We start from the raw sequence: 576716 nt of genomic DNA, 5'->3' as shown, positions 1-576716 counted from the left end.
AAAATCCCAAAGCCTTGTTTGTTTTAACATCTCCAGAATGTAAACCAATTCAAAACTCTGGAGATAAAGAGGGGGTATCACCAGTTACAGGGCAGAGCCATAAATATCCAATGACATGAGAAGGTTGTTGCAGGATCCCAAGGGGAGTTCAGCCTCTCAGGCCCAGACTGCAGAACAGAAACTCCATGAAGCCAGAAGAAAGAGAAATAAATTATCTTGGAGGCATTTATTTTCCTGGAGCGTTTCTCTCAGCTCCATCCTTCTTTCAGTACCTCACTTTGTCAGCTTCCCAGATCACAGAAACTGCTGGAGGACCAAAGCCAGGCAGAAACAAAGAGGCCAACAAGGCGTATAGGCCTTGGTTATGTTTATGACGTGTCTTCACTGACAGAGATGGAAGAGAAGGGCAAGGAAGCTGGGAAAGGGTCTGGAGAACAGGGTTGGTGAGGAGCGGCTGAGGGGCCTGCGGGTGTGTAGTCTGGAGAAGAGGAGTCTGAGAGGAGACCTCATTGCTCTCTACAGAGCAATTGGATGAGAGGAAATGGCCTCAAGCTGCAGCAGGGGAGGTTTAGGTTGGACATTAGGAAAAAATCTTCTTGCTGCAAGAGTGGTCAGTGACTGGCACAGGCTGCCCAGGGAGGTGGTGGAGTAACCATCCCTGGAGGTGTTCCAGAAACATGTGGACATGACACCTGGGGACATGTTCAGTGGCCATGGTGCTGCTGGGCAGACATTTGAACTTGGTGGCCTTAAGAGGTTTTTTCCAACCCAGACAATTCATGATCCTGTGCCAGGCTGACTTTCACTTGGCCATTGTCCCTGTTGGTGCAGGATGCTCATTCATCAATGCTCCTTTCACCCAAACCTCACCCTGTGTGCAAGGGGCAAATTCTCTTCTCATCTGCTTGCGTTGCAAAGCACTGAGAATTAGTGGATGTGGAAGTGACTCACAAACAATGAAAACAGAGATATGTGGAGGGTGGTTGTTGTTTTTTTCACTGGGAAGAGGATTTTGGGGTTACAAGCAGGAATTTCATCAGGATTCAGGCTATGATACAACGACTTTGCAAGAGGCTTTAAGAAAAATGGGTCTCCATCCTCTAGCCACATGCTTGCTGCTCCAAACATCTGCTTCTGGTGAAACCTCACTGTGGGATATTTTGTAATGCAAAAATGTGTGAAGTGACTTTTGCTCACAGAAAGCTTTGGTCACAGACTCTTTATCCTCAGTGTTGTATCCACAGTGCAGCACCAGTCTGTGTTACACATCTGGGGACAATCAGAGACCTACAAGCAAGCAGAAGACATTGATCTTAGCAAGAACAGCAGCCAGGCTGCAGACAGACAGATTGGAGGCTGTTGTGAGAGCTGGGTGAGTTGGAACAACACGGGAGAGGGTCCACAGCACAGAGAGCAGCAGACTGGAGACAGCTTTGCCTTAATGTAAACCTGTTCATTGACAAAATTAATTCATGAGTTCTGGTAAGTTCTAGCTTCACGGACTGAAACTGGAGGGTTATTGAATCACAGAATCATTAAGGCTGGAAAAGACCTCAAAGATCATCAAATCCAACCATCTAGAAGGTTCCCAGATAATGTGTATCCTGGCTGGATGCACACCATGAACACACCTGACTGTATCTCCAGCCTTGAGGGCTGAATTAGCCCTAATGGCCAATGGTTCGGCACAAGAAGTTCACCATGAGCCAGCAAAGTGCCTCATGGCCAAGAAAGCCAGTTCAAGAGGGACAGGGAAACACTGGAGAGAGTCCAGTGGAGGCCACAAAGTGCTGAGGGGCCTGGAGCATCTCTGTGAGGAGGAAAGGCCTCCAGCTGTTTAGCCTGGAGAAAAGCAGCCTGAGAGAGGATCTTCTCAGTGCTGATCAATAGGTAAAGGGTGGTGGATAAGAGGATGGGCACAGTGATAGGACCAGGGGCAATGGGTACAGACTGGAACCCAGGAGGTTTCACTTGAACTTATAGAATAGAATAGAATAGAATAGAATAGAATAGAATAGAATAGAATAGAATAGAATAGAATAGAATAGACCAGGTTGGAAGAGACCTTCAAGATCATTGCATCCAACCTATCATCCAACACCACTTAATCAACTAAACCATGGCACCAAGCACCCCATCAAGTCTCCTCATTGGACGTGGCACTTGGTGCCATGGTCTAGTCATGAGGTCTGTGGTGACAGGTTGGACTCGATGATCCTTGAGGTCTCTTCCGACCTTAGTGATACTGTGATACTGTGTGATACTGCCATACCTCCAATGATGGTGACTCCACCACCTCCCCAGGCAGCCCATTCCAATGGGCAATCACTCTCTCTGTATAGAACTTCTTCCTAACATCCAGCCTAAACCTCCCCTGGCGCAGCCCGAGACTGTGTCCTCTTGTGAAACTTCTTTCCTGAGAAGGTGCTGGAGCACTGGGCCAGGCTGCCCAGACAGGTTGTGGAGTCTTCTCTAAACACTTTCAAAACCAACCTGGACACTGTGTTCCTGTGCAACCTGTTCTAGGTGAACCTGTGACTGTATTCTGCTGAGTGGTGTGGCTGACACACCTCAGGGACAGGATGCCATCCAGAGGGACTTTGAGATGTGGGCCTGTGTGAACCTTGTGAGGTTCAACAAGGCCATGTGCAAGGTCCTGCACCTGGGTTGGGGCAATTCCTGGTACCAGTACAGGCTCAGGGAGCAAAGGATCGAGAGCCCAGAGGAGAAGGGTTGGAGGATGCTGGTGGATAAAATGCTGGATGTGAACCAGCAACTCTCTGCAGTTCTCAGTACAAGAAAGACATTTGTTGGAGAGCATCCAGAGAAGGCCACAAAGATGAGCAGAAGATGGAATACCTGTTCTGTGAAGACAGGCTGAGAGAGGTGGGGTAGTTCAGCCTGAAGAAAACTCTGAGATGACCTTATTGTGGTCTTTCAGTACTTAAAGGGGTGATAAGAAAGGTGAGGACAATCCTTTCAGTAGACCCTGTTGTGATGGGACAAGGGGTGATGGTTTGAAACTGAAAGAGGAGGATTCAGACTAGATACAAAGGAGACTTGTTTTTTTAGTGAGGGTGATGAAACACTGGCCCAGGCTGCCCAGAGAAGTGGTAAAAGCCCCATCTCTGGAAACATTCCAGGTCAGGTTGGTTGGGGCTCTGAGCAACCTGCTCTTGCTGACTTCAGGGGGGTTGGATTGGATGAGCTTTGAGGGTCACAGTTCTCTAACTGCATGGTCTGTGATTCCATGTGCTATGATTCTAGGGTGCTGTGATGCTTGACTGGATTCCTGTAACTTTCCAACCACACTGCCAAGGTCGACACTCCTTCAAAGTGTGTGGCGCAGCGGGCAAGGGGGCCAGTGAGATGAAACAGTCAGGCTCCTTCAAATGGAACTTAACTCTCAAACCCCATAATGCTGGATTAACTTTAGGCACAGATTTCTGAAGTCTGACTTCTTCCCAACCAAAACATTAAAAAATTAGGAAAATCTGTGCAAGCTTCAAGTTCACCAGCTTATGGAGCTCGGGGAAGTGATCTGCTGGAACAAGCTTGGAGAACTCAGCAGACTTTGCCTCTTTCTGTTGTGTGCTGGAAGTGCTGAGAGCACAAGGAGGCATTAGAGGAGAAGTTCAGGTGCCTAATCTTGGGTGACTGCTGCCATTTACTGTGTGGTGGTGGAGCAGATCCAGAGAAGGGCAAGGAACCTGAGGAAGGGTCTGGAGAACAGGGTTGGTGAGGAGCAGCCGCTGGAGTCTGGAGAAGAAGAGGCTAAGGGGAGACCTCATTGCTCCCTACAGCTCCCTGAGAGGAGGCTGGAGCCAGGTGGGGATTGGTGTCTTCTCCCTAGGAACATGGGACAGGAGGAGAGGAAATGGCCTGAAATTGCCCCAGGGCAGGTTTAGGTTGGAGATGAGAAGAAACTTCTTGACAGAAAGGGTTCTCATAGCCTGGCACAGGCTGCCCAGGGAGGTGGCTGAATGCTCATCCCTGGAGGTGTTTCCCAGAGGCAGAGATGTGCTGAGGGCCATGGCTTAGCCCCAGCCTTCCCCAGGATGGGTATAACAGCACATAGAGTTAAAGAGTGTTTGGGCTGGGTGGTATTGAAAGGCTTTTCCAACCCAACCCATTCTAGGATTCTGTGACAATGTAAGGCATGGAAGCAGCCTTGCTGGTCAGGGACAGAAGCGTTACTCAGATCAAAGCCAGGATTTGCTCCCTGCTCTGAGTCCCAGCTGGAATTGTTGCTCTGTAGCTTATCTGTCCTATTGAAGTTCTGAGTGACTTTAACTCAGAATAAAATTGCTGCATAGTGACTGGCCCAGCCTAAACCACTGACTACTAGGAATCCCCTGTGAAGCTGCTATATTGATCACTGCAGAACAGAGCACGAGGCTCTTTTGGAAAGCTGAGAGCTCTTTGAGACACAGAAATTAAAGATCTGGGCCTACAGCTAGCTTTGCTGTCTGTATCTCACCATACATCTTGCACAACAACCATGACCAGCACCTCTAGTAGTTTTCTCCCTCTTTTCTACACAACATTCACGAACAGGAGTGTATCCTATTGCTCCTGTCCTTCCTATACGACCTGCTGGGCTGTCACAACCCCATGTATGCTATCTGCTGTGATCCTTCTCTAGCTGTCACTCATGAAGGCACCTTGCCTTCCTCTGAGCCGTGGGTACACCTTTCAGAGTGAGGCCAGTGGTGGAGTGGCCAGTAACAGAACCCACAGGTGTTTCATGTAGGATAGGCTGAACACGAAGCACACCTTTGTGCCAGATATCTTCTCTGTGGTTCCAAAGCTCAAAGCAAACAGGAATAAATTTCCCCCTGCTTCCCTTCCTGGGGAGGCAGCTCCCACTCTGCTTGATGTGGAGGTAAAGGCAGGCACAAAGGGCAAGGTGTTCAAAGACACCAAAGTGCCTGAAGACGCAGCAGTGCCTTTTGGGATTTGCAGCAGTGCTTATGCAGAGCAGGTCCCTGCCTCCCACTGAGATCAGCGTTTTGTAGCTGCTCAGCAGACGCAGATCTGACAGCTGACGCTGTTAGAACAATATTTGCTGAGGGTAAACCAACTTGATGCCACAGAGGATGGATGCGGGCCCCATGCTCAACTCCTCTCCAAGCCAGCCCGACGTGGCACTCCTGTGCTGCAGAGATCTTGTCCTTCTGTGCCTAGGTGGCTGCTGCCCACTCTTGATGAGGCTGTGCCATGCTTGGCTGCTCTCCTGGCACAACCTCACCCTCTTCAGGAGCTCCTGTAAGTCCCTCAGGGGAACCTTCTGCTACTCTTCCTGAAGCAACTGCCCTTAGCAGTCCTGTCTGCCTTTTCCTGAAGTAGGCTCTCAGCATCCAGGCAAGGGTTCGCCTTTTGTTTGAAAGACTTTATCACAGGATCATGGAATCACACAATGGTGGGGGTCAGAAGGGACTTCAGAGATCATCCAGTCCAACCCCCTGCTAAAGGAGGTACACCTAGAGCAGGTTGCACAGAAAAGGGTCCAGGGGAGTTCTGAAAGTCTCCAGAGAAGGAGACTCCACAACCTCTCTGGGCAGCCTGCCCCAGGGCTCCAGCACCCTCAAAGAGAAGACATTCCTCCTTAAGCTCAAGTGAACCCTCTGAGAGCAAGAACACAGCAACGGAAGAGCAACGTAGCTGTGGCTTCAGTAATGGTGTTCCAGGGCTGTACATGCTGTTGGGTGTTTTAGCTGCAGTCACACCAGACATGCTGGCCTCTACTGGACTCTCTCCAGTGTTTCCCTGTCCCTCTTGAACTGGCCTTCTTGGCCTTCAGGCACTTTGCTGGCTCATGGTGAACTTCTTGTGCCGAACCATTGGCCATTAGGGCCAATTCAGCCCTCAAGGCTGGAGCTACAGTCAGGTGTGTTCATGGTGTGCATCCAGCCAGGATATACATTATCTAGGAACCTTCCAGATGGTTGGATTTGATGATCTTTGAGGTCTTTTCCAGCCTTAATGATTCTATGATTCAATGTGAGCTCCCAAGAGTAGCATGGTGGAATCGTTATGGTTGGAAAAGACCTCTAAGGTCTAAGGTTCACTAAGACACACTATTTTCACTGGATACACTAAGAAGAGCCAGTGGTGTCAGCACTGTCAGCCACACTATGGGGCAATCCAATGTGCTTGAGGTCTGTACCTAGCTTCTGCCCTTCATGAAGGGCACTTTCAAGTGCTTAGCTCCAGCCTGTGCCATCTGAACATCTCATTTCCATGAAAACAATGAGACAGCTGCTTGACACATCTGCAGTGCTGTTTCTCAGAATCATGAAGGTTGGAAAGGGCTTCTAAGCTCAAGTCCAACCATCAACCCAGCACCACCATGGCCACTAAACTATGTCCCCAGGTGCCATGGCCACACGTTTCTTAAACAGCTTCAGGGATAGTGACTCCACCACCTCCCTGGGCAATGCCTGACTGCTCTTGCAGCAAAGAAATTCTTCCTATGATCCAATCTAAACCTCCCCTGGTGCAACTTGAGGCCATTTGCTCTCATTCTGTCTCTAGTTCCTTGGGAGAAGAGCCCAACCCCACCTCACTACAACCTCCTTTCAGGTCTCTCTTTGCCATGAACTGCTTGACACCTGGCATTTAGACAGGCAAATAAAATTAGCAAACCATTCTGTTCCTGGCTTGCTAACTGCAACAACCCCCCACAGATAAGGGCTGCTCCCCAGTGCCTGCAGAGGAGCTGGCTCAGTGCTGGGCTCAAAGGCGAGCAGAGTGGTGGTGCACAGCATGGTGTGCATGGGAAGGGGCCACTGGCTGGCAAGATTTGCTCCTTTGTTTAGTCACTCTGCAGCTCCAAGGGAAGCTTGGAGGGCTGAGAATGCAGCACTGAAAAGTGAGTAAAGAGCTTCAACTGCCGACTCATCACTGCACTTCATGAATGTCACAGAGACACAGTCCAATGCAAACCAGGCTGGGAAACACTGTTCTGCTGTTTTCTTTGTTTGAAAAGGAAGAAAAGAAATTGAAGACATATTTCCTTTGCTCTGACAATAGAGTTTACTCACTAGTAGGGATTTATACACTTAATTTATTGTGACTGGCCAACCAAGCTGGTTCTGCAGTGCTCCTCCCCTTCTGCTGTTCTGTGCTTGTTGGATCTCAACAGCACATGAAGTCTGTTCCTTCCTGAAGCCTCCATGGATATAATATTTGGTGTTTCTTTAAGGAAAAACTTGTCTATTTATGTTCCCCCTTCTACTCTGCTCTGCTGAGATCCCACCTGCAGCACTGCCTCCAGGTCTGGGGTCCCCAACACAAGAAGGACATGGAACTGTTGGAGAGGGTCCAGAGGAGGCCACCAAGGTGATCAGAGGGCTGGAGAGCCTCCCCTATGGGGACAGAACCTCCCTGGGGCTCTTTAGCCTGGAGAAGAGAAGGGTCTGGTGTTCAAGGTCAAGTTGGATGAGGCCTTGAGCAACCTGGTCTAATAGTAGGTGTCCCTGCCAATATCAGGGGGTTGGAACTGGATGATCTTTAAGGTCCCTTCCAACCCAAACCATTCTATGGTTCCATGTTGAGCTCTCTGCCTATATCTCTATACACAAAGAAACACAGAAATGCAGAAAATCTCTTTTGAACTTGCATGACCTGATGGCTATGACAGTTTCCATAGAACCACAGAATGGAAAAGCCCTTCAAGATCACCCAGCCCAACCATTCTCTAACTCTGCCAAGGCTGGGGCTAACCCATGGCCCTCAGCACCACATCTCTGCCTCTGGGAAGCACCTCCAGGGATGGGCATTCAACCACCTCCCTGGGCAGCCTGTGCCAAGCTGTGAGAACCCTTTCAGTCAAGAAGCTTCTTCTCATGTCCAACCTAAACCTCTCCTGGGGAACCTGAGGCTATTTCCTCTCATCCTATCAATTGACAGGGGACTCCAACCATCAGCAGAGCCAAGGTTCCAGAACCTTGCAAGAAGGAAAGAGGAAACAAATGAACTTCAGCACTTTACTGAGCAGATGAGAAGTGATGGAGACAAAGCAGGTAGTAAAATCTTCCTACAGTTACTGAAAGCTTGACTGTCAAAAGCCACTCAAAACACTCCTCAGGTTAAATTCAAGTGCTAGCACACCTGATCTTCTCTATAATACAGGACATAGAAAAGCAGAGAGAAATCCTCCCTTCCTCATGTTGTTTACAGATGATTATAGCCAGGAAATCTGTTCCCAATCTCGTTCCAGTCGGAATACCGGAACGTTCGCTTGCTTTGATGACACTGGGAGACATCAAGTGACATCAGTTGGGTGATTTCATCTTCCAAGGACAGAACCATCCCAAGTTTGGCAGCTTGCCATGGGATGGTTTAAAGCGAGGCCCTGTGTGAATCACTCTTGGAGCTGATTTTCTGCAGACCTCTCCCAGCTGCCTCTCCTGTGCCACCATCTCGGATCCCGGCAGGGCAGGCTGCCCCAGCTGCCCTGAGGAATGGCACAGCAGGATGTCTCTTAGCCCTGGCTACTAAAGACTACAGCAGTTTGCCCCAGGCAGGAGATGGCCTCATTCTGCTGATGGAGATCCATGCTCTCAAGGGCAGCACTGCCTGCTGTCCTCTGCTGTTAGCAGCAAATCTGTACCAGCATCTTCAGAGCCTGAGGAGAACTTCATCAGTTGTCGTCATCTTATCAGCTAGGCACAGCCTTTCCTAATGGCTTGATAAATATTCTGGCATCCCAGTATCACTGTCAGGAGATTCAAATCATGCCAGTGCTTACTGCTCCTATTACTACAGAGTTGTTGCCAGTGCCTCTTCCACTTATCTCTGTAACCAGAGATACTGAATCCTGCTTTTAAGGTCTCCACTCCTGGCCAGTGAGGGCACAGCTCTGCTCCACCCAGATGGGAAAGCATACTGCACACGTGAAATCAGGAGAGATCTAGCCTGCATGACAAATGCATTCCCACCTTCCCAGCCCTGATGTAGATGTGGACTGCACCTGATTTGCTGCACACCACATCAGGGAGAACAATGATGGGGGGAAATCAAGTGGACTTTACTGCAATTTGGGGACATTCAAGTGGATATATCAAGACTGGAGATGAGGAAGAAATTCTTGACAGTGAGGGTGGGGAGACACTGGAACAGGTTGTCCAGGGAGGTTGTGGATGCCCCTTCCCTGCAGGCGTTCAAGGCCAGGTTGGATGAGGCCTTGAGCAAGCTGGGCTGGTGGGAGGTGTCCCTGCCCATGGCAGGAGGTTGGAACTGGATGATCTTGAAGATCCCTTCCAACCCAAGCCAGTGATTCTATGAAATGACATCCTTTCAGATGAAATCCCAGTACCACTGAGAGAAGAGTAAAGCTCAGCAGCCCAGGGAGGGTTTCCATGTCCCTTAGCCCAGCAAATTTCCCCCATTTTTCCTTAGATACTCAGGGCAGGGAAGATGAAGATGTCTGGGCTTCACCTGATCTCTGTTTTCTTTTCAGAGTGGCTGACATCCAACACAGGAGGACTGAGAGGAGCTCCATGGATTACAGCAGGCAAAAGCAAAATGGTCCTGATGTGGAAACAATGAGGAGATGGGTTGAAGGGATGTGAGATGGGTGGAGTAGAGCTGCAGTGTGGGAGAGAAAAAGTGAGATGAGCTAAGATAGCAAATTAAAGGAAAAAACAAGTCAGAAAAGAAGAAAAAGAAGTTGAGTAAGATGGGAATGAGTCAAGAAAAAACAACCTGGAAGCTTGAAGCAAGAGAAAAATACAAAACCTAGATGAAGAAATAAGGCTCAGCCTGGAGCCTTTTCCAGACTGGCATGATAAGCCATGTACCTCAGCACATGACATCACGTGGCCACATGCCATGTGCAGATGACTGACAGGTTAATAACTGACATCACGAGGAGCAAACAGGGAGAAGCAAACAATATTGCAGATGACAGGATAAGGACTTTCACCACCCCTCATGCAGGCTCCCTTAGGCAGGAACCTGAATCCCAGACCAGAAGATAAGGGGAACTGTCACCACATTCAGAAGGATTCTCCTTCCTTGTTCCATCCTGAGGCATTCCTCTCCTTTTCAAGTGGGAGAATCATGAGAACAGAATGTGTTCTACGAGCAACACGTGGCCAGCAGCAGAGAATCTCTGAGGAACATCTGCACTCAAGATGTCTCAGGAGCTGTATTGCTGGTAAATCTGCACCCTCTGCCATTCTTGTGGTGGGTATCAGAGCTGTTTGTATTAAGCAGGAGTTTCACTTGAAGAATGGAGTCAGGCCCTGGTACAACCAACCCTTCCCTCCCTTCCGAGGCTTCCCAGTTGTGAGTTGTGAGAAAAATTGCAACCACCCTGCAGGAAGTGCCCTAAGCTCTGACTCCTTGGTGTGCTTCAGCTCCAGACCCCATGTGAACATCCCTAACCATAACTGGGTGCTTTGAGTGATAACAGCTGATGTGACATCTTCCCTTTGACCTCTGGTAGCACCTTTCAGCACAGCTCAGATCTGCCTCTCATGATTAGCCAGCGAGGGAAGGGATGCATTATTATGAAGCTCACAGAATGGTGGGGTTGAAAGGGGCCTCTGGAGATCATCCAGGCCAACCCCCCTGCCAGGATGGGTTGCACAGGATGGCATCCAGGTGGGTTTTGAATGACTCCAGAGAAGGAGACTCCACAGCCTCTCTGTGCAGCCTGCTCTAGTGCTTGACCACCCTCAAAGTAAAGAAGTTCCTCCCCATGCTCTGCTGGAACTCCCTATGCTCAAGCTCACACAAGACAAAAGCCCTACAACTTCTGTACACAAACAGCCATCTGCAGGCTTTCCAAAGCCAGTTTGTGTTGTAGGCTTGTCTGGGTGCATTCCTGAACAACCTGTTCTGGGTGACCCTGCCTTGGCAGGGGGGCTGGCCTGGGTGATCTCTACAGGTCCCTTCCAACCTCCCTATTCCATGACTCTGCATTTGCCTTCAGAACAGTGAAGCTAAAGAAATTCCACCTTTGATCAGCCTCTGCCCACCATCACCCTTACTGCTGACTGTGCTTCATCTGCTCAGGCAGGTGATGTCTTCTGGCTGTGGATGTGTTCCACAGCTATTTGACATTTTTACTTTGCCCAAGTTTAAGACAAAATGAGCAGAGATCTGAGGGGCACTGAGGCTGTCCATGCACTCCCACCTCAGCAGTTTCATGCATGGTCTCACATGCTTGCATGGTGTAGGTGCTGGATGAGGAAATCCATCTTCACACCCTTCTCTGTGACAAAGAACCAGCCTCAGCTTGGCTCCTCTCTCCCACCAAGTCCTTCCTGTGCCTTCTGCAGATGGAGATACCTCATTCCCTCACGTTGTGCCAACTCCTCCCACATGTTCTGGCCTGCCCAGCTCTGCTTGCACCTCTCAAAGAGGTCCTCATCAGATTCTCTCCACCCTGGATTGGTGCCACAGCGGCTTGAGATGCAGACAGACAAGGAAGTCTTGTCTAGGTAGAAAACACTACCACCACCACCACAGCAAGTCAGCCAGACTCTGGCATCAACAAAGTTGCTTTTCTTCACTCTCCACAGATTCATACAATCCTAGAATGGGTTGGGTTGGAAGTGCCCTTAAAAATCATCCAATTCCAACCCCCTGCCATGGGCAGGGACACCTTCCACTAGCCCAGCTTGCTCAAGGCCTCATCCAGCCTGGCTTTGAACAACCTGTCCAGAAATTCCCTTTGCATAATGGGAGAAAACCATCCTTGATAGAAGGCTGCTTGCCCTATCAGACCCCTGCAGAACAGCAGGCAGTAGGCTCCTTGATGCCCCCCCACCACCAACTGCATCTACATTGAGCCTCTCATCACACAGATCAGCCTTCCAGAACAGAGAGACAAGGTACCAACCACAGCAGGAGATTTCCTCCACAAAGTGTTCTCCAGCATGACCAGCCAAACCTTCAGCAAGATGCATCAGCAGCCAACATGTCATGGCAAATGTGACAGCACAGAGTGTCCAGCTCCTGCTCAGGGAATGCTCTGGAACAATGAGGCCATTCAAGAAACCATGCTGCTGCCATGCCCATAGATAAACAGAGCAAGAGGCTGACTTTGTCAGAGAAAAGATATCTTTCAAATTAATCTTTCTTCTTTCCTCAGAGCCCTGTGTGTCCCAGAAAGAAATTCAGAATTCAAATGTGAGGACAAGCAGGAGCATCTGGTGTCCAAAATTGTACCAACACAGGCAGCAGAGGCTGTTTCAGAAAGAGATGTTCACTTACAGCACACAACCTTCCTTTCATCACAGAGAAGCTATTTCCAAAAGTTCTGCTCTCTGTTGGGTTCTGCTGGCTTCAGCGCAGGTCTCCCTCCAGCACCCAGGTGTAACATTGCTGAAATTCCCTGGCCTTTGCTTGAAAGAATGAAATCTGCACTCTCTGTCCTTTGTCCCTCTGTGCTACCCACAGTGACCTTGTGGGCATGTACACCCCTGGCCTGCCCAAAGCCTGGCTGCCACATGAACTCCTTGGGTTTCACACCTCAGTTTTCCTACACAGCCAGTAAATGGAATTTACCTATCTGTGGCCCAAGAGGTGACAGCTATGAGACGTCCTAGAGACAGTCTCCTGAATGCAGCAATTAACTCTTCCCAAGGGAGCTGTTTCCTAGACAGCTTTTCACTAAATACCATCTTCCCTATGGACTTCTCCCATCCTTCCTCACCCTTTCCTCAGGAGCAGCTTCCTTCTTTTGCATCACTTCTAGACCAGTGTCGTCTTTCTAGCTTGTAGTTGGAGGACAGTTGCAGTGGTGCTCTCCAGGGCTCAGTGCTGGGACCAGTTCTCTTTAATGTCTTTATCAATGATCTGGATGTGGGCATCGAAGCTCCCTTAGCCAGTTTGCAGGTGACACTAAGGTGGGAGGGAGTTTTAAGGAAGGCTACAGAGAATCTGGCCAGGCTGGATCAATAGTATGAGGCCAATGAAATGAGATTCAATAAGGTCAAGTGCTGGGTCCTGCACTTGGGTCACAACAACCCCATGAAAGCTCCAGGCATGGGGCAGAGAGGCTGGGAAATACCCAGCAGTGAAATAACCTGGGGATGCTGGGTGACAGCAGCTGAAGATGAGCCAGGGTGTGCCTAGGTGGGAACTCATAGTTTCATAGTTTCATTCAGGGTTGGAAGGGACCACAAGGATCATCTAGTTCCAACCCCCCTGCCATGGGCAGGGACACCCCACACTAGACCAGGCTGGACAGAGCCTCATCCAGCCTGCTCTTAAACACCCCCAGGGACGGGGCCTCGACCACCTCCCTGGACAACCCATTCCAGGGTTTCACCACTCTCATGGTGAAGAACCTCCTCCTCACATCCAGCCTGAATCTCCCCACCTCCAGCTTCATTCCATTCCCCCTAGTCCTATCACTACCTGAGATCCTGAGAAGTCCTTCCCCAGCCTTCCTGTAGGCCCCCTTCAGATACTGGAAGGCGACAATTAGGTCACCTCGGAGCCTTCTCTTCTGCAGACTGTACAGCCCCAACTCCTTCAGTCTGTCCTCATAGGAGAGGTGCTCCAGCCCTCTGATCATCCTCGTGGCCCTTCTCTGGACACGTTCCAGCACCTCCACATCCCTCTTGTAATAGGGGCTCCAGAACTGGACACAGTACTCCAGGTGGGGTCTCACCAGGGCTGAGTAGAGGGGGAGGATCACCTCCCTCGACCTGCTAGCCACACTTCTCCTGATGCAGCCCAGGATCTGATTGGCTTTGCGGGCTGCAAGTGCACACTGAGAGCTCATGTTGAGCTTTTTGTCCACCAGCACCCCCAAGTCTCTCTCCTCAGGGCTATCCTCCAGCCAGTCACTGCCTAACTCTGTGAAGTTCCACCTCAACATGAGAAAAATTAGAGGGTGCTGGAGCCCTGGAGCAGGCTGCCCAGAGATGTGGTGGAGTCTCCTTCTCTGGAGACTTTCAAGACCCATCTGGATGTGTGCCTGCCCTGGGTGACCCTGCTCTGGTATGGGGTGGCCTTGATGATCTCCAGAGGTCCCTTCCAACTCCTGCCATGCTGGGATTCTGTGATTCTCTGTCAGGGCATTTTTCCAGCACAAAGCTTACAGAGATGAGGTTGGTTCCTTATGCCAAAGGACATCCAGTGTCCTCCAGCCCATCTCATTGTGTTTCACTCCTCGTCTATGACTGTGGTTCTCATTTGTATCATCTTCCTGTGTGGCCTCTCCTGTGCTTCCTTACACGGCCATTAGCCCAGGCCTGCCAAGCTGGGCTCTGCTGGATGGCTGCTGCCAATGGAGTTGAGAATTTTCTGTCATCCAGTGGTGCTTTGGCTCTGGAAATCAGAATATGGATTGGGGAAAAACACCTAAAATCATGATCTGATTGATTATTTTTAGTTTGTTGTGCTGCTGCAGCAGGGGAAGCAGCTGGCAAAGGCACGATCACTGCTGAGCCAGAACAATGAAGAAGGATTCTTTGTGTGCAGACTTCCCCACAGACCCTGTCTTTGACGCCAGCTTAAAATGCTCCCAGTCACTGATGCATGGAAAATGTTCAGGATACAGCAGACAGCTCAAAAAACACCAGAACCAATCACCTGGGAAACAAGAAAAACAGAGAAGTGGAGTCAGAGGAGAATTCCAGCTATTCAGCAAACACCTCCCACCTGCAGGCCTGTGCTGGCAGCCTGCAGCAGGGTCTGCAAACCTTTCTTAGGGCTCCAATCTTTTCAGTTTTATTTCTTTTTAATGTAAGGGGCAGAATTGGTTCCTCTCATATTCTCTGTGTGATTACTCTGCAATGATAAAGCTCCAGCCCCCACCCTAGGTTATTCAATCATGGAATCACAGAATGGTTTGGGTTGGAAGGGACCTCATAGATCATCCAGCTCCAACCTCCTGCCATGGGCAGGGACACCTCCCACCAGCCCAGCTTGCTCAAGGCCTCATCCAACCTGGCCTACAACACCTGCAGGGAGGGAGCATCCACAGCCTTGGATCCAGTGGGGGGGACATCCACAACCTTGTTCCAGTGTCTCCCCACCCTCACTGTCAAGAATTTCTTCCTCATCTCCAGTCTCAATCTCCCCTCTTTCATCTCAAAGCCATCACCCCTCATCCTGTCACTGCAAGCCCTTGTCAGAAGTCCCTCCCCAGCTTTCTTGAGGGCCTCAGCCCATGGATCCAGGTTGTCCAGGTCCCTTTGTAGAGCCTTCCTACCCTCCAGCAGATAAACACTGCTTCCCACCACACTAACCTCCAGGACAGAATGACAGAATGGTTTTGTTTGGAAGGGACCTTAAAGACCATCTAGTCTCCTGATATTGGCCAGAGAAAGGTCCTTGGGATCATTATAGAACCTTCCCTTACCTGAAGAATAATGAAACTCACTGCTGGCTCTGGGACAAGAGGGACTGAAATGTCATCTCAGCCCTGGGGGTGGCAAGGTTGTTTGGGGTGACTTTCTGTGTTTGTTACCAGACAGAAGAGAGCAGAATGTGGCCTCAGAGAGTGACTGGTGTGCAGCAACATGGCCATGTATGATCAGAGCTTTAAATCATCAGCTCCACTCCTCTGATTCTGGTATTTTGGGGGCAGTGGAGAGATCAGAAGTGCTCAGCCTATCTGATAATTAGACCCCTGAGACAGTCATTTGTTTTCAATTTCCCAGAAGGGAGGCACCTAAAGTCATGGCTTTAGTGGAAAACATCACTTGAAATGTCTAACAACTGTGTTATTTACCTCAAAATGTGTATTCCAACCCCAACAGCCATTACCCCCTCCTTAACACCAGTAGAACTGATGATGACAATGACGATGACAATGATTACTCTCCAGTGCTGCTTTTGGAAGGGAATTGCTCAGGGTTAAAGGAGGTACCCTTTGAATTGCTGTGTGTCCAGCCAGATGGCTTAGAAGGTCCAGTTGGAAAGTGTGTATTTTAAACAGTACCAGATGCCTGTGGGGCAAACACAAAGCTGAAATCCAGATGCCACCCAGATAAAGCACATGGACTGGGTCCAGTCCTGTTCAACATCCTCATCAACCACCTGGGGGAGGGAACAGAGCAGACCCTCAGCAAATTTGCTGATGGTACAAAACTAGTAGCAGTGGTTGATGCCCCATCAGGCTGTGCTGCCATCCTGACAGACCTGGACAGGCTGAAGAGCTGGGCAGAGAGTAACCTTGTGAAGTTCCACAATGGCAAGAGTAAGGTCCAGAACCTAGGGAGGAACAACTGCATGCACCAGTTCAGGTTGGAAGCTGACCTGCTGGAGAGCAGCTCTGGGAAAAGGACTTGGGAGTCCAGATGGACAAAAATTTCATCATGAGCCAGCAACATGTTCCTGTGCCAAGAAGGCCAATGGTGTGCTGGGGATGCAACAAGAAGACTGTGGCCAGCAGGTCAAGGGAGATTTTCCTGCCCCTCTACTCTGCCCTGATGAGACCATATCTGGAGTATTGTGTCCAATTCTGGGCTCCCCAGTTCAAAAGGGATAGGGAACTGCATGAAAACATTCAGCAAAGGGCTACAAAGCTGCTGAGGGGCCTGGAACAGCTCTGTGATGGGGAAAGGCTGAGAGAATTGGGGCTGTTTAGTCTGGGGAAGAGCAGCCTGAGGGGGATCTCATCAATGCTGATCAATAGTTCAAGGGTGGGTGGCAGGAGGATGGGAGCAGGCTTTGTTCAGTGGTGCCCAGGGACAGGACAAGGGGTGAGGGGCACAAACTGGACCATCAGAAGTTCATCTGAACATGAGGAGGAACTTCTGTAATTTAAGGGTGCTGGAGACCTGGAGCAGGCTGCCTAGAGTGGTGGTGGGGTCTCCATCTGTGGACATACCACCTGGATGTGTTCCTGTGTGACCCTGCTTGAGCAGGGGGTGTTGGACTCAATGATCTCCAGAGGTCCCTTCCAACCTCTATCATCCTGTGATTCAGTGGCAGAGGTTCACCCACACTCTACTGGATTTCAGTAGGTTTTGTTTGTGGACCCCTTAGTGACTGACTCAGGGAGGTGGAAGCCCCGTGCAAGATGGCAGATGGGGTTGCTATGGAGGATCTACAAGCTTGGTTTCCACACTCGCCTTTCGCAGCCAGTTTCAAAGTTCTCTGCAGAGTGAGACCATCACTGATAAAAAGCTTCCTTCTCCCTGCCTTTAGTGCTCCCTGCACAAAGCCCAGCAGTTTACCTTCCAAACCTCCTCTTCAGTTTCCCTGCTGCCCCAAATGGGTGCAGCTGTAGGGATGTGCTTTTACCCTCAGTCATCTGAGGGTTACCCCCGTTCCTTTTGCTCTTTAGCTCCCACATTTCTGTGTCAGTAGATATTTGATTTGCTTCCTCCCCCTCTCCCCAGACACTGTCCTCTCAGACAATGTCTGAGCTCAGCTGTCTCAGCTGTGCAAAAGTTGCTGTAAATTATTTGGTAGTCTCTCAGGTTGTTTTTTTCCCCCAGGCTTATGGTGTGGCACCATCCTATCAGCTTGCTGTCTAACCTGAAAACAGCCCTTTTTTTTGCATGTGGGAAGCATTCCATGTGTGGATCAGATAGATTTACTGCCTTTTCACTTGATAGTTATTTTGGAATAACAGCCACCACTGGGAATCTGGATTGTGTGCTGTGTGGCATCCAGATCTGTCTTCATTCTCTCATCTCTGAAAGTCTGAACCTTGCTCAGCATGCTGAAGACCTATCTATCTGCTGCAGATATCCCTTAAGAGAGGGAGTCAGAGCTGAGAATTGAGAAGGCAGAATTGAACCAGGAACAGCAGCCTTAGAAGCACAGAACTGTTGAGGTTGGAAAAGACCTTAGAGATCACCAAGTCCAATCAGTCACCTAGAGCTCACAGTTCCACCGTTGCTGCTAAGCCTCTGCCACTAAACCAGTGTCCCTCAGCACCTCATCCAGGGGTCTTTTAAATACCTCCAGGGATGGGGAGTCCACCACCTCCCTGGGTAGCCTGGGACAGTGCCTGAGAACCCTTTCTGGGAAGAAATTGTTCCTAATGTCCACCTTAAACCTCCCCTGGTGTAACTTGAGGCTATTCTTGTCCTGTCCCTTGTTCCAAGAAGAGCTCAAGCCCCACCTAGCTCCAGCCTCCTTTCAGGGAGCTGTAGCGAGCAATGAGGTCTCCCCTCAGCCTACTCTTCTCCAGGCTAAACACCCCCAGGTGCCTCAGCTGCTCCTCACCAGCCCTGTTCTCCAGACCCTTCCTCAGCTTCCTTGCCCTTCTCTGGACCTATTCCAGCTTAATGTCCTTCTTGGAGTGCGGACCCCAAAACTGAACCCAGTTCTCAAGGTGTAGCCTCCCTGGTGCTGAGTCCTGGGGACAATCTCTGCTCTGCTCCTGCTGGCCACACCATTGCTGATCCAGGCCAGGATGCTGGTGGTACCTGGGCACACCCTGGCTCATCTTCAGCTGCTGGCACCCAGCACCCCCAGGTCTTTCTCTCCTGGGCAGTTTGCAGCCACTCTTCCTCCAGCCTAGAGCCTTCATGGGGTTGTTGTGACCCAAGTACAGGACCCAGCACTTGGCCTTATTGAATCTCATCCCATTGGCCAGCCCATGGATGCAGCCTGGCCAGGTCCCTCTGCAGAGCCTGCTTACCACAATGACAAGGGTTTTCTCCACACCATTCAGACCAAGCACATTTTTGATGGTAGAACATGCTTTACAGAATTCCTACAACTACCTCTTGTTATTCCTCTAAGAGAAGTTCTTACAAAATCCCCCTGGTTTTGAGTAGCCAAAACACCAAAATCCCAACTGTAATCATTAAATTCTTATTTTCATTTTAACTAACCTCATCTCTGTTCACTCTGGAAGTAAGCCTGCAGTACCTTCCCTGGAGTGACCGGAGTGTCTAACCCAGAAGAAAACCACAGCAAGATCTGAACCTAAGCCCTGTGCCTGCCAGTGCAGAGGGAATGGTCTCTGTGGTACAGATCTCCCACAGCTTTCTGTGCTGGGTGCAGGTCAATAGTTCACATCTTGTGTTCCTCAGCTATTCCCTCCAGAATCTGATACCTCTCAGTCTGTCTTCTGGAGAAGGAAAAGGCTCCAACCTTGAGTGTGAAATCCCTTGTGCAGAATTGCAATCAGAGAGCAACTGATGCTGGCCTGCACCCTGCCTGGCACAGACCTGCTCTTGAGATCATTCAGCAGCTGAGGAGAGCTGGATTGCTCCATCTGACCTTCATAGTAGTATCATAGTATCAGTCAGGGTTGGAAGGGACCACAAGGATCATCTAGTTCCAACCCCCCTGCCATGGGCAGGGACACCCCACACTAGATCAGGCTGGCCAGAGCCTCTGCTGTGCCAGAAGGACAGCAGGGCTTGTTTGGAATTCCACTGTCAAGCTCTTCTTTCACATTGCTACAACATCTAAGCCTATTTTCAAACTGAACATGTCTTAAACACTGTCCCACTTCATTTATTGTAGTCCTGGACTTTTCAGTGTGTTAATGAAGGCAAACTTGCCAGCAAGCATTCAGTGACTGGCAGGTGATTGCCAGCTACCTGCTGGAGGAACCTGGTGGCTTCAGCACTAGGCAGTCTGTCCCCCAAGGCTACAAAAAGCTGTTTGTTTCCTTTCCTTAAAGGAAAACTACTTGATAGAGTTGAAGAGATTCGATACAGCATCTCTGAAACTCTGACAGTTCAATTCTGCCACTCTGCTCTGCTGAGATCTCACCTCAGCTCCTGTGTCCAGCTCTGGGGCACCCACATGGACCTGTCGGAGTGGGTCCAAAGGAGGCTACAAAGATGATCAGAGGGCTGGAGTACCTCTGTTATTGGGACAGGCTGAGAGAGTTGGGATTGTTCAGCCTGGAGAAGAGAAGGCTCCAGGGAGACCTTAGAGCAGCCTTCAAGATTTGAAAGGGACTCCAGGAGAGCTGAAGAGGGACTTTTGACAAAGGAGTAACAGGATGAGGGGCAATGGCTTCAAACTGGAAGAAGCTGGATTGAGAGGAAACATCAGGAGGAAATTCTTCCCATAAGGGTGGTGAGGCCCTGAAACAGCTTGGCCTGAAGTTGCAGCAAGGGAAGTTTAGGTTGGCTATCAGGAAAAATTCCTTTCCTGAAAGCATGATCAAACATTGGAACAGGCTGCCCAGGGAGGTGGTGGAGTCACCATCCCTGGAGGTGTTCAAGAAACATGTGACCATGACTCTTTGGGACATGGTTTAATGGCTATGGTGGTGTTGTGTTGACAGTTGGATATGATCTTGGAAGGCTTTCCCAACCTTAATGACTCTGATTCTATGAGGCTGCGGTCAGCCTGCCTAACTAAGGCAGAAGCTAAGTAGCTCTTTGTCTTTCTAATTCCATTTTACAGAGCCAGTTTACAACCTAAACAGAAGACTGGAGAGCAAGAAAGAAAGACAAACATCAAGAACCTCACCACCACTCCAGAGGTACCAACATCAATGAGACACTTCAGGTTGCATTTCTGTCCACGATGGATCCCTTGCCACTTCTCCTGCCTTCTTTCTGCTTTATCTTTTGGGAATGTAACTTTAAGAATAGTGTGAAGTATGATTCCCTCTTCCCCAGCTAGGATCAGGTTTCTTCTCCCCACAGCCTGCTGGAAACCTACCTGAGTTTACATTCCAAGAGCATTCCTTCATTAGTACATTCCTGCAGCCCCACCGGCTTCCTGCTCTTTGTCACCAGTTGAGGCAGCTACAGTGTTTCTTCAGAGAATCACAGAATAGTTTGGGTTGGAAAAGCCCTCTAAGATCAACCAGCAACCCAACACCACCATGGCCACTAAACCATGGCCCCACATCCCATGTCTTTCACGCTGTGTTATTTCCACATCTGGCTGAACACATGAAGTAGGAAAGCTGCTCACATCTTAATGTCAAAGGTAAACTCAGCTCCTCTGAGTTTCAGAATGTCTCAGGGTGGATATTCTTTTATCAGAACCAGCTCATCCATCCCTAATTTGAAGAGCAAGGTTGTTTTTGATCTGGCTTCAGATATTCTCAAAGTATTTGGATCTGGGGGATTGGTGTGGGACCATCCCTGAGCTCTAATGCCCCTGTCTCACCTCTTAGCTGCCTCCTACATGATTCTTCTTTCCGGCTTCCCTCCCCCTCCATTGCTCTTGCAAGATTAAAGCTTTTATTTTTTTATTATTATTATCATAAACATAATTCCTCTAAGAGATAAGAAGCTCCCCAGTGTATCTTTATTAATCCTACTTCTGATAACATTTTGAAAGCAGAGGGGGGAAAAGACTTCTAAAGATCATGAGAAGGCAGCTGCAGATCAGCACAATGGGGCCAGGATTTCCTACACTGAGTCTGTTTACAAAGAGGTGTGAGATGAAACTTGTCTTGCACATGAAGCTCTTCACTGATGTTCAAGAAGCCACATTGCTGAGACTTCAACTTCCCTTCCAGCATGGCCAGTAGCAAAATCTTGCTGTGCCTAGCAGTAGTTTGTCCTCCGTGTGGAGCCTAGCCCACACAAAGCTATTTGTGGCATCAAGGTCCTGTTGTTGAAGCATGAGTGGAGCTTGTGGATTCAGAAAGGGAAGAGAGGTTTTACTTGAAGGATGGGAAACTCCGGGGCACCCATCAGTAAGCCAGAATATGTGCTGGTGTTTGCTGGGTTTTCATGGAATCATCGACTGGTTTGAGTTGAAAGGGACCTTTAAGGATCATCGTGTCCAACCTCCTGCTAGAGCAGGGCCACCCAGAGTGAAAACATGGGAAAAAAATCTTCATTTGGAGGCTGGCAGAGCCCTGGAACAGGCTGCTCAGAGAGGTTGTGGAGTCTCCTCTGGATTCATTCCAAAACCCACTTGGATGTGTTCCTGTGGGATTTAGTCTGGGTGATCCTGCACTAGCAGAGGGGTTGGACTGGATGATGTCCAGGGGCCCCTTCCAACTGCCCCCCTCCTCCCCCCCCCAATTCTGTCCTTCCTTCAGGAGAATGAGAAGAAAGTAAACAGACCCAAATCGACTGTTGTTATTTGTTCCAGTGAGGATCCCTGGTCTGGGAAAACCAAGTAAGTCAGAGAAGGAAAATTTGAGGAATGCCATTTTTCTGGAATAGATCTTAGGAAACTGAGGAAAAACTGATCTGAAATCCTTTTGAGAGCAAAGTGAAGATCTTCTCAAGCGGGCATCATCTCAATGCTCAATATTTAAAGGACAGGGGACAAGAAGATAAGGCCAGACTCTTTCCAGTGGTGCCCAGAGACAGGACAAAGGGGAATGGGCACAAACTACAACACAGGAAGTTCCATCTGAACATGAAGCAAAACTTCTTTTCTTTGCAGGTGACAGAGCCCTGGAGCAGGCTGCCCAGAGAGCTTGTGGCCTCCTTCTGTGGAGAGATTCTAAACCCACCTGGAGGCAATCCTGGACAGGCTGCTGTGGGTGACCCTGCTTTAGCAGAGGGGTTGGACTGAATGATCTCTACAGGTCCCTCCAACCCCTGCCATTCTCTGACTCTCTGAAGGAAATATTTGTTCTGTACCCAGCTGCCCATGCTGAGAAGCCCCACTGTGGTGGAGTATCTTCCAGTGAATCACCCTACTCTATATTCCATTTTTTTCCTTAAAACTGTGAACATAACCATCTGCTCAAAATGGGAGGATCACCTTTAGATACACACACAGATAAAAAACCTTTTCATTATTAAAGCACTGGGAAAATGAAATCAGAGGTGAGATGAACACTGATAACGCCTGGGCTGATTGTGTGGGGCAAAACACTCTCTAATATGCACCAGAAGCAAAGATTATGGAGAGCAGAAATATTGAGATCTAAATTAATCCTGCTCATTGACTGATGATGTGCCCTGATCCTGGGGGAATATGCCTAATTTATTACTTCTGAAATTAGCTGGATTCCTTCAGGATGAGCAACTCCCCAATTCATTTTCTACCTGTGAGGGGAAAGGCACCGCTGCGGATGGATGGGGGTGAGCTTGGGTTTTGGAAAGCATCAGACAAACAGAATCCACATTCCAGCAGTGACTTGGCTTAGGTTGTTTGCTTTCCCATACTGCAAGGAAGAAAGAAGATCCTGGAGCACACTGTAAGAAACAAAAGCTGGAAATATGATGCATGGCTTTGGTTTTGAGCAGACAGCTGCAGTCCTCTGAGCGCTCCTCCATTCCTGAAGCCACAGGAGAGCACCCACAGGGTGAACTGGAAGTGTGGGGCTGGTATGAGAAGGGGGAATCTGCTCCCCACTGCCCCTGTGCTCAGCACTGGGGAGGCCACACCTTGAGTCCTGAATTTTGGGGCCTTTACTCTAAGAAGGACATTGAGGGGCTGGAGCAGGTCCAGAGAAGAACAAGGAAGCTGGGGAAGGGTCTGGAGAACAGGGCTGGTGAGGAGTAGCTGAGGGACCTGGGGGTGTTTAGTGTGGAGAAGTGGAGGCCAAAGGGAGACCTCATTGATCTCTACAGCTCCCTGAAAGGAGACTGGAGCCAGGTGGGGGTTGGTCTCTTTTCCCTAGGAACAAGGGACAGGAGGAGAGGAAATGGCTTCTGGTTACACCAGGGGATATTTAGATTGGAGATGAGAAAAAAATTTCCTTGCTGCAGGAGTGGTTGGGGATTGGAACAGGCTGCCCAGGTAGGTGGTGGAGTCACCATCCCTGGAGGTGTCTCCCAAGAGGCAGAGATGTGGTGCTGAGGGCCAGAGGTTAGCTCCAGCCTTTGCAGAGTTAGAGAATGTTTGGACTGGGTGATCCTGAAGGGCTTTTCAACAAAACATTCCTTTGGATTTCCTGCACAGAGTCCTTCTGTCTTTGACCTATTTAAAATTAAATGTCCCTAGAATCTCAGAATGCTTTGGTTGGAAGGAATCTCAAAGATCATCCAGTTCCAACCCCTTGCCATGGGCAGGGACACCTCCCACTAGCCCAGCTTGCTCAAGGCCTCATCCAACCTGGCCTTGAACACCTGCAGGGAAGGGACATCCACAACCTCCCTGGGCAACCTGTTCCAGTGTCTCCCCACCCTCACTGTCAAGAATTTCTTCCTCACCTCCAGCCTAGATGTTCCCAAATAAACCTTCAAAGATAAAATCTGCTGTTGACCACATCCAAACTTCATACAAGATGCTGTATTAAAGACTCACTGCTAGGGTATTTAGGCATCACAAAGTGCTTACAATAAAAGCTGCTGAGGTTTTGGGGTCAGGGATCCCTGACATTCTTGCTTTGACAAATGCTCTCTGCAGCACCCACATACCCTAAGCTGTGGTTAAAATTAAACGGCTCTGATTAAATCAACTACTTGAACTTGCCCTTTCAGGTCAGAAACAATCAAAGAGAGGTGTCCCCAGTGTCCACAGCAAGGAGTTAGCAAGAGAGTGGGAGAAACCACGAAAATGATTAAGGGAGTGGAACATCTTCCCTACGAGGAGAGACTGAGGGAGCTGGAGGTCTTCAGCTTGGAGGAGACTAAGGGGTGGCCTCATTAATGTTTATAAATAAGTAAAGGATGAGTGCCAAGAGGATGGAGTCAGGCTCTGCTTGGTGATGCCCAATGACAGGACAAGGGGCAATGGGTAGAAGCTGAGGCATAGGATGTTCCATGGAAACAGGAGGAAGAATTTTTTCACTGTGAGGGTGACAGAACACTGGAACAGGCTGCCCAGGGGGGTTGTGGAGTCTCCCTCTCTGGAGATATTCAAGACCTGCCTGGATGAGTTCCTGCGTGGCCTGGTATAGGTGATCCTGCTTTGGAAGGGGGGCTGGACTAGATGATCTCTCAAGGTCCCTTCCAGCCCCTAACATTCTGTGATTCTGTGAAACCAGGGGGGCTGTGAAAATCCCCTCCCTGGAAGTGTTCAGGGCCAGGCTGGATGGAGCTTTGAGCAAGCTGGTTGAGTGGGAGATCCCTTGCAATCCAAACCATTCTATGGCTCTGTGATTCTCTGAACAATAAAGACTGCTGAGCAGCAGAACGCCTGGTTCTCAGCCCCATCCAAGTGTTCATACAAAGCTTTCTTCTGCTCTGCAGCTTTGTGGTCTTTCTCACCCATTATTGTAAGCACTGCCAACAAACCAGAGCTTGCACAACAGCTTTTCCCACACTCATCTCTACCACTCTGGTTCAGAGAACCTCACTCAATTTCACAGCTCAGCTGTGCCACGGAGCTGTGTTTTTACCACCCCCAAGGCAATGTCAAGATTTTCCCAGAGATTAAAACGGGCAGCAGCTCCGTGTTTACTGGAGACCAAGGCTGCAGAGCACAGCAGGAGGGAGCCTCATCCTTGCAGAAGGAACACGCTCTCCTTCCACAGCAGCCTGCCTGGCCCACCTCCTGTCCTGGTGGACTCTCAGAGTGCAAAGGCACTTCTGTTAAAGATAATGACATTAAATGGACCTGATGAGATTTAGCACGTTTACCAGAAGTCTTTCATGTCTCGCTGTAGGAGGTGGATATTCAAACCCCAGTCCTCCCTCAACCTGAAAGCATTCATAATCCCCTTCTCCTTGGCCCATCTACAGCCTCATTACAGCAGCTCTTTATCTCTCACCTATTTTCTCTTAGGCCCTTATGCAGGGAAGAATCCCTACAGAGGAAAAAAAGCTTAAGCACTTGATTAACTTTAAATACACTGAAGCCAGTGCTCAAAGTTAAGCAGGTGCTTCATACTCTCCTCAGTCAGGACATTACAGCCATGGGGTTTGGGCTCTGCAGTGCTCCAGAGAAACAATGTTCTGGTGCTGGAGAGCTGGGAAAAGGAGAACCTCATGGAGTTCAACAAGGGCAAGTGGAAGGTCCTGCAGCTGGGGATGAACAACCCCTGCACCAGTACAGCTGAGCAGTGATCTGCTAGAGAGCAGCTCTGTGGAGAAGGATCTGGGAGTGCTGGTGGACAAGAAGCTCACCATGGGCCAGCAATGTGCCCTTGTGGCCAAGAAGGGATGCACTGAGAAGAGTGTGGCCCTGGTGATGCCACACCTGCAGTACTGTGTCCAGTTCTGGGCTCCTGAGTTCAAAAGGGACAGGGAACACTGCAGAGGGTCAAATGGAGGGTCAGAAGTATGCTGAGGGGACTGAAGCATTGCTCTCAGGAGGAGAGGCTGAGAGTCCTGGGGCTGTTGAGGCTGGAGAAGAGCAGCCCCAGAGGGGATCTGATCAATAACTTTCAATATCTAAAGGGTGGGGGCCAAGAGAATGGGACCAGGTTCTTTTTAGTGGTGCCCAGTGACAGGACAAGGAGCAACAGGTACAAACTTGAACCCAGGAGGTTTCACTTGAACTTAAAGATCTGCAGATTGCTCTGATGCTGTAGATCAAGCTTCCATCCATGCAATGGTAGCCAACCTTGCTGGCCAAGACCTGAAGAGTGCCCTGTTGTGTACCTGGTGATGCACTCCAGAGTCTCAGGTGCTTCCTGCATTCAGAGCTGGTTTTCAGTGTAGGCTGTAGGAAGGACTTCAGGCACATTTCATGCATTCAAAAGGCAGCTGGATATTAGCAAGGGCAAATTCACCAGCTCAGCTGTCAACATTCAGGAAGGTCTCTGGGGTTTGATTTGGGACAGCAGTTGAGTATTTACCAAACACATGTAACCTGCAGTAGGAATGGACTAGAATCATATCTCCACCATCACCAACATTATTTCACAGCATCAGCCTAGGTTTTCCAGATAGAAGCTGGCATCACTCTCAGTAAGTTTGCAGATGACACTATATTGGGTGGCAGTGTTGATCTGCTTGAGGGTAGGAAAGCTCTGCAAAGGGATCTGGCTAGGCTGGATCCATAGGCTGAGGTCAGTTGTATGAGGTTCAGCAAGGCCAAGGGCTGATCCTGCACTTGGGTCACTATAACCCCATGAAGGCTCCAAGCTGGGGCAGAGGGGCTGCATACTGCCTAGCACAGGAAGGCCTGGGTGTGCTGGGTGACAGCAGCTGCAGATGAGTCAGGGTGTGCTCAGATGGCCAAGAAGGCCACCAGCATCCTGGCCTGGATCAGCAATGGTGTGGCCAGCAGGAGCAGGGCAGGGATTGTCCTCCTGCACTCAGCTCTGGGGAGGCCACATCTGGAGTGCTGGGTTCAGTTTTGGGGTCCTCACTCCCAGAAGGACATTGAGGGGCTGGAGCAGGTCCAGAGAAGGGCAGAGAAGCTGAAGTAAGGGTCTGGAGAACAGGGCTGGTGAAGAGCAGCTGAGGGACGTGGGGTTAAACAAACCTCCTTGGAGAAGCAGAGGCTGAGGTGAAATCTGGCTCTCTACAGCTCCCTAAAGGGAAGTTGCAGTGAAGTGGGGGTTGGTCTCTTCTCCTTACATCAGGTGATAGAAGGAGAGGAAATGGCCTGAAGTTGTGCCAGGGGAGGGTTAGGTTGGAGATGAGGAAAAATTTTTTTGCTGCAAGAGTGGTCAGAGATTGGCACAGGCTGCCTAAGGAGGTGGTGGACTCCCCATCCCTGCAGGTGTTCCAGAAATGTGTGGCCATGGCACTTGAGGCCATGGTTTAGGGGTCATGGTGGTGGTGTGTTGATGATTGGACTCGATGACCTCCAAGCCAAAGGAGTCTCTAAACCTATGTCTCTAAGCTCAGCCTGGATGAAAGCTGAGGAGCAGAGCACACGGCATAGGAAGTGCAGCTCCTGCTCTCCCTGCCTGGGCACAGCACATGCATCTTTTACAGCCAGAAGCAGTTAACAGCCACAGAATGAGCACATGCAGAGCTGGCAGATATGCCCCACTGAATGAATCAGTTTATATATTTTAATCCTTCTTAACCAGCTTTAGCCTCCAAAGAGTTTCTCATTTCTTCTTCTTTTCCATGATTTAGCAGCCAGCAATCTTACAGCCCTACTGTGCTTAGAAGGGGGCTCCAATTTTTTCTTTCTAACAAGGTTTCCAGCAGATTTGGAATGTCAGACAAGTATTCTATTTGCACATTAACTTGCACATTAACATAGCCACAGCTGAATTATTCTTCTTGAGAGCCATAAAGGCAAGAGAGCCATCACTGCCTGCTCTGTGCAGTGCAGCGCCATTCCTGGGCAAGATCGAGCAGACACTTCTGAAGGCCAGAAGTATTGTGGGGTGCAACAAGAAGCATGTGGCCAGCAGGTCAAGGGAGTTTCTCCTGACTGCCCTGGTGAGGCCACATCTGCAGTGCTGTGTCCAGTTCTGGGCTCACCAGTTCAAGAGGGACAAGGAACTGCTGAAAGAGTCCAGCAGAAAGCCACTAAGATGATGAGGCAACTGGAACATCTACTTGATGAGGAAAGGCTGAGAGCCCTGGGGCTTTTTAGCCTGGAGAAGAGCAACCTGAGAGAGGAATATTCACTGCTGATCAATAGCTAAAGGGTGGAGGTCATCAGGACAGGGCTGGACTCTTTTCAGTGATGTCCAGTGGTAGGACATGGAGCAGTGGACACAAACTGGAACCCAGGAAGCTCCACCTAAGCATGAGGCTGGCAGAGCCGTCAAGCAGGCTGCCCAGAAGAGATGGTGACATCTCTACCTCTGGAGTCATTCCAAACCCACTTGGGTTTGTTGTTGTGTGGTTCACTCTGGGTGACCCTGCTCTAGCAGGGCAGTTAGAGTCAATGATCTTCAGAGGTCCGTTCCAGCCCCCACCATTCTGTGATTCTGTAACCAGAATACAGAAGCACCTCCAGGCCGGGCAGAGGAACAATGGTGAGCCCAGCAGATGGAGGGTTGCTCTGTGTGTACTTCTGGAGGTCTTATGCACCTTGGGGAGTCCTGGCAGACTGCAGTGAGGCACTGCTGCTGCAGAAACACCTTGTTACTGCTCCTGCCCCTGCAGAAAAAGCTGCCTTGATCTCCTCCCTGTATTTACAGCAGCCTTTACTATCTGCACTCAATGAGATCACCTTGAGATTTGCTTCAAACACAGCAAGTCCCTTGAGTTTTTTCCCCAGATGTTAAGGAAGAAAAAAACTATTTAAACACTCACTTCAGGGGAGCTGCAGACAAAGGCTTTGCCTCTTCCCAGATGTGGATTCTGCCTGCCTTTGAAGTGAATCTATTGAGCCATCCTCGGGACTGTTCTGCACCTTGTCTCGCTCTGTTAGACCATTAATTGTCCTGGTTTCCAAAACCACTGTGCAGTGCAGTCATTAGGATCCACTGCTCTGGCAGGGCTTTCTCTCCAGTTCTTCAGCCTGCTTTAAAAATAATAAGATAGAGGATGTGAGTCTCTGAGGTGTGGAATATTGTCACCAATCCTATGGAAATCTGACATTTGGTCTAATGGAAGCAGGAACCAGACTTAAGTGGTTTCCCTGGCATGAAGGAAGATTCACAAGCAAAAAGGTTAAAATCATAGAATCATAAAATGGGTTGGGTTGGAAAGGACATTCAAGATCATCCAGTTCCCACCTCCTGCCATGGGCAGAGACACCTCCCACTAGACCTCCCCTAACCAAGCTGGCCTTGAACACCTCCAGGGAGGGGGCATCCACAACCTCCCTGGGCAACATGTTTCAGTGTCTCCCCACCCTGTCAATAATCTCTTCCTCATCTCCAGTATCAATCTAAACTATAAGGCAAACATAAATACTTTAATCTCTCAGATCTAAGTGAACCTGCCTGCTCTTTTGGGAAGGTGCAATCTAAGTTTCCTGTCTGTGCTTCCATGAAATCATAGAATTGCAGAATGGTGGGGATTGGAAGGGACCTCTGGAGATCATCCAGTCCAACCCCTCTGCTTAAGCAGGGTCACCCAGATCAGGTTGCACAGGAACATGTCCAATCAGGTTTTGAAAGCCTCCAGAGAAGGATATTTCACAACCTCTCTGGGCAGCCTGCTCCAGGGCTCCAGCACCCTCATGCCAAAGTTTCTTCTTAAGTTCAAGTGACCCCTCCTGGATTCCAGTTTGTGCCAACTGCCCCTCATCCTGTCACTGGACACCACCATCCTCTTGACCTTCACCCTTCAGCTATTGATCAGCATTGATTAGATCCCCTCTCAGGCTGCTCTTCTCAGGGATAAAGAGTTTTTCCTTCCTTGAATGAGATTAGAGTTTACATCTAAATTTACAGCTCTCTATTTTATTTGTGTTCATAAATATTGCAGAAGGTCTGTAACCCCCTCACTGTTCTGCTGCCTGGTTCACACCTGCAGAAAGGCATAGAGCAGGTCAGGAAATTTCATTCACTGATTCCACAAGAAATTAACCAAATTGATTAGCCACAGTATTTGAAGGCTCAGATCTGTGCTTTGCAGGAGGAATTCATCATAGCTTGGCAGCTGAAACCCAGCATTTCAGAGCTGAGAACAAGGCCAAGGAAGCCCCACCTGTGCTTGGGTGCAGATCCAGCACAGCAAGGGAACAAGAAGCCCAGCTTGCTGCCAGCCCTGGAAGGAGAGCAGCAAACCATGGCAAGATTAATCCCTCTGACACACCTTGTTGATATTAATGAGGTCTTCCAGCTTGATTTTATGAAAGACTTAGTAAGTCAGAGCGTAAAGTTGCCCCAAATGCTACTGATGCTTTCCTCTCATGGTGTGCTGTGCCTGCTCTGCTGCTGGCAGAGGAGGATGCTCTGTAGACCCCATTTTAGTCAGAGATTAAAGTAGCTCTCATGGTTGCAGAGGTGGAAAACTCTAATACTGTATTTCCTACAGACTTTGATGTCATTCAAGACCTGTTCTGAGACTCACAGCAAAGCCCATGGGACTCACAACCGTGGTTCTAGCCCCTGCACACCTCCTGTTACTTCTCTGCTATAAAAATGAAACATTGGCAGCATTTCACTCTCAATGAACCTGTCCCTTTCTTGCTATTAGGCCAGAACTTCAGTGCCTCCTCCACTGAAACCTAGCAAGGTAAAATCTCCTAAAGGGGCAAAATATGTCTGTGGGCAGTTGCCCCACAATATTCCGAGTCACTGAAACATGACATCACAGAATCATAGAATGGTAGGGGCTGGAAGGGACCTCTGGAGATTATCAAGTCCACCCTGCTGCCAAAGCAGGGTCACCCAGGGCAGATCACACGTGAACATTAAGGAACTAATTCAGAGGGTTCCTTGGGATAAAGCCCTTAAATACAAAGGGGTCCAGAAGAGCTGGACCTACTTCAATGAAGAATTGTTGAAGGCTCAGGGACAGGCTGTGCCAATGTGCCGGAAGATGAGCCGCCGGGGCAGACGGCCAGCCTGGATGGTTCATGAACTTTTAATGGAACTAAGGGAAAAAAAGAGGGTGTACCACCTTTGGAAGAGAGGGGAGGCAACCCACAGAATGTTTAAGGATGTTGCTAGGTCTTGTAGGAAGAGAATTAGGGAGGCAAAAGCACACTTGGAGCTTAAACTGGCCTCTACTGTGAAGGACAACAAAAAGTCCTTCTATAAATACATCAATAGCAAGAGGAAGGGAAAGGACAACCTCCACTCCTTGATTGACATGGAAGGAAATGTTGTAACAAAGGACGAGGAAAAGGCAGAGACCTTAGCACCTTCTTTGCCTCAATTTTTACTAGAAGGGCAGAACGTCTTCCTGACAGCTGGCCTGCAGAGCTGGCAGAAGGAGCCAGGGAGCTGCACAGTTTCCCTATGTTCCATGAGGAGGTGGTTGGAACTCTGCTTAGCAGCTTGGATCCCCACAAGTCCATGGGACCAGATGGGATTCATCCTAGGGTGCTGAGAGAGCTGGCAGATGAGCTGGCCAAGCCACTCTCCATAATTTTCCAGCAGTCCTGGCTCACTGGCGAGGTCCCAGAGGACTGGAAGCTGGCCAGCGTGGTGCCCATCCATAAGAAGGGCCGGTTGGATGAGCCAGGGAATTACAGGCCTGTCAGCCTGATCTCAGTGCCAGGCAAGATTATGGAACAGGTCATCCTGAGTGCAATAACACAGCACTTACAGGATGGCCAAGGGATCAGGCCTAGCCAGCATGGATTTAGGAAGGGCAGGTCCTGCCTGACCAACCTGATCTCCTTCTATGATCAGGTGACCCGCCTGGTGGATGTGGGGAGGCCTGTGGATGTAGACCTGGACCTCAGCAAGGCCTTTGACACCGTCCCCCATAGCAAACTGCTGGCCAAGCTGTCAGCCCATGGCTTGGACGGGAGCACACTGCGATGGGTTAGGAACTGGCTGGAGGGCCGAGCCCAGAGAGTGGTGGTGAATGGTGCCACATCCAGCTGGCAGCCAGTCACTAGTGGTGTGCCCCAAGGATCAGTGCTGGGCCCTGTGCTCTTTAACATCTTTATTGATGATCTGGATGAGGGCATTGAGTCCATCATCAGTAAATTTGCTGATGACACCAAGCTGGGCGCAAGAGTTGATCTGCTGGAGGGTAGAGAGGCTCTGCAGAGGGACCTCGACAGGCTGGACAGATGGGCAGAATCCAACGGCATGAGATTGAACACATCCAAGTGCCGGGTTCTGCACATTGGCCACAACAACCCCATGCAGTGCTACAGGCTGGGGTCAGAGTGGCTGGAGAGCAGCCAGGCAGAGAGGGACCTGGGGGTGCTGGTTGATGGTAGGCTGAACATGAGCCTGCAGTGTGCCCAGGCAGCCAAGAGGGCCAATGGCATCCTGGCCTGCATTAGGAACAGTGTGGCCAGCAGGAGCAGGGAGGTCATTCTGCCCCTGTACACTGCACTGGTTAGGCCACACCTCGAGTCCTGTGTCCAGTTCTGGGCCCCTCAGTTTAGGAAGGATGTTGACTTGCTGGAACGAGTCCAGAGAAGGGCAACGAAGTTGGGGAGGGGTTTGGAACACAAGCCCTATGAGGAGAGACTGAGGGAGCTGGGGCTTCTTAGCCTGGAGAAGAGGAGACTCAGGGGTGACCTTATCACTCTCTACAACTACCTGAAGGGAGGTTGTAGCCAGGCGGATGGTGGTCTCTTCTCCCAGGCAGCCAGTACCAGAACAAGAGGACACAGTCTCAGGCTGCGCCAGGGGAGGTTCAGGTTGGATGCTAGGAAGAAGTTCTATACAGAAAGAGTGATTGCCCATTGGAATGGGTTGCCCGGGGAGGTGGCGGAGTCACCGTCATTGAAGGTGTTCAGAAGGAGACTTGATGGGGTGCTTGGTGCCATGGGTTAGCTGTTTGGGTGGGTTGGATTGGTTGATGGGTTGGACGCGATGATCTTGAAGGTCTCTTCCAACCTGGTTTGGTTTATTCTAATAAAGGTTTATTTTATTCTAACAAACCCAGATAGAGCTTGAAAGTCTCCAGAGGAGACTCCACAACCTCTCTGGGCAGCCTGCTCCAGGGCCCCAGCACACTCACACCAAAGCAGCTTTTCCTCATCCTATCACTCCATGCCTTTGTCAAAAGTCCCTCCCCAGCTCTTCTCTACAGGAGGGCAGAATCCCCTCCCTGCCCCTGCTGCCCACGCTGCTTTGGATGCAGCCCAGCACAGGGCTGGTTTCTAGGCTGCCAGCTCAGGTTGCTGGCTCATGGGGAGCTGCTCCTCACCCAGCACCTCCATGCTCCTGATTTCTCAAATGCTGGTATGTGGAAAAAAACATTGAGTGCAAGATGCCAGAAATTCTTGCTGAAATATTTATGAACACAAAAACGTAAAGAAAAGGGGCTGGATGTTATTAGCATCACGAGCAATGCTATCTCTGTGACCTTCTCAGCAGAGCTCTGTGTGCCACTGGAACCTGCTCAGAATTCCTTCATCCCAGCAGGTCAAGCCACCTTGCTGGGCTAAGGCCCAAATTTCCCACCAGAGCTGCGAGCACAGGTTGGAATGGAGGCAAACAGCCCCTCCCAGAATGAACTATAGAGGTTGATACAAGGTTTAAGCAAAGGAACTAATGTAAACTACAACCAGAAAAAAATCCCTTGTTTATTTTTCTCCAGGTTGTGCTTGACTTTCACAGCTTGAAGACAGATGCAGGCAGGAGGGCAGCCAAGGAGAAGCTTCAATTAGTTTCAAAACCCCTGCTGAGCACTTCAGGGAGGTGCATGACCAGCCCCTCCCTGGCCTTTAGAGGAATGAGACACCCAGATCTGTTTCTAAATATGACCTGCCCCACGGTCACCTGCTGAGCTAAGGGCAAGTTCTGGTAGAAAACAAGCAGGAAATCACAAAATCACAGCATTGTTTGGGTTGGAAAAGCCCTCTAAGATCATTGAGTCCAACATTCCACCCAACACCACCATGACCACCAGACTGTGTCCTGGAGTGCCACATCCACTCGTTTTGTGAACACCTCCAGGCATGGTGACTCTGCCACCTCCCTGCTTCGAGGTGCAAGGACTGGGCACATGGGGTGCCAACAGTGCACAGAGGTACCCAGCACAGAGAAGGTTGCTTCCTGTAACCAGTAGTGGGAGCAAGCAGGGAGAGAGAAACATGCTGACATTCTGTTGCGTTAATTCTTTGCTGTGCATAGAATCTTAGAATGGTTTGGGTTGGAAGAGACCTTGAAGATCATCTAGTTCCAACCCCCTGCCACTAGAGCAGGTTGGTGAAACCCTCATCCAAACCGACAGCTAATCTTTGTTGGAAACAAATTGTTGTTGTTTTTGCCAGGGATGCTTTATGCAGATGTCAAACATCTGGGTTGTCATCCTAGCCACACAAGAAAAAAGCAGAAATAATCCCCAAGACCCACCCTAAGAAGGTTCAACCTAACCAGAGTCCCTCTGCAGGCTGCTTCACCATCCTGACAGAATCACCGGGTTAACTCCTGATGTTGATTCTGCTCCAGCTCCAGCCTTCACATCAGGTGAAATCGGTAGAGCTTGAGAGCTGTGTCCCCATTCATGGCTTTTGTTCCTCATAGGAATTGCCAGCTCAGCTCATGAAATGGATGGAGCTTATTTGCTTGCCTCCCCTGCCACTTCTGCTAGAGGGAAGAGGTTGGTGCCGGGAGGTAGACTCCACGGCTGTCGGTGGCACCACTTCTCCACACGTCCAGATACCAAGGCAGAGGGCAAGAGGGGATTTCCTCCAGATTTCCCCCAGAAATCTTTCCAGCCTGGATAAACACAGCAGAGTCTAAAACGTTGACTGCAATGTTGTGATGGCCATAAAAATAATTTTTAATTCATTCCTCTGATCTTCAAAGCCAATTTGTGTCCCGAGTTCTGTGTTCTCTCCCCAGTAAGGATTACTTAATTAATTTCCAATAGATTAAAAGGCTTATTCCGACTAATCTATTTCCTACAGGTTTAAAGGATTTGGGTGTAGCAAATTCAAAGATGGCCTTTGTTCTCAGCCTCTGCAATGTGTACTTAGATGTAGAGAAAACATTTTCATTGTGCTGCTTCAGAAGTCTTATTTACAAGCCTGGGTTTCCTCCATGTAAAAAGGGAACCGCTGCAGAGCAGCATTCAGATCAAACTTGTTACAGAATTTGTTCAGTTGGAAAAGCCCTCTAAGATCACCCAGTCCAACCAGCAACCCAACACCACCATGGCCATTAAACCATGTGCCACAGTGATCTCATCCCAGCAAACCTAGCAGAGATCCACACAATGAGATGTGCCCCATTTTGGTGTCAGTTGAGCCAAGCACTGATGGTGAACCTAAGCACTTTAATGTGGCAATTCTGGCCATGCAAACCCAAGTTACAGAAGCACAAAATCATTTTGTTTGGAGAAGGCCTTTAAGATTATAGAGTACAACTATTAACCCAGCACTGCCAGGTCACCACTAGACCACATCCCTCAGCACATCTACATGGCTTTTAAACCCCTCCAGGGATGGGGACTCCACCACTGTCCTGGGCAGTGTGAGCCAGGGCTGGACAGCCCCTTCAGAGAAGAAATTTTTCCTCATGCCCAAACTGAACCGCTCTTGGTGCAACTGGAGGCCATTTCCTCTTGTCTTTCTTGCATCAAGAAATTTGAGAATGGCACCACATTGAGAGTGAGATGCTAGAGCATGTCCGGAGAAGGGCAAGTAAGCTGGGGAAGGGTCTGGAGAACAGGGCTGGGGAGGAGCAGCTGAGGGACCTGGGGCTCTTTAGCCTGGATGAGGCTGAGCCAGGTGGGGGTTTGGATCTTCTCTCAAGTACCGAGTGACAGGAGGAGAGGAATGGCCTCAAGTTGCACCATGGGAGGTTTAGGTTGTAGATGAGGAAAAATTTGTTTGCTGCAAGAGTGGTCAGGGATTGGAACAAGCTGTCCAGGCAGGTGGTGGAGTCCCCACCCCTGATGACCACATATGATATACGCTGCATTACAATCCTAACAGAAACCCTGATTAGGAACATGCATAAATTTGGGCTCTTCTGCTCAACCTGATCACAAACCATCACACCCACACAAAGGATTCAGTTGTTGATAATGTGAAGTCGTTTGGCAAAGTGGGAGAAAAGCTGCTGCTAAAGGAGTGCTGCAAAGCAGAGGCAGTGACGCTGCTCCTGATCGCTCCTCAGCCAAAGCAGGTCATCCCTCAGGAGCAAAGAGATCTCCTCCAAAGGTAGGGCAAGATTTGTAGCTGTAAACTGATGGATGTGCAGCCTTCAATTCTCTGAGCATTGTATGCCTGAGGGAGCTTTTGTTGACTTGAATAGATTTAGTCCCAGCTGGTGCCAGCCTAAGTGGCAGAATCAAGCTCTCCATGTAGACGTTCTGCTGGTTAACCGAAAACCTGAGGGAACACTGAATGATGGCATGCCTCAGGTTTTTTTTCCTCCAAGATATGATCAAATGCAGTGCAAGATGCTTAATCTTATTTGCATACTTTCCCATCATTTTATGCAAGAGGCTGGAAGAAGAGGGGGGAAAAAGGAAAAAAGAAGAGAAAAAAAAAAAAGCAGTTCCACAAAGCAGGCATCTCCTTGGCTGGGTAATAAATGTGAACTGCTTTGAGGTGTGTTCAAGGACAGCTCTGCTTCTCTCAGGCTTCATCTCTTTGCAGCTCGTTTCAGCCACCATTGTTATGCAGGTCACTGACAGCTACTGAAAACCTTGTAACATTTGTACCTGACAACACAAGAGGGGAGCAAGCACGAGTTCGATTACTGGGGCTTAAACTTTATTGATGCTGCAGATTTATTATTTCTTTTTTTGAAAGTGTAATTCACTTCTGGCTTGTGGTGACTTGCAGAGTGGTTAATTACTGCTGGGAGGCAGGATCTGTGCCACGGAGGTCATTAAAAAAAACCCCAAGAAAGATTTAGGGGGTGTAAAAAGCAGCCAGTTTTGTTAGAACTGGTTAATTTATCCAGAAGGGGATACTTTTTATAGCATGCAGAAAGCAGGAAGATTTGTCTTGCAGCAAACCCACAATGTTTTCCTTTCTGGTTTCAGAGCCACCAGTTGGTTGTTCTGCAGCACTGTCAAACAGCTCTTCCAGGGGGACTGGTTTGTCACAGTGCTTTCCCTGCCATGCAGTTTGGAGATTTTCTGGGGTTCTGGTGCTATCATGTAAGTACTGCTCAGACCTCCCTCACGTTCTCTTGCTCATGCATAAAGAAAACATGCTAGATCCACAGGTTTTGATAGACTCACAGACTGGCTTGGCTTGGAAGGGAGCAGGCTGCCCAGGGTGCTGATGGAGTCACCATCCCTGGAGAAGTTCCAGAAACCTGTGCATATGGCACCTGGGGACGTGGTGGTCTTGGGTTGGCAGCTGGACTCAATGATCTTAGAGGACTTTTCCAGCTGAAACAATTCTATGATTGAAACAACGATGGTTAGCAATGGCAGAAAGCTCTGCCCTCACCCCACAACTCCTGTTTGTCTGCAGGATTCCACCAGCAAGTCACACTTCAGTGTGCTGGGCCATAGTCCACCCTCAGCTAAGCTGGAGCCAGAATGAAGCCAGTGAACATTTATCACAGCACACAACTTCTTGGTGTCTCAGAGCAGAGGATATGGGGGATTCTGGGGGATTCTGTTCCAGTTGAGGATGTTTTCTGGAATCCCTCAAGTTTTCCTTTTCTCATACTGAAGTGGGAAGCACAGGACTTGAATTCACTGTCTCCAGCCCCAGCCCATGATAAGATGCCATTTAACTCTGGTGTGACCTATTCAAAGAGTGAGACCCTCTAGCATTGCTCAGACCCAAGAAACACGACCAAGCTTCTTTTATCTCCTTGGCATGGAATTTACATCTATGCAAAACTGATCATTTGAGCAGAGACACTCCAAAGGAGAATATACTTTAGGGATTAGAGGGTCTAGCACAGGGGGGCTCTGGCAGGAGCCTTTCAACTGTTATTAAAGCCATGCCATAGATCCATGCATCCAGCTGCCCACTCTCCTGATGCTATCGGAACCACCCCGCAGCGGACACGACATTCTCCTCTGGCAGCTGGAGATTACACCACAGCTTCTGCTTTCATTTCTAATCAAAACAGCTCCCAAATTCACAAAGAGCATCTGGAAACCAGGAACAAAGCAGAAACATTTCTGAACACAAATGTTCTGACAAGAGAAATTTAATTGATGTTTTAATTCAGCTTTGGATTTTTCACTGGACCTGCAGCTGAATTTGTGTACAGGGACGCAGCTCCTCCAGAGACCCCCAGCTCCAGGCCTCACTGCAGGGCCACTGTGTCTGGAGGACACAGGGGAAAGCTCTTCCTGCTAGGACAAGGCTGATCCCTTCCTGTCTTCAGGTGTTCTCACCATGTGTTGTCTTACATGAAGAGCTTTACTTTCCAGGATAGCCTCTGCTGGTTTGCCTTCACTAGTTCAGCCTCTGTGGTCAGAGCAACCTGACTTCACACACCTTGGGGAAAAAAATCTCCCTTTCAACCTCATGCTGAAGGCAATACTGAGTGAGCAGGTGAGCACGCAACAGCAGAGTCTACCACTGCACATGACCTGAAAGAGTGGCCAGGACACAAGTCCTGAGCAAGATCATCTTCTCGTGAAAAAAGATCTTTACTACAAGGGTGGTGGAACACTGCAACAGGATGCCCAGGGAAGTGGTGGAGACCCCATCCCTGGAGACATTCAAGGCTAGGCTTGATGGGGCTCTGAGCAATCTGATCTAGTTGGGGATGTCCCTGCTCACTGCAGCAGGGTTGGACTAGATGACCTTTAAAGGTCCCTTTCCACCCAAAGCAATCTGTGATTCTATGATCCATGAGCAGCACCAGAGCCAGGCACATGAACTGCTCTGGCACTCAGACACTTTGCCCACTCTTGATTCCATTCCTAGTGGCTTCCAGGACCCAGCATTTCACCCTGCCTCTCTCCTGCTGTGGAGATACTGACAATTGATTTCCCCTCATTTAAACATTCCAAAGCAGAAGATGCAAATGCATAGGCTACTCACTTCCCCAACCCTCTCTCCATGGCCAAGTCTCTGGTGTCTCTGATGATGAACAGCACCACGCTGCTATGTAAATTTGCTAAATGTAACCAAGGAAACAGGGTCCTCACTAAAGCCAGAGACTTCTCAGAGGACTTGCTGGAGGTAGAATAGCAGCTCTGGTACTTTTGCTCTGCTGTCACTCACCTCTGGGAATGGAATGCAAAAAATAATCACGTGTGTATGCTGAGGAATAGGAAAAAGCCTTAGGTGCAAATACAGCCAGCCTGGCCTCTCAGCAAAGGGGCTGGTGGGATGAGGAAAGCCGATGGCAAAGGATAGCAGCACTAGTTTCACTTTGATTCCCAGTAGGAAGCAAAGCAGATAATAGTCCACTGCTCAAGGTATCTAGCTGCAAATTTGTTGTTAACATGTATCTCGCCACATGGATGAGTTTAACATTGACCCATAGGACAGCATCATGGAGTCATTAAGGTTGGAAAGGATCTGAGATTGATCTCACAATGGCCTCTAAACAAGGTCCCAAAGTGCCATGTCCATATGGTTTTTGACCACCTCTAGGGATGGTGACTCCACCACCTCCCTGGGCAGCCAGGGTTGAAATAAGTGACAAAGCTTTTCTGTATCTAGTAAGGGCTTTATATGAATAGTAAGTCACGGAACCATAGAATGGTTGAGTTGGAAGGCACCTTCAAGATCATGCAGTTCCAGCCCTGTGCCATGGGCAGGGATACGTCCAGCTTGCTAAAGGCCCTGTCCAACCTGGCTTTGGATGGAGTTTTAAGGCAGAAGACTGAGTATATGTCCTTGTGCTAGCACACAATCACAGAATCCTTAAGGGTGGGAAAGCCCTCCAAGACTGTCCAGTCCAACCAAAATCCACCACCACCGTGGCCACTAAGTCATGTCCTGAAGTGCCATGTCCACACATTGCTTGAACATCTCCAGGGATGGTGACTCCACCACCTCCCTGGGCAGCCTGTGCCAATGGCATCTACACATTAGAAAAAGTGGGAGGAAATCCACTAAGGAAAGAAATCCAAATGAGACCAATCCTATGGGACTTAGTACTTCACAATGGTGGCCATAAATAAGAGCTGTGTGGTTCCCTCACAGAAGTAGCATGCAGTAGATACTTCTGTAACTATCAAGTAATATCCAGAAACTCCAGCACTGTGAAGACCTAGGCTGGCCAAGAGCTATCACAGATCCTCTGAGTTACAGGGCAGAGATCTCAGTTGCTTATTTTCCCCCAAATACTAAAGAAACCTACTAAACAGTTGTCTTGTGGACTTGCAAAAGCAATTCACTCTGGAGATGATTGCATCTTTGGTGACACAGCAGGTATTTCCAACCTGATTTAGATCCAGTAGTGTTCTTACTGGCAAAGAAGCTGCTAAGGGAAGAAATTAAAGTGTGTAATTACTGCTCCAACGTTACACTAACACATAAATAATTTCCCTGGCAGGTCACACAATTCCCATGCATATTTTATTAAACTGTAAGAAATAATTTTCTGGGTGACCCTGATCTTCCTGCATGCTTTGAAGTCTGAAAGCCAGCAGTATAGCCTATAAGTTTAAAGAAATTTAGAAAGAATTGTGAAGTTAAAAGGTACTTTTGATGTTTGCTCTCTCTCTTCCATCACAAGGGCATTCGATGCAGAAGGAGCAGCAAACATGAATGCCTGAACATTTCCATGGCAATCACGCTCCTTTAACTCTTTCCAGTCAGTTCATGTGAAAGGCTGGGGAGAGCTGTCTGCTTCCAAGGGGTGCAGAGATAGTGCTGGGAATTTCACAGAATCATGCAATTGGTTGGAGAAGACCCAAGATCATCAAGTGCAACCATCAACCCAACAACTCCATGTCACTAGTAGTCATGGTGGCATTGGCTTGACGGTTGGACTTGATCTTGGAGGTCTTCTCCAACCCTAATGAATATATGATTCTGTAACATGGCTTAACCCAAGCCGAATGGTTTGATATAAAGAAGGAGCAGTGCACTGAGTGGAGGCACAGTATCACAGTATCACCAAGGTTGGAAGAGACCTCAAAGATCATCAAGTCCAACCTGTCACCACAGACCTGATGACTAGATCATGGCACCAAGTGCCACGTCCAATCTACTCTTGAACACCTCCAGGGATGGTGACTCCACCACCTCCCTGGGCAGCACATTCCAATGAGCCACATGAAACTTGTTCACCTTCCAAACACTGAATCTGCCCTTTAATGGTTCTGTGATCATCCAGACTACTGCATCCACACACACGCTAGGCTGCAGTGGGACACATGGTGATCAGGCAAAGCTTTATTATTTCTTACAAAGTAGGTTGGAAGTCAAAATCTGGCTGAGAAATGGGAGCAAGCTGGACATGTTGTGAATACCTTGCATTGCTCCTTCCCACCATTCTTCAAGCCTTGTAAGAGCTGAGTCCATTCTATGACATACCATGGAATAGTTTGGGTTGGAGGCACCTTTAAGATCATCTAGTTCCAACCCCCATCCAATTCTCACAGCTGGGGATACCTTTTTCCAGGCCATCCTGCTCATGGCTTTACCCAACCTGCTTTTGGCAGAAGTATAATTAAGCAGTAAGTGAACAGCAGTGTGGCTAAGCTCATGGGCCTTTCCCAATGGACATTCATTTCACAATCCATGTCACAGGATTGTAGGGATTGGAAGTGACCTCTGGGGATCATCCAGTCCGACCTCCCTGCTAAAGCAGGTTGCCCAGGATCACAATGTCCAGGCAGGTTCACCTACACCTCTCTACACTGAACACCTGAGACTTGAAGACAGGCAGAAACAGTCTCAGGCACCTAAACCCCTCCACTGCATGGATACCATGTGCAGGACAGAGGGTGGTGCAAGGCACATCTAAATCAATCACCCACAGTAACAGCTTCAGGAAGCAGATTGCTCAGAAGTACTGACAAATTCTTGCTCAACTGCTCAATACAATTACCTGGCCACCAAAGATGAGGTTTTAGTCTCCCAGTTGGCGCAGCAGTCTCTGTTTGCCAGCTGTATTGTAATAACCCAAAAGTTAACATCTCTGACTTGATAATTATTTGAATTTTAATGAATAAGATGAATTAAATTGTTCGGCTTAGCTGCTTAGCCTGAGTTCCTGACAGATAAGGAAGAGATTGTGCTTATTCAAGAGCTTTTCTGTGTGAAGACAGAGGGTGCAGAAGAAGCCAGGTTTCTGTGGAATTCAAACTCATTATTCAGAAAATGATAATGCTAATTACAAATACGGGTTGTGGAATTAATTAGTGAGTTTGAGAACAGCTCCAAAAGGAGAATGTGGAAGGACTAGGAAGATGCTGAGGGGACTGGAACATTTCTCTTAAGAAAAGGCTGAGAAACTTTGGGCTTTTTAGCCTGGCAAAGAGCAGACTGAGCAGCGATCTCATCAACACCTCAAGGGTAGGTGACCCTGCTTTAGCAGGGGGTTTGGACTCTATGATTTGCAGAGGTCCCTGTCATTCTGTGATTCTTTACCACATTCAGGCACAGTGTGCTTTGTCAAGAGGTGGCCTACCTGGAGATACATAGAGAGAGTCATCAAATCATTTGAGTTGCAAAAGACCTTTAAGATTGAGTCCAACCATTCTCTAACTCTGTCAATGCTGGGGCTAAACCATGGCCCTCAGCACCACATCTCTGCCTCCTGGAAACACCTCCAGGGATGGGCATTCAGCCACCTCCCTGGCAGCCTGTGCCAGGGTTTAAGAACTATTTATATCTAAACAGATAAAACCTGTATTATAGAGAGAAGATAATAGATACTGTATAAAATATACAGAGAAGATGATAATGTATTTAGATATTATATACAGAGATTATAATATATATATTCTTTACAGAGGAAATATATATATTTGATCTATACAATATATATTTCACACATATCAGAATATAATTACCTTGTAATCACACCAGCCCAGAAGTGCAGCTGAAGGAGCATGAAGGCCACTTTATTTCTGCCAGCTCATTCTTTTCTCCTTGCTGCTGAAGCTTTTATCACCCTCAGTGGTATCTACATTCAGCACAACAATCACTGAACATATTTAAGCTTTCCTATTTCCATCAGAAGGAAAGGGGGGGGGGGGGGGGTAGTGTGTTGGTGTAGCTTGCCAGCCTCACAGCAAACCAAGCAGGAGAGAAGTAGATGGTGAAACTGGCTCATTTCCAGGCTGTACATGCATTGCCAGCATGGCAGCCCTGCTAGCCAAAGCCATCAGCTCCTCTCCAAAGAGCCAGACAGGGGGATAGAAGCAGCAGGGGACAGCAACGTCCGCCAGCGATCCAGAGAAGCCTGCATTCTGCCACTCAAGCCCAGGTTTGCCCCGGACATGGGCACACACACATGCAAACACACGTGCAAAGGCTCTCCTCATCTTCATGCACACTCCACAACTCGAAGTGGAGGATTAGCAGCTGCTTAGGGATTTAACCTCATTTCTATGCAAAAAAAATCCCCACCAGAGCTTCAGTAAGGACTTACTGAGGAGTGGTGTTTCTGTCCAACATTGCTCCTCTCTTCCTGCCTTTTTTGCCATGCAGTGTTTGAGACACCAGGCAATGTCTCTGCCTGTCTTTAGACTATGAGCACTGCAATTTAGCCAAGTGAGGGTTAAGCATCTTTTTATGTTGCTCTCCCCTCCATCACATTTTTTTTTCCACCCTGTGAGATTCTGAACATGCTAAACTCTGCAAAATTCCCCCAGAATGATAAAATAGGCTTGGAGGGGTAAAAGGGCCTCTGCCACATACCTTTGCGTTGGAACATTTTGATTTCCTGTGCAATTTCAATTTTGCTGTGAATCAGAACCATCTCCAGCAAGCAGAGAGTGGAACTGGAGCTTGCTGATATTATAGCCTGCCAGGAACAGGAGCTGTTGCTGTCAGGCTGAAGAATTTTCTAGCCCTCTGACAGTTCAGATACCATCTGAATCTTATTAACTGCTTGTGCCTGACCTTCAGCCGGAGCCTTTATATGCAGGCAACCTTGATGCTGCTAACAAAAGGTGCTAATGACCTTTTCTTCAGAAAGAAATCATCCTTAACTCAAGTGACTTATTGGGAAGGGTTTTACTGTCAGCACTGATTAACAAAAGGAATAATATGCCAGCAAACCAACTGTGCTCTGCTACCTTTGTTTGCCCCAGCCTCTGTTCTGGCTGTGCTTTCAGCTTCTTGATCCCACAGTATTTGCCACAGCTTGGTGCCAAGAGTACCATCCCCACTTAGGTCACTGTGGGCAGTGCAGGAAGAGGGCAGCACTGAAGCCACCCGGCAGAACGGGAACTGCAATACAATAAAGTGACCTGAAATGTGCAGATCAGTGTAAGAGGGAAAACAGAGCTGCTAGCCATGGAGCTACAGGCTCCACACACACAGCTACAGAATTGTTCCTTCCTCTACTGCAGAAAATGTTCAGCCACTCCTTAGTTAATGTGGCACTAAAGGTGATGGAATCTGCATCCCTGGAGACATTCAAGAGCAGAGGTGGTGGGGCTCTGAGTAACCTGATCTAGTTGGAGATGTCCCTGCTCCCTGCAGGGGGGGTGGGTTAGATGACTTTTAAAGGTCTCTTCCAACCCAATGCATTCTATGAGTCTAACACTGTAACTCACATGAATTAATGCCAATGCAGATTTCTGCTTGCCCCCAGTGACACAGGAGCAGGTCAAAAGCAACAGAAAAGACCCAGGAGAGTTCCTCGACCATATCTTTTTCTGAACTGGATCTACAGTTGTAGAATCATAGAATCAGCTTGAATGGAGAAGTCCCCAAAAGTCAAGTCCAACCATCAATCCAGCACCACCATGGCCACTAAACTATGTCCCAAGGTTCCATGTCCACACAGCTCCAGGCATGGTGACTCCATTACCCCCCTGGGCAGCCTGTTCCAATCCCTGACCACTCAGGCAGCAAAGAAATTTTTCCTAATCTCCAACCTAAACTTCCCCTGGTGCAACTTGAGGCCACTTCATCACCGCCTATCTCTTCTTACTAGAGGGAAGAGACCAACCTCAACCTGGCTCCAGCCTCCTTTCAGGGAGTTGTGGAGAGTAATGAGGTCTCCTCCTCTGCCTCCTCTTCTCCAGTCCTTAAGCTTTCTTTAGATGGTCTCAGACAAGGGTAAGTTTGCTAACTGCAACTATTGACCAAGCAAGATTCCAAGACAATATTGAAATAGTTTCTAGCCCTGCTTCAGCACACTGTTCCACCCCAAACTATTAGCAGCATTCTGTGGCTCATTTTCAATCATGGACCTCCATTTGCATTCCTTAAACATTATTTCTTCCCATTCTTTCTATATGGAATCCTTGGCTTTCAAGAAAATGTACACCACTTGAGCAGCAAAGTCCTCTTTAAACACATGAAATGGTCAAGAAAAGACTTCAGTCACTCGGTTTCACTGCTCAACAGAAGACCCCAGAGACATTTTGCAACAAGACAAAATACTTTCAGTTCTCCTTTAGCCTTCATCTCATACTTGGCAGCATATCAGTGCTTATGAAAGGAATGTCAAAGTGTCTTCTTGCTGGAGAAAAAATGGTTTCCCAGAAAATCCCAAAGAGGATAAGCAAGGTCATTTACTGGGTGCAAATATCCATACGAGACAAAAATATTTTCTCATAGGATCACAGAATAGTTTTGACTGGAAAAGACCTTCAAGATTGAGCCCAACCATCAACCCAACACCACCACGGTCACTAAGCCATGGCCCCAAGTGCCGTGGCCACATGTTTCTTGAACACCTCCAGGGACGTGGACTCCACCACCTCCCTGGGCAGCCTGTGCCAATCCCTGAGCACTCTTGCAGCAAGGAAATTTTTCCTAATCTCCAGCCTAAACCTCCCTTGGTGCAGCTTGAGTCCATTTCCTCCTTTTCTATCACTTGTTCTTAGGGACAATGGACCAGCCCTCACATTACTACCTTTCAGGGACTTACAGGGTTTAGTTAGACAATTAATAGTAGTTCTGGGAAAAAAAACAAACCAAACCAACAAAAAACCCAACCAACAAATAAATTAAACAAAACCAAAAAGCCAAACTCAACCCCCCCAAAAATGTGCACTTTCCACTTAGCGCGGTCATGCTAAGTCCTTACTTATGATGGTTGAATAAAGCAGAAGACATCTGTCAAACACAGACCTATCATGCCTTTTACTGTATTGTATAGCTGGCTCTTAGCAACAAATAATGTAAAGCACACCCAAAGAGAAGCTGGGAGTCAGCACCATGAAATATGACCTCTTTTCAAGAGATGTTTCAGAAAACCATTTTCAGGTCCCCCAGGTCAGTTGCTGCCCACGTGAGGAGCTGACACAACTTCACACCACTTCAGCCTTGCTTGGCTTCTTTTGTCACTCAGAAAGATCCCTGTTCATTCCACCACTCAGCCAGTAATTTATTGGCAGCATGCAATCATTGACTTAAAAGCAGCCATTTCAGACAATTCCTCTTTTTCAGTGCTAAGTCAAGGCTCTTGAACATGACCCAAAGCAAAGAATTTCTTTGCTCAGGAATGATCTATACATGACCTGACCTGGAGCATACCGAGCTGGACAGCTGAGGGATGCAAAGCAGACAAAGAAGCCTGTACATGCATTTAGATAGCCAAAATGCTGCCCTAAGACAGAAACAATGAAAACCAAACATGCATTAAGATCTCTGTTTCCATTCCTTAATCTAATTGTGGAATCTCCTTCTCTGGAGATTTCCAAACCCACCTGGACATCAAGATTCTGTGCACCCTGCTCTAGGTGTTCCTGCTTTAGCAAGGAGGTTGGACTAGATGATCTCCAGAGGTCCCTTTCAATCATAGACACCATGCTATGATTCAATGAATCCACTGCACTGCTCTCCTCAATTAATATAACCAAGCATCCTCAACTGAACTTTGCAGTTGAGCAAGTGAAAATGCAGATGACCAGAGCACACCAGCCCTGTAGGGGTTTAAAAGCCATGTGGATGTGGTGCTGAGGGTTGACATTTGTGTTATTCTCCAGCTATATAGCGATCATGGTCATACACTGCCTCAAACTCCTCATCTTTAAGGCAATCAAGACTTAAATGCTGTTCAAGTATTAATGACAGCTCCATATGCAAGCTCTAGGTTGTAACTTATTTTAGCTGGAGCTAGGAAAAAACACAATTACAGAATTGTTTTGGTTGGAAAAGACCTCCAAGATCACCAAGTCCAACCACTATCTAATTCTACTGAGTCTGGTGCTAAATCATGTCCCTCAACACCACATCTGATGGTATAGGAGCCTGCTGAGACACTGCACTTTCAGAAAAATGTAGACAAGTAAGAGGCAGCCAAGGAAGAATAAAAATAGGAAATTTAGAAAGAATGTTGCCTTCTTAGTCTATGAAATAGAGAAGTATGAGAGGCAGAACTGTCCCCCAAGAAGAAGACTGCTCTCCAAGAGCAGAAGAGGCAGGATCAGACCAAATCAGTTCATTTTGTTATAAAAAAGATCACAAACTTTCTAAATGGCAAAAGCAGACAATCACTCCAAGAGTTAAACCCAGGATGCAATGGTATCTGACCTCTGAAGGCTTCAGAGGCAAGACATCTACATGTGACTCATAGACAAACCACAAATACTTTGACTCCATGCAGCAGGCTGGAGTTGGTCATCCCAGACAATGATGTTAGAACCAGTACTGGATATTTCAGCAGGGCCAGTGAGGAGAGGAAAGTTACAAGCTCCAAGGTTGCCAGTATACTCCAGAGGTAGCCAGGACATGAGAGTCATCCCTGTTCAGGTCAGCAAGATAAAAGTGGCTGTGCCTGGCCAGACCTGAAGCCTACTCTCCACTATGTCCTACCTCCAGATACAGCCAGCTGTGCCAGAGCTAGATGAACTGTGTCCCCAGGGCACTGACAGGCCTGACCTACTCTGCCCAGCTTCCAGACCCACCTCAACCTACCCACAGCCTAGGACCTATGCCTGGAGATATTCAATGTGAGGCTTGATGGGGTTGTGGCTGACCTGATCTATTGCAATCCAAGAACATCTGTCCCTGCCCCAGTGACAGTGTGGCAGGGCTGGGCTCCAGCTCTCCCCACCCATGGAGCCTCTGGTCCACAGCACCCTGACACAAGCAATAGTGGCACTTCTCCTGATCACTTCTTCAGTTTCCAAGCATTTTGTGTCTCAAAAATTCTTCCTGAGCAGTTATGGAGTTATAAAGTTGGGAATAAAGAACAGAAGTTGTACTTGGAAGGGATGAGACCTTTGGAAGGCAGCAGCTACATATCTGTAAGTTATGACTGATCACAGGCTAAGCATGAGATGTCTGTACAATGCTGCATCCAAAGCACTCTTTGAGCCCTGGACAAAAGAAAAAGAGCAGCTGGGAGTGAGGAAATTGTTCTGCATTTGTGGGCAGCTCTGGCAAGATATGCTCTGGAATACTGAGTTCAGTTCTGTTACATACATGAGGAAAAAGGGTGTTGACACTGGAGAGGTTCCAAAGAGAATCCACAGCAATAACTCCAGCCTTTACCCAAATGTTACAGTATGACAGTATCACAGTATAACTCAGGTTGGAAAGGACCTTGAGGATCATCGAGTCCAACCTATCAACACAGACCCCATGACTAGACCATGGCACCAAGTGCCACGTCCAATCCCCTCTTGAACACCTCCAGGGACGGTGACTCAACCACCTCCCTGGGCAGCCCGTTCCAATGACAAATGACTCTCTCAGTGAAGAACTTCCTCCTCACCTCGAGTCTAAACCTCCCCTGGTGCAGCTTGAGACTGTGTCCTCTTGTTCTGGTGCTGGTTGCCCGGGAGAAGAGACCAACCCCTTCCCAGCTACAACCACCTTTCAGGTAGTTGTAGAGGGCAATGAGGTCACCCCTGAGCCTCCTCTTCTCCAGGCTAAACAATCCCAGCTCCTTCAGCCTCTCCTCATAGGGCTTGTGTTCAAGGCCTCTCCCCAGCCTTGTTGCCCTTCTCTGGACACGTTCAAGTGTTTCAATGTTGAGCATGTTTGAAAGAAGTCCATCTCTTCATTTGCCCAAAGAAAGATGCAGTTACCTGACACTGGTCTTTAGTACCTAGCAGATGTTAATAATGTGCTCCTCAGCATACTAAAGAAAAATGAACCAAAGATCAATCATTCAAACAGAACTGAAAGAGAAGGCATAGTAAGAGCTATGGGTGATTGCTCCTTGGAGTAATCACCAAACCAAGAAAAATGAAGGATTCTCCATTTCTTGGTGTTTGAAAATCAAAAGGGAAAGCTTTCCTATAAAATAAACCAAAGACACTTGCTCCAAGTCTAACTGGGTGATATCCTGCATTTTACATGACAGGATTTTCCAACATAAGAATTTATTTAGCCTTAATTTGTGCATTGCTCAATAGGCAGCAGGCTACAAATAATACTTTTCAATTCCTTTATTTGTACTTCAAATGCAAACCAATCTTGATCAGATTTAAAGATATGAGAAAAGGAAGCTAGAAAAAGAACAAACCAAGGTGTTAAATCTGCCCATTGATTGAGGCAGGAGATGAGGAGGAAATTCTTGACACTGAGGGTGGGGAAACATCAGAACAGGTTGCCCAGGAAGAAGAGGAGAGGAGAGGAGAGGTTCGGAGAGGTTTGGAGAGGTTCGGAGAGGTTTGGAGAGGAGAGGTTCGGAGAGGAGAGGTTCGGAGAGGAGAGAAGAGGTTCAGTTTGGTTCGGAGAGGTTCGGAGAGGAGAGGAGGGAAGGGGAGGGAAGGGAAGGGAAGGGAATTAACCAGGTTGGAAGAGACCTTTGAGATCATCGAGTCCAACCTATCATCTAACACTATCTGATCAACTAAACCATGGCACCAAGCACCCCATCAAGTCTCTTCCTAAACACTTCCTGTGATGGTGGAGGTTGTGGATGCCCCCTCCCTGGAGGTGCTCAAGGCCAGGTTCGATGAGGTCTTGAGCAAGCTGGGCTGGTGGACAGGCTATGAGGGCAGGCTGACGAGCTGGGGTTGTTCAGCCTGCAGGAGAGAAGGCTCCAGGCAGATCTAACAGCAGCCTGCCAGTACCTGAAGGGGGCTACAAGAAGGCTGTAGAGGGACTGTTTGCATGAGAGACAATGGTTTGAAATGAGAGCAGAGCAGATTTAGATTGGATGTGAGCAACAAGTTCTTCACTATGAGGGTGATGGAACACTTCAACAGGCTGCCCAGGGAGGTGGTTGAGGCCCCATGCCTGGAGATATTTAATATGAGGCTTGATGGGGTTCTGGCTGACCTGATGTATTTGAGGATGTCCCTGCTGACTGCAGGGGGATTGGACTGCATGACCTTTAGAGGTCACTTCCAACCCAGGTGATTCTATGATTCTAAGGTGTCCCTGACCATGACAGGATGGGGTGGAACTAGACCTTTAAGGTCTCTTCCAACCCAAATCATGATTCTGTGACTTACCAGAACAGCGATAACTTATGAGCAGCAAATTTCCTTTATCTTTGGCTCACATGAAATGACCAACTCTGTAGCTTAGGTAAAACAAGCTGTCACATATAGAATTTGTAGTTCTGAACCCCCCTTAAGCACCATCTGTGTGGAAATAATTTCTACCTGGCAGATATACACACTGACCATGGCCCATCGATCCAGCCTGGCCAGATCCCCTTGCAGAACATTCCTACCCTCAAGCAGATCCACACTGCCACCCAATTCATATCTTCAAATCAAGAGATCACCCATGGTGAGTGGCAATGGGCACAAACGAAGCAGTTCCCATTTCTAGCCAAGGGTTAGATTCTTTACTGGTGTACTCCCAGTAGTTGTTCCTCTACAGAAATTAAGACAGCAGAATGAATTGCAAGTTCTATGAATGTGATGCTCATTGTGAGCTGATAAGTTAACAAACTTTAATTACCAAAATTGTTTGCTGTGAGATTGGTTCCTGCACCCCAGCACCACTCCCAGCTGGCACCTCACACATATTAAAATCCTGAGTTACTGTTGAATTCCAAGTGCAGTATGTCAGGTTTGGTTTGGGTGACAACAAATTATGACTTCACTCAGCAAGAAAACATTTCCTGCTGCTATCTCTTAAAGACTGCCTGCAGTGTTTAACTATCAACTGCTCGCATCACAGACTGGAAGGTGACCAATGGAATGTGCAGGGAGAGATTAGAATGAATTTCTGAGGGGTGTTTTCCTTTCCTAAACTCGTCTCTGCAGACAGGAGTTTGCCATTTCTTAGGTGGGTTTTCCCTTAAAGGCAATTTTGTCTTATCTGATGCTGAAACTCTTCCACGAGGCTTTGAACACCGACGCATAAGCAAAAGGCATCAGTGGGAAATGTGTTCATGTCTGCCTCTGTGCTTGACATTTCTCCATTGATAAGGTGCAGCTAAATATTGACTTTTAGTTAAGTTCAGATTAACTGTCTGGTCCGTGGGCATTGATTGTAAGCCATTATCTCCTCCCCATTTATGGGCTTCAACAATAAAACAGACAGCAGATGGAAAAGAAAAAGACGAAGCAGAAAACAGGAAAAGTGAATTGGCTGTAAGGATGTCATTGAATTCTGCTCAGAAGGAAAAGCTATTGAATGCTGCCTCTAAAAAGCTCTCCTGCTTTCATTTTAATTCACTCAGATTTGACCCATTCAAGAAAAATGTCAAAGCAAGATTGCCACCGGGACACAAAGCTGGGAAAGACATAAAGAATTCTTCTCTCACTAATTAAGTAAATACAAACCCTGGCATTTAATAAGCACTATTAAAGGTACTGCTCTAGAGAGGCTCCATGGTACCATCAATGCAGCTTCCCCATCCCAATCCTGTTGAATAGCCTGTCAAAACTAGGGTAGATAAGAGAGCAGGATGATGGAACTAGTTCAGTTTTTGAACAGCCTTTGACAAAGTCCCTCCCAAGAGGCTGTAGAGGAAGCTAAGAGATCACGCAGTGAAAGACAAAGCATACTCAGAGATAAGGAACTGGCCAAGAGACGTAACACAAACAGAAGGAATGATTAGGAAAATTGCAGCTTGACAAAAGTTGATCACAGAATCATTAAGGTTGAAAAAGACCTCTAAGACCATCAAGTCCAACTATCAAACCATCCATCAGTGAGAAGCCTTGCCATTCTGCTCCAGAGAGATGGCACAGAGGAGAGATGACACAAGAGCTCATTACTTCAGCTGCCTAGGCAAGTCCCTTTGGATATCCCAGCCAGCTAGCAGAGATTAGAGCAGCCCACACATGGATGTGTTCTGCAGCAGCTACTGCACACTCACTTCACACCATTCACTTAATGCCATCTATTTCCCAAGTGCAGGACAGCTTGAAGTTTACTGGAGCTGAAGGTGGAATCATAGAATCCTTTCAATTGGAAAAGATCTCCAATATCAAGTCTAAACATCAACCCAACACCACCATGGCCACCAGACTATGTCCCAGAGTGCCATATCTACCTGTTTTTTGAACCCTTCCAAGGAAGGTGATACAGCTCACATTTCCAGTCCTGTGTCTGTGGTGAGGGATATTTGTGGAAAAGGATGGCAGAATTATTAGCATGCAAGTGACTCAGCCAGTACCCTGCTTGGAAGACAATGCATGTGGCTCCACCTTATCTCCTTCCCTGGCTGGGTCAATAATCCTGAAATGACAGCATCACCAAAGCCAGGTGAATAAACACTGTGTGCAGATAAGATGTAAAATCAAAGCAGAGTGCAAATTAACTCCACATCGAGGATGGGTGGAAGTCAGAAAGCATGGGGACTAAGAACAGTGTGCAGAGGACACAGACATTTCTTCTTGTTAATAAAGACAAAACTTTCTCATTAATAAAATTGGTCTCTAACATTTTTATAGTGCTGGTTCCCCAGCAGAATCATCTGACAAGCTCCACATATCACAGTGTGATCCATGGTCCCTCTGCCACACCTGTTGAGCCTGCTCTAGAGGGAAATGGAGGAGTCTTCTGATACCTCAGCTTAGCTGCCACTCACTTGGCTTCCACAGACAAGTGGTTAGTCTAAGATGGCCATGGCTGGACTCCTGCACACAGGGAGAAAGAACATCTCAAGCACAGCTCAACTCTTTGTAGGGTAGACAGCACCATAAATGTGAAAAACTTCTTCTGAAAGGATTAAATCCTTAACCCACTTATGAGAGGAGCCTCAATTATCACCTTGGCTAGAAATCTAGCCTTTGTGTACCTAAAATTAAACAAATCCCATGCCAGGTGATTGCCCCAGACACTGCAATTGCTCTTCTCTGTTGCCTGCATGAGATGCTACATTGTCCCGGAAAGTGCTCTCTTCTCTCAAGTAGCTAGTGACAGGACAAGAGGAAATGGGCTCAAGTTGCACCAGGGGAGGTTTAGGTTGGAGATGAGGAAAAATTTCTCTGCTGGAAGAGTGGTCAGGGATTGGAACAGGCTGCCCGGGGAGGTGGAAGAGTCAACATCCATGGAGGTGTTTCAGAAAAGTGTGGCCACAGCACTTGGAGCCATGGTTTAGTGGCTATGGTGGTGTTGGGTTGATGGTTGGACTCAATGCTCTTAGAGGGCTTTTTAACCTTGATGACTCTAAGATGCTACAATTCTTATTGCAGACTCTTTGCCTGTAGCAGTAGAGCTGCTAAAGATCTTCCTTTAAACCTTTATTTTCCTTAAACCAATTCCTTTAGGAAGGAAAGAAAAGGGGTTTCAAAGGCAGAGAGAAGAAAGAAGAGTCTGATGGAATAATTTAATTTCCTTCATTTCCTCTTTTCAGGGTGAAGGGAAGAAATCCTGACTGCTCCAGGACCTTCCTTCTTCCCCTTCTTATTTTCCTATAATTCTAGAAAGAAAAGGTGAGAAAATGTGGCCCGAACCCAGAAGGAAGACAAACTGCCATGACATTTTTAAATGGCTGCATTTTGCACAAACCTGACTGCAATAAATGTTGCACTGGATTTTGAAAAATCCATGAAAAAAAAGGCCAATTTTCCAAGCAGCCTATTAACTGCTTGATGGTTTCAATTACCTTTCCTCTATGACCACTTCAAGCTCAGTCGAGGGCTTGCAGATGCTAACAGAAATCTTTCAGGTTGTCACACAAAGGCTTTTTCACCCAAAGCCTAAAGGCATTATTTTTATCACTATTTGTCAAGTTCAGCTGAAAATATTAAAATTACATGAGAAAACTGCAGGTCTTCAAGGCACTATCTTGAATAAATAGCAGAAAATTAAGGTAAATGCAGTCAGTGTCTTCAGCAATTCCACTGAAGGCAGTGGCATTTCAAAGGTTTCCAAGACAGAAAGAATTTGTCCCAGGCACTGCCTTGCAGTCCAGTGACACTCAGAGTTCATTGCCTCCAATGGAAATTCCACCATGATACCCACGCCAGAGCTGGGAATGATTGTGTGCAGTTAGGACAGAGAAAGATAATGAAGCATGCACAGAGCAGGCCAGAAGCTGGCTGCTCTCTCAGGACTGCTTCCATAATCACTTGAGGAGATTAGGAGTCAGAAAGAGGATTCCTCCTTGTCTCCATCTTGTAACTGGACAATGAAGAACCTACACCAGGACTGCCCGGCTCTACAAAGATAATCAAAGGGCAACTGAAATCATCAAGAAAATTCTTCAGATGTTTTCCCACCAAAGGTGCTTGCCCGTCTGTCCTGAATGCTTCCAGTGGTGACCATGGCAGTCTTGCTCAGCAATCTGTGGAGCAGCCAACCATCTATCTCCTGTCAGTTGCTGATGACCTGTCGCTGGTGCATGCGTTTCAGACTTGTCAGCAGATCACTCACACTGTGAGGGTGGGCAGGCACTGCAACAGCTTGCCCAGACACACTGTGGAGGCTCCAAGCCTGCAAGTGTCCAAAGGCAGGATAGATGGGGCCTTGAGCAACCTGCTCTAGTAGGAAGTCTCCCTGCCCACGGACGATCTTTAAGCTTCCTTCCAACCAAGTCTGTGATTGTGGTACCAAAGTACCAACTGGCAGTATCTCTGCTCAGTGTTTCCAGGTCCTTGATACTGCACAGAGGTGCCCCAGTTCTACCAGGATGAAAAGGCCAGGCTGTGCTGGGTGCAGTACCAACAGTACTGTCCCATCTCTGAGCATGGCAGAGGTGCATCATCCTCCACACAATTCTGGGCCTGAGTTAAGCACCAAAACAAGACAGTATTTGCGAAAAACCTGGGCAGTGTACTCAAGAGGGTTGCTTACTCTGGAGAAGAGAAGGCTGAGGGGAGAACTCATTGCTCTCCACAGCTCCCTGAAAGGAGTCTGGAACCACATGGGGGTTTGGCTCTTCTCCCTAGTATCAGGTGATAGGAGAGGAAATGGCCTGAAATTGGGCCAGGAGACAGTCAGGTTGGAGATGAGGAAAAATTTCTTTGCTGCAAGAGTGATCAGGGATTGGCACAGACTGCCCAGGGAGGTAGTGGAGTCCCCATCCCTGGAGGTGTTCCAGAAATGTGTGGCCATGGCACCTGGGACTATGGTTTAGTGGCTATGGTGGTGTTGGGCTGATGGTTGGACTGGATGGTCTTGAAGGGCTTTTCTAACTGAAACAATTCTGAGATTGATTGGTGGATTCCCCATCCCTGGTGGTGTTTCAAAGACTCGCAGATGTGGTGCTGAGGGACGTGGTTTAGTGGCATTGCCTCAGTAGCAGTGGTGGGGCTGTGAGCTCTATGGGAGCAGTTGGAGTTGATGATCCCAAAGGTTTGTGCCAGTCTCAGCAGTTCTGTGATTCTAAGAAGCATGCTGTGGAAGCCATCAGGCATTTCAAGGACAGGTCAGTGGCACACACTTGGCTAAGTGCATCCAGAGCTGTCATGCACTTCTATCAATTCATTGTGAGTACAGAGCCACACAAACAGGAACTGGCACAGGTTAGCTCTTGGAGAGTGCTCCACAGAGGATGAGGTCTAATGCTGCAATTCCCTGCCAGCCCCTGCTGGTAGCTCTGTACCCACTGTGCACTGGTTCTGAGCACTGAACGACGCAGTCACCACGACACGCTGGGACCTTTCATCATCAAGACTGCAGCAGAGGAGCTGCATTTTCATGCTCTTAATCTCTCCAGCGGTTGGAGTTGCTGGGTTAACAGTTGGACTCAGTGATCTTAAAGGACTTTTCCAACCCAAACGCTGCTCAGGGAGTTTGTGGAGTCTCCTTCTCTGGTGACTTTCAAAACCTGCCTGAACATGTCCCTGTGCAGCCTGATCTAGGTGTATCTGCTCTAGCAGGGCAGTTGGACTGGGGGATTTCCAGAGGTCCCTTCCAACCCCCACCATTCTCTCCTTCTATGACTCTTTCAGGGGCACAAGGTAGTGAATGAGCCTTTGCACCACATTTGGAAGATGTCAAATTCCTGCTGCAGGAGTGTTCCTGAGGGCCTGAGGGTACCATTATGTTTGCTTCAGGGTTTATAAGGATGGCTGAGAAGCCAGGTTTGGAAAGAGGAATTATTAGCTGCCAGGAGCCTGCCACCTCTGAGATGAATGTGAGTGAGCCTGGAGGACTCCAGCACAGGCACATTTTCTGGCTGACCAGCACCCTCCAAAGGCAGCCAGACTTGGTGTCTCCCATACAGAACAATGTAGTCTAGGATAATGAAGTGTCTCACTGCATGCTCTGAGGAACCACAGCTATGAATACAGAGTCCCACAGGCACACATCCTGCCAGCCAACCAACTCAACACCACCATGGCCCCTAAACCATGTCTCCAAGTGCCATGTGCACACATTTCTGGACTCCACCAGCACCCTGGGCAGCCTGTTCCAACCCCTGACCACTCTTGCAGCAAAGAAATTTTTTCCTAATCTCCAACCTAACCCTCCCTGGCACAATTTCAGGCTATTTCCTCTCCTCCTATCACTTGTTACTAGGGAGAAGAGACCAACCCCACCTGGATCCAGACTCCTTTCAGGGAGTTGTAGAGAGCAATGAGGTCTCCCCTCAGCCTTCTCCCACTTCACAGCAGCTTGCCACATGAGGGAGGTGGCTGCTGATGAAATGTACCTCAGTGAAGTTACAGGAAAACCTCTTGACACCATTTCCTTTTGCAGAAGACAACTGCCTCCTCTGTCCCCCAGGCTGGCCTGTCTACCATCCTATGTAGTCTTGAATGCTCCCAAGCTTAACCCTTCCTTGTCCAGCACACCATCATTTATCTCACTTCATCCTTCATCAGCCTGCCTCTTTCAGCTCTCTCCACAGAAGCTTTGACTCTTCCTCAGGACCTCAGAATTGCTGGCCTTTTGCAATGTGTGTGCAGCTGTGTCGATGGCCAGATGCAAGCTCTGCCTGACAGCCAGCAGGACCAGGGTGAACGCTCCTGTGTCAGCAGGAAGCCATTGAGTGTGACTTGGAATCCTAAGCTAACATGACAGTATAAACACAGCCCCTGTGACTGCTCCTGCCCTCTCTGCCTGTCTGAACAATTTCCCTTTTTCTCTCAGGTTCCCCCATTGCCCCTCACCGAGCTTTCCTTGCTTCCTCCACCACTCCTCACTCAATGTGTGATTGGAGACCCTTCCAGCAAGTTGAACAGAGATATTCAAACAGCACAGAAAGACCACTAAAAAGCACCTGGTCCTGAATGGCTTCATATACATGAAGTTCAGAGTCTGTATTTGGATATCCAGAGGCCTCTGAAACTTAAATTAATCAGTCAGGGATGCCTTAAAATCATTTCAGTCCAGTATTCACTGTCTGAAGGGATTGTGGATTCCTGTCCCCAGTGTCATGACTGGTTGATGGTTAGACTTTATGACCTTAAAGGTCTTTTCCAACCAAAACAGCTCTGTGATTCCATGATGTTATGGTTCTGTGAGCTTGTGATACTGCCCAGCTGTCCTACCTGAGTCACCAACAGATACATTTTGGTTCCCAAAACTATTGACACAAGAGACCTTTGCACACTCCCCGTAGCAGGGACAGAGTTAGAACCCAGAAGAGGCCTCAGATCCTGTTCCATTTATGGAGAGTAGAGGAGAGCACTACTATGCTTCATTAAATTAAATAGTTCAATTAAATAGTTTTTAATTAAATAGTAAAGTTTTTGTATTCTGCTTTTCCTTCACAAAGGGTTACCAAACTTCAGCATACTGCTTACCATTGCTGTCACTCTTCATTCTGTTCATTCTAACAACAGATGTTCAAGGCCAGGCTGGATGAGGCCTTGAGCAAGCTGGGCTGGTGGGAGGTGTCCCTGCCCATGGCAGGGGGTTGGAACTGAATGATCTTCAAGGTCCCTTCCAACACAAACCATTCCATGAATCCATGAATACATAATAGCAACTAAAAATCAATGACACCAGAGATGGCAAGAGGGACCCATAACCACAGCCATCAACTCAGTTTAAAAGAGCCAATCCTGATACTAGTTTAATTTGAGATTTCAGAAGGCTGCAGGAACTGGTTTACATCAATTTCCATTCCCACTGCTCCAGCAGCCAGCTACCAAAACACTGTTCTTGCCCCTTATGTATCCACACTCCAGTGATTTACTTCAGCATGCTATGGCATATCTGAGGAATATGAAAGTCACAATGTCTGTTAGGATTGTAGAGGAATGGTCTCACTTAGTGCTTACAAACAGTCACAAGGCCACCAGCACTCTGGCCTGGGTCAGCAATGGTGTGACCAGCAGGACCAGGGCAGGGATTGTCCCTCTGTACTCAGCACTGAGGAGTCCACACCTTGAGTTCTGCTTTAAGTTTTGGGCCCTCATTCCAAGAAGGACATTGAGCTTCTGGAGGGGGTCCAGAGAAGAGCAACAAAGATGGTGAAGGGTCTGGAGAACAGGACTGGTGAGAAGCAGCTGAGGGTTGTTCACTGTGGAGAAGAGAAGGCTGAAGGGAGACCTCATTGCTCTCTACAGCTCCCTGAAAGGTGGCTGGAGCCAGGGGGATGTTGGTCTCTTCTCCCTAGGAACAAGTGACAGGAGGAGAGGAAATGGCCTGAAATTGTACCAGGGGAGGTTTAGGTTGGTTTAGAATGGGGCTGAGCTCTTTTCAGAGGTATGCAACGACAGGATAAGGGGCAGTGGGCACAAACTAGAACCCAGGAGGTTTCATTTGAATTTAAGAACAAAATTCTTGAGTTGGAGGCTGCTCAAGCCCTGGAGCAGGCTGCCCAGAGAACTTGTGGAGTCCCTTCTGTGGACACTTTCAAAACCCACCCAGACATGTTGCTGTGAAGCCTGCTCTAGGTGACCCTCCATTTCCAGAGGGGTTGTACTGGTTTATCTCCAGAGGTGTCCTTCCAATCCCTACCATTCTATGAATAAAAACATCAGTAGGAAAGAAGAACAGGATGAGCACACAGGCAGAGATTTGTAACATGGGAGATCTACAAAGTTTACTTCAGCACTTCTCAGGTTTCAGCTGCCACAAAACCAGATCTGCACAGTACACTTCCCAAGAGCCTGCAACGTCAAGCAGTTGGTATGGAAACTGAGCTACCTGAAAGTGTAACTTCAGAACACTACTGAGTGAGAGCAAAGGGTCTGTCAGCACAGCCCCCTGCACCTGGCAGTGATTAATGCCAGCTCCGCAGAGGACAGGCAGAAGACAGACAACAGCTACAAACTGACCTCTACCCACCAGGTACTTCCTGCAAAGAGGAGGACCTCCCTGAGACAGGGGAAAGTTTGCAGTCATGAATGGACCTGCATCTGATTCCTTTGTTAAAGAGACTGCACTCAGCTCTCCATAACAGCAGCTCCATGCTTTCCATCTGAGCTGCCAAAGGATCTTACAATGGCTTCAGTTTTATCCCCTCCTGCCTGAGAGTGCCAGGAAAGCAGCCTCTACTTCATCAATTCCAACTTATTAGTCACAGAATCTAAGATCATCAAGTCCAACCATCGACCCAACCATGGCCACCAATTTCCTGAAGTGCCATGTCCACACATTTTTTGAACACTCCCAGGGACAGGATCTCCCTGGGCAGCCTGTGCCAGGCTCTGAGAACCCTTACTGTCAAGAACATTCTTCTTTTGTCCAACTTAAAACCTCCCCTGGTGCAACTTGGTCAGTTAGAGGGTAGAAGGGCTCTGCAGAGGGACCTCAACCGACTGGACAGATGGGCAGAGTCCAATGGGATGGCATTTAACAAGTCCAAGTGCCGAGTGCTGCACTTTGGCCATGGCAACCCCATGCAGAGCTACAGGCTGGGGTCAGAGTGGCTGGAGAGCTCCCAAACAGAAAGGGACCTGGGGGTGCTGATTGACAGCTGCCTGAATATGAGCCAGCAGTGTGCCCAGGTGGCCAAGAGGGCCAATGGCATCCTGGCCTGCACCAGGAATAGTGTGGCCAGCAGGAGCAGGGAAGTCATTGTGCCCCTGTACTCTGCTTTGGTTAGGCCACACCTTGAGTACTGTGTCCAGTTCTGGGCCCCTCAGGTTAAGAAGGACATTGAGACACTTGGACATGTCCAGAGAAGGGCAACAAGGCTGGGGAGAGGCCTTGAGCACAAGCCCTATGAGGAGAGGCTGAGGGAGCTGGGATTGTTTAGCCTGGAGAAGAGGAGGCTCAGGGGTGACTTCATTGCTCTCTACAACTACCTGAAAGGTGGTTGTAACCAGGAAGGGGTTGGCCTCTTCTCCCAGGCAACCAGCACCAGAACAAGAGGACACAGTCTCAAGCTGTGCCAGGGGAAGTTTAGGCTCGAGGTGAGGAGAAAGTTCTTCACCAAGAGAGTCGTTCGTCATTGGAATGTGCTGCCCAGGGAGGTGGTGGAGTCACCGTCCCTGGAGGTGTTCAAGAGGGACATGGCACTTGGTACCATGGTCTAGTCATGAGGTCTGTGGTGACAGGTTGGACTTGATGATCCTTGAGGTCTCTTCCAACCTTAGTGATACTGTCATACTGTGATACTGTGATACTGTAACTTGAAGCCATTTCCTCTCCTCCTGTCACTTGTTCTTAGGGAGAAGAGACCAACCCCCACCTGGCTCCAGACTCCTCTCAGGGAGCTGTAGAGAGCAATGAGGTCTCCCTCTTCTCCACACTAAACACCCCCAGGTCCCTCAGCTGCTCCTCACCAGCCCTCTTCTCCAGACCCTTCCCCAGCTTCCTTGCCCTTCTCTGGAGCTGCTCCAGCCCCTCAATGTCCTTCTTGGAGTGAGGGCCCCAAAACTGAACCCAGCTCTCAAGGTGTGGTTTTTCCAAAGGAGACTCCACAGCCTCTTGGGACAGGTTGGTCCAGAGTTCCATAATCCTAACAAGAAAGAAGCTTCTTAAGTCCTGAAGTTCTCCATCTTGTCAGACAGAACTCTTACATCTTGATCCTGAGTGTCTGCAAGCCCCATAGACTACAGCTGTCATTTCTCATTTCTCCTTGGAAGCTTGACTTTCCCACCTGTCTATCCCTGATGAAACTCTCCTGATTTCAAACACCACATCAGTCCATGCTAGGTTCCTTTTCCAGCAGCCACCCTCAGCTCTGGGCAGCACGGTGACAAATGGGCAGTTAAACACGAGCAGCTGTCTCTGCAAACACAGCGAGAGGAGAAAAGGAAAGACATCCACAAGCAATGGAAAATTTCCTTCCCATAATTCCAGGAAAGGCCATTCTGATGGCAGGGATTAGAGCATGAATAAGAAATGGTAGAGACTTAACGCATTTTCATTACAGTCCTAAGACTGCAATTTTGTGGTTGTAATCTAATGTCATGCCTTTGCTATTAGTAGATTTTCTCCAGAGTCCAGACAGAAGCAGACGTGTTCAGAGAGACCTCAGGAATATCCTGTTTTGCTGGCACCAGTTTAAAATGATTCCCACTAGATGGGTGCCTTTCCCCCCTGCTTTTTCCTAGAATTAAATACGCTTCACTCGCAAAGGAAATGCTGTTACCTCTGTTTTAGCTGGGGCCCTTTAGATCCCATTGCCAGAACCAACATTCTGTTGTTGAGATCTCCAATGTTACTTTCTGATAAGGTGATTATCTGCCTACCGGTCTGCTATCTGAATTTAACAGAGGAAAGGATGCACCTTCATGGAACCCCTGTTCTTCACATCCAAAGGCAGCAGCAAGGAGTCCCATGATTTCATAGAATCACAGAGCTGTTTTGGTTGGAAAACACCTCCAAGCTCATCCAGTCCAACCATTCTCTAACTCTGCCAAGGCTGGGGCTAACCCATAGCCCTCAGCATCACATGTCTGCTTCTTGGAAATAACTCCAGGCAGGGCATTCAGCCACCTCCCTGGGCAGCCTGTGCCAGGCTTTGAGAACCCTTTCTGTCAAGAAGTTTCTTCTCATCTCCAACCTAAACCTCCCCTCCTGCAACTTGAGGCCATTTCCTCTCATTCTATCACATGATCCTAGGGAGAAGAGACCAAGCCCTACCTGGCTCCAGCTTCCTCTCCCTTCAGGTCTCCCTTCAGCCTCCTCTTCTCCAAACTAAACACCCCCAGGTCCCTCAGCTGCTCCTCACCAGCCCTATTCTCCAGACCCTTCCCCAGCTTCCTTGCTCTTCTTGGGACCTGTTCCAGCCCCTCAATGTCCTTCTTGGAGTGAGGACCCCAAAACTGAACCCAGCTCTGAAAGTGTGGCCTCCCCAGTGCTAAGTGCACTGCTCCTGCTGGCCACACTATTCCTGGTCAAGACCAGGATGCTGGTGACCTTCTTGGCCACCTGGCACACTGAATGTGTTGCAAATCACACACATCCTCTACGATGTGCAATCCAGCCCATGATCTGGAAGGAGCACAGGTGAAAGACCTCTTGATACCATATTGCATCAGCTTGATGGTGCTGGCCAGGTCTGTACTTCCTGGTTTGAGGACCAAATGCTGGCACTGCCATACCCTAGAATCCATGTGCCTTCACTGAATGTCAGCAGTAAACCAAACCTCCTATCTGTATTCTGGAGAGTGCTGCAAGCTTGCAGCTGAGACCTTTCCATTTCTAATTATATGTGATGGAAAAGGTCAGGAGACAGATGAGAAACCATATTCAATCAATACCAGGCTGATTTCTTTTCCCCCACTGATTTTGAGAAGTGTTTCATGGTTAGCAACTCTCTTGGATAGACAGAACGAACAGCTAACTGATGTGCCTGTAAACATACTTATCTGGCATTTTGCTTCACTGAGCATGGAAGTCATCTGGCCAATCTTAATTTTTTTCTAAGGGACCATCACAAAAAGACACTGCAGCACAGAGGAAAACCAATCTGCAAATGCTCCCTTGAAAGGTGGCCTTTGCTGCCTGGTTACAGACTGAAATCGATACCCAGCTGCAGATTTGCTGACCTGCACGTGAGACTGAGACTCTAATATGAAGAAAATGAAACTCTTCCCTGATGATAGGTTTTTCCCTATTTAGATACCACCAGTGGGAACAATACAATGGAAGGATCTGCAGCCCCCTGTATAATGTTAGAGAATGTCATCTTGAGAAAGGCCATGTGTTCTCCACATCACTGCTCCTTAATCTGCTCAGATTTTCACAAAGAAATCATATTAATCAAATCTGCTTTCAGCTGTATGAAAAGTGCAGCTTGAATGGTTCACAGCTTAGGAGGAAATTGAATGGGGAAGAAAACCTTGGATAGAAATAAGCCCAGAACTTAAAATAACTTGGCTGTTGTCACTATCTCTCTTTATGGCTCTGAATAGCTGTGAAAAGAGTGCATCAGCGAGCTCTGAAACTGCCCTATACTGTGGCTATGGGGTGGTCCACGAAGGCAGTGCAGGAGCTGAGGAACTGCCAGATGAAAACAGCCTGGTGAGCCATCTGCTACTGGCTGAAACAGGAAAAAAGCAAACCCAGCAAAAAAATCCTGCCCCAAAATACATCAGCAAGGGGCACAATTCTGCCTGGCACTGAACAGACACAGAATCACAAATCACAGAATGGTGGAGTTGGAGGGGACCTCTGAAGATCATAGAGTCCAACTCCCCTGCCAAAACAAGATCACAAAGGAACACATCCAGGTGGGGTTGGAATGGCTCCAGAGATGGAGACTCCACCACCTCTCTGGGCAGCCTGCTCCAGGGCTCCAGCATCCTTAAATTACAGAAGTTCCTCCTCATGTTCAGATGAACTTCTGATGGTCAAGTTTGTGCCCCTTAACCCTTGTCCTGGGCACCACCAGATCTTCCGTTGGATTAGCTCAGATGAGAAGCAGCTCATTATGGTTTATAATGATTGATAACCATTTATCTGTGTGGTTTCTGATGGGGAGATGCCCAATGCCACAGACACAACCAAAACTGGCACAGAGGGAGAAGAAGCCATTGCAGAGCTCTCACGTTGGGTGTCTGAAGGGCCAGGGGCAGTGAGACTGTCACCTGCTTTAGAAATCTTTCCTCACAATCTGCATAAGTACATGGGCTGCAGGAGTATGACACCTGACTGACACTGTCTGCTGTGCCTCTCAGAGTCATGCAGACACACCAATAGCTTTTTCAAACAGCTGATGCTCCTTTGTAGTCCCAGGCACCAGCTCAAACCTCAGAGGACTCTGATTAAGCAGTTTGTAAAAATTTCCCCCACTCCTGAACATTTCAGCTCCCTGCTTTGGCTTCAGGCTCTTAAGCAGACCTTGGGTTTGTCCTAAGAGAACAGTTATTGAGTCACCGCAAAGAAGAGATTTGGACATTTAGTGGGGTGCAATTGTTACAGTCGTGAATGAACACAACACAAATTGAGGCTGGGTGGAGAGCAGAGCTGAGGAGGACTTGGGAGTGCTGGGTAAGGAGCAGCTCTCCATGAGCCAGCAATGTGACCTGGCAGCCCAGAAACCAACCCTGTGCTAGGCTGCATCCAAAGCAGTGTGGGCAAGAGGGGCAGGGAGGAGATTCTGCCCCTCTGCTCTGCTGAGACCCCGCCTAGAGTCCTGGGGCCAGCTCTGGAGCCCCTAAGCAAAAGAAGGACATGTAACTCACAGAGAAGGGCCACAGGAGGCCACCAAGATGATCAAAGGTCTGTAGAACCTCTGCTGTGGAGACAGGCTGAGAGAGTTGGGGATGTTCAGCCTGGAGAAGAGAAGCTGCAGGGAGACCTTGGAGCAGCCTCCAAGATTTGAAAGGGATGTCCAGGAGAGCTGGACAGGGAATTCTAACAAAGGCCTGGAGTGACAGGATGAGGGGTGATGGCTTCAAACTGGAAGAAGCTGGATTGAGATGAGACATGAGGAGGAAATTCTTGACCATGAGGGTGGTGAGGCACTGGAACAGGTTGCCCAGGGAGGTTGCGGAAGCTCCAAGGCTGGCAGCGATCAATGGCAGTATGGGGTGTCCCTGGCCATGGCAAGGGAGTTGGGACTAGATGATCTTGCATGTCCCTCCCAACCCAAACCATTTTAGGATTCAATTAATTTCTCTTTTAGCATCACTATAAATTATCCCAAACATAGATGTGATCAGAAAGGCCACTGCAGGAGAGAGCACATGCAGGTGGCACTCCAGGTAAAATTCTCTAAATGGAAATACATCAGTGTGAGTGTCAGACTGCCAGCAGAGAACATTTTCCAGTGAGGATGAAACATGTACAAATGATGATTCATCACATCTGTGAAATAAACAAATCCCCCCTCCAAAAAGTGCAAAGAAGGAGAAGCCTGAGTTGGTGTCTGTACAGCCCAAGTCTTATGTAGACCATAATGTTTAAAATAATAAGGTGCTTTGCGTGCAAAAGGCATGGGGCAATGCCACCTCCTGGCTAAAACGTGCAGAGAAATGGACCAGCTTCGTGCTGAACATTTTACAATCACAGAACAGCTTGAGTTGGGAGGGACCCTAAAGATTATACAGTTCCAACCACCCTGCCATGGGCAGGGACACCTCCCACTAGATCACTTCCAGGGACGAAACATCCATGACTTCTCTGGGCAACCTCTTCCAGCACCTCCCCATGCTCACTGTCAAGAATTTCTTCCTCATCTCCAGTTTCAATCTCCCCTCTTCCACCTCAAAGCCATTGTCCCTTGTCCTATCACTCCCAGCCTTTGTCAAAAGTCTCCAAGTCTTCCCCATTTTTGCCCTCAAATCCCAGAGCACCTGGGCTCTCTTGGAGTCTCCTCCCACCCCAAGTGTGGCCACTTTGCCCTCCCCACCCACTCCCCTTTTAAATCCCTGCCAGAGTAGGCTAAAGCCCTAAGCTGAGCCATCTGGGCTGGAGGATTCTAGATTGGAATAGACCAGGTTGGAAAAGACCTTTGAGATCATCAAGTCCAACCTATCACCCAACACTATCTAATCAACTAAACCATGAGAAAGAGGGAAAAGGAGATAAAGAAAGTACACAGGACTCTAACAATTAAGCAACCCAAATATGGAATCACTACAGATTCTCATTATAGTTTGTCTCCTGCACTTTGTTTGTTAAGGAAGACTTGACAGAAATCTCTGGATCCTCATCTCAGCTGAGTGCCCATGGTGCACACTGGGTGATGGTGACAACAAAGGCTGGGGGGCCTGGTGGCCCCCCGCTTGTTAGGAAACACTTTGCTACTCCACTATCATCCACAGGTGCTGGCTGGGCTCTGATACTGGGGCTGAGCTCCTCTGGGCCATATCTTGGCTGGTTGAGGGTCTTGCCCCCTGCTCTGGGATGTTTGCAAAAACGGTGGTGGTGGAGCAGGAGCTATTTAGGCAGGGTGAGGGATGGTGTAGAGGGAGCAGGAGCTGCTTTGGGAAGATGAAGGGTGTTGGTGGTGGGAGGTAGAGGGAGTCTTTATCTGTAGCATTTTCTCCACCTTGAAGAAAACTGGAGCCCCTTCAGGTACTGGCAGTCTGCTCTAAGGTATCCCTGGAGCCTTCTCTTCTCCAGGCTCAACAAAACACATAATCTATTCTTACATGTGCTTAACCAGTTCATTTTGTGTAGGATTTCATCATATCTACAGGCCTGATTGTCTGGATTGGTTTCTTTGGTGGATCACAATAAATCCGCTACTGAACTTTCTGGAGTTGTCCAGCCTGGTGTGATGGCAGAGTCTTATATCATGAACCCCAGAATTATAGAATGGTTTGGGTTGGAAGGGACCTTAAAGATCATCTAGTTCCAATGCCTTGCCATGGGCAGAGACAGCTTGCTCAAGGTCCCAGTCTTGCTACTCAACAGTTAAAAGTTCAGAGCAGGTTTGCACCTTAAGACAAGAACCTCTCTATGTCATGTGCCTGCAATGGCTTCTGGCCTCCTTTTTTAACACACTCACTTTTCATAGGCTATTTGATTTCTTTAATAACGTTTCCTTGTTCAAAGATTTAATACCTTTGGCAGCAAAAATGTCTGAAAATTAGGCCTTTGTGAATTTTCTCCTGAGAGCCTCCTGTGTTATTGGAGTCATAGAGCTACAAACTCTTAACTCTGCAACATGCAGGGATATTTTCATAACAGCTTGGAGATAAGAAAGATTTAAATGTTTTCCAGTACAACCAAAATAAGAAACATTTGCCACTAGGGAAGCCAACAGCTCTTTTAAGACACATGCAGTATCTCACTCCTCTGGTCTTTTTGAACTGCCAAGTGCTGTAAAATAGAGCCAGGACCAAGGTAAAGACAGTTCTACTCCTTTGTGATGTTAATGGTTGGAAGAGACCTCGGATAAACACACAATACACACATATGCATCCCCAAAAGGTGGGTGTTGGGCTCTTCTGCCTAGGAACAAGCAATAGGACAAGAGGAAATGGCCTCAAATTGCACCAGGTGAGGTTTGGGGTTGAGATTAGGAAGAATTTCTTTGCTGCAAGAGTGGTTAGGGATTGGAAGAGGCTGCTCAGGAAAGTGGTGGAGTCACCATCCCTGGAGGTGTTCCAGAAACAAGTGGCCATGGCACTTGGGGACATGGTTTAGGGGCCATGGTGGTGTTGTGTTGCTGGTTGGACTGGGTGGTCTCAGAGGGCTTGAACACCTCCAGGGACAGTGACTCCATCACCATAGCTGACGGTGGTGAATCCCATCATAAACATTCCCTGTGTGTTAGGGACAAGGTTGCTGCCAACTATATGGAGAGCACAGAGAAACATATATGGAAAACTGAGGGAATTCCCACAGCTGCTGTACTATGGCTCTGGCATCGGTGGTGCAGCTCCGGAGTCAGTGGCATAGCAAGGGATTCAGGGATCACATTAATTGGAAACATTCTTAGGGCCTCTGCCAAAAGTGCTCATGCTCTCATCTTGCTCAGGTACCACTGCCCTGCAGGGAGCAGTGCAGTGGAAGCAGTGTCACAGAGCTGGAACAGAAGCATTCAGCAGTCCTACTGACAGGCTCCAAAGCATGTGGTAATGGGGTGTGAAATCCTCATTAAAATTCCATGAGCAGAACTTGTCCCGGCCTACCCTCAACCCTGCTCCTTCCATTTCAACGCCATCGCCCCTTGTCCTGTCACTCCATGCCTTTGCCAAAAGTGCCTTTCCAGCTCTCCTGGAGGCACCCCTCTGTCTCCAGAGATGGAGACATTTCAGACCCACCTGGACATGCCCCTATGTGACCTTCTCCAGGTGACCCTGCCTTGGCAGTGGGGTTGGACTGGATGATCCCCAGAGGTCCCTTCCGACCTCCACCACTCAGTGCTTCCTCAGCTGTGTGTGGGAGCCCGCTCCTCTGCAAAGCTAAGTGAGGTGAGAGGCAGCATCTCTGTTGTGAGGTCTGGTGGGCTGACTGGACAAGAAGTCAGTTACTCTTCTGTTAAGGTGCTTTGGTTCAGAACAAAAGAACAAGCAAAGCAAATCTTACATTAAAAGAGCCATTAAACAAACTGCAGTTTAAAAGGATTTATGGGCACTGAAGGACTCAAAGGGAAGCCACAGCCAGCCAAAAAGAAGAAAAGGGGTGGGAGGGGAAGGGAAACTGATTTCTTCTGAATGTTTTCCTCAAGCTGAGGAAGTAAAAATGATCATGAAGAAGAAAGGGAAAACACAGCATCTGCTCTAATCAGCAGGAAGCACTCAATCCAGAAGCTTCAGTAACTCTGCAGATTCCAATATGTGAACTTTTCCTTTCCACCCTCCCTCACTGATGTTGGTGGGGCAGTAACCATTATTTGCAAACAAAGATGGGGGGAAAAAATTATTAGAATAAACCAGGTTGGAAGAGACCTTCAAGATCATCATGTCCAACCCATCATCCAACACCATCTAATTAACTAAACCATGGCACCAAGCACCCTATCAAGTCTTCTCCTGAACACCTCCAATGACGGCGACTCTACAATCTCCCTGGGCAGCCCATTCCAATGGGCAATCTCTCTCTCTATGAAGAACTTCTTCCTAACATCCAGTATAAACCTCCCCTGGCTCAGCTTGAGACTGTGTCCTCTTGTTCTGGTGCTGGTTCCCTGGGAGAAGAGACCAGCCCCTGCCTGTGTACAACCTCCCTTCAGGTAGTTGTAGAGAGCAATAAGGTTCCCCTGAGCTTCCTCTTCTCCAGGCTAAGCAACCCCAGCTCCCTCAGCCTCTCCTCATAGGGCTTGTGTTCCAAACCCCTCACCAACTTCGTTGCCCTTCTCTGGACTCGTTCCAGCAAGTCAACATCCTTCCTAAACTGAGGGGCCCAGAACTGGACACAGTACTCGAGGTGTGGCCTAGCCAGTGCTGAGTACAGGGGGAGAATGACCTCCCTGCTCCTGCTGGCCACACTGTTCCTGATACAGGGCAGGATGCCACTGGCCCTCTTGGCTGCCTGGGCACACTGCAAACTCATGTTCAGCCTACCATCAACCAGTACCCCCAGGTCCCTCTCTGCCTGGCTGCTCTCCAGCCACTCTGACCCCAGCCTGTAGCACTGCATGGGGTTGTTGTGGCCAATGTGCAGAACCCGGCACTTGGATGTGTTCAATTTCATGCCCTTGGACTATGCCCATCTGTCCAGCCTGTCGAGGTCCCTCTGCAGAGCCTCTCTACCTTCCAGCAGATCAACTCCTGCCCCCAGCTTGGTGTCGTTCACAAATTTACTGATGACTGACTCAATGACCTCATCCAGATCATCAATAAAGATGTTAAAGAGCACAGGGCCCAGCACTCATCCCTGGGGCACACCACTAGTGACTGGCCGCCAGCTGGATGTGACACCATTCACCACCACTCTCTGGGCTCAGCCCTCCAGCCAGTTCCTAACCCAGCACAGAGTGTTGCTGTCCAAGCCACGAGCTGACAGCTTGTTCAGAGTTTTGCTCTGGGGGACGGTGTCAAAGGCCTTGCTGAAGTCCAGGTGGACTACATCCACAGCCTGCCCCACGTCCACCAGGCAGTCACCTGATCATAGAAGGAGATGAGGTTGGTCAGGCAGGACCTGCCCTTCCTAAATCCATTCTGGAAAAGCCTCAGTTTTAACTCTTGCTGGAAAATGCAGACAGGATTTGTGTATTCACATTAGTGTGAGCTGTTCTGTGAAACCTTCATATCCCAAACCAGAGCTAGACAGAAGAGGAAAAGAAAAAAAAAAAAAAAGGAGAGATTTTTCTTGGTTCAATCACTACAGAAGAAGGAAAATAAAATGGAGTAAGTTGAGTTTGACTCAAAAGAGACTTGTTATGGGTTTGGAAAAACAGGAGATTGACTTTTTTTTTAGGAGCAAGCTACTCTAGAATGATTTTTGCTTCCATTTAAAAACCTTCTTTTATTATGCTGGTTCACTATTAAGTACTGAAGCGTGCCTGCAAGTGGCCAAAACCAACACTCCAGCATTTCCAAAATGAAAACTCTTTCTTCAGAAAATTCATGGCTTCAATGCTGCTGCTTTTTTGGTTTTTTTTTATGCAGTAGCTGTTGTCCTCAGAATCTGTGGCTGATTTGGGTTTGCAAATGCTTCCAAGTCCCCTACAGAAATTCTGGTTTGTGCTATTACCCTGAAACATTTCAAGGGCTTTCAGTAAACCCCAGGAGCTAGGTCCCACCTGCAGCAGAGGGCACCAGGTACATTCTGGAAATGGCTGTTTATTGGCTTGGCTCAGCCGTGCTTGCTCCAATAAATCCAGGCCAAGTGCCAGCAGGCCCTGCAGTGACTCAGACTTCTGGGTGCAGACTCCTGAAGCCTTTCTGACAGATTTCATGCCAAGTGTGAGAACGACTCTACTAGCCAGGTCTCCTTGCTCTGAAAGGCCCCAAACACCAGACAAGCTCATCCAGAGCTTCTCATAATACAGGCAGCATGGATACTTTTTAGGATCAATTTTAGGATTCAGAGCAGGACTACACTTATCAGAGGTGGGCTGATGAGAACTCAGAGAATGGGCTGGAAGGGACCTTCAAGATCATCTAGTTCCAACCCCTTGCCATAGACAGGGACACCTCCTACCAGCCCCGCTTGCTCAAGGCCTCATACAGCCTGGCTGCAAACACCTCCAGGGAGGGGGCATCCACAACCTCCCTGGGCAACTTGCTCCAGTGTCTCCCCACCCTCACTGTCGAGAATTTCTTCCTCCTCTCCAGTCTCAATCTCCCCTCTCCCAGCTCTAAGCCATTTCCCCTCCTCCTGCCACTGCAAGCCCTTGTCAAAAGACCCTCACTCAATTCTATCTGCCACTTTACCATCCAGTCAACACCTTAAGATCCCTCCAAAACTACTCTGAATTGCTAGTTCTGTTTAGCAAAAGCTGTCACCTCCATTTGTTGACTGCCTTAACCAGACCTACATGTGCTTTAAACTGGAGCAGGGCAGATTTGGGTTGGACATCAGGAGGAAGTTCTGTACAATGAGGGTGGTGAGACACTGGAACAGATTGCCCAGGGATGTGGGTGAGGCCCTGTCCCTGGAGACATTCAAGGTCACTCTCAATGTGGCCCTGGGCATCCTGACCTAGTTGGAGGAGCCCCTGCTGACTGCAGGGGTTTGGATAAGGTGACCTTTGAGGGTCCCTTCCAACCTGATGCCATCTGTGAAGCTGTGTTTAAAAGCAGAGCACTTAACAATGACTTCTCTGGGTTTTCACTGATGCATCAATGAGAAAAGCCAACAAGTTGCCCTTTTTCTTTCTTTTCTACCACCAAAGCTGCTATTGAAACATGCTTGGATGTTTCATTTTGTGCCACAGCACTCAATTTCCTTCAAAGAATTTGATGCAACCTCCCCAAAATCCTAGAAATCCCAGTCAAATGTATCAACAGGATTTTCTTATCCAGTGCTGGCTGAGAAGGTTCAGTGGACCCAGGCTTGCCCTCCAATTTCTACACAGAATTGGTGTTGATTTGAGGGTTTGTAGAAGTGGCACAGCTTACATCAAAGCATCCTGCCCCCTGTCATCCCACTGCTGCTGCCCCTGCTGTGACCATGCTGGTAACCATGGCCCTTCTGCAGCCCACGACATGGGCTTCCTCTGAACCTGAGAGCTGAGTTCAGGATTTTGCTGATAGCTTTCAAGGTTCTTCAAGCCTTGACCTCTTTGTTCTTGCAAAACCTGGTCCATGATTTTGTTCCCTTTTGTAACCCACTTTCTGCTCTTCATTGATCTCTGCTCCCCCCCCCACACTTCTCAAGGTGCCTTGCCTAAACATGGTGCTTTTGCACAGCTGACCCCAGTGTGGTGGCACTCAATCCTTCTTGCTATCTACAGCTTTGGGAGAGACATTCCCTCCTCTGCCTCACCAAGGTTTTGACAGGCTGCCTTCTAAGGCACAAAGTATGGTCAGGCCATGTGATGTGACTTTCATTTCCCTCAGACCTCCTCCCCTTTCCATTTTTTCAAGTTCAGGGCAGGCTGTGGAAAAGAATCAGAGCTCACAGCAGAATAATTGGAGTCACCTGAGCCTCACACCAAGGTCAGGCAGGTCAGAGCTTTTGAGGGATCTGTGCCAAGGCCATGGCTGTGCAGGAGCTGTGATCGAATCCCATTGTGCTGCTTAGCCCAGTTACAAGAGAACATTAAACTGCAATGGCTCCTTTTAATGTGCTTCTGACCATGGAATTTCTGAGGGGTGTGTGCAACACTGCACAGGAAAAGTTCCTGTCCTTTTCTCTCCCTAAAAAGCACTTGTAGCTGTTGCTACAGCCTAATCTGCTGGAGAGCATCTTTCTTCCCATATAAATAACCTTGAAGACACCTCAAGTTCAGAAATAACTCTGCTTTGGACACACTGTCTTTTAAAAGAGCTTGCTGTGGTTTGGAGAGAAGTATGAATTAACTGGGAAAATGCTTGTTTCAAACCTGTATGGATTTAGCTTAGAAAAAAAATCCCTTCTTTTACTGACAGAATTTTGTATTTCAGGAAACCCTGGAAACAGCTGCAGTGCTCACAGGGTTCTCAGCTGTAAGAGGTCCTTTCATAGTTTTCTTAGGTACTCTCATTTGTCATTACTGTTCCAGATTAGATTCATCTTGAGTGTGAGTTTCATGACCATAACAGCCAGTCACAGCAGTCAGGTATGTTTCTTCACAAAGCTGTTTCTTCCTGTAAATCATTTCTTTCACTACAGCATGCTCTTGAATATTGCAGTGTGGTTAGCACTGGACTGAGTAAGACTCTTCCCTGGCATTCTTCTGTAACTGATTCCATCATTCCTTTTTGTTAAGGGACAACTCAAACACTCACAAGGACCAAATTCAAAGCAGCACAGAATTGTCAAAGCTGGAAAAGCCCTCTAAGATCATCAAGTCCAACGTCAACCCAACACCACCATGACCACTAAACCATGGCCCCAAGTGCCATGGCCACACGTTTCTGGAACACCTCCAGGGATGGGGACTCCATGTGCCAATCCCTGACCACTCCTGCAGCAAAGAAATTTTTCCTCATCTCCAACCTAACCCTCCCCTGGTACAATTTCAGAGCATTTCCTCTCCTCCTGTCACTTATTCCTAGGGAGAAGAGACCAACCGCCACCTGTCTCCAGCCTCCTCTCAGGGACCTGTAGTGAGCAATGAAGTTTCCCCTCAGCCTCCTCCAGACTAAACAACCCCAATTCTATCGGCAGCTCCTCATAAGACTTGTTCTTTGAACGCTTCACCAACTTTGTTGCCCTTTATGTGTGTCTTGAATGTGTGCTGCTGCCCTTACCTGAGCTTGCCCAAACTCCACAGAGGGAAGATTCTAATTTAAGCCAGGAATGAAGCCCATACTTTGTGGGACTAAAGTTTCTCCAGGCAGGAAATGGAGACCCTGGTGTGGCTGAAGAACTTCACCAGACTGGCTTGGGGCTTTTTGAAAACAAACAAAAAGAGTATCTTTGTGCTCTGACCTTAACTTCTCTTAGAGGTAATTGTGTTTCTCTTGCTGTCAGTGAACACTTCTCACTTGATGCCAACTTGTCATCACACAAATCAACTTGCACAGTTATGTGAGGCAACAGAAACTTTGCCTCCTGCACTCAGGCTTCTGGTAACTTTGAAATTAGTTTCAAGCAACCCATAGTAATCTCTGTTATGAAAAACAGAATTCAGACCTCTGCTTCAGTCTTTTCTAAGGCTTAAGAGAACAGTGCTTTCAAGGGTATATTTGGAAAATCATCACTCACTGCTTCTGTTGCCAGTTCACCTTCCCAGCTGTGCAGTGCCCTGCCTCCTGTGTCCCACTCTAGGGCAGTCAAATGTCCAGGGTGATCCAACAAAGCCCAGATCTGCATTGAACTTTATCAGTCTGTAAAGTCTCACAGGCTCTGGTGATTTGGGGCTTTCAAAGAACAGTTCAGTTAAGCCTTGCCTTGGCAAGAACAAAGACTTGTTAAGTGTTTATCTCTTCACACCACATGTCCCTCCTAAATTGACTTCCATGTCACCAAAAATGAGTAGTAATCCAAACAGTGGAATTCAGAAGAGTGCCTGTCTGAAACATGGTGGGGTTCCTAAAAAGAATGAACATCTCTCCTGTGGGGACAGGTTGGGAGAGCTGGGGCTGTTTAGCCTGGAGAACAGAAGGCTCCAGGGACATCTTAGAGCAGCCTTCCAGGATTTGAAGCAGGCTGCCAGGAGAGAGACTTTTGACAAGGAACTGTAGTGATGAGAGGCAATGAATTGAAGCTGGAAAAGAGGAGATTTAGAGGGGAGATTTGAATTGCAAACCAGCAAACACACAAGTTGTAAACATTCCTCAGGAGCACAGCATCCCATCCATAAAGAATGGCTCCAGGAATCCTTTTTCCTCCCTCTTTTCCAGATCTTCTGATGTGTAACAGATGGTTGTTTTTATTTCTCCTTTTGGTTTCTATTCCTTTTTATCTCTACCCAAAGTATTTCCCCACCACATATTTTGACTGTCAGATTGCACCACAGTGGAATTATGCACACTTCTGGAATGTGGGATCATCTCTTTGGTTCTTCCCTCTTCCTGCAACTTCCAGATAAATCCTCACTTTTGCTGACATTCCACTCCTGAGAATCATCTTCAAATGTCATGCTTTCTGCCTCTCCCTAAATCACAACCTCCACACTTCAGGATCATTTTCAGTTTGTTGTTTTTTCTCTTCTTATTTAGGGTGGAGTCACCATCCCTGGAGGAGTTCAAGAAATGTGCGTCCATGGCACTTCTGGGACGTTTAGCGGGCATGGCGGTGTTGGGTTGACATTAGACTCAATGATCTTAAAGGTCTTTCCCAACATTTATGATTCTAACTTCACAAATTCCATCATTATTCAAACAGATCTTGCAGTGCAGAGAGGTTTATTTTGCAGTCTTTTCAAGGCTGCTAAGCAAGCTCACGTATTGTAGCAGAGGTGTGCTCTGTCATCTGCAGTCCCACCACAGCTCCCTTCATTCTGATCAATAAAGCCAGAAACGTTTTACGCAGCTCTTGCACTCCTCTGAAGACAAACATGTTTATCAAAATCCCTGTTAGTTTGTGTTTGTGGGCTGAGGTTAAAGAAATGACACATTCACTTTGGAAAATCTATTTCCCCAGAATGTTTTACCCCACTTTGGGTCCCAAGAGCTGCTGCCTTCAGCTTGCATGAAAAGATTCCTGTATTGGCAACAGGAGCGTTGTGTTTTAATTTGAACAAAACAGGTATTACAGAAGAAGCTGCAGATGAAAGGAGTAAGAAGCCTTTGAGGTTGAAGTGTTCTTTGCTAGCTTCCTAAGGGGCCTGTTTAGCTGTGGCAGGAGCAGTGATTTACACACGTCTTGTCTCCTTTCTTTCCAGAGCAATAACAATCGCCTCCCCTTACCGCGTGCCTTCTGCTGCCACTCTCTCCCCAGTGTAGTTTAACCTCTTTGTAATATACAGTTATAAAACACTGCTTGCAACATTGATTTCAAAGAGATAGCTCAACCTTCTCCAAGCATGGCTTTATTCAGTAGATGCAGCATTCCTCCTGCATAAAGATTTCCCCCCCAGACTTAGTGAGCTATTGTTCTCCAGGAGAAGGGGAACTGCTGACACTACAAGAAGCAGAGAAGTCAGGGTCTGTCAAATGGGCAAAGGAACAGGTTGCCGATGACAGCCTGAGCTGTGGGTTATTGTAACTTGTAAGCATTCCTGCTAGATGTTCTCTCTCTACCTAACATCAATCAGGAAATCCTTCCTCCTCTACCTTACATACACAGTTCAAATGATAGCTAGCACAATAAAGGACCAAACTATCAGGTAAAACAAAGGCACCCAGAAATGGTTTTCTATCAAAGAATTATTGTGAAACAGCTTAGGTTTATAGAATCATAGAATTATGAAAGCTGGAAAGCTTTAAGCTCATCAAGTCCAAACATCAACCTAATACCACCATAGCCACTAAACCATGTCCCCAAGTGCCATGGTCACATGTTTCTGGAACATGTCCAAGGAAGGTGATTCCACTACCTCCCTGAGCAGCCCATTCCAATCCCTGACCATTCTTGCAGAAAAGAAATTGTTCCTCATCTCCAACCTAAACCCCCCCTGGTGCAACTTGAGGCCATTTCCTCTCCACTTGCTCCTAGGGAGAAGAAATGAAGCCTCACCTGGCTCCAGCCTCTTCTCAGGGAGCTGTAGAGAGCAATGAGGTCTCCCCTCAGCCTCCTCTTCTCCACACTAAACACCTCTAGGTCCCTCAGCTGCTCCTCACCAGCCCTGTTCTCCAGACCCTTCAGCTTCCTTGTCCTTCTCTGGACCTGCTCCAGCCCCTTAATGTCCTTCTTGGAGTGGGGGCCCCAGCATTCAATGTGTGGCCTCCCTAGTGTTAAGTGCAGGGGGACAATCCCTGCCCTGGTCCTGCTGGCCACACCATTGCTGGTCCAGGTCAGGTTTCCAAAGAGAAGTGTGGCATTTTCTCTTTCTGAAGCTCCCTTCAGTAACACACAGTGCTTCTGTAATTTCACATTCTCCTATGACTTGGACACTGATTGCAGCAGAATGTGATCCACTTTTGTTCTCCTCTAAAGAGCTGGGTTTGATCTGCTGCACAGAAAACAAACCATAAAAATTGTGCTTTTGTCAGTTTTATGCAAGCAGACAGGACTTCAAGACATGTGGGGTTAAAGGTTGAAACACTTTCAATTCATCATCCAGCTCTGCTTCTCAAGAAGTTGCCTGTTCAGTTTTGAAAGCACAAGACAGCAATTATATGTGGAAACTGAGAAATTAGAACTCTTATCAAGCCCAACTATTTGGATAAGGGCACAATTTTTGGGGAAAAAATAAATCTAGGTTCAAGGTGTTTAAGGGGACATAAAAAGACTGAAATATGGTTTGAAAGTCTCCCTGCCAAAGACAGAATCTGTTAAATGTTTGCTGACCAGAACATGTACATGGGAGGCAGTGGGTACAAAAGTGCTCCTCAAACAGCTTTTTCTGCATATCCTCATGGGAAGCTGACTTTGCTTCTTTCAATATGCAGCACCTCTGAGAATTCCCAAGAACTTCTACAATACAGCTCTACAGTGACAAGAAGTGAGGTGAAGAGCACCAAGCTGAACATCCCACAATGCTATATACCCCTACATGATGGTATTTAACCTGGGGGAGTATTTTATTCCAGGGCTGATACTCCTTCCATAACCCAGAAGTGAAAGAACTCAACCATTAATCAGAAAGTAAATGATTTCCCCCCCACACACTTCTTTCTCTTTCAGGGTCAGCTTTCTTACTCTCCCCTTGATCCACAGGTGAAACCAACTTGAGAAGTTTGTAGCCTCCTTATTTATTCTGAGTGATCACCACCACATGATGAATGATCTGCAGGTTACAGCTCAGGTAGGTTTAAAGCCAACAGCCCTGCTAACCAGGGGCTCTCTGCATCCCAATATCCTAGAATCACTGACTGGGTTGGGTTGGAAGGGACCTTAAAGATCACCCAGTTCCAGTCCCCTGCCATGGGTAGGGACAACTCCCACTAGACCAGGTGGCTCAAGGCCTCATCTAGCCTGGCCTTGAACACTTCCAAGCTTGGAGCCTCCACAACTTCTCTGGTCTTGTGCCTCACCATCATGGTGGTGAGTTCATCTGAAGCCTCAATTCTGGTCAGAAAAAGTGCAGTGACTTCAGACAAGACTTTACAAGTTTATTTTTATCTTTCAGAGCTTTGCATGCAGGGCAGAGTCAACTCTGTGGATCCTGCAGCTGTACTGGAAGACACCACTGATTATTATTCCCTCATTACACACAGTGGAATTTCATTACTATCAGTAGTGGCTGGGTGTGCAGAATACACAACATGGATCTATACTGCAGCTCATCAAACACAGTTTTGCTCCCTGTATTAAGCTTCTCATTGATTTCATCACTACACACCATCCTCAAGGATAAGACTAAACTGCTTGTAGACTTCATTATAAAATTATAAACTGAGGGCAAAAAAACCCAGTAAATCAATAATTATTAGCATGTCATGAACAAACTTTCCCAATTTCCCTGCATGCTGTTTGTTCATTTTGTAAGAGAAACAGAAGAAAAACAGCTTTAAAAGTGTAAAAGAGAAATGCAGCCCTCTATTTGTGGGAGGGGAATCTTTCATTCTTTATTTCTGGGGAAAGGGAACCTACAAATTTAAATCATTAAAGTATAATTATCCTCTGAACATTGGAAGGATTTGCAGCAAAAATACCAGGTTGAGATTAAGTCAATAAAATTAATCACTCGTGACCCTGAAGGAGCAAAAAAAGGTTGAAAAATGCTACAAAATTGAAAGCTGCCATGAGCAGAGGGGCTTGGGGAATTCATTTGAATTCACCACAGCCAAGTTCAAACACAAGCTGCTCTTTGTTATTCAACCTGAGGTATTATTTTTCATGCAGACGTTCAGATCCAGTCCAGCCACAGTCCGAGACTGTGGAGTTTTCTTTATCTGATTGCAGCAGTTTCCTGTTTTAGCTCCATATACACCATCAGCTGCCTTTGGAGGGGGTGGTGGCACAGGCTGGACTGGATTCTGCTTGCCTAACCACATCTATCAATCTGGTAAGTGCCTCAGAGCTGCGACTTCAGCAATGGGCAGTAAAGCCGGCCTTAAGTCACTACTCTCCCTTACACAAGCCCAGTGGACACTGGAGATGGTGAATGCTTTGCTCTTCCAGAAGAGCAGACAGCTCTGCTGCAGCTGCCTCAGACAGGGTTATGAATTGCAAACCCCCTTCTTTCTCATCTATATTTAATGACTGACTGTGCTGAGCCAGCATATGCCCAAGTGGCCACTAAGGCAACCAGCATCCTGGCCTGGGTCAGCAGTGGTGTGGCCAGCAGGAGCAGGGCAGAGATTGTCCCCCTTCATTCAGCACTGGGGAGGCCACCCCTTGAGAACTGGGCTCAGTTTTGGGCCCCCATTCCAAGAAGCATATTGAGGTGTTGGAGCAGGTCCAGAGAAGGGCAAGGAAACTGGGGAAGGGTCTGGAAAACAGAACTGGTAAGGAGCAGCTGAGGGACCTGGGGGTGTTTAGTCTGGAGAGGAGAAGGCTGAGGGGAGACCTAATTGTTCCTTACAGCTCCCAGAAAGGAGGTCTGCAGTGAAGTGGGGGTTGGTCTCTTCTCCCTAAGAACAAGTGACAGGAGGAGAGGAAATGGCCTCAAGTTGCACCAGCAGAGGTTCTCAAAGCCTGCACAGCCTCACTGGGCACCCTGTTCCAGTGTCTCACCACCCTCACTATCAAGAATTTCTTCCTAATCTCCAGTCTAAATCTCTGCTCCTCAAGTTTCAATCCATTCACTCTCATCCTATCACAAGGAAACATTGAAGTAATGGAGAGAATTAATACATGATGTAAAGTAACACTTCCAAGTGGAACCAACCAAAGTTTAAAGATTTCTTTTAAAGAAATGCTTTGAAAAATACCAACTATTTACATTACAGAAACAGTGAAGCAGGGGTTGCATGTAAAAGCATATCTGCCATTGCCCATTCATGAGCAGCACTGATCACCACATCCACCATATGCAGTAGAAGAGATCCAGTGGAAACATCATCTAGGATAGCAGAGCTCCATGTGATTGGCCTGACATGGCTTTCTTTCCAAAATATTTGCTACAATTTGCCTGATCTAATGGAGGGGCTGGAACTAGATGATCCTTGGGGTCCCTTCCAACCCCATGATTCTGAATTAGATGAAACCTCAGTTTATTTACAGGCTTTCCACTGAAGCTAGCTGAAAAAGATTTCCAGACACATCCAGAAGCCACCTGTAGGCAAGTCAAGTGCTGAGAAGACACACAGGAGGTTACATCCAACACAGAGAGCTGGTAGGCAATGAAGCTGGGAAACCTGCATTTTCCAGACAGAAAACGAACCTTTCTTTCCAACCCACTGATGTGCAAGCAGTACAACTTACAATTGGGAAGGATAACTTTCTGAGTCTCCAACAACTCCAACTCCTCTTCTCCTCGAGGGAGAGGTTGTTGTAGGGCAGAAGGGCCGATCTGACCCTCTGACCTCTGCTATGGTTGCCTATCACCCACATCTCCATCAGCCTGGCTGCCTTCCAGCAGGGCCTCACATCTATTGCTCAGAGGCACCTGAGCAGGTGAGGCAGGCAAGGAGGCCGCTGGTCATCCACCACAGCCATGAACTTGCCTCCAACTCACTCCTTTCGTTTGGACTTCTGTCTGGCACGTGACATGGGCAGGGTATCAGGGCCCCTTCATCCTGGGTGCTGTCTGGTGGCTGCTCTTGTTTCTGCTGCCTCAGGGAAGGCAGAGCCTGACTCCCACAGTCCATCTCCCTCTGACTCTGCAGCCAGGCTCCCGCAGTCCATCTCCCTCTGACTCTGCAGCCAGGCTCCCGCAGTCCATCTCCCTCTGACTCTGCAGCCAGGCTCCCGCAGTCCATCTCCCTCTGACTCTGCAGCCAGGCTCCCGCAGTCCATCTCCCTCTGACTCTGCAGCCTGGCTCCCGCAGTCCATCTCCCTCTGACTCTGCAGCCAGGCTCCCGCAGTCCATCTCCCTCTGACTCTGCAGCCAGGGTCCCGCAGTCCATCTCCCTCTGACTCTGCAGCCTGGCTCCCGCAGTCCATCTCCCTCTGACTCTGCAGCCAGGGTCCCGCAGTCCATCTCCCTCTGACACTGCAGCCTGGCTCCCGCAGTCCATCTCCCTCTGACTCTGCAGCCAGGGTCCCGCAGTCCATCTCCCTCTGACTCTGCAGCCAGGCTCCCGCAGTCCATCTCCCTCTCACACTGCAGCCAGGCTCCCGCAGTCCATCTCCCTCTGACTCTGCAGCCTGGCTCCCGCAGTCCATCTCCCTCTGACTCTGCAGCCAGGGTCCCGCAGTCCATCTCCCTCTGACTCTGCAGCCAGGCTCCCGCAGTCCATCTCCCTCTGACTCTGCAGCCTGGCTCCCGCAGTCCATCTCCCTCTGACTCTGCAGCCAGGGTCCCGCAGTCCATCTCCCTCTGACACTGCAGCCTGGCTCCCGCAGTCCATCTCCCTCTGACTCTGCAGCCAGGGTCCCGCAGTCCATCTCCCTCTGACTCTGCAGCCAGGCTCCCGCAGTCCATCTCCCTCTCACACTGCAGCCAGGCTCCCGCAGTCCATCTCCCTCTGACTCTGCAGCCTGGCTCCCGCAGTCCATCTCCCTCTGACTCTGCAGCCAGGGTCCCGCAGTCCATCTCCCTCTGACTCTGCAGCCAGGCTCCCGCAGTCCATCTCCCTCTCACACTGCAGCCTGGCTCCCGCAGTCCATCTCCCTCTGACACTGCAGCCAGGCTCCCGCAGTCCATCTCCCTCTGACACTGCAGCCAGGCTCCCGCAGTCCATCTCCCTCTGACACTGCAGCCAGGCTCCCACAGTCCATCTCCCTCTGACACTGCAGCCTGGCTCCCGCAGTCCATCTCCCTCTGACACTGCAGCCTGGCTCCCGCAGTCCATCTCCCTCTCACACTCCCTCAGCCTTTCGACCTCCTCTTCCAGCTCACCCACCAGGCCGAGCAGCTCCTTTCCCCGCCCAGGGCAGCACAGGGCTGTCTCTGCCGCCGCCAGCACACTCCCTGCAGCCAGGCCCCGCAGCCCTACCTGTTTGCGTGGGGCCGAGCGCCGACAGCTCCTACCCGGCTGCAGCCATCGCCGCTGCTGCCGCCTGCCTGACCCCGCGCAGTGCCGCGTGCCTGGCCCCGCGCAGTGCCGCGTGCCTGGCCCCGCGCAGTGCCGCGGCTCTCCCGCGGGGCTCGGCGGCGCCGCTCCCCCTTGGCCTCGCGCGGTGCGCGGGCCCGCAGCCGCACGCGGCCTCAGACGGCTGCGGAGCCCGCGGGGGCTGCGGCTGCGCCTCCCTGTCCGGGACAGCCGCGGGCAGGTCGGGTTCCGGAGGCTGCTCTCTTCTCCCAGGGAAATGCAAACACTTCTGGTGCTACCCTGTGCCTTCACACCAGGGAGAGGTCCACCCCCCCGGCCCGCGCTCGCCTCTGGCGGGTTTTTCAAATCTTCTCATGGTGGAAGGTGTTCACCCACCACATGCTCAGAAAAAGTAGCAGTGAAACCTGAAAATAAAGATGATGGCAGCCCCACTCCAGCCCCGAGACTGAGACAACTCGATCCTACCTGTGTGCTGCTGCAGGTAGGACATCCCAGCTTTGAACAAAGCCAGGGAGTGACAGGACGAGTGGGGATGGACTGAGATGGGCCATGAGGAAGCAATTCCTGCCCGGGAGGGTGGGGAGGCATGGGAGCAGGTTGCCCAGAGAAGCTGGGGATGCTCCAAGCAGGGAAGTGTTGAAGGCCAGGTTGGATGAGGCCTTGAGCAGCCTGAGCTAGTGGGAGGTGTCCCTGCCCATGGCAGGGGGTTGGAACTGGATGATCTTCAAGGTCCCTTCCAAACCAAACCATTTTAGGATTCTGTAATATTTCAAGAGGTGGTTAAAAAAAATAAATATGGAAAGGTGTCTGTGACCTAAGAAAAAATACAAGGGAAAAAATAAAAGAGGGAAAAATAGAAAAAAAAAAAAAAAGCCAAACCAAAACAAACAAACGAGGGAAATGGAAAGGATAAGGAAAAGAGACAAGGAAAGGAAGAGGTGAAAAAAATGACAAGGAGAAAAAAATGGAAAAAAAATAAAGGAAACTGATATTTTATGCTTTGGACTTTGCATCCCATATGAATCCTGTTTATTTAAACCAGACTTTGGAAACCTTGCTGTAGCTTCAGACTGTAAAGTAACAATTTGCAATGCTAAAGAGATTTCCTTTTCCAGTACTAATCCAGAATCTTTCTTTCCTCCCCCCCCCCCCCCCCCAACCTACTTAAGCAAGCAGTTTTCTTCTGAGCTATTTAGCTTTCTGTGGCACTATTAGCTATTTCATCTTCCTTCCTATGCACAGGCACGTCATGTCTGGAGCAGGGCAAAATAAGAACCACATGTTTCATATAAACAGTTTCATGCTTTGCATATAGAAGGTGCTTATCTGGAACAGCTATAAAGGAATAAATCTAAAGGAAACAGTAGGTGGAAAACTCAGCATTTTAGTAAGAAAGAAGAAACATGAGCAATTAATCATTAATATGGAAAAAAAGTGGACAGCAGTCTGAGGATGAAAAGTAGCTGCTGCAAGAGAGGAAAAGATTTCCTTAAGCGCTTTCAGTTGAGCTGTGGTTGGAGTCCTGTTTAAAACACACATCCAGGGCCACATTCTGCCTTGATGGAACCAGTGTCAAATCCTAAACACTCAGAGTACCTGAAGGGTGCTACAAGAAAGATGGGGAGGGACTTTGTACAAGGGCTTGTAGTGATAGGATGAGAGGGAATGGATTGAAGCCTGAGGAGAGGAGATTTAGATTGGAGATTAGGAAGAAATTCTTGACAGTGAGGGTGTGAGACACTGGAACAAGTTGCCCAGGGAGGTTGTGGATGCTCCCTCCCTGGAGGTGTTCAAGGCCAGGTTGAATAGGGCCTTGAGCAAGCTGTGCTGGTGGGAGGTGTCCCTGCCCATGGCAGGGGGCTGGAACTGGATGATTTTGAAGGTCTCTCCCAAACCAAACCGTTCTATCAATCTATGGATACCCACAGGTATCAGTAAGAAGAGAGTTTATCCTTTCCTCATTCCATAAGTTTGTTGAACTCATTGTTTACATTTTGGTTGTTCAAAACAAAAGACAACGACATAACTCAAGAGAAGATTTTGATCTTAATTGCATCCGGTAAAACACAGAGTAACCCTGCTAAGATAAACTCTGATACCTCATCTTGCTAAGTAAACTTCAGCAGAGCTCCACAGATTTATCATGGTGTAGCTCAGATCAAAAGCTGGTTCTGTTACAAGCAGTATCAGAGTGCTCAATGCCAGACTGTCAAACCTCATTCTTCACACACAAGACATTCATCTGGCTCCATCTTGCTCTCCTCAGTGTGGTGCTTCAGTCTCAGGCGACCACACAGCAGCTCCTCAGCTTCCCTCCAGCTCCAGGATCCAATATCAGATACATGTGTTTAGACTGTTGGCAAATTCTATTTGGCAGATGGGGTCCTGGATAGGGAGACAAGGAGGAACACCTGTTCCAGTGTCTCACTCTAAACAATTTCTTCTAATCCCCACTCTCAGTCTCCCCTCCTCCAGCCCTCATCCTGTTACTCCCAGCCCTTGTCAAAAGTACCTCCCCAGCTCTCCTGTAGCCTCTTCAGGTATTGGCAGTCTGCTCTAAGGTCTCCCTGGAGCCTTCTCTTCTCCAGGCTGAACAACCCCAAGTCTCCCAGCCTGTGCCCACAAGGGAGGTTCTCCAGCCCTCTGCTCATCTTTGTGCCTTCCTCTGGACCCTCTCCAGCAGCTTCATGTCATGCTTGTGGGGTCTCAGCAGAGCAGAGGGGCCGAATCCCCTCACTGTCCTGCTGCTCTCCCTACTTTGGATGCAACCCAGCACACAGCTGCCTTCTGGGCTGCCAGTGACCATTGCTGGCTCATGGGGAGCCCCCAGGACCTTCTTCTCCAGACTGCATATTCTTAACATTTTGTGCAACATGCTAGCTCACAACCATTGAGTTTTCCATGGTGATTGCTATGGCAATGCACAGTAAATTCACTGGATGGTCTCTGTGAAATGTTTTTTCCTCCTGAAAAGAAAACTAAACTTTGAACACTGCTAAATGGTTACTGCCATTTTTTTCCCCCCTTTTCTTTCCCCCTACCCCCAGGCTAGGAGTCATGCTCAGGTGAAAAAATGGGAGGCAAAAGGTTGTCAGAAGGACAACCCCAGTATCAGTACTTGCTGTAATGATTCCTGTAATGATGCTTTCTGAAAACATTTTGCAGTATCAGGGCAAGGAAGCTGGTGAAGGGTCTGGAGAACAGGTCTGGTGAAGACAGGCTGAGAGAACTTGGGTTGTTTAGTCTGGAGAAGAGGAGGCTGAGGGGAGATGACATTGCTGAAAGTGGTTGGAGTGAGATGGGGGTCAGTCTCCTCTCCCGAGTATCAGGTGATAGAAGGAGAGGAAATGGCCTGAAATTGTGCCAGAGGAGGTGCAGGTTGGAGATGAGGGAAAATTTGTTTGCTGTAAGAGTGGTCAGGGTTTGCAACAGGCTGCCCAGGGTGGTGGTGGAGTCACCATCCCTGGAGGTGTTCAAGAAACCTGTGGCCATGGCACCTGGGGCCATGGTTTAGTGACCATGGTGGTGCTGGGTTGCTGGCTGGGCTGGATGATCTTAGGCGGCTTTTCCAGATGAAACAATTCTCTGATGCTATGATTCTATGATCTACTTGAGTCGTCAGTTGTTGAGTTGTTGACTTTTTTTTTTATTCAATTACTAAACAAAAGATTGCTTTAGAGCTAAACCAAGTTGAGTAAACCAAATGGGATGCTCTCTGTAATTACAGTCATACTTTTCATTCACAGAGATGGATTTGCTTCTTTGAGATTATTTCCTACAAATGAAAAAAAAAGAAAAAAAGACAAGGACCATAGATTGGGTTGGAAGGGACCTTAAAGATCATCCAGTTCCAAGCCCACTGCCATGGGCAGGGAAACTTCTTACTAAACCAGCTTGCTCAAAGGCTCATCCAGCCTTGCTCCAGGCTACCCAAAGGTTAAGAGCCAGATTCTGCCTCCATTCTACAAGGTCTGACAAGAGGGGGCTGGGAGACAAGGGTAGGAGGTCAAAGCAGAGTGAACTTTAGTTACTGTTTTATCTCCCTCTGTTTCATCCATTATCTTCACCACCACATGTGAAATTGTCTTTTAAGGATAATTAGGAAGCAGTTAAGTTTAGACCAGCCCTGTGGCTGTCCTAAAACAAATGGCTGGAAGAAGAATGGTAGAGAATGCTCTCATTTTTTTTTTTTTTTCCATACAGGAACATAATGAAAAATGTACAGCATTAAAACCAGGGAAAGCTCAAGATTTCCTGGCTCCTAGTTCTGTCTGAAGCTCCTTATTCTTCCTCCAGACAGAGAGGTACTTCAGAGCTTCATTTAAACTAAAAGCTTTAATGGGAATCTCCACCAGATAAGGGTATGAGTCCTTGGACTGCAAATTAGGAGGTAAAAATCACTGAAGCTGAGCAAAGATGAGCTTTGCAGTTCACTGTCCATGCTGTAAAACAGATTGAAAACCCTGTTGGAAGCGAAATCATAATGAGCCTTTCGTGACTTTTCCTGGGGAAAAAAGAAAACAACACAACTTTTTTGTTGGAAAAATACTCGATTCGACTTTCTACATTTCAGGTTTTCCCCCAGTCTTAAAGAAACAAAACAAGCTTCAAGATGATGGAAAGATACATGTCCTGCAGTCTGCACGGTACCGAAGCTAACCTGAGCCATCAAGAGTCTGCAAATGTGTGCCTTGACAAAAGGAAGCAGATGTGCTCTTAATCCTCCTTAAGTGAGCGATGGGATGGGCTGTCCTCAATCATCCAGGACGGTTTCTCTGGTGCCCTCATGTCTCTTGGTAAAAGCTGAACAGAGTATTTGTCATGGAATTAGACCTTTTTAGTCCTTTGATCATATGTCTCATATTTTACATTAACTGAACCTCCTGAAAAGAATCCTTGCTTCCCATTTTTCATCAGAGAGAGCTACTGGCAGGAGCAATCCTCCCTTTCTGCAAGCAGTCTTCTTGAAGCATAGGGAGCCACTTGCCCAGCCTGCTGAGAGGCAAACAAGATACAGTAGGTGCCAGATTTAGGCTTCTCTCAAACAACAGTTGTTAAATCTTTGCTACTTGTTGATTGGTGGCTTGATTAATCTTTCCCTGTTACGAGCCAAGAGAGGTAAGAAAACATCTTTAATACCACAAAGGGACAGAAAGAGTGTTTATTATACCTTGGTTATGACCCAGATACCATGGCTTGAGTAACACAGAACCATAGAATGGTTTGGGTTGGAAAAGCCCTTTCAGATCATGCAGCCCAGCCATTCTCTTAACTTTGCCAAGGCTGGGGCTACACCGTGGCCCTCAGCACCACACCTCTGCCTCTTGGAAACACTTCCAGGGAGGGGGATTCAGCCACCTTCTGGGTGGCCTGTGCCAGGCTGTGACAACCCTTTCAGTCAAGAAGTTTCTTCTAATATCCAACCTAAGCCTCCCCTATTCCTTTAGAAATATGGGCCTCTGGCTTTTTTTAGGAAGCACAAGACTGGAAAGCAGGTGAGTGTTGTCAGCAGAGAACCCCATGTGAATAAAGGACAAGCTGGGGTCAAATCAAGGGTCATAGCTTTTCTGTCATTGATTTTCTCCTAGACTAAAGTGCCCTTTGTCATTGTCTATGCCATGATTCCTCAGAAAAAGAGAAATATATGGTCAGGATAATCTGCTCTACACCAAACCCAGACTAACATTCAAAGGCCTACACATGACTCATTCTCTTGGTACATGGTGCCCTTGGCAAGCCAGGCTGTGTAGCAGGCCGAACAGCAGCCCTCTTATCTCACCTGAGAAAGGAGACAGCTTTGGTTTCAAAGGGACTTAGAAGTCTGGTGTGTTGGATTGCTTATGGGACAAAGCCTGTTCACCATCACACACAACTCTTCTGAGAAGTGGCTGAGGGACTTGGGGTTGTTTAGCCTGGAGAAGAGGAGGCTGAGGGGAGACCTCATTGTTCTCTACAACTCCCTGAAAAGAGGTTGAAGCCAGGTGGGAGTTGGTCTCTTCTCTCAAGTAAGGAGGAGAGGAAATGGCTCAAGGTGCACCAGGGGAGCTTTACATTGGGTATCTGGAGCAACTTCTTCACTGAAAGGGTTCTCAAAGACTGGAGGGACATGGTTGAGCACCAGGTTTGGCAGAGTTAGAGGATAGTTAGACTTGATGATCTTAAAGGGCTTTTCCAACAGAAAGGATTCCATGACTGATTATCTAACCAGTTAGATGTTTAGCATGGTTTTACAACCTTCTTTATGCAGATAAAATGTTCCCTGACAAAATACAACACTTTCTTGTGCTGACTGGAGAAAATGTATTGTTTTGTACAAAATTGGCCTGTGATTCAGGAGATCTGGATTCAGCTGCTAGCTCTCATAGATTCTAATATGGCCTTGAGCTACTTGAGTTCTCTTCCCATTCCTCAGCTCCCTATCTGTAGCTAGTTCAGCAGCAAAGTTCCTGGGATAGCCAGGAACTATTGCTGGATACAATTCTACAGTGAGTGCCATAGATTGTACCTGATTATCAGGGTGTAAGTGATATGAAATCCATGGCTCTCTATCTCCAGATACAAAGCTTATGCATCTGTTCAGCTTCGCCAAGTTAAGAACTTCAGCTGGATCTGTTTAACATTTTAAGCATCCAGCTTTTCTTTTCCCTCAGCTGCCAATGTTTTGTGATTGGAAAATGTTTTCTTCTCCAAGCCCTGCCATACTTTCATTGCCATGTTTAGATGAACTCAGTGACAGAGAAGATAAATGAGGGCTGAGAAGATAAATAAGGAAAAAGAAAAATGCAGTTAAAAAGTTCTTCATAACTGGGTAGAAAAACAGCCACACAGATGATTATCTAGCAGTTACTTTCATCAGTGGTCTTGAAGGATAAATATTTAAGGAACAAGAAAAAGACTCTCTTTGGTTCAAATGATTCATCTGTTTTATGAAATAACAATGCTCCCTTCTTCCCATCTCCTTCAAATTCGGTGTACAGCCCTGCAAATCAATTCTCTAGGTGCAGACAATGCCTAGGAAGCACAATCTGATGGTTTAGGTATAAGCCACGATGAACACGAAGATTGCAGTGACTAAAATCATTTAACAATCATACGATACGAATTTGAGTTGCCTCCTGGTTACTGAATTGCCAGCAAGTAGAGTCATCCCTTTTTTTTTCACCTCAGCAGGGCTTGTGCGCAGCCGTTATGGAACACGGTGTAGGACTTCAGAGGAACTCCCAGCTGTGTTCTGCTCTCCAGCGCCGGCGCTCGGGCTAGGGGTCAGCGCTACGCTCACTCCACCTAGCTGCCAACAGCAGCACACGGCTGGGCAGAGACTGAAACTGCTGGTGACGAGGAGCGCAGGGCTGAGTCCACTGAAAGGTACAATTCTAGACTTTTAGAGAAACTACATTTAAGACATTTTGAGTTGTGGTCTTTCTTATAATAAAGGGTGAGTGTCAGGAGGATGCAGCCAGGTTCTTCTCAGTGGTGTCCAGTGACAAGACAAGGGGCAAAGGACATAAACTGGAACCCAGGAAGTTCCATTTAAACAAAAGGAAAAAATTCTTCCCTTTGAGGCTGGCAGAGCTTCGGAGCAGGCTGCCCAGAGAGGTGGTGGAGTTTCCATCTCTGGAGGCATTCCAAACACACTTGGATGTGTTCCTGTGGAATTTGCTTTGGGTGACCCTGCTCTAGCAGAGGGGTTAACAGTAGATAATTTTCATCCAGCTCCCAGCAGGCTTTAATGATGTGATTTAGTGTCAAATAATAACCCACTTAATGTACAATCCTGTACTTCATTGGCAGACTTGTGGCAATGCTGTCCTTTACAGAAGAATAGAAATAGAAATAGAAATAGAAATAGAAATAGAAAAGAATTAACCAGGTTGGAAAATACTTTCGAGATCATCAAGTCCAAGCTATCACCCAACACCATCTAATCAACCAAACCATGGCACTAAGTGCCCCATCCAGTCTCTTCCTAAACACTTCCAGTGATGGTGACTCCACCACCTCCCTGGGCAGCCCATTCCAATGTCAAATCACTCTTTCTGTGAAGAATTTCTTCCTAACATCCAGCCTAAACCTCCCCTGGCGCAGCTTGAGGCTGTGTCCTCTTGTTCTGTTGGCGGTAGCCTAGGAGAAGAGACCAACCCCCACCTGGCTACAACCTCCCTTCAGGTAGTTGTAGACAGCAATAAGGTCTCCCCTGAGCCTCCTCTTCTTCAGGCTAAGCAACCCCAGCTCCCTCAGCCTCTCCTTACAGGGCTTGTGCTCCAAACCCCCCACCAGCTTTGTTGCCCTTCTCTGGACACATTCAAGTGTCTCAATATCCCTAAATTGAGGGGCCCAGAACTGCACAGTACTCAAGGTGTGGCCTAACCAGTGCTGAGTCCAGGGGCAGAATGACTTTCCTGCTCCTGCTGGCCACATTGTTCCTGATACAGGCCAGGATATCATTGGTCTTCTTGGCCACCTGGGCACACTGCAGGCTCATGTTCAGCCTACTATTGACCAGTACCCCCAGGTCCATTTCTGCCTGGCTGCTCTCCAGCCACTCTGACCCCAGCCTGTAGCACTGCATGGGGTTGTTGTGGCCAATATGTAGAACCCAGCACTTAGATGTGTTAAATCTTGTGCCCTTGGACTCTGCCCATCTGTTCAGCCTGTCAAGGTCCCTCTGCAGAGCTCTCCTACCCTCTAAAAGATCAACTCCTACCCCCAGCTTGGTGTCATCTGCAAACTTACTGATGATGGGCTCAATCCCCTCATCCAGATCATCAATAAAGACATTGAACAGGCCAGGGCCCAGCACTGATCCCTGGGGGACACCACTAGTGCCTGGCTGCCAGCTGGATGTGGCACCATTCACCACTCTCTGGGCTCAGCCCTTCAGCCAGTTCCTAACCCAGCACAGAGTGCTGCTGTCCAAGCCATGGGCTGACAGCTTGGCCAGGAGTTTGCTGTGGGGGATGGTGTCAAAGGCCTTGCTGAAGTCCAGGTAGACTACATCTACAGCCTTCCCCACATCCACCAGGCAGTCACCTGATCATAGAAGGAGATCAGGTTGGTGAGGCAGGACCTGCCCTTCCTAAATCCATGCTGGCTGGGCCTGATCCCTTGGCCATCCTGTAAGTGCTGTGTAATTGCACTCAAGATGACCTGTTCCACAATCTTGCCTGGCACTGAGGTCAGGCTGACAGGTCTGGAATTCCCTGGCTCATCCAACCGGCCCTTCTTGTGGATGGGCATCACATTGGCCAGCTTCCAGTCCTCTGGGACCTCTCCAGTGAGCCAGGACTGGTGATAAATGATGGAGAGCGGCTCAGCCAGCTCCTCTGACAGCTCTCTCAGCACCCTAGGATGGATCCCATCCAGTCCCATGGACTTGTGGGGATCCAAGTGGCTGAGCAGGTCTCTAACTGCTTCCTCCTGGATTACAGGGGGACTATATCAGCCATATCATAAAAACATTTATATAATTGTGGAGTTGTTTTGGTTGGATCTTGAATCCAACCATCAACCCACCACCACTATGGCCATTCTTAGAGGTTCACAGTCAAACATGGAGAAGTTGAGGAGTGTAGGAATTAAAATTCTTCAGGAAACAGAATTCATCCCTTCAGCTTGCATGCACTCTTTCAAACCTTGATCAGATTCCTAGGAACAAATGATGGGACAAGAGGATATGACTGCAAGTTGCACCAGAAGAGGTTTAGGTTGGAGAGTAGGAAAAATTTCCTTGCTGCAAGAGTGGTCAGGAAGTGGAACAGGCTGCCCAGGGCAATGGTGGAGTCACCATCCATGGAGGTGTTTAGGTGGCTTGTGGACCCAATGCTTAGGGATATGGCTTAGTGTTGACCCTGCAGTGCTGGGTCCAAGGTGGGACTGGATGCTCTTGAAGGTCTCTTGCAACTAAAGATATTCTGTGTGATTCCATGGGAGATGGAGAGGAACTTTTGACAAAGGCATGGAGTGACAGGATGAGGTGATGGCTTCAGACTGGAAGAAGATGGATTGGGATGAACCATGAGGAAGCACATGAGGGTGGTGAGGCACTGGAAAAGGTTGCCCAGAGAAGCTATGGGGACCTCAAGCCTGGAAGTGTTGAAAGGCAGGTTGGATGGGGCCTTGAGCAAGCTGATCTGGGAGGAAGTGTCCCTGCCCATTGCAGGGGGATTTGACCGAGATGAAGGTCCCTTCCAACCCAAACCATTTGATGACTTTATGATCTACTGATTACCTTCAAACTCTGTGAGCTACACCCTCTCTAGTAACAACTGGTAAATCTTTTTTTTTCCCCCTCTTTTTTTTTCTTTATTTAAGAGCTAATTTTGCTCTATTTTGCTTTCATAAAATGTCTCCTTTCACACACACACACACACACACACACACACAAACAAAACAGTTTAGATTGTTTCTTGTATCCTCTGCATTGCTCAAAGAGGAAGAAAATACCTACTGCTTAATGGAAATGTGGGGTTGGGCTGAGCTGTAACCAATTTGTCATGTTTGGACTAGATGATCTTAGAGTCCTTTTCCAACAGAAACAATTCTGATTCTACCATAATTTATTTAAATTATATCTCTAACAACTAAAGCATTTTCCAAAGATATCTCCAGGTATTCTAATGATTTACTATATTAATTCTCTCCCATTGGTAAGAGGGAAGCCACTGCTGTTCTGCCCTGGCATGGCTCATTCCAATTTTTGCTCCCTGTAAATGTGTTACAGCACTTCTGTTGGCAACCTGAGCAGCCCTCTATAAAAGCAGCATTTACTGCAGGTTCTCCTAGAGCCAAGGAATACAGCTGCAGCAGTTTGCCAGCAGTAGCTGTTAGAGCCATTGCATTTCATATTTGACACTGTCTTAAATGTCTTGCTTGTGTTAAAATGTCTTGGTAACTTCAGTGTGTCCACACGAGGATTGGGGCTCTGTAGCCTGGAGAAGAGGAGGCTGAGGGGAGACCTCATTGCTCTCTACAACTCCTTGAAAGGAGGCTGGAGTGAGGTGGCTGCTGGTGTCTTCTCCCTAGTGACAAGTGACAGGATGTGAGGAAATGGCTTCAAGTTGCAGCAAGGAAGGTTTAGGCTGGACATGAGAAGAAATTTCTTGACTTGAAAGGGTTCTCACAGCCTGGCACAGGCTGCCCAGGGAGGTGGCTGAATGCCCATCCCTGGTGGTGTTTCCAAGAGGCAGAGATGTGGTGCTGAGTGCCGTGGTTTAGCCCCAGCCTTGGCAGAGTTAGAGAGGGGTTGGGCTGGATGACATTTAACATTTCTTCCAACCAAAACAATTCTATAATTCTCTGATTCTATGCAAGTTAGTAATAACTCAAACTGGTTACAAGTTAATTTTTACCTCAAGTTTAGAAGTATGGATGTTGAATATTGTTACGGAGCCACATTATGTGACATTAGTATTTCAGAGCTGAAGGAGTTCTAGGAGGACAGTATCTATCTGGTTTTCCACAGCAACTTCATTCCAGAGGAGTTTTTATCAGTACAAGTGTGATAAATAAAAGGCTAGATTCTGTTTCCCCACACCCATGGTCCATGACTATGAAGAAATGATCCATTCCATTTTGCTGACATGAACTGCTTCACAAAGCCTTGCCTTGGCAGCCAGTGACACGTCTCCTGAGCATTCCTTTGCAGAGCTCCTCTTTGCTGCTCTGAAGTCTTTGTTTGAGTTTCAGCATAAAGTGGCATTTCTTGGGCTTGTACATGAAGCTGGCTGTCTAAAAAATCCCAGTTTTCTGAATTTTCCAGCAGGGTCACAGAACTCAGGAAATTACATCACTCTCCCAGTGCCAAAGTGCAGGCTGGAAGTCCTAAATTTCAGCAGACTCTCTCAGCCAGTGCCGCAAAGCAGCCTGCTGATGTGAATGAAGCCTTTGTCCTAGTCTCTGAAACACAGGACTTTCATGCTTTCTTTAAACAACTCCACACAACCCAGCTGCTGAGCACGCTCCCAAGGTGAGCTTCAAAAGAGAAACATCTCAAAAGCAACAAAATAGGTGTCAGAAGAGGAGGGTGGGATTCAGACCTTTCAGGATTAGTGTTCCTATATTTTAAAAAGCAACTTATCTTTACTTAAAATACCATGGAAAATCTGACAAAATCCTCCCCTCACCTTCCTCATCTCCAGACTAAACACCCCTGGGTCCCTCAGCTGCTCCTCCCCAGCCCTGTTCTCCAGACCCTTCTCCAGCTTCCTTGCCCTTCTCTGAGCCTGCTCCAGCACCTCAATGTCTTTGCTGTAGTGATAGGCCCAAAAGTGAATTATGTCCCTCAGCACCTCATCTCTGCCTCTTCCAAACCCTTCCAGGGATGAGGATTCCACCACCTTCCTGGGCAGCCTGTGCCAGGCTTTGAGAACCCTTTCAGTGTCACTTCTGGTGGCATTCCAAGGTCTAGCTTCTGGACAATCCATGATCAAATCTAAGATTCCTGGATGGTCTGGATTTCCTATACAAGCTCACTGTGTGATTAGTGCGATGTAGCATTGGTGGCACAGGGAGTGAAAGTAACCTTATCCTTGAGTCTGCAGCCTGGCAATGGTAATCAGGAGGATTACAGGAGGAGCTGTGAGTCAGCACCAGTCAGCCCCAGAGCAGCTCTGATGCCTTCACATGCTGCCAGTATTTCTTTCTCAGCTGGAGTGTAGTTGGCTTTGGAGCCTTTATATCCTCAGCAAGAAAAGCCTGGAGCTTGACCTTGAGTCTCTCTGGTGCTGTTGCGAGCAGCTGCAGGTGGGACCGTTTCCCTGGGTGTGGTGGAGAGCAGATTTCTCAGGTCCTGTCCCGTGCGGGCTGGCGCAGGGCTTGCTGCCGTTCTGAACTCTCTGATCTTCTTCTTCGGGGCCTCGATTAAATTTTTTTTCTGAGCTACTTCATGGAGAGTTCTTCCAAACTGACTGTAAGCAGAATTAACTTCTAGAAGCAGGCGCTGTCTGTGCAAAGATGCAGAGAGCGGTTGGGTGACCTTAGGCGGCTTTTCTGACCAAAGCCATTCCGAGCCGGCCGCCATTTCCCTTGCAATTGAGCGAGCCGCCAGCAGATGGCAACGGAGGACAAACGATCGCCGCAGCTTGCACGGTGGCAGCACCGGGGGTGGGCGCCTCCTGCAGCATCAGTTCGAGCTCGAAGTAAGCCGTGGGCAGCAAATCCCTTGTACTTCACTTAGTTGTTAAATGTCTAGGTTTAGAGCAGCAGGGAGAAAACTTTGCTTAAAGGGCACGTTCTGGTTTGGTGACATCAAAAGCTACACTCACACTGGCAAGCCAGGAGCACAAGCCCAGCCAGCATCAGTGCTTGGTGTTTGGTGGGACAGCAGCTGTCTTTGCCTCACAAAACTGCAAACAAGATAAAAGCTAATCTCCCTGAACAGGTAAACAGCAGATCTGCTGTAAAGCCTCCACAGCTGGAGGTGCGTTTCCTATCCAGGCTCTGATGCAGAGAGAATCGCGTTCTGAATCTGTGGACGGTTGTGACTTCAGCTCTAAAGAGTGCTGTAACAGCTCTGCACATCTCTGATATATACACCTGATATGGGGTAGAAATTAATCTCTTGTGCTCACCCTCAACTAGCAAACACCAGTGTGATGCATCTGAGGCACTTAACTAGCTGCATTAGTTGCAAGATTACTTGAATTACCTCCCTTAATATATTATGCCTGCTGAATAAATGATTCATCTTACAAAGCTTCTCAGCCTCTTCTTCCTAGCTTCACTATTTACAGCAAAGCAGCAACCAGCTACAACCAGTTAAATTATAAGGAATAGGTTCAAATATGCCTAAGAATAAAGATATGTGGAGCTTATGATTTGTGAAAGTATAAGATGTAAAACTCCAGGACTCAGAAAACAAAGACACACATGCATTCCTGGAATGGTTTGGATTGGAAGGCACCTTCAAGATCATCCAGTTCTAACCCACTGCCATAGGCAGGGACACCTCCCACCAGCCCAGCTTGCTCAAGGCCTCATCCAACCTGGCCCTGAACACCTCCAGGGAAGGGGCATCCACAACCTCCCTGGGCAACCTGTTCCAGTTTCTCCCCACCCTCACTGTCAAGAATTTCTTCCTCATCTCATCTCAGTCTCCCCTCTACCAGCTCAAAGCCACTGCCCCTTGTCCTGTCACAGCAAGCCCTTGTATAAATATCTAATGGCTATTTTTTACCTTGTTAATTTGGTTCACTTCTCACTTGTTGCTGTCAAAAGCAGTTTACACATGATTAATTTAGGTGAATTCAATGAGCAGTTATTAGCCTGACTTTTGGGCACTATCTTACATTTTTAGGCAAATGACCATCATTAGTCAATCCTGAGAACTGAGCAAGCAGGATTAATGCCTTTCAGTAACTGGAAGCTTAACTGGCTGCCCAAGTTGTGGCTTCCAGCTGGTCTGTAGAAAGGATAAGGTTTATATAACTGAAGTAGGACATCACACTGCATGGATTTTTTGTTCCTAGGAGAGAAAGTCCTGTTCTTCTTCCACTGATGAGACAATATGGAAATACCATTCAGAGGCAATTTCCACAGCACTCTCTTATAGTTTGTCACTCTGATTTTCATCACTTCCATTGTCATGAATTAGGTGTTTAACTAAAATCCATTAGAATTACATGGATAAAAGTCTATGAGAGGAAAATCAGGCCCAGCAGTTCTGAGCCTTAGCTGAAGAACCCCCTTAATTATGGGATTTGGGAAGTTTGTAATTATCTTCTAAATGGGGTATTTAGTGACTAAGAATTTACTATCACAGCATCATGCATGTGTGAAATTTTGCTGACACCTAACAGCTCGTTCTGTGCTGGTGGCCTCCACCAGCCAAGAGGAATCTCACTGCCACCAAAGATGATTTGTGGTGTCCTTGGGGACCTCTGCGGTCACTTTGCATGGGCTTTGCATGGAGTGCTGGCTTTTATTGACTGGAGAAATTTTAAGGCATCAGCACAAATCAGTGTATTTCCAGAAAAAAAAACCCCAAAAACAAAACCAACCCACATTTCCTCCTTAATTCTTCATATATTTTCATTTTCTTAATTTTCATTTCATGAAGGTCTGAATTTTCATTTGCTGCTTTTCTCTAGCAAGTGTTTTTCCTCCAGTGAGGCAGCAAAGCCTGGGAACTCCAGCTCAGACACATGCCTGCTTCTGGCATGGAAAAAAGCATGGCACAGAGAGTTGCCATTCCCTGCCACGGAGCTTTTCCTCTTCTCACATAAATGGCATTAATTTCCTTTTTGACTGAAGGCTCTGCATGGTGAAGGTTGAACATTCATTTTCCATGCAATTTCAGATTGTAGGTTTGGCTAACTTTGGGAGAAATATGGGTGTGGAATTTTATTACTAGGAATCCAGTGGTGGTGGTGTCCCTGGAGGTGTTAAAAGAACAAGTAGATGTGGCACACTGGGACATGGTCTAGTGGTCATGGAGGTGTTGGGTAGATATCTTTGAGGTCTTTTCCAGCCTTAATGATTTTATGGTTCTAATAGTTTTTATCTTAATGCTACTATTTTTCATCTTGGTCCTAGTCAGTATAATTTCACCTCCCCCCACCCTGCTTTGGGTGTATTTGGTCTTTGCTGGAAAATTCTACCAAGGGGAAAAAATATCTACTAAATGAATTGTGTTTGAAAGATCAGCAGGGCCAAGAGCTAAGCTATTTCAGAAAGGCACTGGATTTTGCTTTGCACAAAGCAGAATGACTCCAAACTCTGAACAGGCAGCTGTTACCAAGGAGGAAAGGTTTGCCAGGAACCTTTGCAGGCACACCACCATCACACCATCACAAATAGCACTGGCCTCAGGGGGAACTGAAAGAAAAATCACAACCTGAACTTGTGAATTCAATTGCTGTTAGCCTTGCAAGGCACACATCTAATAGCCAGTATTCAATAATTCCAGGATATTGCTTGTATGGAATGCTGAGGTGTAGATTAGCGTTTAATTGCCATGTGCCATATTCCTCATGGTGCTTTCAACAGGCTTGTCCCAGCTCTTCTGCCATGATGAGTGCATGCTGAGCAATTTAAAAAGCAGGGCTGCACATCCTGTGTGCTTGGTGGTGTTCTTCTTCCACCTAACTACTGACAGGGTGAATAGAAATGGCCTCAAGTTGCACCAGGGGAGGTTTAGGTTGGATATAGGGAATAATTTCTTTACTGAAAATTATAGAATCATACAATGCCAGCTTGGCAGGGACCCCAAGGCTCATCTGGTCTAACCTTTCTAGGTGACAGTGCAGTTGAAATGAGCTGGCCCAGCTGCCTGTCAAGCTGAGTCTTCAAGCTGTCCAATGTACAGGCACCCAATGCTTCCCTTGGGGAGATGATTCCAGTGTCTGACTGTTCTCATGAGGAAAAACTTTCTTCTGGAGTCCAGTGGGAATCTCCCCAGCAGTAACTTGTACCCATCACCCCTTGTCTTCTCCATGGGACTCCTTGTAAAAAGGGAGTCTCCATCTTCTTGGTAGCTACCCTTTATGTACTGGTCCATGGTAAAAAAGATTTCCCCTAAGCCTTCTCTTCATACGGCTGAAGGACCCCACCTGGCCGGGCTGCCAGTCCTTTGATCATTCTCCTGACCCTTCTCTGGACACTGTCCAGCCTGTCTGCACCTTTTCTGTACAGCAAGGACCAAAACTGCAGGAAGTGCTCCAGGTGTGGTCTGACCAGCGCTGTGTGGAGTGGGACAATGACTTCTTTATCTCTGCTGGTGATGCCCTTGTTGATGCAACCCAGCATCTTTGGCTGGCTTTCTTTGTCCCTTCATCAAACTGTTCACTCATGCTGAGCTTTTTTGTCCACCAAGACCCCCAGGTCCCTTACCACAGGGCTGCTCTCCAGCCAAGTAGATCCCTGCACTCCTGATTATGTATTGCTAGGTGCAAGACTCTACACTTGTCCGTGTTAAATTTCATAAGGTACTTGCTAGCCCACTCTTTCAACCTGTCCACTTGACAGGCATTGGAACAGGCTGCCCAGGGAGGTGGTGGAGTCACCATGCCGGGAGCTGTTCAAGAAACGTGTGGCCATGGCACTTGGGGACACGGCACTTGGGGACACAGTTTAGTGGGCATGGTGGTGTCGTGTTGATGGCTGGACTCGATCTTAGAGGTCTTTTCCAACCAAAACGACTCCATGACTGTGTTTAAACAATTTCCAAGCGTTAGCTCCATGCCGTAAGCAGCTTCTGAAATTGACTGAATGCCATGCAGGAGCCACAGCCGCGGCAAGCCCGGACCTTCCCGACCAGCACGGCAGCGGCGGGGCCGGATTTGTGTGGCGGCAGCCGGCAGCGCTCTGGCAGACCTCGGGAGCCGCCTCTCAGCCCTTTGTACGAACGGACCGCGAGTTCGGGGCGTTCCGCCGCTGCGGCTCCTTTGTGGGAAGAGCCTCTCCCCGCCACGCTGCCTGCCGGAGCGACAAGGGATGTGGCAGGGGTGTTCCCAATGCCGCTTCCGCCCTCCCCGTCGCGGAGCCTGCGGCCGTGCCCGGGGCTGTACTGCATCTGTACCGCCCGGCTGGGCCCCAGGGTTGCAAACCCGCCCGTGCGGGACCGGCTGCGGCGGGGAGGAGCACCGGGTGGCCTCACGTCATCTTCCCCGGCCGCGTGTTGACGTTGAGATGAAGATGGCGGCGCCGGTGGCCAGTCCGCGGCTGCTCTCTTTGCTGTGAAGCGGGACGGGACCCCCAGAGTGTGCGCTCCGGCTGACTTCGGCTCCTTTCGGCTCGATTCGTGTCCATCCGACTTCCCCTCCGTAGCGCACGCATAGCAAGGCGGCGCTCTAAGACGCGTGTGCCGAATGCGTGGCAACGCGCCGCTATACGACGCATGCGCAGAGTCCCTAGCAACGCACCGCCCGCAGCGGGGAGGGCTGCTGCGGTTCCCGCGCCGACTCGCTGGCAACGCGCCGGGCCCTTTGCGGGTTTCGATCGTCTAAACCCCTTTCTAGAATAGAGTAGATACAGGGTTTTTATTTGTAAATGCCTTTTTTTTTTATTTTTTTTTTTTTAAATTATTATTAACTATAAATGATTAGAAATTTTTAGTATCTATACGAAAATAAGAGATTTCTGCATATTTAAGTCCTCACACTAATAGCTACAGGTCTAAATAACTTTTAATCTCTACTCCCCTCCTCCCCAACCCCATCAGTCATTCAAGGCATTTAGAGATGAGGCAGCGGTACTGAGGACTGGTGGTGCCATTGGCCTAGTGCCCACACTACTTGGAGTGTACACACCTCTGTTTACCTGCACAGTTTTCTACTGGCACTCACACCCTCACTTTTAGTCTGAGAAATACTCCAGCAGTGGAGAAACAGAGCACAGAACAAGGATCTCTGGCTCCCCTGGCTTAAATAGCACCCTGCTCATCTTTCCAAATACATTTTGCAACCCCTCTGGAATACTGGAGGGTCATCTTCTTTCCTTCTAGGCACATGATGCAGAGCCTTTGGGCTTCAACATGTCACAAGCTCAAAACCAGCCGATCCCCCTCTGAAAAGCAGCTCTGGCTGCTTCCACGGCCAAGGGGCCAAAGACACACTGGTCACAGTCAGAGCAATTTCAGGTCAACACCCTAAAATACAGTACAAGTTATACAACACAGTTTAATTCGCTTGGAGCTTCATCACAGTTTAATTCCCTCTATTATTCATATTCTGTCCTTTCTGTTAATGCTGTTTAACTACACTGCTCAGTAACTGCACATCTATTTGCCCCCATACTCCAGTATGTGATGCAGACTAAGGCCTTTTGAATGATCAGAGACTGACTCAGAGACTGACTCAAAATCACCTCCTGGCTTCTGTCTTAAAATCCACCTCTTGCTGGGACATGGCACATACAAAATACTCAAATATGTTCACTGTTCTATCTAAGGTTGGATAGGGTCTTGAGCAACCTGGTCTAGTAGGAGGTGTCCCTGCCCATGGCATGGGGCTTGGAACTGGATGGTCTTTAAGATCCTTTCCATCCCAAACCAGTTTGTGATTGTATGATTTGGACTGCCCACAAAATTTATCAATCATGGAATTGCTTTGGTTGGAAAAGACCTCAAAGGTCATCAAGTCCAGCTGTCAACCTAAGACCACCATGGATATTAAACCATGTCCCTAAGTGCCATGTCCACATATTTTCCAAACACCCCCTGGGGATGGTGACTCTACCACCTCCTTGAGCAGCCTGTTCCAATGCCTGACCACTCTTTCAGTGAAGATTTTTTTCCTAATACTCACCTAGACCTCCCCTGGCACAATTTCAGGACATTTCCTCTTATTCTATAACCTGATACTAGGGAGAAGACTGACTCCCACCTCACTCCAACCTTCTGTCAGGGAGTTAGAGAACAATGAGGACTCCTCTCAGCCTCCATTTCTCCAGACTAAAGTTCCCTCAGCTGCTCCTCACAAGATTTGTTCTCCAGACCCTTCACCAGTTTTGTTTGCTCCAGACACACTGCAGCACTTTGCTGTCCTTGGAGTGAGGGGCCCAAAAGTGAACACAGAAAATTTGAGGGAAATCAGAGATTATTTGGGGAATTTTGTGGAATTACTGATTCTCTGAGATTATTAGGGAAGCTTTTACTGAACTAATAGAGAATATCATCCCTTGGCTTTCTAAGTTAAATGACAGCAACTCATCTAACAACTCATTTAGCAACTGTAAAGCAATTCAAGCATTTTATCTTTGCTGTTATTTCAAAATGGGAAATCAGTATCAGGGAAATGACTCCAGAATGTTTCCAGAGAAACAACTGGGTAATTAATCATAACCTGAAATATAAGTGTATCTTTGATAATTTTTGTATCACATCTAGTCTAATGCATTTACTTTTAATATTATGAGCTTTTCCATAATAATCTGTTTCTCATTTTATGGGACAGACAATGAAAAAAAAGTCTTGAAATATCTAAAAGGAAATGTTAGATGCAAAAAAAAAAGAGAGATAGAATGGGTTTTGAAGTGCTGATGCAGCATTTTAGGTTGTGTTCCCATTGACAGAGGAAAAGACTATTTTGGTTATGATATCAAAATACTCCTCTTCCACATCTGTAAGCTACATGAGTTATTTCACAATCAGAGGCTTAAAGGATTCTGATAATTTAATTTCAAAGGCTGCTTGGCTAACATGATATTAGTCCATCTGTGTGGTGTAGATTAATTCATATCTTTCTCAATCACAACAGCTGAGACAAAAGGCTTATTTTCATGTGTCGTGGATATCAGAAATGATAGGACTAAGTAAATTGTCAGAGATTTGAATGTACAAATTTGTTGAAGCTTTTGAGTGCCTGAGTAATGTTTAAGAGCAGAAGAAACCCTGCTGAAAACTGTACCATGTTTTGTGAGACAGTGTGTCTGGTTTTAGCATACTCGGCACTAGTTTAGAGATGCAGTGAAGTTGCTCTTCCAATTTGTTTTGTGAATAAATTTCGTATGAGCAGTTTGTCCTAGCAGATTCTGTGATGGATCATGTACTGTTACCTCCCCCATAAAGCATAAAAACTGTCATAAATATCAGATTGTAGATTCTGGCTCAGTCAGAAGAAATTTGCTTATACCTCATCAGGAGGAAATTTCCACTTGCAGGTGGCACACAGATTAATAATAATGAAAATCTAACCTCAGCTTCTACACTTGGTTGGACTGAAGCCAGAATGTACAGTACCTTACAGATGCAAGCTTAGCTTGTAAGTAATTTTATTAGCCTATGTTCAGTTTCAAAGTTACTGTGTGTGCTATAACGCAGCATATTTTGGTAAGTGGAAATGAGTCATAGAATCATAGAATGATCTGGGCTGGAAGGGGTCTCCAAAGGTCATCTAGTCTGACCTCCCTGCAGTCAGCAGGGACATCCCCAACTAGATCAGGCTGTCCAGGGCCTCGTTTAGCCTCACCTTAAATGTCTTCAGGGAAGGGGCCTCAACCACCTCCCTGGGCAACCCGTTCCAGTGTTCCACTATCCTCATAGTAAAGAACTTGTTCCTAAAATCCAATTTAAATCTGCTCTTCTCCAGCTTAAAGCCATTTCCCCTTGTGCTGTCACTGCAGGGCTTTGTAAACATACTCTCCCCATCCTGCCTGTAGTCCCCTCCAGGTACTGGAAGGCTGCTATTAGGTCTCCCCAGAGCCTCCTCTTCTCCAGGCTGAACAACCCTAGTTCCCACAGTCTGTCCTTGTAGCAGAGGTGCTCCAACCCCTTGATCATTCTCGTGGCCCTCCTCTGGACCCATTCCATCAGGTCCATGTCCTTCCTATATTGAGGGCTCCAGACCTGTACACAGTACTGCAGGTGAGGTCTCACCAGAGCAGAATGTTTTGCAACAACACAAGAATCAAATTACATCTGACACATCTTTATAATTTACCCCAAAACCATGGCAGGTGAATTTTGTTGGGGTGCACATCATGACAGAAATCCATGATACTGCAAAATCCACCCCCTCACCCCCCCCTCCACCTCCCCCCTTTTTCTTTTCTCAGAAGTGAAGATGCACATTTTCAGTAATATGTAGCTAAATGAAAACCTGTGAGCAAGGAACTATTATTGAATGTAAAGCAAGTAATATTAAATTGAAATAGTTTTCCCTGTGCTTATTCTTGAAATGTCAAATTACATAAAAAGGAGAGATATCTGTCACATGAAGTCCAAAGGTGTTTTCTAAAGTGTGTGCTGAAAGAGCCTGTACTTTTGCTCTGGGATTAAGCTAACAGTTTATGCTAACAGCAGAGACAGCTTGAAAAGTGAATTCCTTCTTTATTTCTTGCTGAAGTTATCATTACTGTTTAGCCTTATAAACAGCTGAAATTTACACCAAATTTAAAGCTAATAGTTTCCTCTTGCAAAGATGTAACTGTACCTCGGGGAAAGTTGCTTCCCTTTGAGATGAAAAGGGAATTGCTCCTACAGAGAATAGCTGTTTGTATTGTAAACTTCTCTGCCTTATAGGCCAGCTGTAGGACCCATGCTAGGCTAAAGGAGAGCAAACTGATTTGGTGATCTTCCTCTACAGATCACAATTACACAAAAGCCTGATTTTACAAGAATGACATTTCTCAGCTACCCCCATAACAATATTTTCTGTCTCATGTTAGATATTTAGCTGAAAATAAGCAATCGTTCTTTGATAAACTCTGTTTGTCCTCTGCACTTAGAATTAGAATTAGAATAAATCAGGTTGGAAGAGACCTTTAAGATCATCATGTGCAACCTATCATCCAACACCACCTTATCAACTAAACCATGCAACCAAGCACCCTATCAAGTCTCCTCCTGAACACCTCCAGTGATGGTGGGATCAAGGGTAAAAGCTGTCTGTTTCTGGAGCCTTGGTCGGATCTTTGAATGTGAAGCTCTTGGGGAAGAGCTGTTTCAACTTAATCTGTGTCCCTGCTTAACAAACGAGAGACACCACTTTAATTGCTACTTAAGATGTTTCTTTCCTTTGTCTTTATTTTTACTTTTCTGACATACTGGAGTCTCCCAGAGAATGAAACAGTGTCACAAGTGCTCAGGCACAGCATATCCACTTCAGTTCAAATAATTGGCACGTGTTTCTTAGGCTACTGCCTATAAAAAGCATTTCAGCATGGCAATAGTCCCAAGGGACAAAGTGGGTGGATTTGTTGGTTTAATTAAACCTCTGTTGCATTACTGCTTTCCCCACCCCATCCCTCATGAAGCTCATGCATATAAAAAATATCAAGTGATAAGGAGATCTTGAAATATAAATGTTAGTGAGTTTTAAGGAAAAGGGAACTATTAGTCCACAACCCAGTATGCCATGAAAGAGGTTTGTGCCAAGCACTTTCCACCTTGAACTTCATATGAGTGTTATTTGTTATGGTAATGATTAAGGATGGACCACAAGTATAAATGGCTGTATAAAAGTAAAGAAGGAGCTGAGGTTCTGTATTCTGTCCATACTAGTTGCACATTATTTGATGCATTTGTACAGTTGACATTCACATCCTTCAGTAGTGAATTGTTGTGGCTTGTGTGTACAGAATTTCAAACTACTCAGTGCTGAATACTATAAATATTTGGAGAAATTTATGCTGAAATTCTGAACCTTCAAAAGAGAACCACAACCTTGAAGAAGTACTTTTCCTCAAATGAAAGACACTCACTAGCAGTGCTATTTACTAAGAATGTTACATTATGGCAGTTTCTTTTGATATCAAGAATTTCAGAGCTCACAAAAGAGAGGAAAGCTCAGGGAGACAAAAGTACAAAAGCTTTATTTTATAATACAAGCATCTAGAAGAAAGCAGTAGGAAAATGTCCAGTGACAAAACTATCTTTGCAATATATCTTTGCTTCTTTTTGCCTATATAGCCGCCTTCTATCAGTTCTCAAAAACCTTTCAAGCAGTTTAATTGTCTGCTGTGTGTGTATTGGTTTGTGTGCTTTCTGGCTACAATTACACGTGCAGAATCAGAGTATCATAGTATCATAGTATCAGTCAGGGTTGGAAGGGACCACAAGGATCATCTAGTTCCAACCCCACTGCCATGGGCAGGGACACAACACACTAGATCAGGCTGGCCAGAGCCTCATCCAGCCTGCTCTTAAACACCCCCAGGGACAGGGCCTCGACCACCTCCCTGGACAACACATTCCAGGGCTTCACCACTCTCATGGTGAAGAACCTCCTCCTCACATCCAGCCTGAATCTCCCCACCTCCAGCTTCATTCCATTCCCCCTAGTCCTATCACTACCTGAGATCCTGAGAAGTCCCTGCCCAGCCTTCCTGTAGGCCCCCTTCAGATACTGGAAGGCCACAATTAGGTCACCTGGGAGCCTTCTCTTCTGCAGACTGAACAGCCCCAACTCCTTCAGTCTGTCCTCATAGGAGAGGTGCTCCAGCCCTCTGATCATCCTTGTGGCCCTTCTCTGGACACGTTCCAGCACCTCCACATCCCTCTTGTAATAGGGGCTCCAGAACTGGACACAGTACTCCAGTCCAGAGGGTCTTTTTCGTTTGGCTGGTTTGGTTGGTATGTTTCAGTTGGTTGGTTGGGGTTTGTTTAAGGCTTGTGAAGCTACATAGATAGATGAATATCTAAGAGCTATAACATAGGCAATTCTCTTTACTAGCAAAGATTTATTATTTGATCTGTGCTACTATGCTTTTAGGGAGTGGGAGCCTCCACTTTTATAACATGGATCCAGATATATCTCATAGCTATTTGTGTTAGAGGAAGTGATGTTTTATTGTTAGCATTTGTTTCTGGCTTTAGTACAATTATAGAAAATACAAGAATATCACACACGTGGATGAGATATTTTAGGACAACAAATAGGCAAAATACATACATTACAGTTTACAACCTCCTGTTTTAGAAACTAGGAGTCAGATTGAAGCACCAGAAGATGCCTTTGTAAAATCCTGTTAGTTATTTTATCCCACTTGTTTGCATAAGTGGCTAAAGACTTCTTTTCTTTTTTAAACACCCCAGAGCTGCCTCATCGTATTTTACATGTCTAAATGTTAGTCCTGCTAAGAAAGCAGTGAGTGAATCCTGCTGCCTTCTCCTGAGGAGCATAAGGGAAATAAAAAATAGTTGCTTAGAGGGCAAGAGGGGCTTGGAGTGTGGCCTGCATGCTCCTGGAGAAGGACTGCTTAAACTACTCAAACCAGAAAAAATCTTGAGTTCAATGGACTTAGTTCCATTTTAACTCAGATGAGGCCATATGTAAAGGTCCTGTCCACATTGTATCACAGACACAGCTTTGCTACTTGACAGCCTGGTTACAAAAACGCAGCTACTGTACTCCAGGTAGCTGTCATCAAAATGGTTGGGCTGCTGGTGGAGCGGAATGTGAGTGCATTTTCTTCTTCCTCCTCCAGTGGTTTTCCTCCCCCACACTTGTTCTTTGGTTGCTGAGCAGTGCTACTCCTCCTGTCTTTGTATTAGGGCAGACCTGGGTGTCACGTATCTGCTGGTCCTGCTCTGTTTGCCTCCACCATGGATGAAATGTCATAGCTCCTTACAGAAAGCTTGTCACCTGGCCAAGGGAAAGGGCATTGTTTGTAGCTTGCATCTCTCCTCCTTTGCTGGCAAATACTTGCTCTCTCAGGCAGAGCATAACCCTGGCAGCTGACTGGAGAGAGGCAGGTATCCCTGATGCTAGCTTTTCCATCAGCTTATGAAGCTTCATTTCCTGATGGTCTGGGACTTGAATTTAGAAGCTGAGACTTGATAAGAGCTAGTTAATGCTTCAGTCTTCAGTGGAGAGTTTTTGTCACTTATTCCTAAAAATCTTTTAACAAAAGTTGCATCTTTTGGTATTTTACCCTTTTAGATTCAGACAAATCTGATAAAGAATTAAAGAATTATGAGAGTCACTGATCCTATGAGCCTCATTTTAACCACACCATACAATCATACAATCTTACAATCTTACAATGGTTTGGGTTGGAAGGGAGCTTTAAAGATCAACTAGTCCACACAACTCCTGCCATGGGCAGGGCCATATTCAACTAGATCAAGTTCCTCAAAGCCCCATCCAGCTTCAGCTTGGACACATACAATGATGGAGCATCCACAACTGGGAAACCTTTTCCATTGTCTCACCACCCTTGTCATAGAACCCCCCAAAACTGCATATTGTTCTTGACAATATATTTGGTCACCCATTGAGTTAATCTTACTAATATTCAAACAGCTAGACCTCCTGAGGAGCAGGCACAGTGCCTACCATTCCTCTTCCAGATTAAATCTGTGTCCAGTAAGATCAGATCTCCAAATAGGAGATCCAGCATGCTACAGCTATGTGCACTTGTGCCCGTTTCTTTTAAAACAGCAAGAAACATAGCTAAAACTGCAAAAGACAAGACAGCATAGCTGTACATTCACTGAAGGAACTGTTAGAAAGCAAAAGAAACCCCCAAAATCGTGTTCCTCTGAAGTGTTTGAACTCCTCCCCTAACTGATTTTCCTTGAATCTGAACTACAGCAACAGCAGATGATTTCAGGCAGAGCTGGAAAGAGAACTCAGAGCTTGTATTGTGGAAGACCTCAATTCCATTCACTTTGCATTTCAGAAAAGTAATTTGACTCTCAGACCATAACTCTGTCAATAGCTTCTCCTGCCATCATGTCACCATTGTGTCTGCAAGGCAGTTTTGAGCTGTTGATTCACCAAAACTGAGTGTTTGCCATGTATCCAATTAGGATCTGAGATGGCCCAGCTCAGGAAAAAATAGTATGTTATTGTTCACACTGGCTGTGCAGGGCCTCTAGGGTAGGTGTCTGTAGCTGGCTGGAAACCCTGTTTTTAGAGCTTGCTGGTGATGCTGCGGGCAGAAGAACCATGCATAGGGTCATGGGTCAGGGTTTCCTAGCCAAGCTGTCAGCCTGTGGCTTGGACAGCAGCACTCTGTTCTGGGTTAGGAACTGGCTGTAGGGCCATGCCCACAGAGTAGTGGTGAATGGTGCCACACCCAGCTGGAGGCCAGTCACTAGTGGTGTCCCCGAGGGATCAGTGCTGGGCCCCATCCTGTTCAATGTCTTTATTGACGATCTGGATGAAGGGACTGAGTCCATCATCAGTAAATTTGCAGATGACACCAAATTGGGAGCAGGTGTTGATCAGTTAGAGGGTAGAAGGGCTCTGCAGAGGGACCTTGACAGGCTGGACAGATGGGCAGAGTCCAACATGATGGTATTCAACAAGTCCAAGTGCTGGGTGCTGCACTTTGGCCACAACAACCCCATGCAGAGCTACAGGCTGGGGTCAGATTGGCAGGAGAGAGGCCAGGCAGAAAGGGACCTGGGGGTGCTGGTTGACAGCTGGCTGAACATGAGCCAGCAGTGTGCCCAGGTGGCCAAGAAGGCCAATAGCATCCTGGCATACATCAGAAATAGTGTGGCCAGCAGGAGCAGAGAAGTCATTCTGCCCCTGTACTCAGCACTGGTTAGGCCACACCTCGAGTCCTGTGTCCAGTTCTGGGCCCCTCAGTTTAGGAAAGATGTTGAGTTGCTGGAACATGTCCAGAGAAAGTCAACTAGGCTGGTGAGATGTCTCGAGCACAAGCCCTATAAGGAGAGGCTGAGGGAGCTGGGGTTGCTTAGCCTGGAGGAGAGGAGGCTCAGGGGAGACCTTATTGCTCTCTGCAACTACCTGAAGGGAGGTTGTAGCCAGGTGGGGGTTGTTCTCTTCTCCCAGGCAACCAGCACCAGAACAAGAGGACACAGTCTCAAGCTGCACCAGGGGAAGTTTGGGCTTGAGGTGAGGAGAAAGTTCCTCACAGAAAGAGTTGTTTGCCGTTGGAATATGCTGCCTGTGGAGGTGGTGGAGTCACCGTCCCTGGAGGTGTTCAAGAGGGGACTGGACGTGGCACTTGGTGCCATGGTTTAGTTAGTCAAGCGGTGTTGGGTGACAGGTTGCACTTGATGATCTCTTATTGATTCTATAATTCTATGATTTGAAGATGGAATTACAGTGCCTGTGTGCCACTGGGCTTCATGTTAGGATGGCAAGTTTTCTCTGATTTCTTAAAATGTTGTGGGTGCATCTCATAATTCTACAGTGCTGTACATCATAATATTTTTACTCCTTCAATGTAAAGTAGTATACTTTTAAAAAAGAATATTTAAATGAAACAGACTTTCTCTTACCACAAACCAAGGCTAGGGAAAATGGGGACATAGAGTTGTCCTAGAAGAAAGGATAATGCTTTCTATTTCCAGGCCCATCTTTTGCTTATGAAAATTCCTTCCTGATCAAGCAATATGCCCAGAAAGCAAGATGGGTTCTCTTCCTGACATGCTACTTTGTGCTGAAACTGTGAGGAGAATCAAGAAGAAAATACAGGTGGAGACACAAGACAGAAAAGAACTGAACACCTGCAGATGGTTAAAATGAACCAGCTGCATGTGCCATTGCTGTCTGGCATCCTGATGCAGTAGTGGCACAGTTTTCATCCAGAGGAGGAAGACCGCCCTAGCAAAGGAAATTCCCATTCACAGTTTGTTACGTCAGCATTGAGGTCCTTTGGGATCTCTTGCTGTAAGAGCACAGCAAGAGGAGAGCGAAGCAGCTGGCAACAGTCAGCTCTGAGGAGCAGAACTGCTTGGGAACAGGGTGGATTCTTTCCAGGTGTGGAAATGGGATAACAGGCTGCAGTAATTTGACTTCTTGATGGAGGTGTTTTTTTCTTTATCTTGCTGATTGCTGTCACTGAAGGGTTATGTGAGAAAACAGGGACAATATGTTCAGGAAATCTGTCTATATTCTGCTGTTGTTTTAAACAGTGAAGGGTATGAAGTATCACAGTTCCATACCATGAGGGTACTGAAGTGCCTTTCCAAATTGCAGTGCTCTGGTGAAGTTTTATGATACCCCTTTTGCAGATATGAAATTGGACTGAGCTTTGGAAATCTCCAGCAGCTAAGAGTTGCATTCAGATTGTACAAGACCTGTGCTAGTAATGCTGCTATAGTTAGTGGCTGTAGCAGTAGTCAGAGCTACAGCTCCAAGCTGTAAAAGCAGCATAGCCAGCGGTGCTCTTAACAGGTAATGTTATGGAATAGCTGTGGTCAGAAGGTGCTCCTGAAGAACATCTAGTCCAACACCCCTGCTGAAGGCATGGTCAACTAAAGCAGAGTGTGAAGTGGTCAGACCACTGTGTAGCAGCATGCAAGCTTTTCCTTCTGACCATGACGACTTAAGCCTTCTGTTCATCCCAGGAGATTATACTGAATGACAAATAACGACCTTAACAAGCAGTGAAAACACTGAATTTACTCCTTCTCCCTTACAAGAAGGATGAAGAGTAGCGTGAATGAATCATGAGGCAAAACCCGAGTGTGAGGGTGATGGAGCATCGAGGCAGGCTGCTCAGGGAGGCTGGAGTCTCCTTCTCCGGAGATACTCACAACACGCCTGGATATTGTGATCCTGGGCCCCTTCTCTGGGTCACCCTACTTTATCAGGGGATGTTTCAGGAGGTGATCTCTAGAGGCCCCTGCCAGCCCCCAGCACTTTGGGATACTGGGATCTTTCCAAGCCCGGTGCCTGAGTGCCGTGAACTCCCCGACGCCTGTCGTAGCCCAGAGCCGACGGGGGCCCCGCGGGGGCCAGGAGGGACCGAACCCAGTCCGAGTCCCAGTCAGTTCTTCCACCTCTGCCTCTCCATGCTTTCCGCGGGCGGAGGGGGGGAAGCAGCGTCCCGGCGAGGCGGGGCTCGGTAGAGTCAGGAGCGGGGCTTTTCTTCCGGGCAGGGAGGTGGGGCCAGGGCAGCTGCGGTCCGGCCGTGCCGGGACCGCGGAGCGAGGCGGACATGGGCTCCGTCCCCTCCGCCCTGGGCCGGCCGCGCCGCTCCCTGCTGCGGGTGGGCGCCGAGGCCCCTCCGGCCGCCGCCGCTGCAGCCACCGGCCCCCGCCGGGCCCCGCCGCCGCCGCTGGCCGCGGTGCTGAACCGCCACGGGGAGCAGGATCCGCAGGAGGAGGCGGGCGGGCCGGCGGAGCCACCGGTGCCCCGCCGCAGCCACGGCGCCCGTGAGTGTCTGCGGGGCGGGGGGCGCGGAACTCTCCGGCACCGGCCCCGGTATCGGCTCCGGCACCCTGCCGCTGCTGCCGCTGCCTCGGCTCAGCGTTTCCCCAAGCGGCGGCGGCACGGCGGGTCGCGCAGCCCGGAGGAGAAGCGAGAAGCCGCTCTTGGGCATCCCTCTTCGTTACAGGCTGGAGTGGCGGGGGCTGGCTCAGCAGCAGAGCGGTGCGGTGCGGGTCCGGAGCAAATGCAGGATTTGTATTAAACCTCCAAGATGTTTTGCATAGTCGTCAGGGTTTAGTTTAGGATAAGGAGCGAGCTCGGTGAATGTCAGGAGTTCCTTCCTGGGCGGCTGCCGAATTGGAGTTGCACCCTCTGAGTCAAAACTTAACTCAGCTAACATTGCTGGTCTTACCCTGCCTACCTGTGCAAAACTTCTTCCCTGGCTGCCCTTCAATTTCCAAACATCGTGCCATGCTTTTGGGGATCACTAAAAATTATGATCACTGTGTTTTATTCAGTAAGGAGTAATAAAAGCCTAAGTCTAGACACTTCACTGGTTGAAAAATCTTTAACATGTTGCAGTGGAAGGCAGGGATGTCATGTCCTATGAAAACAAAGTTCTGTAGTCAGGGAAGTAAATAACCCGCTCTTTACACTGCTTAGGGTCACCTTTCTCTCCTTCCTGTATCTCCGGTTACATTAGCTGGTAGGCAACAGTAACTATTCAACGAGGCTTGCTTCCTAGCTCTCTTTTGTGGTATCTGCTCTTTACACCACACACGTAATCATTTGAAATCAATTCAGCAAAGCTTAAGGGTACCAATGTAACTACATGCAAAGTGTGGCTCCTCATTTTTAAATGCAGAATCTCTCATGAGAAGGCTTGATCTTGGTGACCTTCCCATTCTTACCACTCCTCTTTTCTTCCTATTTTAGTATCTCCTGCTAGGACATTATATAAGTTGGAACAACTGGGATCATGTCCCATCATTTTTTTATAAGTTACTGACTTGTTTTTTTTCCCTTCAGTGCAAAGTGCTTGGCACATGGTCAGCCTTACAATGCCAACATCACAAATCCCTCAAAAATTCCCCATAACATGGTCACATCCTGCAGTGTTGTCATGGCTTGAAACAGACATCATGTTAGTGGTCGACACCCAGAGTTCACCATTAGGATTTACCTAGGTAAGCTTGCTGACTCTTCACTCTACAGGACAAGAGAATATATACAGTGGAATAGGTAATCTTCTGGATCTAAATTTCTTCTTTGTAACTTGTCAGGATGCTGTTTACCTGGAATTGGAGTTGAAGGAATTAGTTTGCCATTTAAATACATTGTAGAGCACTCAGCACTAGTTTCCCCCCCCCCCCCCCCCCCCCCTTCTAAGTGGTTCATAGGTTGTTGACTTCAAACACTTTAAAAGTCTGGCTGAAGTGTATGACCAATGTTACAGTTGTTTCAGTTAAGGATTGACACTGTGATAAGCCTCAAGGCAATGGGCTGTTACTTCCAAATGAGTATTCAAGTTCATGGGGTGCTTGGTCTTGCTTAGGCACACATTCTAGAGCTAAATGTTTCTCAGGATTGTTACTCTCAGCAATGATATCACCCTTTCTTATGCTGCAGCCATAAAGGTATTCTTCCTTACGGGAGGAACATGTACAGATATTAGCTAAGTAGGGTCGAATGTAATAGGAAACAGATTTCTTTATTCATGTTGTAACCTATCACACTGGCTGTGAAATTAAGCAACTTGTCATCATAATGTGTTTAGAGATTGATTTGGTTTCCCTGAAGGCAGACTATAGTCAGGAACCCTTTGACTTAACTTGCTTTTTCTTGCATCCAACTTGGAGGCTTGCTTTTTAGCTTGGGCTTGAATCATTGGTGGGGCAGAGATACAGTGCTCTTATTGGAGTCTGTTCCTCATGGAACTTAACTGGTAGTTTCCTGAGCTCTGGGGAACATGGGCACCATGATGCTGGGAAACAAAATTCGCTGTTCTGCTCAGTTCTCGTTGCATATGTCAAAGAAATGCCCTGAAACAGTTCATCCTGAATTGCCTGAAGTACCAGTATGTGGCCTTTCTACTTACAAATGTTTTCATCCACTTAAGAGCAAAATGTATTCCAGTTATGCTTTGCAAAGTGACTTCCAATGGTTTTATTAATCTTAAGGCTTAGTCTTTAAGTCACAGTGGCATAATGCATGTCGTGTGATTGAATGCGATTGCATTATCATGCTGTGATTGCAGGGAGGTTGTTTAGAGTCTGGTATATTGCTAAGACAAAAGGCATAAATTAATTTGTCTCTAATGATTTTTTTGACCATAAGGCCTCAGAGAGCAGAGGGAAAAGGCCCATTCTGATAGAGTGCACTAGTTTGTCTAAATCACATGAGTTGTCAGCCACTTCTGATCACAGAGGATACATGTAGGGAAACAGTGAAGCCTTTGTTTATTAATTAGTGCTAAAACTGTATCCTTAACTTCTTCATTCTTCCTCTTTTCAAGCACAGAATTTATTTATTTATTTGTTTTAAAAAAAAAACAAAACCAACTTGATTCCTCTATCATCGTCACCAGCTGCCTGGCTTTCAGTTTTGCCCTGCTGATTTCATTGCTGTTTCTGTTATCACTTGAGTTCCAGTCATGGCTTTCTCTGATACCTTTCCTGGCTCTCAGTCAAGGACCTAAAATGTCCAAGTGAGGCAGGAGTGTGGTTTTCCACATCTTGCATGCAAACAATGTCCCATGCTGTCTCCTAGCAACCTTTATAGAGTCCTCAGATGTTAAATTGGTCTTTCATGTCCAGTCACAAATGCCACACCTCCCACCTCTTCCATATAAACTGATGAGAGCCCAGTGCATTATCCACAATGAGTAGGAAGGGTGAGAGAAATCAGTGTGCTGCTTTGTTTCTCTTCCCAGGTGCCAAACGGTCCTGGTCCTTACAGTTGGAGAGCACAGTTGTTAGTGAAGCTCTGGTTAGACACTTCTGTTTCGTGCAGTATGGGAGTGCAGCAATGACAGAGCTTTGGGCTGGATTACTGAAAAAGGCTGTGCAGAAGTGTTAGTGTTCTTGGGAATATGTTATCTGGGATTAGTCTGTGGTCACAATGTGACATATTTGTTCTGCTTGTGCTTTTGAATTTATTTTTATATATCCATAAAACATTTAATCTAATAATTTTGCATCTAATCATTTTACAGTGAGGGTGGTGAAACACTGACACAGGTTGCCCAGAGAGGTAGCAGATGACCCAACCTTGGAAACATTCCAGGTCAGGTTGAATGTGGCTCTGAGCCACCTGATCTAGCTGATAATGTCCCTGGTCACTGCAGGGAGGTTGAACTAGATGACTGCTAAAGGACTTTTCCAGCCCAAGCCATTCTATGGTTTTTATGATAATCTGTGGAACACATTATTAAGATGGAGTTGTGCATGCATACATTAGAACAACAGATAGCATTTCAAAGTCCTTAAGGCCCAAAGGGCAGTTATGGGAAGGCAGGAAACAGTTTTAATGTCATGTTTTCATCCATTGGACTGTGTGACACTATTTGTTAGCCTCATCATTACCTCTGCCAGCTCAATGAGTGATTTACATCCAATACCATTGAGAAAGCATGAAGGGAAAGGAGAAATGAGTTGGAGGTAGCTGTGCATTTTGACTTTGGGAGGATTTGAGCTGCAAACATAAGCATAAAACCCATTTCCTAGCATCAGAGAAAATACTTAAGAGGTTTTAATGTGACTTTTAGGGGAACAGCATTCTTTGAGTTGAGAATTTTGAAGCCCTTCTTCTGTTACCACACTACAACAAGAGGACACAGTCTCAAGCTGCACCAGGGCAGGTTTAGACTGGATGTTAGGAAGAAATTCTTCATAGAGAGAGCGATTGGCCATTGGAATGGTCTGCCTGGGGAGGTGGTGGAGTCGCCATCACTGGAGGTGTTTAGGAGGAGACTTGATGGGGTGCTTGGTGCCATGGTTTAGTTGATTAGGTGGTGTTGGATGATAGGTTGGACACGATGATCTTGAAGGTCTTTTCCAACCTGGTCTGGTCTGGTCTATTCTATCCTATCCTATCCTATCCTATCCTATCCTATCCTATCCTATCCTATCCTATCCTATCCTATCCTATCCTATCCTATCCTATCCTATCCTATCCTGCCACACGCTTGGCATTCTTTACATGTTGTGTTCTTTCCATGGCTTTTTATTGATTGTTTTCTATTTCTGTCTGCTTCTCTACTGTCCTCATTCATGACAATGTTCCAAGCCATCCAGAACTGTATCTCATAATGAATGCAAATCTACAGAAAGTATCTGACTTCTGGCAATATGTGCATGCAAAAATAGTTAAAAAAAAGAAGAGTCTATATTAATTACTTACAGTGCCTCAGGGCTCTAGTGCTGACTGTTTACGGAAAGAAGGAATAATTTAAAAGGCTAAATCTGTATGAACAAGTGAGATATATGCCTCTAAATTGGGCTCTTGGGGACTGTTTCAGGGTAAGAGCATGCAGCACTGACAAAACTTGCTAATTACTGGCTAGCAATGTGGTTACTGCCATGAAATACGAAACATCAGCTTCCAGTCCATCTTAACTAGCTGCAAATGAGTACAGCTAGGAAAATACTGATTTGCGCTGAAGGTTTTTGCTAGATATGTGGCTGAGGCATTGCTGTGGAAAACTAAATGTCTGACACTATTTCAAGGTGGTGATGTCTGGCTCTGAGAGTAGCAGGGGCATATTGCCAAAATGCTAATAAGGGATTTTCAGAGAACATACAGTTTAGTCAATGGTTGGCATGCCCACAGCCAAAGCACAGACCTCTGATATTTCAGCTAATGGAATAATTAACACAGCACTGCAAGAGTTTGTTATCCTGTTGAACATATAAAGTGTACACTGCCAGTAGTTTGTTAGATTAATAATTTATGTATCACAATGTATTTGAGAAGTTTATAGAAGAGCTAATAGTGCTTAGCAGGAAGGCTGCATTTTATCTTCATGGGAGAGAAGGCTGTGGTTAGAATCATAGTCTGAGAAAAGCACCTAGTCTAAAAGGCAGAATTGAAACATATTATTTTTCTGTTTAAATATTAGACTCTCCCTGTTTTTCTTAGTGTCTCATTTAAAAATCCCCTGATACTTACAATCCATTGAATGCTGTTGTTTTCCTAGTAGTCAAGACTGGGAATAACAAAAGAAATATTGAACACCTTCCAGTGGAGGAGATGGGTGGAAGTCATAGTCCAGAGGTTTTCAGGTCACCACTGCTTCTCTTTGGATAAAAAACAAAACTTGGATAATGAGCTTCTTGCCTCTTCTGAAGACCTCTGGATTGCTCCTCATGCTCTGGGGACCTTTGAGACAGACCTTATAATTTAGCAGTCACAATGCACAATTCTGAACACCCTGGTCAGCCCAAATACCTCACCCAACAGCCATTGGATAAATGTGGGTGACATTGTTGTATTTCAGGCATGAGGTTCTCGTCTGTTCAAGTACTGTTCCAAATCCCAGAGTGATTAAAGTTGGAAGGGACCTCTGGAGGCCATCCTGTCCAACACACCCATCTAGAGCCAGTTGCTCAGGACCATGTCCAGATAGCTTTTGAATCTCTCCAAGTATGGAGATTCTCCAAACTATTTGGGCAACCTATGCTTGCACGTGGTCACTGTCACAGTGAAAAAGTGTTTGTTCATGTTCAGAGGGAGTTTCCTGTGTTTCAGTCTGTGCATATTACCTTTGCTCCTGTCACAGGGCATGACCAAAAAGGGGCTGGCCCTGTCGTGTATGCACCTTCTCTTCAGGTATACACAGACAAGATCCCCTTGAGCATTGTCTTCTCCAGGCTGCACAGTCCCAGTTCTCTCAGTCTTGCCTCCAGTCACTTGATCTTTTCCATGGCCCTTTGCTGGACTTTGTCTGTCCATGTCTGTCTTGTACTGGGGAGCTCAGAACTGGTCCCAGCACTTTAGTTGTGACCTCAGCAGTGCTGATAAACGGGTAGGAGCATGTCCCTTGACCTATACTGGTGCATGCGGTTGTTCCTCCCCAGGTGCAGTTACGATCTGTTAAATCACCTGTGCTTAGTGCAAAGATCCACTTTGCTCCAAGTGGATTAAGGAGCTAGTACTGGGTGACTGGAAGCATTTTGTAAGATGAATGCAACCATTCTTTTTGTTGTACTTTACTAAGCAAAGGTTGATCTGTACTTTAAAGGTGCCCCACATTTTCTGAACACTCAGAACTGACAGACAGATTTTCCCCCAGTACTCCTGAAAGCTCAGTGAAAAAATATTCCCCGTTTACAGAATCGCAGACTGTTAGGGGCTGGAGGGGAGCTCCCTGCCAGAGCAGGATCACTTAGAGTGGTCACACAGGAATGCATCCAGATGGGTTTTGAATGTCTCAAGAGGAGACTCCGTAAGCTCTCTGGGCAGTCCATTCTGGAGCTCTGTCACCCTCACCACAGTGAAAAAGTTTTTCCTTATGTTTACATGGACCCTCCTACATTCCAGCTTGCACCCTTGTCCCTTTTCCTATGATGGGACATCACTGAGAAGATAGGAAGCTCCCTCCTCACAACACATCTTTATAAACATGAATGAGGTCACCCCGCAATCTCCTCTTCTCCAAGCTAAAGAGACCCATCTTATTATCGTTATCCCACTCTACTCAGTGCTTGTCAGACTACACCTGGAGCACCCTGTGCAGCTTTGGTCCCTGCTCTACAAAAAAAAGGCTGGAAAGTGTCCAGAGCGGGGCCATGTGAATGATCAGAGGACTGTCAGCCCTGCTGTATGAGCAAAGGCTGAGAGAACTGGGGTTGTTCAGCCTTGAGGAGGCTTAGGGGAGACTTTATTACCATGCACCTGTACATAAAGGGTGTCCACCAGGAAGATGGACACTCCCTTTTCACAAGGACTTCTATGGAAAAAACAAGGGGTAATGGATACAAGTTACTCTTGGGGAGATTCTGATGGGACTCCAGAAGAAAAGTTTTCACCATGAGAACAGTCAGACATTGGAGTAATCTCCCGTGTGAAGCAGTGGGTATTTCTCCACTGGACAGTTTAAGATTTAGCTTGACAGGATGCTAGGCCATCTCTTTTAAACTACACTATTACAGAGAAAAGCAGAACCAGATCATCCTTGGGGTCCCTTCCAGCTTGGCTTTCTGTGATTTTGTTTCACGGAGTCATGTTCAAAAATAAAATGCCCCCAATGTTTAGTATCAGTGACTCAAAGAAAGCAGCCACTTCAGAAGGGTGCCCAAGCAGCGAGTGATGCTCAGCTGCATTGCTCTAGCTGTTACCCCCAGGACTATCAGCAGCTGGGATTTGTACAGAGGTTGCCAGGGAAGGACAGATTAGCGCTGCTGGGTGGGTACAGCACACTGTGCTGCCAGTCTGTTACAGAGGTGTCATAGGAAACAGGAAAAAAATGTTTTGTTTTGTTGTCTTTTTCCAAATTCCTCATTTTGCCCTGCACGGAGGCAAGCTCTCAGAACGGGATTCTCAATGTCACTCTTAGAACCCCTTAGGAAAACAACAACAAACCAACAAAAAATGTGTCTGCCAGTAGAAACAATGCATAATTTCCACAGACGAGGACTTCCCTTGTCCCTTGAGGTTCCTGAAGCGGCAGTTCTTTCCTTGCCTTTCAACTCGAGCGGTGGCCTTTTCTTTATCCCCATCTAGCGGCCGCTGTGCTCAGCTCAGGACCAGAGCCAAACTCTCTCAACACGTGCTGCCCACACTAGTGACGGATCGCAGGGAAGGGGAATTCCCTTTTCTGGACCAAAGTGACTTTAGAAGTCCTCTAGGAAGCGCCGAGGTGAGCCTGTGCTTGTTCTGCAGTGTGGGAAAGGGCTTCACAGATGGAGAGCATCATGGTGTTACCCACCTGTGTTAGCAGGCACCCCTTTTCTCTCTGCTGTGGCAGCTTACCAGGGTGGTTCAGGATTTTTGACCCCACATACTACTATTTGGGGTCAAAAGCAAATGCAATCTACCAGCTGGGTAGGTATCTGAGTGTTTGTCCTCCTGCCACCTCCTGTGGCTTTTCCTTTCCTGCTCCAAGTTGGAGGAAGGGAAATATTTTGTTACAGCCATCTCAGAAATAGTGGGCACCTAATTTTCCCGATCAGCTGGGTCAAGTCTTAACTTGAGCTAAGTCATGAATAGCTCAGATGTTTATTACTACTAAGTACGTGTTGTTGTAGATACATAATTCAGAAAGCATTTTTGGATTACATGGAGGAGGTTAGCAGCAAAGCAGAAAAAAAGAATCAACCAGACCAGGTTGGAAGAGACCTTCAAGATCATCGCATCCAACCCATCAACCAATCCAACCCACCCAAACAGCTAACCCATGGCACCAAGCACCCCATCAAGTCTCCTTCTGAACACCTTCAATGACGGCGACTCCACCACCTCCTTGGGCAGCCCATTCCAATGGGCAATCACTCTTTCTGTATATAATCTTTCTTTCTGTATAGAAGAATGCTTGTGAGTAAATATTTTTACAGGAGACCCCCTGTTTTCTGGATGTTTATATTGAATTGGCTGTGCAAAGGTCTGGAGAGCCATTAGCAGGGTCTTCCAAGGTTACTTTTCCTTGCTATAGTGCGTAGTGGATGGTGAATATGTGGTAGGGCTTTATATGCTCTGGTCATTTTCTCCTGTTGTATGGAATCCTTAAGGTCATTGCTAAATCTTGGAAGCATCCTTTAAATGAGACTCACTTTTTGCCCTCCAATCTTGCATGCTTTTCTGTTATACTGTTCTCTAGAAAAGTTTTTAACATTAGTGTTGTTCAGAATGTAACTGGAACTGCCTTTCTTGGCAGACTTCACTTGCTAACACAGTTTCACGAAGACTTAATCTTCAACACCAAATTCTACATGTTGCTAATCCAAAACATCAGGAAGGGTATTAGGCAGGTTGAAAAATAAACCTCTGGAACTTGATGTATATGTTAACTGTGAAGCAACACATGCAAAATTGACAGTGAATGAGCCTGTCATTCATTCTGCCTTGTCCTGGCACACAGAAATAAACATTGCTGTGTGAGACTGACACATCATCAGGTTGTTTTGATTTTTGAGGGACTGAGCGTAGGAGGAGAGGCCACATTTTAGTCATGACCTGGTAAACAAAATAATGTTTTAGAGAACAAAAAGTGCCAGAGGTTTTTTTTTTTTTAGGCAAGCACTTTCTTCCTTGTTGCTTGACAACAGGACTTTTGAGTCACTGATCTTGCTTCCCTATCTAATAGCAGGTGATTCCAGACTTCGTAGGTAAATTCATTCCTTGCTCTTGCAGGTCTGGTCAAGGCTGCATGCTGAACAGGATTTTGCACATTTGATTTCTCCCTTGTGCTGCTGTGGGCATCTGTTGTATCACTAGGATCCTTCTAGCACTCTGGAGGGAGGTGAGGGATGCAGGCCCTCAACAAGGCTTTTAACCAGGGTCACAGAGCAGTGGAACAAGCTCCCCAGAGAGGCTGTGGAGTCTCCTTCTCTGAAGACTTTCAAGACCCATCTGGATACATTCCTGTGTGACCTGTGCTAGCTTCTATGGTCCTGCTCTGGCAAGGGGGTTGGACTTGATGATCTTCAGAGGTCCCTTCCAACCCCTAACATCCTGTGATCCTGTGATCTGCTAAGCAGGTCCACCTGTTTTGCTAGTTTGGCAGAGATGAGAGGAGAGAAGTCTGAGACCATTTACCTAACCTGACTCTCTAGGGTTTAAAGTAATAGTTCAAGTCACCACTGTTGTAATTGTCTGAAAGGCAACCTTTAGCCTTGCTTTGCACTCTGAAATATGTGAGGTCAACTTTGGCCAGTTTCTGTCTGCTACTCCTATGTGTAGAAACAAATTAGTTTTAAACTGTGTGAAAGTGCCTCTGCTCTTTCTCTTAAGAATGTTTTTTTCCTTTCCCATTGAGCTGTGCTATAGTCTCTGCTCTGTCACTGGTAACAGTGCTGGGTGATGAAATGCTTCTGGCTTTTGAAGTCAAGTCTAATAACACAAATTTTCAAGCTAGTTTGAACTCTTTTGTGGAAGAAGATAGGAAAATGTTAGGACAATAATTTATTCCTTTTCCCCCACTAATTTGGTATAATGTGTCTTATTATGGCCTTTGATAACTGTAACCACAGCAACAAATAATGATGGATACATTGCAGTAGGATCTCTCATCTCAGTAATCATATTGTGCTTCCAGATGCCTTACAGGTCACAGAATAAATTAATATTCAATGGCAATACATCAGGATGCTGCAGAACATTTCCCTCTCCCTTTTAAAGAGATGATCCATGTTGTAGGGGGCCTTTGAGCAGTAGCTGACATTCTAAAAGTCCAACAGTATCCAAACCTGATAGCTAATGAGCAGGCTGCTGTGTAAAGTTTAACATAGTTGTCTGCCCAGATTAGTTGGAGAGGCCATACAGGAATTATTATGGAATTAAATTCCATAAATACAAGGAGAAGCATGAGAAAGTGACTTAAGGAGACAGGATATATTGGAGCTTTGGTAATAGTGTTTGGTAGTGTTCTGGGGTGGAGTTTTCCATAAAGTTTACAGTAGTTATATTTGTCTGCTGCTGTTTTGCATTCCAAACTGTGGCACAGTGGAGTGGCAGGTGCTGCTGGAGGGAGGTATGTGTTGTAAGAGGTGTCAGGTAAGTAGAAAAGCTGTGGTGATTACAGAGGAAGCTAATAGCTTTGTCTCCCCTCCCCAGCATCTTGTAGGGAAGACTGAAAGCAGCAGCAGAAGTGACATGTACTGGATGTAATGGAGAGCAGCTGTACCTTAGATGAGAAATATGTGGAATAGATCCTTATTTGAAGGGTTAACAAATGACTTCTGGCCTCTCTGAAATGAAGAAGATAAATGAGTTATATTCCACATCTGCTGTGCACGTAAACAAGTTTAAAAGAGTGACTTTTTGCCCAACCACAAGGTGTTCTGAGATCAGTATGAGAACAGGTTGCTTCCAAGGGCTGTCACTTGCTTCCTAAAGAAGTTAAAGACACAGTACCTTTGTATATCATAGAATCATAGAATCAATAAGGTTGGAAAAGATCTTAAAGATCATCAAGTCCAACCTGTCACCCAACACCTCATGACTAAACCATGACATCCCTTTTTGAATGCCTTCAGGGATGGTGACTCCACCACCTCCCTGGGCAGCACATTCCAATGGCTACCAACTCTCTCTGTGAAGAACTTTCTCCTCACCTCGAGCCTAAACATCCCCTGGTGCAGTTTGAGACTATGTCCTCTTCTTCTGGTGCTGGTTGCCTGGGAGAAGAGAACAACCCCCACTTGGCTACAACCTCCCTTCCAGTAGTTGTAGAGTGCAATAAGATTTCCCCAGAGCCTTCTCTTCTCCAGGCTAAATAATCCCAGTTCCCTCAGCCTCTCCTTATAGGGCTTGTGCTCGAGTCCTCTCACCAGCCTCGTTGCCCTTATGTATGTCTGAAGAAAGAAGAGATCTCGGTCCTATGGGGAGATTTTGTAAAGCATTTAAGAGGATGAAGCATATGAGTGGTTAAACTAATCGACTGAGTGAGTCCTCTACTAAAATTTCATGTGTGCCTATTGTTCAATCTCGTGGCCACTTCAGACAATAATGCCCTTCTCAGAAAGTACTAAGTAAAATAGGTACTGATTCCACTCAAGGATGTAATACTCCTAAGGAGAAACAGAATTTTCTTTTACAATTATTTATCAGCTTTGCTTATGACTTACCTGCTACTCCCTTGTTACTACAATGAAGTTATCTGGAGAGTTCACAAATGTAGTTATGGAAATACAGAAAAAGTAAACTGTGCTCACAGGCAGTAAAAGAAAGCAAAAGCATTACACCTGAATATGAAAAGCTGCATCTTGGATATAGCATCTAAGTACACAACACAGATATGACTGAAGAGAAATATGCATTTGATTGCTTATTTACTTGAGAATTGACACCTTGCTGTTTGTTGATAGTACCCTGAGATCACTCTTTAGCTGTATTTATTTTAAAGAGATGCCTTGCCTAAGATGCATTGGACCTTTGATCTAGGAATTCAGGAATTCAGCATCTGAGCATGGGAGGAGGTGGCTGTTGTCACTGGGTTGGAGAGGAAGGTAAGGCAGAATAGACTGGAGATCTCTCCTTGTGGATTTGTCATAACCTTGAAATGGAAGGTGGAAAAGGCAGTATGTACTGATGCCCTATTCGCCACCTTCTCATGGTGCTCAAGTACAGGCTTCTAGAGTCACTTCTCTGGACTCATAATGTGTGAACTTTTGTATGTATGAGGAGAGTCAGTGATGGGGTTTTGTGGATGGCTGTGTTGGAAATGAGAAGCAGGAATTCTGCTGGGGTGTTTGAAGAGCTGTTAGGAGACATGCTGAGAGTGGTCTGAATGGCAGAACTGCTGCAACTGACCTGTTTCCATGAGAAGCTGAGGCATAACTAACCTGCAGGGATTTGGCTCTGCAACAGGCTTCTCAGTGTGCATGTGAGAGAATGGTGGGATGTCCTTGTGCTGGTGCTGCTGGTGGGAGAGCTGGAGGAAGCACTACCTGAACAGCATTACAAAAGTGTGGGTGGTTTGTTGTTTTGTTTGTTTTGGGCTTTTTTGGTTGGTTGGTTGGTTTTGTCTTTGAGCTCTACATCTCTGAGTTTGTTCATGCTAGAAAATAAATAAAAGCACAGCCTTGCTCCTCTGTACCATGGAAGCCACTCCTCTGTTGAGAGGTGATCGAGTGTGATGAGCAAAAAGGAAGATGGAACTTTCTTGGTGTAATTTGTGGAAAATCCCTGCAGCTTCCTCACTAGATACAATCTGGGAAGCAATTTGAGAATTGTTGTGATTCACACAGGCCAGTACTTTGTTTTGGTGAGTGGCTAGAAGCTTGTGTTTCTGTGAGAGGGACAAAACCCCTCTGAGGACAGTTATCAAGTGATTGTGCAGATGTGAAGCTTTTTTCTTAACTGCCTGCTTAGTGATGGCCTTATGCCTTGCAGCATGTACTTTGCCTCTTCTATTAAGAAAAATATAGCAAGTGTTTACAGATATTTCTTCTTTTCCTGAGAATAATTGCATTAGAATTCCTATTTCTACCCTGCTGTAGGAATAATTACATCTGGGAAATGTTAGTTTTTCTTCTGAAAGCTCTCAGGAAGAAGATATTCCAAGCATGCTTTTTCTCGTTAGGAAAAGGTCTCTAATCTTCTTCTCTTTACTGATGTAGTTCAGTTTGTGTAATAAACAGGCAAATTGATACAGATCTCACATCTGGCAGCAGTGACACTGCAGGTGTTGCTCCTGTTCCTTTTTTGGGGGCTTATGGTGGAGGATGCTGCAGACACATTGATCTCAGTGGTTTGACTGTGCTGCCCAGATCCGGTATGATCTCTGCTTGCACTGGAAGAAAATGTTGCAACTGTACTGTGGCGGCGAAGGAAATGAAGTAGCAGCTCCAAAGTGCCTATGCTGCCTCGAATGTTAAATAAAATCAGTATAATTTTAAAAAGAAAATGCAGAGGACCAAAAGCAATCTAACAGTGAATCCACCAGAAGCATAAGTGATTGTTTTTTTTGGAAACGAATTCTATAGCTAATTTAGATCCTTAGTGCTTCCATGGTAGTGCATGGCAGGCTCTGTGGCCTCTCCTCAGTGATGCATGGTGCAAAGAGGAGGGCATAAGAACAGAGGGAAACTGGCACCTTGTGGTGCCCTCATGGCTTGGAAAATCAGTAGTTTAGAATCTATAGGAACAGGCTGCTTTTTCTCTGTTTGCTTGTTACTAGATGGGCCTTTTTTGCTTGTTACTAGATGGGCCTTTATCTTTTCAGCTGCACGTGTGAGAAAAGCCTGCTTGTAGAAAACTGTATTTGGCAAAGCTGTAACCAGGGTCAAACTGTTTTATTTGGCTTCATTCTTTTATTCAGCATTTCACTGAACCGGCAATCACACACACACATCTGAGCAGGCACATCTGAATTTGTCTAGCAGATGTATTCATGATGTGCTGCCTATGTGTCCTGCATCTGCATGGGACAATCATTCAGAATTGTTACATAATAGGGTAATATGGGAAAATAATCCTGAGTTACAAAAACAAACAGAAGAGACTTTACCAAGTAGTGGCTGACTTTTCTGTGATGAATTGTCTTCAAAGCAAGATAAACTGAGATGGAAAAAACCATTGCCCTTCTGGTGTAGGCTTAGCCCACTCCTGAGAGCTGTTTTGCATAGTTACAAGAGTGTGATTGCATCTGTTGTTTCCTGAAGGAAATAAGTTCTCTGTATGATTCAAAGCAAAATTAAAAAAATCAAAAATCTAGTTGACTACACTCTAGTAACAAATAGTATCCAGGGGTTGTGCAGTCTGGAGAGGAGAAGGCTCTAAGGAAACCTTATTGTGACCTTCCAGTACCTGAAGGGGGCTTGCAAGACAGCTGGTGAGGGACTTCTCAGGGTGTCGGGTAGTGACAGGACTAGGGGGAATGGATCCAAGCTAGAGGAGTATAGATTTAGATTAGATGTTAGGAAGAATTTTTTTCACCATAAGGGTGGTGAAATGCTGGAACAGGTTGCCCAAAGAGGTGGTAGAAGCCCCATCCCTGGAATTTTTTAAGGCCAGGCTGGATGTGGCTCTCAGCAACCTGATCTAGTGGAAAGCGTCCCTGCCCATAGCAGAGGGTTTGGAACTAGATGATCTTTGAGGTCCCTTGCAACCCTGACAATTTTGTGATTCTGTGAATTCCTTTGCTCTGTTGTTAAATGGATTAATGCTCAGAATCAATGTTTGTTAAAGCATTTTCCTAGTTGCCTGCTAGACTTTCTGCTTTTCTGGAGTGTTTTAATTGCTGAGGGGGTCACCCCATGTGGAACCAAGCAGCTTAATCACAGGTATGAGATTGAGAATGGCAGCTTGTTCCACAATTATTGTGTGCAAATAGTTCATATCAAACAAATATAAAAATGTAGACTGCATTGCTTTCCATTTTAATGAAATTTTGTGACTTTTTAAAAATTTTATTTTAATGATATTTTTCCTTTTTCTCTGTTAGATCCTGCAGCACATCTTCGCAATACCTTAAATATTTCTGTGGCATCACTCTGGAACAATTTAGGATAGAAGAATAGAATAGAATAGAATAGAATAGAATAGAATAGAATAGAATAGAATAGAATAGAATTAACCAGGTTGGAAGAGACCTTTGAGATTATTGAGTCTAACCTATCATCCAACACCATCTAATCAACTAACCCATGGCACCAAGCACCCCACCAATTCTCTTCCTAAACACCTCCAATGATGGTGACTCCACCACCTCCCTGGGCAGTCCATTCCAATGGCCAGTCACTCTTTCTATGAAGAACTTCTTCCTAACATCCAGACTAAACCTCCCCTGGCTCAGCGTGAGACTGTGTCCTCTTGTTCTGGTGCTGGTTGCCTGGGAGAAGAGTACAATCCCCTCCTGGCTACAACCTCCCTTCAGGTAGTTGTAGACAACAATAAGGTCTCCCCTGAGCCTCCTCTTCTCCAGGCTAAGCAACCCCAGCTCCCTCAGTCTCTCCCCATAGGGCTTGTGCTCCAAACCCCTCCCCAGCTTTGTAGCCCTTCTCTGGACACATTGCAGCAAGTTAACATATGCCCAGAACTGGACACAGTTAATTGTGTATTTCTTTCCATTTCAGAAAGTCTACACAGAAGTAACAGTTATGGTCCTTGGTTTTAGATATTTGATTAGATACTGCAATAAAACCACATGCAGCTTTGTAAAAATGCAGCCTTATATATACATATACTCGGCTTATGGTATGCAGCACTTGAAAATCTCGATACTGTTGGTGTGTCACTTATTATCCACATAATCCTGAATGTAGCAGAGGAAATGCTTCTTATTAAAACATTCTTTACTGCTGTTTTACTTCCAAGGCAACAGCTCATCCTGCAAAGATCACCTATCCAGAATGAAAAGCTGGCGACCTTTGCCTTTTGAATATACCTGATGTTGTTATCTATTGTTCCAGGAAATGGCAGTTCTTACAGTGAAGGCTTAATTTTCAACCATGAGCATCCTCTGGTGAACCAAGTTACCCGGCTCATTGTTTGACATGAACAGAACATTTTGTGTGAGACTTGACAGAAGTCTGTGTTCACCTTGCTGAGTGCTTCAGAAATGTCAAATGGAGCAAGGTGTCCTTTTTGCAGCAGAAGCTTCTGCCCCTCCACAGTTCACAGCAGCAGTCAGCACGTCAGTGTGCTCAGGTGCTCTGGGCACAACTGCTTATACTGCATTGAGTTTTGGTCTCAGCCTTTTCTCAGATCTGAAACCCACTGAGAATCCAAATACTTCAGTGCAGCTGCAGCAGGGACAAGAATGCTTATGCAGTCCTTGGCACTGATATTCCCAATGCTGAGGAATTGGCTTTTAAAAAGACTTTCTGCTATAATTGGTGGTAGCTATGGATCCTTCAATAGTGTGGGTGATGCTAAAGTTGCAAATGTGGGAAATAAAGTGGTGTATGCTGTTGTCAATGGAGCAACTCTCTAGGCTCCTGCTAAATGTCACCAGCCTGCACTGGACCTATGTCATCACTTTTGCACTGTCACTGTTACTTCTGTCAATTTAAAATGATCACAGAGGAGTGTCTTCTGACCTTCAAGTACCTTGTAGCTTTATCCTTCATTGCACTAATTCTATACTCTTGAGTAATTCAACCTTTAGATGTTTTTTTCCAAAGAAGCATCTTGGACCGCTTCAACTTCTATGAGAACATGAGGAAATGCTTCCTTATTGTGAGGGTGACAGCACTGGAGCAGGCAGTCCAGAGAGTTTGTGGAGTCTCCTTCTCTGGGGAGATTCAAAGCCTACCTGGACAGGATCCTGTGCAACCTGTTGTAGGTGAACCTACTTTAGCAGGGGGAACTGGACAAGACAATCTATAGAGAGCCCTTCCAACCTCTCCCTTCTCTGTGTTTCTGTAATTCCCACTCTGTAGACTCACATGTTGCCTCTTACAGGAACTGGTAGTAGAAGCATCAATGCAAGAGAGAAACCCTGCAGTGAAGTAACCATTCTCTGAAATTGTTTTGTCTCATTCAGTGGGGTAGAAGTGCTGGGAAAATCTGGAGTGTATGATGATACCTGTGGTAGGCTCTTATGCTTGATTTGGCTGTGGTTGGACGAACGAACTTGTTCTGTATTGGAGAGATTTCTATCGCTTTGGTAGGTGTTGTGTGCCAGAATTACCAGGAAGTGGGGCTCATTGCCTTACCCTGTGATGTATTTATTTCTTTCTTTACTTATTTATTGTGGCAAAGAAGCATCCTTATGCATTGTGAGCATCTTTTTGTCACTGATTAAATGACATGTCCATAAACTTTGTTTCTTTAAGCTGGTATCTCTTGTCCTCACATCAAATTAAGTGCTCTTGTAAAATGTACATTTCTGTTCTTCATGCTTTATTTTTGTGGGTTTTCTTTTCCTTCTTGCTTGCACTATAAGGTGCAAGAACAAACTAAGCAAACTTTAAGAAAATTTGCACTTCTGAATTTCAAGAAGGGAGCCCACATCTAATCACAAGAAATAGTGTTTTTAACAGTTCCTATAAATAGGTGATATATGGTAATGCAGCAGAAAAAAAATGCAATAATGGTACTGATCACTCTATAAATTTTTGACTATGGTAGCTAAGTTTGGATTTTTTTTGTGTTGTTTAACTTTTTCCATGTTATAGTGTGTTTCTAGAGGTGCTGGGGAGGAAAAGGGGAACGGGAAAGGGAAACCAGGAGAGATGATGAGTGTGGAGTGTGAAAATGTATGGGTTAAAAAAGTTACTTTGTATCAAGCCTTTTAGAGTCTTCTCTTATTTTTCAAACATCCCCCAGAAGTTCTGCAAATATAAAGGCTTCTCAGGATAAAAGGTACCATGAGTAAGTGTTTTCTTCCAGTGCTGTGTAAAAGAATAACCTATGACTAACTTTTCAACAGGAAAACAAGTAAAAGCTGAGCAAATCTGGACCTCAAAGATTCGGTAGCAACACGGTAGAGCTGTGAGCTGACAGGCCCACCCTACGCTTTTAACACTTCACCCACCCACAGCCCGCAGGCAGGCAGAGCCAGAGATGCCCAAAAACTCAAGATGGTCCATATAGTGAGACAACTGGGGCACAGATGGAAGGAGGTTTTCTTTCCCACGTGCGTTACCTATATTGAAAAACACACACAGTTCCCTCCTCCTCCTCCCTAATACTTTCAACACTGTCTGCTAGCTTGTCACTTGGCCCTGTCAAGACAGCTGCAGCTGTGCTTTTTGGAGGAGTCAGGAGGCTACATTTGCAGAATGGAAGATGCTGTCATTTTCGTAAAAACCTTGTTGGGTGAAACATTGTGACATCTCAAGTGTAAAAGTTGTCAAAATTGCTCTATCAGTTTGGTCACTGGATTTTCTCAAGCCTGGGCTGAGAACCCCTCAAGCTGGGCTGCAGTTTGCCGTTTGCCCTTTATGCCCTTCACTCAGCAATGTCAACCACATATTGGGCATTGTTACCAAGTGTAGCCAGCAGGCCTGAAGGAAGTGTTTACACACCTCTCTCCAGCACTTGTGAGGAAATGTTTGTAGCAATGTGTCCGGCTTTGGGCTCCTCAGTACCAGAAAAATATTGGCAAACTGGAGTGAGTCCAACCACTGCAATGATCAGGGCAGTGGAACGGGGGATGTGTAAGAAGAGGCTCTGAGAGCTGGACTAGTCCAGTCCAAAGAGCAGAAAGTTCAAGTGGGGTCTGATAGCTGATCTGAACTGCATAACAAGAGGTTATGGAGAAGACAGAAACAGCTCCCCTTAGAGCTGCACAGTGATAGAATGAGAGGCAATGGACAGAAGCTGCAACATGGGAAGTCCTGGTTGTTGTAAAGAACATCTCAATGCGGGGAGGCTGAACCAGGCCCTATAGAAGCTGTGCTATCTCCATCCCTGCAGGTATTCAAAGCTCATTTGGGCAAGTCCATGACCAGGTTTATCTACATATGATAGTTGGATCTAACATCAAAGTTGGTCCAGCTTTGAGGAAGGTGAAAGGGGATGTTGAATTGCTTAATGAAGTTACTTCTAGAAGTACATTCCAACCTCAATTCATTCATTATTCTTTTCCATGAGTGTGTCATTGCCTGTTGTTGTTGTTGAAAATTAACAAGCATGCAGTCTTTCCACCTTGAATTGTTTCTGGAATCTAGGAGAAAAAGCTCAAGTCTAGCATATCTGCTGTTGGCTGTAGATGATGCTGTGGCAAATCCAGTTGTGTCCTAAGTAGCTGTGATTATTAATGGGGCTGTCGTGGTACCACCTTATCTGGAAGCAGTGACAGCGACATCTTTGTTGTTTCAGTCTCTTATTTGCTTCTCTATACAAGCCCCAGTGCTATGTTGTTCTAATATTTTGGACCAATGGTGAACCTACAGTGATGTGAAGCTGTGGTTTTTGTTTGCTCATTGCTGTGGTTTTCTCTGTGCAAAAGCCACTGTGAGGAAATTCCAGGTCATAGCACTCAGAATAGCTCCATTGTCCTTAGGAATTAATGTTTTTACTTACTGCCTCGTTCTGAAGATCAGGCAGTTGAATCTTGGTGGTCCTTGGTCATGGTTGCAGCTGAGAGGAGTGAGCTTTGAGGGTGAGCCCTTTAGCCTTTATTTTCCTTTTTTTCTTTTATCTGTTGCATTTCCAAAATCCTTAATTTCTGGGCAGAAATGATGTGATTACTTGCATGCCAAACAGGATTATTTTACTCAGGTTTTGTGGAGGAGGACAGGAAGAGGTTCTGAATAGGGATTAACGCTCAGAATAGTCTTTGCTTGTGGTAGAAGGAATTGGAAGCTTCAGTCATTTCAAGGTACAGTAATCACCTTTGTGAGCACTACTGCAGAGTGTGGTGAAGTTACTCCTGTGTAGAACACTTTTGCACACATTGCATGTATAAATCAAGAATATAAAACTCTTCTTAAAACTTCCATAGGGGGTGGGGGGGTGTTACAGTGTAAGATCTGATATATAATAACTAACTAGATCTGTCTCCTTGGGGACCATTTGCATTAATGAACCATCTGCTACCCCTTCTTCTGTGAAGCGTTGTGGACAGCACCATGCTCTTTCTGTCGTGCCATGATAATGTTGTGCAGGTGTCTTTGCCACAGGAGCGTGTTGGACATGTTTGTGGTTGTTACTCCTTCCTCCCCAGTGACTGCCTCCTGTCTCAGTCAAGCTGGTCCTGTCGGTCATTGTGTGACAAGAGATGGAAATAACCGAGAGGTCTCAGGTCTCCTTGGCAATATGGCGATGAGCACGGGCCGTGCAATGGTGTGATTCATTCAGAGAGCAGAGAAGGCAAGCGTGGAGTTGTGAATGCTTCGCTTACTTGGCCTCACGGCATCCAGTCACATATGGCAGATTGCTGCTACTTGCATTGCCTTCAGCATCTCATTTTCTTAAAAATAAAAAAAATAAATCTTCACTCTTTACTGATTTTCACAAGGTCTGAGGCATCTGATCATCACCTCAACCAACATCTCAACCTCACCTTGTCGTACATCTCAATGGAAAAATGTTGACTCTGGCTATGCTTAAAGAAGATTTTTCTGATGAACTTGCCTGGCTGCAGTAGTGTTGTGACCTCCTCAAACACTGCTTTCCTTTCTGAGCACGTGAAGCAGAAGTGAAGATTCTCTTTCACCCATTTAGACAGCAGGGAAATCAATTCTGATGTTGGTGCAGTTACTTTGGATTTACACTGTATTCTCAAGGAGGGGATCTGTCTTTGTCACACAGTAGTACAGTCACAAAGAGGCATTATTGGTTGTATTGGGAAAAACTTTGTTTAAACACACTACACTGAAGCTTCAATTCTGTAGCCCTCCTGTGCTTTGGTTTTGTTGGCAGTAAGTGATGTTTTGTTAACAACGGGGTCTTGGCATGGGAAAAAGGGCCAAACCTTGCATGTCTTCTCCATATGCTGGTTTGTACAAGTAGAGGCTGTGCCTCCTGCTAGTACCAAGTTCAGCTTTTATGTTTTAGGAAAAGATTTCTAGCCTCAAGCAAGGTTTTGGTGTGAAAAGCTTGCAAATCACAGACCTAGCTTTTTATTAAATATAAAATTTTATCTGAAGATGTTTCCTGCTTAAATACACAACTCTCTATTCCACTGGCACTACTTTTTCCTGAGGCTCTTCTTCATCAAGCTTCAGTAGTTGGGATGCCACTTCCAGAATGATGATGTCAGGTCTGATGGATGCAATGGTCTTTAGTCTTTTTAACTCTTTTAAAGTAAAACCCAGAACAATTACCTAATTACTTCCAAGTCCCAGTGCAGGAATCTTCACACCGGGGCTTTTATTTAGAACAGCTCACAGGCCAGGAAATAACTGGCAGAGATCTCTGATCAGCTTGTCACCCGTGTGTCAAATGCACTTGATTTCAAGGGAAAGCTATCATATTAATGATTGGAAGCACCATTTTGGTTTTTCCTTCCCCCACTCTCATTTGCTCACTGTTGTTACCCCCTCTTTTTGAAAAATCCAATAATCAAATTATAAACCAAGATCATTAAATAACAAATTCTTTTCCCCAATACCAGCTGTTCTGGTTTTCTTCTTCTTGGTGCTCATAAACAGGCAAGACTTCTTGCTGTATTAAATAACTGTTCTTGGCAAAAAGCAAAAATGTTGCAGTTTGCTACTACCTGAATATATTAGTCACTAGTGAAGAAAGTCTGGTAAGTGTTTGCAGGACATCTGCTGCTTTGAATAGCACTACTTGCAAGCAGCTATCCCTTTGGTCTCTCTTGATACTGTGCAAAATGAAGTAATTAAATGGCTAAAGAAGAGTCCTCAGCACTGAGAAGTGATAAACTAACACTGCAGGAAATAAAGAGTAGAATGGGATAGAAACTCTAAAGTTCTTCCCTCCAGCCTCCTCAGTGTGTAATCTCCTCTTCTTCCAACCCTTTCCCACAGTATGTTTTTCAAGTGCCTGGTGTGGGTTGGTCTTGTGGACAGAGACTTTGTCCCCAAGAGACTTTGGAGACTTGATGGGGTGCTTGGTTGCATGGTTTAGTTGTTTAGATGGTGTTGGATGCGATGATCTTGAAGGTCTCTTCCCACCTGGTCTATTCTATTCTAGTCTAGTCTAGTCTAGTCTAGTCTATAGCAGGTGCAGGCATGTCAGCAACCATGATCTCAGTGTCCTTGCTTCATGGGCACAAGCTGGCCCCTGTCTGAGCTGGGGAGCTGTAACAGTGCAGCTGGTAGCTGCCAACTGAAGGTATGTTTGCACTTGGCACCTTACCAGGGGAGAGGAAATGTGTTGGGGAAAGGCAGAACAGGCAAGTTAAGGCCTTTGAGAAGAGACAATAGCTGAAACTGTGTAGTGTGGATGAGAGAGTCTGGGCATTTAAAAGATGTTTAGACACCTCACACCTCAAAAATCATTAAGCTTTCTCAGATAGCCTTAGCTGCTCTTGAGGAGTGAGGGGTCAGTAGAGTTGAGTGTTCAGGCTGTATCCTCTGTAGCACTTAGCAGCATCTAATGATTCCTCATCTAGCTTCAGATACCAGCATTGAATATCCCCATTCCCTTCCATCTGTAAATTAATGAGTAATTCCAGTTTGATCTGGGTAAATGTCCTTCCTGTAGTAGGCAGTGGTATTTTGGTGTGTTGCAATTAAACAGCTGAAGAGACAATAAGAACTTGAAAGTGACCTTTTGCAAATGGTCCTTCAGAGTGTTGGAAATTATTTGTTTGCTTAGACTGTTACCACTCCCTTGTGAGCAGCTTCAACCTATTGAGTTTAATTGGCTTGTAGATGTTATTCTCCTGGCTTTATTTAGTTTGGAGAGAAGATGGTGATGGAGAGTAGAAGTTAGATGGGCTACTTCATATCTTTATATCTTGGCTTTTTCTTATGTGTTAGGGTTTTCTGTGCTCTGCAGAGAACATTGGAGTTAAAGTCAAGGACAAGGTGAGAGAATTCTGCCTGAAACCTGGTTTGGTGGAGATGAAGGAGGAAAGGAATTATGGTTATCACTTTGCCTGTAAATACTTTTAAAAAACTTACCTTACCTGCTGGGACTTTGGATTATATTTCAAATACTTATAGCATTCTTCTCCACCAAGAAAGCTTTATTATTTCTGCACAGGTAAGGACTATGTCAGAGTGGACTCTATAGACTGTACTACCTCAGTGTGAGTTTTCTCTCTGTTGAGAGTTGCAGAGCCCTTCCGCTTGTGTCTGTTCGTCTGAAATGCTCTCAAAAAGAGCAGCCATGCTTTGAGAAAGTCAATTGCATGACTCAAGGCAGGGAAGAATTGAACCTAGAAAATTTGTCTAGCCACTTCAATGTAATTTCAAGGAGCAGGTGGAGGCTGGGCAGTGGATGTTCTTCATTTGGCTATGAGCATGCAGTGTGGTATGGGGATTTGCCATGCTGATAGAACAAATGTGATGAAACCCTAATTCCTTCTTCCATTGGCTCTGCTTTTAGCCTATGTCCAGTTCAAGTGGGGAGAAAACCCAGGGCTTTTGACACCCCGTTTTCATACCCTACTAATCCACTGCAGTTGGGAAGCTAGGCCTGTTGCTTGTGAAAGAGTGGATAGTGTTCATACTAGAAAGCAGCAGCTGGCACTCCTGAGCTTCATTCCCAGAACTGCCTCAAACTCCTCCAGCTGGTTACTCACTACCTTTTATACCTGTGGAGGGCCCTGTCTTCTGCTGGGAAGGAAATGTCAGCTGAGTTCCAGGAAAGGGTGGTATGAACACTGGAGAACATTACCTACTCACACTTCTAGCAAAAGTCTTCTGTTGTGAGTTTTATTTAATTGTTTTCCTGGTTACCAAGGTGATACTTCCATTCAGTTTAGCAAGAAAGCCTTGACCTTGGAGGCTTCAGTGTTGATAAGAATGGTTTGTTGCTGTGCATTGTGTTCAGTTTCCACTGGAAGGGTTGGGGTCAAACAATCTGAAGACAAGTCTTCACATTAAAATGTGCAGTTAGCTTGAGTCTGAGAGTAAAGTTTGTCAGTCAACTCAGCAGTACTTAATACACTGAGAAGCTGCAGACCAGAGATTGGCTCTGCAGAATCTCGCCAGCTCCTTCTAAGGCCTTATGCAATCAGGTGCATGCTTAAGTTAGTTTATTCTTATGTTGTACCTGTTGGGCCCTGAAATAACTTTGATTTTATGCATTAAATAATGACATATCAAAGCTCCTAATCAGATAAATATCTGCAGCAAAACGAGAGGCAAAAGCTTGCTGCACCTTTATTTGCTGTTACCAATACTTAGCGATGAAAGGCGCCATACTTGTGCTCCTCACTTCTGTAATGGCCATCCTTGCTGAAGGCTTGTTCTTGCAAGGTGTTGAGCACTCTGGCTACAATCCAGCAAGATTTAAGCATGTAATTTGACTTTAAGAACGTAAGTAGTCCCACTTTATCCAAACCGTTTGAGTGATTAACGGTACGCAGGTGGATAAGTGCTTTGCTGGATGGAAGCCAGAATGCACAGAATCTTCTGAGATCAAATCCTTAATTATTAAATTGATTTGGAGCAGTTCTTGTATCCAAGGCAACAACGACAATGAGATGGTCGAGTATTAAACTCTGTAGCTGTATAGATAGCTAAGAGAAATGTAGTTAAATTATGTTCAAATAGGGGTGGACATGTAAACTCTTTTCAAACAGGCAAAATCTGGCTCGGTAATTGTTTGATGAACACAAAATTAATCACACTATGAGTCCTATGTGTAAATGTTTATGGGGTCATTTTGTTTGCTTGCATGAGCCTGCATGGCATCCTGGCCTGCATCAGGAACAGTGTGGCCAGCAAGAGCAGGAAAGTCATTCTGCCCGTATACACTGCACTGGTTAGACCACACCTTGAGTACTGTGTCCAGTTCTGGGCCCCTCAGTTTAGGAAGGATGTTGACTTGCTGGAACATGTCCAGAGAAGGGCAACAAAGTTGGTGAGGGGTTTGGAACACAAGCCCTATGAGGAGAGACTGAGGGAGCTGGGGTTGCTTTGCCTGGAGAAAAGGAGGCTCAGGGGTGACCTTATTGCTCTCTACAGCTACCTGAAGGGAGGTTGTAGACAGGTGAAGGTTGTTCTCTTCTCCCAGGCAACCAGCACCAGAACAAGAGGACACAGTCTCAGGCTGCACCAGGGGAGGTTTAGGCTGGATGTTAGGAAGAAGCTCTACACAGAGAGTGATTGCCCATTGGAATGGGCTGCCCGGGGAGGTGGTAGAGTCACCATCATTGGAGGTGTTCAGGAGGAGACTTGATGGGGTGCTTGGTGCCATTAGTTAGTTGTTTAGGTGGGTTGGATGATAGGTTGGACACAATGATCTTGAAGGTCTCTTCCAACCTGGTCTGGTCTGGTCTGGTCTGGTCTGGTCTATTCTATTCTATTCTATTCTATTCTATTCTATTCTATTCTATTCTATTCTATTCTATTCTATTCTATTCTATTCTATTCTATTCTATTCTAAACCAGCCTTCAGATTACCTCTTCTTCCCTCAGTCATTAGGTAGTTTGTCCAGCTGCTTAGCAGGTCTTTTTCATCAGATGTTATTGACTCTCCTATATTACTTAATGGTGTTTGAAATATGTGTGGTTTTTTTCTTTCCTCTTTGCATTTTTAAACAGAAAAGAATAAAGTCTAGCTCTTATACTCCAAGATCTCATTTACCTGTAGTAAGCTGACCTATTAAGTAATCAAAAACACTTAAAATATTTGACAAAAAGTAAAAGACCCTCCCCCTCCTTGTTCTAGTGATGTTTGAAGTTTATGCTCTTTATTCTGGAATCTCTCATGGTTGGGGTTGGGTTTTTTTTTTTAATACCTTAAACTAGGATGTTGCTAGCACCATTGTTCAGACAAAACAGTTCAGACTGAATCAGTTCTCCCGTATTTTCATCCAACTTAGTGGCTTTACAACAGCTAAACCAGCTCATATCAATGGCAGCAGTGGAGAAGAATCCCCATGGTTCTTTTTGGTGTTGTATGGTTTTTGCACCTAACCTTCAGTAAGATGAAGAATAACCTTAACATGAATCCACAGCAAGAAATTACTGTATCTTCTGAGGTTTATGATGTGTCAGTTAACTGTTGATGCATGCCAGTCATTTTAATCATGCTCTGTGTTTCATGTTTATTTCCAGCTTACCCGTCATGTTTTGTATCTTGTGTGACTATGCTGGATTGTATCAGAAACACCATGGACCTGTGGGAACAGGTTGGTGGTCATCCCCCTTTACTCAGCACTGGTGAGACAACACCTTGAGTACTGTGTTCAGTTCCGGGCCACTCTCTACAAGAGAGATATTGAGCTACTAGAGAGTGTCCAGAGAAAGGCAATGAGGCTGGCGAAGTGCCTGAAGCATGTGGCCTATGAGGAGTGTCTGAGGCAGCTGGGGTTGCTCAGTCTGGAGAAGAGGAGGCTGAGGGGAGACCTCATCGCTCTCTGCAACTACCTGAAGGGAGGTTGGAGGTAGGAGGGGACCAGCCTCTTCTCCATGGTGGCAAGCAACAGGTCTAGAAGAAATGGTTACAAGCTGCACCAGGGGAAGTTTAAGCTGAAAGGGTTCTCAAATATTGAAGTGATCTGCCTAGGGCCTGCCTCAAACACCATCCCTGCAGATGTTAAAGCAGTGTGTGGACCTGGTGCTTAGGGACATGGTTTAATGTTGACCCTTCAGTGCTGTTCCCAGACAGCCCCACAGAATACAGAATTAATCAGGTTGGAAAAGACCTTCGAGATCATCGAGTCCAACCTATCACCCAATGTCATCTAATCAACTAAACCATGGCACTAAGTGCTTCATCCAGTCTCTTCCTAAGCACCTCCAGTGATGGTGACTCTACCACCTCCCTGGGCAGCCCATTCCAATGGCCACTCACTCTTTTTGTGAAGAATTTCTTCCTAACATCCAGCCTAAACCTCCCCTGGCACAGCTTGAGACTGTGTCCTCTTGTTCTGGTGCTGGTTGCCTGGGAGAAGAGACCAAACCCCACCTGGCTACAACCTCCCTTCAGGTAGTCATGGATAGCAACAAGGTCACCCCTGAGTGTCAGGGGTTGGACTGGATGATCTTTGGGGTCTCTTCCAACCAGACACATTCTGTGATAACAGACAGTAAAGGCAGTAAGACTGCCTTTTCCACTGTCATTCTGGGCTGTAAAGCAGTGCAGAAAATACCAGGCTGTAGGCTTCTGGAAAGTTCTAGGTGGCAAAGGTGAGATGAATCATTCATTTTGTGAAGATACTCACAAAGGTAATGTTACTTTTTCATGTTTGTGGTCTTCTATCACTAATTTCAAATGATTTTTTTTTTTGTTTCATAGAAGATAATCTCCACAAAGCATCTACAAATGCTCTGCTTTTGTAGCATTTATTTTGTGATTAAGCCCTGGAGAACTCATTCTTCATTGCTTTGTACATGGAGCAGTGATTTCTATCACTCTTGCGGGGGCATTTAACCCATCGGCTTTGCCACAGAAAGATGGTGACACCACTCTGTCATGGACAAGGAGGTTGGTTTCCTGTGTCTTGCTCTCTCTGTGTTGCCTGTTTCCAGCAAGCTTCTGTAAGAACTGCCTGCCACTTTGAACTGCTGCAAACCTCATTGCACCCAGGTTCCACTGATGAAGGGGACCATTAGCAAATTGAAGGAGCAGATGCATATCAAGGAGCTCTGCTTGGGGGCTAATGCAAATGTAGTTGAATCATGTGAAGCCTGTGTATTGTTCTTTATTTCTGGCTAATGTCTTGATTTGGTCTGTTCACAAAATGTTTTGTTAGATTAGCTGTCAGCTAGAAATATGCTAAAACCCAAAACAACCTCCCACATCATTAATGAAGAGAGCTGTGTTGGAAAAAGTTATTAAATGGACACAGTTACATTGGCAAAGGGAGGGAGGAAAGATCCCTTTGGTATCATCTAGTCCTTCTGGGGAGCTGGCAGGAGTTCGAGGTGTAGATCACATATGTATAAAGTCTGTCTCCCAGTCTGCACGTAGACTTGACTGGTAAAGCTCAGATGTTTGCCAGAGTGGATTCTTCTACAGTTATTCCTTATGTGATGGAAACCAGCAAGTGGTCTTTGCCCAGTGCACCAGGTGCTCCATCTAGACTGCTTTTCCCAAGAAAGGTTGGACCAAATAATCATTGAGATTCCTTCCAACTTGGGATTTTGACTCAGTGGTTTGCAAGGTAGCACTTTTAGGATCATTTTGTCCCTAGCTGTCTCATGCCATAGATCTCTGACAGCCTGCTGATATCAAAGGGCAGCAAGACTCTTTTGAAACACTGCATCATGGCCATGCTGCTGATTCCTGCTGTCACTTCATGCCAACCACAGCCAGTCAACAGCTGGAAACCAGTACCCAAAATAACCAGGCTGGTTTAGATATGAGATTCAAACCCCAGTGGTTCCTTTTGTCTGACTCTTACCTTCTGAGCTTTTGGAGCTTATTTTTCAAACCTTGATCTAGGCCCAGAATAAGATCCTGAGATTGGTGAACTGTCTTGTTCAGCAGTACCACAATTACTTTGCCTTTTGCAAGCACTCAGAGGTGTTAGTCTTGGACCACTACAATGAAAGTGATTGATCAGTGAAGGGAAAACTAACCACACTGAGGTTAAAATGGTCAGAACCAGTGGCTGCTGTGTAATACCAACACTTGAATGGTGGGTAACGGTAGCTTCTGCCCAGGGTATGTGGCATGGAGGAAGTGTATAACTAGATACGCTTTCTCAGCCTGTTGGTATTACTTTGAGGGAGCAGAGAGCTACTGAAAACTTGAAATTTGGGTTGTAGTGATCTGTAGCATGTTGTCAAGAGATGAGATAGCCTTTATCTTTATTACCACCCTAAAGCAAAATTCTGGTTACAGAAGTGCCAGAAGGTCTTTGCCAGGGACTTCTTTCTGCTTGTTCTGTCTGCCAGCCCCAAGGAGCTAAGCATGTGTTATCACAGCCCTGCTGGGCAGCACTCTGACTTTTGTCAGTTTGTTCAGCTGGTTTTTGTGGTTCTGATCTTTACATAAATATCTGTGAAATTCCTTGAAATAAAAGCTAGGACTTTTCCTGCCTTCCTCTTTTTTCTTCTATCAAAAGCAGCTGAACTGGCACAACTCTGAGGCTGAAGGAACAAATGTGGGAGAGATGGGGCAAAGTGGCTGAGAAAAAAAACTCATGGAGCCCTGCTTTTGGTAATCCAGTGATTTCTTTCCCAAGCAGAAAAAAGGGTGAGGACAAGGGTGTGCAGGATTAAGGAGTGAAAGAGGCTCAGAAGAGGGCAGCACCCAACAGGGTTCTGGGCACAGTGGAAAACAAGCAAAAGGAGGGAGGTGGGGAGAGCCGAGTCACTGTGATTATTCCTGGTGGGATGGAAATGAGGAATGACAAGCCCTTGGTGTGTTGGAGCAGGTAGGGCTGGGTGTCTGAATGATTCGGCACTCACTCTTCAGCTAACTCCAGACTGATTAGTATTATAGAAAGTTAAAACCAGTAAGCCTGCAAATAGACATTTGTTTGAATTGGGTGTTAAAAATAAGCTGCTGAATTTGGCCTTTGGTACTTAAAATGAAACAGTGATGAAGGAGCTCTTAAAGATAATTTTAAATCAGCTTTTTCTACTCCTGGCATTTATACCTAGAGGAGGATAACCCCAAAGAACATTTATCTTGATTTTGAAGTGCTTTGGGTTTCAGGGATACCATACAAACAAATACATTCCATGGGAAGATGTTTCCACATCTCCTTTAGTAGGCTTTCTTTCCTCCTACTCCCCAAATTATTCCTTCTCCAGACACTAGTGACATCAATATCAGTGTAAGGAAGCATTTAAGTTCTGAAAGAGGCAGTAATAGATCCTTGTATGAAGAGGAGCATGTCGGTTGTGGGAGGGAGTGTTTCATGAAAAATTACTCTTATTATTCTGATGTTGTGTTAGAAAATCATGTTGCTAAATGGATGAGAGAGAAATTATTGTAATGGAAAGTGTCTTAACGTAGCTTAAATATCTGACAAGAGCATTTCAGAACTATATCATTCATGCTCCCACTTGCTGCCAGCTGTAACCTGCTACCTTTCTCAGGGTAATATGATGTCCCTGACTTGCAAATTGAATATTGCCAGTAATGGCATAGGAAATCAGAAAAAAATCCATGGAAACAGACTTGTGAGTTTACATCACAGTCATGCAAAGCAATGCCCATTCTGATGAATCGAAAACCTCTCAATGAATTTTGCCATGAATCTCTTTTACAGTGAAGATTTTTCCCCAGACTGAAACTACTGGGAAATCCTAGAATCACAGAATGGTTTGGGTTGGAAGGGATCTCTAAACGTCATCTAGTCCAAACCCCTCTGCAGTAAGTAGAGACTTCCTCAGCTGGATCAGGTTGCCCAGAGCCCTGTTGAGCCCCACTTTGAATATCTCCAGGGATGGGTCCTCAACCACCTATTTGGGCAACCTGTTCCAGGTAAAGAATCCTGAAAGTAGATTTTTCTGAATTAATTATTTGGTATCTTTTGTCTAAAACTACAACCAAGATTTCCCAGAAGACTCATGGAGTGGGCAAGCATTAGTGGGTGCAGTTCTGCAGGCAGTAATACCAGAGACATCCTCAGAAAGAACCCTGAGCTGCCTCTCTCCAGGTAAATACCATAGACAAATGTTGTGTTCTCCCTAATATACACAAATGTTCTTTCTCTTCTGTGTGCTGAGGTCTGAATCATACTTCTACAACAGTAACTGTGGAGTTAAGATGACTGTGGATGACAAAAGGAAGGACTCTGGAAAACTGCTAGATGAGCATACATACCACAAAATACATCCAACCATTGCCAGCTGCTTGTGCTTTGCTGTGTTACATGAGTGGCTAGTATCCCTGCTTGATGATTCACCAAATCAAACAAGTTGCTACCTGTCTGGTGGGAGGTGGGATCTTGACAGATGGCTCTCCTGAGAGCTACTTTGTTGTTATGTTGCTGCTGCACTACGTAGGGGTAATTGCCTTTCTTCCAAGCATATGCTGTAACACAGGACAGGCTTTACCAACACACATATTCATCAGGACAGTGAATTCCTCCTACTTTTAGGTCATCTTGGCCTTATTTCTTGATTAATTTTCCTCATGAATCATAGAATTAACCAGGTTGGAAGAGACCTCCAAGATCATCCAGTCCAACCTATCACCCAGCCCTATCCAATCAACTAGACCATGGCACTAAGTATCTCATCCAGCCTTTTCTTGAAGATCTCTAGGAATGGTGACTCCAACACCTCCCTGGGCAGCCCCTTCCAACGGCAAATCACTCTCTCTGTGAAGAACTTCTTCCTAATATCCAGCCTGAACCTCCCCTGGCACCAGTTCTGTCTCAACAAGCTTCTGTTTAGAAACTGTGTACCATGAAAATATTGTCTATGGCTTCCTCTATCAGATAAATAAAAGTTTATAAGTGTTTTCCATCTTGACAGACAATGAGGAAGTCTAAGCATTGGCCTGTGCTTTGAGTGGTGGTTATGGTAGGTCTCCACGGGCTGATGAGAAAGCTTTGGCAGTGGCAGTTCTTATAGTTGGGATATGATTTCAATGCAGAGAAACCTGGACAAGGTATTGGAACATAAATCCAGCTTTGACAATGTAAAGAATTTGAACTGAAGTGTATCCCAAAGCTGAACCTCTGTCCTAGAAGCAGCCAAAACAACTGAAGCATTGAAGGTCTTGCATGTTTCAGCTTGTGATTCTCTGCAGAAAGTGAAATGGTCATGTTCCTCCACCCTGCCCCCTTAAAAACCACTATTCTCCAAAGAAAATAATAGTTAAAATTAAAAATCAAGCTCTCTGTGCACTGTTTTGAGTCTGTCACATGATGTTAAGTGGAGGAACCTAATGAGGTTGCCTATTGGGCTTTGTAGGACAGTGGGACTGAGTTGAATGTGTGTGTGCCCTGCACCTTCTTTGAAATATAGGAGAAAATAAACATGGGAGATCATAGCTTCCTTCAGCTTTGCTTTTAAATCTAAATTTTTATGAACATTAAATAGCATGGAAAATGACATAGTACTGTGGCACAACAGGTAGAGGTGAAAACAGTAGTGAGCAGGTTGATATCAAGAGGGCTGTAAGCAGATTCTGTGTATATCCATATCGAATGCTTAGGGTGGAATCTTTATTGAGCCTTCAGCAATACATTGCTAAGAATCCAAGGTTCAAAACACTTAGTGTGCCAACAACATATTCCATTTTTAGTACTTCCATAACTAAGGAAGCCTGTCATATGGTAGAGTCTGTTCTCTCCTTCGTGCACATGTACAGCTGCAGTTGATACTGGTGGGAATGATGAATCTGATCTGAAAGTGGGAGAGTCCCTACTGATTTTATCAATTCAATTGTTTTATGTAAAAGCTTTGTGGTCTTCATGTCAGGATTGTTTGCCAGCCTCTGGGCTACGTTCTTCCCTGAGGTATCTTGACTAGATTTCCTTTTCTGCACCCTCTATCACAGGTGTTTGTGCAGCTGGGAGACTTGCTGGGTGGTGTGTACCTAACACTATTTGGAGCATGACAGACACGTAGAAGGTTAAGTTAGGAAGTTGTGGCTTTATTATTTTATGATCTATAGCAAAGAATAAAGAGCAAGAGAAAGCAGTTATGTTCCTATTGATTCTGAGGCACTTCCCTCCTACCAGTGTATATTCTTATCTGTCAATTAAAGATAATGTTCACTGTCATATTTATAGTGTGCACCAAATCACGTGAAAAGTAACATTCGTCTCTGAGGTAGTGAGCTGAATGCTTTCTGTGAGATTAGAAGTATCTTTCACTTCATGAGCTCTTTGGTTTCAGAAGTCTTTGCAATTCAGTTGTTTGGGCTGTTGCTAGGAAGTTTTATCCTCATCTGTGATTAATAGAAGTAGCTGTGAAAATCAACTGCATAAAACGAGGCACTACACTTCATGTTGCAGAACTGAAATGGTAACTGCAGTGTCTCAGTTTTGTCAAGCTAATGGAATTGAAGGTCTGTAAATGAGCACAGCTTTGCCTATTGGAGTGCCACAATAATGATCAGAGGGATGGAACACCTCTCCTATGAAGAAAGGCTGAGAGAACTATGGGTTTTCAGCCTCAAGAAGAGAAGGCTCCAGGGAGACCTTAATGTGACCTTTCAGTACTTAAAGGACACTTTTTTACCGAGGCCTGTAGCCACAAGACAAGGTGCAATGGTTTTAAACTGAAAGAGCATAGACTTGGATTGGACATAAGCAAGAGTATTCTTTTATGATAAGGGTGGTGATGAGATACTGGCACAAGTTGCCCAGAGAAGTTGTGGATCCCCCTCCCTGGGAGTGTTTAAGGCCAGGTTGGATGGAGCTGTAAGCAACCTGATCCCAGTAAAAGATATCGATGGCCATGGCACAGGGGGGTTGGACTAGGCAATCTTTAAAGGTCACTTCTAAGCCAAACCATTCTGTGATTTTCAGAAATGACCATTCTAGCAGCTTCTGAAATTACTCTAGTCTTTATCCTTTTTGAGTGAAGAAAGGGATGATGAGCAGGTTCTCATTTGACATTTGTAAGAAAGAGCAGCCGCCACAATTGCTTCAGGGTCATTCCTTGCAGCCCTGCTCACCCTCTGTATGCCAAACTAGCTCTGGAATCCACAGGCTGCCAAAACAGCCCAGCCACCTGCCCTGTTGTGTATAGCTACAAATCTTTTTTTTCTATTATTATTCCACAGCAAACTCCAGAACAAACATGCTGTAGATGTAGGCAGCTTCTGCAAAATCTTAAAATAAAAGGAGCATTTAGGATGGGAAAGACTAGCTGAAGCAGTTTTATTTGCCCATGGTATTTTTTCCTCAATAGTCAGGTTTTAAAAGGAGGAAAATGTTTTGGTTTAAGCTTTCCCACCATCTCTCTTTCTTTTCCCTTTCTTCTCCTTCAAAAACTATTTTGATGTTTCACTATGATAAAAGCTGGACAAAGATCCATCTTTGGAAGAATGGTGGGAGGTAGAGTGGGCTGGGGTTGGGTCAATTTATTGTTCAGAATTGAAGTGGAACTGGAAGAAATCAAAGTTACAAGGAGAGGTGAGCAATACATTATTCCTTTCCTTTTCAAAGTACTGTTTCAGTTGCAGGATATAAAAACCATGTTGAACAACAACAAAAATATATATAAAAAAAGAATAACTCAGTTTTTAATGATTTCAGATAATCCTCTCTCTGTATGTGAAGGTAGAATAAAATGCCAATGCCTCTTCTATGTTTAAAAAGAATATATCATCTTTTAACCTTTTGTTCAGCATTCTCTTGTTTGTGTGTAGTGGTTTTCCAAGGCTATTACGCATTCACAATGCGTGCATTGTGCAAGTGCTTGCGGATCCTGTTATTAAGCCACACATTTGTGGGACTGGAAGGCCAGCTCAGGTTGCAGTGAGATGCATTTTCCATGTGTTCAAGTGATTCTAGAGAATGGTGGGGCAATGGAGCTGTGAAGGGTTAGAACTGTGAGAATGTGAATTGAAAGCAACAACAAACGTTTAGAACATTCAGAACCCCTTAAGGGTAGCACGGGTTAAAGTAATATTGGGCATTTACTTTCAGGCAGCTTATGTAACAGGATTTGTCAAGCTTGGTGCTCATTATCTTATAATGAGAGCATCTTATGGAGGAGGAAAGAGGTGCTGCTATGGATCCTTTGACTTACAAAACCTTGTCATGTAAGCTTAAAACTTAGAACTATTCATACAAACAAGTTGAAGTGCATAATAATTGTTTGGAGGCTGTGGGGAAAAGAAACTGCAAGTTATCTGGGGAGTAGAGAAACTGAGATACTTAAAGAAAAAGACCCAAACCCACTCACCAACAGAGAGAAATTTGGGGTAGATATTTTATGACAAGAAGAACAGAAAAATATTCAGATCTGGAAAAGTTAATAACTGGATCCTTCACTCTTCTTACCTCCATAATTACTTCTTGTGAACCTATTAGCTATCAAAGTGAGTTGCATTTGGATAAGTAGGTCCCAAAAGTCCCTGAAGGGGTTGTGAAAATTATATTTCTCTCCCTTGTGTGGTGCCCTCCCCCATCACACCCTTTAATATTTCGGGGGCACAGCCCATTGCAGCCTGCAGCTGAAGTGTAAATCCGGTTTCTTCGTCAGCTTTAAAATGCTGCGCGCTTCTGGCGGAAGAAACAGCAAAGCAGATGGCAAATGAATTTCAACTTTTGAAGCCGTAGTCTTCAGTATTTAGTGATCACACTGATCTAGATTATTATTTGGCTGGCTGGCTTTAGAACTCAGCATGCCTTCAGCAGAAGGTAGCTTGAGGGTTGAAGGAGAAATTAATGAAACCATTATAGGAAATGCTACTGTTGCTAGCTGGGGTTGTTCAGCCTGGAGAAGAGAAGGCTCTGGGGAGACCTCAGAGTGGCCATCCGGTGCCTGAAGGGGGCCTACAAGAAGGCTGGAAAGGGACTGTTTACAAAGGCCTGCAGTGATAGGATGAGGGGCAATGGTTTGAAATTAGAGAAGGGGGTAGTGGAACATTAGAACAGGTTGCTCTCCTTAGTTCAGGTTCTCACTCCAGGAGAAAATTCTTCTGATCTGTTGACAAGCTTTCATCTTTGTAGAAATGTTTTTGATGGGAAGTATCTTTATGCCCTTAGTAAAGATCTGATATGACCTTAAAATATTTTCCTCTCTTTTTGTTGGCAGCTAATTGACTAATGGGGTCTGTTTGGACTCTTGTTCTGGATATTTCTTTTTTCCATTGGTGACAGTTCATTGTGATTGTGTGAAAAGAATGGAATAAACCAACATTTTCTATCTTAATTCTGGTGAATCAATCCACTAGCAGAAATCTCTCCTCTTGACATGCATTTTTGTGTGTGCTTGGGTCTCAAAGCAGTTCAAAACATTCTGCAGGGATCTTTGGGGCTTGTTTACGGCAATGAAATAGTTTCTTTACTGATTCATTACTAGTTCCCCAAATAGTGGACCTAGAATTTTTACACTTGCAAAATAAGGCAACAAGGTCATTCTTTGACAATTGCAAAAGCTCACCTCTGCTTTACAAAAAGTTTTGGGTTTCTGTTTCTCTGCCTGCACAGTTTTCCTATATTTTGCAAGGAGAGAAGCAAAGATCATAGGAAAAGCTGAGGTGAATTGAAGCTCTTTGCAGTCATGTCTTTGGTGGTAGTTCTAAACCTAATTGGCCCTGGCCTTTTTCTTGACACACCCCATGTGATAATTACTGTGAATAGAAAGTGCAGCCGTGGCATTAGTGGGGTAATTTGGACTGTAAGGAAAGTGGATGTGTGATGGAGAACTAAAAGTGTAGCATTCCTTCCTTTTCATCCTCCCTTGAAAGATCTCAAGGACATTTATTACCTCTATAGGGCACGTGATTGCACAAGACTGTTTTTATGCAAGGAGCAATGAAGGCTGGCTGCTCCCTAAGGGTGGGCAAAACAGGAGCTATGAGTGACCTTGGCACAGGGTTTATGCTCACCCATAGGGTGTTGTCCTGCTGGGGTCTGAACCAGCTGGGCAGAACTGGGGGCTGGTAATGAGTGGAAAGATAAGCCTGGTCCAGGCTGGCTGGGGTCAGCAGAAGATGCATCTGGAGAGAAGGCTGCAACAAAGGCCTTAGGTCCATCTGGGAAACAGGGCTGGATATAAACTGTAATCTCCAGGCAAGGTGTCCATTCAGGGGAGGAAATACCTAGAGCTTCCAGGTTGTGTTCATCTAAGAGGTAGAACCACAGCCAGGCCACCTACAGCAAAGTTCAGGCTGGATGTCTGGATAGAGGATGTAGGAGAAAGTGACAGGTAAGGCTGCTTGGTGCTGTTGAGATCTTACAGTGCCTTTAGGGTCCTGGTGCTCTGTAACTTCATTAAGATGTCCACACCCACATGAGCTCTGGGAGGAGGCAGTCTTGTGAGTGTGCTAAAGCTGAATTCTTCACAGGCCCTATGATGATAGGTGAAAAATGTATTTATCATGTGATTGCTAAATCTTGGCCTTGTTAGAGGCATTCAAGTTAGTTATTTCTGACAGGTGGTGTTAACTATTGTGTCTTAGCTGTGAGAGCTCCTAGAGGTGGCTCAGTACTGACATGCCAGCCCTAAGGCGAATGAGATTTGCAGCAAGGTATCACAGACTTCAAACTGAGGCATCCTCTGACCTGAAGTGCCAGCAGGAGCCTGACTTCACTGTACTTTGGGCATTTCTGGGACTTTCTTTGAGAGGGCTACACAGGGCTAAGTGGATTGTCCTTCAGGAACTTGAATGTAGGGAAGACACTCTGAAGCTACAGTGTGAAAGCAAACCTGATTTAGATGAGGAGGCAGTTGGACCAGCTGATATGGCTGGAAAATTCAGATACAACCACTGCCACCTTGGGGACCTCCTGAGCCAGCTGTATTCTCTTTATGTTCATAAACAGTCAATGATTATGTGCTAAATCAGCTTTAAAAGCTTCAGCAAGGAACTCCACAGCTTAACTAAACAGTACACCAAGACATTTTTGTTTTGAACCTTTCCCTCTTTTACTCAATGATTGCTCTTTAGCCTAATCCTCACTTTGATAATACCATTGATTCTAAAGCCTTATGGCTCTCTACCCAAAGATGAGGAGCAGTTATGTGAGTGGCAGAGGGGTCCCCAGCAAGCAGGATTTCTAATGGTAAGGAACTTCTGAGTCTGTAGATTCCTGTGAAAGTGGACCACAGAAGCACCAGGCAGGTCCTGCCTTTGAAAACATTCTCTGGAATGCCTTATTTCTACAGCTGAATCCAATCTTACAAGCTGGTATTTTTCAGAACAGTTGTAGAGGGCTCTCTCATTACTGGTGTTAGTTTCACCTGAAAACATTTAACATCCCAAAGAAGAGCTCAGCCTATTTCAGGACAGGGCATGCTGCACCAAGAACTGACAAATCTCTGAAGTCTTCCAGCTTCATAGAAGAAACTTCAGCTGCAATCCCTTGAGGTACTTGGTATATTTCTCACAAACAACAATGTAGTTAGATACTGCAGGTTGTTTATGGAAAGATGGAATTCTTCCCTGAAAGCTTCTTTGTCGTACTATTTCCCAGAAGTCCTCCATCTGTGTGTTATGACGATTTTATCAGCTGTTGTCACTGGTGGGAATATCCACTACATTTAAGTTATTTTTAGGTGTGACAGCCAGAAGGCAATATGACTTTTTACTGTTCAGCTGTTCTGATGCTTTCTGCTTGCTCCAGGCTTTACCATTTTCTTCTGTACCAAATGTTGACAAAAGGAACAGTCTTCAGTGTGCTGCAGTATTGTCTTGGTTTATCCTATTTTATATGTCCCAGTATAAGCTCATTTTGTGCTATTTAAAGTGATGTCATATCATGGGTGAAAATCCAAATGCATCCAATAAATTCCAGGCACAGGAAAGGGGAAAAAAATATCTCTAATATTGTTCAGATTGGGCTTCATCTTTTCTATATTTCAAATAGCCTAGCAGCTCAGAGTAAAGACATTATTTTCTTTAGAAACACTTTAAAAATCTGCACCATCTAATCTCAAGCACCTAGCTGAGGTGCCTCAGTGAGGAACACTTCCTGAGGCTCCTCCTATAACTCCAAAGGTGAATTAGTAGCTCCTAAAATCTGAATTGGTCTCTGGGGAAGCTCTTTTTCTCTGTGGAGGATCAAGACTCTGGAAGAGGTATCTTTAGTAGGGAGACTAAAGATGAACCTCAAGATCCTTGGCAATAGCACTTTCTGCAGATTGTCTTCAGAAAATAATATGGTATACTGTGATCCTCTCCCAACTAGGTACAGTCCACTAGCAACAGCAAGGTCCATGCTTTGTGATGTGTCCAGGGAAAATGCATTATTAACAAACAAGCCTGTTATATAGCTGTCCAGTACAGCTTCTAATTGGGCTAAACTGAGTAGTGAAGGAGTATCTATTCTAGACATTTGCAAAGTGAAATGATGGGGAAAGAGGCTTTAGCAAGGAAGAAAAGCATGAAGGTTTGGAGAGATCCCTGTAAATACTCCTACCCCCATGAATTTCCTTGTATCATGGAAGCTAGAAGTACCCCTGCCTCTGGGTATAGTTCCACTTTTTAAACTGAGATTTCCCTCTCTCTCTTTTTTTTAACAAGTCAGAATTGCAACAACAAAACACTTTTAATGCTTTAACTCCACTCTTGTCTAAAGAGTTCTGCTGATCAGATTCCGTTTGCCTTTATGCTTTAATTTGAGTTTTTAGGTCTTACTTTGCACACTACTGAAGTATGATTCTCTAATGTAATGTGATTCTCTGTATTGCAGCAACTCTTCTTGAAAGCAATTCAACCACAATCAGAACCAATAACAAATATACCATTACAAAACAAACTAAAGCTTTGGGTGACGGTGTTAAAAACAGGTTGCAAAAGAATTAGTGCTACATGATTTTGCCACAGATATGTGGTGACAGAGTTCTGCTTCCAACAGCCATCCTGGGACTATCCCACAGCTAAAGCAATACTGAAAGTTTTCCTTTCCACTTTGTTGGAGAGAGATTTCTGATCCTTATGGTACCATAATTTACTTTGGATTTGCTATCAGCCCTTCCCTTCTTGCAGTACCCTTTTTGTAAAGCTAGCACATGGTGGAGCAGTAGCAGCTATTTAGTTCATGCATCCAAATTATTGCATCCTATTTGACTTCCTGTCAGACATCGTTCTCCCTGATGATTTAGAATGTGGCTGGTTAAATCATGAAAGCCATTCTTTTGCTTAATAAGTACCTTGTTATACCACTAGTGTTTTTTTCCTCCTCCTGTGGATTTCTCTCTTCTTTCCTCCTCACTCTGCTGCAAAGTTAAAGATACTGCACTAGAGGAATCCACAGATGTGCTTTATCTATGATGTGAAAATGTCGAGGGCATGCTACAATAGACAGAGCAAGGAAGTAGATCATTTGATGGTGCAGGCCAGTGCAACTTCCTCGGATTCAGCAAGGCTGCCCTAGCTCTCAAGTTCAAGATTTGCTCCTTACCCTCCAGCCTGGAGGGAAAATGAGCTGCTTTGCTTGAACAGTTTCTTATCAGCCAGTGTCCTGAATGCCAGCCTCCTCTTATCAGTATTTAGCTTTTAATGTGCCACTGTTCCATATGGTGACAGCAGACTAACCGTGCCCCTTCGCAAAGGAGTTCAGCACATAGCTTTCCGCTCTATTCATTGTGTATTGATTTGCTCTTACCTATATTGTATTTGTTACATCTGGCTAGATTTTAGACTCTATTCTTTTCAGACTGCAATAGGAATTCAAGTGTTTGATTTATCATGAGAGCTGCAATCTTCAAATTACCTTAAAAAAGAAAAAGGAAATTAAAGTGCCCAAGTAAAAATGACAACCAAGCACCCTATGTGTGCTCCAAACAATTCCCTCCCCTAGCCATCTGCTCCTTCCTCAATCTTCTCAAAACAAGTAAGTAAAGCAGGCAACAACTGCAACTTCTCTTAGCAGGTGCCCAAAACCAGACTACCTACTACAGCCACACAGTTCCCAAGCAGTTTTGGTCAGATCAGTGTGTCCTTGATGCAAAATGAATGTAGCCCATTTGCAGAGCTGGCTATTTTCCTTGTTGATACAGATACAGTTGAATAAATGGAAATTAAACCTCAGAAGAGTGGTTTGAAATGTACACACAACACACACCCACACACACTGTGAGCACACACAAACACCTTTTTATCCCACATGCAATGTACTGATGATTGTTCTACTCTGTCTCTTGAGAGAAGGGCAGCACGAAGCTACCTTGGCCCCAGAAGAATTGACTAGAGCAAACAATACTCTGAAAGGGAGGGGAGGAGAAGAGGTTTCCACAGTCTGCTTCAGGCATGTAACAGTAAATGCCAAATCTAAGGGCACTGCTACTATGTGTTTTCTGTACAGTTGACAGCATGGAGGCCGTGCTGCAGTCTCTCCTATGAGGACAGACTGAAGGAGTTGGGGCTGTTCAGTCTGGAGAAGAGAAGGCTCCGAGGTGACCTAATTGTGGCCTTCCAGTATCTGAAGGGGGCCTACAGGAAGGCTGGGGAGGGACTTCTCAGGATATCAGGTAGTGATAGGACTAGGGGGAATGGAATGAAGCTGGGGGTGGGGAGATTCAGGCTGGATGTGAGGAGGAGGTTCTTCACCATGAGAGTGGTGAAGCCCTGGAATGGGTTGTCCAGGGAGGTGGTTGAGGCCCTGTCCCTGGAGGTGTTTAAGAGCAGGCTGGGTGAGGCCCTGGCCAGGCTGATCTAGTGTGGGGTGTCCCTGCCCATGGCAGGGGGGTTGGAACTAGATGATCCTTGTGGTCCCTTCCAACCCTGACTGATACTATGATACTATGAATGAGCAACAGGTTCCAGACCTACCACCATTATCTATGTAGTAGATTTTATTGTTTCAAACCTACCCAACTCTATTGATCTGATCAAATTGCTGAATTGTTTGAAAACTAAGTTCCCATAATGAACACTTTAATCAGCAAAATACTCAAGCTGGTGATGAGAAGATGCTTCCTTTGAACTGTATACAGGGGAAGCCAATAATGTTGAAGAAAAGTCAGGGACTCAACAAGCATATTTTCCCGTGGTTAGAATTCCATTGCTGGCTGAGGCTGTGATGCATGATGAGATTTCAATTTATCTTGCTGCTGATTTTTTAAATTTTATGCAAAGTGAGCTTACTGTGAATTTCTAGCTAGGCTTTATTTTTATGTATAAAGCCACATCTTCCTAAAAAGTCCAAATCAGCGAAACCAGTTCAGGTATGTCATAGACTATTTTACGTGTGAGAGACCCATCACGTAATATCATTCTATTTGGCTGCCTCCTTCACCTTATTTCCTACTAACTTACTCTGAGCTGAATCTCTGTACTGCAGCTGGCAGCCTTCATCCCAAACCCTTGCGTTGTTGGCAAACTACCTTTGCAGAAAGTGGGAAGCCTAGAGAGTAATTAATTTGATTTAAATTCCAGCCACCTTCAAAGCAGGCCTGCAGCCTAAACTAATCAGATAGACATCCTCTATAATCAAGAAAGAGGCATAGGTACCTCCAGGGCTGGGGTCATTCTACATCGAGGTTTAGTTTGAATACAAAAAGAGCTTAGCTGACTAGTTTGTGTTTGCCTAAAAACTTGGTCTGTGGTCACAAACAAGCTGAGTCCTGCCCTAAATCATTAAATACGAGGAGAGAGGAATGATCAAAGCAATTTATTTACTTCCAGATTGGAAATAACACACACTGCTCTGCTGGTTCCTTCAGGATTGCTGTCTCAGTAACCAGGTAGGAGCTTGAGGAGGCCTGTGTCTACGTAGCAAGAACATTCCCCAGGTTGCCCATCCAAAGTCTGACAATGTTGAGTAGATAGCTGCCCCCATAAACCTGCTTACTGTGTTACTCAGAAGGGCCAAGAGCCTGCCTTATTCTTGATATTTTTCTTTCCTTTTCTTTTTCAGTTTGCTTGTTTTATAGCCTTTCTCTTTGGGTGATGATGGAGTGGGATGTAGGACATTGGGTTCAATGAATCACAGGATTACAGGATGTTAGGGGTTGGAAGGGACCTCTGGAGATCTTAGAGTCCAAACCTCCTGCCAGAGCAGGACCATACAATCTAGTGCAGGTTGCACAGGAACACATCCAGACAGGTCTTGAAAGTCTCCAGAGAAGGAGACTCCACAACTTCTCTGGGGAGCCTGTTCCAGTGCTGTTTGACCCTTGCATCTTTGGTTTGACCCAGTGGGGCTGCAATTTTTTCTTAATATTCCAAGTCAAGTTGTCAGTTGATTTAGGACACTCAAGATATTTCTGAAAAGACAGAAAAATCAGAACCTAATTCTGTGGGCATTGGTGATAGACATCAGGGCACCCATATGCTTTTGTAGTACTTAAGTTCATCATTGCTCCTGTGAAACTTGATAGTGTGAGTAACTGAGTCAACAGGGGCACAAGTATGGAAAAGGAGGAGGATAGAACTCCAACTCCTGAAGGGAGTGAGTTTTGTCCTTGACATCTGTGGAGCCTGGATTTTACTGCTTTGATTTTCCCTTTCCCACAGTACAAGAACCAGAGGATATAAGAAATAACAAGCCATGCCTTTCAGAGGATGCATAGAACTGTTTCTCCATGCAATTGATCTTTCAAAATTTATAGTTGGGAAAGTATTTGGGGGTAAACTGCAATGAAAAAATCTTTCAGTCTTGCTGAGGCAAATGTATGTAAATAATATGCCTTTTTATACTGCAGGGCAGAGACAGACTGCCTCAGGATAGGAAGACAGTGTTGCAGCTCTTTCTGTTATAGGTGGCTGGTTTGTTTTTCACAACTTTCTCTGGCTTGTATGTTGGAGGATGGCAGGTTTGGATGGATATTTGGTTTAATTTGCCATGGTGTTTGGTTAAAACAGAATTCATGAAAACATCCAAACTCATCTAGAGATTGAAAATTAAAGGGAAAGGATTAAAGGAATTGCTGTTCTGTGTTGACGAATGAAATGTTACCATGGATACCCTGGTCTGTTTATAGCAATAATAATAAATATTTTCAATTCACACTGTGCTTTTCATCTCAAAGGATCCCAGGTGGTTTATAAATGACATACATGGGTTGTTCTACATGGCACTGAGTTGCAGCCACAAGAATTGCCTAATAATCTATATTGGTACTGCCTGGCAGTGGAAGGTAGAAAATGTACTGTACCCTGAGTGCATCTGTAGGGGTTGTTTGGGAAAGCTGAATTTAAATGGAAGACCTGAAGTCTATCCAAGAGTCAAACAGCAAAATGCAAAGAATCAGACAGGGTCAGGTATCATGTTGCTGATGTGATTTGGTAATTTCTTTGAGCAGAGATGGATTAATTTTTTACTAGAGCTGGGAAGGAACTGTTTTCTTCCTGAAAACCTCTCAGGTCAAAACCTTTCCCTGAGGTGTGTACCTTTGCAGTTTCAAAGGGAGAGAGCACCCTGCTGCAAGCAGCCAGTTTAGGGATCTCTCCAGAAGTGGCCCTGCTGAGTGACTGCCTTTCCTCCTCTGGCAGGGGGTTATAGGAGGTGTGTGTGTTTGCTCACTTTCTAATTATTTGATAAGCTTATTTAGGTCAATTATTTAAATTACTATTGGCTGGGTGTTGAACAAGGTATCATTGCAAGGTAACTCAAGTGTGCAGGGCCACTGAATGGCTGGGTCGTTCTCTCTGGCAATGTGTACAAGGTGGCTGCAGCACCAGCAAAGGAGATTAGAAATGAGCAATGTGGCAATAGCTTGGTGATGTGGATAGAAATGCTAATATAGCCCTCCTGCTTCCCACATGAATACACGATCCAAGACAGGAAGCAAGGGAGACTGTGTCTGCTCATCTCTCTTCTAAAAGATCATTTCTCCTGGAACTAGGAAACTTGACTTAAACTTCATTATGCTCACAAATATTTTCCTGCAATTTTTCTTCATGAATCAATGCTTAATGGCTTAAGGAAGAAAATGTCATCAAATAAATAGATGAAGAAATCCTCCAAACCTTGACGGTTCCAGACCTTTCCTTTAGATGATATTCAGCTTTCTGCTTTCTAGACATAGCGTGAGTAATTCTCTGCGCTTTTGCTTTCTTAGGCAGAGCATTAGTGCTTATGTGACCTATATAACCACTGACAGAGAAAATGACTCCTTACAAACACTTTGTACTCTATTTTTCTACATAATTTAGGGGAGGCAGATAACTGATGAAGTCCAGTAAATTGTTTCAGAAGTCCTCGTTTCAGTGACTGCCTTTATAGTAGCAACTCTTTTAGATTCCTGATCTGTGCTTACCAAACTTTACTGTGTCCAGTTCTGGGCCCCACAGTTTAGGAAAGATGTTGACTTGCTGGAGCATGTCCAGAGAAGGGCAACAAAGCTGCTGAAGGGTTCTGAGTACAAGCCCTATGAGGAGAGGCTGAGGGAGCTGGGGTTGCTTAGCCTGGAGAAGAGGAGGCTCAGAGGAGACTTTGTTGTTGTTTACAACTACCTGAAGGGAGGTTGTAGCCAAGTGGGGTTTGGTCTCTTCTCCCAGGCAACCTGCCGCAAAACAAGAGGACACAGTCTCAAGCTGTGCCAGGGGAGGTTTAGGCTGGATGTTAGGAAGAAGTTCTTCACAGAAAGAGTGATTGGCCATTGGAATGTGCTGCCCAGGGACGTGGTGGAGTCACCATCACTGAAGGTGTTTAGGAAGAGACTGGATGAAGCACTTGGTGCCATGGTTTAGTTGATTAGATGGTGTTGGGTGATAGGTTGGACTTGATGATCTCAAAGGTCTTTTCCAACCTGATTAATTCTATTCTATTCTGAGGCAAAATATTTGCAGATGCAACATTGCCATCAATTTTATGTCTAAGTAGTTCTTATTATTTCACACTTTAGTCTTGAAGGGCCAAGAAACCTGCAAGACTGGGTCCTCTTTCCTATGAAAACAACCCCTTCACTACTAACAGCTTGTTCTTAATGAACCTGCTTTGTATTACTGAGCATCCAAATCATTAAAAGAATTGTTAACAAGGAAGGGCTATTTGGCTGAGGCTCTTCAATTGGGCTAAAAACAAGTGGAATTTAAATTAGCTGCTAGAGTTCATTTGTGAGTCCCTTCCATCCTTTGAAGGGAAGGACTTTAAAAAAATGCAGCATTTCTATCTGACTTAAGCTTTGGTTGAGGTAGGGCTGAGGTTTATACTTTAAACACAGGCTGGGTTGGTAGATATTTTGTAAACCTTTTGGTGTGCATTGGGTGAGCTTTTAGCAAACGGTGGCTATTATTTTGATGGCAGTCTTCCTGAAACTTAGTGTTTCCATATGGTTTCCTCCCAGAACAATGCAAAACCTGATGAATTTACCTGGAATTTACTTTTATGCTTGGGAACTTGAAAAATTGGAGCACTGTAGTATCATGTTTCTGTATTAACATGCAGTACAGGAAAAATAAAAGGATTGCATAAATTTTACAGCATTGTAGAATGGTTTGGTTTGGAAGGGGCTTTATAGGTCATCTAGTTTTAAGCCTCCTGCCATGGGCAGGGACACCTACTAGACCAAGTTTAATCTAGCTAGTGGTCCTCCTTTGGACTCACTCTACCAGTTCTCTGTCTCACTTGCATTGGGGGATGCAGAACTGGACACAGTACTGCAGGTACAGTCTCACCAGTGCAGAGTAGAGGGGGAGAATCACCTCCTTTGATCTTCTGGCCACACTTCTCATGCAGCCCACGATACAATTTGCTTTCTGGGCTGCAAGTGTGCAGTGCCAGCTCATGCTGAGCTTCTCATCGACCAGCACTCCCAAGTCCTTCCCAGGATGGCAGTCTATTCATTCCTCACCCAGCCTGTATTTGTCCTTGGCATTGCCCTGACCCAGTTGCAGGACTTTACGTTTGGCCTTGTTGAACTTCCCAAGCCTGTCATGGCTTCTCTGGAAAATATCCCTCCCCTGTTGTGTGTGAGCTGCACCACACAGCTTGGTGTTGTTGGCAAACTTGCTGAGGATGAGCTCAATCCCACTGCTCATGTCACTGACAAAGATGGTGAACAGTATCAGCTCCAGTACTGACCCCTGAAGAACACTACTTGGCACTTGTCTCCACTTAAACATCAAGCCACTGACTGCTACTCTTCAATTGTGATCATCAAGCCAATTCCTTATCCACTGAGTGGTCCACCCATCAAAGCCATGTCTGTCCAGTTTAGGGACCATGATGTCATGGGGGACAGACCAGGCAGATGACATGAATTGTTCTTCCCTTGTCCATCAGTACTGTCATGGAAGGCCACCAAATTTGTCAGATGCGATTTGCTGTTGGTGCAGCCATGTTGGCTGCTCCCTGTCACCTTCTCATTTGTACTGTGCCTTAGCAGAGTTTCCAGGAGCAAACCCCTCAAACTTGCTTCAGACTGCTCAAAAGCTTCTGCTGCTCTCCCCACCCTCAACAGCTCCATGTGATCCCCACGTGGTGCCACAGCCTCCTCCCTCTCCCTTCCTGCAGGCAACAGTTTGAGACCCTGTGAACTGGGATCATAAAGATATTGGCAGTGTTTTCTTGGGTGCCTATTTGTAAACTTTTGGCAGGTTGCTAGCCTTCTATGAAAACTCTGCCAGCCCTAACTCTAATTCTTGCCTGTTGATAGGGTAGGGGTGATTTGCCTGCCTCTTCCAGCTGATTGCTGAAAGCACTTTGAATCACATTTTAAAGTCTCATTGGGTAAAAAAAAATAAAATTCAGAGAGGAGTTTACCAGACAATGTGATGAATTACCAGGAGGAGGAAGAGCTCTGAAGACTTTTGTGTGTGCTGTACATTTGGCTCTGTTTACCATCATTACTGCTAAATTACTTTTGTTGTTTTCCCACAATCACTTAACGCTCTTACAGATAATCTTTCGTGTTCTGCTGTCAGTTGTGTTTCCAGAGACTTGCCGTTAGTGTAAGTAGTAGATGACTGATGGTGTACTGTAATCTTGGGGTGATTCACTGTATTTCAAATGATTAAAACATGCTGCTTGTATTTGAAGAGCTGAAATCTGTGCACAATTTGCTGCAAGTCAGAAATCCCCATGAGCAAGGGGAACCACTGAAGCAGGGGCTGCAGCATGGCAGGGAATACAAGGAGCGTCAGTGGGTAGATCACAGCAAAATCTAATCCTTCATCTTCTTTTTTAATGGTATGCTGACTCCCACCCAGGGATTTGACAGATACAGCCGGCTTATTGACTCGTTAGTCTTGCACTAATTGACTGCTGGTTTAGATACTGGAGCCTCTAACCAGCATTTAAACTCTGAGTAGGCACGCCGGTAACATGCCAGTGAGAGTGTTTGGGGGAGGAGAAAGCTGCTGGGTGCATGCCTCCTGGATTCGGCTCCCCGCGCCGGGAGATGTGTGAGGTTGGGTGTGCGAGCTGTCACCGGCAGTTATCCGAGGACAGCTGAGAGTGAGCTCAAGCGCTCCGCTTTCACGCGGGGAGAGAAAGGCTGGTACTGAAAGTACAAGCTGGCAGGATCATGACAGAGCCAAGCAGCAGAAAGGAAGGATTTAAAAAATGCCGGAGTGCTACTTTCAGCATCGATGGCTATAGCTTTACAATCGGTGAGCCTGATTTAATTCCTCTTCTTTCCTTCATTGCCTCTCTTCTCCTTCTTTCCTCTCAGTCGTTGCAGCTCCAGTAAGCACAGGTAAAAAGGCAGCTGTTGGCAATTGCCTTTCGTTGACATATGCCTTTTACAATGTACGTATGTCCTGCAACTTTTGCCTGGGTTGGTTTCCCATCCTGCCTTCTGTATTTTCTTCCCCCCCGAGAAATTTGCCTTTGATATGCAAGCCACTCTAAATCCTTTCGCTGCGTTTTGGCAGGAGTTCACAGAGACGCCTGCAAAACTTTTGCTTTGGAACCTTATCTCAGGGAAGCTTGGGCTTCAGGATTGCAGGTTTCCAACCGGCTAGCTGTATTTCCTTCCGATGAGCCCAGAATGTAACCCTTGGGAGCCTTGGCTTTGCTTCCAGTATTTCTTTCTTCATGTAGCCAGTGTTTCCAAATTCTGTAACCTTTTGCCTTTTCGCAGTTTGCGTAAAGATATCTGTAACAGTCCTTGTTGATTCTCAAACACAAAAAGCAAAATTGCCGGGGCAGGGAGTGATGGCAAAGAGAGATGAGGATTTTTATGACTGTTTGTCGTAGCTGTTTGACGAGCGCAGTTCACTGTTTGTGCTCACTGTTTTAGGGAAAAGTGAGGCTTCTCAAAGCGACAGGTGTCTGTGTTTTTCCAAGAGACTTGCTGTGCAAAGTTAAAATATGAGGATTCCCTGAGCAGACTGCTCTGCTAAAATTGTCTCTCACTAGGCTGTTACATAAATCCCTACAGATCTTAGAAACAAAGCAAGCTTACATCTCATTTTAATTTATGGATTAAATCTGGATCAAATAATATCCATCACATCTAATAACCACTCGGTATGAATTTCCATGGAACACCTTTAAGATGATTGGGATTCTGCTTCCCTACAGTGAAATCAGGAAAGTTTTTCCTGATCTGTTCTAGTGTAACAAGGTCACAATTTCATCTAGTAAGCATGGGTACCAGCTTTTTATTGGCATGGAAGGAGATACCTGTTTATTCCCCTGCTTTATGGAAAACTTGTTTTGCGATCATTAACACCATGCAAACGTTAAACTTGCTGAAAAGAAGAGATGAAAATGTATGTTTCATGAAGATATCTTCTTGTAGTCATCTGTTGATGTGCATATAGCACTTTTAATGATGAAACTGCCAGGCAAATGCTACTTCTCAAATTTCTTTCTCTAACAGGAAGGTGGTAGTCCCTCCAGCAGGTTGAGCTGCTACAGACTCACTTTCGAACTCCCTATCTTAATCTGTCCCCATCTCAGTGTCATTACTAATAGTGTTATTTCATCAGTTTGTGCCAGTCTGGAGGATAAACATTTCCTCTTTGAGCCTAGGCACATTATCTGAAGATGATAAATATTTATGACTGTGCCTATTTTTTGTTTGTTTGTTTTTCATGAGCAATCCAAGAGGATTGCTGCATTTTTTGCTTTGCTCTCTTTAGAGCTACTCATGCTCACACAACAACTAGACCAATTTTGTACCAAATTACTCAGGTTTAGAATTGCAGCTTCTTCTGCTTCTTAGGACAGTTGTTGCATAGGAGTTCCTGTGCTATTTTCTTCTATTTGATGCATACAACCATCATATTGGATACTGTGATCTGTGCATTATATAACATTTATTTTTATATCTGGACAAGCATGCATTGGATTGACTCACATAGCCATGAACATTTTGCTAAGCATGCTCTCTGGCATTACCAACGCTGTGGCAGACAGACCTGAATGATTCATGTGTTTAATCTTTATCCTGAAGAAAATGAGTGCAGCAACCTCAATGTATTAAGGATGAAGTTAAATGTCCTTTTTTCCTTTCTCTTTTTCCTATCAAATGAGGCTTCTGTGTAGGTGTCTGGTTTGGGATACTGTGAATTAAGAAGCTTTTGGGAAATGCTGAGCTGTTGCATCTGCTGTTGAAGTGTCAGCTGTGAGAGAAGGTGGATACTCTTGTGGCACAGTCATGCCAGGTTGACAGAAATGAGCAAAAGAAAATGTTTTGCATTAATTCACCCTTGCACTAGCTGCTAAGAAAGGGTGATATGCACAGTGTTTTGGAAATGATCATTTACAATGAAACAATGATGATTTTAGTGAAAGTCCTGGGCCTAACATCAAACATGAAGGTATGTGGGCATGGAAGAAGGCTGGTGCAAGAAAAGCTCCTTGGTGATGGCTTGCAGTTACGTAGCATCTCTGGAGGTGGTCAGCATCTGTTCAGACAGTAGTGCAACTCAGAGCAATTAGACAGCTCTGATTTTCACCTTGGTAGCTTACAGCACTGAGGGTGGGACAGGAGAGGTGTAGGAACTCTGCACTTACCAAGGACTTCACAGATCCCTGCAAGTGAAAGGGATGCACCATACCAGAGAGCAAATGTCTGCCAACACTTGATAGCTTGCTTCTACACAAAGAAACAAGGTAGTTGCAAATCCCTTTCCCCCAGCTCCCGTGCTTTGGATGGAGACCCTGAGGAGGACCGAAATGTGCTGGTCTATGCCCACTGAAGATTTCTGTGTGGTTTCAGTATTCTGCCTTTAGGGGATTTCTTTGCACTAGTAGCATGTAAAAGGATGCAGAGGGACTACAGTGGACTCAAAAGACAGGAATCATGTGATTTGGTTTGCTCTAGAAAGTTTGATGTATCTCAAATGAAGACTTCAAATTCTTTATTTGCTGTGGCCTACATCAGCGAATTTCAGTCAATGAAGTCTTGTATGCACAATTTGTTGTGTCTGAGCTCTTGTCTGACTTTGGTGTAATTTTCCTCCACTAAAAGTAAAGCAGGAAAGAGTAGTAGCTGAATTTAAGATAGAGGAAAATAAGAGCTAAGGTATTTCTTTTTCTTTTCCTTTTGTCCTTCACCTTGTCTCGTCGCTTCTGTGAGAATTAAAGGCTATTAAATCAGAATGCCAGTGTGCAACTGACTTTGCTGCTGTAATTGACTGACTAAAGGTGCAAGACAGAGGAACATCCACTGTTTTTAAACCTGAGAAAAAATGGTAAACACAAACATTAACAAGAGGATATTTTCTTTCTGCATTTATCACCTTCCTATGACTAAGAGCTAATTTCATTAAAGCTCCCACTCTCTGCTTTTCATATCCAGAAGCACCTGGCAACCCTATTTTGTCCCCTCCAATGTATCTAATACATTTATTTTTATAGATTAGAATGAAATTAAATGATAGGAAGTCCTGCTGTAACTCAGGTGTTACTAGAGAGGAGGGATGTGGGCACTGAATCAGCCTAGCTTGCAGCAGTTGTTTCTAACTCTTGCAGGAAATTTTCTCTAGGAGGAAACTGTCTCCGTTTCATGTGCAAAAGCTTTTCTTCCAGTCATTACCAAAGATCTGTCTTTTGCTTGGTGGTGTTTTTGAGCCTTCTTGTGATGGTTTTCTTAATGTTGCTGGGTTTCTCTAGTAGTAGTAACAGTTCACTACTTGAAACCTGTTTCACCATCCCTTTCAATATCACGGGTAGAACAGCCTAAGTAGATCCTGCTGGTCCCTTTGCCAGATCACTTCACCAATACCTTCTGTATTGTCTGAAGAGTTGTATATACTTTCTTGGTCTGGGAAAGGTTGGAAGCAAATTGAATTTTGAACTCAGCTTTGTTAGCTTCACTTTTAATGAGAATGCTGCTGTGGATTTTCTGTTATTCTTTTGAAAGGGTGTCCATCAGGAGTGGCACAGACAGGAATGGGCTTTTTAAATTATTCTACAAATAAACCAGAGAAATAAGAGCACTTTGGGTTATTTCTTGGTGTGTGTTGTTGTGGTTTGTTTGTTTGTCTTCAATTTTTATTTTGTCCAGAGAACTTTGTACACTGTAGCAGTTAACTGTTTTGTTCTTGTGTATTGATTTTTAGCCTTACTGGAGTTTCTCATTCATTTGAAGGCAACAGCACCTTTGAAACCGCATAAGAAGCAGTTTGAGCAGAAGACACCTCTAGGCCCATAAGTCATGCATTTTCATGGGGATTTGCCTTAATTCTGCTCTTAGTCAGTCATTCTGACTGAAAGCACACTGTAGTTACAAGGTGCTGACAAATATCCCTCCAGTTCTGCAAGTTGCTCCTGCAAAGGATGGCTGTGAGAAATGTTTGTCTGTGGGGTCAGTCTGCTTTCAGGAATGGAGAGGGGGTTACCTCTGCCTGCACATGAACAGAATCACAGAATCACCAAGGTTGGAAGAGACCTCAAAGATCAAGTCCAACCTGTCACCACAGACCTCAGGACTACACCATGGCATCAAGTGCCATGTCCAATCCCCTCCTGAACACCTCCAGGGATGGTGACTCTACCACCTCCCTGGGCAGCCCATTCTAATGGCAAATTACCCTCTCAGTGAAGAACTTTCTCCTCACCTTGAGCCTAAACTTCCCCTGGCGCAGCTTGAGACTGTGTCCCCTTGTTCTGGTGCTGGTTGCCTGGGAGAAGAGACCAACCCCTTCCTGGCTACAACCACCTTTCAGCAATGAGGTCACTCCTGAGCCTCCTCTTCTCCAGGCTAAACAATCCCAGCTCCCTCAGCCTCTTCTCATAGGGCTTGTGCTCAAGGCCTCTCCCCAGCCTTGTTGTCCTTCTCTGGACACGTTCAAGTGTCTCAATGTCCTTCTTAAACTGAGGGGCCCAGAACTGGACACAGTACTCAAGGTGTGGCCTAACCAATGCAGAGTACAGGGGCACAATGACTTCCCTGCTCCTGCTGGCCACACTATTCCTGGTGCAGGCCAGGATGCCATTGGCCCTCTTGGCCACCTGGGCACACTGCTGGCTCATGTTTAGGCAGCTGTCAATCAGCACCCCCAGGTCCCTTTCTGTTTGGCAGCTCTGACCCTGGCAAAAAAGTGAAGGAGGAATGTATTCATAACCACCAGCCCTGATGTGGATTGTAGCCTCTCCTTGTCTGTACCTAAATTTCTTTGTAGTTTTCTCTGCAATTTTATTTGCTACAAACAAAAAAAGATTTTAAAAAATTAGGAGTTTGGTGGGTTTCATGGTTCTTTTCAATTTTTATCCTCCCCCTCTCTCACCTGATAGGCCACACTGAGAGGATATTTTCTCAGTAAGAGCTGATAGGAAGCACTGATGATTTCTGTGTAAACAGTGGAATGCTGTCAGCTGAAATCTATGAACTGGGAAATTGAAGTTTATTAATATAACACAGATATTGTTTGCAATAGGACCTGAGATTTTCAGGGTAATTTCAGGAAGTCTGATGTAGCTATAATAGATTATACAGAATTAAAATATCTTCCAGCATAGCCCTACCTCCAACAAATTCACCTAAATTCAGTGCACAGGTTGTGAAATAAAGCTCTAAAGTTGCGAGAGCTTTTCCTGCTCCTCCCATGACAAAGGTTTACCCTTAAGCACTGCAGTCTCTGCTCTGCATCCAGATACACCTGAAGAGGATCAATAGTTGGCATGCATAGGGCTGGCCCTTTCTAGGGGGTCATGGTCTTTGTCACAGCCATAGGGAACAGTATCCTGCTGTTGATGCTTAATCTATTGCTGCTTCTATGGTGATTTCTGTGGCACCTCCAGGGTCTCAATATTGCACTGGCATCTTTGATGTTGCAGAGGTGCACTGCTGTAAGCTCTGTGAATGATCTTTGAAAAAACTGTGCATACTTCTTGTGCAGCAGGAAGCCTGGCAGTGCTTTCATGGAGCTCTGCCCATTTGCCTCTGTGGACACTCTACCTTATCACTGTTACCTGCTGTTCACAGCTGTGCTCTGCTGCCTCTATCTTGGCATCCAGAAACACAGTGAGTGTTTGGGGCTGTTCCCTTTTCTCCCAGAGTTGTTTTCAGTGAGAGGTTACTGTGTGGCATTGTGCACCACATACATCAGAAACTCACAAAGGATCAGATTCAGATTACAGTTCCCTGTTTCAGGATCACATCAAAAGTGCTCTTTTCCTTGCCTCTGCTTGTCAAGGAAGCTGTGAACAGTAAAACTCCTGCAGTATATTTTGATGTGAGTTAATGGGCATCCCTCTTCTATTTGGCTGTGTTCCAAACATGGGAGAATAACCTCCAGAGCCCTGGGTGAGATGTTAATGGATAAAACCATTGTTATCACAGTTGGAAAGTGTTGCTTGCATTAAGATTGGCAGATTACATTTGTCCAGGTCTTGGGGCTCAGTCACTTCTGAATCTAGCTCTAGGACTAGTGACACCAAATAGTCTAAAGCCCCCAATGGGAAGAAGATTCACTAATGTGAAGTAGCTATGAAAGCTTGGGCTTGTGGGGAACAGAGCTGCAAATAGGGCAGAAGGTGGAGAGACCTGGCTGGAGATGGGAACTCCTGTTTCCTTCATGCCAGATCCTAGACCCACCATACTGCTTGTCCTCCTGTTCTTCTGTAAGGGAAAGAAGAACAGCCTATCCTCTTCTAGAGACCACAAATGAGTGCTGCTCCCAGCAGGAGGGGCCCCATCTTACCATTCTGAGAAACAGTGATGCTTCTTCTTTTGTTTTCTCTCTGGCCTTTTGCCAGCCTCTCAATTGATGCAGTGAGATTAATTACAAATTTCAGATTTTCTAGAATGCCCAAAATGGTAAAGGAATAAATAGGCATGAACTCTTTGATGCTGTTTGAGCTCTATTTTAGGCAGGCAGCCAGGCCTGTTCCTGAGCAGGCAGGCTCTGACTGGAAGCAACCTTCCCTCATTTGCAGCCCCAGCCAGCTCCCTCTCCCATATTGAAAGCCAGAGGTCTGCATCCTCTGTCTCATACTGCTGCTATGAAGACCAGAGTCTAGAAGGTTTCAAACTTAATTGCCTTTGGGTATTTGCATTTTTGCTGCAGATCTATTTTAAACTCTTGTGCTGTACTAATTGTTCTATTTTCCTGCTGTAGTGTAAATGCAAGATCATTTCCCCAAGCTCTGTAGCTCTGCATGAGTAACAAAGCAAAAGGCAGGATCCTGGTCAGTGGTAAATCTGCATTATTCCTTTTCAGTTGTGTGAACTGAGTTGCTTTAAATGAGCAAAGGTTCTGCCCTGGATGGTCTTTGCAGATAAAGGGAACACTGCTGTAGATCGGAGAAGTAACTGCCCTACCTACAAGAAAGGCAAATCAAACCGCTTTTCCATGGCTCACTGCCACGACGTCATCTAGCTTATGGTGATATGTTGCTCCCCACTTTGCTCTGCTGATGACAGAACTTGTATCTAATGGTCCTGCTGAAACTAAGTCCCAGATTTCTGATAGCTACAAGCTCGAAATTTTCAGGCCTGGGAACTTAAACCTCCTGACTACATCAATAGCCTTGTGCTGCTGCCGTGTGCAAAGTTGGAAGTGCAGCACAGGGAAAGTTGTAGTAATTACAGAACAGATGCCCTTAATGAGGTCTCTACTGCCTTCCCAGCTGGTGAGTCGAGCGGAGCACTGGGACAATGCGGCAGCAATCGCTCCGGTCGTTGTGTGACATCACATTCTCCTCCTTGTTGTCATAGCAGCTGCAATCAGCTCCTTGAATATTTTCCTCAGGAAGATCGCAAACATCATCTCTCTCCATTAAATGGCCGTGCTCGGCGCTTGGTCTCTTGCCGTGGCTGCTGCACAATGCCACGTCTTATTTCTGCACTCAACAACCACCCCACCCCCCCCACACCCCCCAGCCCTTCCTTACTATAGAGCAATGAGGCATGTCAAATGGTGTGTTACTGGACAGGAGGCAATCAGCTTGCTCAACCCCTACCAGTTAATTCACTGTCAACTTTAAGTGCCTCTTCTAGGTTCAGTAGATTTACAGCCAGTTTATACTTCTCAGAGGCGAGGATAAGGAAGCTGTTTGGATTTGGGTTGTGTATCCTTGTCTCCTTTAGTATTGACACTGAATGCTTATTAGGAGTGAAAGCTTTCCAAACCCAAATGTTACTAGTTCCTTTCCTGTGTACATGGGTAGCTGAAGTCCTTGCAGTTCCCCAGCATGGCATGCTGATTGCTTTTTATGGACTCACTTTTTCCTATTTGTTTTCTTTTTAATTTTCTTTTCTGGGTCTTGTACTCTTGAACTGTGGCAATGGATTTTCTCCTCCAGATTTGTGCTAGTGCTTCCCTCTTTATGCCTTGTCCTTCTTTTTTCCTTATTTTGTGCTTCATGAATGCCAGTGTGATTTAGTTTGAATCATGTCAACTGAAAACTAAGCTTTCTTGCTGTAATCCCCCTACACAGCTAAGTACAGAGAGAAAATTTGCAGGGATTTTTTCTTCTTTATTTCTAGTTCATATAGAGCAAGTTAGTAAACCACTTTGGAAATAGACTTGAAGTACAAATTACAAGTCCATTAACTTTCTCTGAAATTACTTACAGCAGAATGTTCCTCTGCTTTGAATACTGAGTTTGGGGGTTGTTGGGTTTTGTTTGGTTGGTTAGTCTGTTTGTTTTGTAGTGATCCCTGTAGATCATAGAATGCTTTAGGTTGGAAGGGACCTTTAAAGGTCATCTAGTCCACTCCCCCTGCAGTGAGCAGGGACATCTCCAACTAGGTCAGGTTGTTCAGAGCCCCATCCAGCCTGACCTGGAGTGTATCCAGTGATGTGGCTTCTACCACCTGACCTAAGCCAGTGTTTCACCACCCACATTGTGAAAAATTTCTTCCTGATGTCTAGTCTAAATCTGCTCCTTTTTAGTTTAAAACCGCCACCCTTTGTCCTGTAATAACAGACCAGGAAGATGAATGATTTACACTTACCAGACAGATGCCCTTAAGAAAAGTTTAAAGGAGGCTTTAATTCAGGCCATGATTCTGCTGTTGGATGTGCACATGAAACCTTACTGAAGTCATGGGATTTTTTCAGACAAGTGGTCCTCAGCTGCAGCCTAAGGAGCCCTGCTGCATAGTAGTAAAAGTGCCCTCCATGATTAAAAGAGAGCAACTGCTATTTTCATCAAAAGCTGAGTGGGTACAACTGCAGCTTTAACGCTTTAGGAAGTGAACAGAGAATGAAAACGCACAGAGAAAACTGGACGCTGAATTTTATAGGTGCTGCTGTCAGCCATGGTCCAAAAGTGAAGTTTTGTTTTCCTCTCCCATTACAACTGGTGTTTTCTGGGACAGGTGTTTTGTACATGTGTTTTGTGCATTGTGAACTGCAGAACATGAAGCCCGATTGGTTAGTTTATATTGATTCCCCGCTCCCAAAGCTGTGATTAATACAGGACATGCATACTATTAATAATCACAGTCTTCCTTGAAATGTAGTCTGAAAATAGCATCTTTAGGATGTTCAGACTTCCTTTTTTGCCCTTAGTTGGCACCACATATGATTACATGTGCAGGAGACATGGCCTTTTTGCCTAACTGCTGGCCCTTGATTTAAAGGCAATCTGTGTTTCTGCCTTGAACATTACCATAATTCAGAATTCCAGATCTTGCAGGCCAAACGATGTTCTGACTCTTATGCAAGCCTGGCAATTCAAAACATCATTTGGCTTCCAGAGTATATTAGCTTTCTTAAAGCTGCCATATGAGCAAATCTAAGGAATCTGTGGCTCATTTTGGTTGCAGTTTTTTTGTTGTAGTTTTCTGTTGGATTTTGTGTGTTTGTAGGGTGGTGGGTTTTTTTTTGTTGTTGTTGTAGGGGGTTTTGTTTATTTTGTTGTGCTTTGTTTGTTTTAACTTGCCAAAATCTGCAGTATTGAAATCAGCTTTGATTATCAACTTCTATCTGGGTCATAGGATGGGTGATCTATATTTTACACTCCATGGACTGTCTATATGGTGTAGAGTAAAAAAGTATTGAATAGTCTGTATAACTGTTACAGATCACAAGGGACCAGATTCTACTGCTGCTCCTAGAAATGTAAATACTTTTTCAGCATTAATGTACAGAATCTCATTTCATGGCTCCTCACATAATACAAGCAGTGGGATTTTCCAGAGTCCTAGTTGTTGGTTAACTCCACTGTTAGAAAAATCAATGGATGTCTTTAGAATGTCCAGAACAGGACACCTTATGCTATTTTCAAAAGCTCCATTGCAGACAAAGAGTTAATTTGTTCCTGGTAACATCAACAGAAATAGAATTCCAGCAGGAAATACCTAAGCCCTAGAGACTGCTGCTAACTGTAGCTTTTAGTTGATTGTCTGCTTTTCATAGATTATTCAGTGTATGTAGATCAATTGATAACAAGCATATTGCTTTACTTCAGTTGAATGAATTCTGAGTTTTCACAAGTATGCTTCAGTGTAGATTTGAGCTGAGAGTGTTTAGCTTGGGTGTGTGTTTCTCCTGCAAAAATTATTGCTTTTTCTATGCTGTAGATTTTTGGTTGTGAGAGAGGTGGGTATTAAGGTCGTTGTTTTACCTCTTCTCTCTAATAGAAACAATTAGGTTGAAACTTCCTGCCTCACAGTGCAAAGCTGCAGCATGCTGATGTATGTAGGGGCTGGAGCCTGGCATACTTGAATGATGATTATCCCAGAACTTGGTGGAAAGGAAGGTGTAGCAGCCTCTCCATGACTGCAGTTTGCACCCCACTTTGCTGCAGAGAGCAGGCACTAATTGCTGGCAACTTTTAATTTGTCTGGTTATGAGTCTGAGTCCTTTCCTCTTGGCTGGCCCCACTGCAGAAGCAGCCTGCAGAAGCAGGACAAACAACTGGAGGAACAGTAACCAAACAGTTGCTGTTTAAAAGGCCACCTGGGAGTCATCACAACAGGTTGGGGAAACTGGGGGATCCTGGCTGTTAAGTATTGTATTTGAGTTTCACTTGGACACTTTGAAGCTGTGACTTGAATATGAACCCACATCAGCTGGTATTAGATCCTATAACTCAGCAAGCGCCTCAACTACCAGTCCAGCCTGCTAGTACTCTCCAGAATTCCTCCACTTCTGAAGTATCAACAGGTTATTGTTATTACAGTTGCTAGGTGGCTTCATTATTATTCCTGTCTCCATAGCTATTGCTTCATTGTTCTTGAATCAAGGGAAGCATAAGCACTGAGAATGGCAATTACAACACTGCTGATGACTTGGATCCCCTTGCTCTTGGAAGACACTCCTGTCAGGTTGACAACATGATCAGAGAAAATTTCCCTTCATGAGAGAATATGTTTATTCTTCAGTGATGTTTGCTGCCTTATGTTCCAGTCTAATGCTTCCCATTAATTAGAATTCATTATGCTATTTAACTGAAGTGGCATTCTTGAAGTGAAATTCTGCACAGTGATTTGTCACTTACTCTCTGTTTGTGTTTGCCTGCTTGCCCTCTGAAGAAGCAACAATAATTTGAACCTTCTGTTTTAATAACTGTCATTTAAAGGAACACTTTACATGCATAATTGTTTTTTTCTCTAGCTCTGCACTGATACTTAAATGAAACCTCTGGGATGCGCTCCCAGCTGGTTGCGTGTTTACTTGTTGTATTCAGTCAGTTGCATTTGATCTCTCTCATGTTGTTTGTGGCAAGTAAGTTTTGTGTCCTTTTGGGAAGTTTTTACCTTTGATTGTTTCAGCGTTCATTAGGCACTAATCTGTTCAGATGCTCTGGATAAGCTTTCTCAGACAATGCCTGTACCTCTCGGTCCCTAAGCTGAGGAGCAAAGGAAATTTGGCCTTTTGATGCCTGCAGTGCACAGGTGCTGTTACAAACATCTTTTTGAATTGGGAAGAAGAGAATGTTTCTGTGTTGGTGAAATGAGTGTTATGCTGGAAGCAAGGGGAAGAAGATTTTAGACTTGGAGTTGCACATCTTTGCTAGTCCCTGAAGTCCTCTCCATCCTTTGGCAGTGAGATAGCTGAGCCCTGTTGCTTGCTGGCATTGCTCCCAACCAAGAGGAATGGATGGAGTTTTGTTTTTTTTTGCTTTGAGGGTTTTGCAAAAGAACCTGAAGGAAGAAAGGACAACATGGCCTTATACCATTGTCATATAGCTCCTTGAAAGTACTTAATGATTTCTGCAGTGCACTTGTAGGGCCTGCTGCATGGAGAGACTGCAGCTGGTTTGTCTTGATGATCATAAGACCATCTCCAGTGTTTTGATCACCAAGACTAAACGATATTGCACTTTCAGTTAGAAAACTGAGTGTTTACTGTGTTGCATGGAGTTGGTGTTCACTGTGGCTTGCTTGCTCTTGAGCAGCACTGTCTCTAAGAAGGGCCAAGGGATTTTTTTTCTTTTCTCCTATACAGAATTGTCTGTGCCTTCAAACCCAAAGTGTCTATTAAGGGATGTGAGTGAGACATAGCAGGTATAACTGCTTGGTTCAGTCTGCAGAGTTCCTGCAATGGAGTCACAGTATTACTGATAAAATACGTGAACCATTTTTCACAGATATTTCATTGAGTGTCTTTCAGAAGAGCAAAACAAACAAGTATTTTCCCTTGGCTAATATTTCAATTTAAAGAGCCATGTGTCACTTTTTAGCTAGGACTGCCATTGCATATATTAGATGGTGTCAGTGGTTTGCCTGGGGACTTCACCGAGGGTGTGTATGCGTGTGTGTATATATATATATTCAAGTGCAGTGCAGTAAAAGCTCTAACTTCGGCCTTGGATCTTTCTTCTTTTTTATCACAGGTTGACAGCAACTGGATGTAAAGTTTGGTGAATCTTCTGAATATGTTAATTCTAAATGTATGTAGTATTATGACAAAGCTGTCCTCTTTAAAGTGGGAAGACAGATTTGAGGGGAACGTATACAATATATTGGTCACTGCTTTTATGTACATTGGCAGTTTACATGAAGTAGCAATGATAAAACTGGCAGATACTCCCAGTGCCAGTTTTCATCTCAGAAGTGCTTAATAGTTTGTTTGTACTTGCTTCAAAGTACACCTTTTTTTCAGTGAGTTACAGGAGAGTTTTTGTGTGCATAAATCCTTTTGCGTAGTGACTGGAGACCAGTTGCTGCAAAGGTGACTCTGAGAAGAACCATCTGCAGGTACTCACTAGCAGATTGCCAGTGACAAGGAACTGGGAAGCAGCGCTTGGTTTCTATATGCACCAGAAGCTTTAGTTACTGAGCTGAATTTCAATTGCTTGAAACAATTATATCAGATAGGATTGTGTTCACATCTGCTGTGAGCTGGTAGAAAGCAGACGAGCTGTAAAGCAAAGAGACACATGATGGTGCTCCTAACATCTGCCTCAGTGGCTTATGAAGTGGTGTACTGTTACTGTATGGTTGACTTGCTGTGTCGCGTATTAATGAGAAGATTATTTACCAGGATTATCTTCCTTAGCTTTTTGCACATGCTGTTCTCTGTTCGTGAGAAACCCTTCCTGTCTGTGCCACCTGGCAGGTAGGTCAGAGAAGCATTAGGTTTTGCTAGTTAAAGATGGGGCTTGATTTCATGAGCTGAAGGAGACAAATCCTGCCCTGTTCTTGGCCTGCTCTCTGAAGCACAGGCCCCTGAGCACAGTCTTTTCATATTCTGGGATAAAGCATGGTGCTTTATTGCTGCAGGGCAGTATTTCTTACCCAGCTACTCAGAATGGAGTCCTGAAATAGGTCTAGTTGGCTTTTATATCTGATCCCTTGCTACTTATACAGTACATAAATAAAGGGTGTATGCACCGGTGCCAAATTGTATATGGAGGAATCCTGTGGCACAGCAGCAATGCCAGCAAAGTGACCATGAATGAAGGAAGCTAGAAATTGAGTGCACTTGCACTAGTGAGTTACATCTGCAATACTTCTGGAGCAGTCCTGCACAGGCCTGTAACTGAAATAAAATACTAAATATTTATTTTCATACAAGCAGTGTGCTTTAAGTTAGCACAGATTGGACCTCATGACCTCTGAAAGTTGTTCCCAGCCAAAGTCTTCAGTGATTCTGTGTATACAAAAAGTTTCTCTAGGTTGGGGTAACATAAAAACAATACTTTAAAACATTTTTTGTTTTTAAAAATTTTAAATTCTTTCTCTTTCTACTTTTTTTTTCCCATATGATGAAGGATTTTATTCTCCCATTGAAAGGAATGGCAAAACGTTCTGCTAATTTCAGTTGGATCGAGGCTTAGATTTGCGTAGGCAGAATTGCATTTACATTGCGTTTGGAGGGAGAAGCAGGACATCACTTTCTTTAGTCTGAAGATTCTTTTGCAGAGTCTTTTGAAAGTACTTGTGGGCAAGAGGGAAAGATTGTGCAGTAAATCTTTTCCCTACGAGTATCAAGAAGGACAAATGACAACAGCTGCATGGTGCCAGAGTGGCTCACTGTTCACATTCAGCCTCCTCTTCCAGAGGCAAAGCACAGAGGGAGGAGAGAGCCTTCTGTGATGATCAAAACTGAGGTGCTGAACAGCTATAGGGAGTCATTATGGTGAAATTTTTTCAAAGAACAGGATGTAATGCTCCTCTCCCATGAAGGATGGGCAACCAAGGACAAGTCTTTCACAGCCTGCTATCCATGCAAACCTGCCAGTGATGGCAGATGAAACTGCCATGAAGTGCATGGCATTTCCAGTCAGATGTCCCATAGATGTTCTTGATCTGTGGTGCCACTGTGCTGTGGTACATGCAGTGGTCATCTGTCTAGGATCCTCACGATTAAAAGAGCTAGCAGGTCTGTCTGGCTCTGCTTGTATTTCTGTCAGGGTGCAGCTGAAGTGCTGGTGTTTTGGGGGAAAGGAAGGGATTTCTAAGGCCTCATGCTGAATATGCATGTGTATGTTTGTGTGAATTTGTGGAAGCAGGGGGAGATAAAGGAACTCTACAGCAATATGACACAAATTTAGCAGAAGTGTAAATGACCAAAAGTATAAGGTAGCAAGGACCTGGGATTTGAGGAAGCTCCAAACTCAAGAGAGAGTTACTGGAAAAGCCATTCTTTATTCTTACTTGCCTTCCTTGCTACATTATTCTGGCCCCTTGGTATTTGGATTTAATGAGGAAATGTTAGAATCGACATATAGGGAAAGAGGAATGGAACAAATTACATTTCAGTAAGTAGATATAAGTCTTCTCCAAGGGAAAGGCAGAACAAGGTGTGGGCTTCCTGCCATATGCTTCCTCGAGTGCTATCTAGGTGTGCTCCAGGTTACCTCTGGGCTTTGATGATGCTTGGCAGGGAAGGGAAGAAGAGCAGGCGTCAGAGGAACTTCCTCAGGAGTGCCACTCACATCCAGATGGCTAAATCTGGATCCCCCTGGGATTGCAGACTGAAATAGAAGGGCGAAGGAAATGGTGTATAATTGGTCCCTACTGAAGACAGTGGGATTGGTGCCTCATAAAAGCAAATATTTTGTCAATGAAGCTTCCAGACGCTGCACGTTTTGGAGTTCCTTTAAAGTTCCAGAGCCCACAGCATATTTCTGTTTTCAGCTGAGTATGGCCTGTCCTCAGGTGTTTGATGGAAACTGAAGTGGACAGAGTGATGATCCTAGGGGTGCGTACAGCTTAAAAATTAAGATGGGTTGCTGGAAAGGAAAAGATGCAAACCAGAGAACAGTTCATCTCTTGAGAAAGAAAAATCAGAAATGTCTATTTCCTCTCCCAGTCATCTCCTGCTTTGTCTCAAATGAAATCTGAGGCAATGGGTCTTTTTTACTACTTGGCTGTTGAAATAGATCCAATGAGAAAATGTGGGCAGAGCTCACTGCTACAAATGCTGGTTTGATCTACAGTTAACTATCTCAGCCATGCTTCCCAGTACACAAAAGACCACATATGTGGTCCAGGCTAATGATTGTCACTTTTTAAATATGAAACCCAAGACTAATTAATAGGAATAATAGCTCAGAGTTTATCAACTGTATTCGTTGTAACACAGAATGGCCAAAGGAATAAAAACATTTCTGCTGTGTCAGCTATTGTCCTTATTGCATAGCATCTCTGTTAGTAAACAGACTAGCCTGAAATGTTTGGCAGTCACAGGGTTGCAGGATCAGGTCCAATCTGTGGAGTACTGAAATCTGTGCATAAGGTAAGGATGAAAGATAATGTCCCCAAATTATGTTCTAACTTCCTAATATATGCAGAAGAAACAGTGCAGAGGAAAATCACAAAATGCTTCTATGCTCTGAGCTCCAAGCGAGGCCTGTCTGCTCAGTGCAGCTTGCAGGTGTGTCAAAAAGTGAAAGCACACAGAATCACAGTGTGGTTAAGGGATCTCTGGAAGTCATCACATCCAGTCTGCCTGCTCTGCCAGCCCTTTGTTGCCCTTAGAGTGAAAAAAAAGTTTCCTGATGGTGAGAGGAAACCTGTGTTTTGGTGTGTGCACATTGCCTCTGCTCCTGTCGTGGGACATCAGTGAAAAGAGGCTGACACCATTCTCTTTGCACATTTCTTTCAGGTATTTCTACATGTGGAGGAGATTGCCACTGAGCTTTCTTTTCTCCAGGCTGCACTGTCCCACCTCTCTCAACCTTTCATCATCACTGTTGGCTTTTACTGGACTCTCTCCTGTATGTCCATGTCTCTTGTACTAGGAAGCCCAGAACTACACCCAGCAATGTAGTTGTGGCCTGACCAGAGCTGCATAAGCAGGAAGGACCAGGAAGCAAAAAGAAGTTGTGGCACTGCACAGTGTATGAGTCTTACCTCACTTCAAGTACCCCAGCTGGAAAATGTGCTTTTAGGCTGCGCTCCAGCGCTGTAGCTTCTCTCTAGCCATGAAACTTACCATGGCTTTGGTTATGCATTGGAATTGGGGTTGCTGGACAGTAGGTGTGCATGTCTGGGCTATAACTGCTGTTGAGGAAAGCAATCTAATACTGCATGACCCCTTATGCTGTGTCCTGTGGCACATATTGTACAGTATCAGTAAAAGGCTTTAGTACAGGGCAGTTGAATACAATCTGGGGAAATGAGATGTAAAAGAAAATGCAAAATACTGTTTTGGTGGTGTGTTCTCTTGGTGGATTTGTTTTGTTAAGTGTTATTTTGTTTGGTTGGGGTTCTTTTCCCCCCCTTTGAATGTTCTGGTCACTACCACAGTAGCCTAAGATATCTTTGCTATGGATACAAAGGCTTTAGCTCTCTTACTCTTCAGGAACAACTTGTTTAGCACCTGACTGCATTAAGATCACAAGGAGGTGTGCTGTTGATGGTGATCTTTTTCTTCATAATGGATAACATTTGGCAAAGCTTCTAATGATGTGAGGGCTGGGGCTCTGATTTCAGGTACAACACAAGCACTTAAGGACTTGCACCTCACTGATCTTTAAAAGAAGACCTTGTGCTCCCGAAGCATTGCCTGCTTTTGTATCTTACTACTGAAGTAGATTGCATCAATCTTGTATTCCTCTTTGGCTGAGTGAGGATGCCATTGTATCACCAACAACTTGAGCATCTGTTGATAAAATGCTCTGGAGCTACTGCATTTCCTCCACACTAGAGAATGATTTGATTTGCTGCACAGTTTTGAGACCAAGCTGTCGTATCAGAGCTGGCCAGGTATACGTGGCTGAGACAGTTTGTCGCTCTGCATTCGTTACGGATTCAGTTATTTTTCAATCCAGTTCCTTTGGTGAATAGGAAAACACAAATCTCACCTAGATTGGAGGCTGAACTTCTGGCCTGGCATTCTTTTAGCTGTGCACACAGCTCAGTGATTTTCTTTTTGATTTATTTTTGTGAAGATTGTTGCATTTCATCCTGGTATAGAAGCGCAGCATGCATTCCTTCTTTTCGTGTTCAGCAAGGGAATAAAGGTGCTTGTGAGAAATTCACAGGAGGCCTCATTTACTAGTATTACAAAATTCAAATCCAAAGGGATTTGAAGAGCTAATTGTCAAACTCTGTTCTACCAATGGAAAAAAAATGTTTCCATGGTAACTTTCTAATGAGTCTGCTTGAAAATGTTTCCAAGAAGAACTTTTTTCCAGTGGATTAGACATTTGTGAGGTCAAGCGGCTACTGTGCTCTAGGTGTAACCTCATGTGATATTACTGGTGGTTTTTACATGGCCCAGTTATTTTCAGGGAGAGAGCCTCAAACACAATCTGTACAAATAGCACATGAAACAAAATTCAGGCAGGATTTCACCTAATTTAAGGCATCTTCATCCTAGGTGATCATGTTGGCTTCCTTTATAATCAGCATAGAGAAATAGCTCCTTGTAGGGTGCTGTTCATCTGACCTATTTTAGACATCAGATTCTTGAGCAGAATTATGCCCTACAAGTGACTCTTTCTTTCTGCTTGACTGCAAGGGAAGCCTGGATGATTTTATAGCACATGTTGATATTCAGATCTGAGGAGATGCCCCCCTCACTCCCCAGAATTTTTTTCCAGTCTAGAGGTCTAGAAAATAAACTTTTAGGAAGAAAAGATAAGTAATTGTATAGTCAGGAAAATAAAAAACAAAGGGGACACATGGAACAGTTTTCAAATACTAAGGTGATTAGAAAAGATTGGAAATGTAAACGAACTGGCCAAAAGGAACAGGTTGAAAACCTTCTAATAACAAGAACAATGAGACAAGGATGTTTTATTGAGAAGTTCCAATTATCTGCTAAGCTTTCCACATTTTGTTTCACTTCCCAGCACTCTACAAGTTCCAGCCTTTTGCTTTAACAGAAAGGTATTTACTGATGTATTTTTCTTCCTGTTGTCAAGACAGCACATGGCTGTGTATCCTCCTTTTGTTTCTCAAGGAAGCCGAAGCATTTGTACGAGAAGCATCCTACAGTATGTGAATGGAAATACAATCTGAAGAAGATAGTGAAAATATTAGGAAAGCAATAAAAATTGCATATTTGATATCTACAAGCTAAGTACTTCATGGGACATCAGGGGGAGATTTCACATGGTTCAATACCATCAGAAATGGTACCTTAAAAAACCCCAAAGATTAAACACTACTCTCTCATTCATCTAGTTTACTTGTAGTAATAACAGGAATCTTCGGCAGTGAGGTCCTTTGAAATGTGAGAGTGGATGCTCTTAATAGATTTGTTGGTTTCTTTCCCCTCTCTGCTTGTAGAAATTGGTCACACAAAAGTTTCCTGAGAAGTTCAAGGTGTTTCAATCCACTGGTACCATTGAAAGAGGTATTTCTGCCACCTCCTTCCAGCTAGGTTCTTCAGCATCTCCATCACCTTCAGCTGCATGCTAGCATGGTGCTGCATCTGGCCAAAGCACCAGAGCTAGGAAGTCACCCTGGATAAAATCAGTGTCTTTTTTCCCAGGGTCAGGAAGACTTTGGTACAGGTTTGGAAACAAACAGAAGATGAAAGAGTAGGACGGATTCTTTTGATCACAATGCTAACTTAGGATGCTGGTGAAAGCAGGAATTCAGTTGTGTGATGCTTGCTTGTTTTGACTGCTTTGTAAAACTGCATTGGCCAGTAGTTGGCATCTTTTAGAAACTTTGAGAGCCAAGTTTAAATATAATTCTTCCAGATATAAAGTATAATTTAGGGAGAAAATGGTGCTATAACAGGAAAGTGCATTTTTTTTTGTCTTGCTTTGGTTTTATTAAGGCGTCATCTGGAAACCAAGTCCTGGTGGACAGCAAATTATCCATGGATCAGCAATATGGTCTTGTGGCCAGGAAGGCCAATGGTGTCCTGGGGTGCATTAGGAAGACTGTGTCCAGCAGATCGAGGGATGTTCTCCTTCCCCTCTACTCTGCTCTAGAGAGGCCCCAGCTAGAATATTGCATCCAGTTTTCGGCTCCCCAGTGCAAGAGGCACAGGGATCTACTTCAGAGAGTCTAATGGAGGGCTACAAGGATGGTTAATGGTCTGGAGCAATGCCTTATGAGGAAAGGCTGAGAAACCTGGGGCTGTTCAGTCTGGAGAGGAGAAGACTGAGATGGGATAAATGTATATAAATATCTGAAGGCTGGGTGTCAAGAAGGAAGGGACAGAGACAGCCTCTCCTCAGTTATGCCCTGTGGTAGGACAAGGGGCAATGGATGTAAACTACAGCACACTTTTTGACCTAGAGTTTAGTTGCACAACTTGGTCAAAATGATGACACTCATAACAAATTTCTGCCTATTTCTGCAATAGTTATGTTTTCTCTGTGACTTCTGGGTTGCTAGCTCAAAACATATTGTGAGTTGGTGTAAGTTTTAGTCAATAGGGCTGAGTGGTTTTTTTTTGTTTGTTTTCCTTCCTGTCTTTTTTTTTTCTTGAGGTGTTTGAGCCCTTTTTCTATTCAGGAGTATTCAGAACCCAAGTCTGAGGGCAGAAGGGAGTGATTGCAGAGTCCAGTAGCATATGTTCATAATATTCTGAAATTTAAACTGTGTAGTTTGAGACTTCCCAGCCTTTACCCTTTCTGGGTGCTTTTCTTGCCTCATGAATGTTATGTTTTCTAAAACTTCAGAGCTAGTGCACCTCAGTATTTAGAACATCAGGCAGAGCAAAGATTTATGGTCTGGATCCATCTTGCAGAGGAAACAAAGTGGGAAGGAAGGAAGTCACCGAAATTGCTACCATGTTTCAAAACCTCAGGTGAATGCATGAGAAGTTTGAAACTGCTGCTTTAAACAAGGACTTTATTTGTTCTTCACTAACAAATAAAGAGATGCTAGTGAAATTTGCAGAAGGGGGATTTTTGTAGTGGATTTACCTCTGGGACTTTAGAAGAACTTGGTGCATCGTAAACAAAACACTGTGTGTCAAAGACTATGAAATGTGGTATGTGCTGGGATGCTGACTATAGGTGCTGCAGATCAGCTGCAGTCTGGGAGTTTTGGAGAGGACTACTGGGAGTGTACAGGCATATTCTGTGGGTATCTGGTGGACTTACCTTAGTGAAGGTGCCTAAAGATGCATGCACACTTATTCAAGCTCTCTCTGAAGTGGATGGATCCCAGCTGGCTTCAGGCTAGAAGGTATCTCCTAGTTATGTTTCACCCTGTCATATCTAAACTGATAAAGCACTCTGAAAACTTGCTAATTTTACAAATGTATTTCTTACCTTGGAGTTTTAAAACTTTGATTAAATGGTGCTGTTTTGAAATGAACAAATGACTAATACTGTGGAGTTTTTAACTCTTTTATGTGTACGCACAGGCCAATCTAAATCCAGGTTGTGGCATGCTTCACTGGGGTTCGTGGTTTCTAATGACTTTGCTTGTACAAATGTCACCATCTGGAACTAGCTCATGTGACTTTTTATATTGAAGGAACAGACTGATTTTATTTAGAAATCTGAGACTCTAAATTTTCTTGTGATATTGCATTCTGCTGTTAAGTCAAATTTCAATAAGGGGGCATTTTTGCAGTTTCCATCTAATGATTGCCCGATAAGGTTGTATCACTTGATTCTTTCACAAGAAATCAAAAGAAAGAACATTATTTTTTTTTTTGTTGCTTCTGCTGTGCAGATTTTAAGTTTTTTCAGCTTTCATTCAGCTCTGCTGAAACATCTGCATCTTAAGGTGCATTTCAAAAAGTACTTATGAAATCTGAGTACGTTAGAAACTTCTCACTTGAGAACGAAAAGGCACTGCAAGTTCATGCATTCAGATAATCACCTGTATCTGCAGTTCTAGTCTGGGAGACTGAATCCTGCTGTGGCTGATCAGATCTGCAGCTGAAACTAGTGACAGTTCAAGAAACCTTGGAAGGGAAGTGCTCTTTGAAAGTTTATAAGGGTGTCACATTTTAAGACTTTAAATTTCCTTTTAAATTACTATGCCTAAATCCTGGCCTGAATCCAGGAATACTATCTATGCCACAGAGATTTCTTCAGAGAAGCCCCAAGAGATCAGAAGAAAAGACTTCTTTTATGGACCTGAAATATGGTGGTTATTCTTATCCTCCCCTTGACTGGTTTCTTGTGAAGAACATGGCTTCAGAAACCACAGAGGGTTAGGTGGGTAGGAAAGGCCTGCCACTCATGAACTGTACGCTGGGTACAGAGAGGCACAGTGGTGGTGGTGTGGGTTTTGTTGTGTGGTTTTTCCAGCCCAGTCTGGAAGAGACCTTGAAAGATCTTTTGTTGTGGGAAAGGAAGCCTAGATGAGATTATCTAGATCCATATCCAGTTGCACCTCGAAAATCTTCAGTGTTGGCGACTCTACCATGTCCCTGGGGAAGCTTGATTATTCTTATGGTAAAACAAACAAACAAATGTCTTATACCAAAATGAAAGCTTTCCTGGTATAACTTGTACCTGCTGTTGCTTTTCTGCCCCGTGTGGAGAGAGAGCTCTCACCCTCTTTATATCCGTCCTTTAAGTGCTAGTATTGTGAAGTCCCCACTGAACCTTCTTCAGGGAGAAAAGGCCTAACTCTTCCAGTTTTACCTCACAGAGCAGATTCCCCAGCCTTTGGTCATCTTCACAGCCCTCCTTTAGACCCTTTCCAGTCTGTCTGCATTTGTGAATTGTGGGGACCATAGTGGATGCAGTACTCCAGGCACAGCCTGGTAAGTGCTGAGAGGGACGATTGTGTCCCTATCTGCTAATAATGTCCCTGCAGATGCAGGCCACAATCAGACTTGCCTTGTTACTGCAGCAGCACACTGATGACTTATGTTCAACCTGTTCATCAGGCAACCCAGGTCCCTTTCATCAAGGCTGCTCCCCAGAAACACAGATCCTAGCCTCTACTGTGCTCTTTGGTTCTGATGTCCCAGATGCAGGACTTTGCACTTGTCTTTGTTAAACTTCATACAGTTATTGCTAGTGCCATTGTGGAGCCTGTTCAGGTCTCTTTATAAGGTGGCTTTCCCTTCTAATGTGTGCCCTTCACTACCTAGTTTAGTGTCATCAGCTGGTATGAGTGCTTTCCGTCCTATTGTACAAGTCATTTATAGAGATGAACAGCATGGGACTTGGAATTAATGCTAGGGGGACCTCACTTGTGACAGGCCTGAGTAAAAACTGTTCATCACCACCCTGTGAGTATGGGCTGTGAGCCCTTTGCCTACCCATCTTGCAGACCCCCCATTTAGTCCAGATCTTGCCAGTTTGGCCAGGAGAGGGCTGTGGGCAACAGCATTAAACACTTTGCTGAAGTCCAAGTAAAGAAAACCCACTGCTGGCACCATGTAGCACAAAATGTTATGTTGTTGTAGAAGCTAATGGAGTTAGTTTGGCATAATTTGCTTTTGGCAATCCTATGCTTGTTTTTCCCAATCACTTGCTTCATTTGGTTTGTATTAGTTTCTATTAGGATTGTTCCATGGCTTTCCCAAAGAGGGAATGACATTTGCCCTTTTCCTGGCATCAGGGATGTACCCTGACCTCCAGGATTTTTCTGACAGGGATGGTGGCCGTGCAACAAGGTCAGCCGTTTTGCTGCCACCTTGGGGTGGATTCCCTGCTGCTGGTGAGTTGACGCATGTGGCTACTTGATCCTGTGATCTTGGGTCTACCTTTGCTGGTAAAGACAAAAGCAAAGAATGTATTGAGATCCTCTGCCTTGTCATCAATACTAGTAACTTATTTCCCTGTCTGCTTATCAATGGGCCTGTGTCTTCCCTGTGCTTCTGCTTTAAGACCTCTTGGTTAGAGCTCTCCTTGCCACCCCCGAACTGGGCAGTAGCCAGAGGCAGCATTGTCCTCTGAGAGGCAGCTGGTACTGGAATATCAAGGCAGGTGCCTGGAAATGGGAGTACAGGATAGTTGTCCTCAGGCATATTTTCCAGAGGAAACACTGACCTAGGCCTGCTTCTCGACTACATTATTTTCCTATTTCTTTTTGTGTCTCCTTCACTTGTTTTTCTTCTCTTGTAAGGCCCCAGCACCTGGGCCCTTCCCCTCTGCCCTGTGCTGCAGTGAGCTGCATGGTGCCCTGCAAGCAGCACTTGAACTTGGCCCCACACCTCGTATCTGAAAGTGAGATCACTGCCATTCTATGGTCTGACCTTCATGACACTGAGAGAAAAATTACAGAGATGAGAGAGAAAGGGAAAGAAAAGGCAAAAGGTATGAAGAGGTAAATACAGGAGTTAGAACTAACTTGAGATATTCAGGCAGCTGGTGACACTGGTACCTGCAAAGAAAATAGGGCAAGAACACAAATCCCATTAGCCTTTAGTCATCATTGCAGAGGTTCAGAAATGAAAAGGCAAAAGAGGTGAATGGTTAGACTTGATCTTAAAGGTCTTTTCCAACCTGGATAATTCTGTGATTCCAAGTGAAACATTTCAAATTGTTCCATGCATTGCTAGAAGGTGGCAGAGGTGAAGAAGAAGGGCAAAAGACATCCCAGAAGCCACTGAAGGAGGGGGCTGAACCCTGTATGGGAGCAGCTACTGGTTAGAGAGCACCAGGTTTCACCAAGTGAGGAATTGTGGGATTTTGGCAGTTGATTCATGTCCTTTTGATTTCTTCCTGGTACAGAAGCCTCATGAGTTATTGTGAAAGTACTAACACTGTTTTCTCCTAGTAGGAAAAGCAACCATTTCTTTCCTCATGGTTATTAGCACAGTGAAAGGCCAGATGTAACAATATCCACCAACTGCATTTTAAAAGCTATGTCCCAGAATGAAAAAGACCACATTGTTTTTATTCAGCTCTTCCTGGAGGCATATGCTGTGACAGACAATGGGGAAAAAACCCTTTTATTTGAGGAAAGGACATACAAAATGCAATTTGAGGAGCGTGGGCTTGGGAATATTTCTGCAACGTCTCTGGTGACCTTTATGGGTATCTGCTGTGTTGTTACCAGCCATGAACTCCAGGAAATCCACAAACATTTTGAAATCTATTTCAGGAATGTAGGAGTTTTGAAATCTGTCTTGGGAATGTAGGAGCTGGGGCATGAAATGCCCAGATGTCGATAACCTTGAACTTTAGAGGACTTAAGGTCTGGATGCCCACAGTGTGACACCAGCTCTTTCCTTCCAATGAGCTGACAACCTGGATTGGAGCACCCTTGGTACTTGTTGAGCTGTGGCTCTAAGTTTCAGTGGGATTTTCATGAGTTTGTGCTAAGCAGGACATGGTTTTGAAGCTGGATACACCTGGAATATATTTTTATTGTGACAGAATACAGGGAAATGGGCTGAGCTCTCAGCAGTGATGTCACTCTTCCCTCTGAATAGAACTGGCTCATTGATGCACTGAAAATTGCAAATTGGTGGAACAGCAATTAAACAGTGGTGCTAATGGTGGATGTGATTTGTGTGGTAGAAAAGATTCTATTTTCCCTGCCTCCTACATGGCCCCTTTGTTTTCAGCAGGTTTCCTTCCAGCACCTCTGCAAGCCTGTACTTACATGCAACCAAAAGCAGAAATGTTCTGTTTATTATTCTCACACCTTAGAGGCAATTACACCTTTAATTGAACTGAATGGAAATTCATAAGTGATGGTGATGTTCAGCTTCGTCTGCAGTGTTCATGCAGCCTTGCCTGTCTTCAATAAATGTCAGCTTTGTGTTTTGGTTCTCTCTGAAGTGACATCTACTGAATTGGAGAAGGCCTGTGGGAGAAAATAAACTGACAACAGAAGTTTTGAACGACGGGCTTGGGAACAATAGACGTGCATGTTTATAGAGTACATCTCTTTCAATCTCCTAAGAGGAATTTTTCCTCTCATAACTTGAGTAGGATGCATATCTTTTTGGTCTGGTGGATTTGATATTTTTAACTACTACTTTTTTTTTTTTTTTTTTCTTAATTGTGTTTGGGGGCAAAAAAAAAAAAAGAGAAGACAATTTTTCATTAACATCCTACAGTGTTACCTGCTGGCTCAAAATGTCTGAAGCTTTCACAGCTGTTCCACAGCTTCTCTAAGACTGTGCTAGCCTTGATCTGGTTGAGTGAGAGCTGCTACCATGACTAAGGTTACCACCTTCTCCATCTTTTCACTCCAAGTTTCCTCTCTTTCTAGAGACTGCATGTAAAGGGCAAATGCTGGAATCCTTTCTTATTCCTAAAGGCATCTGAAAGTTCTGTTAGGAGTCACTTACTGTAAAATTATCTCCTGAAGTAATTGAAGAAATATTTAAGGGTTTGTAGAATGTTCTTCTGAGGCTCAGGGTGGTGCAGTTCTTCTCTTACACTCTGTTTAACCAAAGTGTCTGTAGCTTTGCTCTTATCTTCTTTAATGCTACGTTTGAGGATTACTGGTTCTCCCAAGCAGGCTGCCCTGCTGGTGAAGCAGCCAGGCAGGGCACAGAGACACAGAGCAATTGGTCTGGCCATGGTGAATAAGTTTTTTTTTTAACAGACTCAGACCAGCATGGAGAGTTTACGTTACTTCAAAGACTTGCTACAGTGTCTGTGGCAATTTTGGCCCAATACTGCAACTCTTTTGAAGCCATGTACTATTTTTCTTTTCCCAGCACACCAGTTTGAAACTCTGTACATGATTATTGCACTGTAATACAGGATATTATTATAATTACAAAGCAGTAGGTTTCCTCCTGCCCCAGTAACATCATTTCATAATGTCTACTGGAAGGAAAATGCTAATAAATACAACATGAATATTTGCTAACTGCAGGTATTTTTACTGTGCTGATTCCTCTAGTATCAAGGCAGATGTTATGATAATTGTCTGTGCTATGTTTAGTTTGATAATGGACTGGAGAGTGATTCCTGATTATAATGCATAAGAGGGAAAAAGTGGATGTGAAAATGACAGGAGAGACTGGGAGCTTAAGTGTGTAGATAATTGGTTGCTCCAGTCTCTGGTGGTTGTTCCAGTCTCAGTGGAAGCTTTGAGAGTAGTGCTGAGCACTGAATCTCAGGGAATGGTCAGAGTAACATCAGAGAAGGAACTACAGCTTGCTTTTCAGACCTTCCTTCTAGTTTCTTTAAGTAAGAGTGGACCAAAATTTGCTTGTAAAGAAACACTTTTAAACATTTCTCCAGGTATTAAGGGCTTTTCTTTTTTATTTATACTACTGTAGAGTTTTAAAAAGTCCGTCCCCCCTCCCCCCGAAAACCTACATCAATCTATGCGTTTCTTATTGAAGTGTGTTAATATCAACTATTAGATGAAGAAGCTCTATTGTATCAGGACTGCTAGATGAATATTGTTACAGAACTATGTGTAAGTGGTGGTACAATTTAACTATGATTGTTCAGACATCACAGGTTATTTCTCTCAAAAGAATTGGTACTGATTTGAAGTTGGTAACACTTAAGCAAGCTCGTTTTGGGAAGCATAAGAATATGGGCAAAACAGGCGTCTTAAAGGTAGGATGGGGGTCAATCAGAGCCTCGCCTGCCAACTGAGATATCGTAAATCAGACAACCAAGTAGATAGCTTCCTGTGAACTGACATTCATCTGGGATTATTTTAGGGACTAATGCTGTTGCACAGTTGTGGCCTGGTTTGTACATTTTGCTTAAAGATGTTTTGAAATAGGAAGCTGAGCTTTCAACTTAATTTGTACAAGTCCCTGTTTCCCCTGAGAAATACTGTTTTCATTGTAACACAAAAAGAGGCCCAAGCCAAAAGAGCTTGCCAACAAAAATCAGTACTTTCCATGGGGAACATCCACAGACTCTTCAAAAATATTTGTGTAGAGCCCTTCACACATTCTCCTCAAAGGGGGCATCCTTCCATATCTGCTGCCAGATATGGTCCAAGGGCAGCTTGGAGATATCATAGAGGAGGTCCTTGAAGAGCTGGTGGAATTATTTGGTGAGGGTTGAAGGAAGAACACCAAAGTCTGGACAAGGCTACTGAAGACTACCAACCCCTGGAAGTGTTTGTGGTTATCAGGCTTTTTTACCTGGATGGCACTGCCAAGACGAAAGGAATTCCTTCTTGAGGAGCCTTACAGAGCTTGCCATCTTCATCCTTTGCAGAGGCATTGGCAGCAGTTGTAAGAAACAGGATGCAGCAATGTTGCAGTGAGGTCCCAGTGCCAGGCACAGGACACAGGAAGGATTCTTGTCTCACAAGGTTTATCTGATTAGGGGCATTGGGCCACTCTAGGAAGCCCCTGGGATGGCTCAAGTTTGAGGGAGAATAGGGCTTGGGCATCTCTTGGGAGGCATGACCAGCCTGTGGGAGGAGGGAACAGGTCTTGGGCAAACTGGCACTGGTCCCTGGGGTTCTTCTGCAGCACTGAACGTGACCATATGTCAGGGATCCACTGGTCCCTTTTGGCTGTTTTACTGCCTGCTGCTCATGCACCAGAAAGATGTCCTCTTGTGCCCTGCAGCTGAGGGAAGGAGGCACTTTTAATTTGACCCTGACCAAGAAGCACAACAGTGGAGCAAGTTCTGGAAGGCCAGCAGTCTGCTGCTTGTCACTGATGTGTCATTCTGTATGTAGTTGGGTCCTGATCCTCATTCTTCAAGTTCTCACTCCTCAGGAAACAGACACTGCTTAGCCTGTATTCCTGCTGCTACTTTTTGCAGCTCAGTTGTTTTCAAGGGGTGTTTTTTCAAACTAAAGTGAAGAGCACATCAGCCTGCTCCTGGCTATATGTGGGCAATGTTAGTGCTCATGAGCATTGGCTTTGAAATGGGTTCAGAAAAAATAACATAAAATAGGATGAAATGAAATCCTGTTTGCACTTGTATCCTTTGCATTTTGTCTTTTAAGGTGTTTTTGGAGCTGGAATCCCCCTGGCATTTCAGGCAAATGACAGGCTCATGGTTCCTTGACTCATGGTGAGAACAGAAGAGCACAATTCTGCTGTGTGTTGCTGAGTTCTGCACAACAAGCTCTGACACAGGGCTGAAGGCTCCATCCAGGGGAGCAGCTTTCTGCACTGCAGTTTCCAGCCCCATCCAGGAGATAGAGATAGGAACAGGCATACCTACAGCATGGATCAGGCAGGAACTGAAGATCCCAGGAGCTGAGATGTCCTCAAGGAGACAAGATGTGAATGTGAGGGTGCCTGAGGAGGCTTTCCCACCCACTGAGGCTTATGAGCATTCCCAAGATCCTGATGGAAGTAGGCTTGCACTGTATTTATGCTCTCCTTGAGACGTTTATGGTTGGCCACATTGGACAACATCGGGTCAGATGGACCTTCTCTCTGAGGAAATACTGCTGCTCTCAGGCTTTTTTGTTTTAGCATCTTTTTCCACAGGAAACAGCTAAGGCATTTCTGAAAATGAATAGGAGGAGTTAAAAAAAGAGTCTGTGGGGAAATGAGCAGGTGTTGCTCACCTTCAGAAAAATTGCAGCCATTTAGTTGAGGAACATGTCTGGCTTCAGACTGAGGGCTTAATCTTTAAGCCTTACTATTGTCAGAGTTGTGGGATTTTGCCATCCTGTGGAAACCCAGCTAAGCTGGATGATCACAGAAGACCTTCAGAAACAGCACTTTGCATTTGCTTTTTGCAAATTTGTGCAGATGGCCCAATTATCTTGAGATGATCCACAGCTCTCGCCCCCATCAGAGAAGGTACATGAGTCCTTCCCACCAAACGACAGAGCCGGTGTCTAGGCTGGGATGTGGTTATGGGTATTCAGTGCCTTCTGCTAGTGCAGGACTGGGAAGAAATGTCATCAGAGATCTCATCAGAATGTACCACTAGAAAGAAGAATGGTACAGAATAGCATAGTTAGCTGGATGGGACCTATAGCAATCATCTAGTCCAAGTGCCCAACCACTTCAAGAATGATTAAGAGCATTCTCCAAATGCCTCTTAAACACTGACAGGCTTGGGATATTAACCACCTCTCCAGGAATCCAGTTCAAGAGTTTGAACACCCTATTGATAAAGAAATGTTTTCTTGTGACAAGTCTAGATCTCTCCTCATGCAGCTTTGATGCATTAATTTAATACCTCTACTGTGAGTCATTCAGAATTTGTCCTTTCACTTAGACATCTTTCCTTTAGGTAGAGCTATGAAGCACATAGTGACTTGGTGGTGTCACAGGGGTGAACAGGCAGCTGTCTGTATTCTGATGCTTGATGTTCAGTGTTCAAAGTCAACACTTGAAGTTATGAGCTTGGTTCAGTGAAGTGTAGAAGGACTTCTTCCTCAGGACTTGACTTAGTGTCCCTGAAGAAAACAGATCACAGAATTGTCAGGGTTGGAAGGCACCCCAAGGATCATGTAGTTCCACCCCCTTGCATTGGGCAGGGACATCTTCCAGTAGACCAGGTTGTCCAGAAGCCACATCCAGCCTGACTGCTGACTTGCAAAGGACTTGAAATCAGGGCTGTTACAGTTTTAGAGTGCCCCTGCACAAGGGGGCTAGTTTCAGTGATAGGACAGAACAAGAGGACACAGTCTCAAGCTGTGCCAGGGGAAGTTTAGGCTCAAGGTGAGGAGAAAGTTCTTCTCTGAGAGAAGAGTCATTCGCCATTGGAATGGACTGCCCAAGGAGGTGGTGAAGTCACCGTCCCTGGAGGTGTGCAAGAGGGGACTGGACGTGGCACTTGGTGCCATGGTCTAGTCATGAGGTCTGTGGTGACAGGTTGGACTGGATGATCTTTGAGGTCTCTTCCAACCTTGGTGATTCTGTGTGATTCTGTGACTTAGTGTGTAACCACATCATAATTGGTGACTATATGTAAGGGCTGAGTGACAAATCAATATTTAAAAACAAAGAACTGCTGAACTGAGCCAGCCTAAGTCATCTCTCAGGTGGTGGCCAGAAGTGTGGCCTTGTGGTGGGGGATCAGATGATCAAGTCCAAGGCCAAATGTTTCCTATTTCTTCTGCTGAGAAAAGATAAATTTTCCAGGGTCAAAAACAGTGGCAAGAAAAGAAAACCAGTGTCTCAAGGGAAGTACTCTGAAGTAAGAAGATTCTGCAGATTTTCACTTATTCCACCATATTCCAGTCTGCCCCAGTCAGACTGGGATACACAGGCATCCTGTGACAGTAATTTCTTCTTACAGAATAATACAGGAAATGGCAGAAACACTTGATTTTTTTCCCCTGCACCGTTGCTTTTAGATAGGGAGGATGAGAAAGATGCAAGTGGGTTTGCTGCAATGAGCAATCTGTTAGAACTACCAGAAGCAGGAAATCTAAATGTAGAAAATCAGCTCAGATGTTTCCAGGTAAAAATCACCAAAAGCCATATTCTAGAAACTAAAAGTTAAGGTAGCTTCATCATCTTGCAATGGTAAAGTTTGATCACAGAATCATAGAATGTTAGGGGCTGGAAGGGACCTTGAAAGGTCATCTAGTCCAAGCCCCCTGCCAGAGCAGGATTACCTAGAGTAGGTCACACAGGAATGAATCCAGGTGGGTTTTGAATGTCTCCAGAGAAGGATACTCTACAATTTCTCTGGGCAGCCTATTCTAGTGTTCTGTATAGAACCTTCTGTGCTCCAGCTTGCACCCATTACCCCTTGTCCTGTCATTGGACATCACTGGGGAGCCTGGCTCCATCCTCCCAACAGTTGCCCTTCACATCTTTATAAATATGGATGAGCCTCTTTTCCAAGCTGAAGTGACCCAGCTCCCTCAGCTTTTCCTTATAAAGGAGATTGTTCCACTTTCTTAATCATCTTTCTATACTTGTGTAGTTCCTCTTCCATCATGTCCTATTTTCCTTCATCTCTAAAACTCAGCATCAGGGTCCCTCTAGTCTTTAGGTACTAACAGGGCCAGAGTTTGCAAGTTCAACATTTGCCTCTGCCTCTAAATAAATTTTGGGTGATGCTCAGGAGAGTGAATAGTTTGCTTTTCACACAGATATTTTGCACTGTTAGAATTCCCATGCCACACACCTTGTCCTTCAGAAAGCTGTTGAGATGCAGAAGCGCTGAAATTTTGTGCATGGAGCCAGAGTTCCTTCAGAGTAGGGGAAAAACTGTCTTCAGTTGTCTGGGGAGGGTACAAAGTGCTTCCCACTGCAGATGCAAATAACCTACAGTGTAAAGATCCTTTCATAAGGAAGTGTAATCATCAGCTGTGTACAACGTTCCTTTCACAGTTAAGGAAGAAGGACAATGTTTGGTGTACAGTCTTGTTGCCTGGCAAAGAGAAGCAACAAAACCCCATCAGGAGTTATTTCAGGGAGTGCTGGGTGACATATGCCTCTTGGTTATTACTTACAAGTGACGATTGCAGTTTCCTGCCTGCCAGAAGCATTTTGAAACAGTTCTTATTTCAACCGTGGTTTGTGATCTTCAGGGTATATCCAAGAGACACATATTGTGACTTTTCCATCTGTGTACGTGATTTATTACTTAATTGTAGTAACTAATTAGAGTCTTAAGTTCAGAGAGACAGTCAAGCTGTCCAATAGTTTTTTTTCTTAAATCAGCAAAAGGTTGCTGCATATTCTTATAACTTTGTGACTCTACTGATTTGAAGGCTGTGTTTATATACCACTGTTGGTGTTTATAGCACAAGAATGTCAAGTCATATTAAGTTGCTGGCATTTCCTGCATCGTACTGGGATCCAACATGCTAGAAAACTCTTTTGGTGACTCCAGGAGTCTGAATAATCTCTGGTTTAGCAATGTGTGCACTGGCTATGTGTTTCCTGGGCTTGAAATTTAGGTAAGGCTGGATAAAAACCTCTCAGAAGCACAATCTGCCTCATTATGAGGAATTATTTGCTTTGTCTGAGGCTTTTCTGATCTTACTGGACTCAAAATTCCCCCAAAATAGGTTTGCTTATGTGGAGCCCTAGCATCTAAATGTATCAGACAGCCACTAAGAAAGCCTTCCTTCAGTACTGTTGTGCTTCATATCCCTGCAAGAGAATTGATTTTGTGTAGGAATTTTGTTAATGGCTGTGACACACAAAAAAGGATGGCACTAATAATTGTGGCTGATGACACAAAGCATTGCCAGTAGAAGGAAGGATCTGGGTATCTCACAGGAAGATCCACGTGGTCTAGAGGATAGGGTGAAAAACAAGAGCTGAAATTAAGCAGGATGGAGTGAAAGACCGTGCAGATGAGGAGCTACTAACAGCAACTTCTGCTACAATCTGAGAGCTTAGTAATTGTGTGAGGGGAGTGTCACAGCACACAACTAACGTGTGACCAAGCAGGAATGAGGCCTTTTAAAGTTTGCCTGTGATACTTGTGAGAAAATGAATTGATGCTGAAGAGGCTTAATGAAGTCAAGCAGGGGAAGACACCTGTTTGGCAAGGCAAAGCTAGATAATCATGATGTGTTCAGTCAAAAAAATGATGGTGGACAGAGGGAAATCCAGTCTTCTGTGCATGAGTCAGAGGAGGATTAAGCAGCAGAAAAAAGAAATACTTCATCTTAGATTGCTGGTGCAAGAACAAATTGATATAAATTGACACAAATTAAACGGTAGGTCATAACCAACAAGCTCTGGCAAAGTCTTGTAGTACAAGATGAGTAAGCATGAAGAACAAGCTATCTTTAAGAATGAGCATGACAAGTTTGTAAAACATCTAATAGCATTATAGTCTTTGAGAGCAAAAGCTGCTGAAGTCCTCCTCTGGAGACATTCAAGACCCATCTGGATGCATTCCTGCGCAACCTGCAATACATTCTATGGTCTTGCTCTGGCAGGGGGGTTGGACTCAATGATCTTTGAAGGTCCCTTCCAATCCCTAACATCCTGTGAAGTTTCCAGTGATGATCTTTGGTTTGCTGTAAAAGGCAGACAGACAGTGTTGTCTCAGCAGTCACAGTACTGCCTCTTATTCTCCTGAGATTTAAAGGGAACGATTACTAGGAGATGATATGTTAGGGCAATCAAAAAGTTTATTTTGCAGGAATACTTTTCAAAACATGTGGCACTGAATGGATGGAAAATGAAGGGGGGAAAAAAAAGGGGAAAAAAAAAGAAAAAAGGAAAACAGGAAAATCTTAGAGCAGAGTTTAAGAAAAATGTTAGAGCAGGGTTTATTTGGATTGTATGTTGAGTGTAAATTTATCTATATATCTGTTTTCTCATCTTATATAATGAACTTTTCCTCTTCTAGCACTGACAAATTCACTAGTAGCATGAAATGCATAGTTACACTCAGCTACTCCATGGCTGATTAAAAAAAGAAATAAGGCTCCTTGGAAGAATGTTGGTAAAAACTGTCTGACTTCTTTTTTGCAGCCTCTCAGGTGCATAATGGCAAAATATAGACTGATATGCTATTGTCTGTCAAGTCTTGATCAGTCAATACTATGAAGCAGTATGTTTCTCTTGGCATTGTACTAGGACTTTGACAAAGAATGTTTGAATGCTAAAGTGGCTGAAGGGCTGTACTGGTGAAGTTGATACCTTCTTTAGAATAAGGTGTCAAGCTGCAGAATAGAACAGAATTAACCAGGTTGGAAGAGACCTTTGAGATCACCGAGTCTAACCTGTCTCCCAACTAATCAACTAAACCATGGCACCAGGCACCCCATCCAGTCTCTTCTTAAACATCTCCAGTGATGGTGACTCCACCACCTCCCTGGGCAGCACATTCCCATAGCCAATCACATTTCTGTGAAGAGCAACTTCCTAACATCCAGCCTAAGAAATAGTTTACCAGGACAGACATTAAAAAATGAAGCCTGCCCATGAAGCAGGCAAGCAGTGAACTCACATTTGAATGATCCATGTTAATCAAAGAACAGATTGTGCCTATGAAGAGATTTTTGTAATTTCAGAGATTACCAGACAGTTATTCAAAAATTCATAGAATACCAGGTTGGAAGGGACCTCAAGGATCATCTAGTCCAGCCTTTCAGGGCAAGAATACAGCTTAAATGAGACAGTCCAGCATCCTGTCACACTGGGCCTTGAAACTGTTGTAGGGGAAGCCACCACCTCCCTTAGGAGTTTATTCCAGTGTCTAATAGTTTGAATGGTGAAAACAGCCTTACTAGCGTCTAGTCTGAATCTCCCCAGTAGCAACTTGTGCCCATTCCCCCTTGTCTTTACCATGGGACTGATGTTTTCTTGTCTACTTGGACAAGAGAGCACATACAGCACGTGTATGTTTTTCTCTAATGAGCTGATTACAGGTCAACTCTTCCTGCCTGCCATGGCTGTTTTTCTGAAGGAACAGACATTTCTTGCAAGCTAATGCATGTTGCTATACCCTTCACAAGGATTTATTTGCTTCCAGGTTAGAATGGAAAATAACTTCAAATTTATATAATAGAATCAATAAGGTTGGAAAAGACCTCAAAGATCATGCAGTCCAACCTGTCACCCAACACCTCATGACTACTAAACCATGGCACCAAGTGCCACATCCAATCCCCTCTTGAACATCTCCAGGAACGGTGACTCCACCACCTCCCTGGGCAGCACATTCCAATGGCAAACAACTCTCTCTGTGAAGAACTTTCTCCTCACCTCTAGCCTAAACTTCCCCTGGTGCAGCTTGAGACTGTGTCCTCTTGTTCTGGTGCTGGTTTTCTGAGAGAAGAGACCAACCCCATGATGGCTACAACCTCCCTTCAGGTAGTTGTAGAGAGCAAGAAGGTCTCATGACTCAGTATTTTAAAAAATAATAATAATCAAAGGTGGGATGAAACCTGAAGGTCATACCCACTTAGCAGAATGAGGTAAATATCTGGAGTTTTTGTGTTGATAGTCTTATCTAATTAGAAATTCAGCCTAGGCTGAAAATTGCCCTAAACTTAACATACAAGTGTGGAATGTAGCTGGAGGATGAGATTGTCTGAAGTGACAGTGGTACAGGAAATCTTTGGAAATACCAGAAATCATCTTTGCTGTGAGTTGTGACTTTCTCTCTCAGAGATTTAGCTTCTTTTTCCAGCTTGATTAGTTCATACCTGCTTTCTCCCCAGAACTTACTACTATAAGGAAACTTGGGTAAACACAGGATGAGGGAGATTTTAGGCCATCTGAAGAAAGTCTTTTCTCATTTACATGCATCATGTACTTAAGTGCCTCTGAAGACTCCTGTAAGACATCTGTAGGAGATGCATGCAGAATTGCCACAGCATCAAGTGAAATCTAAGTTTTTTTGCAGAAGTGCTCTTTGCTTCTAAATCCTTCCCCTTTTGACTGCAGGCCTAAACACATCTGAGATCTTAACTACACACACACACCTTTGTCCCAGACAATTCTCAGGCAGCTGTTAGCTTACTCATACCAGGTTCCGAATCCCCAGTACTTTCTGTCCTGCTCATTGCTTTGCTTTTCTACCTGCACCTTTGCTCTGTATGGCTCTGTGCCAAATGTGAGGGCATTGTGTAGGACACCACCTGATGCTTTGAAAGCACTGACAACTGAAACCAATCCTATGCAGCCTGGAGTTGGAAAATGCTCCTTTTTTGAGGGGGTTGATGGCACCTCTTGTGTTGGATGTTGTGAATCCTGGAGCTGAGCTGCACAAGCAGAAGTGCTAGGTGGAGCACTCTTGTTGCAATATCCAGCTGGAGGGTGGTACAAAGGTGAGGTCTTGTTTGCATCCAAAGCCCCTCATGACTAGGGAGTGCCATCTGCCACCAGAATGGAGGAAATACTCTGAAGCAAATAATAGTGCTGGCTCTTTCTTCATTGACCTAATCATTCACTTGGTGTTTCAACTTAGACATCAGTTCATGTTATGGATTTGTGCAGACTGCTACAATACAGGGAGACACCAAGGATCCCAGAGGGAACCAGTCCAGCAGGTGATGCTCAGCTTACCCTGTGCAAGTTGTCATCACAGAGTTAAATACAAAACCTAGGCACTTGACCTTTACATATTGGCTGTAGCAGCGTTTTCTGGTATGCTTTTGATCTCACTAGGTCCAACTATTTTGATGTCTGTCCCATAGAGTGTGCTGCTGCCTCTCCTTCACCATGCTATCTCCTGAAGCAGAGCCAGATTTGACTCTGAAAATATGAGCAGCTCTGAATGTGTCTGACTTAGTGCAGTCACTCCAGCGTCTATGTTTTCAAAGCCCTGGGAGGGCTTATTTAGTTGGGGCTTGTGCTGTAGGCGCCTGTGATGAACTGTAGGCATGGAAGGGTGTCTTGTAGGAGCTGGAAGACCTTAGGGTCGTGGCTCCGGCTAGCCAGACCGGTTCCCCAGGCTGACGGAGACACCCGTGTTTTAAGGGCACCATCTACTGGTTGATGGGAGCAAAATAAGGCTGTTTACCTGTGCACTAGAGCAAGTGCTGCAGCTGCCTTTATCAACAGGTGAAGATTGGAGAGCAAGCAGGGAAAGCTGGAATGACCTGGATGTGGCTCTTACACAAAGCCAAACTTAATCTGACAACCTTAAGGCTTGTCAGAAGAGCTAAATTTCACCAAAATCTTTGCTGGCTTCAAACAGTCTGTTGTAGTTTAATTGGTGTTATCTTGTGAGTCTCCATTCTGGTTGTATTTTGCATCCTTTTGTGGGATTTCTTAGCCTGATCGGCCTAGTCTCTAGAAAAGAGCATTTTTAAAGAAAGCAAAGAATTGGCAAGGTTTCAGTGTACATTTATCACAGAATCACAGAATTATTGAGGCTGGAATAGACCTCTGAGATCATCAAGTCCAGCCTATGACCTAACACCACCACATTGACTAGGCCATGTCACTAAGTGCCACATCCAGTCTTTCCTTAAACACCTCTAGGGATGCAACTCCACCACCTCCCTGGGCAGTCCATTCCAGTGTCTAATTGCTCTTTCCATGAGGAAGTGCTTCCTAACATCCAGCCTAAACCTCCCCAGACTATGCCCTCTTGTCTTGTCACAAGTTGCCTAGGAGAAGAGCCCAACTCCACCTTACTGCAACTTCCCTTCAAGTAGTTGTATAGTGTGATAAGGTCCCCTCTGAGTGTCCTCTTCTCCAGGCTAAACAACCCCAGCTTCCTCAGCCTCTCCTTATCAGACTTTCCCTCCAGTCCCTTCACCAGTCTGGCTGCTCTTTCCCCTGGACCTGCTCTAGCACCTCAATATCTTTCTTCAAGTGAGGGGCCCAGAACTGCACACAGCACTCGAGGTGAGGCCTCACCAGTGCCATGTAGAGGGGCAGAATTGCATCCCTATGATATGCTCTTCTCCCTGTGTGCCCATCAGTGCTGTTCCTCATGATTATTCTAGCTACAAAAATGAAATCATCACAGTTGGTAATTCATCTCCTTGATAACTCTTCTCTTTAGCTGTAGTTTAATAATGTGAGAACTCTGAAGAATCATTTATGCTCTTGACTAACTATGTACCTGCTGGGTGACAGGAATGTTGAGAGCTATGCCAGTGTGAATCTGAAGGAGAAGAATACCCCCAGGACTTGTAGAGGGTTGTTTTTATCCTAGGTGATATCTATACACAGTTCCAAGTGTCAGAGGACTCCTTTACACAGATCCTTAAATTTAATTTAATTTGCTATGAAGTTCTCCCCTGGGATTCTGAAATTGCTAGTGCATTTCCTTATAGGTGGAATGATAACTTTTTTTTTTCTTCTTCTTACAGTACTCATTAATGTAAGTGGGGAGAAAAAAATTATCTAGGACTTGGAAAATGGTCCTAAATAAACTCAGATTTTGTAAGGATGACTGAGATCATCTATTACTTGAATGTTGAACAGTTATCTGGTTCAGTTATTATGTGGGACAAGACAATGTTTGCAGATGCCTGTGGTGTGCTCTCCTGGCTCTGAATGTCAAACTAAACCAGACAGGCAAACCAACATCTTGGACGTGTCCAGAGAAGGGCAACAAGGCTGGTGAGAGGCCTTGAGCACAAGTTCCATGAGGGGAGGCTGAGGGAGCTGGGGTTGTTTAGCCTGGAGAAGAGGAGGCTCAGGGGAGACCTTACGGCTTTCTACAATTACCTGAAGGGAGGTTGTAGCCAGGAGGGGGTTGGTCTCTTCTCCCAGGCAGCCAGCACCAGAACAAGAGGACACAGTCTCAAACTGCCCCAGGGGAAGTTTAGGCTCGAGGTGAGGAGAAAGTTCTTCACAGAGAGAGTTGTTTGCCCTTGGAATGTGCTGCCCGGGGAGGTGGTGGAGTCACCAGCACTGGAGGTGTTCACAAAGGGATTGGATGTAGCATTTGAAGCCATGGTTTAGTAATCATGAGGTGTTGGGTGACAGGTTGGACTCAATGATCTTTGAGGTCTTTTCCAGCCTTATTGATTCTATGATCCAAAGTAATAATTTGGGGACATTAAAAAAAAGTACTTATCTATGTGTCTATATCTAACTGCTGTTACTATGAACACTCTTCTTTCCCTTATACGCTTGAGAAATGTTGTTATAATTAATCTTAATGTCACATTGGAATATGAATGCTTTACAAATGCTCTTTATTTTCTCTTTCCAGTTGCAAATGAAACAGGGGACAAAAATGCACGACCACTTTCACGATTTGCCCGTAAGTAGCCTTTTTTAATCTTAGCTGGTTGATTTATCTACTGTGGAAATAAACACATTTAATATGGCTTTTAATCTCATATTATGTCTGCCCTGTTCTAACAGTTTGTTTACAGCACTGAACTGAAGTACCATAGTATATAGCTGGAAAAGTCACTTACGGAAATTCAGTCTTACTGAACAGAGTGATGCAAGTTTAAACTGGGGAGAGGCTTTGTGGCCTTGCTTTTGTTTTAAGTATAAAAGGTTGAGATGATGCAAGTGTCACAAAGCCAGCTGAAGTTCACTACCGTGACTATAAAGAGATCTGGGTCAAGCCTTAGAAATACCATATGAAAATTTTAATGAAACCTTCCTGATAGTTCCTCCATCACCTTTTGCTTCACACAGCAAGGCTAGGAACCGAAGATTTGAGGGGATCTGGGGTCTGAAATAAGTGACTCAAATTTGAACAAAAGAAAGGGATGCATCTGGTAATGTAGCACCAGCTGACTATGACTTAGACCATACTAATACTAATGACTTTGACACACTTGATAAAGTATGGTTGAAAACACACGTGATAAAATACATAGGAAAAAGCAAGATGAGCAAGAAGGTAGGAAATCCAGTTTTGTGATGATTTGTGATCAATTTGTGGGGAAAAACATCCATTTCCTATCATTAACAGGGGGCATTTGCCATCATCGTGGGTGGCGCAGATAAGAACATCAAAATGCTTTACATCTATGGTGCAGTATTTCCCACAGTCACAGGATGGCACTCTGAGCATGCCATACCTCACACAGGTACCTAAGGTGCATAGTGTAGCAGGGATGTCTGTGGCTGTGAAATCTGTTGCATGTAGTGACTTATAAACTGATGGAGCAGACTGAACAAGACTGAGAGAGAATTGTACTGGCATTCCTTGTTCCTGATTTAGGGGTTATTTTCCTTCATGTTGTAGACAGTAAAGCTTGAAAAGGGGCTTTCTTCCTCAGTCCTGGCTTGTTCAACCCTGAAAATGCACATGGTAAAGGAAGTCAAAGAGGAGAGAAATGTAAAAGGAAATGCAAACATCTTCAAGTTCCGTATCACTCTGCTTTTTGTCCATTATAGTTCCTGAGTTCTAGGTACAGAGTTGGAAGTTTCTGCTAAAGTACTGTTCATTCCTGGATATTTGGGTTACAAGGGCTTCATGCTGCAATACAGCCTGACAAGTAGGTCAAGCATTTGGAATTCAGCTGGTATTTTAGTTCTGATTCTGGCATTTGTAAGAACTTGAGTTTTGGTGAATGTGTACAGAGTGCAGATCTGAGAGCCAGGAACAGCCAGGTTCTCTTCCTGCTTTAATCCTAACGCTCAGGCAGGCAGCCAAGCCTGAGTGAGGGGTGACTGGCATTACATGGAAGGGAACAGACCCTAATGACTGTCAGCTGAATGGAAGCACACGATGCCCCCTTATAAGGCCTTACCATATGACCTAGTGCTGAATGGGATTAAATGTGAAGGTGAGATCAAGGCCACAAGGTTTTTAACAGTAACAGAAATGCAATGCAGAGAGGAACACTTTGATAAGCCTGGTTGGGAAATAGTCACAGAATCATCACACAGGGATGAAGGGAGATAATTCAAAGTGTAAAGCAGACCTTCGCTGTTAGGAGTTAAATTTAGTGGTCTGGGAGTTGGGTTGAGGATTTAGTTGTCCACATAGGGTTTATTTAATATTAATAACTCTGTGAGAATGGGAAGGAAAAATAGAATAGGAACTCTGCTATGGAAAGGAAGAAAATGTCTGAGGCATTTTTGCTAATGTACTTTTGCTAATGTAGGTCAAATGGATGATGCTCAAATTTTTGCTGAGAGTACTACAACCTACTCCACATTTCATTAGACAAACAGTGGAATACAGATCAAACATTCAAAAACATCCTGGCTGAACGGCAGAAAAAGCTGCAGCATTTGAAGACAAGGATTCAATAACTGAAGTCTAGTTGGGGATGTCCCTGCTGGCTGTGGGGAGGTCGGACTAGATGACCTTTGAAGATCCCTTCTGGCCTGGAGCATTCTATGATTCTGTTTCTAAATAACAGAGAATGATTATTGTGTCTGAGTCACAACTCAGAGACTGGGATTCTTCCTGGATTGTGCCTTTGGTGTTTACCCAAATTGTTCACAGCAGAGAACAGGATTCCCATTGCTCTGAAACAGCTGCCCCTTTGAGGTTAACAGTAAAATCATCAAAGATTTCAGTGGGATCACAGATGGGCTGTCATTGAACACTTAACAAACATACCCATTTTGCCTGATTTTATTTACCTGATCTAACTTTCTGTATGCACAACCAAATGCAAGATAGCCTACAGAAACCTACAGGAGCTTTGTGCATCCTGACTGTTGTAAGCAGTACTCTGTTCTTGAACTGAAGGGGAAACAGCTATATGCTCCAAAGAAGAGGGAAAAGCTGCTGCTGTTGTTAAGTGAGGCAATGGGAATGATAGTTGTGTGGTTGTCACTGCTTCTGGTAGCCAGGCTTGCAGTGTAACAATATTTTCAGGCTATGTCAAAGTATTTGGATGCCTACCCACAGATTCTTTAAGCAGAGTTTTGCTTTTTAAATTATAACACCTAAACCTGTTTTGCTTTTGCCTCTAGCTCAGCTTTGATCATCTTTTGATAGGGCACAATAAAATGAGGGAGAAGGATCTTTTTGCAAATGTTTACACTTATTCACAAGGCTTTGAATTAAAATTGAGTTAAGTATTACTCATTCCAATGCTAGAGCTACCCAATCTTCTCTACTCTTAAACATCAAATTCCAGTCCAGTTAGGAGACTTTGAGTTTAAGAGGTTATTACTGCTTTCAGCAGCAGTTAATGTGCTTGGTATCTTACTATGTCATCTTGCTACAAGTACCACTGTGCCATCACTCTTTATGGGGATTTAAATTCATCAGGCTTTCAGCATTTCAGACAACTGGAAGCTCCTGGCAGGTATCTGTTAAGGCAGGTACCTTAAATAAAACAATGGTTTGCTGAATGCCCTTCACTTGAGCATGGCTGTGGGCAGGCTGAACACTGCTTAGGACAGGTAACCATTTCATTGCTCTTAGTGAGGTTGGTTAATTCATGTCGGTTAGCTTGATTTGCTACTTTTGATCTTTACAAGAGCCAAGTAGATTTGAGTCTACAGCCTAGATCTAATCATAGGGGAAGAGGCTGCATGGGGTGGATAGCCATGCTAGAGGAGAAGGCAGAGGTGGATGTGCAGAGACATTTGTGTATGCATACTGAAACAAGGGTTATTTTTTGGCACGGTTTTTATTTAAAAGAAAGAAAGACAATATTCTGAGTATATGGTTTTCAGTGGCAGCCAGTTAACTGCTCCCTGTTGGCTTTCAGTGGTAGGGCAATCAGCAAGCTACTTGCACCTAGTGTTTTCCTGGACCATGGAGCTGTCCTGTGCCTCAGAAGCTGGAGGACTTTTTGGGTTAACATGGCCTACTCTTGCAACCCCCTCTTTCTCCCTGCACAGATGAGAGGGAAAGTAACACAAAGAAAAACTCTGGATTGAGATAAAGAGTTGAGATAGAGAGTTTTACTGGAAATAATCCAACACATAATTACTTTAGCCTGTTTGCAGAAAAGCACAGCAAAATGCAGAAGCAGCAGCAGAAGCCAGTGACCTCCTACCACACCCAACCAGCAGCCTGCCCAGTGGAAAAGCCTCACACCCCAAAACTGGAAAGTGGAAGCAGCCCCTGTAAGGGGAAGCCCTTCATGTTACAATCTGAACTTCAAGCTTTGCTCCAGCCAGCACTTTCCTTTTGAAGCTGGCATGATGGCAGCATGGTATTGATCCAGATCCAACTCAACACATGACACTTGTGGAATAAAAGAAAGGGTATAGACCTGAGGAAATAGGGAGAAGCTGGTGGTTTGGGTAAGTCAGCAGATTCCTTGGAGTAATTGCAGAGAAGATCCTCAAAATTACATAACTGGCTTTAGAGAGCCTCTTTTCTACAAAATATTATTTTAAAAGGACACAGCATTTCCCCCCCTCCCCCCCCCCTTCAGCTATTGGTGTCCTGTTGTCCTTAGTGTGCAGCATGTGTGGCTGGCTGGAAACTTACTTTTCTTTGACTGGTAAACTTCAGGTTCCAACTAGGCTGAGTATACCAGACTTTTGCAAAAGAGAGAGTCCTGACAACATATTGTGGGCAATCACAATATTTTGGCTTCTATCATAGATGGCCTGCATAGACAGATAATTTAAAACTCTTATATCCATTAATCCATTGGAACACAAGCCCTATGAGGAGAGACTGAGGGAGCTGGGGTTGCTTAGCCTGGAGAAGAGGAGGCTCAGGGGTGACCTCATTGCTCTCTACAACTACCTTAAGGGAGGTTGTGGACAGGCAGAGGTTGGTCTCTTCTGCCAGGCAACCAGCACCAGAACAAGAGGACACAGTCTCAGGCTGTGCCAGGGGAGGTTTAGCCTGAAGGTTAGGAGGAAGTTCTACACAGAGAGAGTGATTGCTCATTGGAATGGGCTGCCCAGGAAGGTGGTGGAGTCACCATCCCTGGAGGTGTTCAAGAGGGGATTGGATGTGGCACTTGGTGCCATGGTTTAGTCATAAGGTCTGTGGTGACAGGTTGGACTTGGTGATCTTTGAGGTCTCTTCCAACCTTGGTGATACTGTGATGATCTTGAGGGTCTCTTCCAACCTGGTCTGGTCTGGTCTGGTCTGGTCTATTCTATTCTATTCTATTCTATTCTATTCTATTCTATTCTATTCCTCTTGCCCTTACAGAATGGGAAAACAAATGCTTATTTATTAAAGCAAAATTAAGACAATTTTGGAAATTTGGGTGGTGGTCTAAGGAAGAGAAACAGCCATGTATTGCCATAACGTCACAAACCATGGAATGATAAAGATATCATAGCATTATAGAACAGTAGGGGTAGGAATCTAGAGATTGAGTCTAACCTCCCTGCCAAAGTGAGATCACCTAAGGCAGGTCACACAGGAACCAAACCAGATGGGTTTTGATAGTCTCTAGAGAAAGGTACTCTACAACATCTCTTTGCAGCCTGTTCCAGTGTTCCATCACCCTTACAGTAAAGAAGTTTCTCCTCATCTTGAGGTGGCACTTCTTGTGTTTCAGTTTGCATGCATTGCCCCTTCTCCTATGACAGGACACCATTGAGAAGAGACTGGCACCGTCTTCTTGATAACCATCCTTTAGATATTTATAAAGATTAATAAGATCTCCTCTCAATTTTCTCTTTTTCAGACTAAACAGATGCAGATCTCAGTCTTTCCTCATAAGACAGATGTTCTAGTGCCTTAAGCATGCTTGTAGATACATTGATGTAGTTTTTATTTCTGCAGCTGTTGTGTAGATAGTACTTGGCTTTGGTCAGCCTGGTGTGAGGAATGTCAGTGCTACCTTGGAATTTGGGTAAACGTGGTCTTCACGTATTCACAGTTGCTGACAATTAGAAGCAGAGAAGCCTATGAATATGGAGCTTTCCTAATTAGCTGGGAACTACTCTGAAAATTAGTTTTGAATGGAAGAGACACATGAGTATTGCTTATCTTCTGTCTTTGCACCATTTGGGCTGTATGAAAGCAAGACATTTAAGATGACCAGCAACATAAGGCTGTCTTCACCTGCCTGTAGCAGCAGACATTGCTGGACTTGATGATAGCAAAGGTCCTTTCTAGCCTGGGTGATTCTATGATCCTAACAGAGTATTTTCTCATGATATACTCTCAGGAGACATGGGATAGCAGCCCTTCTGTTTGGCTAGCTCTTATATACTTTCTGTGTACTAAAAGTCACCTTAATCCCTATGTGTTAGGTCCACTATTTGCTTCTTAATTGGATCTGATGGAGAATTGCATCTGAATGACAGGAAAATATTTGAACATTTTACCTGCACTATCTGTCATAAAAAATCAGCTGCTGATTTCAGAAATCACCCAGTTATCAGTTTTGGGTTTTTGGTTTTGGTGGGAGTGTTTTGTTTCTGTTTGTTTGGAGTTTTTGTTGTTGGTTGGTTGGTTTGTTTCTCTTTCTTTTCATTTAGCATGTAGATACACAACCCAAGGAGAGTGACTACCTACAGAGTTGGTATGCCTGATTCCTTTGGAATCCAGTAAGATTAATGCTTGCTGCTGCTCTGCTGTGAAGTCCCTTAACTGAAATAAGCATAATTTCAGTTCTTAATTGTTCTTCTTGGGACCTTCTGACTCACCTTTCCTATAATACTTAAATGTTAGAATGACATAGATGTTCAGTATGGGAGTATCACTGGGACATTCCGAAGTTCCTGCTTTATTCAGAAGCCATTTGGAAAGTTTTGAAAATATGGAACAAGTACTGAGATTTCATAAAATTCAAGCCACAGATTCTCTCCTCCCAAGGCAGGGAGGAAGAGATCTGGCTGAAGGATGCTAATTGCACTTTGCCAGTGTAACTAGCCTCTGTACAGATGAGGATGGTTTCTCTGAATGACAAGCAAGAGGCACCTGGTGATACTTCTAAATAAATGTAAGAAGATCATCCATAAAATTACTTTGGCATTTGAATGTCCACTCAGAAAAGCTGAAGGTTCAACAAAAATATGTTCTCTGACACTGTTCCTTCAATCATATCTTTAATCTATAATTGAACCACCATTAACTTTAGTCTAAGGAAGTCAATGATTTGATACTTTGATTTTTTTGGTTAGGTTTTTTTGGTGCAAAATGCTGCCACATTAACACATGCTGAGCTATAATCGAAGTATAACGAGGAGAGGATATTTTTTATTGACTTCATGTTGTATAATCAAATCTTTTTATGGGAAGCATTACAGTCTTGGATTTGGAATGACCTGAGCATTAGTCTGTATTTCCTTTTTGAAGTTTAGTTTGGGTTTTCAGGCTTAATGTGGTGAGGCAAAGGTGTAACAGATTATCTTTGTTTCCAGACTGAGGCGAGAATGAATTTATTTTCTCTCTTTTAATCTGTTTTCTCAGGGTCTAAATCACAAAACTGCTTGTGGAACACCATTATTGGTGGGCTGACTGGCAACCTCAAGGAGAGACCAAAGCCAACCATCATCAGTGACCCTAGACCTCCTGAAGAAATCCTAGCAGATGAACTGCCACCTGTGGACAGTCCTGAGGCATTGGTGAAAACGTCTTTCAGGTCTGAAGGATATGAGTTTACTTTGTTTATCCTTGAGAGGATGGGTTTTTAGGTTTTCATTGTGGGTTTAGTGGGGGAAATGGTTTCTGAAAGATTCTGTGATGCTACATGTCTTCGTCCTTAACAAGAGCGAAAAAAGAAGTGCACAAGTAATAGTGATTGGACTTCCAGTTCTCAGACATTGGCCTTCTTAAAAAAAGTATGGACTAGACAGATATAAACACTAACTAGTCAAAATGGTTAATGAAGTCAGTTTGTTGCATGAAAATGTCTTGGAAGGTTGGGATTGTTTCATTTGAAAGTGGTTTAGTGATGAAGCACTTCAGCTCAGATGATGTGTTTTATTTTCACAAGGGAGGGCTAAACCTTTCTCTGTTGATGTAATGTCTTGAGAACTGTCTAGCATTAATTTATTTTGTCAAGGTGAGGAATTCTGGCCAGGGGCTTGCAAGCAAGCCATCGCTGCTGTTGTAAAGTGTGTGATAGATCTATTGCCGAGTTTTCCTCTCTTTTATTTAATCATGTGGCTGTACAGTTGTCAGCCATTTCTTGGAGGCATGTTTACTGCAAATTATTTTTTAAAAGTGAGGTGAAATAGAGAAGCTGTATGCAAGCAGTGGATCTGTGATCAAAACATGACAATTGCTGTGCCCAGCAGAAGTGACGTGCGTGGCAGAATTAATTTCTCCAAGTGTCTTTTAAGTTTGTATTGTTGAAAACTATGCTGCTCTCTTATGTTAAGTGCACACTTGTGCAAGCATAAAATGTTTGGTGTTGGCTTTTTTTTTTGTTTATTTTCTTTTTTTGCTTGGGATAATTTTATCTGAGCACAGTGCTTTTGATTACACTTCAGTTTGTCAAACTTCTTTCAGTCATCATATAATCATTATTTTGAATGTACTTACATATGTCATTACATTAGGTAGCAATTTCAGAGACCTTGTTTATACTGCTTGGCCTTTAAAAGCATATTGCCCTCAAGGGAGTTTATGCCAGTCTGTGTAAATAAATCCTTTAATTCCATTTTCTTCTTTAATATTTCCATTATAATGATTAAGGGAAAGGGTTTCAGAGCCTGGATCCTGCTTGTATGACGACTTGTGGTATTTAATGGCTTTTAAACACTTTATCTCTGCTGTTTAAAATCTATAATTTCAAGAGTTTCAACTCTTTCTCAGCTTTCCCCTCTCATAACAAATTCTAGGTAGCAACAATCCTTTACTTTGCCATCATCAAGATAATTTCAACCATTTTACATGACAAAATAATGTCACAGCGTTTCGAATGGCATGATTTGATTATGTGAGTGGGGTGACTCTTAGAAGAGGTGAGCTTATATATAGCATAATAAGGACTGATGAGTTGGAAAATGTAATTTAGCAAAGCAGTTTTGCTAATGCAGTTTAAATGGCTTTATAAACATTACAGAACCTTTGTATTTCATCACTTTAAAAATTATTGTCTAACATGGCATCTGGGGGGGACTTTTATAGATGGAAATCCAAACAAATTGCTGTTACAAAGTAAATAGGAACTGTCTAGTTTTATAAAGAAAGGAAGCCCCGTGTGTGTTTAGTGGCTACACAGTGGAGTGAAAGATAGGAGAGTACATTGCAATTACTGTCTAAAAACAAAAGAAAACAAAACCTCTGTGGTGTTTTTATTCACTTTGGGATCTACTTGATGTTGTGGGGGCTATGTAAATACATAACTGGGGCCCAGTTGCATCTTCTGTATGATGGGTTGTGTGTTTGATTCATCAGTCTTCTGTGAGTCGTGATCTTCAAGTGCTTCCTTGGCAGTGTTTCACTGGTGTGTCTTAGTGCCCGTGATTTGCCTATCTACTGTGGACTTGGTTTTTTGGTCACTGGGAAGATCTTGCTGCCCACTTGCCTTTTGGGGAATGAAATACCTTTTACAAGTTATCCAGTCCACCATGTCTTAATTAGGAAAGTGGTGGCTGAATCTCAGGGAATGTGGGCCAATGCTGGGCTTGCATGGACTGATTTTATGAAGAGGAGAACCAAGCCTTGTTTTTGAATGTGACTGCTACACACTGTAAAATGCAGCAGCTCCCTTACTACTTCTGATTCACTGCTGCTAGAGCAGTGTATGGCAATACCATCCCTTTCATGTATAGTTAAAAAGAAAATGTCTCTCCAGTGTCAAATGAGTCACACTTCCTTGTGATTGCCTATCTTTTTATGTGAGTACATATAAGCAGCATGAAATCCCAGTTGCCACCTCTTGTATTAGATCTTGTTTTCCACGGTGCAGTACTTATTGTTCTGTAGCTTGGAAAATTAGGAAGAGATCTATATTTGATTTTGTTCAACATCTAGATATGAGCTTGAAATGCTTTAAAACATGAAAGGAGGAATGTGATGATTTCAATCATTCCAGTACTTTTCCTGCACTAATCTTCAAGAGGTGAAGCAAAACCCAAATGAAATCAAACCCCTCTCTTCACCCCAAGTAAGTATAGTGCAGGATCTTGCCACAGTTAAAAAAACATTCTGATGATCTTGATTTTCTTACACAATTATTTTACTATCTCTTTTCTGAAGATACAGCACAGGACTAATTAGAATGAGGTTGAATACCATTCTGAAGCAGGAACTGAAAGAGTTTGTAATATCTTCTTGTTTGCAGTATTGAGTGAGCAGTTGTCAAGACAAAAAAATTAACTTACTAGTCATACTACTGCACTGTTTAAAATCCAGATTTAAAAATCTGTTCTCACTGACATTTAGTCTATTTGTCTAGTAAAGACAAGGCAGGCTCCAATTTGAAATGCATTTGAAAACACAGTGGAATATGGAGAATGGCACATTTTATCCCCTTTTGACAAGGAAAACAAATATATAATTAGACACACAGAAGTCATTAGCTTCTTGGCCCATACTTTATGCAACAACTCTGTTATAGCCACTCTCTTCCTTTGCACAAATATGGAAGTTCACAATTACAAGGGCTGTGATCACTTTCTGTTTGAACAGCTGTGCATGGATCAGCATCCATGTATGTACCGTCATTGGCAGTGGCTGTGGATTGATGCCCAGGAATATTAGGTGGTGGGTGTTTGGCCTTGTCAGGGTGGTGTGATGAAGATGTTGGCTGGAGTTAGTGCTGATGACACTGAAGCCTGTAACTCAGATACTCTCTAGATCTGATTTTTGATCTGCTAAGTCCCTGTAATAAGCAGTGTTGCTATTGGTATTGGTAAGAACTAATAGTGCTAGTTAATGAGTGGTAAATAATGGTCTTAAGGAGACTATGTAATAACTTTACGGCCTGCGCTACCTTCTAGAAGCATGCTGCTCCCTGGCAGCACTGCCCAAGCAGGCATTTTGATAATGCCAGGCTGGCAATCTCCAGGGTGAGCAGAGATGAAAGAGACAGGTTTGGGTGCTATTCTCCAAACCTCACCCAGAAGTTTTTTGGAAGGCCTTTACGATTCTTGCTCAGGCTGACTATTGGGCAGTTGGTCACCAGGGTGCTGCTGAAGTGTTCCAAATATGAAAACTTCAATTACAGCAATGTGTGTTGAAGAGCCAGCTCCTAAGCCTCAGCTGTGTGGGTCAGGTCGCATCTGTGGGAATAAGGGAGTGAGCTTTCCTTCCTTCTGCTTTGCCCATCTGCAGGAGCCCATCTCCAATCACATGGTGGAAGGAACCTGAAGAACTCCTCCTGTGCCACCTTTCACCTTTTGACATTCTCTGGGCAGCACCAAAGCTTGGCTGCAGCTAGCTAAGCTAGTACATGAGATTTGAAAAACATAAAGGGAAGTAATGCTGTGCAAGACAGCTGTGATCATGACTGAAGAATAAGAGGACTTGGGGGCTAGACATGGGATAGAATAAAGCCCTCCCTCCTGGTTCTCAGTATTTGTTTGTTACCTTGTTTTTGTTTATTGAGACTTCCTTCTTGTGTTTTTGGTTTGGCTGACTATTTTTTTTTATTTAATGGACAGAAAAATGAGTTGTGAAATAAAGACTGAACAAGGCTAGCAGCACAAAAGGCATTCTAATTGCATGTTATACCCATCTACAGCAGATAGAGCTCTCACTAAGCATTGAAATATAAGCAAGCATCTTTCCAAACATCTTTCTCAGTCCAGACTTATAGTAAGGCATTTTACTTGCATTAAACTTAAATTAATTATTGTTCTTTTCAAACCTGTTGCTTATTGCTGTTATTTATTGACACTCAGTGCAATCAATTGTAAGTGAAAGGTGTTCCGTTCGTTAAGGAAACAGCTCCTGCATCATTTGTCTCTCTTCTCTCTCAATTGTGCCTCCCTCCTAGGCTCCTGCTATGCTTTGTGAGAGCTATGCGCTCGTTTCGTGGTAGATTGAGATTTGTGAGTCAGAGGGGGAACGATCAGAGGGGAAAGATTTATCGCGGTTACTGTTCAAAGGCTGCATTCTCTCTCTGTTCACGTATATCCACATGGATCCAAGAGCAAGGTGTTTTTTTCAGGCAGTTGAAAGAGAAATGGACTTCTCTCGTCTTTTTTTTTCCTTTCTTGATATCAGAGTCTTCTTGTTCTTCATAGGTTAGATGTATTATTGATGGTAAGCAAAGCCAGAAGTCCCATCCCTGTAAATATCAGAGACATCAAAAGACCCAAGTTGAGAAATTCAGATGGACTGTGGGTGTCCTAACAGAGCTGTGCCTTTGAAAGGCAGGGAACAAATCCACTGCCAAAAAGGGAACAAGAGTTTGAGCTGAAGACCTCTGGATAAATAAAGCCCTGATAGTAAAAAAAAATCCTGCTTTGAAGGCTGACCAATACCTGTCCTTGACCATACTTCTCTACCTTATGCACATCACCTGGATCTTGTACCGTAATAAACTCTGAACATTTGTTTTGCAGCTGTGCAAATTTTCCAGTTCTGGCTTTGTAAGTGTACAGATCACTCCCAGTCCCGGACATGGACTATGCTGCGTGCTCCTGCCCCCAGCAGAAGTGGAACATGTTTTTAAGTCAAAACTTGGTATACCTGTGCAGCCACCTGAGTCTCAGATGTCTGTGTGGCTTTCTTGTGGCTATAAAAGGCTGTTACAAGGGCTTCGATTTGCAGCTTGGTTTCTGTCAACCAGCCCAGTCTTTCTTGCAGGTTCACAGAAGAATCTGTGTATGGAAAGAGGTGCGAATGTAGAACAACACATTAACTTAAGGATAGTCTGGTAGGGTAATGTTTAATAATTAATTATTTGGTTCTCCCCACCATGAGAGATTAGTAGTCTCTGTATCCTAATACCAAACTGAGATGCCGTGTGATTCCCACTGACATAATTTTTGGCCTGGTTTCCTAAGGAAAACTGGCTGTCCTTTTCCTAGGGAAACTGCTGTATGTCCCTCAGTCAGCCTTCCCATTAACTTGTTAACCATAGCTGAACTTGATTTGTAGCTTAACAGAATGGTAGATATCTCAAAGATACTTTGTTCCTACCTGTTTTGTGAAAACTGATGGTAAGATAAAATAGGATCCAACAGAAAGAGTGGATAGGAGAGAGAAAAGCTGACTTCTGAGACCTGCTATCTGGCTGACCTGTTTTAATTTAGTCAGGCTAAACAGCACATCTGTAGCTGTGAACCATCCACCATATGTGACCACACAGACAGACAGAGCACAAGGAGAGCAGAGCAGCAGGAGATGCAGAAGGTCACAGAACATGTTGCTATAGGAAAGGTAGGAGAGGTGTAAAGCACAAGCATGTAAGAAACCAGAATACAGAATAGAATACAGAATTAGCCAGGTTGGAGAAGACCTTTGAGATTGAGTCCAACTTACCACCCAACATCATCTACTCAACTAAACCATGGCACTAAATGCCTCATCCAGTCTCTTTTTAAACACCTCCAGTGATGGTTACTCCACCACCTCCCTGGGCAGTTCGTTTCAATGGCCAATCACTCTTTCTGTGAAGAATTTCTTCCTAACATCCAGCCTAAACCTCCCTTGCGTCCTCTTATTCCGTCACAGCCAGTCATAGCTTGTACTGTAGCTTTGAGTACTATAATTGATGATAATGAAAGGTATTACTGTCATTACTATTAGGCTGTAAATGATGCCTAATTACCTCTTGAGTGAGCCTCATACCTTATTTTGTAGATTAAGTGAAGTACATGCCATGACTTCTCACCCACTGCCATGTTGTTACACACAGCGTGGTCTTTTTGTGCACATGTATAGGTCCAGGGTTTCTTGATATGAGCCAACTGTCATCCCTGGAGGTGCTTAAAAGGCAAGCAGATGCAGTGTTAAGGGACATGGTTTAACCCCAGACTTGGTAGAGTCAGATAGTAGACTCAATGGGCTTAAAGGTCTTTTCCAACTGAAATTATTGTGATTCTATGGAGCGTCATCTAATGGGGAGGAGCAGCTTAGCTTTCAGACAAACTAGCACTGGAAAGGAGTCTGTGGCCACATGGCCTATTCTTCCAGCCTGTAGTCTGCACTTGAAGGGCATTTGGTAGGAGGGGAGGGCATGTGGGCTCTGGAACAGATTTATTGTCCTGGCAGTCTGTGTGTGTCCCGTGGGCTGAAGGTTGTTCATCCCGTTATTAAATTAAGACTGCTACAGTATATATTTCATTTCCAGTGGGAAAATGGGATAGTGACTTTCTTACTCTTGGCAGTCAGAGAAAGTGATGAGCTGAGATAAAATTCTTTGACTAATCAATTGCTGAATCTTGGGTTCTTTAATTTGCCTGAGCATGAAACATTAAAAAGGCACTCAAAGGAAATTCCTCTTTGGTTTAGTCTGCTTTTAAATGTCTGCCTGATGGCAATGAATTGATGTGCTATGTTATGATGTTTTCCTAAAGGATGTGGTAAAACATCCCCCAGATCCAATTCAATCAAGAGTAGATTTGATTTGGTTTTGAGACCACAAAACCTGCAAGTAAGGGTTCAGGAATATTTTGAAGTGAGTAACAACAATAGCCATCATGAAATAACCCAAAATAATCTTTAGGCTAATGGATCAGAGCTTAATCTTCACCAATGTCCTGCATTTCTGATTAATGTGAAGAGCTTTGAAGGGGGAGGAAAAAGAGATACTTAGCTCCAGTTAATTGAGTATGACAAATGGATCTGGAGAGGGAACTGTATCCTGTCTTGGGAAATGATAGTTATTTAAACACTGAAATATGAAGTTGAGATTTTAAAGTTTTTGTATTTTTCTAATGAAAGATGAGAGAATCTACACTGTAAACCCCTGACAATTGGATGTTTACCTGGGACACGTTAGCAAACTCCTTATCTTTTGCAGGGGTCATGCATCATATGGATTGAGTTATTGATTCCCATAGGATTGCTGTTAATACCATGCTGTGGGTTGCTTGGCATTACCTGTTTGCATTCCCTACTCTGTGTAAGTGTCTTTGGACTCTGTGCTTGCTGGTGGTTTTGTCCAGTTTGTCTTCCCGTGCAAACTGGATTTTGGTAATTGCCATATTTTGCTAGAAATTCACAACCCAGCCTACCAGTGACTTTGTGGACATATAGCAACATCTAGGTAAGTAAAGCTGCTGTGAACTGTCAACACTGCTTACCCACATAACTTGCTAATGGCTGTTCTTTAGCTGGTTTTTGCACATTAAGCTGTCTGCTGGCAATTTCTAGATACTATTTTATGTAATAGAAAGGTCTTATTTGGAACTTCTCACACTATCCATCTGAGTACTCGGCACTTGCTGATGTCAGAGCCATGGTGTCTGTAGCTTGCAGATTGGGACATTTATTTTTAGTTCCAATAATTTTTGGATCTGAATCTATTGAAGTGTTCACAGCAAGACTGCAAAAACCATCATGTGTTACTTGGTTTCCATCTGAACTTTATAAACTGATCTAAACTTTATACATTGACTCAAGTTGTTTTGAGACTCGGTCTTTAGTCTACATTTGCCATCAGTGCTTCTCTTACTCTGGCAAAGTAACATTTGTATCACTTCTTTTGGTGGAAAGGCTTTCTTCTTGAGGTATGGTACTTGACTCAGGAATTTGGGCTTTGGATTCCAGTTTGTGCCCATGTCTGTCGTTTAGACACACACATACACCACTCCCCCTTTGATCTGTCTCCTCTTACATGCGAGTTTTGTCAGACTAAATTTTCTCTCGGCTCTGCTGAAAAAGGACCAGACTTGTAGTTCTGTTTCATAAGTAACAGCTACTGAAGAACATTTACTGTAAAAATGAAAAACTGTCAGATTATTTTCCTTCTTCCTAAATGATGTGCACAAGCCTCATCTAGAATCAGTGCAAGCTCTGTGTGAGCAGTTGCAGTTTCTGAGATGAAGATAACATTTCTGTTCCCAGTACTTAGAACATCAAGATTGAATTTTGTCTCATAATTGTCACCAATAATATCTGCTCCTGAATCTAAAGGATACTTGTTATCCTACCAGCTTCTTGTAGCAGTTATAATTAAGTCTGCCCTAATTCTGCACAGTGTTATTCATAATACAAAGTAATGTACAGATTCATTCTGCAGATGAGATGTTGAGAAAATTGGATTCCTCTTATGGCACTGTGTCTCCTTTTGGGGCGGTTTTCACTTTGTTTTAAAGCTGCTTATAATTTTCTGGACTGGCAGCAGTACAGAGTGTGTTGGTGTAAATACAGTGGGCCAAATTTGCTGTAAATTGGCATCAAACTCAGCTGACTTCTGTAGAGTTGTACTGATTTACTGCAGCTGAGTGTATGGCTTGATATTTCAAAGCAGTGCCCACAGAGTGAAATTTGCATATTTGTTGATTAATGTTATAAATCAAGCTTGGTGCAGTGTTTTTGCTGAATCATGAGTGGTGCTGTCAAAGCATGTGTTAGTCAGAGTGTCCTGGGCTAGATACAGCAAATCCTCATTTGAGAAATGCCCATGGACTTTCACAAAAGCTTCATGAAGCTTGCAGCCTTTGAATCCGTACAGCCTTGAACTGTTTACCTTCTTTCTCCCCTGCTTTAATGCTCTAATATCAGGCTGGATAGGAGGAGGTTCTTCGCCATGAGAGTGGTGAAGCCCTGGAATGGGTTGTCCAGGGAGGTGGTTGAGGCCCCATCCCTGGTGGTGTTTAAGAGCAGGCTGGATGAGGCTCTGTCCAGCCTGATCTAGTGTGGGGTGTCCCTGCCCATGGCAGGGGGGTTGGAACTAGATGATCCTTGTGGTCCCTTCCAACCCTGACTGATACTATGATACTATAATATAGCCAGTGCACCTTCTGAGCATCTGAGGATGGTTCTGGCAAGCCATGACCTGAAGTGTAGGTTTTCTTTGTGTTGCTTAGGCTTTACATATTTGCTTATTGCATTGGTCCTCAGAGAGCGAGGGATGGGGAAAAAAAAGTACTTTGCACTTTTTTTTCTAATTCATTCTATAAATGATTGCCTCATCCTGACACATCAGCTCTTGTGCTAGCAAAATTGTCCTAATTTCCTAACAAAAATTACTCAGTGGTATCAACAGAACACAGCATCCTTAGTTTTGTGTTGCAGCAGGATGTCAGCTGTATTGCTCTCTCTCCTTCCCCCCCCCCCCCCGTTTTTTTTTTCCCTTTTTTTTTTTTTTTTTTTTTTTTTTGGTTATTGAACAATTTATTTATGAATCCAAGTGAGGTTAAACTCAGATTTGTCATATTCTATGTGTCATACTTTTTGAAGCAGATATTCAACAATTCACGAGAAGTTGGTAACAGCACAAATTGATTCAATGTAGTTTACAAATAGTGTGTGCTGTTTTTTCTTCCCCCTCTCCCCTCCCCCCAGCGTGGCTGTTTTATAGCTTATACAACTATGATCTATGCAGTTTAAGGACCAGAACGATGGAGCACCCTCAGCAAATGTGTAGATTAAAAAACACCTCAAATGCCAGGGTGAGTGGTTGGTAGACCAGATGGGTGCGCTGCCATCCAGAAACACCTCTTCCAGCTGGAGAACTGGGCAGAAAGGAACATCATGCAGTTCAGCAAGGGGAGGTACAAAGTCCTGCACTGTGGTGGGGAACAAGCCATTGTACCAGTACACACTGGCAAATGATAGACTAGGAGGCAGCTTTTCTGAGAAGAACCTCGAGATCCTTGTGGACTTAGATCATGAGGCAGCAGTATGAACTTGCAGCAAAGAAAACATTGGTGAGGCCTCATGTGGAGTGCTGAGTCCAGTTCTGGATTCCCCAGTACAAGAGATACAGGGAAATGCTAGAAAGACACCAGCAAAGGACCTTGAAGAACATTTAAGGGGAGGCAGGGAGAGCCTGTAGACTGTAGAACCTGGAGAAGAGAAGGCTTGGAAGGAGATTACCAATACAAATGCTGATGGAAGGGAACACACAAGATAGGGCCAGACTCTTCTCATAAGTGCCCAGTGACAGGAGAAGAGGCAGAGGGCAACAACTGAAATACATCAAATTGAATTTTATTTTAATGCTTAAATGTTTGTGCTAGGGTGTTGTTTTATTTTTTTAATTGTGAAAGTGGTTGAACACTGGCCCAGGTGGTCCAGAGAAGTATTGAGGTCTCCATCCATGGAGGTAATCAAATCATAGCTTGATACAGTCCCAGCCAACCTGCTGTAACTGACACTACTTTGAGCAAGGAGGTTAGACTTGCTGAACTCTAGAGCCCCCCTCTAATCTCAGTGTTTCTGTGATTCTGTGGTGGGGATGCTGGAGCTGAATTATCACCCTGTGAGTAAAATGCTTGTGTCTGATCTGCATTGCGGATCTGTTATCTGCATTGCAGATTTTTGTTGCATTGTCTGCAAACATCTGCTGCATGGAAATCCCTCTGACGTCAGTGTGAAGTAGAGGTCTGCAGTGCAGATTCATGACTGGGTGTTTTCTCTGGAGAGTTTCCCCATCTGTGTTTGAGATGAACCAGAATAACATGTTTTAGGGTGGTTTTTTTTTCACCTCTCTATATAAACCAAGTAATTTGTGAACTGAGTCTTCCATAGAGAAGTTTATTAAAATGCAAGCTTCATCTCCTAAAAGTGGCACTGAGTTCACAGCTCACATAGAGGATGGGGAAGGAGGAAATTCATGTAACAAGACACTAATACAGATCCTCAAATGTAATTCAAATCTGTCTGAAGAGGTCTCCTCTAAGAAGTGCAAATGACAGAGGCAACTTCCATAAAGAACTTTTTCATTAGTTCACCATGAATTGGGTAATGATCTTAGTAAGATTATTTGTAGCCTTAGAAACCATTTGTTCAGTTCCAGGGTCTGCTGACCATTTTGATCTGTCTTGAGTAAAAGCCTGGTAGCAGAGGTTACTGCTTCTTGCTTCTGCAGAAGCATTTTATAGGGGTCCTGCTGACTTTTTATCTTAAAAAAAATTGCTTAAATATTTGTCTTAAAAGAGATGCTGGAGTAAGGTGTCCTCTGTTTTTAACCAGGACTCTCTACTGGTGTTGACTTCAGAAGAAGGCTCAGCCTGAAATAATTTATGGGAAACTTTCTAATGTATTTCCTCCAGCACTGAGATAAGACAAAGTGACAGAAAAGCAAATAAGCCCATTCTTTCATTGACCTTTCAGTCACCCAACTGGTGTGCCTGCTGATGTGAAATATGTGGTTACACTTTTTTTTTGCCTCGTTGAAGCTGAAGTCATCTTAACAACACTCCTCTCTTCCCAGACACTGTATTGGGAACTACCTGTCAAATACCTTCAGTAGCTGTCTTCTAAAATTCTGGTTTTTGCTCTGTTGGTTCAGGCATGGCCTCAGATGTGGGACCATTAGATTCTCTGCCGTCTTTATTGGTGCAATTTTATTCAAGTACCTGACCTTAGCAGACTTGAACCAGTGTGTGCCCAAAGCAATTACAATGTCGAAAGCTGAATGACATTAGATAATTGAATGCAATTGAGGTGCAGAGAAAGGTAATCAATCAGTCTGTTCCCTGTTCTCTTCTGAGTGTCTTCATACTTCTGTGGGAATTTCGGGGAATCTGGTGATGGAAACAAAGCACAAAAAGCTAACTTCACTCAAAATTGCAGGCAGGTAGCATGAATAATTAGTCTCTGTTGTCTTCTTTTTTTTTTTTTAAGAGATATTTTCATAGTATCATTCAGGGTTGGAAGGGACCACAAGGATCATCTAGTTCCAACCCCCCTGCCATGGGCAGGGACACCCCACACTAGATCAGCCTGGCCAGAGCCTCATCCAGCCTGGTCTTAAACACCCCCAGGGACGGGGCCTCGACCACCTCCCTGGACAACCCATTCCAGGGTTTCACCACTCTCATGGTGAAGAACCTCCTCCTCACATCTAGCCTGAATCTCCCCACCTCCAGCTTCATTCCATTCCCCCTAGTCCTATCACTACCTGAGATCCTGAGAAGTCCCTGCCCAGCCTTCCTGTAGGCCCCCTTCAGATACTGGAAGGCGACAATTAAGTCACCTGGGAGCCTTCTCTTCTGCAGACTGAACAGCCCCAACTCCTTCAGTCTGTCCTCATAGGAGAGGTGCTCCAGCCCTCTGATCATCCTCGTGGCCCTTCTCTGGACACATTCCAGCATCTCCACATCCCTCTTGTAATAGGGGCTCCAGAACTGGACACAGTACTCCAGGTGGAGTCTCACCAGGGCTGAGTAGAGGGGGAGGATCACCTCCCTCGACCTGCTGGCCACACTTCTCCTGATGCAGCCCAGGATCTGATTGGCTTTGTGGGCTGCAAGTGCACATTGAGAGCTCATGTTGAGCTTTTTGTCCACCAGCACCCCCAAGTCTCTCTCCTCAGGGCTGCTTTCCAGCCAGTCACTGTCCAGCCTGGATTTGTGCCTGGGATTGCCTCGACCCAGATGCAGGACCCTGCACTTGCTTTTATTGAACTTCATGAGGAACATGTGACCACATTGAGATAAACACTAGCTCTGAACTCTGAGATAAGATGCTGGATTTTGAGGGCCAAATATGTGCAATTTTCAGAGTGTTCCCCCTGTGGCTGCTAGACAACTACATTCATGTTCACATTGTTTGACATCTCTGGCTCAGGGAGGCTGAGTGCTGCAAGGACAGAATCACAGAATCAATAAAGTTGGAAAAGACCTCAGAGATCATCAAGTCCAACCTATCACCCAACACCTCCTGACAACTAAACCATGGCTTCAAGTGCCACATTCAGTCCCCTCTTGAACACCTCCAGTGATGGTGCTACTTATTATTCCACAGCATCTGAGTACAGTCTGCTTGGTCTTGGAAAGCATTAGTGCCGTAACTGTTTTCTTCATAACCGTGCAGACCTCAGGGTCAACTCACTGTTAACTTTATAAATGGCTTCCCTCAGTCTTGTCCTTGACTGTTCTCTGATGACAAGGAAGGGATTATTTCTCACTGTGAGGTTACTAGCAAGACAGGAAAGGCAGGAGGGGTTCAGCTGATTTGTGAGGGACAGCCAGAACTGCAGGTAAGAAAGCTGAGGTGACCCCCTTTGTGGTTGCGTAGCATCTACTGGAGGACGGTGTCCATTTCTGTGGCACTTCTTTTCCTGGGATGACTGCCATAAGCAATTCAGTTATGTTAGTGCAGTGATCAAGTCTGTGATTTCTTTGTTTTAGGGCCTTTGTCTGGCACAAACTTGTAAGCAGCCAAGTCCCAGGTGCTAGCTTAGTCTTGTGAAGTCCAGTGGCAGTTATCTGATCATAAACGTCCTGTTTTGGTGTCTGTGTTGGGATGACATCATGACTGGCTGCTGAGTGGCATTGTTGCACTTGTTTCTCTGGGTCACACTGGCTATAGCACTGTGCTGACCTGGCCATCTAAACACAGTGTTTTGGGCTATGCCTCTTCTCCAGGTGTAGTGTGACTAGTAATGTATCACTGACCTGAATCCTGAAGATGCATCCAAAATATATAAAAGTACAGGCTGAAAAGTGCATCAAGAGCCTAATACTAATGAAGAGGTTCAGACTGGATGTTAGGAAGAAATTCTACACAGAGAGAGTGATTGCCCATTGGAATGGGCTCCCTGGGGAGGTGGTGGAGTCACCATCATTGGAGGTGTTCAGGAGGAGACTTGACAGGGTGCTTGGTTGCATGGTTTAGTTGATTAGGTGGTGTTGAATGATAGGTTGGATGTGGTGATCTTGAAGGTCAGGTCCATTCCATTCCATTCCATTCCATTCCATTCCATTCCATTCCATTCCATTCCATTCCATTCCATTCCATTCCATTCCATTCCATTCCATTCTCTCTACAACTACCTGATGGGAGGTTGTAGCCAGGTGGGGGTTGGTCTCTTCTCCCAGGCAACCAGAACCAGAGGACACAGTCTCAAGCTGCACCAGGGGAGGTTTAAGCTGGATGTTAGGAAGAAGTTCTTCATAGAGACAGTGATTGCCCATTGGAGTGTGCTGCTCAGAGAGGTGATGGAGTCACCATCACTGGAGGCGTTTAGGAAGAGACTGGATGGGGTGCTTGTTGCCATGGTTTAGTTGAGTAGATAGTGTTGGATGATAGGTTGGACTCGATGATCTCAAAGGTCCCTTCCAACCTGGTTAATTCTATTCTATTCAGTACAAGACAGTCTCAGCATAACCAATGGAGAGGTTATAGATGATTGCAGAGTTCCTTTGATATACATTTCGTGGATTTCTTTTCCTCAACTTTACTCTTCTTGGTCATATATTCTTAAAATAAACCTCTTTAAGAAAAAAAAAAAAAAAATTAAAAAATCTGGCTCTTTAGTTTCCAGGCAGCATGGACTATAAAATAACCCAGCTGTATATTTAGAAGCAGGCAAGTAAATGCCTTGGAGCTAAACTTAATATTAAGGTACAACTAACTGAAAGTAGTATTTTAACACTGAGAATAATGCTGTATTTTTTTTTCCCTATGTCATAAGGTAGAAAATGTACTTCAGGTAAATTGAAGTTGCAATGAAAATCACAGAATCACACCCAGAATCACAGAATCACCAAGGTTGGAAGAGATCTCAACGATCATCAAGTCCAACCGGTCACCACAGACCTCATGACTAAACCATGGCACCAAGTGCCACATCCAATCCCCTCTTGAACACCTCCAGGGATGGTGAAATCATTATTATTTTGTTGCATTTCTGAGGGGAAAAAGTAAGTATTGGAAAATTCTTGGATGATATTGGAACTTTTCTATAGTGGGTATTCTTTCCACTTTAAAATGTTTTCATCAGCATTTTCTGAAGCTTCTAAGATAATAATAATAATGTAGGAGACTAGCAGTGTTGGGTCAACTGCTGCCAGTTAAATCAACCTCACTGTTAAAACGATATGAAAATGCAAGCTGCAAAGCAACATGAAAAAAGGCAGAGAAAAATAGTAATTATGATTTTCAGAATAATTTGCTTTGGTTGTATTCTTGCATGATTTTTTTTTTAATGTCCCTGTTTAGTGGTTTGTTACAATCCTTACTGAACAGTAATGTAAGGAACCAGTTTTGCAATGGACTTTCCTCACAACACTGTCCTCACCATACCTATGGGAATGCCTTTGAAAGGAAAATGATGGGTGGTGTTCTGTATCTGTGGATGTATATGCACCAGAACAAGAGGACAGAGTCTCAGGCTGTGCCAGGGGAAGTTCAGGCTGGAGGTCAGGAGGAAGTTTTACACAGAGAGAGTGATTGCCCATTGGAATGGACTGCCCGGGGAGGTGGTGGAGTTGCCATCACTGGAGGTGTTCAGGAGGAGACTTGACAGGGTGCTTGGTTGCATGGGTTAGTTGATTGGGTGGTGTTGGATGATAGGTTGGACGCGATGATCTTGAAGGTGTCTTCCAACCTGGTTTATTCTATTCTATATACTGTTGGTTGAGAGTGTCCTGGGCTATTTCATGAATGTCTGACCAGGATTCCTTCTCAGACATGTTTGTGGTCTTCTGGAATAACTCAGCCTTAAATTGTCTTCCCTCTCTGAGGATAGGATTTTCTGTGAGAGGCCTGAAAAAGGTGGCATATCTTGGCAATAATTGGGTTTGTGGTGCTGAGTACTTTTAGTTATTTATTTATTCAATTTTCTTTTCACTCTGATAGGAGATTAGGAATTGGGCTGGTCACAGACTTAAGCCTGCTCTCCTCTCCAGTGTCAGCAAGTGGAAATTTTGGCTTCTTTCCAGGAAATACTGTAGGTTGGAGCCTATGAACACTCTGCAACAACTCAGCCAGGTGCAAACCCTGAAAACATAGGGAGGGACAAAACTTAGCTGCTAGAGGAAAGCTTAGAAGCTGGCAGTGAAATTGTCATGAACAGGTCCAGTGAGGAACCAGTCATGTTGTGTTCAACTCTGAGGAGATGCAAAGGCCACAGCTGAATATTAAGCTAAAAGTGTGTGTATGTGTGGGGGAAATAGGAGGAGGAAGAAAGAAACATAGTTTGGAGAAACGCTCATATGTTTCACTGTCATGTAAAGCGCAGAAAGGTGGTTTCAAATGTTCTCTTGTTGTCTTTACCATTTTGATACAAGTAGTTCATGTTGCTCTAAGTCACTTGCAATTAGAACTGGTGATGGTGTCAGGGTAACATCAGTGGTAGGAGACAGCACATTCACTTATCTCTGTGTTGGTTTGCAGGACTTGGTTCCTCACTGAGGGAGATGAGCTGTCATACTCCTCAGAGCATGGAGGCAGGTGATCTTGATGCTGAAGGTCATGCCCAGCTCCTCTTTCATGTACCACAGTCTATGACTAGCTGATGAGTGTGGCTGCACATTATGTATACACAACAAGAGATAAGAGGACTATTTTGCCATGGCTCTACAAAAGTTGTGGACATGAGGACCCAATGACAGAGGAGTGATAGGTCTGATAAGCCAGACCTCAACACAGTACCTAATTTTAGTGTTTATCTGACCAGTGGGTAACTGGAAGTGTTGTCAAATGACAGATAGGCCCCTTAAAACATGCATTGTGGCCATTCTTTTATCATTAGTTGCAAGTAACCATGGGAATAGGGGTCATAGAGGTTTGTTTTTGTTTTCCTGTTGTTCAGTTCTGGAGTGAAATCAGGAATAACTTTGTGAGAGTCAAATGAACGGCAAACCTGTAGATGAAAATAAATTCAGGGACAGACACTCTGACCTTGCCTATCCACAGAAATAGTAGTGCTTTAGAGATCAGTTTATTAACTTAGTGATAGGTAGTTAATTGAATTCAGTCACTGATGTGTACAGCATTGCCCTTCTAGCACACCTGTAGAGAGGAAGGTGTTACCATGCCAGTTCAGGCGCTCATGCAGCAGCAGGAAATTGTGGATACAATGTCTATCCCTTTCTTCCTTTACTTCTTATAGGTAAACGTCTGAAGTAAGGTAGAGGAGAATCTTTCCACCTTGTCATTTGCTGTATTTCCCTTCCTTCACCCTGTTTCAATTGTACTTTTATTTTGTGCAGAAGGGGTGGCTTGTGCCCGAGGACTGTTCTTTCATTTGGCCCTTGTCACCGCAATAGCAGGCTTATCGTGATCCCTTTACTCACCCTGTTAGGCTATCAACATGCAGTTAAGTGCTTGCAGATTTGCAGTTGTTCTGTTTGCCCCAGTTCTCTTTTTCTAAAGCTTCTGGCACAGCACACAGCACTCTCTATACTTTAAGTAATCCTTTCTGAACCCTTCCCAAAATTCATCATGGATATTATTCAAGAAAGCAAAGAAAGGGTCAATGAACAGCACTGAGGCAGAAAGAATCAAGTCCTGTCAGTTTATATTTAATGGGTGGCTGCTTTTTTTTTTTCTCCTTTTTTTCCTTTTCTTCAAGTTCAGAATTAAATGCCCAACCCTTTTATCTGTTCAGTTCTTGGAAATAGTTCTGTTGTCTGGGCTACAGTCTAAATGTATTGCTCTGAAGGAAGAGAAGAGCCCTGTGTGGGTGGTGTAACACATCCAGCCTCCAGCTCACCTGCCTGTTATGCAGTTGCCAGAATCTGTGATCAGTTGTGAAAGACAAACACAGGCAACTGACTGCATAGGTTTTTGTGGCACTTGCCACAAACCTACACATACCTACTGCTGTGAATTACTCTACTGAAGTTGCTGCTGAGCTGATTCATTATTGTGAAGAGTGAAGTCAGATATGTAAAAAGTTAATTGTTTGACTTTTTTGGATGATGTGAGTCAGATTCAGAGTGTTTGTCTTCATCTTCAGTGCTCTGCACTTGGGTGTAGTTCAAGCTTCAAATGAAGGCTATGGTCAACAGCCTTCTGGAAAGCGGAGGTTTCTCTACAAGTGCATGAGTCTGTATGAAAAATAGGAGGAATTTTGACTTTCACAATCTTCTTGCATTTTAATGGCAGTTTGCAATTGCAATCAAAACTGTGTGCGCAAATAATGCAGGTGAAATCTACAAAGGACTCCTAGGCAAATAACAGCAAGGGAAAATTGGACATAAACTGGTCCAGACTCATCCAAACATACAAATATTTGAACCAGTTAGCAAAAATTTTGTCTTTTTTCTAACTTTTTTTTTTTTTCTTAAATTTTAGGGTTTTGCAAACCTTAGGAATTCTTCTTGGCCTCTCAAAGTTCTCAGTTCTTGCAATAAAGTTTTCGTAGTGATGCTGAGACCTTTCAAATGTGGGATGGTTGGCCGAACAATATTAACTGAGGAGTGAGGAGTTTTCAGTCTGCTATGAATAGATGTGTACTAGTAAGGGGATCCAGGAGAATTTAATACTGGTTGAGGCTTTGGGGGGAAAAAACACCCTAAAATATATCAAATATATTAAAAATACATAAAATATAGAAATTATACTAAAATAAATGAAAGAGGTGAAAAAGACACCTTAGATGAAGCATTTTATTTCAGATAAATGTTTCTCATGCCACTACCAAAATACATAGTATGCAGATTAAATATTCAGAACGAGTTACTGCAAAGTAATGCACAAAACTTGGCATCCACCTGCTGTGTCATTTCTACTTCTTAATGAATAGTGAATGAGGCAGCTGCTTTGCCACACCGGGTATATTTAGCTGCAGAAATGGGGAGATGGCAATAGAAAGCTGTGGTGAGGCTATGGTAGGTTCCTGTTAATAACTGCCACACGTCAGTGTATAATTTGTGATCAATTTCAGTAAAGGCTGCTTTTAGATTGAATACAGAGGGGGAAAAGTTTGTCCTGAGTGGTAGATTTCTGCCTAAAATCCTCTACTTTTAAGAATACAAGTGACATTTAATAACAAATAATTCTTAAACTGTATTTTAGTCTCTCTACTGTAGGTTAGGAATAAGTAGGAAGTGTATCAGACTGCTTGTTCTGAAAGGTAAAAAAAACCCAATACATAGCACCTACCTTGGTTCTCCTAGAGATAAGGTGGCTCTCTTTTTTTTTCCTCATCTGAATCAAGACATTGTTGCTTTTGCCTTCCCTTTTTCCTCTTCTCTTCCCTTCATGGCCATTTTGATGGTGAATTGACAGGTTATGAAAATTTCTTCTCTAAGCAAATTGCTTGCAGTTGACTGAGAGTAGGACTGAGGTCTGTTGGGAAACCTATTAACTGGTGCTCATTGCTGATTTGGTTTGGTATCTGAGATCTGAAATGTCTCCATTTCAGGACAGACTGACAATTAGAGCAATGAAAATTTCCCTTCTCTTTTTGAGGTTCTTTTTGTGTTGATGCAGCTCTCAAGACCTTTTCCAGAGGCAGACATGCTGTAAAAGCGATAGGTAACCTTCAAGGTACTTTCTACATTGCTTGTCTTTTTAGAATAGAATAGAATAGAATTAACCAGGTTGTGAAAGACCTTTGAGATCATAGAGTCCAACCTATCATCCAACACTATCTTATCAACTAAACCATGGCACCAAGTGCCCCATCCAAGTGTCCCATTGTTATCTCTGAAAAAGGATCTGATTGTGGGGAAGGAAAAATGTGCTAGATACAGAGAGTATGTGTAATTCTTCTGTAGCTTGTTTGAATGCTGTTGTTCTATATCAGGACAGGTTGATGTGTCAAAGCCAGGGCAGATAAAATCTTAGTACACAAACTTCCTAATTTGTCTTTACTTCCTATGCAAGCCAGGCAGTAGTTTATAATATACTAACACAGCTAATGTTGATGAATGATAAAACTGGGTAGAATGGAGGCAGCAGTGTTTGGGGATTACTGTATTCTCCAGTGGATATCTCAAAATGCTGCAGAAGAGGTAAACAACACAGAGAAAATCTAGGATGTGACTCCTGTGTGGTTATTCCAATATGCTGCAGACCAGGGGCAGATTGTGACCTCTGTCCAGAGGGACAGTTTATTCAGGAGAAAATGTATGTATGGTGTGTCTCAGATCACACAGCTTTGCATGCTCACAGCAGTGTAATTCTCCTGGGAACATTCACCTGAGGAGAACTGATTTGGGTGTGCAGAGCTCTGAGGCATCCTGGGAGTTGGTGGAGTGGTAGGGCTGCAGGGCAGCAGGAGCAATTCTTTCCTCCAGCATGATGCAGAGTCTGCATGCAGTTTTTTGAGAGACATAATACTCAATTATAGAACTTCATCAAGAGTGACACATCTGTTCTAGGCAGTGTGAAAAATCTACAGTGGGGCCAAGAACATCCCTGCTAACCATACCTGCTCTGTGGGTTTTCCCCACAGAGGATGTGCCTTGACATTTTAAAACCAATCTTTTTCTACTTGTGTGTCTTTCCATCCAGCCTAAAATTTCATTCATGCTAAAGCATCCTTTTAACTTCTCGGGAATGTCAAAGAGTTTACCTAGGCACATATTGCATTGGATGCAGCTCATGAACGTTGTGCCTGATGAAAGAGTGAAAGACCTGTGATGTAAATGAGCATCAGACTGGCAGATTTGTGGGTGAGGGATGTTTGGAGTTGCAAGTACAACTGGTCTCCTTAGGGATGTTTTAAAACTTTAAATAGGGGTTTTTTAAATGTGAAATCATTGGTTTGATTTGATTGGGTCCACATATAGAGGTGGAATTTTGAGTGCCACGTAGACCAGTTGGAATTACAGAAATTAAGGATCTTTCCCAGCTGGTTTATCAGTGATAGAGATGTAAGGATAAAAATACAACAAGTTGCAAATTAACCTATTAGCACTTGGTTGTATGTGTGAAGCAGGCAAATCACTGATCTACCTGTGCTGATTTACATTCCTCTATTATTCATGTACAAAACCTCACACTCTGCAGAGTGTGTGAAAGATGGTCAGCTTTCAAGGCATATCACAGGATAATCTTTGTATTAATCACAGAGCAATAACTTCAAACAACATTCTGGGTAGGTGAAAGCAGCATTGGAATTGAATATTTCTGTTTTCATCTTCTCCTCTGGCAATAAACTAAAAGTATGAGGTGTATTGCAGTGAAACTTGCAGCCAGTTGAGCAACAAGGTGTATACTTGTTTTCTCACATGGAAGTACATTTGTGTAGTTATGAAACAAATAACCAATCATTTGAAATTGACACATGAATCTATGTGTTTATAATCTGAGATATGTAGTTACTGGACAGTAAGTTCCAGTTGCAATATTGTGGTGGGTTGAAATTAACCTCCCAACTAATTTGGAGCAACTACCCCCAAAATAAAATTACCAGACCAGCTCGGTTTGGGATGGAAGTAAATGAAGCTATACTCACAAGCAAACTACAATCTAGAAATATGAAATACAGTGAATATGTTCAAAATACACAATATATGTACTATATCTATAAACAATTTATAAACAGCACAAATTCCTCAGAATTCCTGTGGACAGATCCAGGGGACCCATGCACCTCCTCCCCCCACTGCCTTGCTCCTCCTTGTTACCTCACACAGTAGTCAAAAAAACGATACCCCTGACAAGGCCACAGAAGGGAGGGAGAAAGAGGTTGCAAGCAGAAGTGACAGGAACAGAAAAGAGAGACAGAACTGTTTATGCCTCTGCTCTATATTCCCATTAGCAATCCAATGAATTATATAGACCTTAACATTATTTTCCTTTTACATCCAATGGTAATTTATTTTACTTTCAGCCTTCGCAGTCAGGATGTAGGCTAAAGTTCCCCCTTCAAACTGCAACAAATACAACAACGACATAAAGCAAGTTGTTACAATAGCTCAGCTAACTTTATGGCTAGAAAGCTTGTTTCCAACAGTTGTAATCTGAGATACAAACTGAAAAAGCCATCAGTACATGATAAAGTATTTCCAATGCTAAATTATGTGCATGCATTTTTCCTCTGGAGGCAGGGCTACAAACCATGTAAAAACATGCAAGCACACTTGAAGAGCTGTTGGCATTTACTAGTTTCTGATAATTTCTTCTGGAAACAAACAAACTTCCAGTCAAGGCAAAACACACCCTTAGGGGCAATATGCTTGTATTTGTCAAGTATGTATGTGTGGAGAAGACTGCTAAGTATTTGACTCAAAAGAGGAGTCCTCTTGGCTTCAGATTTTGGAAACAGTAAGAGCAGCAGTTTTTCCTCTTGAAAAGAGTACTGTCCCATTTCAGAAGGCAAACCTTCTGCTTTTTCACACAGTAAATTCAGACTCATGTAAATCTTAGTCCTGCATTTGTCCCTGTGTAGAGAGAGGATGCAGCATCCATCTTGGATGCACCAAATGAGGCCTTGTTCACCTTTGCACAGACACTGTCTCACAAATGAGAGATTCTCTACGTGCAGGTACCAACGGGAATTGCATGCATACCTAGGGGTTGACCAGTTGATGTCAACAATGAAATGGTATTCAAAGCAAACTGTAATGAAAGTAGCTGTAATGAGTTAAGTTGCATCAAACAAATGTGTATTGATCAAGGGAGCAACCTCTATTGATAATCAATACGGGTAATTAAGGAAGTATATCACAAAGATCTCTATGTATAGAATTTCTTGCACTTGATATAGGTTAGGCACCTATACATCAGGTAATTCTAGCACAGCTTGAGCTAAACCAGACTATTTTTATTATTATTTTAAAAAAATACTATGATTTATTATTACATCTGCCAAGAATTTGACTAATTTTAGAAGTTATTCTCTTTAAATTCCATAGTTTTTCAAGTTAAAGAGAACAAGCTTAGCCTATGAATATTTAACCTTCAACAACCTGGTTATACTTTCTACATCAGATTTTATGGTATCCAATTTAATTATGGAACAGCTGTGATGTAGGCTACAGAACATCTTGACTTAAAATCAGTTTTACATAAACAGGACAACTTTAGGAATACTGATGCTGATATGTAGAGCATATCAATGTTCTGCAAACTGAAGGGGACATGTAAGACATGCTGTGAAACATCGTTCACAAAGGTATTTCTAAGCATACTAAGGTGAAGTAGTACTGTACTCTGTTCAAGCAGTGTTTGTGGGTCTAGTCAGAGAGGTGTATGTGTAAAAGCAATGAAATCTTCCCACAGGTAGCTATAAATGATGGGGATGTTTAGTTAGTTGGTGTGAGTGGGGCTGGTGTAAGCAAATAGGACGGCAGCAAAGCTGGTGAGGGGTTTGGAACACAACCCCTATGAGGAGAGGCTGAGGGAGATGGGGTTGCTTAGCCTGGAGAAGAGGAGGCTCAGGAGAGACCTTATTGCTCTATACAGCTACCTGAAGGGAGGTTGTAGGCAAGTGGGGGTTGGTCTCTTCTCCCAGGTAAGCAGCACCAGAACAAGAGGACACAGTCTCAGGCTGTGCCAGGGGAGGTTTAAGCTGGATGTTAGGAAGAAGTTCTTCACAGAAAGAGTGATTGTCCATTGGAGTGTGCTGCCCAGGGAGGTGGTGGAGTCACCATCACTGGAGGTGTTTAAGAGGAGACTAGATGAGGCACTTGGTGCCATGGTTTAGTTGATTAGATGGTGCTGGGTGATAGGTTGGACTTGATGATCTCAAAGATCTCTTCCAACCTGGTTAATTCTGTTCTGTTTCTGTTCTATTCCTCTGTGTCTTGGGAAGTGGGGAATGAAAATAGCTCTGCTGCTGTTTCATTGCAAGTCTCTGACCTGTGAATTAGCCTCCTGAGCCACAATGCAGCTTTGAAATTAAGCTTTTGCAAGTTTCCCCTAGTCCTGTTTAGAGCCCAAGGGATTATATATTCATATATACATGTAAAATGTTATCATTTGTATAAAATGCATTTAAATCTTGAGTCTATCAAAAAAATTGTTCTCCTGTAGGGAGCAAAGGTTGGGCCACTTAACAGTTTCTTTGGTCAGGCAATGTCTGTCTGGTATTTTATATCATTACTTAAGAACGAAATGCATGATTGATTTATCCACTTTGGAGAAAGAGCCATGTAGGAACATAAAAAGGTCCAGAATTCATGGACTGTGAAATATTTTATATGGACTTGGGAAAAAAAAGGCAAAATAAAAGCCTTTTCCAGTAAATTGATAAGATATAAGGGCTCAAATCCTCATACGCAGGGTAAGTGAACCAGGCTGAGTGGAGTTACACAGAAGATGCATTCTATGGTAACAAGAGATAGTTGTATCCATTTAGCAGTGCTATGTTTAATTCTTTAAAGTGATGCCATTGCCTTCTGATAGGAGGAGTGCAAGTCTCATAGTGGCTTGACATTTTGAAATTCATGTGGGAAAGATTTGCTAGTATAAATAACGAGTCTACATGTAATACTTGGGGAGAGCATAGATAGGGCTGGTGGAAAGCACTGTGCATGGAGGAATCCATTTTCTATTTCATGGCCATAGGAAATGCAAATCCAGGAACTGGCCCAGCAGTAAAGCGATGTTGGCCTTCATTTACTCACCCTTACACCAAGCACCTTACTTCAGAGGGCTATTCATAAAATCAGTAGTATTGCTCATAGAAGATAATGCTGTTCTCCTCAGTAGAAGGATCATAACCATTTCTTCTGTGGCATCTTGAGCCATTGCTTTGTTCATAAAGAACCACAACAACTTTTAGTCCCGTTTGCTGTTTTCTTTGTGGGGTTTATTTATTAAAAGTGAGCCAAAGGATGCACTGTGAAAACCAGATTAATGCAGGTATGCCAAGGAAGGCTTCTGGTGTTTGATAATTTGAACGTGATTGCCTGGTCACCAGCTGTTATGAGTGAATCTTGGCTCAGAACAGGCAAAGAGGAAAACCATCACTAGATGAAATAAGAAAAATCAAATAAAAAGATCAATAACTCCCTTAAAAAAAAAATTACCTTCCTGTTGTCCTTAGGGATCCATTTCTTGTAGTACTACGATTTGTCATGTTCTCTGGCTAAAGAAATGGTGTCATTATCCATTTAAAATATGCTGCAGTGATGTATCCATTAAATAACGTTTAGATAGAATGTTTTCATATGCAATGGGTTTGGCCTAGAAATAGCTAAGGTGCTTTCTATAAAAAGTATGGCTGTAGATTACCTCACTTATTTCTAAACACAGCTAAGTAAGCTTTCATTTATTTAAGTTAATAGCACTTCCCTTAAATATAGCCTTTTAATGTTAGCTCAAATGAACAGCGGGAGATAAAAAGCACTGTGCCCGACTGGAATGATGCAGGGTTGCGCTTCAGCGAGGCGGACTGAATTTTCTAATATTAGAAATATTCCTGCAGACCTGAGTTAGTGTCTCCCTTTTTATTTCTGCACCACTTGCTACACTAACAGTAGGGTGATAATGACAGGGATTCTCTGCCTCTGGGATGTGAACGGTGGAAGAACGGTTGGCGGAATTTTAAGGCTTCTGGATCCATTCCTGAGATCACTGGACAAAAGGCATTTGTCTAAGTTTATCTTTTTAAAGCCAAAGATTCTGAGTGTTCAGGAGTACTTTGTGATGCAGTCTGATATGTATATTAGTGATTAAAATGCAAGGTGGGAACTTTACTCCCTCAGACATTTTTTAATGGCATTTCCTTAGTTTGTAACAAGTTAACTGCTGTCTTAGTTCTAGTAAAGCTGATCACAGCTATAGCAACAGTCACATGTTTCTCTCTTCTGTGTCTTTCTGCAAGTTCCTGATGGTATAATGCAGGTCTGTTCTAACTCAGTGGCATCTTCCCTAGGCAACATGCCCAAATAACACAACAGACACGTGGCCTGAGGCATCACATTTGCTTGAGATTCCTCCAGTACTTATATGAGCCAGGAGGACATTTGAAAGACAAACTGATGATTCTAGCTCTGAATTTTTGGCTTGGGATTATTTACAATTCAGTACTGAAAAATGCTTATAGGCTGCCATGCACAAAGAAATGTTAGTGTAAACCCAGAATACAGGGCAGAGCAGAAATTCCAATTCATCAGTATGACTTCCTTTAATGAACTTCAATGCAGCTAAAAAACTGGGACAAACAAATGATCTGCTGAACCTCTTACCATGCATGTTAAAGGTCTGAGGACACTGTGTGAGATGCAGACTACTTGCTTGCTCATCTCAAGCTTCAGCTGCTTTCCACTGAAGAATCATGGAATAGTAGGGGTTGGAAAGGACCTCTAGAGATCATCTAGTCCAACCCTACTGCTAACACAGTTATGCCTAGATAAGGTGTGCAGGAACACATGCAGGTAGGTTTTGAAAGTCTCCAGAGAAGGAGACTCTGGGCAGTCTGTTCCAGTTCTCCATCACCCTCAAATTGAAGTTTTTCACCCTAAGTTCAACTGAAAGCAGCCTGCAGCAAGGTTGTAGGAGACTGCAGCACTGGCAACATGAGATAAACTCCCATGAGGGGCTGCACAAAACTAGCAGAAAGACCTGCAGGGTGAAAGAGGCTAAAAAACCTCCTGATGTTCTGCCTCATCCTCAGTGGTAGGAGATACATAAGCAAGAGCAGCTTGCTCCACCTCTACTTTGTGTCATACATCTACCTCAGAGACTGGTTATTCCTTTTCTGCTCATGGATTTGCCTCTTACCTTCTCTGCCTTTTGTAATGAAATTGCTACTTGCCTTATTGCTTCTTGCCCTGGAGACACTGCATTGGCAGTGGAGGGACTGTTGTGAAAAGGGCAGATACCATGCTAGTGAGCCTCATGTAAACACTTCAGGAGATTAGAAGGGAATGCCATGCATAAACATGGTGTTTGCTCTGCCTGGCCAAAGAGTCTCTGGCAGGACAGCTCATCTGCTGGGACACTGCATCCCTTTCCAATGGTTAAGCCCCACAGCATCTCTAATCCAAAGGCCCATGTTTCTAGAACATGAATAAACATTATCTGCTTGAGTTATGTCAGTTTGACATACATAGTTACCAATTGGAAAATGCAATGAGACTCTCAGGGTGGAGATGCCACAGGCAGCATGCAGCAGAGCTGATGTTAGTCCTTCACCTGGTAACAGACCTAATGTATAAACTTGGAAAAGTCCAACCTCCATATACAGAATCATAGAACGATTTGGAGTGGAAGGGATCACTAAAGGTCATCCAGTCCAACCCCCTCGGCAATAAGCAGGGACATCTTTAACTAGATCAGGTTGTCCAGAGCCCTGTCAAGTCTGACCTTGAATACCTCCAGGGATGGGTCCCCAACCCCCTCCCTGGGCAACCTGTTTTAGTGTTCCACTACCCTCATGGTAAAGAACTTGGTCCTAACATCAATCTAAATCTACCTTTCTCTAGTTTGAAGCTATTGCCCCCTTTCCTATCACTGCAGGCCTTTGTAAACAGTCTCTCTCCAGCCTTCTTGCAGGCCCTCTTCAGGTACTGGAAGGCTGCTATTAGGTCACCCCAGAGCCTTTTCTTCTACAGGCTGAACAACCCCAGCTGCCTCAGCCTGTCTTTGTAGCAGAGGTTCTCCAATCCCCTGATAATTTTTGTGGCCCTCCTGTGGACCTTCTGCATCAGGTCTGTGTCCTTCCTGTATTAATGTCTCCAGAGCTGGATGCAGTAACTCCAGGTGAGGTCTTTCCAAAGCAGAGGAAAGTGACAAAATCACCTCTCTCCATCTGCTGGCCATGCATCTTTTGATGCAGCCCAGGATGTGATTTGCCTTCTGGGGTACAAGTGCACATTGCCTGCTCATGTCCATACTTCAGAAAAGAGGATGCATTAAGTGTTAGAAACAACAGGATAGGAGGAGATGCTTATACTGGAGAAGGGTTGAATGTCACAAGTTTCTGCAGAGAAAGAGGATGAAAACCAATGACAGAGACTGGTTTACATTTCCTTTGTACTTGAAGCAATGGCAGATGTTCCAGGTTGATATGGTCTGGTCGTGTTGCACTGGTTTGCTTTGCTTGCGTATTGGAATCAGCTATCCAGGGATGCTGTAGCAGTGGTTCCTTTCAAAGGAAACAGGCTTGTTTTCACGATTTTAATCCAATTACCAACCACTGTGGTTACTGGGGGCAAGGGACTGCTACAGTACTAACCACTCAGGCTTCCATGGCCACTCATCTGCTACCCTGTGTGTCCCAGACTTAGTGACATGTTACAGTACTGGTGTCTTGTGGCTGCATTTCAAGCTTATTAACTTGACAATTAACGGAAAATGGTTTGGTAATGGGCAGCACCTACCCAATGTATTCTGGGCTGGGACTTGGATGGGTTTTTTTTCAAAGGAGACTACCTGAGGCTTAGGCAACTGTGTCTGCACTTCGATACCTAGGTTAAGTAGCTTAGTTCTCAGTTGAGAGCAGTTACACAATCTATTTGAAATTTGTAGCACCATCAACAATACCATCTCTCACTGTGAAAAGTGACTCAAGTCTTGTAAAGAGGGATGTGTGGTGATAGGAACTGGCAGGGGGAGGAAGATGTGGATTTAAAAAATGCTTGAGATAGCGGCAGGTAGGATATTGAGGTGAGTGCTTCAGTTTCAAACTCCTGTTCTGCTTGGCTTTCACACTGCATGTATAAGCACCACACTACTCTGATTTAAGGTTCTATTGGAGGAAAAATATTAGGTCATCTTCTTAGCCACCTCTAAATTTCATTTTCACCTACTTCCAGGAATGTAAATGAGAGAGACAAACAGTCTGCAAACTCTTGTGTGCTGTGGTGACTTGTCCTACATCCTTTTTTGTTGCTGCTGCTTAGAGCCAACGTGCAAGAGGTTATTTTTTTCCCCCAAAATGTTTAATTTCTGCTACATAATATCTAATAGGTTGTACACAGTGTAATATCTTCCTGCTGTTGCAGAATATATTGTTTCTTTCCCTTTCTGTCTCCTTATTGTGGTAATAGATTAGAAGACGTTTAGGACTGCCGAATCATGTCTCATTTGCCTACAAAGTGACATACAACTGAAAGCATCTCAGGGTTTATGAGAAAATGATTGCTTCAACAAATGTATCAAATCCAAGATGATTAGTGGTACAATACATTTGTGGGAAAGCTACCTTTTTGATAAAAAGAGATAAATTCAATCTTACCAAGGTGTCAGCTGGTGTCAGTTATAAACTCATGTGTAAAGTGGAGCTTTGCTTTACGCTCCTGGGAAGTGCAGCTTTGCTTACTTATCAGACAGAGGAACTGAGGAAAAACTATAGAATCCATTGAGTTGAAGGCAGTGCTATTTTACTACCATTTGTGAAATGGTCCTTCTGTGCATGTTTCCTTAAAAATGCCCACACCTTAAAAAGGCCATATGGGGACTTTATGTCAGAGCTGGCATTAAAGTTCAGCATGAATACTGAAAAAGTTTCTAGGGGGAAGCAACCTGCCCTTGGATGTGGACTTTCCCTGTCTTATGCAACTTGCAAATCTGGCTTTGATTTGCATCAAACTGTTTGGGCAAATATGTATGAGGAAAAACAAAAAGAAAGCAAGCATTTCATAAATGTTGTTGTCATCTGATTCTCCCCCATTTCCTTATCCAGCTCCATCATCTCACCTTCCTGATTTCCTTCTCTGTGCCCAGACTTGCCAAACCAAGCAGGAAGTTGAACAGTCTCTACTAGGACAAGGGGGAAGGAGTTCATGCTGGTGGTCAGAGCACATCCCTAGATGGAGCCACCTAGCATTTGGGCCCTGTTCCAAGGGGTTATTCAAGTATTTCGAGGCCAGTCACCAGTGGTGTCCCCCAGGGATCGGTGCTGGGCCCTGTCCTCTTCAACATCTTCATCGATGATCTGGATGAAGGGGTAGAGTCAGTCATCAGCAAGTTTGCAGATGACACAAAGTTAGGGGCAGATGTTAGTCAGTTAGAGGGTAGAAAGGCTCTGCAGAGGGACCTCGAGCAACTGGACAGATGGGCAGAGTCCAATGGAATGGCATTCAACAAGTCCAAGTGCCGAGTGCTGCACTTTGGCTACGGCAATCCCATGCAGAGCTATAGGCTGGGGTCGGAGTGGCTGGAGAGCTGCCAAACAGAGAGGGACCTGGGGGTGCTGATCGACAGCCACCTGAATATGAGCCAGCAGTGTGCCCAGGTGGCCAGGAGGGCCAATAGCATCCTGGCCTGCATTAGGAATAGTGTGGCCAGCAGGAGCAGGGAAGTCATAGTGCCCCTGTACTCTGCATTGGTTAGGCCACACCTTGAGTACTGTGTCCAGTTCTGGGCCCCTCAGTTTAAGAAGGACATCGAAACACTTGAGCGTGTCCAGAGAAGGGCAACAAGGCTGGGGAGAGGCCTTGAACACAAGCCCTATGAGGAGAGGCTGAGTGAGCTGGGATTGTTTAGCCTGGAGAAGAGGAGGCTCAGGGGTGACCTCATTGCCCTCTACAACTACCTGAAGGGTGGTTGTAGCCAGGAAGGGGTTGGCCTCTTCTCCCAGGCAACCAGCACCAGAACAAGAGGACACAGTCTCAAGCTGCACCAGGGGAAGTTTAGACTCGAGGTGAGGAGGAAGTTCTTCACCGAGCAAGTCATTTGTCATTGGAACGGGTTGCCCAGGGAGGTGGTTGAGTCATCGACCCTGGAGGCATTCAAGGGGAGATTGGACGTGGCACTTGGTGCCATGGTCTAGGCATGGGGTCTGTGTTGATAGGTTGGACTCGATGATCCTTGAGGTCCTTTCCAACCTAAGTGATACTGTGATACTGTGAACTGCAACAGGGAAAGCCAAGGAAAAAGATACTTGCAGTATCATCTATAGTGGCAGGCACTGAAGGCATTCTTCTGAGGTACTGAGTTTCCTTCAAATCCCTCAGTCGAGTCAGGAAGGACAAATAGGCAACAGGTCTTTCACATTACATGATGTAAGCGGCAACCCTGCTCAGTAGAAAGGTTGAAAGGCAAGCAGACAGCATAGGTAATAGTACCCTTTTGTTCCTTGATTTGCAAGCTGCACATTCATTTCAATTACAAATTCCAACTGAGTAAAACTTTTGTAACCTCAGACAAGTGATCTTGATCTGGTGAAAAAAATTAAATCCACCAAAATGGCAAGAGCATTTGCTTCATCTGCTAGTGATGCTTTCTTCTTGAAAGTCACCTTCTTCCTCTAAGACTTTGCTTACTCCTTCCTGACAGTAGATGCAGAGTGTTTCATAGACTCTTGAAAAACACAGCTGTCACACATTTTTCTTTTATTATTGTTGCAGCTAGAGGAGGCATGCTTCTCAGGCTTGTCTGTCTTTTAACATTCCAACATAGCCAAAGGATGAAATATGAGTACTCTCAATTTGATCTGCAACTTGGAAAGAAGTAAACAAAATCCCCTCCATGATCACAGAGGTCCTTTTGCCAGCCTTGGTTTAGATGAGGTAGAGGTAACTTGCAGCAGTGTCTGATTACTGCAGGAAATACAGGTCATCTTGTTTAATGAAGATGTATTGCAGCTTCCATCTGTCACTTGCAATTAGTGTAGAGTACTGAACTGGACTGGAAATGAAGTTAGAGTGAGAGGATCAGGGCAAGCCAGGCTTGGGGGAAGGACGTCTGGGATATGGAAAGTATCAGGAGCTGCTACTGCTTCCCATGGTTGCTGGGAATGTGGCAGGATAGGTTTGGCACAACTTCCTTGGCAGTCTGAGCTGGAGTTATGTTGAAATGTGGCACTAAAACAGCCTTTACACCAACTCCTGGAAAGAAAATGAGGATATAAATGGGCATGGTCCCTCATGTGCCACACTTCACATGGACTCCTTAGCCTCAGGACCTCAGCAGGCTGTTTTCAAGAGTTCAGGTGTATTTTTTAAAACAAGACTGGCTACCACAAGTTTGAGATACTATTCATGTTCTCCATTTTGATTTCTAAAGCATCCTATTTATAGTGTGAATTTACACTCCTACTTAGTTTTCTACTTGCAAGATTAGACTCCTTTTGGGAAATAGAAGATAATTATGATCCAGGAACTCTAGGATCTGTGCTGTTTCCTGAAGCTCTTACTACCCACTGAGATTTGTATACTTAAAGATATTTGGGTTTTTATTTGCCTCATGATCTAGATCATCTACCTCAGTACACTGACAAGCTCAAGACCCCTTTTTGCCAGCTGTGCATTTATTTAGGAAGCTGAGGAGCAGCAGGAGAGCAGTAGAAGTAATTTCATTCCAGCATCATTGCTGTGTTGGAACAGAAATTGGAAATCTGGGACGCTGCATTGAAGCTTCCTTGCACCAGTCAGTGTTGAACAACAGTATTCACCCACTGTACCATACTAGGGTGCTTTTGGCTAGCTATGTTTTCCGTGTCTGTCCAGAACTTGAACCATGAGGGCCCGACATAAGTGGCCAGTGTATTTTTCACAATAACATTGCATTTCTTAGCAGGAATAAAAAATGATGTTCAACAGATAATGATGGCATTTACTTTATTCTTGCAGAATTTTGGCAACTTCTGCATCTTTGCTCCTACCTTAGAGATGTTGAGCAGGCATGAGCAGAAAGAGCCTTTCCTTGCCATGCCAAATTGCAATAGCAACTGAAAAGAGCCAGGCAAATTTGAAACTCTTAAAATGTTAGAATTGAATAGACCAGATGGGAAGAGACCTTCAAGATCACCGCATCCAATCTATCAACTAATCCAACCCACCTAATCAACTAAACCATGGCACCAAGCACCCCATCAAGCCTCCTCCTGAACACCTCCAAGGACAGTAACTCCACCACCTCCCTGGGCAGCACATTCCAATGGGCAATCACTCTCTCTGTGGAGAACTTCTTCCTAACATCCAGCCTAAACCTCCCCTGGTGCAGCCTGAGACTGTGTCCTCTTGTTCTGGTGCTGTTTTTGCCCGTACACTGCATTCTATTTTAATGCTTTATATTTCTCTTATGTTATTTATTTTGCTTGCATGGAAAAATGAATCCCTGTTCGTGTTTTTTCACTGTGTCACAGCCAGTCATTCTTTTTAAGGACGAGTGCTGAGAATACCTAATGTAAGCAGGGGCTAGAGGCAGAGCTCTTGAGAGAGATTTGCTCCATAACAGGTAACATTAAAGTGTTTGAGAGCGGTATTGACATACTGACTCTTTCTATACATCTTTCTGACGCTTGTGATGGGCTGGACCGGAGGTGAAATTTTTACATGTGACCCTCTTTTACGCTAAGTGATGAAACTGTATCTCAATGCATCTTGTATAAGATAATTTTTACAACCACAAGGGATAAAAATAACTACCTCTAAATATTTACAAAAGGGAAAAGATAGGTCTGGGCTCACTGCTGACTCTCTTAAATTGTTTTTGTTTCTGGTGTCTTCAGTCTAAAATGTTTTGCTGGAAGTAAAATACTTGTCTAGGTCTGATTTGCAGCAAACTGCTACTCATTTTTCATAAGTGCATATACTCTCTTTTATGGTTTCCCATGATTTTTTGTGCTCTACAACAACATATTTTATCACGTTGCATTTCCTGAACACCAGCTGATGCACTGCTTCAGCTAATCATTCTGGTAAATGGGATGCACTATTATTCTTTTAAATATTAATTTTGGGGTTTATAGCATTGATTCCTAAGTGTCTTTAGAGTGATTTTCAAGTGATTTAAAATTTTTGGATAGCATTGATTTTTTTTTTTTTCTGAGTTCCCAACAAAAGCTTTAAGAATGTTTCTGGGCAGACAAGGCTTCAATACTGTTGCTTGCCAACTAACAGGTCAAACTATCGTACCACAGTCGTGATCATGGACCTGCTGTAATCAGCAGCCCTGGCTCTAACCCAGTGCCAGGGAGTCATAGATGCTTGTATAGTCTTTTGGTTATAAGCAGCCTTGAAAAGGGTGGAAAATGCCCTGTGCTCTTTAACACCTTTATTGATGATCTGGACAAGGGCATTGAGTTGTCATTGGAGGTGTTCAGGAGGAGACTTGATGGGGTGCTTGGTGCCATGGGTTAGTTGTTTAGGTGGGTTGGATTGGTTGATGGGTTGGACGCGATGATCTTGAAGGTCTCTTCCAACCTGGTTTATTCTATGTATTCTACTCAAGCTCCAAGACCATACTGAGTTATGGCTGTGATGCTGAAGTTTGTAACATAAGAAGCAAACAGATCATTATGACTCCTTTTAAGGCCTATTCATAAAGTACCATTTATGTTACATTGTCCTTTGGTCTTCCTTGTGCCTTGTGGTCCTCTGTGATACAAGCAGTCCCACCAAATTCATAATACGGGGCTTTTCTCTTGAAGGCAGAGCTTACCTTAGCTCATAAGAGTACATGGAGGACTGTCTGAGCAAGCAACCTGATGATGGAGAGAACTCTATACTGGACTACTCTTTCCCAAATTTGTGAACAGATTGCTTAATATTAATGAGAGCAGAAAGTTACAAAAGCTACGCAATATGAAAAAGACAGCTGCAGCCCTGCTGGTGTTACAGATACGTGCAGAAATATTACCTTCATATGTCCTTCTTCCATCCTGGAGAATAATCATCAAGGCAGCTGGACTTAAGTCCTTCTGAACGTTGTCTGATCACTGGTGGTATAGGTCTGTACAGCACAGAGAAGGCAAGTCAACTGCTGTAAGCAGATCTGACAGTGCACTGCTAGGAGCAGAGGACAAAAAAGCTCTTAGTAAACTGCTAGACTTGCTGAGCTATGACACTGATGCAGCACTAGAGACAGAATATGTTACTGAGTTCATGGTTTGGGATTTGGGCTGCTCATTTAAAGGTGCATTATTTTGCACTAACTGACCACTGGATTCCTTTTTGAAATGCACATGGCAGGCAGAATTTAGTGGCAAAAAGAAATTGCTGTGAATACAAACCCAGTTAATAAAAATTAATTCAGATGCATGTCTCAGGGTGAGGGACAGGACTGAGCATTTTACAGAGAGGCATAGAATGAGTCAAGTGGATGAGAGATTCTCGCCAGCTGATAGTCTGCTAAGTGCTTTGCAGGGCCATCTCTTAGACATCTCTTAGATGAGGTTTGGAGATGCAACATCACACACCTCTTGATTAACCACAAGCTGTGGACTGTTCAAATCCTCCTACTTTATTTCATTAAAAAATAAAATTCCAAACCTTCATCAAAACAGACTGACTTCAGTTTGTGCAGAGCTTGGTGCATGATACATTGTGTTCCATTTGCTACCTTGCAGCAAACAAAGGAGTAGTCATCTTTCAGCAATTGTTTTTCTTATTGCCCTCTTTACCATGACAACTGAGTAACATCATTACATTCCCCTCTCTCATCCCTTTCCTCAAGCCCCCCTCCATAAAAACCCCAATGAACAAGAAAAACCTCTAACCCCCCTAAAAAAACCCCCAATCCAACCAACCAAAACCTGACAAAAAAGAATGAAACAAATGAACAAGACAAAAAAAAAATCAAAACCAAACAAAAACAAAAGAAGGATTAAACCCCAAGATCCTCCTGAAGTTCAAATAAAGCTGATTCCATCATGCAATATTCACCAAGATGGTGAGTTATTTCTCCCTGTGGAAAAGATGAGAGAAAATGTTCATCCACTTCTTTTATGGACATTTGAGGTCAACCACAAAGTATGAATTGATGTGTGTCAAAAAACCTGGCAGGTTTTTAGTGGAGTGAAAAGGTACCTGGAGATACAGTGTTGATGGGAGATGCTGCCAGCCTCAAGCATGTTTTGCTGCAGTACTTGGGTGGTGAGGTGTGTGGGGTGGGTTGTTTGGGTCAAGAAGTCAGGAGAAACTGAGCATCTTTTCACTATGGAAGAATTTTCCTTGAATTTCTGAAATTTCTGGGAGGAAACTGAGTGCACTGTAACAGAATTCTGTATGAAAATGAATTCAAAATCATAGTGAAGATCATGGAACTTGTGCTCCCAACTTCTGAAATATCATTTACCCTCTGAAGTAAAGCTGAAGTTTATTCCCTTTTCATCCCTTGCATTCTCACTTACTTTCCCCTTCTACTGCAAAAAATATCATAGTGTTTGACAGAATAAAGCAAGAAGCCTCATCTCAAACAACATCCTAATTTTAGCAATGAACTGGATGGGGCACTTGATGCCATGGTTTAGTTGATTAGATAGTGTTGGATGATAGGTTGGACTTGATGATCTCAAAGGTCTTTTCCAACCTGGTCTGGTCTATTCTATTCTATTCTATTCTATTCTATTCTATTCTATTCTATTCTATTCTATTCTATTCTATTCTATTCTATTCTATTCTATTCTATTCACACCAGCTTTGTGAACTTGGACTTTTTGTTTTTTACCCTTTCCTTATTCTTTAAGCTTCTAGCATTCTACAAGGTGAGAGCCCAGCCATTCTCACGGAAACTAAAACATTTTCTACATTGTTCTAGTCATTAGGGAGACTCACCAGTGAGTAATTAATCATATTATTGACAAATTTCCTAACCTTTGTTGCCAGGATCTTTTTCTGCTAGCTGTCGTTTCAAAGTTGGCAAATAGTAAGCATTGTGAAAATAGCCATTTTATAGTCAGCTGAAACCCTGGACTTGCTGCCAGCTGGGTTATAATACTGAGCTTTTATTCTGGATGTTGAATTTTTGTCTTATTTTTTTCTTGTAAGAAAATTCCAAATTTTCACATTTCTATCAGTTTCTTTTGTCTCCGCAAATAAAAATGTCCAGGATACCTTCTCTACTATCTGCAGACATGGAATCAGTAGCCTATACTTTTATCTGCATCTGTAAACAGATGGGCATGTAAGCAGCAGCAGTACACTTGCAGTTCAGTGGTGGAATAAAGAGGTAAGAAAGGAACTGGATGGTGAAGTATTACTAAACCATCAGAGAAGAAGCCTTTGTTGGCTTGAGAAGAGGTTGCAGAAAGCTCTTCTCTCTGACACTTAAGTCTTGTCCAGATACAGAGTGAAAGAAGAGACATTGTGTACATGTTCCCAGCTTGCTGATAAAAGCCCTTGGAAAACAATTTTGCTTTATAGATAAAATGGTTCAAAATTGGGGATGACCTTAAGTTTCTGGAAGCAAGTAGGACAAATTATAGCAGTGTTGGTTCTTGGGGGTCTGTGAAGGAGAACAGGCTTAGGCATGATAATTTGAACCAGTCGCATTTGAATGTGAAGCAGTGGGAAGGAACAATTTACCCTTGGGATTGTTTACAAGCATGGCCACATTCCTAACTAACTGGTCACTCTTAATAGTGATAACAGAGTGTTTTCTGCTGTGTGTGTGCTTCAGTCATAAAAGGAGCTGCCTGCCTCGTCCTGTGAAGGGCAGGAGAAGGTGGGTAATTACATCTCCTTGTCTAAATAGAGAAAGGAAGATCTGGGAGGGCCTGGAGACAGGGCATCACGCACAGCGGTATGGAATCTGTCAGACTGCTGAGGCCAGCACAGTCCTCCAACATGCTCAGTAAGAGAGCCAGGTATTTATCAATATTTCTTTTCCAAGATCAGTTCTATTTTTTAATATAAAATAAATGAAGGTTTTAGCTGTGTAATAGGCACCAGATTTTATTTGGTTTTATTACTGAATGTGGACCAGATCCTCAGCTAATAGAAATTGGCATAGTTGCATTTGATTATGTGGCCAGATTTTCAGCTTTATTTCTTCCAGTGGGCATTCTAGTAAACCACGAATTTCTGTTTTGCTCTCTTTGAGGAAGCTGTCTTTCAGGATTTAGAAAGAGATCAATCTGAACATCTGCAGCTTTAATTCATGTTCAGGTTACAAATATGTGGATTCATACTTTCTTATTTGAAAAAGTGATGGACTGATAAAAGAATAAAATGACATCAGTTAAATCAGAAGTACTACAAGGAATGAGCTCTAATGGTTATCTGAGGCAGACAACTCCGCCTCAAAGAACATCACCTTTCAGCAGGCAGATACAGATGAAGACAAGACAGTGCAGAGGTCCAAAGGTTACTTGTACAGTTAGAGTGCCAGGGTCCTAGCAGAATGAAAACATAAATCTGTTCATCTAACTGGAGTATTGATGCTTGTCAAGGTTTAAGAGCAGAAAGTTGTGAGGGATATGAACAAGGCATACGATATCATTGAGGGAATAGTGTGAATGCAGAGCTGATAGTCACCAAATTCAGCAGTACTAGAATAGATCAGCTTAAAATAGACAAAATATTTTTGACTATGGTAGGTAGTAAACTTCTCAAATTTGTTTCTGCAGGAGGCTGTGGAGAAAGGTAACACAAGCAGGTACAAGAGGAGTTAGGCAAATTCTTGGGCAACAGGTCTGTAAAGAAGAATGAAAGGAAAAGTGCAGGACTGTAGAGTCTACATCCCTGACACAAGAGTGTGGATGCAGGGGAACTGCAAGGAGCGTGGTCTGTAGAGAATATTCAGATTTGTGTGCTGTCCCAAATGCCATTTCTTATTGCTGCTGGTAGGTATCACTGTTTTGCTGGACATGGACCGTTTATCTGAGGCAGAATGGCATTTCTTATGCTCACAAGATTTCTCCCATTTCTTCAAGGACACTCTCAGTATTCATGTTTCCTGAACAGATGAAAACAATCTTCTCAGCACCTAATTTTGTCTATAAATAAGCATTCTCTAAAACTAAGGAGAGGTCTTAAAATTACAAATGAAAGTAGATTTAGATGCCTCATCTTGTTTTGCTTCATAAGAGTGAATGCTTGGGGGCACATTTAGTACAGACCGCCTGAAGGTCTGTGACTCACCCAGAGTGCTGCCCACACAGATTATGCTGGACTGAAATGCTACTGACTCTCTGACAAGTTATAAAGTATCTTGAGTTTCACACATTGTGAGTGGGTCCTCTGACTGCTGAGTTGTTGGGTGAAAGACAGGGAGACTGGGATGGTGAGATGATACTGCTGCCCCTGTTAAAACCCATTTTACTGTACAAAAGCATGTAGTGAACAGTCCACATGTGTGCCCAGGATCAGGATGATTGTAACCCAAAGTTTTTTGGCATGCATATCATTCAGTCAAGACCTTTATCTTATCTCTACGTGGAATTCTTACTAGGTGTAATTTATCTCACTGGAGAAATGGGAAGGAAGCAAGACTAGTCTTTCCCTACACTGTTAATAAAGCCACAGGATCAGAGATGTGGATCCAGATTAATCTTCAATTATTTTTTGCTCCCTCTCAGGGGAGGCAGCTGCATACCTCAAGGGAAAATTCATCCCACCTCAAGATCTTCCACTGCTGACTACCCAGGTAGCATAGGATGAGTAAATTCTAGCTTTGTTACTGCAGTGTCTGAAGTCAGGTGCAATTAATTTAGGTTCTTCCCCTTGTTCCAGATTTTAAAATGATTATTTATATTTTTACTCTTTTGGAAAAAGTCATTGGATATCCCTCCCCTCCCCCCTGGAAGTACTTGAACTGCAGTCAGTCTTTGGATGTGATTGTTGAACATGTAAAGGGATCATTTAAGATGAGCCTTGCTTTAGGTTCCTTGCTTGATATGTGGTGGAGTAAGGAACTGTGTTCTCCAATATTTATTTTGCCAGCCATTCTCTACTTTATGATTCCTGGTGATTTGTTGGTGTGACATGCACTGGTAGCTGCAATGTCCTGAGGGTCCACATTTTTCCTTCAATGCATACGTAGCAACTCCCCTTTCCAATAAAAAAAATTTAGAGAGACATAAATTTCTTCTCATTCCTCTTCTATATTTCTAAGATCTGATGCACAATGTTACTTAGATGGTATGTATAAAAGATCCATAACTGAAATGCTGAATTGAAAGCAGTGCTGCTAGCTGAATTCCCGTTAAATGAGCTGGCAAAATTGTTCAGGAAGAAAAAAAAATACATCTTGTATAGCTACAAATATTCATGGAAACTCACACAGTTAGGATCTCTCTTCTCTATTTTAGGGGTAGAAACAATGATACCATCTTGACAGTAGCAAAAAATGATGAAGCCTGGAACTTTTCGATCATCTCAGTTCTGCTGGGCCTCCAAGGACCAGCTTTGAGTCCATGAATCATGTTGAGTCTATTCTTTGAGTCCATGAACCTTGTTAAGGGAAATCCTTTATTTAGAGTGTAATATTAACCTCCCATATGGAGGCAATGCAAGGCTTTCTGTATCTCACATTACGGTATCTGTGTTTGTCTTTTAACACAGAAAAGCCATCCCCTTTGTGTTACATCCATCAGTTACTTCCCAGGCAATGATTCTTCACCTCTATTAAGGTTCATTATTTGTCTTCATAATATCCTCTCTGGAAACTGTACATGATATGAGCCTTTGGGTAATGAAGACCATGTGGTGTCTGCAGGTACCGAAGCCTGGCAGGCTTCTGGACAGAATTGTGCACAATTGCCCTGGGATGAGCAACTCTCTTTTTAAATACTGTGCTTCTGCCACCCCATCCACAATGCTGATCAGTCATGCAAGCCATAAGGTGTTTCTTTAGTGTGACGTGCACCTCTTGCAGCAGAATCAAACTTTATGTGGCTGTGGTGGGAAGTGGAAAGGCAGCAACAAAATGCAGGCATCTGGACACAGCTGTCATAACCTATGAGCAACTCCTGCCAGAGTTTATGTCCGTTGCTTTTAAAGCACAGTAACACATGAGTGTAACAGATAATAAAGGTGTAATAAGTACATGTGAACTAAGAAATGTGATTTGTGATGTTATTGGGAGATGCCAGATGGTGCTGGCCAAAATGATGCTAAGCCATGCTCACAGCTCTTTTAAAATGAAAGCATGAAAGATTTGTGCTTTATTTTCTTTATGTTCCTTATTTTCTTTATGTTTGGATACTATTGAGCATACTACCAGTAAAACTTGTTCTTTCTGAATATCATTTGCCTCTGAAGAACCATTTTCTATCTATAGATCATATCTCCACCCGCCTATACTGCGCTGCCTCCAAATACTGCATGATGCTAAAATCATTATATAGATTATTCTTCTAACAATTTAACTTCAGTGATATTATGCAGTGGGAATACATGTTCCAGAAGATAACTTGTGGTCTGTACAAAAATACTGCCACCCTAAAGAAAAGGAATCCACATATCTCTGAACGAAAGCATGCAGTGTTCCTCTTTACCATTCTTGTGTGCTGTAGGTGCTTTAATCTTTACATTCTTGGACCATTCCAGTTCCTTTCTCTGTAATCCCAGGATCCAGCCATTCACACTCTGGGATGAACAGCCTGTTCACAGGAACATTACTGTCACATTCACTTAAAAAAAATTACTCCATCTTAAGTGCTTCAGGATCAAGTGTAATTTTTCCTGCATGTTTTCTGCTTCCCCCTGCTTGAGGTCACTCCTGCTGGTGGGTGATGTACTGGTATCACCCCAACACTGGGACTTTATATTCCGGGCTAGATGTGATTTCAAAACTCCCAAGGGTGAACATCTGTCTGAATTTTTCTGAACCCACTGCTCTTGGCACGTATCTGCCCCTTATCTCCACCTTACAACCCTTTGCTCATCTGAAACTAGGGAGGGGAAAAGCTGGGGAGAATTTGGGCTTCACCTTCCCACCTACCCCTGTTTTCTGCCTCCATTCTGGAAATGGGCTAGAGGAGAGAGCTGCTGTCCTTCACCTGAGATTGTGCCTCGGGGGTGAGGGACAAGACAGAGGCCCTTGCCACTGCTCTGCTTTGTAAGTGACCATCCTCACAGAGGGACTGCTTCCTTCCTCTCTGTCAAGACTAGATCAGTCCTTACCCACAGATGGCTGAGGCCTGTTGAGCCCTTCCCAGGCTTTTGGTGATAGCATATGCAGTGGCATTGGGATATTTTGTTTGATAGATAGGTGTGAGTGGCCAGTATTATTGCTCTTCATAGACCATTTGCCTGGAGAAGCTGGGAGGACTATGACCCTGCAGAGGAAGAGATGGGGACTTGCTAATTTGTTTCTTTTCCATTTTGTCTCTAAATTATTCAGTTCTTTTTTTTTTTTTTTTCCCACTTTCTTTTTTTTTTTCCCACTTTCCTTTTTTTTTTTTTCCCCTGACCAATTTGATATTGTTCCACATTTATCAGAGTGCCTCAAGGGATTCAGAGTACTTCATTACTCTGTTCTTTCCCTCTGCCATGCTCTATGGTTGAGCTACTTATTCCTCTGATGCAGTATGCCAGTGTCTGTCAGAGTAGAGGCTGAGTTGAGAGTCCTACAGTCCTGTTCCTCCAAATACTTGAAATGCTTGCAGTAACCAACACAGTCATGGTTAAAGATGTTAGTGAACACTGATGTCAGCATCAGGGGCTTTATTGGAAATAAGTGTATCAATCAAATCTATGAGATGTAATTTCACCCTCTTTCAAATCTCACTGTCCTTTGGCTTTATTAATGGCATGATGTTTTCCCCCTGCAATGTGTAACCAGTATTTAAGGTTTAAACATTTTGCACATTCTTGCTCGAAGCAAAGGTTAGAAACTCTATAAGGACAACTCTGATTTTCAGCTACTGCACCTGTTTCTTTACATCTCCTCCTAGAATTAAATTGACACAGAGAAATCTCTGCTGTGTGTCTACTCACTGAATTTAGGAAAGTCCTGACATTTAGCCCATCTATTACACCATGTGATAACTTTAAAATATTGTGGAATAGGGGTCTGCTAGTACAGTTACCGGTGTGAGTGCCAGCTTTCAGCTTGCTGGGGGCTTCAAATGGCTCTTTACTGAAGAAAAATTGTTCATTTGGACATAATTTCTGTAGATGGCCTTTGAGGGTTGCTATACTTAGTAGCTGAGTAGTTTCAGATATGGAAAAGGTGTCCTCTAGGAACACACATCTGATGTGACCTTGAAAGCTGTAAACCTGCTGATTGCTTTCATATCCAATTGCTTTTGACAATGGGCTGTTTAGTTTTTTGACCAAAAGCATATAACAATACTGTTCTTGAAAGCCCTGTGCTCAGATGGGGCAACATGGAATTATTTGTGGTAACTGAAAAGGAATTCTTAAAAGCCACCTGTTTATGTCTTGGTGCTTCATGTAAGACAATAAATGATGACTAGCATCATATGATCATTTTTCTCTGAAGGAACTGTCAGTTTATGACACATTTCTTATATCTTAAAAAGTCAAATTAATACCCTTAATGCTTCTTGCTCTAGCAAATTTTATGTGTATCACTTGTCCTAAACTCTAAGGCATCTAATCAATAAAATTTGTAGTAAGTTTGCTTCTTGCTGAGCTAAGCTTTCAGTTGGGTGATTATAATGTCTGGTGTTAGAGCTTGTGAGCATGGCTTATTCTACTGCTGTTTTTCATTAACCTGTTTAAAGTATACATCTCTTACAGGTGCTTTGAAGGGCTTGCAAATATAAGATGATGAGTTTGGGTGCCTCATCCTACCAGATGTAGAGATGTACGAGTTTCTTGAATACTGGCAGTTAAATAAATGAGTAGGTGAGATAATGCATGAACCCAGACAGTTTCCCCAGCCAAAAGTCTTTGCAAGGAGCAGTGCATTTTTCAGTGTATGTACAAGCTCACGTTGTCAGATTGTAGCTGCATGCATCAGAAGTGAGAACAAAAGCTGAATGCTCATACTAGAAACTGCTTGACAGACACAGGATAGCTGTTATCATTGAAAGTTGTGAAGTTAATTTTGTTCAAATCAGCGTTTTAAACACATTCATGGCAGTAGCAAGTATGTCATACCTCCAGGGGATTACACAGTACAGGAATTTGTGCTCCTCTCAGCTGGTGCTTTGTAGCCCCCTTTCAAAGTATCACAAGGATGCTGGCCAGCTACACGTCTGCACTGGTAGTTTTGCTTGATGGAACCACACCTTGAAATGGACTTTTACTCAATATTTCTTCAATTTATGAAAAGAAGTGTCTCTTTTAAAAGAGGTTTCAGTTGATACAGCCAAGTATTTGCTTCTTGAGCTGAGCTTTCAGCTAGTTTTATTTTTTCTTTCCTTTATTATCAATTCATGAATCCCTTCCTAGCCTGTTGTCTTCATGAATCACTTTGCTGTTGTTTCTGCTTGTCAGTCAATAACTTTTATTAACCCTCATTTAAAGCATGCATGCATATCACACCTGCACCACGAGCACTTAAGGTTTCATTGTGTTGCCTTGTTTAATGTCATATACTTTGGGTATCGATGTGATTCTGTTGGCAGTCTGCACAAGTGAGATCTTCTTGAATCAGAAGATTATTACAGTCAGGAAGCCTTGAGCATTCTTTTAGTACTATGGTGACATGAGTGATTTTTATTTTCTTTTCTTTTTTCAAGTATTTTTATGTCATTTCTTCAGAATAAGAATTCTTTAATATTATTTTTTCTTTGTGCCTTTTAAAGTTTTTTGGGAAAGTGATTGTTCTATGAATTAATGCTTGAGGGATCCGTATTATGCTGCTAGGGAGAAAACACTCAAGAGGAGTCAGCACCAAGAAAACATTGTAGGCTAGCATCCTGCTAGAGATGCAGGTATTTGACTTCTTCCAGCTGAATTCCAAAGTCTAGTCTTCCTGCCTAGATGGGAACTCATTTGGAAGAGAAATCTTCATGCTCCTGAGAAGCCATCCCACATCTGCCAATGCTGGGCTCAAATAGCTTAAACCATGATCAGTGTTTATACCAGCTTTACTCAGCATTGCTGCTGCAGAGAGTGACTCTGAATCAAGTTTCCACAGGGTATTGCAAGTATCTGTGGAGTAAGAAGTGTAGAGAGTTCCTGAGTAGGCATGTTCTTGGACAATGTATGGATCTCAAGTGTGTGCTTTGTTGTCTGACATCAGGAGGAAACTTTCTGTGAACTGAACCATGTCAGCTATTGGCACTTAGAAATTAAACACCTAGGTTTCAGCGTGAAGGCTAATTCCAAGGTGTTCAGTGAATAAGTGTTTCCAGAGAGTGGCCTTTTGACAAAATCAGTAGCTGCTGCTCTGCCCCTTGCTGCTCTAGCTCCTAAACAGACAGTCAACAGTTTTGCATATTTTACTTCAAATAATCTTCAGGGAGCTGGAAACTTGATTACAGATACATGCAGGCAGCCTTGCTTTTTCTATGAGCTCCTAGCTGGTATTTTCAGATTTTTCAGTACATAATTAGGAACTGATATCCTGTTGAAGTAAGACTTCCTAGAGATTTACAAGATTTACCCAGAAGGCTAACTGTACCCTGGGCTGCATCAAAAGAATCATGGCCAGGAAGTCAAGGGAGGTGATTCTGCCCCTCTGCTCTGGTGAGACCTCACCTGCAGTTCCATGTCCAGCTCTGGAGTCCTCAGCAAAGGAAAGACATGGACCAGAGGAGGCCACAAAAATGATCAGAGTGCTGGATCACCTCTAGAGGACTATGAGGACAGACTTGAGAGAGTTTGGGTTGTTCAGGTTGAGAAAGCTCCAGGGAGAGTTTATTGCAACCTTTCAGTATTTAAAGGGAGCCCATAAGAAAGATTGGGACAATTTTTTGTCATTGCCTGTTTAGGACTGGGGTAATGGTTTTACAGAAAAATAAGGGAGATTTAGACTAGACATAAGAAAGAAATTCCACCACCAAAGAGGTGGTAGAAGCCCCAACCACATAAACATCCCAGACTAGGTGTTTGGGGCTCTGAGCAACATTATCCAACTGAAGATGTCCCTGTTTTTTGAAGAGGTGGGATGGACCTTTAAGGTCCCTTCCAAAGCCAACCATCCTATGATTCTGTGATTCTATAATTTCATGGGAAAGCTGAGGAGGTTTAAAACTGGGGAAACAGCATTTCTGATCTGCTGTATGGTTCATTTGAAAAGCTGGCTTGTGCACTACTGTTTCTCAGCTCTAGTTTGATATGCATTAAAAAATCTGTATAAGGAGTACTCAGTTTTGGTGCTGTAAACAAGATTTTAATGGACTAAGGTGTGGCTTGTAGGAGTCTTAAATGATATTCCAACCAGAGCACCAAGTAAAATGCCTTGCATACCTTGTAGTTCATACCATTATTTTCAACCCCAAGGGATTTTGCTTTCCTGCCACTAATTTTCACGCCTGCTACCAGTGTGACCATTTTAAAAAAACAGCAGCACTGACCCAGCAAACAACAGACTTCGAGTACTTCAGGGCTGAAATGTCAGTTTCTCACAGATATAAGGCAGTCCTGTACACTAGCATGGGAGGGCTCTATGTTTTTGTCTTCAAAACTTGCCTCTGGAGGCTTGTTTGAGGGAGATGAGAGTCATATCTGCCCTCTTTCATGAGGAACAAGACCTCTGCAAGGTGTATTGCCTTGGAATCTCAGGAGCATCGTTAGAGGCTTCCTCACTCACTCTCCTTTTGAGGCAAGTTTAGTGGCAAAGATTTTCCCTGTTGCTGAAGCTGCCGGTAATGTGGGTCAGCTCAATCTCCATGTTGTAAGCAAAGGTTTGTGTTATGGTGATGGTGGAATTGACCCAACAGAGGAGTGGGAACTGCAGTCTGGGCAAGCAGCTGTGGCTTTTCCTGGCCATGTGCTGAGGCTCTTCGGTAGATCAAAGTCAATAGGCCTTTTGAGTTCACGTTTAAACAGGCTTGTTTGTATCACACTCTCATACAAAGAATGGAATTCCCCCAAGAGCTCTTTGTGTCTTAGGATCATCAATCTTAGAAAAAAAGTAGAATTAAAACTAATAAGCAAAAATGTGCAAAGATTACCAAAGACTGAATTAAATAATGTTATTGCCTTCTTTTGTATTAAAATAATCAAGTAACGAAAATCAGAATGCCTTTACAGCTTACAAAACTGAGCTCATAGTGACAACTTTAAGCCTATTTATACATACTAAAACCACCTATTTGTTTGGCCCAACATGAGGAAACAACCAGCCCAGCCCTACTATAAATGCTAGCTTTGGTAGCAATCTTACACTGGCATTTAAAATGGCAAATTCCATCTGCAAATTTTATTGTTTCAGAATTCACTGACATGCAATACGTAAAATTACTTGAACTGATCACTGGAATATTTGCAAATAAACAAAAAAAAGTATTAATTATCTCATGTTTCTGCAGGAGCTGGGAGGATTTTTTGGTGTGAGGCATGGAATATCTCAAGTGTTTTGAGTTTAAAAAGTGAACGTCCCTTCTTTCCTTTTGTCTTTCCCTTCATCTCTTTAAGTCAGACTTCAGCATCTGAGTAAACTACAGAGATCAAAACCTCAGAATAAATGAGAACCCCAGAAATCATCAATTCTAACAATTATTTGTGCACAATTCATTCTCTGCAAGCTTTTCAGTTGAAGGCAGAAAAATCCTTTCCCATCCTCTGTTCCTCTTGCTAGATGAAGTATTGCAGCAAAATGTTGTTTCTCGGCTCTGATTAAAAGCATGAGTCACAATTCGTCAGGTCGTGTGGGTTCGAATTGCTCAGACTCTTTTGCTGCATCCATTTCAGGACACATTATAATGGAGTGTGGAGCTGCTAGAATGAAGTCAGAGCTGGTGAAGAGAGGGAATTTCCTCTGCTTTCTGGCCAAACATATAGACAAGAAATTACTTCAGGAGCCTTTCAGCACAGTCGGTGGAGAAGGTGCTGCTTTGAAATGAGTGGCAACAACTGATACCAGCTGTGTGTCTGAGCCTCTTCATGGGTTTGCAATACATTCAGTGGGCTTTGAGCAGATTAGGGCAATTTTATTGTGAATTAGAGTTTTAAATACCACATGGAATTTGTTTAACACATACCCAAAGATGGAGATTTCATGCAACGTGAAATTATGCTGAATCCAGTTTCTGCTGAGATCCACAAAGGAGTTTATTAATATTTTGTGTTTTTACAGTAGATGCATTACAGACAGCCAAATCTAAGCACTGTTGTATTGGCAAAACAGGCCCCAAATTATGCTTTCATACTCAAGGGTGACAGTTCCCTTATGGCAGCATGTTTATCAGTTATCATTAAAATGCAGCATTTGCAGAGTCCCTGCATAATATGCTCCCAATACCCTCTTCAGAACACACATTTAGCTAAAAAATATCACCATGAAGATCATTTGAGCAAAATATAGGAGAACAATACTGCTTCATACCACTGCTGGAGAGAGAAGAGCCTCACAGTAGTGGGAACAATAATGAAAATAGGATGCTGCATGAAAAAAGAAATGCCATATCCAACATCCTTCCTTCCTTATATCAGTATCATGTGTGTCTGAATGAGTGTGTGGAAACTAAAACTCTCAAGCTGTGCCAGGGGAGGTTTAGGCTGGATGTTAGGAAGAAGTTCTTCATAAAAAGAGTGATTGGCCATTTGAATGTGCTGCCCAGGGAGGTGGTGGAGTCACCATCGCTGGAGGTGTTTAGGAAGAGACTTGATGGGGTGCTTGGTGCCATGGTTTATTTGAGTAGATAGTGTTGGATGATAGGTTGGACTTGATGACCTCAAAGGTCTCTTCCAACCTGGGTAATTCTATTCTAAACCAAATCATAATTGTAAGACTCTATTTCTGGGTCTTGTACCACTACAGACCATACCTGCTCTGGTTGCTAAGTCAAGCAGTCCAATAGGAAAAGAGGTGAATACCCCTGGGGTATCCCTAGCGAAAGACCTCAGGAATGGACCTCCAAAGGTCACCTAGTCTGACTCCCTCTGCAGTAAGCAGAGGCATCCTCAACTAGATCAGGTTGTCCAGAGTTCTGTTGAGCCTTGAATATCTCCAGGGATGGGGCCCCAACCACCTTCTGGGCAACCTGTTCCAGTGTTCCACTAACCTCGTGGCAAAGAACTAGCTCCTAACATCAAATCTAAATCTGCCTTGTCTCTAGTTTGAAGCCATTGCCCCTTGTCCTATCACTGCAAGCCTTTGTAAACAGTCTCTTTCCATCCTTCTTGTAGGCTTCCTTCAGGTACTGGAAGGTCATTATTAGTTTTTGCCAGAGCTTTCTCTTTTTGACTTGTGTAGACTTACATAGTTCAAAGTTTTCTCAAATTGTTGGCAAGCTAACAAAGTTGCTTATGGCTGTCTACACTCTCCATACTGTCTCTCTTTAAAGTTTTAGTGCTTGCCTTTTTTACCTTAACATTCTTGTGTCTAGTCTCACACATGCTCAAATACAAACATGACTGACATATGGAAAAATGATAATTCAAGACTCAATAAACATTTAAAGCACTGGGAATTCAAAAGCAATAGTGATCCTTCCAGGAAATGCTCAGGACTGAGTTATTATGGTGGCAGATGCTTCATACATCTGAATCAAATATTTACTGACGAGTGAAATGATTGCTGCTGAGCATAACTTTGAAAAAGGTGAGAAAGAAACCTGTTAAGACTAGTATGCTAGCTACTAGCTAGACTGAAGCTAGCAGATACTTCTTTGGTCTGTGCAGATCATATTAAGGTGCAGTGTGATAGATTTATGACACTGCATTATATTTATCTGAAGGAAGGGCATACAAATCACTGCTCTAGCTGACAGATCTGTTCCTAAAGGACAATACTGTAATAACTTCTTGGTTCCAAAGTGATTTAATTGTAGTTTTCTTTATTATTAAAATGCATCTCCAGGGTATATATTTTTTTTAATGTTATGGCATGTACAATACGCTGTTTAAATGTCTCTCAGGTGTGACCTAGATAAGTAACTCCTCGAGCCACTTGTGGAAAGCTACAAAATAATTTCATATCAGAGATGTAGTGATTGTACTTGAAAGCCCTTCAAAACACAGCCTGCCACAGACAGATGGGGGCTGGTCTCTTCTCCCAGGCAACCAGCCCCAGAACAAGAGGACACAGTCTCAAGCTGTGCCAGGGGAGGTTTAGACTGGATGTCAGGAAGAAATTATTCATAGAGAGAGTGAATGCCCATTGGAATGGGCTGCCTGGGAAGGTGGTGGAGTCACCATCACTGGAGGTGTTTAGGAAGAGACTTGATGGGGTGTTTGTTGCCATGGTTAAGTTGATTAGATAGTGTTGGATGATGGGTTGGACGTGATGATCTTGAAGGTCTATTCTATTCTATTCTATTCTATTCTATTTTTCCCTTTATATAAGTTTGCCCCTTCCTGCTACCTCACAGATGTAGCACTTCATCAGTGTGTGAAAGTACGCAGGTTTTTGTGGGGTGGACCAATGTTGATGAAGCTGAGACATCTGGAGAGGGCATTCATTGTTGCTGTTCTGGAGGTTCTTGCACAGGATTTGGATGAGAGGTTTCTACATATTTCCTACTGCTTTGGACATGCAGGTGAAGAGTGACATGGAAAGTGAGCAAAGGTTTTTGATCCAGGCCTGTAAGCAAGGAGTCTGGGCAAAACCCTTTGCCAAATCAAAAGTTTACCATCAAACCATAAGAAGGAAAGTGGAGATGGCTTGCTTCCTTATCCTTCCCAAGTACCAGTCAAATGCTGTATGTGGGCACCATTATGGCAACTATTTAACTGACCTCCTGCACTGCTGTTGCCTGTGTTCATTACCTCAGTTTATTCTCAAATCCATGCACTGGTGGCCAAGATGTGGTAATATGCAGTGAAACTGGGCAAAGGGGTTAGATGGGAGTGTGATAAGATGTCCTTGATGTCTAATCAGTAGGTCTAATTTAAATGAGAATTGCAGGAATTAGCTTAAATGAGGACTTTAGGAATATCATTTGTGGAGGATTTACCTGGAAGCATCAAGCGTCTCACAGCAGATATTTAGCTATTGATAACTTTTGGTATTGTGGATGAAATGCCACAAGGTAGTGGTGAACGCTAAGGGTGAAGTGTAACTTGTAAGCTGGTTGCGCTGTGGAAAGTCAATTTGAATAACAGTCCTCCTTGTAGATGCAGAGGAACATTATGATTTCTAGCTAAAATACTGCACACTTTAAAACCTCTTTTGGAAGTGTGGCAGTGTGAAGATTTGGTTGTCAAGTCAGTGTGTTTCTTTTCTGAATGTGAACTGCAGCCTTGAGGAGGTGGTAAACAAACAGCAAAAGGGAGACTTGACTGTAATTTGCAGCATTCAGGGTTTATGTTCTTTGCAATATCTATGCTATTCTTTTTCTGGTTTAGGATACTTTTTTATACAACATGGTAATGAAAAGAAGGAACAGCAACAACAACCACTGTGTAATCTCTGAATATGTGCCAGCAGTGATGATCAAATCCCTTAGCACTTTCTGCCTGAATGGGCACATGCCTGTGAAACCTCCTGGTCAAAGGAGCTGCCCTCATCCACTCGTCCAGCAGAGAAGGGAGATTTAGTTTCACAGCAACAGGAGGGAAGAGAGGGTATGAGCTGCCTTTGAACCTTTTGCTCTGTGCATCCTGATGTATTAATGACAAGTACCTGACTAGGCAAAGGGGCCACCACATATTTTTCTTGTAACAAAATATTCTGCAATGCTGTTTCCCTGATGTGGTGAACCTTCTTATTTGGGAAGTCTCTGGATTCTGCACAGCTACAGTTTTCTTGCTATGCTATTTTTCTGGGTTTGGTGGGGTTTTTGTTTGTTTTGGTTTGGGGTTTTTTGTGTTTATTATAAACATCAATGGCTTTAAGCACATTAAGAATCAGTCATGGCAGAAAACTTTATTGCAGCTACAGAGTATGGGAAGTGTGTCATGGCAGTGAAGTGCCTAAACCTACCTGCAGGCTCACAAAACTTCTATTTTGTCATAGGCAAACGGCACTTCAGCTTTTGGGGGCAAGCTTTTCCTCTTTTTAGTAGAGGACAACTTATAAGAAGGGAGAAAGCCCCAAAACCTTTAAACAGTTTAAGGGATCTTACCTTTGGTCTTTGAGGAACACCTTTTAAACCTTTGAAGCAACCTCCTCTGTGAAGTAAAGAGTTATTTGTACTGAAAACAACATACTAATTTCTTGTCTCACCTCCTCTCTGGACAATGGGTTACCCTGAGCTGATTGTCCTCTGTGGGTCTCAGGTCAAGCCATCTCTGTGTAGAAGTAGTAAAAACTGCTGGGCACAGAACCCAGCACAAGTCACTGGGTGTAGTCTGATGTGTTCTGTATAAACCTGAAATGCTGTGTTGTGTGTAACTCTTGAACAAGCTGGGGAACCTTCATCGTCAAAGAAATGAGGTGAGATTTTCAATTTGTACTGCACAAGATGAGAGGCTTTTCCAGAGGTTCATTAGTTAGAAATCTTCCAGCTTCCAAACTGACTTCAGGGGTAATTCATTTCCATTTGCTCTTGTGTTAAACTTTAAACTTTGGTGGGTTTTTTGTTTATTTGTTGGTTTGTTTTCTCCTGGTGTTTGTCTCTGATAACCAGATAACGTTTGCAATCTGTTTTAGCCTGCCTTTTGCACTGTTGAAGCAGCTGACGCATTAGGGCTTGCAGGACTGAGGACAAGTAGCGATGACAGGCCAGCTGTGGCAATGGAGGATCCTGTGAAGGCTAATTTACCCTGCGTCCTCATCTTGCTTTTAGTCATGTCCCCACTCACACTGGAGTTCTCTCTTTCGCTCCATTTCTTCAAGCATTTGATTTGAGGCCTTTGTAAACTCCAGATATGTTGGATCTCTCACGTTTGTGTGATCACAGGAAACTGATTCAAGAAGAAGGAGACCAGGTTAATTAGCCACAATCCAATGTGATAAATAGATGTTGCTTTTTATTCTGCTTCCTTTTCTTTAATTATTCTTTCTTCTGAACTCTGATGCCTGGCACACTGCTGAGATCACACTGACGAGCTTCTGCTTTGTGAATCACTTCAGCAAAAGGTCCTTGTACGCTGTAGATCCCTGCTACCAGACAAACATTTCTCTGATGATGTTCTGGGCAATACAGTCTTGCATTTTGCAGCATGGTTTTGCATTTTACTTCCACACTCTGCTTCCACACATGTCCAGTGCATGTTATCCCTGGAAAAATAAGGGAAATACTAATTTAATTGGATATTTTGGGATGAAAAGTCATCTACATAAGGTCCTATAAATAATATTTATCACTTAGACTGCAGTCTGCCAGAGCTAGTTATTTAAATAGCTCTGACTTGGCTATCTCTACTGGCAAAAACAAGAGGAACAATCAGAGATGGCTGCCTATCTCCCTCAGGAGAGGGTGGATGAGGAGAAGGGGAAGATTAAATGGTACTTGGACTCTCTACCATCATAAAGTAGTGATACTTCAAAAAAGACAAATGGAAAATGTTCCCACTGTGCAGCATCTGAACAGATTAAAATGTCAAACCCCAGTAAAACCAAAAAAGGGGGTTAAGTGGAAGTCTGTTTTGTATATGATTTCCATACTCTTATAGGTTGACAAAATGCAGTGGTATGTGAATAGATATTCTATCATAGATATAGGGGTTTTTGGTCATAATTCCACAAGGGATAATATATGATGCACAGTAATTTCTGTCATAATTATCTATAGTTTGTATATGTTGAATATAGGATCAAATACAGCACTTTTATGGTACAGGGGGCAGCATTGGCCTGTGTAATAAAATGTACTTTATGGGTGAGAGACAGGCAAGTGAAAAGCCTCATGCTTCCACCTCTCAAAACCCAATGTGCTGAATAAAAATCTCTTTGAGGCCACTTTCTTCTCATTTTGAATAAACTTCAGTATTTATTACCTCTGAGAAAGTTGTATAGAGGCTTCAGAACATCTTCCAAATGGTCTACTTTGATCTTATTGAATGTTTGCTAGTGAAAAAGGCAAAGACTAGAAGGCCAGTTCTTTTTTAATCCTCTAATTATATGTTTCTTGTAAGTAATTAATTGTTTGGACTACGACTCCCACTTTACCTCTTTTGCCAAGGCATTTTGTAGCAGAGTTTTCAAGCTCTCTTCATACTTTTTGGTTTTTTTGCAAAGCATTTTGTAAAGCTTCTCTTGCCTTAATCATCATTCTTCTCATGCCTCTTTCTATAACTTGTCATGTATAGAAATTCAGGTTTTAAGGCTTCCTAGCGCTGTGGAGGTCATTACAGAAAATCAGGCTTTTAAAAACGCCCTTCAAGAGCAACAGTGCTTTTGTGGAAGCTGCAATGCTTCGAGTGAATGCACCACCGTGATTTATGTAATGACTTCAGGTGTTGTCAGCATGGAAGCGTTCTCGGTTTGCTGAGCCTCCCACATGGAAGCAAGTTTCTGCAGGTTTTCCTTAATGTCTTTACAGAAACTGAGTGACGTTGGGTCAAAAAGGACAGACCACAGAAGAGGAATGTACTTCTCCTGGTGGCAATATTAGTTGGTGGTATTTGACAGAAAATTTCATGCCAATCACCAGACTTTTAATCAAAACTGTCAACTTGATTCCCTTGACTCAAGAAAAGTTTAAAGGAACAGGCCTTTTCCACCACCCTAATCAGTTGTATCTTTTTGTGCTCATGCTTTTACTGTCACTTTTGTAAATTACTATTATTTTGTTTATTTTCTTAGATGAAAAGCTAAAATTTGCTTTCCCCCAAAACTGCTGCTTGAATTTCTCAGTAGTATGCCTAGTACTGGTGGCAGTCTGAGACTGAACACCTTGTCAGGATGCAGGGAATGCGGCAAGAACCTTAATATATTATCTTTATCTCGCTCTCTCTCTCTCCCTCTCTCTCTAAATATATATTTGTGTATCATTCACTGTTTCTGAAACTTTTTGAAAGAGCAGCATCTCCTGAGCCGGCTGCATCCCTGCTCCTTCCGGGCAGAGAAAGGAAGAAAACTATCCAAACTCTCTGTAATTACTGGGTACAGCAGAAATCACAATATCCCAGCCCCGAGGGATCTGGGTGATGGCTTGTAATTAAAGGCAATTAGCAATTCCTTAGACTGCTGCTCCTTGATGAGCTTTAACCCTTGTCTTCCAGTCCTCCCTCAGAGTATTAATGATTCTAGCGCTAATAATACTGGAAAGTGGAAATTGCAACAAAAATCTGAAATCTTCATATCAGTGTAACTCCAGATGCAAACAGGTATGTTGCTTGTTCACACTGAAATAACATTGAGTTGAATTATGACCCTTTAAAGCAGATTTAGTAGGTTTAGGATGTTCTTGACTATCAGATGGGAAAGGCATCTATGCTTTGATGACAGTTTCTTGCTATCAAAAATGCCTAATACCTAGGTGAATATTTTATCCTTTTTCAGCAGCCAAAAGCTGAATCAGGTACAAGTAATTCTGCTCACTACCAGTGTGACAGAATTTATTATGCCATTAGATGAACTGTCTGATGTATTCACTTTCTGAGTGTCATGATTTTTTTTGATAACTGTTCATACATTTACCAGAGTGGTTCCTTTGTCAGTCTTCAGTGTTCTGAAGTTATGTTTAGCCCAGGACAGAGTGCTGTGATTATGAGGGTTTTTTTATTCCCTAAAAATGCCTACAAGTCAGCTGCAATGTCTACATATTTCCCAATCACTCCTTGTATTTCAACATGAAGAATAAATAGGAGAATGCAATTTAGTCATAGAGCTGATCCCCTCTCTCTGCGCCTGATCGCCTCTGAAACAAACAAATTGTTCATAACTGAAAACAAACAAGAAACTTTCCCTGCTATGATAAAGACTGAGCAAAACCTACCCAGTGTATTTTGGCATTAGCAGAATTAGCAGAAATGTCAGGGTTTTGCAAACTGTTTGAATGTAGTGTTAACATAATATTTTGGAATATGTTGCTGGCACACTCATCACAGTGTTTGCAATAACTGAAGTTCAGAGATCCAGACTCAGATGTGCAATAATGAATGCAAAGACAAATACGCTGCTGCAGTTTTGATGGGAAGCATTAGTGGCAAGAGAATAAAACATATTCTGGATTATTTATGCATGGACAGACACAAATATATTGCAGTTGTGCTAACTCTAGAGCTTAGTATAATGTGTCATATGTAGTTTGAAGCTTTCATTCTGTAAAATCAGATTAATTGATGGGAGAAAATGTGTGTTCACACAGGCAGTATGTAGGAGTAGCAATAGGCAATGTTTCAGCATGCTTCTAGCACCCTGTGCTACCTCTTCAGCACAGGACAGATTTGCTGGCTTTTCTGCGGTCCAGCAAAGGCTTTGGAAATGTTGGGTTTGAAATTATCACTCCAGTTTGCTTGTGCTCACCAAAGTGCTGTTTCTGTCAGACAGGCCTTGGAAGTGTTTTTGGATGTATTTCAATGGGCCTTTTAAATGTTATTGCTATACCCAGCTAGCTCTGGAAGTCTGCAAGGAGGGCTCCGAACTTGCCAATCTTTATTGTCTTTGCTTAAAAAAATAAAGGAAAGGTACTGTAGGTACCCCAGGTTCCTCCACAGCTGGGTGCAATGGCATTTTTGCCTGAATTCTCCTGATCTGGCTCCTGTCTCAACTTCCTGGTTTCATTTGGTTTTACAATTAGCCATCAGAATGCATAGTCCTTGTATTCAGTACCTTAGGATCTCAAAGGCTCTTGGCTGTGAAAATGCAATGAAACAAAAGGCCATGCACCACACCAGTTCCCCTCTAGCACATTTTTAACAGGCTCCAATCAATATTAGTCTAGTTTTTCAAATCTGTGGGGGTGTCTTAGCCTGGCACAGAATCTCACCATTCTCTTTTTGCTTATCTCCACCTTGCTAACTTTGCCTGACTAATATCTCTTCCCTGAGTGTCTGTCTTCATAACTCTGACAGTAGTTCATCATTTGTCTGATATTTCTGCAGTCGATAGTACCTTCCTTTTGATTTTCAGTTTCCTTTCCTTTAGTTCTTACTTTCATCCCCTTCTATTTGCTTTTAGCTATCAGCTGAAAGTAACATTTTCTTTTCTGGCTTTCTTTTATAACTTCTCCCATTATGTATGTATTGTTTCTGACATTATCTGGTGTTTTAAATGCATGATTTGCATAGCAAACAATAGCATGGTGAAGGTGAAAAGTACCTAGGTTCTGATAATCTTGACTGGCTGATTATTGCTGAGGAACGGAGTGAGTAATTGGGTAAATAGATAATATATGGGTGAAGTACAGATATACAGGTTGCACCAGCATCAGCTTGTGGCTGACATATTTTGTAACTCCTGAGCTGGAGCTGATATTTTTACCATTTCAAGGGAGAATGTTATTTAAAGAGCTTATGGGTTGTGGCTTGTTGGCAATACATCTCTGTTCAAGTGATGTTCCTGGTAATAAATGAAACTTCATGGAAAATGGCCTGACTAAAGCTGAATGGGGTGGGGTGGTGGGTGGTGAAGAAATTCTGTGCATTTGGCAATAAATTGAAAGAAGTATAGAAGGAAAAAAATGAAGTCTAAATGTGGATTTTCATTTTAAAGGGGATTTTCATTCTACTGGCTGCTTTATGCAACTGTGGTAGCCTGCACGTCCATGGGATTGAATACTTGCCTCTGGATTTCATAGGGTGTTGCTGTTATTTATGGTTTGTTTATTTATTTATTTTTAGGTATCTAAAACTTGTGGGACCTAAAAGTGAGGGAGCTTTGTCTCCTACAGCAAAATCAAAATCTCAGCATCTCTGTGTTGATTTAAGCGATTACCTAAGGAAACCCTTTGTAACTTTAGGTGGGATGCTTGCATTCGTAAAGTCCAATATCAAATGTGGTTTCTTAATGCATGTTGGCAAAATGATACAGAAATAATGAAGGATGGTAATACCTTGCATTTATAGTTTCCCTCATCTCAGTGAAACTCACTGTCCTTTCTCGAAGGTAGGTGGCAATGCTGTGCTGGTTCTCAGGTGGTGACACTGAGATAAGGAGTAGGAAAACGGTTACCTGACACCTCTGAAACACGTAACTTAGGTTTTGGCTCTCATTGGTGAATTAGTGAGGTGAGGAATGCCACAAAGTCGGTACAACTCTGATGATGTAAACCGGAATTGCGTATAGGCTGTTCCCTTTCTGTCAATACAATGTAACTTTCTGTGGAGCCATGTGTAATATCACTGGGATTAAAATGAGCCCTGGTGCTTCTTTGATTTTGGAAGAAAAGTTTAGGGATCTGTGGATTTACCTCAAAACTTTTTTAAGTCTTCACCCCCCTCTCTGGTGAAAACTGCCTTTTGCATGAATGGATTCAAGACTTCTTTCTCCTGTGTATGTGAAGCATGCTTCAATATGCAGAAACAGAAGAGTGAATTGGTCAGCTGCACAAAATTAGCCACACAGTCTCAGAGCCTGAGCCCTCTTGCACACAAGAGATCCCAAAGCAGAAACCCTACTGATTTTTTATTGATGTATAAATCTGCGATTTTATCTTTTCCCCCCTGGGTAGAAGAATTTCTGTGCAGGCAGGATGGGCTGTTTTTGCTTTGCCTGGCTGGATTTTGAAGTAGTCAAGTTACATGTCTAAGAACTGATTTGCACTCTTTAAACAGGAACATGCTTGATTAGGCTAATTAATGTATTCTTCACATTTCCACAAGCTACTCTGAGTGTTGCTGTGTGGACTTGCACAGCTGGAGTTAGAAGTCATCGCTGAAGCCTGTCTTCCCTCACATGGTGAACACTCTGTTGCAGGCTCTGCTTCTCAAGAGGCAACTTTTGCAATAAATGACAAAACGTCTTAGGGCTAGGACAATGTGTGGACAGTTATATTCCCTTTGCTCTAGTGGCTTTGGCTGAAAGCATCTCATCAATAGCCTTAACTAAACAGAGTCATGCAGGAGATCTTGCCAGAGTTTGAGAGGTGATTGATAGGTCAGTGCAATGAAGGAAATCCCTGTCCTTCCTCCTGCTCAGAGCAAGAAACCCACAGGTGTGGAGAGGGATGCCCTGTATCTTGATCCCTGCTGTGCTTGGGGTCAGTACTGGGACAACCCAAGGGGACCTGAAGGCAGGCATCCCTCCACGGAGCTGGGTGTTAACCTCCCCTGTGCAAAGCTCTTGAGTTTGATCCATAGGTCCTGTTTCAAACCTCATGCATTGTGAATACTGTGTTCTCCTTTAATGCATTGTTTGTGGTTCTTGTTGAAAGACATCGATATATCTGTGACTAACATGTTGGGCTTGATTACTCTTCAGGGTATGGACCTCCCCTGCGGCGTTTGGCGGGGGGGTTAGGCAACGGTGCTTTAACAATTAATTTAATTTCAAAGTAGGTTTTGCCCCAGTTGAAGCCTTACAGACTGTGCTGTGCGCCGCTCTCTCAGGAAAGCAGGCTGACAGCAATGAAGCAGACGGCTGTTTGCCAGGAGCGAGTCGCTCACTTTCTGTGATTTACCCTTCCTTTTCTCTTTCTTTTTCTAAATGGTTTGGCTTGGTTGGGTTTTTAATCAGACGCAGCCTTTCTCCAATAGCCTGTTCTCCCTTGCGCGCCTGTGTTTGTGTGTGTGTGCGGGAGAGAGGGAGGCAGAGAGAGAAGCTGTGCCTGGGCTATGCTGACAGAAGACTTTTTCCTCAGTTGTCAGGTTTTGAGCCTGTCGGCAGCGCTGCTGGTAAGTGGAAAAAAATTAATTCCAGGGGTGGCGAGAAGAAGATTGACCCACTGGGAAGCAGCCCGGAGGGACCATGGGCTGCGGCTCGGGCAGCCTTGTAGGCAGAGCCCAGCCCTAGGACCCTTGTGTCTGTGACTGCCCAGCTGCCTGTGCAGACAGCTCGCTTGTCCGCAAGGGATTTCCCCCCGCTCCTCCCTTGATAAAGATCCCTCAGCTGGTATTACTGATCGTATCCTTGGCTTATTGTACAAAAACAAACAACACTCCCCCCCCCCAAAAAAAAAAAATAAAAAATTAAAAAATCTAACAACAAAACAAGGGAGAAAGGCAAAACTCAGTGTGGAGATGAGCCTCTGACCCCCTCGGTCAGCCCGAGGATGGTGGCATGCTGGCACAGCTGCCCCCCCACCTCGCACACCTGAGCGCTCTCGGGCTGCCCACGCGGCCCCGCTCGCGGGGAAGGGGGTGTTGAGGGGGGGGAAGTGGCTGCCAAAAATGTTGTCTGCTCCCGGGCAGCGTTAAAGGTGGAGCGTGTGCATGTGCTGGGGGCAGCATCCATCCTCGCTGAGCTTTAACCAAAGCCGTAACCTGCAGCTATGGAGTCACCGACTAAGGAAATCGAAGAATTTGAGAGCAACTCTCTGAAATACCTGCAGCCAGAGCAAATAGAGAAAATCTGGCTTCGTCTCCGAGGCTTGTAAGTAGTACTTTTTTTTTTTTTTTTTCCTATTTCCTTCTCCTGTTTCCTCCCATTGTCAAAATTATTGTAGCACTTTTTCCTTTCTTGCCGGTATCTTCAAAATCTCCCAAGAGTTTCCACACCTGCTCTCCATAAATACAGTGACTTAATCTTAGCAAAAGATCTATTTGCATCCTTAAATTGAACTGCCTGTTACATTGAACAAATATTTTCTGGTGGGATGTAGATATGTCGCTAATGAGACCCTGTAAGATATAAGTGGTTACTGAGATGTTAATTACTTTAGCTGTTACAATAGAAAAGTTGTGTTATAGCTGAATGGTCCTTAACTGAATCTTCTGCTTTCAGTGATCTTACCCTTAGATGCAAGATGCAGAAGACTTTTTGTTCCCCCTTTTTCTTTTTTTTTTCTCCTGTAAATGTACACATTTCTGGAACTGACATGGTCAATAAAGACAAAACAGTCAGAGAAGGTACAATTGGAAAAGATTTCTAGCAGCATTTGTAATGGCAGGAAATTAATGTTCTATGGATTGGATTGTACTTATTGATTTATAGATTAAGGCTGACTTGCCATGAAAAGATGGGATACTGCCTCTTTAGGAGAAAAAAAAGTACCTGAGCTTAATCAAGAACTTGGCACTGCAGAAGAGCAAAAGTTTATAGGCTGTAGCGTTTGTGTAGCTTATTTAGAGTCAGTGTCTGGCATCTTTTTCAGATTCTCAGTGTGCAAAATACCACATACCAGCAATAAGATCCATTATTGGCAGCAAAGCGTTTATTCACCCATCAGTTTTTGGCCAAGACAAAGAGGAACATTACCATGTTGAGCTGCATCCCTCCCAGTATGCAGAACTGGTTGTTGTTGGGTTTTTTCCCTTTTTTTTCTTTCCCTTCACCCTCACATGTTAGAGTTATTAAAATTTCAGCCCTCAAGGGAAAGGGGGGAGGGGGGAGGCAAGGCAGTGTGGAGGTTAGAAAACAGCAGAAGCAAGAAAATTTAGAAATAGTAAGCTAATAACTGAAAACAAATGGGTCTAAGTTAAACTTGAGTTGCTCTTTGAGTGTTATTTTGTGTGAGCAGTGATGACATATTTTGTAAAGCATATCTAAAACTTCTGTAGGACTCCAAGCAGTCTAAGAGATGTGCATGAATATGTATTTTTTTCAAGGCATCACTCCAGGAAGCCTGTTTTGTGAAGGAACTTAATCAAAGTAGATGACAGCTGTCTTGTAAGCCTTCCAAATAGAACAGCCACACAAAACAAACCCTCTTATTTTCAAGTCTGTGCCATGCTGTAGTATTAGGAGTCCTTGAATTCTGTTTAATATGGAGTTTAGGAGTATGCTCATGCGGATTCCACCTGAAGTTCATAGACAAACTTTAGCAGTCTTGTAGTTCAGCATCTGTGTATTACAGATCAAGCTTGGATCTCTTCTACCTTTTGGAAATGTGGCAAAACTGTTAAGACTTATTCTAGATACATAATAACTAAACCTCAGGCTGTTTTTCAGGACAACCCTCACTGTTGGCAATTTGTGTGAGGGTAACAGCCATATCCTTTCTCTTTCTCAATTTCAAGATTTACTTTTTTTTCCCCCTAAAGAGAAGATAGAATTTCAGATGAATTTGAAATGTCTTCTGCTCTAATTAAAGACTGTGGAAGATTTTCCATTCCCAGTCATTTTATGGAGGCTTTTAGCACTTGCATGCACACACACACACACAAACTGGTTGCAAACTGAGGTTTGGCATCATGTTTCATGTTTTTTCCTGCCCATTTTTATGCATGCCTATGTGTGTAAGAAGAATTAGAAGTGCACAGCCATCTTAATTAACTGTTAAATTAAAGGTTTCATTCTGGAGAGATCAAATACTACTTGAGAAGATGCGCCTCTCTGCTGCCCCTGGTATACTGACAGCTGTATCACACAAGAATTAGTTACAAGGCACAACAAGCTGCCAGAGCTGTGTTATACAGGTAGTGAGAGAGTGCATGCTGCTGACAGAAGCTGCCCAAGGAATTGTAGCCTGCAGCAGGCAGAAATCCAGAAGGTAGTTTGATCCTGACCCCATTTCTTAAACAAGAAGGGCTGTCATGATTTAAAGTTTCATGTGCTCGGTGCTGGGTTGGACATCTTGGTAGGACTTGATCCATGGCAACTCTGGTATCTTCCTCCCTGTCTTCCCATCCCCAGTCCCAAGCTGGTGAGTTTAGTCACTGTGACTCAGTGAGTAAACTGACACTGATCACTTGTTGCAGTACCTGGCTTTCCCTGGGAGTGGGGAGGGGAGATTTTAAAAATGTGACCCTATCTCAGCCCACCTGGTTTGAAGGGAGTGGAAACCCAAGAGCTTTTCAGAGTCCCCTGATGCAATGTTCTTTTGCTTAAGCAAGTCTGGTGAGGTCATTTTTTTGCCATGTGCACTCTACAGTTCTGTCCTGCAGGATTGTTGGCCTTTGGAGGTTTGGGCATGGAGCCTGTGTTTTCAGGGAATAGGGAATTCTTTTGGACAGTGTACAAAGGGCAGAATTTTGTGAGTCTGAATCTGCCTGTCTGTTGCAACATGGATCATATGTTGCTGTAAGAGCCAGATGAGATATTGAATTTGCCTCTGGAGTGGAAGGATTTCCTTCTCCTTTCCTTTATGTATCTCTCCAGGATCTGGTTTCTTGGTCAGAGCATAGCAGTATGAGATGATGTTCCTTAGGCCTTATACAAATTCCTTTTGCTTTTACTGAGAAGAGCTAAAATACTAATGCAATAACATTACTGAAATGTTTTTGCCTGACGTGTTCATGGCTTAGTGACTCTGTGTGGAAGTTCATAAGAGAATCACATCAGTAGACCTATACTGTTTTTTCAGGTTTAAGTGAGCGTGATAATTTGCCTCACTGGACTATAAGTCATCTGTAGCAAAATATTTGGGTGTCTTGAACCAGGGATCTATGAAATAAATGTTGTGTTTTACACATGACCTCTTAAATATTCATTCTGGTTTAATCACAGCTTCAAACAGATTCTTTGGTGGTTTATTACCAATAAACTTTCAGGAAAGGTTTCTGAATCAGCAAAGGTACCATTAGAGGTGTATGAAACACTCTGAGGAAAATCTCAAAAGTCAAGAACTGAAATGTTGCCCTTTTTTCTTATGTCATGCTAGAATATCAGGGAGAGATTTACTCCAGATTTCTCCTTGTAGGAGCTCACTCCAGCAAAATGTCTCTGTATACTGGACGTGCAGCCATCAGGGTCTTATCTTCCCCAGGAAGCAACGCACCAGATTCCCCTGAGCAGGGACTTTCTAGAGACAGACCTGCTTCTGAGGTTTTGTCATCATCAGAAACGAATCAGACAGGAGCAGCTTCATGTCCCTTCAGGAATGCCTGCCTCCCAAGAGTGCCTCTGGGCACACATGGTGCCTCCCCACCACCCTGTGCCTCCCTGTCCCCACAAGCAGGCATGTGCTCTCACTTTCCAGCTGCTGATGGGCTGCCAGCTGTCTCTGCTCACTGTCGGTGTGTACATGTGCTCCTGCTGAGTGTGTGTTTAATTCAGATGCAGATCAACTTGATTCCTTGGCTGCTGCTGAGCAGTGGGCATATCCATTTGTTTTTTCACACAGGGCCTGACTTTGAACCATTGTCTCTTATTCCCCTGCAGTGCTCAGCCTGCAACAAACTGTGTTTCTTACGGATGTGTTGATTGCTTGCTTATGGCTCTCAATAGCTGCTACTGCTAGAATCTAATCTCTTGCTCTGGCCTGTCTACCTTATCCCATGGATCCTGTCTAGGAGGCAGTCTTTTATTCAGACTTGCCTTGTTCAGCTCTGGGCTTGGATACTGTGTATACTGGAGTTACATATGAGTCTGCCCTCCACTCTCCTATGATTGCTAAGAACTCACTCTGTTTAGCTTGGGACTTTCTGCTCTGCAAAACCAATTGGGATTCAGATTAGGTGGGACACATTAGAAGACACTGTCAACAGCAGAACTTGGAGACCTGATCTCAAAATATGACTGCATGGTTCCTTTTCAGGCTGACAGTTTCTCTAGGGAGGTATGAGCGGTGGTGGCTGTGTTGGGGTGTTCTTGTTTTAGCACTTGGAACCCTTGCTGCGGGACTGTGAACTCCAATTTGCTAATTAAGACTCTTAAAACTCCATGAAGTGACTTCAGTTACCTCCCTGTTTCTCGACAACAGGGAAAGGACTGAAGCGCTTTTTAACACTGATCAGATGTTGTGTCTGAAGGCACTGAAGAAGGCAGAGGCATATATCCAAGGAGCTTTGCTAGTTTCAGCAGAGATGTGCTAGTTTACAGCAGCTGAAAACCTAGCTTGGAGATATTTTTGGTTTGATTTTTGGTTGCTTTCATGCAGAAAAATAAACCCTTGGTTTCTAGCTATTACAGCAGTACCAGCGTCACTGGCATCTGCTGGCACCGCTGCAATGCTTTTATGCTTTGCAGGAGGAGAGGAGGGAAAATGGACTTTAACCTTCCCAGTAGTCAGGATTATAATGTTAAATTGCGAAATAAGTAATAAATCCCCTCTTTCTCAGTGTAATACTTCCTCATGCTGCCAGAGATGACATTATTTTAGAATAAACTTAGAATAAACCAAACCAGGTTGGAAGAGACCTTCAAGATCATCGTGTCCGACCCATAGCCAACCCATTACCAACAGCAGCAATCTCTGAACTGTGACTCACATGGGATGCTTGACTTTGAACTGATTCTTTGTGCTCTCCTGCTCAAACCTCTCAATGTAGAGTTGGTCTAAGAAATCTGATGGGGAAAGAAGACAGAAACACATGTAAATGAGTGTCTTTGAAAACCCGTGGTTTTGCTGAAGATCTGGAACAATGTTTTAGCACTTAGAGCATATCCTCAGCTTCCTGTACAAAACACCAAGCATCCTATCGGGAGTGAAGAGTTCCCACTGCAAAAGTTTGTGTATGAGCCAGAGAAGTAAGTGGTGAAGCAGCAACTGATTCCAATGGGAAAACATGGAGCCTTGGTGGCTGAAGATGATCTGGCAAGTGTTAGAGTGCCACTGTTCAGTTGGCTGTTTCCCTGTCTTATCTGTATGTGTTCTATGATATTTTTAGGTTTCCTTAGCTGCAAAATGTGACATACGGAACAGCTGGTTCTGCCAGTGACAGTATCCTGATCTGCTTCATTTTCATTTACATGGCTATCATAAACAGGAAAACAGAGAGCTCCCTTCAATTCCAGAGGCATGCTCTACACAGTGGGCTTCATCCCCAAATATTTTAGCTGGCAGGAGACAGAACAGGTTAAAAAAGCCCCTGAAAAATCACCACTTTGTTGGGAAATGTGTAAATTATTTTTCAAGTGGAAAATATGAATATGCTAATTTGTTTCCGGAGGTGAGAGAGGCACTTGGGATGTCTTTGGTCTTGGTTTCAGTCCTCCTGAAACTCCTGAGGGTCTAGGATTAAACTGAAGCCCTGTTCACCATGGGAGTAGAACTGAGCTACCTTCAACTGTATTTAAATACAGCTGCTGTCAGCCTGTTTCTCATTTGGCTTTCCTGATGATCACAGACAGGGATTTTTTTGTTAGGAACCATGTCAAGAAGGCTCTCTGTAGGCCTCTTAGATCTGAATTTCACTTTTCTTTTGGTTGTCACGATACCTAGAAGGGTTGAGGAGGTTTCACTGGTTAGTGAGTGGGTGCTGGGTATTGCTGAAAGTGACAGCGCTCTAGCATGACCTAGAGAGTCTTACTTTGGATGAGCTACAACGTGACTGCAAATGACTCAACTTGTTTTAAGGATTTCCAGGGTCTGGCTAATCCATTATGTAGTTCTGCCAGTAGTGTGAAGAAGGGCTGAATTTTGCCATCAGACCCATAACAACTTGTTCTGTAGTGCCCACAGTACTGCCTTGAAGGAGCAAGAGGAAGAGAAGTACCAGCAGCTGCTAATCTCATACCCAGCAAATGGAGAGGGGAGAGAATATAATTTAATAAGTCGCAGAAAAGAAACTTCAGAAAAAGTTAGTTACAAAGTGTGGTGTTTGGAGGTGCAGTAATTCAGTAAACTGATAAATTTTGCCACAGCCCTTCCATTATTTTATTCCACCCAGTGACTTTTATTTGAATCTTAAATCAATAGATGAGTCCTGTAGGTAACAAAAGAGAGGAGACTTCATGTTTAATACTAAAATGTTGACTAAGAAATAATATACACTCTCTAGTTTTGCTATAATCATTAAAAAAAAAGCTTTCATTCTTCTGGGGGTAGAACAAATGAATCATACCTCAGCCCAAAAAGCAGTTATTTATTTCAGCAGTCATAACAAAGAAGACCACAGCTGTCACAGAAGAAAGGGGCTCCCTTTATAATATTAAATTCAGTGCTTTTCAAATATCTCTGCTATAAAATCCTGCATAGGAAACAAGGATATGAAAAAAGTTATTTTGGGGAAGATGAATTTAAGCCTTGGGTCAGAGGGAAATTAAGAGCCTCTTTCTGGAATTCTTTTTTAGAACTGTCTCAGTGGGGTAGGAGTCCATACAGAAACAAATAAAACTCGATAGAAGGCAGCACCAAAAAATCCTCTGCATGTGCGTGTGCGTGTTTTAAAGGCTGTGAGGCCAGCTCATCTCCTAATCTGCCAGCTTTCGGTGGATTCCAACACTATATTAAACCCAACTCAGCCCTTGAAAGGATTTTTATTTAGTGTGTTTCTTTCTCTTCCTGAAATTCATGTAAGGTTTTCCTATTCCATTCTCTCTTGTCTTCCATGGAAAAAAAAAAATCACTTCAGCCCCTTCCAAATACCAGAATTGGTCTGACTCTGATTGTGACTGATCACAGTATCACTTAGGTTGGAAAGGACCTCGAAGATCATCGAGTCTGGATGAGGGAAGACTGAGGTCCATATACTAGGGCTGACTCATTAAAACTCTATAGCAGCTGTGAAACAGACCTCTCATGAGAGTGTGTGACTTGCTCTCAAAACACAGGGGATTTGGCTAAAGCAGCGGTTTTCTGCAAGACCTTGTTTGGATTCATAAGGCTGGTTTTGATCTCCTGAGCTGTGCTGTAAATACTGGGAAGAAGGAGCTCATTGATATCAACTGGAATCCAGTTCCTGGTCTTTGGAGCATTTTCTCGGCTCTTTTCTTTGGAGAGCTAGATTTTCCAAGGAATTGATGGCTCGAAAAAAGTCAGTTAGCCCCATGATGGTGCAAAACTTTCTCCCACAGTGTTAAGTCCAATTTCATGCTTGAATTTGAATTGTAGCTGAGCAATAGTCCTTCCCACAGCAGACTCACTACTGCTCCAGGACTCTGCCAAAATGTGTCTGCAGTTGTCTTGAGTGTTTGAAAAGCAGATTAATTTTGGAGGTGTTATTATAAATACAAAGAAACCAGAACTGACATTTTAAAATAGATTAAGAATGGAGCTCAAAGTCTGATGAAACTGGTTGTAATGAATTCAGCTCGTTGGCTTTGGTGGAATCAGAATTCCTCCACAAAATTGGTAGTGTCCATGTTGGGGATTTTTGAATTCTCCCGGTCAAGAACAGGGGTGCGGAGCTCTCAGAAAGCCGTAGCTGTACGTGGCTGTCAAGAAGATGTTTGAAAGACTCTGTCTCTGGCAAGGAGTCCAAGTCATGTCACAGCAGTCTGCCTTGCCTTCTCTGGGAGGACCTCCATGCCTACCAATTGGTGACATTTGGTGGAGAAGTGTGTGTGAGTTCAGGCATGCAGTGGGGGAGGATTGTCATAATCTTTCTGGGAGTGAGAGATGTAGGAGACAATTTAGTTATGAAGATGCATATAGACATGTATAAGTTCTGTGTTTTTCTTCCATTTCTATCAAGATGTGGAGTCATTTTGTTATTAATGTGACACTTTGAATGGCTATTAGTAGGTCTGTGTCATCACTTCAGGAATGATTTCTTACAGTCCCAGGGACAGATACTATTCATGCACAAAACTCCAGCCAAGAGAGAAAGTTGCACAATATCCATCTGTAGCACGAATCCTGGCTTGGTGCAAATCTCATTTCAACACCAAGATTAGCACAAATTAAACACAAGATCTCTGCAGTTTTTAACAGCTGAGACCATACACAACCCTTGAGCTGCAGCTGTGGCACGCAGGGAGTCCCTGCAGGGTGCGTACCACAAGCTACAGCAAGTGTCCAAGGGCAAAGGAGCAGAAGTAGATCATAAACCCCCTTGCAAGGCTGAGCAGTTCAGATGGTTGCTGTAAATGATGCTCAGATCACACTTCCTCCCATGCCTCCTGTGGAGCAGCTGGTTTTCTAGGATTCACTACAGTAAGCAATTACTGGTGTCTGCTAAGCAAGGAGTCTGAATACACAATTTAAATATGCTCCTATACACACATTGATGCAGCAGGGACAGTTACAGTCAGATGGGAGAACTCTCTTTTTTCAGACTTGAAAAGTGAAAGGAGAGGAAGCTGTGGGGGTTGAGGCTGGGAGAGGAGAATTAGGAGATCATCTACAGAAAAGCATACTGAGTCATGAAGAGGGTGGAGAGGAGGACCAGAGAGAACTGCCTTTTGAATTTTTTTTTTTAAACAAAACAAAACACAAAGGTGGTGGTGGAAAAATAGTCCTGTGAGCTCTTCAGGTCCCTGCATGGAGACATTTGTTAGATTTATTTACTTCCAGATTAAAATAGCTCATAGCACAAGAAATGTGGAAGCCATTTAGGAGTTGGAGTTTTGCTGAAAATTATAGGGACTAAGGCTGCCTTTAAGGTCATTTGGAAATGCTGTCCAATCTGTAGTACAGTATTTTTTTCATCACTCAAATTCTAAGTGGAGGCTGAGAAGGAAAAAAATGGAGAGCACCTCTGGTAATAAATGCTACACAAACCACTGCTTCTGTGACACCTTTTGAGCAAGTATTTGCTGAGATGAATGAGAGTAATTTCTCCAGGAAGCCATTGTGTTGTTTTTTTAGAGGATGGGGGAACTTTCTTTGGTATCTTGGCACCACGTTGTTGTAACACCAGCCAGAATTCTCCTTCCCACTGTTCCTATGTTGTCTGGACAGTCATGTTTCCTTTCCCTCTTTGCTCTAGTGTTGCAGGTGCAGAGAGCCTACAGCTTTGGATGCATTTTGACTAGATGTGTAGATGAAAGGATTTTAGAGAAAGCCTTTTGTATAAATGCTCAGTGATCTCTAGAAGATCTGTTTCTAATTAGCTCGACTGCAGTGAAGATACCGTCTTGCGAATGTAGGAGAATGAAATTTCTCAGTTATGCAAATCTGCTGAATAACTTGGAAAAAATTATCATAATGGTCCCACCTAGTCTCACAATGTATGAACCATCAAATTGCATTTTGAATTACCTATTTACCTTAGGGAGGCAGATCTGCTCCTCTTCTGGACCAGAGGGAGGGAGCTTGGCTCCTCTCTTATAGCAGCCAAACTTTTAAGAACTAGTGTCACTGCTGCACCCATGGCATTTTCTATATCAGAAGGACAGGACTTATTTAAAGACATCTTTATATCTGAGGCTTCTGGAGACACCATCCTCCCTCGTGGTTGCTGTGGCATCTAGATGCTTGTGAGACAGCTGATGACAGCATGGAGTAGGGCCTTAAGGAACAGAAATCTCACACAGCCTCCTCCATTCTCTTTGTGCATGCTCAATGCCTGTTCCTATCCACCCACCTGTCCGTCCCAGTTCCCTCTCCTGAAGTTTCCTTCTGTGCGACAAGGAATTCCCCTGCCGAGACCTCAGGGCAGCATTTATGAGCTGCAGACAGTGGCATTTCCACCTCTCCCTCTTCTCATTGCTCCCTTCCTTCCCTCCACCTTCCTGCCTGATTTGGTGGAGCCAGCTGTGTGCCATCACACTCATGTTGTTCATGCCTTGCAGAGCGAAGGAAGGAAAGATGAACAACCTTCTTCACTCTCTGCAGAGAATAATGTTGTAGTGATACAGAAATGATGCTGACAGAGCAGCAGGCAGCTTGCTGAAGGTGCTGAGCCCCACTGCAGCCAGCAATTTTGAGGACAGAAGCCTAGCCTACATGGAACCATGTTTCCTCAGCTTGCACTTGCCCATTGTTGTTCAGGTGACTTTCTGCTGTAATGTCCCTGCTTCTGCAGAAACACGGAGTGCTGAGGAGCCCAGAAAAAGAGCATTGGTCTCAATGAGAGGTTTGAGTCTTGCCTTTTCTAAGAGTGACATTTAATAGTTGGGCTGTTAATGAGGAGGCAGTGTTGGGACAATAGCACTCCTGACTCTCTGCAGAAAGTAGTGTTGCTGAAAGGCCTGAATAATTTTGCAAAACTAATGGCACGCTAAAGGAGGGGGTGGTGGGGAGTTAGGGATAGGGAAATGAACCTTCTTTTGGAATGGGAACACTGCATCTTTGTGCAGCAGTTTTTTCTTCCCATGTTTAGGCTTGTTCAACAGTAATCCGAGTGTTTCAGCCTGTAACCCGGAGTCAGGAGAGGGCCTGGCACAAAAACATGAGATTTAAAATTCTGCGTCACACCAGCTGTCTGCTAGCAGACAGAGGGGGTGGGTTGTGTTCAGGGGGGAGGAAGGTTGGAGGGGGAAACAATAACAGGCAACAGTCTGATAGATTTTACTAGAGCTTAGGGCGAGATGCAGATTTGTTTAGTGACTTCATGCATGAGGCTGGTCTGGTCTGATGTAATTCCAGTCCATGTTTCCTGTCTTGATATTTAATCTAGGGTATGAAGAATGATTTCTCCCCTCTCCATCATCGTGCATGCTGTAACTAATCACGGAGACACCCTGCATGAAACAAACTGGACAGCTGCCTCTTTGGCTCCTGCAGAATCTGAATGTGTTTGTTTTACATAGTAGCAGTGATTAAAACAAGTTTTTAATTGAAATGTTCTTGTTCCTTCCTGAGTCTCACCGCTTTTTGTTGCCGGGAAATGCAAGTCTTGCATTCCCAGTTTTAGGTGCTTCCAGTGCATATGATACAACCTATAGGTGCTCTGCAAAATTCTTCTTTGCCTTTTATTCGAAGAGGAGTTGTTCCTTTGTATGCTCCTCGTTGATAAGAGTTGTTTTCACAAGCTCCATTCTAAGGGAAACGAACAGGATACAACTAAAGAACACACAGGAAAGCCTGCGTACGCGCTCCCTTTTTGGAGACATTGTCCTAGCAAGGAAGCGACATCCCACATCCCACTTCAGAGGTCACTGTTGCCCTGTAAGCACAATGAGAAGCACTTCTGTGCTCAGAGCAGTGGGGAAGTATTTTTCCCTTCCAGCCCCTCCAATCCCATTGTGCACAAAGTGCCACAAGGTCTTCCAGTGGGAGAGGCTACAGAATAGGCATGTTGTGCTACCACCCATCCTGTACTTTGCAGGTCATCCCCTTTACTAATTTCAGAGCCAAATGTTCCATAAGTCCTTTGGAGTGGCCAGCTAGAAAGCAACACTTCATCAGACTAAATGTATATATCTATTTTCAAATAGTAAATACGCAGAGGTCATACACTGTGGTGATTTGACCGTCATATATTTATAGATTTGAAGCATGAATGCTGAGAACTGCTTCATATTCCTTTCAGACCTCCAGACATTATTTCCCTGCAATGTATTTTCCTGTAACTGGATTTTTTATGAGCATGCACTTTCCTTGAGAATGTGGTATGTGTGAAGCACAAGAGAATTTGCTTGATGTGTACTGCAAAAAGCAGAATGAGCCATAGATCCTATTTTTTCAGAGCTAGATTTTCAGGAGCAGCCTCATTTTTTACTTTTTATTTCATCTTTTTCTTCAATTAAATCCACAGCAACTGCAATGGCAGAGGTTTTTGTTGGCTGTGTTCGATTATGGTGTTGGCTTGTTTTTACATGAGGAAGGGTGTAAAAGTGAGTAAATATAAAAGAAGAACCTCAAGATTTCAGTAGCTGTACCAGTTCCACGCAAAATCTACCTGGAGTAGATCATATTTTTAAAAGTTTTTAGAACAACATTTACTGACTTCTGCAGTTAAGATGTCAACACATTAAAATCCTAGTCCAGTCTATTCCCCAGATCAGGGAAGTTCCAGCTCTGCATTTGAGTTTGTCCTGCTGATTTAGCCTTACTGAAAACCTCATTTGGTGATGAAGCTGGAGTGCTCAGTTGTCCCTGCAGGGTTCCCAGTGCTCCCTGCAGATCCTTGTACTTCACACTCAAACCCTTTCTGTACAAGCAGTATTCAATGCAGATCAATTAAGTAATCTCTTCCTGTGCTGTTTTTTTCTCCTCATTAGATACATGCATTGTGCTGTGCACAAAAGATGCATTGTAGTTGTCTTGCCTTTTCTAAACTGCAACCTCTTCAGCAGTGTTTTTCAAAGTCTGAGCAAGCTGTGATTGTCCTGTGTTGAAGTGAAGCTAAACAAATTCTAGATCATCTTTATGCTATTAGAAAATAAAATACCTTTAACAAATACACCTCTCAGACTACTGCTTGAAGTATTATAGCTGTATAGGGTCTTGCTCAAGGTTAGTATATGGCTGCTTTTACACTAGCCTTGAGAGATAAGATTAAGCCTTTGGTTGAGTTTGTAGTGCCAAGTAGGTTAAATCAGTTGTATCCTTGTTATCTGCAGAAATTAATCTTGAGAGCAAGTCCTTTTATACTGCCCCTCTTTCCCACTTTGTCCTTCCCCCTCCTCATACTTGAATCCCTGTTTTGCTAGGGAGTTAGTGCCCATCATGCTGGCTGGCTGAACAATGAAGGAATTTGGACTCCAGTGCAATTTAAGATCATCATCTCTCATAAGAGCACCGTAGTATAATAGTGTTGTTAGTGTCAGTCTGCTCAGACCATATCCATAAAACCCATCTGTAACACCTCCAGGCTCTATCCACTCTATACTAAATGGCTAGAGAAGGGATTGCAGCTACCTTAAGCTTGTACTGCAGCAGGAATTCCTTCCTGCCTGTGCTATCACAGAGGCTTTTCTGTAAGGAGAATGGAAAAACATTTTGTGTCTCCAGCTATGCTTCATGTGGACTCAGTAAACATGTTAGACCCCAGATGACCAGGTGGGAAACTGGTAAGGCACAGGTAAGAGGCCTTGACATGACAAAAGGACAGAGCAAAGCAGAGGCAGCACAAGTGACATTGATTGATTGATCATGTGTCCTAGTGTTTGCAATCCATTTTGGAGATGAAGCTGCAAATTTCTTTTTTTGCCCAGTTGTTTAGAAAACTCAGCAGCTAGGCTGGTGAAATCCAATGGTCTGCTAGGGTAGCTTAAATTTATCAAACCAGCATTTTCCTTGGGCAAAGTCAGTGAGGATATTTTCTAACTTTGAATTATTTTTTGTACATTATTTACTGATTGCAAGTTGAGCACAAGCTTCATTTCTACTTTGTAGCCATAATTTTTGTGAACGTTTCCCCCCTCCTTTTTAAGCTGTAAATCTGTTGTTCCTCTCAGCTGTCTTGTCTCAGTTTCTAGTAAAATCATCCTTCCTGCTTTAATTGTGAACCTCTCTTACCTTTGGCTTTGTATTCCTTTGCCATACATGCCCATGCACTCAGACTCTTCTACTTAAAATGAGACAAGTGACTGCCTCATCCTCTTGAGCTTTCACTGTGTCCCCATGTAGTTCAGGATCCAGGATAAAATGACTCCTTGTTTCTTAAGAATCCCATCTAAACCCTCCATTAAGTTTCAAGTACCAGATGAAATTTTTCCTTTTTTCCTCCCCCATTTCTTATTATTTCTTCTCTGCTGCATTAGTCTCTTTGACTGTATTCCTTTTTAACTTAGCACAGTATTCTGGTAAACAGCTCATGAGGAAGAAAAAATTAAATGACTTTTAAAATTGATTGCCTAGAGAGTGAGTAAAACAAGAAAGCTTGGTCTTCCTCTTTCAGTTAAGGAATTAAAAACCCAGCAGGAGTTGCTGCATCATAACCTTTGAAGTTTGTCAATCTCAATATATTTCTGAGTTCTGGTCATGGCTCCCACAGGATGCTGAGCTTTCACAGATGCTACTTTGTAGCCTGTGGTGTGGGATTGGGTTTTTGTGAATTGATTTATACATGGTTATTAATATAGGCTTTGGTAACGTAACGTAAATGCATCACTAATCCTGTGATGATGATGATGATTAATTGCTAATGCACTGCATGATTCAGAATATCGAGCTGCTGGGAGAGAAGATTTTCAATGTACTTAAGTGAACTCGTTGGTCCGAAAATCCAGCTTGATCTGAGCCATCATCTACCTCTCCCTGAGTAAGATGCACAGGATAATGGCACTACCCCCAGTATGAACTGCTGCACCACCCTGATAGGGCCAGAGAAGTTACCTGGGCTTGGGAGCTGGGGAATGCTCTACATTGTCCTACTTAGACATGGCTGTCAAGGGAAAGTCCTGGGGATTCTGGTCCAATGAGCTGGAAGGATTTGGGGATAAAAGCAGTAAACAGAATTGTGGTCAGCTCTTACATTAAAAGGTAGGGGAGGGACCTCATTCAGTAAAGCCACAGATTGACTGATGGGTAACAAAAGAGCAAGAAGACTTCCAGATTCAACCAGTAGACAGAGTTGTTTCTCGCTTGCCAAGTTTCATTGCTTATCTCACTGCTGGTTTGCTAAACTATGAAATAAGCTTTTAGTAGTGTTATCTTACCACCTACTCTAACGTCAGAAGCCCAGCTCTAGCAGGAAAGGACACAAAAGAGAAGACCTGTGTGAATGTGCATGGTGTGAGGTGGATGCTTCCCTCTGTGTTTCCACATGAGCTGGTGAGGGGACCCCTGCAGGGAAGCAGAGATGTATAGTCCTGGCTTGTGTGAGTGGTGGATGCGGTGGGACTGAAGGACAGATGTTGTTGGGTGCTTTTGTTAATGGATGATTAAGCTCCCACTCACATCTCAAAGATACTAATTATAAAGCTTCTAAATATAGAAGAAGAAAATTCCCCTTTTCTCCTCGAGCTTATGAATAACTAATTTTAAATATTTGCTTGTGGCAGCTGGTTAATAACTGTGCTTCCTCTGAAGAAGTGGCTTTTGCAAAATGCCCTTCAAGCAGGAGTTTCCCTTTTCTGTGCCTAGTGCTGATCATGTTTACCTATGTCAGTGACAAAAGTGAAGGTGGGGCAGGCAGGCTCTGGTGTGCCTTTCTGCATTGAGAGGGACTGTACTGTGGCCTCTCAGTACCTACAGAGGACAGACTTTTGCAGCAGGACAAGGGGTGATGGTTTCAAACTAAAAGAGGAGAGATTTTGATGTAAGGAAAAAAAATTTTTACAAGGTGGGTGGCATTGCCAGCTGTCTCTATGCAGGGGAGAGTACAGGCCTCTGAGTTTTAAGGACTTGATAAAAAGATCTACCTGGCTTGCTAAACTGATTGGTGTGTGGCCTCTGAATCCATTGCAATGGTCAAGGAAAGCAAAAAGGTTTCCTGAAAACTCTGTCACTTCATCATCTCAGCAAGTTAAGGACATTCCTGAGATGGGAAGCATTATCTCGCAGAAGTGTCACCTGGATTCACCTGTGTGTACCTCAGGTCCTTAACTACCTGTCCTTCAGCTCATGACCTAAGGCAGATAACCACATTGAAGTTATGAGCCAGCAGAGACCTTACCAAGAGCAGGTATTACCCTGTCTCTAGCAGCAGTATGTGAACAGAGTGTGATGCTCATTAACCTTCAGACATTAGTATAAATTTCCAGGGATGAAGTTAGGCACAGATCCTCCCTACTTCTACAATACCCACGATTTTACTCCATATACTGAAAAGATGCCATTAATACCAAACCCTGTGGAATTAATGTGGAATAATACTATGTTAACATAGCCTCTATTATGAGTAAAAAAAATTAAGTGGTTTAGGCAATTATTTGGAGGTTGTGTAGGAGTGAAAGAATAATTCATCTAGCTACTTGATATTCTGAGTCTGGGACAAAACCAGAGCAGCTGGCAGATTTACTTAGTTCTCCCAACCTATCCACCCTTGCTCCTCTCTGTACCTACTCTCTGTATCACATTAACTTGCATCTCTCCGAAGAATAAGGCATGAGACCATGGTTGTCAAACTCAGACATTGTTTTTGTGTGTTTCTATTAATCTACATTTCTAGGTGCACAGGAAAGGTGGGAGGTTTTTGCAACAGTTCAAAAGATTGTTATTTGGACTCCAGTTATGCCTCACTGATATATACTGATGTGCAAGATGCCATATAGCTAAAGCCAAAGCCCTGAAGAGCTAACAAGCTCCTGGAAAGGGGTGTGAAGGGGAAATACAGGAAGAATACAGAAAGACTCCTAATTTGCCTGAGGGTGCATCAGAATGGCAGAGGTAGAAACATAACCCTGGGAACAGATACTTAGCCTTGAAGAAGCTGATGATCATTGAGGTATGGAGACAAATTCTGCATATTTCCATTTCAGTGGGAGTTCCCATACAGCTGTAGCTGGCTATATCTTACTCGTACTTAAGTACCTTCAAGTCTGTCTTTATTTTTATGCTGGGCTAGTATATTGTGTTCCTCTGGCCGCACGAAGGATTCATTCACCCGTAGGAAAGCAGATATTGAAACAGTAGACTCATCTCTCCTGTCAACTTCACCTCATTTCAGTAAAAAACTTTGTCATACCCACTACTTTGTTTAGTTTTGATTGTTACAAAATACCTATTTTTAAAAGTCTTACTGGATTTATTTTCCTTAGGCTTCAACAGCCTTCTTGTACTAGGACTGACTCACTTCATACTACACTTGTGCAGGTGTAATTGCAGTAAGTTCAGTGAAGTTATTTCTAGTTTACACAGGTAATATAGGGCCTAGCTTGTGTGAGTCACCTGCTAATTCTCTTCATCATGGAAAAAAAAAAAGTCATCCTTCTTCTAATTTATTTATTTAGTGTAAGCTAGCATAGCCCTATGAGTAATACATTCCACAGCAGGTAATGGGAGTTGAATGGATGTGGCAATTCTAGCACGCCACGTGAGCAGCAGGAAGACAAACTGAGCTGCAATCAGTAAGCCTCTTGCAGCATGGAAACAGGATGGCCCACAGGTGTAGGGAGCTGTAGCATCATCTCCTTTAGGTTTCTCTATTCTTTCTCTCCTGGGAAAGAGGGATAGCTTGATTTTGTTCAGAAAATCACACTTTCCTTGAGCTTGTCTGGATGTGTCTATTCCCAGGTTTACCCCAAGACGTCTGCTCAAGGTAATTTAGCAGCTAGTTCCTCTCTGCATAGACTCCTCCTGGGGTTATAAACCAGGAGAGCTTGTCCCACACATTCTTTAAAAATAAACAACTTAACAAAATCCCACAAAAATACCCCAATCAAACTCAAGCAAACCCAAATCCCCACCCTTTGGTTTCCTCTTGTTAATTCACACATGATTACTGATTGCAGCCAGCTGCTGATGCTGGCTGTGGTATTAAAAGAGGCACTTTCTAATTTCCTTGTTTGCAGTGATCTCATTTAATGGAAGGCAGGTGTAAGTGGTGTTATGTAAGCATCAAGGAGGTAGGTGTTGATATTGTGTTTCCAAAAAGCAAGCCAAAGGCTATAAGTGGAAGCAGATTGATGTTGTCAACACCATCTATTGATAACATTGGTGAGTAGCATTGTTTGACCTTGTTCTTGACATGCTGAACATGGAGGCACACAGGAATGTTTTTGCTGGGTATCAGAGTCTGCTAGAGGTGCTCCTTTTAAAGCAAATGCAGGCAGTTGTGACAATCTTTCTAAACAAGAGTTTTCTCTAATTCTGTTCTCTTCAACTGTAACATGCAAGTTCAGTGCCTCTAAATGCAATCACTAACTTGGTACGTGCAAACCTTAACAGTAAGTGGACTGCAGGTGTGGAAACAATAAGCAGCAATGATTTGAAAATATCTCTGCACATATATATATTTTATATATATATAAACACTGTGACTCTGCTTTCCCCCCCCCCCCCCAGTACTGTAATCTGTGATAGTACACAGTTTTCCAATGCAATAAAAATGTTCTTGAGTAAAAGGTGCATTAAAAGTGTAACTACTCAGAAAAGTGATGTTATTGTGTGAGTGCAAAAAAGCACCCTAAGATTGGGTGACCTCTTAAAATGAAGATGGAAAGTTTAGCTGATCAGGAGTTAATGAATGGTATCCTTGCTCAAATGAGAAGCTTGCTTGAGAGAGAAGTGATTTATATAAATGATATGAAAGTCATTAACCAATAAAGAGAAAAATAGTCATGGCACTGCTGGACTTCACTATCAGAAATTTTCAGGGGAAAGAGTTAACTTATGAATTACTTTATTTGACATTTTGAAACTATATGAAGCAGAGATAAAAAATTAAACAAATTTGGAGTTTTAAGGAATAAGATATTTTAATCAGCCTGGTCTGTAATGGCCAATCAGCTGTGGTTGGCTTTTGGTTTTGTTTCCCCCCTCCATTTCTGTTTTTAAACAAAATTTGGTCAATTTCTGTATTTGTCAGAGTATATACAGACTTCTGAATCTAAACTATTCAAAATGAAATCCCTACTTGTCATCCTTGTTAAATTACAATGAAAAATTCTCTTAGAACTGGTTATGTCCAGCTGGGTTTTTGCTTGTATGTGTCAGCATCCTGAGTACCAGTAAGCTAGAATCCTGCTACTGCTATGAATCTTCACCCTTTTGCTCCTTTGCATCTGTTCAAGTTTGAATAGGTAGCTCCTCACACAGTGAAGTGTAAGTGAAAGATTTTTAAATCCCTTTAAATTAAATGTCTAGGATTTTTGTGATTGTTAACACGGTCAGAATGCAGAAGCAGGTACAAGCATGAGCACAATTTCTGAAGGCAATGTTATAGAAAGTATTCAACAGCCAGAAGACATTATACATGTTTCTTAGTAAGTAGGAAGTGGCACTACAAACCCCTGTTCCATCTTTCTTCATATTTTTAAGAAAGAGCACTCTTTGATTTGGATTTTCTGGGCCTGTCTTAGCCACAATTTTCCATGGTCAGTAGTATCAGATGAAAAAGAGAAGTTGATGCTTAAAGCAGTACACCTGTTGTAACAATATTGCCTACATATGGAGAAGATGGGGAACATCTGTTAGTGAATGGCTAAAGAATAGGCTGTCAATCTTGCACTCCTCATCACGGTGCATGCTGAGGCTTGTATCATCACTACTTGTGGGGTTTGGAGATAGTTTTTCTTATAAGCATAAGAGAAGAGCTGAGCTCAAGTGAAACCAATGCCCTTTTAGTCCAGGCATTGTGCAAAGCCATTAGAAAAGGCTGTCTCATGATCGAGAGCTCACAGACAGCTAATCTGCAGCAAATCTATCTATGGCCACATAGGTAACCATGCAGAGGGTGTCATGATTATTACCTTACTCTGAGCATTGGCAGCTTGTGCCGGTGACTGCTGCTCAACTATGTTGAGAAGAGTAAGAGGTTTACAAAGCCTTTGCTGCAACTGGTGTGGTATAAGGGTTGAGAGGCGGTGGTGTCAAGATACTTGTCTGCTCTTGCCATTCCCAGTTCTGATCTCAGGTCAGTTAAGTCCCAAGACATGTGCAACAAAGTGGATCTCTGTGGTGAGGTATCTGGGATTTGGTGAAGTTGATAACTTGCTAGGAGCTAGACTTTCATTTTAGAACAAGGCTGCTGTAAAACCTCTGGAGTTTTCCAGACTGACCACAGCCAATGTTGTTGGATGCATCAAATCACCACCATCTCATATTAGCGAGTTCTGCACAGATGAGGCTATACCTACCTTCCGGATGGGGAACCATAAAAACTACTACTAGTAAATGGAAGAAAATTTCTGTCACCAGGATTTCCTGTTAAGTCAGTTAGTGTAACTGCTCTGAGCTGCAGCAACCCTGTCCTACAAGAAGCAGCAAGTTGTCCATACAGGCAAGCACACAACTTTTTCTACTGAAGTTAGTGGCAGCCACTATTGAGGTTAAGAGAAGGGAATGGCTACGTCAGGTTTGGGGCAATCTCATGCCAGAAGTGACTTCACTTAATTGCTCATTATTTCTGACCTTCTCCTTTTCTCTTCCTCATAAGTGGAGTCTTCTTATGTCAATTGTATTTTGTTCTTTTCCCGCAGGAGAAAATACAAGAAAACATCACAGAGGTAAGAGTAAATCGCAGAGGACTGGAAGGTATTTGTGAGTTGTCTGTCTCTTTTTGTTAGAGGGTTTGAAGGAGGATTTTGCTGTTACCAGATTTGGGTTTTTTCCCAGGGAAATGCCATTCTACTGATTGTTTCCCCCTTTGAAGGACCTTCTTGAGCTGCTGCTGCTCCAAATCCCCTTTGACGTTAGTGGTAGTTCTCCTTGAGTAAGGACAGAAGTATTTATCCTTGAAGGTCAAACTCTCATAAACGTCACTCTGTTCCTTCTGCAAGATCTGCTGGTTCTAACTCCTTTGGCTTACTCACTCTGTAATAATAAAATGGATTGTGGGCTAGTAGTGTTGCTAATGATCTTTGCAGGACACTGAAGGAAAATGGGAATCCTTTTGATTTACAGGCCCTTTTATAAGCCACCTGAACTAGTAATCTTATGGCCTTCTTGCAGGAGAGAGGCCCAATGGGGGCCTTTGACAGATTCATTTTTCTTTCTTTGGAGCCCTTGTGCTTGGTTGCCTCAGAGAATGCACTTTGCAGCCCAAAGCCTTTTGGTGCTGTGCTATCTTTCCCTCCCCTGCATGTGGAGTATTAATTGGTGACTTAATCTCATGGCGTGCTGAGCATCTTTAGTTCATGTTGACTTTAACTGGATTTGAGACTCCTGCAGAGTGCTTCCTAAGGACTGAATCCTGCAGCTCTGCTGAATGTGCTCTTTAATGTTGTGTGGTGATGAGAGAGCTGACAGATAAACCAATGTGATGATATGATGGGCTAAGGCATCACAGCCCCTACTACTGTTTGGTATCATCTTGTGCTGAAGATGGTCACTCCAATGCAGATTTGGCAGGATGGGATACATGTGTGCTTGTGTGTCACAGTCACAAGACACTGATGTGTGGTGGCTTGAGTGATGGATAAGGTGGGTTTGAACTGTCTAAGTTTAGTGGAAAATACTGTTTTGGAGATGTCTGTGCTGCCTGTGCAGGTGGGCATTGTGTAGTACAATGCACAAGAATGGGGAGAAGGTAAATATGGTTGTGGTTGTTTTCCTGATGTGGGGCTGACACTGTCGTTCTGTTTGCAGGTCTACTTTTCTCTGCCTGCTATGACTGTTAATTACTTGTAAACATATCCCTGGCCAAAGGTCTTGAGTTGCTGCAAGAAGATCTGATCTGGGGCTGAAATGGTTTCCAGAAGGAATGATTGCTCTGTATGTGTCCCCCCTGCACTGTTCTCATTTTTTTGCCTACATAAGCATGGTATCAGAGAGGTTTGTGCTCAGAATCCCCTCTGTACCATGGACTTGCTGTTATCCTCAGAAAGGAGTTTGAGTATGTCAAAGGCTCCTACACACCCAGTTGTATCAATGACACACAGAGAATTGAATCAGTTGTTTAAACAAACCATTGCAGGGTTAAATTTTGTGCCCCAGGAGGTTTTGAATTGTCTGTTGTTTTTTTTTGTTTTTTAATTCCCTTGCTGTTATCCTGGGCAGATGGGCTTCATGGCCCTCTCCTAGCAGTCTAGCAGTGGTTGTGAGCTCTGTGGAGGCAAGAGATCGCTTCAGGGACTGGTGAACAGCAATTGCTGAGCAGGTACTCCTGATAGCCCTGCTCAGCAGGCACTCGCCGCTGTCTGTGTGGCTCAGTGGGGTAGCTGCTGCTGCTGGGAACCACTCTTTGCCAGCACCTGGGGCAAGCTGGCTGGCTAGTAAGCTTCTGCCACCTGCTCTGTGATTAAGGTATGATTCTAAATGGGAAATTGCACACACTGCCATCTGATGCAATAGTGTAACATCCAGCAAAAGGAGGTGGTAAGACAGCAGTTAATTTAAAGGCTGGTTTTATGTAGCATCTTACTGGTTGAATTGGTAATTCCAACAATGAACATAAACTGATGACGTGGCTCAGGCCTCCACCTTTGTTCCCCACATTCATCTGTTGTGGAGTTTCCTTTTTTCTTTGTTACATTTTTTTTCAAAATGATTTTGGCTGTTTCTACCTGACTGGGCTCTGGAGGGTGACTGGCAGCTGGACTGAAACCATCTTTGGCTTTGCCTCTTCTCTATTTTGTTTCTCTTTGGGGAGTGTTTTTGCCTAAGAATGCCCAGGTGATAGCAAGCAGCGCTTGCCTATGTAGGAGAAACGCTGCTGTCCTCTGTAATGTACAGTGTAAAGAAACAGTTTCCACTGTGTACAGACCTGTTAGGAAGGAAGATGAAGCATGTACAAGAAAACTTGAGAAGGAGGAGTCGGAGTGAAATCTGATCCATTGCAAAACTGTAATTGGAAAGGACAGGCACTGACTCTTGCATTGATCATTCTGTTAACTGAGTTGACTCAAATGCTTTTGTAACAATAGTATATTGATATGATTTTCCTCATAAACTTGAAAGTTTCACAGCAATTTACTTAATCCCAAGATAGTAATTGTATCTGAACTGCTGAACTGTGATCTAGGTTAATCACAGCAATACCGAGGTGCATTTAATCAGAACTCAGGTTATCAGTGATTCTCCTGTCCAGTTCCCCTCGGGTAAGTGGATAGTACATACCTTATTAAATAGTGATGGGAACAAGAGAGACAATTAGACAGGGAGACAAAGGTCTTTAACTTTAAGGTCCTGGGTTGGTTTTGCTTTTTCTGGAGTACTTGAGACTTCAGTCATGCTTGATTTGACTGTTGAGACTCCCAGTTATTCTGAAGACATTCCGCTGTGGGCTGCCCACATTTTCCTGAAAGAGATTCGTCACCTTCAGCTCCCTGGGAGATTAAAAGGGAAATAAGCCTTTCAAGTAGCCCTTGGCAATCCCTTCCTAGATTAGGTTTTTTTCTGCTTTGATGGTGTTCAGCTAGTACAGGCAGTTTTGCACTTCTAAGGATTCACTGAAGCCTTACTTATCTTCTCACAGATAAATAATCTGTGTCATCTTACATGGCACAGATTTTCTTCCATTACAATCCACAGTGATGCATTTTTACTCCACTAGTAACACCCAGTTGTGTACATTGCTGTTTTAGCTTAGCTGCATGTTGGCTGATTGTACAGTGGGATGAAAATGCTTTAGGATGAAAATGCCTTCCCCCCCCAGTGAACTAATTTTAGATAAAAATCAAGTTAAAAGTCCTGGTATTTTATCCATCCATTGTGGATGGATGTTGGTTTTTTTTTTCCCCCCTCTAAGTATCTGGTAGGAGTATACAGGAGTTTATAAAGCAGACAAGGAAACGTAACCGAAGTGCCTTTGAAATATGCCCATGACCCTGAAAGAAGACTCCTAACAGGCCCTGCAAAATACTAATATGATTTCTTTAAGAAATTTCTAATTAAAAAAAAAAGAAAGTTGAGATCTGATGTGAACCACATGGCCAGAACATCAAGCCCTCCCTAATTTTCATAAAGGTTTTATTGCTTTTACCTCAGATGATCAGACAGGAAACTTGTAAGCTGAGATCTTCTTTTCCATTCCTTTCCCACACTTTCCTGTTTTTTCTCATTAATGTCTGTGCTTCTCAAGTCCAGTTTGCTCCAGCATTTAGTTAATATACACGGCTGGCTCATGTTCAGCCTACTATTGACCAGTATCCCCAGGTCCCTCTCTGCCTGGCTGCTCTCCAGCCACTCTGACCCCAGCCTGTAGCACTTGCATGGGGTCGTTGTGGCCAATGTGTAGAACCTGGCACTTAGATGTGTTAAATCTCATGCCCTTGGACTCTGTCCAGCCTGTCAAGGTTGCTCTGGAGAGCCCTTCTACCCTCTAACAGATCAACTCCTGTTCCCAACTTCGTGTCATCTGCAAATTTACTGATGATGGACTCAATCCCCTCATCCAGATCATCAAGAAAAACATTGAACAGGATGGGGCCCAGCACTGATCCCTGGGGCACACCACTGGCTGCCAGCTGGATGTGGCACCATTCACCACCACTCTCTGGGCTTGGCCCTCCAGCCAGTTCCTAACCCAGCACAGAGTGCTGCTGTCCAAGCCATGGGCTGACAGCTTGGCCAGGAGTTTGCTATGGGGGACGATGTCAAAGGCCTTGCTGAAGTCCAGGTAAACTACATCCGCAGCCTTCCCCACATCCACCAGGCAGTCACCTGATCATAGAAGGAGATCAGGTTGGTGAGGCAGGACCTGAAGGCAAAGAAGGTGTTTAGGGCCTCAGCCTTTTCCTGATCTTTAGTTACAATGTTCCCCTCCAGGTCCAATGAAGAGTGGAGGTTCTTCTTGCCCCTCTATTTAACATTATTATGTTTATAAAAATGCTTTTTACTGTCTTTCACAGAAGTGGCCAGCTTGAGTTCTGACTGGGCTTTTGCCTCTCTAATTTTTCTCCCACATGATCTAACAACATCCTTAAACACATCACTAGGTTTTTGTTGGAATGAAGCTTCACCTCTCTCTCAAAGAGAGACTGTCTGATTAAGGGCATTATATGTGGTGATAGGTGTCTCTGCCACAGATAGAATAATATAGCCTGAAGAGGACCTCCAGAAGTCTCCTCTTCCAGCTCTTGGTGCTTGGAAACATCATTGTGGCCCTGATTAACTCCTGGCATCCATCAATTTACGTAATTTGACAGTATTCTTAGTCCTTAGTTCTGATACCATTTCATTTCCACTGCTTATCTATTGACCTTGCAAGGTTATCTTAATTACAAATAATAAAAATACCCCTAATTCCTTAAGCTGAGCCAGTAATTACAATACTGCTTAGCTCAAGTTTTTCTTTATATATATTATCTGAACAACTCCAGCAATATAGGATGCATTAAAGGTTGGTAACCTAATCAGTAGCATGCACACACAATGCACAACTTGATGTGCCAAAATTCTTTGTGAAACATGGTCTATTGGGGTGTGGAGACCTCTTCACCAACCTCAGTAGGACTTCTTGAAGCTCTGTTCCAGGTAAACGGCTGTTAAATTTTCAAGTCAAAGCTATTACACTTGTGCAAAAGGAGATCTGCTGACTTGCTTCTGTAATACTATAAGGAAAGCTGGGTCTGATAAATTGAATGGCCACTTCAGTGAAAAAGATACTGATTTGTGGAGTGCTCTGTGTTCATTGCACTGCAGAATCATAGGTGCTTTGCAGAAAAAATGAACATAGTCATGTAAGTAAAGCTTGTAATGAATCTGTGTGTGAAGGGGGCAAATGGAAATGACATTGGCAACCTTAATTTGGCATTTCATCGCTTTCTGGGTGCTTGACTTTTCAACCAGAGCAGTCTTCTAATGCAGTTTAAGTGTGGTCAGATGCAGGCAGCATTACACAGCTCTGAAGAAGAGACTGTGGTTTAAGTTTAAGCTAAGTGAAGCTTGTGCTTCACTTCAAGGAGCAAGCTGTTACTTGCCTATGTCTAGAGAAATCTCATATTAAGAGGAATCCCAGCTTTTGTTCTCCTAGCACTTTCTGTAAGAGGAAAACACTATTATGACAAAGGCACATACATACTCTACTATTTCTGTCCTTTTGTTTCCATCTATTTAAGAGATCTGGAACATGCAGTGAGAGTGGACTCCATATAGATACACTCTATCTATCTGTCTGTCTGTCTATCTATCTATCTATCTATCTATCTATCTATCTATCTATCTATCTATTTTCCCTGGTTTTGAAATTTTGTTCAGTTTTTCTTACCCAAAAGGAGGCAGCCAGTTCTTAATGTGATGGCTCTAGTAGAGGAAAGTATAGGTCTTGGATTCCTGACATGAGTAATGGAACTTCTTTATCCAGAGCAGGTGCAAGTTAAAAATAATTATGAAACATGACTAAATAGTGACCAAATGTTTCTTGCTTATCTCTATTCCTATTATGGTATTAAAATTAATTTAATTCCATATATTATATAGTGCTGAACAATTGTCAATAACTACAAGTTCTTAATGATTAATTACTATTACAATATCAAACATATCAAGCATAGTTTTTCAGCTGATTTACTACACCTAAAATATTACCAGTGATGCAGGCTTTGTTCTAACAATAGCACATCTTGCTGGTTTAAGAAAGAGGCTCTGTCAGATTTGAAAGTGGAAAAAGTAGTTTATGATACTCAAACGCTGTGGTAAGTGTCCTTACCTATCAAAAGAAAGTTACACTTAGGTTTTCCCCACACATGTTCATGTTTAGGTGAAACCCAGCCATAACCTTCACTATCATTTCAGCTGAGCTGGCGACACACTCCTGCTTTTGCAATGGTCCTCTGCCTGCCCGTGACACTGATTTTCAACATGAAATCATGATATCATCCAGATTCAGATGTTAGGGGTGCTGTTTGTATTACTTTGTTAGAAGTTATTCATAGTCCCTAGATTTGCAGGGTGCATTCCCTTTTTGATAGAGTGAGGTTGGTTTGAAATGAAAATGGCATTCAAAAGTCACAGACTTTAATGAAGACAGACTGACACCAGACCTTGTTAAATATCAGATTTTCAAACTAGAATATCTCCATGAAGCATAGATGCTTGCTTTTTAAAAACTCTTAGTACCTGACAAGTTTTCCTGGTTCAAATCCTGGGGAGAGGGCAGAGCAGAAGTTGTCTTGTGCCTTCTATTACTTTTCTAGGCTCTGTTATGAAAAGTTGTCTGGAAAAAAACTTGCTGGAGAATAGTGTTGGGTTTTTTTTTACAAGCTATGCACCCAGGTAATTTTCATTGTAAAACTAAGTGATGTAGATGAGATACGCTCTAGCCTTATGGCATTTCAACACACTTGCTTTTGCCAGTTGAAACCAAACAAACTATTGTATGCATGATTCTGAAGAGCTGCATGAAGAATAAACCCAGGCTCCTGACACCTTCCCATTGGGTTAGTCTGGATTCTCTCAGTGACATCTGGTGCTCTTCTCATTGGCTTATTTTTAGCTAATTCAAAGCGTCTTGCTTTTTTTTCTTCAAGGTATTGCAGTTTTCATTCCTTGCAGGCATGGAATTTAATTCTGCTTGTGAGTACACATGTACCAGTAAGCATTCATTTCTATTTTAGTTAATTAGAGATCCTTTACTGAAGTATGCTTGGAGAATTAGATTAGGATTTGGTGAGGGGATGTAACAGGGAGTTTTTCTGCCCATGATTTACACCTAATTTGTATAAGAAGGATAATAAAACTTAATGAACAATTCAGTTAAGACCTATATTATTGCCTCTTAGACATGATCTTCCTGTGAAATACTATTGATTTTAATTATTATTTTTGTTTTGCCCTTGAGAAGTGAATTACTTAGATTTGATGCATCCAACTCAGTGAAACTTCCTTAGTGAAAATGACATTAACTTTGATGGTTGTGTTGGTAGCATAAGAGGGAAGAAGCTAATATACTTGATACTCCTGCAGTCCGTCTATGGATAATGAGACTGTTCAGTTCCCAAGTCTGGATGTAAACAGCTTGTGCTGCTAGTAAACAGCATTCCTTTTTTAGAGTTTAATATAACTGTCAGCAAAGGCAGAGGCCAGTCTATAGAACTTCTCTGTTTGTCTTTTTCTTCTTATTTGCACTGCAGGTTTTTTTGGTAATCTTTCAATGTTTACAGAAAATCTGCATAATTATCTGGGGAAAAAAAAAATCTGGTTTTATTTCCTGAAAATAAGTGTTAACACAAATGTTAAGACATCTGTCTCCAGTCCTTCATTCCCCATTTTCCATTCCCTTGTTCTTCCTCATTCCCCTTTCCTAACTGTATGCAATTTTTCCCTAATCCACAGCATAAGGAAGGACAGGTGTTAGTCTTGACTCTCTGTATCCTACTGCTCTTCCACTAACACATACTATGCACAGAAGCACAGTCTTCTCTGTCAAAAAGCTTTCCATCCAAGGGGAGCCTCAGAAAACAAGTGGAAAACTAAGATTTGGGACCCCGCTGCCTCTTGCTTTCTTAGGCTGTATCACTTTTCCCTCCAGTTGAGCACCCAGATGTTCCTGGGGAATAAAACAGCAGAAGAAGGAAGAGAACAAAATACATGGATTTTTTTTCCCTTCCCTCCCCGCCACCCCCTCCATTTTTATTTTATTTTTTTTTAATGTAATTAACTGAGTGCTAAACTGCATCTGGTTAAACCAATACTCTCATCAGCTGCTAATGGGCTGACCCCTCTGAACCAGTGCTTCAGGTAGCACACAGATAGGCCATTGATTTATTCTTATTTTTTTTTCCCCCACTGAGCAGTTTTAATAGCTGAGCTTTGGTAACTTCTAGGCAATTTTCAGTACGCTGTGTAGTTACAAAAAGCTGCACGTTTAAGTTGCCTTAAGATGCAGCATTTCTATGACTAATTCAGAGCTCCTATGTCCTAGCTGCATCTCAAATTCAATTTGAATTGATAATGAGTTGGTTTAATCCCTCTCTTTGATTTAGCGGTCAGACTAAAGGACAACATTTTTTGGGAGGGAGGAGCAGGAGGGTGGTGAGGAGGAGAGAGGGAGAAAGGAAAAATAATTGTTAGGGACTGAGGTTATTTTGGCAGTTAATGTTGGAGTGGGCTTTTACTTGGGGACCTCCTCTGGGGGCGAGCAACATAATTGAAGTTCTGTGTAAGCATCCAGCCTTCGAAATCTCTCGCTTCCTGAATGCATGTCTCCCTTGCAAGGTATGAAGAAGGAATCCTAAAGCATTTTGTTAAAAATCTATCAAATGCAGGAGATCTATCAAAAGGCAGCCTTGCTGAAATAATTTGCTCTTGGAGAGATCATCTGTCTCCTGGCAGTGTGATTTTTTCCTCAAGAGAAATTTCTTTTAATGTGGATTACACTGGAGCCACTAACAAGTCTTATAAAGTCTGGGAAAGCCATAAAGCCTCTTTCCTTATTGCTACATCAGAGAGTCTCTCTGATTTCTACCAACTGAGCTCTGTGTTTGCTTTAGCACATTCTCAAAAGACTATCCAAGTATTATGAATATTTTTATTCCTCAACCCAAACAAATGCATTTTGTCCTGTCTGTTTCTAGATGATAACTTGGGGATGGCATTTAACTTTCATTAGTTGACAGGTGAAGAAGTTCTCCAGACCTTTATGCCTTAACAACATGGACACTGCAGTCCCTTTGGGCCAAAGGATTTATCACATACTAAGATGCAAACATCTATGAGAGTCTCTTGTGAAAACATTGGCAAATCCATGTTGAGTGCTGTGCCATCTCCACAGGCACAGGGGAGCATGGCTAGTAATGCATTTTTACAGGCTAGCCTCCAAGCTTCCAATATCAAGCATGGGAAATAAGCCTTAAGTAAGAGCAAAGGACTTGACCTGCCTTTGCATGTGTATTAGTGCAAAAAGGAATCACACATTAATGTACTTGATACATGTTTTGATGAGCACCACCACAGAGAAGATCAAGAAGCAATTTACTGTAGTTTTTGGCTAGTGTTTCTCCTTCCCTCCATCCCATTCACGTACTGATGCATCAGAAGAGATGCAGACCTCATCACAGTTTAAGTTGAGGTTATACCACAGTGGATGGTGATGTTAGACTGTCACTATGTAGAAGAATACTGGGGAGGAGATTCCCCAGTAGAAACATCAAGTTATTTTATACTTAACTGTGCATACTATACTTCACAAAGGCTTCATAAATTATCTGAGGTATTTGTATTCATTTGTTGCTTGACCATACTCAGAGGTATTAATGTGCCTGATTGCGTGGATGTATAAGGGGCCACATGCACAATAGGTGCATTAGATGCATTCAGCTCAGTCAGACCACTTCCAAGCTCTCCATGTTTGGCACAATTGTTTTCAAAGGTGTGTTGTGGGTCTTCTGTGTTGTGATGGTTTTAGGGGTTTTTTACCTTGGCCGAATTTGGGGAACAATTATAGTAGAGAAGTGCTTTGTTTTCACACAAGATGTAGTGGCAAGATTTTGGACACCTGGTCCTCAAGTCCCTGGTCAGAAAACCTTTTTTTAAATTAGTGCTTTTATCAGTACAGCTGCTCATTCCTAATCTTCATTGTGATTCATAGAGTGCTTAAACCCCCTTCACCTAGCTACAACCTTACCTGCAGAGAGAAGAAATAACAATTGTCTGAACATAATAGAAGTGCTGTTGTTAAGTAATGATTTCTTGCTGAGGTTATTACTCTTAACATGCACTAGTATCTTATTTCTGTGCTCCTGTGCAACACATTCAGATTTAGTGGCGCATGTAATTAAGGTTCATAGCTTTGGAACCATTCTCAGGCACTATGTACACAAAATGTGATTTTAGCTTATGTTTAATTATTGGCTTGACTAGGACCAGATATTTTTTAAAGGAGGGAAAAGATATTTCTGTTCTCTTAATCCCTGGAGACATTCAAGATCAGACTTGATGTGGCACTGGGCAGCCTGATCTAGTTGGAGGTGTCGCTGGTCACTGCAGAGGGGTTGGACAAGATGACCTTTGAGGGTCCCTTCCAACTCAATGCAATCTGTGGATCTTTAATTTTTTTGCCAGAACAATGTGTAATGTGGTGGAGAAAGTGCTCTGCACTTGCTGGTCATGGTACAGGTTTATGCTAGGCTTGTAGACCATTGTCTCTTTGGGTTGTTTTTCAGGGTCTGGGACATATGGGGGCGGGGGGGGGGGGGGGGGGGGGGGGGGAAGGTTGGCCATAAAAAAAAGAGTAATTTTTTTTTTAACAGTGAGAGATGCTGACAACATTTCAAGTGAACCAATTCTATATATGGAATTAATTTCTTCTGATTTCTTAATCTGCTAAAAAATGGTTTTAAATTCTAATTAGTTTTTGTTTTGTTGTGGGTTGGGTTTGGGTTTTTTTTGGTGTCCTTCTGTTCCTATTAAAACAGACACTACTATAGCTGAGTTCCCACATGAGCTGATAATTTCACTGTTGGAGAGTTTTCTGAGCTACCTAATAACATTTAAACAAATTTCAGCAGTGCTTACTGATTACTGACTAAGGACTTAGGGAATCATAGAATAGTTTGGGTTGGAATGGACCTTTAAAGGTCATCTAGTCCAGCTCCTCTACAGTGAGGAGGAACATCTTCAGCTAGATCAGGTTGCACTTGTCCAGTTTTGTAACAATGTGTGGATTCTCATGAGAATCCTCACAGAATGAGCCAGCATTGAGGCTAAGCAACTGTCCAGTTGCTGCTGAACTGTGCTCATTTGGGTCTTAGCTATAGCATATCAAAGAAATAGAAATTCGGGCTGTGAATGCTAATTATGTTGCATATGGATAAATAAGTGAATTTGATCTCCTAGGAAGCCAGTCCAGCACCTTTTGCCAGGAGTAGATTTGGTTAGAAAAGCAAACCAAGAGTATTGTAAACAATAAATAAATCTGTTGTTCACTCTCTGAAAAGCAATCAGCTTGTTGCTGCTCGTTCTCTAGTCTGGCTGAGAGATAGTGATGGGGGCACTTCAGGTTTCTTACAGATTGCAATGGTGATTTTTATTTTCCTTCTCCTTCCATGGCAGTACTGTTAATGTTTTCAGATTGGGATGACAAACACTCCTTCTGGGAGTTTCTGCACTAATAAACAATGGCAACAACAGCTTGCTCTATTTCATGTTATAGCTTCAAGTTTAATGACTCATGAGGCATAAAGAACTTGAACACCTATCTGTTTATTATGGAGTTTAAAGACACCAAGGACTGAAGTGACATTAATCAGCAACCTTGTGCATTGTGATGGCTGTTTTAAAGAAAACTGTAAAAGCTGGACCATATTAATTCATCTTCAGTCCTGTTCTGTAGATTGCTAGGGTGAGGGGCTGGAAGGCTGATAAGCCTCACAGAATCCAGGGGTGAGAGCTTTATTGCCAGAGCCTGAAGGACTCTGCCCTTGGCACAAAAAAGGAGGGCAGGGCTGGGGATCATTCAGTGTCAGGGGCTGGAAAGAATGCTACAGCTGTCCCACACTGACATTTGGAAGCAGTGGACATCATTGTGGAGATGTCATGTCCTGTTTGACCTGAGGGAGAGAAGGTAAAAGGGAGTGACTCAGATTCAGTGATTCAGTTGGGTTGAGTTATGGAGACTTACACCATAGGTCCATACAAAAAGAAATCTCATCATTAACTGCCTGCATATTCTATATCTCTGTATCTCTAATGTGTCTAAGAGAAAAGAGGGAGAGAGAGAGAGCAGGTAATGATGTGGATCACCCCCCAGAGTTCCAGCGACATCTTGCCTGGTCCATTCCTTGGTTATTCCGTGGTGGGCGCATGCCCGATGGTGTGCTTATGTCCTTTTCATTCCTTGCCAAATGGGGTGTTGCTTAGTCATGTAACCCTGATATTTGTGGGCAGTGCTGAAAGACAGTGCCTATTTAGGGAGGAGGGCAGCATTATCCCTTTCTACCAATTGAATTTGGGGCAGTGAGACCCTGTATGTTGTTACTGTTTGCACATTGTACAGAAAACTTCCTTATCTCAGTGGAACAAATGCAAACTTGGTAAGGGGGCAAGGCCATCCATCCTCTAGGGCATTCCAAATCCTCCTGAGCTGGCATATTATGTTTCTGGTCTTAACCACCAAGCACAAGTTTGTCTTAACTGCAAGGCTACTGCCTCACACAATGTTTGAGACATCAACTTGTTCAGATTAGAGTCTGACAGGAGATACAAGGATGCATGGAATAAATGTCCTGTTTTTAAAGTGAGATATGAAGTAACTGAAGGCCCAAACAGTTTCTGACAGGGCATTCATTGAAGAAAATTCTAAATACTTGAAGGTTTTGAGTCTGTTGGGATCAAATCTGTAGAAGTTTGGTGATGGCAGAAGCAGCCTCTCCCAAATCTCTTGAGACTGTCCAAATGACCATTCCCAATGGATGTGATTTAGTTGAATTTCATTTCACCTCAGGCCTTATCTAAATGGTCTGAACACTGAGAGAGCAATGGTACAGTTACTCTGAATCCTATGGGCAGGCTGATGCTATGCTTTTGTCAGTGTCCTTGAGAAACAGTGAGAGACCAGTGGCAACGAACATCAACTCTCACCTTTTTTATCTCTAGAAAGCAATGTTCAGCCTTTACTTATCAACGTAACCTTGCTCTGTGTCTCATCTGAATTCCAAACAGAAATATCTTGGAAGGAAAATATCATCAATGCTGAATTTGGCTCATCATCACTTGTCCAGTAACCTTCACTTGGGAGGAATTTAAAGAACAGATGTAATGGTATTTCTGAATTGCATCTTTATTACCCTTTAATGCTTCAGTTAATACTGACACATTAATAAGAGTTGCACAGTTAGGCTTGGAGACAGAGCTGCTCTCTCAGGTGGCTTGGGGCTAATTCAGGACAGTTAAAAAACTGACAGAAGGTAGTACAGTATCTTGCTGATGTTTGAAACCTACTGGGAGCTTCCCATGTCACTAAAAAAAGCACTTTCCTCTGCCGTATGCAGCCAGAAGGTTGTGAATTACACTTATTAATCCAGTGCTGGAAACATGAATGGCTTTGAGACACTTTGCAAACTGTCTACAGAGAGGTACATAAAGAAGTTGTGTCTGACAAAGGTATAGGTGGAAGAAAAGATGAGAAATTTCTTCAGTCTCTTCATATGAAATGAGGTGTTAGAAGTGCAGAGAAGCAGAAGCAAGAACGACGTAAATTAAACCATACTATTGTGTCCCTCTAACATAACACTTCAGTAGGGCTATGATTACCACCTGGATTGTCATATACTGAGAGTGGGACTTGGTGAATCAACTGGTAAAGTCCTACGTGCTGATGAGAATCCCCAGGGTAAACAAAGGCATGACTCTTTTTCTGAGGCAGACTTTGTACTGTCTGTCTATATGTCCATATATATGCCCATTCTTAATTTGGAAAACTGTTTTGTTAGGACAGATTTGTATCAAAGGAAGATAGAAAACCATGAAATGAGGTTGGTTCAGCTGCACTGTTAGGCATTACTCTTCCGTAAGAAAGATGCCTAACAAACAATTTGACGAAGGCTGCATTTGAGGAGTTGTATCTATACAGCACAGCTTTTGATACAGCTGTTTCAGTTCAGCAGTGCTTCCCCATCCCAGGAGTATTTCTCTGGAATGAATAGAGGTTACTAGTGTTATTCAGAAATTGAGTTGGAGCCCAGCATACTGAAAAGTAGGAAGCTGCTTATTTGATCAGAAAAATAGGTATCACAGTTATTAGGCGTTAGCTGCCTGTCAGATCCTAGAGGGATCTGTAAGTCTGGAAGTGTGTTTTCCAGCTCTATCGGTTAAACTCCCACAGATGTAATTTCAAATGGAGGGCTTAATTGCTGACACACAGACATCCTATATTGTTTCAGAAGACCATGTGGCCTCTGATGTGGTGTCTTCCATACATCTTGTGTGCCAACTTAACACAGGTGCTTTGGGTGCTGAGGGCTCTTAAGATGTCTCAACCAAGACTTGTTTAGGTGACCAGTTGCCACCTTTGTGTAAATTGAGGCTGAAATACTGTTGCAATTTTGCTTTGCTGAACAAATAGAGATACCTTACATCAGTATCAGGACAAAGGTATTGTGTAGCTTTTTTCCTGTTACTCCAGTATCAAAATCATACATAATATTGGAAAAGTATTAGCAATAGGAAATGTCATCTGTGTGTGAGCACATATTTGTAGGCAAAGAACAGAAGAGGAAAATGGGTGGGCAGTATTGGGAAAGGAAGGGAGAAAACCAGTCCTGGTTTCAGTCAAGGCTGCAAAATGGTTTATAGGAAATCCATTTAATGACTTAAGTGGTTTTCCCAAACATAGCCATATCACACAAACTATGGTGCCTAGTCTAGATGGGAAAAAGATGTGTTTAATACATCATATACCTTACCTTTGTGGATCCAATGCAAGAAGAAACACTCTTGGCTGGCTAACACATGGAGACTGAATGTGCTCTGTGCTCTGTGTATTCCAGTGTGTATTTTCACTCTGTTATTTGAAAACGATTTCCCCCCGAAGTTATATATAGCATTACTGTCTATTTTCAGGTTATGTTGGACATGGATTTCAATGCTAGTCTTTCCAAGCTAGTTTCCAAGCTAGTGTGAGGAGATACTAGCACAACATTTGCTGAGAAAGGAAGGAAACCTTTACCTCCAGGAATACCTCCTAGACAATTTTAATGACCACTGCCTCCTCATGAAGTGAAAGAATGGCCAAGCAAATATGTGAATGTTGACTAAGCACTATTCCAACTAGGAGTGAGTAATTTTTGTGAAGTGTTGTTTTTGAAGCAGAGCTTTTAGAACTGTACAGTAGATAAATAGCCCAGGTCCAAGTGTAGCTCTCTTGACTGTTCAGAGATCATGCAGCTTTTTCATCTCACACCAAGTGTGTGCACAATGAGAAATCATCTGGGAGATCATCATCTCAGAAACATTCTCATGACACATTTATAGTCATCAGGGAAACTAATGGTTGTGACTGAAGGTGGCATAAAGCTGTTTCGCCTCTCGCCCTTTAAATAAGTTGTCTTCTTTCAGATTGACTGTTTCTAAGCCATGCTAGAGCATGCTTTCTAGACTGCACACATCCAGAGTGTGGATGTGGTTTGTTGGCTAGTCAAAACCTCTAACTGATTAAAATCATTCTTGATTGTGTCCTATGCAGCATTTTTCCTCTCCCTGTGAGCTACTTACTCTTGCATGGGACTGCAGCACCTCATTCTGTCACTTACTAAGAACAGTGGTGACGCATTATTTTTTGCAGTACAGAGAGATAAAGTAATCTCGTTGTGGTAAGTTAACTTGAATTGTCACTTCACATTGCCATTCCTCAGACATTTGTTCAGTGTCTGATTACTGCCTGGGTCTTATCAACACTTCCTAAGCTGTACTGTTTGGAAACCTTAGGCTTGAAACTTGGCCAGGATGGCTGAATAGTTCCAACAATACTTTTGTTACCTGCTTTTTGACTTAACATATGACACAGGCCACATGGAGATTCTTACAAGGATTCAGTGGTGTGATGCCAGTATCTTATCCAAAGGACAGATCTGTAATAAAAGGGGAAAACCAATCCAGGCAACTGGGTAGATTATCAAATGAAGTGACTGTATAGATCCTCAAAGGATCAAACAGCTCCTCAACTTCAACTTGGATTGTGTCCTGGATGGAGATCTATCCTTATTTTAAAGTTGTGCTCTTTCTGTTTTTCAAATAGCAATGTCAATGTACAGTGTGAATCACTGCAGAGAATAATCAGCTACAGCCCTTTCTGTGAAAAATACATTCACAAGGAAGTATTAGCAATTTAGGTAGCATGACCTTGCCTAGAAGTCCTATTTCCCCTTTACTTAGTTTGATAGGGTGAATGTTCCATTCTGCCAGTTTGTTAGTTTGGGGATAATGAGCAGCAGCAGGTTTGCAGATCTGTGGGAGCTTTTTCAAATGACCTTAGGTTTACTTTAAGTGTTACTTCAGAATATTTCTGCACCTTAGTTAAATATTAAATTGGATAGGTCCGTTTTTACCATTCTTTTTTTATTTATTTGTAATAATTAAAATGAATATTTCCTCCTTTTGCATTTTTTTTTACATGCTCTGTATCTACTGCTAATATAGCAAAATGTCATAAAAATCAGTCTGCAGGATGTTTTCCACTTGCCTGTTACATATAAACTAATGTTATGTAACAGGAATAAATTAGAAGGGAATTATTTTGTTGTTTGGCACTCCTCAGATTATGAAACAATGTTTACTCCACTTAAAACACCGAACGCATTCCAGACATGGATAAAACTTTGGAAGGTATTATCTATGGAAAGAAATCATAGACTTCCTTCATATTTAAAGAAGGATTATCTAAAATGTTAAGGGTCATCGGTCAAACCCTCACTGAAACTTCAGAAGGGGTTTTAAAGACTTTGTTCATTTTTTTTCTCCCCTGCCAAATGCACAAGGGCACCTTGCGCACTCAACTTGTTTGGAGTTACATCTTGTGTCTTGAAATGCTCTTCTAACCTCTGCAAAAGCAGTCAGAATTCAGACTCTTCTCTCACCCTACAGAAAACTACCATGATAAATGCTGGAGAGCTGGAGGAACTTTATTTCAAGAGCTTGTTACAGGGAAACAGTCATCACATCTGAGCAGCTCCACAGTTTGGTTATTCACATAGGGTCAGTGAGTCACTGTGTGCGGGTGTGGAGCGTAGCAGGGCGGGTGAAGGCAGGACGGCAAGACATAGGCTTGGGTTTTTGGCAAGAGCCTGCTTGTGTGCCTCTGCACTGGGTTACCATTTGCTTTCACAACACATGGAAGAACTCTTGATTTCATTCCTTGTTGGCATTAGAAGCAAACTTCTGAAGCCCCGATTTTCTGTTTTGTTTTTCTTTCGTGAGTCAGCATTCTTGTTTTCCAAACAGTTCAGTCTATGACAAGCTGCTGAGCTTTGCCAGTTCTGGTGCAAAATGGTTGCATCGTGTACATATCAGTCTGAAATACGGACTGAATATGCTTCAGATGTGTGCAGTGTCATTTCTTCTGAAGTGCAATGGCAATAACTGGCATATGATGGAAGCAATAAGGATCACACCCACCTGGTTATCCACTTACACAGGCAGAAATAGTGGAATCCTTTTTGCAAGGACTTTTTCAAATCACTAGCTAGCAAATTATTTTTAATGATGTCTCTCTCTAGGCTTCCCCAGGCACTTGTATCAAGGATACACTGTGGTAGTGCCTGGTCAGGCTTTTACCACATACTGATACCAATAAATGAAGCAAAGTAGCCGTTTTGGACTGGCATTAGAGCTGTAGATATCTTGCAAGACTATATATTTTGCAAGGTTAAAAGGCCTCTTAATTGGTCCCCTTTTACAAAGGGATGCTGATACTGGACAGAATTCCTGGAAGGACAAACTCTGTTTAGTGTGCATAGGTATTCAGAAAGCAAATGGATGATGGGACATAATATTCAAAAGACTGAAGGACATTTCTGGGAAACGAAGGATCTGGTACCCTGTGAATATTATATTTCATGATAACTTTGTGCTATAAGAAAGTAGAGGAGACAGAAGAGGAGTCCACAGACTGGTGGCAAAAATGATGAGGTTTCTGTGTGAGGAAAGATGAAAAAGACTGAGAAAATTTTATGTAAAGGTGAGGTAAATCAGAGTGGATATTTTCTTGTTCTCAAAACAGTCAGTGAGAGAACAGGCATTAGCTCATTTGGGAGGAAAGTAATTGAGAGACAATTCTTTCAACTTGATAAATATAACTGAGTCCTATTGAGCTGTGTGTTTGTAAGGTAAAAAGCTCATTAGAATTCACAGTGCTGCCTCCTGCTTCTACAAAGAATGAGAATATTTGCAGCTAATTTTAATATAGGAAGCCTTTTCAGAAGGCCATAAAGTCTGTCCATCATCTTTCTTGTGTGCCTTGTGCTTTGCTTTAGGAGCAGTTTTTGCGAGTTCATAGAGATGCTTTTATCTCAAGGGCAAGATCTGCAGAGTGAGAGAGACTTTTAGTTCAGCAGTCAAATGTTCTTAAATCTTTCTGGAAGTGGCCTAAGAAAGCCAAGTTAGTAGAGAAGTAAATGAGGAATAGCAAGATTGTATTGTATCAATGTTAATTTTGCATCAAGGTATCCATAACTGCAGTGTGAGAATGCAACCCTAGGGACTGTTAAAACCTTTTAAGATGATAATGGAGACTCTATTAATAATCCATACTTCCACACCCCCCCCGAATATTTTTTATTGTTTTTTAAATCCCTCTAAGAGGAAAAGACATTATTTTTGGTTTTTTTTCCCCCCTTTTCAATATACAGGATGATTAGAGAAAATTAATTCCTCTTCAATAACTGGGTTCGTTGTCATGCAGATACAAATTTGATTCAGCTGAGTGATTTTTAAAGAACATGTGCATGAATTCCAAAGTGAGATGCATTTCTGCAAACTGATCTTAAAAATGCTCTTATCTTATTTCTTTAATTTTTTAAAAAATTAGAGAAATAGGGAAAATTGATGAGGAAAAAGTATGGCAGCTTGTTAAAAACCACCAGTGGTCTTGCATGATTTTAATAGAATTGTAGTGCCTGCAAACTCTCTTTCTTCATGCAAACTTTTGAGAAGAGCTATCAGGCTCAGAGTTGAATGGTAAGGATGAAATGAAAAGACAGCAAACTAAGGGAAGAAGAGGTTTCAGGCAAGGAGAAAGAGGAAAGGTGCATATATTCGGATGTTTAATGCATTGTTCTCATGGGTACTAAATTTCTGGATATTTCAGGTGAATTCCTTTTTTTGGGGTTGATTTTAATTTATTGCAAAATGCTCTGAAATTTCAAAGCTGGGCACCTTTGCCACAAAATGTCCATGGAGATCAATTGTTAGGTTTCTAATACAGTTTGGCATTTAGTCAGACAAAGGTCTTCTCATTCAGGCCCCATGGCACTTCAGTGCTTGTGTATTCCTAACACTATAAAGGAGGCTTCACACAGAAGCGCTCCCAGTAGAATGACACAACCTGGTCCCTGCCTTTTACTAAGACATGCACTGGCTTCTGTTTAAAGCTTTGATGTATAACTTTGTAAGGGGCTCATTGCCTCCAGTTGGAATTACGCCATGGAATAGACTTGGGAAAGGGAAGGTGTTCAATCTACTTTTTGGATAAATTGTCATTAGATGCTTGTAATTAGGTTTCATTGGCTTTGAAAGGAGGCTTCTGAGGAGGAATTTTGTGAATGGATGATGGCTGTGCAGATGGTCTATTGGTTTCCTGCTTTAGGATGTAGTAACTGAAATATTAATTTGACAAACAATTGCAATGTGTTGGAGAGAGGTGACTGCTAAACTAGAAGTTAAGTCTTTAAGTGATATTTTACTGTACTGATCTAGACAGGATCATACAACCATAGAATGGGTAGAGTTTGGAAGTGACCTCTGGAGATCGTTAGTCCACCCCCATGCCAAAGAGGAGACCCCAGAACTTCTCTGGGCAGCCTGTTCCAGTGTTCCATCACACTAAAGATGCTTTCCTTGAGTTGAAATGGAAGTTCCTGTGTCCCAGTTTGTACCTGTTGCTCTTTGTTCTGTCATAGGGCACTGCTGAAAAGAGGCTGGCCCCTTCTTCTTGACATCGACCTTTCAGGCTAAACAGCCCCAGGTTTCTCAGCTCTTCCTCAAAAGACATATGTTCCAGTCCTTAAAGGACCTTGTGGCCCTCTGTTGAGCTCTATCTAGTATTTCCTGGTCTCTCATTCACTGGAGAGCTCAGAGCTGAACACAGTACTCCAGATGTGGTCTCCCCAGGCGGGGGCGGGCAGGCAGTGTATTTTAGGCCACACCTCAAATACTGTGTTGAGTTTTAGGTCCCTCTCTACAGGAGGGACATTGAGGTGTGCTGGAGTGTGTCCAGAGAAGAGCAACAAGGCTGATGAAGGGTCTGGAGATCAAGTTTCATAAGGAGTGTGTGAGACAGCTGGGGCTGTTTAGTCTGAAGAAGGCTGAGAGGAAACCTCATTGCTCTCTACAACTGTCTTAAAGGAAGTTGTAGTGAGGTGACTCTGTCTCTTCTCCCTGGTATCAAGTGATAGAGTGAGAGGAAATGGCTTGAAATTGTGTCAGGATATGTTCAGATTAAGTATTAGGAAAAATTTCTTTACTGAAAGAGTGGTCAGGCATTCAAATAGGCTGCTCAGGGAGGTGGTGGTGTCACCATCCCTGGAGGTGTGAAAAAAGCCCCGTGTAGATATGGCACTTTGGGACATGGTTTAATGACTGTCATGGTGTCGGACTGAAGGTTGGACTCGATCTTAGAGGCCTTTTTTGACCAAAACAATTCTATGATATTAGTGGACCCAAATGTGGCAACAAATTAAGAAGCCTTTCACCAAACAAGCCTGCCTTTAGGTACCTATCTCTGTGCTACTCTACCTCTGTCTGCCACAGATCCAAACCCATGACTTCCACTGTCTGGAGTAATAAGGTAATAGAGGGGTAGACCACTTCTTTTTGGCACAGAAATAGTTACTGGGTAGAGCAGCAGGGGTCGGAGCTGCTGATTAATCTCTCCAGCTCATGTTCTTAACGTTGCAAATGTCACTCCTTATTCGCATCACCCACTTGAGACTGTCACGTCCTTTTGTGCCCATGGTTTTGAGATCATTTGACGTTCAGCGTGCGATAACAGATGGGCAGCTGAAGGCATGGAATGGGCTTGGAAAACATTTCAGCCTTCTTTGAGAGACATGGATTCTTTATCTCCAAACATTGTTTGCTTTTTCCATGCTTGCCCACATGTTATAGGAAAACCATCTAAATTAAGCTGTCAAGGGGAAGTCCATGTACATTTGAGAAGTCTGGGTACAGGGATGGGATTTTCAGCTCATAACTCTATGTAAATCTCATCCATCACCTACAAACTGAACCCACTTCTGCTATGCTCATCTCCTTCTGAGAATTGGAGATGGGTTGTTGCTAAGTAAACTCAGTGTTTGCTTGTAGGGAATGACTTGCTGGGAGCCACACAATGCACAGGCTTGTCTGTGCTATTTTCACTCTTCCTCTCCAAGAACTTGTCAGGCTGTCTGATTACTACTTTTTATTCTCAATTGCTTCTAAATAAGTTAACTTCTAAACATTTCAAACAACAGCAAAAGAGTTTAAAACATCATGGGTTTTTATGTAGGTACTAGACAAGATGATTTTTTTATTACTTTTTTTAACTTCCATACACTTTCTGGGGGAAAAATAAGACCATGTTGGGGAGAGGAAGGGAAAAGGAAATAAATTTTCCTCTCTTAAGTCAGTTTTATAAACTGTTCTTGGGACTCATTTTAGATTGACTGAAGCCTCTATACTGCACATGCATTTTGTGCTCTGTTTTGCTAGAGGCTGTTTAAAAAACACATTCCAAAGCTTGCACAGCTTGTCTAGTAATGCCACAGCTGGGAAAGACAAATGATAGAGTGACTGGTGAAAAGGAAGGGAAAAGGGTAATAGAAGTGGCTGCATGTGTGCAGTTTTCAGGCCACTCAGTGAGCCTGCCATGTGTACAGATGTTAGCACTCAGGTGAAACATTCTAGTGCTTTTTGACTTTCCCTCTTTTTAGATGCTTCAGGATTCAAGTTGCCATGCAAGCACTCAACTTTGGAACAACCATTTACATAGAAAATAGATCTTCCAAATTGCAAAGGTTAACCTCTTTAAAAAATAAATAAATTTCAAAATAATTTTTAAAAGACATTTAATCTCCATGGAGAATTCTCTTGAAGCAGAGCAATGAAGAGGTAAAGTTTGCATTTAAACTATTTTAGAATATAATAGAATAGACCAGGTTGGAAGAGACCTTGAAGATCATCCCGTCCAACCAATCATCCAACACCACCCAACCAACTAACCCATGGCACCAAGCACCCTGTCAAGTCTCCTCCTGAACACCTCCTGCGATGGTGACTCCACCACCTCCCCGGGCAGCCCATTCCAATGGGCAATCACTCTCTCTGTGTAAAACTTCCTCCTAACCACCAGCCTAAACCTCCCCTGGCACAGCCTGAGACTGTGTCCTCTTGTTCTGGTACTGGTTGCCGGGGAGAAGAGACCAACCTCTGCCTGTCTACAACCTCCCTTCAGGTAGTTGTAGAGAGTGATAAGGTCACCCCTGAGTCTCCTCTTCTCCAGGCTAAGCAACCCCAGCTCCCTCAGCCTCTCCTTAGCTACATTAAGTGTTTAAGCTATTGCTTATGGCCATTATAGAGAAGCATAGGAGAGTTCAAGGCTGTCTATGACATCATATCCCCAGTACTATGATGTCTGAAGACACATTGAGAATTGCCACCAATATACTTTTCACTCACCTCTGTTATTTTAAAGGTTTGTAGACATGACTTTTAGTCTTCCAACTTCCGTTGAGATTTCTGTTTTCTACATTTGATATTCCTTTGTTATTAATAGAAAGGTGAGGCTAGGGCTAGCTGAATGTTGTGTTTTAATCTATTTTTCAATACAAAACTGGATTTGGGACTGAATATATTTTCACAGAGATGTCAATTTGCTATGGGAGTTTAACAAACAAAATAACCCCAAACCCCAGCAAAATAACAACTGCCCAAAGATTTAGGCCAAATGTTCATTTGAGTTGAAAGCTGAGGTTTCCAGCTTTGGATCATTTTTTAGTATGGCTAGATCTTCTCTTTGTTGTTTTTAGCTTAGCAGTGCCTGGGGGTGCCAATTAAAATCAGGGGTGTTCAGTGCCAAAACTGTGACAATGTGTACCAATGTGTACTGTTCCTTTCCTGAGGAGTTTACAACACAGGCTCATCCTACAAAGCTATCTTTCCAGATTTCCTCCTCTGTCCTTTTACAGCACTATTAAAAAGTAATTTTAAAATGCCTGTATGCCATGAATGTTGACTATACCTGTCCCAGGCAAAGCTTAAAAAGGAGCAAACTTTAGTTTCATGTAGAATACATGTAATTTCTGTTAATTCCCTTTACTCCTACTTCTACCTTACTCTTTACTTCTCATTGGAAGATGGAGACTTCCACAAGTGTTATTTGATAAGCAATCCAGTTATAATAAAGTTGCAGTGCCATCAATTAATTGCATTATCAAAAAGCCAATTGCTTAATGTACTTGAGCTGGAACTTGCTGCAGGCATGGTGAGGAAGCAACTCTGTGATGAATGGCACTTAGAGCTAAAATCGAATGGGCTGCTCTGGAAAGGTATATTGGCATTTGCTTTTTGCTTTAACTGCAGAATTGTTTCATGGGGGAAAAAGAAAGAAAAGATTGAGAAGCCAATAACAATTGGCTTTGCTTTGCATAATATTGTCTTATCCTTGCTTACAAGTCTTTGCCAATATGAGATTCGCAGGGCAAAAAGCTCACAGACTCCTCAAAACTCATTTGTGAAAATATCAAGCTTTGAGATTCTGAAATGATCCTGGCATTAAAAGATGCTAAATAAGCTTCTTCATTTTTGATAGTATTGAAACATACTCTCTTCAGGGATCATGCAAACAAAGTACAGCTGCAAGATGTATTACGACAGGAATATATTTTATTTTCAGGGTTTTCTCCATAGAAGAATAAAATATGGCATTTTGCTAGGTGGTCAGGAAATAAGGTATGGAGCTAAGAAGCACAACATCTGGGTTTTATTGCTCTATCCTTGAATCTATTTTTGGTTCGTGGCAAGACCCTAAAGATCAATGTTAACAGAAACCAAATATTTGTCATCTATTTGCATATATAGATGAACTTCCTTTAATTACTATTTTTTTATTGATTTAAGCCATAATCTGACTACTGTTTGTTTGTTTTTAAGTCTCTATAGTTAAAAACACTGATGGGAGCACCCTTCACCTAGGAGTCTCAAAGAACACCACAAAGCCCATTGGACTCAGCCTCATAATCCTCTTTATGAGACACTGATGAAGGTGTCATCACGAAGTCAGGGAGACATCTGTGTGGGAGAGCCATAACTTTATTGCATTCATATAGTGAGCTAGTAAGAGGCTCAACAGTGGACGAGCTACAGGCTGGAGTTGGAGTGGCTGGAGAGCTGCCAAACAGAAAGGGACCTGGGGGTGCTGATTGACAGCTGCCTAAACATGAGCCAGTAGAGTGCCCAGGTGGCCAAGAAGGCCAATGGCATCCTGGCCTGCATCAAGAATAGTGTGGCCAGCAGGAGCAGGGAAGTCATTATGCCCCTGTACTCAAGAACTGGTTAGGCCACACCTTGAGTACTGTATCCAGTTCTAGGCCCCTCAGTTTAAGAAGGACATTGAGACACTTGAACGTGTCCAGAGGAAAGGCAACAAGGCTGGGGAGAGGCCTTGAACACAAGCCCTATGAGGAGAGGCTGAGGGAGCTGCGATTGTTTAGACTGGAGTCTCAGGGGTGACCTCATTGCCCTCTACAACTGCCTGAAAGGTGGTTGTAGCCAGGAAGGAGTTGATTTCTTCTCTCAAGCAAGCAGTGCCAGAACAAGGGGACACAGTCTCAAGCTGTGCCAGGGGAGGTTTAGACTTGAGGTGAGGAGAAAGTTCTTCACCGAGCGAGTCATTCGTCATTGGAATGAGCTGCCCAGGGAGGTGGTGGAGTCACCGTCCCTGGAGGTGTTCAAGAGGAGATTGGACGTGGCACTTGGTGCCATGGTCTAGTCATGAGGTCTGTAGTGACAGTTTGGACTCGATGATCTTTGAGGTCTCTTCTAGCCTTGGTGATTCTGTAATTCTGTGACTTCTGATTACTAGTCAGCTATGCTAACTATTAAGCACATTCTCTCAGTTCAACTTTGTGGACTTACGGGAACCAGCAGAAAACCAGGGCAGAACTTATTTTTATGAACTGACAGGCTTATACTGCCCACTCTGTGTGAATTCACATTGCTGCTTCTGAAATTTGCCTACAGAAAATCACAGAGCTTGCTAGTAGTCAAATTAACAAGGGTTTTGCTCACAAAAAAAGGAGGAATAATTTTTTCCTGTGCTCAATAAGAGGAAAATGCCTTCCCTAAAACCAACCCAAAACCTCACAATAATTTTTTAGCTGCACTCTTATTCTCATTTGTTTTGATTCTTCTTTCCTTTTTTTTTTTTTTTTTTTTTGTGTAGCAAGAAGAAATAAAATTGGTAATATTATGAATTATTTCAGTTAGTTATGTAATGCTGTGCGTAAGACCAGGGTGCCTTGGCCATTCACTGAAACTCGTTTCTGTTTTGTTACATTAAAACTTTCTATATTACTAATCTAGATGAAGTTCTGATACAGCTTCTATTGGAACTTTCTGATGGTCCTCAATTGTAATGTCCAAAATATACCATCTTTGTTGAACTTCTGAACTTTCTATGGGAAATGAAATAATACATACCCAGCTGACTTGCTTTTTTTATGTCTGCCTTCATTCTGGAACAGTAACATTTTTTCTGCCCCCCCCCCCCCCCCCCCCCTTGATTTATATTCAGACAGGTATGCTCTTGATACTACTGAACGTAAGGGAAACCTGGTAAACACTTAGGAGCTTGTGAATGCTTTCTGCCTCCTTGCTCTGGGCACTTCTGATGGGTCCTGTTTCATTTAAAGATAAGATTCGCATGACTGAACTTCCATGCAAAGGGCACTCTGGTGTGGATCAGAAGGTATTTAATTTCCTAGTAGCAGTGGTGTGCCTCAGTCTGGCCGTCTGTGAGAACTCACAACTCTTCTAGCCTGAGTTTCTCCTACTGCTTAGGCCTATACAATCTGACTTATTTCTCTACATCCTACTGTTGCTTTTTTTTTTTGGGGGGGGCTGTTGCACACATTAGCAAAAGGATGACCAGCCAAAAGGTGCTGAAACAGGTCCGTAGTAGTAGCATTCATTTAATTCCTTCAAATATTAGCTGTCACATACACCACAATAAAACCTTGGTTTTGGCAATAGGAAGGGTTCTGTAACTTTCCAATCATCTAGTTTAATTCCATTAATGGATAGTGTTTGGTGTGCTTACATCTACACCTAGCAAATTTACCTTTCTGATGTTGGAGAAGTAACTCTCTTAAGATTTGTGGTGGTTGTGTGATGAATTGCTTGTTCACTGCAGCTCAGAGCCCTTATTAATAACTGCTGATCAGCAGTTTATGATTTGGTTAGAGTCATTGGTTTGGGGAAATCATTCTTGAGGTGTGTATGCATAACTCTTTACAAGGTGAATGTTCTTAGGCTATTTAATATGCATGTTTGATTCATAGATTCATAGAATGGTTTAGGTTGGAAGGGACCTTAAAGATCATCTAGGTCTAATCCCCATGCCATGGGCAGGGACACCTTCCACTCAACCACACTGAAGGCCTCATCCAGCCTGGTTTTGAACACCTCCAGGGAGGGGATATCCACAACCTCCCTGTGCTTACATACTGTTGTGCGGAGAGTTTTCTTTTGTTTGAAGGAAACTTAAACTATCATAAAAGATTCTAAACTCATTGGTCTTGTTGGAACTTCCAAAATAATTGGGTTTGTTCCAAAGCCCCAGCACCCTCAAAAATATAGTTGAGAGAAATCCTTGAGAAATACGAAGATTTTAGCACATACCTTTGGGAAAATAAAGCCAAAACTGAAAAAAAACCCCACCCAACCAATCCCCCCTCCCCCCCAAAACCCCAAACCCTGAAACCAAACAACCCAGACAAAACCCAAACAAAATATGAGTCTCAAAAGCTTAAAACATAAAGCAAAAGTTTCAGAAATGAGAATTTTAATTATAAAAAGTAATAGCTGGTGTTGTAAAACATGCTCATGGGTTTTGAAGGGTGGAAAGGCTTCCAGACAGTTCATCTCATTTGAATCCTGGCCATGTCAGGGTGATTTTGGAGTGGAAAGGGCTTTAGGCACAATCAGCATGGAGGTCCTTGGCTACAGGTTTAGAGAATTCTGTGTGTCAGAGAGGCGTGAAAGAGAGGTTGTCTGCTTCTTTGCATCTCACTGTTCTGTGGGAGGGTCTCTGAGCTGCCTTGGCTGGTGGGACTGCTCTTTTCTGGAGAGGTGCTAGAGGGGTCCTCTTGCTTTTTTGAGGCTCCTTCTCTCCTTGTCGCTCAGGTTGCCTGGTAGGTGATACTGGTCTTTTCTGCACCTGTACAGAGAGTTATAGCCTCCCTGGAAAAAGTTTCTACCCTTTAGTAGTGTGCAGAGCAATCCTTTAGGAATGTAACGTGAGCTTAGTGGCTACTGATTTCACTGTAGGATGACAGAAGTGAAAGGTTGAGGAATAAAAACTACAGCTCCTTTTTGATGCATCTGGCTGACAAATTCAGATTTCCCCATCTATTAATGAATGCCTTCTCTCCCCCACACCCTGGCTTGCAAGCTTGGAGGTGAACAGAATGGAAAGTATATATTAAGAATAGCTACAAATGATCCTCATGGTTTATTTAAGAGCCTTGTCCTGAAGGAGTGACACAGTAACTTTGACTGTGACCTTCCTCAGTGCTGCTGGCTGCTACATAGAGCATTTCTGGAATTCATTTGCTGCTCTGACTCAGCTATGCTGACGTGGTAGACCTGCTTTAATCAGTGCAGGAAATTTGCACTCACTTGCGAGCTGGTCTGCAAGCTTTTCCCTTTTAAATAATGTGTTCTGAAATGTGTCTCTTTGTAGCAGAAGAAGAAAGCCCGAGGATTTTCCCTGCTAGGACCTCTCAGCAGACCTTAGAGAGGAGCTTAATACTGTTAATTACGCCCATTGCTAGTGGTGTAATTTAAATCAGGGAAAATCTCTACATTTGTTCGCTACACTGCACTTAACCTGCATAAGCACTGGCAGGGCTGTGGCAGGGGAGTGTGGAGCTACATGTGCATTCTCTTTAAGGCCTCGAGGATTACTGCACAGTTCCCTGGCATGACAACAATATGCAGAACTGTGTTGTGAAGTAACCACAGCACATTTGCATATCAGCTGCATCTTGATTGTAGAGTGGCTGTGAGCTAACTATGCCATCATTTTTCTTAGGCTGTGGTGTAATTCTTTATTTGTCTGTGGTGGTTTGCCCAGGTAACACCAAGAGAAAAGCAGAATGGCACTTGGCATTCCCATGCAGTCCTGTTTTAAGGTCTTTAGTCTTGACACAGCGTATACAGCTTTTTACCCTCCAGCACAGACCCTGTCGTGAAGAAGAATCAGAAGTGAAAAAATGAATGGTTATTTTCTAAGGCTTGTGAAGGGCTGTTAGGAAACCATCAAAACAACCTCCTCCATGTGAGCTGAACCAGATTTAAGTTGGCAGAAACCAAATGACAATCCATAATTTACTCGACTCCCTCACCAATCCTTTCCTCCGCACTTAGAAAAACCTTAATCAAAATATTTGAAGGTAGTTGACAGAGCTGAAAGTGAGTAGCTTCAGTCAAACACCAAGAAATTGGTGTGATGTTCCAGATCCTTTGCTTCTATAAATGGACAAAGTATCTCGGCAAACTCCAGCGGAGTTTAGCTATTTTACACTGGCTGAGAATTTAGTCTCAGACATTTTACATTATACTGATTACGCGTTAAGCACTGCCTTATGGCTATTGCATCGTTTTTGGTGGAACCAGGTTTTCGAGTTTTGGTTTTGAGAGTGCAAAATGCTGCAGATAAAACTGCTGCTGTAAACTCTCTTACTGATTGCTAGGAAAAGGGAATTGGCTGCCATCAGGAATAGCTGCATACCACCCAGAGACTTAAAATGTTGGAAGGAGTTGTTTTTATCAGAGAAGTCGACGTGTAGCGGCCAAACTGTGTTCTGATAAGATGCATGACAAACCCTTCTGGCCACATCTCTGGCTTGTGAATCCACTCACTGCCCAGGCCTGAGCACTGCCATGTTTTCACCCAGTAATTATAGTATGACACACCTCTGCTTGTTTTAATCATGTAAATTGAAACACCTACTGCTATTTTGTTTGAGTGGTTGAAGTTTATCTGATTTGCACAGACTCTGGTGGTAAACTTTTTCATTCGTAGTTGTTTGTGTAGCTACTTGTTTGTTGTTTTTTTTCTTCTACCTTGTGCCACTTGTTTCTTATTTTACTGTCACATTTTTATTCTATTTATCAATTTCACATGAGTTGGGGGGACATGCTTATAATTTATTTCACGGCTACAAAAATGATACTAATGCAATAATCATCAGATATAATGTATATTTGTCAAAGTCATATTGCTATACCTTCTTAGTTAAGATAAAAGTCAAGCATGCTCTCTGACAAGAAGTATTGCCTTTTAATTTCCCCCCTCAAAACATATGATCATTAAAATTAGGCAACAGAAAACCAACCCCTTAAAAACAAAAGCCTCAAACCAAAGACATAGATCAGCATTTACCAATAAAGACGAAGAAAAAAATAATTCCCTTTTTGCTTAAAAATGTTCAGCAGAAAAGTATCAACATTCTTATGGATCCTCTGTCCCACTGCTTCTGCTGGGAAATATCTTCACTTATGGATGTCAAAATAGAGATACCAACCTGGGTATGCTCTGCAGGTCCCATAATGGTGTGTTACTGAGATGACAAAGTCACGATTATTTTTCGCCGTCCTTTCTAATGTGACGTGTGCATTTTTAATGGACACATATGGTTTATTTTCATCCTCGCTTTCTATCCAAGCACATCAAACATTTGGTCTGAAAATTTCCCATCCTTATGACATATTCTTCCTTGGGCACTATGTAATATGTAGTGAATGACAAATGACCACATCATGGACAAAGCAGGCAGGAGGCTTTTTCTCATATGAAGCTGTTCTTTTTATATGCCTTCTCTCTTCCCACTGACAAAACATAAATATGCATGTGCAGAACTGATGCAGGCTCAATCTATCTGAGTTGGGGGGTGAGGAGCACTGCAGTCTGCAGACACTGGACAGAAGGATCTTCTCTCTCAAGGGATTCTTTATCACAGTGAAGCTGCGAAGCTCTCAGCTTGTCATTAGAAGGGAAATGAGGATCCCTGTGGCCAGAAATGGTCTACATGCAGTGAATGTCATTTAGTCCCAAATACTGTAGGAGTGAATAGTTTCTTCTTGTATAAAATCCATCTCTTCAAAAGAGATGACTCAAAACTTGTCAAATTTGTAGTCATCAAAGTCCAGGTCCTGAATGCAGCTGCAGAAAGCCCTGTGCTGAGCAGAAGGAACCCTTTCATTGGGTAAGAGCATTGGAAAGCTAGTTTGGGAAGAGTGGGTGGACACTTGGAGAAAGCCTGAGCTCCTCCTGCCCCCAGTGAGTGAGGGAGAGCCCACATGTATAAAAAAAGGACTGAACTCCAGAATCTCTCAGCAAATTGTAGAAAACATATTTCAACTTTATTCAGAGATTTAAAGCAAGAGTGGGAAAGGTCTGTGAAAGGAAGGCACATGTGGTGGTTTCGACTCTCATGAGCTTTAGGAAGATATTTGGCATCATGGAGAAAATAAAGAGATGTTCTCAAGATCAGAAAGCTAGTCAGGAGACCCCAGGTCTCTCTGACTTCCATGCCAACACCCCCATGCATCAGCCACGCAAGTGCCAAAAGGTGCACAGCACAAAGTATAAATAGACATATGGCACTGCAGAGCTGGCGCAGAGCTGGAGTGTCGTGCAGAGCAGACGTCACTGGGCAGGTTAGGACTGCAGCCCTCTGCTCTCTCCTTGGCGTCAGCCTTTTGTGCCCAGAGCCCTTCCGTCACACCTGACGGCAGCATATCCTTCCGACAGATGGGTGTAAACACATGCTACTTGGGAACCTAGCTGGGCATCAGTTGTGTTCATTCAAGAGTAGCCAAGCTGACTGGGAGGGGGGTGAAAACTTGTTCCATCACAAGGGTTGTCTTTGCCTGCAGTTTACCTAGAAGTTTGTCATCTCTGCGTGCATTCCCCACCCCAGTCTCAGGTATTACACAAAGCATTTGAGGTAGTTGGCTGTTGTTCAGATGGCCTAGCCATTGACAATAGAAGTTGTTGCAGCTGGGGAAACAACTACCACAGGGTTTATAACCAGCACTGCAGACGTGCTGGCGGCTTTCCAGTACAGATCTTTCCCTAGAAGCCCAAGGAGAGGAGGGATCCAAGAGGTAGCCTAGGATCAGAGTGGTGGCAGGTTCACAGCACCTTAGATCCACAATTTCCTTCCATAATTTGATCCTCTTTCATTCTCAGTTTTGCTTTCAGACCAGAATGCATGTTCATTATTCATGCAGTGAATTAACAATACTGACAAGTGGAGGGCTTAACAGATAGTGCTTTCTGGAGTTGTTAGAATAATGCTCTCTGAGGGGGAAAAAAAACAGTTTTGAAGATGAGCTTAGTCCTCCTGTCATTCTTCACCATCACACAAAGCAATATATGCTGCTGTTCTAAACTTGCTTGTCTGTCTACATTGGTTGGGGAAAAAACAGGCAGTAGAGGAGCCTCTGAATGTGCTTAGCATGTATCCTGCCGTGCACATTCAAATGGCATATTTCTGTTGTAGCAGGACTGGATCCTTGTTGTTTCCTCTTTTCTCTTAACTCCTGGAATGTGATGTAGCAAAATAAACTTTTTATTTATTTTTTTTTTGACAAATATTTTGTAAATGGTACAGGACAGTATATCCCACAAATTCACATGCATTTACTTTAAATGGGTTGTTTATATAATGCTTTGTCAACACTGTGGCACATTCTTCTGTATTCAGACTGGATGGTTTTATACTAGGCTCAGCGTATTTTGCTGCAGCAAATGTTTCTCTTACATTGATTTCTTAATATTTTCTGAGCAGCAGATATGCTTTGGGAGGACTCACTGGATCATATAACTCCACCAGAGTGTTTCTGCTGAGCTACATTTATTATATTTCTTGAATCTTCCTTTCTCCCAATAAAACACCTGGGAAAGAACACCCCCATGTATCAGTATAGGTTGGAGACTGACCTGTTGGAGAGCAGTGAAGCGGAAAAGGATCTGGGAGTCCTAGTGGATGGAAGATTGACCATGAGCCAGCAATGTGCTCTTGTGGTCAAGAAGGCCAATGCCATTCTGGAATGTATTAGAATGGATGTGGTTAGTAGGTTGAAAGAAATTCTCCTCCCCCTCTACTCTGCCCTGGTGAGGCTGCATCTGGAATATACTGTGTCCAGTTCTGGGCCCCTCAGTTCAAGAAGGACCTCAGGGAACTGCTTGAAAGAGCCCAGCACAGAGCCACAAAAATGATTAAGGGAGTGGAACATCTTCCTTATGAGGAAGACTGAGGGAGCTTGGGCTCTTTAGTTTGGAGAGGAGGAGACTGAGGGGTGACCTTATGAATGTTTATAAATATGTAAAGGGTGAGTGCCAAGAGGATGGAGTCATGCTCTGCTCAGTGATGCCCAATGACAGAACAAGGAGCAGTGGGTGGAGATTGAGGCATAGGAAGTTCCATGTAAACATGAGGGAAATTTGCCCAGGGGGGTTGTGGACTCTCCCTCTCTGGAGGTACTCAAAACCCACCTGGATGCATTCTTGTGTGATCTGGTACAGGTGATCCTGCTCTGGCAAGGGGTTGGGCTAGATGACCTTTTGAGGTCCCTTCCAACTCCTAACATTCTGTGATTCAGTGAAAACAGTATTTTGACCGCAGGCCTGTGGCTCCACCTTCACAGGCTGTATTGCTGTTGCTCAGCTCTTCTTAAGTGCCCACACCAACTAGTTCCATCTAACAGAGGGTGAGAAAGATTACAGAGTTCCTGCTGAATAAATGTTGTGCAGCTGTGGACATTTCATGCCCAGAAGAGTCCTAAGGCTTCCTATTTAGACAAATGGTATTCTGAAAGCAATCACTGCTACTCTGCCAACACCCAGTTCTGGGAGGTAACAAATAGCACTTTGATGCTGCCGGGATCAGCCTTTATGGTGCCATATGCCAGCCAATTATCTCAGTGTCATTAGGCACAGAGCTAGTGTTTCCCACATGCCCAGATCATGCAATTAATGTACTTATGTGAAAGGGGATTGCAACGTAGCAAAGACAAATCAGAGGGTAGACCTAGCTTGTCCAGCTAAATTTGTTTGCCAGGAAAAAGCAGCTATGCTGATGGTGGCTACCACAACCAGAAGTGGAAGCTGTGTTGGTCTATGCATCCTAGAATCATAGGAAAAATTGAAGTGGATGTCTGCAGGCTATGTATTCCAAGCTCCTGCTGTATCTCCCACTCTGAATCTCATGTCATCCACAAACTTAAAAAGGATGATTGCATCTAATAAATCAAGTCACTGATAATGATCTTCAGTTGCATTGCCACCACCATGCTCTTGGTGTCTTCTGTCTAGTCATGTCCATGGGGCATTCAGAGTGGGCTAATTTCTCCTGCCTATTGTTTGAATTACAGCCTCTTCTGGGAGAAGTGTTGTTGCACCCAGACTGTGACCAAGACCCACATTTAAAAGTAGTTCAAGTAGATCTGCATCAGCATGAACACAGCCAGAGGGAGTTGAAGGTGACGCACAGCAACTAAGAATCATCATGCTTTCCTGAGACATACTGCTGTTTTCCTGAGAAATCCTCACTTGTATTCTTTCTCCTTCTGAGTAGCTCTTCCTCATATCCCCCTGGATACCACCTAGTTTGCAGGAGACCATATTCTTTGTATTTATATTTATGGGGGAAAACACAGTATCTAGAGGAAGTGTGGGGATTTCTGGTTTCCGTTATGGGAGAGGAATCCAGATGAAATACATTCTCTGTCAGTGGACTCTGGGTCTCACCCAAGGGGATTTAGTAGACTCAGCCTTACGATTGCAGAGTTTTGTGCTAGAAACAGTTTCCAACAGAAAATACTGCTGAACACATTTTATCTCTGTTTGCCGCCATGTCCACGGTACGGTTATTGAGGAACTTTTTCTGTGTTTCTCTTAAAAATTTAGCCAGAGATGAAATAAAAATCTGAAGCTATTATAAGCTATTTGGTGACTTGTGAAGGACAGGCAAGTCTTACCAGTCTCCATCTGAAATCAGTGGGGTGAGAGAGAGAGAAGAGTATTTATAAAAGATGCTTTGAAAAGCTACATTAGGTTTCTTCTTCCACTGATTTGCCCTCTGGAGGAACCTTCTCCTTCCCACTGATTATGGGTGATTATGCTCATTATGCCAAAGCCAGCCTTTGTGAGTCCACCCCCAGCCTTCATGATGGACAATTACTGCAGCTCTGACTGGCTGGACTGCAGTGAGATGAGGCACAAGCTTCTTGTTCTGCCAATGGATCCCCTCTTTGTCTGGCCATGCTGATTTTTGCTTTTCTCTGAGCTGTTTGCCTCTTAAATGTTGATAATTGAAGGCTGTTGTGTACAAATGAGCTGTTGTATTATGATTATTTATTGTATAAAGCCCCATTTATTCCACATTCCCAAAGAACATCTTAATTTCCTGTTACACTTCTGCATCTGTTGCTCATTATAGGGTTTTCTAATCAGATGTTTTGGTTCTTGGAAGCGTGCATCCTGAGCACATCTATCTCTGTGCAAGGCGAAGGTGCACAAATGATATCCTCTGGGGTTTTGAAGATGTGCATCAAGTTGGATGTTTCTCTGAGCATTTCAAACTGTTAGTAACTACTGACTTTTCTGACCGTCTCTTTCAGTCATAGCTGTAAAACATAACAGCCTTTTGGTGGGACCAATACGAGTGTCCTCTCTGTGTTTGAAAGTAATATTTTCTGAAAATTGTGATATTTTAGGAGTTGCTTTGACAGAGATGATTTTTCAGGGGCTTACTCATGCGAGTAAGATCAGTGCTGTCAATAAATGTAGCCATCAGAGATGGCTGTGGAGCTACTACGACTAACAATTGTAAGCAAAACCGAGGCTTTCCTAGAAGCTGAAGCTTCTATGTTTCTTAAAAGGTTAGATGCAGCCTTGTAACAATGAAGGCTGTTATTGCCCTCCCCTTGACACAGTTAATTCTCTCCATTTATGCCTTTCTAGGAAATGGTTATTATTTAAATATCCCTCTTACTGCTCTTCTAATTTCACCTGACTAGGAAAATAGCTCTCATCAGTGTATGTTCACTTGTGGTGAGGATTGGACTCAAGATCATTACAGAATTACTCCTCTGCTTTAACAGAGATGTCTAACCAGTATTTCTCTCACCATTACACAGTGAGAAGCTTTTGAAGGCTGCTCTTGTCAAGCTGTGACAGCAATTTTAAAGCTAACAAGAATGTAAATTACAGAAATCATTTCTCAGTTGTCCTGTCTGTGAAAAGCCAGCATGAGTTCATACATGCTGCAGACCTGCTTTCAGCGCTCTTGTTCCATCACCTAGGCTCTATGATTGTTATTTCTTTTTGAGCACAACATTTTGAATTACAGTGTAAATAAAAGTATTTAAGCCTGAATACTATTTGAGGAGTTCATGTCTTTAGGAAATAATCTGGTCATTATATGCTACACATCCAGGGGCAACCACCCAAGGGTCACAGACTCTAACCTGACAACAAGCACAAAGCAGAAATCAACAAAGTATTGGCAAAGGAATATGGCTCTCTAATGAGATGATGTGAATTATGGCAACGCTAGCTCTTCTCCAAATTGATTCCCCACTCCTACTTGTTGCTTTGAATTGAATTGTCTCATCTTCTGCTTCTGACACATTTGCAGTCCTTTCTTTCTGCTTGAAGTTGTGTGAATAATTAGGTTATTTTTTGCTCTGCTTTTTAAATTCTATTGCTGAAGAGAAATAGTTTTGGGTAAAATGAGTTGTGGTGCCAAATGAAACGTTTTACTTTACTTAAAAACAAGCACTTTGCTTCTGGACTTGTTTTGCTCTTCCAGCAGTGCAGTGGACTTCTTTTCTGAATGGACTATAAAATGTTATGCTTTAGAAATAAGATGAGTTTGGCTTGTCAGAAATTTTTGGTTGCATTTTTGCATGCTTCAAACTGACCAGAATTTCATGTCAGTTTTCTTGCCCTGGAGCAATGGTTAAGTGAATTAATTCTCTGTTCAAAATTACTTCCCTGCTTTTGTAATACTAATCAATGTGCACGCTTCTTATAAAGATACTGGCAGATTACAGGAGCTGCCTTCTAACCCATTTTGTCTGCTTAGTTGCTTTCTTTACAAAGTCTTCAGGTAGCTCCTCAAGAGCTACTCTGACCAGTCCTAGTCCATCATTTTTATTTGTTTGTAGCTGTGAAGATGCGAAGCCTGACACATGTTGGAAGCCTCTTCTTTGTCACTTATAGGCTGAAGAGAGATGTGTGGCTGTGGTGTGAGGCTCCCCACACTTCACCATCCCCAGCCATAGGCTGACCTCAGACAGGCGTTTATGGCTAGCAGGGAGGGGATACTTGGCTCTGTCCTGGATCAGCCAGCACTTCATTCCATTAATTTCTTGTTTGGAAATTATCTGCATGGAGACCTCCTGTCTTCTGGAGCACGGATCAGTTTCACCTGAAGGTGAAGCACCAACTCTTCCAGGCAAGCTAAGACCTGTTTTTTACAAGTTTTTTAAGAGAGAATTCCTACTGAAGTGACTTTATATGCAGCAGTTGGGTTTACTATCATGCCCTAATGTTTTTCCATCTTGAGGCATACGATTCTCCAAAGTCTTTTTCTCCTTTCAATATTTTCCTTTCTTTTGTTTACCTTTCTTCTTTTTATGTTAATAGGCAGCTATTTCAATGAGACTCATTTAACTGAGAAAGCAAATGTATAGATCATCCTAATGTGATGGCAACTTGTCATTTCAGCTCTTAGTCAGCTCTCCATTTAGTAACCTCTTTCATTTTTATTAATCAAGCTGAAATCCAACTTCTTCCATCACTTTAGTAATAAATCTTATTGTTTGGAGCTAAATAGAAAACTTTCTTCCTTTCTTATCTCGTGTTGGCTCTCTAATAGTTTCTGGGCATTTATTACTTACATATTCTGTTTTCTAATTTAATTGCTTTCTGATTTTCCATGATGTGTTCTGTCTTTTTAATTTGGCTGAGTAAATTATGCAGTGCTCTGTGAGGACAGTTTGTAATAAGAGCTTATGATGAGGAAAGGGACTCTCTAAAATGACATAATCATTTTTTCCATATTTGTTCCCTATCTGTGTCTTCCCTGTCAACACCACTCCATGTATAAGTTGAAAGATTTTCTCTTGATCAGACTGTGTTGTTTTGGCCTTGTACTGTCTGTAATTTGGTATGAAGGCTTAGCTGTTGAGATTTCAGATATGTAAGTTAGCTAAAGTGGCACATATCTGACGTTGGAAATGTCTAAAATATTTAACCTTCTGATGGATCTGTGGAGATGTAAGTGCAGAAATTAGGTATGTGTTCCTTTCCAAGTCTTTCCCCTATCTTTCCAAGTAGGATTGGAGAAGTAGGTTTCATTTAGTGAAGTTCTATTGTAAATATAAAAGTGAAAAACACCAATGCCTCTATTTCTGATAGTATGTACTGAATTCCTGCCACAGTTGTACCTGCTGTCTTTGTGTATCTCCATAAGGAGGTATCTCAGCTCTGCTACTCCCTTTGTGACTGTCGTATGTGACGTTACATTATTGTACTGTCTAATGAGGTGTTTGTGGAATCTCTTCTTTGGGAAAGATCAGAAGCAGAATCTTGACACTTCTATTGAAGTCTGCTTCCTCAAATATCACGCTATAAAAGGAACAGACTTTCTTTAGATAGGTGAGCAGTGTGGGAGAGAAAGCTGAAAAATGTTAACTGTGCACCTGCTGGAATCCCCATTCCCAGTGCGGGATGCCCACTGAAGACTCACTATGCTCTGGGCCTGCTCCTGTGGCATTGGGAGGCACCTTAACTCAACCAAACCTCACTTGGCTCCCCAAGTGAGGGTCTTTGAACTAGATGATCCTTAAGGTCCCTTCCAACCCAACCTAATCTCTGATTTTGTGAAAGTATCAATTCATATAGTGAATAGAGAGACTATTCAAATATATGTGTTTTCTCTCTCTTTTTCCACTGCAGTCACAGTGAAGCCATCAATACATTTGTTTGCTGTAACAGAAAATATTATTCAGCCCTTTTTGCCTTCCATTATTTAGCAGCTCTCATTTTAAAAAAATCCTGTAGTCATTAATAATCTTGAAAGGGCTTGTTGTGCTAAAACATATGGCGCCAGAATGCACATTACACTTACCTTGAAGTCCCAGTCACTAATGTCAGTCACTGGGTATCCTGTCATTACTCAGCAATGGCATAATTTTGCTTGTTGACTTGTCACTCCTGCCAGAGAGTGGGTGCATGTGGAAAAATATTTTAATTGCGTTTCCAGCATGTGGCAGAGTTGAAGTGACAACTGATCAGATGAAGAAAGGAGGACCCTTTGTCTGTGCAGAAATTAAAGTTAGCTTCTGTTTGTACCATGTATAAAGGAAGCCTAGTCTTGCAGAGATTCCAAGTATTCAAAGGATTTTTGAGTGACAGTGCTTCTACCTCAGTCCCAGGAACACTCAAAGAAAAGCAAATTAATGAGATACATGATTTAGAAACCTTTTACTGAAGTCTGAACCCAAACACTTAAGAATGCCTTTATGGGATTGTAACTGCATCCTAGTGCTTTGGTTCTGCTTTTCCTGTCACCTCACTGTTGGCATGATCAGGGATGAGCCCCAGAGCTGTAAATATGCAAATATATCCATACTTTTGCTCACCTGTAAGACCTGGCATTTGCTTGTAGGGACTCCCAGGTGCTGTGCTGTGTGATGGAGAAGGAGCATTGCTGTTCCCTCTGATCCCTATGCCACTATGTGTTCACATGTACCAACTCTAGCATGTATGTCCCCTTTCTTCATAGAATCACCTGGGATGGAAGGGATCTCTGAAGGTCATCTAGTCCAACCCCCACCCTGCAGTGAGCAGGGACATCTTCAACTAGATCAGGCTGCACAGAGACCTGTTGAGCCTCACCTTGAATATCTCCAGGGATGGGGCCTCAACTACCTCTCTGAGCAACCTGTTCCAGTGCTCAACCACCCTCATTGTAAAGAACATTTTTCCTAACATCTAATCTAAACCTACTCCTCTCTAATTTCAAACCATTCTTCTTAACTTTTGCCCCTTTTGGCAAATATTAAAAGCAGAGAAAATAGTTTTTCAGTTATATTTATTGTTCCTGGTCTGGCTTATCCTGGGTTTGACTCCAAAGGTTTAGCCTGATTCTGTGAATTCAAAGCAGGATGAACTCCCTTGATACCTAATGCAAAATGAATGTTTTATCAGGACAGGGATATTTTTGCAATATTATACCATTGTGCAGGCTGTGGAGATAGCCTGCATCTCACACATAAAGATTAAAATAATGGTACTTTTGCTATTGTGTTCTGCTCCCAAATCCTCTGAATCACCCAAATAATCCCCTTTATTTAGATGGAGAATGCACAGTGCCAATGTTGTAGTGGAAGGACAAGGAGTGAGTGCTCACCAAACCGGAAATGTAATGCTTTCACCTAAATAGTAACATGCCCTAAGGTCAAGCAGAGTCAGGCTTTGCTAAGGAATTGAAAACATATAATCATCCATTCTGTATCTGTAGAATTGAAAGAGGAGTAGGGCAGCTGTACAGTGAAGGGGACATAGCAAAAAATCTGGGTCTGACCCCAAAATTTTGTTGATATTTTAGATTTTGTAAGGGTAGGTGTAGGTGAACAATATACTTTATTGGTTGCTTCAGTGTGCACATAAAAATGGCAGTGGCTGAACCAGCAAGATTTGCTGACCTGGCCCATGCACAGTGTTTCCTTTCCCTCACCACATGAGGAGCCAGAAGGAAGCAAACCTGGAGGAGACTTCTTTGTTGTCTGGCTCACAGTTTCTCTTTTCTGTGGCTGTGATGATCAGGCTGCTGAGCTATGGTAGAATTCTGTGATTATTCCAAAAGAAGCTTAGAGTGAATGTTATTGCTGCCAGTGAGTATGTCAGAGAAGAAAATGCAAGAGAAGGAGAGGAGCATATTTGAGGTGATGAACAATGTCTGTGAAATGCAGCTTTACCAGGCCGGGAATAAGTTTTGACTGGAGAAGGGATAGTGTTAACCATCACAACAAGGAGGTTCAGGAAACAACCTCTTAGAAAGTAATGGAGGGCCAGACACACTAAGATTTCAGATGGGCTTGACATGTTTGAGAGAGATGATCTGGTATCTGATTTGATATTTCAGAAATGATATATTGCTTTTGCCAGTGACTGAGTGTTTTCAGGTCATTGATTCTTTTCTAGTCTCTTATCTACACTGATGTAGCTGATTTAGAAAGTGGTTAGAAGTAGGAAAGCATTCTCACATACTCTGAGGCTACTTCACTGCTGTAAAACATTTTCACAGCCTAATGATGACTTTAGAATTCCCTGCTGGGGGGGTGAAGTGGAGACGGTGGTTTTGTGTACTGCCATCTCCTCATATTGGGAATACAGTAGTAATAACTAATGAGAAGGGAATGTGTTTGAAATTCTTCATTATGGCCACAATGTTTTCAGGGATGGGACACAAATGAGTGATGGCACCTGCTGGCATCTGTGTGGGCAGAGATTATTTTGACATTGTGTCTGTCTCATCCATTTATGTGTCTGCACCCGTGGGCTTTTGCCCTCTGAAGTGGATACTCTAGCTTCCAGCATGCTTTCCAGCTGCTAGGGAGAAGTGCCATTCTCAGTTTAATTGCAATGTTTGTGTACAAGACCATTATACTATAAAATCCTAATTCTGTGCTTTAGCTCCTATCATCTTACCATTTAAAATTCAGAAGACAGTGAAACAGGGCTGTTTTAATAAACTTCATAATCTCCAGGGTGGCACAGTCAGAAATTAATGATTCATTTGAGAGAACACGTCATCATTAGCCAGTTTCACAGCATCACAGAATGGTCTGGGTTGAAAGGGACCTCCAATGGACACCGAGTCCAAATGGGACCTGGCATAGAATAGAATAGAATAAACCAGGTTGGAAGAGACCTTCAAGATCATAGTGTCCAACCCACCATGAACCCACCTAATCAACTAAACTGTGCAACCAAGCACCCTATCAAGTCTCCTCCTGAACACCTCCAGTGATGGTGACTCCACCACCTCCCCAGGCAGCCCATTCCAATGGGCAATCACTCTCTCTGTGTAAAACTTCCTCCTGACCTCCAGCCTGAACCTCCCCGGCGCAGCCTGAGACTGTGTCCTCTTGTTCTTGTTCTTGTGCTGGCTTCCTGGGAGAAGAGACCAACCTCTTCCTGTCTACAACCCCCCTTCAGGTAGCTGTAGAGAGCAATAAGGTCACCCCTGAGCCTCCTCTTCTGCAGGCTAAGCAACCCCAGCTCCCTCAGCCTCTCCTCATAGGGTAAGAATAAAAGAAATCACAAACTGATTTAGGCTGGGTTTTGGAGAATTGTTTGTAACTCTCGTATCAGAAGCAGCTTTTCTGATTGGAGCATTAGACATAAAATACAAAATAAATGGCTAGGTGAACTTGATAAATTTCCATGTGAGGGTGATAGAGCACTGGAGCAGGATGGATGTATTCCTGTATGACCTACTCTAAGTGATCCTGCTCTGGCAGGCAGTTTGGACTAGATGATCTTTCGAGGACCCTTCCAACCCCTAACATTGTGTGGTGCTATGTAGGATTCTATAATGAAGTTGCCTGTGACAGCAGAGGACTAAAGTATATGACTGCACATTTCTGGCTAGTCCCATTTTCTTCTAAAGGCCATCTTGGAATAAAGAATATGTCTGAAAATGTAGTCCAGTTCGTGGTGACTGTCACAGATAAAGTGACTAGAGAAGTAGATGACAAGGTGAGATGGGGTGGGAAGATTACAAAACTTAACTGCATGGTGTAATGCAAGGAATCTGGGAGATTTAAATCCTTGGGCTAAATAGATGGTACTTGGCATGCATGGTTATGAGATTCTGAGGAGAAACTGGGATACAATAATTTATTATCTGAGCAGCAGGTGAATGATGAGTGAGTGGGGAGAAGTGTAGGCCCCCATGGTTGAAGGTGGTTGATTTGCTGGGAAGGATGAGTCTGCATTACTGCATTTTGAGAGATAATAATGTACTGATAAGCCTCTATGGTGAAGCTAGAGCACAGTTCTAGGCAAGTCCTGAAAATGGTAACTCATTTAATCTTCAAGACAAAATAATGTACTCAGAGAACCAACCTGGAAGAACAGGTAAGGTATTTAGTTTCTTCTGTTATGAATTTAAATGCAGAAGAGGCTGAAGTATGTTTATGTTGAGAAGGTTCAGGAAGAGTAGGGGAAGGAAACAGATATAAAAAGAGAGGCAGGACACCAAGAGAAGGAACATCAGGAACTGCATAAGGGGAGAGGTAAATTTTTAGGCAGGGAGAAAAGATAGGAGTTGAGGGGAGGGACATGTATGACAGGGAAGAGACAGATAATTTTGAACATACTCTTTCTGGAGAAAGCACTGAAATCTGTAGAAATTATGATGGAGGAAAATGAGGAAAAGATTCAGAGATGTAGTCAAAAGGGTAGCTGAAATTATGGGCCTGGAGTTCAGTTACACTGCAGAAATGGACTAATTTTTCTCTAGGGGGCTGACAGGACAAAAGAAGAAAATAACCCCTGTTCACTGGAATAATCCCTGTTCTGGGATTTCCCTGAGGGACACTGGATATATCCAAGAGCTAAGGTGGAGGTTATTGATGGGGGGGTGGGGTGGAATTAGTAAGGACTCGTGACTGGTGGGACAGGGTCTGTAAAAGGAGAAAGATATGCTGTCTTGTGTGAAAACATTTTGCAGAGCTTTGTTATCCAGGATAAAAACAATCTAGATGGATGTATCCTGGTGACAAACAGTGTCTGCACATGCTGCAGGTACAGGTGCCAGCTGCTGTCACTCTTTGTTTACCATAAGTAAATGAACATTATTTTCTGAATTGCCTTTTTTTTTTTTTTAAATGCCAATTACTATGAGAAACAATAGCTGGATCTCACCGTGGATGTTGTTTAGTCAGGATTAATGTTACACTTGAGGTATCTTCTATAAACCTTTAATTTCATGAACAGCACTTCTCTTTTCTGTATTCTGAAGTGTGACAGGAAATGATAAGCACTCTGATCACTCCCCAGCTTCTAAAAATGCAAGTAGAACTTTATGTGATCTCTTTAACGCATTGATTTGATCTCATCTGTGGACCCATGCACACCTGACTTGCTCAAAAAGGGATTCCTTAGCTGTTTAGCTTTCTCCAAGGAATGTTGTGAACCTTATTTCTTGCCTTTAAATGCACATTTTGCAAAGTGACATTTACACAGGATCAAAGGGTCTTAGGGGTTGAAAGGGACCTCTGGAGATCTTTGAGTTCAACCCCCCTGTGAGAGCAGGACCATAGAATCTAGCACAGGTCACACAGGAATGCATCCAGACAGGTCTTGAAAGTCTCCAGAGAAGGAGACTCCACAACCTCTCTGGGCAGCCTGTTCCAGTGCTCTGTGACCCTTACACTAAAGAAGTTCTTCCTCATGTTGAGGTGGAACTTCCTGTGCTGTAGTTTACATCCATTGACACTTGTCCTATCACAGGGTGCAAATGAGAATCACAGAATCACCAAGGTTGGAAGAGACCTCAAAGATCATCAAGTCCAACCTGTCACCACAGACCGCATGACTAAACCATGGCAGCAAGTGCCACGTCCAATCCCCTCTTGAACACCTCCAGGGATGGTGACTCCACCACCTCCCTGGACAGCACATTCCAACGGCGAACAACTCTCTCAGTGAAGGAGAAGAGGCTGTCCCTTCCTTCCTGGCACCTGACCCTCAGATATTTATATACTGTTGCCTGTTTTTGCAGTTTTTTCCCCATGAATTTCCTCTTTTTTATGAAATAAATAAAAATTTAATATTTTGAGTCCTCATAGTTACAGAAGACTTGATTGTCTCAGGAGTCAAAAAGCAATTAAAATGAGACTTGGTTATAGAATCATAGAATCAGAAAATGGTCTGGGTTGGATGTGACCTCCTAAGGTCATCTAGTCCAACCCCTATTATCTGGAAGTGTCAGGGGTCAAAAGACAATTGAAATTAATTACACATTTTTGTCTTCTGTATTTTAGTTTTCAAAATATGTTTTGGTCATGCACATGAACATTTTTTATTTGGTGGGAGGGAGCTGAGTTCTCCTTATTTTCAAATACTTTGGGTAATCAATACTTGAATCAATTCACAAAACACCATCTGTGCAAGTAGCGCAACTTTGCAAGTAAATGTTATCTTCATATGTTGTGAGACCAGAAGTAAAACACTAAGGAAAATAACCCTCTAAATCCCATTCTTCAGTACTTCCATACAGAGTGAGGAGATTTGTCCTCACACACACAAAAGACAAAAACCAAAAAATTCTTGTCAGGGTTCTGGAAAATAGTCAGAGTTGACAGATGGTGTACCTAGCTTCAGATGTGGATACAGACAAAGGGAATCCACTTTATCGCAGGAAGGGGAAGCAAATGGGATTAAAGAACTGCCCAGAAAGAAAATTTGTTTTCCACGAAATGGAGTGATTAATTTTTTTCAATATTTTTGAATTTTGTTTGTGTGTTCTTCAAACGTCTGCTCAAGCAGAAGCAGAATATCAAAAGGCCCTGAGACAGACAGTTCTGCCTGGGTTGTCTTGGCTCAATTAAAACCAGAAACTCTGAAAAAAACCCACTCCAGTCCAGTACTGTAGCATTCCTGGTTGCCAGCTATCTGTGTTTGGACCATTTTCTTTCTCAGCCCCGCCTCTCAACTTTCTACTCCACACTTCTTCTGCTCCATAGTTGCTTATCCTTAGCCAGTCTTGAAAAAAGAGTTTGGATTGAACAGCATGATGCTGCTGACTAATGAGGGTGTGTGATAATAAAGGGGAATGGTGTATCTTGTGCAAATGAGCCAAGATAACCAACACATCTAATGCTGATGGAAATATTAGCTGGTCACTCTGATGCTAATGGCATTGCAAGCTGAGTCCTGGGGTCTTTGACATCTTTGTGTTTGTCAAAACATTTTATTTATTATTCATCCGCATTGCTACGCTGTCTGATTTCTTTTATTAATGAAACATTAAATAGAAACCTGTATTTCTCACATTAGCTGCTGTCCCTTTGGAGTTTTCTCCTGAACATCACTCAGGAGAAGGCATCGGCATCAAAGTTTAATAAAAATGGATAAGTGAGAAAATGTTCATTACTTTTGTGATACTTAAGAGCATAGATGTCTTCTCTTTATCATATTTATTCAGTATTATTACATTGAGTACTTGAGATTTCAAGCTACTGTTACAGCCTTATTCATAAGAACAAAAGCATTTGATACCTGTGGGTCTGCTACTGTGTGGTGGAGACTACAGTATACTCCTGTTCTAACAAAGAGCACTTGACTTATCTGCTGGAATTAAATTAATTGAAGCTTTATCCATAAAGTGTATTTATGTAACAACTACTGTTACCTCTTTAGGGGAACCTTTTCTCCAACAAGATCCTCTTCAGATCTCAAGACATATATTCCTTATGTATTTATTTATTTATTTCTTGCAGGGGTGAAAGAAATAGAGAATGAAAATTGTTTCCATTTCAGATTTTCACAGTGGTTGCAACATGCATTCCCTGGTGGAAATGAAGCTTTGAGACACAGTGTTTTAGCTCTTGCTGTACTCCACAGAAACAGCAGTAGTTTCTGTCTGGATATTCTGAAGAGAACTTCCAATCTTCAGAAGTACATCATAATGAAAGTACATACCTTAATGAAACAGATTTGAGAAATAGAGGCAGCTCTTGGCATTGCTGTTCTGCTCCCTCTGTGCTTCCATCTCCCTCTTTTTGTGCATGTTTGTGTGCTGATTGTGATGTGTTTATTTCCTTGCAGTGTAACTGTCACTGCTCTTTTCCTGTGCTGTAACATTACTGCAGAATGCCACAATCGGGGGAAGAGGAAGAGAATTTTCTCTGTAACCCTTAAAGACACCCTTGGCATTCATCCTGGGACAGTTCACTTTACATATTCTGCTATCATTTCAATAATTTTTTTATAAGACTTCCAATATTTTCTCTTTGTTTTTCTTCATTTACTATGTAGTCTGTCCATTCTTATGATTCTGTCCCACTCCTCCTCTTGATCGTACTATAACAGAATAAAAGCTTCACTTTCTACATGATGGTGGCTTTCTACAGATCCTTACAATGTATTAGCTTCTAAATTGCAGGTTAATAACCTCAAGTCTTCATGAGATAGCATGTCTTGATAACTAGGTGGGTGGGGAACTTCCTTTGCTTTCTTTCGCTTGACTGACTTCTGCTTTCTTGTCACTGACTGGAAGATAATTTGGGATACAAACTAGCAAGACCCTGGAGTACACGAAAACAAACTACATGGTTTGCAGAAGGAAAAGGAGGGCAAGAGCTGCCCAAAGTCTATGTTTCAACCCATGTGTTTAGATGTTTACTCTTCCATAATGCTCTAAAAATAACGTGTAACTGAAATTAAAATGCAAGAGCTGAGCAAGAACATCTAGAATTGCATGGCTCCCTTTCTACTTATTTGATTCCCACTACTGTGATATCCAGGCAGTTTGCAGTCTGGTCTTTGGTGCATAGTCTAGGGAAGTAGGTGTTATTTGCTAGGAGACAGATGTTTTCTTTCCTCTTTTACTCATAGTTACTGAGAGTAAAGAAATTTAGATGGCAGAAACTGCACACAATGGTTAAATTGCTTTAAAGTTCTAGCCTACAGCAACACACAAATAAAGGTGTCAAAAGAAGGAATCAGTCCCAGGTTTCATGTGCTTGGGTTAAAATCTAAGGTGTTGGACTATCTTTTTTGTTGTGATGAAATTGCACTGTTGTATTTGTGCTGTTACTTTTACTGTATTCAGATAAGATGTATTTGAGAGGAAAAGGAAAGTAGAATCTGAGAATAACATGGTGAGGGCAATGAGTGGACTCGAAGTCTGAATATTATGGCGCTTAATTTCCAGTCAATGTTTCTGTGCATGTAGTTAAAACACTATGAAATCTCTTTTTACTCATGAAAACTTGAAGTGAAATCAATTTGATCTGAGTCAACTTTGTTGAACACTATGCTAGGAAGGATATTGAAGCCTGGACCTGAGTTGTCAGGTTGTCAGGCTGAAAACACCACTTGAAGAGCTGTCTTCACAACCCTCTGTCCATTTTGTTTAAATGCAGAACTAAGGGGGAAAGTTGGTGGTTTTTTAACATAATTAGGCTTTGAGTAATTGTTCAGGTCACATGATTTGCCTGTTCACTGCTTTGTGTCCGTAATATTTCATCTGATCTTATAGGTGAGGCTGTTTGCTTGCTCCTTGTGCTCTTGGCTTGAGCCATCTTGATCAGTTGTACTGGAAATTATGTCAGTGAAAGGACCTGACTGTAAAAGTCTGTTGTGCTTCCATTGTATTTTGGTTGTTTTTTTTCCACCCTATTTATCATCTTTCTCTTGTCATCACTACAGCTGCATTTATTCTGTCTTTAGAGAGATTATAGATTCTGAGGTATTAGAAATAGATTTCCTCTATTCAAAATGAGGAAAGATTCCAGAATCAAACTCACATTTTTGGAGTGACTCCGATGTACCTTTCAGTAAAGTTCAAGGATGACTCCCCATAGAAGTCTTAGCAACAGTGAACACAGGAACCTTCATGGTTGCTGTTGAGCACAGCACAGATACTGAGATAGATTTTTCTGCAAGATGGAACAATTTGTGGTGAAAAATAAAGAGAAAGAAAATTAAGTCAACACTTAAAAAAACCCCCAACAAACCAACAAGGCACAGAGTAAGAGAGTTTTTCTTTCTTAAATACATTTTTAAGATAAGTTTATGCTGCCTCTTGCTTGTCAGCAGAAGGCTATGGCAAGATGAAGAGATGTGTCAATGAATTGAGCATAAAGGCAGGGTTGGATATGCATCTAGCCTCCAGCCTGTGACAAGAAAGTGTGATTCCTAAATAAAATAGGAAGGGCTTTATGTGTACACTGTCTTTTGAATTACTGAACTACAGAGCTTTGTATGTGGGTGGGGTTAGGGGCTAAATTGGGACTATTTGCTACAGCAATTAAAAGGGCAAGCAAGTTGAAATTAAGCAGAGAGCTTGTCTAGAGGCAATAGCTGTGGATAACATAGGAAACCAGCTTGTGCAATTCTGTTTGTTAACACAGTAAAAGAGTGGAAAGATATACTTTGAGGATTAGGACAGTCATATTGTAGCAAAGATTCTGTGAAGAGTGATTAAAAACTACTACTTTATATTGTGTTCACCTACATGTCTGACTTCTGGCGTGATGAATATCTGTATATCTGGGTGGATGGTTTGGGAGTAAAATACAGTTTGGTCAGCTGAATACAGGCATTCTCTCTACTCTGCTTTCAGAGGCTGATGGTCCTAGTGATTAGATTAGGTGGAACAAATGCTTTCTGGGATAAAATGTGTTGGCTTTCCTCACATTCCTGTGTAACAAGTGGATTCAGATATGAAGGCCTGCAGGAATTACCTCCCTTCACTTTTCAGAACTCTATGTTTCAGACAGAGGCCTTAAAATGCCACTCAGATGATGGACCACAAGGAAGGGCCGCACTGCTACTGAGGGTGTCACCCTGCTGGTCTCTAGTCATCTGTGGTTGAACTACTTTGGACTAAAAGGTAGAACCTAGCCAAGGAGTTGAGGTCAGCTGTATTCTGTGTGGAGATGTGCTACCTGTTTTCTGCCTGGGTTGCTGAGCAGGCCCCTGGTGGAGGCAGAGAGGAGAGAAGAGGACACAACTCTGCCTTAGCTGTGAGGCCCCTGTGTGTTTTTTAGCCCCATGTTGTTGCTGTGGTAAAACCAGGGAGAAGCAAGTGGCAAATGCTGGTGAGGAGGTGGAAATAATACAGAGACTGAAGTTCTTAGGAGATAATTTGTTAGATGGCTTTGACTCTCTTTCTTCTGTTTTTTGAATGGTTAGTGAGCAGGGTGTGATTTCTGCCCATTTGTTTGTTATTTGTTATTATTTATGATTAGTTGAATCATAGAATTGTTTCAGTTGGAAAAGACCTCTGGCGTCATAAAGTCAAGCTAACACCACCATGTCCAAAAATGCCATGTCTACCTGTTGGGTTTTTTTGAACACCTCTAGGGAGGGTGTCTCTATCACCTCTCTGGGCAGTGTGTTCCAGTACCTGATCACCTTTTCAGAAAATTTTCCCACTATCAAACCTAAACCTCCCTGGTGCAATTTGAGGCCATAATGGTTTATATGAGGATACCAGTGCATGGATTTACTTCTGAATAACTCACCAGAACTACTGCTTGGAGAAGTGTTGACTGCTGCTAATGTGCTATTTCTTCTGGCTTACCGAGGGTGTGGTTTTGGCTTTTATTCCTGGATTGGAAGACTTCCACATCTTTCCAGATGATGCTCTTCTCTTCTCACCCCCTCATGTTCAAGTACTCATATGCACATACCATTACATCAGTACTTTTCCTTTTATTTCCCCTCCTTTCTATTTTTGTGCGAATATCCTGGTGAACAAGGACTTTTTTCCCCTGTAGGCATCAGAACTGAATGGAGTTGAGAAATGCTGCCTGTTTTAACAACAGTTCATGGTATTTAAAAAAAAAAACACCCCCAAACCTTCTTTGGTTTTGCATTGCTTGCCCTGTGCTAGTAAGTTATTACCAAAAAGCATTTTATGCAGGGAGTAAACAGTACTTTGCAGATAGTCCCTCTGGGGGTGGAGGATGGAAAGCTATTTTGATCCATTTTTCAAATAGCTTGTAGCTTTCATTTCAAGGCAAAGACAAATTACTGAGAAAAGAAAGCACATCCTCACCTAGAGATCTATTTAGCAAATAAAAATGGAAAAAAACCCTGAATTTCTACAGGCTTGATGCTTTTGTCTGCTCTTGTTAACAAGGATTATTTTCCCTTTAGCAAGCAATTATTCTGTAGCTAAACATATTATTTTGCTGTTTGAGAAGATCTGTCAAAGTCTATTCCTTTACTCTTATGTTCACAGGAATATTTATGTGGCTTTTTCTGAGAAACTTCCTTTTCTGTTCTGCTGTCCTTAGCAAGACCAGCAAATAGCACTTCTTACACATTCCTCAGATTCTAATTGTCTGTTTCTTTCCTCGAATTAGTTTTATACATCCTTTGCTGACATCTGCAGAAGTATTCCTAATGTACACAATTATGAGTGAGATGTGAATTAACTTCTTGGAAATAGATTTTTTTGAAGTTGGGGAGAGTCATGATACAGCAATTGAATTCAGTAATTTAAAATTTTAATTAAGATGTTGACTTTCACATTATTCATTGTCTTGGCTACTTCACAAGTCACTTAATTTCCATGTCTTCCCCCCACTTCCATTTTGATAGTCATAGGAATGGCCCTAATGTGTCCACTTCCCCTATGCAAAGAGTGTAAAGACTAATTTTTTTTAGAGCAATTAATTAAATTAATTTCTAAGTATTTTTTTCCAAAGGTAATGTGCCTCATTCCTTTCGTTTCATTTTGCTAGGGCCAACCATGAAAGTAGAGTGTCAGAAACAGACTGCCAGTTGAGCAAGAGACTGGTTTTTGTTCATCAACGTAATATACTCGTATCCATTTCTATTAACTCACAACTCACAGGTTACCAATGTATGCCTCCTTACTGTGCCATGAGTCAGGGAACTGTAGTGATTTCCATTTTGCAGAGCATTCCTGGGGATTTCTCTTTAGGCTGTCCTTCACGGCTAGTGCTGTGAATCACAGAGATAGCTCCAGTATCCTGAAGGAGGGACCTGTGGGATTGTAATTGGATTTTACTTGGTGATATTGTTTCACTGGCTGTATAAATAAAAAGGCATGGAATCTGCTGTGCTGTAAGCCCAAAGGCATTGACCAGTGTGCAATGGTATAGCTGACTACTCATTAGCTGATGTGTGTGCTTCCTGCAGTGCCAGTCATCATGCCATTAAGTGAGCTTTGAAAATGAAAGTGTCTTTTATTTCTACTAGTCCCTGCAAGCTGCAATTAATCAGGAGCTGTTCTGAAAATGCTAAAAGCTTTGCTCTTGCAGCTTTACTTTTGCACTTCCCACTTCTCCCTCCTTCCCTGGCTCCCAGCAGTTCCATAGGGAATGAGGTCTACTGAGAAGCAGAAGTGAGTCATTTCTCTCAGCAAGTGAAATATGCCTCTCATTTCTCCTAGTCTTCTGTTGAAGGATTTATTTTCTATTTCAGCAGGCTTCTGCTGTACTTGAGAGCCTTTGGTTTCCAGCTGATGCAGGGATCTAGAAGGGCTCACCACAGTGTGTGCTCAAGCATGGCAGGACTTTAACAAGTGATCTGGAAGGAGGCTGCTGAAGTTAAAGTGATAAAATTACCTTTTTTCACAAGCAGGGTGAAATGCAAATCCCAAACCTGCCTTTGGCTGCAGCTCCTATCTGGTAACTGTCTCTCAAAGCAACATTCCCTATTTTGCATAAGGGGGAGGCTCAGGTGAAAAAGAACCAACTTTTTTTTCATGCCACCGGAGTCTCAGTCTTTGGGGACCCAGCTAGCCAGGGGATCAGGACAGGGAGTAGCCAAGGGCAGTGACACAAACCTAAACAGCTGCTGGTTTCTCACCCTTCCTGGCCATGGGTGATGCAAATGGTAGTCTTGTATCATTGGGGACAGAGTCCAAGAGGTTTCAGCTCCTGATACTTTCCAGGAAGAAGATAAATCTGGGCAGAGACTGAAACTGGCATAAAATCCCTTTCAGCGCTTGCCTGCTCTGTTTCACTCTTTAGTGTTGTGTGAGTGCCTTGAATTCATGAGAGGGAGCAGTCAGTTGACTGTGAGGAAATGGGATTTGGGCAGGGTGGTGTTTTATGCACCAGCAGCCTGTGAACTGCAGTGGTATGAGCTAGAGGAGACCTGGCTAAAAAATGTGAGATTTTGATATGACGACTGACAGAGATACTTGAAGCAGTAGATTTCTTTCTGTTATATGGCATGGTGTTAGGCATTAGTCATGCATCTCCTCCACCATCATTACCTGGGGATTGAAGTGAGACAAGGAGTTCAAGAAGGCAACCTTGAAGTTTCAAGCACAGTACTAAACCTGCCATCTTTTTATTGACATGATTAATTATTCAGGTATTCTACTAGCAGCAGTTCTAGGAGAACAGACACAGCTGGTTTGGCTGGGTAAAAAACTGGCTGGATGGCTGGGTCCAAAGAGCAGTGGTGAAGAGAATTACATCTAGTTGGCAGCTGGTTACAAGTGGTGCTCCCCAGGGAGCAGTACTGGGGTCAGTCTTGTTTAGTGTCTTTATCAACAATTTGCAGGAAGGGATTGAATACTCTTTCAATAAGTTTGCAGGTGACACCAGACTGGGTGGGAATGTTGATCTGCTTGAAGGCAGGAAGGCTCTGGTGAGGCTGGATCAAGGGGCTGAGGTAATTTGTATGAGCTTTAACAAATCCAAGCACTGAGTCCTGCACTTGGGTCACAACAACCTCATGCAACACTGCAGGCTTGGGGCAGAGTGGCTGGAAAGCTGCCTGGCAGAAAAGCACCTAGGGGTGCTGGTTGCCAGTTGGCTGAACATGAGCCAGCAGTGTGCTCAGGAGGCTAAGGCCACCAATGGCATCCTGACCTGTATCAGGAAGAGTGTGGTCAGTAGGACCAGGGAAGTGGTCATGGCCCTGTACGTGGCACTGGTGAGCCTGCACCTCAAATACTGTGCTCACTTTTGGGCCCCTCAATACCAGAAGGACATTGAGTTACTGGAGAAGGACAATGAAGCTGGTGAAGGGCCTAGAGAACAAGTCTAATGAGAAATGGCTGAAGGAACTGAGATTGTTTAGTCTGAAGAAGAGAGGACTGGGGGGACACCTTTTTGTTCTCTACAACTACCTGAAAATAGTGAGGTGGGAGTTGGTCTCTTCTTCCTAGTATCAAGTGATAGGAAAAGAGGAAATGGCTTCTAATTGAGCCAGGGGAGGTTTAGATTACATAGTAGGAAAAATTTCTTTACTGAAAGGGTGATCAGGCCTTGGAACAGGCTGCCCAGGCAGGTGGTGGGATCACCATCCCTGGATGTGTGCAGAAAACATGAGGACATAGCACTTTGAGACATGGTTTAGTGGCCATGGTATCAGGTCAATGATTGGACTCAGAAGTCTTTTCCTACAGAAATGATTCTTTATTTTTGTGATTATGTAGCCAGCTCTGTGAAAACAGTGGGCAGTGTAGATACCAGTGGGAAAATTGCACTCTCTCTGCCCCTTATTATATCAGGGGAGAGACTTTTGATCTCCAATTGGTTGCTTATCAAATACATTAGCTAAACCTGTAGTAATCAGTTCTTGTGTGTTTTAATAATGAACTCTTGTTAGGTTGGTTTGCTCTGATTTCCATTTGAGAAGGATGAAAGTCATGGAATGTGTTGTATATCTGAAAATGGAGCATGAAGGGCATGAAGATATTTCCAAATGTTCAAAACTCAGAGCCTACTCTTTCTCTTTGGCTGTTTTAAAAAAGATTTTTAGACAGACCTATTGTTGCCTCTGCCCTATCAGACTGATCCAAGAGGTGTCATCCTCTAAGTTGCCAGTCTGCAGAACACATGCTGACTGGTCCATGGACTGGACCATCAACTGGCTGGAGCTACAGGTGTTTGCAGGGTTTCATCTCCCAGTAACTGACCAGCTTTATTCTGTACAGCTCATAAAGTTCAAAGCAAGGAAGCCTTGGGTTATTAATACCTGTGTTTTATATCTGGCTGCAGTCATCTCAGTGTAATAAATCTTTTTTAAAGATAGAGCCATGGTGTCAAACTGAGTCAGTGTTCAATAGCACAGCGGAGGGAATTTGTTCTCCTGAGAGCTAAAGAGCTTGGTGTCAGTGATGATGGCTTTTGTGTTGCAACTGCCTTGTCACTGGGGATTACAGTGAGAGCCACATATATCCTACTGTTCCCTTGACATGAAATTTATGTCCAGTAATTTTTGAGGAAGCACAGGTTACTGGAGTGCAGAGTAAGAGTTAGTTTTTGCGAGCTGCGTAAGTTAAGGGCTTGCAGTTACTGGTTGCTGGTGCTATCACAGGCTAGATTACCACCCAACTGCTGCTCAAGCACTTTTTTTATTAAAAGAACTTCAACCAGAGAGAACCAGCACAAAGCTCAAACACAGCAAGGAGCTAATGACATCACCCTTGAGACAGCTAATTTCTTAGTAACTAATAAAGTTTATTCTCTCTGCAGCTGAAGGGATGAGAACCTGGATCCCTATTCTGTATGTCTAAAATGAATAAAATCACCTTTGTAATGTTCTCTTATGTTGCCTGCTTAGGGAGGTTCAGAGATTTCTCTTAAAATACAAGAACCAACAAGAACTTAATAGTTTTTTACCTCTTTTTCATTATTTTCATTATTTTTTTCCCTAAAATGCCTCTAAAAGAGTGAAAAGATTTATTTTGGGGTTTCTTTTTAATCCTGAGACCTGTTCCTTCAACCAGGAGTCGCCTGCATGCTCTCTGCTCAGTGAAAGCACTGTTGCACTGAGGTCAGTGGCTGCCTCATGTTTCCATGCTGATGCACTCTTCTAGGTTTGGGTCAGCAGGGGCCAAACAATTTTGGTAGGTAGAAGGATTCATTCAGCAACCAAGGGAATTGCAACAGGAAGCAATTGGGGTCCAGTTAGTGATGTCTGCTCTGTTGCATGATCAAAAGTACTAAACTATTGGCTTGACATAGAACTCATCTAACAGCAGTGTATATGGAAGTGTTTGTATTTTTTTTAACCTGTATTCCTTCCCCCCCCCTCCCCCTTCCTTTTAAATTTATTGTTGATTTATTTATTTTTTTGTCCCTCACTTCACAACTGAATGGGAAATGTGAAAAGAGGTGTCTCTCTAAAGGAGATATTTCTATGGAATTTAGAGAAAGAAAAAGAAATGTTAGGTTAAATCTACTCTCACACTTGCCTTAATCTGGTCATTTCAGTGGTGTCCTTCTTTTCTCTGGTGATTTGTGGAATAAACAGTGTTTCATGTTGTGGATAACTCCAGCTCAAAGCTGGGACATGCTGGTTTTAATAAAATGCATCTAATCCTTAGAGCCATTTAACATCTGGAAAGCAAGTTGTTAAAAACATAAAGCACATCTAATCCTGTGAGCTGCTCAGAGCCTAGAAGAGGAGCTTTTTCTTTATGAAGTGCTTTAAAGCCACAGCAAGGACATGAACTGCTGAGGCATTTTGTGTGGTGTGCTATTCAGTCTGTCAGGGTTGTCTACCAGGTGCTGGATGAACAATTACGATAGCATTGTCTATTATGTTTTTCATCTAACATATGCATATCTAATATATGTATTTAGAGACATAGAGCAGCAATGGGAGTAAGAGTACATGAGCATTCTTTTCAAGAATACAAATATGAAAAGTAAAAGAATATATACAATGAAGGTCTTCTCCAACCTGGTTAATCCTGTGATTTTGTAAAGAAGATTTCCCCTGTATATATATTATTTTCCTGATATTTCCTTGAAGAAGACCTTCATATTCTCAGCCATGCATTGGTAATCTCTGGAGTCAAGAAAATTTATCAATTAGTGTGCTACTGAAGAGCTTTATTAAACAACAGAACCGATAGATGGTTGAGTATTCTTCTTCCTCAGAGAGCATTAAGTAAAAGTGAAATAATATTTTGTTATATCCCTAGCCTCAGCTTACATGCATAGGCCTGGTGTTGCCCTGAAATGTATGCATAGGAACCAAAATTAGCTGAAATATTTGTTTCTAAAGTGCTGTATGAGTGAAGCATGTTTTTCCGTGAACTCCACCTCCTTCAACCTACTTACAGTCAAATTGGCAAGCCCAAGTACGTAAGTCCTATCCCAAACTTTTGTGAAGTGATTTTGCAGCATCACCTCATTAAACTTTTACAACAGAAGCTGCCATATTCAAACCTCTGCATGTGTTCACACAAGTCCCTCTGGTGTGATTTTAATGCAGTGCAGAGATACCTGAACCATTTTGCCACCAGGCTTGAAACCCAAAAGAACTGAACAAACCCTTGGACAGGTTTTCCAGTGCATTTTAAAAGCTGAGATCTGTCACCATCGTTAAAGGGACACAGATGTTCATTCAGGACTAGATTGTGCAGGCATCACTCTACATTGTTATAACCACAGCAGCAGTGTCCTCTACCCAAGGAGATGTCTTAACAGCTAATGAAGAGAGACACTTGTAAAGGTGGCTTGTGAGTCTTATTTTAGCTACATAAAATGCTCAATAGGCTTAAAAATCATTTGCCATTGTTACAGTGTGAAAGTAACCAGGCTCACAGCTGTAACATCCCTAAAGTGAGGCAGAAGGAATATAGCTCATAGAGATGGATGAAGTGGCATCAGCCACATCAAAAGCAGCAGGCTTAACTTACACAGGAGTTAAGGTCCACTGGATAATTACAAATACCTCCTCTTTACCACTTCTTTCCAGTGGGGACTCTTTGGGACCTTGAAGTTATGATGTTTTCATCTCCACTGGCAGTGGTGGTGAGGGTATTAGAAGGTACATTAATGGTTGGTTCATTAGGCTGTGCAAATAAGTCATTAAATAACGTGCTCTATTAAACCCAGTTATTAGCAAACGCTTGCTGCAGTTACTAATTTAATCAAATCTGCTAGGGGTTCGTGTTCTTGTTTGTCCAAACCACCTCAGACAATCTGGTCAGAAGGTCAATTAATGAGTGTTTGCTCCATTATAAGAGAGCCTTTCTTCATTCTGAATAATCAAAATCGATTTGTGTCAGAGTGGATTTTGAAGCACGTTAGTGATAATGGAGTTTTTTAGAATGGGAGACTGAAGGAGAGAATATCCAGAGCTTGACATTAATGCTGCCCTTGGTTTGCTACGTGACCGTAGGCAAGTTGCTTTCCTCTGGAATGTATCTCTAAAAACAGTGCTGTCAGATCTATGGTTGTCTCAAGGATTTATGTACCATATGTCCTATCAAACAGAGCAAGTAGTTTATCTGTCAATCCTGGAAAGTCAGCCTTGGTTCTGAAATTCAAGCAGGATCTGAGTTGTCACCGGCAGTTGAGCTTCCACAGGGTGATTTAAAACCTTATTTGCACCACTGCAACCACACCATTTGCAAAGACTCTCCTAGACAGGTAATGACTGTAGGTGTCCAAGATAATTTTTGCCTTTTATTTTTTTAGTCTGTAAAAATTGCAGGAAAACTCTATGTGTGTGTGAAAAGCAATGGGTTCTGTTCTGACCTGAGCACTGCTATTCATGTCTTAGATCTGTGATAGGGAAGATGCTTTTTATACAGTCCCCTCCCAACACTGAAGCACGTTGTCAGTTTACCTGCTGCTTAGTTTTATTGGTGGTGAGATGATTCTGAGAGTGTTTTAAGCTTGATATTTGGAAATGCATTGTGAGTTTGATGGTTGTGTGAAGTTTTGTGTGGTGCTGAAGAACAGAAGCCCGAGACATGTTAGTGTGCAACAAAGTTCACAGCATGATGAAACAGCATCTGATATCTCTGGAAAGGTGCAGTTTTGAATGCACACTGAAACCAAGATGCTTGAAATCTGCTGTCTGTATAAAGTAAAGTGATTTCTTATTAAACTGTAATTGTAGCTAAAGCATTTTTTTTATCCATGCTGATATGTATGGTGACTTCATCACAGGTAGAAGTTAGTTGCTAATTGTATGTGAGAGTTGGTTGTTAATGATATTGTGAGATTAAGAAGTTGAGAGGCTATAAGCTTAATGGGATAAAAAAAAAACCCACCCAATTATACACTTATTTCAATAAAGAAAACATCCACAGTTGTATTAGAAGGGATTAAAATATGCAGGAGACTTTAAACTCCTCATGAATGGAATTAAGCAGCAACTTCCCTCACATGCACTTAATTCTCAGTCGGTGCAAACATTTGCAATACATGCTTCCATATCATAGCATCACCGATCATGGATCTAAGACATGAGTAGCAGTGCTCAGGTCAGAATAGAACCCACTGCTTTTCACACACGTGTAGTTAGAGTTTCCCTGCAATTTCTACAGAGTAAAAAAAAAAAAGGGGGGGGGATGAAAAGTCACACAGCCCTTCTCTCCTCTCTATTATCTAGATCATAACCATCTTGGTTAAAAGCTTGTTCACCTTCTGCAATTCCACAAGTGGATGTGTTTGCGTTTCAGAGAATCACTGAATTATTGAGGTCATCTGATCAAGCAGGGCCACCTGGAGCAAGCTTCCCAGGACTTTTGAACATATTCAAGAATTGAGGTTTTTAATGAATTTTACAAGTACCACTGAAATTACAGCATAAAAGATACCAGAACTTCTTGTGTTAGCTGTGAAATGTCTACCTACAGCCAAAGATGATGGCCACAGCACTGAATTATTATGGTAGTCCCTCTGTCACTGCAAAAATCTGTGTTCAGAAGTAGAAATTTCTGTCATACTGTTAAATGAACCCTTTTGCTCTTAGCCTTCTAGTAAACATTTAGAAATGAACACTAAGCTAGAGAAGTAATATAGCCACTCATGGCAGTGGAAAAAATGTTATCACATTACAGGCACAGCCATGAATAGGCGAGCACTGAATATCACACCATAGTTTATACTGATGTCTACAACATGATTTGCAAAGTCTCCTTTCGTAGCAGTTCAGCTGTAAAGTTCACAAAGCACCCCACACAGAGGATGCTTGTTGCTGTTAGATGAGTGAAGAAGCTTCATAGCTGCGTCCAGATACCTTGGGAGCATTCAATGTACCATGTAGTCATCTCTCATTCCTCAATGGAGCAGGAATAACTTCATGCCAGTCAGTGAGATGACACAAATAAACCTTGTCACGACAAGAAAAAAACCAAGCCTATTTTAGGGTAGTATTCTGGATCTCATTAAAAACAGTACCTCAGTAATGCTGGCATCAAAAGTTGTTACCCTTTCTAATATTTCACATAGGAAGCAAGAGAATTTACCTTTGAATCCCAAAGCTTTTCTAATGAAGGATCCTTCCGGGTAGACAGTAATGTTTTCAATACCATCCTGGTTTAGGCCTCTGCCCTTAAAAGTAATCTACGACTTCATGTCATAAAACAATCTTGTGATTATTTATTTTAATTACTGGAGAAGCTGAAACTTTTCTGGTCTGTGGAAAAAAACTTTGCTCGCAACTATGGATTGTTTCTGACATCTAGCAATAGCTTTTTTGCTTTTCCTTTTCCTTGTCACAGAAAAGTCTGATCTGCTTCTGTGCCTAGAAAAAAATAACGTTCTCTCTCACTTGTGCCTTTCAATAAAAAATACTGGAATACTATGAAAACCCATGGATTTTCCTGAAAGGTCATGTCCATGGAACTGGGATCATCTAGGTGTTGTGACCACAGGGAATATAACATAGAGGAATGAAAGGAGGCTTCCTGCTGGCTTTCATCATCATTTCACTATATATTTGCAGTCCTCCAAGGAAGCATCTAAGCTGGATTTCCCCAAAATTGTTCTAGATGAGAACAATTATAGGAGAGAAAAGATACTGCATGGAGAGAGTTTGTTTTCAGCTTTGGTGTTTGAAGACAATATAAGTTTGGAACAATACATAGAATGATGTTGCTGAAAGTCTTTTTGTAGGGGCAAGTATGAAGAAGTTAGGAAAGCCAGATGTCTTTTTCTGTGCCTTTTTTTTTTTGATTGGTTGTCTGTGTCCATTATTCTTTTCAGCTGCATGCTAAAAAGAACTTCATCTTTTTGTCATAGTCCTTCCTTATTCTGTAAACAGGTGGTACAGCTGAATTTGAAATTAAAATTGAGTTTTTATTAAATTATATCCTAAGTATAAAAAAAGGAAAGAAATTGCTTTGATATTAAGGCCTAATTACCATTTATTATTAAAAGGTATATATTGAATTAGCACAGAAAGAAGCTGCTGTATGCTGGAAGAACAGAAAGAATTAATAAGATTTTTGGCTTTGTTTTGGCTAAATTTCTTTATCCTTTCCTTTCCTTAGCCTGACATCTTTGACTCTTTGCAAGCTATGTATGTTTTATTATGAAACTCCTGCCTTACCCTGAATGTTCTCACTTCTTCAATTATTCTTCCTATGCACTATGAATTAACAATTCAATGAGTGATTTTATGAAAGGCCCACAAGTTTACTTTCAGAGGTAATCTTTTATTAGTGTATGGCATATCAGCTGCCCACAAGTCAGCTTAATTCCTTTTGCTCATATTGTACGTGCTCTGTGTTTTAAACAGAAACTGCCAGTTTCCAGGTCTTCTCAGAGTAACTTTGGCTTGACCTAACCTCAAACCTAGCAAAAGCAAGGAGGACAAATGGCACACATATGTCCACTTTGGTAACATACATAGCTCTAAGTTGGGAATCTTCTTGCCTCCTCAAAGGAATAACTTACCTTGCTTCCTCTGGCAAATGCTGACACATTTCTCTCTTGCAGTGAGATATTGTTCTCCATTACTCAGCCCAGAGGGATCTGGAAATTGCACCAGACAGAGTAATAGGCAGAATCAAACTGAAATGCATTTTCTTTGGGTGCTGTAAGCATGTCCTGTAGCAGCCCTATTGATGGAATTCTGTGCTGCAGAAATGTTGACTTTCTGCTACAGCAGTGATTAAATTGAGTAGTGTTTTTTGGCCCAGCTGAACAATAATATTTCTTTCTCTAGAAGCAATTAACATCAGGTTTTCTGCCACATATATTCAGAGGGCTTAAAGTGATCCCCCAACTAGAAGATTCAGCACCCTCTCCTTTCAGACCCAAGAATTTCATTGAACAAACCTTCCAAAAAATGGAGGCACTGAAAATACTTATCCCTTCCTGACAATAAGATGATCTTTTGGTTTACATAATGAGATTTTAGAGAAATGAGGACAGCTTAGAAAGGTGTAAAGCTTTTGTGGAACTTCTAGGTAGTCCTGGAAAATGGAAATAAATAAACAACCCCATCATGGGTGACAGTGGATTAATTCTAAAAGCAAAATTTTGAAAGATGCACACAACTTTTTTTCATCTTCAGTCAACACTGGTTTGGTGTTTGCCTTTTTTACCCCTCTCCCACACATACAGGGGGTAGAGGAGGGCTGTGGATGGACACAAGCAGGAATTCCAAAAGGGACCAAGTATTTCAGCTTAGCAAAACCATGCTAATCTGTTTTCTTGAGAAATCAAGAATGACATGGTGATTCTTTAAACCTCTCTTTGCACCACTGGTCATGTTATGAGTCAGTCTCACTGAGCAAATACTTAATTTGAAAGAAAATTCCAGTCCCATTTAGTATATTTGGTTGCCACAACATGTGGCCTGGAGAGTGGGGCTCATTTTGGGCTGCTGTCAGGCATTTCACCCGAAGCTAACAGCCAAACCCTGGTGATGTTACTTACTCTGCTGTGGCAGAATACATCCCTTTCTGGGCAGACACACCAAACTGAAGGAGGCAAACAGTATGTGGGCAGAACAAAGGGCTTTCAGAGTGGACCTGCCTTAACAGGCAATATAGGCACAACAAAATTACTCTGTATGAGTTTTTAAGAGCCAGCACTTGGATTTAGTGAATTTCCTTGTGGAATGACAAGGAGGCCAATTAAAGCATGCATTTCCAGAGGTGTTATATCTTACTGTCATCGCAGAAGAGAGGGCAGTATGATAAAAGTTGTGAGTGGCTCCCTGTGGCCACGTTTTGTGAACATTAATCTGGAATGGATGGCAGGGGATTGTGAGTTTTGTAGGAGGAGATTATTGCAGTGCAAAGCATTGTTTCAAGTAAAACCTTTTTTATTTTTTAAATTTTTTTAAAATTTCCAGATCACAGGCACGTGCTGCATTCTTACTTGTCCTCTGGAGTGGGTATCTTTCCACAGGTTCCTGGTTGCTCTTCCCCAGAGTTCTCCAAAGCCATCTGAAATGACTTGGTGTGCACTACTGACAGTGAAGGCTAAAAGCCAGTTAAGAAGTTATCCTGGTTTAACACTGAAATAATTTTGTTTCAAAGAGTCTGAGGAGCAAGAATGTTCTTGGAAAAAAGAGGCAAAGGTCTTGCATATAAATTTTTCATTGTATGGAAGCTTTTATGGAGTGAGAGACAACACATAGGCCTTGTAAGGGAGCTAGAGTATATTTGAGCATATCGTAAATGAACAGCTTATAACCATTTTCCCTCTGTGATGATGTCCTTAAGAGAACCATGCAGTAGGAAAAGCAGGCAGGAGTTTATCTCTCCCAGTTTTTAATTTTATTCAGCAGGGTCAATCCTTAGAGGACCATGACAATCGTAGGGATTAAGAGCGGATTTCCCCTGGCCCACAGTCACATTAAATTTCTGTGCCTGCAGAGGTACTTTTCCCATTGCTGTGGTGACATGCTTTACTCTCAGTGCTTCAATGTGTGTTCAGCTTCATATGAAAGTGTCTAGCAAAGATTTCTGAACAACCTATGGTTTTCCTGATGGGGACACTTGGAAATCTTAAGCACATCAGAAGAAAAATGTATCAGTACAGTTGTGTTTTATGTCATTAAAGCTATATAAAACATATCCCTTTGGGTAGGCATCGGTACTGATGCTTAGTATAAGGAACCAAAAGCAGGATCTTACAATAATAATGTGTCATGGTAAATATGTAGCATTCAAATAACCTCAAATTCACAATGTATAACCCTGGATTGCTTAGAAGTAGGCATGTTAGAGTGGTGTTTGTGCACTGCTTCATTTTTGAAAGCACTAGTCTGGAATAGTGTCTAGAGTAATGACTGCTCTGTTCAAGTCACATTTCATCCAGGGCTTTCCTCTTGTATGCAAACCAAAATAATCAGTCTGGTCTCTTCATATTTAAAGTTAATGATCTCATCTGAGGATAGAAATTAAAAAAATCTTCCAATGTTTGTTTGAGGTGCTCATATCTTATGGTGGTAAAGGCCATTGAAGGGCTTGGATAAAAGAAAGGTTGTATAAGCCAGGCATTTTAATACATCTAGATGGTATGTTTTCTTTGGGCAGAAGATCTGTAATCAGTTTATGTCCCAGTGAAGGCAAAGTACCTCAAAGATCTATGTAGTTGCTATCTCAAGGTGGTCACTTGTGGCTGAATCTTTCAAACTTATGCCATGCCTGTGGATACCTTTGGTGTTAGAAAAGCTATGGGCCCAAATGGGTTTAACTCTGTTCCTTCTTCCCACCTTGGCTAGACACATACCCATTTTAGTTAGAAATTTCTTTACATGTGGGGCAGTTGATTGGATTTAGGTGGATTAATAATATATTCTCTGCCAAAAAAAAAGAGAGAGAGAGAAAAATGTGGTCTTCCTTCAATGGTGATTTCCACTTGTATTTTTTCTTGTGCTTTGGAAAACAAAATGTTTCCATTGTTAGATCAAGCTAAGAGTCACTGCCAGTCCCTACAAACACTGCCAGACATGGAGTCTAGAGCATCGTGTGACTGAACCTTGGCTCCACCAGAAACAAAAATGCTCTCTCCCATCATTGGGCCAGCTTACAGCATTTTTACACAGCCCAGTTTCTGCTGCTGTAGGCCAACCCAAACAATAAGTGAAAACTCACCATTCCTAGCCTATTTGGGTAAAAAACTAGACTGAGAGCAACTGTGTTTTATTGTCTCTTGGCCTAAAACCAACTTCTTGTTCTGAGCTGTCATTATTGGTGACAGACAGATCTGCCAAGTCCCCTCCAGCCCCATTGGACAAAATTAGTAACCAAACTACACCAAGTGCTTTCTTGATCTAAAGAATACTGAGTATTCTCAGCTTAGTGGTTGGATTACTTACAGAAGTGTGTCAGGCCTAGGAAGAAAAAAGTTCATTAATAAGACCAAAATGATGTGCTCATTTACATTAAGCAATCAAGACAGGCTCTAATGCATCATATTTGGTTGTGTTGGGTTTTTTTTTAAACCTCTTTTGCTTTCCACAAAAATCATCAGGATTTCATTTTTTTTATAACAAAGCAATTAGGCCTGGTATTTGAATATTTATTCTGCTGATCTGAATTATTAAAAGCATCCTTTCTCTGAAGTATAATTTTTAATTACCCTCAGTGTGGTATATCTTTAGTGAGTGCTCCAGCTGAGACATGCAATTATCCCACACAATAGCTGCAATGAAATTTTGGTTGTTGGTGATGCCTTGTTAAAACTGGCTGACTGTTACATTGCATCTGCAGGCTGCTTTGTCTTAAGATCCAGAAAAGGAATTCATGCTAAGCCAAAATGTACAGAGTTAAACTGGGAAATTGAGCCAACAGGTTTGTTTGGGGACTGAATGCTGGAGTGCTCAGACAAATGTGTGGTCAGTTAGGGTGGGTCATATGCAGTAGCTTTGGAGAAGACAGAGTGAAGGTGAGATGTTTTAATCCATGCTACTTTTTGACCTGTAGTTTATATGCTTATTTCTCTAATTGCAGTGGAGTTAGGATGGGCTGACCCTGAAATTCCTTTGTGGTGAGCCTGCACAGAAGTTGTGATGTTTGATATCAGAGTTTGGATGTTACAAGGTTGGGAGCAGACATCTCTCAAAATAATTGTTGTTTGAGAAGGAATTTTTTCTCAGAAATGCAGTTCATGGGTTACTTTATTGAAAGAATTTGGCCTAGCCAATTCAATGTGAGGTTTTCCCCATGTGTCCTGTCTGTCATTTCCTGTTTATCATCACACACCCATTGTCAAGTGTTCGAGGTTTTAAGTCCTACCCTTGCTCCCTGCCAGTTGAAATGGCTACTTGCATGGCCTTATGCCTTCCCCTCACTGACTTGAGGGACTGCTTCTTGTGGATTTTCAGGTAAGGTGGAAAGGAACATGTGTAGTGGAGCAGTGGCTTCTCTCTCGAGACTCATCAGTATTTGCCCTGTTGCCTGTGAATCAAATCACAGAATCACAGAATGATAGGGGTTTGCAAGGGACCTCTGGAGATCTAGTCCAAGCCTGCTGCCAGAGCAATCTCATAAAGTTTATGCATCAATAGGCTTATGGCATCATTGTGTAAGCTCCCAAATGAAATGCTAAATCCCTCACATGAAATGCATTAAGCTAAGGTAACATTATTTATATTTATTTTTCTTCATTTACCAATAATTTTCTTTTCCTTCAGATTTGGAGAAATCTGAGTTCTATTGAGTTATTATAACAGTGCTTTAGGTTTAATGGACTTTTTGATTTAGCCGCAGTACACTTTGAGTCTGGAGCATTGTTTGATTCCTAGATGGAATCAACCACAGTCTGTGGAGATTCCCAAAAGGACACCTGTGTGTGTGCACACATGCTCTGTAACACTTCTGGAAATGTGAGACAAGGTGCAATTTGCCAGCAACAAAACTGGAATGTTCTGTAGGTCCTGTTCTGTGCAAGTAAAAACTTACACAATTGACTAGTTCAGAAGTTTTTACTGTTAGCTGTGGGTTTCTCTGTCGTGCACCAGCAGACTACCATCAAGAAACACAATTCCTGAAAAGTTCTGATTAAAAAGGAATAATCATGTAATGAGAAAATCATTCAGACTGAAAAGGACCTTCAGGGTCAGTTTATCCGTCCTCTCGCTGAGCACAGGCCTACCATCAGAGTCAGGCCAGCTTGCTCATGGTCCTGTGCTGCTGGCTTTCAGCAGGCTCCAAAAATGGACATTCCACAACTGACCCAAGGCTTAACTTCTCTCACAGTAAGCAGTTTTCCCTTTTGTAGGAACAAGAGCAGTGCATATAAACCGGTCATGAATATATTTAGGCAGGAAATTGCATGACTTCAGTGATGACCTGGAACAGCTCTCTGATACAGTTTGTGGGAGGAGAAAGTGTCCCCTTGAGCCCAAGATGCATATTTGTGTGATTGTAAAAATAATGGCATGATATAACTGTCTCTGATAGCAAAGGCCTTGACTCAGTGACCCATTCCAGATTTGAAACCTTGCTGCTTTTACCAGTGATGGGTGTTGAATTTGGTGCTTGCACTCGAAACCGTCACCTTTCTGCCACTTCTCTCTGTTTATATAGAACTGTAGGCATCACACAGTTCTTATTGTGCCCCGCTTTGCTTGTATTTCCATAGGCAGTAGGAGGAATCTTTCTCCTTGAATTACTGAAACTAAGTATCTCCTGAGAAATTCAAGAACAGACTGGGCATGGTAATAGAGCTTATTATCTGATTTACCAGAAGGGCAATATTATCCACAGTTACTCATTTTGTCCCTTCTCTGGGTACAAAGGACACCTCATACTCCAGGGCTGTAAGTCCTTTAGCTTGTTCAGGCAATTAATTCTCTGGCACATGCCTATAAAGAAGTCAATATTTTACCTCAATCATTATTTTTTCCCTGTTATTTACCAAATGATATCTCTTCTCTGCTGCCTGGCACCATTATATGAGTGATAAAGTCACTGAAGTCAATACTGAAGTTCATGTGTGGTTTAAGTTCCTAAATTCTGATCTAGAGTGGAAGTGTAAGAAGGCAACTGGACCATGAAAGCATTTGTACCCATCCTCTAGTGGTGGCAAACACAGGTGGCTGTGAGGGAGCGGACTGAAGGCTCATGCCCACTGTGTGAAAGCTGAGGAATTGTGCAAATTTATGAAGCCATTTACCTAGGGGAGAGGGACAGAATGGGAAGGGCAGCAGGCCCTGCATTAACAGCACTTTCAGTCTGTACCACTGCCCTCGCCCACATCTGCACTCCCTGCAGAGGGTCTGGCTCAGCAGTTAGGTGTATGCACTTGCATGGTATGAAATTGCCTTTCCATCAAAGCTCCATTCTTCGGAGGGAAGGTGGTGAATTACTGCTTTAGGTCTCAAGTAATATGCAGTGCTTTAATGAACTTATGAGAAACACTAATTCTAGTATCAAGCAGAAATCTCTATTCTCTCCATAATGGTCGAATGTGCATTATATTTTTAATAGAGTTGTTAGAAGGAAAGGATTATTTGCTTGCATTGTAGGAAAGGTAAAATGGCAGCTAATGAGCTTGTTTGCAATTTTTAGTAGTGTGTATTGCCATTAAAATCAATGATTTTAAATATTAAACATGGTAATTACACTTTGGACTGAATTTCATTTAAACCTACTACGGTGGAATAATTTTCCTTACACAGTGTCAAATTGCCATCAATTCACTTTTTGAATAGGCTATTGAGCTCTAGGAGATACACATGCCTGAATAAAGTCATGACTATTTTTTATGATGGATATTCTACTACAAAGTATTCCTCAGAAATGAGTTTTAAAATTTTGTAATTCATTGTCAATATGCTTTTTACTGCATCCTTAAGCATTGTGTACATGAGAGTAGGCATTATCAGAAGAGCTGCTTTGATTGGTTGTGTAAGAAGCTGAATAGCAAGACAGATGAAGTTGGACTTTATGACCAAGTTGCCCAACCAAGCAGTGAGGATTCAGCTATTCTCAAAGAACTTGAAAATCTGTAGTAGGTAGAAATTACAGTCCCTTAGCTCAAGGGGTTCAGAGCTGTAGTTAGACACTTCCTGAAAATGTTCTTGTCTTTCGAGGCTCTTACAAAGCCCTTTCACATAAATATTTAAATACTTTTCAGCAGCATATTAAATGCCATTGCTAACATTATTTCAAGTTGCAGCAAGAGTTGTACCAGATCTGTAATGACCTCTCCTTTATTTTATGTAAGGCACCAACATCATAGCAGCTGTTAAATTTGGGCCAGGAATAACGTGGTGTTTCTATATGGACTCTTAAAGCAGTTATCATAGAATGGCTTGAGTTGGAAGGGACCTTAAAGATCATCCAAAGGTCTCTTCCAACCTGGTTTGGTCTGGTCTGGTCTGTTCTGTTCCAACCCCCCTGCCATGGGCAGGGATACCTTCTACTAGACCAGGTTGCCCAAAGCAACCTGATTATGGGCCAATTATAAACCTATGGAAGCATGTTCAATGAAGTTGCTCACTGGCAGAGTTTCATGAGAGGTAGGGTAGGATTTCTTTGGCTCCAGAAATATTCTAGAAAAACAAAAGGAAAGCTTACTTAGAAGATTGCTTGGTCATTTTACTATGGAAAGTACCTTTTGAATTCTCTTTCATTTTGTTTCTGCCTTTTTGAGGAAACAAGAAATCTTTTTCTCTCAGTCACTGATAATGAAATACATCTCAAAATGGGCTTATCCTCAACCTATACAAAATGGGTCATTTCCAATTCAAAAGCATCAGTCTTTCTATATATAATGGAAAAGAATATTTATGTCCCTTGAAAATTCAAAGGTTAATTGAGAGAAAGTTAATTATTAGCTGTGGGTGTGTTACTGTTTTAACTGGCAGGCTTGTCAGCAGGGGGGAAGACAAAGTGCAACTGTAAATGTTCCATATCAAGGGGTGTCAGCTGAGTGGTGGCTCCCTTTACTGCTGTCTCTATCCCCTGCTTCTTTTGAATGACTATTAACTGTAACCTTGGGCTTTCACATGTTACAAAGGCATGGTAACAATTGTCATTGTCTTCCTTGTCAGTCCCAATGTCTGTACTATAGACAGCCTCAAGGATTTAAGAAGAAACTGGATGCTAAAGGCAATTTCCATAGCTTTTAGACTCATTTAAATAGAAATAGAAGTGTTTGCCCTTATGATATTTTTTGTGTGCAAGCATTCATATTTCATGGGTAAAACTATTCAGAATTTTTATTTTGACTTTTCACCCTGAGCTTATCCTGGTCTTGACTACCTGTATTGTTTTCCTTTCCTTTTTAAATCTTAAAATCAGGCTTTTAAAATGGCTGAAAGGGATCTGCTCACAGGGTGAAGGAACAAGTGTAGTGCTAGGAATGATGCTGGGAATATGTAGTGATAAAGGCTTCACATTTGGGAGCCCAAAATCCAGTGTTAGTGGCACAGTACAAAAGGGAACATAATTCCTCAAAAACTTGTGCAAAGGCAACTGGGTGAAAATGTCAACAGAAAGAGTGTGTGTAAAGAACACATAAAGCAACCAGGCTGGGAAGCTTGTATTCCTATTTACTAGTGTCATTCCTAAATCAATGAATTACCCTTTGCCACCAAGGGATGTCACTGAGATTGCAGCAAGTCACTGTTACTGCCTTTCCAGCAGTAAACAGGTATGGTGGTGAATGTTACACCCAAGAAAGACTAGTTTTGTGTGGCTCTGTGCCCTGACAGATACAGCATCCAAAAGCATGAAGACTTTAAGTCTGTGGAATATTCACAGGGTCACTCCTACTTGAAAGCCTTGCTGTCTAGTAAAGGTTGTGCTAGTCCTGACACCACTTTCTCAGTCTCTTTCTGTATGCAGCTACTATGGAGTACTTAGTTCTCAAAAGTTCTGCCTTTCCCCCAAATGGTCTGTTAAAGACACTGCCCTTTTCCTTTTCAGACATGTATGCTCATACACAGATGATGTGTTCATTCCCCTGAATAACTTTTCAAACAATTAAACTATTTCAGCCAAGTCAGAACCCTTATTACACTAAGTATTTTTTAAGATTACTAGCATATTTTTTAAAAATTGTTTTTATCCCCCAGCTCTTTTAGATGATTCAATAAAACATGCTTCCTCTCACTATAGGCTTTGTGTTTTGTAGCCTGAAAGCCTCATTCATGCGTGCAGCCGCAGTGATTACACTCAGATTAGTGTAGGAAAATGAATAAGTAACATAAAACCATTTTCTAGGACAAAAAGGAGTAAAAATATTTAGTGGTGAGTCTCCTTTGCACTGCTTACAGAGGCCTCCTTGGCATCTGGTTGCTCTGCTCACCAGTGTGTGAGGCATTCCCTCTGTGGCCAAGATGAAATACACCCCTTCTACAGGCACACTTTTTGCTCTGCCTCTCCAAGCTGTCATTATGTTTGCCTTCTCCCTTGATCTTTCTCATGCTGATTCTACACAAAATTTGTACCATTCTTGATGATTAAAGCTCATAGCTATTTATAATGACAGTTTGTCAACACTGCCCTTCAGATTCCTTGACTGTGCAGTAGTAAGTTAGAATCATGTTTAAAATTAGACACATTCTCTGCTCACATGCAGCTGATTGTCTTTCTCTATTGCCTTCATACTCGCTGATGACTCTGGCAGTAACTCTAATGCTGTTGTCCATATTGCCTTCTGTAGATCTTGTAAGATATCTTTTACAACTTTTTCAATATATATCATGCCTTAAAGTAGGAACAATGTTTGGTATGAGTTCTTATTCTTCTAGGATAACAGGCAGTGTCAGACTTCAGAAGAGCGTGGTGTTACCAATTGGAAAAGAGGGAACCAGAGAGTACTGTCCTTCACAGTAGTGCCCTGCCTTCTGCTTGTGTTAAGTTTCACTAGCCAAGTAACTTCTGCTCACTGATGTTAAAGTCCTTATGTTGATGAGTGTGTTCTTAGACCCTATGACAACCTAAGAGTGAAAGAGGCTTGTAGTGGAATAGAAAGGCAAAGGGATCAAAGGGATGTTCTTCCCACAAGCTGACCATTTAAAGACTGTGCTACTTTTTTTCTTGGTTTTGTATATTGCAGCCCAGCAAACTGCAGTTGTGTGGTGTGTCTGTTATTTGCACAGGTAATCTAGAATGTATAGTCCTTCCTCTAGGCAGATAAATGGGCTGTTTGTTAGTATGTGAAGATCACATGCTTATTCTTTACCTTCTTCAGTATTATTTGAAGGCTTAATTTGTGTAGATACGTCTCTTACACCCAGCCTGCAATGGTTAGAATAGATTCACTCGTTTCAAACACACACTTGTTAGTATGCTCTTGTGGTTGCAGGCTCAATTAGTAAGGCTCAAAAAGCTTTGCCTACACAAAGGATAAGGGGGAATGTTATTAACAGAATAAGCCATTGCTAAATGTCTTGATGAATGTGATAATTTTGTTTTTAAAGCATTTATTTTGCTTGGGGGCTTTCTACTTCTTCTGTCCTCTTCCATTATCATGAGCAATTTGAAAGAAAAGGAAGCAATGACAAGTAAGAATCAATTCAGCCCCAGCTACATCCTAGTTTGAACTTGACCCTTGTTGGCTTAATTTACAGCATCATGTGCAACTTCTACCTGAGTTAGGACACTCATAGAAGAAGTTGGAGAGTAGGTTCAGACATGTTGCAGCTTTCATACTAGGCTGATGGAATGGGCTCTGTTTTTCTGAAGTCAGAGAAAAGTTATTTGCCTTCTTTGAAGGCAGAATTAGGCCAGCTCTGAATATGGCAAAAAGATTTTGCATTTTCAGGGAAGCCAGAGCTAAGACTTGTGCTGTCACCTGGGCAATGTCACTCAGATTTGCCTGATGCTCTGAGCTCTCTGGCAGTATACTTTTGCATCTTTGGTCAGTTCCCAAATGTTGGTTTCTTCTTCCTGAAACAAGCCATCATTTTAGATATGCAGAGGAGTTAGTAATTTAACTGAACTCTCAAATATTTTAATGAATCTTGACACTATCTAACTGCGTCATCAGTTCATTTTTCACACAATTGTTCCTATATCACAGTGCTTATAAGATGTTTGAAAAATGCTCAGTGGACAAGGCAGGGCTGGGGATTTCTCTGAAGATGTAAGGAAGGTGTTTTTTTTTGCAGTTTGCTGGTATACTGAGATATGTTGAAGGTATCAAATGAGATAGTACAGATCATCTAGTCCAATCCCCCTGCCAGAGCAGGATCACCTGTACCAGATCACACAGGAACATGTCCAGGTGGATTTTGAATATCTTCAGAGAGGGAGAGTCCACAACCCCCCTGGGCAGCCTGTTCCAGTGTTCTGTCATGCTCACAGTGAAAAAAAAATTCCCTCATGTTTATGTGGAATTTCCTGTGCCTCAACTTCCATCCACTGCCCCTTGTCATTGGGCATGACTGAGAAGAACCTGACTCTATCCTCTTGGCACTCATCCTTTACATATTTATATACATTGCTGAGGTCACCCCTTAGTCTCCTCTTCTCCAAACTAATGAGCCCAAGCTCCCTCAGTCTTTCCTCATAAGGAAGATGTTCCACTCCCTTAATCATTTTTGTGGCTCTGTGATGGACCCTTTCAAACAGTTCCCTGATGTCCTTCTTGAACTGAGGGGCCCAGAACTGGACACAATATTCCAGATGCGGCCTCACCAGGACAGAGTAGAGAGGGAGGACAACCTCTCTCAACCTAGTAACCACACCCCTTCTAATCCACTCCAGAGCAGCATTGGCTTTCTGGGCCACAAGAGCACATTGCTGGCTCATGGTCAGCCTTCCATCCACTAGGATCCCCAGGTCCTTTTCCCCTTCACTGCTCTCCAACAGGTCAGGTTCCTTTTTATGTGCACACAACTTGCAATACAGACAGAGGTGTGTGGAGTCTCCAGGGGTTGTGTTAGGTATAGATAGAGTAGTGCATGCTCCCGAATCATGTCATTTATACAGGGCTCTCCTCCTCCAAAGGGAAGTTACATCAAGTTGCCAAGAGTTCCTTGACCTCCACTTCCCAGGCTAACTGAAGTGATAGAGTTGGGCGGTCTCTAGCCTAAAGGAATGTCAGATTTGTGAGGCCACATGGAAAGCAAGCAAGAGGAAATGCCAGTGGTTAGTGTTAAGAAGAAGCTTTCTGGATGCAAAATCCCAGCTTCATACTTTCTTTACACTTAAACCAACTCTTCAGGAAAATGGTAATCTTTTGCAACAGGGCTGTACTTCTGCAGCTGTGTCAACCAAAACATAGTTCTGCACTTCAGTTTTTAACCTGTAATTGAAAGTTGCCAGTCAAAATATCCTGTCTGGTTTCAGAGATACTTAAAAGCAGGAATTTAAGGACTAAATGTGAATTGGCTTCTCTGGGGAATTAAGTCATCCACCAGGGATGAAGTGTCGTGTTTCATTGGCTTAGAAGTGGAATGGAAAGCAAGCAGAGAAACCTTGACTGTGGCCTTCCAGTCAAGTCACCTGCCTGGCAGGTAACTGATCTTAAACCTTTCATCACTGTCTGGGCCCTCAGGGAGGATTAGGCTTCACAGTTTGGAAATGTGAGGTCAAAAGGATTAGTACTGAGTTAATATAAACTTGAATTTGATATGTAAATTCTCTTGGGGCTAAATACTGCAGCTTTGCTTAAAGTAATGTTTTAAAGGTTGTCTTGATTTGGGAGATCAGCATCAAAATCCATCTTTTCTCCAGCTCTTGTTTATCTTAAAAGTAGAGCTACAGGAAAGGAGTGAGGAAGGGACAACAGCAGGGCATTGATTTCTGAGTCAAACTCTACGCCTGTGAGCACAGCAAGCTCTAGCTAGTGTGCCTGCTCTGATGATAGACTTAGTGTACTCAGAACCCACCCAATATGTCTTTGTGCAAGGAGGACTGATGTAAACTTAAACTGATGAATTTCATAATATCACAGCACCATGAAGGAGGACAGGAAAAATCCTGGAAAATATACTTATTCTCAAATAATCAATCAGATTTTTCTCAGCTTTTCCCAGTAAAGCAATGTATATGCTTTAAGAATATGACTGCTTACATTTGGACTCTGGAAGCAGAGGCAGATGATGCTGTTCTTCTATAATTTCTGTTTTGATGAGCTATTTGTGTGATTCAGAAATAATTTTTATCCCAGAAAAATACTAGTTGGAATCTACCTCTGCACCATTGCAGTATGGAAGATGGTTGATCAAAGCTGTGGGCTGCCTCTTGGTGTTTTTATTCCTCATGAGTGATACTTTGCAATCTATTTTTGGGAAGTGATTGTCCCAAACCAATCAGTCAGCTGCGCTAGATGATTGTTGTAGGACCCTTTCAACTGGACTATTCTAGTCTATAAATACCAAGATGGAAGCCTGTGTAGCTAAATAATATCTAGACAGTTGCAACACGTGGAAACTGTTCAATGAGTATGAGCCATGGATGAATATTGGTCTCTTCTCCCAGGCAACCAGCACCAGAACAAGAGGACACAGTCTCAAGCTGTGCCAGGGGAGGTTTAGACTCAAGGTGAGGAGAAAGTTCTTCACAGAGAGAGTTGTTAGCTGTTGGAATGTACTGCCCAGGGAGGTGGTGGAGTCACCATCCCTGGAGGTGTTCAAGAGGGGATTGGATGTAGCACTTGGTGCCATGGTTTAGTAGTCATGAGGTCTTGGGTGACAGGTTGGACTTGATGATCTTTGAGGTCTCTTCCAACCTTATTGATTCTATGATGCTATGAATATTATCACCTGGAAACTTCCAAACTATGCAAGCTTCCTAAGTCTAGATTGAAACAGATAGTGACATTTCTGCTTCTTGTTGTATATTTGGTGATTATTGGAGAAAGAGTTTGAGAGATTATTACACTTCCTTTGCAAAGATGATAGGAAAATATATGAACTCTTTTTATTACCACAATAATTGTAAAATCAATTGTATTACGTATTACTTTTATATCTTCAACTTTTGTATTCGTAAGACAGAGCAACACTCCAAAGTTAGTACAGCAAGCATTCATCAATGCTAACTTTCCTTCTTATGACAGTTTATTTCCTGAAAAAGAGAAGGGGAAAACAAGCAACCCACACATTCTAGAAAAGCTGGAGAAATTTCTACAGCTGTATCAGACCTTTCAGACCTTCTTGTCATAATACCCTTTTTGTTTTACCCCTCTCATCATAGCAGATCTTTCGGTGATATTTTCCTCTTTCATTTTCAACCTGATATTTTCTCAGTTCTGTGCATTGCTCTGTCCTGCTGTTCCTGTCTACTGTGCATATGTTTCGGAATTTGGAGAGGTGTAACTTCAGCTTTGCCAATTGCCAAAGGTGGAAGACAATGACTCAAAATACCAAACCAACAAAAATATTTCATGGCTGTAAGCCACAGATTCAGATAGTTGGAGTTGGCAGTGGTGAAAAACGGAGTCTAGGTAGTTGCTAATGCTCACCTTTGTCCTCTCTTTGTAGACTAGGGTCTACAAAGACTAGTGTCTACAAAGATGTTTTTGGCCTATAGACTCAAGTGCAATTGTGTTGAGGCACTGCTGACTTGAGTCACACAGTCGATGCCCAGGCTATGTTGTAGCTTTCTCCTTAGGCACAAGAATACTCAGAATTTGGAAGAAACATTTGGTCTTGTCCTGAGGCATTTTGGTCTACTAACAGGATGTGCTGGTACACTGAAACAGTGACAGCACCAGGAAACTCCCATGAGAAGGTGCATTTATTAGGTCCCTTGGCCTCATAAATGACTTGCACATCTACATGTATGCTGTAGGTGCCAAACAGGGCACATGGACTGTTGGATTTCTCATCACTTCTGCTGTGCTGACAGCATAAAATAGATGTGTTGAGAGAGGAACTAGAGATAGTGAAGACTGAGAATCAGAATTACCAGATCTCAGTTTAGATGCAGTGCTTCAAGGCTATTGATTTAGGGAGCAGCAAGTAGTGGAAGAAACCTGCAGGTAGCTCTCTTATCCTCAGTCTGAAGAAATTGCACTTACAAGGACTCAACAGGATAAAATATGGATTAGTGCAATGTTTGGCTAGTGCATTGTTTAAAAATCCCATTTTTACATCAGGGCTTAAAGCTTTGACAGATCACTGCCTATCCCCTCCTATGTTTACCACACAGGATGTGTATCTGCATGACTTTTCCCTTTCTGCAGTGTTCCCTCAGCTATGCTGAACCTCCTATCTGAAGTAATTATATGTTGTCTCAGCTCCGAGAAGAGGCAGGTATTCTGCAGTTTCCATCTCTTCCTGTTTTGTCTGTGGCATTCCCTGAATCAATACCTTTGCCTTCTATTTAAAGTCCTGTGCTTCTTTCATGAATTTGTGCATTTCAAAAATTATCTCAAATGTTGCTTATATCTAACTCACCTTTGAGGAAGCAGATGGTGTTCTCTGAGGGCTCAGCAGAGTCCATGTACAGCTGAACCCATCTGGCACTGGAGAATGCTATCCTGTACTGTTTACCCAGGGCAGTGAGCAAGCAGACATTTTTGGGGTACCACCATCAAATGTTTCCTCTCTTTCTTCATTTTCTTTATGCTACCAATGTATTCAAACTCTATCAAATCAGTGCAGCCAACTGTAAATGATGCTCACAACAAATTCTTTGACCAGTGATGCATAGAAAAGAAGCATGCCCTAATGTGTTGAAGTAGGGCCCAGAGTGAGACATAAATACAAAAGGAAGCATCCTAGAATGTCATTTCACAAAGGTTTTACTCAGTGTTCTGAATTTGAAACACTACCTTAGCATGCTTCATGCTGCTCCCTGCTGGACTTCAAATTATTAGCTTAAATATTTAACCACAGCTAGTGTTCTCTTAGCCTGTAGCAACCAGGCAGAAGTAAAATACATAATCTACCTGTCCTGGTGCCTGCACAGGAGTCTCTATTTTGTGTTTCTCAGTACCAGTGCACTCCATGGAAGTAAAAAGGGATTTTTATCAGTACAGATGATCAGGTTGCACTAACTTCACTTGGTGAAATAAAGACAAGGTGTGCTCCCCTGTGGGTTCTGAAAGGGAAAGTCCTAGTTCTGCTAAGCAGAACCAAACACTTTCTCCATTGAAAATGTGTGGTTTATGTTTAGGGAAAAAAAATATCCTGACTGTAATCCAGAAATCAATGTCATGACACAAGGCTCCCATGGGCCTTTGTAAAATATTGTAGCTAGACTTCACTGTGTCTAAGAACCAGGTTGGATACCAGGAGAAAACTTCTTCCCCAAAAGGGTTGTCAAGCCCTGGAAGACATTGTCCAGGTAAGTGGTGGAATCAACATCCCTGAAGAGGTTTAAAAGATGTATAGATGTGGCGCTGAGGCACAAAGTTTAGTGATGATTTGGCAGCACTGAAAAGAATGGAGTAGAGTAGAGTAGAATAGAATAGAATAGAATAGACCAGACCAGGTTGGAAGAGACTTTCACGATCATTGTGTCCAACCTATCATCCAACACCATCCAATCAACTAAACCATGGCACCAAGCACCCTATCAAGTCTCCTTCTAAACACCCCCAGTGATGGTGACTAAACCACCTCCCCGGGCAGCCCATTCTGATGGGCAACCTCTCTTTCTGTGAAGAATTTCTTCCTGACATCCAGTCTAAACCTCCCCTGGCACAGCTTGAAACTGTGTCCTCTTGTTCTGATGCTGGTTGCCTAGGAGAAGTGACCAACCCCCACCTGTCCACAGCCTCCCTTCAGGTAGTTGTAGACAGCAATAAGGTCTCCCCTGAGCCTCCTCTTCTCCAGGCTAAGCAATCCCAGCTCCCTCAGCCTCTCCTCATAGGGCTTGTGCTCCAAAGCCCTCCCCAGCTTTGTTGCCCTTCTCTGGACACGTTCCAGCAAGTCAACATCTTTCCTAAACTGAGGAGCCCAGAACTGGACACAGGACTCAAGGTGTGGCCTAAACAGTGCAGAGTACAGGGGCAGAATGACCTCCCTGCTCCTGTTGACCACACCGTTCCTGATACAAGCCAGGATGCCATTGGCCTTCTTGGCCACCTGGGCACACTGCAGGCTCATGTTCAGCCTGCTATTGACCTGCAGGAAAGCAAAGCTAACTGGTCTGCAGGCACCTGCAACAGGATGGCACTTCTGGATGGTGTGTGGAATCCAACAGTGCATGCAGGCAATGGGGACAGGAGACGTATGCCCTTGTCAACATGATCATGGTGTGCACAAGGAGCTTATTTTCATAAACAATCTTTACAAGTTTCCTGTTGTTCTTTGTTGTGTCTTTTTGTTGTTATCAATATTGAGAGATGTTTCTGGTGCTGCTCCACTTTACTAATCTTGGGTTCATTCGAACAGGTGTTTTTGAAGTCCTTTCTTTGTGTTCCATTGAGTGTGTGCAGTAAACCTGAGGGGATTATTTGTTCCCTTCTCACTTCAATAGCCATGAATTAATATTGCTTCCTAAAAATTTAACATTTTGTCAGCTGCCCACAATTTATTTTCCCAGTTTTTAGTGCAAACTTTGCATTGTTTTATTTTTACCTGCTAATCTGTTTCAAAGTACAATGCACAAGCTGTAAGTTTCTTTTCCCTTAAGAGTTTACTTCCCAATCATGTTCTCCAAATTTGGCTAATTGCACTTTTGACTAAGTATGTATTGCAAGGAATCTTGAGGGGTTTCCATAACATTTGCAATTGGTATTTTGTACCAGCTAGAGCAGACATTTGCACTTCTTTCCATGGCTTGGTAAATGTGAGGTAAGCCACTGCAGTTAAAACAAGGAGGTAAGATTCCACCATGCAGAAGTGTGTAACATATTCATAGGGTGGACTTCTTTGGATGCTTGTGTAGCCTTTTTGAGTTCATCTCTAAATAGGAGAGAAGAGGTGGTCTTGGTGAAAAGAGCATTGCTCAGAAATTTGCTTTCAGCAGAGCTTACTTTAACCATCAGTGCTGCAGCAGCCAGGCTGTGGTTTTGGGGTAAATTCAGTTCCTGCACATATCAGCTAATGTAAAGGTTTGAAAAGCTAGTAGTGGTTAGCCGCAGTACACCTGGATTAATTAGCTAAGCCAGTAGTTAAAGCAGCTAAGGAAGCAAACTGCAGTGCAAAGTCCAAATTACCAGGGTGTCAATAAACACCACTGTGTGGAGAACTATCCTGAATCACTTAATGTTATAACATGTATCTGGGACTCTTTCTGAACAAGTTTTTGTTACAATCTGTGGCTTGGCAACCTCCAGCTTTCATTTTGTAATTGCCTTTTTCTGCCATTTCTCTGCAAAGATTATAGTTCCCCTAATAGTGTCCAGGTTGTTAAAAATTCCTGGCATGGCAAGTATCTAGCTCAACACCTTCATCATGTGCATCTAAAAGTTGGCAATGGCCTTGCTCTTCCAGCCTTTAGCAAAAGGCAAAGGAGTGTTTACTAGTGACTTTGGGAATGTTTCCCTCAAAATAAAGATAATTAAGGGTAGCACAAATGGATTTGTTTTATAGAAGTACAGACTGGCCAACTTGCAGCCGCCAAGAGGGAAATGATGTTGCAGTTTAATGCAAACTTTGTGGGCTTTTGGAGAACAGCTTGTTTTCAACAATATTTGTTGAAAGGGTAAATTGTATAATGAGAAAAGGCACATTAAGTGCCTGAACTAAACATGCACCTGCTAGTACAACCAGAGGAGCGTGGTGAATTCCTGAACTCTTAGAGTCCCTCAAAAAAATTCACAGCAGAGCTTTAATATGATAAGTAAAATTATAGCACTGACTCATCTAATTTTTCTCATTTTTAGACTAGCAAATCAACTGAGTAAATAATATCCATTGATTAGCTCTGTAGTATTCCTGGTAAATATGTTGTTCAGAATGTTTGGCAGGAGTGTGCCAAACCAAAACCCAGCAGAGAGCATTGAGGGCATATGGAAATTTGTCATTGATCTGTGCCTGACTCTTCCCATAGCTGATGGGACATAAATGCAATGTAGTCTTTGTCCTGGTCTAGGGAAGGTCTGGTGGCTGAAAGGAAACAACCTGGGAACCACTTCTCCTGCCTGAACTTCATACTGTGTGGACTCTGATCTGTACTTGCTTAACTGCCCTGTGGGTTCTTAAAAGCTGCTCTGGAACGTAATTGGTTTTAGGTGCTGGATAGAAAAACTGTAGACTTTCTGCCCATGGATAGTTTAATGGCACCAGATGGGGAGGAACTGAAGTTACAACAAAATATTTTGAAATTTTTCTTTAAACAACTTCCTGGTCCTCTGCAGTGAGCATTAAGTGAAGAGTATGCAGAGAGTTCTGACATTCAGATCTGCACAAAGCAATCTGCTAGCATCATTTGGCAGAATGACCTTGTTCAAGGACCCAGAAATGTGATAATTATGGTTTGAAAGAAAAAGATACTGTCTGTATAAAACAAAGGGGAGTGCGTCATTGGATGCATCAGCACTAAACTGATATTTTGTGTTACTTGCCTCAAATGCAAATTTAGATAGCTCATTTCAGGTACCTGTTTTTAAAGATACAAAATAGGAATTCTTAGACCTGTGGCTGCCATGTCATAATTGAGGTAGTCTTCTTTTAAAATAAAGGGCATTAGTGATTTGGAAAGGCTTACTTCCAGAAGACTTCATTTGCTGTCTTTGAATCTCATTTTCAACATACTCAATGATCCTGCAGTTTCCCCAAAAATCTAATTCATGCTAGCATCCCAGAGAGTAGTCCACCAAAAGGAAAGCTTACTTCAGGAAACAGCACTTAGAAGATGATTAGTTGTGAAAACAGAATGTAGCAGCCTTTCTTTCTCTCCCATATCTGAAATTTACCCCCATTGGGCTCTCAATGTATTCACTGGAATCATCTCACCTCATCTCAACTGTCTGAAACCACAGTGACTGCCTAAGCAAATCTTTTAGCTCATTTCTGTCATTAGTGGGGGAAAGAGGAGACAGCCTTAAGACAGTGCACAATTCTCTGAGGAAAGGCAGATCCTGAAGGTGGTTCATCCTAACTTATCTATCTCCAGTGACTTCCATGTGCATCTGTGTGACTGATATCTATACAAGATTAGTGCTCAGTTAGGTGGCTGACTTGAATGAAAAAAGACCTATGACCAAGACTTCTAATGCCCTCAATACCAAAGACTCTGACAGCAAAAATATACTCACATTAAGATTTTTTTACTGCTTATATTTTCTGACTCATTTCCCAGAGTTCAGAGAATGCCAGGAGGTGTTTGCATATGAGAGGAGTACACAGCCTTTAGAAGTTTTGAGGAGCAGGCGGTAGAGACAAGGGTAGTTCAAAGGACTTGGTGCTGAGGAAATCTTAGGCTGTTGTTTTATTGAACATCCTCCAGTAAGCCAAAGTTTGCTAATGTTTTGGGCACAGGTCTTCCCTTCTTGTAACAGGCATGAAAAAATGTATGACTGTGGAGCAGAAATGTAAACTACATATGATTTAACTTATAATTGGTTAATTTCTTGATTTAAGGTGAGTTGAAACAAGCCATATGCCATCCTTCTAAGGCCACTGGATTTATCATTGTTGCATTTTCATGCTTTTAACTGATACAAAAGTATTTTTTTATCTTTTAGAATTATAATTCAAAGGAATAAGATATTTCAGGAAACATTAAGAAAGCAAAACAATTACTTGGGTATCTGGTTGTAATTTCTTCTGATAAAAAATGCCAGTGTAGCAGTGCTTGATTATCTATCTATCTATCTATCTATCTATCTATCTATCTATCTATCTATCTATCTATCTATCTATCTATCTTTATATTTTTTTCTGGGTGTTGTCACTTGCATTTTTTGATAGAAAAGCAGTGGCAGAAAATAGCTACCCAGCCTGGTACAAATCCCTTGGGTCACAGGCTAATAGTTACTCTATTTTCAGTTCTGTTTTGAGGATTACTGCTGGAGCTGTCTTTGTAGGTTGTATATTTTCCTCAGGTTGAGTATTTTCACATATGCTGTATATGCAGAGCCTTAGACTAAGATGTGGCAGACTGTGGAATGAATCATACCTGCTGACTGTTGTGGAAAGACATGATGAGCTCCTGGATTACTGCCTGTGCATGTTTTACCTCTCCCACCAACCCACTATTGTAATGGAGCATCCAAGGGTCTGCTGTGCAAACTATGGAGGCAGCTGTCCACCCAGCTGACTGAAACTCCTGCACACATGCATTTTGCTGCATAACTACATGCAGTGTGATCTGGGTACTTTTGGACATTAAGTATCCTGTGCATTTTTGCTTTGCAGTTTCTTTACACCATATCAGGCAGATGAGTACTCTCATGAAGCATCTGAATGACTTTCTATGCCCTGGCTGCTTAGCTGGTCCCCACGTGCTCTTTAACTCTGCTACATCCCTGGAATATCAGATTTATGGAGTTTGTACCTTATAGTGGGGTAGCAGATGCACACCTATTTCTGTGCAGCAGTTCTTGAACAGAACTACAGTTCACTGCACAGTGAATGTCTGTTTCTCACACTTACTCATGTATTTTCTACCAGTAGCTACGGCAGTTTTCCAGAGGAAGGTAAGGAACGTGCTGTACATCAGAAGGCAGGGATTTGTCTTTCAGATCAGCAGATGTTTGTCTTTCCAGCCTGTAGGAGCAACCATTGGTATTTGTCCATGTGTAAACTGTACCTGGCATTCATGCAATCAGGTCTATTTCTTATGATTATTTTGTTAATTTCTAAAGCATGTGGTTGGTTTTTACTTATTTACTTTTACAATTTCAGCTGGCTAGCCAAAGAATGCTATCACAAATAAGTTGTCTTTGAAATAATTCTCTTGGGTTTTCATTACATAAGAGCAATTTGACTAACAAAAGCCACATAAACACAGACTGAGAGCAGAAGGTGCCTCTTACTCGTGCCCCCAGAGTTAGAGTGACAAGGATTTGCTGAAGCTGAAAACATTCTTCACTAGTATCTAATTGTAATGACATCCTTTTTGTCTGGGGAGAACTCACAAAGGACCTTATTGTAACAGGGATTAATCTCATTTTGTGCTGGGTTTTGCCTCATGAACCCTGTAATGAAGAGGACCATGAATAGTGTCCCATACTGAAATTTGTCTTACAATATTTGGGGGAAAATTTTGTGTATCTAAACATTAATCCTGTCCAGATTATTGGAAACAGTTTCTAATATGCATGTAGCAGCTTGCATTTTTATCCAATATGCAGTCCCAACAGGTATCTCCACTTGTATTGAAATTAGTGACATTTGAGACTGAAAGAAGTAACTGAACAGCAAAAAGCTGCTTCATGAGAACAGAGAAAGGCAGTGAGAGCAAACCTGATTTCTCACAGAATGTGTTGCAGAAAGATCTTTAGAGGGAACTCCCAAACTGTTTGCACATGGAGTGTGGTGTCAGAATTACACAGAATGCAATGGGATATTGCCTACTTCAGGAAACTTTCCAAACTTGGAAACTTGAGGAGCAGATTCTCTCCTGGGCTATGAGAACAGCATTCAGAATATGGAACCTGATGTTTTTGCTGCTGCTTACATCCATTTTTGTCAGGCATCCATAAAATGTAGTTCTCTGCACAAAACATTCTTGTACCATATGTTCTTGATGCATCAGTCAAGCTCTCACAAAGGAGTTGAGAAAGGACATTCTCGTGTATAGCTGTGGAATGATTTACTGTTGTGAAAAGTTTTTCTCTGTGTGTATGAACTACATACATTTTTGAAAGGAAGTAAGAATGACACACCAGCAGAAAGCCATCAGCTCCTTTTGGCTAGCTGTACCACTTTTTAGCAAGGATGGGAGAAGTTCTACAGTTGCTCCAAACTCTGAAAGTTTTTAGAATACTGTCATATGTTGCAGAAGGATAATCCAAAGCCTTTGTGCTGTGGACCGCACCTATCTTCCATTCCCTCTCAAATGAGAGATAGGAAACTTGGAATAATTTCTTCCAACCCATATCTGCATCAAACTTGAAATCACAACCCAGACAAACAATCCACTGAAGGATCTTAGGTAGGTTGGACTCGATGATTTCTCACAGAAATTCTGTGAGAAATGATAGGCTGGACTCGATGATCCCCGAGGTCTCTTCCAACCTTAGTTATACTGTGATACTGTGATCTTTGGTCAAGGGTCCTTTCTCCCAGTGAGATGGTCTTTAGGACTGACCTATCAAAGATGATTCCCACAGTCTGAGGTCTGGGTTCTCAAATTTCAATATGTGTTAAAGGAGACCAAGTGCCAGTCACTTCAGTCCAGGGTGCCCCTTTCTGCTGAGGGCCTTCTCTATGTGGGCAGGGCTCAGTTTTGATAAGAAATTCCACTGCAGGCTTTCTTAATAAAACCTGTATCAGGCATAGCAGAGGCTTATGAATAGCTTTTATTCTCAAAGAATTAGTGACAATTAGTGAAAAAACATTGGCTCAAGAGGGTAGTTAACCAGCTCTGGTAGTGGTGTGTTCAATGGCTTGCCCTCCTTTCCCAGCTGTAATAAAAACCGTCTTTGCTTTCTACAAACCTCAGCTGTCAGGTAGTAGGATGCCATGTAATAACAATTAATATGTTGAAATAACATTAATCTGCCTCAGCTGTCAATATCAAACTCTTTCAGCTGTTGATACCAAGAATAAAGGAGTGATAAATGCTCCATTCTTGGTATTCTGTAATTATACTAGGGTATTTAGTGTTGTTTTAAAAAATAAATAATTGATGTGCATTCAAAGCAGTTTTTTTCCCTCAAACAGCCCAACGCTATGAGCACAATTCTCAGAGGAGCAGATTGAGTTGTACTGCTGAAAATGTGTGGTGACTCACAGTCATAAAGCTTTGAAACTGAACATGGAGACTAGCCATGCAGCTTTGCAGACTTTACAGTGGTGGAAGGAGCTTGCCCTAGGTATTCAGACAATACATGGGCTTTGCATGTTAATTGAAGCTGACTGGTACCCAGACTGCAGTGGTGTTAAACTTCTCATATGTAATGCTAGTTCTGCTATTTTTCTGTTGTGTTTTTTGATTTGGGGGTGGGGTGGGTGGGTATTGTGGGGTTTTTGGTTTGGTTGGTTGGTTTCTTTATCAAAAATCAACTGCATAAATGTAAGCCCTCTAGTTAAAGAGATAAATATTTGTCCACAGAGACTGCTTTATTTATAACAGAGGAGAGAATGCTTGGAGCAGTTAGAAATTTTACATTTCAAGAACATGCTGAAAAGAGCTTCACTTTTTGCTGCTATTTAGTTTGGATCTAGAGCGACTTTGGGTCTTTGAGCTGCGTCGCTTCCATGGATTGAGTTCTGTTGCTCAGTTTCTAGTCATTTGCTTTCTATATGATAGGTAGTATTTTAGGGGAACATTAAGATGAGTGGGAATGGGGCTGTGGAACAGCTCATGCTTTGGATAACCTCTCACCTTCACTGAGGACAGAACCCTTCTGCTCTACACAAATGTATTGCTCTGCTGAATTGCTCTGCTGGATTATGTGCACATATTCTGAGGAGTTTTTATAGTGGGTGCATACAGATATTTTCCTTGGAAGGGCAGTGCAGGAGGCTGCATTCTGAAATTGGCCCTTTTCCATGATTTTATACCAACTTGAGCTCCCTGTGGGGTCAGAGGAAGTTGAAATGCACAGCATTGCTCAGGCTTTGTCTTTGGGCAGTTGAGAGATTACTCTGAGGACTGAAATGTGAAATAATTCAGTAGAACAAAGATTCTCAGACTTTTTCTGTAATATTTGGCACATGTTCACAGAGAATTTGCAAGCTGAAGGAATAGCTTCCCTTAGAAATCTCATTAGGAAAGGCATTACCTGTATCTCAATATAATTAAACAACTAGATTTAGAGCTAATGTTGTGTGACTAACCAGTTCTTTGTAACTGCTGTGATGATGACTGTAATCTGAGAAATTTCTGGCTGACCTACAGCCTGGCTCACTTGTGGCATGTGCCATGGTCTTAAAAGTGATTAATATTAGAGATGGTTAACACCTCCCTTCTGGCCTGGAGGCTCCTGGAGGCACAGGAATTGGGCTTCAGTGGAAATGTGTCTGCTAGATCTATGCAATTTTTTAGTTATGAACTTGAAAGGAAAATGAGAGGGGGAGAAAAAGCCCCACCAATGAAAATGTTGGTTTTGATCAGTCTATAATGAACTTTTTTTGGACAGAATGATATGTACTTTGGTTCAAAAAAATCATTCTGTTCATACAAAATAGTTGCAATGAAAGCAAAGTAAATACTGAGCTGAGTTCCTGAGATTGATTATGATAATTATTTCAGGAAGTTTCTTTTAGTCAGTAGCCTGACAGACCTTGCATTTTCCTGTGAAGCAGTACATGTGACTGAATCCCACTCACTGCGATGCCTAGTCTGTGGGGGGAAGGTAGGAAATCAGCATCTTGCCCTCTGCTTCCGCTGTTTTCATACAAGCTCCTAAAACTAAATCATGTTAAATGTTTGTGGTAATGCTTTGATTTCAGTCAAAATGGGACTGAGTTCTGGAATTACTTCAGTCACTCTGAAACAAATTTTTTCAGCCTAGACACCCTTCAGGTGGAGAGCTTGGCTCTGACTTTATAGCTGCATTTGGGAATATTATAAAAAACAAAAGATAGGTGGACTGGATGAGAGACTGGGCTCTTAGTGAACAAATGCAGCTGGTAGCAGCTGCTGTGACTCAAGGAATCAGAAATAGTTATAGATAATGGATGGAAACACAATGTAATTTATTTTTTTTCACGTGAGAGTGGCTGGTGGTGTGACAGGGTTTTATGACAACAACTGTACTTCTGCTTTTCCAAATGATGGATTCATGTAGTACCCTGTGTAATCTTCTGTGATGATGAATGCTGCTGCCATGAAGCAACCGTGGCTCACCGTGCCATTATTGAACATGAATTTTGAATGACTTGTGGCATAGAGCTGCCGGGCACTGAAATCAATGGAACAAATGCCAGTAAGAGCCAAAGATAACATGCCTCCTGCAATATTAACTCCTGTGTACAAACAGTGTTTCTGGTAACTAGTTAAGGGGTCACATCTCTGGAGTACTCATACATGGGATGAAGGAAGGTGTAGGCATAGGAACCAGTGAAAGTTCTCTGCTCCTGTACTGGCAAGAAAAGCTAGCAATGGGTAGGAGGGATCTGTGATTTGGCTCTAGTGAGGTGAATTAATCTTCCAGATGTACTGCCTGGGATTGTAATCAACCTGGAAAGTGAGGGAACACCTTTCCTAGTTCTGCTGGTGCAGTTACACAGAAAAGAGGTGTGGGAGCACTGAGTCATCCAAGAGTTTTCACCTGACAATCCTGCATGCTAGGTCTCATGCTGGATCTGGTTTTGAACTGACACTCACTCTCAAGCCAATTTCTCTTTGTACTAATCAGATTTCTGTTTCTCTTTTCTCTAGGTTGCGGTCTTTGGTAAAGCAGTTAGAAAGAGGGGAAGCTTCAGTTGTAGACCTGAAGAAGAATTTGGAATATGCTGCAACTGTTCTCGAGTCAGTATACATTGATGAAACCAGGTGAGTTAAGTACAGACATCAGTGCTCTTCTTAATAGCTGGTACTAATGACAGGAAGTCGCAATTTGCATGTCAGTGGGGAAAGTTGTTTTAGCCAAGAGTTATTACTCACAGACAGTATATTTTTAATCCTTAAGATATTGTATTCTGTGTAGAGCAGATCTTCGATCTTTTGTCTAAAAGCTTCTTTAAGTTTCCTGGGGCAAGGGGGAAGATCAAAAGCAATGAAAATTTCAATATATATTCTCTCAGAGAAATTTTTCTTAACTGTGTCCCACTTCTTCTTAAAGTTTCTAAATTCCTGCTCCTCTATTCCTTTTGAATACTGCTAAGTCTTTTAATTTGTTCCAAATCTTTGAAATTAAACCAAATTTTACTCCAGGTCATGATAGAGGTAGACTGGTAAGGTGTTGCAGAGGAATTCCCTTTCTCCAGTGCTAAATGCACTTGCGGAGTCACCTCATTTGACCAGAATGGAGAGGGCCATATGATACTAACTGGGAAGTTCAACATGACCATAAATGAGCTCTGAGGGGCAGAAAGGTCAGAAATATTGACAAGCTGAAGATAAGCAGATGATTACATAGTTCTGCTTCAGAGGGCTGAGACTTAGCATTTGTCAGCCTAGTAGTGAGTTTCACAACCTGATATTTAACTACTGAAGATAACAAACACTCTATTGAAGACTTGTTCACTTGTGTTCTATTAGGGCTGACAAACCAAAGGTTTTTTACAAGTGCTTCAATTAAAGTATATGTGAGTTTCTTTTTTGTTAACAATATTGCAATGCTCTCCAGGGGAGTCTGTTTATCTATCTCTTTCCTTCACCTTCTAGGCGTTTACTGGACACAGAAGATGAACTCAGTGATATCCAGTCTGACTCTGTACCCTCCGAGGTCCGGGACTGGTTGGCTTCTACCTTCACGCGGCAAATGGGGATGATGCTCAAAAGGACAGAGGAAAAACCCCGGTTCAGGAGTATTGTCCATGCAGTACAAGCTGGGATATTTGTGGAAAGGTAAAGGAACGTGTAATTACTTTTCTCTACTTGCTGTCTGGGTACTGCAGACTGCACCTGTGATGTGATGGCACAATGACAGGAGATGGAGAGTACCTCAGTCCAGAAGACCTTGGAAAACTAGAAGATGGCTCTGTTGAATAACAAATGCTTTAATATGCTTCTAATGATGTTTCTACACAGATCTGCATAGCATCCCCAAACCTGGAATTAAATAACAGATTGCAGCCTAAACCAGCACATACTAATCTGTTTTTAGGATAATACAGATGTTAACAGCATACTTGGAATAATTTTGACAGGGAATATTCACCTCTACATAGCCCCACCTCAAGAGTGACAGTTCTTAAAATTCAGTCAGCCTAGACTAAGCCCTCCCTAGCTTCTGTTTACCTTTGTGGTCTAGTTTTTCTTATGAAGAACTGCTAAGAAGCAGAAGAAAATACATTATTGTAGTATCACTGGGATAAACTACAGACCAAGAAAGATGTGACATTTTGAAGCTCAGGGAGGGTTTAAAAGAACCCACACCACTGAGTCCTCTCAGCCTTCTGCGTTGGGATTTGCACCAGAACCTACTAGTAAAATGGATTTTGCTTTCTGAATCCTTTAAAGCATTTAAATCTGGGCTCACTTCTCCTAAACTTACCTTTTCTTACTCTGCTGACATTCTTCCTTCAAGCTTGAAGGAGGACTGGCACATGTGCAACTCTAAACAGAATTTAGGCAGCATGAAAGACAGAAGGGCCCAAGTGTTTACAACAAAACTCAAATTAGGAATGGAAGAACAGAGCACCTTTCACTGTTCATCAAAATTGCAATGACAGTCTACCAGCCCTTTGTGCAGGAGGCCGGACATATCAGACAGTGGACCACAAGCCACACAGACACAGAATTCTCATTCAGCTCATCAACTTTTTATCTGTGTACCAAAGTTACTGCACATGTGTTAAGAGTGGCAGCAAATTGTGATACGACTAAACCAGTCATTTCTCCTTGGAACAGGCTTCTCAAGGTTTTACAGGCTATTTGTGAATTAACCCTAATTCTCAATGAGGGTTAACTAATGAGGCTCAACAAGGAAGTAAACGAACTTCAGAGGTGGCTGCTGTTTTCCAGTGGATCTCAATTGCTGTGGTGGAAAGGAGGAAGTATTTTTCCAGAGGAGGGTTGTAACTCAGGGAGAGAGAGTCTGCCTGAATTGTCACTTAAGAAAAGGCTGAGACTGTAGTTTAGGGAAAGGATGAATTTAATTCTACCAAGGGGGAGGCCTTTTCTCAGGTCTGAGTGCAGACCACAACAAAGAAAAAGGGAAGTGAGGGAAGACTTCACACAGGATCATTTTGGATTGGAGAAGAGAGTTTTTCATCACATCCTTTTAGGTCTGTGTTACTTAAGTGTGAAAATAGGTGACCTGCAGAAAGGCATTTTAGCTAGGACAGTGTTTCTGCATTACCAAGCCTGTTAAACACAGTGTGGCCTGAAAACAAGTTTAAAATCTGGTAGGTATTTCACTGCTTTGTTTAGTATGGTTGCAGATGTTGATTATTGCCTTGCTCTTTCTCTCCCTTGAACATAAAAACATGTGGTGAACACCCAAAAAGATTTTTTACCAGTCTTTTAAATATGCAGACAAAAGTAACCGCTGTACCAACCTGGAAAATAATCAGTCAGAATTGGCTTGCATGTGGGCCAGAAACGAGTAAGGAAACTGAAAGAGCAATATGGTCAGCTGCCATGGAAAATGGGGAACATCTTGTTTATTTAAGCATAGACTTTTCCTCTGATAAAGACCTGATATTAGATAGAAGTTGGATAGAATTAACCAGGTTGGAAGAGACCTTTGAGATCATCGAGTCCAACCTATCATCCAACACTATCTAATCAATTAAACCATGGCACCAAGCACTCCATCCAGTTTCTTCCTAAACACCTGCAGTGATGGTGACTCCACCACCTCCCTGGGCAGCCCATTCCAATGGCCAATCACTCTCTCTATGAAGAACTTCTTCCTAACATCCAGCCTAAACCTCCCCATGCAAAGCTTAAGACTGTGTCCTCTTGTTCTGGTGCTGATTGCCTGGGAGAAGAGACCAAGCCCCTCCTGGCTACAACCTCCCTTCAGGTAGTTATAGACAGCAGTAAGGTCTGCCCTGCACCTCCTCTTCTCCAGGCTAAGCAACCCCAGCTCCCTCAGCCTCTCCTCATAGGGCTTGTGCTCCAAAGCCCTCCCCAGCTTTGTTGCCCTTCTCTGGACATGTTCCAGCAAGTAAACATCTTTCCTAAACTGAGGGGCTCAGAACTGGACACAGTACTCAAGTTCTCTGTGTTGTCTTGCCAGGTACCCAGGCTATGAGGTACTGGGGACAGGTACTGGGGACTTTACAGTTTCAAACTAGACTATACACTACGAATGGTATAGATAACATTGATCAAGTTAGGAACAAGAAGGAAGGGAAAAAAAAACCAAATTCCAGTTAGAGTTTCCTGGGCTAAATAAGGTCTCCTGTAATGAATGGTCAGTTGCTTCTTGATTTTTGTTTGTTTGTTTTGTTTTGTGTAACTCTGTTTATGTGTTGCCTTATCTATTTTATCTTGGTAGAATGTACAGACGGACTTCAAATATGGTTGGTTTGAGCTACCCACCAGCTGTAATTGGAGTGCTAAAGGTAATCCAAATAAAAAGGCATTGGGGGGGGGCTGTGTGTGTGTGTGCAGGGTTTCTGCACAAAACATCAAGATAATATTGCAATATTTGACTTGGTAAGGGTATTTTAGTACTTGTCCTTTCTGTCTCTCTGACATTTAGATTAGTTCACATGCATTAATCATTTACTGGCCTAAGGGAATAGCCTTTCAATAAAGGGAAGAATAGAGTTCAAGGTTGTGGCCATTTTCAGGTTGTGAAGGTTATAGCTCTGTTCTAGATTAAGGAGATTAAATTGAGGTTTTAGTAACTGGAATCAATCAACCTCCCACAGGGAAGAAAGAAAACACAGATGAAAAGAGGTGGAGCAGGAAAAGGATCAGTTGCTGTGAGAGAAGTTCATTTCTTGCAATGTGCAGCTTCAGGTCTTCCAGGTGGACACGATGATCTTGAAGGTCTCTTCCAACCTGGTTTATTCTATTCTATGTAATGCAATGTTATCTGCTGCAAGATCACAACATTAACTACAGGGGGAAAAAAATCTATAAAGGAACCTTTTAATTTCCACAAGATAAGGTTTCTTTACAGTAAATTAAACTTCGGCATAGTTGAGACTTTATTTTCAATGCCATAGGACCCAAAAGTAAATTATTATATATGTGCAAGCATTAAATTAATTTGCTTCATTGACTGCAATAAGTAATTACAAAATAAAAACACTCCAAACCCAGGAAAATACTTTAAATTGACTGAGTGGATGCTTTGGGCATTGTTTCTCTTGTCCGTTTCCTAAGTTTGTTCAAGGACTTCCAAACATGTTTTCATGGTGGGGTGGAACTTTTTCCTCTCTCCAATGCCTACTGAAAATGTTGCAAAGCTGCAATTTATTACTACTTTCCTGTGACTTGGGCCACAGATCATCTCTGGAGAAGCTTGACCATACCTTTCATGTGTGGACTCCAAGCAGCTTGCAATATCAGTGCTCAGCAAACAAGTGATTTACTGGGATAGGTGAATGCCCAGCTAAATTTTCAGCATCCTTGATATGTAGTCACTAATTAATGTCTCTGTGGACTGTACTTCCACAAGAGCTCTGTGCAATCAACACCATGTGAGGAACAGGATTGTCAGGATCAGCCCGTGCTGGAGATAGCTTCCAAAAGAAGTTGGTCTCATTCAGTACATGTGAAGTCCTGATGTATGGGCAACTGACCACAGTTAAAGGCCAACGTATGTTGCATTTGACTTGAAGTCAAATCCTCACCTGGAACATGACCATGACAACATACATGCTAATTATGGTAGATAATTGTAATTTAGCATTTTTTGTATTGCTAGGCAAGGTAGCAGGATTTTAGATGGGCTCTAATGATTATGAGTACTCCACATTATGTCTATCTAATGCCCATTTCTTGCACTGTGGCCATGCATGTGTTAAACGTGGTCATCTTTCATCCCTGGTAAAACTGCCACAAGGAAGTGGGAGGTAACCTGCAACAGAGTTTGAAAGTGCAGGGAAACTTCAATGTGCAGATGCCAATCCTTAATATGTGGTTTAAGGACAGTTATTCAGATAAAACCCTGTGGGAAGTACATCAAAGTTCTCAGCAGGAAATAGAGATTGAGAGCTGGTCTTGTGCCTGATGCAGCTGCATGGCTCATGTGTATATCATTCTTCTAGCTATAACTCCTTCTGCACCTTTCCTCTTTGTTGCTAGATGGAGGAGAGAAAAGTTCACAGGGTTTCAGGAACATTCAATTCTGAGCTCAAGATTTATCTTTCTAGATAATGAGTGCTGCCAGCTTCTATGGCCTTTCCTAAGAGTTGAGATTTGCACTTAACCTTCTTGAAGAAGGTTTATAGCTTTAGCTTTAAGAACTGGGAAGTGAACTTTCCCTCCTCAGTCTCTTGACTGACCACACTGCAGCTTTAGCATATCCTTTACAACTGACTAGAACTTTTCTAGATGGAATTTGATATTTGCTGTTATAAAGATTGTTTTTTATATCACTGTTCCATTAACATTACTGGGATGTTCTCCTGCTCTGTAGTCTTCTGAAAACCTCACTGGACTAATCTTTATTAAAAAAAAAAAACAGAGAAGAAAGGAAAACTAGGGTCATGCTGTCTTTGGACAGGTTAAGGTGCAATAATCACAATTTAGGATTAATATTAACATCAGAAGGAACTAAGCTACTCTTTGGGACTAGCAAGATAGTTCATCTAGTAAGGTATTATTTTGGTTGAGTGAACCTTAAGTAGTAAAAATGTTACCACAGGTGCCTGAATTTGCTTTAAATGTAAAATCCTTATTCTGTTTTAAGCATGAGAGAAGTGTTGGAGTGCTTTGCTCGCAGTACAAACTCAAAAGAACTCTACAGAGACAGCAAAATCCAGAGGCTTTAGTATCACTAAAAAGCATATCTTGTTCTTCCAGTTTCCTTCAAAGTTAGCATTCTTTTTTGTGGACATAGTATGTGGGTAGGGGCCAAAAAGGGTAAAAATCAGGCACAGTAGGGCCACCCCGGTGCTAAAGCAAAGCAGGATTCTTGGCTTTTTGGATTGAACCTTTGCTGATTAAATTCTGGTGTGGAGAATTGCCATGTTTAGAAAATACGAGCAGCATACATGTTTTTAATGGACATGAGTCATACAATACTGATGAGTAAATTAAACCCTGCATTGCTTAAGTGGAACTGAAGAAGTTTAAAAAAAAAAGGCTAAACACTTAGATTATTGCTCTAATTCTCCATTTGTAGATGCAAAATTATAGCAATTGAAATACCATTATGAAAGAGATTAGCATATTAACTGTCTTTTCTACCCACTCTTGCAGAATGTAGACAAGTGGTCCTTTGATGTATTTGCACTAAATGATGCCAGTGGGGATCATGCACTGAAATTCATTTTCTATGAACTCCTCACACGCTATGATCTGATCAACCGTTTCAAGGTCAGTAGTTAGAATATGGATCTTTTTTTCCATCTTGGATTTTGTTCAACTTCACTCTCATCCTGCTTTGTTCCACTCAAAATGCAATTTTAGCGCTGCTTTAAAGGCTTTGTGGACACTACACTTTTCCCAGTAAGGCAGGCCATATGTTAAGTAGTACTTTTAATTGCAGTGAACAAATAAGTAGAAAGGGTTCCAAACAGACTGCCCCGTGAAATCCATGAGAAATATTACATTTCATCCAGTGGGAATGATAGTATTTTTTTTCCTGAGATTCATAGACTCTCAAGCATGCAGGCACAAAAAGAAAAAAACAGAAAATGAAAAAAAAGAGTGTGGATTCAAATTCAAATTAATCCAAAGCTGTGTGTCCAGCAGGTCAAGGAATGTAATTCTGCCCCTCTGCTCTGGTGAGACCATACCGCTGCTTCCAGCTCAGAAGTCCTCAGCACATGAAAGTCCTAAACCCCTTGGAGCAGGTCCAGAGGCCACAACAGTGATCAGAGGAATGGAACCTCTCCTGTGAGGAAAGGCTGAGAGGCTTGGGGTTGTTCACCCTGGAGAAGAGAAAGCTCTGGGGAGACCTTATCACAGCCTATCAGTAATTCAAGGAGACCTGTAAAAAAGATGGAGATATTATTTTTAGCAGGATCTATAACAACAGGGCAAGGGATGATGGCTTTAAACTAAATGAAGGTAGATTCAGACTAGGTGCAAGGAAGAATTTTTTTGCACTGAGGGTGGTGAAACACTGGCACAGGTTGCCCAGAGAGGTGATAGCCCCATTTCTGGAAACAGTCAAGGTCAGGCTGGATGGGGCTCTGAGCAACCTGATCTAAATGAGTATGCCCCTGCTTATTGCAGGAGGGATTTCACTAGATGACCTTTTGAGGTCCCTCAGAACACAAACTATTCTAGAATTCTAGAATTGTTGCAAGGGTTTGCAGGTAAGAATGCTGCATCTCTTTTCCTCTAGCTTTGAACAGGCTAAAATTTGAATGGCAGAAACATTGCTCTCAGATCTTGACTGTTCCCCCTATGCAAATACTCTGCTATCCCTTCTTCCACTGGCACTTCCACTCCTTGAGGGTCCCCACTCTACTTTGTCTGGAAAGAGTTTACAGATCTCTGACTTCTGTACTTCTTCAGGAACTGCCTGTGCCCCATGAGAAATGTTTGAAGAAGGTAACTGGTCAGAACTGCATTCTTCCCAGTTATGTATTCAAGAGAAAAGTAACAGTGCTCCTCTAACTAGGGAAGTATGAGCATTTAGGGTAATTGATGTTGAGGAGATGAAACCAGAGAACCCATACTACCAGGCGCATATGTTGCACCTGACCCTGCCTGTGTCTCCTCTCTAGAAATGCCCTGAGTTTCACTTTGAGCATGTGCAGTTTTCCTCTTGGAGACAGAAAAGTATGGCAAGGCCACAGGATGGGCAGGATGGATTTTGCCATGAGAAAACAGAGTTGTAATAAATGGTACTCCTCTTACTAGGGTGTGTCAGACTTGCTATATGATGTGTTGCAATAGAAAGTAAAGCAGAGTTACATCCCAGTGGATTGTGAAGGGAACAGACAGATACATAATCTAACGAGATTTCTCCAGGGGCAATCACTCAAATCCCCTCTGTTACTTTTGATAGTGCATATGTCTTCTAGACAGCATTTCATAGTATACCTACATGTGTGTGTTTACATATGGGAATTACTCATCCATAGTCTAATTAGGGATGGGAAAGTCAGTTTGAGGAAGTGACCAGAATATTCTCTCTCTCATGCCTCTTACCTATGTTTTAGCATGTTATTTGTGAAGTGCAAACAGCTCTTTGGGACCTGTGATCAAATTGCTCTCCTACAAATGCTAGCTGTTAAAGCTCATTATTCTGTTTCTAATTCTGTGCTGTTTTCCTCAGATCCCCATTTCTGCCCTGGTGTCCTTTGTGGAAGCTCTGGAGGTTGGCTACAGCAAACACAAAAATCCCTATCACAACCTAATGCATGCTGCAGATGTGACACAGACAGTCCATTACCTCCTTTTCAAGACAGGTGTAGTGGTAAGTACAGGAATTGGCATCCTGGATATATAAGGAGATTACAACAGGTTTTGCTCAGTAAGGAGATTATGATTATTCACAGTAGAACTGGTTTGCACTGTAGACAAACTTCATTTGATATGGCTGTACTACAGAAAGTAGAGATTTAGGATCATCTAGAAGTAGAAGGTAGGTGAAGATATCTATAACTCTGTTAACAGTGATCTAAAAGAGGATGAATGAGAAACCTGAGCTCAGCTTTTAATGGTTAGAGAGCAGCTTGTCTCTAGGCCACTTCCTTAGCCTGAGTTGATAGGCAAGTTATATTTATTGGAAAATGTTCTGATATGACCATACTTGTGAATGGAACTGAAACTCTCTGGAGGAGATGAACTCATGGGCATGTCTGCCTCTGTTGGCTTGATACAGTTGATAGATTATAAAGGTATCTTTCTCCTTTCTTTCATCATATTTCACTATTCTTTCCTTGAGTACCATTCTAAGTTACCAGCATGTAACCTACATCCCTAAATTATCCATGTCCACACACCTTTCGAAGTGACCTGCTGTTGTGATGCCTGATGTTTGAAGTGACAAATAAGAACTCTTCAGTATTGAAATGCTTTTCTAATTCCACTGCTTTCCCATTATTTCAGAGGAAACAATGTTCTGAAACATATGCAGATGCCAGGGAATGTGCAGATTCCAGATTTACCTCTCTGAAAAGGGAACTAGGAGTTGTGTGCTTGTGAGCATATGCGGCAGCTGGCACTTCAGCCAGTGACTCACTCACCTGAGCTGAGCCCTTTGCTTTTGTATTCCTACTACACAGAGCTGTACACCAAGTATCCTGTGCAGAGTGTTAGGAAGGAGCTGCACTCCAGAGGAAGTTGTGCAGTGCTTGCTGTTTCCTCGGAATAATCCTAAGCACTCACTTTTCCCACAGCCAAATGATATGGGGTATTTGGGGTAGGACTTAATGAAGCACAATAAGAAACAATTTTTCTTCTACTGGGAACAAGAGACTTGTAACACTGCATCCAACAGTGGTATTTCTGCTTTGCTTTCTTGTGAGAATGTTCTTTTTAGCACTTTGCTCTTCTTTTTTTTCTGTTTCCTTAGTTTCCACCCCACATGCATCTCAATGTGAATAGATTAATGTAGTTTGAATATGTTCTCTAGAGGCAATCAATGCTAACCTCCTGCTTACAGTAGGACTAGCTTCTAGCATGTAGTTTGCTCCCACATGGTAAAGAAGGGTAGGGACATTTCCCTGTTTTCAGACTATGCTCACATCAGTACCTTGTCCTTACTCTAATGTACGTAGTTGTTCCACTCATGGCTTTCACAGTATTTATGCAAGGAACTTGGACATGCTGGAATGCAAGACTTTGGTTTTAGAAGGTATGTTGGCTTGATTCTTCACTGGGACAAAGACAAAAACCTGTGAAAAAAGTCATATAAAAACAAAGGCAGAAAAAAAGCCTCATATATCTTGTTAAGCAATTATTTGCAATGGGGGGGGGGGGGGGGGGGAAGTGTGGTTTATTTGTTTGCTTTTAAATTTAAATAACCTCCATAGCGCTAATTTGTTCTAGAAACAGTTGTCTGGTTTATCTTTACATGCTTCACTTGATTTCCAGTTATTTCCAAGGCCCCTCAACAGCTTTGCTCCAGGCTTCTTTTTCCTTTTGTTTTCTTTTCAATTAAAAAAAATTAAAATTCTTTCCTTCTAATCATATTTACTGCCTGATAGCTTTTTAGCTTTCCTCTTGCTTTTTCCCTCAGGACAGTGCCTAGGAATGAACTTGTTATACCTGACCTTATGAACTAGAATATTTTGGGTTCTCTCATTGACAAAATGTTGAAAGAGGATTTGGAGTTACTCTGATGTTTGTTTCTCAGAGGATTGGGATACAAGCATAGCGTGCAGCAACAACTTCCAAGAGCTGACACACTTCTTGCCATTTCATTCTTTCCTTTCTTTAACTCTGTTGTTCGGCTGTGCTAATTACTTTCTTTGGAATGATTTTCTGATTAATCTTTATAATTATTAAGCATTACCATGTGATTTCTGCACCAGGGGAGGTTTAGATGAGATGTTAGGAAGAAATTCTTCATAGAGAGAGTGATTGCCCATTGGAATGGGCTGCCTGGGGAGGTGGTGGAGTTGCCATCACTGGAGGTGTTTAGGAGGAGATTGACGGGGTGCTTGGTGCCATGGTTTAGTTGATTAGATGGATGATGGGTTGGACATGATGATCTTGAAGGGCTCTTCCAGCCTGGTCTGGTCTGGTCTATTCTGTTCTGTTCTGTTCTGTTCTGTTCTATTCTATTCTATTCTATTCTATTCTATTCTATTCTATTCTATTCTATTCTATTCTATTCTATAAAGTTTAATAATTCTTTTTCTGATGCTGACAAGAATTACAGGAAAATATTTCTTGTAGCAGACCTGTAACAGTGCAGGACTTCTGTCACATCAGTTTGTACCTCCTCTCCTCTGGACTATTGTGATTGTGATTAATAAGTAGATCATCATGAGCCCTGCAAATGAGAACTGCTTTGGAATAAAAGATCATAAACTCCAAGGAAGGAAGCAGGCTAGTTATTTCAGTCTTTGCTTTGCAGCGTTTTCTTGGAAATACATCCATGCATTTTGCTAGTTTTGGAAACATTGCTCTTTCCTCTTCCTTTTTCTTTCTGTCTACATCAATCCTTTTGTTTACATGCCAGTGACTTAGCTAATTCCTCATGTTTATTGTATCTTTGTGAAAGACAATCATGCCTCATTACTCATTTTTTGTTTCCACTCTGGAAGTCAATATTTGTTCTTTCATGCCTTCTTCCCCTACCCTCTCCCCAGCTCCCACCCCCTTCGTCATGCCCCATGCCTTCTCATGGCAGAGTTCGAATATTTTGTTCTGGATTGTTTTTGACTACCCTTTAAAGATGAAAAACATTCACATTTGCTCACTCTTTTCACCTGAAACAGTATCCTGCTGCTTTCTCGATAGTTCTTGATGGCTTTGTTCTTTCAAACTAGCTCTGTGTTCCCAAGTTGAAGTCCATTACAGACTAGTGGAAGTTAATATTCCTCCTTCAGGGGAGATTGCTTCTATTCCCTACGGGCTTTCACTTTCTTGTTTGCTTTTTCTTGCAAGGTTTTAGCAGAAAAAGGAGTCTAAAAGGTCCCAATTACTCACCTGCTATTTCCCTCCAGTTAGTCACAAGCCTGTTTTGATTTTGTGCTACTTATGTGGTTTGATTCTTATATGCAGTTTGCAGCTATAATCCCAGTCTGTATTCTGAGTGGTATTCCTCAAGTACTGTTATATTTGACACCTCTTCTCAGGTGTATTACAGCCTATTTGAAAACCTGCATTACCTGAGCTTGGTCAGCAAGTGATGTTTTGATAGGGCATGCGGGTCAGTGCTTTTCCTCTACATGTCTTAGGAGATGAGGTAGGGGATCTCGAGCACAGAGCTCATTGTCTTAGTGATGTTTTAAATCTTGGGTCATAAGATCCTGATGGAGTGAGACTTGTCAGATGATTCCCAGAAGGTCTAAAGTAGATGCATGAGACTATCTGGGTGCGTCCTATAGTAGTTCTGCATGCACAATGTAGGTTTTCTCTACCTGTTCCTGAGTAAAAGTGCCTGATATTTTATATTTTTTTTCCCCCTATCATTTTCACTCTTGCCTTTGGGGACATGGCAAAGCATGGTTGAGGAGTGAAAGACCGGATCTGGATGTGTAGCCTGGAAACCCTAGTTCCCTTTTCCCTCCATTGTATTTGCCAGAAGTTGTTACTTAAAAACTGAAATTGTATTCTTCATCAGCTGTAAAGCATTACTTATTGACAAGTCAGAGCTGGAAATATAAACATCAAAGATTTCTCCACCACCAGTGCTGTCTGTTCCTGTCCTGGACCAGTGAAACAAGTGAAACATCTCTGGCCTATATTTTCAAAGTACTTTTAATGTAAGGAGGTCTTTAATACAGAGACTTGCTTCATTCTTCACTAGTTATGCAAGGATAGCTGTGAAAGGCAGGTGAAGAGCCAGATCACTTATTGCAGAGCCTCTCAGTTATCTGTGCTTCCCCTGCATGTGGTTGACAGACCAGTGGTGGTCACTGAGCTATGGTAGATATCTAGGGTAGATTTATGAAACCATACAGCCTTTGCTGGGCAAAGAGCGGTTTGCTCATGAATGTTTGTCAAAATGTTTGCAGGTTGACAGTGAACTGTTACAAAAATATTTGGCAACCACTGTGGTAAACATTTTCTCTCTGGAGTTTTCATACCAATATTTAGAGCATTTAGTAGTATTTACAAGTATTTAGAGCCTTGGTCTCTCTTGTGCTTAATATTGACAGCATGTCTCAAGTGCTACCGTTGGAAAACCAGACATGAAATGATTGATAGATTCAGAGGAAAATTACTAAAAGTATATGAGTTGTTTAGAAATCTAAGTCAAAATGACTTAAGCTTTGAAAAATAAGGCTTCAAACTAGGCAATTAGGAAAAAAACCCAACCCAAACCAACAACAAAAAAGCCCAACAAAAACCAACCAAACAAAACAATCCTCAGATGTTCCTATACATGGTAAATAAAGAATGTGACACATATCTCTGTGAGGTTTAGTTTCCCTGTTCTCCTCTTGATTTAGTGACTGACAAAGGCTGTTTGTAACTGAAAATTGGTGACATTTTTCTGTATTTGAGGCTCTTATACCCAGCTCAGCTGAGCCAAAAATACATTCCCTGGTGGTATGTGCACACCTGCTAGTATATATTGTCAAGTTCCACTTTTTGGGGGGTTTTCTCTGTCTCCTTCACACAGTGCTCTTTTTGAGGGGTATATGTTTCCCCTCTAAGCCTTGTTAGCTCCTGAAAACATTTTGTTGAAATTTCATTTATTTAGGTGAAGCTTCAGGAAAAACACTGGTTTGGGTTTTGTGCATTAACCAGAGAAGTCTGCTTTAAAACAGCTGGCAGGCTGCGGGGGAAAGGCAATGATGTGCAGCATTGACTGTCAGCAGGGGATAGCTTGCCTTAAAAGACAAAAACCTTAATGCTGGGGAAAATGACAGCTTATCTGATTGCTCTGTAATCTCTTTTCAGCACTGGCTGACAGAGCTGGAGATCTTCGCTATGATCTTTGCAGCTGCCATCCATGACTATGAGCACACTGGAACCACCAATAACTTTCACATCCAGACACGGTGAGGTCATTGTAGAACGTGGTGAAAGGTTGGGAAATGGAGTCAGGAACATTTGCAGAATAACAGCACAGCCAACGAGTAAACTGCCAGGAGCTTTTTCTTTTGGGTGGTACAGGCTGAAAGTTCATTTCTTTAGGCTGCATCTAATTTTCTCTTAGTCAGCTGTTTACAATGTAATGCATGCATTCTAGCTTCCTAATCATTGTTTCATCTTAATAATCAGGGAGAAGGAAGGTCCTAAAATATTTCTGTATAAAGTTGCTGAAGAAATTGCTGCACAAAGTGCTGTATTTTGATGAAACTATAGTTTTGGAGGAGACACTGTAATTCAACATTTTTCTCTCCTTATTGAATTTGAAGACTTAAACATTAACTGCATAAATCAAGAATTCAGAAATATCTATATTCATCAGTGAACACCACCACCACACACACTATTTTCACTTGAGTGAAAAACACCACCTGCAGCATGGGGATATGTTTAACATTACCTGTTCAGGGATATAATTTTGTTAAGCTTTGTAAATTGCTAGGCGGTAATTAGCTGATCACAAACTAGACTGGAATGGCATATTTGTTGAATTTAGAATCTTCTTCAAAGTTTTTGAGTTGGTGGAAGAGAGAAGAAGATGAAAATTCAGATGTGTGCAGAGATTGTGAAGTCTCTAGTTACAGTGATAAGTAAGCATCATGCACACTTGGGTATTTGTCAGGTGCATGGCAACTTACCCCAAATTAGGTGTCTGGAGTATGTTAGCTGAATCCTGCTGTGTATCACAGATACATAAGGCTTGCAAGGATACAACAAAAATATGCTCAGGACGGCTTGGGATCATAGAAAGAAACTTCTGTCACTGTTCTGGGCCAAGCCACCCTCCACTTCTTACATCCTCATGCCTGTAAGAACTGGCAATATACTGTATTTTCAAAATAGTCATAGAAGAATTCAAGGAAGGACATTTGTAATTTAGTTTCTGTAACACTGAACATCAGAGTGAGAGGGGAGAAAAATATGCACTGCTCTCTGTGAAGCAAAACTGAGCAGGGATTGTATAGATCATACTCACCCTCCGTTGCCATTAATTTCCACAGAGACCTCTGTATTCTGTCCAGTTTAGCCACTCATCAGTGTCAGATTTATGTCCTGGAGATTAAAATAAGGTGTAAAGTCTTACTCTATCCCATTGGCAATCACCCTTCCAGACAGCATAGTCTAGTGCACAGATGGCAGAGAGCAGTTCAATTATATCTTGCTTGCAGCCAGTTTGCTGTTCTGGAAATGATATTGGGACACACCTTGTAGTTGCTTGCTTGGGTACAACATACACAAGAGCTGGAAAACAGCCTCATGATTCAATCTAAATTTACGTATCTCAGTTCTCAGCTTGTTGTTTTTTAAACTATGTAACAAAGACACTAGGCGAGTCTCAGATGATGAAACAGATTTTGTGATGCATCTTGATCATTACTTTTCTTCTAGTCAATAACAGCAATGAACAAAGTATTACAGGTGCTCTTAATGTGTTTCTGTCTGTGCTATAGAACTAATCTTTGTAGCTGATCAATGTAGCTTCTAAACATGAGACTCTAGCCAGTGAAGAAATGTAACCTTTTCTATGTTTTCTTTTAAATGCCAGGTCAGACTCAGCCATTCTATACAATGACCGATCCGTGCTTGAAAATCACCACGTTAGTGCAGCGTATCGTCTGTTGCAAGATGATGAAGAGATGAATATTTTATCTAATCTCTCAAAGGATGACTGGAGGTAAAAATTAACATGGTTGCTGCCTAGGAATGTTGCAGCATCACCAAAGACATTGTTATTAGCTTGTTTGAATGGCAGTATGTATTATAGCATATTACATATTAGCATTTCTATTGCTGCATGAAAAAAGAGTTTTGAAAGGTGTTAGTCTTGCTTATTTTTGCATTTGGTTTTTACCTTTGGTATTAAGACTAGACTTTGTGGCAGTGGATTATAGCATACAAATAGAGTCCCACTTGATTTCTTAAGTGTCACAGGGATAACCTTTGTACATGTAGAGCCAACCTGCTGTTTGTTGATCCTAAAGCATGCACATAACCTTTATCCACTTTGATATTCCCTGCTTGGAAATTATAAATGGGACTTAATGCAAAGAAGAATCTTATCCAAGGAACATAAGTCAGTGTACTGTATGGGCCTGGGTGATGTAAGAAGCTGTAATTTAAAATAAACCTCATGCAACACATGATTTATGTGCCAAAATCAGCCCATGATTTGCTTTCTAATAGCAGACAGATCAAACTGATGAAGGCTTTCTTTTTTTATGCCCTTTTTAATTTTTTTTAATTCCAGGAGGTGGTACTTTAAAAATAGCCCAAAGTGCTAGACAGGAAGAGTCCAGCTCCATGGTCCTTTTCAAGGGAGGGGAAGCAACTTGTGGGATCTTACATGACGCACGGTGCCTCCTGCACACACATAAATGTGATACAGTACTGAGCAGTCAGTTCAACATGTGTTAATATGAATGTGGGGAAATGAGCACTTCTCCAGGGCCTGGCTTCTAGCAAGATAGTCAGTGAAGGCTCTGCTTGCTAACCTGTCTATTTCAACTTGAGGACAGTGGTGTGATCCTACAGCTGAACACCAGGATTGAAACTCAGGGACTTAGGTAGCTGATTTCAGTCAATGTGAGTGTGGTGGAGTGGTGGCTTGGTGGCTTGGGAAATTCTGTCGCCCGGTATAGAAAATAGTCTCATGGTGGGCAGCAAGAGAAACTTAAAAAAAAATTATAATTCTGCATTGAGGTGTTAAAAATCTGATTTATTTTTTTAGCTACAGCTGGTAATGCCTTGTCAAATACTGGCAGCAAATTACTGCTTTCTTTTTTACGTTGGCGGGGGAAATGCAAGGAACTAACTGACTAGAAACAGCAGCCTCAGTGCCACTGTCTACAAGAACAGCAGAGTGGCTAGCTGAGTGTGCTTCATTGCTAGGTACTGTCTGTAGGAAATTGGTCTGCCTTGGAGCTTTAAACTGGTTTTTGCTTGAATAAAATGTCGATGTATCTTATTGATTCTGTAGTGACAACATGTGCGTCGCGTTGAGGCAATATGCTTAGACCCAAGGTTTCAAAGATTAACCCATCTCTAAGAAATACTCCAACTGCCTGAGCGAAAGCACAAAGTGGTTTGGATTGCTTATTTGTTCTCTCACAAGTAGGGCTGTATTGTAGCTGCCAATCAAGCAGCAGCTACTGAGCAAAGGCCATTATCTGGATGTGCTCTAATTCCAAAAGAGATTTTTCTGTGCTTTTGCTTTCGATTGCCAGTTTGAAAACCTATAGACAAATACTAGGGAAGCAGTGGACACACCAGCTGACTTCAGCAGGATCTGAGGTGTTGAGAAAAAAACCAAGAAGTTCAGAGTTCCCCAGACTGGCAGTCAAAAATAGGACCCTCAGTAATGAAGGATGCTTTGGGAAACTACTGAAGTGTGTCCAAATTTAACTTTATTTTTGTAGATGTACTGGATAAATTTCTCTCAGCAAAAGGCCAGAGTGGTAATTTTTAGAAAGCAAGTTCTTTAAGTGCCCTTCTTTCTGAGCTGAGCTTATAAGAGAAGATCTGATGGGCAGTAGATTTTGCAATCCTATATGTCTATGTGAATTTTATCACTTTAGTGGTGTTCAGTCATCTAGTTAGGGAATGTATTTTCAGGACAGAAATGCAGAAAACTAAAGCTGCATTTCACTGTTGGAAAATAATTGGGCACGGGTTTTGTAAGGAAAGCAGATGAGACTGAAAAAGACCTCTTGGGCTACAGTGAAGGAGAAAAGAATTGACTGTTTACTGGTACTTAAACTCCACCCCCCACCTCCCCCTATTCAAACAAACTCTCCATTGCTTATTAAATCTGTGAGTTGCCTCCTTTCATGAATCTCATTTATGCAAGTCATCAACAAACAAATGAAGAACCTGTAACAAAAGCAGATCACAGTGAACAGATGCTTTCCAAGATACTGTTACAGATGTGTTTTCTGGCCCTGTATTTCATTGTTAATAATTTCCACACAGTTTATTGAAACAGAGTATATTTAGCACAAGCACTTTACCATCAAGTACAGGATTAAAAAGGCATCTGGAAAGTGTTTAGCTCCTTAGCTCTGTAGTAGAGTACAGCTTTGGGAAGTCACATTTAATGCAATGCTGACTTTGTCAGTAAAGCTGCTTGGGGTTTTGTCCCTCAAAGCCTCCCTTGTCAGTCAGGGTTGTTCCTTTTGAAATTGCAGTGAGAAACCTTGAATGTTTTTGAACTGAAGACAACTTTGGTCAGAGCCTTCTTATGTACATAATTGTGTGTGCATGGCTGTATAATCACACCCTTTGCTTGTGAAAGTTTGTTTCTATGCATTCAGGATGGGCACATACATGTTCTGAGTATTACACCATTATTGAGGTCAGCCACTGAAAATGTTTCCTTGTATTTTGCATTTTTTCCTATTAATTTCCCTAAGGAGAAAGTACTGAGATTTCAACTGGATGAAACAAGCAAAAAGTTCACTCAAGGAGATGTTACTGTTGGTTCCTGGCATAGGGATTAACTGACCTAAAATGACTTTTTCCTGTCCCTTTCCCATGATTGCAAGGGGATGTGGGTCCCTCCCTGGGATAGCATTCTGAGGTGGGCAGTTGTATGGTGAAAAACCACTGGTTCCCTCCGAAGTTTCCCTCAGGATAGCCGGCACTCGGCAATGGGCAGTTTTACCTGGTCAAGCGAATGATTAGAGGTCTTGGGACCGAAACGATCTCCATCCCATAAGTAATCCACTAGAATGGTGTTCTCTGAGGCAAGATAGGTTAAACCATGAAGTAATTATTCTAATGAGGAATTGATATTTTCCAGGTAGATTCATGCGAGGCTTGGAAAGATTTAGATGTGAAGTCAGTCAGAATCTATCTTGGCAGTCAGTAGTAAAGACATTGTAAAACTGTGCTTGCTTGTGGGGCTGTGCCAGACACCATGTTTACACATAAATCATATGCAGGACATCAGCTAGAAAACAAAACACCAAAGCTGTGATACTGGCCACAGGATATGTTATTATTCAGCATATGACAGTAATTAACCAGGAAATTCACTTCAGGTTTCTTCTTCTTCTGCAATATCTTTTCCTGACAATCTGCTCTCTCCACCTGATTGTTCCTCCCCCTAATTCTGCAGAGGGTATTAAAAGGCATGGGCAAGTTAGAATTTATTTTCAAATTTGGAAACTTGTAACTGTTTCTCAGTGGCAGATTATAGGTGTGGGAACGTGGTGGCTCCTGGCCTCAGGCCTTAGGAGAATATAGATTCTACCATGAGAGAAGACATCTGGAAGTGTAATGAGAAATATTAAAATCCTTAATTAGCCAACCAAGCAGCACAGCTAGGTCTACGAAAAAGACTAAGGGTCCACAAGGGATCCTCAGCTGAGGGGATCTGCAAAAAAACCCTTTCCAAAGCCATAGGAGAGCCATAACATTCTCAGTAGCAACAACTTGCATGTGATGCATTTGTATTGCCACAAAAAGTGGTCTAAACGAGGATGAATTAGAAACCTGAGCTCAGTTTTTCACTCTAACACAGACCTCCTGGTTGATTCTGCCAAAACACTTCTGCTGGAATTAATTTTACCTAATGTGAAGAAGCAAAATTGTTTTCTTACTTAAGGGAGCAAGGCAGAACCTCCAAAGGACAATTCCAATTCTCTGAGGAGGGCAAGAGCCCTACTCTGGAGATACTGATCTCCATCTGGTCTCTAGAGCAAAACGACCTGAACTTGATTTACATGGAAACCTACAGACATCTGAAGTCTGACAACAGTGACAGGAATGGATAGAAAGCTTAAACAAAACTACTTAGCACACAGCATGTTCCCACAGTGCTTGTCAAGACAAACAACAGAAATATCTTTGGGGATGGACTGGGAAAATTGAAAGCTGACAGATTCCAAAGTGGTGTCAGACATTACAGTCTGGGTTCAGCTGGTGGCTCAGAAAATTCTTTGAGGCTCTTATTGCACCTCCTGTCTTTTTGAACACTCCCCAATCATTCCAAGCTTGTAACTGGGAACTGTTGAAGAGGAGGATGAGGGAAACCCGTAGCTGCATGTGACTGAACAGGGTTTCATGTTCTGTCTGTGAGCACAATAAAGCTCAGCAAGTGTGAAAAGAGAGAGAACTGGAAAAGCATGGAAATACACAAGTAAGCAATGGAGTAGCTTGGATGTTTTTGGTCTGAGATGGGATGTACCAGATACAAACAACCAACCCACCTCTAAAAGACAAACTACAAACAAAGAAAAAGAAGTCCTAAACCAAATCAAACAAAAAAAACCCCAATGTTTTTATTTACAGAGCACTCTTCCCAGGAAATGCTTGAGGTGCACCCAGTCTGGCAGTTTAGTGTGTTCCCTGATTTACTGCAGGCCTTAACCTCCAGTAACCTGTGCTTGGGTACCTGCCAGTCCATTCCACAGCTCCACCATGGAGCATATCAAATAGTGTTGCTTATTAGAAACCAAGGTGTAAAAGAGTAGCTGACACCAAGGCTGGCTCCCTCCTGGATGTGGAGTTAAAGACCTTAAAGCCAGAGGAGCTCAGGAGCTCACAAAGCTGTATAGAAGCAGTTTTCACAGCAAAGCTCTACTCCTGTGTTTTATTCCTACCATTAAAATGAAGTGGGTTTTTTTCTGACACCTCTCATGAAATGGAGAAGTGATGGTCCTTCCAATTTAAAACCCATTTGTTTTCAGCCACTGTATTATCACCTTGGATGCTGTTGGGTACGCAACTGATTTTACATAGGAGTGGGGTGGAGGAGACAGGTATACTGGAGGAAGAGAAAGGCTGCCTGATGCCATCTTAATCTGTGCATGGAACTTCTGGCAGAGGGGACTTTTACATGCTTCCCATGAGATCTGGAAAGCACAGCAGTCATGGGTCTCTACATAGTGATGGCCTGGGGCTCAAACTTGCGCACAGCCACCACTGGCAAGAGAGACATGCTCAAAATAGACCATGTCCTTCATGAAACATTCATGAAAAGAACGGTAACTTTTATTTTTAAATGAAAGCTGACCCATTTCTGAATCTCTTAAATCCTGAGCTGCTATGCTAATCTTAGGCTGTTCTTTCTCTCTTAACCTGTGGATAGCTGAACAGAGAGATAGAGAAAACAAATGTGTGTTGTGTGCTATATCAGAATATTCTGTTTTAAAATCTCTAGGACAAGGGAATTTCAACTGGATCCTAAACAAGCTTGCTTAGCCAAAAATCACACTTTGAATTAATAATATCAAGGAAGTAATGAAGGTTCTCAAAGGTCTTGACTGCAGATGAGCATCATATATGCTAGGAGATTATTTTAAACAACAGTTTTTCCTTTAATAGTGCAACTAAACTTTTAACATAGGAATTGACCATTTTTATTCAATTGTATAGAGATGCAGGTTCAAATCTCCAACTGTTTCATGCTAAAACTTTAAACAGTCTTTTTGCTTCCTTCTCAAAGTGCTTTATAAAAGAAACTACTTAAAGAAGTTTATGCTTAATTGAAAAAGGAGTACTCTTCAAAAACCAGGATTTCTTTTAGCACTGATTACTCACCTGGATTAATTTATAGCCCTCCCACTCCTGTGTCTGTGTATGAAATCATTCATCCTTTTCTCTGTCCCTGAAAGAGGGATAAGTGCCATCAATAATTTGCAGATAGACAACAAAAGAAAGTGGAGTGTGTCCAGTGTGTCAAATTGATGCTAGTCTTGTTTCTCTTTCCTTGTTCCTCTCATCATGATGCCATCCAAAAGGGAATTCAGAGCTCTAGTAATTGAGATGGTGTTGGCCACGGATATGTCCTGTCACTTCCAGCAAATCAAAGCCATGAAGAATGCTTTGCAGCAGCCAGAAGGGTGAGTCACTTCACAAACTGCAGTGAGGGCCTGCATTTCAGCTGGTGCTTTGCCATTGTGTTTGGCTTCAAAAGCACCTCTCCAGAGATCCTCACTCTCTTTGATGGCCATAGCAATTCTCTTTCTGCTATTGAATTTTGAATGAATTCACTTAGAGTGGATTGGCAGCCTCCTATACACATATCTCTACTATGTGCTGGTGGACCAAAGCTTGCAAAGGTCACCATGTTGGGATAAGCCTCCCTGGGCATTTCCTTTTGCATACCAAGGATGTGGTCCAGCTGAGTGACCTCTGCGGTCCGAGTACAACTTGAGATTATAAAATGTGCAGAATACAATTTAGTATTTCTCTTCTGCAGATGGTATCAGCTTCCACCTCTGCAAGAGGCCTGTTCCAAAACCAGAGGACTGATGAAAATAACTTAAGACCCATTGAGGGAAGAAGTAGGAAATAACAGATGGAGCCTTTGCTTTTTCCCAGTGTGCCACTAGGCATTGTAATATTTTGTCCACAGCTCTTCCTGTAAAATTCCTTTTATACTGCAGAAATCTCTGCGAGATGGTATTTTTTTTTTCATCCTGGACATAAATCTGTCCAGAGCCTCCCAGAATTACACCTCTATCAGGCCTGAGTGTGCCAAGCACTTGGTCCTCTCAAAAGCTACAACTTTTCCAGCTATTTCAGATAGTCAAAAGCTGGAGCTGAAACTGAGACTACCCACCCCAAGGAACGTTATTTACTGGATTGTTTGGTTAGCCTCTCAGATCATGGTTTTAAGAAATCTCTTTTTGTTTTGTTTTGATTTGGTTGGCTGGCTGGTGTTGGTTTTGTTCTTTTGTGGAACCAGAAGCATGGATCACACTGACCTCACACTAGTTTTTTAGCAGTGAAACATTTATCAGTTACTCTGCAGACTCTTCAGTGCCCTGAGATCAGATCTTAACAGTTTATTACAGTAAGATGGTAGGAACCAACTTCTGAGCTGCATAAAGTGCAGCCCAGCTGAAATGGACAATGCAGTAGCTCATAAAGTCTGCTTGTGCAGGCAAGCAAGATTGGAAAAGAGATCAGCAAGTTTCTTTTTGCATTTGTTAATGCCTCTTTTACATTAGGAGTTATGTATGGTGGAGAAATTAGACAATCTTTCATAGCTGTCTGATTTTATGAACACAGAACTCACTCCTCTAATAAATAACCTGGCCAAAGATTCTAACAACCTCATTTCCCTGCTTAGGTAATATTTTTGTCATTTTCCACTGCAACAGCAGACAATTAATTTGTTTGATCCTTTGGGTTTTCAGAATTGACAAGCCGAAAGCCTTATCACTGTTGTTGCATACAGCAGATATCAGTCATCCAGCCAAGGCCTGGGATCTCCATCATCGGTGGACCATGTCTCTGCTAGAGGAGTTCTTCAGACAGGTAAAACTAGGGAAGTTCCTCTCCATTTCTGCAGCACAGAGGGAATGCACAGGATTGGGCAAGGAAGTAGAAAAAACATGAACACAGATCTTTTCCTTTTTCTCTAATTTACACAAGAACCTCCTGAATGACGTGGTGCTATTATGCCTCTTGGGAATTTAATGTCTGATACACTGCCAATAAGTATAGACACTGCATGGTAGAGATTCTAACTTGGAAAGCTAATATGAGATGCAAATCAGCAAAATGTAGCATGTGTGATGTTCTGCTTAGCTGCAGGGCCATAGAAAATGGATATAGGTAGCTGTACTTTATAGAAGTGTACTTATATTGTTGGGGTAGATGTGAAAAATACATTCCCCTTACATTAGATGAAGTGAGCCAATCTAGTTTATAGCTCACAGTGGTCCTCCTGTTGACGGAGGACCCACAAATCTAGAGGAATCATTAAACTCTGTGTGATAGCTATAAGCTCCCCAAGTGACTAATTAAAAGCATTTAAAGAGATGCCCTAAAAAAAAATAAAAAAGTCAAAAGTAAACAGAGTACTTAGGAGTGTTTAGAATAGTTTTCACCAATATGAATTGCTGAATGAAAGCTAAGTGGAAGCAGATAGATCATACCTGCAGCTGTCTGTGTTTCCACAGAGGAGGCTCATGCAAGCAGAATGATTTTTTCACATACATTTTAGGGAAAACTGTTCACGTTTATGCTTTTCTAGCTTGAAATTATACTAGAGGTGTTGAAATACACCACTGCTGAGTCCTCTAAAGACTGGTGGGGGAGTGAAGATTAGTTAGATATGAGGTCACAAAAAGGCCAAGTTTTTGATCAGTTTTACACACGTAATCAAGACAAAATTGCTATTTTATGTTCTCATACAAGTTAACTTCATTTTAGCCCCAAAAAATTATAAATCCTGCTTTAGTTTTGAATGACAACTACCTCCACTTTTTGATAAAGCTTTACATAGAAATCATATTCTAGTTTCAAAATTCTGCTTTCAAATTCAGGAAAACCCTTAAGCTTACCATGAAGTATAGGCTTGTGTTGATTTGTTTGATTGCAGTGATTTAGTACTAGATCAAGAAATACATCCCTACCTGAACAACAGAAGAGTCATGCACAGTTTTTTCACAAGATGAGAAGTACCGCCAGCCAAAAGGGATCATGGTAATAGGAAACTGGGCTGGCCTCACATTAGGTACTTTTTTTTTCCTTATGGTCTTCACCTGCAGACCCTTTCCTATCTTTTCTGGTACATGCTCAGCAGAGACATAAAGCCTGACTTAATGCCTGTCAGTGCAGGTCTCCAGCCCTATTGGTTTCCAAGTATTTTGTGGTGTGACACAGCTCTGTCCACATCAAGCAACCATACTGTAGATGTAAATGGTGCTTCTGAGTACAGTACTGGGGGTTTTTTGTTGTTTGTTTTTTGTATCCACCAACTATGGTGAGAATCTCTGTAAGCAAGTGTCTTGCATGAATTGATCTATTTTACTAGTGGACTTTAGCTAGCCCAAACAAAGGTGGGTGCCCAAATAGCTCCAGAGAAGGGCAACAAGGCTGGGGAGAGGCCTTGAACACAAGCCCTGTGAGGAGAGGCTGAGGGAGCTGGGGTTGTTTAGCCTGGAGAAAAGGAGGCTCAGGGGTGACCTCAATGCCCTCTACAACTACCTGAAAGGTGGTTGTGGCCAGGAAGGGGTTGGTCTCTTCTCCCAGGCAACCAGCACCAGAACAAGGGGACACAGTCTCAAGCTGTGCCAGGGGAAGTTTAGGCTCGAGGTGAGGAGAAAGTTCTTCACCAAGAGAGTCATTAGTCATTGGAATGTGCTGCCTGGGGAGGTGGTGGAGTCACCGTCCCTGGAGGTGTTCAAGAGGGAATTGGACATGGCACTTGGTGCCATGGTCTAGTCATGAGGTCTGTGGTGACAGGTTGGACTCAATGATCCTCGAGGTCTCTTCCAACCTTAGTGATACTGTGATATGTCTGTGATACTTAGTACCATGGTTTAATTGAATAGATGGTGTTGGGTGATAGGTTGGGCTCAGTTTTGAAGGTCTTTTCCAACCTAGTTAATTCTGTATGAAGGATGGGTATTCACTTATCACAATGTCCCTTTCTCAATGATGCTTTCTGTACAGAAGTGTGACTGAGATTTCTAAGCCAGCTTGAACTTCTTTTTCCTCTGCATTTACCACCATGAAACATAACCACAATGGAGAAGATGCAGTCTTTTCCTGTCTGTTCTTTATGAAATTTGTCTTGTGATTCATAAGAAGTGATTCTCACTTTCCAAGCTGCCCCTCTTCCTGAAGGCTTCCTGTTCAGAGTTGATTGATAAGTGAATGCACTTTACAGATATGCTTTATTGCTTTTTTTCCTTCATTTCTTTCCTTATTGCTGAAAAGAAGTGAGGGGGAAGAAATGGTCTGTAAATGAGGCACAAAAGCAGAGATTTATTGAATGATGAGAACAGACTCAAGGGGCCTCAAGGTAAAAATAGGGTAGTTAGCATAATATCATCTAACTAAACAGCTCCTGCTCCACCACCATCATTTTTGCACCCATCCCAGAGCTGGGGGCAAGATCCTCACCAGCCAAGATACCGCACAGAGGAGCTCAGCCCCAGTAAGGAGGCCCAGCCAACACCCGTGGATGATATTAGAGTAGCAATCAATCCTCTTCCTAACAACCAGGGGGCCACCAGGCTCCCCGGCCTTTGTTGTCACCACCGTCAGCCAGCGTGCACCATGGGCACTCACCAGTGATGAGAGGAGGATCCCTCAGCCCAGATGGGCTCAGCTTGGGGCTTCTGCCTTTCCTGGGGAGGATTATAAAGGGGAATGGGTGGGGAGGGCCAAGTGGCCACACCTGGGGAGGGAGAAGACTCCAACAGAGCCCAGGTGCTCTGGGGTTTGAGGAGAAAAAGGGGGAAAATGGGATGGGTGAGGGACTTCTATGGTGTTGGGTAGCGATAGGACTAGGGGGAATGGAAAAAAAAATAGAAATGGGTAGATTCAGATTGGATGTTAGGAAGAAATTGTTCACCATGAGGGTGGTGAGACACTGGAGTGGTTTGCCCAGGGAGGTAGTAGAAGCCCCATCCCTGGGAATTTTTAAGGCCAGGCTGGATGTGGCTCTGGGAACTCTGATCTAGTGTGAGGTGTCCCTGCCCATGGCAGGGCAGTTGGAACTGTTTGATCCATGAGGTCTCCTCCAATCCCAACAATTCTATGATTCTAAAACAATTTTGCAATTTAGGCTGGATGTTAGGAAGAAATTCTTCGTAGAAAGAGTGACTGGCCAGGAATGGGTTGCCCAGGGAGGTGGTGGAGTCACCATCCCTGAAAGTGTTTAAAGTAAGACTGGATGAGGCACTTAGTGCCATGGTTTAGTTGATTAGATGGTGTTGGGTGATAGGTTTGACTTGATGATCTTGAAGGTCTTTTACAACCTGGTTAATTCTGTGGTTCTGTGATTCTGTATCTGAGCAGACAGAAAAGCAGTCCGAGGTTCCTTTCTAAAGAGAATTAGGCACTGGGTTTTTTAAGATGTGTAAGGACTAAGAGAAAAATGATGATTAGGTAAGAGCTGGCAATGAGAGACTTTTTTCCCTGAAAGACCAGCAGACACAATAAAGGAATGTTTCTTGGAAATATTTCTGGGTTTGATTTCTCTTTTAGCCTCGTATTTACATATCAGAATCCTGACATAAACCAGAATTGTTTTGCAGTAGGAGAATACTCTTGGTTGTAGTTCTACTTGTCCCCCCATTTCATGTGTGTTATATTAACAAAAAAAGAAGCAGCCCTTCTTTTTGTTGTCTCTGGTTTGTTTGCTGGCTAATTTGACCTCCATTTGTCACTGGTGAGAAAACTGGCAAGAAGTTCAGCACAGTTAAAGTGAACTGCTGATCTGAGGGATCGATTCTATAGTATATTTAACGAGCTATTTAAATTTGGATCCTCAGTGGGGATTATTGTAACTGAAAAACTAAATAAATCTGTTATGGAATGACTGAACCACCAGGTTAAAGGGCTTATTGAGAATATGCATCTTGAAAGACTGGGAAAGAAATGGGATTATAACACTTGCTCTTCTGCACCATCTTTTGATGTTAGAAAAGAACACTCAGTTCTGGAGGCTAGAAAGCTGCTTTGGACTTGTGTACTTAGACCCTTCTGTAAAATGTTGACAGTGTCAGAATCATAGCATCCCAGGTCATAAGGGACACCAAGGATCACCTGGCCCCATGTTTCTTGGTAAAAGCATGGTCTAGATAAGAGGGCTCAGGACCCTGTCCAGCCAAATCTTAGAAATGCCCAGTACTGGGGAATCCACCACTTCCCCGAGGATTTTATTCCAACGGATGATTGCCCTTGTGAAAAAATTCCCTTTTGGGTTCAACTGGAATCTCCCCAGCAGCAATTTGTACCTATTGGCCCTCATCTTTTCTGTGTGACTTTCTGTAAAAAGGGAGTCCCCATTTTCTTTATACCCACCCTTTAAAAACTGGAAAATGGTCACAAGGTCTTCCCTTGAGCCTTCTTTTCTTGAGGCTGAACAATCTCAGTTTTCTCAGCCTTTCCTCATATGGCAGCTTCCTAGTCCTTTGATCATCTTTGTGGGCCTTCTTTGGACCCTCTCCAGCCTGTCTGTTTTTTGCACAGTGAGGACCAAAACTAATCACAATATTCCAGGTGTGGGTGGACCAGCACTGAGCATAGTGAGATAATGTCATCTTTATCTCTGCTGCTGCTGCACTTGTTGATGGAACCCACCATCCTGTTGGCTTTTTTCTGGCACAGCAGCATGCTGTTCACTTGTATTGAATCTGTCGTCCAGCAGAACCTCCAGGTCACTCTCTACATAGCTTCTACCCATCTGGGTAGATTCCAGCCTGCGCTGCACTCCTGGATTATGTTTTCCCAGGTGCAAAATCTTATGCTTGTCCTTGTTGGACTACATAAGGTTCTTTTTAACCTGCTCTCTGTGCCTATTCATGTCTTCCTGCAAGGTGGCTCTCCTTTCTCAAGTGCCCACTTCCCCATTGAGATTGGTTTCATCATCAAATTTCATGAGGGTAGACATGATCCCATCATTCAGTGCTGGGCCCAATATTAATCCCTGGAGGACCCCATTTTTGACATGTTGCCAGCTTGAAAAGATGCACCACAAAATAATTGAGTTTTTAATTTGCATTCAAGCTAAGAGGGGCAGCAGCAAAACCTGCACTCTGGACTTCTGGAGGTCAGACTTCAGGATACTTAAGGAATTAACTCAGAAGGTACCTTGGGAAACAGCCCTTAAAAACAACGGGGTCCAGAAGGGCTGGACCTACTTCAAGAAAGAGCTCTTGAAGGCACAGGAACAGGCTGTGCCCATGTGCCAGTCATTCTGCCCCTGTACACTGCACTGGTTAGGCCGCACCTCGAGTACTGTGTCCAGTTCTGGGCTCCTCAGTTTAAGAAAGATGTTGAGTTGCTGGAACGTGTCCAGAGAAGGGCAACAAAGCTGGGGAGGGGGTTGGAACACAAGCCCTATGAGGAGAGGCTGAGGGAGCTGGGGTTGCTTAGTCTGAAGAAGAGGAGGCTCAGAGGAGACCTTATTGCTGTCTACAACTACCTGAAGGGAGGTTGTAGACAGGGGGCTTGGTCTCTCCTCCCATGCAGCCAGCACCAGAACAAGAGGATACAGTCTCAGGCTGTGCCAGGGGAAGTTTAGGTTGGATGTTAGGAAGAAGTTCTATACAGAGAGAGTGATTGCCCATTGGAATGGGCTGCCTGGGGAGGTGGTGGAGTCACCATCATTGGAGGTGTTTAGGAGGAGACTTGATGGGTTGCTTGGTGCCATGGTTTAGTTGTTTAGGTGGGTTGGATTAGTTGATGGGTTGGACATGATGGTCTTGAAGGTGTCTTCCAACCTGGTTTATTCTATGTATTATTCTATGAGCCGCCAGGGCAGACGGCCAGCCTAGATGGGCAATGAGCTTCTAAATGAACTAAGGGAAAAAAAGAGGGTGTATCATCTTTGGAAGGAAGGAGAGGTAACCCATGAAATATTTAAGGATGTTGCTAGGTCATGTAGGAAAAAAATTGGAGAGGCAACAGCCGATTTATAGCTTAGCCTCTGCTGTGAAGGACAACAAAAATTTCTTCTACAAATATATTAATGGCAAGAGGAGAGGCAAGGACAACCTCCACTCCTTAGTGGACATGGAGGGGAATATTGTAACTGAAGATGAGGAAAAGGCAGAAGTACTTAACACCTTCTTTGCCTCAATTTTTAATAGCAAGCTAGGTTGTCTTCTGGACAACTGGCCTTCCGAGCTGGCAGATGGAGTCAGGGAGCAGTATAGTTTCCCTGTAATCCAGGAGGAACTAGTTAGAGACCTCCTTAGCTGCTTGGATCCCCACAAGTTCATGGGACCAGATGGAATCCATCCTAGGGTACTGAGAGAGCTGAGAGTTGAGCTGGCCAAGCCGCTCTCCATCATTTATCACCAGTCCTGGCTCACTGGAGAGGTCCCAGATGACTGGAAGCTGGCCATTGTGATGCCCATCCACAAGAAGGGCCGGTTGGATGAGCCAGGGAATTCCAGACCTGTCAGCCTGACCTCAGTGCCAGGCAAGACTATGGAACAGGTCATCTTGAGTGCAATCACACAGCACTGACAGCACGGCCCAAGGATTAGGCCCAGCCAGCATGGATTCAGGAAGGGCAGGTCCTGCCTCACCAACCTGATCTCCTTCTATGATCAGGTGACTGCCTGGTGGATGTGGGGCAGGCTGTGGATGTAGTCTACCTGACCTTCAGCAAGGCCTTTGACACTGTCCCCCACAGCAAACTCCTGGCCAAGCTGTCAGCCCGTGGCTTGGACAGCAGCACTCTGTGCTGGGTTAGGAACTGGCTGAAGGGCTGAGCCCAGAGAGTGGTGGTGAATGGTGCCAGTAAATTTGCAGATGACACCAAGCTGGGGGGAGGAGTTGATCTCTTAGAGGGTATGAGAGCTTTGCAGAGGGACCTCGACAGGCTGGACAGATGGGCAGAGTCCAAGGACATGAGATTTAACACGTCTAAGTGCTGGGTTCTACACATTGGCCACAACAACCCCATGCAGTGCTACAGGCTGGGGTCAGAGTAGCTGGAGAGCGGCCAGGTAGAGAGGGACCTGGGGGTACTGGTCAATAGTAGGCTGAACATGAGCCTGCAGTGTGCCCAGGTGGCCAAGAAGGCCAATGACATCCTGGCCTGTATCAGAAACAATGTGACCAGCAGGAGCAGGGAAGTCATTGTGCTCCTATACTGGACACTGGTTAGGCCACACTTTGAGTCCTGTGTCCAGTTCTGGGCTCCTCAGTTTAAGAAAGATGTTGAGTTGCTGGAACGTGTCCAGAGAAGGGCAACAAAGCTGGGGAGGGGTTTGGAACACAAGCCCTATGAGGAGAGGCTGAGGGGACTGGGATTGCTTAGTCTGAAGAAGAGGAGGCTCAGAGGAGACCTTATTGCTGTCCACAACTACCTGAAGGGAGGTTGTAGACAGGGGGCTTGGTCTCTTCTCCCAGGCAACCAGCACCAGAACAAGAGGATACAGTCTCAGGCTGTGCCAGGGGATGTTTAGGCTGGATGTTAAGATGTTGTTATTCACAGAAAGAGTGATTGGCCATTGGAATAGGCTACCCAGGGAGGTGGTGGAGTCACCATCACTGGAGTGTTTAGGAGGAGACTGGATGGGGCGCTTGGTGCCATGGTTTAGTTGATTAGATGATGTTGGGTAATAGGTTGGAGATGATGATCTTGAAGGTCTGGTCTATCCTATCCTATCCTATCCTATCCTATCCTATCCTATCCTATCCTATCCTATCCTATCCTATCCTATCCTATCCTATCCTATCCTATCCTATCCTATCCTATCCTATCCTATCCTATCCTATTGTGGTAGGGTTGGAAGGGTAAGGCCAAAAAGCCTCCTCCCTTCCCCCTGTAAAGTAAAGGGAAAGAAAATTGAAGGGAAAGGAAAAAAAACCTCACAGCTGAATTAGCAAAGCAGTGGAGCTATATTTACAAAGCAATGTAGGATATGCAGGGGAATATATACATATTTACAATATGTACAATATATACAAAGATATACAATAGAGTAGCACAGAAATGAGAGTTCCCCCCTCTGCTGAGGGGGGTTTCCCACCTCCGCTCTCCCCTCTTTCCCCCTTTCCCCAGAGTGGGTTAGAAAGAGAAAGAAAAGAGAGAAAAAAAGGTTAGAAGCACTTGTGTTAATTGGAAAGCAGTTAATACAGGCCTGGTAGCTTATCAGTTTTCAAGGCCGAAGCCTTGGCAGAAAGCCCAGGAGCTGCAAGCTGCTGCCCGAAGGAGAAGCGGAAGCAAGACTGAAGATAAAAGTGCCAGAGTGCCCAGGATACCCTCCTGCACTCCCAGTTCAGAAGGTGCTTCCTCCCACTTTACCAATGAAATTAGTTTAGATTGTTCTTTTCATCTACCAACTTCCGTCCACCATATTCCCTTTCTTAAAGGCACAGCCTCAAACGGTGACACCTATCCTATCCTATCCTATCCTATCCTATCCTATCCTATCCTATCCTATCCTATCCTATCCTATCCTATCCTATCCTATCCTATCCTATCCTATCCTATCCTATCCTATCCTATCCTATCCTATCCTATCCTATCCTATCCTATCCTATGTGGCAATGCCAGCGACGAGCAGTGTGAGCAATCTGGCAGTGCAGGCCTAGAGCCTGACATGGTGGTAGGCCATGCTCAGCATAAATGCAGAGCCAGCTAGCAGTGGAGCAAAACAGTGCTGTGCCTGCAGCATGTAACTAAAACAGGACACTGGTAGCTATAAACATGGACAGTTATCTTGGGACAACAGGACATGCACCTGCATCAACAACCTCGTTGTGTCATTAGTAGTTGGACCAATAATCTGTAATAGTGCACTGTGTGGTCACTCAGAGGGAACCAATGGAGCTATGCCAACAGGGCACTCCAAGTTTATATAAGTTGTAGCAGTTGCCTTGCTATGCACTTCTGCCTTTCCTGTCTCCTGTTTCTTCTACACTTTACTGTGCTATACTTGCACTACAGGCCTGCTCCATAGGCCTGCACCATCAGCCTGCACCACTGGAACAATAAAGGAACAATACTCGATCACATTGGTCAGCCGTATTGATTCCCAATCTCCGTCGTCTACAATCCTATCCTATCCTGTCCTGTCCTGTCCTGTCCTGTCCTAATCACCCTTTCAGGCAGTTCCCCACCCACCACACAGACCACTTGCCTAGTCTGTAACACATCAGTGTCTCTAGGAGAAGGCTGTGGGAACCTGTATTGAAAGCCTTGGAGAAATCAAGGTAAATAATGTCCACCATTTGCCCCACACCAACCAAGCAGGTTACTTAGTCATAGTGTTTCCTTTGGAAGCAAGAAATAATCTGTGTCTGGCCAGTGATGATCTGTGAATTCCATATCTGAAAGTCTTTAGAAGACATGCAAAGAAGATCAAGCCCTGAAAAACCAGTCCTGACATTCACGTTTTCTTTTGAAAGGTTTGTTCTGAGAACTGAGTCCTGCTGAATTCTCAGGAGAATTGCAGTGAGAAGTGTTGTTGTGCTCAAGTGGTTTTTTCACTTGGTGCATTTAAGTACCAAGCAGGCAGGGAAGGCTCAGAGGAAAGATTCACTAGAGTCAAGATACAGCAAGATTCATATTCTCAAAACTTTGTGCTAAAACTCCAAACACCCCAAAACATAAAACTGAAGTAAAATGAGAGAGTTTTACACTTGTGACCTAAGATATCAAAGTGCAATGTGTCTTGTCTTTTTCTAACTTTGTCTTAATTTTGTTCCTCCAGGGTGACAAAGAAGCAGAACTAGGGCTTCCCTTCTCTCCACTGTGTGATCGCAAGTCTACTATGGTTGCTCAGTCTCAAATAGGTATGTCCCTTTTGGTGCATGCGAAGCACCATCTTAAAAGCAAAACTTACTCCTTCCTGTAGAGCTAAGACCATAGTGACCTCTGAAACAACGCTGAAGAGAGGAAATAAAGCACGATGGTGTTATTTTCCCCAGAACAATTATTCCAAGCTGTGGAGCAGTTAAATTTATGGTGGTGGTTCCATGCAGAAACCAAGTTGCCTCTGATGTGCCTGAGGAGATGACTGCAGTGCCTGGTTGTGACACTGCTCCTTGGTTTTCTGGGCTGTGACAACGAGGCGCACATAGCAACATGTTATGATATGTGTACCATTGGTGGATCTGAAAATGTAGTGACAGTCTCTCTGATGGCCTTGGCAAAAGATTTTGTCTATTTTTCCATTTACTCTTCCCTCTTTCCCCCGACTGTTCCAAACCAAACAACATCTTTCACCGAAGCCAAACAAATAGCAAATTTTTTTCTGCTTCACCCCTTCAGAAACACAGATCTTTTTAAAAGCTCACCAACAGTGTGTTCTCTACTTCTCTTTCAACTGTTGAGTAAAAAAGTAGGGGAAAGATAAGGCAACAATCCTGGTATTTGGTGAGAAAAGCAGAGTGGCTAAGTGAAATGAAACTGCTTAGGAGGCTGAAGAACAAAACACAATAGAAAAAGGATTTGTAGGTGGATTTTTGTACCTAGGAAGCAAATGAAGTAGACAGGAGAATGTGATCTAATCTCAGCTGGAGAATAGGAAGCCAAATGAAATAACAAAAGAAAAATTACATGAACCCTTAAAATGAGGGAACCGAGACTAGAAGCAAAAAGAGAATTGTATTAAAGAAAAACAAACAAAAACTTTGAAGTATGAAATTTCTCTCTTAACAAGACAAAGATATCCTTGAACCCAGGGAAGTTCAGATTCATGTCTGTGGCTAAGAGCCATTTCTGTTTAAAACTGTTTCATTTTTTCCCTATTTTAAAATATTTCATTGTTCCCTCTAGCTGCCTCTATGTAGGGTTGGAAGCCACTTTTGTTTCTTTGTGGGTTTGGGTTTTGGGGTTTTTTTTTGTCCTCCTCTTTTGTTCTCCTTTGCTCAGGAAGGCCAGGAGAGCTAAGAAACTTCTACACTGATGCCTCTTATGTCAAGCCACTGGAAAATTAATGATGAATTAAACTATCACCAACACAATTCCACCTTACAAAAGAAGCACTCGTCAGTATGCAGAGGCAGCCTTATTCAGTCATATACCCTTGCTCATTATATTCAATTTGTGCAGTTTAGCAATCCATTGACGTTAATGGGCTACTCTCTATTAATCTTGCCTTCTAATGTTATAAAATTTTCATTTCTCAGTCTGCTGCACATATTGGCAGTGACTTTCTGTAATGTCTCCTTTGTTAAATCAACACTTCATATATTTTCTGCTATCTGCTGAGGTAAGGCTTTCAGAGACGTAGGCTAGATTCTCAGACAAATAATCTGTTCCCATTCATTTATTTACCTGACTAACAGCCTTAATAAATTGTTCTTTGGAACAGTAATCACTACATTTATTTGCAAAAGTAAGTTCTTATTGAATTCCAATGTCTGCTATTATCTGCAGTCATCAGTTCCCACAAATAACAAACTTCTGTCCTTTGTGAAATAAAATTGTGCACTTGGTCCTGTTTTGGTGGCTCAACTTGTTTGTAGTTGGTGGTGGTTTTGCTCTAAGGTCCCTGCAGACAGGACAACAGTGGGTCACATTTTCATTAACAACCAAAAAAAATATTCACAAATGAAGACTGAAGGTTTTGCAGCACAAGCTTTTCCCACAGAAGGGAAGCAACCCAACAGCAAAACCTTCTTCTGAAGAAAGAATATCTCTCTCCTGTTGACGAAGTTGTTCAGAGTTTAAACTGTTAATATAACAAATCTGACTATTGAAATATGAACCTGGGTTTTACAACCTGTTAATGCTTACTGACCAGTTTGTCATCTTTTTTTTTCCTTCTTCAGTAGAATGAGCATGGTAAATGTTTGTGTACTACAGTGAAGCACAGAAATCAGGAGACACTCATGTCTGGAAGTCATCCTGCTCATCAGAGGAGGGGGAGACAAACTGCAAGGAAAACCAGGCCAAGACTTGTATCAGGAGTTAAAGCTTCTCTCTCTGTAGGAAGCTTGCTTGACTGGAGATTAGTCTTTTCTGTCGTTGTACTCATTTGCAGCTGATAAATGTAGCAACATCCTTTTATTTTTGTTCTTTGGCTGACAAGAAGGAAAATTACAGCTTCCCAAAACACTGGACAAAGGCTGATGGGAGCATGTTGATGATTCTTTTTCTTTCCCCCTTTTTTTTTTTTTATGTTTTGCTTTGGTGAAGGCCTTTAAGGAAACTGTCCTCTAGTCAGTGTTTTTTTGTGGTGATCTTCTCAGGTGGAATGCCTGAACAGTAGGCACGTGCCCAGAATCCACCCCCAGCACGCAGTGTTAATTGATAAAATCATCTTAGTCACTGGGGTACAGAAATATTTACCATGCTCGCTCTGTTAAAGAAAGAAAAAATGATAAAAGGTTCATTAGCATTAATAGGTTTTAAGTCCAGGTTTATTATTTGATGCTCAGGGGTTTTAATTAGCAGACTAAATCACCATGTTTAAATCACAGCATCTTTAGGTAAGGAAAGAGAACAAAGAGGCATTGTTCTCATGGCTACCTGCAGCGCTAAGAAATTTGCTAAGTGAAGTGCTATAATGAACACAGGAAATAGCTCCTGCCCTGGTGAGGACTTAGGGGAAGACCTGAGGTATAGTAATCTCCTCACACTTTTTTCTGTGTGGGTTGGATTTTCCTTCATCTCATGAGTTTAAGGTCAGACCCCTTCAGTCTGCCCTTCCCAATATCCAGATCAGAGCCATAGTCATCTCTGCCAAACTGTATACTGAAGCAGAAATGATCTGACCCTTTAATTTTTTTTTCCTTTCCGTGTATTAATAATGGCGGGGAAAGCATTTAAATCTTTAGTTTTATTATCAACAAGCACTGTGGAGAGAATATTCCCAGCAACCTCTTCATATGCAGTAAGGGAGATTTGCATATAGCTCCACACCAGCAAAGCTTACCAGTGTTATTACTGCTAAACTAATTTTCTGCTTTTAGAGAGTTTGTCTTTGAAACTGGGTTTTATCCAAATCCTCTAGGAACTTGGCTTAAATAGCCCCCTCCTTGCATAAAGGAAGTTCTGATGCACCTGTTTGTGTTCTGATTTGCCACAGTTTCTTTCCAGTGTTTAAGTAGGTACCTTAGATCCAGGCTCTTGGGCTGGGGATTAATGTATAACTCTGTTTTTCCTTTCTAGTATTTGCCTATCCCTCTTTCAAAGTATAATATTTTTACTCTGTCTTTTGCAGTGTGATTGCCTGCGATCACTGAAGCAGTGACTCCTCATAAATCCTCCCCTTGCATGCTTGACTCTGCTTGTGTTTCTGCTCAGGTTTCATTGATTTCATTGTGGAACCCACTTTTACTGTGCTGACCGACATGACCGAGAAGATTGTGACTCCACTCATAGATGAAGCTTCCCGCTCTGGCATGTCTGGGTTCAGGCGTTCCAGGTGAATAACCACATACCCTCTGCCTTCGCTTTGCACATGCTGCCTTTGTGACCAGCACTCCTGCCTTCCCCCCAGCTGCACAAGCCTTACATGTGGCTTAAAGCCCCATAGCCACATTGCTGACACCACAGCTTCCTTTGTGACAGTGACTTTATTGCAGGGAAACTCCAGCCCAGGGGAAGACAATGAACCTGAGACATGCCTCCAAAGTCAGTCAGCACAAATGGTTGTAGCCATGCAATCAGGTGAAGTTTAGTGCTGTCAAAAAGAAGGTAGAGGGAGTAATGAGGGGGCACTAATTTCCTCATGTCTACAGGTGTAAATGGGGTTGAAATACAAGAGGACTGTGAAGTGTAAGCACACTTTAGTAACAGTATTTAGGGTTAAGCAAATACATGAAGGAACGGCAGAATTCACCTGGAGTTTGGACGTGAGGAGTCTTTGCCCATTCGGACTGCTCTGCTGTTGGCGAGAAACTACTCTTTTAGCAGTTTCATGGACAGGACATGTCTTAGCATTCAAATGCCATATGACTAATGCTCCCTAGAGTAGGGTTGTCTGGTCAGAACTCCCTCTCTCTTGGGCTGCAAAGTCTGAGCACTAAGATATATCTATGTCAGTTATCTTGTTATCTTTATTAAAACATGCACAATGAAGTTTCCATCCTTGAAAGATATCTTCAGAGTCTGTAAATGGAATAAGTGCCTGACTTCAGCCTCAGCTGAGGTCACCAAGCCCTGGACAGAGGCTGACTTCCTGTCCCATGCCTAATGGCTCTCATTGGTGAATTCTAAGAGGCTCTTCCTGTGACATACTATATATCTAGAATTGTCTGACTCACCAATTAATATTTAGGGAGTGAAGATGCACAAGAAAGGTAATGCAACACTTTGAGTGATTCTATTTCTTAGGGACTGTGGATACCAAAAAATAAGCAAAAGCTGACCTTTATTTCTAATACTGGCTCAGGGTGTGCTGTTTACTTTAGCATTGGTTGCCCTGGTGTGGAAGGGAAGGAGGGGAGGATGAGGGAATCAAGCTTGGTTTTTATTTTTCCTGGTTGACTCTGTTAAACTATCTAGCCTTACAGTCATTATTTCTTCTTAGCTATATTGGGGCATATGGGGTACTGATTTCTTCTGTGTTTTGTGATACTGTGTCCCAGTCTGAATAGTATTAGTCCCTCTGAAGTTAAACGATCAAGTGTCAAGAGCACTGGGTCCGAAGGAAGTGCCTCACACAACTGCTCCATACTCACTGTGGACTTCAAATGTTTTAAAGCCACCTGGACTGAGGTGGTGCAGCAGAACCGGGAGAAATGGAAAGCGCAAGCCACCAAAGGTAACAGCCAGGCTTCTTAGGGAAAGAGTAACAATTCTTTTGACCTCTTCTTCTTCTCCAAGCTCTTCTTCAATCAAATTATTCTCCAAGTAAGCACTGTTAGTTTGAAAGAAGCTGCTTTTCAAGGTCAACAACCTACACTGAGTTCAGAAAGATAGGAATATTGTGACTCATCTGTGCTTTATACTCTTCTTACGTGGTGTAAGTGCACATAATGAAGAGGATGTGGTCAGTGGGAGGAAAAAAATGTAGTTTTAATGGAGATTCCCTAAAGTCATGAGTCAGACTAAGGGTGGGTGCAAAAATAGGTGGAGCAGCATTTGTAGGGCTAGGTTATCAAATATTCACTGTTTAGATTGAAAGAGGTATGGATGATAGTTCAGGGGAGGACAGGATCTTCTGGGTTTGCAGCTGGTTTTGTATTTCAGGTGGTGACTTGGATAATAAATTGGGAGCTATGCTGCAAACTCTCATGATATCATCAATCTGGGAGAGACTTCAAATTTTTAAAAGGAATATGAGGGCTGTGTTGGCTGCATGGTGATCAGGGTTCAATATTGCCATGCTATTGAAAAACAAAACAACCCAACCCAACCAACCAAACCCCAAGTCAACAAAATAAACAAACCAACAACAACAACACACCCAAAAAAACCAACCAACCAAAAAACCCCCAAACAACCGCATCACAAAACAAACCTGCCTTGCTAAGACCCCTCTGGCATTCCTCCTGTGTTTCCACCAATAACAAGACACCCCCATCAGTGCTGTGTCCAGTTTTGGCCACTGCACTTTGGAAACATACAGAGCAGCTGTAGACAATACAGAGTACATCAATGCAGACGACCACGCCTCTTTATAGCTGAGAAAGTTTACAGCTGAAAGCAGATTGCTGAAGACTACTGCAGCTGCAAAATATAGGCATTACATTTTTATTCAAACACCCTTGGCTATTAAGAGGAGACAAAAATTGGCAGGTGATTATAAACTGATGATAAATTAGGCATTGTCAAATTTCTTTTGTTGGAGATCCTTTGGAATTAATGCGAGCCATCTGTTGAGAATGACTAAAGGTATAACCACCCCATGCCTCAGGGGGCTGGTCCAAGCTTTCCATGAACCCTCGGGTGATTTACACCATCTTTGGAACCAAATGAGGAATGTGTCACTGATTTGTTTATTTTATTTTATTTTTTTGTTCATGAAACATTTTCTTCTCTGAGCTGCTTGTTACTTATACCCTGTTTAATGGAGTTGTTGTATTTCATGTAAATGGAGTTTGCATCTAATGTTTTGTGTGGCCCCGGGTTCAAGGGCTGGTGGAAGATTTGGCATAGTTCTCCTATTTGCCTGAAAGCCCTGTGCAGGAAAGCATGCATTGTTATTCAAATTGCATTTTCCTTTGTGATTAAAACTTACCATTCGGGGAAAAGCCTTTCTGTGAAAGTAGAAACATACTTCCAGAGCTGCTGATTTGCCAGGGAGTTTATAACCTTTGTAGTTTTTAATTGGCACTTAAAGTTACTCACAATTCTTTGTGGACCAAAGTAAAGCCAACCAAAGAAGCAAAGCATTTAACATGGTTAATATCTCACAGTATAGGAATGTTAAGTGGATGAAGCCAAGAGTTAATCAGTTTTGAGGATGTCATTTCAACTTGTACCATACGTATCTGCTTTGTATACTAAGGACTAGGAGACACTTGAACGTGTCCAGAGAAGGGCAACAAGGCTGGTGAGAGGCCTTGAGCACAAGCCCTATGAGGAGAGGCTGAAGGAGCTAGGATTGTTTAGCCTGGAGAGGAGGAGGCTCAGTGGGAGACCTCATTGCTGTCTGCAACTACCTGAAGGGTGGTTGTAGCCAGGAAGGGGTTGGTCTCTTCTCCCAGGCAACCAGCACCAGAACAAGGGGACACAGTCTCAAGCTGTGCCAGGGGAAGTTTAGGCTCAAGGTGAGGAGAAAGTTCTTCACTGAGAGTCATTCGTCATTGAAATGTGCTGCCCAGGGAGGTGGTGGAGTTACCATCCCTGGAGGTATTCAAGAGGAGATTGGCCGTGGCACTTGGTGCCATGGTCTAGTCATGAGGTCTGTGGAGACAGGTTGGACTCGATGATCTTTGAGGTCTCTTCCAACCTTGGTGATACTGTGATAAAAATCCTATGCAGGAGACACCTGTGGGGAAATAAACAAACTTGTCTTACATTTCACCTAAAACAAATACATGGAGTAGATCATAGTAGATTCTGAATTTTTAACTTTTAAATGTGTTTTGTACCCATTTGAAGTGCACTGCATAAAGATTTTTTTCTAAAGTGAACATGTAAATGTCAAGTTCGGATTCAAGCGGATGTGCACACATTGCTTAACTGCTGCTGGTAATATCTATTGATGCAAGTATTTCATGTCCATTTTTTGCAGAGTGTCTTACCTGTAAGTGTTTGATTATTAATGTTTTAGCTGGAGAGAAGAATGTTTCAATTTCCTTATTAAAAAACCCATACTTCTAGCAGCTCCTGGGGGTAGTCTATGGAAGAATTAGTTGATCACATGAAAGCAGAGAGAGCTCACCAGTCTGCATTATTAGACATGGGAACCCTTGAACAGATCATTTTATCTTTACTTTTCTGACAGTCCTTAGCCCTAAATAGTTGAGTTAGTTGATGTTTTTGCCAGCCTTCCTCTCCAATAACATGGATGAGGGCCCAGGTATATGGTCAAAGACCCAGAAAGCAGTCTCAGCTTCAGTTCACCTGAATTCATTGACTCACATAACTTCTGTGTTTCTGGGTGCATTTAGTGGTACAAGCATGTGTATTTTTTATCCTGAAAGATAAACATGTTGCTTTGGGCCATGGTTTAGTAGTCTTGGTGGTGTTAGGTCAACAGTTGGACATGGTGATCTTAGTCGTCTTTTTCAACTGAAACAACTCTGTGATTCTACGTATACAAACATATACAAACTATAGCTAGGGACTCAGGAACTGTTCTTGGACTCCAGAGCCCTTGCATCAAAACCTTTGCTGAGCTGCTCTCTTCCTCTTGATTTGCAGCAAGTCTCTGCACCCCTCTCCATCTGCCTTGCCTGCCTTAGCCATATGCAGCAAGGCCTGCTGCACAGCAGGACTTTATATTGCTAACCCCCCTCAGACTGGTGTCCTGCAATGCGTTGGGATGCTCTGCCAGGAAAAATAACAATTACTAAGAGAAGACAGATAAAGCATCTGACTCTTAATTAACATCAAATAGCAACTGGGCCAGGATATCACTGACCCAGAAATCTTGGATACAGGCATAGTGCAGTCTCATCAGAATGCTTAGACTCAGTATGGATATGGATATGTTAGGAAGCTGTGTAAGCTTACAGGTTCCAAACTGAACATGTGCTATGATGCTCAGCTGGTTTTGCAGATTAAATTTCTATTGATCATGGATAAGAGGAAGAAAATTATGGAGTCTCTGCATAGAACATGTGCATACCCAGCCATGTTCATTAGTTCAAGGGCTGCACTGATGGACTGTGGTTGTGTCCTACTTTCCAGTGTGAAGCAGAAAGCCACCCAGAGCCTGTAAATCTGAGTTCATTGAGCTTCGCTGTACCCAACGTGAGCTAGAACTGTAGTAGTCTCAATACCTGGAGCCAAAGTAATTTGTGACCTATGCTATTAATACTGATTGTACCTAAGCTTTAAATAAGAGTAGAGCAGTGTCTTGAAGAGGGGAAACTGATTATTCTGTGAATGTATTCTTTTCTGAAAGAGAGTATTTGAGGTGCTGCTGGTTTTTAGCACTTACTTTTGAATTTATACCATTGCATATTTGTGATTGATTGCAAGACTTTTGGGGATGGAAGGGCAAGTAGTAGCAGCAATGTGTTAGTGTGCAAAGGAAGGGCAGAAGCATAAAGAAAGCATAACAGGAAGTGGAAGAAAAGAGATAAGCAAGGTGTTATTGGAAGCAACCAGAAACAAGAGGAGAAGAAAAGTAGATATCAAAGAACTGAAATGTTTTATGTACTCAGTTATGTGGTACGGTGTGAGATAAACTGAATGTTGCTTGTCTGATTGCTGTGTGCCAAAAATTAAGTTAGCTTTGGCATCCCTAGAGCCTTCAATAGCTAATATCTCTTTCACATTTGCCTTTTAAGAGTCTAAGGAACTACATTTTCAAAGGTGAACCATGGTAAAAATAGGACATGCAGATAATATACAACTAGGCCAACAGGGAGTGTTTTTTGACTACTTTCTTAAATTGTCAATCTGTACATGTATCTAAATGTTGTTTGTGTAAAAAAAGCTTTAGATGTGTGAATTGCATCAGTCTTGTCAAATTGACTGATAATAATGATTTTTTTCCTTGTTCATCTTCTGTCTTTGCTGAGGATGCAGAAGAAAAAGCTAAGAAAGAAGCAGAAGAAAATGCTTATCAAGGAACAGAAGAAAAGAAAACAGATGAGAATGATGAGAAGAAGCCAGCTGAAGATGGTACAGCAGCAAACACAGAGAACATCAGAGAACCAAATCCTAGTGAAAACAAAAGTACAGATTCCAGTAAGAATCATGTAAGTGGGACTCGGCAAACTGGGGTGAACAAACATGAAGCCTCTCAAGGGAAAAATGCACCTAGGATGGATAAGGGAGAGGACTCTCATCATCCAGTTGGAGAACAGAAGCAGCATGTCCAGAATGGTGAGTTCTCTTCTTCCACTGAAATATAAATGCAACCCTAAATCCAGTATCTCCTCCCAGAGATTTGGGAACCTGATGTCCTGGGCCCAGAGCCTCTGCCTGAATGTTGGCATAGTCACCTGCATATGGGAATCAGAAATTGCAAATAACTCCAAAGCAGTGTTCTCCTGTAGAACAGGGCTACTTTACACCTGCACTTTTGGAGGAAGGGAAAGAATGCCTTTTCTCTTGGAAATGAAGCAGGCTGTTGTCAAACACAGGCTGAAAAGCAGAAACAAATATTCTTTGTTCAATGAACAATGTTCATTGCTTAGGCAACTGATAGGAGAAGCCAAAACTGAACTGGTTTATAAACTACTTTTAGTACCTCTTAAAGGAATCTTTGAACTAAGTCACAGGTATAAATATATTTGGAACAGAGTATTTTATTCCCTCTCTCTGTTTTTAGTAGTTATTTTATGTATGCTTCTTTTACTTAGTTTTAAATTAGGGCAGTCACAAATCTCTGTTTTGGGGAGTTTTTTGTTTGGTTGGTTGGTTTTGTTAGAAATTTTATTCCAGGGTTTTAATTTGTTAGAAAACTGAATTAAGAATCACATTTTGCACAGGGGAAAAAAAAAGGTGAAAAAATGTTTTAAAATTTGCATTAAACATTAAAAAATAAAATTAGAACATTTCACTGTTCTTCCCTTCCCAGCCCCTGCTCCCTGAAGCTGTTATCAAAAAATGCCTGTAAAGCCACGTGTGACTTATTACAAACTTGACAAGTATCAGCTAGTCCAAAAGCAGCAAAAAACTCACATTTGGAAGCATCCTTTGAGAAAATGCCTGAGTGAGCAGACAGACTTTGAAAATCCCAGGCACAGGCAGTGAGATTAGATGGCAACAGAGGCACAAATTCTGTTTAAAACATTCCTGATATGATTCTCATGGATTTCACTTGGCTGCTGGCCCTTCCCAAGGATCCTTTCATCATTAGATTATCTGGTTTATTTTTTAATATTCTTTTAGATTGGGAGGGCTGTGGGGACCCAAGCTGTCATGCTCTGTTATGTATGAAATTTGTCTTCAGACAGTGTTATGCAGGTGAATAGGGATGGGCCCCCAAGGAGACAAAAAGTTTGGGGGCATATAAAATCTGCATCAGACTTTGCTTCTGAAATCCTTTGTTTTACATGCTTCTAACAACACGAGAGTTAAGTGTGCTCTAGTGATTTTGACAATACCTTTCCCTGCAATCTCTCTCTGCTGTGGGTGTCAAAAATGCTTTGGAAGGAATTATAATGATTTCTGAAAATTAGTATCTTCCTCAGGGAAAGAAATTCTGCACTTTAATTTGTGGGAAAAGGCCTTTATGAGGTACAATCACTGCAGAGTCTTTGGAGACTGATGAAATCTTAACATTTATGTCTCTGGATTCACCACAGCTTCCTTTATGCCTATATGTTAATATCTCATCATAAAGTATTTGCCTTATTATTTTTCTGCCTCTGTAGTCCCTTTCAAAAAGATCATTATGATCATCATTCTGCTCTGCTGCTGGCAGTGTGTCAGGGTAGATATTACAATGCTCCAAAGTCCTCTATTCATAATAACTTACATTCATTGAAAAGTTCAAAAATTGTGTTGTCAAGTGAGTTTAAAGTTTCTCTCAGAGAGATCACTCTGTGAAATAACCTAAGTGTGAATGTTCCTCATCTTTTCCTGAACACACTTGGGGTCAAGCAACTTCTTTGTGCAATGGTCAAATAAAATATCATTAGCTTATCATAACCATCAGCTATATGATAGTGGAGGAAATGGGAGAAGATCTTTGTGCTTTGCTAGATACATTTTCATTTCATTTCTTGAAGAAAATGTCTTTCATTTAGAGGCCATCTTCATCAAGCAGACACCTCAACCCTGCTTGGAGCAGCTTTCTGTTCAAGGAGCCCATGTCAGTGGCAGTGTGATCAGCTGGGGATATTGCTGCTTCTCCTGTATCAACTTGCTTTAATTTTCCTCTCATCCATGCAGTGAGCTTAAGAAACAAAACATGAAAAGTTTTGGCTCTGAATGAGTGCTGAACAGGACATATTTTTTTTACATCATGTTAAACACTTGAAGATTTGAAAACCATTCCCTTTTTATGATGAGGCTTAACTGGAGAGACGGGTCATTTGTCTTGTCATCCAAGAATAACAAATATTCTAGTGTTTATTCCCTCCAATTGCTCTCTTTCTCTTTGGGTTTTTTTTTTTTCTTCCTTTTTTTGAGCTGGCCATGACTGTTTCAAGGGCATATTGTATCCTCTTTAGCACACAATGTCTATAATGTTAAGACAAATATTAGAAGTAGTTATAGTAACAGAAATAGTAGTACAAATGGAAGAAGTGTCACTTTCATGCAGCCCTGTAACATACCTCTCATTTACAAAATTCTGAAGTGAGCCTCTTACAGCTTTTTTTGTTGAGGTGTGGGTCACAAATTCACTTCTACTCTTCCCCAAGGAAGAGAAAAGCTGCCTTCTCCCATCTGGGCAGGCTTCTCTTGCTTCCCTGGACATCTGAAGGAGGGACACCTGTTTTGCTGTTTGCAAGCTGCAGCTGAAAAAGCCCTGTTCTGATAGAGCTCTCCCTTTAAGCTATTTTTCATTTGATCTTGCATCTGGCATTCTTATCCAATGAAGGGATGGTCTGAGAAGGTCTAATGTTCTCTGCTCTATGACTAATAGAGGACAAAAAGTGAAAATGACTCTGGCTAACCTTCTTAGGTTCATAAAATACACCCCAATTGAAGTTGGCATTTTCATTCTGCACCAACCATTTCTCTGCCAAAGGCCTTTCTTTCCTGGTTTGCTACAGAGACTCTTAGGCCAATGATCAATGCCAGGACGATGGTTTGTTCCCTGACACTGTCATCAAAGGACCAATCCAAATGAATCTATGAATAAAGGAAACTGGTGAGACAAACTAAGACAAAATGACATAGAGCTATTTTGGATATATAAGGTGGTTATTTAAAGCAGAAGACTTGTGATGAAGTCTTGCAGGATCTAGGTTGTTTAAAAGCAAAACTGTTTCCTAGTCCTGATTTAGAAATGAAGGTTTTTCTCAGGTTTTTAATGGCCTACATACAACCAGAGGGAATATTAGGTTGCATGTGCACTTGAAAAGGTGGTAACAATAATTTTAAATTAAGACTCTGGATATTTTTAGTATTTTTTCTTTCCTTGGTACTTTATTCTATTGAAAATGTGATAACCCAGTTCCTTGTGAATTCAGATGTTTTCTCCTAAGGAGTATCTCCTTTGGATGTTGCAGTTTGATTGAGTTATAGGCATTAATAAACTCCACCCTGTATTACAGTGCTTATAGTGTTTCCTATTGCTTCTTTCTAGGTGAATTAAAGGAAGAAAGTAAGTTGGACAAAAAAGATCAATCCAATGTGGGAGATGAATCAAAGAAAGCAGATGGTAAGGACACTATCTTACTAATATTTTTCTTTTGCACATTTTTATATGAAATCTATTGTTTCCTAAACATATGTAGTTTATCTTAGAACTTAGAAATTGTGTGGTGATCAGAAACAGACCTAGAAGAAACAGTCATGAGACTTGAAAAAAGCCTTTGGGGCGTTCTGGAGGAAAATCATCCCTTTCACATAATGTCTAGAGCCACTTAGTTTTTCTGTTGGTAAGCCTTATCCATCAATTTTTTGTGCAGTGCCTGCAAGAAAAATCCTGGATTATTAGAATAGGAAATGTGGAATTGTGAGATTCTATCCTTCTGGCTTTCTTGGGGCCATATTTTACTTTCCATTAGGACAGTCTGCATGGAAGATGTGAAAGAACAGAGCTAAGGAAAACCAGGGACATCTTGTGCAGGGCTTTCTTGTGATGGCATGTTATGCTTGGACAATACAAACACAAAGCTTTCTCAACTTAATTGTATGAGGAGGAATTTACCAAGTGCTGCTACACCACAGGTGTGAGAAGGAAGTGGGAGTGAGCATGTCAGCATAGATGTCCTATGCTGTTTCAGAGAAATGCTGAAGAAACATTGTTGAGCTGAAGCAACCCCAAGCCATGGGACAGTGTTTTGGACATTAGAGAATAATTGCAAATGAGTCTTAGCCTAGTGTAGAGGTCTGTTTTAGTAGTCTCAGCAAAGTGCAAAAAGAGATGTAAGATCTGTGGCATGTTTACTCTTTTGCACCTCCTCAGCTGTGTATCACAGGGCTCTGAGATAGAATCTGAACCTATGGTGCTGTAAAACCAATTGCTAAAATATTAGGTAGCAAAATAAATGGGGAAAAAATGTCAGAGCTAACATTTTCTTTGTGCGAGCCTCAGTGAAATCCATAGAAACACAGCGATTCCTACACAACACAGTACTTTGTTTTGATGGTCAAGAAAGATAACCTCACTGTAAGTACTGCAGGTCAGAATTATATTGTTTTCCTTTATTGCTTTTAAGCAATTGCTCAAAATTCCTGTTGCTCTAGCAAATTGATAATAAGAAGAAAATGTGATACCTCAACTGAAAATTTAGAAAAAATCCTCAAGCTACTTGTGTTTCAGGCACATAAATAAGTACTCTTTTAGAGTGCCCTTAGCAACAACTGTTTAGGAAGATTCAGTTATTCTGTTGAGAGGTCATATTGTTTAAACTCAAGGTAAATGTTTGTCAGGAAAGCACTCTTGAAGAAGCATCATTCACAGCTCTGTCTGCAGTCATGCAAAAATTAACCACAAATACTCAAATAACAGTAAACTCTTTAGATGTCCAGAAATATGTCCAGTGCTGTGTGTAGCTATCAGGGCCCCAGAAGGCTTAATGGGCAGAATGGTTCCTCTCCCCAGTGTGGTGAGAGATGCCTGAGCAGTGACTATGCTAGAAGGCTGCAGCCCTGGCAGAACCAGATGGCTTCTCTAGAAGGACTTAGTAGCATCAGCCAAGCCAAGTGTGTAGACCTGATGAGCCATAACTATGATGACTATGTCACATTTGAAAGCTTGCTCTCTCAAGGTCTTGGGAAGATTTGGGGCACATATTTATCTGGACAGGAGAGCTAAGAAATGAATGTTTTGTGCTGACTTGAAGACTGAGTTTGTGAATTTGGTTCTTTGCAAGTTTCTGGTCTTTGTGTGGTGTTAGTTATTTAGTATCTATTTGTTCTCTTGTAAGAAAACGTTCTGGTCATCCCCTTAGGTAAAAGACCAATGCTGTGGAACCAGTTGAACCCAGTGAATAAACAGCTGTAGCTATGCAGGGACAATTTGTAGGCTGAATGTTTTTCATCCAGATGCTGCATAGCCAGGACATAGCTGAAGATCCCATTGGTAGAAATCAGGAGGAAAAAAATGTGAATAATGAGCTTTAGAAAAGAAAGAGCTAGAGTGACACTTCTGTTTTGATAAATACTGCACAACCTGTCCTGTCCATCAGTCCCTCCAGGGCAAATCTCCTTACCAGCCATGTGAGGGATGTAGAGAAAGGAAATTTATCCATGGATAATACATAGCTGTGTGCAGACTACCAAAATGTTTACCCAAACATATGCTTTCTCACATGCCAGTACATGGCCTTTCACATGCTGGAAAAAAAGATTAAGCAGGGGAGTTATAAAGATTGAGGTTACAGCTGTAATGCACTTACCACATGTGGTTTGCTGGTGGGAGAAACTCAGTTTGGACTTTATGCAGTTTCAAGGCACTTAAGTTTTACAGCCTCTGTTCAGTATGTAGCTGGGATGTATTTGTCTTAAACAAGCACACATTTGTGTAGATTTACTGAGAGGGCTCTTCAGCTTCCTCACCATCACACATCAGCATCAGCTAGAGCCCTGCATCCAGCCGAGGTCAATCTGCTACCCTGTCCTACTGCACAGGTATCCTGAACCTGGAGAAGAGAGCTGCAGAGTGTATATTGCATAGATCTTTGCAGGATCTGTGTCCAAACTTCTTTTTGAGCATGTACAAAGGAAGTTATTGCTTAGATGCTACCTTATTACAGGAAAACATACATTCAAAAATGTGTTGAATACGTTTGTCCTTCTACTTCATGGGAAACCAAGTGGCCAAGGACACATTGGTTTACTGTTTCATGTGGACACCAAAACACTGAGGCTGAAACACAGGTGTGAAATATAGTTTGTGTATCAGACTTATGTTGAAACTACCCAAAGACAGTGAACTGAGTGTGCCTCCTGAAGTAGGGATTGGACTCAGACAGAGAGGAGATCCCCAGGCATGTAGCCAGAGCTTCCTAGACTGGCTCTATCTGCACCAAAGGCAACTACTTTAAAGCTAACTTGAGGATAGCTATGTAAGCTGCAGTCCTGCCTTAGACTTCAGTCTTAACACTTCAAAACACTGTGCAAATCTCTCTTCTTCTCATGTTAATCTAGTCTTCATGTTATTGTTTTGTTTTGTTTCCTGCTTGTTACTTAGTTATACCCTTTTTTCCAGTTCCAAGAAAAGAGATATGGAGCTGCCATTTCCCACATAAAGACACAGCCCTATCAGAGACTTCATCAGCACAAGTAGTTCATTAAATGCTTCCTGTGGGATAGGGCATTATTAAACCATTTTGGGAAACCTGTTTTTCCCATGTGAAATAGTTATTTTTCAACACTTTGAATGGAAACTTATAAACAGTCTCATGGACATCTATACTCACAAACTTTTTTTTTTTTGGGTGACATTTTTTTTTCTGCTTACAGAACTGACAACAAATGGAAAAAAAAAATATCCCCATTTAATACTAACTATCAGGAAGAAACTTTTTCCATTGGAGGTGCTGAAACACTGGCACAGGTTGCCCAGAGAGGTAGTAGAAGCCCCATTCCTGGAAATAGTATCATAGTATCATTCAGGGTTGGAAGGGACCACAAGGATCATCTAGTTCCAACCCCCCTGCCATGGGCAGGGACACCCCACACTAGATCAGGCTGCCCAGAGCCTCATCCAGCCTGCTCTTAAATACCTCCAGGGACGGGGCCTCGACCACCTCCCTGGACAACCCATTCCAGGGCTTCACCACTCTCATGGTGAAGAACCTCCTCCTCACATCTAGCCTGAATCTCCCCACCTCCAGCTTCATTCCATTCCCCCTAGTCCTATCACTACCTGAGATCCTGAGAAGTCCTTCCCCAGCCTTCCTGTAGGCCCCCTTCAGATACTGGAAGGCGACAATTAGGTCACCTCGGAGCCTTCTCTTCTCCAGACTGAACAGCCCCAACTCCTTCAGACTGTCCTCATAGGAGAGGTGCTCCAGGTTGAGATGGATGGGGCTCTGAGCAGCCTGATTTAGTTGAAGATATCCCTTCTCACTGTAGGGGGATTGGACTAGGTGAGCTTTAAAGCTTCCTTCCAACATGAAACTTTCTATGATTAACACTTCCATAGGCACTCTCTACCACCTTCTGTGGGGTATTTTTGTTGTTGTTGTTGTGGGTTTTTTGCTTGTTTGGTTTTGTGGTTTTTTTGGTTTTTTTTGTTGTTTGTTTCTTTGTTTTGGTTTGGGCTTTTTTTAGTGGGAAAAGATTCCTTATCATTAAACTTTTTAGTGCAGCTCTTCATTGGAGGTGTTTAGGAGAAGACTTGATAGGGTGCTTGGTTGAATGGTTTAGTTGATTAGGTGGTGTTGGATGATAGATTGGACACAATGATCTTGAAGGTCTCATCCAGTCTGGTCTGGCTAGGCTATGCTATGCTATTCTATTCTATTCTATTCTACTCTATTCCATTCCATTCCATTCCATTCCATTCCATTCCATTCCATTCCATTCCATTCCATTCCATTCCATTCCATTCCATTCCATTCCATTCTTTCCATGGACCAAAGCACAGTTCAAATATTCTGTCTCAGCTAGCAATTAGACAATTAAAAATGACACATGGGTTTGATTGGTGGACCACTAGATGGATAAGGAACTGGCTTGATGGCCGCACCCAAAGAGTGGCTGTCAATGGCTCCATGTCCCAGTGGAGGCCAGTGACAAGTGGAGTCCCTCAGGGATCAGTCCTGGGACCTATCTTATTCAACATCTTTGTGGGGGACATGGACAGTGGCATTGAGTGCACCCTCAGCAAGTTTGCTGATGACACCAAGCTGTGTGGTGCAGCAGACACGCTGGAGGGAAGGGAGGCCATCCAGAGGGACCTTGACAGGCTAGAGAGGTGGGCACAGGCCAACCTCATGAAGTTCAATAAGAGCAAGTGCAGGGTCCTGCATCTGGGTCGAGGCAATCCCAGGCACAAATACAGGCTAGGCAGTGACTGGCTGGAGGATAGCCCTGAGGAGAGAGACATGGGGGTGCTGGTGGACAAGAAGCTCAACATGAGCTCTCAGTGTGCACTTGCAGCCCGCAAAGCCAATCAGATCCTGGGCTGCATCAGGAGAAGTGTGGCTAGCAGGTCGAGGGAGGTGATCCTCCCCCTCTACTCAGCCCTGGTGAGACCCCACCTGGAGTACTGTGTCCAGTTCTGGAGCCCCTATTACAAGAGGGATGTGGAGGTGCTGGAACGTGTCCAGAGACGGGCCACGAGGATGATCAGAGGGCTGGAGCACCTCTCCTATGAGGACAGACTGAAGGAGTTGGGGCTGTTCAGTCTGGAGAAGAGAAGGCTCCGAGGTGACCTAATTGTCGCCTTCCAGTATCTGAAGGGGGCCTACAGGAAGGCAGGGGAAGGACTTCTCAGGATATCAGGTAGTGATAGGACTAGGGGGAATGGAATGAAGCTGGAGGTGGGGAGATTCAGGTTGGATGTGAGGAGGAGGTTCTTCACCATGAGAGTGGTGAAACCCTGGAATGGGTTGTCCAGGGAGGTGGTCGAGGCCCCGTCCCTGGGGGTGTTTAAGAGCAGGCTGGATGAGGCTCTGTCCAGCCTGATCTAGTGTGGGGTGTCCCTGCCCATGGCAGGGGGGTTGGAACTAGATGATCCTTGTGGTCCCTTCCAACCCTGAATGAAACTATGAAACTATGAAACTATGAAAAATGTCCTTTGTGTGTGTGTGCCTGTCCTGGGAATGTATTATTCTAGTGATAACATGCACGTTTGCAGGATATAGCACAGAAATAGTCAGGATATTTCTATCTTGAATAGCTGGTACATCCAGAGGTAGCGTCGTGTGCCCTGGTACGTGCGATGAGCAATGCTCCCACCTCGTGGTCAAATCCTAACCCTGCATTTTGGTAGCTCAGTTACGATAATGAACTCCTTTATGCAGTGCAGCAGGATATTATAGTGAATATAATACAATTAATGTAACATAATGTAATTCGATACAAAACGTGGCCTTTTAAGTATACAGCCTCTATGAAGATTTCAAAACAGGCATACCAAAAATTGAGGGGTTTTCTTGTCTTAGCTTACTTGCTTCATTTTGTTCTGTTCTGCTTGTCCTCAAAAATCAAGTGGCAGAGCAGCTAGCACAATGCTGTTATCTGAAAATGCTTTTGGTACAGGAACTTGGTGATGTGAAGGGACAGTGGTGATGACTCCACAGTTATCCCAGCCAGAACTGAATGATCAAGATTCCTCCCAACTTCATTTAAGGAGAAAGCAGCTCTTAGCAAAGTTGTTCACCCACTGAAGACTTGTCTGATTTCATAGCCTCCTGCACATACAGTTTTCATGTGCTTTAATCTAGCCAAGACCACTCACTGCACGACAATGAACTCTAAGCAGACTTCTGACAAAACCCTGCTCATGCAATCTGCATAATGCTAATGTTGTTTTACAAGAGGTTACCCAAGAGTAGAAATGAACAGTATTTGTCTATATCTTCTTGAGAGGGGTAAAAAGGTGGATTTCAGGTCACACGAATAATTGTGCCATTTCTATTCCAAAAGACAGGATGATTTCACCATTATTGCCAGAAGCAACAAGCCTGTTTCAATTTGAAAGGCACACACATTGGATTCCTTCTTGCTGCCTGATAGCGCTCTTGATATGTATGTCAGAATCGAGCAGCAGTAGCAAATTGGAACTGCAACAGTCTAAATTGTCTAAAGACAATTTTCTTCCTTTTCTTACTTCTTTTTATGGCTTGGTATTTGAATTACTTTAGAGGTTATTGCCCCAAGTAAGAAATCAGAAAGCGCTTGTACTGATACCTTCTGGAAAAGCTTGTTTGAAAGCACAAAGGCATTTTGCTATTCAAAAAGACATATTTCACCATAATTTAGCTCTGCTGAACAATTGCTCCATAGTAGTGCAATATAGGGTAACTGGGGGGGTGGGGGTGTGTGTGAAGCTTCTGTGCTTTTTGAAATTCTCTTTGTGATCTTTGGGGAAAAAAGAGTGTGTCTAAATTTGCAAGTTGCACCTGAGGCAAGCTGGAATTTGCATAGAGGGATATACTGGATGTACTCTGAAGAAGGTTTTTATGAAGCTTTAATATCAGATTGCAGATGAACATGATGTGTTGTGATCTGTGAAACTAAATGAAAAATCCATTGTTAGCATCCTGACCTTGGGGACATTGCACCACTGTGCCCAGGCAGCCAAGAGGGCCAATGGCATCCTGGCCTGCATCAGGAACAGTGTGGCCAGCAGGAGCAGGGAGGTCATTCTGCCCCTGTACACTGCACTGGTTAGGCTGCACCTCAAGTACTGTGTCCAGTTCTGGGCTCCTCAGTTTAGGAAGGATGTTGACTTGCTGGAACAAGTCCAGAGAAGGGCAACAAAGTTGGTGAGGGGTTTGGAACACAAGCCCTTTGAGGAGAGGCTGAGGGAGCTCGGGTTGCTTACCCTGGAGAGGAGGAGACTCAGGGGTGATCTTATTGCTGTCTACAACTACCTGAAGGGAGGTTGTAGACAGGCGAATCTTGGTCTCTTCTCCCATGCAGCCAGTACCAGAACAAGAGGACACAGTCTCAGGCTGTGCCAGGGGAGGTTTAGGCTGGATGTCAGGAAGAAATTCTATACAGAGAGAGTGATTGCCCATTGGAATGGGCTGCCCGGGGAGGTGGTGGAGTCACCATCATTGGAGGTGTTCAGGAGGAGACTTGATGGGGTGCTTGGTGCCATGGGTTAGTTGTTTAGGTGGGTTGGATTGGTTGATGGGTTGGACACGATGATCTTGAAGGTCTCTTCCAACCTGGTCTATGCTATGCTGTGCTGTGCTATGCTATGCTATTCTACTATGGCATTCATGAGAATGTGGGGAATATTCCATAGTATGGTACTTGCAGGTGATTTTGGAACTTGTCATTTTGGTAGTGTGGCTGTAAATCTTATGAAAATAACTTAGTTTTCCTCTGAAATTTCCATGTATCTCATTTTTAGCCTGCTTTCCATTGTTCAAGCCATGTCAGGTAGCTAGAAAGTCCTTAGGATGTTTGATTGCTTTTTGCTTCTACTTTACATGACATCACAGATGTATGTGACAAGTTTAAAAATTTGGAAGAGTATCTGGTTTGCTTTCAGATTTAAGTGAATATAAAGTGAAAATACAGAGGTCACTGTAGGTACTTAAGTGTGCTTTCTGGAGTGGCTAACCTCATAGGGAATCTTTTTTCAGGTTGCCTGTCTAACTATAATTCTGCTCAGAGATAGCATATGGCTGCATTGCTTCTTGAGAGTAATGTCTATGGTCCTAGAGGCACGAAGGAATGTGTTACTTACACAGTAGTTGCAGAAATTCCTTCTTGACTTTGCACCATCAGCCATTTTATTACACCAGATGGGAATGAAGCTGTGACCTTGCCTCTGTTACAGCCCTTCTTACCCCATTTCAGATAATTTGGCTGTGCAATGATGTATAGAAATTCTCTGCTTCAGCAGGAGGAGAGTCCTCCTTCTTCCTCAGCTCCACAAATTTATGTTCAGTCCAGTGACAATCAGGCCTTTTCCCCCTCCATGCAACATTTAGCCCTGAAGAGAAACAAGATCATGTCCGAAGGGAATAACTGAAGGGGAGGAAGAATATGAAATGATTCAAAAGCAGTTGTTGACTTTTAGCTTTCATCTTATCCCTTCCCCGTGGCACAACTAGCTTCCAATCTGAGGATACCAGCTCTAGGTGTCTGACAAGGTAGTTTAATTAGAAGTGTTAAGAAGGAAGTCCACCTGTCATCTGTACAGGAATCTAAAAGTAGAGACTGTGCTCTGTAAATTGCCAGCTGGGTATCTGATGGGTACCTTCATGCCCTGTGCTTTGTGTGTTGCATCTGCTGCCTGGTCTACCCCTAGGGGTAGGGGCAAAGGGACATCAGCCCCTTTGGGCTGCTCAGTCTGCATTTCTATACAATTCAGTCCACAGAAGCTGGACAAAGGGAAGAAAGAGTCAGTTGGTTTTCTGAAACTCATACCCTAACAATAATCTTTACCACTTACTACCATTAAACAATCCAGAGCTAGGAAATTAAACACTTTTCTCTGCTTCTAAACCACTGCTTTACTATTCTTAATGTTTAAAACTGGGACTTGGAAGCAAGAATAAACCTATAAGAAAACAAACAAGTGATATTAGTTGAAAAGCTGGCTAAAGTTTTGTGTTTTCAGCCAGCTGTTAAGTAAATGGTAAAAGAGTTAGGAGAAAAAGCTAAGCTTAATCTTGCATTCCCTCTCCACTCTTCTCCCACCAAAGAAACCCACAAGCTCCACACTCCATGAATTGCTTTAGCAGTGAGAAAAAGCAAGCAATTACTTTTGTCTAACCTGGAGCTAAGCATTATCCTAATTTTTCAGTTTAGTCACTCAATCAAAGAGCCAATTATTTGCCCAGTGCTAATTAAAAAATTCTGATTCATATAGTTGGCTGGAAACTTTGTTGACTTTGGTTATCCTTCTACCTATGGCAGCTCATCCTTTTTCTGCCCTGGAAAGCAATGGTGTTTTTGTTTCCATAAAACTATAGAATTATAGAATTGTTAGGGTTGGATCATCTCAAGGATCATCTAGTTCAAGCCCCCCTGCCACAGGCAGGGACCCCTCACACTAGATCAGGTTACTCAGAACCACATCCTAACTGGCCTTAAAAACCTCCAGGGATGGGGCTTCTACCACCTCCCTGGGCAACCTGTTCCAGTGTCTCACCACCCCCATGGTGAAGAGCTTCTTTCTAACATCCAATCTGAATCTACCTATTTCTAGTTTTGTTCCATTCCCCCTAGTCCTATCACTACCTGACACCCTAAAACATCCCTCCCCAGCTTTCTGATAGGCCCCCTTAAGATACTGGAAGGCCACAATTAAGTCACCTTGGAGCCTTCTCTTCTCCAGACTGAACAGCCCCAAGTCCCTTAGTCTGTCCTCATAGGAGAGATGCTCCAGCCCTCTAATTATCCTTGTGGCCCTTCTCTGGACATGCTCCAGCACCTCTAGATCCTTCCTGTAATAGGGGTTGTTCCATGATGGAACAGCTGTATATGAAAACTATGATCTGGCCTTTACCCCAGACAGGTTCAGAGCTTGGAATTGTTAAATACAGAATAAGATCTCACACTTATTCCCATAGGTTGCTTTGCATGATAAGTGTCACATTTCTTTCATATGTGCTTTACTCAGGAAAATTAAGTGTTACTTGGTAACTTATTGTGCTTTTCTCTGCTTTTATGTACTTCCATAATGTGCTGATAAGCAACCAACATATACTAAAGCAAAGCTAATCTCTTTCTTCCATGACGGATGTGATCTCAGGTCAAGTGTAATACAAGCTGTCAAGCAAACATAAAATTCAGCATTGTTGTGAACAGGACTAGAAATCAATGTCATGAATGATTTAAGGACAATTATGTGCCAAAGCTCAAAAATCAGAATACCTTCTCAGTTAATGTCATTTCTCCTCCTAGCAAAATTAATGTTAAGCACTTGGGTCATCTGCTTAATTAGAATGATGATATTTAAATTCAGCTACGAGACAAGTACTCAAAACTTCTTCCCAACAGCATTTATTCTTGCTTTCCTTTGCTTTAAACAGGATGCAGGCCCCTTCAAGAAACATTCTGTTTTCTTTGGGGAAAATTCTCACCCTAAAATTTCTCATCCATTGAACAGGCAGGAGATGGAGAAGAATTAACTTACAACCCATATTTCTTCTTTATTTCACTGATCTTCTGAACTTTCTTAAACCTCATTCATCTCTGGTGCAACAGAAGCATAAATAAGTAGAATTTATTTCTTCCTGGCCTTAATTTTCTTTGAAAAGGCTTTCAAATGGCTTTAGTAGGAGATGCTGAGAAGAGCACACTGAGATTTTTGACATCTTCATTTTATTCTGAGTGCTAGGAGTAGCTTTTACAGTGCTTTTCAGATGGGGGCAGGATTGAGCACGCCTTAGCCCTTAGGGGACACAAGAAATACCCAAGCTTTGGAGAATAGTCTCACAAATTTAAGGGGTCACTTTTGCAAGATGCTGGGTGAGCCCACAAAAGGACTGCCAACACTTCCATCACTTGCAGCAGGAAGGCTAACTACCTTTTTGGATTATGGGTTGTCTGAGACACTTTTACTCAGGCTATTGTTTCCCCTCACTGTGCACTGCATCAATAGCAATAATTGTTTGATATCAATTGTCATACAACAATTTGTCATTTCCCTTGTCATTTCAGACAGTGGAGCAAGGTGCTGAGGGAGAGCAGAGTAAAGCTTTGGAGTTTAGTGAGTGAAGATAGCAGCAGTTTTTCAAACACTGTGTCAGTTCTCTTAGGACTACTTGAGTAACCATGCCAAATCAGACTAAAAATTCCTTCAGTTCTCGATCAACTACCTGACAACATTTCATAGCAGAGATCCTGATGAAAAAGAACAAAACCAGATTCCTCCCCCCTTTCACCTTTCTTTCTTCCAGAGAGCTAAGGCAGAGGTCAGATCTCTGACTTGGAAAGTCTCTGATAGATTTTTTTCTTCCATTTGTCTAATTATCTTTAGAGGCCTGGTACTCTTTTGTGAACTGGGCACTGAGGCAACACAATTCAACTTTTATTTAGGCATTGTGTGAAAAATCACATCATCTTGTTGGCTTCAATTTTACTGCTTGGTAATTTCATTTGATAACCCTTTTCTTGGACTGTGAAAAACACTGAGTAATTGTACTCTATTCACATTCTTAGTGCCACCCATGATTTCATTTTTCCTTTTTTTTTAAGATTCTCCTTGCAATTCTCTTGGGCTAAAGAGAATTGCATGCACAGACTTTATGTATTTAACTGTACTTGAAGTGGAATCCTTTCAATATCTGCTGTTTATGTTAGTACATAACACTGACAGTCTGTGTCACGCACACATCTGTAAGGATGGGACAAGAGAATCTAATTTTAATGGAAATGAGAGAACCCATAGGATTCCCTTTCCCCCCTGAATTTACAAGAACAAAATATATAAAATACACATATGTTCACTTTAATATAATTGCCTGCTGATCTTTGGTGTTGATATCTTTACGATGCTACATCATAAACGCATGAAAAGGCATCACCATAGGGAGCTCAGTAAGGGATGCACTGAATGAATGTGAATATAACTGAGGCTGTCTTCTTTAGTTTTCCCATGTATTAAAACTAACTCAGAAATACCTTGGGTTAATAGTACCTTAAGGACAATATTATTTCATGGTGTGGTGGAGTTCTCCCACCCTGTAGAAGTGGTCCTGTGGCATGAGATTTGTTCATGCTAAGCACTACATTTTCACAAGTGAACTGCAAGGTTAGACAGACTGCTTAGAAAGAAAATCCAAGTGTGTAATCCTGGATAACTGTGGTGTCATCTTGTGCTTCCTTCATAATTAAATATGGTTGTAATGCTGAAGGGATGCATATTTAAGCAGAATAAGTAGGGACCATGCAAACACTTACAGCAGCAGGGACTTCCAAGCAAGACAAGTAGTCTGTGAAAAAGAGTGTGCCTACAAAATCTTCACTCCACTTGGTGCTGTCCTGTAGCCTGCACTATGCATGTATTTTTTAGGAGACAAAATAGCATTTTCTTTTAAGTGCAATTTGAAAACCACAGGACTTGGGTCAGCCTGACCTGGCACTGGACGCTGTGGGGAAGTGTCCTGAGGCCATAGCAGACAGCTGGGGAGGAGGCATAAAGGGAAAGGGTAGGAGTCTGGCTGGAGATGCAGAGCTGGCCACCTTCAGAAGTGGTGCTGGGAGAGATCAGCTCTCCACTTCCAGCTGGTACAACCGGTATCATGCCTGTGATTCCCACTTGGTGAGGAGTGTGAGTCATTGCAGAACAGGTGTAGATTTTGAGTTAGCCTAAACTCTCACCTTGGTCTAAATGCCTGGACGTCCTGTTCCTGTTCTCCAACTGGGTAGCAGATTGTGGAAGTTTGATTAGGCGGGCATCATAAATGTCAAGTGTTAAAATGGGTCATTCTTGTAAGGCCTTAGACTCCAAAGCATTTGTCTGATCACAAAAAAAAGAGAGGTAAATGTGTGAGATTAATCATTGATTGTGCAACATTGACAGCCAGCTTCCTTGCTGTACAGATACAGTGGTGTGCTGAGAAATTGTGTGTGAAGGAAACACTAACTGCAGTGTATTTTCACTTCAGTACATGAGGCTGTATAGTAACATAATAAACACATACAGTCACAGTCTAGCCAGCACAAGTTAAAAACGCCTCACTGTAAACTACAAGGTGATAGCAAATGGACTTAATCCCCTTGCAGTGGGTGCTGGTGTCACATGAACAGCTGTAGAACTCACCATTTTTTGTGTAAGTGATCAAGAGAAGGGCCAGTGCTCAACACTGAAAAACAATAGCACCTCATCAGTGACACTGAAGGACTGAGCTCTGCATTCAGATGAGACTTTTTCAGACGATGATATTCAGTATATGCCAAGTGAACTACTTAAAGCCTTCCTGCATACCAAGCCCTGCATATTCATTCTTTTCCCCTTTTCAATTACTTCTTTTGATGCATACTAATATTTGCACTGGATCTGCTGTGCTGAAATGAGAAAGAGGTTGAATCACATCCAAGGTTAAGGTAGTTGTAGGGAAATTCTATTGCATCCAAAGGGAAATTCAGCTAGGAAACCAACATATCTGCTCTACTAAGTAGATAAAACAATTTAAAGCAAATGCTGTACTGGAATGTTCTCACTGGAGCTGACGATGTAGCTAAGAGAAGCAAAAGATGCAGGGAACTTCTAGAGCCTGGAAGAAACATTGCATTTTCCCTTGTTTCATTATCAGGGTGGAAGGGTTTGAAAGTCTTGTGAGTATGGATGGCATAGGAAGGAGAGGGCACGTTGGATGGTATTTTGAGCTCTGTTTCAGATTCCTGGTGTGATTCAGCATGTCATTTAAGAGATTCAGAAATAATTATTGCTGAAAGATGTCATTTAGTTCATGTGTCCACCTGACCTTTCCTACTGGGTCCTCCTGCTAACTATACAGTAGAAGAAAATGATACAAACTCACTAAAAAATCTGTGCAGTCACTGTATATATTCATTAGAGATAATGCAGTCCAGCAGCAAGGCCATAGACCTTTGTTATGCCAGTCATTTTTTTCCCTTTACCCAAATACTGATATATATATGTGTATATATATATATATATATGTCAATATATTACTTCAGGCAAAAGAAACTGCTTTTCTGAAAGGAACCCAAAGACATTCTAATGTAATCACATCTTCTGAGACATGCCCAGCCTTACAGATAAATTAGTCTCTCCTTGGGCTGAATCTCCTTGGTTGAGAGACCCTTTCCAATGTACTTTCAAGCTCTGCTGATGTAAGCAGTCAGAATGACAGTAGCTAGAGTGCCACACACATTCAGATAGCTGCTTGGGACAGCCAATATAGAGCAAAATATTAACGTTCCTGTTTGATGCTTTTCCAGAGGATTTCTAGAGGAAGGTTGAATAAAGTGTCCTCTAAGTAGAAACTATCCTCTTTCACTAGAAGTAAAGAAAAAGGTTTCTTGTCAACATTTCTTCCTCATTGAGATCTGTTCGTTGTGAAGATTCACTTGTGGGGTAACTTCATAGAAAACAGGATGTTTGTACATTCAGGATAGTGTTAGTCAAATATAGCCTAATTTTGAGGCCGAGGGATTATAAATATTTGACAGAGGAGTCAAGCAGTTTGTATCGTGCCACATGTTTTGTTAGATCTCTGACACCTATACATGCATAAGGCTGTGCTTTCCCTTGCAAGCTGTTTAGGAGGAAAGAGCATTTAGCAGGCTTTTTATTTGGAGTGTTTTCTTTGTCTTAAATCAAATGTACAACATTGCTTTCATGAGCAAAAACGTACTGAAAGATCCAGGGAGCAATGATGATCAGAGAGCCTGACAGCAGAGAAACCAAATGGGATCTCTTGATCTAAGCAGGTTAGATCCCACTGATGCCAAGGGCTGAAATCCCACTGGATTGTTCAGAGAGCAGTGAATTTCACTGTGTGTAGGACAGAATGATGTTTCCAGTCAGGCCAATAAGAGGTATTGCTTTGTTACACCTCACCCCACAGCCTTTCAAGAGCAAAGGAAAGCTGCACTGCTTGGAGGAAATGAGACTGTCTAAAGTGGTACCCTTCTTTTTCTTTCCCAGATGACCTGCTCCTTGGACAAAGGGGAGAAAAGCAGCAACTGACACTTTTCTTTTTCTTTTTTCTTCTTTTTTATTTTATTTTTTTTTTCCAGATACAGAAGAGTAAAAATAAACTAAAAAAAGAGACTGCAAATTTCTTTCACCATTTTAGCTGAGCTTCTTCATTCCTCTTCTCCTCCTCCTTCCGCAAAGACCAGTTTCTGGGGAAGGCGTTAAAACAACTTTCAAAACACTCCTCCTCCCACTGGCTACTTCACAGCTAATGGCTCTGGGTTCTAGGGTGGGGGCCTTGGTTTTTTGGGTCAGTTTTATTTTTGTTTGTTTATTTGTTCATATATGTGTGCACTTTTTGTTGTTTTGGGAAGTTGTTTTGTTGTTTGTTTGTTTAAAAAGAACCCCAAGTGATGATTTCCTGATGCAAATGGTTCCATTTTTCTGGACAGGTCAAGCAAATAGATGAGCATCATCCTCAAACACCAGTATTGCCCTTTGCCATGCCTCAACTTGTGAAAGCAACATTAGAATGATGCAAAAGGACATTAAAAGGAAAAAGAAAACTTGATAATACTTCACTTTTTTTTAAGTTCCCATGAGAGCCTTTTCCAGCTGCTGGTAGACAGAATTTGACATCAGTTTTACCCACACTGTAGAAGGTTTTATTTATCTGGATAGTGAATTTGTAGTTATCTGACCATTTGTTATGATTTGATGTCATTCCCAGATGATGCAATGATAGCAAAATGTTTTTGTTTTTAAACAGCAGGCAGACTTGCTCAGCCCTTGATTTTGTTCTGTTCTGTTTTGGTTTAGTTAGTAATGGAAAAGAATTAATCAATGAAAGTGATATTCCCTTGGGGCAAATTTTGTTGTCCGACTCTGAGAGTATGTATTAATGTACTCCTTGACCATGCCTGCCTTAATTTGAGGTTACAGATAACAAGCTGTTTCCCACGTTTGTTGATGGCCTACTAGTAACCATTCTTTGTATGACCTGAAGATCAAAGAGAAGAAGGGCAGCAGGGAATCACAGGGATCAGTTCTTACTTTCATCTCAGTGTGGTCTATCTTTCATCACTGACTGAAGGGACAGGCCAAAGAAAAGGAAAAGTGTTACTGGGGAAGTATGGGCAGACAAAACCAAAATGAAAAAGTGTGTTCTAAATACACTGCTGGAGTCAGTTGATAAAAATGCTTCATCCAGTGGAGTTAGACACATGAAAAGTAGCCATCATTTTGGCCAATTTAAATAAGAAATGTTAGAAAGTGAACTTGCTCAGGCCTTGATTCAGGCAGATATCTTTATATGAGAAATGTCAAACGTGTATGTAAGTGCTTTTCTGGCTTGGGATCTTGGTAGGGATCCAGTCAATTGTAATTTTACTTGTCTGTGTGGAAACCAAGACACCTACATGCACATATTTCTGTTTGGTTTTTTTTGCCTAGCTCCTTTTTGTTCAAGATGAGGTCTTGCTGTGTTAGTCATGTGTGTATTTTACAAGGAATCAGACTGCTGTTGTGGCTCTTTGCTATATAGAGAACTTACAAAACATTGGCTTAGGAAGGTAAATCTTTAGTGTTTCCTTTTCATGTTCAAAAGCACAGGACTTGTATCACCAGCCTATATTAGAGCTTGGGTCTCTATTCCTGCTTAAACTGTGCATGCACAGGAACAAGCTTCCCATGACACTAGCAAAAATCACAGCAGTGAGCTCAACCTAAATCCACATTTAAGTATGAATACCTTCTCACTCAGGAGTGTTTATATCTAGGATTACTGAGGCTAGAGATTTATTTATTTTTTTGTTTGTTCTTGTCTGGGGCACCAGAGTCTGAGTTAGTTCAAAGCCAGAGATTTAGTTTAGGTTCACGCTGTGAAAAGGTTGCACTTCAATCACAAGTTTTCAGAAGGAGGACGCACGAAAATAACTCCTGGGGTTCTTAGAACTCACAGTTGGCTTCACTGAACCAGCTTATTTAAATATAATAAGTGTAAGGGCACATAGTGCTCCCATTCATGAGCTCCTGGTTCAATTGTAGCTCTGGGATAGATTTTCTGAGGAAAGCTGGCTGCTGGGAGGACAGCACCCCGGCAGTCAGTACTGAGCACACTCCTTGTTATGTGACTTGCAGAGGGCTCTCTAATCACGTAGCACCTTCCCACCCCCTCTTTTGCCTACTGCATCAACATTCAGCCCCGGTAAGAGTGGTAGAATATGACTGGAAGCCCTGACCATGCTCTTTGAAGGCACATTGATGAAATACCAATAATGCAGAACTAAATACTCAGTGGTGACTCAGTCCCTGCTCAGTCAGACTTCTCCTTCAAATGAAGGGGAACATATCCTCACTGAGTGTTTGATCAGAGATGCAGGATTGTTTAGTAAGTATTTTTGACCTAATGTACAGTGACAAAAGATGCCTTAGATTGTGCACAGTAGAATAATAATAACATTTAAAAAAACCATCAATCTTTTTGTTCATCTGTTTCTGATACACATTTTTTACTTTCTTTCTATGAGGGACTTCATTCAGATAGCAAAGCCAGACTGCTTAATTGTCAGTTCATATTTCTCATGGACTAGCAGAAAGGTGTGAAATCAGACTGGAAAATGGTTTTCCTTGATGGTTAGGGTTATTCACCACTGACAGAAGCTAATAAGAGCAGTGGTGGATTTGCCATCTCTTGAGGACTGCAGATCAGAGCTGCCAGTCCGGAAGAGATGCTCAAGTCAGAGTTACTGATCTCAGCACAAAGGTATGCTGCAAAAGGTTTTGTGATACACAGGCAGTCAGAACTAGCTCTAACATTCTCCTGCTCTGTTAAAATAATTTGTGTAAGCTCCAGTGGGTTGTAGATTTTGTTGTTGTCATATTAAAAGAAAAAAAAATCCCCATGAAATTTATTAGCTTGGAAATATCTAAAGTGAAAGTGAAATCTAGATACCAAAATCCTACAAAGAGACTAGGCCAGATGAAAGCATCTATTATGAGGTCCCCTCCCAGGATCACACCTACTCCACCCCCCCCCCCCCCCCACCTCCCTGGAACACTCTGCAGCATTGTGCTAGTGCATTGTGAGCCAAGGAATGGTATGTTTAGACACCTCCCACTTAAAATAGAGCTCAGCTGCTGTGCTATTGTGTAAACCCCCCCAAAAAAACAAATAAAAATAAAAATACATTACAGAACTGCTTTCTCTTATTTTATTCCACAAAAGGAAACAAACAAATGAAAAAGTGGGAAAGGAGTAGGTGTTCACCAGCTAATGGGCTATGTTTGTAAAGAATAAGAAAGGATTTTTGGTTTTACATTCCTGCCCCAGACGTATAGAAATTAGGTTTTCAGATACCTTCCTTTTGCATCCTCAGCAAGACAGTACCAGCAATTGATAAGCCAGAAATTCGGCAAAAATAGGGCCTATAACTTTGGCTTCATGCTGAAATTCTACAGCACCCACCAGTAACCCAAAATGGATCTCCTGGTACCAGAGTGCTTCTTATGGATAGCAGCACAGGCTGGGAAGCTATGTGCTAAAGAAGGCACTCTTCTGCCTCTGTGCAAGGGTCTCCTGGTGCTCTCAGAAAGCTCTGTCTTGCTGGAAGAGCACCAGGCATCTTCTGCTTCCCAGAAACTGTTATATAACTTGAGAGGTAGACACCAGGCACTTTACCCCCTTAAAACAGGGAATGATACTATTGCCAGTATCCCTATCAGTGATTTTTCCATTAGCTGGGACTGATGTTCAGGGAATTAGCAGACCTTTGACTCATGGTGATATAGTAAGCTTGAATAGGCATAATGAAAAAAACAAGGAAAAGGAAAATCAAGCAATATATTTTTATAGATTCACGGAATTATTTGGGTTGGAAAGGACTTTTAAAGGTCTAGTCCAACCCCTTTGCAGTGAGCAGGGGTATCTCCAACTAGATCAGGTTGCTCAGAGCCCCGTTCCACATGACTTGGACTGTTTCCAGGTGTGGGGCATCTACCACCTCTCTGAGCAAACTGTGCCAGTGTTTTACCTCCCTCGCTGTAACCAGGTCATGGTTTAAATGGCTCAAAGGCTGACAGTTCTTTGAGATGCAGTCAATCAGTGATTTGAACCATGCATTTCTATGACAACATGCTAGAGGTCATCTGTGAAGAATCGATCTGTTGATTTTGTAAAGTAATTTTTCTTCAACATAAAAATCTGATCAAAATCAGCTTCCCATCTTTCCTTATAAACTCTGCTTTCTTTTCTGGTTTTGTTTGTTTGTTTCTTCCTCCCCCCCCCAAGTTCATGTGGTCAGATCTCTATGTTTAATTATTAAAAGATGATGGAGGAAAAAAAAAGAGATGCTAGAAGCCATACTATTTTTTTTTTAACTATGATGAGGTAATAGATGGTAGAATGAAAGAGGAAATGTTGCCCTTTTAGGCTTAAAGCATGTTTCAGAGAAGTTAATCTAGGCTGACTGATGCTTACCTAGCATCCAACTGGTGTAGAGACATTATCTACTAGTAGAGTAGGTCACTGAGCCTCAGAATGAATCTGGGCTTTGGAAGCCTGGTTCCTGGTGAATGAATGAAGGAGGCAAATTTCTTCTCCAAGATGGTTTTTTGGGTTTTTTTTGTCAAGCATAAATTTTGTGGTTGGAGAGAAACTTTCAAAATATAGCTGATTATGCCAGAGAAGAATGGTATATGAGAGTGGTTTTGCAAACTACGCTTTGAACATGCAAATGTTTGCAAATGTACTTAGAAGGTCCTACAAACTCCATCTAGAAGCAAAAATGTTTCAGACTAGATTGCTGCCAGTGCTGGGCTGCTGTGTAATCAAAAGGCACATGAGCTCATCTAGCCAAAGATAAATATTTCTTCTGTTAGTCCTTGCAAATTCTACAGTGGGTCCAAGACATGGCTTGCAATTAAAAAGCACAACAATCTCTTCAAATTAGAAGTGCTGGAACCGGTCAAGGACAGTACTCTTTTATTCCTTTTTCTTTTTTGGTTTTTCCTTCCTCTAGGACAAACTATTCTGTCTTCAGGAACTTATGAGGTGACTTCAAATATTTCTTATTGGCTCCTTTTGCCTCATATTTCATTTTACAATAATGAAACTCATCATCCCCTGATGACCTCAACCATATGTTAACCATTTGTACTCAGCAAATGACAACACAATCAAGCCTTTTGATCCTTTTTAATCCATCACCTCAGCCAATAATTAAAACCATCAGAGCAGTCCTTTGCTTTTGCATGTGTTGAACAGGTGCTGATCTCAGAGCTGGACTGGCAGAGTGTCTGAACATCAGCACACAAAGTCAGGAACACACTGGCTGAGGATGAGAAGGAGCCCTAGGGTACTGATGCTGTGCAAAGTGGGCATCACAAAGTGGGCATCAGTGTTACCCAGAAAGAAAGGAGGGGGGGGGGGAACCCCATGCTTTCATATTTTAAGACATTAGTTCACCTCCCTCTACCTTAAGTTACCCACAATATGAACAGGTCTGCTTCAGTCTCAGTCTAGTGTCAAGTGTGCACCTGAATGTGGTGGTGTTCCCCCTGCTTCCAGAGGCAGACAAATTTTGTATTCCCAGACATCCCTTTCCCCATCTGACCACTGTGATCAAAACAGGAGCAGGAGGAGGGCCACCACCAATGCCATTTTTTTTTTCTGTTAAAATGAAACACTGACCATGCATTTCTACTTGTTGAGATCACTTCCCTGCTGCTGCAGTGTCCCTTTGGATCACTAAGCACAGAGGATTCTGATCTGTACTCAGGCAGGACTGGGACACATCTCTGTTTTTGAGGCACCAGTTCTCTCTGCTCTGGTGACTTGGTCACCACATAGAATAAAATGGATCTACTTCCAGGCAAGCTGACTGAGGACGTGAAGCTCAGTTTTAGCACTTTATTTACCCTCATACCTAAGCACAGGACAGCACTCACTCACAAGCCTCACAGCACACTCTTGGCATTTTGCATTCTTTTGATTCTTTTCTGCGTCCATATGGATCAGCTGCTGTGTATTTGTAACACCCTGGGCTTAGAAGCTTTCCAGTGATAGGAGGAGTATTTGTAATCCTGTGGTGGTTGTAGGAATGCACCTATCAAAGAAAATTACTTATGGCCATTGGGGTTTTCTAGTCATAAAACCTCACAGTAGAATGACGGAGTGAGCATTTTCCTTTTCTTCTTGCTTGGATGATATTTTTATACACTTTTATATGCAATTTTTTTAAATATCTGCTATTTTTATTGTAGGGTTCTGGTTGGGTTTTTACCAGACCTTCTGGTTGTCTACAGACCCAGATTCTCACACGAATATTTCCCGTCCCTTTTCTCCTCCCCCTTCCTCCCCAACAGACAAAAGCCATTGCGTTTGCAACATCAGCTTAGAGCGAAATAACACTTAGGGCCTGACCACTCTTTTAGTTGCACTGAAATCAAAGGAAGCTGCATGCAAAACCCTGCTGGTCCCATCACCACCCTTGGGGCCAAAGTTTTAAATAACTGAAGCATATACAGAGAATTCCACACAGGGCAGCCTGTGTCAAGCCAATGCTTGATGGGTGGCACTGTCTTCTTCCTTTGCTGTGGTAGGAGCTGCTTCCACCACCATGTGTTTAAATAAGGCTATGTAACTCTTCCTTCTGATGATGCTATTTGTTGTAGGCACTTCAGTCAAAGTCATACCCTAGTGCATTGACTGCCTTCAGCAGGAAGGACGGGTGGACATTGTGGCTTATCTGTGACAGTAGATTTCACTGCTCTTGTGGTTATCCTACAGTGACAGGTCCTAAGCTAAGAAACATTAAAGCTATTGTTAGGAAGGATAAGGGGAAATTAACCAAATTCAAGGATCTTTGTCTTGTAAAATAACCTTTTCTCAGCTGGCATCCTGCAGGGAATTCTATGTATGAAGTTGAACTTTAGAGTATGTTTATATTAGCAGAACTGATAATGGTGATGTCTTTCATGAACTGAACTAAAATAAACAACAGATGCTTGTTCTCTGATTATTTCATTTTCAAGGAAGAAAGAGGCAGGGGGTTATGTTATTTTGCACCAGGGATAGAAAAACAAGTTAAAATCCATGCTGAAAGCAAAAATTAACACAAGTTTGCTCCTGGGACTGTATGGGTAGGGAAAAAAAGCCCCAACCAAAACCAACCCTGTTTGGTTTGTTAAGACTCCTAAGTAAAAAAAAAGGCAAAACTGAAATGAGTGATGCCATGTAATGCCAAGAATTTATAACTGTTCTGAGAATACTTTTGAACAATATGTATTTATTGTTAGTTCCTTATTTGAAAGAAGAGGCTTGTGGTCTCTAAATGTATAAAAACATTTTTTCAGCATTCCAGTTTTTCTGTAACTGAGTCCATGTATGTTCATCCTACTACCAAATAAATCCAATGAGGTCTCTGCTCCATTTGAATTGAAGTTGTAGAAGGGTTCATTTTATTTTATTTCCTTTTTAATGGTGCTGTCTACATCCAATCCAGGCATGGAACTTGCTGTTTGCTTTCCAGTGTCCAGCTCCCCACAGAGTACTAGTCATAATCAACTTTTTTTTTCTGTCTGGTTTTGTTTGTTTGTTTGTTTATTTCTCCAGTGTAGTAAGAACATTGCTTGGACAGCAGCTGTTAGACACCATTTGCCCTTGAGAGGAGCAGTAAGTGGCATTACCTAATTTCTAAAGACAGGGAAATTGAGGCAGAGAATTAAAATAGCTTATTTAAGGATCTTGAGGTCAGACATGACAACTTCACCTTTCTCCTTTTCTCTTTTGACTGAAACTGCAACCCATAACAGGATCTAACCCATCAACAGTGCACCACACTCATGCCCACTAAAACACTTGCCCATGGATTTGTTGTGTGGGTTTTTTTTCTGTGCCACTTGAAGCATGAGCATCAGTCCTGCAGTGCTGGGGTCCTGTGCCCCGGCACTTCCTGTGCAACTCTGTTCACAGCATTTCAGCTACAGCTTTACCTACCACCTTCTCCAAAGTCTCTCACTCCACAGGTAGATTTAGGTGGCATCTCTGCAGTAGTCATCACACTACCTAAGTAACAGCCAGAATTTTCCTGTACCTCTGCTGGTTTTCTATTTGATCTTTTCCTTAAAAAAGGAAAAAAAATCCTTATGGAGAGTTGCAGAGACTGAGCCCTTTTCTCTAAGGGGGATGTAATGTTCAGAGATGTTCAACACAAGCATGAAAGGGTTTGTGCCTCATCTTTTGCCAGAATTTCCAGGTTCAATTCAATCCTTTCCTCCCTGGGAGTTTCACTGGTATTGATTTCTGAAGAGGATGCAGTGTGCTTACCACTGTACTTGCTTGTACTTGTACAGCCTTACCGGCTTGGTTTCAGTCTGCACATACCTCCAGTCCAATGCAAGTAGAGATGAAGCCAAGCTGCCAATTCCTGTTAGATATTGAGGGAATTGATGTAGCCAGCTGTGATCTTCAGATCAAGAGTACTGACTGCCATATAAGCAAGAAGGGAGAAGGATGGTTTGGAGATACATCTAATGATTTGGGTGACTCACCTCCACTTGCAAATAGAGTATCAGAGTCCTTTCTCTGGCACATATTGCCAGTGACAGAAATGTCTGGAGCTGTTACCAACTGGTCGTTCCCAAAGAGATGCCAGCTGCTTGCTGAAGCCCTACAGAAGCAAGGTAAGTGCTGTGTAATTGCCTTCAGAGCCATGCCAGGCAATAAAACTGGCAATTGCTCCTTCTGTGGGAACAGGGAGGTAGCTGAAGGGAAAGGTCTCTGAGATCTGGCAATGGTTCCTAGGTCCAAAACTTTAGAATGGAAATGTTCCAGTATCAATACCTAGAGTATCTTCACCCAAACCAGGTAAGTGATAAAAGGAGAGAGATGTGCTTGATATTGACTCCTTTAGACAGAAACATCCCCACAAGGGAACCTACTTTCCCAGTTAGCCTCATCTAAAACCATGGATAACAAATGGTAGAAAGATAACCTCATAGTGGCAGCAGCACTACAAAAAGCATTTGCATGGTTGATGAGACTACTGTTCATCCACCTCTGCTGAAACTACTCTTTCTTTTTAAAGGTCCAGCACGACGTTCAGCTGACTTACCAGGCTCTGGTTCCTCGGCAAACCACCTTACATTGCCAGGTCAGTTAGTGCCGCTTCGCTCTAGTTGACTTCTATGTGCAGCTGTAGGAACAGAGGCACTCACAGTGCCTGCTCTTGGGAGATGGGCATAAACAGGCAACTTCTCCAGGTATGACACAACTTTTACACATCACATTCAAAAAATCAAACCCATTCACTGAGGCTGAGCAAATGAATTGTCATTTTTAATGGTCTTTACCACATTTTTAAACAAATCCCTTATGTTTTCTGGTCTGCAGTACAGGCTTCACAGCCCGTTTGATTTCATCTGGCAAATTAATTCAGGCCTTTATCACCTGTATATAGATGCCAAAGGGAAAAAATAAGGTTGTTTTTTGGACACAAGCACAGCTTGTTTTGTGTCCTTTCCATCTCCCAAATCCTGCCATCTCTATTTCACCACAATAACCACTTTCTTAATCACTTCATCTTTGTCCTGCACAGCTGTCACAAGAAAGGGAGGCTAATATGAAGCAGTTACACAAACAATGGCTTAGGGTGAAGAAAATACTATCTTACATGTGCAAGGGCATGCATATATGAATAATTCACAGTAGGTAAAAGAAAAAGGAAGACAACAAAAAAACACCCAGAAAAAAGACCCCAAACTTCAAGCAAAGTCTTTAAGAATGTTTGCTATGGATATTTTTATCAGTGGCTGCTGTGCTAGCAGATGAGGTGCAGCATGGCTTCATGTATAGATGCCAATCTGCAGTAGCATGTTTCTGTGCTGTGTCAGTTCTCCAAGCTGTTCACAGCTCTTTTACATCCACAGCCTTAGCAGATTGTTTCCCCAGGCACAGCTGCAGCCACCACTTGGGTGCAAGAAAAAAGAATGAGCAGGAATGTGAGAGTTAAACTCTGTATTCCCTTAGTAAAACAACGTGCTCCATGGATTGCTGTCCTGCTCCAGCAGAACAGTCACTGAAAGTAAACTTTAAAACTCTGAGCAGCATGCTCACATGAGGACACCCAGGTACCTAATCCAAGACACTTTTTAGATAGAAAGCATTGAACAGAAAATAGCATAAATACACCCTCTTAACTTCTGAAGCTTCTCATTTTTGGCAGTGACAATAAATATATCTTTCCTCTTTCTCATAGGATTACAGCAGCTCTTATATTCTTATATTTGTATTCAAAGGAGAGGCTGTAACTTTGGATGTTTTCACTCAGGACTTTCCTGGAGGTGGCACTTAGAAGTCTTGCTATTTGAAGAGATTTTGGAGTGGTCTTGCTCTTTGAAGGTGGTGGTGGGGGGGAAACCCTTCAATTTTAAGAAAAGTGTGTGGATTTTTTTCCTTAAAAGAGTGACTTTTTCCCTTTAAAAAGTGACATTTTCCTTAAAAGGTGTGGTGTTTTCCTTAAAAAGTGTGATATTCATGTCACATTACAGCTATAACTCTCATCAAATATGAACCAGAATTTCAAAACTAGCTCACTTGGTATACATTTTGGCATCTTTGCATATTTCCCTTGTTAATTTTCCCAAGCAGTGCTTAGAGGGTGTTTCATCCATTTCTCCAACTTTTCAGCCATCAATCTGTTAGTGAGTACCTGAAGCAAATCCCACAGCCCTTTTAATGTGTGATCCTTGCTCTGAGCCTGCAGACCACCATTATAATAAGGAGGTAGAGAACATAAATGCAGAAGAACATTTATATGAGTCAGGAAAGGACCTTTTACAGGGCTTGTAGTGATGAGGGGGAATGGCTTTAAGCTTGAGGATGGTCGATTTAGACTACATAGTAGGAAGAAATTCTTTACAGTGAGGAGGGTGATAGATTGGAACATGTTGCCCAGGGAGGTTGTGGATGCCCCCTTCCTTGAGGTCAAGACCAGGCCATATGAGGCCCTGGCCAACTCGGTCTTGGTGAAGGCATCTCTGTCCATGGCAGGTGCTTTGGAACTAGATGATCATTAAAGTCCTTTACAACCCAAACCAATCTATGAAGCTATGAAGAGTGTTTGGGCATAAGCTACCAGGTATAGTCCCTTCATTAGTGCTGACTTGCTAAATGGCCTTGCTCAAATCATAGAATCATAGAATCAATAAGGTCAGAAAAGACCTCAAAGATCATCAAGTCCAACCTGTCACCCAAGGCCTCATGACTACTAAACCATGGCTTCAAGTGCCACATCCAGTCCCTTTTTAAACACCTCCAGGGATGATGACTCCACCACCTCCCTGGGCAGCCCATTCCAATGGCTGTGAAGAACTCTCTGTGAAGAACTTTCTTTTCACGTTGAGCCTAAACTTCCCCTGGCACAGCTTGAGACTGTGTCCTCTTGTTCTGTTGCTGGTTGCCTGGGTGAAGAGACCAACCCCCACCTACATCCTTCTTGTGCACCCCAGTTTCCTCCTCTGTTTGGAAATGATAGTATTTAATCTCCTTTGAAACTAATGTAGGGATTTATTAACTTACGATTATCAAAACAGCAATAAGGAGGGTCCACCTTCAAGACTGGGGAGCAATCAACCTAATAGTGTCTCATTTTCCAACAGGACACTGGATTTGTTGCCATTTCAGTCTTCCAGTAGTGCTAATGTAACAAACTCAAGCTGAATTATAGAAAGCTGCCTTCTGTGATAGGTTGGACTTGATGATCTCGAAGGTCTTTTCCAACCTGGTTAATTCTGTATTCTGTCTGGCACTTACAGAAATGACTAGCTGTGTTTTGACTCCATCTTCACCAGATACCTCTCAGCTCAGTGTATATTTTGGCACCAGTTGGTTCAGGGACCTAGTGGCTTTTCTCTATTTGGCAGTTTAATGCTTGGACCTTTTTATGCCCTGCGACCATGGTTTGCACAGCAAATTGTTTATTGTGGTATAGTTTGCAAACCAACCTTTGCCATGCAGCTCTTTGCAGTATGTGATGAGTAGATAACAGTGCAGTATTTCCCATGTATGTGGTCCAGTAATGTGTTTTGTTTACAGACATTATGGTGCTGTTTCTTTATGCTCTATACAGGTCATGTTTTGGAGTGGTTGCTTTTGCTTGAAGCAGACACTAATTAATGTGCAGTTAGGAAACAGCCTGCTGTAAGCACATACTCTTCTGACAGCCTTTTTACTGTGAATTACATGTGGAGCCTCAAATGAAGAGGGGAATCTTTATTATGTTTGGCTTAGTATCAGTTCTGAAGGAGAGAAGCTGATGAGAACTGGCACATGTGCACGTGATCTCATCAGTCTCTTTGCTGGCAAGTTGGTTGGTCCTCCTTATCACTAACTTCTGAATCTGTGCCTTAAAAATATAATGTGTGTGAGAAGAAGAAATGCCAAAAGGGTCACAAAGATGGGGAAGTTTTATGAGGTAAGGTGACTGTGTGCAAGGGAGGGCCCTGGCAGTACTCCCACCTGGGCTTGACCACTGGTGAAAACAGACTCCTCCAGCAGCTCAGCTATATCTCACAGCAACTCAAGGAGCCCATCTGCTGCAGACACATCTGTCGCCTCCTGGAATGACTCCTTTTTCTCAGTCTAAGGAGGGTGAACCACCCATTTCTCCAAGCACTCTACACTGTTCATGGTGAGGAAACAGCAAGGGGGTTGATGTAACCAGGAGTATTATTTACAGCTGCTGAGTGATAGCATTTTTCTTTCAGTGGCATGAAGACAGTTGCCTGCCTACTTCTGTCAGGGTTGTGGGAGTGTTCATAGACCTCAGTGGCTGGGACTGGCTCTCCTGGGACTCCCACACACACCATCTCCCACAAAGGGCCCAGGGTCTCTAGTGCCTGTCTGAGCTATGTTGTAGGTATGCCCATCCCTGTTGCTGTCTCCTGAATGGGCAGTGCAGAAAGATGCTCTCCTGGATGGAGCCCTTAGCCCTATGTTAGAGCTTGCTGTGAGGAACTCAGCAGCACACAGCAGAGCTGCTCTTTTCTGTTCTCTGCGCTCATCATGAGTCAAGGAGCCAAGAGCCTCTTATTTGCCTGAAATGCCAAGGGGTTTCCAGCTTCAAAAGTACGTGAAAGGACACAGAATACAAAGGATACAAGTGCAAACAGGATTTTATTTTATTTTATGCTATGTTATGTTATTTTATATTATTTATTTTTTAAACCTGTTTCAGAGCCAACAGTCAGACAATCACTAACACAGTGCCCAGACAAGGCAAGAGCAGAACTCACTCCTGCTGCAAGCCTGGACTGTACAAGAGAGCCCAAGAGAGCCAGGGCATGAGTGGTGCCTTGGAGGTATGAGGGCAGCTGCAGGACCCAAGCCAAAGGGATCCAGAGAAGGCCTGACAAGAGGCTGTGCTCAGTGCTACAGAGGAAAAGCAGCACCTCCCAGGGAACCCAAGAAGCTTCCCCATCCAGGGAGTATAGAAAGATTCCTCTCCCCAGATGTGGGGCACAAGAGACAGTTTTGTGGAGCATGAGCAACAGAAACCTGGCCAGAATGGCCTGGAGAAGTCCTGCCAAGGGGTTGTGCTCAATGATGCGGAAGAAAAGAAGCAACTCCTGGGGAACTCAAGAAGCTTCCCAATCCAGAAAGTGTAGAAAGATTCTTCCCTACAACTGCAGGGCATGAGAGGCCATCTTCCTGGTGCATGAGCAGCAGGCAAAAGGGACCAGAGGAGTCCTGACAAGTGGTCATGCTCAGTGCTGTGGAGGAAGGCAACAAAATCTCAGGGACCAGTGCCAATCTGCCCCGGGGGGAAAAATTGCTTCCTGACCCCAGCGATGGTGATCAGCTATTCCCTGAGCATCTGAGCAAGACCTGCTTCCTCCTTCCACAGGCCCAAGCCCTAGCTCTAGCCTGATATCTGCAGGCATCTCCAGGGTTGGTGGTTTTCCTCATTTTCAGCAGCTTTGTACAGCCTTTGGTCTTCTTCCCTCAGCCCTCACCAAGTAATTCCACTGGCTCCTCAAAGACCTTGGATGTCTTTGGGCTGCTGCTGAGCCAGGTCTGGCAGCAGACACAGCAGTCCTGGGTCACTGTCACTGATGTTGCAGGTGACAGCCCTGTGGCATCAGTGTGCTTGGCCCTCCCTCAACAGCTCTGCCCAACATCCACCATCACTCCAGCCACTGCCCCTCTGCCCAGCATCCTTCAGAGGATGTGCACCTTGAGCTGCTGGCCCCAGGGCAGTCCTTGTGCCCAGGAGATCTGGGGCTCTTGTCCCTGGCTCTGGTGGCCATGCCCTGGGGCCCACGGCTGATCATCCCTGATGTGTCCTCTGGCACTCGTCTCCCAAGGACAAACCTTGTGCTGTTACTCTTCTCTCAGACCATGGCAGACAAAAACCCTGCAGGCCAGAGACTGCCCCTATTAGCTGGCCCCTCTCTATGAAGCTTGTGCCTATAAACGTTTTTCTTGTGTCCAGATTATCCATAATATTGAAGTACCTGTCATTGTCTGAACTGTCACTTCAATAAGCGTCCCCAAAACATCTGAGTTTTGTTGGGGTCTCTTGCTGACCTCACCCAGTGGACACTTGGCACATCTTAACACCACTTTAAAGGGCAAAACTTGTGTCAGTATTGATACTTTTGTGGTTTAAAATGTGGCATATTCGGCATGTTCTGTATTTCTGGTTCACCTGCCCTGCTGTATATATGCCTCTACTTCCAAACCCATCTCCCATGCTGTGTCCATAACTTCTAAACCAAAATGATAGCTTCTGGTGTAATGTCTCAAGCTATTAATCTAATTGGAGTTGTGTTGAATGTAGTAGTAGGCTGCTGTTGTGTTACACATCACGGAGGCAAGAAGGATGAAGAAACATTCTTTTTCCTTCATATAAGCACTGTAGGAGTTGTATTCTTCTCTGAACCCTGTTGCCTAGTCTGCTGTGTTTACAGATATCCTGAAATCATGCCCCACTTGGACATGATATCTGCAGTTAAACCTGAAATGCATCAGGCCCAACCTGCAGGGTTTTAGCAGATTCCAAGCTTTACCCTCCCTTCTGCTTAGTACAACTCTTTGAAAATACAAACATCAGTTGAAGGTACAACACCATCAAGAAAAGCACAAGATGGTATGAAGTGGGCAACCCTTAACTGTGGTGCTGCAAGCAGAACCCATCACTGGAGATGTTCAAGAGGGGAATTGGATGTGGCACTTGAAGCATGGTTTAGTTAGTCATGAGGTGTTGGGTGATAGGTTGGACTTGATGATTTCTGAGGTCTTTTCCAACCTTATTGATTCTACGTGGTGTTCCCGGTGGACTACATTTGCTTTTGGGTTGTAGTTGTCTAGTAAGTGGCAGTTCTGCCATTGATTGTTTCATTTGAGATGACCAATATAACTTAAACAAACCAAGGCATAGCGTTAATGTCAAAGAAAGGATAGGTGGAAATTACAGAAAGAAATTCTTTGCTGTGAGGATGGTGAGGTACTGGAACAAGTCACCCTGAGAAGTTGCAGGTGCTCCATGCCTGGGAGTGTTTAGGGACAGGTTGGATGAGGCTTTGAGCGATCTAATCTAGTGCAAAGTGTCCCTGTCCCAGGCAGAGGGCTTGAAACAAAATGTTCTTAAAGGTCCCTTCCATTCTATGATTCTTTGAAACACTGTGTGGATGCTGTCCCAGTCAAATCTGAGGTTTGCATGGGTGCTGTTCTTTCTGTAACATGCTGGGTTGCATGTCCCACTGGCCAGAGCAACCAGAGCAGCTAATGCACTTTCAGCTTCCTTGCTAAATCAGTGTCTGAAAAACACACAGGCTTTCTGCATGATGCTACTTGTGCTACTATTCTGGTCTACTTTGGCCATGATTTCAATGGCTTGATGGTAGCCATTATCTTAAAAAATAATTATTCATTTTCCCTAAATGTAAATAAAAAAGGAAATTAACCTCTTAGAAACTTGTAATACTTGCATCATCACTCCATGCATGAAGCTCCTGAGAATCATAACCTACTGAAGCCCACAAAACCCCTGTGATGGGAGTATTTATTCCCCTTTTACATGTGGAGAAACTAGAGTGAGTATTATAGTCTAGATGACACAAGAAATCAGTGAAAAATCTGGGAGCAGAACTCTAGAGTCCTGAGAAAGAGACTTCTCTCCATCACTTTGACTCACTATAGCCTGAAGAAATTGAATATCATGGTTTAGTTGATTAGATAGTGTTGGACGATAGGTTGGACTTGATGATCTCAAAGGTCTTTTCCAACCTGGTTAATTCTAATTCTAATTCTAATTCTAATTCTAATTCTAATTCTAATTCTAATTCTAATTCTAATTCTAATTCTAATTCTAATTCTAATTCTATTCTAACTCCTGTATGAGGATGATAAACAGCAGGGTCGATGATCTGGATAAACCTCCTTAAAGCTATTAGCCAAGTCATCTCTGCTGGCAACAATGCCAGTAAAATTCCAGCTAACCATAAACATCCCCCCGTGCTGGGCAATGGATAGTCCAATATGATTTTGGATGAATCTATGCTGAGTACAGTGAATGGAATTAATCTGAAAAGTAAATGTGCCTCAAAGAACAGTAATTCATCTGGAAATTTTTCAAGCTTTTAATGAATGTCAGTCGAGTCTAGCTGAGAACAGGAAAGATTACGACTATGCAGAAATCTGAATGTAAGTGTCTCAAGTTTATGAAATCCACTTTTGTTTGTTTGTTTGTTTGTTTCCCAGGACATTTTAGAGTATGATCAATTACTCAAGGAGTTCAAGAAGATGAGAGTGTGGCCATTCTAGCATCTGATACTAGCTAGCTCACACAGAGCAATCTTTATTACTTCTTAGTGTTTGTGCTGATAACAGTCTTTTTTTCCTTTTGAAGTGCTTATCATGCTACTGATTGACTTATTACTTGGTTATTTTGCAGGTAACTATGCTTAAGATGAATAGATTTTCGTTATAGCCATGTTTCATTTTTATTCCACCTGTGAGAAGATGTAAGCAGGACCTAGATTCAAATAAAGAGAGCCTAGAAGTTGAGAATAGTCAGGTTCATATGCAGCCCACTGGTGATTTTCACAAAGGCCTGTAGTCTGCTGGAAAATCAGACAAAACTACTCAGACCCACCTATTACTGAATTCTGGGAAATCAATCCAAATGTATTGCCTTACAATGCCTTTGTTCAGTGATATTTTGAAAGCAGTGAAGTGTTTAGCTATCCACATGTAGATAGGTAAGTATAAAGCTGCTTCTTTATTTAGACTTTTGGAACTTTTATCTCTTCTCTAAACTGCTGTTTCCTAACCTCAAGGATGCTCCTTGGGATTCACCTGTGTTGGTATAGTTTTGTGGGATGTCTGAATGAGGGCATGTTTTCAAGATCAAGTATTCGAAAGTGCTGGATTGCCCAGTTCCACTTTGAAGAGGTCTATAATTCATTCTAGAATTTTACTTCTATGTTTATTATATATATTTTTCACTTCCTGCCCCCCCCCCCCCGAACCTTTTCCAAACTCTCTTTTTCTACCCAAGAGTCCTGGCCCTTGGGCTGAGAAACCCCCCTTTCCACAGGCAGGCTGTGCCAGGTGGGATGGACACAGCTTCTAAGGAATTAATTTCTTGTTCACCAGTGAGTGAATGCTAGGCATGGTAACCATCATTGTTCTTCCTTTGTCACCACCAGCCATCAAACCTCAGTTGCATCACCTCAGGAGGCCCATTCACAGCTCAGGAGACTATTTTCCAGCCTTCCACAAGAAATCAGAGGACAATTCACTGAGATATAAACTGCTTGACCAGAGAGGAAGGATGAGTAAGATCCAACATATTTCCCAGAGCTGGAACAGGAAATAGCAGAAGAGATAAAGAGGCATCACCTGGAATGAGGCTCCTCATGGGCAGATGGAGGACATTGTGTGACCATTGCACAGGCCATACTGCATTGTACAGCAGCTGCATTTCTAGATAAAAGCAGGGGTATGATTTAGCTAAAAAATTAGAATGGAGTCTTCATTAAAATGTTCTCAGTTGTGAATTCACAGTCTGCTGTACACCACAGGTTTGTAGCTACGTCTGACATCAAACTCCACCAGCCTAAATCAAATGCAATGAGGAGCACACTTTAAAGCCTCCAGCTTATGAAATGTGGTTTACCTCTAGGAATTCTCCCAGAACTGTATCTTGCTTGTAGAATACTCTGAAATGTTTTACACAAATAGGCTGTATAAAATTGCAGAATTACACCATCCTTCCAAACTTATTTTCTGTATGTGTCATTTCCTTCCTTTTAGGACAATACTTGGTTAATACTTTACCCAGTAGAGTCCTGCCTGATGGTTCTCTGGATGAGTGGACAAAGTTAGGTCACTTGCAGAAGTTTAAAAGCGAAGTTTATTGGAGTTTGGGTTTTTTTGTATGCCACTAGCATCTCACAAAGGGTGTGATTTTTCTCTTTGCTCTCCTGGCCTATGCTCTCCTCTGTGTCATGAAGCAGAGGTAAGTTGCCACCTTGAATTTTCTGCTGTGTAGCTCAAGGGACAGGGAAATTAAATGACCCACCTGAGGTGTCACAAGAAGTGTATATGACACATAAGTGTATATGATTACAAATTGAATGTAGTTCTGATCAAGTTCCTCTTTGCTCTCACTTTTCTCCCATGCTGTGCTGAGTTGCTCTCCATTATGTGTCATATAGAAAGTGTCTGTTCACCCAGGTACTTCAGAGGATTTTTAGTCTATTTTTTTTCCTGGAGCTGGGGAAGGTGAAGAATGCTGACACATACTCATTGGAGTCGGAAAGATAGGATGTCTCTTCACTTTTCCAAAGCATGGGGCTTTTGGCCTGAGTAAAATACAGCAAAGTAGGGGTGATGGGATGTTTGTGAAGACTGCTCCTTGTACACACTGTGTGTTTCAAAATAGAAAGCAGCTGTGTTGAGGGCATCCAGCCCCGATGCAGAGCTCTGTGATGGAGTCGATGGACTCATCCTCTCAGTCCAACCCTGACATCTAGTGTACACTGAAGGGAAATTTTCCAAGTGTGAAACTCAAAAATTAAATCTGTGTTATTTGAGGGTGGTGTGGCTTTGGAATGCACTCAAACTCTTTCTGTGTTTGAGAGGGATTAATGTTTATTTTCTTTAGAAAAGGACTAGTCTGAATTTAAAAAAAAAAAAAAACAAAAAAAAAAAAAACCAACAAAACTTAATGTTAAAATCCCCAGGGAGTGAGGCATAAGAAGACTCTTCAGTATTCATTCCTTGTATTTTGTATAATTCTATGTCTACTCAAACAGGGACTGGAAAGGAAGATTGGCTCCAATGTCCTTGAGTGTAATTGCAGCAACCAGAGTAGAAATGGAAGAGGAAAGGGACAACAAAGAAGGAGGAGGGAAGGCCTTGGCCAGCAGGTCAAGGGAGGTGATCCTCCCCCTCTACTCAGCTCTGGTGAGACCCCACCTGGAGTACTGTGTCCAGTTCTGGAGCCCCTATTACAAGAGGGATGTGGAGGTGCTGGAAGGTGTCCAGAGAAGGGCCACGAGGATGATCAGAGGGCTGGAGCACCTCTCCTATGAGGACAGACTGAAGGAGTTGGGGCTGTTCAGTCTGCAGAAGAGAAGGCTCCGAGGTGACCTAATTGTGGCCTTCCAGTATCTGAAGGGGGCCTACAGGAAGGCTGGGGAAGGACTTCTCAAGATCTCAGGTAGTGACAGGACTAGGGGGAATGGAATGAAGCTGGAGGTGGGGAGATTCAGGCTGGATGTGAGGAGGAGGTTCTTCCCCATGAGAGTGGTGAAGCCCTGGAATGGGTTGTCCAGGGAGGTGGTTGAGGCCCCGTCCCTGGAGGTGTTTAGGCCCAGGCTGGATGAGGCTCTGGCCAGGCTGATCTAGTGTGGGGTGTCCCTGCCCATGGCAGGGGGGTTGGAACTGGATGATCCTTGTGGTCCCTTCCAACCCTGACTGATACTATGAAGGGGAATTGTGACTTATCATCTTAAATGGGCTTTTCCAATGCTTTAGGCCATGAAGTAAACAGTTGGGCTCATAAAGCAAATCTGGTTCTGGATTGTCCATTTCCCACCTTCTTTCTCCTTCTTGCTGAGGTTTGTTCACTTCTGTTTCTCAAGCCAGTGTTGAGTCCTTGTGGCTGATCCCTCAGTACTCTTTTCGATGTATCCTTTACCCCAGACTTTTCTCCTGATCTCTCAAAGAATTGCTAAGTGTCACCAGGCAACTCCCTTAGTGTGGATCCTGAGCTATAGTCACAGGGCCAGGAGCCAGTATCATGGAGCAGAAACTGACTTTTAATGTTCACTCTTTGTATTTGTAGAATTTTCTTGCCACAACACTGGTGTTTCTGTTTGTACCACCTCGTTCTAAGAGGCCCATGGTAGAAAGAGAGTAATTTGTGTTTATAAACTTCTCTAAATGGAAGTGAGAAGCCAAAACTTCTAACATACTCTGCTGCTGTGCACTCTTTATTTTCACTTGCAGATGCAATTGCTGGGCAGTCTCTCTGCTTATAAGAGCACTGTGAGGTCATATGTACAAAATGTAATCTCAAAAGGTAGGAATGGCACAGGACGTGCAGGAAGATGTCTGTTCTGATATCTAAACATGCCCATTAATTTAAGCAGCCAAAGCATTATACAATTGCCAGTTTATTAAACTGTAAGACAGAACTTGAGGCAGACAAAATTTCAGTGTAATTGTTGTTAAAATCCATGCATGAAAATGTTGCTTTATCTGTGAATCTAGTGTGAGCTGGCAATAGCATTATGAATGTTGCTTTGGATTTGTTTCTGCTGTGGCTTAGCTGGCCAAAGCACTTAACGTATGGACCTCATGCTTAGCACTACAAAAATGCTCATTACACCCCTGTCAGATGGGTGATGGGCTTTCTGCAATCCTTGCTTGAAAGTGGCTAAAGAACAAGGCTATTAAATCCCCTTTTCCCAAGCCAATTGCAAATGGGAACTTGTCCCTCAGTTTCTAGGTAGAGGTTGATTGGGAATTCACTTGAAAAATATTATCCGTTAACAACCTCCTGACTGCAGTCAGTCTTTTATTTGCTGACTGCCCAAACACACCAACTCCAGGCATTTGCCTAGCAGAGCAATTTGAGCAGTTTTCACATTGCCTGGTCTTAAACCACAGAATCACAGAATGGTGGGGTTGGAAGGGACCTCTGGAGATTATCAAGTCCAACTCCCCTGCCAAGGCAGGATCACCTAGAGAAGGTCACACAGGAACACACTCAGGCATGTTTTGAATGACTCCAGAGATGGAGAGTCTACCAGATCTCTGGACAGCCTGCTCCAGTGTTCTATCACCCTTAAACATGTTTAGATGGAACTTCTTATGTTCAAGTTTGTGCCTGCTACCTGTTGTCCTGTCACTGGGCACTACTGAAAAAAGACTGGATCCATCTTCCTTTTACTTCTAATTCTTATTTTGATGAGCTTTTGTCTGCGTCATCCCCAAACACACTCCCTTAAAGGGAGAGTTCAGATGGTGGATGACAGTAAATAAACCAGATAGACCACATTCATGCCATTGTGCAGCCCACACATGATTCTGCAGCACCTAAAGGCTGTGTTTTGGGAGCAAAGGCAGTGTTTATATGATTTGAAAACAAATCATGGCTAATTCCCAAACAAAGTAATACTTAACCCTTTCACTGAGTGCAACGAGGCAGTGAAAGCTGCTGAGAAACAATTCATTGCACTGCTTTCCAGGAACACTGCAAAAAACTCCTATTTACTTAATTCATTGAGTGAAAAATTACTTTTCCATCTCTCATCTTGCTTCTGGGTGGAAAACCAGTAAATACTGAATTACCAGGCTATGAATATGCCATTTTAAATGAACTGTAGCAAATGATGTATGTTGTGGCATTTTTATGGTTGGGCTTCAAGTTGATCTATACTGGGATGGTAAATTAGGTTGCTGTGCTGTCAGAGATGCCACAAGGACTGTAAGTCTTCTTTGGCACTCTGTGTTTATAATATTAGGCTTAAAGGGTACTCTTTATTTTTATTATTTTTCTCTTTTTTTTTTTCCCCTTCATATTAAGCTGTGTCAGCATTCCCCAGGCTTGGAAAGAAATCCTTGTCAGAGCAGTGAAGTTAGTCACACCTTAATTGTGCTCTTATCTTGTTGGGGATTTTTGTTTCTTTTGTTTCTTGTTTGCTTGTTTGTTGTGTTGTTTGATTTTGGGTTTTTTTTGGTGTGTGTATTTTTTGTTGTTGGGGTTTGGTTTGGTTTGTTGGTGGTTTTTGTTTTGTTTTGTGTTTCCCAAGGGCCTTCCCATCTAAACATCTACCTAAACTATTGCTGACATTCATTGGAATCTTTTCAGGATGCCACGCTATCACTCTTGTTGAGCTGTGCACTGAAAATATTCACCCCCCACACTGGTAAAGCTAGACTAGAATCATGTTTTTGCAGGGGCTGTCCTGGGACCAGCACCCCAAGGTGCACATCTTCTGAAGGATGCTAGGCAGAGGGGTGGTGGCTGAAGAGATGGTGGATGTTGGGTAGGGCTGTGCACCCTGATGTCCCAGGGTTGTCACCAGACATCAGTGAGAGTGACCTAGGACAGAATAAAAGGGAGCATCCTCCTGTGTCTGCTGCCAGACCTGGCTCAGCAGCAGCCCAAGGGCATCCAGGAGAAGGTCCTTGAGGAGCCAATGGAATTACTTGGTAAGGGCTGAGGGAGGAAGACAAAAGCTGCTGAAGATGAGGAATACCACCAACCCTGGAGGTGCCTGTGGATATCAGGCTAGGGCTAGGGCTCGGGCCTGTGGGAAGTCTTGCTCCTGTGCTCAGGGAATTGCTGATCGCTATTGCTGGGGTCAGGAAAGTTTTTTTCCCCCCGGGCAGATTGGCACTGGTCCCTGAGCTTTTTATGCCTTCCTCTGCAGCACTGAGCATGACCACTTGTCAGGACTCATCTGGTCCCTTTTGGCTGGGTTACTGCCTGCTGCTCATGCGCCAGAAAGATGATCTCTCATGCCCTGCAGTTGGGGGAAGGCTTTTTTTCCCCCAAGATGGGCTAGTAGATGTCCCTGGGTTTTTTTTGCCTTTCTCTGTAGCACTGAGCACAGCCCCTTGGAAAGCCTGTTTTGGGCCATTCCAGTCTGGTGCCTGCTGCTCGTGCACCATCAAGCTGGTTCTTGTGCCCCACATGTGGGGGAGGAATGAGGAATCTTTCTGTGCTCCCAGGATGGGGAAACTTCTTGGGTTCCCCAGGAGTTCCTTCTTTTCTTCTGCATCATTGAGCACAATCCTTTGGCAGGGCTTCTCCAGGCCATTCTGGCCAGGTTTCTGTTGCATGTGCTCCACAAAACTGTCTCTCAGTGGTGGATGAAATGTTGGACTGCCTGATCTTTGAGGTCTCTTTCAAATGCATGTTTTCTGTGATTCTGTGACATACCTTACTGTGCACCTTACATTAGCATCATTATATGAACTATTGATTCATACTTAAAATATCTTTTCTCACCAATAGATTAAGAGAATTTTAGGAGTAGAGCACCTCCTAGGTATCAGGCATGCCATTAATAATGCAGCTGGCCTCTTGTACACTTTGAATGCACCATTATTTATTATAAGCTTGTTGATTACATCTTGAAGCTGGATATCTGAGAATGGACTGTGTTCTCATGAAAGATGCTGGGTCAACCACTGCGGCAAATGAAGTCCAAGCTAGTGTGCTCCTCAGCTGCCTGCCTAAGGGTGTTTAAAAGATAACTAAATTCAGTCTGCCAGGCTAGATAATCTTTAATCTCTCTGCTGTGGTCCTTACGGGTCCAGCCAGCAGTAATGCTCTGGCTAGTGTACAGAGCTATTAAGGTAAGCACAAAACTACCCAGTTCTACCTATTTTGTATAATATTCTACAGGTACTCATCTCTGTACAAATACTGGAGGCTGTAGCTGGCTGTGAAAACAATTTCTGATTGAATTATATACAAAAAGAAGTGTGGTGCTGTCCCACCTTGCACTATGCATGTGTCATTGATGTAACACTCTTCCTCTTCATGTTTTACTCTCCCAGTGTGATTTATAAGCTTTCCAGCCCCTCCTAGCTGACAACTCAGATGTCAAAAAAATATTGAGTAAAAGGCTCCCCAGAGAGGTTGTGGAGTCTCCATCTCTGGAGACTTTCAAGACCTGTCTGGATGTGTTCCTGTGTGATATGCACTAGATTCTATGGTTCTGCTCTTGCAGGAGGGTTGGACTCAATGATCTCCAGAGGTGCCTTCCAACCCCTAACATCCTGTGAACCTGTGAATTATCCAACGAGTTTATTCACCAACCAGGCAATAAAACCTTTGCAAGAAAAAAAGCATCAGTAGTCTACACTGGTGTGACAGGCAGGCATTGCACTTCCCACATCTGTCTCTTGAGAGAGCCCTGCCCTCCATCCTTGGATGTGCTAAAGCTGACATCCCTGAGCTGAAAGTTTCCACTCTAGGGTATACATCCCTTTTTCTACTCACAAACACAAGTCATGAGCAGATAGAGGCAGAAGAAGTGTTGGCTTTGAATTTCAGGGACTCTTAGAGTTGGTTTCTGCTCTCCTACCTTCTCTATCAGCTTTGCACTTGAGAATTTCCACTGTGCTCAGTGTTACTCCAGCAGAGGAAAGCTGGAGAAATGATGCAAAATGTCAGGAGAAAAATGCAATTTGAATCATCAGTTGATGTTTTACTGCTCTGTGCTACCAATTGCTCTGGTATTTAGTGCCAGGTACAGTGGATTGGTGGTGTCCTTTCTGTTAACCCTTATCGCCATGCTGCCCAGAACTAGATCCGACTTGGGGTGGGTTCCTTGTTGACCTGGGAAAAATCCTGGGAAACTGCTTTTAATAAACTAAGAGAATCCTTCCAACCCAATATGTAAGTGAATTTCTGTCTTCAGCTCCTAGGATGCTTGCTGAAATTTCATGAGATGGAGATAAGCACTTGAAGATAAATTGAATTCAAGTGCATGCTTGAAAACCTTATTTATAAAAATGAATGGCTTTTTTTCCTCCCTATTTGCTGCCACGTCGAATGACCCAGAATTATTTACACTGCATTATTGAAAACATTGCTGTGATCTTAACTGGGGATTGTGTCTCCATCCTTTTCTTCATCTTCCATAATCACTGTTTGCTTTTCTTCTGAAAGCAGCTTAGTGCCTTAAAAAACAGAATGAAAAAAAAAAATAGAGAGAAAAAAAAGAAGTTGATGTAGAAAATATCAGGATAAGAACAATTCTTCGGTCCTAATTACTTCATCATAACATTGTTTTCTATATTTATATGACAATATTAGTTAGATATTGCAAATGCAGATGCCAAAAGAGGCAAAAGTTAGAACACCCACAAGACAAGTGCCATTCCCACTGAAATGATAGAGTGTCAATAAATTCCAAAAGACACTGAATTAAGATCAATCTGAAGGCAGGCCCAGGCTGTGGATTACCTTCCACAAATCTCTGCCTCTCCCCTCTTCTTTCTCATTTTCTCCTTTTCTTTGACCCTTTCTCTCTCTTTTTTACTTGCCCTTTTCCCCTTTCTTTTTTTCTCACAGTTAAACCAGCAAGTCCTCCTTATGGATCTTGAGGCTTGTATGTGATACCAAGATATCACAATTCCTGTAATTGCTGTCTTCATTAGTTACTCTACTGAGTGAAGAGAGGATGATGCAATAGGTAGAAAATGTTCTTGATCCCCATTTTAACAGATTGTGTTGCTTTTGCCTGTTCCCAGTAAAAAGCAAGTGACTTGTAAGTCACACTTTATACCCACATTCCCTGGTGTGGAGGTTAACATAGTCTGAAAACAGGATGAGGGTTATCATTGTGTTGAGACCAATGGAATTTCTCTCTAATTTGGTCTCCTACTGTTTGCTCTCAATCTGTGCTAACCAGCTGAGTTATTCTGTCAAACCAACCTGTTTTGCTTCTTTCTGCACCAAAAGCCCTCTCACAGAGGAGGCTTTCAGTCTTGATGAGGTCTGAAAATAGAGCAATACCACACAGGAAGGTTTTCTTCAGCTTTTTAGTCTTTTCAAGAGGGGATGAATTAAGGAAAATATTAACCCATACTACCCTTCATTGAAGTGAGCTCCTGCTTCACTTAGATGCAGTTCGTATGTGTGGTTTCAGCAGGACCGTGAGATAAACCAGAAGGCACGGATGAATATTAATTTGAAACACAAAGGATTTCATTTGTTCAAGCAGCAACTGAGCAACCACCATCACTATCTGTGAAGAATTACGTCCTTTTATAGAGAAAGACGTAAATGCTCCCCAGCCAGACTTCTATTCATATAGGAAACTTAGGTAAAAGCAGACAGGTTTTTTTCCCCTGTAATATTTGGGGTCTGGGTTGTGGTTTTTTTAAGGAGGAGTGGTGGGGTGGTTGTTTTGCTGGTGTCTTTCTTCATGGAGCATTTAAGGAATGAGGAAACCTAAGTAAAATATGCTTGAAATGTGAAGCTACAATGGATCATTTGATGAAAGCTAACCTGTTCCATGGGTAAACTGAGGAATAAGAGGCCAGGAATGTATGCTAAATAAAGCTGCCCTGTACTTTATGTTCATGTCTACTCTTTTAAATTATGAAGTGATGAAGGAAAAGTATGTTTGTGAAATTCTGATGGCATGGTTACAGCACATAAACTAGCCCTTTTAGAGCAGATGCTAGAGGCAGCTGGAAAGTAGCAGCCAAGCAGAGGTCCCCAGCTCTCAGCTGTACCCACTTAGTAGTGTGCCAGATGCTTCCCACAAGACAATGCATCATTATCAATGAATCTCTTTGGTGACTGATGAACTCCATAGGTTTCCAGTAGAGTTTAGCATTCAGAGCTCAGAGAAATGTGTAGCTTAGAGCTGCAGGTTATTAACTTTCTAGACCATGGACCACTGGCAGCTTCAAGGACAACTACATGCCTTTAAAATCAGCCTTTTAATGCAAAGCAGTGGAAAGAGGATACCAATGGGCTGTCGAAGCCAGAGTTATCTCTGTGCCACTGGGATAGGATTTTCCTTTCCTTTGATGTGACACCACTGATCACTTGTGGACAAAGAGTGTTTTACTGAATACAGGTTGGAAATTCTGGGTTTAAAGGAGTGAGCAGGAGGTTGGATTTGGGGAATATTTGTAAGTCAGACTGTCACTGTTTACTGTTCAAGTAAATCACTTTACCTCCCTGCCTCTGTTTTCCCAGCTGTGTGTATTATGAAGTGTAGCTTATCCTGTGGATCTGTTTCAAGGTTTGGTAGGTTATTCTTTTAATATCTGCCAAGGGATTAAACTAAAGAAAGCAAAGTAGAAATACAAGAAAGTCATGTTTTCCCAACAGAACTTCCAACTACTTGCAATTTTCAGCTAGACACTAGGAACTCTAAGGCTTGCAGAGACATAATAGCCTCTATTAAGAAGCTCAAACATAGGCAGAAGAAGCGGTTGGCTTAAATCAAACATTTCCCTGGTGCCACCTAGATCTAACCCACTCCTCTTGGCTTATAAATCAGAGAACCACCAAGGTGGTACCAGTTCCATTTGACTGCCTGTGGACAGCTCCTGCATGTAGGATGGGATGGGAGAGTATAGGGGTGCTCCAGTCACATCTATTGCACAGGGAAGGAGTGAGACATAACACTAAACTGCTGTGCTTGTCCTGCATTGCTCAGAGGTTTCCATTGAGGAACACTAAAGAAGCTACCTTAACTAATTTACACGGACATGAGGGTGACTGAAGGTTTGAAACTGTGGTTTTACTAGTTATCTTTGATCTGATTAAAAAACCCTAAGCAACCACATTTCAGGAGCCATGTTCCCATGTTTACACTTGTATTTACATTCGTGCTCAAACCCACAGGCCTGAAGAGCTCTCAGAAAATCTTCAGTTCATTGAATACATTGCTAAGTGGGGATGGCAATCCAGTGTTCCAGAGCTCAGTACAGGCCTTGGATGAGATATAAATCATTTACTCTCAAGTGCAAACGGGAAAAAGTGACCATTAACACTGTGAATATATCTTGCCTTCTGGTCTAATACTTTCTGAAGAACAAGATGTTTGCTGACTGAAGGGGAGCTGGCCACTTTGGCTGGCCACATGGCTCATTTGCACGCTCATGGTACGGTTATTTGCAGCACTTCAGCAGAAGCTTGAAGGGTGAATACATTTAGAAGGCTGACACTTGTAGGGGAGAATTTTGTAACACCAAGGCTTAGCTGTTCAAGGTGACTAAGGACTAATTTCCTTAGTCTTCTTATGCAGGTAACAAGTAACCATGGATTTGTCCAGAGATTAATGTTTCGATCCTAATTTAGCAGCTCCTTTTCTGTACCTCTATTTCCTATTTGGTCTGCTTCTCACTTGGATCATGTGCTGTCCAGTAGATACATTGATTTTCATCACTTTCTACAGGCTGTTTGACTTACTTATGACAAAAAGTCTCTCTGGCCACCTATGTGGGAGAAGGGCCATCCTAGAGTGCTCATAACCAGCTGGTCAAAATGGAGTGTGATTACACAGCTGCCATTTTTTATCTACATTTACAACACATCGATTTGTGTGGGCAGCTGCTTACAAAGATAATTAAGCTCTGCTACTACAAACAATTAAGTGGAGTTTGGTTTTTACTTTTTAACTGGCATCTGGAAGTGGGAAATGTTAGAAACATGGACATTCCTCATTAACAGGTCACAAGGGATGCACAGAGCACTGTGCTTGCTGCAGCATCAGTATGAGGAAGACAGGGACAGAAAGGTCTGTCTATATTTATTTAGTGCATGTAGCCCTAATGGGTCTTCTCAGGTCTTCAAGTCTGTAATTCAGGTTCTATTTTGCACAGCAGTTCTGCAAGAGCTCAGTTTGTTTGTGCTCTGTCTGCTGCCTGATGGGATAACCCTGAAAATAAACAAGTAGTAAATATTGGACCAGCCCTCAGCCACAATGAGTCACTTTGTCATAACAAGTCATGGAGCCAGCAAATTTCAACCATCAGAAGGCTCTATGTTGGTGTCTATCTTGAAGAAGAAATATGCATCCTTAGAGCAGGGAGGGAATGAAATGCAGACATTCAAGCAGATAGGCTACTTTGCCCCTGATACAGGCACAGTCTGCCACAGGACATCAATCACTGGAAAACAGATCTTGAATATGTGATCTGATATCTGCAGGGAAAGGCAGCATCTCCAGTGATACAACTTCAGGCCACTTCCCCTTGATAGGATGAGAGGAAATAGTTTCATGTTGCACCAGGGGAGGTTTAGGATTGCATGTTAAGAAAAATTTCTTTGCTGAAAGAGTGATTGAGCATTGGAACAGGAGCCCAAGGAGCTGTCACCATCCTCAGAGGTGTGCAAAAATGTATAGACATGGCACTTAAGGACATGGTTTAGTGGGCAGAGTGGTGTTGGGTTGACAGTTGGACTCATAGGATCTTAGAGGTTTTCTTTTGCAATCTTAATGATTCTATAATCTAGGAGGCTGCTTTGAATCCATGCTGAGTGAGGGAAGGTGGCTTCAGCAGTAGGAAAGAAGGTGGGAGGTATAACTGAATACAACTAAAACCTGTAGTAGTTTCTATCATTTTAACAAGAGCAAATGCACACAATTTGATTTTTTTTTCACACCTCTCCTTCTCCTCTCCCCCATCCACATTACTAAATATAATGTATTAATTACATTTAAACCAAATAAGAGTTAAGCCTCTCAGCTTCACCATCACATGTTTTGTCTTTGATTTCTATCAAGTGTGCTTTGCTTTCAGATTCTTCTCACTGTACCCCCAGAAGTGCAAAGGACATGCAGCATCCTACATGTTTAAGTCAGTTACAAGGGCTCAGCTTCACCCAGAAAGATGTCTACAAACACAAGGGCCTCTATGGGGTGGTGAAGGCTTTTGCATACCTTATAATTATGATATGTACAGTAAATTCTATTCAAAGTGTACCTGAAACTCAGGTGCTTGATGTACTGAGCTCCTCAGAGGCCAAAGTGTCTGTATCAGGACCTCTTCATTTAGTGTCTCTCACTGCTCAGTAGTGCCAGCCCACAACAGAACTGGTTAATACAAGAAGTTCCTAAGAGAAGAGTTTTTTGTAGTTTTGGCAGTATCTGGTACCTAGGGCTCTTCTCTTTATTTTTATTTATTATTATTTTTAATTTTAATTTTTATTCATTTGTTCATTACCTCTTTTATGTTTTTACTCCATCCCTTGATCTGGAAAAAGCTGGTTTGTAGCATACAGCCTTGCACTAGCTCCTGCATCCCTAGCTAGTACTCGTAGCTAACATTTGCACCGTGCTTTACATCTTCAAGTTCTTTCAGAAACGTTGATGGATTGAGGGGCTTCTGTGACAGAGCCACAAGAGAAATGCAACAAACAGTCTTAGGACCAAAATATGGCTGGATGGCTGACTTCATATGGTCAGCAAGCAAATTGGCTGCTGCACTGGAAATAATGCCACAAGCTCTGTTAATGAGAAGATAATCACAGTGTGGTTTCCTTAGTGCATGTCAAGGACTGTGAAGTTAAGAGGAGATTAATCAGGATGGCTTTGCTCCAGTTGTTTGAGGCAGTGTCAACCATGTTAGTGCTGGTGACCTAAAAACTTGTATGTGCTCAGGTTTGAAAAGCAGGGGAGTGGTTGGCCTCTCACAAAAGAAGGATCATGGGAGAGCTAATCAAGTGACCTAATATCTTTTCTTACTCCCCTTCTCTTCTGTCCTGAGAGCATGGGCAGAGAATATAGAAAAGACTTTCCATGAGCCACTACTGCTCTTATATAGTTAGACCTAATAGGTCCATTTCAGCGGGCTTTGATAAGTACACTGCACAGAGCAACCTCCTTCCAGCCTCCTCCCAGGCAGACCTCTGGAGCACCATATACCCAAGTTTCTTACCTATTATTAAGGGTGGGATGTGTATTGCAGGTGTATCCTTTCTCCTGGGCTTTTTCTGCTCCGTGTCAGTGATCTGGGAACCTGGGCTCACTCTCTCTCTCTGTGGCCTCTCTGTGATGCCATATCTCTTCAGCAGATTATCAGAAAAGTCTGAAAGTATGCCTGCAGGCAAGGAAAAAAAGAGACTGCCACTTCAGCCTTGTTCACATCAAAGAGATTTGTGCCTGTGTAACTTTCCCAGTGACTACTCTGAAGCAAGGCGGCAGGAGCTCATGATCTGCTCTGCATGGTGCACCTACTCTTGATGTTTTGCAATGGTTTGTACTCCCTCCAACTCAATTATATCCCATAATCTATAGATAGCAATGCAACCAGGCCAGCTGGCTTCTGGTTGTACTCAATGGACTAAACTCAGAAATCATGGTAAAGATGAGTGCAACCTTCTATTCCAGAAGCTGAAACATCTTACCAAAGTAGCTTCATTGTATGGATGCTCAAATCTTTGCTTGGGAGAAATGTTACCACACAGAAACAGCCTATTCGAAGTAGTGAAATGATGTTTTCTTTATGATATGGCTACTGCAGGCACACAAAGCAGCTCTCCAGCCTGTGAACCATCTAAGAGAGAATTGCTGAGGGATATATGCACATGAAAGTTGAACAGTCAGATTCAGTGTCTGTACTACAAATACTGGAAAATCCAAGCTGCTTGTTTTTAACTTCATAGCAGGTACACAAGGGATTGTGCAAGCAGTTAGTGGCAAACTCCTCTGTGCATGTGCAGCATGGGAAGAAGAACTCAATGCAGCTGATACAAGAACAGAGCTTTCTCTCCCCAGAGCACAAGGAGTGCTTGTTAGCAGAGAGAAGTGACAAATATTTATCCCTACTGCTGATCTTGGAAGATCATCAGGTTTCAGTGGCACTCTCATTCTTTCCATCCCCAGGTTGGTGGCATTTGGCTCTTGAACTTCAGAGCTCTGTAGATGCATAGCAGCAGGGAGCATTCTACAAGGAGCCCCTTTGTTGCTGCCGTGGTTTCTGGCTTCCTGAAACACCCAATCTTTGCTAGAGTCCTCGTAAGCCCAAGAACCCTACAATTTCCAAGAGGAGCAACCTGCAGCCAGCTTGTGTGCTTCTGTGGTCTCTTGCCAGCCTTGACCCCATTCAGCCTCCCCTTCAGTTTCACAAGAAAGTGCAGGATCTGAACTGAATCCTTTTTGATTTTGGACCAGAGAGAATTGGGACATCTAGCATGGCTCAGCAGCTAGCATAACACATCCTTTATCACATAAAGACAGCAAGATAATGAACTCCAAGGGAGCATGTTTTGCTGAGCATACAGCCACTCACTCTGGTATTCCCAGACCCTGTGAGAAAACATTTCATGTAACAGAGAATGACTTTAAGAGAAGTCAGCTTCTCTGTTTGTTTGTCGGCATGAACCATCATTCTTGCACACATCCAAGAGGACATTAATAAACAAGGGGTCTCTGGGCCTTTGCCCAGGTTCAGGGCCCTCAGAGGACCTGGTACTTCAAAGTCAAGAGATGTATTGCTCACCTGTTAGAGGTGGTGGGGTGTGCCAAGCCGGTGTATCTTTTCTCCTTGGCTTTTTTTGCTCTTGGTCAGTGTTTTGGGAGGCTGGGATGGTTTTACCTTTTCTTGGTTTCTTTTTTAGGTCACAGCTCTTAATCAGCTGCTCTGAAAGATCTTCTGTGGGGGGTAAAAAAAAAGAAGATGAAAAAAAAAAGACAAATAGAAATTGAAACTGAGCAGAAATAATAAAGCAGATGGTGAAAAGAAAAGCTTTAATAATACTGCTTTCACCCAAGTAAATTAAAAAGCCTGTGGAGAAACATTTCTTAAGCTGAAAGTCAGCACATGAGGCTTCTGTTCCATACTACATGGGAATCTAATGACTTAGGTGGTCCTTCTGAGTTGTAGGTTGCAGACATGAGAGAGCTGCAGGCAGCTGTGTGCTGTGTGGAAGGCTGCACCATTGTGTTCAGAGGTCCTGCAGCCATACCTTTTTCATCCAGCATGAACTGTGTCTTCAAGAGCTACAAGGGCATTTTTGTGAAGGAAGGACTGATGTGCGTGGGGTCAGCCTGAGGTATTGTTACAGGCGGACAGAATATTGTTCCTTTTGAGAGCTGGCTTTATTTCCAGAGCCACTGAGCAGGTGGTATGTGCTTTTGATTTACATAAATTTACACTCAGTTTTTTGTTTTCCTTTAAAACAAGCCATGACTCAGACGGTCATCACAGTTTTTCTGCAAGGATCTGCAGTTCTGGGTGCAACCTGAAGATATTGAATATAACCTGTCATTAGTATCATTACACAAACCAGAGCTTTTATTACTTTAAAAGCTGCTTGTTTGCCTTCAGCTGGGCTCCCTACACCCCTACCCAAGCCCTGACTGCAAACTTGGGTGCAGCAGGATTTTGTTCCAGGCTCTCTCACACTATTTGAGGCAGCTGTGGGTAGAGGCAGGAAGGATGACCTCCAGGTGAAGTCCCTGAAAGATGCGGGGTCTTTTTCTAGCCCTCACAAGCTTCCTGCACAGTTCTAATGAGCTCATTTATCCTTCCACTGCCTCAGTTTCCCAACTGTAGAATGGGACTCTTTCTGTGCTTACTTAAATAAGCAATTTTATAGAGCAGCTCTGTTTGGTATTGCAGCAGTTGTAAAAAGTGGTGCCTGTGGCTAGCAGTGCCATGTGGCAGAGGCAGAGCTAGGATACCTCCCTTGCAGGCCAGATAAACAAAGTTGATGAAATTGTGCTTGCCAGCAGTGAGGCACTTTTTATGACAAGCAAGTGAAATTGAGTTTGTTTCATTATAGTCATCACAAGGGTAACAACGAGCAGATAGATTTTTGTTTCTAGGGTTGTTAAATCTTCATGACAGTTTTGCAAGGCAAGAATGAAGTAATAGCATTTGAAGCAGAGGCAAGGACCATGAATATGCAAAACCCCCACATCTATCAAGTATGAAGTCTGCTGTTTAGGAGTGTGGTGGAACAATGATGCCTCTGACAGTCTCAGTGCAAAAGTTATGTATGAAATAGGTTCAAGAGTGGAAACAGATTGATGATAAAGGAGAAAAAGTATTTAGAAAGCTGCCCCAGTGGAGGCAAAGAGGATGTTTGAAATCTTCTGCTGAAATTGAATATGGAAAATGTGTTCAGGGAAGGCTCAGCTACATCCCAGCATTCAGCTTAATGTGGTATAAATGAAGAAACATCTACTTTTTCTACCAGAGAGAACAATGACTCTATTTCCTTTCTCCTCTTTAATTAACAACTCTAGAGCTTCAGATGATATTTATATGCAGGAAAAATGCTCTTTGCCTTTCCATCTGGCATCATCAGTGTCAGCAGAAGGTGGATTCTATCAGGTTTCATGGGGGCTCAGTTGTGTTGCTGGAGGGGAAAAATGGACACTGGACAGGACCTAATGATGTGAAGACAACACCTCTCTAATTACTGCAATGACATCATCTAATAACACTTACCTAAATGGTTACAGTGTGAATCTCGCTTGTCCAGTCTGTCTTCTGGGATATCAAGTGGCTGAACACATTCTGTTGACATCATTAAAATGGGTTTTTCTTCACTTTGAAGCTACTACACACACACGAATAAACAACAACAACAACAAATCAGCATCATATCATAAACCAGACATACCAGTGTTAGATATTCATTTGCCAGCCAGATCATGAGAAGGTCTCATCTTTCTTCAGCTGCTCTCCGTCATGCAGTCTGCTGGCCTGATTTTGCTCATGTGTGCTAAGAGACAGATGTATTCACAGCCTTGGTTATACACACAGTGATCTGGTTTTGCTCCTACCTTGCTGTAAGCAACCCACACTATCATGGGAGATCTGCTGGCTCTACAGAAGAATAACGAAATTTGGTCATACAGAAAGTGCTATCACATACACAAAATGCTATCACATGCACAACATAAATGCTAGGAAATGGGATGGTTCCATCTGCTTTTCTTCTTAATTATTTTCTCAGCTGTAAACTAGGGAACATACTGGGTTTATCATACTACCTAACTTTAGTTACAAATGCTGTTAAGTCTTATGAGAGAGCTTGGATCCTCCTGAAGGCCTAGGCATGAGTGTTGCCAATAAAAGATGGGCAGTGCTTGCAGACCTCAAAGCCAGCATGAAGTAGACTTGTTTGTCACCTTGATAAGAGCATGGGAACCTGTCTCACAAAGCTCTCTAAGCACCTGTGCTCTGTAGGTCACACTGGGTTGCTGGGTTGGCTGTTTTCTCCCCCTTTACTCACAAGGGGAGCCCAGGCTTCTACTTGTGCTCCCCCAGGCTGAGATTTGATCCTGTGCTTGCTCACTCTGGGGTGACCCCAGCTGCCATCATAGGAAGAAGGAAATTAGACTATATCTCTACTGCTGATCATTTCTATGGTTGCTTAGCAGACACCTGTCAGAATGGCAGGGCAATGTTAAAAGAAACGAAACCCTTCAACCTGAAGGTGGTGTCTGAGCATCTCCCTTCAGCCATCAACTGCTATGGCAGTCTCTTGCTCACAACCTCTGCTCTTCGTTCTCAGATAATGAAAGTAGATTCTGACTTCCTTGTAGGGAGCAGGAAGACAATGAGGAAGAAAAAAACCCAAAACCTTGGGAGATAATATGAATAGTAGAAGAAATTAGGAAAAAAGTAGAAGGAAGGGAAGGTGAAGAAGAAAAGGCAAATAAAAGAGAAAGGTGAAATAAGAGGCAGTCAGAGAAAAACAGTGGCAAGGAATACAGGCAAATAGGAGAGTGTACCGTGGGAGTTTGTTTTTATCTTGCTGGAGGTAAAGAAATTACCTTTGTTATTTCTCAGTACAGTGCAGTGGTTGTTAACAGAACAGTAGGGGAGCTCACCTCATTTCAATGACTAAACTTGCATCTATATAAAACGCAATTAATCAAGGAAGATCCAGTCACATAAATAATTGCAAACAAAAATATGAAAGGTCACACTCATAATCCTGTGCTGAGCCAATTCTTCAGGGGATGGAAAAACAAGTCCTAAAAACCAGTGACTTCAAAGTGAAGAAACACTGGAGGACAGTAATAAAGCTCAGGACCATTGACCCACAATGAACACATGGGATTATCTCTTAGACCCTTCAGGAGCCAAAATTTGCAGAAGTTTGTAACTTTTTACCAATTCTTAAATACCTTACAGAGTCAGGCCTGGATAAAGGGTTGCACCTCCAGCTGTTCACTGCAGGGCTGTCCCAGTCCAGCCTCACATCTGTACTAAAGGATTACACTGCCTGGAGACTTCATTTGCTTTCACAGAAAAACATCATCTTCCACTTGGGAAGACCCTGAATAAAGAAACCTTTGAGAACTTGCTCAGTTTATCCACTGTATAAATAAGCTCTAGTTACAATTTAAAATGAAGCAGTCATAATTTTGTTTAAAGCAAAAGCTTATTATCTTGCCATATGAAGGCTCACACTGCATTTTGTTATTTGAAGGAGGTTTTTCTTTTACTTCAGTGCCATTTGATTTTATTTGATTTGCTTGGGGCACACTGGCTAAATATTATGACTCTACAGGGAAATGTTCTGTTCTGAAGGGTACTGTTTCCAAAGTTTTCAGTAAGATAACTGATACCATTTCAGATACTATGGACCCTTTTTAAAGAGCAATTAAGGGGAAAAAAGTAGCTAAGGAGAGTAAAATTTAAAAATAGTAGTAAATTATATTGACTGGACATGTGCTATAAAATATGAATTACTTTGGTTTGCTTTCACTAAGTTGTTTCATTGAGTTATTTGAGCTAGTAAAAATAAAGCTGTGTGAGGAGGCTCAGTGTAAGGTTGGGATATGAGGATCATGAGAAACTTCATTCTTTCTCTTAATGCAGTACTTTGAAAACTAATATTGTAAAATTAATCTCTTAGATCTGTCTTCACATTTTCATAGTCACAGATGGCTATGCCTGTGATATCTTCAGTGCTTTAAAATATGGTTTGGCAGCCCAGCTTCTGACACCCCTCCTTTGTGTTTTTCCTTTTAAAGTTTGCCCTGCAGCCAGCATTGCCTTGCTTTCAAACGTGCTTCCAGGCTACATGGGGTAACAAAAGACTACAGAGAGAACACTACCAAAATGTGTCATGAGTTTTGATACCTTGGGTGCATATACACTGCACATGATGAGTGAACCTATGCTTGCTGGTGCACCCTGCAGCCATAGGTTACAGACAGCGCTCTGGGTCAAAGGCAAGGTGATGTATGTGAGCATTGTAATGGTGCTTTCCCAAACCACTAAAATCAATTCCTGACGCTAAAGAAACAGATTCCCCAGTAGAGTGCTGCCTGGGAAGGAAGGCCACTATGGAGACTGTATGAAGTCATTAATAGACCTTTACAAATGGATATTTTCATATGTTAAGTGAAGCTCTTTTCCCAGCAGCCTTCACGCTAGCAGGGTTTGCACTCTGTCAGTCACCATAGTAGGGAATGCTTGCTATCTACAAGATGGACTAAGGTGTTTGGGTTTTTATTTCACTCTGTTATATCTCTTGACATACTGCTCCACATTCATCCTGTGTGTAATGGTAGCAATGGAGCTCTAAATCACACTCAGCAGGAGACACTTCCTGAAACACATATAGAATTTTGTTGTTTTTTTTTTTTTAAATCATATGAATTATAATTAATTTAATCATATGAATCATTCAGCCTGAAGCTTTGCTACAATGCAGCCAGGCTGTACCACATGCTGCAGAGCTGCATGCCCAAAGGAATCACCTCGCATCTCTTCTGGGAAGAGACAGAGCCGATAGGGACACCTTAAATCCCTGAAGGTTGAGACAAGCTCTAGCTTTGCTTACACAGTTTTGCATTTACTCCTTGTAAAACCATTTAACATTCAATAGGATTGGCTCTACTTCTTTATAAGAGGACTTTTATTAAAGTTCTTCTTACTTTTAGAAAGCCAGGGGGAGTTGGGGTTATTCACCCTAGAGAAGAGAAGGCTCTGGGGAGACCTTATTTACAGGGACAGGATTTTGAGCAGGGAGAGTTGTGACAGCACAAGTGGTGATGGTTTTAAACTAAAAGAGGGAGATTTAGACTAGATACAAAGATGATGTTGAGGGTGGTGAAACACTGTCACAGGTTTCCCAGAGGGTGGTAGAATCCCTGTCCCTGGAAACTTTTCAGGTCAGGTTGGATGGGGTTTTGAGCAACCTGATTTAGTTGATGTCCCTGCTTACTGCATAGGGTTTGGACTAGGTGACCCTGAAATGCTGCTTCCAACCCAAACCAGTCACTGATGCCACTGATGCACTTGACAATTCAAACTGGGAGCAAGGGGAATATCTCACAGTGTGCTGCCCCATGCAGATACCAAGGGCAGTGCTTTGCTACCCAGGCCAAATAGCTGCCCAGGCATCAGGGTTTGCTCTTTAAGACTTGTGCCTCTTCTCCCACCATGTGCACACTGATGGTCTCCTGAAAAGTTTTGATCAGTAAATTATAGTTAATTGCTTTGTCTCTCTCTGCCTGGTTGCAATGAGTGCAGGAGCGAGGAGGGAGAGCCAGGCTCCCAGAATGTGGAAGCTAAAGACAGACCTGTCCTACTGTTGCACATCTTCTGCGGGCTCTTATAATATAAATAGGCTCCTTATTTTCATTAAGCCATTCACAAACATGTAAAGAAGGAGTAAAATCCTATTATCTGGGAGTAGTCATCCTGCACCCCCGCTTCTCAATGCAGAGCTCCTCTGAAACGGCTCAGGGGCCCAAGGGAATAGTACCACACCTGCCTGCATTTGGCTCCTCCCACCTGCACTCAGCAAGTAGTCTGGGCTCCTTTTGCAGCAAACAGGCACTTCACCCATAGCCTGGTCCTGTCCTACCCCCATTGCAGCTGCTTCCTGGGCAAGTGTTGTAACTAAAGCAAGGCAGCCTATCTGTTGCAGAGAGAGCAGAAAACAGATGTCCTAATAGTAAAGGCTGGATGTTCCTACTTTGCATTCCAAACTTTTAATTACAAGTTCTACTATATGTCTAACGTTGTTTTCTTGGAGTGACATCTTCCTGAGCACAAAAGACAGCTCATGCTACTGCCTAGGGTTTCTTCAGTTCTTTGGACAGTGTCTGCTCTCTCCAGGCATTCTTGTCAGAGTAATCTGATTTTTATTTTCCTAAAGCATTTCTATAACTTCTTAGGAATGATTTAGGTATTTGGAAGCCTGAACCAGGCTCCACCCAAAACCTTTTGCTACTCAAAGTTGTGTGGTTGCAGAAATCCCACAGAATTGCCTGGGAGCTGTTTCCCCTCACAGAGTGCTTCTTGGGAGGCGGTGAGGAGGGGAGTGGTTCAAACCCCTGTTTGGGCTGTGGACTGACTCTGACTGCCTCCCACAAACTTGTGGAAAACACAAGAAATACCAACAGTTAAACTTGGACTGATGGAAAGAAAAAAGTAAGATAATAAAAACTGCAGAGGTACAAAATAACCATTGCATGTGCCAGCATACTGTAGTGGGATAAGAAGTCCTACTGGCTTCTTTTATCAGCTTGTGAACTATCTCAGCAGTTAAACTTATTTGAAGCAGTTGTCTCTAAAGCACTCTCCCCCACATGACCCCATCTACATGTTCCAGCCTCACTGCAGTTGCACCCCAGTTTTCTCTGCATGGAAACATCCCCATCCTGCTGCATGCAGAGTGGAAATCCCAGAGGTGACAAGTGTGAGTTCATGGAATAAAATCATACCATTATTTTGGTTGGAAAAGACCTTTAAGATCATCAAGTCCAGTCATTAACCCAACACTACCAGATCACCACTAAACCATATCCCTCAGTGCCTCATCTACATGTCTTTTAAATCCCTCCAGGTATGATGACTCCACCACTTCCCAGGACATCCTGTTCCAATGCTTGAACATCCTTTTGGAGAAGAACATTTTCCCCACTATCCAACCTAAACTGCTCCTGGTACAACTTGAGGCCCTTTGCTCTTGTCCTACCACTTGTCATTTGGGAGAGGAAACCAACTACCACCTCACTACAACCTCCTTTCAGGGAGTTGTAAAGAACAGTAAGGTTTTCCCCAAGCTCCCTTTTCTCTGTCACAGAATCATAGATTTACCTTGCTGGTGGTAACTGCTAAAGGAAAGAAAAAGAAAAGGTTCAAAACAAAAAAAAAAAAACAAACAAACAAGGAGAAATAAAAAAAAGGAAGGGAAAAATAAAAAGAGGAGAAGAGGAGAGAAAAAAATTGGGGGGGGGGGGGGGGGGGGGGAGGAAGAAAAGGAAGAGGAAACAAGACAAAAAGGAAAAGAATAAGAGCAAAGGAAGACCCACCCAGGCGGGAGGGCTGTGTGTGGAGGATGAAGTACTCACAAAGCGGTGCGAAGGGTGTCGGGACTCGCTGGAGCGGGACCTTTCGGTGCTGGGGCTGCGGGGGATGCTCCCTCTTGCCTTATCTAGGGACCAGCGGAACCGTCGCTATGGCAACGCCGCGCACAGGCGTCCTCCGAGAAGGCTGAGACAGAGCATTACCGCTCTCCTGCCCCACCAGTGGCTTGGAATCGCGTCTGCTTCCCCTTCCACGACTGCTGAAGCTGAAGGAGAGTGGGACAGGATGGGGGATATCACAGTGCCTCAAGGCGAAGGCATCTTCCCCGCCGGATGACCGAGGGGGGCAGACGCTGCCGCTCTCCGAGGAGCTGGGCAGGATGCGAGGCTCTGCACAGAGAGCCCCAAGGCGAACGGGAACTGCAGCCGCCGAGCCAAGAGGCGCAAAGAAAATGGCAAGGGGAGGGAGCGAGGCTGATGCCGTCTGGGACCCAGGGGAGAGCAGGGAATAAAAGTGGAGCAAGGAGGCAGGGCAAGTGGCTAGGAGCGCACCATAAGCACTAAAACTGATGGACGCCGTCTCCAGCCCTCAGGGTCAGCGATGACTGCAGTGTTTGTGTATGTATCTGGCCACAACTAGTTATACAAGCACGGTATTTATGGGGCCAGGCAGGGAGTCTTCTGTGGCTGCCAGTTGTTTGCCAGTAGGAACCAGTCTCTCCTATTTTAGCCCATGCCTTTTGATGGAGCTGTTATTTCAACTGAGGGAAAAATACACAAACATGCCTGGTGCTGGAAAAGCTCTGGGAGAAACACCCTCTTCAGTGGTGGGATCGTGAACTGCCCTTCTGAGTGTTCATTTTCAACAGAAATCCTTTTGTCCATGCCCTTTTATTAAAACATCTTTAAAAAACGTGACTGCTCACAGTTGTGGTTTTTCTCCTCCCTCTCTTCCCCCCTACCCTGCTCAATGACTAAAATTGCACCAGTGTGCATGCCATACCTTAAGTAAGTTACTGTACAGAAGAGGTACTGACCAGCAGAGATTAATTCCCAGCTAAAGGCATCACCTGGAAGATCTGTGAACTTTCCCCATCTGTGTCTGGGAGAGACAAGCACATTCACTGCCTCACAGAGTGGTTAGTTGCATATGTTTAGGTGTCTTAGAGACTCATGTTAAAAAGCAAGCTCATTAAATGCTTAAATTCCTCCTAAAAAAAAAAAGGGGGGGGGGGGGGGCTGGGGGGAGTTTATGAACTGCACATTTCCATATCACTTTGATTTTACTTTCAAGATTTTCAAGACCTCTCTGTTGCAATTGATTTTAAAGAAGAGAAAAAAAACCCAAACCTCCATTTTTGCACTGAACTGCCTTTTATTTAGAAACACAAGTTATATCTTACTTAGGAAAATAACAGGGAAAAAATAGATCACTGAAAAATGGGGTCACAAAATGAAACAATCCGATCAAAAATACACTTTGAGGCTCAGCTCAAGATTACCTTTTTACTTTTTCATTGTCCTGGTTGGAAATATCAGTCAGACATTTATAGCACTAGAGAAATTCCCTGAGGATGTGAAAATCATTTCCTGTTCTAACCAGCAGATCCCAGGGATGCTTTGGGAATATTACAGGATAGATTTACTCACATGGAAAGAGTGGCCTATCACACTCAGCAAGATCACACAGCCAACCCTGGTCACCTCTTACATTTGTCAGTCACCACACAGTGCCATGAAGCGTTTTACTGCAGCAGCAGGTTTATCCCAGTCATTCCAGAGGGACTGTTACATTACCAGTGTGATGAAGGATTTACTCCCAAATCTGATCTTTTAAACATTTACAGTTGTTGTCCTGCTTGTAAGAGGGTTGGGACTCCTGCCAGCTTTCTAATCCTTCCTGCTCAGTTATTTCACAAACACAGCCTGGAAAATAGCCCTGAGTCTGTAATAAATGCACTTTAACCTCTTCCCTCGTCCGTGAGTATTCCCATCAGCACTTGGGGAACTACTCATGTAATTAAAGATAAGTACATGTCTAAAAGTTTCCACACTAGTGCTTTAGAAAAGAGGCAGAACAGCTTTCCCAGATGGGAAACCAGGGAATGATCTAATAGAAACCAGATAACTACCCAAACACATAGACACAACTCTCTCTCTATATATACACACACACACACATATCTACTAATATGCACACATGCATGTGTACATAACCATTACCTACCCATGCAGTTGTGATTTTGATATTTGTTTCTGGCTTGCTCTATTACTCAAGGGTCAAACTTTTGCATTTCCAAAGGATAGTGAAAATTTGGCCTTCATAGAATCATGAAATTGTTTGGGTTGGAAAGGACCTGTGAAGACCATCTAGTCCAACTCCCCCACAGTGAGCCGGGGTATCTGCAGCTACAGCAAGTCGCTTGGAACCTCAAACAACCTGACCTGGAATGTTTCCAGGGATGGGGCAACCTATGCCAGTATTTCACTACCCTCAATGTAAAATCTTTCATACCTAGTCTCAATCTCCCCTTTTTCAGTTTTATTTTCCTTTTGATACATTTTTTTCTGTCAGGACCAAAGATTTGGCTTACTGAAACTTTTCAGTGCAGCATAAGAGAAAGATTTCTTGAATGCTGTGTGGTGCCCCTCAGTGTTAAGCTTGCTGGCTAATATTAAATCTGCAGCTGGGTCTGCAATGCAAGCACAGCTGATTTTCCAACACTATGGTAACTAGTAAAGATTGTCTTGCAGCTGGAATTTTGCTTGCCATGAACTCTCTTAGAATCTGTCCAATTTGAAGACCAAAACCAGAGCTTTTGCATGGCAGTGCCAGCTCAGCATGAACCAGTTAAACCGCAGGATTTATAGAAGAGTAAGCCAGATAAAACTCTTTCTTACAGATTATTGTTGCAATGCTCATTCTGGCATAAGGACCCCTACAGGATGGACCAAATAACTTGTTATAAATGAAACAGGACTGGCTTGATGGGTTTGGACGGTTGGTTTTTGAGGAAGTCCTGATAGAATAACACTGTTATTATGCCTAGATTCATAATACACTGGGGAGATTGGGGGCTCTGTGTGTGTGTGTGGAAGTGGGGGGATGGGTTATGTGCTTTTCCTGGTTGTTTATGTATCTTACATTAAATAAAAATCCCACTTGTGGGATGGAAAAGGAATTACTTCAAGTAGATCGCTCAGCTTGGGTGAGCTCTGAGTCTAGCAAACCACAGACTCCATGGGGCTTTTAAGAATCCTGTGCTCTCCTCTGTATCATCATTAAAATAGTTCTACTGTGATGGATTTCTATGCTGTTCCTCTTTAAAAATCACTGTCTTTTTAATAAATGTTATGGCCTGGAAAAAATGCCAAATATGCAAAAGAGGCTGCCTACAAGGCAATGGTGTGGAGCAGAGCAGCTGATGGTGCCTGCAGAGGCAAAGATGAGTCTGCTGGGAAGGAGAGGAGTTTCTTATGCAGAGATACTGGAGACCATCAGGTAAGTCACAGGACAGTATGTTCTCATGCAAAACCCACCCTCTAAAGAGGTAAAAGTGAGCATAATTATCAGTTCCAGTAGGCCTGTTGTCCTAAAGGTGATGTAGTTGTCATCTCTGCATTTTCTATGTCTACTGCAGAAGATCATTAAAGGCATTAAAAACTAATGTACAATCAAAGGGCTACATGGAGATGTTTCACTGTGGCTCTGTGGGGTTGTGTGTTCAACTTCTTACACTGCAGTTTTTACAGATTTGACTTCCAAGCCCTGGCACTATTTTCAGGTGCAATCAGAAGTATTGATAAGGTGAAGTGAAAGGTGATTTCCTTTCCTTAGGAAGACTGTTAATGATCCAGCCCCAAGTGGCTTCTCTGTCCAATAACATAGAATCAATAAAGTTGGAATAGACCTCAAGGATCATCAAGTCCAACCTGTCACCCAAGATCTCATGACTACTAAACCATGGCACCAAGGGCCACATCCAATCCCCTCTTGAACACCTCCAGGGACGATGACTCCACCACTTCCTTGGGCAGCACATTCCAATGGCCAGCAACTCTCTCTGTGAAGAACTTTCTGCTCACCTCGAGTTTAAACTTCCCCTGGCGCAACTTGAGACTCTATCTTCTTGTTCTGGTGCTGATTGCCTGGGAGAAGAGACCAACCCCCTCCTGGCTACAACCTCCCTTCAGGTAATTGTAGACAGCAATAAGGTCTCCCCTGAGCCTCCTCTTCTCCAGGCTAAACAATCCCAGCTCCCTCAGCCTCTCCTCATAGGACTTGTGCTCGAGGCCTCTCACCAGCTTCGTTGCCCTTCTCTGGACACATTCAAGAGTCTCAATGTCCTCCTTACATTGAGGGGCTCACAACCAGACACAGTCAAGGTGTGGCCTAACCAGTACTGAGAACATGGTTACATCCAGGACAATGTTCCTTCCAGGCAAGCAAACTCAGGGCTCACACTGTCCTGATGTGCTGATGTCCTGAAGCTCAGCTTCAGGCTGTGATAATTGTTTGTGTGAACCTATACAGAAAGTTTGGTCCAGGTTCATGCTAACTCCTAAGTCGCTGCATTACTGTACATGTTCAAAGTAAATTTATACATGGGGAATTAAGGAATTATATCTTCTAAGGACAAATTTATTAATTTAGTCACTTTATAGATGTTGTCATAGGTATAAAACAGGCTAGGGTTGATTAAATAAGCAGCTTTTCAGGCAGATTGGTTTGATCAATAGATCAATCTGTAGTGTTGGGTCTATAGAATAAACCTTTATTTAGAATAGAATAAACCAAACCAGGTTGGAAGAGACCTTCAAGATCATCGTGTCCAACCCATCAACCAATCCAACCCACCCAAACAGCTAACCCATGGCACCAAGCACCCCATCAAGTCTCCTCCTGAACACCTCCAATGACGGCAACTCCACCACCTCCTTGGGCAGCCCATTCCAATGGGCAATCACTCTTTCTGTATAGAACTTCTTCCTAACATCCAACCTGAACCTCCCCTGGTGCAGCCTGAGACTGTGTCCTCTTGTTCTGGTACTGGCTGCCTGGGAGAAGAAACCAACATCCACCTGTCTACAACCTCCCTTCAGGTAGTTGTAGAGAGTGATAAGGTCACCCCTGAGTCTCCTCTTCTCCAGGCTAAGCAATCCCAGCTCCCTCAGTCTTTCCTCATAGGGCTTGTGTTCCAAACCCCTCACCAACTTTGTTGCCCTTCTCTGGACTCGTTCCAGCAAGTCAACATCCTTCCTAAACTGAGGGGCCCAGAACTGGACACAGTACTTGAGGTGCGGCCTAACCAGTGCAGTGTACAGGGGCAGAATGACCTCCCTGCTCAAACAGGTTGCTTGATGTGCAGTCAGCACACTAAGTTAGGGAGGTTAAAATTGCAGTGGATTGAAACCTGCACTGAATGGACCTAAATTCACAGACAAATATATATAAGCATTTACATTTTTCCATTCTATAGAAAAGAACCAGCAAATAGGGGCAAAAGTTACATTTGTCACAGTCTCAAACATGTAGTTAGCTCATGCTTTGTAACCAGAAACTTCACAGTATCACAGTATCACAGTATCACCCAGGTTGGAAAGGACCTCGAGGATCATCGAGTCCAACCTGACACCGCAGACCCCATGAGTAGACCATGGCACCAAGTGCCACGTCCAATCTCCCCTTGAACGCCTCCAGGGTCGATGACTCAACCACCTCCCTGGGCAACCCATTCCAATGCCGAATGACTCGCTCGGTGAAGAACTTCCTCCTCACCTCGAGTCTGAACCTCCCCTGGCGCAGCTTGAGACTGTGTCCCCTTGTTCTGGTGCTGGTTGCCTGGGAGAAGAGGCCAACTCCCTCCTGGCTACAACCACCCTTCAGGTAGTTGTAGAGGGCAATAAGGTCACCCCTGAGCCTCCTCTTCTCCAGGCTAAACAATCCCAGCTCCCTCAGCCTCTCCTCATAGGGCTTGTGTTCAAGGCCTCTCACCAGCCTTGTTGCCCTTCTCTGGACACGCTCAAGTGTCTCAATGTCCTTCTTAAACTGAGGAGCCCAGAACTGGACACAGTACTCAAGGTGCGGCCTAACCAGAGCAGAGTACAGGGGCACTATGACCTCCCTGCTCCTGCTGGCCACACTGTTCCTAATGCAGGCCAGAATGCTATTGGCCCTCCTGGCCACCTGAGCACACTGCTGGCTCATATTCAGGTGGCTGTCGATCAGCACACCCAGGTCCCTCTCTGTCTGGGAGCTCTCCAGCCACTCCGACCCCAGCCTATAGCTCTGCGTGGGATTGCCATAGCCAAAGTGCAGCACTCGGCACTTGGACTTGTTGAAAGCCATCCCATTGGACTCTGCCCATCTGTCCAGTCGGTCGAGGTCCCTCTGCAGAGCCTTTCTACCCTCTAATTGACTAACATCTGCCCCTAACTTTGTGTCATCTGCAAACTTGCTGATGACTGACTCTACCCCTTCATCCAGATCATCAACGAATATGTTGAAGAGGACAGGGCCCAGCACTGATCCCTGGGGGACACCACTGGTGACTGGCCGCCAGCTGGATGCGGCACCGTTCACGACCACTCTCTGGGCCCGGCCCTCCAGCCAGTTCCTAACCCAGCACAGAGTGTAGTGGTCCAATCCACAGGCTGACAGCTTAGTCAGCAGTTTGCTGTGGGGGACGGTGTCAAAGGCCTTGCTGAAGTCTAGGTAGACCACATCCACAGGCTTACTTGAGGAAAATCATTGTCATGGCCTGAGAGGCAGCACTGTTGTCCAAAAGGGAAGCCATCTGTTTGTTGTACTCTGGGTGAAGCCTTCAAGGATGGAGCAGTCTCTAAAGCCCAGAGGAGTCTGGAGTTTGTATCTGCCCTGACAGATGGCTCTCATACAAAGGTCTTTCTTGCCTCCCTACAAAGGTTAGGGAGATTGTGAAGGAGACCTAAAAGGCTGGAAGAGTATAACCCTATTTATAGTGGCAAAAGGCATTTCTCTGTCAAGAGTCAGAGTGTGATGTCAATGGTCCTTGTGCAAAGCCAAGAGGAAAGAGTATCACACTAAGTTGACATGAACAGCATTGAAAATTAACCTGTGATTTTTACACACAGATAGATTATTTAACACTTTCTCATGTATCTAATCTATAACCAAGTCCCTCCTGTGTACTTCAGGAGGAGTAAGCCAGGAGAACACAAGGAAAGGAAATGACAGGGCTTTAAACAAGGGAGGAAAGTTCTCAAGTTTGATGCTCCTAAAGACTCTGGTCCATGGTTTTCATCGGTCCTTATGTCAGGAGGCTTGAGGGGGGATACTTTAAGAGAAAGACAGATGTGAAAATCTAGCAAATAGCAGATGGTAATGAAAAACTATATTCCAGGGAGACTTGGGACAAAGCAGTAGCAGATGACCTCTGGCCCGTTTAACTTGTGCTTCTTCTAAAATGCATTGCTCTTATGCAGTGTGGAGCAAGGTAGGAGCTGAGATGGGATGAAAGATGCCCTTTCTCTCTGAAAGATGCCTCTCTCCTTCCATTTCCAGGGACATCAGATCTGTCCTGTAGCTCCTTTTCCTAGAGCATGCTGCCATTCCTCACTCTATGCTCTGACCTCTTTTCCTAGTTAATTAGGTGCTGAACCCCTGTCTTCCCATGTATTGACACACAGGGTCTTTCTGCTAAAACAGCGTAGGTGTGACAAGATTACAGCATTTCACATGCTCATAGAATGGTTTGGATTAGAAGGGACGTTTAAAACCATCTATTTCCAGCTGCCCTGCCCAGGGGTAGGGACACATCTTGCCAGGTTGCTCAAAGCTCAATCCAATCTGGTTCTGAACGCTTCCAAGGTTGGAGTCTCCACAACTTCTCTGGGCAACTTGTTCCAGTGTCTCACCACCCTCATGGGGAAGAATTTCCTTCAAATATTTAATCTAAATCTACATTCTTCCATTTGAAGCTATTACCCTTTGTCCTGTCACTACATGCCCTTATAAAAAGCTCCATCTTTCCTGCAGGCCCCCTTCAAATACTGGAAAGCTGCTAAAATGTCTATCCAGGGCCTTCTCTTCTCCAGGCTGAACAACCCCAGCTCTCTCAGCCTGTCTTCATAGGAGAGGCACTCCATCCCTCTGATCATCATTTCTGATTATGCATCTCAGCATTACATTTTCAAATACCATCACAGCCCACCTGCATGTATACCTTAAAATATTAAACAGCTTCTAAAACCCCACTGTGTTTGCTCTCTTATAACACCCTCCATGTTGTCTGCTTTGTTTTACTAGAATGCAAACCTGGGAAGACAACAAATTCTCTGACTGAAAATTCCATGCACCTCTCTGAGAAATGCCAGTGCCTAGACTTGTGCTTATCTCTCAGACTTGAGACAGAAACCCATTAGCAAACTCAGGCTGTACCTGGGCCTGTCTGTGCCTTGCAGCAGGAAGGCAAAGAGCTACAGATGACTGAGATGGTGCCTGTGAACTTTCCCGGCAAAGGATATTTCAGCGTGTGCTATCCAGTAAACACCTTATTAAAGGAGTAATAACCTAGGCTTGATTGAAAGCAGACCAAAAGACTTTCAACCCAGGGCATGGAACAAAGAATCAAGGAGCAGAGTGATGTGCATGGGAGGGTTTGCAAAGATGGCCAGGGTAGGTGAAACTGCTTCCTCCCAACTTCCCCAGGGAATTTTGAGTTTGCTGCAAGCATCCTGAAAAGTGCTACTCACCCTTTGTTCTTCAGGTTATAGCAGCAACACAAGCTCTTCACTAGTCACTGTCCCACCGTGCAAAGACAGCACATTGATGAGCTGGTGAACTTCCAGTTTGTGGTTGGCTCGAGGAGGGACCTGGCCAGAGATGCTGACTTGTCCAGCATTGCTCCATCAGTGGGAAGCTGTGAGATGTATCTCCGGCATTTCTCAGCACCTCCTCTCTGTACAGAGAGAGAAGAAGAGAGCTTTCCATACCCTGAGGTACTTTTTTCTTTCCTTTTGACATCTTTATAAAGGAAAATAATTCTTATTAAGGAATAGAATAAAACTAACCAGGTTGGAAAGACCTTTGATATCATCAAGTCCAATGTATCATCCAACACAATCTAATCAACTAAACCATGGCAGGTCACTCCAATGGCCAATCACTCTCTCTATGACGAACCTCTTCTTAACATCCAGCCTAAACCTCCCCTGGCACAGCTTGAGACTGTGTCCTCTTGTTCTGGTGCTGGTTGCATAGGAGAAGAGACCAACACCCACCTGGCTACAGCCTCCCCTCAGGTAGTTGTAGACAGCAATAAGATCTCCTCTGAGCCTCCTTTTGTCCAGGCTCAGCAACCCCAGCTCCCTCAGCCTCTCCTCACAGGGCTGTGCTCCAAACCCCTCACCAGCTTTGTTGCCCTTCTCTGGACACCTTCCAGCAAGTCAACATCTTCCCTAAACTGAGGGGCCCAGAATTGGACACACAACTCAAGGTGTGGCCTAACCAGTGCTGAGTACAGGGCTTACAGTCCTTAAAAATTCAATAGATTAATTGATGCTGGATGCTGGCTAGAGAACACAAAGGATGAAGGTTGAAGGAAGCTATATTTTCCTACATGCCACATCTTTGTGACTTTGTTTAAGGTACCATCATTGACTAATATTTAATGTATGTCTTTACTTGGTCAGCTGTACTGAGTCAGAATCCTGATGGCCATCATCATGTGATGGTGGCAGGCTGAGGACTGTAGTTTTTCACCAGGATGTGCTTTTGAATAAAGTGGTTTGGTTTGTAGCTATATATGCCTGTATTTATAGATGCATATATTTATATGGTCCTGCTCTGGCAGGGGGGTTGTACTCAAAGATCTTCAGAGGTTCCTTCCAACCCCTAACATCCTGTGATTTACACAGCATATGCATACATGTAGTGAGTATTAGAATTCATAATTCTGGGGATTTTGAGAAAACATTTTTACTTGCACAATCAGGAAGCTATAATAAAGGTGCTTAAAAGCCTCATGTTGTGATGACCAATGAAGCAAAGCAAAACATCCCAGTTCTCTTATAGGCAGCACTCATAGCAAGAGCACTCTGCAGTGCACAAGGGCTTTCTGCAGCCTGCTGACAGCTGCCTGGTTAGTAGCCCTGCCTCCTGAGGAGTGTAACTGTGCTAAGGGTTCATTAGAAACAAGAGGATAAGGGGAAACATCCCGTGGTAAATCCTGTGAAATCCCAGGTTGCCCACAGGATAGCAGTGGGGCTGCAACAATAGCAGCAGTTATGCAGAGCTTGTGCTATTGCCTCAGATTGCTTTCATATTGCCCCAGCCCATACAGCAGATTCAAGAGAAGAGGAAAGGAGATGTTCTAATGGTTATACCACTTGTGAGGAGAAGAGACTGAGCCACCAGTCACAATCTCCTTTCAGGTAGTTGTAGAGAGTGAGAATATCTCTCCTCAGCCTCCTTTTCTCCAGACTAAACAACCCCAGTTCCCTCAGCCCCTTCTCATAAGGTACTTGCTTGGTTCCTATTGCTAAGCAGATTACTGCCTGCTGTTTAGAACAGAGGATGGTGTCCTCTGTCTGGGGCAATCTCTTCCTTTAGAGGTGGCAGTACATAGGAGATAGCACAAAATATTTTGAGGTGAGAAAAGAAATGGAAAACTCTCCTTGTAGCCCATGATGGATGGAATTTGTAGAAGCAGCTCTGTTCTGTTGAAGCCAAGTCTAAAATTCCCCTTATTTTCAAGGCCTGCATTTCATGCTTGCAATTCTAATACCAAAAAGGTGTTAGTCATTATCATTTCATCCATTCTTCCTACAACATCAACAGAACTGAGCCCAGCTGAAGGTTTGGCAGCAAGCTGCTGAACACTGAGCCCAGCATGGAAACATTACATTGCATTCATTTGAGACATATAAGCTTTGCTTCTTCACGTGGGATTTGTGTAAACACTTGCACAGATTCCTTATCTGCAGAAGCTTGCTCCTAGCAAGTTGTTAAGCTCATTAATAGGGCAGAAGGAAGATTGTGCTCCTATAATTTCCAGTTCAATTACTACAGAGTGCACAACATCCTAATTCTGCTGCAGTCCAAGGCAAAACTCCCACTGGTTTAATGGGGCCAAGATGGCACAAAGTTAATTCCCCAATACAACATAAAAATGGGAAACTATCCCAGAAGAGTAACTTTAATGGAGTCTGGACCTCAGGAGATGAAACTCTGTCTCAGAAAGGCAATTTTTAACCTTACCAGAAAGATGTTTCTAGTGAGGCAGCCATTAGAATAAGGAGCACCACCATGATACACAGAGACTGTGCTTGATCAGTCAACTAATGCGATGCAGCTTCTGTTGTGCACAGAGTTTTGACATCACCAGGACTGAGCAACTTTTCTTCCTTCAAGGACAATCATGCACATACTCTCAGCACTACCATTCAGGCCCACAAGGCATTGGGGATATATCTTTTTCTGAAGCAACATCATAGTGGAAAGAGAGCATTTGTGTGATGTGAAGAGAACAAGGCCTGGGTAATGTCACAGAGAGGGATGTCTATGAAACTGATACTCACTGGTCAGTATCTATTTCAGTTACATTGATAAAGATTACTTCAATTCAAGCAGGACCAAGCAGTTTAATTAAATGCCCATTCTTTGGTAGAGTTCCTACTTATCTATGATGAAACATCAGAACAAGGATTGGTAATATCAGGAAATTTTTCAGAGGCAGGTGAGAGCTGTCTCTCTCTTTTAGTGGCTCAGTGAGGACACAGAGGACTTATTTTTGTTCATCGAGGCCAGGAAATTATTAACATAGAACATGAGAGAAAAGGTGGACAAATCTTCTAGCATATAGGTTTTGAAAACAAAATGAATTGAACTCTCTTTTCGTTGCATGAATTCTCACATACCAAAGGTGTGATTCATGTTCAAACCAAACACCATGAGTTTCCAGCTCCAGGCAAACCTCCATGAATGTCTTGTGGAATAGTAAAGAGTGGGGTACCCACTTTCTACAGCCACTGTTAAAAATGCCCCTGTACATGTAGAAGTAGGATCAGACAAGTGAACTTGTGAAACCAGGAGTGTGGGTCCCTGCTGAAAGAGCTCCTGTGATAGTAAATCTTTCTACTTAAACATTTGAATACATTCATAACCAAAAATGAAAGCTGCAGACTAGAAGAGAGAAGAAGGATCATAGAGTTGTTTTGGACAGAAGAGACCTTCAAGGTCATCAAGTCCAACCACTAAATCATCAGCACATCTCCGGGCTTTTAAACCCTTCCAGGGATGGTGACTCCACCTGGGCAGCTTGTTCCGCTGTTTGTCAACCCTTCCAGTGAAGAAATGATTCCTAATAGCCAACCTAAACCTCTCTTAGTGCAACTTGAGGTAATTTCCTCTTGTCCTATAACTTGTTACTTGGAAGAAGAATTTGACCTCCACTTTGATACAGCTTCCTTTCAGGTTTCCTTTTCTTCGGGTTAAACAATTCAATTCCCTAAGCTGCTCCCAAGACTTGTAGTTCGTAAGAATCTCCTCTCTCCTCCTTTCTCACTCTGCTGCCACTCCAAGTCACCTTTCTCTGGAATAGTATTTGTATAGCTTCCCCATTAAAGCAGCAGGGAGAGATGATGATGGTAGGAAGATGCGGGGAGGAATGGGTGGGTGCAGTCCAGACTACGTTCCTATTAATTTCTAATTATTTATGTCAAGTGGAACAATTCCATCCAGATAGCTTGTGTCCATTCAGGCTGAGTGATGTGCCACACTCCCGGCTGTAAAATGCACCTAGACTCGGCTCAGAGCTAGCTGAAGGGTTTTAGTGTTTTACCACAGACCCTAGAGCCAGGCTTTGTGAACAAAAACATTAGGCAAGCACAAAAACAGTAGGCTGGCCACCAGTTTCTGAGCAGCAGGACCTATTCCACCTCATTGGCCAGCATGTGCATTGCTCCACTGGGTACAGGGAAACTCCTTCCTCAGCCAGCATGGGGAGACTTGGAAAATCAACCCCATGAAGCAAGCTGTGCACCACCAGCAGCCTTCTGTTGCATCTAGCATTAGCCTCTTGTTTCCCTTTGTGGGACAGCACATGGTAGCTACCTAGAGTTTGAAAGTAGCTCTGATTTAATCTGGGTTGATGTCTGCTAGCAGTACCAGAAAACACCACCAGAGTGATTTTAGTTGCAAAAGCCAAGGGTTTGTCAGTGCTCCTGAAAGGAACTATGGACTAAGAAGCTGAATGCTAATGGAAGCTCTCCAAGAGGACAAATTAATAGTGAGGCCTTTGGAGAATTCTACAAATCCTTTTCTCCCTTGAGTCTTTTCTGTTCATATATACACAACATTTCAATAGTCTTACAAGGCAATTCAGCACTGGAAGGGTAGTAGCCATCCCTTATTTTATATAAAAGGACTTAATTTTAGCCAGAAGGGGAACACAGGATTATTTATGCTAATTAGTTCTGAAAATGAGTCACTTTAGACAAGTCTGTCTCTCTTTTGAGAATCAATGGGCAGTTGATCATGCTTCCTGAGTCCCTACAGGATTCAGAAGGCCCAGATAAGAAAATTCAGCTGACTGCTTCCATGTCATCATAGCTGGCCTGAGTCTCTTCTTTATACCTCAGAAAGGTGTAAATAAGTGTCATGATTGAAAACATCAAGACTTCTTCCAACTCATAAAATTGGTAAGAGGGAATAGTTTTGTGTAGTTATTGATTTCCAGATGCTTAATTAATGGCTACAATATCTCTCCTTGAAAATAGCCATGTGCATTTCATTCCCTACTTGCTTGTTTAATTTAATTTAGTCAATTGTTAACCACCTGTTTCCACTTACTTTAAACAACCATTATCTACAGCACAAAACATAAGCAACACTGAAAGTAATTAATCTTTACCCTTGAAATGTTTCTTTTGGAGTGATATAATTAAGAACCCAAGCTATAAAAATAATCAGATATCAAGTTTATACCTTAAACAAGCAAAAGACACATAACCTTCTTTTGAACAGTACAGACACACAGATGCACCAAAAGGAGATAGAAGAAAACTGCTAGAACATTTTATAGGAGATTGCAAAAAACCCTTTTCTTTCACTGAAATTTGGTGCTCTATTAATGAGTGCTGGGCAGAAATATCTTCAGAGGACAGCAAGCAGATATTTCTCAAGTTATAGCAAAGGGAGATGGATAAGTTCCTCCTTAATTTTAGCACAGACCTTATGCCCAAGAACATGAAATACTGTATTACCATGAACATGAAATACTGTATTACTTTCCTAATAAGATACAGTGACACATCCAGCTAAATTCCTAGACCCCTTGCTTATAGGGAAAATCTTGAACAAGGCTCACAGCCAGAAGGCAATTAAAAAAAAATACCACACACACTTCTCTCTTTTTCCCCCCTCTTTTTTCCCACTTAATGATTTCTGAGCTCTTGCTGGTGCCAAGCATGCCATCCAGAAATCAGGCACAGACAAAGCTCTGGCCCCCACCACAGTCTGCCTTCTGCTGCCCTGGGCTGTAGCCTGGCTCTCACACCCTCCTTGAAAGGGAAGTTGGGCTCGTCCCAGGTCATCTTTAAAAACAGCTTATAGACTCCCGTTCCCCCTCTGGAAAACATTAACTATTAACAAACATTAAGAGACAACATCACCCATAGTTTCACATACGTGCTGTTAGCTGACAAACTAAACCAGCAGCATGGAATTAGTGCCTGAGAAGCCCTCTGTCTCACAGAGCCTCTGAATCACTCCATCTGTCTTAGACTTTTGGGGTTCCTACTTTTCTTCCTCTGAGACCTCTATCATCTTTCCTTGTGTGATTTTAAAGAGAGTAATTATTTTATTCCTTCAAAGAGCTTTCAGTGACTGTGTCAGCAGTTTCACACAGTTCATGAGTACCTTGCTGGATTGCCCCTTCCCCTTGTGGACCAAGAGAACAAAGGATAAAGTCCTAAAGACCCCAAAATAAAGTGAGGATTTAAGAAAAAGAAATAACAAACACCCCCCACCTCACAACACCACACCCCCTACACCCCCCCTCAAACAAGAAACCCTAAACATTCTCTTCCAAATTTGCTTTCCTTATTTCTTTCAATGTCTGGAAATCCCCAGTGAGTCTGACACAAGTCCCTACCTCATCTGGTTTCTGCAGAACAGAGCACTGCCAGATGACTGCTCACGCTTCACTGGCGATGTTCTGTCATCTATCGGTGCTAACTATGGATCAGTGTCTGTCTCCACAGCCGTTATAATAGGTACTTTATTATTTTGACACATTTCCTTCCCTCTTGTTAATCTAGGGATTAGCAGTGACATATCTAAATTCATGCTTAACTGTATTAACATTATCCCTCTTGACTTGGATTTGCTGCAATCTCACAGTCTGAGCTGCCTAGCAGAAGACCAACACATCCTCTTGCTTAAGTATTCCCTCGGAGAGTCTCTGAGGTTGTCTTTGTGGACTCTAAAGCTTTACCTGACAGGTTGGATACAATTCAGAGCACAAAAAAACCCCAAAACCCTGGATCTGAGAGGATATGATATTAAATCAATCAATCAACCAATCAGCAGAGCTCCCATAGAAAAAGTAAATAATAAAAGAAAGAATGAATAAAATGATAAAATAAAGGAAAAATAGTAGCAAAAGTGTCAGCACAGTCATACATCACATGAAGAAAAGATTTTACCCATCTGCCAGTCCTAGCCAGAATCTGTAAGCACATTCTGACTGGATATTTTGCTGATGTTCATCCCTGGCTTTTCTTCACCATGGATAAGTGTCTATTGTCCAGGAGCTGTATCTGGTAGGCAAGTGGCATCTGTGACCTTTCCTGCCTTCCTTTTGGACTTCCAGGAAAGAAAGAAAATCCTTTCCTGATAGCCATTCTGGCACAGAGAGCACAGAGACCTAGGATCTCTGTTTTCAAGCATGTGTACATCTGATTCTGTTCCCCTTCTGCTCAATCCTCTCTCCCTCTCTCAATTCTAGTCCCATATCTTTTGTCAACTCTACATTCCCTTCCATGTATTTATTTGTTGACTTTGCTAAGGAGTAGAGACTGTGCCTTTTCCAACACTTCTAGTGATGACAGAGGAATACTTGTAACCGAGTAGACTGGGATTTGGCAAAGGTTGAACCCTGAGAAAAGACTCAAAAGAGAGAAAAGAACTTGAGGCTCATTAATGTTTATAGATGCGTAAAGGGTGAGTGCCAGGAGGGTGGAGCCATGCTCTTCTCAGTGATATCCAATGACAGGATGAAGGGCAGTGGCTGCAAGCTGTAGCGTAGGAGGTTCCATGTAAGCATAAGGAAAAACTTTTTCACTCAGAGGGTGACAGAACACCGGAGCAGGCTGCCCAAAGATGTTGTGGAGTTTCCTTCTCTGGAGGCATTCAAAACCTGCCTGGATGTGTTCCTATGTGACCTACTCTGGGTGATCCTGCTCTGGCAGGGGTTTGGACTAGATGATCTTTCAAGGTCCCCTCCAGCAGCTAACATTCTATGATTCTGCAAGGCAGAACCCTGTAGCTCATTTCCTATGTTTGTAACCACTGGGTGCTACACCTGAGGACTTGCATAACCTTAAGCTGTTTGGTGCTTTGTCTTGCTCTGACTGTGCTCCTTAACCCCTTTGCTAGTCTCTGACCCTGAAGTACTCATAAATGTCCTTGGGAAGAGAAATAAGTGGATTTATTTTCCCAGGTTTCTGAGCGAAGGCTAAGACATCTTATTAATTTCATTGAATTTCATTCTCAGTATTGGACTAATAGCTTTAGGCTACCTTTAAACAAATGAATCTGCACATAGATTAATTCCTTTTTCAACTCTCCCTTGTCTAGTTCCAGGTCTCATTTCAAGTCTCTCATTTTCATGATGCCTGCTCTAATGTTGCCCGTTCTCCATCCCTATATCTGCCCCTTGTTTTCACATTCCTCTGTCCCATCCAAGCTACAACATTTCTCTTATGCTCCTCACAAGCTCAGTAGTTCTATTCCTGCCTGGGTGGTAGTCAGCCAAGCTTCTGTGTGCTTTGGCAGCACTTTCTTGCTGGTACTCATCTCTGAAGGCGGGCTTGCTAGGCAACAGCTGGACACGACTTGCCGACCTTTGGCTGGCCTGGTTTGGGATGACTTCCATGCCCTTGCTTCCACTTCTGTATTTATTAAATGGGACAAGGATGCAAGGAGTGCAGACTACCCTGATTCTAAGGTCCTCTGCCCTGATTAGAGCAATCCTAGATCTGGAACAGCTCTCCTTATGTAACCAGAGAAACTTTTTCTCATTATTGCTATTCCTTGTAGATCAGAAATCAAGGGCAGTGGAGCTCTTATGCAGGGCATTCACAGAAGTGCCATTAATACAGGAGACCCTAGTTTTCAAGTTAGTAGGTTTTTCTTTCTTTTTTTTTTTTCCCCTCCTTTTCTTTTTTCTTCCACCCCAGCCCCCCCAAGTGACTATAACTACTTTCCACTTATCATAATTTCTCTCTGTCAGTAGCTTAGGAAAACCTCTAGAAAGTCCAGGTAACCTTTAAAAAGCCAATTCACCAGCAGTATAACACTTAACTACACACTTTGCTTCACACTCCCCCACATACCCTGTTCCATAGTAGGTTTACTATAGGTCTACAGTAGGTCTACTTTTCTGTTGGAGAGGAAGCTTTACTTGGTATGAAAGGTGTGAAGGCATATCTTGCTGTATCTTCACAGACTGGGAGCTGACCTAAAGCAATTTCACAAAAATTCATACGGTAAAATTGAAATGGAAAGTTAAGGTGAGCACCACAGCTTTCTTCACCACCCGGCACCTTCATCCTGCTCTTTTTTGGGGGGATCCCTGGCAACCTGCCACTCTTAGCAGATGCTAAAACCCCTCTAATAAATACTTACTGCAGCTATTCCTGGAGACAGCTGGCTAAGCAGAGAGAATAGAAGAGGAGGAATATTTTACCTGTTTATTTTCAGAAGAGTTTTGCAGATAACCAGTCCAGAGTTTACCAGTGACATGCCAGAGGTACACGTGTCAACGTCTTCAGGTGAAGCCCCAGGGAGCCCTCACACTCCCTTAGGATATGAGGTAAGGGGAAAACTTCTTATCTCCTGACTTACTATCTCTCCTACTTCTTGCTTTCTCCCTACTTCTGGGACTATCATTAACTGTAAACTTTAATGTCCTAACAGGATTCTTTTGTATTTTAGCTGTGGGAAGCAGGGTGAGAACAAACAGGAAAGGCTGCCCAAATTCTGCTTTGTTTGTCATGGTAATAAATGTTTCCCATATTAAGGCTGAATAGCTTCAATGGGACACACCTGTGTCCCTCTTCCTAGCTGTGATCTGTGTTAATTGTGTGAGTGATGCACCCATTGAAAGACTATAGAAAAGAATGAAATGAAGATGGATGAATTGAAATGCACCTCCCCAGTGAGGTGAAAACAATGTATTTCACTTTCTTTTAATTCCTGGAAGTCTCAGATGTTCTGAGACTGATTTTTCCCATTTGATAGCAAAATTACCTTTCTGGTTTTGCTTCAGCCTCTTTTATCCACATGCATTTCTACAAGGAAGATCACAACCTTGTTTCTGGAGTAGAGAGAGTTAAAACAGTCAACAGCCATATAAAGTGTCATTGCAGCTGTTTCTTAAGTAGCAATGGATCTTAATGAAAGGCAGCTCATAAAATTATTATCACAGCAGCAAGTAGAGGTCCCACCTGATATTAGGCCCCCATTGTGCCAGGCACCATATAAACACATTAGGAGAGAATAACTTCTCTGCAAGGAATTTAAAACCTCATTAGATAAGACAGAAAGAAGCTGTGCCAGGAATAACGGTCCCCATGGGGTAAAGAAAAAGATCCTGATCACAGGGTAAACACATGGTAGAGCCTGGAGTAAGATGATGGGTTCTTGCCATTTGGGCTCACTGCTAGCCCTGACAGCAGGAGGTCATTCACATCTAGTAGCTCAGGGATGGTTTATTTGTATTGCTTGCAACCAAGATTTAAGATTTTGTTTTGGTTTTGTTTTCTCAAACACAAATTTGAATCCTGCTCCTGGACACCACTTCACCACACGCTGGGATGCAGTACAGAGACAGCACTCCCAGATCATACAGAGCTGGGTTGTGTATCCAGCAGAAGGTCATCATTACATTTAAAGCAGCCATACCCATGTTATTTGGCTGTCACACCTCCTTTCATGAGCTCTGTCGCCTTCTAATCCAGTGTCAAACCTTCTTTGGACTTGAAGTTGAAAGGGGCTGAACTCCCAAGATAGTGCTTTTCTTGGAGTCTGTTGGCAGCATTGACAATTAGGCAACTGATGCATTAACATGCCAGAGAGCTTCTGATGTTTATTCATGTGCTGCTCTCGAGGGTTTATTGAATTGATGCCTGGTAAAGCAACTAATGGGAGCCCTTGGCAGGGTACCTTAGATGGATTTCCTTATTATCTCTCTAGATTTTATACTCTCTAGCAAAATCAATATTCAAGCTGGTGCACAATGCAGCCTCTTTTAGCTTCAGGGTTTAAAGATTTATGGGGCATCAGGGAAAACCAATGAAGGCAAAAGACAATGACAAAAGAAGTAAAATCCAAGGGGCACAAATTGCTGCTGAACTAGGGTGGGCAAAAGAAATCATTAGGTTTTAAATTTTCTGTCTTTGCCAGGGAAACATTTTTTAATTGACCTCCCCCTCCCTGCCCTGCCTCCTTTCCTCTATTCTGTGTGAGGCTGCACTCTAGAATAATTGTGACCAGGGCAGAGGAAATGCTGAGTGTTTAACAGGCAATTGTAAGGACTTTGAGTGGCAGTTTTAAATTTCTTCATGCAAGAGATGCCTTAAGGATGCAGGAGAGCAGGGAGAAGAGCCACTGCTGCAACATACCTATACACCCTAGGCAGCTTGCCTTCTTCCTTAGCAGGTTTGATCTGTATCACATGGACTTCTGTGGGGCCTCATCAGTCCTGTGAAACAGCCAGTGGCTCTACCTATTTCAGTTTTGGAGAGGTGGAATGGGGAATTGCTAAAATACTTCTTTCATTTTTTTTATTGTGTGTGTGTGAGAGGGAGAAGTCCTGCAGTGTCACAGGGTCAGTTTTGTTCAGATTTCAGACTTGCTGACTGCCTAGCACTAAAGCTTTTTACAACCCATCTAGATGCCTCCCAAGATCTGACCCACTGCCTTGTGAACCTTCAAGCTAATTTATATGGTTCTAGCTAGCAAGGGCAATTATGATACTCAGTCAGATATGTTATTATTTCATTAATTCTGTGGAATTATCAGTAAGTTTCTCACCATGTTTGCTTATGACTGCCCTAAAGGGAAATACATGATAGAGTTTAAAAGGTTGGTATCACTGAGAGGTTAAGTGGGTGCACAGCTGGCTGTCACACTAACCAGTGCTACCCCCTGACTTTCCCAATCACAAAATTACTGTTTTCTTTTCACTCCCCTCTCCAACAAAGCATTAGGAGGCTTACCTCAGCCATCGTTGTATCATGCTTGGAGGAGTTCTGGTGTAAAATATTGTTCTTTGTACATGGGGGTAATTCAGATTTTTCTCCTTCCCATTGCTTAGCATAATTTTTATTGCTTCAAGGTTACAACTTAATGGTTAAAACAACATTGAGGGCTTGAAGAGATATCAAGCTATAAATGCAAATAAGTTCTTTGCAATCATATTTGTGGGTGTCTAAGTGTTGCCTATGGAGGAACCCTCTCCTGTCTATGACCTGCAAAAAATCATTTTGTAATTAAATTGAAATGAGAAACTGGAATGCACATAACAATCTAGAGACCATTTAAGCAGGATGGTTTTGTTCGCAGGAGTCAGATTCAGTCCTGGTTAAGAATTCAAATGGCACTAGAGGTCTTGACAAAGAATAGCTGCCACCTGCCAAGTGTCTTCTGTGACCGTGGACATAGGACAGACAGGCAGTGGTTACAGCATCGAATAGCTGCAGAGCTTTTATCCAACATGATGCAGTTATAGCTGAAAAAAACCCCACCTTGTTTCATGGGAGAAATCACAGTCCTGCTGTGGCTGAGGTAAGGAAGCTTCTTACCCATTCTTTCTTCCAGGAGCCCTTCAGCACTGGCTTCATTGTATGTCCTTCAACGTGCTCTTTATTTGCCTTTTTCCACAAAGTGAGGTGCAGCATCTGCATGTGCAGCTCATAAGCCAGCAGAGAGATAAAATACTAAGCCAAATTTATTGCTTGCTCAACCAAAACTCATGAGAAGGATTTTTTGGTCCTGTTTGCATTCTGCCTCAAGACAGTATCAGAATCACAAATATTGATATATAAACTCTAAAACTCTTGACAGTGTGGAGGTGGTGTACAAATCCCACGCGGGGTCTCAAGAAAGGGGCAAATTTCAACCGGTAAAATTCATGGCCCAGCAGGCTGTGGAGGATCTTGTCAGTTCCTATGTTATACCTCTCTCCTCCAATACTTTTATTACCCTTGAACATCTGTGGAAACGTGGAGGTGCAGGGAGCCTCGAGGCTGCTCAGCATGTTTGACTCCATTTTCTCCTTAAACATGTGCAAATGCTACTTCTATTTGCACCTTTGCAGAGATGTGATTTGCAACACCAAAGCCTAAATGACACCTAAGATCCCTCCAGAGCTTTAAACAAACAAACCAGCGGGAGGTCTCACAGTCTGGGAAGCGCTAAATTGAAATCAGGAGTACAAACTATACCACTCTGAAAAGGAAATGGTTGAATTTCTTTGCTGTGATCCAAACTTGAGAGGTCTTTTCTCATGGCTTTTTCTGTGTGAATCCAGGTTCTGTGCACTCCCTAGAAAACTGAACCAGGATTCTGATTGAAGGCTTACCGCGCAGAGAATCCTGGGTTTCTCATCTCGCTTTGGTTTAATTGGGTTTGTACAAAGCAAGGATGAAAAGGAAGAGGTCAGCCAAGAGGCTATCCACAGTTTGGTGTTTAGCACATTAAGCACTGTCAGTGAGCTTCTCATTTGGTACTGGCAGTAGATACAAGCCTCACAAAATTAGTCAGAGGCAAGTTCAGTAGCAAATCAAAAGCTAGAGTGTGGCTAGGACTTGTACAAGTTAGTTTGTGCTTGAGGATTAATGTTGACTGAAGGACTGTGTTAAAACAACTGGCTTTAAGGAGAATAGCATCTAGTGGCATCTCCTGGGCTGTCTGCAAATTCTTAAGTTTATTCTCAAAAATAAGCCCCCTCCTCTTCCTTTTGAGTGACTTTGCAAATAACAGCCCTAGCCCATGTGGCTGGGCTCTCTTAAAAGAAAAGGCTGAGAGACCTGAGATTGTTTAGTATAGAGAAGACTGAGAGGTGATTTTATCAATACATATAAATATCTGAAGGGTGGAAGTCATATGATTGGGGCTGGGCTCTTTTCAGTGGCAGTCAGTGATAGGACAAAGGGTACAAACAACACCACAGGAGGTTTTACTTGGTCTTAAGGAGAAACTTTTTGAGGGTGCTAGTCCACTGGAGCAGGCTGCCCAGTATAGTTGTAGAGTCTTCTCTGGAGACTTTCAAAACTCACTTGGATGCATCCCTGTTCAGTCTGCCCTGGGTGGCCCTGTTTTAGAGATGGGTTTGGATTAGATCTCTGGAGGTCCCTTCCAAACCCTATCATTCCGTGGTAGTCAATAGGAGCACAGTAAGTTTTGCTGTTGCAGAATAGCAAAACACAAAGGATGTCTCTTCAAAAAGCCTCTTTTCTCATTGCATATGAAACTGCCATCCCTGGGATTTGCTGTAATGTAATGTTTTGTTCATGTGTTTCTGTGACTCTTTTCAGGGAAAAGGCCACAAGCTATCAGAACCAAAATCCATCAGTCTGTCCTCCATCAATCTTTCCCTTCTGCTGAATCATTACCTAGATAATTTTGGAAAGATTTCTTCAACTGAAAAAAAAAAGAAGAGAAGGCAAGTAAGTGTTATTTTCTTTGTATGTTGAGAGAATGTTCTAGTCTAATCTTAAAACAGTTGCAAAAGATGACAAAACATGATCCCATATATTTCATATCCTTGCTCCTCACCGTCTATAGTTCCCATTCTTTGAATTTTGTGCTAAGGAACCTGATTCTGCTTGATAATATCAGTGGTTACATTGTGAGATCAGATCAGTCAGAAATGCTGACTTGGAATTTCTTCAGATAAACAAGCAGCTTCCCAGTTCAGTGCCTTTACTGCCCTTGTAAAACTGGATAATTTTCTCAGCAAATTGAAGCTATAAATTACTAATTTCACATGGTGAGAGAGGGTTGCATATACTAATTAGTCAAATAGTCGCATTCAAAGTTCAAGCAAGCCAAATATCATCCATGTATTTCTATGTTCTTCTCTCTGGAGCAATGAGATCATTGCCACAGCTTACTGAGAAATACCAAGGCAGGTCTAGTCCCAGATCTCCCTGTGCAGAGCCCTGAACAAATCCCTGAAACACAGGCTGTATCCCCTTGGATGAATGCATGGTTTAGCAGGAAAGGGTCCTGATCCAGGCTATGGCAATGATACACAGAACAGTAAAGCCATGTTGTAGGCCAGTCATCCCTTTCACTGAAAACCTTGAGGGTGAGACAGGAACTTCTCCTTACACTGTGCATAAGTGCCTTAAAGTCCAGTTTTTCTTGGGGAGGTCCTTTTATTTCCTTTTTACTGGTGAAGACCTCCCATGGCAAAGACTTGGGTGCATTCGGCTCAGGTGTTGTCCTGGTAGGAAACTGCGTTGAGGGTGCCCCCAAGCATGGGACAGACAGACAGCCTGTTGCTGTTGTGTTTTTCCTAGGAACTCTTTGGAGCATCAGTTTCAAGTGCCCACACTGAGGATGTGCAGTGTCAGCAGCATCTGGAAATGCTTGTTTATTCTGGGCTTTTCTTTCTCTCTTCCAATCAGAGAGTCCGAGCTCAGAAAACAGATGGGATTGTTCTGCTAGTAATTGGTCCAGCTGCTGCAGAGAAAATAGAAGGAGAAGCATATTGCAGTAATAAAAATATAATAAAAAGAATCAGGCAGGATACACAAGAGTATATGAAGCATGCCTGCTTCTTCTGCTTGGTCCGAAGAAGGCATGCTGTATCTGGCAAATCAGATGTTGCCATAAAAAAGAAGGAGAAAAGCCTAAAGGACATTTTATTCCAGCAGATAAATCTAATTGCCTAAAGGAAAATCTACAAATGGACTTCAATATATGGCCATTGCAATCTTGACCCTCTAACCAAAGCTTGTCAGGGAAGAATCAAAAGCAAGTCCCCTGACTAGTGCTTCACTTTTCCTTGTTCAACAGACAGCTGATCCAGAAAACATCAGAGCAGTAACCATTTGGGGGGAATTACATGGGCTGGCTGCCTGTAACTCTACTCTGGAAATGAAGAGCAGAGTACGATACAGACACCTGTTCACATATTGTCACTTTTCCTGGGTAGTTTAGCTCAGGTAGCAAAGCAGAGAGGGTCAAAGATATAAACTGTAAGTCTGTTATTGGAAATCCTCCTTCTGTTAGCACTGAAAGGATTGTGTGAAGTGTACCTCATGCTTACCGCTTTGAACACTGAATAGAAGGACAGACTTTAAACTTCCCCTGCACAACCCGGTGCAGTAGTTTATAAAACATACCATAAGGATGCTCTCCCTGACCTGGGGAACTCCCTCATTCAGCTGAAATTCCAGCTCTGCAACCTCCTGACGAACAGCTTGCCGTAAGAGTTGCAGGTGTCTGCCTTCCTCCCTGCAGGGACAGCAGTGAAAGCACACTTGAGTGAGCAATGAACATCCAACTCTTCCTTAGCCCCATCATAATGCCTCTATCTCCCTTTGTTGCAGTTTTGTTTTTACCTATGATCACAGGATACGTAGAATCATAGAATAGTTTCAGTTGGAAAATATCTTTAAGATCATCAGGTCCAACCATTGTCTAACTCTACCAAGTCTGGTGCTAAAATGTGTCCCTTAGCACTACTAAATACCTTACAAGATAATAAATAGCAGTCCTTGGGTGCTTGACTCTAATTTCTCTGATTATCCCAAGATTAAACATGTAATTGTAAAGCCATCTTGAGCCCAGGCAGGTTTGTCACTTTTGATTTGTCACCAGCACAGACTACATAAATGCCCAACTTTCAGGCAGCTCATGATTGGGAGCCCCTAGTAAATTTTTGTGAACTTAAAACTTCTTGGTAATCACTGTGAACTTAAATTGAGTCTATGAAAAGAGAGTTCAGATTTTTCTGCATCATCCCTGCATTGATCAAGAGCATAAAGTACATGGGCTAAAGGGATTGATTTATCAGAGATTACTCCCACCTGCTTCCATGTACCCAGCATCAATCTGGACAGAGTTCCAGCTATCTGAGATCTGTTTCTGCATTCCAGTTGCTATTAAACCACAGTATTTACATTTCAAAAGTCTAGTCTGTTTCTGTGGAGCAATCTACCCCTCAAAAATGCTCATGTTTAAGAACTTTGAACATCAAGGAGAGTGGACTTTTCCCTGAACAAAACTTACTTGTGGGATGCCCCAGGTTGCACCCCACCAACCTGAAGTGCTGTGGTAACACCACTGCCCAGACATGTTGCACGTGCCCATGGGTCTAGCTGATGCTGGCTTAGGATTCAGGTGTGTTGGGCTGCAGTTACCTTCTCTCATCTGGCATAGCACCAGAAAACAGCTCCAGCTGCTCAGTCATGTGCTGTTCAATCTCATCCAGTTTCTCCTGGAAGTGCTGGCAGGAACTCTTCATGGCTTCTATTTCATGAAGGGGACACTACAGAGAAAAGCAAGATGACTCCCCACTTTACTACTTTTCTTTGAGTACTTCTATGTCAAGTGCAAATGGTACGGGTCCTCCTCTTTATCCACACAACAACAACTTTGTGAGAGCTGCCATAAAAGTCCAGATGGTACTTCAAGTGAGCTTGCTCTTGGTGCATCATTCACACCCTTGTTACCACCTTTTTTCCTAATGCTTAGAGGATTACATTCTGACACTACTTGAACCAACGAGGACTTCATTTTTGTCACTGAAGGGGAAAAGGACTTTGATCAATGTGCCAAATTCTGATGTTATTGCACTGTTCTCAGACATTATATTTGAGCAGGATGAGTTGCTATGGATAGGTTAAATTACTGTCAACTTGAAATAAGAGACTGTTTTTAAAATTATAAAGAGGGAGAGGGGAAGAGAAGGAAGATAAATAAGAACTATGAGAAGGAAAATCATCTTTCATGATGGGTTCTGCTAAGCATTACGCTGATAATTTCTCATTATTACCAGTTAGAAACCTAGAGTTAGAAACCAGTTAGAAACCTGGATTTATCTAACCAAGTGCAGACATTTATCACAACAGAGAGACATGCAAGTGTTGCAACAGAGCAATTGTTCTGCTCTGAAGGTAGACATCACAATGTGTTCTCTCCTACATCTGAGGTCAGAGGATCTATGCCATAATACAACCACTATCCTCCATGTGGAGAAGGTGTCTGGTATGATCGATCACCTGCATCTACCTTGATGTAGTCATCTGCACCAGGAATGTCTGAAGGCAAGGGAGATGAATAAGCAGAGCAGGAATGGCACATGAAAAAGCATGAAAAAGCAGATTTACAAGTCACTGCTTTATAGCACAGGACTCATACAGTGAAGCCCTCTAGAAATACTGAAATAGATCCTGTATCTGGGGTCCACCAATGAGTTTCCAGCACTTTCCTTGACTTTTCACACCTTTTCCTGGTCAGTACTGCAGACAACATAATCGAAATTATTTTGGAGACAGTATCTTGCATTTCCCACACATGCCCTTGGTAAATGGGGTGGAACCTGAGTGAATTTCTCTTGGTAAAAGATGTGGAAACTACCTCACCTTTAATGCAAAGTGCAAAGTAGGTGTGGGTTCAATCTCTTCAGAGTGACTAACATCCAGTAAATTCACCCACTTATCGCACAGTGACTTGAAAGTGCAAAATCTGCACATTCCACTTTCCCTGTCCGCAGACTAGGGAAGACAAGTCCCCATTAGCCCTCGTTGGAAGAGGAATAGAATGGTAGTGAACTGAACGTGATCCCCAGCCCAGCGTAGAGTGCTGACTTACTGCCATCTTGTGGCAACAGCAAGAGAGACAGCAAAAGCCTGCTTCCCGTGCACAGAAAGACTTTGCCGATTTATCTTTCAATGATGAAGCAGTATCAGCATAAAGTTCACCAGTTTCACTTTCTGGACTGTTATCTAATAAATTATTCCCCAATTTGCACAACAGCTCAAGCTGTGAAGAGCAAATAGAAGAGGAAAGGTGGAAACACCTGCAAACAAATAAGAGATATTCTGCTCTTCACCTCCTTCCTTTTCATTCCTCCCTTCCTTTTCCTCCTTTCCTCCCTCCTTCTCTCTCTTCCTTCCTCTTTTCCTCCCTTCTTTTTTCCCTCCCTTCCTCCCTCCTTTCTCCCTTTCTCCCTCATTCCCTCTCTTTCTCCCTCCTTTTCTCCCTCCTTTTCTCCCTTTCTCCCTCCTTCACTCCTTTCTCAGCACACTCTGAATCTTTCACAATTGGGAACTCTCAGCAATTCTGAACAAAGAAATATAAAATCTGGTGGCTTTTTTACTGTCATCACTTTTTACAGCAAATATTCACCTTAGCAGGACTTCAGATTTAATGTGAGCTTCATATCCTACCATGGAAAAATGGTTTGAGGCCCTGAGGTCTCACTTCACTTTGATTTAGTGCAGTCTGGCTTATGGTATGTATCTGGGTGTTCACAGTTAGCCTTTAATAAACACTAAGTAATATAACCTAAATGAGTTCTCATTTACACCAAATCACACCATCTTGCGTTTTCTGTTATCCAGCAAGTTACTCAGTCACTGAACCTCAATTGATTCACAGGAACTCACTGAAGCCCACTCTCAGCTTTTCATTTTACCTGTGAAGTTTATCACTCAGTTCATGATAACAATTTTATGATTGTACTGATCAAACAGATCTAACAACACTGAATGTACATTTGCCATTTTTGCCCAGAAGACAGTGCCTCTTTCCCCATCCATTTTCTCAGTGACATTCCCAAGAGATATCTCACTAAAGAAGCAAGAATGACAGGAAGGAAAAGAAGGCAGCTTGTACATCTAGCTCCTAAGTGTGTCAGCTATTCAAGTACATGAAGAAACCTACTCACCACAGCAAGATTCTGTGTGGCAGTGTCCTGCAGGAGCATCAGCATTTTCAAGAGCTCCAATTCAGTGGCAGCATGATTTGAGCAGCAAACCGCAGGGTGTTGGGAAGAGACAGCTACAGGGAAGGTCCTGGGGCAGCAGCTGGGGCAGCAGCTGTGGCAGCTGTGGCAGCAGCAGCAGTGACAGCAGTGACTGCCCGGCACACCCGTGGCACCAGAGGTTTCACCCCAGCAGTGTGACCTGCTTTTTCCACAAAGCATGGTGTCAAGAGAGGCTGATTTTGTCAAGTGAGTATGGGGTGGACTAAGCAGTGATGGCTGCCTGGATTTCCTGGCAGGGATGTCAGTTTGGCTGGAAGCTTCAGTAGTCTGCTTCACATCATTCTTTGAAGCCTCTAGGTCTGACCAAGTGAGAGGACCATGCTCACGAAAGTGCGCTATCATGTCAGAGAGGTCCACAGGGTCTTCCCTAGCAAGGCTCTCACTGAGAGGAGTGTTTTGCCCTGTGCCCTTCAGTCTTGAAGTAAATTCCAGCCCTGAAGACATCTGAACAGTAACAGATTTCAGAGGAGCAGAAAGTATGTCACCATTTTGGACAGTGTCTCCCTGTTCTGATTTGTTAGCATCTAATGTCTTTCCCATGCTACCAGAATTTTCATCTTCAGATGAATTTAATCCATACCCTTCCCCTAGGCAGGAGGGATGCCTCTGAGATACTTGCAGAGGACAGCTCAGAGCTGCACTGCTCCTGGTTTGCATTGCTGAACCCCACTGTGTAGTTTCTGGAAGCCTCATTGTGGGGAAGCATCTTGTGTTTTTCGAATCAGTATCCATTTTGCAGAACTTCTGCTCATTTGTCACCTCATGTATTTCAAGTGGGGTACCATCTTTACTGACCACTTCCACACCCCAACATGGTCCAGTGTGACTTACGCGGGCACTTTCAGAACATGAAATGACAACGTTCTTTTCTGTCCAGCATGTCTCACCTTCATCTTCACCTCTGATTTTGCTCTCAGTGATGACTGCAGAGCTTAAATCACTCAATTCAGGGAAGGTTACATTCAGCTTTTTGTGTTCTGTATTAAAATATAAATGATAATCAAACATGGAGAAGCTAGGATCTCCATCCTGAGTATCACCCTGAAAGTGAGGACTACGATCTTTTATGAACCTGTGTTTTTCCAGTTGATTCCATTCAGTTGTATCCTCATTCTTGTCCATACCATATGATAATTCTTGGACAAAAGGCTGTGGTTCAGTATTGCTTGCCTGGCACTTGCCATTTTCTGCAGACAGCAGCAACAGAGTCCCTTCTCCTCGGTCACTGCATGCTTTCATTGTTCTAGGTACTGTCAAAATGCTCTTGCAAGCTGTAGTGGAGACCTTAGCAACACCATCACCTGGCTTTTGCTGAAAATCTTGATTTAACATGGGAAAAACTGTTCTATATGGCAGAGTCACTTCTTGATAGTAGATATCAGAAAGAAAATTAATATTTCCTAAAAAAGATGGATTCTGAGGGGGAAAAAAAACCCACAAACAACAAAACAGAACAAAATTACCCCCAACAATTTAAATACTGCATTTGTTTATCACACTGGTTTGCCCACCACTATTTTGTCCTAGGCACCCAATAAACCAAAGAATCCAAGATTCTTGTAATGTGTCTTATCCAATGCCTGTAATTTTGTGCAAATCTTGCACTGGTGTGGTGAAGGAGTTGTGCAATGTTCTGAGAAAGCTTCTTTTCCCCCCAGGAGTTTGATTTTGTTTTCTAAAGCTTCTGAAACTCCATATTTTTCTTTATGTTACTTGTGCCAGGGTTAGAGAGTTTTCACAAACCTACCAATGACTAACACTCATTTCTTACTTGCAAACCTACAGGTTCTGGCAGCTCCTCCATGAATCCACTGCTGTCTGACTGGCAGCTGCTTGTTCTTGTCACCATTACCTTTCCTGAGGAAAACAAAAGGATAAGAAAAATTAGAAAAAAAGGCAGAAAGAAGTGCCAGGCCAAAATGAACATAGAGCTAACACAAGCACTTTAAACATACATTTCCAGAAGTATTCTTGATCCTAGCCATATTGCTACAACCAGAATAAATCAATAAATAAGTGACAGCACCCAGGATAGCTACTGCTGATGTTACTAAACATTTACTTATTCACCAGTGTCATCAGGAGGCGTAGATCCCAGATTTTGGTACATTCACAAACATACATAGCATAATTAACCTGTAAAGTAGCCAGCCGCTTGTTTTCCTTTGCTAAAAATCCTGATTTTTCTTTACTAGAACTGGCTCAGACCAAGTCACATTCATCCCTATGCAGTTTCAATGATATCCTGATGACTCCTGAAGAGAAAATGAGCTGCTTCAGTCTCTGCCTAGACTAATTTGAGGTACCATGGACCATTTTTGGGTCTTAGTCTGAGAACAGCAAATGACAGTAACAATCATGTATGATGTAGGATTGTATGGCAAGACAAAAAGGCAAGAGGAAGATATTATGGATTTAATCCAGAGTAGGTTTCTAATCTAGCAGCCTCGTCACCTGGATAAATCAATTCTTATGCTGTTACAATTAAATCAATTATATGCCATTAACTAGCTGATTTCATGAATAAAAGCCAACCCTCTTTAAAAACAAGAATGCTTGAAAGTAAATCCTTATTTACCCTGTACTTCCCAACATGTCTCAACCCACAGATAACTTAAACTTTCAGATAACCTTCATCTTCAGATCATGCCCTCATTCCCAGATAGTTGGCATGGAAACAGAGGTAGAGCTAGGGGAGTGAGCTGAGGGAGCTTGCTGGGGAAGAGATAGAGACCAAAACACTCTGGATACACTTCCTCTCTTGGGCCTTACATACACAACCACTGCTGAATTCAAGGACATTTGATCTCCTGGTATACCCATGAAAAGGTGACCATTCACCTAGCAGTTCCAAGATCTGAATAGTTCTAAGATCTAATTCTCATGTGTATGAATGGAAATTGTGGGGAAAAGGTCCATAAATTGTGGTTTTGCATTAACAGACTATGGGTATTATTAAATGCACCTTAGGCATCAATAAATGAAAATCACATAATCTATAGGCAGCAACTCCGAAGTCAAAACCAGATAGTATTTCATGTTTTCCAAATGACTTACTTGTATTGTCAGTCCTGGTATCATTATCAGCACACCAGTAAACCAGTAACTTTCCTATTTCACGTGAGAATTATGTGATTCCCATCTCACAGGCTACAAAATCTGCAGGGATGTTGGTGAAAATTGCCTGTTTTGTGGGTGGTCTCAAAACTCATCCTTGCAGTTTCCCACAGATGACATCATGGTTCAGCTTCTCCCCCAGGGAGACTGCTCTACAGATTCTCTAAACTTCTTTTAAAGCTGTTTCAATTACCCTTTGCATCTTTGCCAGCTGTTGCTTCCAGTGCGTGTGTCTGGCCTACAGTTTTCCATACATAAAAAGGAAGACAGACAGACTTTGGAGAAATTTTGAAAAGCTGAAATGTTTCAGTTGCTGTAGCTCGACCGATTCAAGGCTCAAATTGTTTGAATCTTAAATACTCAATTGTATACTACACCCATAACCGCTGACCTTCAGGCTTTAAAGTTTGCAGAGTTAGGAGATCATGATATCTGCTTCCCTAGCGTTTTAAGGTGCCTGTTTTTCTCCTGAGACATTCAGGATACAAATGTAGCTGGCAGGGTACTAGGAATTAGCGTAGGGGGAAACTCTCTAACTTTTTATGGGACAGTAAATGTGATTAGAATTCACCTTCTGCCCTGGTCACAAACGGGTGGCTCTAGTGACGTTTGACCCATTTGTTATGATAAATGTGATACATCTGCTTTCAACAAGTCAATTGTGTTTGGATATTGCAACCATGCAGTCTTTCCCCCCACATTTGCATTCATGCCCTAGCTAGAGAATATCCAAACCACAGAATCCTGGAGTAATTTTAAGTTGAACATGACCTTTAAGACTATTGAGTCCAAGCATTAAGCCAGCACTGTCAAATCCACCACTAAACCATGTCACTAAGCATCACATCTACACATCTTTTAAATACTTCCAGGCATGCTGACTCCACCATTGCTCTAGGCAGCCTGGTCCAGGGCTTAACAACTTTTCTGGTGAAGAATTTTTTCCATGTGCAGTGCACTCCAGGCTAATCTTTACGCACAAGGTGAGATGTTAAAGACTAGATGTAGTGACTATAGACCAAGTTATTATCAATGCGGTTAGGCTACTGAAAGACAGCCAGGTCATCCCTGGACTTGACCTGGAAGGAGGTGTGATGTGTGCCCTGCTATCTTGGCTGTCATTGAGTAAACATGAAAGGTATGTAGATAAATCAAAGCTCAAAGCACTCTGAAAGTCTGTCTGCATATATATGTGTGTGTATATATATATATATATATATATAAATGTATATAAAATGTATTTATTTTTAAAGAACTGGTAGTATAATAGGACCTAATGACCAACTTGAGCATAATCCCAGTTTCTACAATTTTTATGTTAACAAACCAGGAACTTATAAAAGAGGAGAATATAGTAGAAGGAGAACTATTAAAAGCATGGTTCACCCGTGCTTGTTAATGCGGTTTCCTGTCCTTAGCCCAAGTATTCACCTTCATCTGAGCTCAGCATCTAATTTGCACCTACCCACATATTAGATGGGTAATGAATACTCCTAGAGCAAAGGCTTAAATTCCCCATATAGTCAGTGCAAAGTAGTGTCTCTGAGGGTCTGAACTGTGGCTCTTTTCCAACTACCTTCAGATGGCTAATTTAATCATTACATCCACACTGACTAGCAAGATCCTGCCTAGTGTGCCAGACCCTGCCGAAGGTAGGCAGGTGAGGATAAGGGGGTTTTAAAAGATGAGATGTTTCTGGAACACTCTCCGCAAAGCCAGTCCAAATTCCTTGGTTTCTGTGGAACTCTGAATTACGAAGAAAAAAAAAAGACTTAGTCAAAATGAATATGGGTCTATGGGTCTCCAATTCAAGGTGAGGTAAAAAGCTATGAAGAGATTGTCAAAGTGCTCCCACAAGGATGTTAAGCCAAACAGCGTGCTCCCAGAAGAAACACAAAGCAGAGCTGCATTGGGAAGGCATTGCAGGCTGTGGCCATGTGGAAGCTAGCTGAAACATGGTAGCCTTTTCCACTTGGGACAGCTCACTTCCAACCTGTGTAAATATAGTTTGGTTTAATGTCTGTATACCATAGCCAGATGACGTTTGCATAGCAAAGGGCAGCATTTGCATACCAGGGAAATTATGCTTTGGGTGAGGAGTTGGTCAATCTATCACTTCATTTCCTCCAAGCATCCCAAATAGCAATTAAGTGTGACTGCAAATTAGACCATGCCTAATGCTGACCTGAGGAGGAATAGAGTTTCCCTCTTTGTGATATTTTCAGCAATGTTAATAGCTTGAAGTGGTAACAGTCCAGCTTTTCTTGGCAGGCTGTACTACCCAGAAAGGACAGCCCTAGCCTGAGTTTCTATAAGGAGATTGACTCTGCAGGAGTCCAAAGCAGGTCTTTGCTAGGTCTCCTAGGATTTATTGTTCTACATATCAAGAGCCCAAGATGGATGCTGGTGGTGGTTTGTCTCTGAATGGACTAGCATTTAAAGCCCTTCCAGCAGTGGCTACTACCTCACAGCCACAATTCTTTATGTTTAAATGAAGTAAAGTTTTTTGGCAACCAGAAGATTGTCTTTAGAAGAGACACAAGTTGGCCAAAAAGACAAGGGAGAGATGAAAAAAATGTACATACTTTTAAAATGGTCTTGCCTCTCTCATTCAAATGTTTGAGGTTTTATTTTCCCCAAAGCAACTTAATTTTTAATTTGAAGAATGGTATAAAAGAATGGGTTAAATCACCTGAACGTTAAGCAGAACTTGTTTTAATTTCTCTTCTACCCTAACTGCATTTTTCCCTGATCATTTGGTTCAGCCACTGAACCAATATATCCATTATTCATGTAGCTTGACTCAGTTCTCCTAGTGTGTGGAGACACCCTAAGCCTCTAGAGATTCTGTAAATACATGCAGAGCATTGCACCAAGGGAAGATAAAGTATGTTTGGAGAAGAGGTAGAGATGCAGACCAGTATTCAGCTATGAACTGAAAATTACAACTCTGGGCCCTTTGCAGAGAATACATCTGGCTATGTTGGAAAGAGGAAACTTGAGAATTGCCCCTGAAGACCTTAGTGAGCAAAACCTTGGCTCTCCGCCTTTCTGTGCTAATTGAACTGGGATACTTTAGCTCCTGCATCCCATTTCTCTTCTGCCTGAATTTTAAATAAAAATAGGTTAGAGGAACTTACTAATCAGGTTTCTGCTTCATTTTGTACTGTGTAAGAAAGTACAAGCCTTCCAAATCCTGAAGGTCCCACAGCTTTCCAGCCTTTTACTTGATCAATCCAATTTCACTAAGAGACTTTTTCTCTCCCCTTATTTGCATGCAGATACAGTGGCTCCCATTTTCAACAGCCTGCAGTGAAGGAACTTTCTGAAACTATCAGGATCTTAGGTTCACCATTAATGGAAGAATTTTCCCTAGTGATAAATCCCCCACACACACACTATATATATATATATAATTATAAATACGTAAGTGCTGGAGTATAGTTTTGCATTCCTCTGAAGACTCTACAGCTGGTTTTCTGCGGACTTGGCTGCAAACAACACAACCTCTTTGTAGTTACTAGCCTGGAGAATAATTGCCAAAGATGCTGTGAGAGTTACTACACTGCTTGGAAATAGGAGCACGTTTTTTGCATGTCTTTTGAATCACATTAGCATTGATGAATGCATTTCAATATTTGTTTTCTACATCCTCTGAGTATATAGGGAAGCACAGGCACAAAAACTTTCAATGCAAGGGCATTTGTGCAAGTTTGAACTTTAAATTCACAAGTTAAAATCTGGACTGCTTTTCCTGTCATTAAAAAAAATATATATATAAGAAAGCAAAGCAAACTAGCCAATTGCAGCCTAGCAATGCTGTTCAAAGCTTAGATATTTATGTAACTATTTAGATGTCGCTACACACAGAAGTCACACTTCAGTCTGGTATTTCATAAAAGAAAAAGATGCCTGAAGAATCTAGAATGAAGGAATGAAGCTTTTTCACTTAACTCTATAACCAACAGCACTTTACAGTCTCTTCCACACAAAATTCTCAAGGCATTAACTTCATTACAACTTAAATACTCCAGCTGAATTCAGCAGGGAAACTGAGATCAGGCTTGAATCTATGCATAATATTCCCACACTCAGGGTTCAGTGGAAACACAGGTATCTCACAGGTTGGGCCTGAAGAAACACAGCAATTCAACAACAGTTGAATTTGATAATAGCCAAACACATGAGAAATGAGGTGAATGAAGATCATACCATGTCCACAGATGAGCCAGGAGTAAACAGATATTTCATTACATTTCAAATGTTTTGCGGTTTGCTTCTCAAATACTAAAACCACTTGGTCCACCAAAGCTGCTTAACACTACAGCTCTAGCAGCAGTATGTGGAAGATTCTCCAACACAGATTTTCACTCTTACATGACAAAAAAGGATTTTCAAAAATACATTTTCAAATAGTACCTTCAAAATAGAAACGGGCTCACTTTAAGTAGCTCACAGGATTCTTCCCATTTAAACATTTCACTATCTCCTCCTGCTCTTCAAAATGCTAAATCAATAAGTTATCCTCAACAACACTGCTTTGCCTGTGGCACCAGACAAAAGGATGGTGCAGGATGTGCACAGGCTGCATGTTAGGCAAATACGTCATCTGCATGGCACAGTTACAGATGGTCGAGTCCTGTGACGAGAGAGCTGCTGCAGCTCTGGTAATCAGAGAATAGGCACCACCAATTTTTATGTATAATCCTCCCTGATATGGATGCTGAGATACTAAAACTGCACTGAAAATAGGTATCTTCTGCCTGAACCACAAAGAGCCCTTTTAAAAAAGGTGCCGTTATCCAGGCCAGTAGACTTTCTGAAGCTCACTCAACCCTACTGCACCAGAAGAGATGATTTTGTGCAACTTTCAGCATTTTGGAAAAAGAAGTGTGGTTATACATATCAATTCCCATATATGTGAAAAAAAAGTAATCATAGAATTATAGAATGATCTGGATTGGAAAGGCCTTCTAAAGGCCATCTAGTCCAATCCTGCTGCAGTGAGCAGGGGCATCCTGAACTAGATCTGGTTTCCCAGAACCCCACTGAGTCTTACCTTGAGTATCTCAAGGGATGGGGCCTCAATCACCTCTCTGAGTGACCTGTTCCAGTGCTCAACCACGTCATTATAAAGAACTTTTTCCTAATATCCAATCTACTCTAATTTCAAGCCATTGCCCTTCATCCTATTGTAAACAGTTTTCCCCCATCATTCTTGTAGGCTCCCTTCAGGTACTGTAAGGCTGCTATATGTCTCCCCAGAGCCTTCTCCAGCCTGAACGCCCCCAGTTCCCTCATCCTGTCCTCACAGCAGAGGTGCTCCAATGCCCCAGTCTCTTTCATAGCCCTCCTCCTGACCTGCTCCTATGTAAGAATTCCACAAATTTTGTTAATTCCCAGTATCATAGTATCATAGTATCAGTCAGGGTTGGAAGGGACCACAAGGATCATCTAGTTTCAACGCCCCCACCATGGGCAGGGACACTCCGCACTAGATCAGGCTGGCCAGAGCCTCATCCAGCCTGGTCTTAAACACCTCCAGGGACAGGGCCTCAACCACCTCCATTTTTCATAATCCAAGAAGTAGCTCCCCCATAGGCAATTGTACCAACTAATGACTGTTAACTATAAGCATAAACATTTCATTTAGTGCCACTCAAAGGAAAAGTCCATTCTTTTATGTGTATATGTATGTATCTCTCTCTCTCTCATCTGTACAACTTCTGTAGCACCAATTCACTTTCCACATTGCAGAAATGGCCATGAGCAAGCAAACTGAGATCTAATTTATGTTTTCTATCCAAACCCAACACACAGGTCTACAACTTGCCTGTTAGAGACATCAGTCCAGCACTGGTTGTCACTGGGTCAGGGCTGCTGCCCAGTTCTCAGGTTTGTGCTGCATTTCAGGAGAACAATCAGGAGATGGCAGCAGCACATAAACCACAGGTTGTGTTTCCCAAGCCCCAGACAAACCACAATTTCTATCCATGTCCTTCTGCAAATATTATTTTTCAATGACATTACAACAGAAATCATATAAAGGATCTTATTAGAACAGTTCTCTTACTTGAAAGCAAATAATACACTCCAAAATGCACCAGCTGCAGCAAAAACTGCTATTATTCAAAACCAAGTGCAGCTCTAAAATTTGCCTATCTGCTGCTTCCTTTGCACTGAAGGGGAATTTCGTGACAGTCAGCTTACACTGTGTGACTGGGTGAAGAGAATAGTTAAAAAAACCCTTTGCACAAAGCAATCTCTATTATTAATTGTGTTCCACCATGCTAGTAGGTGCTGTGTAAATGGAACAAAAGAGCAGACTATGCCCAGAAGAACTTACTGGATGAACAAAATCTGGCTTCTATGAGCTATTTCCTTCTGCTTGCCAAACCCCACTTTTCCCCATCCCTCATTCAGCCTGCACTGTTCTTCTCCCCACCGCTGTGGCTACAACCGGCATATGGAAGACTTCAGGTATAGTTTTTCTTGGAGTGAAGCCAGACTCACTGTGAGCAAGGAGGGAAAGCCCTGCAGACCCTATGAATGTCCCTCAGGTGGGACATGAGTGCGTGCATGTTGCACCTGAGGAATTATGACAGGGACAGGAGGGATGAAAGGTGATGGGCATGTATGTCAAGTGACAACTACTGATATATTGCTTCAAAGTCAGGTTGAATGGGGCTTTGAGCAACGTGATATAGTTAAAGGTGTCCCTGTTCACTGCAGGGGGCTTGGACTAGATGCCCTTTAAAGGTACCTTCCAACCCAACCCATTATATGATCTCCATGTTCAGCCTGCAGTTTTTGCACAGTTACCACCGGGGCATGGCTGTCAGAGCCATAATTAGCAGGAGACACGTGCATAGCTCTAGGGGCACTGGGAGTGCACACACCATGCTTCACATCCTCCTGTGTTGTCTTCCCCCACCTTGCCCAGGTCCGGGCTCCCTGCAGAGCTCTGGGTTCCTATACCCCCCTGGGAGGACATTGTCCTAGACGCTCCCCAGATATCAACCCTAAGCACTTGAGGGAAACAGGTCATGGAGCATTAAAGACACAAATGTTGCTGGCCCAGAGCATGACAGAAACAGCTAGGTAGAAAATCTACATCTGTCGTGAAAGCATTCAGCTTCAGCCCTCCCCCAGAACACCCGAGGAAGACAAGGCAGTTTTGCACCAAGTTTTTGGCTGAAGATTCAGTGTATGGTACGGTTATGTCTAGAGTGCTCATGGCACAGCACGGCTGGCAGGCAGAACACAGCATCCTGGAGCACTGCCAGGTTTCAAAACCTGTCTGAAAAGCAGGGTGAGAGGGTACCCAGTCAGCTCCCTGATGCTGGGGCTAGTCTGTCACTGGTACCTGCACGACATGCTAGCGTGCTTTAAAGCTGGTGCACATATTTACTGGTTTAAAACGAGCTTCAGTACATCTGCTGCGCATTCCAGTCAGCACCACGACAGCAGGTATAAATATACTTCCCTGTGAAATGCCTGGGGCGGGTGGGGGGGCGGGTGGGTGGGTTGGCTCCCTCCTCACTCTCTTACATTACAGGTTGTCCTGAGCTGGTGTGTAGAAGGAAGCTTTGGAGAAGAACTGAATTAGCTGGTAATAGTCTGTAAAGCTGCTCACATTAAAGAAAAATCAAACCAGTTCTATTAGTAATTTTTTTGGGGGTAATGTTGCTTTCCTCTCCTCCTTACCCAAATCAACTGAAATGATTCTATGATTCTATGGTTAGAGATGAATATAGGCAGGAAAAGAAACATGCTCTCTACCTTGTATGTCACTGAAAAGGATGTAATTTCCTGCACTAGTAAACCACTCTCTACCTCGCTAGAGAGGTTCAGAACTGACATCTGTGGGCATTAGTGTCAGAGGTTCACCATCCAGAAATTTCCATCTTTGTCCCCTTTCACAGAATCACAGAATGGTAGGGGTCAGAAGGAACCTCCAGGCATTACTTAATCCAACCCCCTGCTAAAGATCTAGATCATGTTGCAAGAATATCCCAAATACAATTTGCTCTAGAACTCTAGAAACCTGCTTTAATAGGTTGGGTGGAGCAATGGGAAGCATTTAAAGTAGCTGGGGAGAGAGGTCACATCAGGTTTGGCAACAGAGAGCAACATCGTGAATCTCCCACGCTGCTGCTGAGAGCGGCAAACACACCCCTGCAAAGTGCCATGCTCAGGAGCCAGGCGGCTGCCTTCCCTGCCAGGCAGAGCTTCCCCTCGTCTCCTGCCTGTCCTACACAAGAACACACTGCCCTAGAAATGGTAAAAGGATAAATGAGTGATCTAAGAGCTGAATTTGACAGGAAAAGAGAGAACACTGTAGGCAGTTCTCTGTGATAAATGATGCTTCTGCAGTCTGGGAGGTTAGGAGTAGTGATGAATCTAGTCAAAACCTGAAATTGCAGTCACTTTGACAATGGTCTTTTATCTTCCCTCAGCTGATGAAACAGCTTCAAACTTTGCCAGGTCCTCCTCCTACTTTTCCTTGAGAGTCAGTATCACTTCCATCTTATTTCAACTGAGCTTCAGCCAACTGTCATTAATTCAGATTCGTGCTGCTGCCAAATGTCGGGAGAGACGGGTGATGGTTGTGTCTGCTTCTGATGAAAATGAGAGGTAGAGCTGAATGTCATCAGCCTACACTGTAGATCACATTACATCACAACTTCTCCCAGTAGCAGCTGCACAGAGATAATGAATAAAAACCAGGCAATCACAGGGAGCCTCGTAGGGCTCTCTGCAACAGAGAGCACCTTACAAAAGGGAGGATGGCTTCCAGCAATGCTTTCAGAGATCTCTGAGAAAAATGAATGAAAAAACCCTATGTTCTTGCTAGGCCCTGAAGCTTCCACCCTATCAGCAGTGCCCAAAACAATTGGGAGGCCAGAACAGGTATCAGGTTTTAGGGTGTTCCTTTGTAGAGATCAACAGCTAGCTTTATTTCCATGGTAATAGACATTAAACTGTGTGTCAGGCTTAGTAAACTTGCTTCTCTTTGTCAGAGAAATTTTCCCAAGAAGAAATTCTAAGTATTGGTCAGTAGTTGACAAGTATAGAGTCATAGAATTGTTTTGGTTGGAAAAGATCTGTAAGGCCATTGAGTCTGTTATGTAACCCTACCAAGTGTGGTGTTAAATTATGTCTCTCAGCACCACATCTCTGTGGTGGTGTCTTTTAAATACCTCCAGGGATGGAGATTCAACCACCTCCCTGGGGAGCCTATTCCAGTGTTTGAGAACCCTTTTGGTGAAGTTTCTTCTAATATTCAACCTAAACTGAAGCAAAGAGGATGGTGAGTACCTCATTCTTTTCCTCATCCTTCATCACTATGTTCACCTCTTCATCAAATTAAGGGTAGAGATACTTTTTAGTTCTTTTTTGTTTGTTTGTTTGTTTGTTTATGCATGTAGAAGATCTGTGAAATAAGAATCATGTTTCTCATCCATGAAGAAATCAGAGTTCTCTAGAACATAAAAATACACCTAGGATAACATCATGGGTCTCACTAACAATGAGGTGAATCAACCCCCTAACAGCAGCCATGTCAAAGCAGTGCAGTGTCATGAAAAAAAGCATCTATGTTCCCACAAAGCTTCCTCCCAGCCTAAGATGGACATGAGGTTGGTGTTTTAAATTTTGCAGCAAGGTTCAAAGGGTCAGGCTGCCAACTGGAACAATCAGTAAAGCAACATGGGGGTCCATGACTGCACAGGAAAGGCTTGGATGTTCTGTTGAGGGCATGGGAAGAACAGGCAAACAAGGAAATACTAGAAAAGACTTTTCAAGTTCTCAGCACAATTTTAGCACAACTAGATTTCATTTCAGAATTATTTTTTTTGTTGTTTAAAAGGCTACCACTGTTAATCTAAACCAATGATTCTTAAGTATTTGGTTGTTCTCTTAGATTCTTGAGGTATTTTACTACTTCCCCGCTCCCTAAGATTTCAACAACATCAGATTTTGTAGCTTCCACTGGACCATATGCCTTAAGTATGCAGGGTGTGTGTGTAACTTTTCCTACTAGGATGAATCAGTCTACTGCAGTAGAACCTAAAATGTGACACATACATGCAATGAAATGTTATCAATGAGAAATGACTTTTAGGAATGTACTCAATGCAGTCCTGCAAAGCTCTTGGAATAACTGCTTAGACCCAAGGACTTTAGGCAGTGTGTCTTGGCATCATTAGCAGATGGCATGACCTCTCAGAAGCCATTTAAAAAATTGGCCAGACGTTTTTCCCTTTGCTGCTCATCTAGTTTCTATACTGATGAACATGGCCTCACCACCTCCTGGGTCTTCACTTTTGTATCTGTTGCTGAACTTAGACACATGTATGTATGTGAGATATATCAAGGAAGACTGTGGCAAAGTAAACCAGCCACGGTACTCTCAAGTGTTGCAGAAGCATATTATCTTTCGAGGACAACTTCTGTGAGAGAATCAAACAACTTTTCCCTGTCTCTGGAAGGAAAAAGATGCAGGAAGGTTTGAAGATTCATCACTCCACAATGCTTTACTTTTCACTTTGCTCTTTTCTCTCGGTCTCTGCTTGTTTCTGGGACCACAAGATTTTCACTACAGACTTCTTCAGGTTACAAAATGCATTGAAATATTACGTCCTCTTACTTTCACTTACAGATCCCTTATGTAAGAAATGGGAAAGGAGGCCTTCACAAAAGATGGGAAAGATGGGCTGCAACATCATAAAACACATGGAGGCAACCCAAATCAGCTGGAGGAGGTGGAAATCTCCTTTGTACCAGGTCACATGTAGAAGATAAAACTGGGATCCATCTATTATGGATCTATTATGCATCTTGTTTTATGAAAGGAGGACTGTATGTGACAATTAACCAATGGCAAAATTTAACATAAATGTCAGGCAGTATCAACACAAGAGTAGCTCTAAGATATTTTTAAGTTCAGCTCCTGATTTTGTCTGTACCTTTAGCAAATCTTCCTTTTGGCCCTCTTTTGCCTTTCCCTTCCCTTTAATCTGTACTTTCGTTTTTAAGTATGCTATGTTATACATAAAGAATAATGGTGTTAAATACACAGTACTGAAATAAAATATGTAATAGATGCCATTTCTTAATACTCAATCTATAGAGAGAAAATCCTGTACTCTTGGAACCACAGGAATTATAAGTGTCTTTTCTTCTTGCACTTCTGAAGACATTGCTCCTTCAATTGCAGGCAGACGTTACAATGGATAATGGATAATAAAGAGAATTCACGTTCTTGGCACTCAGTCAAGTAAAAGAAATACCAATTGCATTCTGTGAATATTCCCATGGTGCCAAACCATCAGAGGAGTTGGTGAGTAGGAGGAGTGAAGGTGTGATAATTGAAAGAATTGCTACTTGATAAGTCACAGGAGCTAATGTGTTAGCTCAGCGTGTGGGGAAGCTAGGACGTTCCCAGCTGCCACAAAAACTGGGTGTTTGCAGTCCCTGGCACCACTCATTGGGACAAGATGAATCACAAGTGCTTTGGTAGTGAGCTACCATGTCACAGTGAGCCAGATGGAGATGGTTACTTCCCTGATTGATTGCCTCTTGGGCTACTGAGGGCTTTTCCAGCAGGCTAATGCCTTTCTGTTGGCACTTGAGTGCCCAGGAGCAATGCGTCTGCTTGGGTCAATACCGTGTGGGAATTCCTGCCTTTTGGGTGGGTGGTTGCCCTCCAGAGGGACAGGGAAGTAAATAAGAAGTAAGGGGGAATGGTTGGCTACAACACCTACCAAAATAACACCAACTTCACTAATAGATGTTACTGCTAATGAATTTTCAAGCACGTGCTGAGTTAACGGGGGTGAGCAACATTGAAACATCCTTTAGTTAAACCCAAAGCTTTGCAGAGGCTAATTGAAAAAGGGAAGAGCAGCAGGGGTGGGGGGGGAGAACAAGGTGGAAGAGGGGGTGGAAGGGAAGAACAGCTCTATTTTTCAAGTGCTGAATGTGAAATCCCTGCAACAGATGAGTTTACATGCAAGCCTGCACCTCATCAGGGCAAAGATACAGTGACTGGAGTCAAGTAATTTTCCTCTGCACACAGCATCCCCAGCCCCTTACTCTGCCCAGCCAGCTTTCTCAACTGTGAGCTTTAGAATATAAACAGCCAATAAGTAAGGACAATAACTGTAGTTCCTGCTGAGAGCTAACTCTGCCTGTCATGCATTTGCTGGGTCCTAATACAGGACAGTGAATAAAGCTTCATTACAGAACAATGGAGTTAGCTGCCAGAGCCTACAGATTTGAATAAACAACAAATAAGCAACATCTGCTCCAGCATATGTGTATGGTAAAAAAAAAGTCACAAAATAAAAGAATTTGTAAATGCCAAAAGCAACACTAAACTGCCAGTGCTACTGTAGAGTGAATTTTTAATTGCACATGCATACAGGCAGGCTGTGGGTATTAGTCTCACATATGTCTGGTTGCTGCCAACCTGGGAGTATAGATGAATTTAATTAAATAAGGATTATCCCTTCTCCCCAGTACAATTACTTATTTATAACAATGATAAAATTGCCTAATAAAAAAGATTGTAATATTTTTTAAAACAGAGTTAGAAAACACTCTGCTTTCCCTGTAAGTCATTCAGGGATGTTTGGGGGTTTGAGCGTCTTTTAAAATTAAGTCTCAGGATTCTGCCAAGAGAGAGGGAAAAAAAGCCTTATCATAAAGCCTACTGCAGTTAAACAGCCAGAATCTACATTATGGAGAAATATAAAGAAGACACACAGCAGCCAGGGAATTGGCTTTCATGGGGAGTGTAGAAAATTAAGCAATTGGACTAAAATTGAGGCCAGGCTACAGAGCCAAGGGACAATACTACAGGGACAAGTACTTCCATAAGTCACTTAGCTCTAATATGTTCCATCTAGGCAAAGCAGCCTGCTCCTATCTATCTCTATTTCTTTTCATAGTGAGCACCTCGCACTTTCCCACTCAGGTGAGCTCCCATTTCAGCAGGGTCATGTCAGGCTCTCACATCATCATCACTCATACCCCTTCCAGCAGAGCCCACAACCAAATGAGAGAGGACACTTATGGTATCAGGCACTGCATGAACCTTGAAAGATGGGCAGCCTGTGCCCCAGGGAACTTGGAAGCCAAGTCTGAATTCAGGCATGCTCTTCTGGGAGCTGAGCCTTCATTGTGTAGGCTCCTGGCTTCCCTCTGTTTCCCTCTTGCTTCTGTTTTGAGGACCCCTGGTTATGGGTCTGATCCATATTCTGCTGAATTTGGTAGGAACCTTCTTAAGTGATAGGCATTATTCACTGCTAACAATATTATGTTCAGAAATGGCAATTTTTAGACTGTTTCCATGATGCACAGTAAGTTGAAATCACAATAATACTCCAATGTCTATGGAGGGGTAGGTCAGTCAAAAACAGTGGGAAAAAGAGAACGAACATGAAAAAAAGCTAGACATCTCCATTTTAAGTTTAGGCCAAGAATCAGTGGTGCTAAAAGAACAGAGGAAGATAGAGGGAGACATGTCAATTTGAAACAAAAAGCTCTAAAGTAGTATTATGGTTCTGCAAAGGGAACCAAAGGCATAAATCTTAAATGAGTTTAGTTTACTTGTATGATTTTTATTGATCACTTAAGTGGATGATGGTCTTGCCAGAGTTAAAAAAAAATCATTACTTTTCTGCATTTTCTGTCATGAAACTACTACTAAATAGATACTTGTTCCTGTGTTTTAAAAGGGTGTTCAGAGCATATAGTTATTTATTTCTGCTCACCTTATAACTTGTACCTTTTAGAATCTGCTAAATCCTTTAACTAACACCCTTCATCATTAAATAGCACAGTCATTATTTTAAAGAGTTGGACAAAGAAAGGGAAAAAAAAAATTTGTGGGTCTGTCATTATGTTTTTATTTTTTTGCCTCACTGAGTTATGTCCACATTATCTTTTTTGTTGTTGTTGTTAATTTCTCACTGAATGTTTGTCCAAATGGTGTTTTTCACTGCTCTAGTCCCCAGGACTAGAGGAAGACTATTGGTATGGGGGTGGGTCCTTTGTTCATGAAGATCAAGACATTCATCAGAAAAAATAATAATTCAAAGCAGCTTCCTGTAACTCAGGTGACAAATCATACACTCTGAATAGCAACAAGGACCTGACATGAAGCCCCCACAGTTGCTGGAGCTACACGTTGGCAGATTGGACACATACAAGCCTGCTAGACCCGGCAAGAACAGTTGAATGCCATAAGGTATTACACAGTTTAAAAAGACCCTAGCAAAAAAGAAAATGTATGCTTGCAGATAATTTGAAAACAAAAATAAACCTTCTGGAACTGAGGAATTCATATTTTACTCCACCATCTTACTCAGCTCTGACATTTACCAAGAAAATCTCAAACACTTTGATGGAAACACTGGCCTCAAAGAATTAAATGGGACTTAGGCCAGAACCTTCAACAGGCTCATGATCCAGCTGTCACAAGAAAATGGCATCCATGCATGACCAACACTAGTAGATATCTGAATTATTTTTTTTATACTTGTATGTGAACTTGGGTTGCTTAATTATTTGTGTTGGCTCCCCAAAACTGATATATTCCCCTCAAAAGGTGAGGGCTCACCAAACTTCCCCCTTTGTCAGTTGAAACCTGCTCTAGGTAAACCTGCTCTGGCAGTATAATTGGACTAAAGGTCCAGAGATCCCTTCCAACTCCTATCATTCTGTGATTCTGTAACTGTTGCCTGATTCTTGTTACTTATTAGTGTTTTCACATTAAATTTCTGTCCCATTTGAAAAATAAACCAACTGCCAGTCCTGCTTTAAGCACTGATTAGCAAGGATTCCCTAGAGAGCAAGGCCAAGCACTTTCTGCTCTGGAGGCTGACCAGCCATTTTCCCAGCACAGCCATCCCTGACAGCAAACATTTCTCCAGATCCAAACTCAGATTGCCCCAAATGGCAGCATAACATCTGGTCTAACAGCTTTGCTTTTAATCCTTTTATAGACTCCTCAAATAACTTACTTTCTAACACAATTCAATGCTACGTCTGCTTGTGTGGTGATAGTCTATGGGATACGTGAGACTCAGATGATGGCATGGAGGCCATGCTGCCACCAGAATGTCTTGATTGCACTGTCCTGGTTGAGTCTGATACAGAGTGGCTGCAGAGCTACTAACTCCAGACTCCTGATTGACTTATCTACTATGATTTGAGAGTTGATGGATAAGAGGTGTTCTGAGTCAGGCAAATAATTTGCTGAGCAGGACCATAGCTCTGAAGTCATTTGGAAGAGTAGAGAGGTCTGCCCAAATCATCATACAGGGACCCTGCACACTCAGAGCTGTGTATGTGAGGTACCCTTCTCATGTACACTGATGTCTACCTGACAAGATGAGTGGGTTTTACAGTCCTGTGATTCAGCAATTCATGTCATCTAGATTGCCATATCTAGAGTAAAGCTTCCAAATGCCAGAGGTGATTGGAGCAGAGAGGGAAGACGTATTGTTAGGATAAGCTATAGAAGCAGCTACCTAGGAACACAAAAGTGGCCAAATTATCTTTTTCTTAGCACTCACCTGAAGTGATGTCAGTAGCATTTCCAGTTAAAGTTTCATCCTCAAAACTCTGAATCTGAAGAGAGGAGGAAAAATTCTTAGTGATAGTAATGATTTGATTTTGAGTGCATAACTTATTATAAGGATGGTTAAGTGTAAAAATAAACAAGCAAAAAAAATCTGGACATTTCAAAGTGAAAACATATTATCTTTAAGATAGTTCCTTTTTGGCTGTCTCCCCTTTAAAATATTTGTTCTTGTCATAAAGGATCTAGTCTCAGAACCTTTCCAACCTTGTTCAAAGTAATCAATACATGAAAATTCCTAACATTTAAATATACTAACAGTCTTGTTTGGACAGCCGCAGAGAAATGTCCCTAGGAAAGAAAATATGACTTAGAAGAAGCCCCAGGAAATGTAACCATATGGAGGCAAATTCTTGCCAAAGATTGTGTGTAAGGTCAGAATTTTTCCTCTAGGAATAAAGACTCATTTGACTTTTTCATAGTATCAAGTGGATCATCAAGCATCATGTCATGGTGCTGCATAAACTCCTTCAGGATACAGCTTAATAGAGAAGGGGGTATATCAGATACAAGTAACACATGGACATGCATGTTGGGTGTGTCCTCCATGCAATGTGTAGTTTGAGACATCTCTGACTCATTCTCAAAGCCTAGAAGGATACAAGAGGATTACTCCATACGTGCCTTCTATTTTGTCCCTATACATCTGGTCCTGGCCACTGCCAGATTAACAATTTAGATGGCCTAATGGTTTCAGCCACTATCTGTTTCTTACCATCTTAATGATATGGTAGAGAATACCCCATCTAATCTGAACACACAGCATTCACCAAATTATCATAGACACTAAACTATCGAGTTTTAGATCATCTTGCATTTTCTGCTCTGTCGGGGTCCTCACTTTTGTGTGAGCCTCTAGTCAGAGTCATAAGTCCAGCATGCTAAGTGCTTTGCAATGGCATGGGCTGCTTTAGGACTATAAATTTGCTGTGCTAAAGATCTCCAAAAGACACCCTCTTTCCTACATTTAGTGGACATGGTGGTGCTGGGTAACAATTTGACTTGATCTTAGAGGTCTTTTCCAACTGTAATGATTCTACAGTTCTAACTTCTATTATTCCTGAATCTGCTCTGCTGACATGAGGGCTGCACAAAACCTTTCACCAAAAAATACACATTTGGAAGGACTTGAAACAACAAATGTCCTTTCCCTGAAATGAATGTCATCTGGTCTTTACCAATGCTTTAAAAACTGGAAAACTTTTATAAGCTTCCCATCTTTTCCATTCACTTACTATTTTCTGCTCCTTTGTGTTCCCCATATGTTTTCAGAGAACTGCCAACCATCTCATTTCTCCTTTCTTTGATTCCTACAATAGAACCTAATTTTTGGACTCCTTTGTTTTCCTCATTCTTGATGGATCCCAGTAGTCTGTATGATTGGAGAGTACTCTACCTTAGCCCCTTTTCTGTAGTAGTATGGCCAGCAAGACTACTGCTCACAAAACAATTCTAGATGTAAGAAAGTGTCTGGCAAGTATCAGTGTCTGCTATTTCATGTTGAGCCCCCACTGACAATCCACTGCTGCTAAAATGTACTGGGCACTGAGTATCATGGACTTCACAGAATGGATATGAGAACAAGCTACCATTCTGAGTTATTCTGGTTTGGAGATGCTCAGCTTACAGAACTATAAAATATTTCAAATGCTGCTATAAAACCAAGGTTAATTTTATGATGCAACTTTCTGAAAGAACACACCAGAAAATGATCTTGGAAAAGGTGAAGACGGGGGGAAAAAAAAGCCTCAACCCTGGTTAATGACTGGATCTGAAAAAAATATCCTTTACCATATGCATTAGTATTCCTGCAACTTCCTTCTATTAAAAAAAAAAAAAATATCCACAATCTAGCACTGCATAAAACACATTGGCATCGTACACTATTGTACTGATGGAATGAACTCTACCTCAGTAACTTCAGTGCCAATTTCTTTGACAGTATCCTAACACAAAGACAATTTAAAATAATCAAAACTCCAATGAGTAGTGTAAATCCTACTGGTTTTCCCCATAACACTGCAGTGTGGTGTTTGTTGAAATAATTTACTCTAGCTTCCATCCTGAAAAAGAGAATCTAAATTCATACCATAAGGATGGGTGTATAGGTGGAGACATATATTGATATCACAATACACAAAAAATTCACCTCACCTCTTCCATTTCAAATGAGTTTGGCAGCTTGCAATTTAGACCAACCACATTTTTGAGTGTGTGGGTCACAAGCAAAGGTGACTCTTTTCTTGGTCTGTCTTTGGCAGGCACCTCACACACAGGAGAAAGGAGAGGTTCGTTTGCAGCTAGGAGTGATGAATTCCAGGCTTTCCCCAGTGGAGTCGGTGGATGCTGGGATGTGGGACATGCCGAGGCACCTATCTCTCTGAGGGTTTGCTCCTGAGAGAGACAGTCCAACGTAATAGGTGCAGAAAAACCTGCCTGGACTGCTCCCCTCTCAGCAATATCTGCACAAGGATACAGTTGCTCTTTCCTGCCACACAAGTTTATTTCCCCAGGTGCCAGCAAGTCCTGTTTCAGGAGCATTGTCTGCTGAGAAGCCCTCTTCAGGAGTTGACCAATCCTTTGCTTCGCTTGTGTTACTGCAAGTCTGCTCTTTGCAGCATCCAGGAGACTGCTTTTATCCTTGTCAGTGTTCTGTGCTTTGGTCTGTTGAGTGTTGACATTGGTCAGCAAAGATGAAAGGGCACTGGTTACGTGGTCAAGTACTTCCAGCTGTCGAAAACGTTCTTACATTTGGCAAGAATGGAAGGCAGCATGGTTATTAAAACATATAACTTGAAATAATCAGGTACAAGGATTTTTGTCATTGCCAAGGAGCACACTAAGCAACTAATTCAGAAGTGCCTACGTTTTCCCATATCATTCCAGAGGACCCATTCAGGCCAGATCACTGAATAGTTCTTTATATTAGACAAATACTTATGCAATGCTGAATTTGTCAGGTCAAGTGCAGCTGAATACTGCTCTGTGTAAGAAAGGTTACAGAATCCAGCCTGAAATTCACAGGTTGGCTGGGCCAGACTTGGATGAAATTTTTGAGCACTTATTAAAATTCATTTGAATGAAGTTATTAAAACTCTGATCTCAAATTTTTACAGATGGCAGCTGTCCAGGATAAATGCAAAATGCATTCAGCCATTAACTGATAAAAAAATGACCACAGAAGCTACGCTCTCTATTTCTTAGAGGCACAAAACAGAATACTGATCCCCTAGAAACTCATAGCTGATATCATATAAAGGCTCCCAGACTTTTTTCCATTGTACTAACCTCCTGTAATTGCTGGATCATTTTTTTTCTGTGGCATAACAACTAAAGAGAAGCAAATAATGTTTTCTCTAAGGGATTCTGGAGATTTCCATCACTACAACACTATGAAGTTATTTATACAAAGAAACACAATGTGTTTGCTTGCATATTGTGTCTGTACCTATCCTGAGGCAATGAGCATGTCAACAGGACTCCTCTTACCTTGAGAGATTCATTGAGGACAGTAGATGGCAAAATGCTAACTTTCTTGGCTGCCATTTGTCTGCCAAATTCCCTGCACGCAGTCTGCATGCGGGCTGTTGGTAATGCTGCTTCACTGACAATTACGCAACGAGAGGATATTTAACAATGATCCGAGTTTATGCTTTGCATAGGGGACCAGTACTGTGACATACAATTCCTGATAGCTACTGGATCTCAAGAACACTCCTTTTTTTTTCCTTTGCTCCAGACATTGCCTGATTTACTGAAGTAAAATGTTGCCATAGCTGCCACTTTTAAAGACTCAGTTAAAGGTTTCACCTGATGTTGTTTAAAGGAGCTATCTGGTCTATCAGTACACACAGCACACAGTGTTACATGTTTTCCACTCATGTATGTTTGGGATATCAGAGATGTCAGAAATAATTTTTGATCTTGTGCATCCATTTTGCTACCATGTGCTCTCCATGTAAAGTTCATTTTATCCTCAGAATTTCATCTGGCTCCCACTACATCAAGCCATAAAAATGCCAAGCGCTAATCTCCTTTGACTGACAGCAGCAGAGCAGTCCAGTCCTTCTGATTTGAACCAGAACCAAACTTGCTGCAATTTTAAATAGGTTTTACACACTGCTTAGCTGTTGTGAATTAATTCAAAAAGCTTGAGACACCTAATAAACCAATAGCAAGAGAAATAACAAATGAATAACATAAAAAATAACCCTCACTCATGTGAAATGAATTGAATACAAAGGTTATGAAGAAATTATGTTAGGGACAGCTTTTCTTCATGGGCTCTTTCTCTCCAGGCAAGCAGTCACTTCAGTTTCTAGGTGTGCTCCCCAAGAATCATGACTCAAATAGGCAGGAGGTGATAAGATCACTTTAGTACTTGAAGCAAAAGAGTCTGAAACTGTAGCACAGGTGAGATACTAAAGCACATAAAGGTAGGCTAATTTTTGCAAGAAACTTAATCTGAAATGGCAAATGGCCATACTGTGAACAAGATTAATGAATCCTCAATAGAATAGAGGCAATTGCAAGGCAATTGCAATTTTTTCCAATTGATCATGAATTCATGATCAATTGTTTTGTTCTGCTTCCTTAAATTCGGTATTACATAGGGTGCTATAGTTATCTACATGAAGTATGTCTAGTAATAGGACAGCAGAAAACAGTCACTGAGACAGAGTGACTGTCTGAGAGGTGTTTTAAGTGGTGGCTGAATGATCATCTGCAGGAGTTGCCTGTCTCTCTTCACTTGTTATGGGGATACAGTGATTAAGCTCCTTAAGAGAGTGCTCCAACTAAATGCCCAAAATCTGGGGTGGTGAACCAGGTTAACCACCACGTATATGGAAATGTGCAGTCAGTGAAAAGAGTAAGTATCTCCGAAGGATGAATCCCACCTCTCTTGATTAAATGTTCCCAAACCAGGAACGTACTCAGGAGACCTAAGCAGATGGTGTGAAAACCCCCTCCCAAACTGTCAAAAGCAAGATAATAAGCTTTGATGGACACCATACTTAAACAGAAATTCAAACCTTATCTGTATGGGGGAGCTGCAGTGAAGTAAGATAAGTCATTAATATGTACTAAGGGTGCTCCCTCCCATTGAGGATGACTGCAGGAGTCATCATTAAATTCACACCTTGACTTACCCCTGCCTACCTTTCCTGTGCAACCTCCTTGTCTCAGAGGCTCTTTCTCTGCTCTCATTCCCTTATAGTTTTCTACCTTCTTCCCTGAGGTCTCCATCCACCATCTACTCATACTGATTATCTCTGATGTGTCTCTCAGAGGAGTTACAGAGAGAAAAAGAAAGTGAGAGCTGAGAAACCTGTTTGATGTGTCAGTTTGCTGTAAATATTGAAATGTGTGCATGGGGTTTGCTATAAAAAAAGAGAGAAAAAACACATTTTCTGTAATGCTCTGACATTTCTGTTTCAATTCTCATTCAATCCATACTGCTTCCATGGTGTAATTCTAAAGAGGAACTCATGGGCTATGTGTGAGATCCTGTTTCACTGAGCATCTTAAGTAAACAAAAGATTTCAGGAGCCATCTGGTTATCCTGTGCAGCAAACATGAGGGGAAATGATGTCAAAAATGGACTTTTCAGATGGGTGATATACCAGCAAATTAACAATGCTATTTTAATGCAGATATATCTTTAGGGTGAGGACCTCGTATTCATTTCTCAACTGCAAACCACACAAAAGAAGAACTGAAACCATCTAAATGAATAAAAATCAAGACTATAGGCTTTAAATTATGCAATTGTTTTGCACTTCAAATGCAATCCTCGGCTGTATCTTAGGGTATCTTTGAACCATGAAACTGTTAAGCTCTGGTTAGGGGGTTGCGTGTCTGATGCACAGTCTCTGGCAGCCCTAGTCAGGGAAAGTTAAGATCTTGTCATTTGCTCTTAACATTTCCCTGTGAGAAGAGTGTTGCTCCCAGACAACAGGAAAAGAGATTGAGAACCCACATCTGGAGTGGCTGGGTTCAAAATCCTCTGTCTTGGCTTACATCACCAAGGATGGAGGGTACGTACTAATGTGTTGCTGGTGGTATGGCTGAGATAATTCTGAAGCCTTTGTGATACCAACAACAATCTTTAGTAGTGGGGAAGGCCTTACAGGGGATGGGCAGTTATATTTTAAAATGCTACGAGCTGATAGGTTCAGCACAGAAATCAGAGTCCTCAGCTGAGGAGACCTGTACTGTATTTTAGTCATGTTAGCAATTACCATTGTCACAAAGGCTTCCTTTAGATCGCCTTAACACGTGTCCCTTTTTCTTTCATAAGTCTCTTCTTCCCTATCCTCTCAGTCCCTATGCTATTTATGGCTAAAACTTCTCTTTTGCCAAAATGTCTCTCCTTACCATATAGGTTTGGCCTCTCAACATCCATCCGCTGCTTCTGAGCTTCCAAAAAAACTCGGTTATTGATCCCTTTTGCTACAGAAGCACCACTCAGGAACCGAGGAGGGATTTTAGTGCAGACATCAGGTTCTTCTGTACCAAACCCCAAATCAAGCAGAATCTCCACCGGATCCTTTTCCCAGAATGTCAGCCATTCAGTGATGCTGTGGTGAAAACATCAGGATTATTTAGGCTCGAGGTGAGGAGAAAGTTCTTCACAGGGAGGGTTGATAGCCATTAGAATGGGCTGCTCAGAGAGGGGGCAGAGTCACCATCCCTGGAGATGTTCAAGAGGGGATTGGATGTGACATTTGGTGCCATGGTTTAGTAGTCATGAGGTCTTGGATGACAGGTTGGACTTGATTTTTGAGGTCTTTTCCAACCTTGTTGGTTCTATGATACTATGATTCTATTTACACCACTGTCTTGTTGCCACTTTTCTCTTGCAGTAACTATCACATATGCTATTGTTTTTGTTAAATAATTCTCTTGCCTTTTCCTCCCCTCTTGTGGAGACTGCTGCTTAAGTGAAAGGACTCATTTTTGGTCACCAGTTAAGAATTTAACACATTTCTTCACCCAGAATAATTTGATGGCATTGGATCTAGGTAGGTTAGCAAAAAGAACATTAATAAAAGATTTAGGTTCACAGCTCTGCAGGTTCCCTTCTCTCTAGACACAGTGCAGATAAGGCATACGGCAGCTGCTGTCAGACCTCACAGCCTTTCACCTTCCTGCAGATACAGAGTTCACTGTACCTTCAGGTAGGTTTTGGGGTTTTATTGATACAAAAGCATCATAGAACTGACACCTCTTCTGATTGAGAAAGTTATTTTGATCTATTTAAAATAAATGAGTACATGTCACTCACAAATTAAAGACCTTGACTGCATATTCAAATTTGTACTCACGTTTGTTGATCCCTAGATGTGTTAATACTTTGTACTCCCAGCTGGAAATACATGGAAGTAACTAACCTCTGGGGTGCATCACTGAGTGAGTGGGAAGAGCTGAGACTCTTGCATCTTGACATAAATGGACTTTCTGAAAACTCTTGCAGGGACCTGGTTGGGAAAGAACAACAATGAAATGTGTTTACTCATGTGCTCCTCTGGGATGTCATTATGATTTTTTTCCTCGAGTAAACATTTGCATTTTGTCTTGGTTTATAATGATACATAATAGCAGTGCCTTAGAAGAAGAGCCGGCATGAGAGTGTGGCAAGATGCTTGTTCTCAAGAACAGTATGTTACAGTAGGTGTGAGAACGTAGGTGTGAGGTACCAGAAAATGCTAATTATAAAGGTGGCAGAATGGCTGAATTTTGACAGATGGCGAATCTTTGGGGAACCTTTAGGGAGCACGGTTTCTCTAGCCACCTACTTCAAAAGATATAATTGCTCTTAACAAAGTTTTGGAGAGACAAAGCACAATGAGTTGCAGCAGCGGGAGTAGCACCTGAGAACAATTCCGCGCTTCACTTCTCCTTTTCTTTGTATCCGCTAATCTGCAGAGAATCACCGCTTTCAGAGCCTGCTCACTGTAAAGAGAGTATCCTGCAGCATGACAACCTTTCTCAGTAGCTACGAAGGCATAGTTTTGTTATGCCCAAGCTTAACATTACCTACATATACCTATCAAGATCAGTAGTAGATGTTCATATACAGTGGAAATATTGAACAGATGATTTTTTAAATCATTACAGGTTATCCAACAGCTCACATTCTTGGCAGGACTAGAGGGATATGTAGATTTTTGAATTAACACTCTTGCTGTCAATTTGAGAGAAGGAAAAAAAAAAAAAAAAGGAACAAGAAATAAAATTCCTTCTTTTGTCAAAAAGAAAAGGAAGAAATAGTAATTTATAACAGACCTCTATGGTGTCTGACACCTACCTCCTGTAGCTTTGCAGAGTCATTTGTACCATTTCTGATACTGACAAGGGAACTGCAAACAAGAAGAAATGATAATAATTTATTTTCTTAACTTTTACCCCCCACTTCAAAACAGAAATGTGTCAAACTAGAGACTAGAGACCAAAAGACTTACTGCATTATATAAGGAAACATTTTAACCCAGGTGGAAAAACTGCAGAACAATAGCACTGTGGGAAGCTCAGCTCACAGTGTATGTTAGTCACAAATAAATGAAGCATATAAGAAAGAGAAAATAGGTGCCTTTACATTTCATAAACCAACAGCAGTAAACTCTGTGTTCCTACTGCTTATAACTGAGCACTATGAGTTGGGTTCCACTGTCTACTGCATATGTCAAAGGCATACATAGGGCAAATGAAAATACATTCTTGCTGGTACAACTTTTTTTTTTTTCTTTTGGTGTATAAGTTTTCTAAGAGTCATTCACTGAGATTTTGTGGATATTTGTGTGTCGCAGGACACTTGGGAGAGTTTCCAGAGGAGAAAATATTTGACCAAGAAGTGATAATAATTTCCACTAGACTCCAAATGCACTATACCTATGGGCTGTGAGATGCATATTTCATCATTTTGTGATGATGAATGGGAATAAATCAGATCAAATATGCAGTGCCTGTAGTTATCACTTCTCCTCCTAACACTTGTTGATCCTCTGAAAGCTTGAGGAACATTTGCCTAGGAGTAGCAGTCAATACTCTTCTGCATTCCAAAAGATTAATATTTTTTGGCTACCAGTCAAACATTTCTATTTAATGAAATTGTATCAGTAAAGAAAGAGAAAACATCTTTTGACATTCTCTACTAGATTATACTTTTGCTTGTAGATTTTAACATACGTTCCTTCTGGTTTACTCAGTGTAAGTTTATCTACCCAAACTGAGAACAGAAAGGTTACTGACATCATGTAACTTGCTGTGGTAATATAACCCAAGCTTTCTAGTAGGAAACAGCATAATTTGAATAAGAATCAGCTGCTTGATGTGTATCATTTCATACTTATGTGCCAAGAGAAGCTGTAGATTCTCTTTAACACTGCTTGAGAATGTAAAAATGAGATGTGAAAGGGAGAATTGCTACAAATTTTCCCTAGCAGCATGTAGGCACTCCTCTGTGTAACAGAGCACTGTACTACAAACTGGCTGCTGGTCACATTGGTTGGACTGAATCAACACAAGTGCTGCCAAATTAAAAGCCTAGTGTGGTGAAACACTGGCCAGGTTGTTAAGTAAATCATTTAATTATGAGAACCTTGTTGTTTGTAAGAGGTGTAAGAAGTAACAGGTCATCAAAAAAATCAGAAGGTTAGAACTTGATAGGGTACTGCAAGTTGAGTAAGAGTTAATAGTTGGTGTGGCTGTATTCTCCAACCAGGCAAACACAGGGTGTGACACTCTTCTGTTGTGGACAAAGCAAGTTGAATTGTCCTGTATTGCTGTGGGTCAAGAACAGGCCCATATACCACCACCAAGGCTAAGCCATTCAACCTGTTAGGTGGTAATAAACTGCTCAGGAGCCCATGTCCAGCTCATGAATTGAACAAAGTTTACACCTCTAAGTAGCAGAACACGGGCCATTTCACAGATGGCTAGAGTCTTTCTCCAGTGAGAAGACTCTCATGAGAACCTCCACAGTAGAAAGCTTGACATTTTGAAATATTAGAGTTTGTTTTCTCTGTATTTAAGAGGTCATAGAAATAGTAATGGTGAGGGTACGGTATTTACATTTCCTGATCTGTGTAAGTATTTTGTTCCTGACAGAAGAAACACTGAATCTCATTACCAAACTGGAAGATACTTTGGGGGAAATAATGCCCTTTAGAAATCTGTCAGAAAACCTTATGGAAACAAACAAACAAACAAACAAAATATACTTTGTAAACCAACTGTGGTGCTAATTGGTGCTCTGTTTACTGAACATCTAAGTATATCTTTGCTTATGAATAATATATTTTGCTAAGAAAAATGTAGCCTCTGATACTTGAGGGAAGATAAGGCATTTTAGCCTCAGTAGTCTCTGATTAACAGGAGACAAGATTAAACCACATATTGTTGAACAGCATCTTCTGCTCATGAATCCAATAAACAAAGTGCAGATATGGAAGTACTCATAAAAAATATTTTGGGCTTCCAAAATAATTAAAAATATGGACATTTTCAGGAATGTGAAGTGCTTTGGGCTTCTGGTGCCTTTTCTAAAGTAATAACAGTCTCCTAATTCACTGCATTCAACAGATCAGGAAGGCAGATGAGAACAAGCAAGAAGCTCAGCATTCAGCGCAGGTAGAATTTCGGTAACCTGAAACTGTTGTACCACTTCCAGACCACTGTGCAAACCTGTCATAGAAGCCTCCACCCCTTCAGCAGAAGAAAATCAAATCATGTTAGTGGAGAAGGTGAGCCTAAGGCTTTTCTATTAAAGACCTCATAAGACAATCTCCCCATTATCACTCCAAATGAAAGAAAAATTATACAGCTTCTCCATGAATATCACATTTTCCCAATAGGTCCACATCCACCCCACCATCACCTCCCTGAGGTGATTTTTATAGTTAAGAGGACCTTATTAGAAGGTACAAAAGATGCCTGTCTTACCTGCCTGCTCAGCCTTGCTGATTATCCCCTCTGGTAGACAGACTGTAAGGTGAAAACCATTTAAAAAGACAAAGACATTAATGAAAGTGTTGAGATTCAGTGGTTCAGCTTATGCTTAAGCCAAAGACTATGAAATTTTAGCACTCTGCAGGAGTAAAATCTGTCATGTCTGAACTTAAATTTTACTAGGAACCTAATACAATCAGGTTATCTGGAGCAAGAACCACCTGAAAGGTGGTTGTAGCCAGGAAGGGGTTGGTCTCTTCTCCCAGGCAACCAGCACCAGAACAAGGGGACACAGTCTCAAGCTGTGCCAGGGGAAGTTTATGCTTGAGATGAGGAGAAAGTTCTTCACCTAGAGAGTCATTAGTCGTTGGAATGGGCTGCCCAGGGAGGTGGTGGAGTCACTGTCCCTGGAGGTGTTCAAGAGGAGATTAGACATGGCACTTGGTGCCATGGTCTAGTCATGAGGTCTGTGGTGACAGGTTGGACTCGATGATCCTCGAGGTCTTTTCCAACCTTGGCGACACTGTGATACCGTGATATTGTGAAGAGTGAGAACAGAATCAAAAGCACCTCCAATGTATCCCGTTAAGAGGCGGCTGTGTGATAGCTCTTAATTTGGACTGCACTTGGCCCTACTGAGGCTGAGGGGTGTTTAGGCTTCTGGAAGGCTCTGGAAGGTTTTGGCCTGGTAGGCCCAGGAGAAAGACTGAGCCTAGTTCATGAAAGTATTCCTTCTGCCTAAATACCTTTTATATATATTTGTAAACAGAATTTCCATTTAAACATCCAACCAGTTGGAGCATTTTTATCTTACTCCTTGGGAAGGAGTAAAATATCTTTTCTGTACTTTTGCCGTGAGCATCTCATGGCTCAAAACTTGGACACTATTACACAGGATTACTGCTAATTTTGTATTGCTCCTCACTATACATCCAAATATCATTTGTTCTCTGGCTCAGTCCTGCCTCTAATCAAATGCACTTCAGCTGCATTTATTTAAGCAATGGCTGTATGAAATCTACTGAAAAGTTCATGGGAAAATCCAGTTTTTCAGACTTTATTCTTATCCTGAAGAAGGACAAAAAGTTTAAACAAAAACCTCAGAATTGTGATGAATATAGATTTACAGGTTGCATTGGATTGGAAGGGACCCTTGAAAGTCATCTTGTCCAATCCCCCTGCAGTAAGCAGGGACACCTTCAACTAGGTTAGGCTGCTTAGAGCCTCATCCAGTCCAAAGGTTAAGTTCAGGGTTAAAGTGTATTTCCCTACAGAAGCATGCTGGCTCATGGAATTGTAGGTATGTGTAACCACAGTTTGCACCATAAGTCATACTCCTGCACCAGGCTGCACCTCCCTTGGGGCACACAGCGTCATGGAACTGCCATGAAGCAGCAGCAAATTTGATCAGAAACCTATCCACACGTGGTAGGAAGTACTACCCCTTAAAGAATACCTCATGAATGAAAAGAGCACAGAGATACATTTCTCATGAGGCACTGGGTCATGAGCAAGACATGTCATGTTAGATTTAATGGTTCTGAAAAGGTATGTGGATGTAGTTCAACAAAATAAAAAGCTCATTCTTTGGTTGAAATCATCCAAACCCAGAGTATTTTGCTCTGAATTTTCAGGCGTCAGAATGTTCCTACCAGAAACTTCAATACTGCAGACAATATGTTGCTTACTGGAAAAATAATAGGCAACAAATAATTAAGTAATAGTGTGACCCAAACTTACAAAACACAAAAATTTAACCGGTGATTAGTACTTTCTGCTACAGAGGCTTCTAAAAATAAAAGCTGAGCTCTTAGGTCAAGTATTGCCAGATCAGTTTACAACAATTAGCCACACTATTGCATAGCTCTATTTTTGGTGAACCCTGAAATGCACAAGAAATACAGGGGGAACAGTCTAGTAGTTATGCTTCATAATCTGAGGGAGGATTTAAAAATCACATGTGGAAATCAAAATAAAATTCTGAATTATTTATTTGTCTCTCTTAACTGCTGGTTGTCCATACTCTGGAAATATCCAACAGTCCTAATGAAAATTAAAAACTAGATTTTCTGATTCTGCATCCCCATGCACAATTCCTGCATAGTTTCACATGGGAAGACAGTCTAGCTTTGTTAAAACACTTGACCTACATTGCCTGGGACATTGCCACCACTTCCTGAGCTAAAATCCCATCCACCAAGGAGAACTGCAGCTAAAAGAAATGTCTTTATGGCTCTCTTGGCTAAAAGAGCAATGTCTAGGATGGCCATAGTCACACACAACGTTCCAGATGTGACACCAGAGAGATTTTACAAAGCAAACTAACAATGATTAGAGTGGCAAAAAATTGCTTTCCTGTCTCTTTTGTTAATATTCTCTGGACAAATAAACTGGGATACTTGACATTCTTTAAATTTACTTAGATTTTTAGTTGTAATTAGGGCAATTGTAATTGTGTTGGTCTCTGATTTCTATTATTGCCTTTTAGGAGACTTAAAGACTAATGAAAAGCCATGAGTATCATAGTATCATTCAGGGTTGGAAGGGACCACAAGGATCATCTAGTTCCAACCCCCCTGCCATGGGCAGGGACACCCCATGGCAGAGCACAAGCTGATGTGTGGAATGGCTGTATCCCTGGAAGTCAGAAACCCTTGTTTATAAAACCAGGGAAGCACTCTGGGATCCTTCAGTGCAACATTTTGAGTGTGGTTTTCCAGCCATAACACTTCAAATTGTGTAGCTGTAAACATAACAGAGAGGAGTCCTGGGTTCGTTCTTTGACGTTCTTTGGTTTGCAGCAAGAGTTTTTCCTCCCTTGCAATAACCTCCAATTTCCTCAGCACTTGAAGGAAGGTTTGTGTTGTGCCTGACCTTTGTGCAGTCATCCAGGTAACCAAAGAGACCTCATTAGACTCCAAAACAGATGGATGCTGGGATAGAGTAAGAATGGGCTAGCAAATTCCTTCGCACAGAGGATGGGATACACAGCACAAACTGTGTTTTCAAGTCCTTTGGCAGGTGGGAAGGAGGGTCTTGTATACCTGCTGTGGCCTCTCAAAGTCCTTCCACCTGGAGCACTGCAGTTATACAAGGATAGTGAAAAAATTATCTGTTTCTGCATTTGGTCAAAGCAAAAATATGCAAGGAAATGGATCTTCCAATCTGTCAGCAAAGTTGCTAGGACAAATGCCTGTGCAAGCAGAAGGAGGTCAAAGAAAGGACAATAGTGTTGTGGGGGAGTAAATGGGGAGAGTGAAGTAGAAGAACCATTTTTTCATGTTGAGATGACTCACAGCTGAGGAGACACAGTGACACACCTTCTCAGGGTTAGAAGTAAAAGTTTAGAGCTAGTTTAATTGAAATTAGCTTGTTCTCCAGCTGAGTAATTCGCTAGCCTGATTCTCCATTGCCTGATGATTTGCACAGCCATTTATTGCAGGGCACAATGAGGGTAAGATGCTACAATGGGTCTGAACTGTAAATGACACAACATGAAGGGCAATAAAGAGTTTGGCCCCAGATGTGGGAAGAACAGAGGTAGCTTCCATTACATTTAATTAGCGCTATCACCATTAATTTCCTGTGCATAGACAGCAGAAGACATCCTTTTGATTTCAAATTAATTAACACGTAATGATTAATCTGATAGGGTACATCTTTTCAGACAAGAGTGTCCTCTTGATCACAGTTTGGGTGCCAGCACCACTCATCATCTGTGTGTTTTAATTTCTAACTGCTCTCCAGAAGCAAATTTAGCTCTGCAAATCTGTTGATGGAATGAATGACTGGCTGGTTTCCATGTTCTGTGTGTTTTGTTCATTTGATAACACACTGAGAACATCTTGGAAATCTCTTTTCTTTTCTTTTTTTTTTTTTTTTTACTTCCTCTCCTCCTCCCCTCCAAGGATGTTTCAAGGTAGAAACTGAGGAGGAGAAATTCATGCCAGCTTCTTACTACAGAATGCAAGAAATTAAAAGTTTCTAAAAACTGAAAACCACATAAACAGTTTATGGCAGGTTCCCAGATGGATTTATCTCACTTTGGTTGCCAGCCTTTAACAGAACCATTCTCCTTGCCACAAACTGCAGTAATGTGTATTTGTTTCACTGAAACAGGATCTTGAACTTCATCAGCTTTGCACCAGATTCCTCACACTGTATGATACCTACTGGATAATGCGGTTAATATTACTCTTCCCTCTCCGTTTGTCAAGTAATTACTCACACTTGATTAATATTTATCCACTTTCTTTAGAGGCCTTTGAATGCAAACATTTTCATATCCAGGTGCACCAATACTCAAGTAGACAGCCCAGAGTTAACTTTAATATTGAGAAAGAAATACATACCTGAGCTTGCAGTTATACAGATGTGAATTTGGAGGTAGCAGCAAATTTCAGACACACTGAGTTAGGAAGTCCTTTAAATGCCAAGACACTGCATACTCATAGAGGAAAGCATATTGAGCATGTTTGTAGTGACTGGCCTGTTCTATCATGACAGTAGAACACTAAGTAGGCTTTTGCAAGATGTAATAGGGGGGAAATAAGAGGGTTTTTTTTCATTTCAGCTCCCATAGGTTTCCTATTACAAGTTCTATGAATCAATTGCTGCATTTAGGTAACCACTGAAAATAAAAGACTGGGACTGATCTAGTGTGAGGCATCCCTGCCCATGACAGGAGGGTTGGAACTAGATGTTCCTTGAGGTCCCTTCCAACCCTGTCAATTCTATGGTTCTATAAAAACAAAACCCAGATTCACTCATATTCTTCTTGTGGAGTCATTTATATGATATAGTTGTGTTCTGAGTTCTGGCTGAGCTATGCTTTGATGGCAGCTCCATCAGGGAGAAAGATCCTGATATCTATCTACCCATCTTTCTTCCAGTAAACAAGAAGAATGATGCAGCTAGCATGATGCCCTCAGGCAGCAACAATCATAATTTCTGGTGTGTAGCAGTCTTTTTAGTTGCTGTTTATTGGGACAAACCACCACTTGAAGACTGGAGAGTCTTGCTTTCACTGTATCTTACTCAGAAGCAAAAGGAGATGAACAGACTTTTCCAGTCTTTAACTTCAGGACCTGACTTCAGGCAGCTGAATGAAGGTGAGGTGTCCTTTCCCTGCCCATTGATGTTTGAGTTAAGCACACTGAAATCACAGTTGCCATAGAAGACATTTATTTATTGTGTGTGTTTAGCATGCCTGCCATTTGCATTGACAGAAATGAAGGACACCAGGTTTGATATTCAAAGCACCCCTGGAACATCCATGTGAAAATTCACAAGTGAAATGACTCCAGGGAATGAAGCTTTTCTGGAAAGATGCCAGGTAGTGAAAGCTGTAATAGCACTTCAAGGCTTCTTATATGCTTCTAAATATAATTTTGGGGAATGTTCTGCCTGTGTGAAGCCTTTGGTAAAATTCCTGTTTGGAGGCCACAATATCAAATGTACTTTTCAAAGTAGAAGTCCTAGTGCTGGTTGAGACAGACAATCAGTATTGCTCACTGTGACTAACCAAATTGGAAGCTGATGGTATCACCATGCTGCATTTTAATCACAGTATGAGCTCATTCTTACTTGAGAAGAAACATTATCAATAATGCTGAAAGAAAATAGTATCATAGTATCATAGTATCATTCAGGGTTGGAAGGGACCACAAGGATCAGCTAGTTCCAACCCGCCTGCCATGGGCAGGGACACCCCACACTAGATCAGGCTGGCCAGAGCCTCATCCAGCCTGATGTTTCCATTTCAAACAACATAAGACTGGCCTGAAAAGGGAGAGAGTTTTAAGCCTCCCAGATACAAAACAAAAGTTCATAAATTCAGTGCATAGCTTGTCACAAGCAAGGAAACAAAACAACAAGGAAAACAGTAGTGACAGAAACAACTGTGGTACACTGGGTGTCTGGCCCCTTCGCTAAAAGCATACCCTTGCTGGTCAAATGAGACAGCCTATGAAGCTACAAAGAAAAAAAATCAAAGCTCTTTAAACCAGGAATTAAGTTCTTTTAACTGGAATTAAAACCAGAAACAAATTATTTCTTTCCCACGTCAAAATCATACAAATCAGAGGAAAACAGACAAACAAAATGCTTTATAAAATGTTTAAGCACTACAATGAAAAAAAAAATATTCGTAAGCTCCAACCTGTATGGCTTGATCCAGCTGTTAATATAACGGAATAGTTGTAGGCTGGTGCATCTGTGCCTCTGCTCTGCCACAGACCCAATCTCTGAAAAACTGGACAGCAAGGACTGGTGCTTTTGGCTTAACTTTCCACTCCCTTTTTTTTTTTTTTTTTTTTTTTAAGATACCAGGAAGGGCAAGAAAAGGCTGTTTGCCAAGAAGTGGTGTTTAAGTTGACAGTGGATGGATGATTGTTTGCTTAGCCTCCAGGCAAAGGGAAAGCAGAAATCGGGACTACAGTTTTGAAAAAAGGAAACTAAAGAAAAAGTCATGATGAGGAAGATAGGGCAGAAGAGTAAGGGCAGAGATAGCTGGAATGGGGAAAGGAAAAAGCAAAAAAAAAACCCAGAAGCTTTATTGGTTGCTTCTATTTCCAAAAAATACCTTGCTATCCCTTTAACTCTGTATGCCTCTTTGGCACAAGTATCAGGGGAAGGATTACACTTTACTAAGGAAGTAATGCAAACTTGTCTTAATTTGGTTACCATGGATATGGCACTATGTGAGACAGAGCCTTCCATTTGCATTGCAAACAACCAGGAGCAGTGAAGGACACTCAATTTGATATGCTGGCCACAGAGTTTCCCAGGTTCCTTCCTTATGACTGATCACAGCCAGTGGCTTTGGTACCAACAGAACACAGGTATGGGATGTTGCACTTCAAGAGGCAGAATCCTGCACATCTGCACAGCAAATAGCACTTCTTTAGCTATCTTGTGTCAAATACCTAACAGATAGGTATGGCCACTATTTAGCTTTCCAGTCTCCCCTCCTCAGGGTAGTAGAGTTGAAATTATGTGTTGGTAGTCTATGATTTTTACAAACACTGTGATGGAATAGGAAGAGACAAATCTTATGACTACAGGGCTTTTTGTTTGTTTGTTTTGCAATGGTTTTTATCAAGCTGAGTGTCCTCTTCATTCTGCAGAATTGCTGTAAAAAGTACCCTGATTTCATACAAAATTCAGTTAAATGAGCAGGATAAACAGTCCCCTAAGCAGACCTAGTGGGAATCAGCACAGTACAGTTAATAGTGAAGAGGGAAATTTTCTTGTTTCCCTAAAACAAATTGCAGATGATTGTTTGTCTATTAGATACCTAGACTGTCAGTAATTCTTCTTTATTGCTTTAAGATCTGTCATATATATAGTCACACAACATTTTTATTTAAACTGACACGGAGCACAAACAGCTGACCCTGTTCTTCTAGGGATAGGAATGGCCAAATTACGATGGCTTTGAGTGAAAACACAACTGGATCCCAAATGGTTAGACCAGATCCATGAATAAAGGGTTTCCTTTCCAAGGGACCCTAAGCACAGATTAAACAGAGAGTAGATCCCACATTTGGCAAAAACATTTTCCTTCCTTAGCATTGGACTAGACACATCTCTGATGGGACCAGGACATCTCTGTCATTCCAGGATGCTCTTCTTAGCTCCCCACTTCAGGAGAGCGGCCCACAGCTGGTGCAAGAGGAAGGTGCAGCCAGACCTCTCTCTATCCTTACACCATTATTCTCTATGAGGGAATAATCAGGACCTTCAGTTGCCCACCAAAGAGTTCAGAAAACGGTAGCTTTGCACCAATACAATCCCACTCACATCACAGGATTTGTTTCTTGTTGGTGTCTGCAACCAAGAGAGAATCAGCTCCAGATGTGTTTGCCTTTCCCTTTCTTCTAAAGCAAGGTGCTGGCACCATGCCTAGCTCTGAATACACCTTCTAACACTGCTCACGAGAAGCTCAAGCCCACTGCTATCATGTTCCTGTGCAAACTTTTAAAAAGGTTGTTACCTCTGTGCTCTGGTGGCCCTCTTCAGCATACTTCTTGAACTCCCACTCAGAATTGATAGCAGCATAGTAATGTGTGCCATTGACACTGGTTCTAGAGACCCACAGTAACATCACCAGAATAAGACCCTCACATATGCTGAAGATTATTTCAGGTGTTTTAACAGCCCTTGTGCTAAACTGACTACCAACAGGACAGATTTTTTCAGGCCTTTCAGTGAATGTGCTGCTGGGGAGAGGAACAGGGAAGGGGGCAAGCCTTGAAACACAGAAATGCTGCCCCAGCCTCATGGTGCCTGTGTAAGCACCTGTGAGCTTTAATGACACACACTTCAGTCATTTCCTACCCTTTTGCAGTCCCTGACAATGAAATAAAGCCCTGGGTCTTCTGTTTCCTCCCCCCTCTTTGAGCCAACAAAGAAAGCAGACCAAGAAGGGAGAGGAATGAGGATGGGCCTTGAAATGGCAGTAAATACCTGCACCAGTAGCTCTCTTCACATACCTCCAACAGCTCTCCAGAGCTTCAGGTTCTCAGCCTCATGTTGCAGCTGTACAGAACAGAGATGAGATGCCCATGGGCTGCTCTTCCAGATGCATCCTGCAGCAGCCACAGAAAAACATAGGAAATGCTGTTGCCAGCCTGTCTTGTCAGGCCAAAGATGACATAAATCCTGACCTTAAGGAGACCTCTAAAACTAAACTTAGTATTTAATTTACTTTTAGTTTTACTTTTAGTTTTACCTTCCTGCCCCACAAGATCCTTTCCTTCCTCTGCAGCAAAATTGATTAGGAAACAGATGTCTTGGCATTTCTTTAAACATTAATACACTGTCCAGTAAAGGTGTAGTGAGGCAGGTAGAATGGTAAGTCTCTTGAATGCCAAAATGTCTTGGAGTGAATACTCTATGAAAAGAATCATAGAATGCTTTCGGTTGGAAGGAACTTTTACAGGTCATCTAGTCCAGCTTCCCTGCAGTGAGCAGGGACATCTTCAGCTAGATCACATAGCTCAGACCCCAGACCACTGTGATCTGGAATGTTTTCAAGGCATCTACCACCTTTCTGGGCAACCTGTGCCAGTGAATCCAAAGAACATTTTTCTCTAATGTGTGAAAATAATTTTGGGTTCAGCCTCCAATCCGCAGGTTGGTTCCCCCTCTGCATCTGGTCTTTTGTTTATTTTAGTAAAGTATTTTTGTGGCTTTAGTTCTATTAATCCTGCAAAATCTCCAGAGGGATGGGAAAAGCAGCATTCCCTGCCCTCTCACATCAGCATGACAGCACATCCTATATGGTAATGCTGAATCTATAAATGGTAGCTATTCTGTTTTTTCCCTGGTTTCAAGGGAGTTACAGATAGATATTCCAGAAGAGGTAAATGGTCTGCTATTAATTACTCTTTTTTCAGCATTGTCAGTGCCAGGAATATCTCACCCTGACTCTTATGGACAAATTTGTAGAACTGAAATTTAGCACATTGCTTTTTTTTCTTCTCAGTCAAACTAGATCTTTAAGTCCTAAAGGACACAGCAGCAATGAAGTTTATTGGACCTCACAATGTCATTCCTACAAGGCTCATTTCAAAGTAGAACATAAGTTCAAACTGTTTTTACATCTGTTGCTATTTTTGCAATACAGTTCAAGTGGAATCTGGTTCCCACAAACCTTTATATCCTAACCCCACCCTCACATATAAGCTCAGCTTCCTTCTTTGATGATAACCCTTCAAAAACCTAGTACTGATTATGGGATGGGTATACATTTCACTAATGCCTCAGTATCTTCCTAATACTGAAAAACACACACTGATTCTGCTTGCTTGCAGCCAGTCATATCCACTTTTGCCATGATTTTTGACCAGACTCAGATAGCTTCACACTAGTTAACAAGTAGCTTGGCTACTTCAGACGCCAACATGCTTGCTATATGTCAGTGTCTAAGGTATGAAATCAGATGAGGCTGACCACCTATCTGAGACTGGAGATACTACAAGTTCACCAGAATTGCTCTGACGAGTGCTTAACCAAAATTGCTTTCCTCTTTCTCTTTGCAATACACTTTGAAGTCTGCTTTTTCCTTAATATTGAAGTAGAGGGGCTTTGCCCAAAATTACTCCTGATTTAACTGGTGATCACTTCAGGTCTAGTTCCAAGACTACAAAAGTTAACTGATAATTGCCCACAGAAAATTTGGTTCAGGCATCATCCGCATTAGACTCTGCTAACTATCATGACCATTAATTTCCTCCATCTGTGAACTGGCACAGAAAATCCTGAGGGCAAATATTTTACTTTTCTGGGTTGATAAGTGTATGCTTTGCATACCAAGGACTGGCAGGAGGTGAATGGTAAGTATATGTAATCTTTTGTGTTGTAGGCCAGATTTTATGTCCCTTAATCAAACAGGGATGTCATTTAAACCACTTCTAATTCTATCTCTAAGTCTGAGAAAACAAAGAGTATAGCTGATCAGTCAATAACCTGACTTCATATGGGCTAATAAAACTACACAGCTCAATCTCTTAGATAGTGGTACCATTAGACATTGTATGTTTAGTTACTCAGTAACGTCAGCTTCAAGCTTTAGCTGCTCTTAATGCCATTGTCCTATGCACGAGAAGTAATATTGTACAAGGCACAGTTGTTCTGTGTTAGAAACATCTTCCCTTTCTGCTAGATGCATTTGCACACAGTGGAACAGCAGAAAAGGTATTCTGTCCTCCTAAGAAGAATAATGCCAAGGGAAGTATCTGTCAGCTGTGCTCGTCTGGGACGGGCTTACAGTACAAATGTATCTTCAATAAAAAATAAGGGCAAGAAGACAAGGCTTACCTGAGCCAGTGCTGGTACTGCTGAGTACGCTCTAACTCTCTTTCAGAAGCCGGAAGAGGGATAGGTGAGACTTTCCAGCACCTCTCCCATCTCAACTCAATAGCTCCAAAAATCTCTTGCAGCTTTCCTAAGGGAGAGAGGACAAACATTTGCCTAACCTGGGTTGATATTTTCATAATCCCCACCCATTCATGCCAAAAAGAAACCTGGGTTTCAAATACACTGTCTATTCTATGTCACAGAAGTGTTTTTAAAACCAGACACATTCAGAAAGGTTTGTGGTTTGTGTTGCTGGTTTTTGTTTTTGCTTGGTTGGTTGGTTTTGGTTTTTTGGAGATTGTTGTTTTTTTTTGTTGAAGTGGTGTGGGAAGTAGTTGTAGCATAGATTATAGGGCTAACAAGACCTTTGGTGAGGGCTACGGCCCAGGTGGTGCCAAAACCATCTTTCATAGAATCATAGAATCAGTCAGGTTGGAAGAGACCTCCAAGATCATCCAGTCCAACCTATCACCCAGCCCTATCCAATCAACTAGACCATGGCACTAAGTGCCCTATCCAGCCTTTTCTTGAAGATCTCCAGGGATGGCAACTCCACAACCTCCCTGGGCAGCCCTGGTGTGCACAGAATCATATGTGAATGCAAAACCAAATCACAGACTTCTCTGGTTGGAAGAGACCATAAAGATCATCCACTCCAACCTTTGACCCAGTACTGGAGGGTCAACACTAAACCATGTCCCTAAGCACCAGGTCCACCCACTGCTTGAACACCCCCAGGGATGGTGGCTTAACCACTGCCCTTGACAGATCATTCCAATGTTTGAAAACCCTTTCAGTGAAGAAATGTTTCCTAATATCCAGCCTAAACCTTCCTGACACACCTTACAACCATTTCCTCTAGTTCTGTTGCTTGCCACCAAGGAGAAGAGGCTGGTCCCCTCCTCATCCAACCTCCCTTCAGGTAGCTCAGGAGAGCAAGATCTCTCCTCAACCTCCTCTTCTCTAGACTGAGCAATCCCAGCTCCCTCAGATGCTCCTAGGAGCTCATGTGCTCCAAGCCCTTCACAATCCTTGTTGCCCTGCACTCTGGGCAATCCTGTGGGGTAAGGCAGATTCAGGCCAGGAAGAAGCCTACTTTAATGAAGTCAGTCCACAAAATCTTCTACAGGTATCAATGGTCCAGATGTCTGCAAGACATCCAAAGAAGGGTGGCAAAGCTGGTGAAGGGTCTAGAGTGCAAGGTTTATGAGGATGGTCTAAGAGAAGTAGGGTTGTTTAGTCCAGAGAAAAGGAGGCCCAGGGGACACCTTATCACTCTCTACAACTACCTGAAAGGATGTTGCAGCAGAGTGAGGATCAGTCTTTTCTCTCAAGTAACAAGTGACAGGACAAGAGGAAACATCCTTGAGTTGTGCCAAGGGAGGTCTAGGGAGGACATTAGGAAAAATTTATTACCAGCAGGGCTAATCAAGCCCTGGAACAGGCTGCTCAGGAAGTGGTGGAGTTGCCATCCCTGGAGGTATCTAAAAGACATGTAGATGTGGAAATGAGGGACGTAGTTTATTGGTGACCTGGCAGTGCTGGGTTAACAGTTGGACTTGATGATCTTAAAGGTCACTTCCAACCAAAATGATTCTGTGCTTCTATGATTCTGAGAAACCAGCCTTTCCAGTTGTCATTCAGGCGCCCAGGGACAGAGGCAACTACAGAGTTCGTCAGAACAATAAAAATTCCTGGTGCCTCCACGGGTTGTGGAAATGGCACAAAGTGCTCTTAAACATCAATCCCAAGAACAAACACGACTTAAACCAAACAAGTGAGCTAGTAAAAACAAACTCAGCACTTGAAAACTAATGGAAATAACAACACAGCCAAAGCCTACAAAGCTGCTCTCATCAGACTTGAAAAAAATAAACAGCCTGACAAACAACAAATCCAAGCTTGCAAAGCTACTCTCAGTAGCAAAATATTCCAGAACACACAACTGCTGCAAGTTGTGCCATTTCAGCTGGGGCAAGGACACTTTCAACAGCACCTGCATGCCAAAGATATTAAGCAGACCAGCCAGCATGTATTTCATTCAGGGCAAATGTCATATCTTCAGCCTGACTCAGCCTCTCACTTCCACCAGTAATTTGGTCAAGTAATTTAATTTCTCTGTCTCTGCACTACCCCCCTTGTCAAATGAGGATTCCAGCAACCTGGCAGATATATATTAAGATATATACACCACTTTGCATATTCTATTATATATTCTTTATGGCTTTCTAAAGGCAGTCCTTGCCAGAGATGAAACATCTCTGCAAGCTCAGGCTGCAAACTCAGAAAGCAACATCTCTGAGGGCAAGGGCTGCCCTTGAGGAGCCTTTGACCAGGAATCCTGACCAGAAAACTCTGCATAATGTATCCACCAGTGTGTATTGAAAGATCAAAGTTCATACTAGATGGGCTTCATTAAATGGCCAGATCAGAAAACTGTAGTCAAGTAGGTTTACTAAACCAATATCAAGCCTAGCAAAAACAAATCAAGGAAAAACCTAGGAATCCAACCTGGAGCTCTGTAAGAGCCCCCAGTCATGTGCAAATACATATAAATAGCATATTATTTCATTAAGTGTAATTAATACTTCCCAATTTCTTCCTTCCAATCTTCTCCTACCACAAAGCTGCACTGAACCCTTTGTGTACAGTGCCAAATAATTTGCGCTACGGAATGCAATTTAACCACAGATAAACAAGTTTAACAGCACTAGCTGATATTGTTGAAGATCCAGCAAGATACCTGGCAGAGCCTACAGTGATGTCTCTAAACACAAGGGGTGTGCTGCATGATGTTCATACAGCAAACTCGCCATCGCATAATGATGTTATTTTCCCCAGTGAAATCCTTGTCTTTTTTAGAGGAAAATGTCACCCAGCCTGGATTAGCAATTTATCTGCACTTGTCCTCCCTTTATTTTCAGAGCATTCAGTGGACTATTGTACTAAAGAGGTGAAGTGAGAAAAATCTAATTAAAGAGGCCAACAGAAATAGACCAGTTTCTTTTCCACAGCTTTTAACCATCAGACTCTGCATCCCACTGTCTTCACAACAGTAAATATGATGTAATTTATAATTACCATAAATACAATTTATTGAACATAGAAAAAAAAATAAAATCCTTTCTTGATGATTTTCTTCAGGACTCAGAAATTGGGTTTCAAAGACTTCAAGGGTTAGGGCTGGGCTGGCCACTAAGTGAGTGATAGATGCTCTCTATTGGCCACTCTCTCTTCCTGAAGGGGAAGAAAAAGGGGGCAAGGGAAAGAAACTTACTGACTGGGAAAAAAAGAAAAAAAAAAACCAACAAAAAACCCCACCTAAAAGCACTTTAATAAAAATTATAATAATGAAATGAAATATATACATACACACACACGGCTATATATACACAAAACTGATAGTGAACCCAAACCCCCTGATGACAACTACTCACCACTGCCATTGATGCTGTGGCAGAAGTCCCAAAATGGACTCAGTGGGAGATGGGAAGCGGATTCAGGGGCTTGTGGATTAGGATCAAAGGCAGAATGGACAGAGTTCTCCTCAGATGCTGGCCATTGAAGAAGAGGCTTGACCTTTATGATCCCTCAGCTTTATAACAAATATGACATATATGGAGTAAAATACCTCATTAGTGAGTTTAGAGTCACCTGTGACCTTCTACTCTGTACCCTTGGCATGGTACACATGATTTACCAGTAACCTTGGTCTGAACACCAATCCTTGTTATTAACAATCAACATCAATGCTATCACCTCTAGAAGCAGACACTGTGAAAACATGCCTTTAATTTCAGAGAATGACTTCATGTTATATAGAAGGGACTGAGATAAAAATTGATTGAACAAAATCAGTTCTGTTCTAGCTCTAGCCAGGACAAAAGGCAACATCTAATGTTCTAGTGTGCAAATGCTGGGTAAAATGACATTTTCAGATTTTATTCTAAGCCTTCCCCTTAAACAAAATCCTTTAATTTTGTTCTTATCTTTCCAACATTCTTATTCAATATTGACCCCTTTATTTTTCCACAAAAGTACCAACTGAAATTTTACAAACACTTTCAAACCCATTCCTATTTTAATAATATCAAACCAATGTGATTTGACAATACATATATTTTACTAAACTTCATTTCTATGTAAAAATAAAGGTTTTAAGACCAGAAAGATGTTATGAAACATGAAAATGTTGTGAAAGCACATTTTGAACATGTGAAAGAAGAAAGGCTATCCTAAAAAACTTCAGGTCATGAGCTGGTCAAGATGAACTATTTCTACAAAAGGCTCTTACTTCCACAGATAATAATTTTTAATGAATAAAATGTCAAAAAAAATTAAATATTCTAACCAGCTTTATTTCTAATTCCTTTCCCTGCTCCTCCCTCAATCTCAAATTGCTTTGAGTAGAGTCATGTTCTGTCAAAAGACACGTCTGTCTTTCAGGAACAGATGTTACACTCTTCTGAGAGACACTGTGATTGCCAAGCAGTGGTAAGCTGCTCCTCAGGTTTGCAGGCAAATGTTCTGTGTTTGGTGGGAAACCACAGCGCAATCACATCCTTCTCTCCATGCAGTCTTTCATTTTCTAGAAACGAAACCTTGGCTCTGACTTCAGATTTTTTTTTCTTTTCTTTTTTTTTTTTTTTTTTTAATTTTGTTGTGATCTTTGGTAGAGGATAAAAGGCACATACTTGTCAGTTCATCTCCATATGAGCCACAAGACAGGCCTATCCCAAACACCTGGTATTAAAATATAGATACGGTGCTGAAGAGCACGGTTTAGTGGTGACCTGGTACTGCTGGGCTAACAGTTGGACGTGATGATCTTAAAGGTCTCTCCCAGACAAAACGAATCTATGATCTGAAAATGTTGCTCATTTATTACTAGGGGGATTCATTTTTGCCCACTACAAAGGCTATGGAATTTCACCAACAAAGCTGAAGTTACATTTTTGGCAGAGAGAATGGATTTGCACAAACACCCCAATGGCCAAATTTCTCTCCTAATCTCAGTCTGACCCACCAGAACCCAGAGCAGCTGGCCAGAGTTTAGGTTTGAGAGCAGCAAAGTGTGCTCTGAAGATTAAGCACAGCTTCCACCGTTTTGCAGATAAAGGCAGATTTACACTTAAAATTAAGCAAACTGGACCTTCCTCATCCCCTGAAAAAAAAATAAATATAAAAATCAAATAGCTCAGCTTCTTCTCAGAGATTTAAAGCCACAGGCATCTTCTGTACAAATAAGATATAAAAGTTTGCTTGATGACCTATGACATGGAAGTGAAACTATTTGTCTCTAATCTATTTCTAGAATATTAGGCTACAAAAAAGGAGAACATTTTCCAACAGGACAGTCATTAATAAGGAGCTATAGGAGGAGTGTACAAAATTAGATGAAAGTGCTCAATTTATGTTTCTCCAGCATCCTCTGTGAAGTTAACCAGAAGCATGACAAATCTCTATGGGGAAACAACTAATAGGTGTTCCCTTGAAATCCATGGCACAAAGATCTTTCTGGGTCTTTGGCAAGTCATTTTAGTCTCCTTTTTGTCACATGGGAAGCTCCAAGACAGAGTGCTAAAGAAAATTTGGGAAAACAGCATATAAATGACAGGACTTGCCCTGTCCTGTGACTGCACAGTCCCTAGAGATGTCTGGCTGGAAAGTCTTGGAAGAACTTTCTTTCCCCAGTGAAAAATGGGGTTATGTTGCAATTGAGATTCTCATGAGAATGAAACTTTCACAAGCTGGGAATTTTTTTAAAGTATTGGGAAAAAAAAAAGTTTGTAAACAAAGACATTTAGAAAGATATTGCAGTGGTTTCACATCCCATTTTCCCACTCTGCTACAGTATTATAATCAGTAAGCATTGTTCAGCAACTATAAGAAGTGTGTGTGTGGGAATTCCCTTTTTCTTGATTGTGTTCAGATCTTGGTCATTAAAAATGATGTGCAGACAGTGGCACAAAAAACAGTAAGATGGAGTCTAGAAAACAATAATATGACTTTAGGTAAGTTTTTCCAAGACATTATAACCTGAGAAATCTATATGGACATAGTTTTTGATTTCTCTATGCCTGCATACAGAATAATACCACTGTCTACACAAAGTTTGTTAACATTCACTGTGTCCTTTATAGGAGGAAATCAAAGAGAAGATAGAAATTACATGCTTTATAAACATGATTCAGACCATTTGCATCCTATAGAAAGATCAGAAAGACAGAGTCTGTTGGTAATTGCAGAATGCCAACATCCCAAAATAAATCCATCTTGCACATAGAAAGGAGTAAAGTAACTCTATTATCACTTAAATGATCTAATTTTATCCTTGCTAGGTGTCTGCCCAATATTTTTAAAGAGAGAATGCCACGGGATTGGGTGCTGCAGTCAAAAAGGTTTATATAAGAACAATTTTTTTAGGAACACACTGACTTTTCATTAGAGTTTTAGCATAGGAATCGTCCTCCCTAATGAGTTTGTATCATTTGGATACTTAAGAGAGCAAATACTCTTCTAACACACACCATCTCTGAAATATTCCAGTTCCACTTACAGGACTGCTGCAATAAAATACACTGAGCAGGCAGGACAACAGCATTTGCACAAACCTGTTTATGAAAAGACCTGGATAACACTTCATTAATTGAATAGACATGCAAATTTCCACCAGCAGAGGTCATTTTCACCCTAGAGTTAAGGAGATCATAAAAAGCTCTGGTTTTGTTTCTAAGGGAATATCTTGCAAACCCAATGCCCAGGGTATCAAAGCAAGTAGTCTGGAACAGCATAGGTCCCAATGCCCATGTATCAAAGCAACTAGTCTGGGACAGCATAGGTCCCAATGCCCACAGTATTCTTTATCAAAGCAAGTAACTCGGGACAGCATAGGAAGATTGTTAAAAACCTTGAGTAAATGCTCTTAATCTGATCAAACAAATTATATCTGTACTGTGAAATAGCAACAAAACCTCCGCTTCCATGTTTCTCACGCACATGAGATTGGTCAGTTTAAGCAGCTCTGATGGCTCAAATATTTTTACCTGATCAATTATATTTGTCAGGGAAAAACTTGCCTGTGGAACTGTAAAACTTTTTATAAGTCTCAGTAAAAATACACTGGGCAAATGGAAGCCATCTGTTTTCTCTCTTTCTCGTGTCTGATAGAAGTTAGGAGAAACTTCTTCACTGAAAGGGTTCTCAAACACTGGTATGGGCTTTGCAGAGAGGTGGTTGTATCCCCATTCCTGGAGGTATTTCAAAGATGAAGAGATGTGATGTTAAGGGACATGGCTTAGCACCAGTCTTTGTAATCACGTAATAGTTGGACTTGATGATCTTAAAGTTCTTTTCCAACCAAATCTTGCTATAAAGCAGTTCCACGATAGAAAGCCAATTGCAAACTGGGTCATGGACAGCTTGGTATCTTGCACAATGACACGCTCTGCAAAGCTAGGCTTGAGTTTGATCCAAAGCACCTGAAAGAGAGCAGGAAAATTCTGAGTTCATCCCAACAATTAAAATAGCAAGAGACAGGTTTTGTTTATAAATGCCATAAAAATTGTTATGGGGAGCAAAAAGAAAGTGTGAGGAAAGGATGTGAAATATCCCTTCTAATTCTGAAAACACTGCATGGCAATCACTATATAGGAACTGATGCTTGGCAAAGCAATAATAACCCTATTTCTCCTTGTTTTACACCAAGGACCAAAAGGGGAGTTGAAGGAGATTAATTACTTTGCCTGCTAATCAATGCAAAGACATATTTTTCTGCACCTCCATCTCATAATTTTTATTTCATCTAGTTTGGGGCTTTTTTAGGGTTGCCAGATGTCCCAGTTTCACTGGGACAATCCTGGGTTTTGAAGGTACATCCCATCTGCTCTTGAAAATATTTCTGTTCACTGCTCTCTTGTTGATTGTGTGCTTTTAGAGCAGCTAGCCAGCAAAGGACTGCAGGAGAGAGGCTGAGAAATTATTATCAAACTATAAAAAGCTGCCCATATTTCCCCAGTGCTGGAAATTAATTCTGTAGGGACGCCTTTTCACAAAATGTAAATGATCACTGTGGCACACAAGAAATTATGATTACAAGTCCCACTGCTGCGCAAAGATCACCCTTTAATGTGTATACATTTCAAACTGGAAGCAATACTTCTGCCCTTCCTGAGCTGCCTGTGCTCCCACTGCAAAGAGAGCCTTGGACTTTTTGATGGTGCAGCCAAGAAAACCAGTGTGGGAGAGGACATCGCAGGAAAACCTCAAACCAAGAGGCAGGCTTGGATGCAGTGGCAGTGCAGGTGAGGGGCAAGGAGACACTGCTGCATCTCTTACCCAGGAAAGTCCCCCAAGAAAAGGAGGCTGCCTGTGGATTATCCCAAAGTGTCTAGAGAAAGTGGAAGCTCAGGCTTCAACTCCAGATCTATTTCACAGCTGCTAGGTCCCACAAATATATCCCAATTATAATCTATGTATCCCAATCTTATTTGCAAAGCTGCAGCTACCTGAGCCGTACGAAACTTTGACAATCAAAGCTGTTGTTCATTAAGAACAGAAAGTGAATTTATGATCCTCATTACAACAACAACAACAAAAGCTTGCAAAGGAAGCTGTGAAAGGACAAATGAGAGAATGCCAAGTCAGTCTTCTCCATTCCTATACATGGTGTTCTTCTGAGGCCTGACTCATGGTTTCTGAATGCTTGGGGAGAGCAGGAGAAGATCAAGACCCAGAGAAAGCAATGAAGCAATGATATCTCAGACAGGAGCCCATTTTCCTCCAATCTGATGTCACATTTGCAAACAAATCCCATCAGAGTACCTCCTGTACATTCCTTCTTACTTAGCAGCATTCACACAACTACCTCACTTTGTCCTAGAAAAAGTTTCATTAAAAACTGCCTTTATCACAACTGCAAAGGACTTGATAACACCTCCACTGCAGGTTGTGCTGAAGGTAGGGATGTAAAACTTCCAAAAGTGAAGCAGCACAGCTGCTTGTCTCATCTCCCACAAAGTATGGAGAGTTAGAAGGGATAAAAAGAGCTATAGATTTCACTTATCTGTCAATGTAAACAAATGTTTGAGCCCTGTAAGAATTGGAAATATGGTAAATATATTTTAACTAGTACACATAATGTACTGTAAGTATATTTATAAACTAAAGCAACACAAACCTTTTCTTAAGAATAACAGCAAAGAGAAGTACCAAATTTGTGAAAGGAAAGAGGGTTTACCCAGTGATAGAGTTCAAAAACAGGAAAAATGGAATATCAAAGATAAACCCTACCAATCTTACATGAAATCTAAAAGGAAAATGATTACCATCCATGAAACTCAGGTATATAAACCAGGATTCATTTGGCCAAGTGACTGCTTAGGCACAGAAATTTGTGCTCCAGGCAGCTGGAATGAGATGGGATACATTCCATTCCTAATGGTTTCATACAGATAGAGGAAGACCTGTTTTTAAAGAGTTTGGAAAGCCACCATAACTTGTTGTACATAACAAACAGGGGTAGTAATGACTAGCAATATACATACCTTAGAAGACACCAGAATCACAACAGACTAACACTGTCTGGAACCAGAAATTTCACCCAAAATACTTTTTCAGTACAGAAACAATTTTGAAGGAATGGAGTATAGCAATAAAAGCATGATTTTTTTTTCCCTATTTTCTTCTGAGATAAAAAAAATTTAGTGTGAGAATAATTTTACTTATTCCTTCTGCATTTCTAATTGATGGGAGGAAACTCTATAAATGTTCATCCTGTCTTTCCAGATCTTCCCAAATCAGACAGCTGTCTCATTGGCCAACAAGGCCCTTCTGCTTCTGGTTCCTCAGAATAAATGTCTTGACTCCAAGCATAGGTCACTGAAGCTGAAAAATTTCCTTTTTCTTGCATTGCAAGGTCCAGCTTAAAAACATGTTTTGTTAAGTCCACATCCTATTGCAAGGCTCTTCTAAACACACCTTGTGACACCTGCACATCTCTGCCACTGTAGTGGCCTGTCCTGGACATGTCTGGGCTTGTTCACACCTGCAGTATGACCCACATGTCCTTCTCTGGGAGAAGGTTTGGGAGAGAAAGCTCCCATGTGCTAAATGAGGTGCTTGTTACAGAAGCACTGTCATTTCAGGATGCCATGCTTTTGAGGCAGAAAACAACAGCCTCGTTGCAGTAATGGAACATTGAATATAGATAAAAAAATGAACCATGTTGGTTGGCAAACATGAGTACAAGCAGTTTCTGACAAGTGAACTCAAACTCTGCAGCTGTGTTCAAGCTACCTGAACTTGCTTTGTCCACTCTAGGTGACGTACCTAGGACATAGGTTTAGCTGGTAGCAAACAGGAGAGCAATGACTGGTACAGCAATGAGTGAAGGTTTTGACATCATTGTTCTCCAGCACAGTGGCAGGCATTTCATATGGCATGATTTTTAAGACTAAACCCCATTTGTAAAATACACCTTACTGCATGCAAGGTGTTTTTATCAAAGGTCACAAAACAGGTAATCATTCCTCAGTATCTCAATTTACCCTGTCTGTGGTTTCAGCTGACCACAGTACTTGCTTCTGTTGTGTGTATACTATTAGACCTGTATCATCAGCAGTATATGTAAGTTATAAAGTTATGTTGCCAAATGCCTGTAGAGGAGTCAAAACATCTCTACCACTTCCCAGTAGGCATCTCAGTAATTTATATAGCAATGCCAGCAGTAGCAGTGCCACCATTTACACAAAAGATTTGCAGAAACTCTTTCTGGCTACTGCATCCTATGTTTTCAGTAAAGATGCCAGTAGTTTTTCATTTGACATTTGTCCTGAGTTAAAAAGATGTTAAATTAAAATTTAAAGCTACATAGATATAATTCTAGGTGCATGGAGTGAAGCAGCAGAAACAAATCCTCTTAGCATTGTTCATGTGTCTCCACATGGTGATTTTGTTTCTTTTATCAAAGGTGGGAAAGGCACTTTCACTCAATAAACTGTCCCAATATCCTACCCTTCAGTAGTTAAATTCTCTGCAAACAGGAAACCTACATCTAGTGGTTTTGGGGTCCCTGAGGTCTACCTTCTGCTGGATGAATTCATAGAGTCATAGAATGGGTTGAGTTGCAAGGGACCTTAAAGGTCTTCTGGTCCAAATCTCCCTGTCGTGGGCAGAGACACCTCCCACTAAACCAGGTTGCTCAAAGCCTTTTTGTCCTAATATGTGCCTGGCAAGATCAATGAGCAAGTATGTGTAAGTCCTATAGAAAGGTAGAATGGTTTTGTTTGGAAGGAACCTCTGGAGGTCATGTAGTCCAACCCTCCTGCAGCCAGCAGGGACATTTTTGACTGAATCACAGTCCAGGTATACTGAATGTGGCACTTTCAGAATACATCCAATTCATGCAGTGTTTACCACAAAGAATGTCTGCATACATGCAACATATCTGATGTTCTTCAAATACTGTCTACTGACTTTGCCGCACATGTGCAACTCCAGAAAACTGTGTTGGGCTTGCTTCTTCTAAAATGCAGTTCCCCCAGTCTGATTAGTTTCTTCCTTGACCCACATCAGTTCAGTACTTTACTGCATGGTTAGACACAGAATTTAAATCATTTTTTTTGTGTGTGTGTGTGTCACAGCTATTATCATCGCTTAGTCCAACCTGAATACAGAGCCCCAAGCAAAAAGTGTGAACACTCACTAACTGCAGAAAATAAGGTTAAACTCAAGAGACCTCTAAGATATAGGTAACTGTTCAAAACACCAGTGCATCCCTAGATTATTTTATGTTCTATAAGTCAGTTAAAAAGCACCTCAGAAATGTCCTGTCATGGCTGGAGTTGGATCTGCTGCTGATATTCCATACCATGCTGCCACCATGCCAGCTTCAAAATGAAAATGCTGGCTGGACCAAACTGTCATGGGGCTTGACGTTCAGATTGTAACATGATAGGCTTCCTGTTCTGGTTGCTCCTTCTGGTTTCAGGTTTTGGGATGCTGGTCTTTCTGCAGCATAGTCTGTGGGATGGGAGGGTTGCTGGCTTCTTCTTCTGCTGCTGCTTTTTTCTGTGCTTTTCTGCAAATAGGCTAAGGTAATTGTGCATTGGGTCATTTCCAGTAAATTCCTTATCTCAACTCACAGTGGCTTTTTCATGTTACTACCTCTCCCATCTGTGTGGGGGTAAGGGGGCTTGTGAGAGCAAGCTGTGTTGACAGGTCCAAAGACAATTCTGCTTCTAGTGTGAACTAATTCAGAGAAGGGAAAACAATGTTGTTAAATCAGAAACTGCACAAACTTTTATTTGAACTTGAAACAAATCAGATCACAGACCTCTGGGGGAGTGCAAAAGATTGTATTTTATTATTTTCTATTTCTTACCCTTATTTTCTCTAATTGTGATCAAGCGAAGAAAGACCAGTGATGAAATACAAAAGAAGGAAACATTATTAAAAGTGTTCTCACTGTGACAGGCTAAAGCATCAAAAACATTGTAAAAATATGTTATTACATATGTAAAGCTATTTTAAATACATGCTGAAGTGCTTTTTTGGGCTTGAAATGCAGTCCTCTGTTTCTCAGACAAGATGAAACAGAATGAAAAAAGAGGAGATGCTTCAAGTCCTGTGTTGCACATCTGGTACTACAGAAGCGAGGAGGTTTGACAGACCCAAGTGCAAGGCTCATCTGCTGGTGGTCGTATGCGCAGCAACCCAGCACAGCAACATAAGGGAAGAGAAGGCTGACCATCAACCCAGCCTGGAGCTGCTGCTTTCTGCACTCTTTCCTTTGACAAAACAGCTTCAACTAGGAGTCTGAGCACAACATTTGAAAACTGCCCCCAAACATTTGCTGGGAAGATGCTGCTCTAGAACCACCAAGTCAGTGTCCTGCTTGATTACCCAGTATGCCACTGTTCAGCTAGGGTAACGCTGACATGCAGGGAATGTCTATGCCTCAGCAGAATGATGTTGTATTTTATCTCAGAGACAAGATTACATATGGGATTTCCAAAATTGTTATAGATTGGTATTTTAAGTGAGTGCACAGCAGATCCATCTCTGCTATGTGCCTCACTAGCAGATAGGATACTTTCTAGTACTAAATGCAAACCAAATCTCCTGAGGTTTAATTCAAAAAGCCTGCAGAAGCAGTGAAGTCTTAAAGCTGACGAGCATAGACTCCCTGGCATCTATTTAATTAAGAAATTGGACAAGAAATCCTTACCCAAACATAACCTACCTGTTTGAAGTGTATGGAGATTATGCATAAGCCTTGGCCAGCTGCATTTATTTCTGCAAGTTTTAATAAACATTAGCTCCATTATAACAGCTTCTGAGCACCTCTCAGCCTGTGATGGATTTATCTTTATCCATTATCTTTTTCTCAGGTGGACGGACAACAAAGTCTCAGAGAAGATAAATGGCCTGTTTCAAAATCCGGGAATCTTGGAGCAGGGCAGGACTTTGCACATCATCTTTCTCAGGCCCATCATTTTGCCCAACTTTCTGAAGAACAGAGAATCTATTTTTAGAGGATCAGAAACCAAACCTATGCAAAAGCAAAGTGCCCAGAGCTGATCATCCCAAGTACAATTATTTGCATGGGTAGGTTTGCATAGCATGTCTCTGTTCTGGCAGGATATTGCACCCCCTCAGCTCCCCTTTTCTTCAGGTTCAGAACACTTTATGCTGCTGAAAATAGGGGGCCTTTCTGTCTGCAGACTAGATTTTACACATGCACATTACCAGGTGCTACAGGCAGCGTCAGAGCCCTTTCATCATTGCTGTGGACAGATGAGGACGTGCGTGCTTTGGCATTACACGTGGAAACCACTTGCTTAGTACAAAGTAGATATATTTTCTCCAAGGCAAATAAAACCATTTCAACTTCTGCCTATGACTTCACAGGAGATTTGAAAAATCAAGCAAACTCATTAAGGCAATTAAATGATCTTTAAAAAGTGAATCAGCTCCACTCTGGTATCCTGGATTTTAAAGGATGTAGGCAACAACAGAATTCTCTAATCTAATCATGAATTGCAAGTAAATAAAATGAGAGAAACTGAAATAGTTGCTGACTTTCATAACAAGAAACATAGGACCAGCAGCAGATAAGTACTGTGTCACTTCAGGGACAGAAGGATTATGTTTCTCTGCTTCTACATAATTGTCTCTACCTGGACAGATTTCCAATTTAGTCCTCCACACCAAGGGGAGCATTACTGGATTAATTACTGTAATCTACAAGGTAGTCAGTGACCATCATACCTAAACATATTCAGCATGGAGTAGGACATTTAAATCGGGGAATGAAGAATCTGTAAAGCTTTGAGATCTGCAAGTCTCTCTTCTGATATTACGGAAGTAAAACAAAGCACTGGCTTTTAACGCATCTATCCCACATATATCATACCCTCCCATTCTTCTTAATAACCAGTCCTTTCAGTACATACCCCTCTAACAGGGGAAACCAGTGACTAATTTGTTGCAACCATTTTCATTGAGAATAATAAATCTGTGAATATTGGGCATTTAACAGCCCAGAAAGTTTTAAGCAAGGTTCATGAAATCTGTGGTATGAAGGCACTCCAGAATGAAGGTGTTCTGACATTTGAAGTTCCATTTTAAAAATGCAAACTACAACATCTAACAGTTCTTCTGCTCTCCTTAATTTTCTTAAAGATTATTTGTATTTTTATGATTAAAAAAAAAAAAAGCCACAAAACAAAAATGCTCTGAGTAAAATAATACCATTTTGAAAACCAAGACAATTTTCATCTGAGCTAAGTTACTGTATAACAGCAAGTTTGACTTTCCTTATTTTTCTGCCTTGATTTTAAGAGTTCTGAAAACTCCAGCCAAATTTGCAATTTCCATTCCAATGAAAAAGAAGTTGCTCATAAAAAGACATTTTGAAAGAAGAAGTTTCTGTGATCTCTCACACTGACACTATATCACTGCACATAGCTCTGCATTGTTAATTTTCAGCTCATAAGAAATGGCCCTGCTGACAACAGAGGTCAGACCCGTTGACAAATGAAGGAGCTTGTGTTACAGTAACAGGATCTGGGATTAGTAAAGTGCTTCTTGTTTTCTGGGAGTGGCAGTGGGTTGTAATTAATCCAATCTCTACAGGTAAAGTAGAACATACTGAAAAAAGCCCAATTCTCTTAGCATAAAATACCATCAGCTACCCCTTATATAGCTACACATGCCATAAATCACCTCTTGCCTTGCCTATCCACAGCAGTTATGCCTCTGCTAATAAAACCGAGTCGTGTAGACTGACACTGCCCATGTTATTGTCATTCAGTGACATTAGCAGCCACTTTTGCCTGCTGAGAGATGACTAGCTGAAGACAGTAGCATTTGGGAAGACACAGCCACCTGCAAGAAGCTACCCCTGAAACAGGTGAGGATGTGAAGATGTTTCTTCAGAGCTAGTGCCCTGCAAAGAGGAAGGAGCTGCTGATGATTCAAGCTGCAACACATTTCTGAAGAGCAGGGAATAAATGGCCCCAGGTAAGACTGATGGGCAGCTGAGGTGATCTAGCTGCAAACACCACACACCTGTCAGCTCTCAGGAATCACTGTGGAAGGAAATTGCAAGTCAAGCTGCAGTCTGAGAGCAGTGTCCTTGCTAACCCACACATCAAGAATGCAACAGTGGTCCAGGAAGCCACTCAGGCTCATTTTAGACTTTTAATGTAGCCATAAGTTAAAAATATAATTTACTTTAATAAAGCTTGTTTTCAGAGTGCAAATGTGCAGCCAGAAGTGAGTAATGGCAGTGTGAAACACACAGTGTAGGAGATAGAGAATGCCCACAAACATCACTAGCACTAGTCAGTGCCTCACATGCTGCTATTTCTCCTAGGAATTTTTCTTACTAGTCTTCAAATTTTTGTTGTTGTTGTTTGTTTTTTGTGGGCTAAGAAAGAAGAGGGCCCAAATTGATGCTTCTAATAAGTTTCAGGACTTATATAAATAGGCTCCACTGATACTAACAGAGTTCATAGAATGGTTTGTGTTGGAAGGAACAATTAAAGGCCTTCTAGATCACACACACCCCCCTGCAATAAGCAGGGATATCTTGAGCTAGATCAGGTTGCTCAAAACATTGTCCAACCTGAATGCTTCCAGGGATGGGAACAGAACTGCATCTAGTTTCACAAGTTCTATATCTGACAAGCAGTCCTAGGTTCAAAAGCCATTTCTCCATTCTTCATACAGTCATAAAGACATTTATATTCTGGAATCAGTTTCCTTTCCTTTTTGCACAGCCATTAATACTTTTTTTCATTTTTGTTTCATAGCTGCCAAGTCTTGCACAGCTCCATGTGTGAATTTATGCAAATTTCAGAATGCGTTAATTCACATATTTGCAAATTGGCAAGTGATTGGCAAACATGCAAATGAGCTCCTTCAGTCATTTTCCTCTCCCCTTAAACTTCAGTTTGGGATCAGCACCCCCTTTCCCAAGTCATGGCAGTGGGGAGAACTTAATTCAATCACCCAAAATCTGCCAGGTCTAGTAGAGATAGTGTATCCATATGCCTAACTGAAAATGGGATGGGTTTTAAAAACCAGCATAGGCTGAAAATGCACTAAGGAGATCTCCAGATGTGTTAGTAAGGCTTCAAAGGAGTAACCAGCACAGCTGCAGAAGTATCAGCAGTAAACACATGCAGATGTGGTCATATTTAGCATGGGCAGGCCAGGATTGTGAGCTGAGATGTCTGACCATGAAGCAATGCTGGCAGTGAGAGGAGCTACAGAGCTAGTTTCACTGCAGGAGATATCAGTGGATCATAGCTAGTCTCCCTGGATGAGGGAAAGATGGTTTGACAGAAACTGCACACCTGAAGGATGGCCAGGGGCTTGAGTCCAGCCAACATGGATTTAGGAAGGGCAGGTCCTGCCTCTCCAACCTGATCTCCTTCTATGATCAGGTGACCCGTCTGGTGGACGTGGGGAGGCCTGTGGATGTGGTCTACCTGGACTTCAGCAAGGCCTTTGACACCGTCCCCCACAGCAAACTGCTGGCTAAGCTGTCAGCTCATGGCTTGGACCACAGCACTCTGTGCTGGGTTAGGAACTAGCTGGAGTGCAGAGCCCAAAGAGTGGTGGTGAATGGTGCCACATCCAGCTGGCGGCCAGTCACCAGTGGCGTCCCCCAGGGATCAGTGCTGGGCCCCATCCTCTTTAACATCTTCATTGATGATCTGGATGAGGGGATTGAGTCAGTCATCAGCAAGTTTGCAGATGACACCAAGTTAGGAGCAGATGTTAGTCAGTTAGAGGGTGGAAAGGCTCTGCAGAGGGACCTCGACCTACTGGACAGATGGGCAGAGTCCAATGGGATGGCATTCAACAAGTCCAAGTGCCGAGTGCTGCACTTTGGCCACGGCAACCCCATGCAGAGCTACAGGCTGGGGTCAGAGTGGCTGGAGAGCTGCCAAACAGAGAGGGACCTAAGGGTGCTGATTGACAGCCACCTAAACATGAGCCAGCAGTGTGCCCAGGTGGCCAAGAGGGCCAATAGCATCCTGGCCTGTATTAGGAATAGTGTGGCCAGCAGGAGCAGGGAAGTCATTGTGCCCCTGTACTCTACATTGGTTAGGCTGCACCTTGAGTACTGTGTCCAGTTCTGGGCCCCTCAGTTTAGGAAGGACATCAAGACACTTGAGCATGTCCAGAGAAGGGCAACAAGGCTGGTGAGAGGCCTTGAACACAAGTCCTGTGAGGAGAGGCTGAGGGAGCTGGGACTGTTTAGCCTGGAGAAGAGGAGGCTCAGGGGAGACCTCATTGCCCTCTACAACTACCTGAAAGATGGTTGTAGCCAGGAAGGGGTTGGTCTCTTCTCCCAGGCAACCAGCACCAGAACAAGGGGACACAGTCTCAAGCTGTGCCAGGGGAGGTTTAGACTTGAGGGGAGGTTTAGACTTGAGGTGAGGAGAAAAATCTTCACTGAGCGAGTCATTCACCATTGGAATGGGCTGGCCAGGGAGGTGGTGGAGTGACCATCCCTGGAGGTGTTCAAGAGGAAATTAGATGTGGCACTTGGTACCATGGTCTAGTCATGAGGTCTGTGGAGATAGATTGGACTCGATCCTCGAGGTCTCTTCCAGCCTTGGTGATACTGTGAAAGTGGTCATGGATCAGGATGTATGGTGAAAAGTGCAATCTCTTGACTCTTGAACCAGAGACTTTACTGTAAAACAAGCAAGCAGGGCATACAGCACAAATGCTGATGTCCTAGCACTTGGTTGGGTTGCTCTTCCTCCTGCAGATTATACTTGCCCCATGGACACCCAATGACTCAAGTAAGTGCTCCTGGCAGCAGCTTCTGCAGTACCTGGAAATCATGGCTTGCACAAGACTGAGCCATTTCTGTTGCAGGGTTGAGAGAACCTTCTTAAATTTCCCTCACACCAAGAGCAGCTTACTGCTTTTACATGAAGGGCAATGGCTGATAGAGAAAATAAGTATTACTCTACAATTTTTCCATTATTGCAGTCCAGCAATTCTGGGTGCACAGTATGTCCTGCTGAGCTATGTCACACCAGCATTCCAAGATTTAGGGCAACTTCTCATTTTTTTCACCTGAGCCAGAACACGTTAGAAGCCCTATCATGCTATCTGCTAAGTCATACCTTATAAGCTGAGGATTTCCCGCTGAGTGCTTTTCCTAGCCTGCACGGGTTGTGCTGCTTCTCCTCAGAAGCAACAGTATTTGTAGCAAGTTGTGTCAGCTCTAAAAGTAATATACACCTTGTAAAAGCCCCTGTCATTTTGGGTGACAAAATTAACAGAGTACAACCTCAAAAGGTTAAAAAAACCAGGGCTGAGAAACTTAGGTAAACCAAAAAGAAAAGAAAAGGAAAAAATCCAGAGAAGATACCCAATTCATCTTCAAGTTATCTAGGGCAGCTTGCCTTAGAATTAGCTTAATTAGCTTCATTACCTTGTTTCATATGGAAATATTGTAGGAACAGTATTCTTTCTGTGGCACTCAGGTAGTTAAATACACACAATTTGCTTTTTGAAGCTTGGATTCTGCTGACTTTATTTCAAGCAATCAAAAGTATCTAATTTGCATTCACATTCACATTAGTTGTCCATATGTTAGCCCTGTTTAAAAGCTATATGCTGCATTCATTATGAAATACTTGGCTTCCCAGCTTTATCCTTTTACTTTGAAATTATTGTGATAATATTGCAGCTCTTCTATTTCGACTATTCTCAAATACAAGGGTTTTGTGTGATTTGATTCTTTTTCACAGTTTTCCAAGGGTAGGGCTTTTAATTTTCTGTTTACAGTGTTATGGGAACTTGCAAATTGGCAAAATAACTCAGTGCCGTCATTTAATATGACAATGTATTATTCCTCATACCTAAAGCTTCATTAAAATATCATGATTTCAATCTGGCTCTGTACAAGACTTCAGACCACACACAGCTTCATGAAGTACATGCCCTTCAGAGTTCATCACACTACTCACTGAACTGAGTCAGCCTTTTAAATTATCAAACTTGGTTATATTACATCATCGTTCTTTAAGCTTCTGTTTCATTGTGGAGCACAGAGCAAGGTATTTCTTTCCTACAAGCTTCACAATACAAATAAACCAAAAAGCAAGGTACTGTCACGTGAAATGTCCTATCCATGGTCACATAAAAAGACTGACAAAACAAAGAATGAAATCAAGATCTTTCAGGACCTCATCCTCTGCCTGGGACAGAGTACCACCTATAATATCTTATTGCCTACTTAATCAGGTCACCACTTTGTCACTGCTTGCTATGAAGCATGTGTTAAAGCCATCATCAAAGTATTAATTCCATAACTTAATGTCTGTTGCAGTTTGGTTTCATTCACCAGCCATTGTATATCTAATGCTCATCATTTTGGAAAACAATCCTATTTCTTCCCACAGAAAATACTGATCAGCGATTTCCCCTTGGAGCCTGATTCTCATAACCCTGAAAACCTGAAAGAGAATAGAATAGACCAGGTTGGAAGAGACCTTTGTGGTCGTGTCCAACCTATCATTCAACACTACCTAATCAATTAAACCATGGCACCAAGCACCCCATCAAGTCTCTTCATAAACACCTCCAGTAATGGTGAGAAACTTTCTCACCTGGGAGTTCCTTGTGGCTTCTGATATTTGGAAAACCATTCCCCACTTCAATCTTTGGAAGCTGTCTGGACATCACAGGAGGTGAAAAATATTGAAGTGTTTCCTATGAATCGAATACCACAAAGTATGAGAAAAATATTCTAAAATAAACACTCACACAATAAAAAAAAAAAAAAAACACACAAAAAAAAAAAACATAAAAAAACCCAAACAGCAATCAAGAAGGAAAAAAACACAGCTGAAAACTTTAGTTTTTATATGAAATCTGTTTAAGTAAGAGTTTCTTGGATAGGTGGAAGACAAGTGGAAGGTTTACTAGACAAATTGTTTCTGAGGTGTGGAGTTTTAAATTATTAGGTTTGTTGTTTAGAGACATCTTGACCTGACTTCATTAACAAATGTACATGGTAGTCCCACGGAGTGGGGTCCCACCCTCAGTTGTGGTAAGTCACAGAGAGTGTAGCTGCTAGTGCTCTCCTGAACACAGCGGAACAGAGCTGACTTAGTTCAGCTGAGGTTCTGGGTCAACTGGTCCAGTTTTCTGGTCAGATGTAGGTGAAACATGGTAACAGATTCAACAGAGCTGAATTATTTTCTGTGATTGGAGTCATGCTTTTCTCCTAGCATTGTGCTTGCAAAACCCATATGAAGTACAAAATTAAACCTTTGTGTTTGGGGGGAAAATACCCCAGAAAGCCAAGAGCTTCTTCTCTCCCATCTACACCTTCATCAGCTCTATGCAGTAGTTTTGGCCAGAGACAATGTCAACATACAGGGAAAAGAAATAAATATTTAAGTTAGGAGAAATACTCCCCCACACACAGAAGTTGGGGGTTTTATTTGTGGGTGTTTATTTTGTTCTTTGGTTTGTTTGTTTTTTTTTTGTTTGGTTGTTTTGTTTGGTTGTTGATTGCTTTTTGTTTGTTTTTCAGAGAAAGGTGTAATGGGGAAAAAAAGAAAAGATAAGCATATGCAATCAGCATGTAACTCAATCTTCATTGACAATATAGCCATGCCTGGATCCAAACTTTCAGTGTTTCATTCATGTGGCAATGGGTACATCCCAGCTATGCACATTAAACCACCTCAGATCATTAAAAAAACCTGGCAATAACTTTCAACAAAAATCTGTATTTAGCTTTCCATGAGCCCTTAAAAAAATACTGCAATTATTTTATTTTCTCTGTGCTTAGGAGTACATACTGCTTTACTCCCTTGAAGTGCAACTACTAAGAGTTTTATCATCTTTTTCTCTTTCAGCTGTATTTTGAGTTTAGAAGAAGTAAAAAAGCACAGGTTACTGGCTGAAATGATGCTAGTACGAAATTAAGGTGAATGCTCCAGGTTTGGACCATGTCTCAAAAAAACTTCTGCCTGGCTATTCACGTTTTCTTGCCATTTTAAACCACTACATTGGGATCACTTGTTAGGACTTGTCTGTATGTTGGAAAACACTTTGTATAGTACAGAATTTTCTGCTGTTGACTGAGTATCCCCTTGACCTCAACAAGTCTGAATTTTTATCCTGTAGCATTCATATCACATGTGCCATCCTCTGCTGCCTTCATATACATTTCATCAGAACAACACAAACACCTACATCTGCTTTGGGAATAGTTTCCCTAGAGTGGGACCCTCTCCATTCACAGTCCTTAAAACAGGATTAGCTAGGATTTTGCTACTTTCTCACATACCTCACTCAGCACATTTCAGTAGGTAACAGCAGGTCCCCCATTATGCTCTCTTATCTCATGAATCGGGCTGCATGGTTCTCCACTGCTCAATGAACACATCAGATAAATCACTTTGTTGTTGCCAGTTGGCAGGTAATAAATATGCAGGTTAGAAGTGTTAATGATTTAAAAGGTCCAGTCCTGCTCCTGTTGCTAACAACTTCTTCCCAATGAAGCAGAGCTAAAATTGACTGTTGAAAGCCAGATTGTGTGTCAGCTCCTGCCATTTTCTACTAGAGATTTCCTGTAGCTTCACACTACACTAGAATCTCAAATATTCTGTGCCCTGTTTCTTTTCTAACCAGTGTGGAGAGTGTACAGCATGATCCTGCTCTTATAAAAACATAGACAAAAATCTGACCTGTAGGCTTTAAATGCTGACTGGACAGTATGACTGGACAGTTTCACGTTATAATTGCTTGTTTGTCCATGAACCAGTAAGACCTTAAACAAATGAACAAACAAAAACAAACAAGCAAACAAAAGGAAAAAAACCCAAACCCGAAAACCATGGCATATATATGTATGTATCACCACCACATGATGTCAGAATTTACCTGCAGTACCTCTTTGATTCAGGACTAGAACACACACCAGCAGGGTACTCATCAACACTGGATTATAGGGAGCTTGTATAGCAACTAAACTGAATATTCCATTAACTGTGAGTGCTAAGTACACAGCATGACTGTAGCTAAAGTCTGTTTCTAGAGTGGCTAAGTGTGATAGCACATGTACCCATTTTGGACTGAAATTTTGCATCTAACGTGCTTATGTGTAGATAGGGCTCCTTTTTCCTCATTTCCTGAATTGATTCTTGTGTTTCCACTGGCAACTTTTGAATCAGTTTCAGCCACCAAGTCAAATCAGCATTGTTACAAAGCTATACTGGAGAAGCAGTCAGCCACTACCACCGGAATCAGGAGGAGAGAAAACTTTTCTACCTATAGCTAGGTAGGTCACAGTATCACAGTATAACTAAGGTTGGAAGAGACCTCAATGATCATCAAGTCCAACCTATCAACACACACCCCATGACTAGACCATGGCACCAAGTGCCACATCCAATCTCCTCTTGAATGCCTCCAGGGATGGTGACTCCACCACCTCTCTGGGCAGCACATTCCAATGATGAATGACTCGCTTGGTGAAGAACTTTCTCCTCACCTCAAGTCTAAACCTCCCCTGGCACAGCTTGAGACTGTGTCCTCGTGTTCTGGTGCTGGTTGCCTGGGAGAAGAGACCAACCCCTTCCTGGCTACAACCACCTTTCAGGTAGTTGTAGAGGGCAATGAGGTCACCGCTGAGCCTCCTCTTTTCCAGGCTAAACAGTCCCAGCTCCCTCAGCTTCTCCTCATAGGGCTTGTGCTCAAGGCCTCTCCCCAGCCTTGTTGCCCTTCTCTGGACACGCTCAAGTGTTTTGATGTCCTTCTTAAACCGAGCGGCCCAGAACTGGACACAGGACTCAAGGTGTGGCCTAACCAATGCAGAGTGCAGGGGCACAATGACCTCCCTGCTCCTGCTGGCCACACTATTCCTAACGCAGGCCAGGATGCCATTGGCCTTCTTGGCCACCTGGGCACACTGCTGGCTCATATTCAGGCAGCCATTGATCAGCACCCCCAGGTCCCTCTCTGTTTGGGAGCTCTCCAGCCACTCTGACCCCAGCCTGTAGCTCTGCATGGGATTGCCGTAGCCAAAGTGCAGCACTTGGACTTGTTGAACGTCATCCCATTGGATTCTACCCATCTGTCCAGTCGGTCGAGGTCCCTCTGCAGAGCCTTTCGACTCTCTAACTGACTAACATCTGCCCCTAACTTGGTGTCATCTGCAAACTCACCGATGACTGACTCGACCCCCTCATCCAGATCATCAATGAAGATGTTAAAGAGGATGGGGCCCAGCACTGATCCCTGGGCAACATAAACCAGTCTTTAAGTTGCACCAACTCCAAGACTAAAAAATTTCAAACACAGCTTAAAATCATTCTTGAGCTTGAACTCCTTTAGATGAAGTGTAGATTCTGGTTTCTCATGCCAACAGAGGACTAATGGCAAATTTTGGAGTAGATTCTCCATGATATTGGGTGTGTGGAGCCAGTGGATTGACTCTGATTTTTCTGGCTGAACTGAACTTGTTAAAAACAGCATAAACTGGAGAAAGCCCATTAGGAAGTATTCACTATCTCTGATGTGTCCTAGGTCCTTCCCAAGTCCCTTCCATCTACAGCACCTTTCCCAGAAAAGGATCTAGTCACGCTCTGAGGGACTCCCATAGCCCCAGGGCCACTTAACAAGCAGCTAGGACTAGGTGTTTCAAACGGGACAATGTAAAATGAGGTGGTGGATCTAATGTATCAGCTGTTACCTTCTGTTACCTTCTGCAGATCCTTACTTGGTATTTTAACTGTGTACATAGATTTGCATCCTTTAGGTACTTACAGTAGAAATCAGTTTGTTCCATCACCACATCAACTTGTATAATATCTGTATATCATAATACACAATCCTCAGCTCACATTCAAATAAATAAACATTGACTTAATATAAATTGTTCTCTTACCATATCAGAACATTGTGTAATTAAATCATCTCACTGGTAGTGTGTACAGATGGCTTAATTTTCTGTAATACCCACTAAAGCTCAATTGACTTAGAGGGGACTACTAATCTATTTAAAGTTAAACCCACAGTGGGTAAATTTGTAGATCAAAAAGGATTTGTCTTGCAAGTAAATCATAATTTTCTTAAATGTTTGGGGAGAACAAAAGAATTTGCCATTTAGAATTACTAGTCACTTAAAAAAAAAAAAAAAAGAAAGAAAAAAAGCAAAAGTTAAATTAAATAAAGAACCCCCCCAACCCCATGGCCATTAGCAAAGTAGCAAAGTAATAAGGCTAGCAGATGATTTCTCTCCCTCTTGATACTTCACTGTGAAACACTTCTGTCAGACTGGAGACCAGCACCGAGAGCAAAAGGCAAAGCTTAGTCTCCTTTTAGACACTGCTGCACATTTCTACAATTTCATATAACCACAGAAAAAAAAACCCAACAAAACAACAAACCACGAAGAACTAAAACATATAACCAAGAGGAGTGAATTACAAGCCAACACACTGCATGAAGGTTTACAGCTTTTTGGTAAAGTGAAATTTAACATCTCCAGAACCTGTGCACTGAGTTAATTTTCTATTTTTATTGCAGTGCAGATTTAAAAAATTGCCAATTAAGTCAAATTAAGCTGTTGTGCAGTCAGCTTCTATAATTACTAGCAATAGTTTATGGTAGGTTCAAGCAGATAGAGGGTGTTTGGGTTTCTGGGTTTTGTTTTGTCTTTTTTGTTCTTCTTCTTTTTTATTTTTTTTTCCAGAGTAGTAGTTTCTTTTTGTAGAAACAATTATCATGGCAGTGCTTCCCAGCAAAGAAAAACATAGCCTGCAGCCATCCTATATTTCATTCTCAGTCCAGCAGTTTTAGAGAGGCTTTTTGCTTCTCTAGCGAATGTACAATAAGAGGGAAACAATCCAAGGTGACAAATAAAATGTGGGGCATCGTAAAGGAGGCAGAGAGGCAAAAGAGGAAGAATGGATGCTTCTTCCTCGTGCTCAGCTTTACAGTAGGAGTGTCTGTTCCATCATGCAGTGCCAGGACTCTCATATACCCCCAGCCACTCCACCAGCATTATTGCCACACCTAAAATAACCGCAGTGCAAGCCCAGAAATGACCGACTTGTCACAAAGGACAAATCAGAGACATATCTGTGGCATTTTATACATCTAGCCTGTGCCAATGACTGGTTCAAAATTAATTGAAAAGAAATACTTGCTTACCTAAAAGGTGTATGCACTACAGATTGCTCTATCAAGTCTGCATGAGTTCACCCCTGTCTAGCCTACCTTGTCAAGGTGAAATAGTTTCTTTATTAGTGAGAAAATAACAAGAGACTCAACATTGTTCAACAGAGCAGAGAGTAGCATAAACCAATATTTTATGTAAGGTATAAGTCAAATGTAAACACTTTGGTGGCAAGGCATTTGCAATATGTAGCCCAACACAAGTGCATGGTATTTTACAAACCTTCATAGAGTCTACCAAGACCTTCTTTGTTGCTATTAAGATATCATTACATAGGCCAGAAGCAGAGAAAACTCCAACATCCACAAGTAGAAAGATTAGCCTTCTTTTACAGGAGAAAGCAAAAACCACAGATGTTAAGTACCTAGACCAAAGCGATCTATCAGCATAGCCAAGACAGGAACCATCCCAGCTACCTCCCAGTCCTATGCTTAAGCCTCTTGACTGATCTGTTCTCCAGCTGATGAGCTCTACATGGATCTCGGCACCACTCTTCCAAGCGGTGCCTGCTAAGTGGCATATCCATCACCACCAAAGAGGTGCTGAGAGGGAATGTAGCATCAGAGTCAGCGGCTGCCTTAGCTCAAACTCTGAGCAGCCCGTTCATTGTGCACCTCACAGATTTCCCCTACTGTAAAGAATGAATAATTTGTTCAAGCACTGAATGTGAGAGCTGGTGCCAGATTAGTTTAATGTCAATCCAGGAGCTATTTCAATGCATGTAGGCTGCCTGAATCCTCAACAAAATGTGGGGTGCTGTGAGGACCTGTAGAAGAGTCCTTCCTGTCTCTCTGGGAGGGAAGCTAAAGGAAATTGCTTCTGCCCCACTGGCCAGGAGGATGCTTTGCCACAATTTTACCTTTATGCACTGAGAGATTTACCAAGGCTACCAAGGCATTATGGAGACTTTCTTCCTTTCAGGACCTTTTTTTTTTAAGCTGTCCTAAGGAATGCCTAACTCCAGACTAATTGCAATGGGGAAGGGAGAGGAACAACAAGAAGGCCATTTTTATTCTCCTTGAATTAGAAGCATGAATTTTCTTCCCCTCCCACTGATTCACCACTCAGCATTCAGCTGAGATGATCACCGAAAAAGGAAAAGCAAATGAACAGTGATGTTTCTTAGGGTATGAAATACTTTACAATTAAATAAGGTGCTGTGGAGTATTGCACTGATCACCAGTGATTGGTAGCTCTCTGCTAAGCTGCAAATGAATTCAGCACAGGACAGCATTCCAAATTGCTCTTACAAGCTTTCCTTTATTATTTTTATTTGGTTATGCTCTGACTCTCATCCAGAATTGTACTTAATGCCCTCGTCTGAAGTTGTTCAAATGGCACCCCATGGCATAGTGTGACAGTGAAAGGATATTGCCTTTGGAAGCTGCTAATGGTCCATGAAAAGAAAACAGCAGAAAATGGGAGAGCAGTTGTTCCAAAATAATAAGAACAAAAATCTTTACATTTTTAGCTCATTGTCTTCCCATTGTCAGAGAGCTGAGAATGGGCAAAACATAGTTTGCAGTTAGCAAGGAGTTGAAGATCCAGATGGGTTGCAAGTCAAAGACACAAGTAATGAAGAAATACTTAATTTTATGTACCAAAAGAAATTTAGTATTTTTAATCTTTCACTTTCCATTCAGAAAAACTGTTCGCTATATAATGTTAGCCACAATGTATCACTATTTTGTGAGGTGAGAGAGATGAACCAATGAAGTGTTATTAGAAACGAGGAGCAAGAGTTGCAAAGCTCAGGCCTAGCAACAAAAGCTTCAGTTCCGGTATCTGCATCTCAAATGAAGACGGTTCAGTGACCTCCAAGCACAAGGCCCCACTGAAGCCAAAAGCAGCACTCTACCTCAATATTTCTAGACTTGGAAGTACAAAACACAGCTGGGAAGGGTAAATTCTTCAGTGATTTCACCCCAGACTTCAACCTACAGGTTGCTCCAGCAGGAGTATTGGAAAGGTGACACAATAATCACTTGACTAAAACAATGCCAAGAGGAAAGCTATGAGCATAGTTGCACTTTAACAAGCCTGTTTGTCCTCCTTTCATCAAAGTGATACATTTCCCCTGCTGTTGAACACAATCGTACAGGTGAATAGAAACAGAAGAAAGGTAACAATAGTGTTGACTTATTCCTTTTACAACTCTTCCTATACTCACAAGAGCTTTTCCTCCATTCTTAGATTACTCTGTGGCCATGACTGCCTCAGCGTGAGCTTTGGAACCTGCATCCCACAAACCACAACAGTAATAAAGCACTATCCAGCCCCTTTTCATGTGCCCTACCAGTCTACCAACTTACTTGCTGTAGGAAAACAAGATGCCAAATTCTTTGTCTCAGGATAGCAACATCAGAGTGGAGTCTATGAGTCCTAAGCTACTTTAACAGCTGTCTAGCTTACAGTATATTTCACCCCAAGGTAAAGCACTACATTTTTTTTTTCAATATAACCATTACTTAACTGACTTGCTACCATAAAATTTTCCATTTTTCCTTCTTCTCTCCAAACAACAATATGAGAAAATAGTAATAATAATAATAATAATTAGAAGGAAAAAAACATTGCCCTCAGAGACAGTTATGTTTACTGTGTAGTGATTTCCCAATAGAAATTAATTCAAAACAAATTTACATTCTACATTTAAAAAAGGTATAAATAATTCATGTTCTCATATCATGAGCACTCTGCATGTCATACACCGGGGTACCTGAAATTTTTCAGTTTATCCATTTAAAATTTTCATTCAGGAACTCATTATCATGTTGTTTTTTTTGTGTGTGTGTGTGCACTGCTATTCCACTGTGGTAATTTAATAGTCTTCAACAGAATTATGTTCAATTAAAATGTATTCAGTTTTACCATTCCAAATGTTTTTAGCTTTTAATTTAATTGCTGTAAGCTTCAGTTTTACTTATGTACTATCAACTCACCTTGTTCACAAATTCTGCTCTCAGAAATATGAAAGGACTAACCCCACAAAGGCTATGAAAGAGGGTCGGACTCCTCTTAAGCCACTCCTGCATAAATATCACTCCACCTCTCTCAGGCCAATGGTTCCTATAATCTCTGAGAGCAGAGATTACAGCAGCCATTCTTCTTCTTCCACATAAACACAGTGAACTCCTTTGCTTGCTGGTGCACCCTGTTGTCCTGTGACAGGCCATTCCCACACCAGCATGGGGTCCCAGAAGTTTCTGCTTGCCCTGCTCCTGGCTGTGACTGTTCTGCAAGAACCTCCACGTCACTGACCTAGATAGGCTGGAGAAGTGGGCTCAGGTGAACCTCATGAGGTTCAGTAAGGTGAAGTGCAATGTCTGGCACCTGGGTCAGGTCAATCCTCCTTATCAATGTAGGCTGTGGGATGATGAGATTAAGAGCAGCCCTGCAGAAAAGGACTTGGGGGGGCTGGTGACCAAGAAGCCTGACATGAACCAGCAATGTGCATTTGCAGCCCAGAAGGCAAATCTCATCCTGGGCTGCATCAAAAGAGGCATGGCCAGCAAATCAAGATAATTGATTCTGCCACTCTGTTCTGCTATGGTGACATCTCACCTAGAGTACTGTGTTCAGCTCTGGAGTTCTCAACACAAGAAGGACGTGGACCTGCTAGAATGAGTCCAGCACTTCCACTGTGAAGACAGGCTGAGAGAGTTGGGGTTGTTCTGCCTGGAGACAAAAAGACTCTGGGGAGACCTTATAGAAGCATTCCAATATCTGAAGGAGACCTACAAGAAAGCTGGTGAGGAATTGTTTAGAAGGGCATGTAACGATAGGACAAGGGGCAGAGGTTTTAAAACTAGAGCAGGGTAGATTTAGATTATGTCTATAAGGAGGAAATTCTTTACAACGAGGGTACTAAAATACTGCAACAGCTTGCCCAGAGAGGTGGTAGAGTCACCATGCTTGGAGACATTCAAGATCAAAGTTGATGAGGCCCTGAGCAGCCTGATCTAATTGGAGACAACTTGTAACCTCCAAAATGAATGGGCTATTTAAAGTTCTCCCATCATCATCCCAAGACAAATGACTTCCATTAATCAACTTTCAGTACCCTGTCATTGTGTTCAATCCTGATGTCTTCTTCTGAATTTCCTTATGAATCTTGACTGGCTTGAATGCCTACAAATTCTTCTACTTGCAAGTTTATTTCCCTTTTTTTTAAATGTCAATCTGTACTTCTCCAACTGCAAAAATCTCACATGCTCCTTCACGCCTATACTGAAAGAAGTAAAATTTCTCCTTATTTTACCAAAGGGAACCCTTTTCATGGGCATCTCATAAACATGGAAAATTTCATCTAATAAACACTTGCTCTTTCCTTTCTTTATGGGCAAAGACATTTCAAAGGGTGAATATAAAAATTTTGTTAGAAAAGTCTTTCTAGTCATCTGAAACTAATAAATTGGTGGTACAGATCTTGGAAAAGCATGCAGCAAAAATAACTTCATATCAATCAGGTACATAATGTACTGAAAAAAATAAGTGGATATGTATTATCCAACTTCATAACCTTGTGCACAGGTACTTGTTGGCCCTGGGTGCACATATCTGTGTATCCTCAGGTTACAGTAGACTTGGCTTTCTTTTCTCATGTATATGCATATGCTGTTATCAAAAGATCAAAGATCTACCCAAATCTAACTGCCCAATTAGACTATTATGACCAGATTTTGGTAGCATGGGGACAGGCAATTAATTCAGCAACACACAGGGCTTACACCAGAAACCATTTACACATAAAAAACCATAGATAGGAGATATTTCTTAAGGTCTGCAGCAGCCTAGACTCACACCTTTGGCACTGTATCAAGACTTTTCAATAGTATTGTAAACTGTGTTGTTGAGAATAGACAACAGCCCATGATTGGATCAGACCAAATGTCCAGCTAGCTGACACCTCTGTCTCTGTGTGGTAGATTGAAATTACCCCCCAAAAAAAAATTGCCAGACCAGCTCAGTTGGAAAACAAATGAAGCAATATTTACAGCAAAACTACAATCCAGAAATATGAAATGAAATGCAATGAATATGCACAAAATATACAATATTTACACATAGTTGCAATGTATAAGCATCACAAGAACCACCCTGGACAAAACCAGGGGGCTGTGACTAATTTTATGTTAGTTATCAGACCAAGGGGATTATTTAGACCTTATCATTATTTTTCTTTTGTATCCAATGATAATTTATTTATGTTCTACCACATCCTACTTGAGATCTGTGGAAAATTTTGTGGGCATCAGCCTAAACTGCTGCCCTCTGACAAGAGTCAGTCATGGAGCCTCCACAAATGGTAAGAGATTTCCATTTTGGATGGGTAATGCAGGCAAAATCTGCCAGATAATAAATTAGTTTTTGATTTGTGCAAAAGGGTACAGGTATGGCCAGCTAGAACTCCTCTGGCCTTGGATAAAAAGTTTTTCCTGCAGTCAGCAGTAATGAATTCCCATTACAGGTTCATGCCAGCAACGTTTAATTTTTAATATTAAAAAGACAGTGAGGCATTCAATTACTCTACAAAGAAACTACACAAGAAACCACCAGGTTTAGTGTCCCCAAGCAATGAGAACATGAGAAAGCAAAGTTTCATGGTTTAAGTTTCAAGCAGCACTGAAGTTTAGCTGAGATTTTGTGTGCCAAGTTTCAGTTTAAAGGGATGGGTTTTTGGCTACAGCATAAGCCCTGGAGAATAGGAAGCATTCTAGAGGAAGCATCAAATCACACTTAACTACTGTATGGCAGAGCAAGTGGCTATGTTACAACACAATCACTCAATAAGATAATTTCTTATGTTAGCATTTTAATTAAAATAAAGAATACTTGCCTCCATCTTACTCTCTACAATTCTCTCTTCAAATTACACAGAGAGACAAAATGTACAAAGCAAACAGAAAATAGGATCACAAATCCTAGCAGACTTGAAGGCATGACTTGGAACCTTTGTGAGAAATATGGCCAATAAAACCAGTGTTAATGATTCCATAAACATTTATTTCAAGGAAATATTAATGGCAATCCCTAAAATGTTTCTGGGCAATAAAGGATAAAAAACACCTATTATTAATGTAATGGCAAAAAATGTCATGTACCACACATTTGCAGTACTCAAATACAGTATTAAACAGCATCCCAGTATGGATTAATGCTGAACAGAAGCTCCAGATGTAGAGATGTTTCCCTATGGTTTTAATCAGCAACAACATGGTTGGTGCTAGCCCAATCCTAATCCCAGTGTGGACAGGGCCTTTGGCTTGTTCTGTTTGGTTTTTGGATGAATAACACTTGTGCAGACTTCACACTGGGCTTGGTGCTTTGATCAAAGGACTTTCCAGTGGGCACAAAACCTGCCTCTAATGTTTGCACCTAAGCTTTCATTTTAAAGTAAACCAATGGGGTGGGACCTTGTCAATCCAGCCTTGCATACTGCTCCCTCCAGGCAAACACTTGCACAGATTGTCCCCTACTGCCCCTTGCACCAAAATAAAAGCAACTCTTCTCACTTCCTGTCAACAAGTGGTCCAGGAACCTTCTCCACACCTTGTTCCCTCCCTGGCTTCCCCTGAGCAGCATCTTTACTCAGCCAAAAGGCATCAGTGGGGAAACAGATGTTTATGGGGTGACATGTAGCAGAAGACAGCAATGCA

At 43.0% G+C, this 576716-nt stretch overlaps 3 protein-coding genes and 1 long non-coding RNA gene across 13 annotated transcripts; 1 reads left to right on the top strand and 3 right to left on the bottom strand.

Annotated features, from left to right (window-relative positions):
• Positions 1-13826: 13826 nt before the first annotated feature.
• Positions 13827-43211, bottom strand: LOC137450380 (uncharacterized). Its single transcript, XR_010989580.1, has 3 exons — positions 43083-43211; positions 28890-29100; positions 13827-14562 (listed from the first exon to the last, which is right to left on the bottom strand). It is a non-coding gene; the product is annotated as an uncharacterized lncRNA (long non-coding RNA).
• Positions 43212-159974: 116763 nt separating this feature from the next.
• Positions 159975-475366, top strand: PDE1C (phosphodiesterase 1C). Of its 9 annotated transcripts, none has more exons than XM_068156894.1 (19): positions 159975-160241; positions 199231-199281; positions 206290-206461; positions 373756-373869; positions 374704-374886; positions 377489-377555; positions 380371-380487; positions 382403-382543; positions 387652-387752; positions 389390-389518; positions 395586-395687; positions 396990-397110; positions 406989-407070; positions 410531-410651; positions 411817-411992; positions 416378-416677; positions 420057-420131; positions 444257-444322; positions 452883-453474. In XM_068156894.1, exons 1-19 carry the CDS (start codon positions 160157-160159, stop codon positions 453050-453052), a joined length of 2373 nt encoding a protein of 790 aa, XP_068012995.1. In that variant the 5' UTR covers positions 159975-160156; the 3' UTR covers positions 453053-453474. The 9 variants fall into 9 exon arrangements, with proteins under 9 accessions (XP_068012995.1, XP_068012996.1, XP_068012997.1 ...); XM_068156895.1 differs by lacking the exon at positions 452883-453474 and adding an exon at positions 448406-448521 and having other exon boundaries at positions 159976-160241; XM_068156896.1 differs by lacking the exon at positions 452883-453474 and adding an exon at positions 475004-475366 and having other exon boundaries at positions 159977-160241.
• On the bottom strand, positions 455709-476058 carry PPP1R17 (protein phosphatase 1 regulatory subunit 17). Its single transcript, XM_068156904.1, has 5 exons — positions 475512-476058; positions 469633-469744; positions 467677-467829; positions 466114-466275; positions 455709-460386 (listed from the first exon to the last, which is right to left on the bottom strand). Exons 2-5 carry the CDS (start codon positions 469712-469714, stop codon positions 460307-460309), a joined length of 477 nt encoding a protein of 158 aa, XP_068013005.1. The 5' UTR covers positions 469715-469744; positions 475512-476058; the 3' UTR covers positions 455709-460306.
• A 19995-nt stretch (positions 476059-496053) lies between these two features.
• On the bottom strand, positions 496054-539690 carry ITPRID1 (ITPR interacting domain containing 1). Of its 2 annotated transcripts, XM_068156892.1 has the most exons (13): positions 539617-539690; positions 533451-533492; positions 530818-530869; positions 529901-529987; positions 528885-529087; positions 524661-525250; positions 522442-522496; positions 505509-505594; positions 503639-505153; positions 501108-501235; positions 500088-500199; positions 499069-499422; positions 496054-498375 (listed from the first exon to the last, which is right to left on the bottom strand). In XM_068156892.1, the coding sequence occupies exons 3-13, from the start codon at positions 530847-530849 to the stop codon at positions 498319-498321; spliced, it is 3219 nt and encodes a 1072-aa protein (XP_068012993.1). In that variant the 5' UTR covers positions 530850-530869; positions 533451-533492; positions 539617-539690; the 3' UTR covers positions 496054-498318. The 2 variants fall into 2 exon arrangements, with proteins under 2 accessions (XP_068012993.1, XP_068012994.1); XM_068156893.1 differs by lacking the exons at positions 529901-529987; positions 530818-530869; positions 533451-533492; positions 539617-539690 and having other exon boundaries at positions 524661-525170; positions 528885-528990.
• Between the last annotated feature and the right edge of the window lie 37026 nt (positions 539691-576716).

This window comes from Melanerpes formicivorus, unplaced genomic scaffold, assembly GCF_026170545.1.
Source record: "Melanerpes formicivorus ecotype bairdi unplaced genomic scaffold, bMelFor1.0.p_v2 SCAF_35, whole genome shotgun sequence".
Lineage (NCBI taxonomy): Eukaryota > Metazoa > Chordata > Aves > Piciformes > Picidae > Melanerpes > Melanerpes formicivorus.
Note: the sequence above shows the minus strand (reverse complement) of the source record. Positions and strands in the feature narration are given on the sequence as shown.

Coding starts and splice junctions, on each gene's coding strand:
- PDE1C (XM_068156894.1), top strand. CDS start 160,157: ATGACAGAGCCAAGCAGCAGAAAGGAAGGATTTAAAAAATGCCGGAGT. Junction 411,993..416,377: donor GAAAGCGCAAGCCACCAAAG/GTAACAGCCAGG, acceptor CTGAGGATGCAG/AAGAAAAAGCTAAGAAAGAA. Junction 416,678..420,056: donor GAAGCAGCATGTCCAGAATG/GTGAGTTCTCTT, acceptor GCTTCTTTCTAG/GTGAATTAAAGGAAGAAAGT.
- PPP1R17 (XM_068156904.1), bottom strand. CDS start 469,714: ATGATGTCAACAGAATGTGTTCAGCCACTTGATATCCCAGAAGACAGA. Junction 467,830..469,632: donor TTCACACTGTAACCATTTAG/GTAAGTGTTATT, acceptor TACCCCCCACAG/AAGATCTTTCAGAGCAGCTG. Junction 466,276..467,676: donor CACCCCACCACCTCTAACAG/GTGAGCAATACA, acceptor CCTTGCCTGCAG/GCATACTTTCAGACTTTTCT.
- ITPRID1 (XM_068156892.1), bottom strand. CDS start 530,849: ATGGTACAAATGACTCTGCAAAGCTACAGGAG. Junction 505,595..522,441: donor TGCTACTGACATCACTTCAG/GTGAGTGCTAAG, acceptor TGTTTTCCTCAG/GAAAGGTAATGGTGACAAGA. Junction 499,423..500,087: donor TCAGGGAGAGCATCCTTATG/GTATGTTTTATA, acceptor TTTTCTCTGCAG/CAGCTGGACCAATTACTAGC.